This window comes from Manis pentadactyla, chromosome 3 (genome assembly GCF_030020395.1).
Source record: "Manis pentadactyla isolate mManPen7 chromosome 3, mManPen7.hap1, whole genome shotgun sequence".
NCBI lineage: Eukaryota > Metazoa > Chordata > Mammalia > Pholidota > Manidae > Manis > Manis pentadactyla.
The window spans coordinates 103,719,317-104,296,032 of record NC_080021.1 but is presented as its reverse complement, the minus strand read 5'-3'; the positions used below and the strand labels follow the sequence as shown (position 1 = coordinate 104,296,032).

The 576,716-nt window shown below is 39.9% G+C and overlaps 2 protein-coding genes and 2 long non-coding RNA genes across 12 annotated transcripts; 2 read left to right on the top strand and 2 right to left on the bottom strand.

The window, feature by feature from the left end:
- Positions 1 to 136,653: 136,653 nt before the first annotated feature.
- MYO3A (myosin IIIA) lies at positions 136,654 to 381,526 on the top strand. Of its 9 annotated transcripts, none has more exons than XR_008996366.1 (35): positions 136,654 to 137,026; positions 137,633 to 137,773; positions 146,744 to 146,928; positions 149,561 to 149,695; positions 161,816 to 161,920; positions 162,504 to 162,603; positions 174,856 to 174,932; positions 193,172 to 193,317; positions 196,001 to 196,066; positions 199,069 to 199,224; positions 237,579 to 237,678; positions 239,232 to 239,348; positions 240,428 to 240,532; positions 240,637 to 240,720; positions 244,472 to 244,674; positions 248,349 to 248,447; positions 248,533 to 248,647; positions 267,156 to 267,282; positions 270,052 to 270,262; positions 273,099 to 273,246; positions 306,635 to 306,788; positions 308,316 to 308,404; positions 310,190 to 310,319; positions 322,550 to 322,629; positions 323,047 to 323,124; positions 325,369 to 325,574; positions 330,629 to 330,740; positions 332,961 to 333,123; positions 334,715 to 334,838; positions 338,487 to 339,390; positions 341,157 to 341,301; positions 371,431 to 371,537; positions 372,528 to 372,722; positions 375,368 to 375,408; positions 375,916 to 375,934. XR_008996366.1 is itself a non-coding variant. In XM_057498237.1 (35 exons), exons 3-35 carry the CDS (start codon positions 146,761 to 146,763, stop codon positions 380,982 to 380,984), a joined length of 4,860 nt encoding a protein of 1,619 aa, XP_057354220.1. In that variant the 5' UTR covers positions 136,654 to 136,830; positions 137,633 to 137,773; positions 146,744 to 146,760; the 3' UTR covers positions 380,985 to 381,523. The 9 variants fall into 9 exon arrangements, 7 of the variants coding, with proteins under 7 accessions (XP_057354220.1, XP_036758477.2, XP_036758479.2 ...); XM_057498237.1 differs by lacking the exon at positions 372,528 to 372,722 and adding an exon at positions 380,864 to 381,523 and having other exon boundaries at positions 136,654 to 136,830; positions 375,916 to 376,059; XM_036902585.2 differs by lacking the exon at positions 372,528 to 372,722 and adding an exon at positions 380,864 to 381,523 and having other exon boundaries at positions 136,655 to 137,026; positions 339,300 to 339,390; positions 375,916 to 376,059.
- LOC130682914 (uncharacterized) lies at positions 167,504 to 195,619 on the bottom strand. The gene is made up of 3 exons (XR_008996368.1): positions 195,374 to 195,619; positions 191,165 to 191,241; positions 167,504 to 168,353 (listed from the first exon to the last, which is right to left on the bottom strand). It is a non-coding gene; the product is annotated as an uncharacterized LOC130682914 (long non-coding RNA).
- LOC118921003 (uncharacterized) lies at positions 323,903 to 329,514 on the bottom strand. Its single transcript, XR_005028159.2, has 2 exons — positions 324,400 to 329,514; positions 323,903 to 324,287 (listed from the first exon to the last, which is right to left on the bottom strand). It is a non-coding gene; the product is annotated as an uncharacterized LOC118921003 (long non-coding RNA).
- Positions 381,527 to 384,909: 3,383 nt separating the features above from the next.
- On the top strand, positions 384,910 to 453,904 carry GAD2 (glutamate decarboxylase 2). Its single transcript, XM_057498239.1, has 16 exons — positions 384,910 to 385,756; positions 386,455 to 386,514; positions 386,699 to 386,845; positions 387,710 to 387,943; positions 392,526 to 392,616; positions 393,169 to 393,281; positions 397,048 to 397,163; positions 416,430 to 416,509; positions 428,968 to 429,022; positions 431,005 to 431,121; positions 433,084 to 433,148; positions 438,957 to 439,035; positions 441,725 to 441,874; positions 447,697 to 447,804; positions 448,247 to 448,336; positions 452,876 to 453,904. The coding sequence occupies exons 1-16, from the start codon at positions 385,681 to 385,683 to the stop codon at positions 453,047 to 453,049; spliced, it is 1,755 nt and encodes a 584-aa protein (XP_057354222.1). The 5' UTR covers positions 384,910 to 385,680; the 3' UTR covers positions 453,050 to 453,904.
- The last annotated feature ends 122,812 nt before the right edge of the window (positions 453,905 to 576,716 follow it).

Below are 576,716 nucleotides of genomic sequence, written 5' to 3'. Positions count from 1 at the left end.
AACAAAACCAAAACAGCCAAACCAAAGCAAAACAGAAAACTAAATTAGCCTTTAGCTTCCTCATTTGTTCAAAGGAGATAATACCTTCCCCCATGGGTATGATAAATGGGATAAAGCTATATAATACCTAACACAGCACGTGACACATAGTAGGCACTGAAAAATATTAGTACCCTTTCCAAAATGCAGAGCAGCCTTTCCTGTCATCTGTGCTGAACCTCCTGTCTCACACGGTGACTTGATGTTGATTTTATCTAATCTGAGTGTGTCTTTAGTGCTTTGGTTCTCTTACCTGCATGTGCTTACCTTATCTGACTATGGTTGGGCAAGAGTGATGCTTAATGTCCCTTGTCCAACCACAAGCATAGGATCATTCCTGGTAATACATTTTCAATGATAAAATGAAGTTTTGCCTGTGGAAATTTTTTGCAGCCACCTTTGGATCTGGGAATTGATTAAGGAAAGGTTTGTTTTCTGAAAAATGTGGGGCTGGCTCTGATGGACCATTTGGCTTTCTTTGGAGGGATTGGAGTCAGGAGGGGTTGTCTCAGGGCAGCTCTGGGATCATTGCTGGTGACCTGACCTCCCTGAAGGAGATCACCCATGCTCCTCTAACAGGAAGTGCTCCTTGTGCTGTGAGGCAGTTGGGAGCTATTAAACTTGGCTGCACCTTTATAATCTTTATTACAACCTATCTACTGCAGGGGCTGCTTAACATAGTACACCTGACAAGGAGTCATTGTCAGGCAGATCTGAAATGGACACTGTGATCCCTGGTATGCAGAGCTCAGAGCAGGGAGCCAGTGAGAACCTGGGACCACCCTCATCTCATCTCCACCTGCAACTCCTTGAAGGAAACAGTGGTATAGTCATTAAGAGCCCAAAAGAGAATATCTGTGCAGAGCCCATGAGATGGTGCTTACCTTTCACATCCCTTTAATAGACTGTGGCTGCTGTGAATGAAGTTTTCTCATTATTAATAATTTCCTGGACATGATTCCAAACCAAGCTGTCTTGAGACCAGGCTGATAGAATTAGGATGCCACATCTCAGGTTTCCATCCAGATGAGTTAGAATTGTATGTCATGGTTGAATGTGTTTACTGACCTGCATCTCAAACATTGTATGACTGAGCATCTGATAGCATAGAGAGCTTCATTTTCTAGCCACTGACCTTGACTTAAATTTTAAATTACACAGAAAGTCAGAGTTTTTGTACCCAAGAGGCTCCAGAAAGGGTAACAACTGGAAATCTCCCATGGGAGGCTCTAGGGTCATGGAGCTCCATCCAGAGCCATGAGCTCCTGTCTTTCTTGCTTAAGCTTGACCTAGAGGGGCCAATGCTTTTTGGGGGAGAGTAGTCTTGAGCAATAGACTGGAAGCCCTAGTTCTCAATTCCCTCCTCAAACTTCCATTCCTTGTATGAATTTAGATAATTTCTCTTGAGCAGTCAGCCTTGTGAAAGCAGATACAACCCTCACCTCCTTCAGCACCGGAGCCTTCTGAGAGACCCTTATTTGGAGACTCGGGTCACATTACATCAATCACCCCCTACAAAGGTAGGGTGAGAGATCCAGAGATGTACTTAATTATAGCCCAGTCCCTCCCAGACACTGTCCCTCTGGACAATGACACTATTGTCCAGAATCTCCAGGGCGGTCAGCATCAGCCCAGTCAGGCTTTCTTCAGCTTTTGTGTTTCCTCTTTCAGGAAACCAGATGTCATGAGCTTAGTAGAACCTGCAATTCCATCTAACACCTCGATGCCTTCCCTTCCTTCCGAACACCCCTCTCTGGCAGCAGCCAGAAGCCTCCCCAAAGAGTGTGAGGCTGAGCAAGTGAAAGAGGGAAGGAAGGCACGAGAGGAGCAGATGCCAAAGGGAGAAGAGAAAGTCAAAACAGAGCCAAAATTAACCACCAAACCCAGCAAATGTGTATATATTTGGAGAATATAGAAAAACTTTCCTATAATGTGTTAAGTGAGTCTATGATTTAAATCTGAGCTTCATTCACTTTGGACTTTGCCCCATAATAAGAAATAAATTTCATGTTGTTACTCAGTACGCACACACAGTTTTCCAGGCCAGCATGCACCGCCACTTCATGGAAGCAGCTGACGTTTTTTCTATCCGATTCTACTTCCTTTTTCCCTACCATACCCTATCATACTCTACTCAAACATTTTCTATTTTATTAAAAAAAAGAGAGGGAATGGTGGCTACCCACTAAATTAATTTTATGATACAATAATAAATCATAACTGGCAATTTAAAAAATAGTGGTTTGTTAAAATTCATAGATATACAGATTTGTAAACTTTCAGAACTGTAGATCATTCTTTTTTGGTGTAAGTTCGTTTTCCAAGTGAAGAGACTGAGCCCTAAAGAAGTTGCAATTCATCCTTGACCATACAGCTGGTTGATAGCAGGAACTGTGTTCTTTCACAAATTCTTACGGTGATGCAAGAGGGAGTGAGGGTGGGGCAAAGAGTTCAGGGCGGGAATTTGTAGACATGTTCTGTCTAGAACTCTGTGACCTTGAGCAAACCACTTGAGCAATTTGACCTCAATTTCCTATAAAATGGGCTGTTGTGAGGACCAATTAGGGAAGACGTAGGAGAGGCTTTGCAAGTGGTGAAGTCCAAAGAGAGACCAACTGTCTCCCCTGCCTTTCTACAATAGTCTGTGAGGCGGGGCAGGCTTTATGTGTATGTCTAGACCCCTGGCTTGGAGACAGGAATTGCTATAATTGGCCTCTTTATTTTCATCCTATAGAGCCTCCCATCCCTGTACTTTACCTTCTCCTTTTTTTTATGATTTGTTTATTTCTTCTTGGTTGAATCTAATCATTTCCTGACATTTTGCAACAAAGATCTTTGTCAGTGTGCCGTGATTTTGGGGTCTTCCTAAATTTCCCAAAGTCGATGCATAGTTGGAAATACGCAGTCTGTAGAAGGATGATAAACATATTCAAAAGTGACTGTGCAGGCCCATAGACCTGCATCTTTCTCAGTGGGAGTGAAAAGGGGCAGACCAGCCATGTGGAAACTCAACTGCAGTGTTTCCCCTATGTCTTAGGAGAATGTAACAGGTCAGCAGGGATGAATAAGTTGTGTGCATCCTTGCATCCCTTGGTCCTGGGGAGAACCATGCTTCCCCTGGAGCTTTCAGACATCTCTAATTGGAAAGCAAGCAAGTAGGAATGGTCTCGCACCAGGAGAAGCCACTCTTGTGTGCGGTGGCTTCGGAAGGCATCTGGAGGGCAGAGTCTTGTTCACAGGTGGCTTTGTCCAGAGGGAGTTTCAAATGGCATCAACCACTTGGATGTTGTTTAGGATCCTCAGGGACAAATATCTCAGGAGGCCCAAGAGGAGGGGGCATGCTGTGGGCTCTCCTGGCAGCTCTTCACACTTGGGTGACCCTGGCTCAGTGCCTTCAGAAGGAGAGCTGAGCTTGATCTGGATTTGCGATCATTCTGGGGCCATTTCTCTGCACCACATCGGAGGGGTTCAAGGGACTGAAGTTCATTTTTTTAAGGACTTTGATGTCTTAGAGCCACAGGAAAAGTTTGCCTAGGAAACAGTTAAGTAAATCCATCTGCTTATTCCTCCTGTTTCAAAATTGAAAGATATGGGGAGGGTAAAACTCATTTTGTTTTTTCTCCTATCAACATAAATTCTGCTCAAATATCTGGTTCAGTTTCTTTCATAATTTATGACTTCTCAGCTCAGTGATTTTCTGCAGAACCAGCCTTTTAGGAGAAAGTACAATCTTCCTGGGGAGAAAATAGCCTTTTCTGTTAACTGTAGCCCATATTTAGTGCATAACCACCTGTGTGACATGACCTGAGTTACCACATCTAAAATGAAACTTTACCTCAAGAGGACATCTTTTTTGGTGGCAAAGAGTGGAGATTTGGGAGCCAGGCTGCCTGGGGTTGATCCCTACTTTTCCACTTACTAGTGGTGTCACCTTAGGGAGATTACTTAACCCATGTATGCTTCAATTTGTTCATCTATTAAATTGGTGATGATAGTAAGTATCTATATCGTGAAAATGATATGAGTCAATGCAGTGCCCCTGTTGTAGGACCTGTTCTATGAGGCTTAGTGTTTTTCTCACTTGATGACTTGTAAGGTCCTCTGTAGTTTTTAAAAGGGGTGATAAAATAATAATGCAATTTTATACTGGAATAGCTATTTATTGTTTATAAGGCTTGTCTCCATGTATTGTTCTCCAGATAGGGAAACTGAGGCTAAAATCAGGTACTTGTTAAAGGATATACTTTTTAAGAGGAGCAACGGAGTCTAGAGGTGAGCCTTCTGATTCTCAGTTTCTGCTGCTTTTCTCACAGGATAATGTCTTTCAGCTCGGTTTTCCTTCTTAAATGGTCCTCCTCCTAATATCTCTCATCATATTAAGATAGGGCTACCATTCTTCAAAGTAGTGGATGCCAGTGGGGAGCCCAATGCATCCATGACTTTTCCTGCTCCTTCCTATTTTCAGTAAGATAACACCAGGTCCTATAACAGATAAACTAAAAACCTCAGGGGCTTAACCCAATAGCAATATACATCTCTCTCATATAAATTGCAGTATCCATATTCTCAGTTCCCAGTTGGTGGGTAGCCTTCCATGTGGCCATTCAAGGATATGGGATTCTTCCAAAGTGTGTTCACCTTCCTCTAGGACCTTGGAATTCTCTCCTTCTGGTTAGTGGATGGAACAAATTTTTCATGCACTTTCAACTGAGAGTCACATACATCCCTTCTTTCTACATTTGAGTGGCAAAAGCTAGTTGTGTGGCCCAACCTAGGTGCAAGGAGAGAGGGAAATGGAGTCCTTGGCTAGGCAGTCACTTCCCGATGATACCCTAGGGAGGCATGAATTTTTGGTTATCAGCTTGTCATCTCAGCCGCACTTCCTCACTCCACATCCAATTACATGCCAGCCATGCCTGTTCTCTAAGTTGCCTCTCATATTGGTGCTCTACTTCCATTTCTATTGCCACCACCCTCGTTTAGACCCATCTGATCTCACCCGAAGATCCTGTCTTAGCTTCTTCAGTGATCTCCTTGTTTCCACTCCCTCATGCCACTATGATAAGCCCAACTAATCATCCTGAACTATTCTTTTAAAATGTCATTTCAGCAACAGCTCAACCAACAATGATGGGACTCCCACTCACATGGTGAGAGGCACTGAAGGGACACAGAGATGACTCATACCTGGGTCCTGCATTTAAGCTGATTACAGTGAGCTATGGAGCAAGGCAGGGAGTAAGTTCTAGAAGCACCAATAAATTGCTACATGGGTCTAGGGCAGGGAGATATTAATTTCTTAGAAAGGAAAAACAATTCTAGTTCATTATTCAGGAAAGTGAGGTACAAGATTTGGGAGGAGGTAATAAGAATGTACTTAGTTTCTGAAAGTGAGCTCACATCTCTGGGCCTAGGGGAATTTCATTTCAGGGAGCTGAAAGTAGTACAGTTGAAACAAATGGGCAGCTGGGGAGGCTTTAGGGCATGATGGTAATTTGGAAAGGTGCTGAGAGATTAAAGATAAGTAGATATCTGAATTTAAAAAAAAAAAAGAAGATAAGAGATTCTATCTTCTATAGTCTAGTGAGTTTGACATCTATATAGAGAAAAATTATAAGACTTAGTAAGTAGATGGCATGAACCTGGGCAAACTATGAACAAATCATCTCAGATTGGTCTTGTTTTCTCTCTTTTAATATAATCACTAGAGTTAAAATCAATAGGAGATAGATTCAGTTTATCTGAATTTCAGTTAGAATTTTGATCAGTTTGAAATTCTCATGCAGAAGTTGGAACAATGTAGTCTGAATAATTGTATGGTTTGAAGGATTTAAATTGTTAAATTAATTAATATAAACCGGGAGGAGGGAGGTTTATAAACCTGTTGTTGCTTCCACTTTCCTTTTCAAAAAGTTAATGATTTTGGTGGAAGACTTGGTGCTCAGATTTTATGGTTGATATGAATTTGGGAGCTAAGCTAGTATTTTTCAAGTAGTGAATACTTCTTAAAATTCTCTGGGTGCCTTTCTAATCTTGAAGCTGGAATAAAAAAAGACAAATGAGATATTGTGCTATGTATGATAAATTTCCTCTGTAAATGTCTCTCCCCCTTGAAAAAGATAGAAGTCAAGGAATTTCTAATTATATTTTGACTCAGAAGTGATCGTGTATTGAAAGTTAACTTTTACTTGTCAGCACGACTCAGCCAGAGGATGTTCTTGCTTATTAAATTAAAAAAAGAAGTGGTCAAATAGAAGTTAGAATCCTAGTCGTCTGCCTGAGTTTCAGGAGGAAATCAGTTGATGAGTTATACCCTCCTTCATGCCCTCCCAGTTCCTACCATGCTCCCTGCTTCTAAAGTAATACCCATGGAGAAAGGATCAGTGAGAAGCTGGCTATGGTCTGATGAAAAGAAGTTAGGAAATTCAGCATTAGCACCTGAACCTTGGGTACTAACTGGAGGTAGTTGGTAGCATCAGGAGATGTCTGAAGGTACAACTCTATTTGCCTGGTTACCTCAGAAGGAAAATCACGGGTCCTTCTAGGCCAAACCATGGTATAGATAGAATGATTAAAATCATGACACCATAAGTTAACTCCATCCTAAGGAGAAGTTAGAAGGAATATGGGGTGGGTCCCTGCTCCTAATATGTAGACTTCTTTTCATTTAAAAAGCCCAGTGTTAAAGAGTGCCTAATTTAGCTGAGCCCTGCAAGAGACTCTTCTGAATCACCAAGGTCCATATCTGGAAGTGTAGACACAGAGGCTATGTGGCCCCTTGCTAGTGATGCAGAGGGTACAGGATAGGGGGCAAGCACGTGGGGGGAAGAAAGGCTTGAGGAGGAGGAACATCCTTTTGGGTACCAAAAATATCCCAACTTCTAAGTTGCTATTTATAGCCTCCACTCTCTGGTTAAGAGCTTAGACTACAGCAACAGAGAGATCTGAGCTTTGGTTCCATCTCTGCCATTTCATTTTGAAACACTGAACAGGTCAGCTCACCTTTCTGTGCCTCAGTTTTCTCATCTGTAATAATAGGGCTATAATATTATTATGCCAACAGCTGGCTCTTCAAAAGACAGCTTAAGAAAAACATCTGATATCAAGCACGGAGGAGTTCATTAGACTTAGCTGCTGTAAAGGAGAGATCACCATTTGGCAAGGACTGTAGTGTCTCATAAGGGGATGCCAGAGGTTTTAGGGCCTGGGCTGCATGATTTTAAGGTGGGTTGGAAAGACAGGGGAATTTGGGACTGGGCAGTTTACAAGAACAGCTTTGGATTGGCTGGTGCCATGAGGTGAGGATCTTAAAGTGAGTTTCTGTTCTTCACAGTCTTATCTTCCAGGAATAAGTATCTGCCTGATTGCAGCATTGTTTCCAGGGATAGGAAAGTGTGCTGGTTTTAGTGAATACTTAGCTTATAAGGTTGTTCTGAAATTAAATGAAAGAATGGACAAAAGTACATAAAGCACACATCAGGTACTTAGCAAATGTTAGGCATTATTAACCCATATTATCCACTCCTTTCCACTTCCTATGTTACCTGTGACCAGAGGAAACCCCACCTACTTTTATATGTCAATATCTTTATAAATATCATCCCTTCATCTCAAAATTCCCTCTCTCAACTTACGCAGTTATAGAGAAATACAAAACCTTACAACAGCTCCGTGTTCCTGCTCCAGCCTGCCTCCCTAGGCCTCTCTGCACAGGGAGGGACTCTGTCTTCTGAACCACAGATGGGTGTTAGTTTGGAGCTCTCCTTGGTGATACTTGCTGCATCCTACTTTCTACTTAGGATTGTTATGTGCATCTAGATATTAATTCTCCCGTTAGACTCTAAGATCATGTTTTCACTCCCACATAGCCCCCCAGAGTGTTCAGCCCACTCCTGGTCCATGGAGTGTTTCTCTAAAAGCTTGCTGATTTAATATACTAATGAATTATTAACCATACATAAAATTGAAGACCTTAGACGTGAATTGCTGCTTACAGCAAAAGCTGGGTCTTTTGCATGCTTTGTACACAGTAGGTGAATCCAGTGCCTTAAGCTGTCTGTAAATGTGACTGGGTGATGCCAGGCATGATATATATGGAAGACAGCTGTGTGTGAAAATAGCAAATAGGCAGTGGGATGTCATGCAGAAAGTGGTGGTGAGAGAATACAAAGAGCTAGTAGTTAAGGTCAGGGATATGGGTAAAAAGGACCATTTCACACATGAATCATTGGCTATAACTTATGGCTAAAGATCTAACAGGAAAGACCAGCTAGCAAATTCATAAAATGAATCCAGTTTCCTTTAGGTTAAGGTCATTGCTTGTTAGGTTACCATGTTTATAAACATTTCCCCTCTTCAGATCCATCTAGCAGGTTGCACAATATTTTTGAAGTTAACCTTGGAAATAGGGACCAGTTTTTTAAGTTAGAAACTGATTATGTCAATATAATACTTATTAAAGCTCCCATACAAAATTTATTAAACATTTAAATGAAAAAACATGTCACATTGTTTTATAATAATAGCCACCATTTTCTGAATGTAGTGCTTTATTATACATTAACTCATGTAATCCTCACAATAACTGTCTGAGGTAAATACTTTTACCCCAATTTTCCCTGGGTCGGGGGAACCAAGGTTTACGAGGGTCAAGTTACTTGCCCAACATCTCTTGGCCACCAAAAGATGGAGCCAAAATTGGAACTTAGGTTGGCTTTGCTCCTAAGATATTTTTAACCACAGAAGTAATTGAATATTTATATATATATACATGTATACTAAATAAGGCTTTCATCTAAAAACAAGATTTTTTACTGTATAAAACTGGTTGTGAGGTAACAGGGGAGAAAATGTGGAAGAGACAGTACATAAATATTATATGTAAAGTTATATAAGTTTTATTAAGAAACTTATGTAGGTTTAATTACATGTATATGTATGATATATATATAAGCTCAAATAATTATAAATATTAATAAATATATATTTTTAATCAAATTTTTTCACTGATCTTTAGTTATACCAGTTTTACAAACTCTCACATGAACACTATGGTTACAAGAGATATATACTTATTCATAAATGTAGGGGAACAGACCAAATAGTCAAGGAATATCAAAGACTCAAACTTTATTACTGCATTTACTTACACAAACTAACAAGTATAAAGTGAACACAGGGCTCTCACACCCTTGAGTGGGCTCTGGAATTTATACATAATTTTTAAATAATTCTTTCCTACCGAAATCCCAAGCATAGCCAATATGTTCACAGAGAAGCATATCAAAGTGTCAAGGGTGACAAAAATGAACAATCAGCTTTGCATTTAAAATAGGATAACATATCATTTCAAATAGTTCTCCTATCGTTTCAAATAGTTTCACACCTCAGTCCCTTATGCCTGCGCCTTCCTCACAAACTGCCTGTGACTCTTACTAAATTGACATCATTTTGACTGATAAAACTCTGGTATTTCCTGTGCTTTTCTCATTTTTGTTTTTTAACAGGGGGGTCAGAACCGCTCATTTCTGGCCTGCGCTGTGACTGCCTAGAGTCCAGGCTCGCTGTGTATCTAGATGTCAGGCTTTGGGGGGGCCACTGAACCACTTGTGTGCTCCTCCCTGACAGCAGGTTCAGCTGTGGCTTCCTGAAACTGCTGCGCCCACTGTCGTGAGGTAATTCTCTTGCTACTGTAGGGACAGCTTGTTTTTTTCGCGGCTTGCTCATCTCAGAGATTTTTAGAACAGAAGGAGATCTGAGAGATTACCTGCTTTCCTTTTTCATTTCATTGATTTGGAAACAGGCCCAGTAGGCCTAGTGGCTTCCAAAGTTTGATCCTTGGACCAGCAGCATCAGCCTCCCCTGGGAAGTGTTTGGCAGTATGAATTCTCAGGCCCCACCCTGCACATAGGGAATCTGGAACTCGAGGGGTAGTGCCCAGCAATCTGCATTTTAAGCAGCCCTCCAGAGGATTCTGATTCATACTTTGGCTTAAAAAGCACTAGCTTGAACAATTTGTCTGAGGCCATGCAGCTGCCAGCCAGACACAAACTCAAGTTTCCTGACATCCAATTTAGAGCTTTTCCTGCTCCATTGCTCTGCTTCTGCCCCCTTCCTGATCTCACACTCATTGGATCCCCCACACTCCAACACCCTCTGCATTCTTTTGGAAACTTGGTGTTTATCTGTTTAGTTTTAATGAGGCCCAGCTTAGCCACCTTCCTAACCTGTCAGCTTGCTGAGAGATCTACGTTCAGAGCTATTACCTAATTATATTAACTTCATGTCTAAGGATTTTTTTTTTTTTTTGCTCTTGATATCTTTCTTTTTTTTTAGATAATTATTTTTTATTGAAGGGTAGTTGACACACAGTATTACATTAGTTTTAGGTGTACAACACAGTGATTCAACATTTATATACATGATAATTCTAGGTACCAGCTATCACCATACCAAGTTGTTACAATATTTTGACTATATTCCTTGTGCTATACATTACATCCCGGTTACTTATTTATTTTACAATTGGAAGTGTGTATATATATATATATATTTTTTGTGAGGGCATCTCTCATATTTATTGATCAAATGGTTGTTAACAACAATAAAATTCTGTATAGGGGGGTCAATGCTCAATGCACAATCATTTATCCACCCCAAGCCTAATTCTCATCAGTCTCCAATCTTCTGAAGCTTAACGAACAAGTTCTTACATGGAGAACAAATTCTTACATAGTGAATAAGTTACATGGTGAACATTACAAGGGCAGTCATCACAGAAGCTTTCGGTTTTGCTCATGCATTATGAACTATAAACAGTCAGTTCAAATATGAATACTCATTTGATTTTTATACTTGATTTATATGTGGATACCACATTTCTCTCTTTATTATTATTATTTTTAATAAAATGCTGAAGTGGTAGGTAGATACAAGATAAAGGTAGAAAACATAGGTTAGTGTTGTAAGAGAGCAAATGGAGATGATCAGGTGTGTGCCTGTAGACTATGTGTTAATCCAAGCTAGACAAGGGCAATAAAACATCCAGGTATGCAGAAGATTTCTCTCAGAACAGGGGGGGGGTTCTAAGCCTCACCTCTGTTGATCCCCATTTTCTCACCTGATGGCCCCCCAGCAACTGTGCCTGTCTTAGGTTGTTCCTCCCTTGAGGAATCTTACCTGTCTCTGGCTAACCAGTCATCTTCCGGGGCCATACAGGGAAATGTGAAGTTGGTAAGTGAGAGAGAAGCCTTATTGTTTGAAATGGTTAGCTTTTTATTTCTTTGCATATTTATGCCCTGTAGCTTCTATGCCCAGCATTTGTCTTGAGGTGTCTTTACCACTTGGAAGAATTATGATACTCGGTAAATTCGATATGAGGCACGAATTCTATTTTTTTTTTTTTTTTTTTAATAATTATTTTTTATTGAAGGGTAGTTGACACACAGTATTACATTACATGAGTTTCAAGTGTACAACACAGTGGTAGAACATTTATATACATAATTCTAGGTTCCAGCTATCACCCTACCAGGCTGTTACAATATCTTGACTATATTCCTTATGCTATACCTTACATCCCGGTTACTAATTTATTTTACCATTGGAAGTCTGTCCTTTTTTTTTTTTTTTTTGTGAGGGCATCTCTCATATTTATTGATCAAATGGTTGTTAACGACAATAAAATTCTGTATAGGGGAGTCAATGCTCAATGCACAATCATTATTCCACCCCAAGCCTAATTTTTGTCAGTCTCCAATCTTCTGAGGCATAACAAACAAGTTTTTACATGTAGAACAAATTCTTACATAATGAATAAGTTACATAGTGAACAGTACAAGGGCAGTCATCACAGAAACTTTCGGTTTTGCTCATGCATTATGAACTATAAACAGTCAGTTCAAATATGAATACTCATTTGGTTTTTATACTTGATTTATATGTGGATACCACATTTCTCTCTTTATTATTATTATTTTTAATAAAATGCTGAAGTGGTAGGTAGATACAAGATAAAGGTAGAAAACATAGTTTAGTGTTGTAAGAGAGCACATGTAGATGATCAGGTGTGTGCCTGTAGACTATGTGTTAATCCAAGCTAGACCAGGGCAATAAAACATCCACGTATGCAGAAGATTTCTCTCAGAACGGGGGGGTGAGGTTCTAAGCCTCACCTCTGTTGATCCCCAATTTCTCACCTGATGGCCCCCCTGCGACTGTGCCTGTCTTAGGTTGTTCCTCCCTTGAGGAATCTTACCCGTCTCTGGCTAACCAGTCATCTTCTGGGGCCATACAGGGAAATGTGAAGTTGGTAAGTGAGAGAGAAGCCTTATTGTTTGAAAAAGTTAGCTTTTTACTTCTTTGCATATTTATGCCCTGTGGCTTCTATGCCCAGCATTTGTCTTGAGGTATCTTTACCACTTGGAAGAATTATGATACTCGGTAAATTTGATATGAGGCACGAATTCTATTTAAGGGTTGTAATTAGGAAGGAAGAAGAAAAGCTATAGAAGTAGCAGGCGGAAGAAAACTTGGGAAGATTGATTATTTCTTTGATATATCTTCTTGTAGAGTAACTTCAGCATGTATAGGTTTTAAGCTACTACTTAAATTGCACACACACATTAACATAATAGGAGTATAGTTACATAACCAAAGCATATCTGTAATTACCAGCCATCTGCAGTGAAACCAAGAAAACCAGTTAGGCACCTTAGGCATTTGTGAAAACTTATCTATGATATGGTGGATATTGTCCAAATGAACTTGAACAGTCTGAGAGAAATCAGACAAATTAAAACAACCCATTCCTGGGGACTGTTCACATGCCATATGTTCTTTTAACAATAAATAGTTTGTAGTTGTAAGACTTTGGAGCGCTACAATTTGCACTTCTCCAAATTCTTGGTTGAGTTCCAACAGTATAGATCCAGTCCAATTTTGTTGTTTTACTATATGCACAGGCCAGCTTAGATATCTCCTTCCTCATTCCCATGGCAGGTCCAGGAACTGGTGGGATGAGTGCATCTACTGCTGTAGCAGTGCGTGGATCTTTGTTGGGGTTTTTTGATGATCATCTTCTGGCATGAGTCTTCCAGAGGGTGCAGATGTTGGAAGTTCTTTTTCATATCGTATCTTAGTTCATTTTCGGGGTAGCCCAATTAGGCTTTGATCCTCTGTATAAACACAAACAGACCCTTTGCCTACACTTTTATATGCCCTTTATACCCTTGTGTAGAACTCGTTGGAGGTTACCACACAGGAACTGCCCTTTTTTTTTTTTTTTTTTTGCTATCACTAATCTACACTTACATGACGAATATTATGTTTACTAGGCTCTCCCCTATACCAGGTCTCCCCTATAAACCCCTTTACAGTCACTGTCCATCAGCATAGCTAAATGTTGTAGAATCACTACTTGCCTTCTCTGTGTTGTACAGCCCTCCCTTTTCTCCTACCCCCCCATGCATGTTAATCTTAATACCCCCCTACTTCTCCCCCCCTTATCCCTCCCTACCCACCCATCCTCCCCAGTCCCTTTCCCTTTGGTACCTGTTAGTCCATTCTTGAGTTCTGTGATTCTGCTGCTGTTTTGTTCCTTCAGTTTTTCCTTTGTTCTTATATTCCACAGATAAGTGAAATCATTTGGTATTTCTCTTTCTCCGCTTGGCTTGTTTCACTGAGCATAATACCCTCCAGCTCCATCCATGTTGCTGCAAATGATTGGATTTGCCCTTTTCTTATAGCTGAGTAGTATTCCATTGTGTATATGTACCACATCTTCTTTATCCATTCATCTATTGATGGACATTTAGGTTGCTTCCAATTCTAGGCTATTGTAAATAGTGCTGCAATAAACATAGGGGTGCATCTGTCTTTCTCAAACTTGATTGCTGCATTCTTAGGGTAAATTCCTAGGAGTGGAATTCCTGGGTCAAATGGTAAGTCTGTTTTGAGCATTTTGATGTACCTCCATACTGCTTTCCACAATGGTTGAACTAACTTACATTCCCACCAGCAGTGTAGGAGGGTTCCCCTTTCTCCACAGCCTCGCCAACATTTGTTGTTGTTTGTCTTTTGGATGGCAGCCATCCTTACTGGTGTGAGGTGATACCTCATTGTAGTTTTAATTTGCATTTCTCTGATAATTAGCGATGTGGAGCATCTTTTCATGTGTCTGTTGGCCATCTGTATTTCTTTTTTGGAGAACTGTCTGTTCAGTTCCTCTGCCCATTTTTTAATTGGGTTATTTGTTTTTTGTTTGTTGAGGCGTGAGAGCTCCTTATATATTCTGGACGTCAAGCCTTTATCGGATGTGTCATTTTCAAATATATTCTCCCATACTGTAGGGATCCTTCTTGTTCTATTGATGGTGTCTTTTGCTGTACAGAAGCTTTTCAGCTTAATATAGTCCCACTTACTCATTTTTGCTGTTGTTTTCCTTGCCCGGGGAGATATGTTCAAGAAGAGGTCACTCATGTTTATGTCTAAGAGGTTTTCGCCTATGTTTTCTTCCAAGAGTTTAATGGTTTCATGGCTTACATTCAGGTCTTTGATCCATTTTGAGTTTACTTTTGTATATGGGGTTAGACAATGGTCCAGTTTCATTCTCCTACATGTAGCTGTCCAGTTTTGCCAGCACCACCTGTTGAAGAGACTGTCATTTCGCCATTGTATGTCCATGGCTCCTTTATCAAATATTAATTGACCATATATGTCTGGGTTAATGTCTGGATTCTCTAGTCTGTTCCATTGGTCTGTGGCTCTGTTCTTGTGCCAGTACCAAATTGTCTTGATTACTATGGCTTTATAGTAGAGCTTGAAATTGGGGAGTGAGATCCCCCCTACTTTATTCTTCTTTCTCAGGATTGCTTTGGCTATTCGGGGTCTTTGGTGTTTCCATATGAATTTTTGAATTATTTGTTCCAGTTCATTGAAGAATGTTGCTGGTAGTTTCATAGGGATTGCATCAAATCTGTATATTGCTTTGGGCAGGATGGCCATTTTAACGATATTAATTCTTCCTAGCCACGAGCATGGGATGAGTTTCCATCTGTTAGTGTCCCCTTTAATTTCTCTTAAGAGTGACTTGTAGTTTTCAGAGTATAAGTCTTTCACTTCTTTGGTTAGGTTTATTCCTAGGTATTTTATTTTTTTTGATGCAATTGTGAATGGAGTTGTTTTCCTGATTTCTCTTTCTGTTGGTTCATTGTTAGTATATAGGAAAGCCACAGATTTCTGTGTACTAATTTTGTATCCTGCAACTTTGCTGTATTCCGATATCAGTTCTAGTAGTTTTGGGGTGGAGTCTTTAGGGTTTTTTATGTACAGTATCATATCATCTGCAAATAGTGACAGTTTAACTTCTTCTTTACCAATCTGGATTCCTTGTATTTCTTTATTTTGTCTGATTGCCGTGGCTAGGACCTCCAGTACTATGTTAAATAACAGTGGAGAGAGTTGGCATCCCTGTCTAGTTCCCGATCTCAGAGGAAATGCTTTCAGCTTCTCGCTGTTCAATATAATGTTGGCTGTGGGTTTATCATAGATGGCCTTTATTATGTTGAGGTACTTGCCCTCTATTCCCATTTTGCTGAGAGTTTTTAACATGAATGGATGTTGAACTTTGTCAAATGCTTTTTCAGCATCTATGGAGATGATCATGTGGTTTTTGTCTTTCTTTTTGTTGATGTGGTGGATGATGTTGATGGACTTTTGAATGTTGTACCATCCTTGCATCCCTGGGATGAATCCCACTTGGTCATGGTGTATGATCCTTTTGATGTATTTTTGAATTCGGTTTGCTAATATTTTGTTGAGTATTTTTGCATCTACGTTCATCAGGGATATTGGTCTGTAGTTTTCTTTTTTGGTGGGGTCTTTGCCTGGTTTTGGTATTAGGGTGATGTTAGCTTCATAGAATGAGTTTGGGAGTATCCCCTCCTCCTCTATTTTTTGGAAAACTTTAAGGAGAATGGGTATTATGTCTTCCCTGTATGTCTGATAAAATTCCGAGGTAAATCCATCTGGCCCGGGGGTTTTGTTCTTTGGTAGTTTTTTGATTACCTCTTCAATTTCGTTGCTGGTAATTGGTCTGTTTAGATTTTCTGTTTCTTCCTGGGTCAATCTTGGAAGGTTATATTTTTCTAGGAAGTTGTCCATTTCTCCTAGGTTTCCCAGCTTGTTAGCATATAGGTTTTCATAGTATTCTCCAATAATTCTTTGCATTTCCGTGGGGTCCGTCGTGATTTTTCCTTTCTCGTTTCTGATACTGTTGATTTGTGTTGACTCTCTTTTCTTCTTAATAAGTCTGCCTAGAGGCTTATCTATTTTGTTTATTTTCTCGAAGAACCAGCTCTTGGTTTCATTGATTTTTGCTATTGTTTTATTCTTCTCAATTTTATTTATTTCTTCTCTGATCTTTATTATGTCCCTCCTTCTGCTGACCTTAGGCCTCATCTGTTCTTCTTTTTCCAATTTCGATAATTGTGACATTAGACCATTCATTTGGGATTGCTCTTCCTTTTTTAAATATGCTTGGATTGCTATATACTTTCCTCTTAAGACTGCTTTTGCTGTGTCCCACAGAAGTTGGGGCTTAGTGTTGTTGTTGTCATTTGTTTCCATATATTGCTGGATCTCCATTTTGATTTGGTCATTGATCCATTGATTATTTAGGAGCGTGTTGTTAAGCCTCCATGTGTTCGTGAGCCTCTTTGCTTTCTTTGTACAGTTTATTTCTAGTTTTATGCCTTTGTGGTCTGAAAAGTTGGTTGGTAGGATTTCAATCTTTTGGAATTTTCTGAGGCTCTTTTTGTGGCCTAGTATGTGGTCTATTCTGGAGAATGTTCCATGTGCACTTGAGAAGAATGTATATCCCGCTGCTTTTGGATGTAGAGTTCTATAGATGTCTATTAGGTCCATCTGCTCTACTGTTTTGTTCAGTGCTTCCGTGTCCTTACTTATTTTCTGCCCAGTGGATCTATCCTTTGGGGTGAGTGGTGTGTTGAAGTCTCCTAGAATGAATGCATTGCAGTCTATATCCCCCTTTAGTTCTGTTAGTATTTGTTTCACATATGCTGGTGCTCCTGTGTTGGGTGCATATATATTTAGAATGGTTATATCCTCTTGTTTGACTGAGCCCTTTATCATTATGTAGTGTCCTTCTTTATCTCTTGTTACTTTCTTTGTTTTGAAGTCTATTTTGTCTGATATTAGTACTGCAACCCCTGCTTTCTTCTCACTGTTGTTTGCTTGAAATATGTTTTTCCATCCCTTGACTTTTAGTCTGTACATGTCTTTGGGTTTGAGGTGAGTTTCTTGTAAGCAGCATATAGATGGGTCTTGCTTTTTTATCCATTCTGTTACTCTGTGTCTTTTGATTGGTGCATTCAACCCATTAACATTTAGGGTGACTATTGAAAGATATGTACTTATTGCCATTGCAGGCTTTAAATTCGTGGTTACCAAAGGTTCAAGGTTAGCCTCTTTAGTATCTTACTGCCTAACTTAGCTCGCTTATTGAGCTGTTATATACACTGTCTGGAGATTCTTTTCTTCTCTCCCTTCTTGTTCCTCCTCCTCGATTCTTCATATGTTGGGTGTTTTGTGCTGTGCTCTTTCTAGGAGTGCTCCCATCTAGAGCAGTCCCTGTAAGATGTTCTGTAGAGGTGGTTTGTGGAAAGCAAATTCCCTCAGCTTTTGTTTGTCTGGGAATTGTTTAATCCCACCGTCATATTTGAATGATAGTCGTGCTGGATACAGTATCCTTGGTTCAAGGCCCTTCTGTTTCATTGTATTAAATATATCATGCCATTCTCTTCTGGCCTGTAGGGTTTCTGTTGAGAAATCTGACGTTAGCCTGATGGGTTTCCCTTTATAGGTGACCTTTTTCTCTCTAGCTGCCTTTAACACTCTTTCCTTGTCCTTGATCTTTGCCATTTTAATTATTATGTGTCTTGGTGTTGCCCTTCTTGGATCCTTTCTGTTGGGGGTTCTGTGTATTTCCGTGGTCTGTTTGATTACTTCCTCCCCCAGTGTGGGGAAGTTTTCAGCAATTATTTCTTCTAAGATACTTTCCATCTCTTTGCCTCTCTCTTCTTCTTCTGGGACCCCTATAATACGGATATTGCTCCTTTTAGATTGGTCACACAGTTCTCTTAATATTGTTTCATTCCTGGAGATCCTTTTGTCTCTCTCTATGTCAGCTTCTATGCGTTCCTGTTCTCTGATTTCAATTCCATCAATGGCCTCTTGCATTCTATCCATTCTGCTTATAAACCCTTCCAGAGTTTGTTTCATTTCTGCGATCTCCTTTCTGGCATCTGTGATCTCTTTCCGGACTTCATCCCATTTTTCTTGCGTGTTTCTCTGCATCTCTGTCAGCATGTTTATGATTCTTATTTTGAATTCTTTGTCAGGAAGACTGGTTAGGTCTGTCTCCTTCTCTGGTGTTGTCTCTGTGATCTTTGTCTGCCTGTAGCTTTGCCTTTTCATGGTGATAGGAATAGTCTGCAGAACTGGGACGAGTGACGGCTGGAAGGACTTCCTTTCTTGTTGGTTTGTGGCCTTCCTCTCCTGGGAGAACAGCGGCCTCTAGTGGCTTGTGCTGCGCAGCTGCGCGCAGACAGGGTTTCTGCTTCCTGCCCGGCTGCTATGGAGTTAATCTCCGCTGTTGCTGTGGGCGTGGCCTGGCTCGGGCAGCTACTCCAAAATGGTGGAGTTGCGTTGGAGCAGGAGCTGCTGGGAGGCTATTTATCTCCGTAAGGGGCCTCCCTGCTCCCTGCAGCCCAGGGGTTAGGGTGCCCAGAGATCCCGGATTCCCTACCTCTGGATTAAGTGGCCCGCCCTGCCCCTTTAAGACTTCCAAAAAGCACCCGCCAAAACAAAACAACGACCACAAAAAAAAACAAGGAAAAAAAATTTTTTTAATAAAAAAAAAAAAAAATTTTTAATTAAAAAAAAAAAGGTGGTCGTTCGTTTTTCTTTATTCTCCGGTGCCAGCCTCAGGCCTCTGCTCACCGGTCTTTCTGCCCTGTTTCCCTAATATTGGGGTCCCTGTCCCTTTAAGACTTCCAAAAAGCGCTCGCCAAAACAAAGCAGCAAAAAAGCAAAAAAAAAAATGGTCGCGCGCTTTTCTTATGTCCTCTGTCGCCCAGCCTCCAGTGCCTGCTCACTGTTCTTGCTGCCCTGTTTTCCCAGTATCGAGGGCCCTGCACTCTGTCCAGGATGGCGGGGGCTGGGTGTTCGGCAGTCCTGGGCTCCGTCTCCCTCCCGCTCTGCCTGCTCTTCTCCCGCCGGGAGCTGGGGGGAGGGGCGCTCGGCTCCCGCGGGGCCGGGTTCTGTATCTTACCCCGTTCGCGAGGCGCTGGGTTCTCTCAGGTCCGGATGTGGTCTGGATATTGTCCTGTGTCCTCTGGTCTTTATTCTAGGAAGGGTTGTCTTTGTTATATTTTCATAGATATATGTTGTTTTGGGAGGAGATTTCCGCTGCTCTACTCACGCCGCCATCTTCCGCCCCACCCACGAATTCTATTTAAGGGTTGTAATTAGGAAGGAAGAAGAAAAGCTATAGAAGTAGCAGGCAGAAGAAAACATGGGAAGATTGATTATTTCTTTGACATATCTTCTTGTAAAGTAACTTCAGCATGTATAGGTTTTAAACTACTAATTAAATTGCACACACACATTAACATAATAGGAGTACAGTTACATAACCAAAGCATACCTGTAATTACCAGCCATCTCCAGTGAAACCAAGAAAACCAGTTAGGCACCTTAGGCATTTGCGAAAACTTATCTATGATATGGTGGATATTGTCCAACTGAACTTGAACAGTCTGAGAGAAATCAGACAAATTAAAACAACCCATTCCTGGGGAATGTTCACATGCCATATGTTCTTTTAACAGTAAATAGTCTGTGGTTGTAAGATTTTGGAGCGCTACAATTTGCACTTCTCCTAATTCTTGGTTGAGTTCCAACAGTATAGATCCAGTCCAATTTTTGTTTTACTGTATGCACAGGCCAGCTTAGATATCTCCTTCATCATTCCCATGGCAAGTCCAGGAAGGGGTGGGATGAGTGCATCTACAGCTGTAGCAGTGCGTGGATCTTTGTTGGGGTTTTTTGATGATCATCTTCTGGCATGAGTCTTCCAGAGAGTGCTGATGTTGGAAGTTCTTTTTCATATCATATCTTAGTTCATTTTCGGGGTAGCCAAATTAGGCTTTGATCCTCTATATAAACACAAACAGACCCTTTGCCTACACTTTTATATGCCCTTTATATCATTGTGTAGAACTCATTGGAAGTCACCACACAGGAACTGCTTTTTTTTTTTTTTATCATTAATCTACACTTATATGATGAATACTTTGTTTACTAGGCTCTCCCCTATACCAGGTCCCCCCTATATACCCCTTTACAGTCATTGTCCATCAGCGTAGCAAAATGTTGTAGAATCACTACTTGTCTTCTCTGTGTTGTACAGCCCTTCCCTTTCTCCCACCACCCCATGCATGCTAATCTTAATACCCCCCTACTTCTCCCCACCCCTTATCCCTCCCTACCCACCCATCCTCCCCAGTCCCTTTCTCTTTGGTACCTGTTAGTCCATTCTTGAGTTCTGTGATTCTGCTGCTGTTTTGTTCCTTCAGTTTTCCTTTGTTCTTATACTCCACAGATGAGTGAAATCATTTGGTATTTCTCTTTCTCCGCTTGGCTTGTTTCACTGAGCATAATACCCTCCAGCTCCATCCATGTTGCTGCAAATGGTAGGATTTACCCTTTTCTTATGGCTGAGTAGTATTCCATTGTGTATATGTACCACATCTTCTTTATCCATTCATCTATCGATGAACATTTAGGTTGCTTCCAGTTCTTGGCTATTGTAAATAGTGTTGCGATAAACATAGGGGTGCTTTGGTCTTTCTCATACTTGATTGCTGCATTCTTAGGGTAAATTCCTAGGAGTGCAATTCCTGGGTCAAATGGTATATTTGTTTTGCGCATTTTGATGTACCTCCATACTGCTTTCCAGAATGGTTGAACTAATTTACATTCCCACCAGCAGTGTAGGAGGGTTCCCCTTTCTCCACAGCCTTGCCAACATTTGTTGTTGTTTGTCTTTTGGATGGCAGCCGTCCTTACTGGTGTGAGGTGATACCTCATTGTAGTTTTAATTTGCATTTCTCTGATAATTAGCGATGTGGAGCATCTTTTCATGTGTCTGTTGGCCATCTGTATTTCTTTTTTGGAGAACCGTCTGTTCAGTTCCTCTGCCCATTTTTTAATTGGGTTATTTGTTTTTTGTTTGTTGATGCGTGTGAGCTCTTTATATATTCTGGATGTTAAGCCTTTATCGGATGTGTCATTTTCAAATATATTCTCCCATACTGTAGGGTTCCTTTTTGTTCTATTGATGGTGTCTTTTGCTGTACAGAAGCTTTTCAGCTTAATATAGTCCCACTTGTTCATTTTTGCTGTTGTTTTCCTTGCCCGGGGAGATATGTTCAAGAAGAGGTCACTCATGTTTATGTCTAAGAGGTTTTTGCCTATGTTTTCTTCCAAGAGTTTAATGGTTTCATGACTTACATTCAGGTCTTTGATCCATTTTGAGTTTACTTTTGTATATGGGGTTAGACAATGGTCCAGTTTCATTCTCCTACATGTAGCTGTCCAGTTTTGCCAGCACCACCTGTTGAAGAGACTGTCATTTCGCCATTGTATGTCCATGGCTCCTTTATCAAATATTAATTGACCATATATATCTGGGTTAATGTCTGGATTCTCTAGTCTGTTCCATTGGTCTGTGGCTCTGTTCTTGTGCCAGTACCAAATTGTCTTGATTACTATGGCTTTATAATAGAGCTTGAAGTTGGGGAGTGAGATCCCCCCTACTTTATTCTTCTTTCTCAGGATTGCTTTGGTTATTCAGGGTCTTTGGTGTTTCCATATGAATTTTTGAGTTATTTGTTCCAGTTCATTGAAGAATGTTGCTGGTAGTTTCATAGGGTTTGCATCAAATCTGTATATTGCTTTGGGTAGGATGGCCATTTTGATGATATTAATTCTTCCTAGCCACGAGCATGGGATGCGTTTCCATCTGTTAGTGTCCCCTTTAATTTCTCTTAAGAGTCATGTCTAAGGATTTTAACAATGATTTCTTCAAATGGAAGTTTTAATTTGACCAGGAACTCTCCCTATTTGCTCCCCAGTGCTGGCCCTCAGTAGACACCTGATATTTCTGTTGAATGAATGGGAATTCCTTCCAAGTTGAAGTCTGTAGAAGGCTGTATCTCTCTTGAGATTCTTGTCTTTGGTCAGGAGATGACAATCCATATCTTCCCAGTGCTAAGTAGGTGGATAGCCAGACATAGCAGGAAAGGGGGAAGGAGACTTCTGCTGGTGTTTACATTCAGCTAGATGCTTGCTTCTATTCTACAAATTCCCTGCAAGCTGTTCCCATGGGAGGTGAAATGGGAATATAGATAACAGACTGTCAAAACTGGCCAGTGCCAACATGAGAGTGTGACCCTAACTTCATCCCCAAATCCATTAACATAGTAACTGATAGAATGCCCCCCCCACCCGCCATGATACCAACCAACAGGAGGGTGGAGGAAGCCCAAACTCTAGGAAGACTCCCCATGTTCCATTTGAAACCTAACCTCATTTATTGAATATTCAACTCACTTCCTATAAAAAGGCTTCCCATTGTTTGACCCCTTCTGGGCATGTACCCTTGTCTTTCTTCAAATTCTAAATCTCCAAATAAACTCTTAATGCTCAAGAGCTTTTTGCATCTGTTCTTGAATTCTTTCTGGAAAGGAGACCAAGTATGTGTCTACAGTAACACTAACAGTCTGGGCTGGGGGAAGCTGATAAGGAACCCAGGAGTTACAACCACATCGACACAATTGTTGCCAAAATACTCACCAGAGTGATAGTCGCTCAGGAAATATGGATGGGGGTGTTGAGAAAAACACGGCTATTATTTATGACATTCAGGAAAAAACTGATGTGCTATGTTTAGTAAGGCTCAATCATAGCCATTGTGAATGATAGTATTTAGATTTACTACTTTCAAATTTCATAGGCTTTGTCAGCACAGTTCCAAAGAACTTAGCTAGTATCTGTTGGAGACTTTACCAACCTCTCTTCATCTTCAAAATGCATAAGATTAGAACCAATTACCTAAAGCACTCAAGACAGCATTCCGGGCATCACATTCTATCAGTTACTGTCAATGGTTAGCATGTCCTTGCTCATCAGAGGCATATATGCCCATCTCCTCCGTTGGATTCTGAGGCCCTGGAAGTAAAAGCTGGGAAGGTTCTTTTGTGTGTTCTCTGAGGCAGGAGGCCAAGGAAAAGGACAAAGGTTTTGTTGAGGCTTCAGGAATGTTGAGGAATAACAGGGTGCTTGAGGTTGAAACAATGCACCCCCCGCCGGGACCCAGAGATATAGACAGCATGTTAATCATAGTCATGTGGGCCCATTAGTTTACAGTGGGGTATCCGGGTAACCTTTACAGAGATAGGTTAAAACGTAACTACATTCTGACTACACCTATAGTGACCTAATAGCTCCCACTGTAACATTTCCTGGGGGCTGACTCACCTTTTACTTGTAGTGAACACATAAAAGGCATGGCCCTGCTGCGCTTGGGGCTCAGCGTTTGGATATGAATCCGCTGAACCAGTGCTGACACTAATAGACTCTGCTTCTCCCCAAACGTCTTGGAGTCCTGACTCCTTGTTGGTAGTTCCCGTGGTTCCTGCAATGATCCTGTGTCTTTTCCATGTGGTTCCTTCACTAAATCCATGGTGAACTGGCCCTACTAAAATCTCATTAACACATATGGCCTCACACTGTCCGTGAAACAGCCAACAAAATCAACATTTAGGAATCTATTTGTCATAAATGTGTTTAAATGTGACTTACGAATCCTCCAGGCTTGTAGATAAAAAGGGAGATCCTACAAAGAGTAGTATTTAGGACTTTACTCTTAAAATTCTCAGCTATTCTTTTTCTCTCTGATTTCATAAATCATATTTCTCCTCATTGTTGTTAAGAGCTTGACTATAGAACCAAGTTGTCTCTGTTAAAATCCTGAATCTGCCTTAGTCAACTTGCTTAAACTCTCTGCGCCTTAGTCCTTATCTGTAAATTGTGGAAATAATTGTACCTACCTCATCAGGCTATACAGAAGATTAAATGTAATGATGTGTACAACCTGCTAGCACAGTGAATATGCTCAATAAATGTTAGATATTCTTATACATATTTTGTTCTTGTATCTGCCCTCCCCCCTGAAAATATTTCTAGATTTTTGTGAGATATAGTTGATTTACTACCTGGATGTATCTTAGCTTTTGTGTGTATTGATGATCTCTCCTAGTAGGCCACAAAAATCCCATTTAACCTACATTTGATATCTATGAGAAGCCTGTGGCTTTTAGCTGGAAAAAAATCATTACCTTTCTATAAAATATATCATGATTTTGGTGGCACAGGTCTTGCTGGGTAATGATGATCTTTGAGTTCCTTAGAATTAACTTGAAAAGGTGTTTTATAATGCTTGAAGTGAAAATGACCTGTCAGAGTGGATAAAAATACATTGCACAGAAAGACGGCATCTTTAGAGAATGTGTTATTAACTATACCTGTGCTCCAGGCTCATTGGCTATGGTCAGTGGGGACGTTCTGTGACTAGACACATAATTGAAAGAGATCGAAGGAGGCATTTTTCACTGCAAAACAGTGTGTTGTAGTGAAATGAGAGTGGCCTAGAAGTCAGATCAGAATTCTCAAGTTGATTGCCATTAACTTACTGGGTGATCTTGGACAAGGCTTTTCACCCGTGTGGGGGTTCTGTTTCTTCATCTGTAAAAGATGGTGATTGCATGAGACAGTCTGTGAAGCCTTTCTAGTTCTTTGATTCTATAGTTTACACCTACTTGGCTAGAGGTACCTGGATTTAATGAAACTGGGAAAGCAGGACACCCTGATCCTTTATTAGTTGATGATGTGTGGGGGCAGAGGGGTATTTTTATCCCTCTCCTTTCTCAAACTGATTTATCTGATAAGTAAAAGGCTTCCGTAGGGCCTTCTATGGATGGTTTCATGAATTCAAGATCAGATGAATTAGAAAAACAAGTATAATATGAGCACACATCTTTTTTCATGACTTAAGTCAAATTGATTCTCTGAAAGCCTATCTCCTGGTTCTGCTCCTAGTAGATCATGCAAAAAGAGGACATGTTTCATTTCTTGGTACCACAGGCTTCATTTTTTCAGATATGACGGAGCATCGTCATTCTGGAATAAACACTCATTCATTCATAATTTATTGATTTACATCTGTATATGACACTGACATTTGATAAAGTTTCAAGGACCCAAAAGGCACATTTCTCAACCAATTCAATGCAAATTGCAAAGTATTGGCCCTTCTTGCTTGCATTGTGCTCCTGTTTAATGTAGATAACTACACTCTCTGAGCCTGGGGAAAGAGTTCCTGCAAACTTTCTGTTATTCCCTGAGGGATCACATACTTGACACTATGAAGGGATAGCTCCTTATTTCATTCAGTTCCTTTAAAAATTAATATTTACTGTCTTTCTGATTAGAAAAGTATTTTAAATAGTATTTGTTGTTTCTGCTTATATAAGTAATACCTAATCTTTGTAGAAATTTAGAGAAAGTATTCGTAAGTAAACAGAAGTACCAAAATCACCTACAATCCCATCAATCAGTGATATCTCACCTGAGGGTTTCAGCTCCGGGCCAGTTCATTCTGGATTTGCTGAGACCAAATAACAGCAATGGAATGTTGAGAATAAAGGGGCTCATACCATGTTTTATTCTCACAGTGGTCAGTGGGGCGCTACAATCCCATCTACCTCCATCTCTGCTTCTGGCCCAGCCTCTGCCCCAGGCTCTGCCTCCGCTCCAGGCTCTGCCCTCACCTCCAGCCTCTGCTCCCCTCTCTCTTGCTCTCTTCTCTAGGTTCGGCTCTTAGCACTGGGGGAGCTCTTTTTATAGCAATACTGACAGCAATGGCTGATTGCCAAAGAGTGTACAAACATGCACCTGTAGAGTAGCTATGTGTTACATCATCACATGGACACAATGGGCAAGATTAGGAACAGCTGAGGATCCTAGCCATGGAACTCCCATTTTCTCAACACTCCAGGTTTTTCACCTCACAATCTATAATCTACATGCCCTCAATCTTGTGCAATGGTCCCTGTGCGAGAAAATTGGAGCACTGTAACCAGATTCCACAACAGCAACAGAGGCTATAACAACATACAAATAAAATAGAAATTATGATACAAATAGCAACAAAATTATGATAAATAATAGTCATCTTCAAGTCTGAGGAGATCGATCACCACCAAGTGGTCATTCCATCTGTATTCAAACCAGTTCTACTCAGATGAGTCCATGACTCACTTTCCATGGAAGGCCAGAAGCAGAACCAGTAGGGAGCTCCGTGCACACCCAGCTCCATGCACACCCAGATCCGTGCACGCCCAGCTCCATGCACACCCAGCAAGCAGCAGTTTTTTCTAGGGTATATGACCAATCCACAAAGACATTGGAATAGATTAACCTTAAGGGTGATAAGATACATTTTAATGGTTTCTTGTGAAACCTTCAGAAGAGTGTATATCAATGATACCTTAATAAAAAATAAAGAATAAAATGAAGATACATTTTAATGGCACCAACATAGGCAAATCTCGTCCATTAGGTAGGATGCATGGAAAAAAGTGGTCCTATGGTAAGAGCATGGCAGGAAGGGGGTCCCATCTGGGTCCAGTATACCATACCTTTATTCCTCTCCCTGTGGTGGTTACTGAGGCATCTATGTATAGTGTTACTGGAGGTGCATGCCTGGCTAGAAAGATAAACTCCCCAGTAAGATGCTCTTACCTTCCAGCTGCTTAGGGCACACTTACCATGATCTTTGGGGGCCACTCTGCTGTTACTTCAGTAATACACAGGAGGCTAGCCTCCAGGTCTTGTTCTCAAGGTGTCAGGAGGACTAGCCATTGCTGGTCTATGTGTTGAAATGTCCAAGGCCACATCCACTGAATGGAGTCTCCAGGTTGCTGTCAGACTTGGTCACAAAATGCACTCCTGCCAGGCTCTGCTGACTTCTTCAAAGGTCAAAGACAGGCCTCACCTATGGGCTACAGCCCACATTGTCTTCTGCCCTGAGGCAGACTTTCTAGCCAAGGTACTTGGGCCAATTCATCTGCTTCATCATTTCCTGGGGATGCCAGTGGCAAATAGCCTGTGCTCCTTCCCAGAGTTGTAACCAGAATCCAAGAGGTTGGCAAGTTTGTTCAAGCCACTGCCATGCCACAGCCATAACCATCTTCAGTCACATGGACATCCAGCTCACAGGGCCTATCACACTCAAGGCCTGCACACACTTGACTGCCCATTTTGCAGGGGCAAAGGCAAATGCACATGTTTCATTGCAGCCCCACCTGATACCCTTTCATATTAAACAGTATAAGGGCTTCAGAATTTGTGCAAAGTGCAGATAAGCACTCTCCAGTAACCTAGAAGACCCAAAACCTTTTGCAATAGTGCCACATTTACTTGTAAGAGAATCAGAATTAAGCATAATATTATACACAGTTTTAGATGCTCTTTTCCCAGTGGAAATTGGGCTTGTTTCACTCTAATAGCCTTACCTCCTTATCCATCTATAATTCAGGGGGTCCTGAGAAACTGCTCAGGGTTGCCATAAATCAGTGAGCACTCAGCTCCTACATCCACCAGAGCCAGGACATGTTGCACATTCACTGGGGACCATTGTATTGATATTCCAACATGTGGCCTCTGGTCCCCACCCAGTCCCCTAACGTGGGTGCTTTGACCCTCCCCTCAGTCAAACTGTTTCACCCAGTTGTCTTCCTGTGAGGGTCCAGGTGGAGTCAGCTTACTCTCCATCAGGAAGTCCTGCAGACACATGGGCTGGACTTGTGGCTTTGTCTCTGGCTTCCATTTCTTGGTCCTCTCCTTAGCCAACTGTCAAAACCACTGCTCTGGCTTCAGTTGTTGCCACAGTTCCAGTAATATTTTATTTGACTTCCTGTCCAATTTCTCTTTATCTGCTCCTGCCTTTATCAAATCAACCCACATCTGGGTCCTCATGACCTTCATGGGGCCCCTAAGCCCTCCCTCTCAGTAGCGAACCACACACCCTTCCATGACCACATCGCTTCCACCTCTCCCAGATCTGCTAAAGTACAGGTAACCTCACTTATGGGTTGCCCTAAGTGAGGGGTAAGAATGGCCACTAAGGGCTCAAAGAGGGAGGAAGGAGCCATCTGAAGCACAGTACCCCTCTTCCTGGAGGTAAACAGCTCCTCATCTGGGACATGATTTCCTAGGTTATAAATGGCATTCTTCATGCTCAACTCCCATACTGCCTGTTAGAGTTTGGCATACATCTGTCACCTAGCAAGGAGAGATGGTCAGTCACCCTGATTAGGCCATACAGTGCAGTGTGGCCATTAGCCAATCCAGGAGGGAGGGGTTTCCTGGGGCCTGGTGTGCATTTTCTAATTGCTGCCGCAGGGCAGGTTGAGTTGTCAGGAAAGCCAACTTTTCCATTTCTAATGCAGACAGAATAAGCCCATCCACCCCTACATCCCAAAGATGCAGAAGGCAGGCTGACGTGGACTCCAAGGGTTTCTGCCAAAACCAGGGGTCCAAATCCACCAGCTCTGCCTGAGTACAGGAGTGGGGCATGGAGTGCTCCACCACCTGGGGAGGGGGCTGCACCTCTCCTGGAAGAGCCTGCAGTTGCTGTCTCCTTATTTTCTTAACTACAACCAGGTGGGATTTCAATAGAGGAGGGATTGTGCCTCTGGCACCATCTCTACCCCCTTGTTCTCATCTGATACAGCTTCCACAACTTCTGGAGCTGACAGCACCACTACATCTTTTACCTCCCCCACAGCACCTCATGGTGATGGCATCTCAGTCATCAACAAATTTTTTACCTCTACTACAGCACCTTAAAGCTTGCGTTCTGGTGCTGCTTCTCATGCTTCTCACAGGAATACATCCTTCTCCTTTATGGCCTTTCTTAACACTGTGAGAAATAGCCGACCCAGGGTTCCTACTATCTCACGGGCACTGTTTCTTCAAGGAGTTCCCCATTTTGCAAGAGCCTTCTCTGCTGCCTCAGGCATCACCTCCACTTGCCTGCCACCCTGGCCTGGGATGGGGCCCATTTCTCTAGGACGCAAGCCACCTCAGACCGCATGCCCACTGGGGGATACCTGAGTGTCTCCCTACCCACAGGGGCAGCCCACTGAAGTACCCCTCCCATGAGGGCAGCTTTTTCTGTTTTTCAGTCTGCAGTGAATCCTGCCTGCTGCACCAAATATCTCACCTGAGAGTTTCGGACCCCGGTAAGTTCACTCTGGATTCAGTGAGACCCAATAACAACAATGGAACGTTGTGGGTGAAAAGGTGCTCATACCAGTCTTTATTCTCACAGCACTAGGTCAAGCACTAGAATCCCATCTGCCTCCAGCTCAGCCTCTGCCCCAGCCTCTGCCCTCGCTTCCAGCCTCTACTCCCCTCTCTCCTGCTCTCTTGCTCTCTTCTCTAGGCTTGGCTCGTAGCACTGGGGGAGTTCTTTTTACAGCAATACTGGCAATAATGGCTTATTGCCAGCAGGTACACAAGCATGCACCGGTGTAGTAGGCTAAGTATCACATCAGCACATGTACACAGTGGTTAGATTAGGATCAGGTAAGGATCCTGGCATTGGAACTTCCATTTTCCCCATGAGAGATAACCACCATGGTTATGGTGGAATATTTCCTCCCACTCTGCTAGTTTTTTCTATGCATGTGGATATATGTGTATATGTGTGTGTGTGTGTTTAAAAAACACAATAAGGTTCATTTTGTATACAATTTTGTGACCTGATATTTTCATCTAAAAACATGTAGATAGTATTTTTTTCAGATCCAAAATCTTTTGATCTGAAGTAATATGAAAATCCTTCAAAACACATGTTTGGTTGCTTCCTACATGTTGATATATTGTCAATGTCAACATTTTGAGTTATTAATTTTCATTGTATTTATACCACAAAATCCCATAATTCTAGGAGCATAATGAGCTAATTTTTAAAAAGAGTATAACTACTCAATAAAGAAGGGAAGCAGGCCAGAATAATTTCTTTGGTTTATTTTTCATTTAAAGTTATTAAGCCACAGTCAATACCATTTTTGGTTTTGGTTTATTTCTTTAATTTGAACCATTTCCAGATGATTTCTTTCATTTTTACTTTGTTTTACCTATCACACATTTTCCTTGACACTTTTTTCTTTGTTTAAATAGTAATGTCCCTATGTTAATACCACCAAACATAACCTTCATTTATATGAAATAAATATTGCCATTTCCCCTGTCATCTTGTTTCCTTTATCTTTAATTTTTATTATGCTTATCAAGATACTTTATTTCTACTTTATGCTGTATTTTATTGCTACTTATCTTGACTATCTTCATTCAGAGAAACTAGAATTAGGAAAGACATTATTATCCACCAGTCTACTAGTCTCCTATAAGAGAATTCCCTGGATAAAGCCAGTCTCATCCAGTCATCCCTAATTTTCCTTTAAATAATAATTCATATTCTGCCTTTTTGGAAAATTAATTTCATAAAAAATATATTCTTTCTCTGTAGTCTATGCATTTTTGCCATGCTGGTGTCATCATTTCCAAGTTCCATGATCCATCTGATCATTACTATGATTAGCGTCCCTACCTTTCCTATTTGGGGCATCCCTGTTCTCTGTTCAGGTGACCTACTCACTCTTCTCTCTATGTGCTTCCTTCTTTATGATGATTCCAGGACCAGCTGATTTCACTGGAAACTTCCAGGCAAGAACTGGAGACAAGCTGACTGGTCTGATGAAAGAAGAGGCTGAGAACCCAGAGCTTATGTGTTTGCAATTGTATTTTAGTGAACTGCTCGTGTAAATGCTTTGACTTAATGATGGACTTATTTTTAAAATTTTAAATTTGAGCTTATGAGTTACTGTTCAGTATTTTGTATTGATATCACACTTTGAATGAAGTGGTTGCTGATTTTGTGGATCTGGACCCTTGATACCTGCACAATAAAGGATGATTACATCTTCCTATAAGAGAATATGGGTTCACAATAAACATCAATGCTGTAACAGGCCAGCAGCGGTGTGTGAATTGGGTCAACTCTGATTCAGTTATCACTGCCATTTATTATATAATGGATAAAAACAACTGCATTAATCAAGCAAGCAGGCATTGTGCTTACATGGCTACCTTAAGGAGTAATATACCAATTTATTGAATGTGTTTACTTGACAGCCATCTGTTTATCCTTTGATGCATTTCATCTTAAATGAAGATTTATACTAATTAAACAATTTAAGCTACCAATAAAAGTTACACTACTATATCCCCACATGCTCTGTGGAGCTTCTGTGTGTTTAAACTACTCAGATTGCTTTTTGGTCCAACATCTGACCTTTTTTATGAGCAAATTATGGTTTAATCTCAAGTTCGCTTCTCTCCAATGATAACAAGGGTGGCATCACTGTAACTCCAGATACACCTGGATATTTCCCACCTGTTGGATTCTTTTCCATTTGGTTTCAAACCTAGTCTTGGCACCAAATATTGTGAGGCTGTGTCTATCACAGAATAGATCCTGACAGTCTGTGAAAAATAGGCAGCAGCTGGTTGGCTGAGGGGGAGCTCTGTTCATGGCCAATCACTACACAAGTCACAGCAGCAAGTATTCAGGAAGTGCCTGCTCGAAGCTTGGAATATGAAACATTTGAAATATGGTAGTCATGCTTACAACTGGCCTAAGACTCTGCCATTTCCATGGCCAGTGGAGTGGCCTATTATTCCACAGCCTGTGGAGGAGGCCCCAGGTGATGAGTGCCAGAATGTCGGGAAGGAAAGGACTCGGCTCGGTGTCGCAGGGAAGTCAGATACAGTGAGATGAGAGACCAAAGTCAAGAAAGTAAAGTTTTAATACACTCTCTGTACAGAGTAACAGCGTGGGCCTGCCTAAGGTAAGACAGGCAGGTGTGGATGCTCCTTCTGAGGCTTCTTTTATGTGGTTTTGGCAGGGAGAGAGGTCCTTGATTGACAGCTGTCAGCTCTCTAGGCTTGTTCTGATGGGTGAAATGCGGACTTGGGGGTACCCTGGACATTTCCCGAGTCACTCTTGGGCCCTGTGGCTTCATCTGATTAACTCTCTGAGTCATTTCTGGCTTTCTGGCTCTATTTGATCAACTCCCTGAGTCACCTTTGGGGGCCCTTTCTCCTTTCCATCCTTCTCATTTCTGTCTTTTTGCCTAACAAGAACATTGTTCTTTTTCCCATCACACACATTATAAGGAAACCATTTTTAATGAACTTTATTCTCCAATCTATGGATTAAATTCTAAAATCTTATAAACCTGAACTGTGTGTATTCACACATGGTTTGTATGACAAGAAAATGCCTCTTTCCATTTTTTTAAAGACAAGACTGAATCCTTTCCCCCTTGGTTTCTGCTGGGAGTGGTTGGCCTTGGACACCCCTCTCCTTGCTTCTGTTGTTTCTCATTGCTTCTCAAAAGTAGGGACAGTTCCTGGAACAATCGGGGTTTTTCTTGCAGAGCAATTTCTGACATCTGCCTGGTGGGGGTAGGGCTAACTTTGTGGTCTTGAATCACTCCTCTAAGGCCGGTGGCTGTCTACACCTTCTCTACCAGGTTGGCCTTCTTCAAGTGATGGTACTGGAGCCTGCCTTTTGGCTCTATTGCTTTCTGAAGCCTTCGCAGAGACCACCTGCACGTCTCCTTCAGTCAAAAATAATTATTTGCTCTAATGTCTTGCAACACAGATTCTTGCTCCTCGGTGAACCGGTAATACTCTCTGAAACAAAAGATTGTTGACTATTTAAATGGCAAATTATGGGAGCAGGAGTACCCTAATCTCAGCTGTGGATTGCCAGGGGTCTGCTGTCCGGGCTGCTGCCACATTCCTTCAGGGGCAGGAGCCTGAGAACACAGCTTTGTCATTTACATATTTGCCCCCGGCTGTCCTTGGTACTTTAGGGAAGACAGACAGCCTTCTGCAGCTTCCTGCACTGCTAAAATAAAAGCAAGGGCCATTTATTAAGAGGGGATGTCTCTCAGAAAAACACCCTGAGGCCACATGAATAAGTGAAATCTAATTAAAATGCAGATTCTCAAAGCCACCCCAGCAATTCTTATTCATTCATTTACCCAGGAATCTGCATTTTATGAAGTACCTGGAGGCACTGAGGAGAGATCCTCAAACTTTGAGAGACAAAGGTTGAAGGTCTATGTGTGGCATTCCTGAAATGTACTTTACATGTTAAGACTACATTTAAAATCTCTACTTAAATTATACCAAGGCAGAGGCCTCATAGATTGCAGGTAACAGAAATAAGGGAAAAATATATTCCCTGGTTTATTTCCTTTGCTTGGCAAAACCATTTTTTTCTAGCCCACATTTTTACTCCTAATTAATTACCACCTTATTTCTGGGAAATCTGAGGCAATGGATCTGGCCTTCTCACCACTCACTTGACATGAAACCAATTCTCTCATTTTGGCAAAGTTGATTGAAATAATCCAGCAAGGAGAACGTTCCCCTGATCCCTCTTTGGGGAAAGGTGCCTAAGCATGTATGGTACTTATGCTGTTACCACTCTGGGCTCAGGACAGACACAGCCTGAACACTTTCCTCCCCACTTCTTCCTTGTGGTTCTTTGTATAGCCCCTGGCTATGCGGTAAAGTTACCTGGCAAGCTTCTAGAAAAGACTAATTCTCCAGGCCTACCTGGAGACTCTGATGTGAAGGTCTAAGTTACTGAAAGTGTTGCCAAGAAGCTACATCTGGGGAGGTCTCTCCCTGCGCATTAGGTGAAACCTCAGCCTGAATGTGGGAGGGTCCTTGACTCTGGAAGAGAAAGAATTCTCAAACAGGTCAGACAGATAAGGGAGGAATTCATTAAAGCAAGAAAGCAGGGAATAGCAGCTGCTTTGCAGGCAGCAGAGAGCAAGGAATAACAGAGAGAGAAAAGGAAAGTTCATTGAACTACTGCTCAGCATAGGGCAAATCCCTTGCCAACTCCTGAAGCCAGGGTCACCTGGCTTCCAGTGTCTGCTTGTATTGGCATGGCATAGGAGCTAAGCCCCAACCACCCCAGGATTTGGGGAAACACAGAGCACTGCATGGAGTGAAATTATGTTCTGAGAGCTTTCAAGGGCAAAAAAAGGAGATTTTTGGACAGGCTCCTAAAGAGCATGATTGTACAACCACAGCTCTGTCCAGGTCACCCAGGCAATGGGAACTTGCAAACCCAAATCAGAGCTCTCAGTAGCCCCTCCCTACTTATCTGGAATAGAACAGAGACAGAGGGAAGACTTGTGCTTAAGTCTGGAAAACAAAATGAAATAGCAAAGTGACAAAGACACCACTGGAAGAGCACAGAGACAAAACACAGTAAGTTGAGCAGTAAGGAGGCTTTATTTAAAAATTACACACTCAAAGAATGGGAGTGTGGGCAACCTCAGAGAGGAGGTGCACCAAAGGGCTTAGGATTCTGTCTTTTAAGGCTTTCAATGGAGCAAAGGGCAGCGGGGGTGGGGCACATAGGCATGACATGTGGTCTCATGATGTCTCTCTCTGGTGAAAGACATTATGTCACAATGATGCCAGGGTTCTTGTTCACGAAGCCGAAGAATGAGCTTCACAAACACTCAAGGTAGGAGAGCAAGGTACAGGCTTTTATTTAGAAATAAAGTGAGAGAATAGAGCTCCTGGCTCATGCCCGGAGGGGACAAGAGAGCCCGTGATGGTGTCTAGGGGTTTTATGGGCAGTTGAAGATTTTTCTAGAACATCAAAAAAAGCCTTAGGGGTGTGGACTTGTACCACCTGCCCTGTCCTCAAGGTGGGCTGGGTCAAAGTCTGATTGCTAGGGTGACAGCGGGGTCACGGGTTATGCTGATACCCTTGCAGAACACTCAAACATTCCAGGCCAAGTTGTTCCTGGCCTTTGACCTTTAACTGATTTCACTGAAGATGTCTGTATCTTTACCCTAGAGAACTAGTGTGACCTTGACTTTGTATAATGTTTAGCACAGAGTTTCAGTAGGGACTTCTTTGCCCATTGTTACATTGCTCTGACTGTAAATATTCCGCCCTGCTTTTTCTGGAGGCCCTCACCCTACTCTGACTACACTCACCATTCCTGTCTCAACAATCCACAGTCAGTCCTCCAGATAATTCTGTAAGATAAACTTAACAGAGGAATTCACTGATGTTGTTCTTCTCCAAGATAGTGGTTTCCTTCAAGCACTGGGAAAGTATTGGTTAAGATTGCTTGCCCTGCCCTAAGATACGGTGGATTATTGTCTGATAAACAAAGAATATGTTAGGAATTTACCTCCTAACTCCCTGGTTTTTAAAATGGAATCTTAGCCTTCAGATGGAGTCCTTCCTGTTCTTGATATACTGTATATCTTGGCCTTTTTCATCATAGTCAGGAAAAGTTAATCATGAGGCTTGTCCCATGTCCCTGCCCTACTTTAAAAGGAAACACTAATATGTAAGTTGCTTTAAAAGGCTTAACTGCCTCTAGGGCAGAAAGAACATTCTGGAAAGGAGAAATACATTTGTAATAGCATAGAGTATTCATTCATTTAATAAATATTTACTGGATACCTACTCTGCAGGGCTGGGAGCAAATAGCTGGAGAAAAAAAATGGAAAAATGAGATGCAGAGCCTGCTCTCAAGAAGCCTGGAGCTCAGAGGCCATGAAGGAACATCTCCATCTGGGCATCAGCAGTTGCCTCCCCCTGGTCCCTGTACTTCTGCTCTTGCTCCCTTCGGACTATTCTTGGTTCAGTAGCAGCACGAACTAGTTACAACTCAGATCGGATAATACTGCTTCTCACTCAAACCTGCTAGTGGTTTTGCATCTCACTGAGGGTGAATCCAGTTTTCATGATGGTCTAGTTGGCCGAACATTATGGGGCCCTTTCTTGCTTCTGACTTCATCTCTGGTCCTTCCCCTTGCTTCCCAAGGCCCCTCTCAGATTAAACGCAGCAGGTACCCTGCTGACTTCCTTCACCTGTGGGCCCTGAAGGCTCCACAGGTCCCTCATTCCATCCTTCCGGCTTCAGGTCTCTGCTCCAATTTAACCTGGTCAGGCAGCCTTCAGTCTTCACCCAGTGTAACAAACAAAGGCCTTCCCACCTTGCCAGCCTCTCCCATATCTGATTTATTTGTCCTCATAGCACTTTTGGCCATGTGACATATTGTATCTTTCTTCTTTGATTTTGTCTTTCCCTTATCACAGGCCAGGACCCTATGCTGTGATATAATGCAAACTGCCCATAGCTGCATGCCATCTGCTTGGCACTGCTAAACACCTGGCAGCAGCAGCCAATAGTTGGCATGCAATAACATACTTGCATACTTGAATGAATGAATGAATAAATGAATACTTGGCAATCAATGCACAGGGGACAGGAGGGTGTGTGCAAGAAATGGAAAGTTCAGGAAGGGCCATTTTTGCCTTGTGGAAGAACCTATGTTTTGTTTTAAAGGAAGAGACAGGATCAGATCTGTAATTTAGAAAGATCCTTTAGTCAGAATGGAAGATTTGTGAAGTTATTTCTCCATTTTATAGATGACACGATTTGCCCAAGTTTACAAAGCTGCTAAGTGAATTAGTAAGATTCAAACACAGGAAGTTCACCTCTAGAGTGACTTCCTGAGTCACCAGGCTCAACCGCCATTGGATTAAAACATTTTTTTGGCAGGATGTCTCTGATTCATCCTATACTTTAAACAAACACACAGCATCTAAGCTTAAGCACAGTATGTGTGCATTTAATTCCCTTGTTCCAAAGGGAAGACAATCACAAAGCATCTGTGGACAGTCCCCCACACCTAGGCTGGCACTTCCCTCTCCTCTGTCCTGTAAGGGGAAATCGGCTCTTCAGGGGCAGTTTTCCATACCAGTGCCTGGTATGTGGAGGCACCTGCCCAGGTATGCATGAGTATCGTATCAGGCTCTGAGGATGCAAACAAACCTTCACCCAGGGGCCAGCTCCCTAGGACAACTGTTAACAAGAATGGTTATGGTTTTAAAAATGAAGGTATGAGAGAGCGCGGGAGAGGACTGGCCCTGGTTGGAAGAGGTGTCTGTCCCAAGGTAGTGAAGACCAGGGGAGGGAGAGGCAGAGAGGCTGGGGGAGAACATTCTAGGCAGGCAGAACAGGAACATGGAGATAGAACATACTGATATGTCTTATTAAAAGCAGCAGTTAGTCTAATTCACAGAACTGCTTCTGTCCCTTAGTGTGAAGTTTCCAAGGCATTCTAGTATTAGATAAAAATAAGTACTTTCAAGAGAGTCTGCCTTAGGTCTCACTTAAATGTCTTTGGGCTTAATTGAAATTAATTTTCTTTTGTCTGGCCTTGAAAATAATGGAGTTTTCTCAGACAATGAACTGTGTGCTTCTGATTTTGAAAGGTCTCTGAGTGTAGTTAGCCAGAAGTGCTGGAGAGATTATTCAAGATTATTTTAAGGTTTTGTCCCAGGCAGTTCTGCTTATATTAATCTACACACTTTTGGGGAAAACTGTAAAACTGAGCTAATTTTACATCTAAGAAGTCCCTGAAATTTTTTCTTTTTCAGGGATTTTTGAAAAATCAACTAGCACATATGTTTATGATTTTACTATGTTGGACATCAGAGGCCTTAAAATGAGATGACTAAGAAGAAAAAAACAACAGACTATGACCTCCAACTATGTTTTAAAAGCAATATAATGAGAGTGAGACAGGGCAGGGCATAGTCTGAATTCCTGTCAAATTGAAAACTGCTTTGCTTGGCAACCTTTTGAGAAGTAACAGTCTCATATCATTGCACATACAGAACATATACTTTTTCACCCTGTTTGAGGAGCCCCTGTGAGGTGTACACAACATATATTATTCATCCCAATCTGAGATGAGAAAACTAAGAACACGGACTTGCCTAGATTTACATGTTTAGTTCCCGAAGGGTCACCCTGAGGTCAAGGCTGATGTCCTTATATTCCAAGTGCTTTTCTTCTAGAAGATATCCAATGACAAATAAGCATACTTAGGTTGAAGGAAGGGATTTTTAAAATGTAATTAATTCCTTTGGTTTCTTTCACTTGACATTAAAAGGTGACTTAATATGTTAGAATCAAAACACTATCTCCCACTAAGCAAGGAAGAAGAGAAAACTTTTTTCCCCCACAGCACAATGTCTGCTCATGGCAGATTTTCTGTATTTACTGAAAGTGGATAAATAAATGACAGAACAAAAGAGAATTGGAAGCCTAAACTCAGTACCCAGTTTGTACTTTCTGGGACACGTGGGCTGTTGTGGTAGAAGGGAGTTGACGTCTAAGAGTTCTGACCATTGTTGGAGGTGGTAGGCATAGCCTAAGTGCCCACCACCACCTCAGACCACGTTCTCGTCACCACCTTCCAGCCCCAGCCCAGGCAAAAGGCCCATGTTTTAAACTATGTAGTTTTTTCCAGTTGGGCCAGGGATGGGTGCCTGACCTCCAAAAAGCTGGTGACCCATATGATTATCTCTGATAATTAACAGCTTGAACAAGAGACCAGAAGTTCTAATCAGAAATTAAAGGTCACCATAGCAAGCTGCAACCACTCACAGTAAAAAGGAATCAAAGAGGAAGCAGGGGAAATCCATATGCAGAGATGGAAATGCATAGAGGTGCCGGGAGAAGGGCAGAGGAGAGGCCATGGGACCAGGAAACACACACAGAACACAGAGACGAGGGAGGGAAATATTAAGTGAAAGACAGACAGACAGACAGACAGAACTTGTTTCCTGACTCCCCAGCTTTTTTAGTACAGTTTTCATGAAGACCAACTTAATTTTCTTTCCTTGAGACTTCCTTACATTGTTTCAATAAGCCTTCCTCTCCTTGTTGCATTTTATTCCACTCTTTTCTTTTAACCAAGAATTTTCGTATTTCTAAGCTACAAAACAAACATTTTAAATAAAGCTGAATATGAAAAGTGGTATATTCATCAATTTTGTTTCAGGTGGATTCTTTTAATTAAGAATTTTGTGCCAAAGCTTTCATGCAGCTGTTGCTAGCTGACGTTGGTATCTAGGGCATTTGAGCAAGTAAATGTGTTCTGTCACCTTGCCGACAGACATGGCTATTTGTATTGATTTCCAGAGAATTCTGACACCTTAAACTAATGAGTGTCTTTACAGATCCAAAGCATTTATGAAAGGAAGTTTATTGTCCAATCTCTGGGAAAATAAGAAAATATTTGGTTTCCTTGAATGTGACAATAACTAGTTTTCTAATAAATGGGCAATGTCACCCTGGCACTTATATGGATGAATGATTACCTCCCTTAGCCTTTTAGATATACTATTTGCTTTTTTTGCTAATAGAACTATGATTTATCATAGCAATACCTTTTACATAGTAATTCTTTATTCAAATTAATATAGTTGATATGCACCATGATAAATTTGTGTTTGCATGACATTTTTTTTTCTTTTAACAAATATCCATTGAGGGTCTACTATGTACATGATGACAACAAATGTTGGTTGGGGAAAAGGGACACAGGACATCATCCCAACTCAATTTTATATTTAAAAAACAGATTGATTATTGATTTTGTAAGTATTCTGCTAAAACATAAGTATATTGTGTTTTTCCTCCAGGGCTGGTGTGGAGAATTGTTTTCAAGTCTAGAAGTCTATATTCTCTTAGGAAAAGTTGATTTGGATAGAAATTCTCTTCCCTGTTGATCAGTAGTAATCTACCGTTCTAAGCCCAAAAACTGTTTGATGAATAAATGAAGGAGTGGATAAAGAAATGAACTGATAAGATTATAAACAAAATTTTTACATGTGAAATCTGGCACACTCAGAGAAGCTGTTAGCCTTTGTGTGACTAAATTAAATAACAGGTTTTTTCCCCCTGGTTTTTACTCAGAGCATCAAAATTTCAACTCTGCTTGGTTTTTCTCAGTCTCAATTCATGTCTGAGTGCCCTGTACAGACTTTATAGTAAAATATCCTCTGTTGGGACCATGGTTCTTATCCCTTGACCCATCCGAGAGAATTAATTAATAAGGAAGCCTTGCTTCCCTCCAGGATGTCTTGAAAACTGTCTTCCTTTAAGGTTTAAGACCAGAGAGAGATGCCTTTTCTTTCATTCAGTCCATTTTATGATTCAGGTCATTTTAAACTTCTTACAGTAGGAAGAGTAATGGCCTGCAAATACTCCTAACTGAAAAAGATTCTCCAATTGCACACCTTAATGATATTTTCTATGGAGCAAATTTAAGACATTCAGACTATTATATATAGTACCACCAGATCTGCTTCTTGTCACTGAAGGAGATAACCGAGTCCTATTTGTTGCGTATATGATTTGGTATTACCTGCCAATCATTGTGATTTCAATAAATCCAAGGTTGTTGGTTTTTAGATTTGATGTGTACCATTAGTGAATTTAATCTTAAAAATAAATCTTGAATTTCACTTTTAAAATAGCAGACTAAAAATGGTGTTGCCTTTTTCTCCACTTCTAAATCATTCTAAAAAAACACAGAGAATTGAATATAAAGACATACATTTCCTCTAGGAGGCAGCTGTAACCCCAGACTGTAATGGGTAAGGATGATCTTTAGGAGGTGAAGTCAGCTTTGAGTATGGGAAGACATAAGGAGAAATGCCTGCAGCTGTTTAGACAAAAGTGTAGGAGCTCCAACATGTAGGTGCATCTGGAGAGAGAAGGCCACAGCCCACTGTTTGACACAATGAGAACAGGATGCAAATGCTGGGGACTTACCTGGATGGGGTTTGGCACCAAGGGGAAGCAAGGGAGCTGAAACTGAATGAAGGATCACATGTCAGGATGAAACAAGCTGGGCACTATGTAAAGTGCCAAGGACACTAGCTAAAGGGGTAAGTCAGATTTTAACTGTAATAACTTTGGGGATAAGGGCAAGAGCCCAGCATGAATGGAACCCAACTTTGATTTGTACAGAAGTGAACAGGAATTTTTCAGGAAGAAAGAGGGAGTTAGGAGTGGTAAGTAGAGTCACAGAAGTGAAAAATTACAAAAAAGTGGGGAAGTGGGTGTTTGTCATGGGAAACCCATCTGGGTTTGCTGACTGGTGCTTATCAAAGTTAGGCTCCTACTGTCCCACAGAATCTGGACAGAGGGGTCCCTGTCTTTGGATGTTGGTTGGAACACTCAGTTGATTTAGCAGGCTCCTTAAGGGCGAGCGTCATCCTAGGGATCCAGCCTTGAGCTGTTAGAAAGTGGGTTAGAGTTTAAGTTTTTAGAGGTCAAGGTTGAGGCCTGGTTGAGGAGAGGGCTCAGAGGATCCTGGCTGGGGTTTGGTCAAGAAGAGACTCTTTCCTGCCACCAAATAAGAGAGGGAGAATATGCTAAGCAGTGAAGGAAGTGGACTCTACAGCCTGCTTCTCTGCACTTACCACGTGTGTGATCTTGGGGGCAAATCACAAAAACTTGGCCTCTCCATTTCACTAGCTGTAAGATCATTGATTAATAAAACATCCAGATTCAGCTTTCAAAATCCAGAATATTCTTTATGATAAAGGGTTACCTCTAAAGATAAGGATTTGTTATGGAATATGCATCATGGCAAAAAGCAAATGTGAAACAAAAAAACAAAATGCTCATAATATTTATCAAATGAAAATGCATTGAATGTTTTATTGTCATATTATGCTATTTATTAGAGTCCTATGTGGCCTATAGATTGTGCCAAGGATAGAAATTGTTATGTCATGCTGTGCACTGGAACCACAATCTGTAACTCCATTCTTAAAAAAGTAAAAAATTTCTAATTACATTTGATTAATTTCTCCTGAAAGGAACTCACTATGTCAGGTACACCCATACTGCTACCTTTCTTTAGATTAGCAGTGAAAAATAAATTGCTGAAACACCACCAAATGAGAATAGGGTTCCAGCTCACTGAAATTCTGCTTGGAGCTGCAGATATTTGAGGAAGAGTGAGTTCTGCTCAGTCACCAGCAAGCTCCCGGTCCGCAGATCCCCTGACCCCAATCTGCCAGCAGGACAAACACCCACCCTTCTTTGTCAGCTGGAAAATTAAGGTTGCTGCTAATGCACCTGGGCCACCTCACAGCTGGCAGAGCCAACACAGGGGCCTAACAAGGCATTGCCAGGATGGAGTTATGGTAAGTGGCAATTGTGCTCAGCTAGAAAAGAGTCTGACCCATGAAAGGGCAGATCCAGAGGGACTCAGAGGCCAGCGTTTGGACTGCATTTCATCTTTCCATTTCTGCATATTCTCATAATTGAAAAGTTTATTTGCTATTTCAAAGCTCTTTTTAAAAATCAGTTGCCTGTTCACTGGTACTTCATTCCCCTGCAACACACACCGCCCCCCTGCTCCATAGCACTCCCACTGATTGTATTAAATGGGTGGCCAAATTAATTAGGGAAATAGAGTCTCCTCACAAGGAAATTTCTGCTTAATTTAGACCAAGTAGTGGGAGGTAAAGTTGGTTTTGTTGCTTCTCTCTGTTTGGTTTTTATTGATGGGTTTCTGCTTTATTTTTTTCCTTTTTTGTTCTTTTCTTTATAATTTATTCAGGTGTACTATATTCTTACCTTAGTTTATTAATTGACTGTTTAGCTAACTTATTTCCAAATTTTCTTCTGTTTTTTAAGGCAAGTGCATTTAAGACTATAAATTTGCTGTCACATACCATGTTAAGTACATCTCCCTTATTATTATTATTTTTTTATTATAGCCATCCTCGTTGATATGAACTGTATCTCATCGTGGGTTTGGTTTGTGTTCCCTAGTAACTGATATCACCTTCACATGATTAACATGCATTTCTCCCCAACTCCACATTTACTGAGCTTTTTTTGGTAGCTTGAAATTGGCCATGGTGGGGATATTTACACCCTAGAAGTCAGCAATCTCAAAGAACTCTATTATTTTTTTTAATGTAGTGCTGGTGCAATGGAATCTGGAAACACAGACAGACAACACAGAAGATAATGTGAATCAGACCTGTTTGCAAGTCCCAGGTTGTGTCATCTACGTTTGAATGAGTTTGTGCGAGTGTGTAGCAGTCAACCAGCGTATGTATTCCCCAGTGACTTTCAGAGGATAATATCAGCCTGTGTCTGGTGTAGCATAGAATTCAGCTGTAGTTCGACTGAAGGACACTCAAGGAGACATTGTGAGCTTCCACTGGATTTTTTAAGAAGCTAGAGCTTCTTTCTTATTTTTATGACAACCAAAGATGGCTATTAATATTCCATTTGGAAATGAGTCATTATTTTGGCAAGTGATTCCCTTTCTCTTGAGTAAAACAACCATCTAGGTACGGAATCCAAGGAATTTGGGTTGGGAAGGTGATCAAGTTGATCTCTCACCAATTGGAGGGTTCATTTTTATAACTTCCCTCAGAGAAAGTCTGAAAACAAGAGTCTCTCTCTCTCTCTCTCTCACTCACATACTCACCCACACGTGCATTTCTGTCTCTCTGTAATGTGCTTCACTTACTCTACTTTCACAAGTTTAAATAACAAAGAAATGTTTTCTCTTTCTTTTGCATGATAATTCTTCAAATATCAGGGCATCTGGATTCATTTTCTTCTGGTTAAATAAACATTCCTTCATAACTTGGTTTCATGCCTCCGCTGTCCTAGTCAGTCCTCTCTGGATACACACTTAGTGAGAGAAGGAAAACTTTCTTTAGTTGATATTATTTCAGGCTTTTTGGAGGTTTAGAATAATTACATTGGTACCAAAAGTGACCATCAATTGTGACTATTCTATGGGATACAAACCTTGGATCCTGCATGTATTTGCCCATGTTTTAACCACAATTCAGTTCCTTTTCCTGAATTTCAGAAAGCATGAAGGACTCACCCATTTGTGGCCCTGGGTGTTGCAGATAGAGACAGACCTTCTTGGTCTTAAACTTAGGCTCTGTCTATGACAGTCCAGCTAGGTTCCATGCTAACGGTCCCTTGTCACTATTGATGTTGACAACATTCATAGTGTTAGCCTTTTACACACTGCACAGGATAAAAGATGAGTTAGGCACAGTCTTGCTTCAAACAACTTACCATCTAGTGTAGAAGCAAGGCAAAAATGTTAACAGAGTACATATTTATAATAAGGCAAAATCAAAAGCCACACTATGTAATTATCTTAAATGTTTTGCATTTTTTTTGTTTGTTTTTGAGTGTATATGATGGTCCATGTCTACCATTTATCTCTCACAAGCTGAACAAAATAAATACTCTTCAAAACTATTTACACCTAAAAATGAATTCTAGTATGTTACCGCTTGGAGCGAGTCTAATGTTACATACCTTGGTTGATTCTGCATGGGTAGGAAAGGAAATGATCTACTTGACAAAAAATAAGTTGCCAAGCAATAGCAATTGACTCCTTTAAGTACAAGATTCTTAAAATTACACCACTTTACGGGAAATTACCCTTAAAATTTTCCATACTCATCTGGCTTCTTAAATTAGTGGACTGAGTATAATTTAATCTTTTATTGATAACTCATCATCAGTATTGCAAACATCAGTCCTTGCACTTGGTATTAATACAGATATGCTGGTAAGGCCCACTGAGGAAGTAAGGCTGGTTTTTGTATAACTGGAGTTTCTGCTCCTCAGGGGTTCAGCTTTTGGCTTTCTATTGTGACCTTGAGTTTATTGAATCAGTGCAGTTTAATGTACAATATTCTCAGCCCCCTTCTCTGAAATTAGGTGACTCAGTGCCTCTTCTCAGAGCAAGGTGCATGGATGCTGATATGGCCAAAAACTATTCTTACTCAAGAGGGGAAAAAATATGAATAGCTCTTAGCAAATCACCCCAAATTTTGCATCACATTCAACCTAACATCAGGGGACTGCAGATTCAAGGGAAAATACTGGGCAGGGAAAAAAATGCTTTGAAAGGGCAACATAAAATCTGAGTATTACCTGTGGACTGGATTATTGCCCCTATGCTTCTCCCTCACCCACACTAGTCACGGTCCACTGGGCAGCCCTGCAAACAAAAAAGAAAAGAAAAATGGGTATATCCCTTTCCTTATCTATGATTCAGTCATTCAGAAGACACTTACTCTTTACCCAGGATTCCTGCTGTTTGAATGATTGAGCTAGCTAACATCTGACCACTAGACAAAAGATGCATTATTATCAGGACAAAATATCTTTGGAGTTGAAAACTATCACGGGAGAAAAACTGTGTTCTTTAAAAAATTAATTACACCTTGTTTTAAGAGACAAATCAAGTTTGTCATAAGATCAAGTTAGCATATCAAATGGGACTATCTATAGCCATTCAATACAACACAATTTACTAATGGTCTATGATATGCAGGGTACAGAGACACAGATGATGCTGACAAACTCATTTATAGCTCAGGGTATAAGTATTAATGTGGGATTGATGGGATTAATACATAAATCAAGTAATATAGAAATCAAATGTACAAATGCATATGCCCTGATTGTTTCTCCTACAACTCCTGATGCATGATCAATAACAAAATGGGTAAAGACAAAACAGTTCCTACAGTTCGTGACCACCCTCACATGGTTTCGGTGTCCTTGAGGAGCGCCCTAGGGCTGGACTCAAGGTCAGATAATGATTGTGTGTTGATCATGTGTTGAACTCCCTACTCAAAATTCTTTGGATGTTTAGGTTCATTTTCTCAATAAATATGAGGAGTGCCTTTTCGCCATGACTCTTGCGCTGTTACGCCTTGAGTCCCCTGGCTGGCCCTTTCAGATCTTCGATGTCTCATCGCGTCTCCCCCCTTATCTGCGGGACAGAGGCAGGAAGGGACCGACATATTAAGGTTTGGAATTAAAACCCACTGGCCTGTTAAAGTATAACAACAAACACTGGCTTTTAAAAAGTCTTGATTGGCCCTTATCTTAAAAATAAATTAGAAAAATGGGAAGAAAGACATGGTAACACAAGGAAGACAGAGAAGCCTACTAAGACAGAGCTGCAGATTTCACGGCAGCTCAAGGCAGCAAAGGGAAGGTTTCATTTTGTGCTTCCAGGTGAGCGTTTTGATTCAAGCATTTTCTCTGCGTTGCTTTTGTATTGGAAATTACACATTTTGTCTATATAAAGGTTGTTTACATTGTATGTGTCTTGTATGTTTTGTAAACTTTTGTGTTTATGGTATACAGCTTATATGATTTTTTTGGCCTTGGATACATTCTAATACATGAATTTAAATGTATTTATAAGCACTTTAAAAAAGTATTTGTTGTTGAAATACTGTCATATGAGAAAAGCAATTTAAAAAACTGATGTGTTGTTTGAAAAGAAAAATACAAGAGTAAGTTAGAATATCAAATGTGACCTTGTGTAATTGTTCAACACATATTCACTAAGAATCTGTGATGTGCCAGGAACTGAGACACACAGATGAGTGAACAATCAGCCCCTTGAGCGGCTGCCACACTTGAAAGGGACACAAACACGTAAGTCAACAACCACAATTCAAGGTAGTAAGTGCTATAATAGGCATGGAAATTGAGTGAGGAAAGCATGGAGAAGAGAAAAATATCAAATGAAGAAAGTGTTAAGTAAGGTTAACGTACTTAGGGATGGAATGCAATTTAAACAAAGAAGATATGATTTAGGGTTCTTTCTTAATGATGCATAGAAGTGGAAGAGAGAGAAAAGGACGATTTTGACAAAAGTGCCAACAGAAGCAAAACACAATGGAATCTGGAATCTGTAAACTGCTGAGGGCCTAAGGTTTCTGGAGTGAGGTTTAGGGATTGAATGGCCGAAACTGAGTTGAAGTTAATAACCAAATGCTATGAGAAGGAATTTGGAGAATGTGGGGGAAGGAGGTATTATGTGTTTTAAATTAGGAGAATAGCAAGGTAATTCTTAGCCTTTTAATTTAAAAAAAAATGAGAGCAATGTGGAAAATGGCCTAGAATTGAGCAAACCAGAAATGGTGACATCAGTTAAGTGTTTGTTGGAATAGTTTACACAGAAGGGGGAGCGGGCCTCATCTGCAGTGGTATCAGTTACGCACAGGTGGGAATGAATGTCTTCTAACAGTGAAGCAGATTTGTTTGGGTTTGGCTTGAAATTGAAAGAGAAGACAGATTCTAGGATAACCGTTAGATAACAAACTAAGATTGCCTCAGACATAAGGGACTATAACACAAGTCTGAGAGGGAAAATTCATTGTTCTGGATAAAATACCTTTGAGATGCCCATGGGGCATGTAGGCTGCCAGCTGAAACCCACACACCTGCAGATACCTCCAGCAGCCCCCTCCGAACATGTAGTCACTACATTCTTTATCAGATGGGACAGATTTCACAACTGGGGGAAAGGCAGGCAGCATTTTTTGTTTGCAGTTGGAAATATGCATGCTCTCGGGAGTGAGGTTAGGTGACTGGATACATGCACCAGGTAGGATTGGGAAAGGTAACAATGGAATGACAGGGAGAGAGCCTGTGTCTGGCCGTGGCCTGGGTCTAGTGTGAGCTTAGCGACCATACTTTTCCATGTCCAGATTGTGATACTTGTTCTGAAAAGCATGTATGTATTTCCAAGTAGAAAGGACAGATCACTTCAGGTCAAGACTGTTCCAGAAAGTAGGGGTCATGGTTGCTTTCTAAGTGAGCAAACAAATGGTCGAAACAACCAGGGAAACTGTGTGGCTGAGACAGCGTTTCAACAGAGGCTATTGAATTGCTCACCACTCCGTTTGCACATAGATGCGCAGTGGTGCTATTCCTAGATATTTCTCTGTAGTGTCTTCATTCACTTCATTTCATCTTTCATTAAGGGGGCAGTTTTGCATAGGAGGGGAGCACGACAGACCCAGTTCATCCTGCCTGTAGGAGCCACGGCAGTTACCTACTGAGTCCTGGATCAGCGTTTTGGCCCTTGTGACTGGGTGGCCCAGTGAAGTGGCTGTGTGAGCCACAATGACCTCCTTTCCCTGGTACAGCCAGTTCTTTCATATTCTTAAATCTTCATTAAAAAAATCCTCCTCAGCTCTATTGCAAGGAAAAAAAGGTTCTGTTTTCTTACCATTGTCCCTTTGGCTTGGGCTTTTAACTTTTTGAAGTCTGATGCAGCTTTTATTGGATAGAAAAATGTGTACAACAAATGGTCACCCCTCTTCCTCAGAAAGGACCAGAGGTTCAGGTACTCACGTTGGTGCAGCAAAATAGTCACGGAATCTGCTCTCAAATGCAAGCAGTTTTGCTGTATCATCTGTATCTTCAATGGAGGATGTTCTGAAATATGAAAACATGAGGCACAGCCTATTAAAGCCACAGAAATGGAGCCCACACACCTGCAGATATTTCTACCAGCCCTCTCTGAACACTGTCACTCTCTGACAGTCTGTGACTGTCAGACAGTCCCTACATGTTTTATCAGATGAGACAGATTCACAACTGGGAGAAAGGCAAGCAGCATTTTTTGTTTGCATGCAAAGTTTCTCTGTGCTCCTCAGGCTGGCCAAGGCAGGTGTTCCTTTCCACAAAATGAAAATGTCAGAAATGTGATAGCCAGGTACTTATGTTTAAGAGAAGCGGCCACAAATGTAAGGAGGAAATTAACATTCCAGTCACAGATTGCAAGCAGTTTATTCTGGAGTTCACTCTGAGGAGGTAATGACTAGGAAAACGACAAAGAAAACTGTTATTGACCATTAGTGAGCAATCACTCTGTCATATTACTGAGATAATTTAGATAAATGTGGGGTTTCACTGTCTCCTGGGGAGATAGGCTGCTGACATCTTTGATGATGACAGCCCACTTAGAGGCTGCTTTTGACCAATGTACTCTTTCATCAGGAAAATGCAAAATAGTCATGTCTATGCCTTCTTGTTGGATGTGGTAATAGCTCATTTTAGAAGTTTGTCAAAAATGTCTGTCAATTCCTATGTTTGGTGGCTTGGGATACATGCTGAAATGCTCCATGAAGACTTTTCAGCCACTATGGAAAGCAATGTTTGGAAACATAAGGTATTTAATAAATGAAGGCAGAGCATAGCATATTGTTGTTCAATTGACTTCTATTATTTTAGCAGCTGCTAATTATGCACTGTTGATATTTAGAGGCCGGTAACAGATTTCTCTGCTCCATCTGGATAACCAGGCTATTTGAGAATGGACTTTTCCCCACCCCATGTTAGTGGGATTTTGGCTGCTGTATTTTGAAGGCACTGATCAAATAAATTCAAAATGAGTAGGCAGACAGCAGTTTGCAAGGGAGAGGATGCAATTTGAGTAGTGTTGTTTGGAAACTATTTCATTTTATCATGGATGTCCTAGTGTCCCCTCTGGTGACATGTTGCTTAGTGCCAACAGGAGAACAGGGGTGGCCATGCCCATGTTCAGAGCGAGTAATAGACGCGTAAGTGCTGAGAATATTTTCAGAAAGTACTCATCAAAAATGGCCACAGTGTATATTCTATTTATTAACAGTTCCCAGGAGCTACAGTGGGTGTGGGATTCAGCCTTCATTTGTAGTGGGATGGGGCAGGGCCGGGCAGGGAGCTGAATGTGGTGCCCCAAACCAGGTACTGCAATGCACTAGCTGTGTGAATGGGGAACTTTTAACAGTTTTCTCAAGTTTGGTTTCCTCATACGTAAAAGGGGTGAAAATAGCACCTCATTTATAGGATTGTTGTAGAAATGACATAAGATAATGAACATATAGCTAATATTATAATAATGATAATGACAATGTTTTAAGAAATGCCAGACCCACCCTGCAATAACTGCAGGTGGTTTTACTTCCTATGGTGCCCTGCCTTTGGTGATGACAGGCAGGCTTCCCCTTCCTTGCCTGCCCCACAGACAGGAAGGCAAAGAGCGACACAGAGATTCCAGTTAGTAGCTCCTATCCTATTCATCACCTATTTTGCTTCATACTTTGCCCTTGCACAGGCAGCAGGCACCTTTAGTCCTTGCACGTGGGTGGTTTATTTATTTTAATGAGGCTAATTAATGGAAGTACAAGCTAAGGAGAATGGCTGCCTCATCCTGAAGTCTGGGCAGTGGAGCCTCCTGTGAGGGAAGGGGACTAGGGACCAGCTGTGCATTTAGGCCTGTCCAGTCCACCACCGAGGTGGGCTCCTTCACTATGGTCTTCTGCTCGGGTAGCCATAACACAGTACCAGAGACTGGGTGGCTTACACAACAGAAATGATCTTCTCACAGTTCTGGAGATTAGAAGTTCAGGATCAAGGTTCTAGCTAATTTGATTTCCGGTCATACCTCTTTTCCTGGCATACAGATCACTGCCTTCTCACTGCGTCCTCACATGCCCTTTCCTTGGTACATGGGCACAGAGAGATCTCTCTCTTCCTCTTCTCATAGGGCTACCAGTCCTATGGTTTAGGGCCAACCCTATGACCTCATTCAACCTGAATTACCTCCTAAAGTCCCTGTTTATTTCCAAATACCATCACAATGGGACTTAGGGCTTCAATATATGAATTTGGAGGGGGACACCATTCAGTCCATAGCAATCACTGTCAAAAAGACGTGCATTTTCGGGATCCCAAATCCCTATTCTTAAAAACTAGTCTTAGAAACAATACATAAAACAAATTGCAGGAATTCCCACAGCCATATATATTGTAAGTGGAGGTTCATTTCCAAAGATAGAAAAGATTATAAAATCCCTAATTGTATCATTCCTTTTGGGCATAATAACAGATGATACCTTTTGAGGATTTCATATGTAGTGTTGAAATTTGATTCTTTTTAATCCTAAGTAAACACATGGTCTGTTGGTTTAAGTTCAATAAGCTAAAGATCTTTGCCTTCAAACATCTATTGTGGAATTGTTTAATCCTCATAGTGCCTGAGACTCACCCAGAAAGTTGGTTTCTTTCTTCTGGTTCTTTGGTATTTTTAAGAAATACTCCTTCTTAGGCTCTTTCCCAGGTTACTTAAATCGGAATCTCTGGGGGTGGGTACCCACTTTAGTAGGCTCTAAAAGCTGTCCAGGGCATTCTAATTCACTATCAGGATTGAGAATGACAGATATGATTCCCAGCTTTGTCTCAACTGTGTTAGGGCCAGAACTTAAGTTTTATGGAAAAAAATGAAGTCAAAATGTAAATAAATAATTACAGAAGCATTCTGTACAAATTAACAGCACTGCTGAAACACGGTTGACCTGCACAATGATCATTAAAATGTCCCTCTCTCAGCCAATGTGTGAAAGTCTTTTTTCAATACATAAAGGGCTGCACAACCCTCAGTGACTCCCATCTCACTCATAAGAGCCAAAGTTTAACACTAGTGAGAAATGTTATGGAAATAGATAAATCTAAGCATGAATCCTAATTTACTATCACTTTAAATTGATGGGTTTAGGCTTACCTTTTGCTTTCTGACTCACATCCATCTCAAGATATTACTCCATAGAAAGCCCTGGTTCTAAGCAGCAAAATCTGCCCCCTCAGGAAAACAAAGACAAAGTCTGAGTTGAATGTTTTTTGTTTATCTTTTCCTCTTTCCATCTTAGCATGAGGACTTTAGAGAATACAATGATGTTGAAAATTCTAATTGGAACTAACTGGGGTTTTCCAATTTTATTGTGTGATTGTAGGAGGAAAAAGCTGTCCTGTAAACTCATCTTCAGCAATATGAGTAATAGAGGGGAAAATTGCAGTCCAACGTAAATGGCTTTGAGTACACTTATTCTTTGGGTTTCCCCAGATTTGACACATTATAGAGTAACCTTTTAGTGGATTTGCAAAGCTTCCATGTTGCCCTCTTTTCTTTGTGGATGGCTGGTGAGAGAAGAAAACTGTGTAGCTACAAAGCATTGACTTTTTAGTCCATGGATTTTTTATTTCCTTTCATCTAGCTGTGTTTGCCCATATCTTTAATGTCTTTCATCCTTTGGCTAATTCGTTGGAAGTAACCATTCAGGGCATGGTGGGGAAGGGTGGACAGAAAGAAAACCCTTTTATTATTAAGGCAATGAAACTGAAACCAAAAAATAAAGATAAGCTAGCATGTGTGCAATAGGCCCTCGAATTTTCTGGTTCCTGAAGAGTTCAGAACAGCTGAGTGGGCAGGAATAATATAGAAACAGAGGTCGCACCGTGTGCATCTCAGACTCTGCCATACAAGTGAGCAACCAGTGCCTTCAGCTCTGCTCCCTGTGTGAGAGGAGGAGGGAACCAACTACCCAGATTGCCAAGTGAACCTGAAATGTGTAAATTAATCTGTTCAGATGGTAGGGGAGCTTTGTCTGTGGGAGGAAAGAATTGGGACCCACTCTTCCTGTTCAGCCAATGGTGACTGAAAGTCTTTCCAATTCTGGGAGAATTGCAAAATGTGGGGAGTCTGCATTTGGAGTTTCCCCTTTCAGGACCCCCCAGTTCCTTCAGTGGCTGCTCTACTCATGCTGGGGTGGGCCCTTAATTTTGCTGTAGCTGGTCCCTCCTAGCACCGGAGGTCCTGAAGGTTTCACGCACCTCCGTCACCCAGGCCTCCTCCTGGCATTCTTGATGACTAAGTCTGTTCTGGAGCCACAGTCTCTCCTGCCATCACTACAGGGTGGAGTGAGGGACATTACCAGTGAAGAGGATTTTATAGTGCCTCTCATGTTCCTGCAGGTAGGCAGTCACCCCTTCATCCTACACCCAAAGCCATAAACAGAACTTCAAGGGAATCTGTCACCACTCAAGATTTCCCACCTTCCTTCCAAGCTGCACCAGTGACTTCTGCTTCCATTTCCCACCCCAGCATCTGATTCAATCACATGAACCCACTGCAGGAGTTGCTAATTCACAGTGAAAGGAAAATTTAGTGCCTGGGGGTTTTTACCTCTGGCTGAATCAAATGTCTTTGGAGAATGAGAAACCCCAGAGAAAAAGGCACTTATGTCATATAATATTTGTCACAAGAAGGAAACAATGAATAGCTATTATGATTTCACTGAGTCAGAGTTGAGAACATGAGGTCTGGGGAGATGAAATAAGTTTCCCATCCACCCAGGTAGTGTATACTGGAGTCAGATTAAAAGCACAGATTCCCTGAACCCCTTGTTCTGTTTTCTTTCCTCTGGATCATGAAAACCCTCTTTGAACATGCACTATCCTTTTAGAGAATCAAATTTTCCCTCAGGCACCAGGGTTCTTTTAGTTTGAGCCTGATCCATGTTCACTGCTGAGATACAGACATGTGTAACCATGTCTGGAGGCCTAGTGCCATGAGCCAGCCAAAGATTTCTTTTTTTTTTTTTTTTTTTAAATAATTATTTTTTATTGAAGGGTAGTTGACACACAGTATTACATTACATGAGTTTCAAGTGTACAACACAGTGGTAGAACATTTATATACATAATTCTAGGTTCCAGCTATCACCCTACCAGGCTGTTACAATATCTTGACTATATTCCTTATGCTATACATTACATCCCGGTTACTAATTTATTTTACCATTGGAAGTCTGTCCTTTTTTTTTTTTTTTTTTTTTTGTGAGGGCATCTCTCATATTTATTGATCAAATGGTTGTTAACGACAATAAAATTCTGTATAGGGGAGTCAATGCTCAATGCACAATCATTATTCCACCCCAAGCCTAATTTTTGTCAGTCTCCAATCTTCTGAGGCATAACAAACAAGTTTTTACATGTAGAACAAATTCTTACATAATGAATAAGTTACATAGTGAACAGTACAAGGGCAGTCATCACAGAAACTTTCGGTTTTGCTCATGCATTGTGAACTATAAACAGTCAGTTCAAATATGAATACTCATTTGGTTTTTATACTTGATTTATATGTGGATACCACATTTCTCTCTTTATTATTATTATTTTTAATAAAATGCTGAAGTGGTAGGTAGATACAAGATAAAGGTAGAAAACATAGTTTAGTGTTGTAAGAGAGCACATGTAGATGATCAGGTGTGTGCCTGTAGACTATGTGTTAATCCGAGCTAGACAAGGGCAATAAAACATCCACGTATGCAGAAGATTTCTCTCAGAATGGGGGGGTGAGGTTCTAAGCCTCACTTCTGTTGATCCCCAATTTCTCACCTGATGGCCCCCCTGCGACTGTGCCTGTCTTAGGTTGTTCCTCCCTTGAGGAATCTTACCCGTCTCTGGCTAACCAGTCATCTTCCGGGGCCATACAGGGAAATGTAAAGTTGGTAAGTGAGAGAGAAGCCTTATTGTTTGAAAAGGTTAGCTTTTTACTTCTTTGCATATTTATGCCCTGTGGCTTCTATGCCCAGCATTTGTCTTGAGGTATCTTTACCACTTGGAAGAATTATGATACTCGGTAAATTTGATATGAGGCACGAATTCTATTTAAGAGTTGTAATTAGGAAGGAAGAAGAAAAGCTATAGAAGTAGCAGGCGGAAGAAAACATGGGAAGATTGATTATTTCTTTGACATATCTTCTTGTAGAGTAACTTCAGCATGTAAAGGTTTTAAGCTACTACTTAAATTATGCACACACATTAACATAATAGGAATATAGTTACATAACCAAAGCATATCTGTAATTACCAGCCATCTGCAGTGAAACCAAGAAAACCAGTTAGGCACCTTAGGCATTTGTGAAAACTTATCTATGATATGGTGGATATTGTCCAACTGAACTTGAACAGTCTGAGAGAAATCAGACAAATTAAAACAACCCATTCCTGGGGACTGTTCACATGCCATATGTTCTTTTAACAGTAAATAGTTTGTAGTTGTAAGACTTTGGAGCGCTACAATTTGCACTTCTCCAAATTCTTGGTTGAGTTCCAACAGTATAGATCCAGTCCAATTTTGTTGTTTTACTGTATGCACAGGCCAGCTTAGATATCTCCTTCCTCATTCCCATGGCAAGTCCAGGAACTGGTGGGATGAGTGCATCTACAGCTGTAGCAGTGCGTGGATCTTTGTTGGGGTTTTTTGATGATCATCTTCTGGCATGAGTATGCCAGAGAGTGCAGATGTTGGAAGTTCTTTTTCATATCGTATCTTAGTTCATTTTCGGGGTAGCCCAATTAGGCTTTGATCCTCCGTATAAACACAAACAGACCCTTTGCCTACACTTTTATATGCCCTTTATACCCTTGTGTAGAACTCATTGGAGGTTACCACACAGGAACTGCCCTTTTTTTTTTTTTTTTGCTATCACTAATCTACACTTACATGACGAATATTATGTTTACTAGGCTCTCCCCTATACCAGGTCTCCCCTATAAACCCCTTTACAGTCACTGTCCATCAGCATAGCAAAATGTTGTAGAATCACTACTTGCCTTCTCTGTGTTGTACAGCCCTCCCTTTTCTCCTACCCCCCCCATGCATGTTAATCTTAATACCCCCCTACTTCTCCCCCCCTTATCCCTCCCTACCCACCCATCCTCCCCAGTCCCTTTCCCTTTGGTACCTGTTAGTCCATTCTTGAGTTCTGTGATTCTGCTGCTGTTTTGTTCCTTCAGTTTTTCCTTTGTTCTTATATTCCACAGATAAGTGAAATCATTTGGTATTTCTCTTTCTCCACTTGGCTTGTTTCACTGAGCATAATACCCTCCAGCTCCATCCATGTTGCTGCAAATGATTGGATTTGCCCTTTTCTTATGGCTGAGTAGTATTCCATTGTGTATATGTACCACATCTTCTTTATCCATTCATCTATTGATGGACATTTAGGTTGCTTCCAATTCTTGGCTATTGTAAATAGTGCTGCAATAAACATAGGGGTGCATCTGTCTTTCTCAAACTTGATTGCTGCGTTCTTAGGGTAAATTCCTAGGAGTGGAATTCCTGGGTCAAATGGTAAGTCTGTTTTGAGCATTTTGATGTACCTCCATACTGCTTTCCACAATGGTTGAACTAACTTACATTCCCACCAGCAGTGTAGGAGGGTTCCCCTTTCTCCACAGCCTCGCCAACATTTGTTGTTGTTTGTCTTTTGGATGGCAGCCATCCTTACTGGTGTGAGGTGATACCTCATTGTAGTTTTAATTTGCATTTCTCTGATAATTAGCGATGTGGAGCATCTTTTCATGTGTCTGTTGGCCATCTGTATTTCTTTTTTGGAGAACTGTCTGTTCAGTTCCTCTGCCATTTTTTAATTGGGTTATTTGTTTTTTGTTTGTTGAGGCGTGAGAGCTCCTTATATATTCTGGACGTCAAGCCTTTATCGGATGTGTCATTTTCAAATATATTCTCCCATACTGTAGGGATCCTTCTTGTTCTATTGATGGTGTCTTTTGCTGTACAGAAGCTTTTCAGCTTAATATAGTCCCACTTGTTCATTTTTGCTGTTGTTTTCCTTGCCCGGGGAGATATGTTCAAGAAGAGGTCACTCATGTTTATGTCTAAGAGGTTTTTGCCTATGTTTTCTTCCAAGAGTTTAATGGTTTCATGGCTTACATTCAGGTCTTTGATCCATTTTGAGTTTACTTTTGTATATGGGGTTAGACAATGGTCCAGTTTCATTCTCTTACATGTAGCTTTCCAGTTTTGCCAGCACCACCTGTTGAAGAGACTGTCATTTCGCCATTGTATGTCCATGGCTCCTTTATCAAATATTAATTGACCATATATGTCTGGGTTAATGTCTGGATTCTCTAGTCTGTTCCATTGGTCTGTGGCTCTGCTCTTGTGCCAGTACCAAATTGTCTTGATTACTATGGCTTTATAGTAGAGCTTGAAGTTGGGGAGTGAGATCCCCCCTACTTTATTCTTCTTTCTCAGGATTGCTTTGGCTATTCGGGGTCTTTGGTGTTTCCATATGAATTTTTGAATTATTTGTTCCAGTTCATTGAAGAATGTTGCTGGTGGTTTCATAGGGATTGCATCAAATCTGTATATTGCTTTGGGCAGGATGGCCATTTTGACGATATTAATTCTTCCTAGCCACGAGCATGGGATGAGTTTCCATCTGTTAGTGTCCCCTTTAATTTCTCTTAAGAGTGACTTGTAGTTTTCAGAGTATAAGTCTTTCACTTCTTTGGTTAGGTTTATTCCTAGGTATTTTATTTTTTTTGATGCAATTGTGAATGGAGTTGTTTTCCTGATTTCTCTTTCTGTTGGTTCATTGTTAGTATATAGGAAAGCCACAGATTTCTGTGTACTAATTTTGTATCCTGCAACTTTGCTGTATTCCGATATCAGTTCTAGTAGTTTTGGGGTGGAGTCTTTAGGGTTTTTTATGTACAGTATCATATCATCTGCAAATAGTGACAGTTTAACTTCTTCTTTACCAATCTGGATTCCTTGTATTTCTTTATTTTGTCTGATTGCCGTGGCTAGGACCTCCAGTACTATGTTAAATAACAGTGGAGAGAGTTGGCATCCCTGTCTAGTTCCCGATCTCAGAGGAAATGCTTTCAGCTTCTCGCTGTTCAATATAATGTTGGCTGTGGGTTTATCATAGATGGCCTTTATTATGTTGAGGTACTTGCCCTCTATTCCCATTTTGCTGAGAGTTTTTAACATGAATGGATGTTGAACTTTGTCAAATGCTTTTTCAGCATCTATGGAGATGATCATGTGGTTTTTGTCTTTCTTTTTGTTGATGTGGTGGATGATGTTGATGGACTTTTGAATGTTGTACCATCCTTGCATCCCTGGGATGAATCCCACTTGGTCATGGTGTATGATCCTTTTGATGTATTTTTGAATTCGGTTTGCTAATATTTTGTTGAGTATTTTTGCATCTACGTTCATCAGGGATATTGGTCTGTAGTTTTCTTTTTTGGTGGGGTCTTTGCCTGGTTTTGGTATTAGGGTGATGTTAGCTTCATAGAATGAGTTTGGGAGTATCCCCTCCTCCTCTATTTTTTGGAAAACTTTAAAGAGAATGGGTATTATGTCTTCCCTGTATGTCTGATAAAATTCCGAGGTAAATCCATCTGGCCCGGGGGTTTTGTTCTTTGGTAGTTTTTTGATTACCTCTTCAATTTCGTTGCTGGTAATTGGTCTGTTTAGATTTTCTGTTTCTTCCTGGGTCAATCTTGGAAGGTTATATTTTTCTAGGAAGTTGTCCATTTCTCCTAGGTTTCCCAGCTTGTTAGCATATAGATTTTCATAGTATTCTCCAATAATTCTTTGCATTTCCGTGGGGTCCGTCGTGATTTTTCCTTTCTCGTTTCTGATACTGTTGATTTGTGTTGACTCTCTTTTCTTCTTAATAAGTCTGCCTAGAGGCTTATCTATTTTGTTTATTTTCTCGAAGAACCAGCTCTTGGTTTCATTGATTTTTGCTATTGTTTTATTCTTCTCAATTTTATTTATTTCTTCTCTGATCTTTATTATGTCCCTCCTTCTGCTGACCTTAGGCCTCATCTGTTCTTCTTTTTCCAATTTCGATAATTGTGACATTAGACCATTCATTTGGGATTGCTCTTCCTTTTTTAAATATGCTTGGATTGCTATATACTTTCCTCTTAAGACTGCTTTTGCTGTGTCCCACAGAAGTTGGGGCTTAGTGTTGTTGTTGTCATTTGTTTCCATATATTGCTGGATCTCCATTTTGATTTGGTCATTGATCCATTGATTATTTAGGAGCGTGTTGTTAAGCCTCCATGTGTTTGTGAGCCTCTTTGCTTTCTTTGTACAGTTTATTTCTAGTTTTATGCCTTTGTGGTCTGAAAAGTTGGTTGGTAGGATTTCAATCTTTTGGAATTTTCTGAGGCTCTTTTTGTGGCCTAGTATGTGGTCTATTCTGGAGAATGTTCCATGTGCACTTGAGAAGAATGTATATCCCGCTGCTTTTGGATGTAGAGTTCTATAGATGTCTATTAGGTCCATCTGCTCTACTGTGTTGTTCAGTGCTTCCGTGTCCTTACTTATTTTCTGCCCAGTGGATCTATCCTTTGGGGTGAGTGGTGTGTTGAAGTCTCCTAAAATGAATGCATTGCAGTCTATATCCCCCTTTAGTTCTGTTAGTATTTGTTTCACATATGCTGGTGCTCCTGTGTTGGGTGCATATATAATTAGAATGGTTATATCCTCTTGTTTGACTGAGCCCTTTATCATTATGTAGTGTCCTTCTTTATCTCTTGTTACTTTCTTTGTTTTGAAGTCTATTTTGTCTGATATTAGTACTGCAATCCCTGCTTTCTTCTCACTGTTGTTTGCTTGAAATATGTTTTTCCATCCCTTGACTTTTAGTCTGTACATGTCTTTGGGTTTGAGGTGAGTTTCTTGTAAGCAGCATATAGATGGGTCTTGCTTTTTTATCCATTCTGTTACTCTGTGTCTTTTGATTGGTGCATTCAACCCATTAACATTTAGGGTGACTATTGAAAGATATGTACTTATTGCCATTGCAGGCTTTAAATTCGTGGTTACCAAAGGTTCAAGGTTAGCCTCTTTAGTATCTTACTGCCTAACTTAGCTCGCTTATTGAGCTGTTATATACACTGTCTGGAGATTCTTTTCTTCTCTCCCTTCTTGTTCCTCCTCCTCGATTCTTCATATGTTGGGTGTTTTGTGCTGTGCTCCTTCTAGGAGTGCTCCCATCTAGAGCAGTCCATGTAAGATGTTCTGTAGAGGTGGTTTGTGGAAAGCAAATTCCCTCAGCTTTTGTTTGTCTGGGAATTGTTTAATCCCACCGTCATATTTGAATGATAGTCGTGCTGGATACAGTATCCTTGGTTCAAGACCCTTCTGTTTCATTGTATTAAATATATCATGCCATTCTCTTCTGGCCTGTAGGGTTTCTGTTGAGAAATCTGACGTTAGCCTGATGGGTTTCCCTTTATAGGTGACCTTTTTCTCTCTAGCTGCCTTTAACACTCTTTCCTTGTCCTTGATCTTTGCCATTTTAATTATTATGTGTCTTGGTGTTGCCCTTCTTGGATCCTTTCTGTTGGGGGTTCTGTGTATTTCCGTGGTCTGTTCGATTACTTCCTCCCCCAGTGTGGGGAAGTTTTCAGCAATTATTTCTTCTAAGATACTTTCCATCTCTTTTCCTCTCTCTTCTTCTTCTGGGACCCCTATAATACGGATATTGTTCCTTTTAGATTGGTCACACAGTTCTCTTAATATTGTTTCATTCCTGGAGATCCTTTTGTCTCTCTCTATGTCAGCTTCTATGCGTTCCTGTTCTCTGATTTCAATTCCATCAATGGCCTCTTGCATTCTATCCATTCTGCTTATAAACCCTTCCAGAGTTTGTTTCATTTCTGCGATCTCCTTTCTGGCATCTGTGATCTCTTTCCGGACTTCATCCCATTTTTCTTGCGTATTTCTCTGCATCTCTGTCAGCATGTTTATGATTCTTATTTTGAATTCTTTGTCAGGAAGACTGGTTAGGTCTGTCTCCTTCTCTGGTGTTGTCTCTGTGATCTTTGTCTGCCTGTAGCTTTGCCTTTTCATGGTGATAGGAATAGTCTGCAGAACTGGGACGAGTGACGGCTGGAAGGACTTCCTTTCTTGTTGGTTTGTGGCCCTCCTCTCCTGGGAGAACAGCGGCCTCTAGTGGCTTGTGCTGCGCAGCTGCGCGCAGACAGGGTTTCTGCTTCCTGCCCGGCTGCTATGGAGTTAATCTCCGCTGTTGCTGTGGGCGTGGCCTGGCTCGGGCAGCTACTCCAAAATGGTGGAGTCGCGTTGGAGCAGGAGCTGCTGGGAGGCTATTTATCTCCGTAAGGGGCCTCCCTGCTCCCTGCAGCCCAGGGGTTAGGGTGCCCAGAGATCCCCGGATTCCCTACCTCTGGATTAAGTGACCCGCCCTGCCCCTTTAAGACTTCCAAAAAGCACTAGCCAAAACAAAACAACGACCACAAAAAAAAACAAGAAAAAAAATTTTTTTAATTAAAAAAAAAAAAAATTTTTTAATTAAAAAAAAAAGGTGGTCGTTCGTTTTTCTTTATTCTCCGGTGCCAGCCTCAGGCCTCTGCTCACCGGTCTTTCTGCCCTGTTTCCCTAGTATTGAGGTCCCTGTCCCTTTAAGACTTCCAAAAAGCGCTCGCCAAAACAAAGCAGCAAAAAAGCCAAAAAAAAAAATGGTCGCGCGCTTTTCTTATGTCCTCTGTCGCCCAGCCTCCAGTGCCTGCTCACTGTTCTTGCTGCCCTGTTTTCCCAGTATCGAGCGCCCTGCACTCTGGCCCGGATGGCTGGGGCTGGGTGTTCGGCAGTCCTGGGCTCCGTCTCCCTCCCGCTCTGCCTGCTCTTCTCCCGCTGGGAGCTGGGGTGAGGGGCGCTCGGCTCCCGCGGGGCCGGGTTCTGTATCTTACCCCCTTCGCGAGGCGCTGGGTTCTCTCAGGTGTGGATGTGGTCTGGATATTGTCCTGTGTCCTCTGGTCTTTATTCTAGGAAGGGTTGTCTTTGTTATATTTTCATAGATATATGTTGTTTTGGGAGGAGATTTCCACTGCTCTACTCACGCCGCCATCTTCCGCCCCTCTCCAGGTTCATCTCTTATTAGTCTGCCATCTTGGGTGAGGTCCCAAAGATTTCTTTACATGAAATAACCAGAGTTTTGCAAAATAACTCATCCAAAGGAGGATTGAACTAGGCCACATGATAGGAGTAGTAAGAATGTCGTGTTCTAAGGAAAAGGGTGATCTTTCTGTCAGTGAATGAACAACTTTCAATTCAATCCTAGTTGATTAATATCTGAGTTCTAGGGAGGGAACTATAGTCTTAAAAGAATTTACTAAGGAGGAAAAAATCAGGGAAGCTGTTTCTCCCTACCTTAACCCAGGGTATCACTGTCATGGTCCTAGTCAAGGGTAGGAGGCAGCACTATCCATTCTCTGCATCTTAGACTGTGTGAATGCCACCACCCGGAGTTTTACAGTGCACAACCTGTGCAGCCAAATACAAGCGTCCTTGTCTAGAATATTAAATTCAACTCCCTGCTGGAGTAGGAGACAATGATGGAGAGGAAAGGCTTAAAAGCAGAAAATCTGGTTTTGACAGTTCATTTAGTCACTAATAACTGGGAAACCTTAAGAAAATCATTTCAATTTTCTGGACCTCAATTTCCTCATCAGTAAAATGGGCAGATTAGTAGTAAATTTTCTGGGGTTAAAATTATATGACTTATTGTACCCTTCCATGCCTTTGCCATCATATAGTATGAAATAGCTGTGCCCAGGAACCGGTTTTTGGGGCAGCACTTGCAACTTTGAGAACATTTTTGCACAATCTATGGATCATTTCCCAGGAAGAAACTTCCGAGGATGGGCATCATTTTACACATAAGCCAGAGTTGCTGAAGTGATGGCTCAGCCACAGAAGCTCATAATAGACCTCTGATTAGCACCCGGGAGTCATGAGCAAGAGTTGAGTCAGCTGCACCTCCTTCTAAATATGGGTCTGGTCGTGTCTGTGCCCTGACAGGACCCTCTCCCCTAGCCTTCAGAGAAATCACTTCCTCAGACAGCACCTCAGGGAGCTGCATGGCTGATCACAGGCTGCATCCCAAAGTCAGGAGACAACACAGTGAACACACTTCTTTGATTTTCAGTCCTCTGCCCTCTTGTCAAATGATGCGTTCACTTTCCTGTTTCAACAGCACGGCTACCGGAAATACCACGTGACCATTTCAAGGCACCTGCCCATGCCTTTGGGAAATGAATTGAGTTCATAGAAACATGTCTTAGGATATTAAGATGAGGAAAGGAGACTATGTGTGTCTTTTCGTACATTCAACAAAAAGATTCTTTTGCTGCCATTTAAAATGTTTGAGAACAGAAAGATGGAAAGCTTCTAAAATAATACCAAAATCAGATGAAGATACTGCAAAAGAAAAACTTTTAGAAACAATTCTCATCGATAATGAATACCAATGGGAGAAGTTTAAATAAAATAAACTTCTAATAGAACTTTTCAGGAAACTAAAAGAGTAGCACTATAAGAAACAGAGTTCAGCATAGAGACTGAGCCCTAATTCTAGAGCCAGAATGTGTGTGTGAATGCTGGCTCTGCCATTTAATAAATATAGGATCTTGGAAAAGTTACTAAACCTTTCTGTGTGTCCATTTCCTTATCTGTAAAATGGGGATAATTACAGTACCTACCTGATGGATTGTTGTATGGATATAATTAGTTACTGTACATGAAGTGTATACACTAGGGCTTGGCACATAGCAAGTTAGCTTTTATTTTTGTTACAATTTTTCCAGAAATACAAGGTATGAGTCAGGGGTCAAACTTTTTTCCCAAATAAAATGATCATTTGGTTCAGCAAAATATATTAAATAATAGCTAATTTTCTGACTTATTTGAAATAACAGGCTTTGCCATTTTCTAAATATTGGGGGCTGTTACTGGACTTTCTATTCTGTCACGTTTATTTGCAAGTCTATTCTTGAATCAGTAGCATATTGTTTATATTTTTAAAATAAGATTTAATATTTGTGTAATTATTCCTCACTACTAGCTTACTTGTTCTAAATTGGTTTGGTCATTTGCCCTTATTACTCTTTCTAATAGTACAAAAAGGACTACAAACCAATTTCACGTACTAATAGAAAAAAATCTAATAGCAAATCACTATTTGGTATTTTTGGGTACTTTCCAACTGCTCAAAGTATTCTTTTAATTATCTCAGTATGTTTTAAATTTTCTTTTGTAATGACTATTCTACCACTATTGTTAAATTGATTTATTGCTTCTTTCATTGTTACAGTGAAGGGCACTTCCTTCCTGTTGTGTGTTCTGGTTATTGTCTACTTACAGAGAAACTGTTAATCAATGTTATGTATTTTTATTTTAAAATATGATTCTCTCTTTTCTTAATTCTAGTGTGTTTCTTCCTTTATTTTATTTTCTTGAGTTTCCAGATAATCACATCTGCAAATAAATGAAAATTTGGTGTCTGATTAAAAACCAAATTGGGTTGAGTCCCATGTATGCTTTAAGCCAGTATATTGGGAAGCCTCCCTTAAACTTGGATTTAGAGTCCAATACTTGCTCTCTGGAGAGTAATGTCTAGTTTATGAAATATCTGGTTATGTAAGCATAAACGCTAGGTACAGTGAAAGAGTTTGGAATTGCTATTTAGACTTCTGTAACACCACAAGGTCCAGGGAAAAGCAACTCCCAAGTCAGCTATTTGCATTACAGGAGGGGAGGGAAAACTATTCTTTCATCATCATGAAATGGATGCATTCAGGATTTGAAGAAATTTCTGACTCATCATCATTTCTTTCAAAATCCTCTCTCTATATCTAGTTACCTTTCAGCATAAATTGACAGTAATTTTCACATTTTCCATGCCTTTTTGCCTCTAATAGCACAGATAATACAATTTTTACTTATATAAGCAAAATAATCTCTATTATGACTTCAACTGTAAAAATCTGGCAGCCAGTAAATATTAACTAAATGCTCTATCACTCTGCCCTCCAACAAATAATGCTCCCCTCAAAGGGAAGGATTAGCCACAGGACTTGCTATGTAAATTCTTGCCTCATGATGTATTTGTTTTGCAGAAAAACCTTTCACATAACAGCTTATAAATGCATCTCCTGATGAACATAATGCACATTTTACCAATCACATTGAAAACAATAATGAATGATGAGAAAGAGTTAGATATTAGCTACATGACACCGGAGGTCAAGCTCTTGGAAAGTGGTAGGGATTTTTTATTTTCCCTATCAGTGCACAGCTTATGTGTGCACCAAGCCTACTGCAGATTTTTGTTCTGAAAAGTCAATATCCAAGGGCATATTTTAAATTAATCAAACCTGTTTCTGAGAGATAAGCTAAATTTGTCCTTTGAAGGGAGAATGTGAAATGCAAACTTATGTATTCATCGTTATATTTAGCTTCAAGCAATAGCCTCACATAACCCCAAAGTGGGTTCAGATGATGACTAAAACCCAACTTCATGTTTGAAGCTGACATAAAATCTCTTAAGCTGTCATAATTTTCTGAAGTCATAGATCACACTTAATATATGTCTGATTGTTTCATGAATTGACATCATAATTTAAACTATGGGAGTGATATTGAGTCAAGCCAATAAATATTCATTAAGCACCCATATCTACCATAGACATAGGAATGGAGTATAAGATACAATTTGTCTACCCAGGGAGTGAAGTCTTGCTGAGGAGGAAAGAGTCAGACATGTGGAAACAGTTATAGATAAATAAACAGTATATGGAAATGACTCAAAGTTCATGTGCTCACGGCTGAAAGCCTAGCTCTTTTTCATCTAATCGTGGCCTACAGAAACCTTAGATTAAAGCAGGTTTTCTTTATCAAATGGAAGGTTACCCTTATTTCTCGAGAGTACTTTTAAAACAAAATTAGCACATAAGTCTTAAGCAGTCTATAAAACAGAAGAGCTTCAGAGAAAATGAGTAAGGCGTCTGGAGCCACTTCAACTGGTAGCAAACTTCCCTCTGTAAATACCCTAAAATCTTTAGATACTCACTCACTGATTTCTTACCAGTAGGAACTTGAGGATGTCTAGACTATAGACCCCTTAAGGGAAGATAATTTTTATCTTGGTTGTCCCAGTACCCACCAAAGTATTTAGCATACCTTAGACATTCAGAGTTCTCTGCTTGCTTGATAAAAAAAAAAGAATGAATAAATAAGAGCATTCTTTATGACTGTTAAAATACAAGTTGGCTGTACCATACATCAATAAATTCTTAATTCCAGAGCAATGATGTTGAAAAACTGCTGTATTCTTTTGGCTTTGTATGTATGAATATGGGAATTAAAATTTTTTGCAAATGTATAAGAAAGATAATTCCCCCAAAAAACCACTGATTTAATTAAAGAAATGTTATTACTTCTGGCCTTTCCCGTGATATCACTGCTATTAGAGTTTTCCTTTCCAGAGTTGCAGTCTCTAATCTTTTCAGTTTATGGTTGGCCCTGAAATAGATGTCCTCATTAAATATATTGTTGAAATACCACTGGTAAGTTTCAATATTCTCATGTTGAGTAACAAGAGTAGTCCCTGATGAAAGAACTATCTGTGGTCCACAAAATGGAAGTGATTCCTCAGAGTCTGAAATGAGACCAATATCTAGTTGATCAAGTGACATTAAAAGATCAATTAATGATTGTAGATATGCCATAAGCTTAATGTTTGTCCCAAAATGTATTTGGTGAAACCTAATCTCCAATGTGACAGTATTTGGAGGTGCAGCCTTTGGGATGAGGTTAGGTTTTTGGGTGGAGCCCTCATGAATGGGATTAGTGCCCTCATAAGAGGACCCCAGAGAGTTCTCTTACTTCTTCTGTCCTGTGAGGATGTAGTGAGAAGATGTTTTTCCCTAGATATGAAATCTGCTGGTGCCTTGACCTTGGACTGACCACTCTCCAGAACTGTGAGAAATAAATGTTTGTTGTTTAAGCCACTCAGGCTATGGAATTTTGTTACAGCAGCCTGAACAGACTAGGAAAAGATACAAATAGACTCCTAATGCAGTGAGGTGAGGAGAGATGATCCCTTCTTGCTCATTTAATACATCAAAAGCTAATTTCTCTGTTGCTGTGTCTCAGCAGCCAGTGTGAGCTTTCCCTCCTTAATCTGAATGGCCCTCACAAGTGAACCAGAGACAAACTCCACTGTGGATGATCCAGGACCTCAGGCAAAAATTATAAGCAATTGCTGCCTGGAAGCCTGGACATTTTGAAAGCGTGTCATTATAGCAGTCATTTTCGTGGACGTTGCCATGGTTTCTGTGCTACACTTTCTCCTCTCTCTATAGTTGGATGATTTTAGTTAATCAATGGCAAACCACAGTGTAATCATTTTCTCTTCAGAGAGCACAAGGAAAAAGAACAAGCCTGGAATTTCTTGTACAATGTCACTGCTGACAGTTATTTTTTTTGGCTACAAAAGAAAGACCTGTTCTTATTCTAAATGAAAAGCAGAAGAGGAAAGCTGAGAGAAAATTTAAACCACTTTTCAATCCAGGCTAGCCTTTGGAGAAGCATCAGAAAAGCTACTCTTCCAAATGATCTTCCTAACATGTATTTGCATTAGGGTGCTCACAGGGGGATGTGAAGAAGAAATAGTCCCTGACCTCAGAATCTTTGGATTATTTTATTATTTCTGCAACGTGTCTGGGCATTAAGAAGCTGTAATGAGGGCTTATTATTGTTTTAGCTACAGGTCATTACTGCTTCAGGGTTTACAGTTTGTTTATGGGATATTATTAAGAGAAAAAGGCACTATTCCACATAATGTCAAATGCAAATAAAATACGGAAATGAATCCTATTCAGAGAAGCAGAGGAATAGAGAATCATAACGAGTAAAACCAAAAAAGAGACTTAGGAGTCAAAAATTGGCACCATCTTTCTTATCTAGTCCCAAGAATTGATTGGGTAAAATTGAAGTATGTTGCACTTATTAGATTGCTGCTGTATTTAGTACATTTAACTTTTGGGGTAGATGCTTGCATGCGACCCAGCATGATGTAAGCTTTGGCTACCTTCCTGCAGAGCCCGTTTCAATCCCCGTCACCGCAGACAGCGGGCAACAGGCAGAAGTCATGGGAAACGGAGGTCGGTGTGAAAGTATTTCAAGACTGCTAGGTTTCATTGTCAAAGGAGATGAGTGGTGGGGATTACAAAAAAGGAAGGCAAGGCTCACATTTTGAGGAACTTTGCTGTAGAAACTATGAGACTTGTGTGATTTAGAAAATTTTTCTAATTGTGAAACACAGAACCATGAAGTTCAGTCAATTTCCTTATTAAATTTTGTAAGAAGCAGTCAAGGCCAGAGTTTTGTGGTCTCATATAAACAAGTCACATCACTCCTAACTGTTCTGATTTGAAAGGATGTGTTTAATTCAATTGCACTTAATTCGTATTTGAAAAATAAGCTCATTTTCAGATAGACACAGCTCTCTACAAAAGAGCTGTGTTCCTTGCCTACGTGAAAAGAAATTCAGAGCCTTACCACACACACTGTCAGATATATAAGAGAAATAACAGACTTGAAGTTTCAAAAGACAAGGTAGATTAAGTACAAATATAACTTTTTCCTTAATTTCTCTTATTTTAAAATGAAAATAAAATATAGATAATTGAAAATATAATATTTCAAGAAAGTATATTAATCTGTTAGAATACAGGCTGCCCTTTGATTCAGTAGTTAGCATTACATCCTTAAGCCTACAATACTGTTATTTTCACATTTGGCAGTATGGTGCATATCCCTGACTTGTTTAAAGAAATGGAATATTCTTCTTGGCTCATCAGACAGGCTGAGAACTCATCAGTCTTCGCAGAAATGACTTTCTGTTCACAATGGCCAACTTTTGAGCTCTAATGTGCGTGACTCTTCCAAGTGAGACTCCCTTTGAAAGTGTTCAGAGTTCTTTTAGAGAACATGCAATCCACTCATTTTGAGGTCTGCACTGATTCTCACACTTTTGATGAAAACACATAATATGCACATAAATAAGTTAAAAGTTCACTTCTATGATACACATTTAAGAATTTTTTCTGTGATAAAAGTCAGCTGGTATGTATTCCTTTCAAATGCATACACCTCAGGAACACTGCAAACAAGTAACTTTTCCCAAAGAAATATAAGATGGGAGATATTATTCACACTTCTGCTTGGGATATTTTCACAATATCTTTGAGACTGTTTTCACTGATTTTATTTGCTTATAAAAACAGTATCTAACTAATATAGAAAAGTAGTTAAATGAACATTAAAAGGTGTATATAACCACATTATCCAGTGATGACTACTGTTAATATATAGTGTATTTTCTTTAAAATGTTATACTCACATTCATACATATACCCAAGTACATAAATACAGTGAGCTATATATGTGATAGCATATACATACAATGAACTATATACAGTAACTGTAACTATCCCTTTTTCTCACTTATTTAATAGTGTGAACATTGGCCCATTATTAAATATCCTATGTGTTCTTAATGACTACATAATATTCCAACAAGTGGTTGTACCATAATTTAATCATTCCCCAGTTTTTAACATTAAAAAAATATGTTTTCTTTATTATTGCAAATGAATGCTTTTATGAACACAATTATACATAAATATTTAGTCACATCTCTAATCCATTCCTTAATAAAAATTATAAAAGTGGTATAGGATAAAAAAAAGAATATTTTTGAGACTTGACATTGAGTTGTATAATCTTGCTTTATTCATTTTGAGAGGTATAATAATCGTCACTCCCACCAACTCTCACTCCATTTGTCATTCTTATTTGACATTATAGCCTCCTAGTTTTTAAGAATATTGATGTAAATGATTCTACATTGTATGTTACTAGATTAAAAAATTTTGTCTTTTGTGACTCCTCTAACCACTTCCATGCTTAGAAAGTTGTTTCACACCAGTGTCTAACAGAGTTTGTGTCTTATACTATTTCAGTTAAATTTTTCTGTTGAATACATCTGAACATTTTTTATTATCTAGTCTAATTTATTGACTAAACAGCTTACAAATGGTCTCAACAGTATTTCTTGACTATTCCTTTCTTTACTCTTTGACTTTTGATATTATCTTCATCACACACAATTTATATCCTGAGATTTCTTTCTGGGCTAAGTATTACGTTACACTGATCTGTGTCTTTGTAAACTCATTTATTCGACAGCTGTTTATGAGAGTCTACTATGTGCTAGACATCATTTTAGGCAACAGGGATAAAGCAGTAAATAACACACACAAAAATCCCTCCCCTTATGGAGTTTACATTGTGGCATGGAGTGGAGAGGAGATTATAAATAAAAGTTGAATAAGTAAAATATATATTCTACTAGATAGTAAAGAGTGCTGTGAAGAGAAAAATAAAGCAAAGCAGAGGAACAGGAAGTGTGTATGTGGAGGAAGATAGCAACTACTAGCTTGTTCTCAAACTTTCGTTGAAACTGCCTCTCTGACTGAGGGACAAACTAATCTTGAAACATGAAATAATCTTGTCTTGAGTGATGTCAGAGAATAATTTACTGGTGAGGGCAGTTCCCAGAACAATTCTATAATAAAATAGAAGTGATCTGTGCAGTAACATACTTTTATTCTTATTAGACAGTACAAGCAGGTCGAATCTTTTCCCCTAGGACTGACTGTGGAACTACCTTAGGAACAGCTGGATTTTATTACCGCTTGGACAGTGCCGTATAAACACCGCTTGATTGACCAGCAAAGAGCTGCTTAGTTTATGGATGGCAGTTCAAAGGTGATCAGAGAGCATCCTGTTTAGAAGGCTACCACTGTGATCGATGAAGATAAAAACAAGTCAGCTCAAAGGGCTGAATTACAGGTTTTCCCCTATGTTTGGGTTATTACCAACTCATGCACAGTGGCCAGTGGCCTACCCATATGGCTACACCCTGGTGATTCTAAAGAGAAAGACAAGAAAAAGAAATAAAAGGTGTCAGAATTGAAAAGAAAGAAAAAATATTATTACTTGATTACTTAAAGACAATGTTGTTCTACAGAAAACCACAAAGAATCTACATATAAATTGGTAAAATCAATAAGAAGTTAGGTTGGTTGTCAAAAGTTATATCTTAGATGGGGGAGGGGGGACAAGGGTGGTGATCTAAGCTATCTGTCTAAGACTTTTGTGGGAAATGATGGAAAATTTTACCAAATGTAATTAAAGGACACCAGAAGAAATAGAAAGACAAACCATGGTCATCAATATCAGAAGGATATCTTTTCTTTCCAATTAATCTATAGTTTTGGTGCAAACCCCAACAGTCCTTTTATAAAACCTGAGAAGCTAACTCTAAGTTTAATGTCAAAAAGCAAAAACGAAGAATAGCCAAGTCATTCCTAAAGAAAGTTGGGGTGACTTGTCCTACCAAATACCACTGTGTGGCTTGTTCCATGAATAGATAAATCAGCCAATGGGCTGATTAGAGAACCCACAACTATAGGTAAGCATGTATGAACACTTAATATATGACAAGGGGAGAATTGCTTCATGGAGAAAGAAAACTGTTTAATCATACAAGGACAATTGGTTTACATGAGAAAAAATTAAACTGGACCCTTATGTCATACCACACACTAACCATAATTCCATGTGAGGATTTAATATGAAATAAAACATTAAAAACCTTAAACACAAAAATTTATGCACATACACACACTCATATATATAATATTTGGGGAAGGAAATGACTTCTTAAATGAGACAGACAGGCATACATCATTAAAAAATGATAAATATGATCATATTCAAATTAAAACTGTTCATCAAATGACTCCTTAAGGATATAAAAAGATAATCCACAAGCTGAGAGAAGATATAAAAACATGTATCTAATAAAGGACTTATATTCAGAATATTAAAGAATCCTATGGCTCAATAACAACAACAAAAGAAAAAATAAAGAGAGAGAGAAATGGAAAAATACAATTCCCGAAAGAAGAAATATGGCTGATCAATCAGCAAATAAGATTCCCAGCCTTATCAAGTCAGAACAATGCAAATTAAAACTGCCATGAAACACCCATTGATAGGAATAAAAAAACAGAAAATAAAAATATGAAAGAGGTTATAGAACAGCTAATGTTAATACATTCCTGGAGGGGAGAGTAAATTAGTGTGACTATTTTGCAAAACCATCTGGCTTATCTACTGTATACCACACAGAAACTCTTACACATATGTTATTTGTAAGATTATTATTTGTTGTAGCAAACATCTAGAAACAACCAAAATGCCCACTAACAAGAAAATGACAATTCATGATCAGTATACAGATGTGGAAATGGTGTACAGTTACTTCAACATGTATGGGCATCAGAAACATAAAATTTTGAGCCAAGAATATTCAGTGTTTTAAATCAAAATATTCAGGAAAAAACAACATATTCCTTTGGATTTGTACATAATATGGTAAAACTACAGTAAATCGAAAGAGAGTCATGAACATGAAATTCAGAGAAATTCTGGAGAAAGGAGGAAATGGAGACAGAGCAGATAAGTGTTTCAAAGCTATTAGGAATGTTGTGTTTCTTTAGCCTGGCAGTGGCTGGGTAGTTCTATTAAAAATGTGGTTAATAAATAAATGCTTATATAAGGGGCTAAAAACTATAAAGAAATGCTTTTACTTTTAACCTGTATATCTGAAATAAAAGATTCATATATTCTTTAGTGTTTAGTAATTCAGTTACTAAAATTACTAAACATATTTTCAATTTTTTAAATTAAGAGAAAAGTATTGCATGACATCAGTAGATTTACGTCCTTCAGCAGATACCTGTTACACAATTAACAGGTACCCTGAGAAATTCATAAAGATCTATGTCTTATACCTCACCAAATTTTCATCACAAAAAATAATTGGCTTAACAACAAAATATTAAATCTTACCAAGCAAGTTAGCTTGATTGTTTTGTATCACTCTGGCATTAAGCTTCAAACTAATATTCTCCAGTCTTGAAGAATTACAAATATCACATCTCTCTGTTTAAATAGCCCCTTTAGAACTGTTATCTCCCATTTTATCGGGACCATCTCAAAGAGTAATAGGTAATAAGGATATTAAAATCTCATTTATTGAATAGAATCCTAAAAAGTGCACTTAGTGTTCAGAAACAACTTAGCAATTGCTGTGTGTGAGCTCAAGAAAAGTGATCATATACAAAATAGAATGAATATTCTAGAAAAGGGCTATTGAATTGGTGGTTATCGAATCACAGCCACACCCACCCACAGAGGTAAGAATCACCAGCTTTAAAGATTAAGATACAGGAATGATAAATAACAGTTCAACAGCAGATTTATATAAAACATAAAATGAAAGCAATGAGTGAATTAAATATAAAAAATTTCATGAAAAATGTGAACAAAAGCATTTTAATTTCATTAGGAAGTATTTCATAAGAGATTTGGTAAATTCAGCTATACCCTTACTTGAAGAAAAACAAATAACAAAATAGCAGATGGATTTTCTCCTCCAGATTTACTTTACACTGAACACTTAAAATGTCAGTGCTTTAGAAAACATTTAGCTATTACTATGTTTGTGAACATCACCCCAAATTTCCTCTCTTGTCCCCTATATAATAGCATTCACCATGCAGCAGGAATCATTATACAGCGATTTAACATTGGGCGCCTTTCAATAGAATCCAATTATCTCATTAAAAGCTGGGCCTGAGGACTGTGGCACATGTGTTGTGTGTGTGTGTGTGATGTCTAATAAAAATGGAAATTTTATACATATATGAAAAGAATCTCATTAGTGTCTGTAAACCGATGTCACGGTTCATAGAAGAGAGATTAACAATTTCTTGGTTTTATTTCCTCTAATTTTCCATTTTAGCTAGAATTTCTAGTATGTGAAATCTGTTTCCCTGTTTCTGTCAAAGCTGTTCTGGCTAACACACATCAGTGTGTCTGTCTCAGTAAAGACTGTACTATTTGAGTCATGTGAGCAGTATAAATCAGTAAAATATTAAAACAAATCCTGTCAATAAGCAGTATGAAATGTTTCAGAGATCATATGAAACTGAAGAAAATACACTCAAAGAAAGAGTAGTCTTTTGTGGTAGCTGGTCAACTGTGACTTCTCCACAAATGCAGAAAAGGAGCTTGCTCACACACAAATCTGGGACGCTGACTTCCCCACAGATATGCTACGTCAACTAGCCGGAGGGCTTGCATAAGTCATTTATGCCCTCATTTCAGAATGCAGACCACATACATCTGGCACTGTTATGCTTGACTGGTGCTAGTCTGTGGCATATGAACAGCTGAGGAATAAATTTAGGGACATTATTAACCAAGACCAAAATGTGCCATTTTCTCTCACTGGCTTAAAATAATCACTCCTCTTTTTCTAAAATGTAGTCATCTTAGTATTCTAATATGTGCATTTCAATAGCAGTCACCTGTAAATTTATAATCAAATAACTCATATACCAGTTATTTGTAATCTGTATGTATCTATGTCTAGCAAACTGAAAAAATTAATTCAGGAATTTTAAATGGATAGTTTAAAAGATATATAAGGACATTTGAATTTGAAGGAAAGTCATTTTTGCATAGCTGTTTGAATATGCAAAATAAAAACCCACTAACAAACATCTTCAAGGACTTGCATGAGCAAATACCATCCTATGTGCTAGGGTATATACAGAGACACAAAATATGATCTCTGTTCCATAGACCATACAATCCAGAAAAGGATATTATGCAGCAAAGGCTTGTACTATGGTTAAATCACCAGGAATGGAGAGAAAACAATGGGTACAAGACAAAGCCTATCGTCAGAGTCAAAAAGTCTCCGACCTGGGGACTCAGTTTGGGTGTGGGTAAGGTGGTCAGTGCAGTAACTGGATGACATAATGGGTGACTGGGAATAAAACATCATTAACAGGACAAGAACCAAGTGGGATCCAGTTTGGGTGGAAAGCACGGTGTTTGTGGTTTAACCCTTAAATATTTGAATGCTTCCCACCTGAAGTAAACTATCTAAAGTTGTCAGAGAAAAGAGGACTTCCTAATAATGGTGAATTAGAGCAAGACTGGGAACAAGAGCATTGGTTTCAGAACACTCTGGTAGCCCAGCTGGTGAGAAAAAGAAAGAAGCTGTCTCCCGAGCCCTCAGCCTTCTCAGTCCAGAGCAGAGGGTGCGGAATTGAGGGAAGGCATGTTATTATAATCCAAGGAGAGTCATTTGCACAGGACTATTTTTTTTTACATGGAAAATGGCTTTTATTTCATAGAAAAAAAATTTTTTTGTTATCATTTATCTACAATTACATGAAGAACATTATGATTACTAGGCTCCCCACTTAACCAAGTCCCCCCCACAAACCCCATTACAGTCACTGTCCATCAGCACAGTAAGATGCTGTAGAATCACTACTTGTCTTCTCTGTGTTGCACAGCCCTCCCCATGCCCCCCCTCACATTATACATGCTAATTGTAATGCCCCCTTTCTTTTTCCCCCCACCCTTATACCTCCCTCCCCCCCCCCATCCTCCCCAGTCCCTTTCCCTTTGGTAACTGTTAGTCCAGTCTTGGGTTCTGTGTTTCTGCTGCTGTTTTGTTCCTTCAGTTTTTCTTTGTTCTTATACTACACATATGAGTGAAATCATTTGGTACTTGTCTTTCTCTGCCTGGCTTATTTCACTGAGCATAATACCCTCTAGCTCCATCCATGTTGTTGCAAATGGTAGGATTTGTTTTCTTCTTATGGCTGAATAATATTCCATTGTGTATATGTACCACATCTTCTTTATCCATTCATTTACTGATGGACACTTAGGTTGCTTCCATTTCTTGGCTATTGTAAATAGTGCTGTGATAAACATAGGGGTTAATATGTCTTTTTGAAACTGGGCTGCTGCATTCTTAGGGTAAATTTCTAGAAGTGGAATTCCTGGGTCAAATGGTATTTCTATTTTGAGCTTTTTGAGGAACCTCTGTACTGCTTTCCACAATGGTTGAACTAATTGACATTCCTACCAGCAGTGTAGGAGGGTTCCCTTTCTCCACAACCTTGCCAACATTTGTTGTTGTTTGTCTTGTGGATAGTGGTGGTCATTACTGGTGTGAGGTGATATGTCATTGTGGTTTTAATTTGCATTTCGATGACTAGCGATGTGGAGCATCTTTCCATGTGTCTGTTGGCCATCTGAATTTCTTCTTTGGAGAAGTGTCTGTTCAGTTCCTCTGTCCATTTTTTAATTGGATTACTTGCTTTTTGTTTGTTGAGGCACATGAGCTCTTTATATATTTTGGATGTCAACCCTTTATCGGATCTGTCATTTATGAATATATTCTCCCATCCTGTAGGATACCTTTTTGTTCTATTGATGGTGTCCTTTGCTGTACAGAAGCTTTTCAGCTTGATGTAGTCCCACTTGTTCATTTTTGCTTTTGCTGGGGAGATATGTTCATGAAGAAGTTGCTCATGTTTATGTCCAAGAGATTTTTGCGTATGTTTTTTTCTAAGAGTTTTTGCACTGGATTTTTTACTTACATGGTCTCTGATTATGTTGGTGCATATCACACTAAATATTTGCTCAACAAATTTGAGGTTGAAAGTTTCTATACATTTTCATCTCCAGAGATGAAAAAAAATTCTCTCAGTTTTGTCTTGAAATTAGTTTAACTGAGTACATAGCAAGTATAGGAATGGCTAAAGGTGAGATTTCAGATTATTGAAGAAGGAAGTGATTTAAATGATCACATGCTCCTAACTTGTTACGCACTATGCATAGAATTAATGATCATAAAGACAGATTTTATTCTTCCTTTGCAAGAAAAACCACACTTTGATTACCTTAGATGTCTTTGTCAATTATCAACTAAAGATAACACTTAAAGATCAGGAATTATATCTGACTAAATTTATCTCCACTGAGCTCAACCCCAAGTCTAGGGCATGAAGACTTGGGACATTTAGTGATAAATGAGAAATAGTTTGATAAGTCATTCAATACTATTAAAGTTTTCAATTTCAAATTGAGGTTTGGACAAATGTGGTATATCATTGGGACAATAATTTCTAGTTAGCTATTCTAATTAATGCAGAACTTTGTACACTTGTATATTATTACTGACTATAAAATACAGTGGGACACTTTGGGAAGAGAAGACTGGTGACTAAATCACTATTCACATTCACAATTTTAGCTCCTGGACTCACGTTTCATCCTTTTATACATGTCCTGAATTTCCGAGTGTTGAGAGGGGCATCAGGTGTTCCAAAACCTTCCACAGTGGGTTCATTCCCTATTCATAGAGTTAGTGCCAGGGACTGATGAACTGCAATTTAGATCAAAAGTCATGATGAGCTTTCCTTGCTGAAACCAGGTGACACAAGAATGACCAAAATGTGAGGACTCTCAAGCTTGGGACTAAGGCCAAATCACTCTGTTGACCATTCCCCTGTGCAGATGAGGTTAGGCCAGTGTTTCTCCACTGGCAGGTATAAGGACAGACATTTTTTTAAAATTAAGGTATGATTGATATACACTCTTATGAAGGTATCACATGAAAAAACAATGTGGTTACTACATTTACTCATATTATCAAGTCCCCACCCATACCCCAATGCAGTCACTGTCCATCAGTGCAGCAAGATGCCGCAGATCCATTATGTGCCTTCTCTGTGCTACACTGTTCTCCCCGTGATACCCCACACCATGCGTACTAAATATAATATCCCTCAATCCCCTTCTCCCTCCCTCCCCACCCACCCTCCCACAATCCCTCCCCTTTGGTAACCACTAGTTCATTCTTGGAGTCTCTGAGTCTGCTGTTATTTTGTTCCTTCAGTTTTGCTTCATTGTTATACTCCACAAATAAAGGAAATCATTTGACATTTGTCTTTCTCCACCTGGCTTATTTCACTGAGCATAATGTTCTCCAGCTCCATCTATGTTGTTGCAAATGGTAGGATTTGTTTCTTTCTTATGGCCGAATAATATTCCATTATGTATATGTACCACCTCTTCTTTATCCATTCATCTACTGATGGACGCTTAGGTTGCTTCCATATCTTGCCTATTGTAAGAAGTGCTGTGATAAACATAGGGGTGCATATGTCTTTTTGAATCTGAGAAGTTGTATTCTTTGGGTAAATTCCAAGGAGTGGGATTCCCAGGTCAAATGGTATTTCTATTTTTAGTTTTTTGAGGAACCTCCATATTGCTTTTCACAATGGTTGAACTAGCTTACATTCCTACCAGCAGTGTAGGAGGGTTCCCCTTTCTCTGTATCCTCACCAGCATTTGTTGTTCTTAGTCTTTTCAATGCTGACCATCCTTACTGGTGTGAGGTGATACCTCATAGTGGTTTTAATTTGCATTTCCCTGATGATTAGTGATGTGCAGCATCTTTTCATGTGTCTGTTGGCCATCTGAATTTCTTCTTTGGAGACTGTCTCTTCATATCCAAGACAGACATTTTGTAAATAGTGTGGTATATTTCTACCATCTCCAGAAATGCTACATTAAAATTTTATTTTGAGGATTTTTGTGTGTATACATGTTCTGAAGTCAAAGGGCCTAATTTGTGTAAATTATGATCTGGAATAACAAGTTTGTTCATTTGTAAGTTTATCCATGATTATACCATTTTCATTTTATTCTTTCTGAGAGCCAGGAAACATATCCTAGAATTTTTTAAATTGTCTGTGGTCTTCTTCATGGGCCTGCATCTCATCAGAAAATATAAAAGTAGTAAAAGAAATAAAATTTTACAGTACTGAGCATGAGTTACTTTTTATTCACTCTAAATCAAACTGATAAGCTATCCAAATTAAATGATCAGGCCTGCTGGGCACTTAGCTGGGGAAAGATACTCAATTGTTGGCCACACGTTATGTATAACTTTTAAACTAACCATAATACTAGTTGCTTTATGCTTCTAAAATTCTATAGATGGGGAAAGAAGAATAAGAAGGAAATTGGAGAACTGAATCTTCCAAATACCTTTCATTGAATTACTATACTGTGTTTAATGTTTGTGCCATATGCAGATCTCTTCCCAAAGTCCTATTTCTGAAATTTATCTGGTATTATGTACTTTCCAGTTAAACATTTAGTCTTGTCTTGAGTTCTGTATTTCATAGGGAGAGCAATTAAATGATGGAAATACTAACCTTAAAAGACATTACCTTTGCTTTTTCAAAGTTTGAAGGCATGGATCTCCAGACCACTGCAGTGAATAAAAAAACCCATTTGTACAATACATTTAGTTTCCATTTCTTTTGGACAATTTAAGGATCCTCATATCGCTCTAGCATGTCAAGCTCATAAGCTTTAAGATAGGGCTGTAAAAGGCTGCGGCCCTCCATGGCTGTGTGTGGTCAGAGTCTAGAGATTAAGCTGCGTTGATACCTTTGAGTCAGCTGACATTTTGCACTAACAGTGTCAAAATTAAGTAGCAAAGTTTAAAATTTAGCCTTTTCTTTTACTGTATACACATTAATGTAAAAAAATTTTTAAGTAAACTAACTGAAAAGAAAAAGATAAAAAAAACCCTGTATTTAGAAACTTGGAAAAAACAAACAAAACAGTCTTCTCACCAGAAACTGCTTGGAATTCAGACACTTAAATTTTATTTTCCCCACTCCTTTTAAATATTGAAAAGCAATATAGATCCATTTTAAATCAGATCAAATGTTTCTTTGGGAGATGAGAAATACTCCCTGGAGGCTATTCTCTTTTTCTAGACTGTGGACAATATTAGCATGGGAGATCTTTAGTGCTAAGATATACTGAACGCCATTCCAGGATTTCCCCTTGTAATAAATTGTGCTAATTTGTATGCCATTAATGAAGTGCTAGGAACACAGGAAATCATATTAATGGAAATAGGGCTCCAATGATTAAGGCACTTTGAAGTGAGCAGCTGCTCCTATGTGGCTGGCTGGGGATATTTACATATGGCAGGCCTCGGAGAATGAGACTGGTTGCTAGCCAGCACACTGGACCAGAGGCACGGACCCCAAGTGCTGGGCTTATTCGTACAGCTCCCTGGAGTATCAGTCTGAGCTGGGAGAATGTTGCAAGGAATAAAGCTGGAGCTCTGGTTGCCCCAGTTTGATGCAGACCTTCTCTTTTTCTCTCATCAAAAGCTCCAGGTATCCCTGAAGTAAAGGAGCCGCCCCGGCATCTGGTTGGCTCTCTGCTGAGCCACTAGTGACCGATTTGAGAACATCATATAATACATGATAGAGAAGGAACTAATGTCTAGATGAGTCATTTGTATCTAGGCCACTTCCATTAAGAAATATTTGATGATGAAGAGGAGGAAAGGGTAATAACACAGCATCAACAAAAGAAACAACTGTAAAAATGAAAATGTGCTGTATTTTAGTTTTTAGCTCTTTGGCCTTTACCCTATGACAGGGAAAATTCTATCCCATAAGTCATTAATATGAACTTAATTCATAGAGCCCACACAGTTACCTTAACAACCATTTGGAATAAGTTAAAGATATCAATAAATAAATGCTTTAAATTTATTTGCTCCATCATTTCTAATGAATCAAGACCAAGTTAAGCTCCAGTTATGCACATCATTGCATTTCTCAGATTTTATACATCCCAGTCATTTTACTTTCTCACTCCTCACATATGGTCTGATTTCATCTTACAGCAAACTTGGTGAGACAGATGATACTGCAAAGATTACTTTCATTCCCCCATTGCAAATACCAAGAATGAGACCAGAAGAGGTTTGCTGACTTGCTCGAGGTCAGGCAGCACGTGTGGAAGGACTTGCTTGGATATCCTAAGACCAAGAACCAGCACCCTTTGCCACTCACCAGGCTGTTAGAGTATTTTTAATGCATGTTATGAAGTTTTCAGGCTATCTGCCCATTGTGGGAAAGTCACTGGGAATACGGTTGCATCCATAATTATGGTTTGCTGAACCCTCACAACTCTGATCTTCTGAATTAATTCAATGCACTCTGAACTTGGCATAGGCATGAACTATGCTTCTGAATTTCTCTTCCTGGGGTTTCAAACCATGTTCCCTGGAAGTAGGACTGTGGGCACCAGCACTCAGATTTTCTCAAACAGGTCCTGGTGATACTCATGCTCTTATTCTGCCTCATATTTACAATCTACCCAGGGCTTTGTGATAAAAATCTTCAAAGTCATTACTCCAAGCCTTCAGGTAGGTCTTGTCTTTCTTCTTTATCAGTGATTAATGATCCACATGAGCTTGCCTCTTTGGCTTTTCTTATTTTTTGATTTCTCACATTTTATAATGCACACAGCCTTGAGTAATACAAGCTCATCTAAGGAAAAATTCTTGGCCACTCATCTCCTGGCCATCTATAAATCTTCATCTTTTCAGCTGCCTTTCTGTTACCCCTAAATGTGCTTTCGGCTCTCTAATAGATTCTCCTCATCCCATCACCCTCACTCCAGTCTTTGGCTTTACTGGCCAAATCTCTGTGAGGCAACAGTTGTTTATCTCAGTTTTCCTGGGGATGTATTCAGGACCTAACACAGCACATGATAAAAAAATATTCGGTTTTGTCAGTGATCTTTGCTATTTGTAGCATATAATTGAAGCATATGCTTGGATATATTCTTTCTTTGGGACACTTTGATGCTAGTGGCCTGAAAGTTTGAGTAATGTTTTTAAAGTGATACAATTTAGCAGTTCTAGCTCCTACCCAGAAACCTGGGGCAGTCTCGCCAATGGACTAAACCAGAGGTTTGATTTCAGGTCGATTGCATTATGCTAAAGGTATAAATAAATAGAAACAATAAAATAGGAATAGAAATATACAAAGCACCACTAAATGGTGAGACTATAGGCTCCTGACATGCCCCACGGTGTTTTTCTTTGCCATCACACCCTGTGCAGATCCCATGAAGGTTGTTCCTTTACTAGTACTTATTTTGGTGCTGACTTGCCACACCTCTCTTACTGATTTGTGGGGTCTGCCCTCCTTACCGCTAGCCAGACACTTCCTCATGCAGTCCCACTCTGCATATGGCCTCCTATACAGTAAGATCAGAAATTGAATGGAAGCACTTAGAAACTTTAAGTAATTGTATGTCTATTGAAGATAATAACAAAAATTATTATATTGTGTATGTTTTGATTTTTAAGTTCTTTTTCCAGTATTTCATGGCTTATTCTATTATATAAAAGCATTAGCCTGTGATGGGTTGGAACTTCCTTTTTAATGATCCTTCAGATGGTCTGAGAAACTCAATTCTGATAGGCTGTAGGCAATGCCCCAGTTTGCCCCGAAATTGTCAAATTTTCTACAGAACAGTAACACCCAGTGTTGGCCAGGGTGTGCAGAGTCCTGCTCTTTCCTGTAGTTGGGATCCATGGCCACATGTATTCACGAAGTGTTTGCAGAAACGTGGAGTCAACGGAGAGTGAAGTTTGTTCAGGGAGCTGAAGATAGTTCTGTCTGCCTGGCAAGCAGGGCTCAGGCAGAGCCTGAGGAGGTGGGCAGGGAGGGATGCAGCAGGAGGTGACGGCTGCCTGCACTATGGCCTTAATAACTCCAGGTAGGGGGGCACGTTTAGGAAGTAGATGGTCAGGACCTTGTTATGGACGGGATGGGGATGAGGGAAAGGGACGAGTCCAGGGTGGCTTCCAGGTTCTTCCTTGCATGGGACGCCTGGCCAGGCATGCTCAGCAGCAGTGCAGCGCACTTCCAGAAACTCTGTCATCCCTGGTGCCCGCCTGGCAAGACAATGCAGAGCTTTGTATTCTGCAATGTACAGATCAACAATGATATTATTCCATTCTCCAGATATAAAATCACTTCATCTGCCCCCTGGTGCTTTTTCACACCATGCAGGGTAATGTACCCTCTGTGGTTTTGGAGCCATCCCCCTGCCCCACCGGGAATGGCTGCAGGAAAGGAAAGACCAGGAAGCCCAGAGGCAGGCAGCCCTGGGCTCAGGCCCTGGATCCTTTTCATGTGACGGTGTAATTGGCCAAGTCGCTTTAACTGCCTAAGCCTTTGTTTCTTCCGCTTAAAGTGAGTATAAACATGCCTATTTATTTTAACTTGTGGGGTGGTTGTAAGAAACATGTATCCTTCTCTCACTCAATAATACTCACTAAGCATCTATGTGTGCCAAATACTGCATCCTGCAGAGTATTCATTTGTGAACAAAACAGACATGGTTGGCAGCTGGCAGTCTTGTGCAATATAATAAAAATAAACAAGTAACCTAATGATGATATGATTATATATATGGTAAATGCTCCAAGGAAATAGCAGGGTGCCATGAGAAAGAATTACTTATCTGGGTGGTGGGCGGAAGCAGGTTGAGAGGGCTGGGTATAGACCTCCACAGACAGGTGGGGCAGGGAAGGTCTCACCATGGAGGTGAGACAGAAGAATAAGAAGCCACCCATGCTCCATAGACTGAAGGGAAGGGTATTCCTGGAAGAAGGAACAGCAGGTGTGAAGACTGAGGGAAAGGAACCCTATGTTCCAGCCAAAGGAAGCTGTGTTGCTACAAGCAAGCCATAAAGTATCAACAGATGAAGGTACACAAACAATAGGAACGTTATACTAATTTCTCTAGTTTTCACAACCTCTACAAGGTATTATACCTTCTTTTTTATGGTTGAGGAAGTGAGTCTAAGAACTTAAATGATTTGACTGAGGACCTGAAGCCACTGGATGTTCGACCCGAGGCTGTGTGGCTCTGGCACCCTTCCTGGTTCCCTATGCCATGCTGCCTCACTGCAGTCCTTGCAACCCATCAAAGACTACAGTCTGTGCCACAGGGGGTGTTCTTGGTATTATAGATGAGACGAGATGACCGATGGCTGGCTCTCCGAAGGGATGTGCTATTTGATTTGTGCAGGGGTGCAACTCCCACACAAAGAAATGTGCATACAGACCCCTCCTCTTGGTTTCAGGAGCTTGTCTAGTGAGAAGAGAAAATGAGGCCAATGGTTCACAAGGAATTTCTGGAATAACAGAAAGGAGAATTAGAAAGATGTCTTTGAGAATGCAGAGTGATCCAGATTGCCAGGTATAGCTTTAAACTGGAGGGTTGTTATTTATCTCTTGTAAATACTCCAGAAAAAGAGATGTTACTGATGTCATTTACTTGGCTTTGGGAACAAAAACCCACCATGTCAATTATCTACCATAGTTTGAAGACAAATTATTTTCATGTTGATTCCAACTTTACAAATCATCTAATTTAGTCTCCAGTGGGGAGTGTGGCTCCATGTCTCTCCTAGTCTGGCCCCAAAGTGACTCTAAGAAAAGGAACACTTGGGACCTGGTTTCTCCCACTGGCCGATAGACAAAGTTGGCAGAAACTGAAGGGGTTTTGAGAGCACAAACACAGCAGCTTTGAATGGTATTTCATTTGGTTCACTGGAAGGAGTTTCTCCTGATCTGGTGACCTTGGAAAAGCTGTTGTGAGTCCTAAACCAGAAGAAACATACACAAACTGAAACTAACTAATTTCCCCAAACAGGAAGTAGGGACAGTGGCATGGGGAAACATTGAGAAAATATGATGAGTAATGTGACTGTTTAGTGCCTTGATTTATAGTATTGGTTCCTTACATATGCCTGAAAAAACGAGTTTAGATGGGTCACAGAAAATCAATCCTCCATCAAAGCCTTATCACAGCATCATTATAAAGCACATGCTGTCACCAAGAAGGAAAAATGTGTCCCATGGAAATACATTTTTGAATATCTCAAAAAACACCCTCTCATTTGGGAGAAATTGCTTCTCAAACAGAAAATCAAATATGCCTTCACAGGAAATCATTTTCTCTCCTCTTAATGACATGTAATCATTCTGTCTTTATTTTGCCAAGTTTCCCTTCCACAGGTTTCCACGATGCCAACTTCAAAATGTCTATTCTTTCTTCAGCTCACAAAAACAGAAATAATTTCACTCTTGGTACAAAGTCACAAAATAACACATTGTACATTTCTGTAATAGACTAGAAATAGACAGAAATGTAATAATTTAAATTTCTGTTAATAGACTAGAAATTTATGTAAGGAATTTTTTTAAAACCCTCCATGTCCCTCATGCTGCAGGGTTCTACAGGCCCTTATTTCTATATTGGACATAACCAACCTCCCTGGGCATCTCAGAGAGAATGTTTCTCGTAACAGCAGCAAAGGGATCTATCAGATAACGAATCATTCAGTACCTTGTGGGATCAAGTCTATTGTTCCCTTATGATCTGAAAGCTTCTGTGTTTTGAACATTTCACGAGATTAACAAGGACTTTCTCCCAGTAGGGATGGCAATTTAACAACTATTAATAGAAATAGGGCATAATTCTAAGAGTTATTGAGGTAATGCAAAGAGGAGGTACAAGAAATTGCTTTGTAAAACAAACTATTCTTGGGGCTCCCTCTTTCTGTGAGAGGCTGTTTCCTTGGCCCCAGTTCCCAGACACCATAAGGAACAAGACTGTGGCCTGAGCAGGTGTGAGGCCGGTGCTGTCAGGAACCCTGCTGACTGGACACTGCAAGCGAATGACGGCCGGCTCTGCTTCCTGCTGGTCAGGACCCCAGCAAACCCCACCCGGGTGAAGAAGGTGCACAGACCACTTGGATATCTTTAGGAGGAGGCTGAGATCTACAATCAGGTGTAAGATCAGTGAGGGTAAGGACTTTACCATAGTCACCGTGCTGAATCCTAGGGCCTAGAAGAGTACTTGGCACAGAGCAGATACTAAAATATTTAATGATAGGAGAAATGAGGGAAGGAAGGAAGGAAAAGAAGGAAAGAAAGAAAAGGAAATCTCTTTTCCTAAAGGGAGAAATCTATCAGCAGGCTTGGATTTCCTGGGTCGGCAGACACCATATCCTACTGCGTGTCCACGTTTGTAGAGAGGGTAACAAGGAGGTTAGGGCACATTAATCACTCATTAGGCCTCAGTGTTTCAGTTTAGAGCTAGGGTGTGGGAGGACTTGACCTTTAGGGATGGTCTGAAGTGAGAGCTGCGCTGAGAAGACATGAGGCCTACGGGTCTCCTCTGCTCTTTTGTTCAGGGAGAACAAAGGCTGTAGCTCTAGCTGGTGCCTGAAGCCACAGCCACTCAGCCTGCTTTCAAAGATCTCACCCACAGTAAGAGATACAGGCATGTCCATAAGTGACTGTGGCCCAGCTGTAAAGGGATCAGAGCCCTAAGAGAGATTCCAGAGAAGGGGCTGTGGGCTGCTTGACTGATTGTGCTAAGTGGTGGTGGTGGCATGTTGTCTGCAAAGGGGAAATTTAAGCCAGATTGGAAAGATGACAGCACATACAGTTAGATGCTCCACACTGGTCATTTCAGAGGCATGCAGGCTGTCAGAGGCTGACCTTACCCTTCTCCCACCCAAGTGATGGCTGGAGTCATGGGGGAAGGCACAGCCAAGGACACTGTCTCAAAACGCCTGCCAGCTCGAGTCTCCACACGTTCCCAGCAGAGCCAGAATTGGCCACCAAATTCCTGAATCCGAGCTGTTTTCGTTAACATTTCATCCCTTCAGAACACATAAAACCCAAACCTCGCCATCTTCTTGGTCTTGGTTTGAGAGCAGACCTCTAAGGCTGGAATGGGAAGAGGTACAGAAGAGACGTACCTCAGTTCATTCCAGGATCCCCTCCAGGACCTCCTGAGATCAAGACGGTTTCCCTTATAAGCTGAACAGTTCTGTGTTTTAGTCATTCACCAAATTGACAGGGCTGGCAATCTGACACAGAGTGCTAAGGGTTATTGAGATAATAAAAACAGGAAGGGCAAGAATGCTTTGTAAAACAACTAAGTCAATTTGCTACCATCAAAGATCTGATAAATTTCTGGTATCTTCCTGATACCTCGCATTTCACACTGTCCTATTGAAAGGTATGTTGTGTTTGTGTTTAATCAGGCTCCCAGGATTGTAAACCTCAAGCACACTAAGTAGGAAAGCAATAAATGGGGGAATGGAAAGTGGGTTTTGTTTCTGAGAGGATAATGTGATGAGTCACTATTTAAATGAATCCTCAGGGCTTTGCAAAGTCTTAAGAAAGGATCATTTAATTGTGTAATACTGAGTCCTTAACTTTATAGTGTCTGGAAGAAGATAGCCTTTGTGAAGTGGTAGGGGGGTAAGTGCTGCCATGTGATGCTAAGATGAGGACAATAGCTCAAGATGTGGGGAGGAAATTGGTGTATTGGATCCTGAAATGTATTGCAATAGCTGTCAGGAGCTCCTTGCTATGCCTGGGAATGATCTGTCACGCAGAAAGGCTCTGTAAATGCATTCATGAGATTGGTGGGGGAATTTTTCTCCCTTTTAGGAGAGTATCTTGACCAAAAGAATGTTCTGGATTTAAAATCGATAGGAATGGATCATTCTAAGCCACTTTCTTCTTTTTATCTTTTTTCCTTACTTGGAACAGTTTTCTCAGTTCTTTGATGACCTGCTTCAGGTAAATTAAACATGGTGTGAGTTTAAGGCTCTGGTTCTCACCCAGGGTGATTGTGCACTGCCACCACCACTCCCGCAGGGACATCTGGCAATGACAGGAGATGTCTGTGGGTATCACAAGTGAGAAGGTGCTAGAGCATCTAGAGGGTAGAAGCCAGTATACCGGCAACCACTCTGCAGTGCACAGGGCCGCCCCCCACCAAAGACTTCTTGGGCCCCACGTGATGACAGTAATGAGGGGGACAAAACCTGACTTAAGGTCTTTTTGTTGTTTAAATTGTCCAGGTGAGTCATATTTGTAATGACTTCCAAGACCAAAACGGAACCCTCCACATGTACTTCACCCACACCTGTGTGTCTGCTTCTTCCAAATTTATGAACCACATATTTACTCCCTTAAATCAAGAATCAAACAATACTGTTGTGCTATTTGTCTCATGTAATTTTATGAGAAACTATGCCATTATATTTAAACAATAATGATAAAGTATCATAGACCTGGATACCACTGCCCTGGAGAGCAACATAACAAAACAAACATAGCAAAATACAGCATAAGGATAATACCCATATATTCAGAATTACTTCTGATAACCTTGGCCATATATCAGGTCTTGGTGAGATAGATGTATTGCAGGGTCCCAGGAACACTAATCACTATATTGAAATATCATTTGCATTTCAGAGAAAATTGCTTCAATTCAGAGGAAAAATGAGAATAGCTACCACTTTCTAAGTGCTTGTTTTTTACTAGTTTCCTCTTCTCAGTATTTGGCATGATTTATTTTACCTAATACAAAAGTCCTGCAAGGTGGGTGTTAGTAGCCTTATGTTAGGGATGGATTGTCTCAGGCCCACAGCAATAAAGGAACTCACCCCATCACAGTGAATTCCAGCGCATTGTATGTTTTCTATCTTACCCACATCCCCTTTTTGGTGCCTGACAAGTACTAAGTCAGAGAAAACAGAGGGGTCCTTTTGGAAACAGAATCCCAGGCACAGAAATGGGTTCACTGAAGAAGGCGGATGGATGGCCCCGCACAACGAAGGGCTGTTTTCTCTGCTACTGGAGTCTGTGAGGTGGCAAGCCTGCCTGGCCCTGGCCCTGAGAGAAGGTGCATTGTGTGGAACTAAGCAGTCATAGACCATGCTGCAGGGGACAAGGAGAGGTGGGTCCTGGAGGTGGCCAGCAAATGCAAGCACAGGAAAAGCCTCAGAGAGTGGGACCAAGGGGGGTTACTGGGGAGCTCTCTGCCAAATGGGAGAGGAATGGCCATAGGCAACTGTCCTGAGAGACAAAACAGGGATTGCAAGCTCCAATGCCTTTTGGAATCTGGTTTGGGGGAGGCAGTAGATAGTGTGCAGGATGAGGGACTCTGGTTTCAGCCACCTGCATCTACATCCCAGTTTTACTGTTGATCAGCTGTGTGGCCTTGGGCCATATACTTGACTACTCTGTGCTTCAGATAGTGTTCATTTTCTTAGGTTGTTTTTACCCCTTTATTTAATTCCTTTTTATACTGAGGCTAGTTGAGATTAACTTTTAAAAGTCACCCAACATTTAATAGAAACAAGAATTAATCCCAGTTCTTTTGACTTAGTGTTTAGGTGTTTACTGCATACCATCAAAATGCTCCTAACCGGGGTAGGTTACTCATTGCTGCTATGGGTAATAGTACAGTGGGTGGAGGGAAGGCTGTGAGGGATAAGGAATAGAGAAAAGGAGGGTGGGGAGTAACATGCTGAAATAATGAAGAAGAGGTGATAGAATTAGAGGGGAACTGAGAAGGAATAAAATGAATGTCGAATATGGACAGAATGAAGGAATGGTTGGTGATTAAAAGACACTTATGCATCTTAGTGATGGGTGAAATGAACCTTATGTGTTAAACTATTTCTAATTTGAACAACAATTTGTAAGCTATAAATGTTTATAATGAGTATAATTTGTTCCACTTATGTGAATAGGATAAAGTAAGACATAGCGATAGCCATTAGGAGATACTTTGCAGATTTACAAAGGGATAATTACTTTTTTGGTTGGAACATAATCAATTCTGACATAAATCATTTTATTACTGTTACAAATCAGAGAAATTCAACTTTCAGATAAATCTGAAAGGTAACCCTATCAATAGCTGCACTGATCACTGGATTTGAAATAATAAAAGCAGGTTAACTGATCAAGATTAATGGACACCAAAGAAAAATAACCTGATCCTTGATTAGATCCGAGACTGAATAGCTACAAAGTGTATCATTGGGACAATTGGATAAAATTGACTAGCACTGCATATTGTATAATATTATTGGATAATATTGATGTAACTAATTTTTTTGGTATATAATGGTATTGTCATTATATTAGTGAATGAGCTTGTCCCAGAAAGTACATGCTGAAGTATTTAGAAGTGAAGTGTCATGAAGTCTACAAATCTACGTTCTTTCAAATGGCATAACAAAAATCAAATAATTGCCCACATACACAAAGAGGGGAGAAAAATATAGCAAAATAATTGGTTAATCTAGGCTAAGGCTATCTGAGTGTCTGTTGTAATATTCTTTCAACTTCTCTGCTGGTTTTTAAATTTTCAAAATAAAAAGCTGGGATATATGCAGTTTTAGTATTTACATGAAGTCAGAAATCCAAATGAAAAATGGCTGAGATTACTGAGGGAATCATGGTGCGAATAACTGAGCTGCTCTAAATTCAAAACACTTAACTCCCTAATCCCATGAGAGAGAGCTAATCTATCCATCATCCTGCTAGTCAGCCAATCAGATGCCTGTCCTAGAATCTTGCTGATTCAATTCCATGAAATGACAACTCTTCTAGGGGAGAAATTAGCAGAAGTCAGGAAAATTTCTTCTTCTCTGAATAGATCAATTATCTGATATAAAGAAAATCAGCTATCTCCAAGAGATACAGTCAGTGTTACAGAAATAATACAAAGTCCCTAAAATCATGGAGGAGCCAAAACAGGGAAATATTCAAATACAGAATTCCAGGTTATCAGTGCAGAATACCAGCAGAGACGTCTTCCAGTTTCTCATGAAAAGCATCACATAGGTAGAGAATTATTACCCAACCAACCAACCAAACAACAACAACAAAAAACAGTCATGTCTTTTGAAACAAAATGTAAGAACAGATTTGGAGACATTCTCACTAAATGTAATTGGGGGTGGGGATAAGAGAGAAATATATTCCTCCACATCATGCCCTCTGCCTTCAGAGGCAGAACAAGACAGAAAGCCTTAAAGAAAATAAATAGTCTTAAATTAACTCTGGGATGTAAAGATGAACAGTTGAGGCAACAACCCGAACCTTATAGGGAATGATTTCCTGCCAGATCTTCTCTTTTCTTTTTTTAATCAGGTGTTTTTCTGAGCTGCACCATCTTCCTTCATTGTAACCCATCGATTCATTTTGATAACTTCTCCATGGACAGCACAGTATGTTCTGAAATGCATGGCCACCCACAAAGAAACACTATTGATATTGCATTATGTGTGTATATTTATATTTATACATGTATATATTATTAAAACTCAACAGTAACCACAGCAACTAGATTGATAACAGATTGGGGGCGGGGAGTCATTTATCACTGTTACTTAAGAATTGCCAGTACATGGCAAAAATAAACATCAGCTGACTTTTCATCAGTTTGGTTGCTGGCTGAATTCTCTGCAGTGGATGTTCCCCCTTACCACCTGCACCTGATAAATTTCTTTCACCATCCTTCTCTTAACAGAAAGTTAGAAAAATCTCAAAAGGTCAGAGATGGGCTAGGAAGTTGTATTTTGGGAAATGGCAAGAAAAGTGTCGTACAAGCTGAAAAAATGGCCGTAGAAATTAAAATCAGGGTGGGCTGGCTTCTGGGAGAGGATTTGGGTGGAAAATTGAGAGCAGAGTTAAGGGATAACTTAGGGAAAATACTCCTATCTTCTTTGATAGTGACAGAGACTAATAAGTATTTTCAATAACAATAAAATCAGTAATAAAAGATAATAATTTACTATGTACCAGACATTGTTGTAGATGCTTTCTGTGCTTTACATGTTTTTAGTCATTGTAGTCTCACAATCATTGTACAACACGATATCATTATTATTCCCACTTTGCAGATAAAGTAACTGAGGCAGATGAAGTAACTTCTAGGAATTGACAGGGCCAGGTTGTAACCCAGGCAGTCTGGCTTCAGACCCTCACTCTGAACTACTACACTGTGCATTTCTTGAGGGACTAAGTAAAGACTGGAACTGACATCGATTTTATTTTTTAGTCAGACTGCTGTTCATCTAAATCGATGTAGCAATAGGGGCTCAAGCACACAAGGAGTATTTGAGCTACACAAGGGCAAGGTGATGAGGTTATGAAAATAGGAGAAAATGAATGGCATCCAGGAATATTTTGCAAAGCAATTATGTATGTAGGATTCTATGGTGACTAGAGTCAGAAGATAAGAAAGATGAGTCAATGATGACTCAAAAAATGAAGCTTTAATAATGCAGAAAATGATGGTGCTATTGACAGAGAGTGGGAAATGAGCAAGTGGGTGGATTGGCAGGTACAAGGTGATGGTGAATTTAGCTTTGATAATCCAAGGAGAAAGTTTCAAGAAGCATTTAGAAGTACTGCCAGCACTATAGAGAAGAGAAGAATGGAAAAGAGTATTTCAGAAGTAGTATAGATGTCACAGGACACAGTGGAAATTTTGCCTTGTGTTTTCTCTTTAGTATGTGATGTGCTGATGGAATGCTCTGTACCTCGCTTCCTTCACAGAGGGCTTGAGGCAGTTTACAAGAAACTGAACAAAAGGTTATGGTCAACATTTTAAGCTTCTACATAAACACACTTAATTTTATCTTCATCTTCATCTTTTCTAAATAAAATGATTTTGTTTTTTTCCTCAGCCCTTATTCTAGGTTCAAACTTGTGTTGATCAAATAATATTCATTTTTAAACAAGCTTTTTGTAGTCCTCTGACTTGGAGTGATGGCAATATTTGCCAGTTGTGGTATTTTACATGTATTGTTTTGTCTTGTCCCATTTGCTGTGTTCTATATCTTATAAAATTTTGGAAGTCTAAATGGTAAGGATCATGGTAACAGCATTTGAAAACCGTGGTTGAAATTGTAGGTGTGTATTTTTTTCCCCCGCGAGGCATTTGCTCCTCCTGTGCTCTCTTTTTCCATTTTCTCAACAATGGCTATTTTTGGGCAGATCTTTAGTAGAAAGTTCTGAAGTCAGTCTTCCTCCTCCAGGATCTAATCAACTAAGTATATAGATGTGGCTTTGACTTAAATAGTAGTAATCATGATAATAGATGTGTCAGGTAAGAAAATCAGTGGGTGGAATTAAGCAGAAACTTTGTGTTCTTCTCAGTTAAATTGTAGTTTTGGCAGTTTATGTTGAACTAGGAATCTTTATTTTTTTGTTCTGTAAAATTAGTTTTGAGTTGGTAACAATTTTTTTTGTCTATTGTCTATTTGCTGCTTCTGATGACCTCTTTATCCATAAGCAAGACTCTTTTCATCTGTAAATATGGAGAATGTAGAATCTCAACAGTGGCATTCATGATGTCCTCTAAGGAATCAATGAGGATCTACTATCTTGGTAAGGGTAGAGTGGAATCAGATAGCAGGAGATTGTGATAATGGGGAACGTAGAAAGAAGGACTAGGAGCTGGTGATTCAAGTATCAGAATAATGTAGAACGTTAATAATAGTGGAAATAGTGTGGAGTATATGGGAACTTTCTAGTACTTTTTCAACTTCTTTTTAAATCTGAAACTACTCTAAAATAAAAAAAGTTTACCTTTAAAAAGCTAAGCCTTTCAATGTGTTCTAATAAGTTTTAAAAATGTAAAAATAAAGGAATGGAGAATTTTACCAGAATATCAGAATCACTTTTTAAAAAGAATCAAATATAGAGCAGTTCATATCAACATGGTAATTTGGACACAGCAGAAAGTAGAATTTGCAAATAGGAAGATAAGTCAAATGGAAAACAACCAATATGGAGCACAGAGAAGAACATTTGAAATAAGAGATATAAAGGACATGTTTACATTTCTATATATACATGATCAGAATCCCAGATGGAGAGGAGAGAGAAAATGGAAAGAAAAAATGCCCAAAGAGGAAATGGCCAAACTTTTTTCAAAATTGATAAAAACAAAACACAAAGCCAACCCACAGAATTAAAGAAGCTCAGAGGAACTGAAGTGTTACTGCAAGCCAAGAACAAGAGAAAATCTTAAAGGACTCCAGAAAAAAAAATCAGATTGCCATAATATACAAAGAACTCTTACAATTCAAATAATAAGAAAATAAACAATCTGATTTTGCAAAGGAAGGAGCAAAACTGTTTTTCCCTTTTGCCACAGTGACCAGCACTACAAATGACAGTGGCTGCTATATTAGCATAGAAATTAGAGACAAGTGGGGAGCAGGCCTCCAGCTCACCTTCAGTAGGTCTGTAACCTGAATGAGAAATTAAAGCATGGTTTTTGGGAGCTCCTGAGATTTTGGAATTGTTTTTACCATAGCAAAATCTAGTTTATCCTGATTAATATAAATATGCCCAGCTAACTATACAGCCCATTGATGGAAGGATGTCTGGTTGTTATTTTATGTACTTAAATCTAATATCTTGATCATTTTGCCTCACTCTTGTTTTTCTTTTATCATTCCATACAGTTTAAGATATTCAATTGAGTCATATTGTATGCATCCTTCCTTGTAAGAAGTTTCTGAGAATAGATGGAGAATAAATAAATAAGGTAACATAATAGATTTGTATGAACCCTGGAGGAAGATACCATTGTGAATCGGCTATGCAGGATAAACAGATTTTAAGCACAGAGTGCTCTGGAAATTCTCTTCTTTTACTAGGAAACACTTGTATAAGCATAGAACCAGCAGCTGTCTTTCCAGAGGGGTGCACTAGAGGGAGTGTGGCATTTAGAGTACAGTAGTGACACTGTTGGCCAATATAGGTACAGGAAGAAAGAATTTCTTTGTCTATTTTTCCAGTATTTGAAATTTCAGAAACCTGTATTGATTGACTTCCTTTCATACAAAGTCAGTCTTAGGCAAAATAGCAAAACAAAAATTGAGAAATAAAGCCTGTATCATTATTTTATTATAAAATTCAGAATTGAAGGGCATTTTACTTGGAGTTTTACAGTCTTTTCACACAGAAATTTTATTTCAGTGCAGAATTCTACCCAAACTTGCCCAGTGTTCTTTAGTTTTTCCACCTCTTCCCTCAAAACCAAGTTGTGGCCCCTACACCCTGGGAGAGACTGCTAAGTGGCAAGCTTGTTAATTTGGCAATCTAACTTGAGCTAAAGTGTTAATGGCTGACAATGCCTTATTACTAACCACATCTATTTGTGCAGATAGAATTATGTTTTTAACTGGCTGTAGCTTCCAAATCAAAAGGGGATGATAGAGGTAAGAGAGGGTGTTGGTCAGAGGCTTCCAAGTGTGAGTACTATAACCAGCTCCCCAGAGGGTATCCATGTGCCTAAATTCACAGCATTTTAGCCATCACCCAAGACAACAGTTCTATTCTCAGTAGTATTACTACTCATGTAGCAAGTGCTACATGACGTAAGACCGTTTACATATTTCATAGAAGAGTTCTGTGAACCCGATGACCAGTGTGAGGATAATGCATCTGGAGTTTCGGTGTGTTATTAGCTGGTTTTGTCACTGTTTAAGTCTTTTGTACCAGTGACAGGAATCTGACACAGGGTTGGAGTGCATTTGATGGTCTCCAAACAGTCCCTCAGTCAAGGGCTTCCATCTTTCCTCTTTGGGAAAAATATAGGAAAAATGAAAGGACACAGATTTTGGAGTCAAATAAATCTTGATTTAGACCCAGACCACCACATTATCCTGAGTTTATATTCCTCGGCTGTAGAATGGGGACACCAATACAAAGCTCAAGGATTGGGGGAAGCTTTATGTCGTATGAACAGTACCTGGAATATCTTAAGAAAATGTTGATTTTCTCTTTTCTACCAAACCTTTTGTCAGATGTAAGACTCATTCACAAATTAATTTAAATTGCCTTTCTAATATATAGAATTGAAATGGCATTTCTAGTTAATATTGGTGAAGTGAACCACTGATAAAGACTACTAATGGTGAGATGCCCAACACTGGCAAACTGGATTTGGATTTGGTGTTAGCACCCCAGTGAACATCAACACGTGTGACATATGTCCATTACATAAGGTCTGGAATTCTGATTCCCCAATGGGAACAGATAAGCAGAGAATACTTTATTAGCTGGCAGCCTCCAGCCTTCATTCTCATGAAGGAATAGCCTTTATTCTTATCTCAATTTTATATTATTAACCAAAGGATTCCACATAAAAAGTAAATGAAAATTTAAACTAGAATAGACAATATAACTAAAATGTTCCTTTTGCTTGGACATGATCTAAGTTTCCTCTTTTAAAATTAGCCTTTTCAACAGAATAACAAACTAAAGAAATTTTCAGTTGTAGGAACATTATCCAGGTCACAAATTATTTTTGTTTCTGACAAAGAAACTATATACCTGATTTAATGCAATTTTTATAAACTGTCATTTTCAAAATAATTTGTTAAGTTCAACATGTGATTTTTTTAACCAGTTAGAAAAAGTAGCCAGAACCAATAAGAAAGCAATACACACACACACATACACACACAAACACACAGTATAGGAAGAACAGTTTCTGTTTTAAATTCCTGCTACAGGATGTGCCTTTTAGAAAAAGTTATTGTTGCAGAAAATGAAATGTCAGCAATTCTAGTTACACTCTAGACCCCTCTTATCTGCAGAGTGAATACAACAAAAAATATAAAATTCCATGAAATCCCTGATTATCTGCTCTGAATTTTTATTGAGTTGTGCCTTGATCCTTGACACCCTTTGCTACAAATCTTTCGTATTTCCATTCATTTCCTGGAGCCGGCAGTGACTGGACTGAGGTAAGGGTGACACATTCTCTCTGTAGTTTCTGTCCTAGGTCTCAAAATCATTCTGAGGGAAGAAGAATCATTTTCATCACTATTTCTTTAGAGAGACAAATAACTCTGGTCAAAGTATTAATTTCCATGACTATCCTATTACGACACCTTGTTTGAACCAGGGATGGTGGTCAAAGCTGATTAAAATACAATTACTGTGCAGTCTCTTGGGTTTCACTGTAAAATATAATTTCGTGCATTTCAAATTCAGTTAAGTTTTTATAGCTACATTTCCTGAGCTTTTTCTTTCTTTGCTAACTTGTATCATTTTGAATCTTATTTATATTATTCAATAAGGTTAAAGGAAGCCATTTCAGAGGGAGATCCATTCTATTTTTCTAGTTTGCCATCTTTAATTTCACCCAGGAGCTGGAGGACTGAGTCACCCCTAACCTAAGGATAAACTTCTGAGACCTTGTTCTGAGTTCTCACTTCTCTCCCTTTGCCCTCTCCATCTCCTCATCCTCCCAGTACAAAAAGGATGTTTTGATCCTTTGTCCTTTTAACCCTGGAAGATCAGCAGAAATTGCATGAAAACCTTAGTCATTTTGAGCAAAGGAAATAGATAAACTGTCCAATAGAAGGGACAAGAGGGAGGCGGCCATCCAGCGGTAAGTGTGGCAGAAGCGGGTTCAGTCTGGAAGAGGCCAGAAGAGCAAGCAGGTCAAATGGAATAACAGCATGCGAGAATAGAAGAGGAAAATCAAACGTCAATCAGGGCTGCAGGGAGGGAGAGCCCAGCGGGCTGGTTATGTCGCCAGGCATTGAGCTGAAAACAGGGACCCGTGTAGCAGTTAGGATTTGAGATGAACCAAAGGAAGGAGCTGTTGCCCGTGTTCCCAGCATGGGTCACTTGGTTTTGTGACCATGAAAGACAAGAATAAACCCAGTAATGCCAAAGAGAAGGATTCTGAAATACTTGGAATCCCTCGCTTGGGATGGAAAGGTTTGCAGGGACATAGCTTGCCCACCCCGTTATAATCTTGTCAATACTGAAGCTCATTTGGGTGTATTTTAGTGGTGGGGGGTGAGAGGGGAAGGGCTCTCTAAACAAGGCATTTACTGCTCTACTTCCTGGCATCTCTGGAAATGGGAGAGGTCAGAGGAAGGAGGGAGGGGACTGTCAAGAGGTAACTGATATGACCTAAGAATTGGCTGGAATGATGGGCATCTAGTTGATAGAGACAAGTCAAAATGCCAAGGTGAAGAAGAAGAGACAGTTGTAGAGAGGGCAATGGAGGGAGAAAATGCACTGATGGCATCTCTCTCTCTCAAATGTTTTCAATTCATAATGAATATATCATAATTATTATAGAATATAAAATCATATATAATAGATATATTATAATTACACTAAATGTAAATGTATAATTATAATAAATACATTAATGCAAAAAGCAATGTCACCTGCTGAGAATAAAGGAGAGGGGTTCAGGGGTTTGAGGAGACTAGTGATGTTCATAATATTAATATTGTATATCAACTAAAATCTAAAAGTATTTTGAGTAACAACTGACTATCAACCCTTCAGTTTATACTGGCCCTATGGACCACTAGCATAGAGACAGAAGAAAAAAGTCTTCTTTATATCCAGCAACTTCACTAGGCCGAGAGACTGTAGGGACTGTACTGACAGGATAGGTTTAGAAGAGAGAGAAATAATGAAAAACAAAAGTACTGACAGGGTTTTGAGAAAAACAAATGAGGTACAAATTAGGACCAAATTAAATGGTTGAGTTTTTTGTTTTTTGATTGTTTCACTCCTGTGTAATACATACTACACCATGTAATCTAGTTCATGGAGAAACAAGTAAAACACTGTATTAACATTTACCAAAATCACACCAGAAAGAAGTGAAACCTGCTATTGAGATAAAGATACCCATTTCTAGAATATGCACATTTGTTGCTCTTTATTTTCATTTTCAACAAGCACTGGCAGCATTGAGTGAGAGAGTTTAAATGTACAGTTTCAATCAATTCATATTCTATTCTCATTTCATATTCCTTAAATTTATCTGTGCAAATCAATTTAGAGAAAGAAAACACACTCACCACCATCACTCTACCCCAAACCCTCAAAACTTTTTCTTCCTTTTCTGTTACCCATTTTTGCCTTATTTCATTATGATGGAAAGTACCCTGAGCATACAGATTTAGGCCCCAAAACACCAAAATCTATGTAAATGATAATTGAGCAAGTAGCCCAACCTGCCTGGACCCGAGTCCTCCTATTAACAAGGAGTAACATTCTAATTCCTTTGTATGTTGACAGATGGTCACTACACTAATTGTGGTGAGCATTTCATAGTTACGGAATTGTTGAGTAACTCTGTTGTACACCTGCACCAATATAATATTGTATGTCAACTATGTTTCAGTAAAACCAAAACACAAGAATTAAAAATTGTTTCTTTCTAGGATATGGGAAAGATACCCTAAGTCCCTGCCTTGTCTGTAGACTTCCTCCTCTGACTCACAGGAGAGGAGAGAGCTGCAAGGCTAATCTCTATGGCTAAGAAGGCACCTGTAACTCTGGGACATTCCAGAATCCAAGTCCTGGGAAATGAGACTTGCTGTTTAGGGAAGACTTCTGAAGATGCAGAGTCACATCACGGAAATAGTAAAGCGAATGTGATGTTATTCTGTAGTCACAGGTCTGGGACAGCTGGCTCTCATCCTCAAATTACAGACAAGGAGGCGGGGATGTGGTGAGCCAGTGTCTTACTCAAAGTCAATTCAAGGTCACCCAATTGAAAGTGCAGAGCTGAGATTCTAATTAGCAATTTCTCAGAACATTCTTCTTGTCTGCAGGACCAGTCTGTTTAACCCCTCTGGCCAGGAGTATTAAGGTAGCTTATTAAAACAGAAATTTTGTCTTTTGTTGGATTGTTGGATGCTTCTTTGTTCCAGTTTTTTCCCCTTTTGTTGGGAGACTGTTCATCTTAAATCCTTTCATTTCTAACATACATTTTATTTTCTAGATGTAGAATAGTTTCACCATTTGCATTTACAAGGCAAGAACATTTTGCACACTTTTACTGCCCTCTAACATGTTTAGCTTGTTTGCAGAGTGAAGGTTCCCTGCCACTCCCATTTGTGGGGATCTTTCTGAGGTCCTGCCCATACCTCAAGTTCAGCGCCCACCTGATGCTTATGGTTGTGGGCAAATGGCTCTGCTGTCCATGGTTTTGTAGGAGGAGGGAAGATCCGTGTGTCTTACCTTTAAGATTTAATTCTCCAGTGATTACCCTGACTACTATCATAAGGCCCTCCTGCCCTTGCACTTTTTGCCTCTAGGGTTGGAGCCCCCCTGGACTCTCCTACCTGGACAGCATATTCGAAGAGCTGAGATTTTCCCCACTTACATTTCTCCATAGACCTGATCCTGACTGATTTATATAAAAGATTCTTCAAAATTTCTGCACTAATTAGACTTTTCTTGTTTCCCATGCAATTATGGAATTTTTTTTGGTTTGGCATAATGTTTTCATAGGATAATTATTAGGAATGAGGAAAGGTACATGTGCTCAGTCTGCCATTTTGACCCAGTATAATTTCTCTCTGACCGTATCCCCTTTCATACCCTGTATACCAACCACATGCACCTAATAACACTTATGAGAACAGAGCTTTTGCTTTTCTTCAAGCCTTGCCTGTTTTAGTAAGAGTCTTGCTACACATTTCTTTACCCATCCTGAGGATTTTCCGTTCCTCAATAGCTTCCCTGATCCCTAAGTCTGAATGTTAATATTCTTCTCCAGTGAATCCTTACTCTCCTTAATTTGAATCCCTGTTATAACTAAGTGATAAGGTAAAGCAGAATTTATTATCTGCGAACTTATTACTCCTTCACACTGTGTATGGTGTTTTCATTATCTTTGTAATCTCATTGCGCCTAACAGTGCCTTGCACACAGTAGGGACAAACATCCGTGACTGAAATTGAAATAATTTGAATTTGTGACCAGTTCCCATCAACAAAAGAAAATTCATTGCATAACGTGCTTGAGCTGAGTGTTCTATGGTAACTGTTTACTGTTTTTTTTTTACTTTAGTATGCCATGTTTCTTAGAACGTCAAATGATATTTGTTAAGAAGCATAATAAAATAAATTATACTTGTGATTCACTTTCATCCCTAAAATTGAATTGATGTCTCTTTCATGTTTCACATTTGTATATTCAGATCCCCCAAGAAAATATTAAAAATATTTTGATTTGCTCATCTCTGATGAATTTTCTTAAACAGTGTTATCTGTGTATGTGCCCAGCTTGTACACCCTTAATCTCTTGCAGGGGGTGCCACGCTGACACATATTATTATTTATCACAACACTGCCCCTAATCATTCATGCTGCTCAACTTCATCAGAGGTCCTTCCATCAAAGTTTGTCTCCATAGTAACACAAGCCAGATTTGGCCCTTTGTTCTCTGTTTAGAACACAAAGGTCTCCTGAGTGTTTATGACATTTGGGTTTGGTAGTGTATTTTCAAAACTAAGAGTTTTGTATGGCTTTGACATTTGGATACTCTTTATTAATAATATTGTCCCTTGGTATCCATGTTTCAATTTGGAAGTATATTTGTCTATTGGAAATGAAAGCAACCAATGTAACCAATTTTAATGAGATTCGCATTTCATTTTTCATTATGTTTCTTTCCAGAAAATAATACTTTGTGCTTTAAAAGAGTGCTTTGTAAGAAAATCATTGTAAAATATAAATCGCTAAGATTGCTAAAAATATCAACTAACAAACCTGAAAAATTGAGTATTCATTATTTTATAATGTTCTTTTTTTCCTCAAAATATAATTATATCTTGAATATTTGTTGAAATTGGGTAACAGACTTATTTAGTTTGTCAGCATACATTGTTACCTTTTTATATCCAGAAAGGATTTGATTTTCAGTTGGAAAGAACAAGTGTGTTTTCATTGAAATATAATCCTTTGCATCTAAATTGGAGTTTGTCTAAAAAAGAAAAGCTTAAGTCTTTAATAAAATGTGTCAAACTTTAGAGTCTTGCAAAAGGAAATTTGGATATAATAAAGAGTATAGTTGTTTCTAGATAATAAGATTCAATATCACAGAAATCAATACTTTCCAAATATAGTCTATTTAAAATAATACTAGCTAACACTAAGCACTTCCTATGTGCCTGATTCTGTTCTAAATTCTTTAAATATAGATATAGTAACTCATTCAATCCTTAAGAAGCACCCCTAAGAAGTTGATGTTATAATATCCTTCACTTTACCAATGAAGAACTGATACCTAGAGATTAATAACTTGCCCACAGTCATACAGCTACTAAGTGGCATAATCAGGCTTCAGTGCCAGGCAGTCTGGTTCCACAGCCTACATTAGACTGCCTACAGCTCTCTTAATTGAAGACATTCCAATAGAAATCCAAATAAATATTTCTCCAGAATTTTTTATGCAAAGGAATAAGCACCTGAGAGTAGCTATTAAAAGTCTCCAAAAAGAAGAATAACTTAGCAGATATTTATTTTTTGAAAACAGAAAACTAGTTAAAATTATAGGTTTTATTTTTCTCAATTTTCTTAACCAGAAACCTATGTAAGCAGTTGACTACCTGGACAGTGGTTCCATGATACCATCAAGAGAAAATGGGCTCCCTCTAAGGTTCCTTTTATCCATCCTCACTGAAGGCCTTAATTCTCAAGCTTGTTCCTCATGACTGCAAGATGGCTGCTCCACATCCTGTATCACTTTTGGATTCCAGTGGTAAGAGATAAAAAGGCATAAGCAAGATGAGTTGTCTCCTTTTAAAGAGCTTTTCAGAAACCATTCACAGTAATATTCACTCATATTACAATTACCTACCCCTATTATATGACCAAATCTAGCTGCAAGGAAGGCTGATAAAATTCTTTTTAAATATTGGTTTTTGAGTGGACTCATTGCCACCCGGATCAAAATCAGTATTCTAATGGTAAAGAAGCAATGTTGGGGCAGGTCTAGAATAGCCTTTACTACAGGCTGGTTTAGCCTTATGCCAAGTCTTAGGATTCCCTCAGTAGGCCCTGGGTGTTCAATGAGCTTTCTCACTCTGACTACTCAGCACTCAGTTGTGTGTAAATGTTGAGTTTACAGCTCCCTGGTAGTTCTTCGCTCTACTTCATGAAATTTCACACTAAGGAGACATTTTTTTTTCTGGGTGGCTCCTTCTCTCTTAACTCTTTCTGGAAAACTTTAGCTGCCTCAGCCTCCATGAACTCCACAATCTCTGATAACACAGCTCAGGGAGGTGGTCATACTCTGCTTGGGTGCCCCTATGTTATCACACAGTTCTTGACAGGAATATGAAGCAATTTGGGGCTCACATAGCTTGTTGCCTTTGTGTCAGGTATTAAAAGCCCTGTGCTGTGTGTCAACCAATGTCTAAAAACAGGTTTTCCAGTTCTCCAGTTGTTTTCAAGGGAGGGCAAGTCCAGTGCCTATTAGTTATTCTACCTCTAAGGAAGCAGGGGTCCTCCCTGACCATTGTTTTCGTTGTTAAAGTGGCACTATGACACTAACAAAGCAGCAGCTTCCCTCATGTGAGTTGTGCATAAATCTTCCCTTATCAATCAGTTGCTTGTAAAATGAAATACATTTCTCATTGAAAGCTTACCATGTTATGGAAAAACTGGAAAACCCAGACTGGATCGCTGACAGAAGAACCAAGTGGCATTAGGAGGCCTAGGAGGTTGAGATTTTATTTTACACCAGCAGGCTCAGAGGAGAGTAAATCTCCAAAGGTCTGAGCCCTGAACACAAGCAAGGGGAGCAATTGATATCATTCTGATATGTTGCATTTTGGCGTGCACAGGGTGAAAGAGGAGCCGGAGAAAGTGGGGAGTGGGGGGCTGGGAGTGTCCTGCTGATTTTGCCAATGGGAGTGAGGAAAAAGCAGTTTGCTGGCCTTGACAGCTGTGTTGAATATTTTCCTTATCAATCAGGTATTTGTAAATTGACCAAAGATGTGGGTTCCCATGGCCTACGATTTTAATCACAATTTATAACAGAGTTGGTAGGAAAATGCCGGAAGAATTCCAAATAATTTCCAAATGTGATAGATGACTTATATGTCACTAATCCTCAGTTATAACAGAGGCCATGCTTTTAACAGCTGACCCCAATCATTCCATATATTTTGGAAATTATTATTATTTATCAATTTGAAGTTATAATTACACAAATTTGTCACATCTCATGATAAATGTGCCATTGCATATTTGTTTTCAATATGAAGTGAAGTTTAGGTCACCATTTTTGAGTTTTATGCATAATTTTACAGTAGGCCTTACATTAGATGCCCTGTGACTAGGATTTAAAAATCCATTCATGCCAGGTAAATTGTAGTCATTTTTGTAATTCTATTAAATATATAATAAAATATAAATTATATGTTTACATATTATAAGTATATTACATAAAATATATAATAAAAATGAAACAAAATAGGAAATAAACTATAACAATAATATAAAATAGAATAAATAAAATAATAATACATAATATGGGAATTTAGGGTTAATGACAAGTCATCATGGAGTTTTTTGCGTTTTTTTTGTGTTTTGTTTGTTTACTATTTCACATGTTTTTAAACATCTCTCTAGTTTGTCTAACTCAAGGAACTGAAGATGTTAGCTCTCATGTAGAAGAAATGACTGCACAGACTTATTAGATAGGTGGCAAAGGCTGGCCTGTACCTCTCTCTTCCATCTCGTTCACTTTGGGAGCACAGCTAAGAAAGATTTGTTAGGCAGGAAAATAGATATGAGAGGGGTGGAAAGAGAGTAAGGCCAGGAATAAAAAACACTCAAAAAGTTAACTAATTAAAATTAAAGAGCCAGAAAAGACCCAAAGTTAATGAGCTAAAAATAGAAAGTTCTGAGGGCCAGGAGTAACTTGGCCTAAAAGTTTAAATACTCCCTGGATAAGGCTCAGCATAGCCTATGCTTTATTGTGTCAATTAGGTCATGCCACTGTAAGATTTACTTTAGCCTGCTAAAGGCTCAGTTAATTTTTTCCTTTATCCAGATGTTGCTTTAATCAAGTGGTTTGCCACCTGGGCAATTAATATAGCAAGCAAGCCCAGTCATAAACAACGTAATAAAAACAAAAAGGATCCCATCTTAAAGACAAGATGGCCTTTTAAAACCTAATTAGTTGAAAAGTAAGTTTCTTAACATTCTCGTTAGCAAACAAACAATAACTCAGCCCACCTCGCGGGCAGGGCAAGAAGTCTTGTTTGAAAGCTCCCAGACCAAGACACCGGTATCCAGCAGTAAATTTCTTGTGTTAAGTCTTAACAAGTCTGCACCCGCAGCCTTTTGTCCATTCCTGAAAAGTTCTTAGAAGAGGGAACCCTCAACCTTTGAGGGCGTTTCTCTCTCCGAGGTCGCCCACACTTTCTAATGCGTAGACTTTCTCCTCTTTCAATAAAACTTGAACCTTTCAGGGCATTCCTCTCTCCGAGATTGCCTGCACTTTCTAAGTGCGCAGCTTTAACTTCTTCCCAATCTTTGAGGGGTGCCTCTTCTCTGGGGCAACCCACCTATCACCAAGTGCGCTCATTTTTTACTTAAATAAACTTCTCTCTGTTCAACTTAGACGTTTTGTCTCTTGGCTTTTCCGGTGGTAAGTGTCCTTATTACTTCTCTTTGTCATTCTAATTCTCCATATTTCAGCTCAAACCTTCACTCTTTAGGTCCTACCTCAGACAAGTAGGGAGGGGCCGCTGAGAGCTCAGATGTGATCTTGCAAATTACCGTTGCCTGGGTGATTGGGAACTGCAGTTTGCAATCGTGCTCTTTATTAGCCTACCTGAAAGTCTTCTTTCTTTACCTATAGGAAATTCACAGAACATAATCTTACCCCATCCAGTGCTCTGTGGCTGCCCCAAATTCTGGAGTGGTAGGGACTCAGTTCCCAAGCCTTGCAGATCCAAGCAGACACTAGACACCAGGTGACACTTAAGAAGTTAGCGGGGGACGCTCCCCATGCTGAGTAGCTATTCATTGAACTTCCTTTATTATTCCATCTGTCATTCCCTAACACCCTCGCTTTAATGAATTCCTTCTTCACCTTATACTCTGACTTCCCTGCCTCTCCTAACCGAGTCTCCAACAGATTCAGTTAACTCCATTGCATAAAGGTGGACTGGAAGGTGCTATTTCTAGACATGATTTCTTGGGTTGTCCAAGGACTCTAAAAACAGGTTCTAGAGGGGAGGTCGGTCAGGTAGAAAGAACTGACATCCAGAACCTATTGAGACCAGACACAAGGTACTCTGGGCAGTTGACATGGTGCTGGGGCAGGGGGATACCACACAGGCAAGCAGAAAAGGTAATTTCAAAGTGGATGGCATTAGAATCAGGCAGCAAGAGAGAATTAGCACTGAGGAAAATCTACTGGACAGAGCATTGCGGGAACCCAGCAGAGGACCTGGGGTTTGGGGAAACAGTGTCAGTCTCTTGGAGCAAGATTAGAAAGAGAAATTCAGGCCTTAATTCCAGAAGCACAATAGCACTAGGACAGCATCAAGGCAGAAGCTTGGGTCCAAGTTGAACAGGCAGCTGAAAGACCCATTCAGACTCTCAGAGTGTCAGGCAAGAACTCTCTAATCCCTTTGGTCTCCTGTATCGGTTGATCTTGGCAGTTTTTTATGAAGCTAAACCCAATGGAGGAGATAACGTAAAGCTATGGGGAGAAAAAAAATAAGACCCCTGTTACGAAAAATACTGCTACGGAAAATACTGGAAAACCTGGTCTGGATTGCTGACGGAAGAACCAAGCGGCATTCGGAGGTCTTGGAGTGTTGAGGTTTATTTCACACCGGCGGGCTCAGAGGGGCGTAATCTCCCCAGGTCTGAGCCCTGAGCACAAGCAAGGGGAGCAATTCATATAATTTTGATATGTGGCGTTTGGGCATGCGCAGGGCAGAAGGGGAGCCTGGAGGAGGGGAGGAGGGAGCTGGGGGGGCTTTGCCAACTGGAGGAGAAAGCAGGTTGCTGACCTTGATGGCTCTGTTGAATATTTTCCTTATCACCCGGAGTGAAAACACTGGCAGGGCCAGAAACCACCAGGTTGCCTGTTACGGACTTAAGTGTTTCATGTTTAGAATCATTTTTGAGGTCTTTTAGAGGATTTGTTAAGATAAAAACTTACTAGAGAGATACCACTTTAAGCCCCTAAGGGGTGATCATTAGCATATATTAGTTTATCCGATTAGCTGTTAGTTTCAGAGTAAGGTCCTGGGGGGATGAAATCCAGACGTTAAATTTAAAGGATGCTTGAAGGAAGCAGAATTCCAGAGCAGGTAATCTTACCCATATTGAAAATTAGGGGTGAATTTGTCTTTTATTCCCCTCATTTAACATTTCCCTCTAGACAAAATGCATTGAGAATTTACTATATACCAGACACTTCCAAAGCCCTTTAAATATATTATTTTATTTAATTCTCTAACTTTATGGGTATGTTTTATCCTTTCCATATTAGAAATAGGAAAACCAAGGCTCAAATATTCCCCAAGATCACACAATTTGTAGTTGCAGACCTGGGATTCAAATTCACCTATGTCTGAGGATACAGCTATTTTTACAGGAGGGGCTTTCAGAGGTGAAAGTGAGAGGCTTTGATGGTTCCATGAGGGATGGTGTCACTGGGAATGGTGGGATGGGAATGAGGCAAAAAAATATCACAGAGCAGATCAATAGTCAACTGCTATTTGTTCCAAGCCATTCATTCTCAGGGGCTGTGCTAGGTACTGAGGAATGGGGCCAATAGCCTAGCAAGGAAAAGACATTCAACCGACAGCAGTAGATAACTGTAAGTATCAATTTAAAAAAGTTGAAAGTTGAGATACTGGCTAGTGGCTGCCATCCCCAGAACAGACCCTTCTGTTTTGATAACTCATATTTAAAGCAAAAGGAAGGAACTGAAGAGAATGGAGATAGGAAAATCAGGAATAAGAGCAGTCGTGTGGGAGAGAACGTGCTGAGGTGGGTTTACAACATGCAGAGTTCAGGGCCAGTTGGAGACACCCAAGAATTGTCCACTAAACAACTGGAGATAAGAGCAGGTGCCAGAAGCAAGGAAAGGAGATCCTGTCTTAAGCCCCGGAGAAACACTTTCTGTGCAACCAAGCTGGCCATGATGTAGGAGGCGGCCCAGGGCTCGCCAGGTAGGATCTTCAACCCCTACCCATGTCCACAGCTGCCCTGAGGTAGTGGAGGGGAGGTGGTGCTCCTGAGGGGCAAACAGACAAAGCTGGTAGCAACAGGGATCTGAGACTTTTTAAGGGTTCCTTTTAAAAGCCACAGTCTTTCTTGTTAAATAATAATAGCTAACACGCTTTGTGCTTATTCTGTGCCTGGATGCCACCTATACCACCGTGAGGACATCAGTCTTACTATTAACTCCTCTCTGAACACCAAGAAATGGAGGCCCAGGAAGGGTAAGTAACTCCCGAGTCCCATCATCTGGACGTTGTATTCAGGTTCAGACTCAGTCTGGGCTGAGGGAGCAGGACTTTCTCCCTTCTGTCCTAGAATGAAGCTCCCTATTTTATTTTGCAAAGACAAAATGTATAACTTTATGTCCCCATGCTAGAGGGGAACTGACATTGTCAGTATCTCTGAGTCCTAAGCAGTTGAAACACATTTTGGCAGAGTCTGATGTTCTGTATTTGGTTTCACATCATACCTGAGCCTTCCACCTGATCAGGATAATGGGTGCTCTAACCACAGATTCCGACTAAACCGTTTTTGTGGCTGCTCCATAAAAACTTTGAAGATGGGGAGAAGAGGGGTTAAGATGCCAGAGGAAACATCAGATATCTAATACTGGGAAAAGCAGCTATATAGAGAAATTTCCAAAATAGCTTCTGAAGTCTATTGGAAGCTGGGCCAGGATAACCAAATACAGAAAGAACGTCTCATTTCTTAGCACTTGGTAGAAATGGAGCATAACCATGGGGAAATTACCTGACCTCTTTAACCTCTGTTCCCTCATCTATTTAATAGATCAAAGCTGAATGCCACCCTAGATTGCCCTTGTGAGGATTTAATGAGATAATCCTTATATGCTTTGTGCACAGTGTCTGATGCTAAGCCAGGCCTTAATAAATGTTTGCCTTTTTAAAAATATGTGGTAATATATATAAAAGCATTTTATAAACCCAAAGAATGGTATAAATGCAATGATTTTTGTTGAAATATACTTGATATACAATATTATATTGTTTTCAGGTGTACAACATAGTGATTTGACAACTGTATACGTTACTAAATGCCCACCATGATAGGTGTACTTACCATCTGTCAACATATGAAGATATTACAATTACAATTTTATTGACTCTATTCCTTATACTGTACTCTCTCAATTATTTGTTTAGATGCAGAAAAAAATGACTCAGCAGTGCATTGTGAATACATAGGCACCTAGGAAGACCTATTTCAAACTGAAGTATTGATATTTAAGTTTCAATTTAAGGCTCTTTTTATTTTTCATGCCTAACATAATATTATCAAAAAGCCATTTATTTTCTGTGCAAAGGTATATTGCAGAACTGAATAATAAAAGTTGCACCTTTGAAGACAATATGAAAAATTTAAGCACCAATGACCTAGTATTCTCGTCTAGCTGTGTGAATTGTTATCTTCTGACATCAATGTTTCCATTGTCACTCTGCTGTTTCAGATAACAATGCTTTCTGGACGTTTGCCTGCTAGCCATTTAAGAGATTAGGGGCCTTTTTTTTGTCTTAGTCTACCACTGTGTGGATTCCCAGCTATACAGTTACCATGTGCAAATCAGTGGAGCAAGAAATTAAGGCCATACTGGCAGCCTTGCCTGTGAAATACCAAGAACAACAAAGAAATAAGATCGCCTTGCTGCCTTCCTGCTGCCTACTGTACATCTAACTAAAACACTACTCCTGCAAATTGGCATCATTATCTTAATCACCAGGAGGAATAAATGAGGCACAGTAATAATGAGATTAGCATATGATGAAATAAAAGTCCTGGATTTGATAATACAAAAATGAAGACCTTTTTTTAATCCTTTGTTTCTATGTTTTTATTTTAAATCTTAGACTTAGATTTTAATGTCTATGCTATCTGTGGTTTGTTCCCCTAGGTTGGCTTTGAAGTGCAAATTGTTCTGCCCAAATGATAGGTAATGATCAGGAAACAAAAGAGAGGGTTGGAAATGTGTTGAATAATATTAACTTAGTCCTGGAGCTTAGTTGTTCTTTTTGTGTGGAAGGACCCCAATCCACCTTCCCTGTTAGCTATTCATATCCCTGCAGACGCTCTGTTGAACTGTCTGGTTAGAAAGGGGCCCCCAACGTGCCTGTGTTCTTCCAGTATGTTCTAGGTGGCACCTATTCTCCCCTCTCAAGAGTCTAGGGCAAGCAAAGGAAATGGCTACACATGTAACAAAATGTGGGCAATGACACAAAGTCCTCACACTCAAATATTGTCCTCAGTCATTTGACAGTGCTTCCAAATGTTCTGGGAACAGCAAAACAGTCCATTGGCATGCAAGATTCCTGGTGTAGGAAGATAGCCACAACAGACATTAAAATATAATATAATATAATATAATGCTACAATAATGAAAACTGGGTGGCTAGGCAAAAGAACTAACAGATGAAATGAACATCCCTGAGACCTTAATGTGTAATATATGAGAACGTATTTGAAAACAGAATATTATAGATGAGGAAATGATATATTATTCCATAAAGTTTATTAGAGTTTGACTAATTGCTTGAAACAATAAACAAACAAGAATTTCATCTCATAACATACTCCAGGTAAATTCCAGATGAAGAAGTAAACAATAAAAAAAAACACCAGCAAATGAGAATATGTGAATGAATAATTAGCTTGATGGACAAGGACTTTATGACATAAAAATAATGGAAGAAACTATAAATTTTAAAACATGATAGATTCAATATATAACAATTCTGATACTTTCAAGATAGAAATAAATATTGACATGAACATACATGTGTATGCAATTCCCCCCTTTAGTTCTGTTTGCTCAGCAGGCCTGGGAGCACTGATATAACAAAAGCAATGAGCACACCTAGTACCAGACCTGGCTTCTAAATACCAGGTCCCCTAAGAGGATCTAGGACTCTTTGGAGAATGAGCTGATTCCAGGGCTAGGGTGGAAAAGTATAAAATGGGCCTAAACATCTTATTGTACCAAAAGTAGGAAAGTGCTCAAAGAATATTGGAGATAAATCCAAAGGACATAGGAGTTTCCACTGGCCAAATCTCGGGTGAGCTGAGCACCAAAATAAATGATAGTAACAGATCATTCCATTGGACATAATAGAAATGTATGAGTCTTATTATTTTAATTAATAATGAATTAATTGAAAATTTGAAGTGAAAACTCCTTTCTCTCAAAATACTGATGACCAAGGAGGAAGAGTCCTGACGGACACCACCTTCATCGAGTGTTTAAGGCAAACATCGCCAGTAATGGCACAAATCCAAGGTGTGCTCCACCCAATAGAATGTAATTAGAACACACCATCCCCTCTGTGATATTCCTGACAAACTGCATAACCCAAATCTACTCACGGGAGGTGGGGTGGGGGGCATCAAACTTGCCAGGCCATTCTACAGAACAACTGACCTGTAATCTTCAAAAAGACCAAGGTTGTGAAAACCAAGGAAATGCAGAGTCACTGTCCTACATTTCAGGAGATTAAAGTGGTGTGGCAGCTAAAAGCAATGTGATTCTGGATTGGAGCCTTTCAAGGAAGGGCATTAGGGGACAGTGGTTGAAACTGGAATGGGACCTGAAGATTAGAAAGTAGTCATGTAGCAATGTTAATTTCCTGAATTGAGGGTAGTATTGTGTTATGTAGCACAATACTTGTGCTTTCAGGCAGTGCACACTAAAGAATTCAGAGGTGATGAGATATCATGAAAGCCACTTAGTCTCAAATGGTTAATGAATAAAAAAAATTCTTGAAACATTTCTGTAAGTTTGAAATTATTTCAAAATAACTACATTAACAAAAATGCAGGTGTATTTCTCCCTAATTCTCTTTTGCCTTCTGCCAGTTGGATACATCCAAATATTATGCATCTTTATGTATTTTGGAGGAATTCTTAAGATGTAGCTATATTCTACAACACTATAAACATTTTTTATTGTATTTATTTCAACAAGTGGGTCCATGGGAAATGTACCTACACAACAAAGGAAATCCTCACTGCATTATATTCTTTTAAAATAAGATTAAAGTAGTACATACAAAATTAATCTGACTCCACATATAAATTTATGACCTGAAGGAATTACATTTCAACCATGGTTATATCTGGGTAGTGTGAATGTGGGTGACATTTTTATTTTTATTTTGGTGTACTGTCTCAATTTCCTACAAATACCATTTATTTTTTAATAATAAATATTGAAAGTATAACAGTAATTAGTATAAAGTGATATGGAGGTATAAGAAAAAGTGGTTGATAAAGGAGGAAGTCCCTGAGGACGTGATAAACACCTGGATGTATTACAGAGGTCATAGTGGTAAAGAAAGTATTAGTTTAACACTGGAGACCAATCATTTTGCCCAAAAAATAAACTCCCGGTTGTGATTCTGCAACTGACCCCTGTGGCTTTGCTAAAATACAGCTTTAATCCTTGAGTGCCCTAAAGGGGAGTGCCAAAAAATGATGGGGGCCACCAGGGTAGTCTGGCTGTTGGCCTGGGTTTCCCCTCTAATAGGGTATGAAGTTCAGAGACAATGTATGTGACGCCACCAGCACAGTGGCTGGCACCCAGTTACAGCCCTTTCTGACTCATGCTCTGTTGGTGCAGAGGCCTGGGTGGCCCCAGGTACACAGAGCAGCTCTCCTGGAAGCTGGCCACCACCACTTGCATTCATGCACACAAGAGACCCTCTTTCCCACCCAAACCAGGTGGCCAGAGGGGGATGGCATGGCTTAGCCTGCAATAAAAAGGGGCAATAGATGTTAACAATAATCCACAAAATCCAAATATTAAGTTTCCTGGCAGATACAGAATCATTCTTATTCTCAAAGCAAAAGGCTCTGTTGACTTCAGACAATTAATGCACCTAACTGCCTTTAACATTAATAGAAACTATAGGCAGAAATCCTCCTTACAAACAACAGACATTGTGGATTTGACAATTCTTCTTGCTCTCTATTCTAGGCTCAGTCTCAGCATACTTGAAATTTACTAGGAGGCGTTTGTTGATATAAAATATTTGCCGACTTTGATCTACTGATGCTAAACTGATCATATGACAGATGGTGAAGAACTATGAAATGAAACCACCATATGACAATATGAAGGAAATAAGTCTCTTTGCAGAAATATTTATTTGAATGTGTCATAAAAACTGTCAAAAAAAAAAATCTCAAAAGGCTTAAATTCAATAGGTAGAAAAGCTGTCAGCAGTGGAGTCCAGCTTCTTGGGTTCAGTGCCAGATAGATGGATCATGTTACTTTGAGCAAGTGACCTAAACTGTAGACTTTAGTTTCTTCATATGATGATGAATGGGATAGCCTTTGGGATTATAGTGACAATTACTGAAATAACATATATACTGCACCCAGGACAATCCCTGGTCTGTATGGGTAACACAATAAAATTTATTATCGTCATCATTGTTGTTTTTATATTATTAATGCATTTGTTGTGTTACGTATAATTTATGTCTACATGCTGTGAAGGTATGGGTAGGCATGCCGATGGAGACGGTGACAGGAAGGAGGAAGAAGAAGCAGAAAATAAATCCCACTTCACTCCCCAACTCTTAACACTCAGTTTTTCTTTTTTCTGTTCATAGTCCTTTCTAGCTCAGCAAATGGAGCCACCATCTACCCAGCTGCTCAAGTCAGTATCTCTGAGCCACTCTCAACATGCCCCTTTCTCTTCCTGGTTGGCCCCACTCACCCACTAGGCAATTCCAATTATGCTAATACCACCACCAACCCTCCCTAGTTTTTTGTAAATTTCCTAACTCTTCTCCTAGCTTTTGCTCCAAGCCCATTCTCTAGTCCATTCTCCATGCAAACCTAGAACTATCTTATTAAAACATAAATCAGATAGTTCTCTTCCCAGCAGAAAACCCTTCAATGACCTCCCATTGTACTTGGAATAAAATCTAACACCACCGAGGCCTTGCATGATCTGCATCCTAATATCCCCCAATGCCACCTGCTATCACTCATTCCTTCCCTGGATATGTCAGTCATTTGACAAGCCAAGCACCTTCCCACTTCATAGCCTTTGCACATGCTGTTCACTCTCCCTGGGACACTTCCTTTTTTGCACAAATGTCTGGTCCCTTCCTGACCGTCAAACCAGAGCTTTTAATCTAACCAGAGTTTCAAGGTCACCTCCCCAGAGAGGCTTTTCCAACATTCCAACTAAAGCAGCTGACTTCTTCACTTCATTTGTTTTCCAGATTTCTTAACAGCATGTAAGACAATTTGTAATTATTTTATTTCATTTTTTACTTTTTATTTCTCTGTGCCTCCGAAAGATTGTAGATAACTTGAAGGCTAGAGCCATATCTTTCCTTTAAAGCACTCCTCATGCTTAGTTTATTCATTGTGCTGGGCATAGAGAAGATGTAAATATTTGTAATGTAAAGATTTAAATAGTAAATATTTGTTGAAAAGCATGGGGAATTGAATAATTCAATCTTGTACATTTCCAAAGTTAAAATACATTAGATGTATAATAATTTCTTTTCACTTTTTATTATAAGGTCAGAGATGAAAAAATGTGAGATAACACATTTTTATATGTTTATATGTATCCTGAAACAGTTAAAAATAGCTCACTCTGTACAGAGTGATTATATAAGAATTCTGTTATCTAGAAAGAGGTCATGTTGAAAAGGAAAATGTAAATTCAGGCATTTTGCTCATTGAAGTTACTTAATTGACAATTTCAGGGCCAGTTCCATTTTAAAAATCTGTTCAGTGTTAGAGGATACTTTGGTTTGAAACCAACATTACAACCACCTGTTTCATAGGATTCACCCATTTTTGATCAAGGATGATCAAAAACTAGTTTCTTTTTCAAGTGGGTATTTGTCATTTGGGGATTTATCATCTCAGGGGTCCCTGGCTGTTTCTGAATAATTTTGTCAATACATGTAAAAATGACAGGGGTAGATGCTGTGGTGTGTCACCTGGACCCTCGTCTCCAGCTCTGGGAGTGCAGGGAAAGAGAACTGCCTAGTCTGAGGTCATGCCTCACCCCAGGGATGGTCCTCCTCTGAAAATTGGTCCTGGATGTGTGTGTAGGGGGGGACTCCAACCTCTGGTCTAGCAGGGGCATGACCCAGAGGCGCCACCCCAGCTCCTGAGCTCCGGGGTCAGCTGAGGCCTCTGCTACAACCATGCTGACCATATTGAGTCCAGCTCCTCCCATGGCCGAAACCTGCTTCATTTACTTCACAAGTGTTGATTCAGAGAGCATTTCCAATGAACGTCGGCACCCAAATCTCCATCTCATGATGGAGACATTGTCTCCTGCTTCAGACACTAAACTGATTTAGTATCAGTCTTTTCCACCGTCTTCCTTTTCCTTGGCTTGAAAGGCTTCATCTCTGGAAAAGTTGGACAGGTAGAATCTGCTGCCCAGCTCTCTCCCAACCAAGTAGAATCAGATGACAGGACTGAAAATGGTGAAATGCAGTCTCCTGCTGACCCATCCCCTAGCCTAAGCCACCATGTACCCACCTTGCCTACCCAATGCATCGTCCCAGGGCAGATAAAAATGTACTAGAGACTATGTTCTCCTAATTAATTAGAAAGCAACTAACCCTAAATATATACTCCAATATAATTATTTTTAAAATAAGTGCTATGAGCAGAATTGTGTCCCCCTGAAATGCATATGCTAAAATCCTAACCTTTGGTACCTCAGAATGTGGCTGTTTTTGGAGAGAGGGTCTTTAAAGAGACAACTAAGGTTAAATGAGGTCATTTGAGTAAACCCTTATCGAATGTGACTGGTGTCCTTACAAAGGAGAAAATTAGGACACAGATTCCTACAAAGGAAAGACCATGTGAGGCCATAGGGAGAAGACAGCCATCTACAAGGAGAGAGGCCTCAGGAGAAATAAACCCCGCTGACATCCTGATCTCAAACTTCTAGCCTCTGAAACTGTGAGAAAGTGAATTTCTGCTGCGTAAACCATTTAGTCTGTGGTACTTGGTTACGGCAGCCCCAGCACACTAATACAGCATGCCATTGTAAAACCTGTGGACTGCAAAGCCTGCTTCATGTCCTCTCAATGCACTGGGCACACCTAAGGGCCCAGAGGCATCTGTGGGAGGGCTCTGGAATGTATGGCTGTGTGAATTCTTCATCCCTTGCTTTGCCCCATATTTGTGTCCCTGTCTTTATTTCTGCTTGATGTGGGTCCCTCCAGACCATGGGATTTATAAGACCACATGGTTTTATAGTGTTTCCTCCAGCCCAACCTTGCATCTGTATACATCTTCTTTTGTTTTGATGCTGTTTGGCTGATTCCTTATCCTGTAGCACAAAACCCAGACCCCAGGAGGCTCTCTTGGCCATCTTCCAGTCATCTAGCCTTTCCTGCAGGAACACATAGGGCTGAATGCCACAGGAGCGTCACGCAGCTCAGAGGACCTGAGTTACTGACTGGGGGTTAATCACATTGGTTTTATCTTGACTTCCCATCTAGAGATTCAGGTATTAGATCTTATGGACAGCCTAGTGCCACTTAGATATAAGGTTTTTGACTATAGTGTTTCAAAGAATTTAATTAAGGGAAGGAAAAGTTAATGAGTATATATATTCCAGAAAAAATATCATTGTGACAATACCCATTTTCCCAGGCAGCCATTCGTGCAACACTTTAGAGTCTCCATCCAGTCTTCTCCCAGCACTGTGATGGTCAAATCATCTCAGATGATGGCCTTCTAGCACTATCAAGCCACTGTCATCCCACACCTGGGCCACCATAGATGGTTATGAGCCCCAGGGACCTGGACTGTGTGGTGGTCTTTGGCAGAAGGGACACCTCTGGCTTCTTGTGCCATTTGTGCTTCCCAGACACCAACTGTGTGCTGCCTGGATGGCAACTCAGCTTCCGGTGTCGCAGCTGTTTGGTTGCTTCACTGACAGCTTCCATCCTTGCCCTTGGGTTCAGTCAAGGCCCAGGGATGTAGCTGAGTGACAGCTTCTGGTCTGTGCTCCTGTCTGATGACTAAGGCTTTGTTTCTGGGTCAAGCTTGTCACGACTCCTTTCCCCCTCAGGGAAGCTCTCTCTTCATTCACTTCTCAGTGTCTGGTGTGAAGAGACGTCTACTAGGTGGTCCTGCTGGCTCTTCGAGCAGGCCTGAGGGCTGCCTGCTGGCTTCAGGACATGCCAGGGGCATCCTCTCTCCAGCACCTCTACCCACAGCCCTCTCACATAAGTCTATGGAGAGCGGACTACAGATGAAAATAAACAAAACACAGTTGTTCATTTAGGGACATGCAGAAATGCTGGCTGTATCCCCCTCTGAGTATTCTATGTTGCTCTTGTCCCACTTGTCTGGTCTGAGAGAGGATGTCCAACTGTTGTACTAGTATTATTGCAGATAATTCTATTGCCTCTACTAGTTTACTAGAGAATGGCCATGACACGTCCTAGTTCTGTCACCTCAGTGCCCCGTGCCTGTAGATTTCCTGTCAGCTGAGTCTTCTGTGAAAAACCAGTGCTCTGTCCTGGTTTCCTCCCGAATCCCCTCTGTGCGCCTCCATCAGGCAAAGACTTTGAGAGTGTTTTCAGTGACAGAAGTCTCCTCCTGCTGAGGCCAAAGGGAACACTCCTCAATGTTTTAGTTTTAAAAGCTCATGTCTGATTTGACATGGAAATTGATGGAGTAAAAATATGATGTGTAAATGGCATTAGATTTTGGTTCAGGGAGGGAATTATCTCGTATAGGGTCATTCAAGAGTTTTCTGTAACCGAGATCATCTGCTGGCCAGAAATGACTTTGTTAAATAAAATCTTCCTTGAAAAAAGTGATGTTTTCTATTTTTACTGTATATAAATCTAAAGTGCTACTATTAATAAAACAAGAGGTTAAAGCTAAAGTGCAGTAGGGTTTTTGTTCATTTCTTGGCTGTTTTTTTCCATCTGGAAAAGGACATACACATCCAGCTTTCATAAGGACTTAGGAAAAGTGAAGACAGATAAAAAAGAGTTAATTCTTCTACTAATGTGGAAGCAATGGCCCTTAACATTGTCATTGTGCCTTCATCCCACTGAGGGTGCATGTGACCTGGTGGAGAAACTGCTCAGGGGACTGGCTCAGGGGCAGCTACCCAAGGCCTGCTATGACCTGGGTTTCCTTGGGAGTCATTCTTTCTGCAATGCACTAATAACCTTGAGTAATGCTAAGCCTTGCATGGGGTCAAAGTTAAACACCAGAGTCAAAAGCAGAGCTAGAGGGCATAGAGGATGCAAACCTGATAAAGCACTGGGAGAAGAGGCTTCTTTTTCTGTGGATAAATTTCACAAACATAATGTTGTGAAGCAATCTGAAAGTGCATTCTATATGATTTCCTTATCAAGTTAAAAAAAAGTTGAAAAATTTGGAAAAGTGGGCTTCATTCAAATGCAGTAAACTAAGTGGTCTTGATCAACCCCAATTCAGGATAGTGGTTTTGAGCTGGGGAGTGGGGCAGCAGCCAGTAAGTGATAAAAAATCCAGAGTAGAACCTATATCTTGAGATTGCATCATCTTAAAAAATTATATGTGTGTATACACACACACACACACACACACACACACACACACACACACACACGTTTTTTTATGGTGTACTTAAATGACTAAAGTGATTTAGAACTCAAATAACTGCATTTCAATGCTGGTTCAGGATAAGCTCCCCATAGAATTGTTAGAAGGAAATAAATAGGAGACTGTAAGAAAGCACTTAACTATAAATGACCCTAAATGACAGCTTTTAAGTTTTCTATTATGCTGTTCAACCTGAAAGACAAATATTAATGATGAAGCAGGAGCCATTTCACCTACTTTTCCATTCATAGGGTAATGTAACACAGTGCTCAACACATATGGGTAATATTAACAGAGGAGAAATAAATACCTGCTCATTGAGAACAACCATGTTATCAGTAGGATAAGAAAACATTTAAAGGAAAAATATGAATAAAAATGAAAGAAGAGGAAAAAAGAAAGGAGGAATCAAGGGTTGTGTAGGTGGTTTGCTCATGAAAATGTCTGGCATCTGATCAGATTCATTTTGCCTTTCTCAGATCCTCATTCACTAGTAGATTTAATATCACACATCTTGAAGTCAGGCAGCCACTGGCACAAAAATGATTTGAAAAAGGTGGCCTGTGGAATCCTGGATCAAAATGTCAAGTATAATTATTTCTTGTATTTACTCTCAGAAAGACTCAAGAGGATCAGATACTAAATGTGCAACCTGTTTAAGAATCAGGAGGGTAGTTCATAATCAGAGAGGAAGAAATAATATGTCACTCAGATAAACATACACTGTCTATAAGTGTTAATATACATGCGGCTCTCATATTGGATTGTTATGATCTGCAGCACCTTCTTGACGTTCTCTAGTGGGAGCAATAATCAACTTAGTTAGGCAGTCTTATTTGAACTTTAACGTTTGTGTTATTTTTTTGTGCAAGTCACCCCACAGGGGGGCCAGAAATGTCCTGATTGTAGGCTTTTCCTAACTGACACAGAAGGAAACCTGGGGATCCCAGATCAGTCACGAGACTGAGGTGACAATTTGATGATGGAGGTAGCACTTGGGCACACACATTCTGAGTCAGCCTCCGTCTTGCTGCTAGATTTGTTCTGCCTCTGCGCAGCCTGTGGTTTGGGCTAAGAACAACCATTTGTATGATCAAAGCTGACTTCTTAGGTTAAGACACCCTCTGAAAACTAATCAGCCTAGTATTGGAGGAGGCCCTGGCTGCTTCTAGAAAAGAGCCTGAAACTGGGGGTTTCTAGCCTTGGCTTAGCAGGGGAAAAAATGACCCAATCAGAAATGGTGGGGTCACTTGCATTAATTTTCTTGCCTCCCTTCTCTCCCCAGACTGGATTCCCCAGCCAGGTGTCCTCAGGATGCCTGTCACCATCCCTCAGTGGCTTCTTCCTGCAGCTATCTGCCCCTTTCACCTTGTCAGTTCCCTTTCTTCAGTTGCCAGCTATTGCAGGAGAAGAGATTTTTGCTCCAGTGATTGAGTTTATTTCAGCGACTTCCCCACCACACTTCCTCATGGGTACCCAGCAATGCCACTACTCTTCCCCTGTAGCTTCGTGATATAAATTCCTTCTCTCTTCCAGGGCATCCGGCTCCGCCCTCAATTGCACACATACACACTCTCAGGATGTAGTCCTGCTCTGCTCAACAGCACAGGCTCACTTTCACTTTACATTCATCTCTCCAATTCAGAATCTTTCTATGTCCTTACTCCCTAAGTCTTCTTGTGTTTACATTCCCAAAGGTGAACATCACCTTTCCAGGGCTAGCAGTGCCTCTGTGTTCAGGTGCCTGCCCTGTTTGCCCGCTTCAGACTCAGTCCATTGCTTCCTCCTCTTCTCCATGTCTTTTCAACCATTCATTCATTCAATCACCAAACAGAGCTCCCACCCTGTGCTAAGGCATCCATGACACCAAAATGAATAAATGATGGTCTCTGCCTTCGAGGAGACATAGAAAGAAAAATTCTAATGCAATGGTGTCAGATCTTTTCTAAAGGTACTGTGAGAGAGAAAATTTATGGAAAACTGGTTGTGCAGTGCATGATGTAGAACTTAATATATTCTGTATTTTTTTCCAAGCTAGATTGGCACATGATTTTCACTTGCTCCTCTTCTATTGCTCCTTTCTTTTGCTCTGATTTCTACTAGCCTAAAAAAGCCTTTCGAGATTGCTATCTCTTTTACTTGCCTTTATCATCAGCCTTCTTAACAGAGTCTCCCATGGCTAATTTTTCTATTTTCCTACTCATTTATTCAAAAAATATCTGTGACCTTGAGTGAAATAGAAATCATCCCAGTATATATATATGTGTGTGTGTGTGTGTGTGTACACACACACACACACACACACACACACACACTGAAATGCATTTTATAAACAAAATCTTTTGGATTACCTAAATTTGTGTGTATAATTTCTAGACAGTGGCAAACATTTCTGTTCTGATAATTCTGGGGCTTTTCCTGATGTGCTTTGCAGAAGTACTTTAACAAAAACTTGTTCTTTTAGGATCTTCTTGGTCAAAGATAACTTTTAGAGATGTCACATTCTCCAGGGTTGGCTTTAACCAGACTCAATTGCTTGAGGATGACCAAGTTTTTTATCTTAATTTGCAGGACTGATCTACAATTGGATCTGCCTCTGGGAGCCAAAGAGTTGAGTAACATTTGCTGAGGCACTTGTCTAGGTGAGAACATTAAGCCATGAATATGAATATAATCTTTCATATCACACTCACCAAAAGATATAACACTCTCTCTTTTTTTAAAAATTTTGGTATCATTAATCTACAATTACATGAGGAACATTATGTTTACCAGACTTCCCACATCACCAAGTCTCCCCGACAAACCCCATTATAGTCACTGTCCATCAGCATAGTAAGATGCTGTAGAATCACTAGTTGTCTTCTCTGTGTTGCACAGCCCTTCCCATGCCCCCCTCACATTATACATGCTAATCGTAATGCCCCCTTTCTTCCCCCGCCCCCCTTATCCCTCCCTTCCCACCCATCCTCCCCAGTCCCTTTCCCTTTGGTAACTGTTAGTCCATTCTTGGGTTCTGTGTTTCTGCTGCTGTTTTGTTTCTTCAGTTTTTCTTTGTTCTTATACTCCACAGATGAGTGAAACCATTTGATACTTGTCTTTCTCTGCCTGGCTTATTTCATTGAGCATAATACCCTCTAGCTCCATCCATTTTGTTGCAAGTGGTAGGATTTGTTTTCTTCTTATGGCTAAATAATATTCCACTGTGTATATGTACCACATCTTCTTTATCCATTCATCTACTGATGGACACTTAGGTTGCTTCCATTTCTTGGCTATTGTAAATAGTGCTGTGATAAACATAGGGGTTAATATGTCTTTTTGAAACTGGGCTGCTGCATACTTAGGGTAAATTCCTAGAAGTGGAATTCCTGGGTCAAATGTTCAATTTCTATTTTGAACTTTTTGAGGAACCTCGATATTGCTTTCCACAATGGTTGAACTAATTTACATTCCCACTAGCAGTGTAGGAGGGTTCCCCTTTCTCTGCAACCTCACCAACATTTGTTGTTGTTTGTCTTTTGCATGGTGGCCATCCTTACTGGTGTGAGGTGATATCTCATTACATTTTTAATTTGCATTTCTCTGATAACTAGCGATGTGGAGCATCTTTTCATGTGTCTGTTGGCCATCTGAATTTTTTCTTTGGATAACTGTCTGTTCAGCTCCTCTGCCCATTTTTAAATTGGATTGTTTGCTTTTTGTTTGTTGAGGTGCATGAGCTCTTTATATATTTTGGATGTCAACCCTTTATCGTATCTGTCATTTATGAATATATTCTCCCATGCTGTAGGATGCCTTTTTGTTCTATTGATGGTATCCTTTGCTGTACAGAAGCTTTTCAGCTTGATAAAGTCCCATTTGTTCATTTTTGCTTTTGTTTCCCTTGCCCGGGGAGATATGTTCATGAACAAGTCGCAAACGTTTATGTCCAAGAGATTTTTACATATGTTTTTTTCTAAGAGTTTTATGGTTTCATGACTTACATTCAGGTCTTTGATCCATTTCAAACTTACTTTTGTGTATGGGGTTAGACAATGATCCAGTTTCATTCTCTTACGTGTAGCTGTCCAGTTTTACCAACACCAGTTGTTGAAGAGGCTGTCATTTCCCATTGTATGTCCATGGCTCCTTTATCATATATTAATTGACCATATATGTTTGGGTTAATATCTGGAGTCTCTATTCTGTTCCACTGGTCTGTGGCTCTGTTTTTGTGTCAGTACCAAATTATCTTGATTACAGTGGCCTTGTAGTAGAACTTGAAGTTGGGAATGAGATCCCCCCTACTTTATTCTTCCTTCTCAGGATTGCTTTGTCTATTCAGGGTCTTTGGTGGTTCCATATGAATTTTAGAACTATTTGTTCCAGTTCATTGGAGAGTGCTGTTGGTAATTTGATAGGGATTGCATTGAATCTGTAGATTGCTTTTGGCAGGATGGCCATTTTGACAATATTAATTCTTCCCACCCAAGAGCATGGAATGAATTTCCATTTGTTAGAATCCTCTTTGATTTCTCTTAAGAGTGTCTTGAAGTTTTCAGGATATAGGTCTTTCACTTCCTTGTTTAGGCTCATTCCTAGGTATTTTATTATTTTTGATGCAATTATGAATGGAATTGTTTTCCTGATTTCTCTTTCTGCTACTTCATCGTTAGTGTATAGGAATGCAACAGATTTCTGTGTATTAATTTTGTATCCTGCAACTTTGCTGAATTCAGATATTAGTTCTAGTAGTTTTGGGGTGGAGTCTTTAGGGTTATTTATGTATAATATCATGTCATCTGCAAATAGTGACAGTTGACTTCTTCTTTACCAATCTGGATTCCTCATATTTCTTTGTTTTGTCTGATTGCCGTGGCTAGGACCTCCAGTACTATGTTGAATAACAGTGGGGAGAGTGGGCATCCCTGTCTTGTTCCCAACCTTAGAGTTAAAGGTTTCAGCTTCTCGTTGTTCAGTATGATGTTGGCTGTGGGTTTATCATATATGGCCTTTATTATGTTGAGGCACTTGCCCTCTATACCCATTTTGTTGAGAGTTTTTATCATGAATTGATGTTGAATTTTGTCGAATGCTTTTTTCAGCATCTATGGAGATGATCATGTGGTTTTTGTCCTTCTTTTTGTTGATGTGGTGGATGATGTTGATGGATTTTCGAATGTTGTAACATCCTTGCATCCCTGGGATGAATCCCACTTAGTCATGGTGTTTGATCCTCTTGATGTGCTTTTGAATTTGGTTTGCTAATATTTTGTTGAGTATTTTTGCATCTATGCTCGTCAGGAGTATTGGTCTATAATTTTCTTTTTTGGTGGGGTCTTTGCCTGATTTTGGTATTAGGGTGATGCTGGCTTCATAGAATGAGTCTGGAAGTACTCCCTCCTCTTCTATTTTTTGGAAGACTTTAAGGAGAATGGGTATTATGTTTTCTCTGTATGTCTGATAGAATTCCACAGTAAATCCATCTGGAACAGGAGTTTTGCTCTTGGGTAGTTTTTTGATAACCACTTCAATTTCGTTGCTGATAATTGGTCTGTTTAGATTTTCTATTTCTTCCTTGGTCAGTCTTGGAAGGTTGTATTTTCCTAGGAAGTTGTCCATTTCTTCTAGGTTTTCCAGCTTTTTAGGATATCGATTCTCATAGTATTCGCTAATGATTTTTTGTGTTCCTGTGGAGTCTGTCGTGATTTTTCCTTTCTCGTTTCTGATTCTGTTCATGTGTGTAAATTCTCTTTTTCTCTTAATAAGTCTGGTTAGGGGTTTCTTGTATTTTGTTTATTTTCTCAAAGAACCATCTCTTGGTTTCATTGATTTTTTCTATTGCTTTATTCTTCTCAATTTTATTTATTTCTTCTCTGATCTTTATTATGTCCCTCCTTCTGCTGACTTTGGGCCTCATTTGTTCTTCTTTTTCCAATTTCAATAATTGTGACTTTAGACATTTCATTTGGAATTGCTCTTCCTTCTTTAAACAGGCCTGGATTGCTATATACTTTCCTCTTAGAACTGCTTTCGCTGCATCCCACAGAAGTTGGGGCTTTGTACTCTTGTTGTCATTTGTCTCCATATATTGCTTGATCTCTATTTTAATTTCTTCATTGATCCATTGATTATTTAGGAGCATGTTGTTAAGCCTCCATGTGTTTGTGAGCCTTTATGCTTTCTTTGTACAATTTATTTCTAGTTTCATACCTTTGTGGTCTGAGAAGTTGGTTGGTAGAATTTCAATCTTTTTGAATTTACTGAGGCTCTTTTTGTGGCCTAGTATGTGGTCTATTCTGGAAAATGTTTCATGTGCACTTGAGAAGAATGTGTATTCTGCTGCTTTTGGGTGTAGAGTTCTATAGATGTCTATTAGGTCCATCTGTTCTAGTGTGTTGTTCAGTGCCTCTGTGTCCTTACTTATTTTCTGTCTGGTAGATCTGTCCTTTGTAGTGAGTGGTGTGTTGAAGTCTCCTAAAATGAATGCATTGCATTGTATTTCCTCCTTTAATTCTGTGAGTATTTGTTTCACATATGTTGGTGCTCCTTTATTGGGTGCATACATATTTATAATGGTTATATCCTCTTGTTGGAGTGACTCCTTTATCATTACATAATGTCCTTCTTTATCTCTTGTTACTTTGTTCATTTTGAAGTCTATTTTGACTGATTCAAGTACTGTAACACCTGCTTTTTTCTCCCTATTGTTTGCACGAAATATCTTTTCGGTCCCTTGATTTTTAGTTTGTGTCTGTCTTTGGGTTTGAGGTGAGTCTCTTGTAAGCAGTATATAGATGGGTCTTGCTTTTTTATTCATTCTGTTACTCTGTGTCTTTTGATTGGTGCATTCAGCTCATTTACATTTAGGGTGATTATTGAAAGATATATACTTATTGCCATTGCAGGCTTTAGATTCATGGTTACCAAGGGTTCAAGGTTAGCTTCTTTACTATCTTACTGTCTAACTTAACTCACTTATTGAGCTATTATAAATACTGTCTGATGGTTTTTTAAATTTCTCTCCCTTCCTATTCCTACTCCTCCATTCTCTACATGTTGGGTGTTTTATTCTGTACTCTTTTGTGTTTCCTTTGACTGCTTTTGTGAATAGTTGATTTTATTTTTTGCCCTTAGTTAGTATTTGGTTGATCTGCTTTCTTTGCTATGATTTTATTTTCTCTGGTAACATCTATTTAGCCTTAGGAGTGCTCCCATTTAGAGCAGTCCCTCTAAAATACCCTGTAGAGGTGGTTTGTGGGAGGTAAGTTCTCTCAACTTTTGCTTGTCTGAGGATGGTTTAATCACTTCTTCATATTTAAATGATAATCGTGCTGGATACAGTATCCTTGGTTCAAGGCCCTTCTGTTTCATTGCAGTGAATAAATCATGTCATTGTCTTCTGGCCTGTAAGGTTTCTGCTGAGAAGTCTCATGATAGCCTGATGGGTTTTCCTTTGTAGGAGACCTTTTTTCTCACTCTGGCTGACTTTAATACTCTGTCCTTGTCTTTGATCTTTGCCATTTTCATTATTATGTGTCTTTGTGTTGTCCTCCTTGGGTCCCTTATGTTGGGAGTTCTGTGGGCTTCCATGGTCTGAGAGACTATTTCCTCCCCCAGTTTGGGGATGTTTTCAGCAATTATTTCTTCAAAGACACTTTCTATCCCTTTTTATCTCTCTTCTTCTTCTGGTACCCCTATAATGTGAATATTGTTCTATTTGGATTCGTCACACAGTTCTGTTAGCATTCTTTCTTTCCTGGAGATCCTTTTATCTCTCTCTGCCTCAGCTTCTCTGTGTTCCTGTTCTCTCATTTCTATTCTATTAATGGCCTCTTGCACCTCATCCAGTCTGCTCTTTAGTCCTTCTGGAGATTGTCTTATTTCTGTATTCTCCTTCCTAGCTTGATCCCTTAGGTCTTGTATATTTTTCTGCAGGTCCATCAGCAGGATTATGACCTTTATTTTGAATTCTTTTTTCAAGAAGATTGGTTAAATCTATCTCCTCTTGGGGTTTGTCTGGATGATTCTGGACTGGATCAAATTCTTCTGCCTTTTCATGGCTATAGAGGTAGTCGTGGGCAGTTGGCATGTGTTAGCTGGTAGAACAAAGTCCCTTCCTGTTTGCTGGTCACCTTGTCCTCCTCGGAGCAGCTTCTGGTTTTATTTCCTGAGCTGCCATGGGTGGGGCAGCTGTCAGGGCAACCCGAGCCCTTTGGGGAGGGGCAGGCATGCTGGATGTGCTCTCCTGTGAGAATGGCGACCCTTGGCGCCCTGTTCTGGCTTCCTCTGTCTGTGCATGCTGGTAGGGCCTCGTAGTCTGGCCCGAGGGCTGCGGAGGAGGCTCTGGGTGGTTGCTGTGGTCGTGACTGCTCTCAGGCTGCTCCCCTGCTATGGTGGGGCCATGCCGGAGGGGGAAAGGACAGGAGGCTGTTTATCACAGTGAGGGGCTTTCTCCAAGGGGTCTGGAGCACCTGAATTTGCCCAGGATTCCCAGCTCCTGGGCTGAGTGTGCCAGGATGTTTCCATCCAGCTGTGAGGCCCCTGTCCCTTTAAGAGTTTCAAAAAGCACTCGCTTTTCTTTTGTTCCAAGGGCGCCGGGTGCAGGGACCTGCTCACAGGTTTTACTGTTCCGTTTCCCTAACATCCAGCGCACCACATAATGTGTGTCTTCACTCCTGGTGTGAATGACTAGGGCTGGGTATTTGGCAGTCCTGGGCTCCCACTCCCTCTCCACTCCAGTTCCTCTCCTCCCGGTGGGCTGGGGTCAGGGGAGCGCTCGGGTCCTGCAGGGCTGTGGCTTGTATCTTACCCCCTTCATGAGGCACTGAGTACTCACAGATGTAGATATAGCCTGGCTGTGTACTGTATCTTCTGGTCTCTCTTTTAGGAATAGTTGTATTTGTTGTATTTTCAAAAATATATCTGGTTTTGGGAGGAGATTTCTGGTGCCCTACTCACACCACCATCTTGGCTCCTTCTTCAGCAGGGCTCAACACTCTCTCTTTTTTTATTTAAAAACATTTAAGTTAGGCTCCATTCTTGATATTTTATATTGTCTAATTCACAATCTCTTTTGGGACAAATGTGTATAATTTTATTGGTGATGTGCTATCCCTGCTGATAAAGAATGCCTTTGGTAGTTTGCATAGTTTTAAATTAATAGTCATGTTGAATGTGTGAATTACAATCATCACTGGGCACACTCTAAACTAAGAAATACTTTTTAATGGCTAAGGTACTGTTAGGAAATGACTTTTATTATGGGCACTTGATTGCATTAGGCCATTTTATAGTTATTTCCACATCCTCTCATATGTTTTTCCTGTTTATTCATGTTTCTAATTTTGTCTCATTTCTGAATTCAACACATTACTATTCCATTCTTCCAAAGTATTTAATTAAGAGTTCATGGGTTATTAATGGTTGGCCATATTTTAAAGTTCTTAGTGTCAATTGACAATGATGAATGGGGTCATAAGGCCCCATCTTTTAATTTCTTACTGTCTAGCTTATCTCAAATCACTGGTCTTGAAGTGACTTTTAAAATTGCCTTATTAGAACGTCAAACATTACTAAAAGTATATTTTTAAAGTGTAGTGTCCATAGTAATTTTAGAGCTGTAATATAAAATTTCTGGAAGGGAGTTTACCAGAATCCTACACAGTGCTTCATTTTAAATACTCAAGTTTTATGATGAACTCAGAAACATTGTTTAATTATCTTTGTCATTTGTAGAGTTAAAGCAAGTAAATAGAATATAGTAAGCGTTTTTCTTAGAAAATGTACATACACACACAAGTACTTTGCTTTTTCCTGTAAAATGATAGTGATTTTGGTTTTTCAGGTGGAAAATTGAGAGGAAGAGAAACAATCTTGCCCAATATATCTAGTTGTGTTGGTAGCAAATGTCCAAGAAAACAAAGCCTCCCTCCGTAAAACAGGGAAAAGGGTTACAATTGTATTCATTATTTCTCGATTTCCATGTCAATGTTCTTCGCTTTTGAAGTGAAGGGACTTGCTGCATACAGATGTGCATTTAGGCATTCACTTCTTTTTGGCGACAAGAAGCAATAGTTCTTGATCTCGCCCTTCCTATCTCTCCACCTTCCAGTTCGTGCTCTGTCTACCAACACTGGAGAGAGCCACTGAGAGCAAGGAGCGAAAACAATTAGCTCTGCCTGAAAGCTGCTGCTGCACATGTTTGTAAGCATCAAAGACTGAACCTTCAAAGGTGTGCCACGTACTTGGTGGAAGGTATATATTGCTGGGTACGAACACATTTTTAAATTAGTGTTAAAGATGGATTTTGTTGTTTGTTTATATTTACTCTGCTAGTTTTCCTGCTTTTCAAAGCTATCTTGTATAGAATCTACTGCTCCCATTACACTAATTGGCAATGTAAATATTTCAACAAACTCTGTGGGTCATTTTACCTGGGCAGTAGGGGATGTGTAATTAACACCAGCAAGGCAGCTGGTATCATCTCATTGTTTCATGCTTCTCAGCCTTGAATTAATTACGTGACAAAGAATTTTGCAAAAGTTTGAAATCAGAAATGAATTTGTAATTCAGAAGACAAGGCTATGCCTTTGTTTCAGTTTCAGGAACTCTCAAAAAGGAATGTACATTGGAATTTTATTGGTGTTGCTTAAATCAAAGGAAACAAAATTCTTCCACATGTACACACCTATAACCTAACTACTGTAACCATAAGGGAGGCTAATTATACTGCTGGCCAAGAAAAGTTCACCCCAAACCAGGTATGCCTAAAACTTTATTTCATGGTTATTAAATGGCATTTATGCAATCCTTCCTTGTCCTTTTCATTGCGCTAGAGGAGCCTTGCTTTGGAGTGGGATATGCAAAAATTATTTTTTTTCTGGTGGTCTTTCCATCACTCCTTCTTTCCATTTCTTTCTCCTCTTGTGCTTACTGCCTGCAAAGTGGCTGGTTGATGATCTCTCTTCCTTCTTGACCAATTCCAGGAAAGAAGGGACTTTAGCCACACGACTAATTCTCAAATGACTTCTTAAATTTTTCAGCTTAGTGGGAAATCATTCCCGTTGGACACCAGAAGAAGTTACTTGATTGTTTGCATGTCTCTTCCGCTACCATTGTGTTTATGTACATACAAATGAAACCTTATTAAAAATGAACACCAAGGGAAATCTGATCTGTGGAACTCAAGAAAGAAACACTAAGACTCACAGCTTAGGAGGAGAATTCATGCTCAGAGCAAATGTCACGCAGCCCGAGAGGGCCACAAGGATGTGGTGGGGAGGGGAACATCAAAGAGAAGGGATTGGACACTGGGGTTAACTGTTTTGCAGAATCTCAGGATCACTGTTGACCAGCCCTTAGCTCCTTTTTCCTGTGCCTCTTCCTTTATGATAAGTGCTCCTCACATTTTAAAGTACTAAATGCTTAGCGCAGCTCTGAACAGAAGGTGAGCTCTCTCACACGGGCTGCATCTCCACTGGTAGGAGTGAAGATGGAGTAAGGATGGCACCTGGAGGTCGGGTGCTTCAGAGGAGACACTTTCTCCCCATGAGAGGATACAATTCTGTGTCCCATGTGCTCTGGCCACCACCTTAAGTCTTGGCCTCTCACCCCTGCAGGGCCCACCTTCTTAGTCAGCCCTGCCCTCCTCACACTACCTTTTACAGCCTTTATCCCCCCACTCCACCCTTTACCCCTTTCCCTGCTTTATTTCTTTTCATATTTATCGCCACCTGAAATGAAATATATTTTACTTATTTAGTCTCCACAGCTAGAACAATCTCCATAGGAATAGGGATTCTGACCATTTCTTGATTGGTATATTTTCTACACTTTACCTTGCATACAGGAAGCTCTTGATCCACAGTTTTGAATGAATGAAATTAGAACTTATTTCCCTCACTCTTCTGCGTATTGAATCTGTACAACTAGCATTTGGTAACATTGGCATAAGGATATCTCTGTTCTCTGTAGGAACTGTGTTGGGTTCTATGAGCATAAGCTTAACAATAAGGGTCATAAATATTTGCAACTATCTGTACAGCTACCATGGGCGCCTTCCCAACTGAGTTCCAGTAGCCCAAAACCTACCATAAAATTAATTAGGCAGCGAGTGCAATGTTCTGGCAAGAACATAGGCAAAAAGAAAGAAGGCTGGGGCTCCACCCTTGGTATACTTTCAACTTGATATATGACTTCAGACAAGTGTGCTACTCTATACAACAGGATGTCGGAGTAAATGATGTTGAAATTTCCTTTCGCTCCTACCACATCCCTCTGTCTTCCAGTCCAATATACTCCACAGGAAAAATGCACAATTATACATGGCCTGCAACAATATAGAAAGGGTTGAAAAAAAAACAAAACAAACCAAGGAAATCTCCCAACACATTTCAAATTTTAAAAAAAGCCACCTTAGCTATAAATATCTTGAAGCAAAGCTGTAAATACCTTCCTCTGCTTTCTAAAGAGGTTTTACCCTGTACTTCATGTCCTCAATTCTTGTCCCTTCTACCTGTTCCCAAAAGGTTTATATTATAGCATGCTTACCTTTATTGGTTATCTTCATTGAATTTTCTTGGGAAGCATAACTTTTAGAATGAAATTATTTTTAAACTGTAGCTGTATTTCCGATTAAGCATCCAAACCAAACATTTTTATTCTGATACTGATTATCTTGCCAGTTCATTGGATTCAGTGGAAGTATCTGCTATTAAATGAATTTGGGTCAAGGTAAAAAATGAAAAGCCAAAGGAAAAAAAAATCACCCATCAAGAAATGTGACATAATCTTCTTTCTATTCACCATATTACTGCCTGGAACATAAGGGGTAGTAGGAAGATAAAGCCTTTGCAGTAGATGCTATTTGAAACAACTTGCATATGCTTTACAGAAGTGCAGCTTTCAATTAAACTACATAGTGAAGTTATACAGCTCCTTCCTCCACACAATATAATGCAAAGGTATGGCAGAAGTTCAAAATTCATAGACAAAATCAAGTAGATAACACCAGTGAGATCTTAAAATGTGGAATATTTTACTAATGTATGTAAGTTAAATCTTGGACTCCATCTGCCTGAATAGATGAAATTAAAATGATCATTTTGATGTACTTTAACTAGCAGTATGCATATGTAAATGTTTACAGGTCCTTAGTTAGAGCTGGGAAAATGACAGTAAAAGGGGCAACTAGCCAAATTGCCCAAAACAATGATTTAGGAAACACTTGGGCCACCTTTTCAAAAAAGTTAAAAATCCAGATAATAGTTTAGATGATTTCAGTAAAGTTAGTGGTGAAATAATGTGTTAGTTTCAATTACTGAGTATCATTTATATTAATAATCTTCCACTTAGTTCTAGAGTGCCAGCTCATACAGAAAGCAATTCTTAAAAAGTGCCTCTGTACCCATCATACTGATTCTTGCAGATTCCTTCTGTGGAAAAAGAACAAGCAAGTGTATCAGAATTGAGATTCTAATGGTTAGGTAATTACAGAGGAGAGTGGGTGTTCAGTTTCGATAGAAGAAAGAGAAATGTTCCAAGAAAGATTCCCCAGGCAAAGGTGGAAACCCATTCCCATTCCCTCAGTGGGAAGCTGGTAAATGGTGTTTAGATCATATGAGACAGCATGGTTTCATCCTGGGCACCTCTGTGAGGGTCCAGCTCTAATTTGAGCATTTATAGAGGTCATAGCCTTTGGAATTTATTATCTTAAAGAAGCAGTTACTTTAATAAGATTGTGGCCTTTGAGAAGTCATTACTGAGGCTGTGCTTCAGTTTCCTTCTGCATCAACAGAGGCACCTACCTTACAGGCATTTCCATCAGAGAGGAATGTTTGCATATAAAAGGAGATAATGCACTGGAAGAAAGTTGGTGCATTAAAAAGGGGGAGATGTTAGAGAGGTTATTTATTATATTTTCTTGCTTCAGAGGGTCATCACATTGGTGTGCTGTCAATGCATGGAGTCTTCTTACAAGGGGCTTGAGTAATACACTCAATGATTTAACTTACAAAGTTGAAAGGGCAAGGCAGGGGAAAACATCATGAACACTGTAGGATGGTGAAATCCACATTAAGGCAATACCAGTGGGTGGAGAGAAAGATATATTTGTGAATGAATTTACTTGGGCTGTAGTTTATGTACAAATATGGCAGAGCAGAGTTTTTGGGGTTCAGAGAGCAGGAATGAGCGCTGTTCTGGCCCTTGCTTGCTGTCCTGAATCTCTGCACTCCTCTGCTGGGCTAGTTACAAGATGCTGTTTGCTTCCCCCACGCCCATTCAGCACTCTGCTTGCCCTGAGCCTCTTTGCCCAGCACTGTATGGGTGGATTAAAACTGGAATGAGAGGTAAGAAGACTGGGCTTATTATACAATTTGGATTTAACAGTAATAAAGGTGACATTCTACTTTAAGTCTCAGCTACTTGCTGCTCATTTCCAATTTGGCAGAAATGAATTGAGGATGTGTGTGTGATTAATTCCTCTAAACCTCTGACAGAGAGGACGAGCATCTCTGGATAAAATAGGAAAAAATACAGGAAAAAATAACAGCAGAAAAAAATACTGTGAGAAGGCAGAGAATGAAACTGGTAAAAAGAGTTTGTGAGCCAAACAAAGTGAGGTAGAAGACAAAGAAGAAGCAAACTTGCCATTTTTGGAGTTGTAAACAGATATGAACCTATTCTAAAAGACAGAAACTTTGAACATTCTAGAAACACTGCATCTTAGGCCTGATCATCATTATAATTCAAACTCATTAGGTAAAATTTACAATTCATTGTTTCCATCCTAAGCCTATGCATGTCTCCTGCTGTATTTCTGTCTGGTTTCTGGGACCACAGTTTGTAACTAGCTCAGAATGGACAGAGTCTTTATGAGGTACCTAGAGTTCAAACATGATACTCATATTACCTCATCTCACACCTGCCTTATCCCTCCTGTATATTTTACCAAAGTTTTCATCAAGAGATGGCAGAGATGATTCCATTCCCTAAGCCTCCAGCAAAATGTAATCAAGTGGCTCCTGGGCTTCTCAGGTCTTACCCTGAGTCTTTCCCAGAACTTTTCAATTCTACTCAGCACAACAAAGCCCTCAACTGGCCAAATCCAACTTTGCTAGAAAACAATCCTGCAATTACCTGTTACCACTCAAGCATGCTCCTTGGGTGGTGGTAATTGTGTGTGTGTGTGTGCGTGCAAGTATGCTCATCACACTGTTCCTCCATCAAAAATGTATCTCTTGAGAAGGAAGGAAGATATGTCTACTGTTAACAAAAATAAGATTCCTTTCTGTGTCTTCACACCCAAAGCAAATATCTCAGTCATTTTCAACTCTTTTGTCTCTCTTCCATGTTCAGATACCAAATCCGGCCATCAAAAATCCTTAGACATCTGAGTCACACCGGAGTCCGAGTATCCACTATCAGACTGTGGTATTCACTACCAAATACTCTTTAATAATGCCCCTGATCAAATACACATATACTCATTGGCTGGGCATGTGGTGCTTTGTGACCAAGCTCTTCCATTTACAGCCTCAGCCCCCGTGCCTTCCCACCACGTTTAAGCATGCTGTTTTCCTGAGCCCATTATCTGCGCACGCTGCTCTGTCTGTCCCCTGTTTAATTAGTGAACTCCTATCCATTCATACATCTCAAACCAATTATCTTCTCTGAGAAGCCTTCCCTGACTACCAGCCTCTTCTCCTTGCCTTTATGCAACCTCTCAACACAGACCTTTACAGAATCACCAACTTCCTACTTTGCATTCCCACAGCCTCCTGCCTATCCCTCTATTGTAGCACTCATCATCTGTACCTAGTGTTCTTTATGCATTACAGTCCTGGTGTTTTTCTTAATTTCATTGCACTTTTTAAAACAGATTGAAGAACATGAATTCAATTTGACCTGTTGCATCTATTTCCTCCAATATATCTTTTCCCTTTTCATGTTAGTTGTTTTTTGTTTGTTCTGTTGATGTTTTTAAAAGGTATACCAGATTTTTAAGTTAATTTACCACTTATTTTCCTATATGATTGCTTTTAAATGTAAAAATTTTTTCCATCCAGACATTTGATAGATATTAATTTTAATATTATCTAGATTTTTGGTTTGATTTCCGAAATTTAGCTTTTTAATTTGTATGGTATTTATCTAGCACATGATGTGATGCAGGATCTAATAATATATTTGCCTAAAAGCTAACCAATAGTCCTAAAATTACTTCTGAATAAATGTTTTTTCTTTATATTGCTTTTTATGGCTTTGTCTCATATGTTAAGTTCTTGTATCTGGCAGCAAATCATATAGGAAAGTAATTGGTAAGTGAAACTCACATTTTTCTTGGACAACCTAATCAGTTTCTTTTGAAAGAGAAAAGGAATAGCTCAAACTGAGCAAGTAAAAATCCACCTGGCTGTTCATCAGGCTGGTATAGCTAGCTGCAAGATGAACAGGAAATCCTTATTTCTCCCAAGGGCACGCAATGGCTGTGAAGTGTCCCAACATCCATCTTTTCAGGGTGACTACTGCTTTCTTACTCCTTGGAAGATCTTGTTCTCTAAAGTCACAGAGTATCAGAAAATTTGATTTTTAAAATTATATCAGTAAGATGGAAACATCCTATTCTTAGTTGGGGGTTCTAACTCACTTTGACATGGAGAAACAGCCCTGATTTACATCTCAGGAGCAAAGTTTCAGACAAGCCTTTTTTGAATATGACATTCCACGTTTATTCATGGAAACAAACCCCGGGTTCATTTTGCAGTCCAAGTCTCATGTTGATTCCTTTACTCCCAACTCTGCTATCAAAACTTGGCCTTACTATTGCTCTATTGAGCAGTTTCCATTTTTACAATAAGTCAGTAAGCCTGATTGTGGAACTATAAGTTTTGTCCTTGATGGTCTTGGACTGATTGGATTGGACACAGTCTTCTATTCTTGTGTCAGTGAAAAACTCTTAATTATTATAGTTTAACAATATGGTTATTTTTCATTGTTATCTAAAGGTTTTCCAATTTTTTGGTCTTTCAGCCCTCCTGTACACTCTTAAAAATCATTTGAGGGCACCAAAGAGATTTGTGTCTTATCTTTTGGTATTTACCATAATAGAATAAAAACTGAGATGCTTAAAAAATATATTTCTTTTAAAGTTAATTTTAAAACACTGGTAAATTCAGTACATGTTAACATAAATAATATTTTTATGAGCTGTAACTATAGTTTCCAAAACAATAGCAATCTAGAAGGAGAAAGAGTATTATTTATATTGTTGCAAATTTCTGTAATGTCTGACATAACAAAACATATCTGCTTCTGCATTCAATCTGTTGTGATATCACATATCACATAGCCACTGGAAAACTTCACTGTATACTTGTGAGAAAATGGAAATCATAAAAGGAGTGAAAAGAAAAGTCTTACTATTATTACGAAAGCAATTTAGATGCTGTGAATGTCTTGACAGGGCTTCTGGGATCCCAGATGCTCCCCCCAATCACAGCCTGAGAACTGGTCTTAGCTATTCCAGCTTCTTTAGATTCTCAGATGAATTCTAGAATATTTTTTGTCTTATAATTGGGAAGTAATACTTATGTATTTAAAATATTTTCTTCTCATTTAAGGATATCCTATGTCTCTCCAGTTAAAACATTTTATAAATAATTTCTCAATAGTCTTGCATTTTTCTTTTCGTATCTCCCACATTTCTTACTTTTTATCACTTAGTTATTTCATGCTTTGTTGTTATTGTGAATGGAAGTAATTTTTCGCATTGTACCTTAATTGATTATTGTTGGCATATTTTAATTTATATGTGGTTCCTTGGCTACTCTTTATTCTTATGTTAATATATTTGATATGATGTTTTTTAAAGAAACAACTTAAAATTTTGTGCCTGTTTACATAATGTTGGTATTGATACAGACATTCTCAAGATTCTGAGAAAAATACACTGTTCATTGTCTAGATTTCGAAGATAGTTTACGTGAAAGGATCTAGAACATGCTAAATGCCTTTTTGGCCTCAATTCAAATGATTGTTGTTTTTCTTAAGACAGATGCATTGATTAGGACTAGATAACCTCTGGTCTTTTCTAGAATTCCTTAGATAACATCATGAACGCCAGACCCATTTACATTATTAACAGAATCAAAGAACATTTTGATTACGGTTCTCACCTTCTGAGGTGGAGAGCTAACTATAGCCATAATGTCCTTTGAGGCTGTTTAAGGGAATCTGGCCAGCGTGGTCCTCCCAGTGAGCCCTGTTAGGAGACTGGACAGGACTCCTAGGCAGGAAACCCACTACAAGGCTGGTGGTGAACAGGCATCCTCCTGAGGGCAGGGTTCCTGCCTTGACTTCAGCCTGAGCCCCAACTTCCTTAAGCCGCCAAAGGGAACTGGATTCTGGGGCGTTTCATAGCCACCTCCCTCCCTGGGCTGAAACCGCTGCTGATTTTCAGGCTCGGGGCCTGCGGGCCACGAAATGATGTCCTCGAGGTCTGGGGGAGTTCTTGGGGAGGGGACACCGCGCAGTACAAGGAGGTGAATTTCTTCCAGGACACTGGGCCCGCCCGCAATGGCTGCAGGGATCCGAGGGCGCGCCAGAGTGGGCGCCAGGCCAGGGAGGGCGCCCGAGTCCCGGGACCCCGCCCAGGGCCCCGCGGGGACCGGGCGCGGCTAGCGCGGCTAACGCGGCTCACGGGTTGAGGGAGGGACGCTCCTCTCTGCCTGGAGGGGGCGGACAGCAGGCGCGGTCCTCGGGACTCCCTGGTCCGGGTCGCCGCCGCCGGCTCCTCCCGCCCGTCGTCGGCCCGCCCCTGGGGGGCGGCTCCGTCCCACCCCGCTGGCCGCCCGGAGGGCAGTGAGCGGGCGCCCCGCTTCCGGCCCAGGTAGGCTGCCGGCGGGCCGTGCCCGGGCTCCGGGAGCACGAGGCCTCCGCGCCCAGCCGCCCCGAGACCGGCCGGGGACCGTGAACCGTGCGGGGACAGCGCCCCGGGTCCCGGCGGGCTCCCGGAGGACCTGTGGCCTGCGCCGCTGCAGGTCCACCCAGGGGAACCCGCTTCGGGGTGATTTCTGTAGGAGCAGGTCGGTGGAGCTGGGGTCCCCGCAGCTCCAGACGTATGCAAAGTTTTCTTTTTAAGGAGAAAGTTCAGACAAGAACGTTGTGGTCCCTGTGGAGACAGAGAAATCCTTCCAGAAACCATGTCATTTCAATTTGCTCACCGCCGGCGCTGTTCTGTTCGCCAGTAGTTTCTGCATGCACTTCGCTGTAATTTTCGTACAAGAAAATGTTTAATTTTTATGTTTTATAAGTTACTTACACAATTTTTTTATTTTGTAAGTAGTTTGTTATTATTAAGATGGTAATTGGACGTAAGGTTTGAAATAGCCGCTATAATGGACACTAACATTAAAAAATACATGTAGTTTTGAAAGCCCAAAGAGTTCTTGTGGGTTTTGTTGTTTCTACGGTTTTTTTGGTGATTGTAGGTGCTCTTAAAGCCTCTTAAGTTCATTTATAATTTACACTGACTCAGTAACTAACTTGAGAGGTGTTTTATGCCAGTACAGGAAATGAGGTGCTTTGTATTCCTTATTAACTGTGTAAAAATGCTAAAACTGAGGAATACATTATAGTCCTGTCATACTACCTCAGTGTTTCTAAGTTCAACTTCTAATTTCTTTCTCCAGGTTCTGAATGCCTCTCCCTGACGCACTGTGACTTTTTTTTGTTGTGTGTTACAGGCCCAGGGTCGCAGCTGCAGCCTGGACACTTACTCCAAGTCCTGATGTCTGAGCATTATTATGCATTATTTTCAAGCCTTGGTAAAGGTATGTGATAAAGTTATTGTTTTCTGAATTTACTGCAGCCTAAGGGCCAAGGCTTGACAAGTAGATGAGGGCGCATGTTATTTATGACATACTGATGTTTTTATTACATTATAAAAGATAATTGTTTTCCAATGGGAAAATTTAAAGATGTATAAGATTTCAAAGATAACTTGTTCTTTATGAGCATATTGATGTGATATCTAGCATGTGAAAAATTACTCTCATTTGTCTTAGTCCTCTTTTTATTATTGGGAACCAAAAAGTGCAAAGTAAAAGATTTAGTTTGCTGATTTTTACACCAGCTTAGTGTATCATTAGAGATTTTGGTCACATCACATAAGGGGATAACATTACCCTGTGCTTCCTTCACAACTATAACTTTACAGCCTGATTTTTTGTGTAAATATTCTTTGAAAAATAACTTTTCTCTGAAATCCAAAATATTTGAATACCCATTAGTTGCTACTAATAGTTTGAGAAATAAATATTTAAAAGTCAAAGTATATCTTAGATTCTATAAATGTTAATTATATAAAGTTTGATGGAAAATGTTTTATCATTTTAATAATTTCTCCATGTTAGTGCTCTAAACTATTTCCAACTCTTTGTTTGTTTGTTTGATCTTTACAAACAAGGATTCCTGCATTAGTTTTTTTGCCTGGATTACATATAATTTGTAATTACATGTAACTTGAAAGATTGTATCTAACAAGCTCCCTTTTCTTGCTAATAGAAAACAAACTCAGCTATCCGTTAGAGGGCAAATAGAAGAATGGGGCAAATAGGCTTTCAAACTTAATTCACAGAGACCCCTTACCACTCTGGGGAGTCAGCAACTTCAAATTGGGAAGCAGTGCTCTTTTGAACTGAAATCATCTATCATTAAACACCAAATTTCTACCATGGACTTTGACTTGGTTTGTTTCTTGACTGTACCATTTACCAGCATTATGACCTGAAAAACTCTCTTTGATCCTCAGTCTTTTTTTCTGAAAGTGAGGACTACACGTAATGCCTTTCTGAAGGCTTCTATGAGCATTTAAGGTTACTGTCATAATGCATGTGAAACTCTGGTACCTGTTCTATGATAAACAGTCAGAAAATGTTATTCATTTTTTTTTGATGCCTAAAACCTCTCCATGTGGATAGGTCTATGTTTATTGGCTATTTCTTAACAAAGAACAACAACAAAAAATCATGTACATGTCATAGGCTGATACTGATGAAGGCTGAATTTGGCCTTCAGATATTTATTTGTGTCAGTTCAGTGATTTATAATTGTTTACAAATGTTTTAAACTTAGTAACTTTTGAATAAATTCCCAGAATCCTAGCTCCCCCTGAAAAACAAGAGGACTGGCAAGGCAGGGCTCGAAGCTGCTGGCAGCTGAAGCCAGGATGTGGTTGCCCACTTCGGAGGCGGCATACATGCTCCTCTTTGCCACAGTACCTCTACTCGCTGCTTTTACATCATCCAGACCTGCTGTGCTCATGTATTTCACCTCCTGTGCCCCTGCAGACCTTTCAGTTTGTGATTTCTGACTCAGACAATATACCTTACTAATTTGAACAGGAGTTATGTGACCAAAACTATAACCTGACTTCCATCCTTCAAAAAGAAGGAGAGTAATCCTGTATGACAATTAATGAAGCATTTCTTCCTAAAACTCATTGGACACAATATCAACTCTGAGAATTAGTTCTGACATGCATTATTATTCCAGTTTACAGCTGTGGACATTGAAGCTTGTAGGTTTGTACTAAGGCTTAAAATTTCTGATAAAGATTTTTGAATTCTCATTAATACCACTTTTTAAGAATGGAGAAATTTTCTAGGAAATGATAGCCTTTTTTTTGGTTCTAGTATTTATTTTAAGCAAGTACTTTTATCTCCATAATTACAAAGTAAGAAAATGAGTGGTAGAAAATAGAATACATGTGTAGAAAGACAAAGTAGACCGTTTTTCTCCTCTCTACAAAACATTTTTGAGCAGATCAAAGGGAACAAAACATTGATTATGGCTCATTTAAAACACCGTACATGTAACTAGACAAAGTCTATTTTAAACCATATTTATTGCCTGTGTTAGGGGTAAGCTGAAAAGGATATGTGTCTAGCTCATCTGGTCTGTAGTTACGTTGCATCAGAGATTTCTTTGAGTCTGTGTTTTAGAGTTCTGTGGGAAAAGAGATAACCAGCACTTCTTTCGTAATTCATCCTGGTGTCTCCAGAAGGTGGTTTTATATAACAAACTCACTTTTTCACAAGCTTCTTTAAATCAGGAAGGCTTAATTTTATTACTTCATAATCAAACCAGGAAAGTAATTGATATAATACATTAAAATCAGGAATAGTTCATTTGTGGGTATAGTAACTCTATGTGATCCTGAAGGTTTGTGAGTATGTATGAAGGAAGTTCAAGCCAGCCATGCAGAGTGGGAGAAGCCTCCAGGCAAAGATAACAGGAGGTCCTGCAGCAGAAAAGGGTTTTCAGTGTCCTAAGATCTATCAGAAGGCAGTTGAGGCTGAAGTCACTGTGAGTGGTAAAAAAGAATGGAGGATGAGTTTAGGGAGGTCAGAAAGGGCCAGCTTGATTCAGGGTCTGCAGGACATAGTAAGAATGTGGATTTTGAAGAATATTTAACAGGAAAATAATTTGATCTGATTTCTGTGTTGAGATCATTCTGGCTGCTCTGTGCAGAGATAAGTTCAATAGTGGACCAGTTTGACATTTCAGGATGTCTCCCACATCACAGGCGGGCACTCCTTTTGAATCTAACATAAACCTTACATGATGCGGTTTGAACAGCTTGACAGAAGTGGATGCCTAAAGGGAAGGATCTTCCAATAATGTTCTACAGTAAACAAATGATGAATGTTTTTAAAAGTGAGAATCACAGTATTAAAATATTTCTTGGTTTTGAGTAAAGCCATCTGTTACTTTCTGTGTGTGTTCTATATCAAAGGCAAAATGCATTTTCATTGAGAAATGGTATTCTCTATGTATTTTCAAAAAGTTTACAATTTGATTGACATTTGTGTTATATTAGAAAGGAAAATGTGCTTGTGTTCATTTATGAGGCAGTAATCCATAAATTAAATTTCTAGCCCTTTTTCACTGAAAAATTTGGTTATTATATCTAAAATATTAAAAGGTACTTGAAGAGAATGTTTTTCTGCTCTTACTTTGTGTACTCTCCTTAGATATTATATGACTTAAGAATTGTTACCTTAGGGTAACAGTTGGTACCTTAGGAGGTACCTTAGGGACCTTAGGAGGTAAGAGTATGAAGGCCCATTAATGCAAACATTGTGAGAAAAATAATTTTCATTTTTCTGTTATTTTCTTTTGCTAATATTACTTCTAAGAAATTGTCCATTTAATATCAGTTTTAAAGTTTATTGATACAAAGTTATGTTATCTTTTTCATCTCTGCTGTAATTTGTCAGTCTCTTCATCCTTAATATTGCTCATCTCTACCTTCTCTCTTGTTTGTTTTTTATTTCTTGATTAGTCTTGACAGATGTTTGTCTATTATAAAAAATTCTCTTTGAAGAGCTGTTGTATTAGTTCCCTATCATCTTTTTTCTCTATAATGTCTTCCTTTAATTTCTACTCTTACCTTCCTTTTTTCTCTATTCTTTGGTTTTATTCTGTAATTGTCTCATTTTTAGTGTCTCTTCCTTTCTAATACAAAATTTGAGGCTAATGTTTTCCTAAATGTACTGCTTTAGCTGTATCCCATAAACTTTCATGAGTAGTATTCCCATTATTATTTAGGTCAAAGTCTATTTTAAAATTGTGAGTATATTTCCTCTTTGGCTCCTGAATTGCTTAGTAGTGCCTTTCAAATATCTATTGCATGGGTTTTTAAAAAAATCTTGTAATTGATTTCTTAATTATATCTCAGTCATATGTGCTTAGGAAAAATATTTATCTTTTCTTGCCAAATTAAATCTTTTGATTATTATATAGTGAACCTTTTTACCTCTAATAAATATTTTTGCCTTAAAGTATATTTTATCTGATGTTTATCTAGTGATACTCACTTTCTTTTGTTGAGTATTTATATATACCACTATTTTACTTTCATTCTATCACTGACTGTGAATCTCTTGCAAACAGCCTATAACTATTACTTTCTGTCTTTTCTCTAGTAAGTTTGGTCCATTTACAATAATTGTGATTACTGGTAAATTTTTAATTATTTCTACTGAGTTTTCTCATACTTTCTATTTCTCCTGCTTTTCCTGTGCTTCCTTTATTCTCCTTTTCTGAGTTTTTTGATTGACTGAGTTTGTTAACATCAATTTTTCTCCTCTAATATTTTGGAAGCTGTGCAGGTATTTTGAGGTTCTAGGGTGTAATATATATTTTCTTTGTCAATCTACCTAAAGACTTACAATTTTGTTTCTCTCTCTGAAGAATCAACTCTTGGTTTTGTTGATTATTCCTTATTGTTTTTCTGTTCTCTATTTATCTCTGCTCTAATCTTTATTATTTCTTTCCTTTTGTTATCTTTGGGTTTAATATGTTCATCTTATTCTAATTCTAGTTCTAGGATATAAAGTTAGGTCATGGGTTTGAGATTTTTCCTTCTAAAAATATCTTTATATTTATTTACTTATTTATTGGAATAAAGTTGATATACAATATTATATTGGTTTCAAATGTACAACATACTGAATCAATAATTATCTACATTACTAAATGCTCATCACAAGTGAGTTACTCCCATTACCATACCAAGATTTTACAACATTATTGGTTATATTCTCTATATTTCCATTCCTATGACTAATTTATTTTTTTTTATTTTTTGATCTATTTGTATCAGAGGGTTTTACTTATTTATTTTTCCCAGTATATTTTTATTGAAATGTAGTTGGTATACAATATAATATTGGTTTCAGGTATACAGCATAGGGAGTAAACAATTATATACATTACTAAGTGTACACAATAAATTAGTTACTCTCTGTTAACATAGAGCCTTTACAACTATAAATTTGCCTCTTGGCACTGCTTTTGTTATATCCCATAAATTTTACTATGCTGTAGTTTTGTTTGTTGCCAGATATGTTCTAATTTTCCTTGTGATTTCTTGTATGATGAATCAGTTGTTTAGTTGTATGCTGTTTAATATCCACATATTTGTGGATTTTCTACTGATGTAAGACCTAAAGGAAGTGAGGGAGTAAGTGTGTAGATACCTGGAGAAAAAGCAATCCAGGCAGAAGGAAGAGACAGTTTGGGAGATAATCCCTGCTATGTTTTAGAATGAGTATAAAGGTAGTTTGGTTATTTTAGTAAAAAAGAATTGAGTGCAGGTTTGCAAAAGCAATCAGAATAATTTGTTGAGATAAATGTTAATATCCTGAAGTAAGATTCATTGTATTACGGTCTTTTTTCTATCACGAAAACCCCAACAATTCAATATATAAAAAATCAATTCAAAGAGATGATTCTTCATTTTTAGAATGTAGCTTTATAAGTACCTTTTCAGAATTATGGTAAATGTATATATCAAAATGCAGTAATATGCATGAAAACAGTTTTTTAGCTTACCTAATCATATAATTAAAAACTTAATTGTGTGTTTAGTTTTATGAGTGACAGAATCACTTTTTATTCCATGAGTGCTAAAGGGCTAGAAAAAATGTGAACATTCATTGCTATGTAGAATGCAATTTACTGCAATCATGAAATAATCAGTTGTTTACTAACTGTGACATTTTACTTTATTCTTAAAGAATAAAAAACTATGTAGTGGAAAAAATAATTTAGGAGTCAGAAGACTTGCTTCTCTTCTAATTCTTGAGGTTCTTTAATGTTTAATTCTGAGGAAGTCATTTTACATTTCATTTTATTTACTCATTGGGAGTTTTGTTTTGTTTTAAATGAGATTTAACTAGGTGTGTTCTCTTCCAGAATGCCTGTGCTTTTGTCATTCTGTGATTATTGTTTTATAATGTGTTACAGTAATGCACTGCCTTAATTATATGTCATACTGCAAACTTTTAAAGAGGAAATTGTATTTTGGACAAACTCCTGTTCATGTTTAATGTCCAGCTCCAATACTGCCTATTTTATATATCTTTTCATGATCATTTAAGATTAGTTGTTTCTTCATCTGGGCTTCTATGGTACTTTATACCTATTTCCATTTCTCTTTCATAATATATTACAGCTACATATTTATTTATCTATCCTTGAGTTGCCTATTTTGGAATTCTCACAACTTTAAAATACTTGTCATGTATTTGGTGTTTAGTCATTTATTAACTGGATTCTCATGCCTGTATATTGAAAGGCCAGTAGTTAATACACCAGAAATTAGAATTGTGCTCAATAACATTGCCACTTGAAAGGTAACATTCTACATAATGAATGTTTCTCCTAGTTGAAAACTCCTCTATTTCAGGCATTTAACAAGATTTAATTTGGTCTTTTGGTCTAACTTTTACATTACATGGATGGCATAAGTGCTTATTTGCATGACTCAAGTAGACAGATGTAAGAAGTAGTTATCTTGTCATTCATTCTGAAATCACTAAAGTGGATGATTATTACTGATTACCTCCTACTTGTTCCTTTGCATTTTGGATCAAAGGCACATATTTCATAAAGATTAAGTCTTCCAAGGACTATTCATAAGTGTGTTTTTACATAGGGATGTAATTTTTAGCAGGCATTCATAGCCATTTACTGCACGGTGTGCCTGTAAGTATGATGAATCAGAGTATGATCCTTATTTTGTTTAGATTTTCAAATTCCTTTCATCTAATCACCTAACCTAATCTTTACTTCTCCCCCTCATTTAAAAACAGTTTTTAAAGAACCATACTGATGCATCTATTCAACAGCTACATATTTAATATCTATTACTTGCCAGACACAGAGTTAGGCATTATTAGATTTGAAATTGAACAGATAGATAGTAAGGTCTCTGTTGTCAGAATTAAAAGGTAAACAAACATTTGCCCATTTAGCCAGCATTTACTAATTGCATACCGTGTGCTAGACATTATTCTGGAAATTGTGGACAGAGTAGTAAAAATAACAAAGTCTATATACCCTCTTGTAGCTTACATTCTAATGGAGAAATAAACTATGTGGGGAAGGTTGGTCAGGAATGGCCTTCCCAATAAAGTGATGTTTGTGCTAAGATCTGAAGGCTGCCGTAGGACAAAAGGAGAAGACTAATTGAGGCCAAACAGTGGTTACCAAAGGTAGATAACGAGAGTGGATTCATGTTTGATGCACATTGGTTTGTAGTTTTCAAGATGAGAAGATTAAGGAATTTATCATTGATTTTATTTTTTAAATTATTAAGTGAGGGCATCAGTTGGGAAGTTTTGTAGGAGGGGGTGGGCAAGCAATGAGAGAACAATTTGGAGAGAGAGGTCACTGTGAAGCAGTCACTCCAGAGAGAAGCAGGTATACAAACCAGGGACATGCAGTGGGATTGCTGGGCAGTGTTGAGGGTCTACTTGTTAATTGTGAGTTTGAAGGGAAACTAGTCAACCTGGTTGTGTGGTTTTTTCCAGCTATGTCACAGGTGTAAAGATGTAAGGTTTAACCAGAGTTAGGGTTTTTTTACTCCAGGAGACTGGCCCTGGAGAGAGAGCAGAACAAGAATGTTGATGAATTACGAAACATAATTCAAGAAGTAGAATTTAGAGTGGGGAAGGAGAAAATGAAGAATGGAGGCTGAGGAAAGTTGATGGATATAAAGAAAGTGAGGAATCCATGGATTGGAGGCATGGATGAGGTTGAAAGTTGTGGATAGAGAAGTGAATTTCATGGGCTAATATTATTATGCAATATTAAAACATACTTATTAATAAATATTTTTCTCTGTATGCATTCACATAAAAACATACCAACTTTTTAACATTGAAAAGAGTGTGGCTTTGCTTAGATAATTGAAAAAATGTGATGGCCACCAGAAGTTCTGGGAGCTCTTCCTTTTTTTAGTAATTTCATACAAATGGCTGAATGCAATATAGCAAGGATGTAAAAGGTTAAAAGCACTACTCGGAAATCAAGAAATCTGGGAACTTGTTTCAGGTTCTGTGCAAAATTTCCTTTTTAAAGTCACCTGACCTCATTGGCCATATTCTCCTAATTATTTCAAGCACTGTGCCCCGTGCTGGGCATATAGTCATACCAGAAAATGAGAACAGAGTGCCACTGGAGTACGGAGATGGGCATTCAACCCAAATGGGATTGAGAGTGGTCCCATTTGGAGGAAGTCGTGTCTAAGCTAGAGTTTTGAAAGATAAGAAGGAGTTAGAAGATTGCTAAGAAATCACAGGCAGAAATGGGAGGGAATAGTGTATATAGAGATCCTCAGGCAAGAAAGAAATGACCTGAAGGATCCCAGGTGGCTGGTTCAGAGTGTCTGAGAGAAGAAATGTTGAGATACAAGACTAGGAAATTAATAAGGGCCATATTTTAAAGGACCTAGAAGGTTATGTTAAAAGAAATTCCATCCCAAAAGCAATGCATGGGCTCAGTGTTGGGTTTTGCCTAGAGCAGGACTGTAAGACGCAATCACTTTAATGTATGGGATTTGCTTTGATGAAGAAGTTGAATTTTACCATTTCTAAGATGCATTCTAAAATTCTTTGATTCATTATATTAACACCTAAATATAAAGCATTACATCAAAATGAGTTAAATATGGTCCTCATATTTTAATCTGAAAAGAATTTTAATAGCAATTAATATGGGACTATAATAAACATAAAAGTAAAGCCCTACTTAGGAAGTCTTATTAAACTTATATTCGTCTGTTTGCAAAAATAATGGAAATTAAAATTTCCTGTGACTCTGAGTACATTTGGTTACTGCTGTGTATCTTCTTCCATCATATTAGTGAAAATATTAGGTAATTTCCTATGAGTTTCTGTACCATTTAATACCCCTGATCAAATGTAGATGAAACTACTTTTTGTCTCCAGTGATTTAGACTTTTGAGATGCTTCCATTAATTGGAAAAACAATAATCTTTGATAAGTTCCCTGATCCCTCGGATACATGGGAAATCACCGAAACCATTGGCAAAGGAACTTATGGGAAAGTTTTTAAAGTGTTGAACAAGAAAAATGGCCAAAAAGCAGCAGTCAAAATTCTGGATCCAATTCATGTAAGTCACATTACTTTTTTTCCCACTAATTAACTTTGTTTTTATCGGCATTGAATAGTTAAAAAGTCTGTAGGCATATTATCTTGATTTATTTGTTATAGTGTCAGTAAGAACCTGAAGAAAATGTAAAAAGAAAGCCTACTTCGTTTTTCCTCATTTATCTGCTAAACATCTATTATGGGGCCAATAAATACTTAATAAGTCAATAAATATAAAGTACAAATAATTACATAAATATAGTTCTCAACAGCTCAAGTTGATTTAATATGATTTTAGATTTCAAAAATTGTAAAATACAGTCGCATGGGTCTAGAAGTATTCCTCAAATGTCGTTTTGACCAGACCTCTTCTTCTTGCCTTTATTTAGGTTTCAGGTAGAATTTCTCTCAAGCTAAGTCAGAAATGTTTTTCAACAATTAAATATCTTTCAGAGAAGGGATGTTAATGTTCAGGTTTGCTTAAATGTTTCTAAAGCAGAAATGGTGTATAATCAGGGTAAAGTTCCTTGTGACAAACTGGATTTCAGGTTTAGTCCTCCTGGCCTATTTGTTAGTGATGCCCCAGTGGAATCTTCCTTTGATTTTTTTGGAATAGCAGTTGTGATAAGGGATCCTACAGAGCCTTAAAGAGCATGAGGAGATTGACAAGATTCTTTTCTGGGGATGAAAGCTGGCCATTTGGAAGCATTTTCAGCTCCTGGGAAAAAAGTGGCTCCCCCATGGCACACGGTGAGCCAGAATGACTCAGCCGTCACATAATCCCCCAACGTCTCTGGAGAGAACCTTCTCCAATTACTTGATGGTTGCACGTGATGGGACTGTGGTTTGATGAAGTGATGTCATGTGTGTGGTGAGGACACGGAGTCCTAGACCTTGTCACAGCTCTTACATGAACAAACATACAACAGTGCAAAAGGTCCTAGACCTCTGTTCACCTTATGGTTGCTCTTTATTTTTCAATAGTTTATTTCTACTAAACCCATTATAACCACAGTGCTTCGTGTATTTTGAGCAGAGGGAGAGTGGGGGTTTATTCTTAAGTAATAACTTAGATACACTGGAGGAAAAAAAATGAGAAATACTATATAGCTCAGGTTAACTGATACTGAAGGTCTTCATATTCCCCTATGGAAAGTTCTGACCATTTAAACTCAGAGAAGAGAGACACAAATAAGCTGCATCAAAGTGACTGTACCTCCTGCCTCCAGTCTTTGTAGCTACAGGTTGGGATTCACGGTGGCAACAGGAAGGCCTTCCCCTAGATCTCAGTGTCTGGCCCCACAAATAGGGTTTCTCTCCCATTTCCCTGCTTCTTAATGGAGAAGAATGAATGGTTTACAGATTCATGAATCCATTATTCTTTCATAATGTACTCCTGTTGGTGTACTACTATCTTATAAACCATGTTTTGTTTTATTGTTTTATTGAAACATACTGAATTCATAACTGTAGTATGAAGTTTGTTCTATGGCTGCTTTCATTCTTTTCATAGTACATATATACCTTTCTAGGAATTATTTATTTACTCTTCATCATGTCCCGAATTGAATAAAAAATGCTTATAGCCATGAGATTATAATCTTAATCAAATAAATTTAAATGCACCCAAGCATTTTACAGAATGGCTTTTTTATTAAAAGGATCCTACTATTATGAATTTTGAATTAGTAAATTTCTTTCCAAGAAAGAGATGAAATGAACAGAATTAGAAGATAGTAAGTGGGCTGCTTGTCTCAAGCCTGCCTGAACTCCCTTCTTGAGTGTGTACTTCACTTTTTTAAACTATTCTTTGTTTGTAAAAAAAGAAGGTAATAAGTGGTAGACTTTGAATCTAGACCTGCATCTTTTGCTAACTAGCTCTGTGACTTTAACTTCTCTGAGCTTTAGTTTGTTCCTCTCAAATTAGAGCTCTGGTCCATAACTCTTTACAGCTCTGTGATTGCATGGTTCTGTCTTCAAATAGTGTGGACACTAAATGTTATTGTAAAAACAGTTTAAGCTTTCTCTCATCTATTATTCTGTGAGTTGTTTAATGTATTGTGTTTTTCTAGAAACATGACTAAAGTGTCTATCTTGCATTTTTCTTGAAAAGATAGCAACCTCTTCTGTTTCTGGTAAATGGACCTTTAGCTAACTAAAGACTATATGCCATCTTCTATAATTTAACTCTATTTTACTTTTTTGGAAAGGTGGGAATTTATTGCTTATATGACTAGTATTTGAAAGCTTCTAAATATCCTGTATTTCAAAAACAAAATGAACCAACTAAGAGTTTTTATTTCAGATCAGTGGCTTTGCCATTGAAACAAAGTTAATACTACAAAGAAAGGAAAATCATCTGGAGTAATTCTCCATGCATGTTTCTTTCTAATTGCATACAAAAATAATATTTTATTTATTCCTTTTTAAGTCAATGAGATTAACACAATCAGAGATGTATTTGATTAGCAAGAAAATTGCAATCTCTCCCCATAAACAATGTTATGAGAAATTTCAATACGTAATACTGAGATCAAGAAAAGCTATTAAGACATTGCTTTGACAAAATTCTGTATTTGGTAGTCTATAATAGGTTTCTTTGACATTATTCATGCTTTTCTCACAGTTCTCTTCCTATGACTTTTTGAAACTAGGACATAGATGAAGAGATTGAAGTGGAGTATAACATACTAAAAGCACTTTCTGACCACCCTAATGTTGTTAAATTTTATGGGATGTACTTTAAGAAGGACGAAATAAATGGAGATAAGCTGTGGTTGGTTCTTGAGGTAAGTGTTCAACATGATTTTATAGGTGGATGTTTACAATGTGGTATAGGAATGACTTAGTGTTTATCTAACATTGACACCATAAAGCAGTTCTTCTAGAATGTTCCTTACTGGTCACATCCTCAGTAAAATGTTGTGTCCAGTTCTGGCCTTGTCAACTTAAGACTAAGGAAATTAAAGATAAGCCACAAAGACTATTAAATATAAAAAGAAAATATCTTCACAATAAAAGACTAAAGTAACTAGGGTTATTTTCTTTGCAGAAGAACAAGCTTAAAAGGGACTTCATTATAATATTTACTTATTCATCCATATTTTGTTCAACTAACATGTGATAGAGGCTCAGTGCCAGGTGCTAGAAAATAAGAGGAAATTAGTGTCAGTGAGGCTTCATTAGACAAAAATGGTGAGCTGTGATTTTCTTTTTCTGTCTTCATTGAATACTAATGACATAAAGTACAGAACCAGGTATTTACATTTATGGGGTAAAAAAATACCTTATTAGAAATGCTGTTGAATACTGAATAAGTTGTCCCCAAAGAACTGCAGAGTGTGTCTTTTCAAGTCCCAAGAGTTGGTTTGGACAATTCTAATGTAGGAGTACTAAAAGGTATCCCTCTAAGGTAACTGCCAGCCCTAGAACAATGTGCTTTTTCTAATTTTCATTGAATATTATTATTCAAGAGGTAATCTTTCATTCTAATAAAATTCATAAGAAGTTTTAAAGGTTGCTTTTATCCAACCAAAGACTAGTAGAACCTTTATTTAACCACTGTAATGACATATTTTGTGTCCATTATGATGTTATTCAGCATTTAATTATTGTATTTCTTTCAGAATGTTCTATTGGTTTTCCTGCAGGGGCATGATAATCACTATTAATTATATTGTTTCCATACTTTATATATATATATATATTTTTTTTTATTATGGTTTTTAAGTGATTCTACAAGTAATGGACGATCATAGTAGAAAACACTTTAGACTATATAAAGAACCACTTGTAACATTTTATGAATTTACTTCATCCTTTTTTGTATGTTTAAAATGATTGGCAATATTATTTATGAAATTTTTTTTACCTAATATAATTCCAGATAGACAATCATTTTTATCTTTTTCAAAATAAATACATTGATGTTGTTAATTAAAAGCAAATATAACCAAAAGGCTTATACTGTAGAGCAATAATAATGTAGGTGCACCTTCTCCTGAGCAGGTGATGTACCTGGAAATGTATGGCTGAGCTCTGCTCTTTCATTTTGTAATCTGTACTCGGAAATTTGGCAAGGTCCTTAAATTGTACTTCTGGAGTCCTACATCCCCCTGCTCCATTCTGGAGGTCTGTCATCTGACCTCTCTGATAGCTCTCTGCTGTGCCCTTGGGTGGAATCAAGTTTCCTGGACCTCCTAGCCGCCTCTTTCCAGGTTTGCTCTCTGTCTGGCAAATCATGTAGTAGTATGCACCATACACTCATTATCCTCTGTCCTGGTGTCACCACATCTTGAGTCCCTTCCATTCAGTTTCTCTAGGGAACAAAACTTCGGTCTCTTGCCTGGGTGTGTGTGACAGAGGAGGGCCCAGGCAGGCTCCTGGATGTGGATATTTTGCATGTGGGGTAAGAAAGTGTCAGCACTTTGATTAGAGACTTCCAAAGGATCCCTTGCTTTCTGCTCCTCCTCTTCCAACTCTGCCTCCACTTTCACTATTAACTAGCTCTTCTTGGTCTGATCTGCTCAGGTGACCTCAGAGCCCTCAGCTAGTACTTCAGCATGCAGCTGCCCCTGCATCGCTAAAACAGTTGTCACTAGGTTATCTGCTTTCCATACTGAAAAATTTTGTTGAAATTGCTTGTCCACTGCTCTCCTTTTTTCTTGTGGTTTGTACTTGTAAAATATTCTTTTGCTATTGTTTTAATGAAGATTTATAGTGAGAGGAAATAAATTTATCTGTTAAATCTGCCACCTTTAGTTGAACCATAGAGCATTTCATAGTTGTAAAAAAGTATTTTCAAGAACTTTTTCAAAATCTGAAACTGTGTATTAAAGTATTTTATAGAAGTTTAAAGATTTTAAAAAATAACCAGTTGTACTCTTTAAAAGTAGGCAATTTATTATGACGGCAGAATTATTTTGATTTCTCAAGTTAAGATAGCTTTGTTTTTAGTTGAATTACGTATTAAGACAAAGCAAAGCTTTTACTGATCTAAACTTAACTGCCTAATAGTACACAAATTATGAACTTAGACTATTTTGCCTTATGTCAGTGGATAATTCTTAAAAATTTACTTTCTTGTTTGTGTTTGCATATTTGAGGTGTAATGGTGTGCAAATCTTAATGTAGTCTTGAATAATATTTTTTTTCATTATTTCCTTCAAAACTTTTTCAATAATTTATTATTTTTTTTCCATGCAGAATCATTTACAGTTTAGCATTTGAATGGAAATTCAGGTATTCTGTCTAATGGTCCTGGGAACAAGTTATAAATCTCTGTCCAGAGATTAAAATATTGAGTGAGATCGATCATTGTCTTTTATGCCTATCAAATCCCTGTTCTAATTATATTGTTATTTCTCAGTATTGTCACTTGGGATTAGGGGAGAGTTGAAAACTCTGGATTATAGTTAAATGTCCTTTTGAGAGAGTAGAAAAGGTTGATTAAAGTGGTTTTAGAACATCCAGTACAAGTGAAGCAGTTTCCTGATATAATGAATCAGTAGAGAATTAATATCTTCTTTGAACTTTGTCCTTATATTTTATTATCAGGTGGAAGTATTGGAAATATTCCAAAGTGACTTGAGGAAAAAGAATATATGGTAGTTTATTAAAATAATATTTCAGAAATCTTATGTAACTGAACTTACAAAGTAGTGAAAGAAGAGCATAAAGAAAGTACAAAGTTGGCAAACTGTATGTAAGATAATTTATTTGCATATGTAAATGAGGCTAATTACATGTACACATAAGTGACTCAAAGTGCAATTATCTGATTTGTAAACATGAATGGTGCAGGTGCTGCTTTAGAGGCTTGTTCAGAAAACTGGCTTGTGACATCAATACTTTGTTCTACAAAATGACTAATTATACTTCTTTGGTAATTAAGCCCAAATAAGTTATTTTACCCAAGGACACAAATGAGTGGCCAACGAGAGGCTGTAATATTACACAGAAAGTCATTTTATCAGTGCCAGGCTTCAACATGTATCTCCACAGAGAGGGTGTCCTGGAGGGGTGAGCAATCGGTGTTACACCCTGTTATTAGCTTGGCCTGTGGGGAGCTACACCTGCTCAAACTCCTGCTCAGTGACTTTTCCCCATGAAAAATCATTTTATTTATATTTCGATCCAGAATTGAAACCCTAAGAAAAATATTTCCCCAGCTCTTGCTGGGCGGTCTGTTTTCTTTATTATTTAGTCATGAGTTTTAATTATTCTTCCACTTTGATACAGTTTTTCTCTTTCCTGTATTTTTCCTTCTTTTGGTTATACTCTTTGATCATGAGTGACATACAAAGCCCTGTTTAGCAAAATTTCCTTATAAATTCTCTGTATGTTAATTTTCAGACTCTATTGCCCATATTTATTAAAAGAGCACTAGTTGCGCTCTGAAATTCCAGTCACATGCTTATAACGAAACTAATAAGAGAAGGGAAAGAAAGTTTTCTGTGGGAACTGATTTTTTTAAATATATTTTTTATAGAATGCCTGGGAGTTTTATTGTCACTTATATCTTAGGTTCTCCTAGTGATACAGGCATAAGGGGAGAACTAACTTTTTTTTTTTACTTATGAAATACTATACTTAAATGATTTTTAAAAAATACCATACTTACATTAATTTCTGCTTATTGCTACCATATTTCTTGATGACATGCTTAGTAAACTATAGATACCTCTTTTGGCTTTGCATTTTCTTTAAGTCCTAGTGTGTGGTATTGAGGGTCAGTTGCCAGGTTGGAGGGAAACCTGAGAGGTGGGAGTTGGTTAGGTTTCTGTATGTTTATCACTGAGCTGAGAGACTTAACAGAGTAAAAATTGAATTAAATCAGTCTGTTATTAAGCATTTGCCACTGAAAGAACAAGGGGAAAAAAAATTTACCTGTAATTTTCCTTCTTGGTTGGATGAACAGCCACATTGTAATCACGTAAGGAAAGCAGTCTTCTTCTGTTCCAGGGACTGTTTATGTGGGACTTCAGCCATAAGGGAGCCAAAATTCAGAGTTCAGATATCTTTCTGTTAAGGGACCCTTTCCCTCATAATCCAGTCTTAACTATAATTACTCCTTTCACAGTGGTCCTGCAGACTGTATTCTGTTATTTATCTGAGTTAGTCCTGATTTGTTCACTCTTTTAATAGTGACATTGCTTTCTCTCATTGCTTTCCAATTTTAACAATGTTTGTCCTTAAAATTATATCCCTTCCAAGAAATCAAATACTGGAAATTACAGGTGGCACTTGGAAGCACAAAAATTAGGCAGATAGTCATAAAGGCTCTCAGATGCACATTTCAGGTAATTGAAGTGCTTTTCATAGATATAAATACTGCTTTCATCTGTCATGTGTAGTTCTGTTTTTATACTAACATCTAGTAAGATAAGATAAGATCTATCATTAGTAAAAGAAACATAGGGTGACAGAAAGAAAATAAGTTAGAGTAAGTGAATAAATGGCTGCTATTTGTTTAGTTATTAACCCTGTGATGTTTCTGCCCTGGAGATAACATGTCCACAGAAGGGGACATGAAGCCGCTGCTGGCTTGTCTATGTGGGAGGTCCCGGAAGCAGGGCAGGATTGGGAAGCCCGGCTTCTGGATTGCTCTAATAGCATAGCATTGTTCCTTCCTTCCTGTAGCTGTGCACAATTGCAGTGGAGGAGCAGACTGAGGGGATGGTTCCTTTTATGTTCATAGACTGAAGCAACCATTCCCAGCTCTCATATAAAAGGCTGTTATTTGGTGTACTTGCAGCAGAACAGATAGCCAATTACCTAGAGTCATTTCATTTTATTTTCTGTTTAAAGGACAAGATGGAAAACCAGGCTAAATGTACTTCCTTACACTCATCTAACCCAGGAAATATATAAATACTATATGTCATATTTGTGAATCTTTCTTCACTAGCCATACTTAATTCTTCCAACAGCATCAGCTCCCTGAAGAGGAGTGCAAGTATAGTATTACTTCAGGGGGAAAAGTCAAGGGACCCGAATTGTTTTGCTCTTTGGTGAATCAATATATTTTTACCATATACATTAAAATATTTCATCCGAGCTCCTTTTTTATCATCAATTTCTTGTTGCTAATATTATCAATGTTTATGGTGCTTTCCTAAGGATTTTAAAACCTGTTAGGGTGAGGGAACTGTTTAATATCTTGATTTAGTGGTTACATCATTGCATACAATTGCCAAAACACATCCCACTGCATACTTAAATGAGTCAATTATGTCATATGTCAATAGTGCCTTAAAATACTGCTTCCAGTTTACACATTAGAAAAGTAATGTGAAAATTATATGTATTACAAAACTATACATTAGGAAATACCTATCAGGTGATGGTACCATTCTCATTAGTATTTTCTCAGGAATTTTTTGGAATGCAGAATTTGGTATGTTTTATTGAAATTAGGTCAAACATGTCAAACTTTGAAGAGGTACCTTCCATATCATGTGAAAAGATGGCCTTCTTTAACTGTGTGAGTGTGTGTGTGTGCACTCACGTGCATGCGCACATGCATGCATAGGGTACAGAACTTAAGTGTATTCACCCAGTTACTTACTAATTTCCTAAATGTTATCTGTCACTTCGAGCCAGGCCCAAGTAGAGTGACCTATACCTGTTAGTGCTCCCTGTCTGTGCTGGTAGGGTTTGCACGTTCAGCGGAGAGTCTGTCATCATAAGGCTTATAGTCTAATGGGGGAGAAAGACAACTTAAAAGAAATAAATATATAACTATATGTATGTATTAATGCTATAGGGAATATAAATGGGCTATTAATAAAGATGAAAGGAAAGACCTGTGAAAAGAGAAGTGAAAGGAGGGCTGAGTAGGTAACATTTCAGTCTGCCACCTGAAAAAATAGGATAGTTTTTATACCTTTATTCTTTAATATATCTTCCAAATACTCTGATGCTAGGAATCACTCCTGTCTCAAACCCACTGAAGCAAAAACTTCAAGAATGATATTTTTAAAAACTAGTTTTTAAACAAAAGCTAAGGTGATTCTTTTCAAAGGAAAATTTGGAAAACACTGTCAAAGGTTCTCAAATTTCAGTGTGCATAAAAATGATCTGAGACTTCTGCTTCTGGCTATTGAAGTAACTTGTGTCATCATGTTGTACCAAAATTAGCTAGAAAACTGGATAAAATGTATTTTAAAAAACACAACACTTCTCAGACATTGGAAAAGAGATGGCTTAGGCCTGTGACATTGAAAAAAGAAAATCAATGAGGAGTATTCTACAGTCACCTCATTTTCAATGTTAGAGGCAGTAAAGACCAAGGAAGGAATTCCCAAGGAGATCACAGCAGTCTTATTAAACTGAAAAGATTGGAAAGGTAGTTGTGGCTGAAATTTGCAGAAAAGAGGGAGTTAAGGAGGAAGAAAGTGCCAGAAATCTGCCTGGGGACTCCCATGAGTCTTTGGCCAAAAACCAAGCTCAGAAGGTAGAGGGCAAGACTTCAGGCAGTTGGGCAAAGAACAATTACCAACAATTACCAGGGAGAGAATTACAGAAAGCTATAATCGAAACAACTACCAGAGTTTGTGCAGAGTTGAGAGATGCTTGAGAAACTTTGTTAAACACGTGAAGCAGTTAGTAGAGACCCCTAGAAAGGTTATGTTTTAGGGGAAGGACTAAACTAGATGTAAAGAGCTACCCTAAACCCACCCCAAAAACTATAAAAACAAGTCTTCAAAGGTTCAAGTTGGTCCACAAGTAAATTAACTGCTTGCCAGAACAACATTCAACATTCATTAATGGAAAACAATAAAACCCAAACATTCAAATATAAAATTAATAATATCCAATATCTAATAAAATTATTAGATATGTGAAGAGGCAGGAATATGTCACCCATTACCAGAAGAACACTCAATCAATACAAACAGACCCACCAAATAAGCTAAAATAAAATGACCAAGATGATGGAGTTAGCAGGTAAGGACTTCAAAACAATTATAAATATGCTCAAGGATCTCAAGGAAAATCTGAATATAATGTTGAAAGAAATGGAAACTATAGAAAAGAACTGTATGTAACTTCTAGAATGGAAAAAAATACAGTATCTATTGCACAATATTGAGTTTTACGGCAGATTAGACATATGGAAGAAAAGATCAGTGAACTCAAAGACAGGAAAATAGAAGCTGCCCAGACTGAGCACCAAGAGAAAAAAAAGAATGGGGAAAAAAGCCCGTTTGACCATAGTATATTATGTAGTATTCTAATCTACTTGTAACTGCAGTCTGAAAACTGGGGTGGCTGGGGGGCGGGGTGGTGGGGGTAGGGGAAGATACAATATTTAAATAAATAGTGGCTGAAATTTTTCTGAATTTGGTTAACACTAAAAAGCCACAGCTCTAAGAAGCTCAAAATCCCACTTGTAGAATAAACTAAAACCACTCTAAGATGTGTCACAATTAAGATGCTGAACATTAATAATGAAAATTATAAAAATACCAAGAGGAAAAAGGTCACATTACATGTAGAGATCAAAAATCAGAGTAGCCACTAATTTTTGAAAACGAGTGCAATAGAATGACATCATTAATGCAATGCAATAGAATGGTATCTTCTCAGCTTGCCTCTTCTGGCATGGACCCGTGCCTTGCGAGCAAGCTGGGGTGTGGGTAATGGGTATCCCGTTATTCTTGGCATGCCACTCCTGAGTTAGGACTCCATCGTATGAATGGAGGCTAGGTAGAGGAATGGAGTCCCCCCCACACTCTAGGAATTTAGCTCTGCAGCACAGAGTTGGGAGAGGGGGTGAGAAGTGCTGGTGGTCTCCCCATCGCAGGAAGCTACTGTAGACCTTGGATGAATCTGGAGGGACAGGAAACCCAGTCTTCTTGGCAACACTCACCCAGAGTAGAGCTGTTGTCACTCTGTGCTAGTTGGAGGTGGACGAAGAGAGTGGCTCAAGTGCACAGAGTCTTGCTGTTCCTACCAAGATTTAGTTATATTCTTGAGTGCTTCTTGATTTGCTATATATCCTTTACAACAGCTTCCAAAGACTTTAAGTGGTTGTTAATTTTTATAATTTTCATTTGTTATGATTGTTCCACTGGCGATGGATCCACAGAATTCTTCATACCACCATTCTGGGAAAAAAGAATCCTATGAAGTCTTTACAAAAGAACTAATGATCTTGGGTCTTGTGTGAGGCCAGCATTATAATGACAAAGGAAGGCAAAGATATTGGAAGAAAAACTATAACATTCCAGATGAATGTGTATACAACAATTCTTCACCAAATACCAATGAATAAAATCCAGTAATATATAAAAAATGTTAATGTATCATGACTGAGTGGAGTTTATCCCAGGAATGCAAATTTATTAAAACATTAAAGCAAGTTTGTTAAATATTAAAATTCACTGCATCGTTATTCACTACATTAACAGAATCAAAGACAAAAATCATGAAAAACATACCAAATTCAACACGCTTTTGTGATAAACAATTTTAGCTCACTAGGAGGAGATGGAAATTTTACCTAACAAAGTGCATTACCCAGTTTTTTTTTAAAAGTAAGCAAAAGTTTGGACTTTTCACAAAAACATATAAAATATGTTCAATATCTTTAGTGAAGTTCAAATTAAAACCACGGTGAGACTACTAGTACACACCCAATGGCTAAAAGTAAAGACTGATAAAACAGTATTGGTGAGATTGTGGAGCAAGCTGAGCTTTTACACATTGCTTAGGCAGTGTGAAATTGCACAATCACTTTGGAAAGAGTACAACAGTATCTTTTAACATTACACATACATTTACCATATGATCCAGGTTTCACTTGTGGGCATTTACTAAAAACTAGTTTCTAGAAAAAGATCCCCAGACATCAGTGATGGTAGCACTTTTATAAAATAAGCAAAGTAAAAACAAGAATGAATATTGCAAAATAAGAGTTTCTGCTTTTGTGGCCTCACACAGAAAATGGGCAGATGAAGCAAAAGGCCTTAGAAGCATTCCTAAAATAAAAAAACAATGAAGTCAGGAAGCCTTTCCCTACCAAATATAATTCTTGTTAAGAAGCTATAGTTATAGTTATTGACATAATGGATGTTGATGCAGGAAAAGCCAGATAGATGTACAAAATGGATAAAGAGTCCAGAAACAGATCCATAAAGATCTATTTATAGATAAGATAAAGAAAAATGGAAAAACAACAAAAGTCAGAAATACCAACTGCAGAAATTAGCGGTCCTTTTTCAGAAATGGGAGTAAAAATCACATATGCTTTCCCAACATAGTAAAGACAGAGTGCATTCAGAAGATTTACAAAGGCTGTCTTGGGAAGGTAACTGTAATGGTCTGTTTATAGACTATCATCCCTTTTGATTTAGGGCTTTTTGAAAAAAATGTTTGACTACAGCTTCAGTAGAGAGTTCATTTTCACTGCTGCTCTGTTATTTAATTAGTGTAGCTCTGGTTTAAGAAAATTATACTTCAGTTTTGTTTGATTAAGGAATGTTAAGGGCTTAAAATAGCTTCGTGTTGCAAAGTTATACTTAACAGTTTTTCAGTCCTCTGTTACAAATCCTTCTTTTAGTTTTAGTGATTTAAGAATTGTATAGACTGTTTATGATGTATTCATTCACCTGGATGCAATTCTTTTAAAAGGGAAATATAACATCATTTGTATTTTTAAAAATCTGTTGCCTAGATCAAAAAGATTTACACTTCATTTTATATCTTTTAATCCTTCATATTCATGGAAAAAAATGTACTTGAGTTAAATTTTTTTTTCTTTTGCAGGGAAGGCATTTTATGCTAGTTGAGCAAATTTTAATTTCATCCAATAGCATATTTGAAATTTTACTAATTCTAAATGAGGATTTAGAAAATTCATGACATGAGTTCATTTTATTCTTCTTTAGAAAGAGTACAGATACAAATTAAACATTGCAAAGGGATAACAACAATAAAATCAGGGACAGAACATTAAGAATAAAGTTGATAAATTTGAGGTCTTCCCTCTCCTTCCCATAAAGTAAATTTCTTTATTGCAGAAGACACCATAACCAATGTAAATGTATCAAAATAACCTAGAGGAGACTTTTTGTCAACATATATCAAGGCAGATTCTCTCTGTCATTAAAACTTTTCTTTTTTCCCTTCAACTTGATGTTATCAGTCTGTCTGTGAAATGCTACAGTGCTGGCTCATAATTATCCACATAACTATAATTCAAGACCTAGCATATAATCCAGGCAATTATAGCTCTAATTTAGGGTTTTCAAATTTGGCACTGTTGACATCAATGGCGGATTGTTCAGTGCAACGTTGGCAGCACCCCTGAGCTCCCAGTGCCAGTAGCATCTAGTCCTGACATTCAGAGATACCTCCAAGCAAAATCATCCTCAGGGCAGAATCATCCCTGTTTGAAAATCACTGTTAGCTGTATTTTAAGCCCAGCAAGGGTGAAAGGTGCTCTGTCTGCCTTTGATCCATGTTAGCGCCTATCTTGGTGCTTTGTACATAGTGACAATTCAGGAAATAGTTGTTGAATATAAAGAAATAAAGAATAATTCTTCTAGAAATCTTTTCTTAACCAAAAATGCTATTACAACAGAAACTTATGTTATCAAGAATAATTTCTGCATTAGTGCCTCACTTATGGGAAAATGTGTTGAATATAAAATGCAACCATGAGTAGGATAATGTGCTTCTGAAACAGTATTATAGGGTGTCTATCATAACTTGTATTAATTCTTTATTGCTCTGTCATTGTTATTTTAGAACCTTACCAAAAATTCTTAATGCTGGCACAGCTAGATTTTTTTTTTAATTAATGGACTTTATTTTTTGGACAGTTTTAGGTTTGTGGAAACATTGAGCAGTCGGTACAGAGTTCCCATAAACTCCTTATCCCCAGTTTTAACTAGTAGTAACATTTTGCAATTGTATGGTACATTTGTTACAGTTTATGAGCCAATAATGATACATTATTAACCCAAGTCCATAGTTTACATTAAGGTTTGTTTTTGTGTTGTTTATTTTGTGAATTTTTAGACTGTATTTTTTTTTAAAAGCAATTTTAGATTGCAAGAAGACCACAGATAAGAGCCCCAAAGAGAGGTGGGGCGAAATGCAAAAAAGCTAAAGGTCAGAGATTAGGGGATCCAGTACCCAGGGGTCACAGCTTCATTGGGACCATTTACTGACTTATCTGCCCTCTCAAATTCTTCTGCTAATACCAGTGTTTCTTTGTTCTTCAAATCGGAAGCTCCTTGAAAGTTTCCTGTGGGATTTACTGTTACCTAACACTGGTTAATCTGGAGGTGAAAACCTCCCTGATCATGTTCTTCCCTCTTGTTTTTCCATTAGGTTCCCCAACTTTGGGGAGGAGGCTAAAGAACCTGAGAAACATATTTAAACACAGTTTTCTAGAATGTTAATTGTGATCCTTATTTCAATACACTCTGAAATTTTGCATGTTTTAAAATTCATGCACATATAAAATAGTTTTAAAGGAGGCATGTTTTAAAATTAATGCACATATAAAATAGTACATAGCCATGTTTGGAAGTCATAGAATCTACTGCACTATTAAGCTGTCAGAACTCAAAAATGGTTTTACGCTCTAGATCCTAATATTTGGGACGAATTTGTAGAATCATGATTCTTGTCCTTGAATTCAAAAACCAAGCCCGTATGTCTCCAGATTCTCTTCTAAAAATTAATTCATATGAAAATAGTGTTCGAGTCACTAATTGTTCTCTTGCAAGTTTATATATTCATATGATTAATGAAACCATACAGATGATGGAAATAATCATTTGAAACAAAAAATTGCAACAATTTTAAAAGCGTTTTCAGGAAACCTTTCATAGCATGTACTTAAGATGTCATACCTATTTTAATATATATCTTGAAATATGTTTTTATAGCTGTGCAATGGAGGATCGGTGACTGATCTCACAAAAGCCTTCCTGAAAAAGGGCGAAAGAATGAGTGAGCCCATAATTGCCTATATTTTGCGTGAAGCACTATTGGTAAGGCCATTTAAATTGTTGTGTGTTAGTTATTGGGCATTCTTGTTAAATAAAAAATGTGGATCCTATTTTTAGAAAAAATCATTGCATTAGTATTTATTGGTGCAAGAGTATATGCAAAATCTGAAATGTTTAGCATAAGAAATTCCTTTTTTCCATTCGAAATCTACCCTCTTTTGTTAACAGAATGCTGAGTTCTGATTTCCTAAGTGCATTTCAGTGATTGTAATTGTGATGAAGGTAGCTTAATTTTTGTTTTTTTTCTAATAGTTAGGTTTTTATTTGCCCATTATTTAAAAGAAGTTTATAGAACGTTCTTTTTCTATTGAGATCAACACTCTTTTAATAAACTATTTGATAGGAGCCAAGGGTATACTCTGGTTTTAGGAATTTTTATATAGTCCAAAGTACAAATGATGTACTTTGATTGAGCTAATTCAGTGTGAAACATTTAAGAATGTTTGAGTGTTAAATCTTAACATGTATTTCCTATTAATTTGCACAAATACATCCACCTAAAAATTTGTTGTTTTTGTTGTTTGATGTTTTCTTTAAAAGTTATTATATATTTCCCACCTTTTAGGGACTTCAGCATTTGCATAGCAACAAAACTATTCACCGTGATGTAAAAGGAAATAACATCCTATTGACCACTGAAGGCGGAGTTAAACTCGTAGATTTCGGTAACTTTTGTTTGACATGCATGAGTTTGGGCTGCAAAATGAGTAGTATGATATGACTTGATAATTTTCCATCAGCCTTGCTTTCTAGGCATTGAAAGTAGAGAAAAAAACAGTATGTCCTTGAAGTGAGAAAATGCAGATATAAAAAAATTTGGCCTACGAGAGATTCCTAAAAGAAAGGACTTCTTTCAAGCCAGCTGGCTTGTGTTCCTAATGCCACTGTAGCAGTAAGTGTGGTTGATTTTCTCAAATAGACCACATCCCAAGAGATTACAGTGAGCCTTGAGCAGTCATCCCATGGCCCTTACTAATTGCTTTATAAATGGGCATGTCTCCAAATCCAGGATATTGATACTTGAAGAGAAATCTTCAAAGGTCTTTGGGAAAATTTCTTCCTTCCTAAGGAGGACCAGGGAAAAGGGGTCCCTTTCTTCCCTGGGGCCCTTTGTGACTTATCGTGATTCCTGTAACTGCTGAAGCTGTGTTGTTCTACCTCGACTGGAAGGCCAACCCTGAGACAGGCAGAGCTGAGAGGCAGGAAGAATGAGGGTCCTTGATGCCGTCATTGAGCCTCTAAATCTGACTTTGGAGGCTGCCCTATCTCTGGGCCTTTTGTTATGTCAGATGATAAATTTATGTATTCACTAAGCTGATTTCGAGTTTCTGTGTGCAGCCCAGGGCACCATAGCTAATACTCTTCCCTTCAACTAGGAAGTTACTTAGACATTGGACAGCACCCCCTGCACCTCCTCTCATTTGTTCCTTAAGCACACATGACTCCCCAGAGGACAAGGGACGTTATGCTAGGAGAGCTTGGATTTCTTCAGTCATTCTTCACCTTCCCTCTGCCTGTGCTCTGGTGGGGATTGGGGGGCAGGGTCCCTCCCTGTGTATTTCGCCATCTTTGTGTTTATCACATGGGACTCTATCTATTTGGTCTCTACAAATAGATAAAGATACTTAGAAAGATAGGTAGGGTCTTTAAGAGGTGGGACTGTGTCTTATTCTATTTTGTAGACCTAATGCTTTGGATATTGTTGTTCAGTGAGTCATAGTTGAATGAATGAATCTTCATTCATTTTGCTTTTTGGAGCTGGAAAGTTAGAGAAAGTAATTGATTAACTTTAGAAAGTAATTCTTTTAATATCCAAGTATGCAGCTCTCTGTAGTGATCTGGCTTAACTCAGGAATGAATTTCAGATCATGTAGAGAGGAATGAATGAATAACATCCTTCAAACAACCAGGCAGGTAGCTTTTCTTTCTCAGGTGAGCTTTTGAAAACTACTGAGCACTAGTGAGTTTGACAGTGAATTCCTGACTAATAACTGGGAGACAGCTAATCTCTGTTAGTAGTTGAGTTCAGAGGTATGTGTTTGAATAACCTGGCTGGGTTAGAATACTAAGAACTTGTGCCTGAAATTTAAAGAAAAAGAAAATACTCTTCACTGCTTCATAGGCATGGCCATGTCTCTCCTCAGAATAATTTTGGCTCTGCTCTAACAGACCCAACTAGAGAACTTAATATATAACTTGAGATCCCATAATTCCTTGCTTTAAAAAATGGCTACAGTATTTATAGCCTAGATGAAAATTGTTAAAACAAGGGTAAGTGTCCATCATAAAGAAAAACTTGGTAAACCAGTAACTTTGAGAAATGCAACTTCCTGGGATACCCTCCAAAGCAATCTAGATTAAAAATATATGCATAGATAATAAATAAAGTGACCTTTCACATGCTGTTTTTATAAAGTAGTCATACCACCTGGAAAACTGACAGAATGGAAAGCCTTGGCTTTAGGTTAACAAACTTAAAGACTTGACTTTCAGCAGCAATTAGAATAGAAGGTCAGTTGTCTATTAAATGTGTTCTTAGTGTCTGATACTAAAATGTTATTATTTGCATATGAGAGAATGCTTATATTTCTGTTCTCCATGGTAAGGGGACATGGATTCAGTCTGACAAAAATGATTTGTAAGTTTTCATATGAATTAATACCTCAGGGGCCTGTGTAGTGAAATTTCTCAAGGGCAGAAGGAATAAGATGTGGTAAGTCACAGCCTGCAGAAACAAACTGAAAATCAATGTCCTTATTTTATGTTTAAATTAAGCTTTCAGAGAAGGTTATAGCTGGGAATAAAGGGTTTTGGGATACATTTTATTTGAATCTCTCATCTTATAAAATATACGGGGAGCTCATTGTTGGATAATGAAGATCTGTGTTTGGATGGCTGCCAGTCCTTAGAATGTCCAAAATGGAACTTCACCATCTTATCCATCCCTAGAAATCTGCTCATATCAGAGTTTCTTGTCTTAAAAATACATCATCAGGCTGCCCTCTCTCTCTCTTTGTCTCTGCCTCTCTGTCCCCCTGCTCTCCCTGCTTTCTCTTCCTCTCTCTCCCTCTCTCCCCACCCCCCTCTGGGGCAGCCACTCTCACTTTCAGGTAATAAAGTCTCTTTCGTGGGGAAAAAAAAAAAAAAAGACATCATCAGTATTTATTTTGTTGCTCAAGCCAGAAATCTTAGGCTCATCCTTGAGTCTTCTGACTTCTTCTCCCCCATTGGCAGCTAGTCCCAAAGCTCTGTCTCTCTGGTCTGTCTCCCCAAAGTCCATCCTTTCTGCCCCCCTGAGTCCCAGCCATCATTGCTGACCTGGGACCCTGCTGTCACATTTCAGTGAACTCCCTGAACCTCCTTCCCCACCTGCCACCAGAGGGACTCTCAGAAAGCACGTCCGACCCGGCTGCTCTTGCTCAGTGTTTTATGGACTGGCTTCCTCCAGCCCTTGGGGAAGCCTTGCTGATGGTCCTTGGTGCTGGCACAGAGTATGCACTTAACGACTGGTGCTTTCTGTATCACCATGCATCTCACCAGGTCCCTCCCTTCCTATTAACTTCAAGCGGGTCCCATCCCTGTCCCCAGTTGGCGCTTTCCACATGTGATTGAGGAAGTACTTTGAAACTTACTAACATGCTCTTTTCTTTTGCTGTCCAAGAACATGATCTGCAGCTCTTAATATGACTGCCTTCCCTACTAAGCTATAAACTTCATGATGACAGGGTGTCTCTCTGGTCTATCCCTTTGTCCCTGGAGCCAAGCATGGTACTGGCACACTGAGCGTGTTCCCTAAGTGTTCCTGAATGAATGAATGAATTTAATAAGAGGCAGGATTTTCCATACAGTTGTGTGACCTTGCGAAAGTCACTTACAGTCTCCAAGGACATCAATCTGCTCATCTCCAAGTGTAAACAAAAACATTCTCTACCTCATATGGTTGATTGCTGTGAAGAGTAAATGTGATGATATAGGTAAACGACTCAGTATAATTATTGATTACTTTAAAATTAAAAAAATCTGAACTATGACCATTATCATGAAATAATATTCTCACCTAGCCTCTAGCTCAGTGTTGTACACACTGCAGGTACTTGGTAAATAGTAAATAGATACTTTACTAAATAGTTCTAAATAATGAAAATCTGAGTCATCAAAATAGATGTTTGTGTCAGTAAAAAAAAAAAAATCCCTTTGCTAGAGTAAATTTAGTATTACTTTAAGTATCAAACTACTTAATTACACTAAAAGTAAGATTCAGTTTGCTAATACTTGTTATGAATAGTCTTTATGAAAATCTTCTGTTTTTTTTTTATTAAGTGGGATATGCTCTTAGAGAAAACCACCAGATACTTCAGAGAGTAAAGAGACAAGTATGCTTGTAAACATTATTAGTGAAATACATTAACAATTACTGGTATGTAATGAATCAATAAATAAAATGACCTCCCAGGAGAGTAACCCCTTTAGGCAAGCTGTTGACTGTCTGAAAAAGTGGTCCTTACCTGGAAGTGAAAATGAGAGTTTAGATGTAAAGGGCAGTTCTCTGCTCTCATTTCTATGGATCTCTCTCTGAGGAACATGGTTTCTAATAGGATAGTTAACATTTCAATGCAAAAGTACAGATTGTACTTTCTCTGATTTATTTAAACATCGTTCTTGACAGAATATTTTATGGCTTTAAATTTCTTATTATTCACATGCCCAATTTTAGACCAAATCCCAAATCCCAAATGAGTAATGTAGGTCAAAGAGAAATTGTGATTTATTTATTAATAACCCACTTTTTAGCATCAAGTGAGGCAATACACCTGAATTTCAGAACTGTGAAGTTCCCCTCATGCTTTCTGTTCCCTGAATAATTCAGAACAAAAGCTTTAGGTGGGGCCTACAAGCAGGGGAGTCAGGGTGCAGCTCAGCATGGCCTGAAAGGGGTGAGGAGGTGTCCATGCTGGGAGGGTGGTGGTAGTGGTGGCTTAGCATGGTGTGTTGAGTCCCCAAGGGGGACAAAGACAGCATCCGTCTAGGAGTTGGATGGTGACCCCACTCAGACTATTAGAGCCAGAGCTATTATCTGGGGCATCTGCAAAGAGGTCAAGATGGAGACAAGAGATTGGTTACATAAAGGGGCTTAATACCATCAGGATGTATTATGAGGACAGTGGGAGCCAGGACTCTTTTGTTGGAAGGCCATATTTGGGAAAACTAAAGAACTTCAATTGGAGTCTGTGGATCAGGTGGTAAAAATGCAGCAGTGTTAAATTTCCTGATTTTATTAATTGAATTGTGGGTATGTAGGGGAATATCCTTATTGTAACAGTCACACACTAAAGGATTTGCAGCTAAAGGGACATCGTGTAGCCCACTTAGCCTCAAGTGATTCAGGAAAAACTTATTTGTACTTCTCTTGTCAACTCTTCCTAAGGATGAAATTATGTCAAATTTGTTTTAACTATGGAATAAAGTTGGAGACTTAGCACAGAAGTCTGAATATATTTATAGATCTATATGTCTAAAGACAACATATATATACTATATATAGATATAGATATATATACACACACATACACATCAAACACCTGTATTTGGTAGTTGAACATTATGAATCTTGAAAATTTGAGAGCTAGTGCCTTATTGAATGAAATTATTGAAAAAAAAAGCTAGAGGGAAGAATCATTTTTAAAAGTTGACAATTTAGAATTGTCAGTTTAGAGTTTTCACACCTATACAAAAATTAATATTTAATTCAGTGAGAATTTATTTTTGTGTTTTGAGGAGGTGACCTTTAGTTGATAGGAAAGACATTTATAATCCTGTCATTATATAAAGCAAAACCATGTATAAATGGACTCTTCTTTCTAGAGCTTCATGGTTCCAGGTAAACCTGTGGTCCAGGTATTCCAAAGTGAAATTGTCCAAAGTTGAGTTAAGTATTCAACATTATAGATAATGTTGTGTATCTTAGTCAAGGGTCTTTTAGTTGTAAGGACAAGAAAACCAAACTAGCTCCAAATAAGGGTAAGATGCAAAAGGCAATCTCCTGGGTGAGAAGAACAGGAAAATGGGGGCAAGAACCATGCGTGCTTGCTGTCTCCTGCGCTTTCACTGGAGAAACCAAGTCTCTCCTCTCTGCTTCTCTTCCGGTGTCTACAGACCAGCCTCTGAAGTTTGCATGTTGCCCATCAAGACCACTCAGAAATAGCAGCCTCAGTCTTCCCAGTCTGTATGACCTATGGGTCTAGTGCCAACAGACCCAGACTTTTAGCCCCAACTCAGAAGGGATTTGGAGTAGAAGAAGGAGCTCAGTCGGACGGGCTGGATCAGATAGATCCCCTTTTGATCTCGTCAATGTGACTGGGAATGGGCTGATATGATACAAAGCAAGCCTGCCTGAGTCTTCCTATTCTGCAAATAACTGTGAATAAAAAGATGTTTCTTAAAAGAGGGTTATGGAAAGTGAGAGACAAAGATATTTTCTAAATAATCTGGAGAGTATTTTTTTTCTAATTGATGTGCGTTGCTCTGTATTCTGAGAGATGTTCAAAATTTTAGTTCTTGATTGTTGAAATTAAATTACATAAAGGTCACCTAAGAAAATTCTGTTTTGAAATTAAGAATGGATTTCAGACATTTTGAAAATGTTATCATTTAGATAAAAGAAAACTTTTCATCTAGGGATTTACCTAACACAAAAACTAATGACTTCAGTGAAGCTATAGAAATGTTCATAAAAGCTACCAACTGCCTTTCCATGGTGTAATAACTTTCAGTGAACCAAGGACTTTCCTTATATTTTTTAAGAGTTTCCTCTTTGCTCCTTCAGTTTTCCTCAAATAGGAGTTGGTCTGTGCACAAGGGCATGCACAGTTGGGGGGTGCAGGTGGCTGCAGGTGCATAGTTCGTATATTCAAAGCCAGTGAGAGTGCAGCGAGCAGTGTGGTGCTGGTGTCTTCAGAGAAAGCACTATCCTGTCTCCATTTAAGATATAAGCTGAGTATTAAAGAAAGGGAATGATCTAGTGCCTGGTGGACTGGAAAAGACAGATTTTCAGGGGATATCACATTAGTTTTGAGGGGCATGGTGGTTGCATAGAAGCAGTTTCCTTGTGTCATCTTACAGACTCATTGGATGTGAATGCTGGAGATAACCTTGAATACCCTTTGCTATATTACATAGTAGAACGTCAGAAGATTTTTGATATCCTTATATGCAAAATGTTTTGTGAATATGAATTTCCTGATGAGAAAATATAAAGCTTTCATGCAACTAAGTAGTTTGTGACTCAAAGTAATAAAGAATAATTGATTTATTCCAATCTCCTAAATTAATAATGATAAAACAGAATCCTGGGCCCTCTGTGAGATGGGTCTGAACTAAAACTCCATTGCTCACCTGGCCTCTGTTAAGTCCCTACTCTGACTAGTGGAGCACAGTGACATTTGGGGTCTCCTGGAATAGTGTCAATTCAGTTAGTATCCAGTTAGCCTGGGAAAGTCTGATTATTCCCTTTTCCCCAGTGCACCATCACCTTGGTAAAAGGCCATAGGTGCCTTTGGGGAAGGTTGGGGGAAAGATTAACAGTAAAAATTTTTGGCAGTGTTGCTGGGGTCCTTCCTCAAGGAGTCAACCTCCCCTTCATTCAAGGGGCTCTGGGTCTTTAAACTTGCTCCAGTCTTGAAGTTGATTGAAGGACCATGACTTTTTATGATTCAAGTTAGACTTTTGTTCACATGACTTAGAACTGTTTTGCTTATATAGATCAGGTAAGAACTTAATAGGCTTCCCACCTACTTCCCTTTTAGGAACACCAAGATCAATGAGGCAATGCCGTAGGTCTCTGTGAATCAGACTCTTCTCATTACTGCTTTGACTCGGCTGTCCATTGTAGTGACTGCCCACCTTGCCTGGAGTGATTAAGGGCTACCACTTGGCTCCTGCCACTCTGTGATCTACTTACTCCCATTGCATTTAGCTTTTCCAGTTCACTGGCAGCAGTTCCGATTGTGAGTTCTAGTCTACAGAGAAGACTGATCACAGAGCTCTTCAAGGATGCTGGGGTTCTCCTCAAAAATTTTTTCTTGTGGTTGTGTTGAAAGGTATGTCCTCTGCACCCTCCCATGTGGGTGAGTAGTTCTTAAATGGCAAATCCACTCTAACATTCCTATCTTCCTAAACTTTGAGCCCCTTCCTTTAGAGTAGACCAATGTAGTTCTGGGACTTCAAATTCATTTACTAGGGGCTACTTTTTGGTCCATGGCTGACCCAACCAACTAAACAAAGTGGTGGAGCCCTTTCTAACTCCACAATCTGCAATATCAAATGCAAAGTCTCTGCTTCATAGGCCCATGTCAGTAAATTCAGCCTGATACAAGTCAACACACAAAATTTATCATCACATATCTTAACCCATCAATAAAATAAGGATGTTAGATGGTATAATAAATTTTATGAACCCTTCATGTTGAAAAATTATATTTTTTTAATAATTTCTGTTCTCATTCCTGCAGTATTCTGTTTTTAACAAAAGCAACAAAAACCTATTGCTCCCCCCTTTGCTCTCTTGAGATGTCAAGAATTTGGCTGTGTGGGTAAAATTGTAATATTTCCAGAATCTCTTGCCTGGCCTTAGTGCATCTGCATATCAGTAGGTGTTTCCAAGGGGTTGAGCGTAACATCTACATATCAATAGGTAATTACAAGGGCATGTGAGGGTTTTTCTGGACCAGAGAGGTTGGTTGGAGCTCTGTTCTGCTGCAGCCTGGTCAAGAGAGAGTGAGTCAGGATCACTGCTGTAAGAAATAAAGGAGTTTTTTAACTTTACTTCTCCCTTTGACTGATTTTGGTTTTACAGGTATTGTGCCCCAGATTTCCCCCTAGAGTCACAGGCTGTATGGTTATAGCAAATCAAGTTCTCTTAAGTTGTCTGGTCTATCTGAACCATGTTGGAAATCACATATTTGATGTCTTTTCTGACTCCCTAAGACCTTAAGAAACCTGTTGGTGACAAGTGTAATCCTTTACATTTTTCTCCCTAGAAGCGGGACCTATGCAGTAGGGAACAGAGTTGCTGTACAACCATCAAACAGTCCAGTAAACCTTGTTGGAAGGGCCTAAAATAGCATAAAAATTCCCCAGAAGTGTAATCAAAGCGAAGGGCTGAAAAATCATTAACATAAATGTCCTCAATGTTCCTGTGGCTTTGACTTTTTAATGTATTATTGTCCTCCCTTCTAGCCTGTTTTCTGTTCAGTCCTGATCTCTTCTTGGCCCGCTGATCCTTTCAATATCTGCTCACTATCCCAATGTTATGCCTGGAATTTTCCATCCATTAGGTCTTCTCCCTTGAGATGCTTATGTAACTGTTTACTTTGGTGACTTACTCCATTAGTTCCTCTGGACAAGATGATTTTCCTAATCTCCTTTACTTCCTAAGGCTTCTGAACTCATAATTTGAATTGCTGTTGCCTTTTAAAATAATTTATGTCAATCATTTTTAATAGAATTCTGCATTTTGCTACCTTTTTAGCTTCTTGTCTTGTGAAAATTTATATGAAGTAAAAATGACAGTTGCCCTTGGGAAACTTGTTTTTATTTTCAGCTAAGTTTACTAACCTGAAAATGAACACGTTAGGCTTTATAACTATTAAGGTGCCTTCTAGCTCTGAAACTATGTGGTTGCATTGGTAAAATCATCTTGAGGTATAACAACCATTGCAGAAGTATTCAAGACATGAAATTCAGCAAATGCCTTCCTCTGCTGCTCTTTCCTAGTCAGATGTGTGTCCTGTTTTAATGTAACAATCATCCAGTATTCTCAGATGCAAGAGCTTCTTACTCTACTTACTTGCATTTTTCATTTTTCACTTATTTTGGGACTTTTTGTTTTTCCTTCTCCACATTTCCTGGAATGAATTTTTCTTATTTCCATACAGTTTTCAGGAACCGGGACTAAAATATTCTTTCAGCAGGGTCCCAAGACACTAAAAGATAGATGAGACTCCAAGAGCTTTGCAGTCCTTTGCCCAGCACCCCTTAGACCAGTGGTCTTTGAAGAGGGTGCTAGTACCAGGGTATTTACAAGACCTCATTGGAAAGCAAAAAGAAAGGTTCATACCTATTTGTGAAATTCATAATACAGTTCATAATACAGTTGTTACTTTGATCTCATTCTTTAAAATTATCTTCCTCTATATGTTTCATAATGTATATATTAATATACTAGTAAGTAGTGAATAATCTATATTATATGTAGTATGCTTGCTCAAAAGTCTCTTAATGTTTGGCATGTGTGGTTAAAGAATTTGGAGTCCAAATGTTTGTCTTAAAGAATTCTTCATCTTATATTAATATTAATATAAATATATAAATGTAGTATAACCTCATGTTAACATAAGGCCTAATGACTCGTAGACTTTTAAACTCACTATTGACTATTACCCTTGTTAATTTGCTCATTCATATGTAAAATGACTAAGATTGTGTAACTTAGGCCTCCTTGGTTGTAAGCAACAGAAACTGACTCTGACCAACTTAGGCAAGGATACTGGAAATTACACCGGCTGGCTTATAAAGCCAAGGGAGAACCTGGGCAGTCCCTCCTCCTAAGAGGAGAACTATGGCAGCGCTGGCCCTCGAGCAGCATCACTTAGACTGATTCCTAGAGACCTGCTGTTGGTTGACTCGACTCTAGTTCTCTCCCTCCTGAGTGTCTTCACTTAAAATTCACATTTCCAAGAAAAAGAGTCTGAATGGTCTACCTTGTGTCATGTGCCACACCCTAAAATACTTCTCTCATCATCCTTCCATATATATTTCCTATGAGGTGTAGTGGGAAGGTCCTTTCCTGCCATTCATGTCTATAATTCAAACACCATGACATGACTACTTGCTGAAAAATGGCAACGTTTACTGACATAATCTTTTTTTTGTATCCAGAAGGAGGAAAAAAGTATCACACGATTAGTCTAAAATGTCACTTTCCTGCCAGGCACAAAACTTTTGATTTTTTACTTAGTCGTAAGGTTTTATTCCCTTTACTTTTCAGTTAAATGACATTTGAATTCTCAAACTATCTTCATGAGATTGAAACAAAAATGCATGCCAGGGGTCAAATACAATTACAAATTTTTTCATATATAGTTAGAAACCTTTCAGTGAAGTTAGAATCAATTTGAAATTGCTTTTAAAATCCATTTACTTTTCCCACTTACATGAAATTACTATGCTCTAATACTATCATAAAATCTAAGCTTAATCACTTTTGCCTTTAATTCATTGAAAAAAGACAAGAAAGAAATTTTGAGATTTGAATTTAATATTTCTGAAAGGTAAAATGCCTGGAGTAGAGGTAGATATATTTTGGAAAAATGTGATATTAAGTGTTCATTCCCTTTTTTTCAGATAGTTTGTTAGAAAATAGTTAAGGGAAAACATTCAAGCATAGATTAGATAATCACCTTTGAACCTGAAAAGTGATTTAGTAAGGGTATTTTTCTGTCAATGTTTTTAAAGGAAAATTTGAAGGGCCAAAGATAAAATCTGTTTACATTGGTGGAATAGGTCATTAAGGATGCAATTATGTGGTACCAAAACATACTGCCTGCCCCTCTGCCCAAGTATATTTCCATCAGTGAAATGCCCATTTGGCTGAATATGGCCTTTGAAATTCGTGATAAATGTCAAATGGCATTACAGAGGAATCAAATATATCCAACTTTAAATCTCAATTAGTGCCTTTGTTCTACTTGGCTTATAAGATAAACAGACTCAGCCTAAAACAAATGTGAGACAAATTTCAAAACAGGGAAATCAGGAAGTAGAAACTTGAGCATAACCCATCAAGCCCAGAGTGGGTCACAGTGAGCCGCACTGTTCAGCCAGAGGTTACCCAGCCCACCTGCGTGAGGAGCAGAAGTGTGCAATTCGAGCAGAGAGATTTTACTCTTTTTCTGAAGGGCCAGCTCTGATTATATCTAACCAACTGGAATTAATGGGATGACATGACTAAATATTTAACCAGCTGGAATTAATGGGATAACATGACTAACTATTTGGCCATACTTTCTCAGTGTAGTCCTTCCATCTGTAATCTCACTAAAGGAAAATGACTGACTCTATTGATGGTGTTGGTTTCAATAGATAATGTTAGTTTGAAGCCTCGATTGAGGTATAATTTGCCCAAAGTTGATAGGTGGAAAATAATTTTATTCACACTCATAAATCACCGACTATCCTCATACCAACACATAAAAACTCTCAAATTGACCTGAATAGGGAAGAGGAAGGGGAGGAAGCATACCATCAAAACAACAATTACATGCCAAAATATGTAATATAGCAAATTGTTAAAAATTTGAAGGTCAAAAGAATTAGAATTTAGTATGATCAGGAGCAGATTAAAAGTCAACATGGGAGAATGAAAATTTGAAATGGATCTTTAAGGATGGATAGGAAAAATATTTCACATTTTGGCTGCAGAAATCGTTAAAAATTTGAAGGTCAAAAGAATTAGAATTTAGTATGATCAGGAGCAGATTAAAAGTCAACATGGGAGAATGAAAATTTGAAATGGATCTTTAAGGATGGATAGGAAAAATATTTCACATTTTGGCTGCAGAAATCGTTAAAAATTTGAAGGTCAAAAGAATTAGAATTTAGTATGATCAGGAGCAGATTAAAAGTCAACATGGGAGAATGAAAATTTGAAATGGATCTTTAAGGATGGATAGGAAAAATATTTCACATTTTGGCTGCAGAAATCCTGATTTAGAATTTAATACTTCATGGTGAAGTTCAAGTCCAGTGGCAGCTTCAAGGGAACAGAACTTTAATATTAGTTTGTAAGGCAGGGTACTGTAATTGGAATCTCTTTACATGAGTCATTAGTGCAGGAAGTAAGTCTTGTCTCTTTTTTCCAGGTGTGTCAGCCCAGCTCACGTACACCTGGCACGGCCGGAATACATCCGTAGGAACACCATTTTGGATGGCTCCTGAGGTCAGACGACTGAGCTTTGAGGGAGACAGATGTAATATTTGATCCTTTCTGACTTTCTTTTTCATGCTCACTGTCTCCACACGTTTTGAAATATACTAGAAGAAAATGTCAGTTGTGCTGTTTTTATGTGAGATTTTTGCATGAGTGAAGATGAACATATGAGATGCTCAATGAGTATATGAATAAATGAAGGATTGAATGAGTGCTTCAAATGAGAGAAACTACTTGCCTTAATTTTTCAGTTAATTTACTTTTAATTGCTTAGCATGCATCTGTTTTAATGCTATTTAGATTCTGTTTTTAAATTATAACAGAATTATTATGAAAACCCCTGGCCTTTAAGATCAGATTCAGGTCTCTTAACCTACATATAACAGGTTCCCATATTGAGCCACTTGGCTTGGGGCTGTATTCAGCTTCCATAGATGCTTTTCACTATTAGTTTTGGGGAACTGTGGATAAACTGCCAAAATAGTTGAGGAACAAACTTTTCTAGAGTCATATCTCTGCAGTCACCATTAATGCCTTTAATCTTTTTAATTATGCTTATCAGTAAAGAACACTTCCGTTTGAAAACTCTCTGCAGCCGTTAGGAAAGGCTCTGTTATTTATTTACATTTTCTAAGGAGTGAAGGGAGGAAAAGCAATTAAAATACTGTGTTAGTATTGAAAAGTCTTAGAATTAAATTAAGGATTAAATCCTGGTGTACTGTTTCCATTGTAATACTAATTCAATTATTACTGGCCAAAAAAGTTAAAATGTGAACATAATATAAAATAGAGGGAAAGGATATATTAAGTGGTTTTTAAAAATTCCAGTGAATTCAAAAATATTTTCCATGGGATGTACCTCTTAGGATAAAAACAAAGTATAACCATTTAAGCAAAAATAAAATTAAGTAAGAGAAGCTCAAGTCACAGTTTCTTTAGTTTGTTTTCATATATCATTAGTGCTTTTTTTCCTTTTTCTTTTTTTTTAATAAGGTATCATTGGTATACAATAACGTGAGCAACATTGTGGTTACTAGATTCCCCCCCATTATCAAGTCCCCACCACACACCCCATTACAGTCACTGTCCATCAGCATAGTAAGATGCTATAGAGTCACTATTTCTCTTCTCTGTGCTATACTTCCTTCCCTGTGCCCTGCCTACATTATGTGTGCTAATCATAATGCTCCTTAATCCCCATACCCATCCCTTCTGACCCACCCTCCCCAGTCCCTTTCCCTTTGGTAACTGTTAGTCCATTCTTGAGTTCTGTGAGTCTGCTGCTGTTTTGTTCCTTCAGTTTTTGCATTATTGTTATACTCCACAGATGAGTGAAATAATTTGGTACTTATCTTTCTCCACTTATTTCACTGAACATAATACCCTCGGGCTCCATACATGGTGTTGCAAATGGTAGGATTTGCTTTCTTCTTATGGCTGAATAATATTCCATTGTGTATATGTACCACCTCTTCTTTATCCATTCATTTACTGATGGGCACTTCAGTTGCTTCCATATCTTGGCTATTTAAAATGGTGCTGTGATAAACATAGAGGTGTGATAAACATAGGGGTCTTTTTGAATTTGTGATCCTGTTTTCTTCAGGTAAATTCCTAGGAGTGGAATTCCTGGGTCAAATGGTATTTTTATTTTTAGTTTTTTGAGGAACCTCCATACTGCTTTCCACAATGGTTGAACTAATTTACATTCCCACCAGCAGTGTAGGAGGGTTCCTCTTTCTCCACATCCTCACCAACATTTGTTGTTGTTTGTCTTTTGGATGTTGGCCATCCTAACTGGTGTGAGGTGATACCTCATTGTGGTTTTAATTTGCATTTCTCTGATGATCAGCGATGTGGAGCATCTTTTCATGTGCCGATTGGCCATCTGAATTTCTTTTTTGGAGAAGTGTCTGTTCAGGTCCTCCGCCCATTCTTTAATTGGGTTATTTGCTTTTTGTTTGTTGAGGCATGTGAGCTCTTTATATATTTTGGATGTCAACCTCTTATCGAATATGTCATTTATGAATATATTCTTCCATACTGTAGGATGCCTTTTTGTTCTGTTGATGGTGTCCTTTGCTGTACAGAAGTTTTTTAGTTTGATATAGTCCCGCTTGTTCATTTTTGCTTTTGTTTCCCTTGCCCGGGGAGATATGTTCATGAAGAAAGTTGCTCATGTTTATGTCCAAGAGAGTTTTGTCTATGTTTTTTTCTAAGAGTTTTATGGTTTCATGACTTACATTTAGGTCTTTGATCTGTTTCAAATTTACTTTTGTGTATGGGGCTAGACAGTGATCCAGTTTCATTCTCTTAAATGTAGCTGTCCAGTTTTGCCAACACCAGCTGTGGAACAGGCTGTCATTTCCCCATTGTATATCCATGGCTCCTTTATCATATATTAATTGGCCATGTATGCTTGGGTTAATGTCTGGACTCTCTAGTCTGTCCCACTGGTTTGTGGGTCTGGTTTTGTGCCAGTGCCTAATTGTCTTGATAACTGTGGCTTTGTAGTAGAGCTTGAAGTTGGGGAGCATAATTGCCCCTGCTTTATTCTTCCCTCTCAGGATTACCTTTGGCTGTTTGGCGTTTTTTGTGGTTCCATATGAATTTCAGAACTATTTGTTCCCGTTCGTTGAAGAATGTTGCCGGTATTTTGATAGGGATTGCATTGAATCTGTAGATTGCTTTAGGCAGGATGGCCATTTTGACGATATTAATTCTTCCTAGCCAAGAGCATGGGATGAATTTCCATTTGTTAGTGTCCTCTTTAATTTCTCTCAAGAGTAGTTTTCAGGGTATAGGTCTTTCACTTCCTTGGTTAGGTTTATTCCTAGGTATTTTATTATTTTTGATGCAATTTTGAATGGAATTGTCTTCCTGATTTCTTTCTGCTAGTTCCTCATTAGTGTATAGGGATGCAAGAGATTTCTGTGTATTAAGTTTGTATCCTGGAACTTTTCTGAATTCAGATATTAGTTCTAGAAGTTTTGGAGTGGATTCTTTAGTTTTTTTTTTTATGTACAATATCATGTCATCTGCAAACAGTGACAGTTTAACTTCTTCCTTATTAATCTGAATGCCTTTTATTTCTTTGTGTTGTCTGATTGCCTTGGCTAGGGCCTCCAGTACTGTGTTGAATAAAGGTGGGAGAAAGCAGTCTTAGAAGAAAAGCTTTCAGCTTTTCACTGTTAAATATGATGTTGACTGTGGGTTTGTCATGTATGGCATTTGTTATGTTGAGGTACTTGCCCTCTATACCCATTTTCTTGAGAGTTTTTATCATGAATGGCTGTTGAATTTTGTCAAATGCTTTTTCCAGATCTATGGAAGTGATCATGTAATTTTTGTTCTTTTTATTGATAGAGTGGATGATGATGGATTTTTGAATGTTGTACCATCCTTGCATCCATGGGATGAATCCCTCTTGATCATGACATACGATCCTCTTGATGTGTTTTTGAAATCAGTTTGTTGAGTATTTTTGCATGTATGTTCATACAGGATATTGGTCTGTAATTTTCTTTTTTTGTGGTGTGTTTGCCTGGTTTTGGTATTAGAGTGATGCTGGCTTTATAGAATGAGTTTGGAAGTATTGCATCCTCTTCTATTTTTAGGAAAACTTTAAGGAGAATGGGTATTATGTCTTCTCTAAATGTCTGATAAAATTCAACAGTGCAGCCATCTGGTCCGGTTGTTTTGTTCTTGGGTATTTTTTTGATTCACTTTCATTGCTGGCAATTGGTCTGTTTAGATTTTCTGTTTCTTCCTTGGTCAGTCATGGAAGGTTCTATTTTTCTAGAAAGTTGTCCACTTCTTCCATGTTATCCAGGTTGTTAGCATATAGATTTTCATAGTATTCTCTAATAATTTTTTGTATTTCTGTGGTGTCCATAGGGATTTTTCCTTTCTCATTTTTGATTCTGTTTCTGTGTGTAGATTCTCTTTGTTTCTTGATAAGTCTGGCTAGGTGTTTATCTATTTTGTTTATTTTGTCAAAGAACCAGCTCTTTGTTTCATTTATTTTTTCTATTGTTTTATTCTTCTCAATTTTATTTATTTCTTCTCTGACCTTTATTATGTCCCTCCTTCTACTGACTTGGCCTCATTTGTTGTTCTTTTCTAGTTTCAATAATTGTGAATTTAGACTGTTCTTTGGAGATTGTTCTTCCTTCTTTAAATAGGCCTGGATTGCTATATACTTTCCTCTTAGAACTGCCTTTGCTGCGTCCCACAAAAGTTAGGTCATTGCGCTGTTGTTTTCATTTGTCTCCATATATTGCTTGATTTCTGTTTTATTTTGGTCATTGATCCATTGATTATTTAGGAGCATGTTGTTAAGCCTCCATGTGTTTGTGAGCCTTTTTGTTTTCTTTGTACAATTTATTTCTAGTTTCATACCTTTGTGGTCTGAGAAGTTGGTTGGTAGAATTTCAATCTTTTTGAATTTGCTGAGGCTCTTTATGTGGCTAGTATGTGGTCTATTCTGAAAAATGTTCCATGTGAACTAGAGTAGAATATGTATCCTGCTGGTTTTCGGTGGTGTGTTCTTTATATGTCTGTTAGGTCCATCTGTTCTAATGTGTTGTTTAGTGCCTCTGTCTTCTTACTTATTTTCTGTCTGGTTGATCTGTCCTTTGGAGTATGTTGAAGTCTCCTAAAATGAATGCATTGCATTCTATTTCCTCCTTTAATTCTGTTAGTATTTGTTTCACATATGTAGGTGCTCCTGTGTTGGGTGCATAGATATTTAGAATGGTTATATCCTGTTGTTGGACTGACCCCTTTATGATTATGTAATGTCCTTCTTTGTCTCTTGTGACTTTCTTTGTTTTGAAGTCTTATTTTGTCTGATTCAAGTACTGAAAAACCTGCTTTTCTTTCCCTAATGTTTGTATGAAATATCTTTTTCCATCCCTTCACTTTTAGTGTGTATATGTCTTTGGGTTTGAAGTGAGTCTCTTTTAGGCAGCATATAGATGGGTCTTGCTTTTTTTTTTTTTTTTTTTAGGGCATCTCTCATATTTATTGATCAAATGGTTGTTAACGACAATAAAATTCTGTATAGGGGAGTCAATGCTCAATGCACAATCATTAATCCACCCCAAGCCTAATTTTCGTCAGTCTCAAATCTTCTGAGGCATAACAAACAAGTTCTTACATGTAGAACAAATTCTTACACAATGAATAAGTTACACAGTGAACAGTACAAGGGCAGTCATCACAGAAACTTTTGGTTTTGCTCATGCCTTATGAACTATAAACAGTCAGTTCAAATATGAATACTCATTTGGTTTTTATACTTGATTTATATGTGGATACCACATTTCTCTCTTTATTATTATTATTTTTAATAAAATGCTGAAGTGGTAGGTAGATACAAGATAAAGGTAGAAAACATAGTTTAGTGTTGTAAGAGAGCAAATGTAGATGATCAGGTGTGTGACTGTAGACTATGTGTTAATCCAAGCTAGACAAGGGCAATAAAACATCCACGTATGCAGAAGATTTCTCTCAGAACAGGGGGGGTGAGGTTCTAAGCCTCACCTCTGTTGATCCACAATTTCTCACCTGATGGCCCCCCTGCGACTGTGCCTGTCTTAGGTTGTTCCTCCCTTGAGGAATCTTACCCGTCTCTGGCTAACCAGTCATCTTCCGGGGCCATACAGGGAAATGTAAAGTTGGTAAGTGAGAGAGAAGCCTTATTGTTTGAAAAGGTTAGCTTTTTACTTCTTTGCATATTTATGCCCTGTAGCTTCTATGCCCAGCATTTGTCTTGAGGTATCTTTACCACTTGGAAGAATTATGATACTTGGTAAATTTGATATGAGGCACGAATTCTATTTAAGTGTTGTAATTAGGAAGGAAGAAGAAAAGCTATAGAAGTAGCAGGCGGAAGAAAACATGGGAAGATTGATTATTTCTTTGACATATCTTCTTGTAGAGTAACTTCAGCATGTATAGGTTTTAAGCTACTACTTAAATTGCGCACACACATTAACATAATAGGAGTATAGTTACATAACCAAAGCATATCTGTAATTACCAGCCATCTCCAGTGAAACCAAGAAAACCAGTTAGGCACCTTAGGCATTTGTGAAAACTTATCTATGATATGGTGGATATTGTCCAACTGAACTTGAACAGTCTGAGAGAAATCAGACAAATTAAAACAACCCATTCCTGGGGAATGTTCACATCCCTTATGTTCTTTTAACAGTAAATACTCTGTAGTTGTAAGATTTTGGAGCGCTACAATTTTCACTTTTCCTAATTCTTGGTTGACTTCCAACAGTATAGATCCAGTCAAATTTGTTGTTTTACTGTATGCACAGGCCAGCTTAGATATCTCCTTCCTCATTCCCATGGCAAGTCCAGGAACTGGTGGGATGAGTGCATCTACAGCTGTAGCAGTGCGTGGATCTTTGTTGGGGTTTTTTGATGATCATCTTCTGGCATGAGTCTTCCAGAGAGTGCTGATGTTGGAAGTTCTCTTTCATATCGTATCTTAGTTCATTTTCAGGGTAGCCCAATTAGGCTTTGATCCTCTGTATAAACACAAACAGACCCTTTGCCTACACTTTTATATGCCCTTTATACCCTTGTGTAGACCTCATTGGAGGTTACCACACAGGAACTGCCCTTTTTTTTTTTGTTTGGTTTTGTTTTGCTTTGTTTTTGGTATCACTAATCTACACTTACATGATGAATATTATGTTTACTAGGCTCTCCCCTATACCATGTCTCCCCTATAAACCTCTTTACAGTCACTGTCCATCAGCATAGCAAAATGTTGTAGAATCACTACTTGCCTTCTCTGTGTTGTACAGCCCTCCCTTTTCTCCTACCCCCCCATGCATGTTAATCTTAATACCTCCCTACTTCTCCCCCCGCCTTATCCCTCCCTACCCACCCATCCTCCCCAGTACCTTTCCCTTTGGTACCTGTTAGTCCATTCTTGAGTTCTGTGATTCTGGTGCTGTTTTGTTCCTTCAGCTTTTCCTTTGTTCTTATATTCCACAGGTAAGTGAAATCATTTGGTATTTCTCTTTCTCCGCTTGGCTTGTTTCACTGAGCATAATACCCTCCAGCTCCATCCATGTTGCTGCAAATGGTAGGATTTGCCCTCTTCTTATGGCTGAGTAGTATTCCATTGTGTATATGTATAACATTTTCTTTATCCATTCATCTATTGATGGACATTTAGGTTGCTTCCAATTCTTGTCTATTGTAAATAGTGCTGCGATAAACATAGGGGTGCACTGATCTTTCTCATACTTGATTGCTGCATTCTTAGGGTAAATTCCTAGGAGTGCAATTCCTGGGTCAAATGGTAGGTCTATTTTGAGCATTTTGATGTACCTCCATACTGCTTTCCACAATGGTTGAACTAACTTACATTCCCACCAGCAGTGTAGGAGGGTTCCCCTTTCTCCACAGCCTCGCCAACATTTGTTGTTGTTTGTCTTTTGGATGGCAGCCATCCTTACTGGTGTGAGGTGATACCTCATTGTAGTTTTAATTTGCATTTCTCTGGTAATTAACGATGTGGAGCATCTTTTCATGTGTCTGTTGGCCATCTGTATTTCTTTTTTGGAGAACTGTCTGTTCAGTTCCTCTGCCCATTTTTTAATTGGGTTATTTGTTTTTTGTTTGTTGAGGCGTGTGAGCTCTTTATATATTCTGGAGGTCAAGCCTTTATCGGATGTGTCATTTTCAAATATATTCTCCCATACTGTAGGGATCCTTTTTGTTCTATTGATGGTGTCTTTTGCTGTACAGAAGCTTTTCAGCTTAATATAGTCCCACTTACTCATTTTTGCTGTTGTTTTCCTTGCCTGGGGAGATATGTTCAAGAAGAGGTCACTCATGTTTATGTCTAAGAGGTTTTTGCCTCTGTTTTCTTCCAAGAGTTTAATGGTTTCATGACTTACATTCAGGTCTTTGATCCATTTTGAGTTTACTTTTGTATATGGGGTTAGACAATGGTCCAGTTTCATTCTCCTACATGTAGCTGTCCAGTTTTGCCAGCACCACCTGTTGAAGAGACTGTCATTTCGCCATTGTATGTCCATGGCTCCTTTATCTAATATTAATTGACCATATATGTCTGGGTTAATGTCTGGATTCTCTAGTCTGTTCCATTGGTCTGTGGCTCTGCTCTTGTGCCAGTACCAAATTGTCTTGATTACTATGGCTTTATAGTAGAGCTTGAAGTTGGGGAGTGAGATCCCACCTACTTTATTCTTCTTTCTCAGGATTGCTTTGGCTATTCGGGGTCTTTGGTGTTTCCATATGAATTTTTGAATTATTTGTTCCAGTTCATTGAAGAATGTTGCTGGTAGTTTCATAGGGATTGCATCAAATCTGTATATTGCTTTGGGCAGGATGGCCATTTTGACGATATTAATTCTTCCTAACCACGAGCATGGGATGAGTTTCCATCTGTTAGTGTCCCCTTTAATTTATCTTAAGAGTGACTTGTAGTTTTCAGAGTATAAGTCTTTCACTTCTTTGGTTAGGTTTATTCCTAGGTATTTTATTTTTTTTGATGCAATTGTGACTGGAGTTGTTTTCCTGATTTCTCTTTCTGTTGGTTCATTGTTAGTATATAGGAAAGCCACAGATTTCTGTGTGTTGATTTTGTATCCTGCAACTTTGCTGTATTCCGATATCAGTTCTAGTAGTTTTGGGGTGGAGTCTTTAGGGTTTTTTATGTACAGTATCATGTCATCTGCAAATAGTGACAGTTTAACTTCTTCTTTACCAATCTGGATTCCTTGTATTTCTTTGTTTTGTCTGATTGCCGTGGCTAGGACCTCCAGTACTATGTTAAATAACAGTGGAGAGAGTGGGCATCCCTGTCTAGTTCCCGATCTCAGAGGAAATGCTTTCAGCTTCTCGCTGTTCAATATAATGTTGGCTGTGGGTTTATCATAGATGGCCTTTATTATGTTGAGGTACTTGCCCTCTATTCCCATTTTGCTGAGAGTTTTTATCATGAATGGATGTTGAACTTTGTCAAATGCCTTTTTCAGCATCTATGGAGATGATCATGTGGTTTTTGTCTTTCTTTTTGTTGATGTGGTGGATGATGTTGATGGACATTCGAATGTTGTACCATCCTTGCATCCCTGGGATGAATCCCACTTGGTCATGGTGTATGATCCTTTTGATGTATTTTTGAATTCGGTTTGCTAATATTTTGTTGAGTATTTTTGCATCTACGTTCATCAGGGATATTGGTCTGTAGTTTTCTTTTTTGGTGGGGTCTTTGCCTGGTTTTGGTATTAGGGTGATGTTGGCTTCATAGAATGAGTTTGGGAGTATCCCCTCCTCCTCTATTTTTTGGAAAACTTTAAGGAGAATGGGTATTATGTCTTCCCTGTATGTCTGATAAAATTCCGAGGTAAATCCATCTGGCCCGGGGGTTTTGTTCTTTGGTAGTTTTTTGATTACCGCCTCAATTTCGTTGCTGGTAATTGGTCTGTTTAGATTTTCTGTTTCTTCGTGGGTCAATCTTGGAAGGTTGTATTTTTCTAGGAAGTTGTCCATTTCTCCTAGGTTTCCCAGCTTGTTAGCATATAGGTTTTCATAGTATTCTCCGATAATTCTTTGCATTTCCGTGGGGTCCGTCGTGATTTTTCCTTTCTCGTTTCTGATACTGTTGATTTGTGTTGACTCTTTTCTTCTTAATAAGTCTGGCTAGAGGCTTATCTATTTTGTTTATTTTCTCGAAGAACCAGCTCTTGGTTTCATTGATTTTTGCTATTGTTTTATTCTTCTCAATTTTATTTATTTCTTCTCTGATCTTTATTATGTCCCTCCTTCTGGTGACCTTAGGCCTCATCTGTTCTTCTTTTTCCAATTTCGATAATTGTGACATTAGACCATTCATTTGGGATTGCTCTTCCTTTTTTAAATATGCTTGGATTGCTATATACTTTCCTCTTAAGACTGCTTTTGCTGTGTCCCACAGAAGTTGGGGCTTAGTGTTGTTGTCATTTGTTTCCATATATTGCTGGATCTCCATTTTGATTTGGTCATTGATCCATTGATTATTTAGGAGCGTGTTGTTAAACCTCCATGTGTTTGTGAGCCTCTTTGCTTTCTTTGTACAGTTTATTTCTAGTTTAATGCCTTTGTGGTCTGAAAAGTTGGTTGGTAGGATTTCAATCTTTTGGAATTTTCTGAGGCTCTTTTTGTGGCCTAGTATGTGGTCTATTCTGGAGAATGTTCCATGTGCACTTGAGAAGAATGTATATCCTGTTGCTTTTGGATGTAGAGTTCTATAGATGTCTATTAGGTCCATCTGCTCTACTGTGTTGTTCAGTGCTTCCGTGTCCTTACTTATTTTCTGCACGGTGGGTCTATCCTTTGGGGTGAGTGGTGTGTTGAAGTCTCCTAGAATGAATGCATTGCAGTCTATTTCCCCCTTTAGTTCTGTTAGTATTTGTTTCACATATGCTGGTGCTCCTGTGTTGGGTGCATATATATTTAGAATGGTTATATCCTCTTGTTTGACTGAGCCCTTTATCATTATGTAGTGTCCTTCTTTATCTCTTGTTACTTTCTTTGTTTTGAAGTCTATTTTGTCTGATATTAGTACTGCAACCCCTGCTTTCTTCTCGCTGTTGTTTGCTTGAAATATGTTTTTCCATCCCTTGACTTTTAGTCTGTACATGTCTTTGGGTTTGAGGTGAGTTTCTTGTAAGCAGCATATAGATGGGTCTTGCTTTTTTATCCATTCTGTTACTCTGTGTCTTTTGATTGGTGCATTCAACCCATTAACATTTAGGGTGACTATTGAAAGATATGTACTGATTGCCATTGCAGGCTTTAAATTCGTGGTTACCAAAGGTTCAAGGTTAGCCTCTTTAGTATCTTACTGAGTAACTTAGCTCGCTTATTGAGCTGTTATATACACTGTCTGGAGATTCTTTTCTTCTCTCCCTTCTTGTTCCTCCTCCTTGATTCTTCATATGTTGGGTGTTTTGTGCTGTGCTCTTTCTTGGAGTGCTCCCATCTAGAGCAGTCCCTGTAAGATGTTCTGTAGAGGTGGTTTGTGGAAAGCAAATTCCCTCAGCTTTTGTTTGTCTGGGAATTGTTTAATCCCACCGTCATATTTGAATGATAGTCGTGCTGGATACAGTATCCTTGGTTCAAGGCCCTTCTGTTTCATTGTATTAAATATATCATGCCATTCTCTTCTGGCCTGTAGGGTTTCTGTTGAGAAGTCTGATGTTAGCCTGATGGGTTTCCCTTTATAGGTGACCTTTTTCTCTCTAGCTGCCTTTAACACTCTTTCCTTGTCCTTGATCTTTGCCATTTTAATTATTATGTGTCTTGGTGTTGTCCTTCTTGGATCCTTTCTGTTGGGGGTTCTGTGTATTTCCGTGGTCTGTTCGATTAATTCCTCCCCCAGTGTGGGGAAGTTTTCAGCAATTATTTCTTCTAAGATACTTTCCATCTCTTTTCCTCTCTCTTCTTCTTCTGGGACCCCTATAATACGGATATTGTTCCTTTTGGATTGGTCACACAGTTCTCTTAATATTGTTTCATTCCTGGAGATCCTTTTGTCTCTCTCTATGTCACCTTCTATGCGTTCCTGTTCTCTGATTTCAATTCCATCAATGGCCTCTTGCATCCTATCCATTCTGCTTATAAACCCTTCCAGAGTTTGTTTCATTTCTGCGATCTCCTTTCTGGCATCTGTGATCTCCTTCTGGACTTCATCCCATTTCTCTTGCGTATTTCTCTGCATCTCTGTCAGCATATTTATGATTCTTATTTTGAATTCTTTTTCAGGAAGACTGGTTAGGTCTGTCTCCTTCTCTGGTGTTGTCTCTGTGATCTTTGTCTGCCTGTAGCTTTGCCTTTTCATGGTGATAGGAATAGTCTGCAGAGCTGGGATGAGTGACGGCTGGAAGGACTTCCTTTCTTGTTGGTCTGTGGCCCTCCTCTCCTGGGAGAACAGCGGCCTCTAGTGGCTTGTGCTGGGCAGCTGCGTGCAGACAGGGTTTCTGCTTCCTGCCCGGCTGCTATGGAGTTTATCTCCACTGTTGCTGTGGGCTTGGCCTGGCGCGGGCAGCTACTCCAAGATGGTGGAGTCGCGTTGGAGCAGGAGTGGCTGGGAGGCTATTTATCTCCGTAAGGGGCCTCCCTGCTCCCTGCAGCCCAGGGGTTAGGGTGCCCAGAGATCCCCGGATTCCCTACCTCTGGATTAAGTGACCCGCCGTGTCCCTTTAAGACTTCCAAAAAGCACCCGCCAAAACAAAACAACGACCACCAAAAAAAAAAAAAGAAAAAGAAAAAAAATTTTAAATTAAAAAAAAAAAGGTGGTCGTTCGTTTTTCTTTATTCTCCAGTGCCAGCCTCAGGCCTCTGCTCACCGGTCTTTCTGCCCTGTTTCCCTAGTATTGGGGTCCCTATCCCTTTAAGACTTCCAAAAAGCGCTCGCCAAAACAAAACAGCAAAAAAGCAAAAAAAAAAAAAAATGGTCGCGCACTTTTCTTATGTCCTCCGGCACCCGGCCTCCAGTGCCTGCTCACTGTTCTTGCTGCCCTGTTTTCCTAGTATCGAGGGCCCTGCACTCTGGCCCGGATGGCTGGGGCTGGGTGTTCGGCAGTCCTGGGCTCCGTCTCCCTCCCGCTCTGCCTATTCTTCTCCCGCACCGGGAGCTGGGGGGAGGGGCGCTCGGCTCCCGCGGGGCTGGGGCTTGTATCTTACCCCCTTCGCGAGGCGCTGGGTTCTCTCAGGTGCGGATGTGGTCTGGATATTGTCCTGTGTCCTCTGGTCTTTATTCTAGGAAGGGTTGTCTTTGTTATATTTTCATAGATATATGTTGTTTTGGGAGGAGATTTCCGCTGCTCTACTCACGCCGCCATCTTCCGCCCCTCTGGGGTCTTGCTTTTTTATCCATGCTATAACTCTGTGTCTTTTGATTGGTGCATTCCTTCCATTTACATTTAGGGTGATTATCAATACATATGTACTTATTGCCTTTGCAGGCTTTGGATTTGTGGTTACCAAAGGTTCAAGGGCAGCTTCTTTACTATCTAGCAGTCTACTTTATCTCACTTACATGCTATTATAAACACCCATCCAGATGATGCTTTTTTCTCTCCCTGCTTTTTCTTTCTCCTCCATTCTTTATATGTTAGGTGTCATATTCTGTACTCTTTGTGTATTCCTTGACTGACTTTGTGGGTAGCTGATTTAATTTTGCATTTGGTTAATATTTAATTGGTCTACTTCCTTTACTGTGGTTTTATTTCTCTGGTGACAGCTATTTGGTCTTAGGCACACTTCCATCTAGTGCAGTCCCTTTAAAATACACTGTAGAGATGTTTTGTGGGAGGTAAATTCCCTCTATTTTTGCTTATCTGGGAATTGTTTAATCCCTCCTTCAAATTTAAATGATAATCTTGCTGGGTAGAGTATTCTTGGTTTGAGGCCCTTCTTTTTCATTGCTGTTAATGTATCATGCCACTCCCTTCTGGCCTGTAAGGTTTCTGCTGAGAAGTCTGATGATAGCCTGATGGGTTTTCCTTTGTAGGTTATCTCTTTTCTCTCTCTGGCTGCTTTTAATACTCTGTCCTTGTCCTTGATCATTGCCATTTTAATTATTATATGTCTTGGTGTTGTCCTCCTTGGGTCCCTTGTATTGGGACTTCCATAGCCTGAGAGACTGTTTCCTTCCCTAGACTGGGGAAATTTTCAGCAATTACTTGTTTGAAGATACTTTCTATCACTTTTTCTCTCTCTTCTTCTTCTGGTACCCCTGTAATGCAAATATTGCTGTGCATTTGGATTGATCACATAGTTCTCTTAATATTCTTTTACTTCTAGAGCTTCTTTTATCTCTCTCTGCCTCAGCTTCTCTGTATTCCTGTTCTTTGATTTCTGTTCCATTTACTATCTCCTCTAACCCACCTAAATGCTTTTAAATCCCTCCTTTGTTTGTTTCATTTCAGTTATCTCCATCCTGAATTCATCCTTTAGCTCTTGAGTGTTTTTGTGTAGCTGCATTAGCTGGCTTATGACTTTTATTTGGAATTATATTTTAGGAATATTGGTGATTTTGGTCTCACTGAGCCCTCTTTCTGGTGTTTGAGGGATTTTGGTTTGAACAAGGTTATTATGCCTTTTCATAGTCCTGGAGCAATGGGAGTGGTTGCAGGTGAGTGGCATGGTTGTCAGGTGGGAGGAGAAAGTCCCTTCCTGCTTGCTGGTCACTGTGCCTGTCTCCACTGTGCTGGTTAACTGTGCACAGGGACCTGCCTCTGGGTTAATCAACTAAACTGCTGTGGGTGGGGTGGCCCTCGGGATGGCCTAGGGTGATGACTGTGGTTCAGGCAAGTCATGCAGGTTCTGCCGCCATAACAGAGCCCATTTGTGGTATCATTGCCCGTCTCTGCTATCTGTGCTGCTCAACCATGCACAGGGGAAGTGGCTGTGGGCGGAGCTGCCCTCCGGCTAGTCTTTAGCAATGGCAGGGACCGCTGGTCTGCATGTAGTTGCCAGCCAGGAGGAAGGAGCAACAGACTGCTTATCGTGGTTAGGTGCCTCGGGGCTGTGTTGCCAACCAGAAGCATAGGGCACCTGAAGCTACTGAAAGTTCCCAGCCTGCTGGATGGAGTATGCCAGGATGATTTTGTCCACCTGTTCCTTCTCCTAAACCCTTGCCCCTTTAGCAGCCCTCTGACTGTTGAGAGTTCCTTAAAGCACCTGCTTTTCTTTTGTCCCAGGACAGCCAGTTGTGGGAACCTGTTTGCAGTCTTAGTCTCAGACTTTGGTTTTCAGCCCCTCTACTCTCCAGAGTACAATGTGGGTCTGTGCTCCCAGGGTAGATTTCTAGGGCTGGGTATTTAGCAGTCCTGTGCTTCCACTCCCTCCCCTCTCTGATTCTCTTCCTTACACCTGTGAGCTGGGCTGGGGGTAGTGCTTGGGTCCCTGCGGGTTACGGCTTTTCACTTTACCCTTTTCCATGAGATGTTGACTTCTCCCAGATGTAGACTTTCTGATATACTGTTACTTCTGGTTAGTCTTTCAGGAATAGTTGTATTTGCTGTATTTTCAAAATATATGTGGTTTGGGGAGGAGATTTCTGCCACACTAGTCATGCCACCATCTGTTCTCCTTCTTCATTACTAGTGTTTTTAAAAGCTCATAAAAATTTTAATGGGAAATTAATACAGTATATCTATAATATCAACATTGCATCATATTCACATGCCTTAAAGTTAATATAATAAATAGTATAATATATAATACTATAATATAATAAATAATTAATAGTCTGGCTTTATATTTTTCATATGCTAGTTTATTGTAGTAAAGCTATTATTGTATGTTTAAGTTTGCCATTTAGTAAAAGTAATTTTGATTGTGGATCCTGGCACCACTGTTTTAGTAAAAGGAAATATTTTTTATCTATCTAAAATTTGTTTTATATATTAACTGATTTAATTTTGTATTAAATGAGTTAATTATTCAAATTGACACTTCTTAACATGTAACCCGCAGACGTTTTACTGATAAGTCATTGTTTTTTATTAATAAGCCTACCGTAGGGCAACAAGGTTTGGAATTTCTTCTGTGGTGAGCAATCAATAGACACCATATAAAAGAGAAAGGTTCAGTGTTGTCTTTTCAAGCTGTCATGTAATGTATGTTTGAGATTCTGTACATATTCTATTCATCTCTCTGTAATAAGCATTTTCCGAAGTTGTGAATGATTAGAAGTATTTCAATAAATTTCTACTCTTCTAGAATTTTTGAAGAATAAATTTGGATAAACACCCATCTAGTTAATGAAGATATCATATGTATACTAGCTCTAGGTTATTAATGATAGATTTCTAGGAATTAGAAGTAAGGTAAAAAAATTTAGTATATTCTCCATAATTAATGGTATAGGATTTTGCAATGGTTTTTTGGTCCCTAAGGTGAACTTGTTGAAATCAGTTATCAGTTGAAAAGTGAAATTTTTGATTTCACATTTTTAAATTAAATTCAAGACCAAAGGTAGCATTTCTTGGTTACATAAAGCCATCCTTTCCAAACTGGAGTATGTATCAGGATGAAGCAGACAAGGGAAATAATTATTGTTGTAGGTGACCCTATAGCTTATTGTACAAGCCAAGACACTTCTCAGAGTGAAAGGGTATGATATTTGTAATGACTGGAAAAGAAAGCATAAACCAAGCTGTCGCAGGAAAATTTGGGCATAGATTTACCCAAGCCTTGGGAAGATATTCCTGGACCACATGTGTGAAGTTGTTAAATAATGAATTTTCCTGAAGCAACAATCTTGCTAGAAAAAAAAAAGATGGGTCAAAAAACATTTTTATTCTAAAGCAGACAAAGGTATACTACAGAAAGGAAAATTCATAGATTGTATTTTTTACTTCTAACGGCTTTATCAAGATAGAATGCACATGCTGTGTAATTCACTTGTGTTCAGCTTAATGATTTTTTAAGTGCATATTTGCAGGATTGTGCAGTTAACCATCACAATCTAATTTCAGAACATTTTTATTCCTCCTAAAAGAAACCCCATACTCCTTCAGAGTCACTCCCCATCCAAACTCTCCTACACTAGGCCACCACTAATCTGTTTTCTGTTTGTGTATTTGCCTGTTCTGGGCATTTCGTATCAGTGTAGTCATATGATATGTGGCCCTGTGTTGGCTTCGTTCTTTTAGCATTCATCCACAATGTAACAGGTGTCAGCATTCTGTGCCTTGTGATGGCGGGATAATATGCCATTGTATGTGTGCACCACATTTTATTCATGAGCAGGGGATAGGTTGCTTCTAGTTTTGGGCTATTAATGAATAATACTTCTATGAGTATTTAACATATTAAATATGAAATTTGAAGAGAAAACTTGGGACTCTTATGCTTGCACCTGATATTTCAGGCTGTGCTCTGATTCGGCATTTACCTTCCCATGATGTTACAAATACTTTGGTTGGAAAAGTTGAGAAGTGTTGTGTAAGATCTTGTCACCATCATCATACTCTCAGTTGGGAAACTATATTCTCTCTTCTCTTTCTATATATATGATTTATATATGTCTGTATTTATTATTGGCCTTCATGTGTTTAGAAATGGATTGGTTCACAGCTATCTTGTTTATTTGCCCATAAGCTCACCACCCAATCTAGAACCAGAATGTTACCAATAGCAAAATTTGCCTCTATGCTCTTCCTCTATCCCACCATCTGGCTTCCTCCTAGAGTAACTCTTGTCCTATGTATTGTGTTTATCATTACTTGCCTTTTATTTTTCCTCACACTCATAAATTTATACTTATATTCTTTTCTGCCATTGCCATTAGTATCAGGTATGAATAAAGATATACTTATGAAGGATTTACCCTTCCTGGGTGACATGTATGTAAATGATACCAACTAAACTGTGGTGTGTCAACACAAGGGCTTGTTAATGTGTTAAGTCTGACGTTAAGTAGAGTGAGAAAGGTGAAATACTGTTCCAGACAGAGGCCTTACTTTTCTTTCCCTTTATGGGTCATTTCATAGTACTGTAGTCCAGTGATAAAACTCTAACTTGCCATTATCCCCAAGTCATTTTTTATTTGTTCTATGGGTTGGCATTCACAAAATGTAAAGGTTTTAAAAAATAGTTTAAAATGTATAGTTGAATACTCTTTAGTGATCACTGACATAATTGTTTGTAGTCCATCTGTATATTTACATATTTTAAAATAAATTCTGAAGTAATTAATAATTCTTATATGTAATACTACTTTACAATACTGAAAAAAATTTCCCTTTTCTCTTGTCTCTCAATCACATCCTTTGATTAGTGAACTTTTTTTGAAATTCATTACAGTTATGTTTTTTATCTTTGCCAAGATAAATGTCTTCATTCACACTTAAAAGGTCTGTGGAGTGGCTATCCTCTGACAAGCCTTAGCTGTCCATTTAATCCCATCCTTTCCATGTGGGACACTGTTTCTTTTCCCTTTCTGTTTTGCATTTTCAGAAACATTCCTTTTCATAGGCTTCTTCTTTGATATTTGCAGCCTGCTAAGATATTCTCTGCTCTCAGCATACAAATACTTACTAATAATTTGAGCTTTTATTTTCCTAAGTCACTGCCTTTTCTCATAGTTGTCAAACCTCATCAGTTTGAACTCTGAAACATTGCTCCAAACATTTGCTGCATGTTTGTTAAAATCATAAGCTTCACCATTTTTTTTCCTAATTTTCTACTAGGTGATTGCATGTGAACAGCAATTAGATACCACGTATGATGCCAGATGTGACACATGGTCCATGGGGATCACGGCTATTGAGCTAGGTGATGGAGATCCCCCACTAGCTGACCTGCATCCCATGCGAGCACTCTTCAAAATACCAAGGTGAGAGGACTAGTGTGGGGCCCAGTACCAGCATTGTATCTTTCTTCCTCCAGTCATTGAGTGCTCTCATGGAAACAATGTAGTTCAGCAAGTTAGGAGCAGAATGTCCTGGAATGTCATTCTGCTTCTTCCAAAACACTGTATTTGTTCAATAGTTTCAGTTCCCTGTTGTAAGTGAAGGAGCTTGCTGTTGACACTCAGTGTGTCTTTTTTCTTTTGCAAGGATTTGACCTCTGAAAACAGCAATTCCTCCCACTCTGTCTGCTCCCAAATCAGTCTTGAGGCTCTCTTGTCCATGGCCAATGCAGCATGACTTGTTCTGTCTCACTCTATCAGTCAAATAATTTTTTGACTACTTGCTAAGACTTCCCTTTGTTTATAACTTTAAAATAATGTTAAGAAAGTTATAAATGTACTGATAAAATAATAATTTAAAATATTCTCATGTTTGAATAATTTAATGTAAAACAGTTAACTTAGAAGGACGATTTCTTTGGAGTCATGAAAGCACTTTCCTCTCTGAAGCCCCCTCTGCTTCCATGTATATATTGACAAACTTTCTCCTGCTTATCCTGTAACTATTCAAATGCTATTTTGTATGTGCTTTGGTTAGTTCCCAGATATATCAGAAAACTGATGTGAAAAGTCTGCCTGTTTATTATTTTGTTATCTTTTTGAAGAGTTTCTTAAGGATTTGCCCTAATTCTAATGGATTGCACACACAGGGCCTATAGACAGGGGTCCAGGGCAGAGTGCTAAGGTGGCAAGTTATAGTTTGTTACCATGCTCTACATTAAAACAAATATTGTGGTCCTGGTGCCTATAATCATTTGTACAAAGCCCTAGCAGTGAGTGTTTGTTTATGTTGGGGGTGGAAGGTAGTTTTCTAGTCCTAAAGAAATAATGCCAATATGTTGTATTCATTTCCAAATAGATTCATTTTTAATATGTGGCATGGAGTTCAGTCAGTATAAAACCAAAGCATGTGAACATGTTTTTAATTTTGCCTTTGAATTTCCTATCTTATGTATGTGTTCTGAATTATAATACCTTAGATATATGTCATCCTTTGCATAATTTCAATGTATGTCTCAGATATTACTGGTTGTAAAATATACTGCTTATTTGGTAAATAGGAAACAAGGTTACAAAAAAGAACAAAAACCTATTCTATACCAATCTAAAACATTTCATTAAAAAATGAGGAAAATAAAAAAAAAATCTACATTTCCTAGCTCCTACTGTCATTCAATATATAAGATGGATCTCTGTACATTCTGAGCCATTGTAATCATTGTTTTAAACAGCCAGTTAGCCTAATGCTGTCATTCTTGGTGATTGTGCCCACATGGAGCAGGAATGACATTGTCAACACATGCAAGGCACTTCTGGAAACTGCATCATATTAGTCATTTCTTATTGCTTCTACAACCAGTGTATCTCTAAAGCCAAATTCTTAGAATATTAACAGTAGACAAATTTAGAAAGAAGGGATCTGAAAAGCTACCCGGTTCTGAGTGTTCTAATATCATCAAAACTTCATTATACTCAAAGCAAGCCAATAAATCTCTTCCAAAGGAAATTTTCAGGACAAAAAACAAAACAAGATTGTTGGAGATAAGAATTGCCTCTTTTACTGTGCAAATCGACAATCTTGAACGAGGTCTGAAGATTGTAAAATGAGCTTTAGGCCTGATCCAGGGCAGATGAGTAGCTGCACTTTTCTTTAATGAGCCTGTACAAACTGTACATTAATTTCATTATAAGCTATTTAAGGAGGAATGCAGAACTGAAGACAAAGTATTTCCATTCCACTAATGAAAACAAGGGCTGTTAGAATTAACATAAAGCAGTACTTCAGCAAATTCAACTATCATCGTTGATCAATGTTGCTTGATTACAGTTAGGTCATCCTCATTTTCAAGTGATGTGCCTTTGTATTCATGAACATGCCAAAAAGAAAAGATTTGTTCAGCTTAAAATGAAAGGAATTAGTAACAAAATCTTTTAAGTGGCATTCAGAGCTTATAGCTAATCATATTTTCCAGTCCCTTACTTTTACAATCTTGTTTCCATCCATGTGTCAGTACCAGGGCAGCTCATGAAGGCATTCTCTGTGTCCCTTTTTGCTGCTGTGCCTTACACGTTCCCTCAGAGACTTCTGCAGGACTCAGAGTACAAAATATTATTCCTCATGTTCATTGTTTCTGTTTTGCTGAGTACTGATGTTTTCTCCCAGGGCTCTCAGGTGGAAGCAAGAAAGTTCCTTAAAAGAAAAAAAATTATCAGTTAGAAAAATTGGGTCATACATTTTTTTTATGATTGATATACACCCTTATGAAGGTTTCACATGAAAAAACAATGTGGTTACTACATTTACCCATATTATCAAGTCCCCACCCATACTCCAATGCAGTAACTGTCCATCAGTGTAGTAAGATGCCACAGATCCACTATGTGCCTTCTCTGTGCTACACTGTTCTCAATTGGGTCATACATTAAATGCTTTTGAGAAACAAGGAATCTGTCATTTTATATAAAGAATGATTAATAACGAATTATCTGTCTGAACTGAGAAATGATGGTGCTGCTTGATTACACCTGGCAGCACCTGGCTGCCTCTGCCTCTGACTTTTCAGACTGAACAATGTGCACAATCCAACTCTAATTCTTACTGTTCTAGGAATCCACCCCCAAAACTAAGGCAGCCTGAGATATGGTCAGCAGAATTCAATGACTTCATTAGCAAGTGAGTAACAACAGAGTCTTTTTTAAAAAATCAGAGATACCGTCCCATTGGAACTTTAAAGTGTGCCAAATACAATTCCTCCATGCTTCTGAATCTCTTCCTTATTTCTTATCTACTAAATTTCTTGTCTATTAAATCTCCTCCTTATTTCTTACCTATTAAATTGCCCCAGAGCTTTCCATTATTGTCTTCAAAAGAAGCATTTGTAGAGTATTCTGAATGTTCAGTGAATTCATTGTTGCTCAAATAATGATCCTGGGGTCATGTTTATTCGCTTAACGATGGCTGTGCTTCTGCAGATGCTTCATTGTCCATGAACACAATCTTCTGTCCCCTGCTCTTTGCAGTTATGCCCTTAGCATCTCCCACCTGCTCACTTACATCTATTTTTTTCAGTGATTTAATGCCTCATTTATCTGTTACTAATTCTCATTACAATCAGAGAATTTTTCATTGCAATCAGTGAATTAGATAATGATATTGATAAGATGCTTGTACATTTGAGATTCAGTGAACATTTTTAATATGACAAATATTTAGCACAAGTGCAGTGCTTACAAAAAATTGGCTAGAAGCTATGAGACAACCATTTCTAAATATCTGCCCACAAATTTTTTTTCATAATCTTTATTATGTCTTCACCTTAAAAATAAGGTAAGGGATTACCCCAGGCTGTTAATGAGGGAGAGGAGACATTAAGATTTGGTGTGTCAAACACTACTCAGACACTGTAGAAAGTGCAAAGATAAAAGGTACTGGCAATACCCATCCATGCTGTCATCATTGGTTTTTCTACCAAGAATATCTTTGTATTACTATAAAGACAAGAGGCTTAGATTTAGAGTCATGCAAACCCAAGGAAGGTTGATGATCTGCTAGGATTTTTTTCAGATTTCACTTACCTATATATTACTGAGTCTAGTAGTTCCTCCTTATCAGCCAGGGATCTGTTCCAGGACCCCTAGTGGAAGCCTGGAACTACAGAGAGTGCCAAACCCTCTATATTCTATGTTTTTTCCTAAACATACATACCAATGAAAAAGTTTAATATAGAAATTTCAGTGAGAGATTAACAATACTAACAATAAAATAAAACAATTATAACAATATAATTAGAACAATTATAACAAAAAAAATTATGTGAATGTGGTCTCTCCCTCAAAATATCTTACTGTACTATACTCACCCTTCTTTTGATGATGTGAGGTGATAAAATGCCTTCATGAAGAGATGAAATGAGGTGAATGACATGGCACTGTGACTAGCCTTAGGCTACTGTTGACTTTCTGACCACATGTGTCAGAAAGAGGATGGTCTCTTTCTGGACTGTGGTTAACATGGGTAACTGAAACTGTGGAGGGCAGAACCTCAGATAAGGGGGAACTACTGTATGTACCACACAATACAGAATATTTAGTAAACTGCAGTCGAATTTCACAGATCCCTTGGGAGAATCACTGGTAACGGAAGGGCTCCCCACGATTCACAATCAGGTGCCATGTCTGCAGATCCTTCCATGCAGAGCCTCGGTGACACGTGGTGACTTTGACATGTTTCACAGAGTTTCACCTGTGAGAAACAGTTCCTGATTTCCTCCAGGCAGTCAGTCTTCAGTCCTGTGTTCTATCATTGTATTTTGTTTCTCTTCCAGTGTTGGTATGGCCACTTTTACTTAACTCCTTGTTTAGGTGTCTTTCTCCCCAAATAGACCATAAGCAACCTCAGAGGCCTGAACACGCCTTACTTGTCGCAGTGACTACAGTGACTAGAAGAGTGCCCATACTCATCAGCCATTCGATAAAGTTTTACTTGAATAAAATGATTTAATATGTGACAGCTGATACATTGACACAAGTGCTACAGATATCTGAAACTGGCACATTCTGTTAAACTGAATGAAAACTAAGAGCACTTATTATCTTTAGACATTATCATCCAATTCCTTGGCATATTTTAGCATCCCTGGGAAGTATCTTTTTTGTTTAGCACCCAAAATTAATCACCAAATTGTCCTCCTAAGAGGAGTAATGAAACAGATAAGAAATGTCACTGCTCAAGTCAAGGCATGAGCTTCTTTTTTCTTTTTCTATATCCCCAAATGGCAGCCTAGCTGACCAGCTTTCTCATAATCCTCTGAATCTCGGGGTTAAAAAGGCATTGGAAATATATTTGGGCCCAACTCCTATCCACAGTGTAAATCCTTTTAGAACATGTGCACTGAGTGGCCATCCAGTCAGTACCTAATCATCCCTAATAAAAATGACTACACTTCCCAATGCAGCCTATTCTGTCTTTGATAAACCTCACAGTTGAAAAGTTCTTCCATATGCTGACCTGAAATGTTTCTCTTTTAATTCCACCAACTGATCCTAGGTTGAAACTGATGCTGTTTCAGATGCTCTCACTCACCATATTTTTTCTCATGACCATTGCTCTGGTTGAGGCTGTTAGGAAGTGTGATATGCTGTAGAACATCTACTGTCTGACCTCCAAAAACATCTACTGACATGGAATTTAAATATCCTCAGCACATCAGTCTTCTCAAATGGGTTATCAGTTTTATCATGTAGGAAAACTACATCAATTGAGAAGCTTTTAAAAGCATTTGGGAAGAGAAACTGAGAAGTTTGTTTTAATTTTAGATAAGCATTAAAACTATAATGACTTGATTGTTGCTAATATTTAGCTACTGGCTTGTGAAGGAGACTCTGGTAGAGACCAAGTTTAATTATCACTCTGCAAGAATGCTTGCTGGGAGACTGGGGATGGAGCGTTCAGTTGGAAGTTGGTGTCACTACAGCCAAATCACACCCACAGATGTGTGTGCTTTCACAAATATTTCTTTCATTGTATTTCAGTTTAACATCTTCTGAGATATGCTCCTCGGGTTGAGCTTTGTGAGGAGCACTGCTCTTTTGTGTTAGAGCAGTTTTTAGGAATGTGAAAAACAATTTCAAACTCTAACTTATCAAATAATTGCATGTTCTTTTTTGCCAGTGCAGGTGCTTGACTAAAGATTATGAAAAGCGCCCAACAGTGTCAGATCTTTTACAGCATAAATTCATTACTCAAATTGATGGCAAAGATAAAGTGCTGCAAAAACAACTCATGGAATTCATTGATGTTCATCAATGTATGGGAGGCACAGAAAAAGCCAGGTAATCAAATCATATCTTGACTCCAAAAATCTAAAGAACATCTAAAGACTCTGAATAGTTTTATAATGCAATAATTGTTAAGGTAAGAAAAGAACTCTGGGGTTTGGAGAAAATGGGGTACTTGTATGAAAAGTGAATGTCACATGTTGGGTTGTATCCCAAAGGAGTAAAAATCACTGACAGTATTTTTGAAGCAATTTCATCAGAACAAAGAATGTAAACTTCAGTAGATGATTAGTATTGGTATAGGTCCTCTTGTATTTTCTGCTCTTCTGTAAAGTTAGGTAACGTAGATTTGAGACTTTAAAAAGAACACAAAAGTTCAAAGACTTTTTGGTACTATTATGTGTTAGTATCCTTTTCCCTAGTTAAATTATACCCTCAAAGCATTTTTAATATCTTTATTCATACCTCCTGTTTGGATTTTTTAATAAACTACTATGTTTAGTTTTTTTTTTTTTTTTTTTTTTTTTTTTAGATAATTATTTTTTATTGAAGGGTAGTTGACACACAGTATTACATTACATTAGTTTCAGGTGTACAACACAGTGATTCAACATTTATATACATGATAATTCTAAGTACCAGCTATCACCATACCAAGTTGTTACAATATTTTGACTATATTCCTTATGCTATACATTACATCCCGGTTGCTTATTTATTTTACAATTGGAAGTGTGTACTTTTTCTTGGTTGTTGTTGTTAGGGCATCTCTCATTTTTATTGATCAAATGGTTGTTAACAACAATAAAATTCTGTATAGGGGAGTCAATGCTCAATGCACAATCATTAATCCACCCCAAGCCTAATTTTCGTCAGTCTCCAATCTTCTGAAGCATAACGAACAAGTTCTTACATGGAGAACAAATTCTTACATAGTGAATAAGTTACATGGTGAACAGTACAAGGGCAGTCATCACAGAAACTTTTGGTTTTGCTCATGCATTATGAACTATAAACAGTCAGTTCAAATATGAATACACATTTGATTTTTATACTTGATTTATATGTGGATACCACATTTCTCTCTTTATTATTTTTAATAAGATGCTGAAGTGGTAGGTAGATACAACATAAAGGTAGAAAACATAGTTTAGTGTTGTAAGAGAGCAAATGTAGATGATCAGGTGTGTGCCTGTAGACTATGTGTTAATCCAAGCTAGACAAGGGCAATAAAACATCCACATATGCAGAAGATTTCTCTCAGAACAGGGGGGGTGAGGTTCTAAGCCTCACCTCTGTTGATCCCCAATTTCTCACCTGATGACCCCCCAGCGACTGTGCCTGTCTTAGGTTGTTCCTCCCTTGAGGAATCTTACCCGTCTCTGGCTAACCAGTCATCTTCCGGGGCCACACAGGGAAATGTTAAGTTGGTAAGTGAGAGAGAAGCCTTATTGTTTGAAATGGTTAGCTTTTTATTTCTTTGCATATTTATGCCCTGTGGCTTCTATGCCCAGCATTTGTCTTGAGGTATCTTTACCACTTGGAGGAGTTATGATACTCGGTAAATTTGATATGAGGCACGAATTCTATTTAAGAATTCGTTGTAATTAGGAAGGAAGAAGAAAAGCTATAGAAGTAGCAGGCGGAAGAAAACATGGGAAGATTGATTATTTCTTTGACATATCTTCTTGTAGAGTAACTTCAGCATGTATATATTTTAAGCTACTACTTAAATTGCGCACACACATTAACATAATAGGAGTATAGTTACATAACCAAAGCATACCTGTAATTACCAGCCATCTCCAGTGAAACCAAGAAAACCAGTTAGGCACCCTAGGCATTTGTGAAAACTTATCAATGATATGATGGTTATTATCTAACTGAATTTGAATAGTTTGAGAAAAATCAGACAAATTAAAACAACCCATTCCTGGGCACTGTTCACATCCCATATGTTCTTTTAACAGTAAATAGTCTGTAGTTGTAAGATTTTGGAGCGCTACAATTTGCACTTCTCCTAATTCTTGGTTGAGTTCCAACAGTATAGATCCAGTCAAATTTGTTGTTTTACTGTATGCACAGGCCAGCTTAGATATCTCCTTCATTCCCATGGCAAGTCCAGGAGCTGGTGGGATGAGTGCATCTACAGCTGTAGCAGTGCGTGGATCTTTGTTGGGGTTTTTTGATGATCATCTTCTGGCATGAGTCTTCCCGAGAGTGCTGATGTTGGAAGTTCTCTTTCATATCGTTTCTTAGTTCATTTTCGGGGTAGCCAAATTAGGCTTTGATCCTCTGTATAAACACAAACAGACCCTTTGCCTACACTTTTATATGTCCTTTATATTATTGTGTAGAACTCATTAGAGGTCACCACATAGGAACTGCATTTTTTTTTTTTTTTAATCATTAATCTACACTTACATGACGAATACTTACGAATACTTTGTTTACTAGGCTCTCCCCTATACCAGGTCCCCCCTATATACTCCTTTACAGTCACTGTCCATCAGCGTAGCAACCTGTTGTAGAATCACTACTTGTCTTCTCTGTGTTGTACAGCCCTCCCCTTTCTCCCACCCCGCTATGGATGCTAATCTTAATACCCCCCTACTTCTCCCCCCCTTATCCCTCCCTACCCACCCATCCTCCCCAGTCCCTTTCCCTTTGGTACCTGTTAGTCCATTCTTGAGTTCTGTGATTCTGCTGCTGTTTTGTTCCTTCAGTTTTTCCTTTGTTCTTATATTCCACAGATGAGTGAAATCATTTGGTATTTCTCTTTCTCTGCTTGGCTTGTTTCACTGAGCAAAATACCCTCCAGCTCCATCCATGTTGCTGCAAATGGTAGGATTTGCCCTTTTCTTATGGCTGAGTAGTATTCCATTGTGTATATGTACCACATCTTCTTTATCCATTCATCTATCGATGGACATTTAGGTTGCTTCCAATTCTTGGCTATTGTAAATAGTGCTGCGATAAACATAGGGGTGCACTGATCTTTCTCATACTTGATTGCTGCATTCTTAGGGTAAATTCCTAGGAGTGCAATTCCTGGGTCAAATGGTAAGTCTGTTTTGAGCATTTTGATGTACCTCCATACTGCTTTCCACAATGGTTGAACAAGTTTACATTCCCACCAGCAGTGTAGGAGGGTTCCCCTTTCTCCACAGCCTCGCCAACATTTGTTGTTGTTTGTCTTTTGGATGGCAGCCATCCTTACTGGTGTGAGGTGATACCTCATTGTAGTTTTAATTTGCATTTCTCTGATAATTAGCGATGTGGAGCATCTTTTCATGTGTCTGTTGGCCATCTGTATTTCTTTTTTGGAGAACCGTCTGTTCAGTTCCTTTGCCCATTTTTTAATTGGGTTATTTGTTTTTTGTTTGTTGAGGCGTGTGAGCTCTTTATATATTCTGGACGTCAAGCCTTTATCGGATGTGTCATTTTCAAAGATATTCTCCCATACTGTAGGGTTTCTTTTTGTTCTATTGATGGTGTCTTTTGCTGTACAGAAGCTTTTCAGCTTAATATAGTCCCACTTGTTCATTTTTGCTGTTGTTTTCCTTGCCCGGGGAGATATGTTCAAGAAGAGGTCACTCATGTTTATGTCTAAGAGGTTTGTGCCTATGTTTTCTTCCAAGAGTTTAATGGTTTCATGACTTACATTCAGGTCTTTGATCCATTTTGAGTTTACTTTTGTATATGGGGTTAGACGATGGTCCAGTTTCATTCTCCTACATGTAGCTGTCCAGTTTTGCCAGCACCATCTGTTGAAGAGACTGTCATTTCGCCATTGTATGTCCATGGCTCCTTTATCAAATATTAATTGACCATATATGTCTGAGTTAATGTCTGGATTCTCTAGTCTGTTCCATTGGTCTGTGGCTCTGTTCTTGTGCCAGTACCAAATTGTCTTGATTACTATGGCTTTATAATAGAGCTTGAAGTTGGGGAGTGAGATCCCCCCTACTTTATTCTTCTTTCTCAGGATTGCTTTGGCTATTCGGGGTCTTTGGTGGTTCCATATGAATTTTTGAATTATTTGATCCAGTTCATTGAAGAATGTTGCTGGTAGTTTCATAGGGATTGCATCAAATCTGTATATTGCTTTGGGCAGGATGGCCATTTTGACGATATTAATTCTTCCTAGCCATGAGCATGGGATGCGTTTCCATCTGTTAGTGTCCCCTTTAATTTCTTTTAAGAGTGACTTGTAGTTTTCAGAATATAAGTCTTTCACTTCTTTGGTTAGGTTTATTCCTAGGTATTTTATTTTTTTTGATGCAATTGTGAATGGAGTTGTTTTCCTGATTTCTCTTTCTGTTGGTTCATTGTTGGTATATAGGAAAGCCACAGATTTCTGTGTGTTGATTTTGTATCCTGCAACTTTGCTGTATTCCGATATCAGTTCTAGTAGTTCTGGGGTGGAGTCTTTAGGGTTTTTTATGTACAGTATCATGTCATCTGCAAATAGTGACAGTTTGACTTCTTCTTTGCCAATCTGGATTCCTTGTATTTTTTTGTTTTGTCTGATTGCCGTGGCTAGGACCTCTAGTACAATGTTAAATAACAGTGGGGAGAGTGGGCATCCCTGTCTAGTTCCCGATCTCAGCGGAAATGCTTTCAGCTTCTCGCTATTCAATATAATGTTGGCTGTGGGTTTTTCATAGATGGCCTTTATTATGTTGAGGTACTTGCCCTCTATTCCCATTTTGCTGAGAGTTTTTATCATGAATGGATGTTGAACTTTGTCAAATGCTTTTTCAGCATCTATGGAGATGATCATGTGGTTTTTGTCTTTCTTTTTGTTGATGTGGTGGATGATATTGATGGACTTTCGAATGTTGTGCCATCCTTGCATCCCTGGGATGAATCCCACTTGGTCATGGTGTACGATGGTTTTGATGTATTTTTGAATTCGGTTTGCTAAAATTTTGTTGAGTATTTTTGCGTCTACGTTCATCAGGGATATTGGTCTATAGTTTTCTTTTTTGGTGGTGTCTTTGCCTGGTTTTGGTATTAGGGTGATGTTAGCTTCATAGAATGAGTTTGGGAGTATCCCCTCCTCTTCTATTTCTTGGAAAACTTTAAGGAGAATGGGTATTATGTCTTCCCTGTATGTCTGATAAAATTCCGAGGTAAATCCATCTGGCCCGGGGGTTTTGTTCTTTGGTAGTTTTTTGATTACCGCTTCAATTTCGTTGCTGGTAATTGGTCTGTTTAGATTTTCTGTTTCTTTTTGGGTCAGTCTTGGAAGGTTGTATTTTTCTAGGAAGTTGTCCATTTCTCCTAGGTTTCCCAGCTTGTTAGCATATAGGTTTTCATAGTAGTCTCTAATAATTCTTTGTATTTCTGCGGGATCTGTTGTGATTTTTCCTTTCTCATTTCTGATACTGTTGATTTGTGTTGACTCTCTTTTCCTCTTAATAAGTCTGGCTAGAGGCTTATCTATTTTGTTTATTTTCTCGAAGAACCAGCTCTTGGTTTCATTGATTTTTGCTATTGTTTTATTCTTCTCAATTTTATTTATTTCTTCTCTGATCTTTATTATGTCCCTCCTTCTGCTGACCTTAGGCCTCATTTGTTCTTCTTTTTCCAATTTTGATAGTTGTGACATTAGACCGTTCATTTGGAATTGCTCTTCCTTTTTTAAATATGCTTGGAGTGCTATATACTTTCCTCTTAAGACTGCTTTTGCTGTGTCCCACAGAAGTTGGGGCTTAGTGTTGTTGTTGTCATTTGTTTCCATATATTGCTGGATCTCCATTTTGATTTGGTCATTGATCCATTGATTATTTAGGAGCGTGTTGTTTAGCCTCCATGTGTTTGTGAGCCTTTTTGCTTTCTTTGAACAGTTTATTTCTAGTTTAATGCCTTTGTGGTCTGAAAAGTTGGTTGGTAGGATTTCAATCTTTTGGAATTTACTGAGGCTCTTTTTGTGTCCTAGTATGTGGTCTATTCTGGAGAATGTTCCATGTGCACTTGAGAAGAACGTGTATCCTGTTGCTTTTGGATGTAGAGTTCTGTAGATGTCTATTAGGTCCATCTGTTCTAGTGTGTTGTTCAGTGCCTCTGTGTCCTTACTTATTTTCTGTCTGGTGGATCTGTCCTTTGGAGTGAGTGGTGTGTTGAAGTCTCCTAGAATGAATGCATTGCATTCTATTTCCTCCTTTAGTTCTGTTAATATTTGTTTCAGGTATGTTGGTGCTCCTGTATTGGGTGCATATATATTTATAATGGTTATATCCTCTTGATGGACTGAGCCCTTTATCATTATGTAATGTCCTTCTTTGTCTTTTGTTACTTTCTTTATTTTGAAGTCTGTTTTGTCTGATACCAGAATTGCAACACCTGCTTTCTTCTCTCTGTTGTTTGCTTGAAATATCTTTTTCCATCCCTTGACTTTAAGTCTGTGCGCGTCTTTGGGTTTGAGGTGAGTCTCTTGTAAGCAGCATATGGATGGATCTTGCTTTTTTATCCATTCTATTACTCTGTGTCTTTTGATTGGTGCATTCAGTCCATTTACATTTAGGGTGATTATTGAAAGGTATGAATTTATTGCCATTGCAGGCTTTAAGTTTGTGGTTACCAAAGGTTTAGGGTTAGCTTCTTTACTGTCTTACTGTCTAACTTAACTCGCTTGTTGAGCTATTATAAACACAATCTGATGATTCTTTATTTCTCTCCCTTCTTATTCCTCCTCCTCCCTTCTTCATATGTTGGGTGTTTTGTTGTGTGCTCTTTTTAGGAGTGCTCCCATCTAGAGCAGTCCCTGTAGGATGCCCTGTAGAGGTGGTTTGTGGGAGGCAAATTCCCTCAACTTTTGCTTGTCTGGGAATTGTTTAATCCCTCCTTCATATTTAAATGATATTCGTGCTGGATACAGTAGTCTTGGTTCGAGGCCCTTCTGTTTCATTGCATTAAGTATATCATGCCATTCTCTTCTGGCCTGTAGGGTTTCTGTTGAGAAGTCTGATGATAGCCTGATGGGTTTTCCTTTGTAGGTAACCTTTTTTTTCTCTCTGGCTGCTTGTAATACTTTGTCCTTGTCTTTGATCTTTGCCATTTTAATTATTATGTGTCTTGGTGTTGCCCTCCTTGGATCCCTTGTCATGGGAGTTCTGTGTACCTCTGTGGTCTGAGAGGCCATTTCTTCCCCTAGTTTGGGGAAATTTTCAGCAATTATTTCTTCAAAGACATTTTCTATCCCCTTTTCTCTCTCTACTTCTTCTGGAATGCCTATGATTCTTAAATTATTTCTTTTATATTGATCACTCAGCTCTCTTAAAATTCTTTCATTCCTGGAGATCCTTTTATCTCTCTCTGCATCAGCTTCTCTGCGTTCCTGTTCTCTGTTTTCTAGTCCATTAATGGTCTCTTGCATCTCGTCCATTCTGTTTTGAAGTCCTTCCAGAGCTTGTTTTATTTCTGAATTCTCCTTCCTTAGTTCTTGCATATTTCTCTGCAAGTCCATCAGCATGGTTATGACTTTTGTTTTGAATTCTTTTTCAGGTAGACTGGCTAAATCTATCTCCCCAGATTCCTTCTCAGGGGAAGATGTAGCAGATGCCGAAGCTGTCTGGGTTAGTCTTGTCTGGATCATATTTTTTTGCCTTTTCATGTTGACAGGTGCTATTGACTGTCAGCTGGGAGGGCCAAAATTTTCACTTACTACTGGCCTTTCTTTACTGGGGCAACTGCGACCCCTAGTGGCTTGTGTTGGGTAATTGCGTGTAGAGTGGGTCTTTGTGTCTTGCCTGGCCGGAAGGGAGAAATTTCCCTTTCTGTGGGCGGAATTTGTCTCAGGCTGCTTCTCTGCTTTCGCAGCGCCCGGTGGGGTGATGGATGGGGGGGCTGCTTGACTGTTTGCCTCCGTGAGGGGTCTCAGAGCTGTTGCCCAGGGGGTTAGTGCACCCGGTTTTCCCTGTAATTTCCAGCTGCTGTACTGTGACCTGGGTTGTTTCCGTCAAGCTGTTAAGTCCCTGTCCCTTTAAGACTTTCAAAAAAGCCCCCGCTTTTCTTTGTCACAGGGGCATCAGCTTCAGCACCCGCTCTGAGGTCTACCCCCTGTTCTCCCAGTATCCAGGGCCCCCTGGGCATATACTGTGTCTGCGCTCTGGCCCGGATGGCTGGGGCTGGGTGTTCGGCAGTCCTGGGCTCCGTCTCCCTCCTGCTCTGCCTATTGTTCTCCCGCCGGGAGCTGGGGGGAGGGGCGCTCGGGTCCCGCAGGGCCGGGGCTTGTATCTTACCCCCTTCGCGAGGCGCTGGGTTCTCGCTGGTGTAGCTGCAGTCTGGCCACTGTCCTGCGTCTTCTGGTCTCTCTTTTAGGGCTAGTTGTGTTTGTTGTATTTTCAAAAGTATATATGTTTTTGGGAGGAGATTCCCACTGTCCTACTCACGCCGCCATGTTGGCTCTGCCTCTCTATGTTTAGTTTTTATAATATGGAGTATATTTTTTACTTACTATAGTTGGTATATATGTTTATTTTTATTATTATTATAATTTTTTATTTTGTATCATTAATCTACAACTACATGAGGAACATTATGTTTACTAGACTCCCCCTATCACCAAGAACTCCCCACAAACCCCATTACAGTCACTGCCCATCAGCGAAGTAAGATGCTGTAGAATCACTACTTGTCTTCTCTGTGTTGCACAGCCCTCCCCATGCCCCCCCCCCATTATACCTGCTAATCATAATTCTCCCTTTCTTTTTTTCTCCACCTTATCCCTCCCTTCCCACCCATCCTCCCCAGTCCCTTTCACTTTGGTAACTGTTAGTTCATTCTTGGGTTCTGTGATTCTGCTGCTATTTTGTTCCTTCCGTTTTTTCTTTGTTCTTATACTCCACATATGAGTGAAATCATTTGGTACTTGTCTTTCTCCACCTGGCTTATTTCACTGAGCATAATACCCTCTAGCTCTGTCCATGTTGTTGCAAATGGTAGGATTTGTTTTCTTCTTATGGCTAAATAGTATTCCACTGTGTATATGTACCACATCTTCTTTATCCATTCATCTACTGATAGACACTTAGATTGCATCCATTTCTTGGCTATTGTAAATAGTGCTGCAATAAACATAGAGGTGTATATGGCTTTTTCAAACTAGGATGCTGCATTTTTAGGGTACATTCCTAGGAGTGGAATTCCTGGGTCAAATGCTATTTTTATTTTGAGCTTTTTGAGGAACCTCCATACTGCTTTCCAAAATGGTTGAACGAATTGACATTCCCACCAGCAGTGTAGGAGGGTTCCCCTTTCTCCACAACCTTGCCAACATTTGTTGCTGTTGGTCTTTTGGATGGTGGCAATCCTTCCTGGTGTGAGGTGATATCTCATTGTGGTTTTAATTTGCATTTCTCTGATGACTAGTGATGTGGAGCATCTTTTCATGTGTCTGTTGGCCATCTGAATTTCTTCTTTAGAGAACTGTCTGTTCAGCTACTCTGCCCATTTTTTAATTGGATTATTTGCTTTTTGTCTGTTGAGGTGCATGAGCTCTTTATATATTTTGGATGTCAACCCTTTATTGTATCTGTTATTTATGAATATATTCCCCCGTACTGTTGGATGCCTTTTTGTTCTATTGATGGTGTCCTTTGCTGTACAGAAGATTTCAGCTTGATATAGTCCCACCTGTTCATTTTTGCTTTTGTTTCCCTTGCACAGGGAGATATGTTCATGAAGAGGTCACTTATGTTTATGTCCAAGAGATGTTGTTAAGCCTCCATGTGTTTGTGAGCCTTTTTGTTTTCTTTGTACAATTTATTTCTAGTTTTATACCTTTGTGGTCTGAGAAGTTAGTTGGTAGAATTTCAATCTTTTTTAATTTACTGAGGCTCTTTTTGTGACCTAGTATGTGGTCTATTCTGGAAAATGTTCCATGTGCACTTGAGAAGAATGTATGTCCTGCTGCTTTTGGGTGTAGAATTCTATAGATGTCTATTAGGTCCATCTGTTCTAGTGTGTTGTTCAGTGCCTCTGTGTCCTTACTTATTTTCTGTCTGGTGGATCTGTCCTTTGGACTGAGTGGTATGTTGAAGTCTCCTAAAATGAATGCATTGCATTCTATTTCCTCCTTTAATTCTGTTAGTATTTGTTTCACATATGTTGGTGCTCCTGTATTGGTTGCATATATATTTATAATGGTTATATCCTCTTGTTGGACTGAGCCCTTTATCATTATGTAATGTCCTTCTTTATCTCTTGTTACTTTGTTGTTTTGAAGTCTATTTTGTCTGATACTAGTACTGCAACATCTGCTTTTTTCTCCCTATTGTTTCCATGTAATATCTTTTCTCATCCCTTGACTTTTAGTCTGTGTCTGTCTTTGGGTTTGAGGTGAGTCTCTTGTAAGCAGCATATAGATGGGTCTTGCTTTTTAATCCATTCTGTTACTCTGTGTCTTTTGATTGGTGCATTCAGTCCATTTACATTTAGGGTGATTATTGAAAGATATGTACTTATTGCCATTGCAGGCTTTTGATTCATGGTTACCAAAGGTTCAGAGGTAGCTTCTTTACTATCTAACTGTCTAACTTAACTCACTTATTAAGCTATTATAAACACCGTCTGATGATTCTTTATTTCTCTCCCTTCTTATTCCTCATCCTCCATTCTTTATATGTTGGGTATTTTATTCTGTACTCTTTTGTGTTTCCTTTGACTGCTTTTGTAAGTAGTTGATTTTATTTTTTGCCTTTAGTTAGTGTTTGGTTGGTCTGCTTTCTTTGCTGTGATTTTATTTTCTCTGCTGACATCTATTTAGCCTTAGGAGTGCTCCCATTTATAGCAGTCCCTCTAAAATACCCTGTAGAGGTGGTTTGTGGGAGGTAAGTTCCCTCAACTTTTGCTTGTCTGAGAATGGTTTAATCACTTCTTCATATTTAAATGATAATCGTGCTGGATACAGTATTCTTGGTTCAAGGCCCTTCTGTTTCATTGCATTAAATATATCATGCCATTCTCTTCTGGCCTGTAAGTCTGATGATAGCCTGATGGGTTTTCCTTTGTAGGTGACCTTTTTTGTCTCTCTGTTTCCCTTTAATACTCTGTCCTTGTCCTTGATCATTGCCATTTTAATTATTATGTGTCTTGATTTTGTCTTCCTTGGTTCCCTTGTGTAGGATGTTCTGTGGGCCTCCATAGTCCGAGAGACCATTTCCTCCCCCAGTTTGGGGAAATTTTCAGAAATTATTTCTTCAAAGACACTTTCTATCCCTTTTTCTCTCTCTTCTTCTTCTGGTACCCCTATAATGCGAATATTGTTGCGTTTGGATTGGTCACACAGTTCTCTTAATATTCTTTCATTCCTGCAAATCCTTTTATCTCTCTCTGCCTCAGCTTCTCTGTGTTCCTGTTCTCTGATTTCTATTCTATTAATGGCATCCTGCACCTCATCTAGTCTGCTCTTAAGTCTTTCCAGAGATTGTTTTATTTCTGTATTCTCCCTCCTAACTTGATCTTTTAGCTCTTGCATATTTCTCTGCAGGTCCATCAGCATGGTTATGACCTTTATTTTGAATTCTTTTTCAGGAAGATTGGTTAAATCTATCTCCCCAGGCTCCCTCTCAGGGGTTGTCTGTGTAATCCTGGACTGGATCAAGTTCTTCTGCCTTTTCATGGTGATAGAGGTAGTTGTAGGCAGTTGGGATGTGTGTCAGCTGGGAGAAAAACGTCCCACACATGGTGAGCAGCTTCCGGTTTTATTTCCTGATCTGCTGTGGGCGGAATACTCATCTGGGCAGCCCAGTGCCCCGTGGGGATGGGTAGGCATGCCAGGTGTGCTCTCTGACGAGAATGGTGACCTTTCGTTCCCTATCCCAGCTTCCTGTGTCTGTGCTGGGCTGCTGTGTGCCAGCAGGACCTCTTAGTCTGGCCAGGGTGGCTGTGGAGGAGCCTCTGGGCGGTTGCAGTAAGCACGGTGTCTCCTGTGGCCGTTCCCCTGCTATGGCAGGGCCACACCAGAGGGGAAATGGGTGGGAAGCTGTTTATCGCCATGAGGGGCTTCAGAGGTGCACTGTTGCCCAGAGGGTTAGGACACCTGGAATTCCTTGGGATTCCCAGCTGCTGGGCTGAGTGTGCTGGGATGCTGCCGTCCACCTGTGAGGCCCCTGTTCCTTTAAGACTTTCAAAAAGCACTTGCTTTTCTTTTGTCCCAGGGGCATTGGCTGCGGGGATCTGCTCACAGATTTTACTATTCCTTTTCCCTAATATCCAGCACACCACATTGTGTGTGTCTGCACTCCTGGTGTGGATGACTCGGGCTGGGTATTTAGCAGTCCTGGGCTTTCATTCCCTCCCTGCTCTGACTCCTTTCTTCCCGCTGGGGAGCTGGGGTGGGGGGTGTGCTCGGGTCCCGCCGGGCTGTGGCTTGTATTTTACCCCCTTCGTGAGGTGCTGAGTTCTCGCAGATGTAGATGTAGCCTGGCTGTGTACTGTATCTTCTGATCTCTCTTTTAGGATTAGTTGTATTTGTTGTATTTTCAAAAATATATATAGTTTTGGGAGGAGATTTCCGCTGCCCTACTCATACCGCCATTTTGGCTCCTCCTTCAGCAGGGCTCAACACTCTCTCTTTTTTTATTTAAAAACTTTTCAGTTAGGCTCCATTCTTGATATTTTATATTGTCTAATTCACAATCTCTTTTGGGAAAATGTGTATAATTTAGTTGGTGATGTGCTATCCCTGCTGATAAAGAATGCCTTTGGTAATTTGCATAGTTTTAAATTAATAGTCATGTTGAATGTATGAATTACAATCACCACTGGGCACACTCTAATGTAAACTAAGAAATACTTTTAAATGGCTAAGGTACTGTTAGGGAATGACTTTTATTATGGGCACCTGATTGCATTAGGCCATTTTATAGTTATTTTCACATCCTCTCCTATGTTTTCCTGTTTGTTTATGTTTCTAATTTTGTCTCATTTCTGAATTCAACACATTACTGTTCCACTCTTCCAAATTATTTAATTTTGGCTCCTATGTATGTTTATTTTTAACAAATTTAGAAGATATAAAGAAGTGTATAACAAAATCAATCATGCGTAACATTTTAATCTATTGCCTTCCTGCAGCTGACCCTTGAATAGCACAGTTCTGAGTTGCACAGGTCCACTATAGTTGCGTTGTTTTCAATAAATATAATGGAAAGTATTTTGAAGATTGTGACAATTTGTAAAACATGTCTTTTCTCTAGCTGACTTTATTGTAAGAATACAGTATATAATCCATACAACATACAAAATGTGTGTGAATTGACTCATTACGTTATCAGTAAGGCTTCCAGTCAAAAGTAAGCTATTGGTACTTACATTTTGGGGGAGTCAGTTGTACAAGGGGTTTGTGGCTACACTGGGAGTTGGCCGGCTAACCCTTGCATTGTGCAAGGGTCAACTATACCAGGGAACTGTAATGGGGAGGATAGGCATTGGAAGAACAAGAACTTCTTGTTTTAAGGAATGGATACAAGAACTTCCTATTTTAAGGCAAGGCCTGAATAGAACAAATCACTCATAACTTACCCAAGTGTTTAGAAAAATCGAGATGCAAATGCATGCTGCAGTTGCTTCTAGAATATATTCAAACCATGGGAACATGTTTTTCCCCCCAGGTGTTGAAATTGACAATGTTAGAATGTAAGACTGAATCAGTGAGAAATTTGAATTATAAAATTTTTTAAAGTTTTACTCCTGAATCCACTCTTACAGTTTTCAATTATCTGATTTAATGGGAATACATAAGAGTCATTTGTGATTGAAATGTAGTATTCAGCATTCTTAACTAAAAAGAATACAAGCCAACTTCAGAAGAAAAGCAATTTAGTGAAAATTACTAGGTGGCTCGAGGAAGGCAGAGAGCCAGGCTTGGGCATGAAGTGGAGAAAGCAGGGTGCCTTAGATATGCTCCCTGAGCACCGGCCTGGTAAGAGGCTGCCTTGGTGCCCACCCTCCCTGCACTTGCTACAGCAGCACTGGTTTCTTGAATGCACAGCCACTACCAAATATTTGTAAACTGACCTTGAGCTTTGGGTCCCTTCTTCGAGATTCTAGGTTCCGTACAAGACCATGTAATCCCCAAGCTTAGATGACAGGCCCATGGTGCAGGTGAAAAAAATGCAGTGAGAAATACTGGTTTTCCCTCACTTCCAGTTCCTGTGTGAGGCAGAGTCCTTACAAGCATCTGGGAATTTCTTGCCACAGAAGGGCATTTTGAGCTGCTGACGCAGTGAATACCTGTTTGATGAAATATGAAACTGGTTCCTAAAATTCTTTCTTTCATATATCTTGAACATTTACCTAAAAGTATTTTCACAGCTATGACTTACACTCCTTGTAATAATGGAAAAACCTAGCCTAGAATCTGAGTGATAAACTCCAAGTTAAATTAGCTTTTTGTGGTAGTTACATTATTAACACATTATCATTTAAAGTTTGTTTTATATAGAAAGAGAAATCACTTGAATATTTTACTTGATACCCTTGATATGCTAGTGGTGATTAACTTTGATATGTATAAATTATATTTGCATATAATTGTATGGAAGCAAAAGGAATATTTATAAGAATTTAGTAATTCAGACATAGTTTTTAGGCCAAAAATACTGGCTGTATCTGTAGTTCTGTGGTAATCACTCCAGTTGTCTCAGCATATATGGTCTTCAGACCAGGATCTGAGGCAACTTTGAAACAATCTCCAAGGATTAACAAATGGAAGACAAACTAAAATATTGTCCAGCCATAAGGGGCTAAAAGTGCTCAGTTCAAGCTGTCAATTCTTTATTTAGGTGTGGGATATTATATAATATAAATTTACTTGAATGGGATTCTGATTTTACCAAAAAAAAAAAAAAAAGAATGGAGAAAGCAGAGAAATCATTTATCATAGGCAGTGATAATAGGGTTCTTTCAGTGCAATACAACTTGTGACTCATTTGCTTTCTCTTTTCCGGGCAAGGTAATTTTTCTCTAATGGCTGTGACTGTATCATGGTGAGAATTATTCTTTGGAACATTACTCCTTTTCTTTAACATATGCGGCTTCTCAAATGCTGTCCTGGCTTCTCTTATATAACCATCCCTTTGATTCCCATTTCCATGTGACTGTTTCAAAGACTTCAAACTCAACATGTCTAAAATTGAACTTAAGCTGGCAGAACCAGAATCAATTATTTGCTTCCTTTCTTATTTATGCACCACAATACATCCAGAAGTCTTGGGGTTATCTTGACATGTTCCTCTCTCCTACTTTCTGTTTCCAGACCATAGCAAGACTAAATGTCATACGTCCCCCACCCAATCCAGTATCAATTATGATATAATCCTTGCTACTATAGGAATCATGAGTTGAGAACACACCAGTGCTGTCTCAATATTTATTGAGGCCATTGTGTAAAGCTCTGAATCAGGCCCCACACAGTATCTGGCAGAATGGCAGCCCTAGAGTCTGCATGCCAGATGCTTCCTTTTCAGAAAAGAAATAAGACAAGCGTGTAGATAGCCACTACACAAAGTAGGAAGTTCCAGTCCCGTAAAAGGAATACAAATAGCATCCTGGGGGAGTTCAGAAGAAGCAGAGCATATTTCCACTAGCAGGGACGGGGAGCTTATCCAGGAGATGGCCTTTGAATCAGCACTGCAAGGGATAAACAGGATTTTGTCATGTGAAGATAGAGTTACCACCAGATGAATATAATTGCTGGAAAGAATAGCCGGAGCCAAACCATGAAAGTCAGGAGATACACCCACAGAAAGGCAAGCATTTAATCCAGCAGAGATCTCATAAATAGGATTGGAGAGAAATGCAGAGACCAGACCACAGACAGCACTGAAAGTCAGCCTGAGTGGTTTGACTGTGTTCTTGACAGCCTACACTAGGAGGTACCCTGAAGCTACCTGTGTCCCACTCTGCTGTCTTTTCATTGGCTCTAAAAGGTGAACTATGGCTATACCGAGGCAGACCACAGCAGTGATTCTGTATGCATTTTGTTTATTCCCAATATTTCTTCTTAAATTTAAAAGCAGGGGATGCAGGTGGGGGTGGGAGGTGGGGCTGGTTGGTTTCTATCATGTTTGATTGTCAAGGCAGTTAGTGGCTAGTGTTTGGATATCTGGGTATTTTAAGATGAGGAATCTATTGATATATATTTCTTTTTTTAAGTTTTATTAAGGTATCATAGATATACAATCTTACAAAAGTTTCACATGAGCAACACTGGTTACAATATTCATTACAACATATAATGCAACATATTATATTGATACATTATTTCTGTGTTTTTGTGGAGTATTGTAATGTGTGTGTGTGTGTGTGTGTGTGTGTGTGTGTGTGTGTGTGTGTGCATGCTTATATTCTAAGTAAATTGCATTTTGGAAAATTCCAATCTTATCTTGGCCAAAACAAGGTGCTAAAGTAACAATCTATGTGAAATCTGGAGAAAAGGTCCCATCAAGGCACGAGCTGATGGCAGTGCCTTTCCAAGATAGAGAACTCAGAGAACTCGGACCGTGGAAAGGGCCCCTCTAGGACCAGGAAATCTGGAAAGAAATGATAACTTTCCCTTCCCCTTGAGATGTTCCCTTACACCTGTCTTTACTCCTTCCTCTTCTGGAAAAGCTCCCAGAGAGGAGCTACATAGCTTCCAAACATGATCTCTTATAGGAATTTTGTATGGCTAGGTGGTTGAATAAGCACTCCTTGCAGAAAACCATTGTGAATATCTCTGCTCCTATGCAGCAAATAAATAAAGGAATTCAAATAAACAGAAAGAGAGTTGCTAAACTGAACTGAGAAGCTGTAAAAAATTCCTAGGAGTAAGTTACATTGAAGCTTCAAAACAAAACAAAACAGAGTATAGAACCATCACACTCATAACTATCTTCCACCTCTGTTGACTCATGTCACTAGAGGAAACTGAGATCAAGAAATAAAGAAAGAAAAAAAAAGACTTGTTCGACAGGGTCCTGTCATGTTATCAGAAGAGCTGGGGCCAGAACCCACTTGTCTTCAACACCTAGTTCAATTCCTGTCTGTTTCATGCTGCCTTCTCTTTTTCCTCCAGAGAATAACATATAATCATAGATTATTATTTGTGGAAAGGTTCCTTATTTTAGAGGTCAGAAAATTAAGCCCAGAGAAATCCAATCCAGCCAATTCCATAGCCAATTAATACCAGCCCTGGACCATAAATCAGATACTGTGATTTTCAAACCAGCACTTTTACTAATATCTGTGTTCCTCACTAGTAGTAAAAGTTAATACTCACAAAACTGGTGATCGGAGTCCTACAGTAGCAAGTGATGGCAGTGAGCCAGCAAAATTTGCTAGTGTAATGATTCTTCTGGTGCCCATAAGTGTTCTGAGATGGTCCATGCTATACGACTCCAGGAAGTACCATTCATTTCACATTCCACATGAGTGCTTTCACCCTGGAGCAGAGACCCCACATTAATGGTGCTCCTGGAGCTGGGCAGTGTGGACTGTGGATCAGGACTCTGGGAAAATCTGAATACATTTGTTTAACAATCCAGAATAGATTACTATCTGTGATGTTAGCTATGTACAAGTAGAGAATTGGGTACAGTAAAAAGCTGTTCCTGGCTCATTGTTTATGATCTGGGTCCTAATTTAGCCTGAAAAACGTTGTCCTTAGTACTTTCCCATAAAAGTGATTTCAGCAAATCTATACAAGGATGAAATCTCAAGACATTTCCCTGAAGTTCATGTGACCAATTTATGTAATTTTCTTGGTATCTTCAGCATCATTCAAAGGAAGATGTTTTTCATTAGCATTTAGTATTAAAACATGCTAATTACTCACAGGGAAATTTAAATTTTATCAGATATTAAGACCACTTTACAAATTCTGAAAGTTTATATCAGATTCCAAAATTCCTGTAATGTTTGTGTTTCTAGTGATGTTCTGGAAATCATTGTTTTAATGATGACATTTACCTATTTTTAACTATATTAAACTGACTCAAATCCTTGTTTAAAACTGAAAATTACCACATTTGATTTCATTGGCTAAAATGCTATTTACCCAACAGTATACTTACTTTATACAGAGCAAAATACAACATGTGTTTCTAAAAAGAACACAAATTCCTCAAAAATTCTGCATGTGCATCTTTTGACCTTTCTCTTCAAAGGCATTAGTCTTGAAAAAATTTTTGTCCTGGAAAGAAAAAATAACCTAAGAAATTATCAAGAGCCTTAACCTACTTTATAAAGGTTGCAAGAAATAGTACAATGTTGACTATTTGTTTCTTTTCTTTCAAATTAGCAATAGCCTAGGATTTGACTGCATCCATTTTTTGTATTGTCACCGTAAGGAAAGACCCATTTGCGTAGAAGTACATTCACTGTTGATTTCTGTAGTGCAAATGGGAGGTAGGACACTGAGTGTGAATGAAACTAAATTTTTTGCAGCAAAACAGATGCATGAAACACCCAAGTTGAGTGGAGGCAGAGCAGCTGGTTTCCCTGAATGCCTTTACATTTCTAATCCTCTATATACATTTTACCCTCATATCAAAGGCCTCAGTGATAAGTCTATTGAGAGTAATTTACTGGAAAATTTTGTGCTTTAAATAGCTAAAAGTTAACCATATTTTTGCTGGGGAAGAGGAAAGAAAATGTTAAGGTAATAGTCAAGGTTTAGAGAACAATATTTCAGTTTCTGAGTAGAATTCAAAATGACATGTCCCTCACTCCTTACGGCCAGGCACGGAAAGCTTTATCTCTGGCTGTTCAGCTGCCCTAATCTTGTTTGCTTCCCTATTTAGTTTTGTAATCTCTGCCAAAAAAAAAAAAAGGGTGAGGGGAGTATACATATTGTATTTAACAGATTGTTAGTTTGTGGAAGATTTTGATTCACTTTGCAGCTAGAATTTTATACATTTATATAAATACAACTGGGCTTTTTCTTTAATTGAAAAATCTGAAGTCAAAATGCCCAGTGTTTTTTTTCAAAAAGAAGGAAAGAAGGGGAAATAAATAAATACCTAACTATGGCAATTCCAGTCTTGGGAATAGAAATTAAAGTAAAATACTATTATTTCTTAGTTGATTTTTATATAGATTTGACTATCAAAAATTCCCCTCAAGGACAAAAGGTATATATTTGTATTTATGTTTATATATATAAAAAACATTACCTGGGAAGCCCAGCCTAAAATGTGGGTATTGTTCCCTGTCCATGGATGATAATGTAATTCTCCTGCATTTATTCACATAGGGTGGAGGGTAGTCATGAATTCTGTTTGGGGGATGTTAAATTTAATAGACCAATTAAACATGGAAGAGTTACCAAGGAGGCAGTTGGATATAGGAGTCTGGACTCCAAGAGAGAAATTCATGTTAAGGGTAGTTTTTATAGGTAATTACCATATGGAGGTATTTTAATGCCATGACGCTGGGTGGGGTCACTGAATATGTGTTCAGAAAGAGAAGGGAAGGGGGCCCAAAGCAGAGCTCTGGGTGACACCAACATTTAGGAACCTGGCAGTGGAGAGGAAACAAGGGAGCATGGCCCTCGAGGGAGAAGGAGCAGGGGGATGTGGTTGGGGGCAGGCCACATAAATCAAGCGTTTCCAGAATGAGAGAATCGTTGACTCTGCCAAATATTGCTGAAAACTCAAGGCCAGTAGAGTAATGCTGAGTTTGGACACAGGATATTCTTCAAATGACCTCGACAAGAGCCATCTCAGCAGAGGGGGGTGGAAAGAAGCCCCAGTGGGTGAGATTAAGGAGAGACATGAGATGAAGAAGATATGAAAAACATGAACTAGTCTTTCCAGAAGCTCAGCTGTAATAGGAATGGGGCAGTAGCTGGAAGGTGTGGAGCATGAAAGGGATTTTTAAAGATGGGATATACTAGAGTGCATTTGTATGCTGATAGAGGGAGAGGTTGATGATGCATATTCAAGGGTAGTATTATAGCAGCAAGTCCTGGAGAAAACACATGTCCACCTACAAGAGCCGGCCTTCGCTCTTAAGGAGAGTTTACCCATTGTGACCAGAGCAGAAGCTGAGAGAATAAGTTGACTCAAAGATGGAATTGTGTTGACTTGTTTAAAAAATAATGTGCATGGAAAAAATAAGAAGGAAACATCAGCATGTTAACAGTGGTTATCTCTTGGTGGTGGAGTTATAGGTGATTTTTTTATACCTTTTGGCAGTTTTCAATTTTTTTAAAGAACTAATGTATATTATTTTTATTGTAGGAAATAAATAAATGTGACAAGGAGAATTGCATTTTTCTGAGTGACCGTTCAAGTCACTGTTCTTTGAAAAGGCAAACTACATAAAATTCCCCAGCCATGTTTGTTCTTCAGCAAATTAATTTTCTGTAATGGTGTTTGCCCTACAGACACTTAGAGTGGTGCTGGCAGCTCTTCATACTGAAGAAACTGTGCACTATCCTTGCAACAAAATTATGCTTTCTGAAACTGTATATTCTCTACCCTCTTGTCTCTAAGCTAATAGTGAGAAGAAGAAAGATGTTGGAAACTCATGGCAAATGGAGAATAGCCATCAAATATTCTTGCAAACACAGATGTCAGTTTTATTTCAACATCTAAAAACAGGTCACTCTGTCTAAAACAGACAGCACAGAGAAGTCACAGCCACAGCAGAAACAGACAAGATTTCCCAGTGGAGATACTTTTCTTTGGCCTCCAGATATCTGATTCCTTTTTTTAAGAGCACACAGGCATACTTTCACCTTGCCCAGAACCACCTAAAAGGGATTACCAGATGGTATATGTTGCTTAAAATTTGCTAATAGCCTTAATTAAATGGCCCTTTTTAATAGGTGAGATTGTGCCTATTGCCCAACTCGTTAACAAAGGATCATATACTTCTTGATTGATGCAGGTTGCTTGTTGGTTATAAATCAAAATCTAAACTAGATCATAACACCTATTTTCTTTTATTCTGTTCTTAAATAGGTTACCCACACATATTGAAATAATACAAAAGACAGTCAGTGAAAAATAGTGTTCTTGTTACGTTTGTCTCTCCCCAAAGGCAACCAGTGTATCCAGCTTCTTGTGTGTATTGCCAGAGGTACTTTATTGATAGACAAGCAAATAACTGAGCATTGATGGAAAATTTAACAAGGCTTTGCAACATTATTTAATATTCTTCATCATTTTATGAAAAACATCAAGGATGGTGGTCAGAGGAGCCTATAACATTAGAAGCCACTGAAAGTTAAAAGTCAGAGGGAATTTAATATTTTTTGGAAATAAGAGTGTGACTGGGGAAAAGACTCAGTTTTTTCAAAGCTGATGCCCATGCCTCTTCCACTCACACTTCCCATTGTATTAAATGAGATATTTAGCCTGTTCTGCAACTAACTTGTAAGCTTTAATAGTAATAGTAAGCATTTCATGGTTTAACTTTTAAAAACAGTTTCACTCTCCCTATCATAGAGCATCCATTAATACATATATTTTTAAAAAAGGATTGTCTGCTTTGTGAACCACTGATCATAGACAGTATCTGCTATCCCTCTCCTCCAGACCCTGCTCTTTCCCCCAGATCTCTTGCCCAACAGCTTGTCAGCAACCTATGACTTACAGGTCAGATCTGGCCTGCTGCCTTTTTTTTGTAAATGAAGTTTTATTAGAACACAGTGGCCCCTATTCTATGTATAAATTATCTGTGGCTGCTCCCACACCACAATGAGAAAATTGAATACCTCTGTCACAGGTCGTATGGCCCTCAAAGCTGAAAATATTTATTTATTTGGCCCTTTACAGAGAAAATTTGCCAACCCTTGCCCTGGAGGGTGAAATCCTGGTCATGGTAATGAATGGGCAGAGAGCACTTGAGAAAATAGTAGGGAGATTTAGTACAAAGATTTAGAATAATTAAAGAAGTACCGAGATTTGGAAGAAGTTAAGGAAGATGCTAATGTAGGTCTAGATTTTCATCTGGTTCCATATATCACTTTTCCAACTTCATCCTTCCTTCCAGCCTTGCTACAAGTTTTATGAACAAGTGTTTATCTGTACAGTCCAGATGGAAGTACTTCTTTAACAGATTATATGTGAAAGAGGAAGGGCTCTGGGAATGAACAGGGCTATAACAATGTGGTGTGGCCGGAGTGACTCTGGTATCTGTTGCCCCAGTCGGTGCCAGGCTGGTGTGTGCTCCTGTCCCCACCACTACTTCAGAACTACACACTTGGCCAGAGAGGTCAAAATGCAGATAAATGAAAAACAGTCCTCCACAGCCCACCAGTGAGAGCCTGTACTCCCACTGGTAATACCAGTTGTGACTTAGTTATTGAAATTTAAGGATGGTTAAGGAAACTGAAACAAAGCCACTGCTTAGATGTATGTTTAAGAGAGGATTTCTGTATGACCCTCAGTGGCTCCTGAATCACCTTAGAAGATAGAGCTTGATATTTACAAGAGTATATTCAACCAAAGTAAAAGCAAATAAAGCTGTTGCATTAGAATAATATAACTGAATAGTAGGGATAAAAATTTAACAGGCAGCAGTAGTTGTTTCTTTTTTCCATGTGTAGAACTGAAATACAAGTGAAGCCCATAATAACTACCCCTAAGGGCGTTTGTGACCTTTGACAACACAGAAAGAAAATATTTATAGTCTGAAACTATGTCTCTCCAGTATTACAGAGTAAATGGAAAATATAATCTGTTTAACAAGCTGTATTTTTCACAAGAGAATGAAATCTTATACAAGTCACACAGAAATTAAATATTTAATAAAGTAACAAAAATGGAAGCCAGCTCTATAAAATGAAGGAGAAAGGAAAACATTAAAAGTGTAAAACTGTCTTGAAACATATGTATATGTACGTGTGTGTGTATGTATGTTTTCTCTGAGCATTTGAATTGCTTATCACCAGAGTGGAAAATAATACTAAAATTTCTTTGGTCTTACAGTAGAAGAACATTTATTAAAAGCAAAATATTCGCTTGAAATATATTTTGAGAATCTTCCATTTGTGAGAACCTGGTCTAAGAACATGGGGTTTATTAGTCAAAAACTGATATTAAAAAAAAAAACCCATTCTCATGGAGTTTGCATATCAATGGGAAGACCTAGAAAGAAAACTCTGATGCACTAGTGAATGATGTGCCGTATTAGATGGTGGTGTATGTAAAGAAAATACAGAGCAGGGTCAGGAGGACGGAGAGCCCGGTGGGGGTAGGGCATGGACTCGCAGTGTCAGAGAGAGGGTGGGCAGCTGAGGCCTCACGCGGACAGAGGTCCGTTCACCGGGTGGCGTTCCAGGAGGGAAGGGTCAGCGTGAGCCTCTGGGGCAGGTGTGTCACAGTGCTATAGGCACTGCAGGAGTGAGCAGGGGGCCAGTTAGAAGGTCAAAGTGGAAGCAGCTGGGTAGCTGAATAGTGTGGTGACTGAAACATAGCCGTCAGCTTCACAGGACCTTTCTCTGAGTGACATGAGGCCATTGGAGGGTACTGACCAGTGACACATCCGAATTACATTTCAAAAAGACTATTCTCACCATGTGCAGTGGTCCAAGTACGAAATAATGAGGGCTTAAAGATCAGGGTAGTAGCACAGGAGGTTTTACCTCAGAAATAGACATTTGAGGTTTTATTAATTATTTTCTGTTTGGGAGTTAGAAGAGGAGCAGAATACTGTGCAGTTGTAAGAAAGTCCTTTTTTTTTCACCCGTGTATCAAGTCAGCAGCCCCAGGTGAATGATCTGAAATGTTCTTACATATGTTCTGTAGCGTTTATGGCATCTGATTTTCTTTCCCTCCTTTCTCACTCTTCCTGACCTCAGTCACTTCATCTCAGGCAGTGAACCATCATCTCCTCCATGCAGATGGAAAAAAATGGAGACTTAAGAAATTTTGAGATGAAAACAGCATAATTTGGTGGTGGAGTATGTATAGGAGGTCAGAGAGATGGAGATTCCTGGTGTGTGCTCGTGACTGGGTGGTGGGGTCAGCTGATGAGATAAACACCAGAGGAGTTCCAGGCCTTGTTGAAAATCATGCTTTGCTTTCAGGGCTTTTGGAGTTTGGGTGCATTTAAGACATCCATATGCCTCAAAAATCATGCCCTCCTCTGACCTCATACCCTCTATATTCTGGCCATAGCACACCACCACTGTCCCAGCCATTGTCAGTTTACGCATGCTATTCTTTCACAGTTGACCACCCACCAGTCCCCACTCCACATGCAAATACTCTTTCTCAGCTTTTGGAATCCTTTCCTGCTTAGCGACAAAGACTGCAATTTATTGAATGCAGGGTCTAGATCCCGTTTCACCTACAGTAACCCCTCAAAATTTAGGACGTGTTACATATAGCAGGGTCTCAATCAATATTGGTTGAATTGAATTGCACACTTAGATTTTAAGATAGATTTTAAAGAGATTTTTTTTAAAGTCATTTAAATGATATGATATTGTAAAGAAAATGTCCTTCTAAAACCTATAGCTGTCACTCTCTATAAATGTGTATTTTTTGCCTTACAATTCTACTGTCTGGTACCTGGCATGTAGTCAACATTGAACAAATTGTATATGCATATTTAAAAAAATTATTTGATACTGAAAAGCTGAAAGTTGACCAGAACAACAAAGTCATGATTGATTAGATATTCACTAATGTATAAAATTATAGAAACATTTAAATGTTCTTGTGAAAATCTGGGTGTACTTCCTCATTTTAAGAAATACCTATTGTGATACTAAGAGAAATTCAAAGCTATTATTCACACAAACTCAAAAACGATCATTTTGTTTCAGACAAATGTGGATATCATATTGTGGTAATGATGAAGATTGTACTAGACATATTCCCTTGACAAATAATAATTTATTTGTCCATTTTATTCCATCTACATGTATTCATTGAGTACCTACTATATCCCAGTTACTGTTTTAGGTACTTAGGATATAGCAAGGACCAAAAGGGACACGAAAGATGTAAAATATTTTCACAATTACAGATTCTTTTGGAATTTTTGTTATTAGAATATACATGTTTTTCTTAATCATTCCTTACAACTTTAATAGCTTTTTAAGTGTTTAATTCACAGAGAAAGCTTTTATGCACTTAATTTTATGTGCCTGAATTAACTGCATAGGAGTAACATGTTTTCAAAACCCATATGAGCAAATACAGCTTCGTCAACTAATCAAGTAATATTTGAAGCGGTATCCAGTGCAACATTCTTGATTTTAACATATTCTCCTCCAAAAATGAATGAGTCCACACATAGTCTTAGCGAAATTATCTTTATTTTATGTTGTTGACGTTTACTGTTAAGTCTTCCATCAGGATGTGGGCAAGGACTTTGTCCGTTTTCTTCATTGCTTCATCCCAGCTCATCCTAACTGCCTGGAGTCTATTACATGTTCCCAAAATGTAAATATCTGTTGAATGGATGAATGCAGTAATGGGTGTTGAAACATGTACAGTTTGTATTTGTGTGTTTGTGTGTGTGTGTGTGTGTGTGTGTTTGGGGTGGGGAGAAAGTCTAAGAAACCAGAACAGGAAAGGAGATGTCATATCAATCACCTAGTTCATTGAATTTTGCCACAAGGTTGGATACATCACGAACTTGCTGACCTCACTTTCCCCATTCTTAAAATTCAAGGAAACTCACTGTAATATATTTAGCTGTTCTTCTCTCCTTATGCCCTATGATCTTCTATATTGTTAATTGTGTAGCATTTAGAATGTTAAGCTAACTTTAAAGCTGAGCAGCAACATTTCACATGTAATTAATCATGCTGGTTGAAAGAGTAGAAGCGTGAGTCATTCACTAGTTGTATTGTTATGATGGCTATAAGTTGTCTTTTTTTTTTTGCCTTGTTGCTTCCATAATGTTTAAGGCTCCAAGTGACTGCAATGCTGACCACACTTTCCAGAGCAGCCCACTGTGGATGACCCTGCTTAATAGTAACTGATGGTGCAGAAATACAGATATGGGAGAGATACAGGCAATTCCAGTGGCCAGCAGGCTTCTTCAGTTAAACTAACCTGGCAGACAGTAGCATTCTGCCCTGAACCAGAGAGAGAGAGAGGAGGAAAGTGTGCTGGAGCCAAGAGGTGCTAGACGGCTGTGTGCCTGTTCACTGCATTCCTCCAGCACCTAACTTAGCTTCAGCTCTGTTCTGTAAAATCAGCCTGAACAACAGGAAAGAGAAAGAAAGAAAAGGAGTTTGCCTTGTTTCCCAATGTCTGATGTGATGCATAATTCCTGCTGAGATTAAATCCCATAGGTTTTAATAATAAATGCAATGAAATCCTGCAAAACTAATGTATATGAAACCTCCATCAGCAAGGCCTGGCTCCAAATTCTTATTTCTTTGTTTGGTTTATGCTGAGCCCTGAGTCATGTATTTACAGTTACTATTTGTTTAGGGGGCAGGGATCACCTGTGGAATAAGAAGAAAGTGGAGACAACTGAATATAAAGTAAATTTAAATATAAACTAAAATGTAATTAAATAAAATTTAAAGGAAATATTAACTATAAAGTAAATGATTGAAGCCATGATCGTAAGAGTTGTAGTAATAATATGTGAAAATATATTAAACAGCAGGTATTGAATGAATCACTTTACATGTGTTGCATAATTTAATCTAACAACACCTTATGAAATAGGTTGTTGTTATTTCCATTGTATAACCGAGGAAGCAGAGTAAGTTACTTGTCAAGGCCACATGACTAGAAAGTGGTAGAGCCACAGCTGGAATTATCATAGCTGTTATGCATTGGGCATCCCCATATGCCCATTCTAAATAAGCATTTTACATGAAGTAACCCTTTTTATTTATCCTTACAAACTCCTCTGGTTTGATCTGAGCATTCTGATTCTAGAGCCCTTGCTCTTACTATGAATTTGGCATAATTAAGACCATGATCTTAATAAAGGAAAGGGCTTATGTAGCTTCAGAAGTAACTTTTGATTTTCTTTATAACCAGAATTTAGTTCAGTGTCTACTGATTTGTTATGCCCTAACCCCCTGATTTTATGGCCATATTGCTACCTGTTTGGCCATATCCCATGTGCCTCAGCCCTGCTACCATTTAAGTGGGGAGAAATCTTTTTTTTTTCTTTTATGGCTTGACATTGCTTTTATTTTTATTTTTTTAAATTTTGGTATCGTTAATATACAATTACTTGAACAACATTATGGTTACTAGACTTCCCCTATTATCAAGTCCCCCCCACATACCCCATTAGAGTAACTGTCCATCAGCATAGTAAGATGCTATAGAATCATTACTTGTCTTTTCTGTATATAATGCCTTTCCCGTGTCTCCCCTGCCTCCCGCTACATTATGTGCTAATCGTAAAGCCTCTTTTTCTCCCTTATCTCTCCCTTCCCACCCATCCACCCCAGTCCCTTTCGCTTTGGTAACTGTTAGTCCATTCTTGGGTCTGTGAGTCTGCTGCTGTTTTGTTCCTTTAGTTTTTTCTTTGTTTTTATACTCCACATATGAGTGAAATCATTTGATACTTGTCTTTCTCTCCCTGGCTTATTTCACTGAGCATAATACCCTCTAGCTCCATCCATGTTATTGCAAATGGTAGGATTTATTTTCTTCTTATGGCTGAATAATATTCCATTGTATATATGTACCACATCTTCTTTATCCATTCATCTACTGATGGACACTTAGGTTGCTTCCATTTCTTGGCTATTGTAAATAGTGCTGCGATAAACATAGGGGTGCATATATCTTTTTGAAACTGGGCTCCTGCATTCTTAGCATAAATTCCTAGGAGTGGAATTTCTGGGTCAAATGGTATTCCTATTTTGAGTTTTTTGAGGAACCTCCATACTGCTTTTCATAATGGTTGAACTAGTTTACATTCCCTCCAGCAGTGTAGGAGGGTTCTCCTTTCTCCACATCCTCGCCAACATTTGTTGTTGTTTGTCTTTTGGATGTTGGCCATCCTAACTGGCGTGAGGTGATATCTCATTGTTTTAATTTGCATTTCTCTGATGTTTACTGATGTGCAGCATCTTTTCATGTGCCTGTTGGCCATCTGAATTTCCTCTTTGGAGAACTGTCTGTTCAGCTACTCTGCCCATTTTTTAATTGGATTATTTGCTCTATGTTTGTTGAGGTGCGTGAGCTCTTTATATAATTTGGATGTGAACCCCATATCGGATATCATTTATGAATATATTCTCCCATACTGTAGGATGTCTTTTTGTTCTACTGATGGTGTCCTTTGCTCTACAGAAGCTTTTTAGTTTGATATAGTCCCACTTGTTCATTTTTGTTTTTGTTCCCCTTGCCCGGGGAGATATGTTCATGAAGAAGTTGCTCATGTTTTTGTCCAAGAGATTTTTGCCTGTATTTTTTCTAAGAGTTTTATGGTTTCATGACTTACATTCAGGTCTTTTATCCATTTTGAGTTTACTTTTGTGTATGGGGTTGGAAAATAATCCACTTTCATTATCTTACATGTAGCTGTCCAATTTTTCTAACACCAGCTGTTGAACAGGCTGTCATTTCCCCATTGTATATCATGGCTCCTTTATTGTATATTAATTGACCATATATGCTTGGGTTTATATCTGGGCTCTCTATTCTGTTCCACTGGTCTGTGGGTCTGTTCTTGTGCCAGTACCAAATTGTCTTGATTACTGCGGTTCTGTAGTAGAGCTTAAAGTCAGGGAGCATAATTCCCCCTGCTTTATTCTTCCTTCTCAGGATTGCTTTGGCTATTCGGGGTCTTTTGTCATTCCATATGAATTTTAGAAGTGTTTGCTCTAGTTCATTGAAGAATGCTGTTGGTATTTTGATAGGGACTGCATTGAATCTATAGATTGCTTTAGGCAGGATGGCCATTTTGACAATATTAATTCTTCCTAGCCAAGAGCATGGGATGAATTTCCATTTATTAGTGTCCTCTTTAATTTCTCTTAAGAGTGTCTTGTAGTTTTCATGGTATAGGTCTTTCACCTCCTTGGTTAGGTTTATTCTTAGGTGTTTTATTCTTTTTGATGCAATTGTGAATGAAATTATTTTCCTGATTTCTCTTTCTACTAGTTCATTGTTAGTGTTTAGGAATGCAACAGATTTCTGTGTATTAATTTTGTATCCTGCAACTTTGCTGAATTCAGATATTAGGTCTAGTAGTTCTGGAGTGAATTCTTTAGGGTTTTTTATGTACAATATCATGTCATCTGCAAACAGGGACAGTTTGACTTCTTCCTTGCCAATCTGGATGCCTTTTATTTCTTTGTGTTGTCTGATTGCCATGCCTAGGACCTCTAGAACTATGTTGAATAAAAGTGGGGAGAGTGGGCATCCTTGTCTTGCTCTCATTCTTAAAGGAAAAGCTTTCAGCTTCTTGCTGTTAAGTATAATGTTGGCTGTGGGTTTTTTATATGTGGCCTTTATTATGTTGAGGTACTTGCCCTCTGTACCCATTTTGTTGAGAGTTTTTATTATGAATGGGTGTTGAATTTTGTCAAATGCTTTTTCAGCATCTATGGAGATGATTTTGTGGTTTTTGCCTTCTTTTTGTTGATGTAGTGGATGATGTTGATGGATTTTTGAATGTTTTTCTGTCCTTGCATCCCTGGGATGAATTCCACTTGATCATGCTGGATGATCTTTTTAATGTATTTTTGAATTTGGTTTGCTAAGATTTTTGTTGAGTATTTTTGCATCTATGTTCATCAGGCATGTTGGTCTGTAATTTTCTTTTTTTGTGGTCTTTGCATTGTTTTGGTATTAGAGTGATGTTGGCCTCATAGAATGAGTTTAGGATTATTCCCTCCTACTTTTTGGAAAACTTTAAGGAGGATGGGTATTAGGTCTTCATTAAATGTTTAGTAAAATTCAGCAGTGAAACCATCTGGTACAGGGAGTTTGGTTCTTAGGTAGTTTTTTGATTACCAATTCCATTTCTTTGCTGGTAATTGGTCTGTTCAGATTTTGTGTTTTTTCCTGGGTTAGCCTTGGAAGGTTGTGTTTTTCTAGAAAGTTGTCCATTTCTTCTAGGTTATCCAGTTTGTTACCATATAATTTTTCATAGTATTCTCTAATAATTCTTTGTATTTCTGTGGTGTCTGTAGTGATTTTTCCTTTTTCCTTTTTGATTCTATTTATGTGTGTAGACTCTCTTTTTTTCTTGATAAGTCTGTCTAAGGGTTTATCTATTTTGTTTATTTTCTTGAAGAACCTGCTCCTGCCTTAATTAATTCTTTCTATTGTTTAATTCTTCTCAGTTTTATTTATTTATTATTTAATCTTTATTATGTCCCTCCTTCTACTGACTTGGGGCCTCATTTGTTCTTCCTTTTCTAGTTTCATTAATTGTGAGTTTAGATTGTTCATTTGGGATTGTTCTTCTTTCCTGAGGTAGGCCTGTATTGCAATATATTTCCCTCTTAGCACGGCCTTTGCTGCATCCCACAGATTTTGTGTTCTTGAATTATTTTTGTCATTTTTCTCCACATATTGCTTGATCTCTGTTTTTATTTGGTCATTAATCCGTTGATTCTTTAGGAGCATGTTGTGAAACCTCCATGTGTTTGTGGACTTTTTCATTTTCTTTGTGTAATTTATTTCTAGTTTGATACCTTTGTGATCTGAGAAGCTGGTTGGTACAATTTCAGTCTTTTTGAATTTACTGAGCCTTTTTTTGTGGCCTAGTTTATGATCTTTTCTTGAAAATGTTCCATGTGCACTTGAGAAGAATGTGTATCCTGATGCTTTTGGATGCAGGGTTCTGTAGATGTCCATGAGGTTCATCTATTCTAATATGTTGTTCAATGCCTCTGTCTCATTAGTTATTTTCTCTCTGGTTGATCTGTCCTTTGGAGTGAGTGCAGTGTTGAAGTCTCCTAGAATGAATGCATTGCATTCTATTTCCCCCTTTAATTCTATTAGTATTTGTTTCACATATGTAGGTGATCCTGTGTTGGGTGCATAGAGATTTATAATAATTCTATCCTGTTGTTGGACTGACCCCTTTATCATTATGTAATGTCCTTCTTTGTCTCTTGTGATTTTCTTTGTTTTGAAGTCTATTTTGTCTGATAGAAGTACTGCAACTCCTCCTTTTTTCTCTCTATTAGTTGCATGAAATATCTTTTTCCATCCCTTTACTTTCAGCCTGTGTATGTCTTTGGGTTTGAAATGAGTCTCTTGCAGGCAGCATATAAATGGGTCTTGCTTTTTTATCCATCAGTTACTTTATGTCTTTTGATTGGTGCATCAGACCATTTACATTTAGGGTGATTATCAATAGGTATGTACTTATTGCCATTGCAGGCTTTAGACTCGTGGTTACCAAAAGTTCAAGGGTAATTCTCTTACTATCTAACAGTCTAATTTAACTTGCTTCATATGCTATTACACACACAACCTAAAGGTTCTTTTTTTTTTCCTCCTTTTTCTTCCTCCTCCATTCTTTGTATGTTATGAATCATATTCTATACTCTTTGTCTATCCCTTGGGTGACATCTATTTAGCCTTAGGAATACTTCCATCTATAGGAGTTCCTCCAAAATGCACTGTAGAGGTGATTTGTGGGAGGTAAATTCTCTCAGCTTTTACTTATCTGAAAATTATTTAATTCCTCCTTCAAATTTAAATGATAATCTTGCCTGGTAGAGTATTCTTGATTCAAGGCCCTTCTGCTTCATTGCATTAAATATATCATGCCTCTGCCTTCTGGCCTATAAGGTTTCTCTTGAGAAGTCTGATGGGTTTTCCTTTTTATGTGGTCTTTTCTCTCTCTCTAGCTGCTTTTAAAAGTCTGTCTTTATCCTTGATATTTGCCACTTTAATTATTATATATCTTGATGTTGTCTTCCTTGGGTCCCTTGTGTTGGGAGATCTGTGCATCTCATTGGCTTGAGAGACTGTCTCCTTCCCCAGATTGGGAAAGTTTTCAGTAATTACCTGCTCAGTGACACTTTCTATCCCTTTTTCTCTCTCTTCTTCTTCTGGCACCCCTATAATGTGAATATTGTTCTGTTTGGATTGGTCACACAGTTCTCTCAATATTCTTTCATTCTTAGAGATTCTTTTTTCTCTTTTTGCCTCATCTTCTTTGTATTCCTCTTCTCCAAGTTCTGTTCCATTTACCTTCTCTTCTACTACATCTCATCTGCTTCTAAATCCCTCTGTTGTATGTTTCATTTCAGATATAGAATTTCTTAATGATTGAATCTCTGACTTAAATTCGTTCCTGAGTTCTTGAATATTTTTGTACCTCCATAAGCATGTTTATAATTTTTTTTTGAACTCTTTCAGGAAGATTGGTGAGTTCAGTTTCATTTGGTCATTTTTCTGGGGTTTGTGAGATTTTGGTCTGAACCATGTTCTTTTGACATTTCATATTTCTGTGTGGTGCCCACTTGTACCCAGAAGCTCCAGTCTCTGGAGCTGCTCAGCCCCTAGAGTGATGTTGGGGGTCCTAGGGGAGCAGAGTTGGTGCCTGGGTGTAGAAAAGATTTGTTTCCTGATTCCTGTATGCAGTGAAGTGGGGAGAAATCTTAATGGAGGGGTCAATTTCTAGAACAAGGCCAAGCCATCCTCACAATTACCCTAATAAAGTCTTGAGGAGTGGTAAAAAAAAAAAGCTGGTTTTTCAAAGTCATAGGAATAATTCTGCATTTTCTCTTCAGAATGAAACAATCAGCCATACCATAGGCAATACACCTGTCAGTACACCAACCAAGCCTATTAGGTTGACAAGTTATAGAATTCCAGGGTTGGAAGAGGCAACAGAGATGATATGATTCAGCTATTTCAATATCATCAGTCTAGTTAAGGTTATTAACTTCGAACAATTTTTGGAGGTAATGTCTTTTTAGGAAATGATAATGATAGATTTGTCTTCCCAAATCAAAATAGAGAAGCCTAAAATTTGTATGTTCAGTACAAGATTACTATCCTATTATCTCATGGTATCTCATTTTCAATGTTCTTCTTATTGAGTTTCAAGAGTTCTTCATATATTAAACATGTTAGTTCTTTGTCCATCATACATATTGCAAATGTTTTTCCCATTTTCTTGTAACTTGTCTTTTTGTTATATTTATCCAAATATTGTTATCTTATCAAATTTATTCAATTTTTTTCGTTCTCTTTTTTATCTTATGTGTATGGATTTCATCCTTTCCCCATTCACAACTATTCTTTTGCATCTTCTATAACTTTTATGATTATATTTTAAAATCTGTATTTATTAATCCATCTGGAATTCATTTTTACATTCAACACATGATTCCCAAATTATTAACTAGCTATTTCAGCAAAATTTCTTCAATTTTTCTTTCTTTACTAATTTGAAATGCCGCATCTATCACATAACATGTTCTTAGACTATGTTACCCTAAATTATCAAATATTCCCTACTAGAACTTTAACTTTTTGCCTGTCTTAGTGGTAATGTTTATTTTTTACAGGATAGTAAAATGATTTTATTTTCTTTATTAGAATAAGCTTCCACTCTGTTGCTTCTGCACTTTACCCTTTGATTAAAACTTTCATTGGCTTCCCATTGTGCCTGGAATCCAGCCTCATGGTGAACCACCAGCCCTCACTGTTCCAGCTGCAGGGCCCTTTCCTGAGCTCAGGGAACATGGCATGCTCTCTCCTATAACTCTAGGGGAGATATATTTTCCCAGCTCAGGACAAAATACCTTTGAAACCGAAGTCAATCAAAGGGAGAAATAAAGTGGGAGAAACCAATTTGTTGCTTACAAGCAGTCATCTGCTTCTGCTTGCCTGCGTCTCTCATGACCAGGCTGTAAAAAGGGGCCCCACCCAACCTCTCAGGTCCAGATATGTCCTCACTTCCCCATGTAATTACCTATTGATATGGAGATGGCTACTTCTCTCCATCCCTTGGAAAATCCTATTGATATGGAGACGCACTAAGGCCAGACAAGAGATTCTGGAAGTATTGCAGTTTTACCCTCACTTCTACCCCCAGGCCTCCACACATGTTCTTCCCCCTTCTCCCCATCACATACCAGCCCGAAAGCCTCACCACACTTGGGTCCATATAAAAGGCTTGATTTAATGTTTTCCATTAAAAGTGAAGGATGTACAGAATTACAATCGTACAGAATGTACAATTTCCATTGTCCTGAGGGATGTACAGAATTAAGCTGAGAATTGAATTCTGTGAATATTAAATGTGCTTTGTGGTAAGAGATGGGAGATGGTGGGTCACATAGGTGTGGGTGCCTGAGCTAGACTGTTATTAGAAGGCTTGCCAGAAATGCTGGCCAAGTGAACTAAAGGGAAGGACAGGATTGGTCACGCCTAGATACTGTACTTTGCATACCGGCTGGTTGGGAGAGCTCAGTATTGTGATTCAAGCTGCCAACTATATTTTCCATTTTCTTATCCTTGGTGAAAGGCACAGGAAGATGAATAACACCTGGTATTTGCTCACAAATTTCTCACGATCTGGCAGGAAGGATGAGTATACCTAAGTAAATGTGGAAACTTCCCTAATAGAGTGCATTATCCTTGTGAAGTCCTGCAATGGCTTCACAGAGAGAGTGATGTTTGAGCCTGGACTTTGCATGATAAACAGAATTTTGCCAGACATGGAAGGAAAATAACTCCAGACAGAACAGAATGAGCAAAGCACAGAATATTGAAAGTATTCAGTATCTTGGGAAATGTTCTGTACAGAGATGATGGGTGATAATGCTTTGAGACAAGGCTGTGAATGTCCATGACTTCCATGCCAAGGAATTTTAGCTCATGCTACAGAAAATGGGGAGCCATTTAAGGTTTTCAGTTGTCACAATAACAAAACCTTTTTCTAAGTTTTTGCAAGCTGATACCGAAAGTACCAAGGAGGATGAATTCACAGGAGTGGAAGACTGAGAGTACCAGCCAACCAAATATTGATCCCCCAATCCTTCACCATTTGCTGTTTGTGGTCATTCTCCCAGAACAATATTTAGCTGCCAACTGGGCCCATAAAAACAGTGAAAAATTCAGGGCTCTTCATTTAAATTAAATGGATAATTGGATTTCTTAATTTTCTTAAAAATAGTATCTGAGTTTCTTTGGAAATAGGGGAATGAATAAGATGATACCTATTGCATCCAGCAAATGTGGGGACAAACTCTGCAAATCCTGGGCCAGAAGTGATGGGGGATATACATTCACTCACTCATTGAGTTAACATTTACAGAAGACTTACCATGTTCTAAATAGCCCTCTTGTTCCTGGGATGCAGTGAGGAGCTAAAGACATGTAGTTGCATGCATCTTGGAGCTTACACTATAGTAAAAAATTCAAATATTAACTAAATTATCCATGCAATTGAATGCATAACTGTAAATTTTTGGAAGTGCTATAAAAATTATTGAGGAATCTAAGAGTTACTAATGGGAGTAAAACTATTCCTATCATCAGATACAAGTCCGTTCTCAGAGAGGTGATTCACAAATATTTTCTCCGAGTCTGTGGCTTCATTTTTGTTTTTTTAACAGTGCCTTTCTCAGAGCAGATGTTTTTAATTTTAATGAAATCTGACTTACTGATGTTTTCTTTCATGGATGGTATTTTTGGTATTGTAATCTAAAAACTCATTTCTGAACTCAAGTTTATCTAGATTGTCTCATATTTTCTAGGAGCTTCATAGTTTTGCATTTTACATTTAGGTTTATGATACATTTTGAATTAATTTTTCTGAAAGGTGTATGGTTAATTTCTAGACTCATTTTATTTTTTTTTGCGTGTGACTGTCCAGTTGTAGCAGCACCATATAATGAAGAGATATCCCTATCTACTGGAACTTTACAGTCTAGTAAAGGCAGTAAGACCTGTATACAAATGATTGAAATGACTTCCCTGAACTATTTGTCCTGAAGGATGTATAGAATTAAGCCGAGGGGTTTAAAAGTGACAATTGAGGTGGACTGAAGAATGAATGAAGTTTCGTCACACAGATAGGGCTGAGAAAGAAATAACAGTAAACACACAAACTGTACTTATTTTTAAAAGGCCACCCTGATTGCAGACTTGGGAAACATGTAACAAGGCAAAGATGTCAGCAGGGAAACCACTTATTGGTACTTTAGCGAGATGAAAGACAGTAGAAATGATGGTAATAAGAAATACTTGGCTCTAGGTAGAATTTGTTAGTAGAGCTGATGGGATTTACATATAGATTGCATGAAGGGCATGAGAAAAAGAGAAGAGCCAAGGATCAGTCTGAACACTCTTTGCTTAAACAGTTAGAAGAATGGAGTCAGCATTTCCTGATTTGAGAATCACAGACAGGAGCAGGTGTGGGGCTGGGGCATCCCTGAACATGGTTGGGATGTGTGAAGTCCACCTACTAGACTTCCAAGTGAAGTGTTGCAGAAGCAGTTGGATGCTTAAGCTTGGAGCTCAGCAGTTGTCTGTGCATGACTGGTATTTCAGCTGTGAAATCAGGAAGCGGATGTAGACAGAGAAGAGACGGATCCACAGACTGAAGCTTGGGGGACTCCAAAATGTGACAGTTAGAAAGATGAAGAGGAACCAGGAAAAGATACTCAGATGGAGATGCCAGTGAGGGAAGGAAGAGGATCAAGAGAAGGGTACAGGACACCAAGAGTAATGTATTCAAGAAGGAGTTTGTCAAATGCTGCAGGTAGGTTAAGTAAAATGATGACTTACAGTTGACATTGGATTTATTGGTGTGAAGGTCAGTTTTAATGTCCTTAAGAAAGGCTGCTTCCATGGAATACAGAGATGACAGTCTGCCTGAAATGAGTTTTCTCAGTGGAGAGAAACTGAAGAGATTAAGTATAGATAATTCTTGTGAGGATGTTTTTTGCAATAAAACAAGGAAATGGAATAGTAGGTAGAGGAAACTGGAAGACAAGGAAAGCTGTTGTTTTGTTTGTTTGGTTAGTTAAGATGGGTGTAAAGCTGAGGGAAAAAATGACTAATGTAGGAGTGAGAGAGGAACCAGTGAGACTGATGTCCTTGAGTGAGAGGAAACAGAATCAGTGCACAAAAGGAGGGGCTGGCCGTAGGAGGAGTGGGGACAGTTTATCAAAAGTGACTTAATTCTCTAAGCCATGAGACACCATTAAAGTTTACTGAGTGAGTGGTATGATTCTGATTGTTCCTCATAATCTATTCATTCCTTCCCCTTTTACAAATGGACGAATTCAAATGCATGAAAGTGTGTCCAAAAATAAACACGGGAAACAGTTTTGCTCAAAATAAAATAGATGACATTTTCATGTCCAGAAAAGTTGAAGCAAACCCTTGTGTTTATTTCAGCAACTTCTCTAGCTTTCATACCAAATCAAGATCTTTTTGCTATTATTAGATGTTGCTGAATTGTTTTACTTTGAAAATAAACTTCCTAGTATAATAACAAAGAAAAAACTGAAGGAACAAAACAGCAGCAGACTCACAGAATCCAAGAATGGACTAACAGTTACCAAAGGGAAAGGGACTGGGGAGGATGGGTGGGAAGGGAGGGATAAGGGGGAAAAAGGGGCATTAGAATTAGCACACATAATGTTGCGGGGGGGCCATGGGAAAGGCAGTATATACAGAGAAGATAAGTAATGATTCTATAGCATCTTACTACACTGATGGACAGTGACTGTAATGGGGTATATGGGGGGGACTTGATAATAGGGGGAGTCTAGTAACCATAATGTTGTTCAAGTACTTGTACATTAATGATATCAAAAAAACCCAAAACCTTCCTAGCACCTAAAATCAATTTTCTGCATGCATTTGAAAATGCACAGTGTGGTTTATTACTTTTAAATTTTGCTGAATAATAATTTTAAAATCACCATTCCTTGACTACCAATAGCCTACTACTATCTCAGACAAAACTGGAAACTTAAAGAATTCTAATCGGATTCCCCACTTTGAAACAGGTTCAGTCACACAAAGGAAATAGAGGAAGCTTTGAAGCAAATTATATATAGGATAGTTCTTTTTTTTTAAATTAAGGCATAATTGATATACAATCTTACGAAGGTTTCATGTGAGCAACATTGTGGTTACTAGATTCACCCATATTATCAAGTCCCCCCCACACCCCATGCAGTCACTGTCCATCACACAGTAAGATGCTGTAGAGTCACTATTTGTCTTCTCCATGCTATACTGCCTTCCCCCCGACCCCCCTTCATTGTGTGCTAATCATAATGCCCTATATAGAATAATTTTTGATTGAAATAATGAACTTTTCTGATCATTCATGAAGTTTGACATGTTATATTTTTTCCAGTGGAGGAAAAAGCAAACATCAAATACATTAGTCTAATTCCCGGTAAATTGTTATCATTGAATGTACTAAGCTTTTCCAGTCTCATACACATCTAAAATTACTTCCTCTGTGAATGTTACTCAGTTTTCAAATCTGAAAGGGTTTTTCTTTTTGTATCTCCACAGACACGAACGTATTCACACCAAGAAAAGTAACTTCAGCAGATCTCTGATTTCCGGTTTGAAGGATGTAGATGATTTAGCAATCCTAGAAGTTTTGGATGAAGTAAGAAACTCAGTTTAATTAATTTTAAACATTGTAGTTTTTTTGAAATTTATAAAAGTGATGTGAGCAGGAGGTGGTTTTAATAGCATCTGGTAGTTTCATGCTTGCTTTAGTCTCTTAGCCTCTGATTTCTCTCTCTTAATTTCAGTATAACTTGAAATTCCGTATCTCTCCAGCTTGATGTCAGTTTGTTTTGATATTCAAATTACAAAGGTTTGAGTTCCCACTAGCATGAGTTGCTCATAGTCCTAGGCCCTCCTTACCCTGAAATCGTGCAGTCTCAAAGGGATGATTTACTGAGTAAAAAAATAACCTGCCTCCTACAGCCTCCAAGTGGCATCCTCCCTCTTTTTCCTCTCCTGTTTCACAACCAGCGGCTGAGCCCAGAGGCCCCCTAAGATACCTGGAAAGCCTGCTGCACTATGGTCAGTGTTCCCCCTTGTGAGATCACAGAGCTAATCTGGTAGGGCACTGAATTCTGCCTGAAACTCCTTATCCCACTGATCTCAGAAATATTTCAGACATCTCTTGTGAAGCTATAAATCCAAGCCAGCAAATTACAGTCTGAGCCTTCCTTCCTCTCATCCCCCTTTATTCCAGACAATCAGATCATTAGAGAAATAAGTAACTCCTCTTCAGTAAATGGTTAGGATCTCTATCCTGACTGAACAACAGATTTTTAAAAATACTTCTGATACATGCCTGAGCATTTTGCTCAGAAACATAATAAATCAAGAGACATTTTCTGAGCAGAAGTAGTCATTTGGTAAATTTAGGGTTGCATAAACAACTCAAGTACTTCCTCAAAAGAATCTCTCTTGAGAACATCAAACATCTTGTAATCAAGTAGTGTTTGCAAGTCAGAGATTGCCAACACTTTTATGAATCTTTATGTATCCGATTTTCTGATGATGTGAATTTGGATTTTACAGCAGGCTTTGCTTATCATATTGCTGACCCAAATCCTGGGTTGGTTTGTTTCTACTACCTGTGTTTTCTTCGTCTGTATTTTGACCTCAGATCTTTTACTCCTCTCTTGTGTCATATACCATAAATGATTTCTGACATTATTAAAATTGATTCTGTGTACTCATGATTTATCAACTATAAAAGCTACTTTTCTGTACTTTTCACTATGCCTCATAAAGGACAGTGTCTAAACTGAGGGCTAGGATATTCCACAGAGCCACTGAATAACCATAATTTGGAATAAAACCATGTTCACTCTATCTTCTCTTCCCTTTTTGAGTGATCTTTCTCTTTACTTCATCTTCTGCATTTACTTAATTCCTTGAAAGTATTATATGTATAATACCCTGTCAGATCTAGTATGTCCTTGGAAATTAGAAAATGCAATGACCACCCTCTAAGGCTCTCCAAACAAAAGAAAGTGCCTGATCAGGTAGTTGCTGACCCAGTTCTTACTATCAATATGTCTATTTCTTATTCTGATCTAAAACAGACTCCACATGTTTTATTATTGTTTACTTTCTAGAATTGTAATCAACCATAAATGTTTTTTAAGAAAAATCCTTATTTTTATTCTCTTATAGAATACAGTCTCAGAACAACTTGAGAAGTGTTATTCCAGAGATCAGATTTACATCTATGTGGGAGATATACTCATTGCTCTTAACCCTTTTCAGAATCTGGGTCTTTATTCCACAGAGGTATGTGATGTGACTTGCATTCTCTTATTTTGTCCTGAAGATTATACTATTCAGATATTTAAAATAATTTAAATGATGCCAAAGGAAGTTTTCAGGAAAAAAATAGAAGATAAACCAATCTGGGTGTGGGTTGTGGTCTTCCTTTTTCCAAAAGCATATGGCAGAATGCTAATTACTTCCAGTTATTGGCAGCTGGGCTATACTATGTATCATATCAATAAATAGATCCTAAAAAAGCATATACTTAATGTCTACTTCTGAAGCAAATATGAGAGTATCAAAGTATGATTACATGGTTTATACCAAATTGTATAAACTTAATGACTGTAAAACTTGTCACTATGAGTTTAAAAATTCCTTTCACAATATTGATCAGTTTTTAATGTCAAATAGTGTTTTGTGAATATAATTATCCATTATTCAACCCCTAATGATTTAAATGTAGAATAGTATTATGGAATTAAACTAGGCTATTTTTCATTTTTTAATTGGACACCTTCTTTTCTAGGTATTTGTGTACTCTAGAAAATTATTTAATATTGTACCAATAGTTATTTTTTAAATGTGGAAACTGGATAATTCTGTCATTCACTATCACCTTAAAAACATAAAAAATATCCCATTTATTAACCTTGACCTAAGTTTCGAGGGATCTGGGTTTTTGTGCAAATTCTGCCTTCAATTAACTGTGTGATCTTAGACGAATCAAAGAAGAGAATATATGTTAAATGACATGAAGGGAAAAAATAGTTATTGTATGTCAGGCACTATTATATTTAGGAGCCAGGAAAATGATGCCTGGAAGGAGAGTTCTTTTAAATACACTTTTAAGTAAGTGATATTGTCATATTATATCATATTATGTTGCTAGGCTGTATATGTCTGGCCTTATTTTACATAATTGTACACGATTTGTGCATGTATGTGTGTGTGGTATGTGTATATAATGTTTTGGTGGTATGAAACTATATTTTCTTTCTGTTTTGCTTTAAACATTGGAGGTCTATCTGTAAATAATCTAGGGGTTTAAGCGCAAACAAAGCAAGAGCTCTGCAACATGTGCTCTCTTTAACCTTTAGCATTCCAAACTATATACTGGAGCAAAGAGAACTGCCAATCCTCCTCACATATTTGCAGTGGCTGACCTGGGATACCAGTCAATGGTAACTTGCAATTCAGATCAGGTAAGGAGAGTCTCACATTCTTAGAAATATTCCCCTCTTAGTTTTTGTGTGTAAGCTGAATTATGTCAATAAAGTCTTCTTACAGTTCCCTTCTCACCGTGCAGTGCATTGTTATTTCTGGAGAAAGTGGTGCCGGGAAGACTGAAAGTGCTCATCTTTTAGTTCAGCAGCTGACGGTGCTTGGAAAGGTACACTTTTTTTCTCCATTCCAACGGATCTATTTGTTATGTTTCATAGCCTGATTAAATCAATGTTCACTAATTCCCACATTTAATAATGCACAGAAGCTATAAAACACACTTGTTATCCTTGTGAGTTAAAAATATAACAAACAATATAAAAATTATGTGGCCTATTTTGAGGATATTCTAACATTTCTCACTCTTAGTGAGTGGTAAGTCTTTATAAATATGATTTTCTCTCTTTTTAGCCTCAATACATTCACTGAATACTTTATTTTCTCACCTCTTTTTGCTAGCAGGTTAAAAAGGAGTTAATATGTGGAAATCAATTGTATTTACATATATAAAAGAACTGTTTAAATCTAAATCTTACAAAATGTGTAAGATTTCTATGCTGAAAAGTAGAAAAAGTTGATAAAAGAAATAAAAAAGGATCTAAGAAATGGAAAGATACATCATGTTCATTGTTTAAAGACTCATTTATTAATTAATATGTCAGTTCTCCACAAACTGACCTGTACAATCAGTGCAGTTAACAATACAAATCTGAGCAGTATTTTTTAATAGAAACTGACAATCAGTAGAAAAATTTATATTGAAAAGCAAAAGAGCAATAATAGCCAAATAATTTTGAAAAAGAACAAAGTTGGATGTTTAATACTACTGGATTTTGAGACATAATTTAAAGCTACAAACATTGTTAGCTACAACAGAAACAGCATAATCCATAAAGGCAAAAATAGGATTTCACCAAAACTAAGAACTTCAGTTCTTTGAATTACACTGTTAAAAAATGGAACCACAATCTACAGATTCAGAGAAACTATCTGCAAGTCACAATAACAAAAAATCAAAACAATCAAAATTGAACAAAATATTTGAACAATCACTTCACCAAAGATGATATGTAGATGCCAAATAAATGAATGAAAAGATGTACAACATTGGCAGTCATTAGAGAAATGCAAATTAAAACCACGATGAGACACCATTACACACCTATTAAATGGCTAAATAAATTTTTTAAATCTGACAATACCAAGTGTTGCCAAGAATATGGAGCAACTGGAGGTCTCATGTATTGCTGGTGAGAATGCAAAATGGTACAGTCACTTTGGAAAGCAGTTTGGAAGTTTCTTATGAAGTTAACTGTATTTACCAAACAACCCAGCAATCCTATTCTGAGGTATTTTTCCAAATGATATGAAAACCCATGTTCGTACAAAAAACTCCAAACAAATATGTATAGTGGCTTTATTCATAGTCTCCTAGAAGTGGAAGCAGCCAAATTAGGTAACGGATAAGCAGATGGTGGTACATCTATACAAGGGAATATTCCTCAGCAGTAAAAAGGAATGAACACTGAAATAAATAATGAATTTCATTAGATATTTGGATAAACCTCAAATGCATTATGCTAAGTCAAAGAAGCCAGATTCAGAAGACTGCACTGTGTATGATTCAATTGCAAATTTAAAATTATAGGGGAGAAACAAATCTGTGTTTATCACAGGTTGGAGATGGAGGGAAGGGTTAACTACTAAGGGTATTAATACAGTTTTGGGAGATAATGGAATTGTTCAATGTATTGACTGTAGTGGGGGTTGTATGACTATATGTTTAAAAACTTTCACAACTGTACCTATGAAGCATGATTTACTGTATGTAAATTATACATTAATTTTCAAAAAAAGGGAAGTTGATGTTAGAGACTTGGTTTGATTTTCCAGGTAGAGTCCTTGAAATGAGATAAGTTAAGAATTATGTGTTCTTATTGGTCTAATGGCTAAAAAAGAAAATCATTGTGCATAGTGAAAATTTTTATTCTCATCTACATAGCTACAATTAGAGTCATGTCAAAAATTTTGCCATCACTATAATTATAGGAACCTGTGTTACAAAGTACTGTGGGTACAAGGCCAAACCTAATTTCCCTATGAAAGGATAAGACTTCATAGTGTCAAAACAACTGATCAGTTGAATCTAATTCATTTTTTAAATAATGAGTTGAAAGAAGTCCATGTTCCTATTAAAAATCAACTAACTGGTTTTGATCTTGTCAGTCATATGTGTTGGTGTGGAACAGAAATATGCTTTGCTCAGTGGATTAATATGACCTCTACTGAACAGACCTGTGACCCTTCAGGACTGGAAGAGCCAGTAGAGACCAGGAATCTAGTGCTATGTCAGGGCTCTCATCTCAGTCCCTTCCCCATCCCCACGCCTATCAACTTCCCCTCTCCTTACGTCTAGAATAAGCATCATTCTAATGGATTTAAATAAGTGAAATGAGATATAATTTTGGAGGGAGAGGGTAGTAAGGCACAGCATACTACCCTGGCATAGAAGAGTTGAACATCTTAATTAATTTACTCAAGGGCCTTCTGCAAGGGCCTTTGCTATTCTTTCTGGATTTGTGGGCCAATAGAGGTTCTCATTAATAATGGATTAACGTGTGCATGAATGTTATTTTGTAAATGTCAACAAACTTGTTTATTTAATCTATCTTGTTCTAGATCTGAAAATGTGATTTAATATTAATTGGGGATGGTGAAACACATATATGCAAATCCTATCCTTATCAGATGATCTCACTGTATCTTTTACTTACCTTCTTGATAAAGATTTGCCAGGTACAACAATGGGATGTTTGGTGGATTGAATTGTACATTTGTAACATGCAGTCCTCAAAACCTTACTTCAGCAGGGAAGTGCAGGGAAGTGCAGTTTAATATAGGTGGATGATGCTTTCTCAACTTTTTCACGGGTTTGAAATGCCAGCCCTGAACAACATTTAAGAGTCAAGTTTGTCCCAATTCTCATTACTCTCTTCTCTCAACTCTTATTGCCTGTTTTAGAAGATCTGCAAAGTCCTTATATGCCCTCAGAATGTCCCTGTGAATGCTCCCTCCAGCCCGCTACATTCTAATGTAGCCTATGTTCTAGCAACACCTACTACTCCTCTTCCTTACTTAGTGTTTAGCTGCACCTGTAACACAGCTGATCTCAGCAAGCGATTACACTGAACCAGATACACTTGGTCCAATTTCTACCAAGATGTGAATGACTGATACTAACTTAAACCTCTCAGAGAAGGGTTCTTTCTAAAAAGAAATTGGTCTTTGACCCAGATAAATTTATACTCAGGAGAATGTCAAGTAAAGTGGTAAAACATATGTAACACTTGTTTGAGAGTAGGAGAATATGAGATGAGGTGGAGAATTTAGAGGGACATTCAAGTAGGCCCGCTGGCCTTGACTGGGGTCCCATTCCTCTTGTCCACACTTCTAAGCTGTTCTCTTGTTTTCACAATACTCTCGTTTTCTCTGCTTCTGAATTCACAATCTTCACTCCCTTAGTTGCAGGCTTAGCAGCGTCCACGGGAGCAAGGGAAATAGTCCTGGCTTTGGGGTGCATTTGAAAGGGGGCCCAGGCAGATAGAGGAAGAACAACAAAATGAGAGGTACATCCCAGTATGCACAGACTGCTTATCCAGTTGTGTTTGTAAATCAGGCACTGAGCAGAACTCTATTTCAGTAGAAAATGTATGAAACATTCTCCACTCCTCTAAGAAAGCAAGTAGGTGAATACACACTTGGGAGGGGAGAAGAGGCCAGGTTGAAACATCTGGCAGTATGCCAAGAAGATGGTCTTGTTCGTTTATATCTACATAAAGTACTTATCATAGAAGAGACATTTTATTATATACCAAGTTAATTCTTTACATTAAAAAAAAATATCATGACATTTTCTCAAGGCTAATAACAGATCCCTGCAAGAGAAGATATTGCAAGTGAACAACTTGGTGGAAGCCTTTGGCAATGCCTGCACTATTATAAATGACAATTCCAGCCGATTTGGAAAATACTTAGAAATGAAATTTACCTCTTCTGGAGCTGTAGTGGGAGCACAGATTTCTGAATACCTTCTGGAGAAATCCCGAGTTATCCACCAAGCCCTGTAAGTTCATGTGAGATATTTCCTATTTTGGGAGGAACAGGCAAAGATAATGCTTTCATTTTAATAGTAAAATGTCTCACATATCCAACAAAATTCAAGAAAATTTTATTGATCCTCTACTATGTGCAAGGCAAGCACTTTCTGTTAGAAACAAAGAGATCCGTCACATATTTTACATCCAGAGGATTAATTAATAACCTTACGTGATATCAGAAAACCTATGCTCATCATAGATACTAGAAGGTAAATTAGAATAATTTCTGCAGTAGGAGAAAAATTATTTCTCTACCCAAAATAATGGTAAGCTTAATTAGAAATAAGTCTTTTTTTTCTTTTAAATGGTGATATATATACATAAAAATAGATCTTTGTATTAATATACACAAGAGACCAAATAAAAGATTCAGGAATGGGCTTTATTGTGTTGCCCTTTTTACTGCCAGCTGATTTAAGCCACCCGATGCTTTGGTATTAGGTTGAATGAGTTCCTTGTGGTGGTTTGCGTCTGAATGACAAAATCTCTCTCCTGTCCTAATGAGTCCAAAACATCTTTATTAACTTTTATGAGGAAGCTATACTCACAAAACTGGATTTGGTTTTATATATATATATATGTATATATATATATATTTGAAGTGTGGCACATTAGAGTCCTCCATTTTTTCTATGTTGGTTTTATGATAAACACATCTCCATTATTGTAATAATATGTCATGTGTTAAATTCATGGGGACACAAGCTCTTGTTTTGTATTGGTGCATTATTATTTATTATAAGTTCCTTGAATTTGCTCCTATTCAATTTAGGAGTGAATTGTGGATATAAGTTGCCTAGGGTCCTGCTCCTGAGCTCAGCCCTCAGTGTGGAAAATTATCCTCTGGTTTCCATTCAAAATGTGTAAGGAAGGATCTTGAGACAAATGTGGTTTTGCGTTGTGGCTCACTTTGGGTGAGATATTTAAACTTCAAAGCCCTTCTAGGTACTTGGCCCCACAACTTACTGTATTTGATTTGTAATACTCAACTTTTGCACCTCAGTTTTTCATCTTTAAAATGGGTGTAGCAATAGTCCCGACCTATTGATTAAGACAATGCCTGTGTTCAGCACAATGAAAGAACCCCGTAAGTCTAGGCCATTATTAGCAATAGAAGTTTGACAGTTGTGTGAAAATTAAAAATAACATCTAGCACAGTACATGGGACACTGGCTGTGCAGTAAACAGTAACTGCTATTATGTGTTCCCAGTGCCCAAAACTTAGTGGGCATGCATGGCAGTGCTTTTGCAACCAGATGCAATAGGAGACAGCAACAGGATGGCAGGTATGGGGCCCTCCACTGTGGAGGATGGGAAAATACTATTCATGGGGGAATTATTCTCTGTGCTAAGCACTTAATTTCCATTATCTTTTAGTTCAGTGCTATGACAGGATATCATTGTCTAGTTCATACATAAGGAATTGAAATTAGGAGAACTGTTATGAGTTGCCTATGTCAAAAAGTTAATGACTGGTTGAGTTGGGATTTGAATCCCAGTCTCTATCTGACTCCAAAGTCCACCATTCATTCATCCATTCATCTATTCGGTGAATATTTGTTGAGTGCCTACTCTGCATCCGGAACCATAGTAGACACGGGAGATGGAAAGCTGAATAAGAGGGTTCCTGTGATGAAGCAGCTCACAGTCTCCTGAGAGCCATTTGATACAAAGCCTGCTGATCCTTTGTTAGCTCCTAGCCTCTCAGGAAAGTAGGCAATGAGCTTATCTGCTGACTGTGAGCAGGTGGGTGGCAAAGGGGAGGGACTGAGGAGACTGCATGTCTTAGAGGACGGAGCTGTTATTAAAAGTGAAAAGTTGAAAACACTGTTTCATGAATATAATAAATGCAAACCTTTATTATTGGCTTTCCAAGCCTTATTGCTGCCACTTGGTCAAAGATTCAAAGGTTTCACAGCTGGAGGAAGCTGCACCCTTGTGAGGACTTAGCCATAGTTTTGACAGTGTTGGAAGATTTGGCTGCATAGGTGATTCCCCAGGGTCTAGGGCAGGTGAGGCAGCCCTGAGGACCTTCCTGTAAATGGCTGAGTGGAACTCTGAAGAAGTGTTAGAACAATTAAGGTGGGCTCAGAGTCAGAGAAATACTATTTGGTAATTTGCTGAGACTCTATTTCATCAGGCCATTCTGACCTGGGGACTTTTGGTCCTAGGTGCACGTATGGGATGCTGTGGTCCTCTGTCTTGGTGTAGTTAGGGCAGGACACAAGATGGGTCATTTGCAGCAGTATCCTCTTTCACTGTTTCTTTAACTCTCTGGTTGTTTATCCACCAAAGGTCAGTATATTTCTTATAGCACCTCCATGTCCTGTCAAATTACAATTCTCAGTAAATGTAAACTGATAATTTAACAGAAAACCACCAATTTTGTGTGTCTACATTTATGAGTCACTTCTCTAATTGTACACTGTGTCATTTAAGCAGTGACACATAGGTGTGACACATAGGACAATCAATGTGATTTCATTAGAACAAAGCAAACTGAATTATATGCTGTGCCAGTCTTAGAGAAGTTTTATTGTTTGGTGGTGAGAATAGACAAGGACTAAACTTTTAGTTTTGTTCCAGCCTCACTCATGTGCAGTGTGAGCATTCACTGCAGTGGTACTGGGACAGGCAGGTAATGGCTGGGGTGGAAAGTGTGGCTACGGCCGTTCTGAAGGATGTGCCCAGCCTCACTGCAGCACTGAGCCAGTGGACCACCCCTCTTAAAAAGCTCACCTGGCTTTGCTTCCATGACTGTGTTCCCCTGTTTCCTCTCCTCCCTCTCTGAATTTTTCTCCTCTCAGATTCATCCATCCATTCCCAAAATGTGTATTCACCAAAGATGTGCCCTTGGAGTGTTTCCCTTTTCTCTCTATTTTCTCTTACTTAGCAATTTCTTCTGACATCTTGGCCTCGATTGAGGACATGTTATGTCATACACCATCCTGAGCCAGAGAATCACCTTGTTGTGTCCCATATTCCTTAATTGTATTATTCCAGAATCTGGGAAATGCTATTTATACATAGAACTGCAGAGTCATGGAACTGGAGTCTTATAAGAAGCAGATTACTCATACAAGTGAAAATACAGCCCCTGGGAAAAGCAGTCACAAGGTGGTGAAAGGTGTGAGCTTTGGAGTCAGACAGCCCTGGTTTGAATCCAGTGTAGCTATCCACTCTGTGCCCTCAGGGGAGGTTGGTAGCTCCTCTAAACCTCAGTTTCCTTGTATGTAAAATAAAGGACTGCAAGAGTAACTAGGGGCTATGGCAGGTACACGATGAGTTTTTGGCGTGCTATGGGTTTTTTTTCTGTCTGTTCCCACTGGCGAGTAAACTCCAAGAAATCAGAGACTTCCTGCAGTGGTTGTCCTGCTGCCTCCCCGGGGCCTAGAACAAGTGCCTGGAGGTCACTTACAAGGATGTGCTGAATGGTTCATATAAAGTACTTAGCAATGTCCAGAATGTAATGACAGTGGTAGCTGAAAAAAATGACAAGAATAACCATAGAAAGCCAAAATCCAGTATTCTGGGATGCCCGTGCTGGCATTCAGTTGTTCTGATGATTATATTGCCAAGTAATTTTAACAATTAATAAATATTCTTACTAACCACATTGCTGAAATTGTCTCTTTTTCAGTGGAGAAAAGAATTTTCATATTTTTTACTACATCTACGCTGGTTTAGCAGAAAAAAAGAAACTAGCCCATTACAAATTGCCTGAAAGTAAGCCTCCCAGGTAATCCAGGAAATGGTGTTCATAAATAATACTTTCACTTTCAACTGAATTTAGATGTTTACCCATCCTTTCATATTTTTTTCAGATACCTACAAAGTGACCACCTCAGAACAGTACAGGACTTAATGAATAATAGTTTCTATAAAGCCCAATATGAACTAGTTGAGCAATGTTTCAAGGTTATAGGTTTTACAATGGAGGTAAGTATGAAAGACCCTTGAAACTCTTGAGGAAGTACCTTTTTGTCATCACTGATGGTAAGAGTTAGCACTTACTGAGTGATTAATACATGCCAGGCACTGTGCTAAGTGTTTTATGTGAGTCATTCTTACAAAGTAGCTAGAATTATAATATTTACTTTATAGATTAGGAAACAGTGGTCTTGACATATAATTGAAGTTGGTTTTGTTCTTAATCTCTTATTTTTTATTTGTACCTCCACATATATGTATGTACAATTTTATGTAAATGCACAACTATGATCATATTACTGGTCTTTTTTTTTCCCACAACTTTATTAAGATACCACATACCATTCAAGCCAGCCATTTAAAGTATACATTTTATTGATGTTTAGTATATTCACAGAGGTGTGCATCCATCACCATAATCGTTTTTAGAATATTTTCATGTTCTAAATTTTTCATGTTCTAGGACATTTGGGCTTACAAGGGGTTTTCAATCTCAAAAACAAAACAACAGCTGTTGGATATACTTACTACTTATGCTATAGTATTTTTTATTATCTGTATTATTGATTTCAATTTAATTTTTATATTTTTATTAATTTGGTCATTTGGTTTCTTTTATTTTTCATTTTCTTAAGGAGAATACTTGCTTCCTCTATTTATATTTCGTATTTAATAGTGAAGGGTTTTAGGGCTACAAATTTATCTCTGAGTAATAAAGATACTTTCTGTGCCATAGGTTTTATATATTAATTTTTATAACAAACTGTCTTGTTTAATAGGGACTCCTAAAGGCTTTTAAAGAAGCTTTCAGACTCTGCTTTTAGCAATTTATTGTTTGCTGTGTTAATTCAATCCTGCGATAAAAGTATGCTATACTCTGAATCTGAGTCAGGCTTTTAGATGAACTCTTCAGGAAAGTCATGTGCACTTTGTTGGTTTTTTATTTTATTTTATTTTCACAAATGACACCCCTGCAACTTTAAGCAGTTGAGGTGTTGTGGGTAAAATTGAAATATTTGCAGAGTATCTCTCTCCTGGCTTTAGTTCATTTGCATATCCTCACGGGTGGAGAGAAGTTCATCTCCGTGTCAGTGGGTAATTACCTGGGCAAGCAAAGGATTTTCTGAACCTGAGAGGTTAGGGGAAGGTCCTTGCTTGCTTCTGCAGGAGCAGGAGGGAGAGATGGCTCGGACTGCAGTTTGTAATCAATAAACGGGTTTTAAACTTTATTTCTCCCTTTGACTGATTTCGGTTTTAGAGATATTTTGCCCCAGGATTTCCTCTCTCAGGACTTGACGGTAGTTGGCACGATTCCTCTGAACCCTAAATCTGTCATAATGAATGCAACCTTTGGGAGGGCTGCTCCTACAGATAATGGGGAAATGCCCTGAAGCCCCCCTGTGGATAGTGGGGAGGCCCCAGTGGATGCAGCGGCACAGGGTGCTGCTTCACCTGTTTTTATCCCCCCAGCTGTGGGGCTTCCAATTTGGGAACCCCTAGTGGGGAATTGGTCTAGGATAAAGTACCTCTTAGAGGGTTGGGTCCTTCCCCAGAACTGGGAAAGGGTGGAAACACCAGAAGCTGCAGAATTAGCTCTCCGTGAGTTGGAAGACTGCTTGGAGACCTTAGGGGGTCGCGTAGCAGCTGGCATTGTAGGGACTCTTTTCATCGGGGTAGTGGAAAATGTTATCCAGGAGAAAGGATTGTCGAGAGGCTTAGTGAGGAGAGAGAGGGACTTAGGTGGGAGAGAGACACACTGCAGCATTGCTTGGAGGAGCTGGGCAATAACCTATGGGATGCTATTAAAGAAGAGAGACAGTTACTGAAAAGACAGGTCACACTCCTAGAAGAGTCCTTAGTGGCAAGAGGGGGAGGCAGCAGGAAAAGCCGCGTTGCCGGAGGCCATAGGGGAGGGGGAGGAAAGGGTGGTGATTTCAACCCTGGAGATGGTGGAGGAGCCAGAGGGAGAAGAGGAGGAGGCGGGGCCATGGGCGGGTCTGCTACCCAGGCCACCGCTGGAAGTACCATCCTCTCCTATTTTAAAGGCCGTCCAGCCGTAGTTAAGAAAATAAAAGCAAAACAACCGCAGGCTCCTCAGGGGTTGGGGGAGCTGCCCCCTCCCCAGGTTGTGGAGCACTCCATGCCCCGCCCCTATACCCAGAATGAGCTGGTGTACATGAGTGTCAGGTATAGGCAGAGGCCATGGTATCTCTGCCTACATGACTTTTATGTCTCTGGGATATGGGGGTGGAAAACATTGTTATGTCAGGTAATGAGATGAGTAGAATGGCTTCCCTGACAAGTCACCCTCCCCTCTGGCAGTGGTTGCAAAATGCCTGTCAGGCCTCAGGGAATCACACTCCTGGAATGGCTGACAGCTGCCATCAGGGTAGTCTGGCCTAATCAGGGTGATTTACCATATTTTTCCAGTAGCTGGAAAACGTATGCAGAACTTCAACAGGTATTGTGGGAATTTGGTATGAAAAATATCATCTGATGAGGGCCCTGATGAGGAGGTGTTCACTATAGGAATGAGAAATGTGGTGCTACATACAGCTTCCACATCTCTCTTTGGGTCCCTAGTGAATACTATTGTCCCCCACCCCCACCTAGGGCAACCCATAGTGAGGCTACTCGTACTTTAGCAGATCTGGGGGAGGTTGCAACAATAAGTATGTGAAGTACATTTTATGACTGAAAGGAGAAGTGCAAAAGGCCGCATGAAAGTGTTGAGGACCCAGATGTGGGTTGATTTGATAAAGGCCAGGTTAGTGGAAGAAAAACTCGAGCCCAATAGAATCATGTTAGAACTGTGGCACCAATTAAAGCCAGAATAGCACTTCCAGCCACTGAGGTCCAGGACACGGAAAACAGAGTCTAGGCCTGATGCCTGGCCTGTGTCCCTGCAAAACTTCATGGGAGGCAGTACTCAGGATCCGCCTGAGCCCTCACCCCCACAGGAGAATGACAGGGCATTCGACTGAGGGTGGGGTCAAAGTCTTCACCTTGGGGGACATGGTGGGGACCAGAGGCCACTTGTAGAATTAGCAATTCATTGGTCCCCTATGAATGTACAACATGTCCTGGCGCTGGTGGACACAGGAGCTGAGTGTTCTCTGATTCATGGCAATCCTGAGCGTTTTCCCAGGACCCCTGCTGTGATAGATGGCTATGGAAGTAAGGCAATTAGAGTGAAGAAAGCCCAAATCCCATTAGGGATAGGGTATTTACCCTCAAAGGAGTATACTGTGTACATTTCTCCCATCCCTGAATATATTCTGGGGACAGATATCCTGCAGGGCCTGTGGTTACACGACTACTGCAGGACTGCTCATGAGTTCAGACTGAGGGTACGTATGATAAAGGCAGTTCTGAGGGGACATCTAAGCACCCACCTGTCTGGGGGGGCACATGGAAATTGGAGAAACTCTACAGGAGTTGAAGAGTGTAGGCATCATAAAGCCCACTCATAGTCCTTTTAATTTCCCAGTGTGGCCAGTGAAAAAGCCAGACGACTCCTGGTGTACGACTTTGGACTACAGGGAATTGATAAAGTCACACCCCCTTTGCATGTTGCCATCCCCTCTATAGCACACATTCTGGACACTCTCAGCCATGAGCTGGGAACGTATCATTATGTAGTAGACCTTGCTAATGCTTTCTTCTCTGTTGACATAGCACAGGAAAGCCAGGAACAGTTTGCCTTCATGTGGGAAGGCTGGCAGTGGACATTCACTGTCCTTCCACAGGGACATCTCCACAGTCCCACCATCTGTCATGGACTTGTAGCCCGGGACTTGGCCACATGGAAGAAACTGCTAATGGTGGTTGTATCACTACACTGATGATATTATGTTCACATCTGATCCTTTCAAATTTAGAAGGGGCAGTTCCTAGACTGTTGTAACATCTATAGGAAAAAGGATGGGCTGTAGCACCAAGGTTCAGGGATCAGGTTTGTGAAATTCTTGGGGGTTGTCTGGTAGAGTAAAACTAAAGTTCCTGAAGCAGTCGTAGACAAGGTCCAGGCTTTCCCCCCTACCACTGTGGCAGTATTACAAGAGTTTTTGGGTCTTTGGGGTTACTGGAAAGTGTTTCTCCTGCACTTGGCACAAATTCTGAGGCCCTTATACCAGATGGTACAAAAGGGCATCAGGTGGGACTGGGATGAGACCTGTGCAGCTGCTTTTACTGCTGCCAAGCAGGCACTCAAGGCTGTACAGGACTTGAATGTAATGGATTCATCAAGGCCCTGTGAACTAGATGTTCATGTAACCAAAGATGGTTATGGATCTTTGGGGTCTTTGGCAATGGCTTGAATGGATACGCCAACCGATTGGATTCTGGTCACAACTATGGAAAGGAGCAGTGGTCCGGTACCTTGATACAGAAGCACCTGACTGCTGGGTACCACACCTTGCTGGCTATAGAGCCCATTGCTGGAACAGCTCCGACCAAGGTATTTACCACCTATCCCATCACAGGGTGGGCGCAAGACTGGACTCAAAGGCCATGGAGTGGCATAGCACAGACACCTACGGTGGCCAAATGGGGCGCATATTTACAGCAGCACAGAGCCCTCTCTATTAGCCTCTTAAGTGGAGAACACCAATGCTTACTGGGGCCAGTGACCTGTACTGGTGGAAAGCAGGAAGAACTTGTTTTGAGCCATTGGTAGCTGAGACTCCTTATCAGGAGGGAAAAGCCCCTATACCTGAAGATGCTTGGTACACAGATGGCTCTAGTCATGGGCAGCCCCCAAAATGGAGGGCTGTGGCTTTCCATCCTAAGACTGAGACAATATGGATGGAGGATGGATAGGGGAAGAGCAGTTAATGGGCTGAGCTGCGGGCAGTACAGCTCGTGATCACCCAGGAACCTTCCCCCATAGTTGTCGGCACTGACAGCTGGGCCATCTATTGGGGCTTAACCCTGTGGCTACTGACATGGTACCATGCCAACTGGATGGTTGGTCACCGGCCCCTTAGGGGGCAAGAGTTGTGGCAAGACCTATGGGCCTCTGGTCAGACTAAGACTGTTACCATATATCACATGACTGGCCATTTGCCTTTGGCATCCCCAGGGAATGATGAAGCAGACACATTGGCCCAGGTGCATTAGCTAGAAGGAAAGCCTGCCTCTGATGTGGCCCAGTGGCTACACCAGCATTTGTTGCACATGGGGCAAAAGACAATGTGGACTGTAGCCCATCATTGGGGCTTGCCATTGACCTTTGAAGAAGTACAAGCCCAGAAGGAGTGCCTTGTGTGCTCTAAGAGGGACTTACACCTAGTCCTGCAGCAACAAGGGACAATAGTAAGGGGACCAATATCCCTTCTCAGGTGGCAAATAGACTATATTGGTCCTCTGCCTATATCAGAAGGATATCTGTATGCCATGACTTGTGTGGACACGACTACTGAACTATTGGTTGCTTTTCCTGCATGATATGCAGATCAGCAAACCACCAAGAGGAACCTGGAGCATCTCTTTGCAGCCTATGGCCGGCTGCAGGTGATTGAGAGCTATCAAGGCACCTGCTTTTCTGGACATGCGTTACAAGAATGGGTGCAGCAATTAGGAATAAAATGGAAATTTTGTGTACCATGTAATCCTACTGGGGCAGGCATGATAGAGAGGTACAACAGTTTGTTGAAATCTGGCCTGAAGTTGGACACCAGTAGTCTATGGGGCTGGTCAGTTCACCTATGGACAGTGGTGCAGTTTTGAATGAGGAGCCACGTAAAGGAGCTTTGAGCCCTGTGGATATGCTCACACACATTTCTGCCTCTCCTATACAACTGTATGTGCAAACCAAAGAGGAGTTATTGAAGCCAGGATATGGCCAGCAGAGCAACATCCTGCTGCCAGCCCCAACTGCATTAAGCCCTGGAGACACTGTTGACTGGACGTGGCCCTGGACATTTCGACACACGCACCAGTGATGGCTGGCCCTTCTGGCACCTTGGGGGAAAGGCTTGGAAGCTGGCCTTGTATGTATTCCTAGAGTAACAGTGGAGTGGCCCCCAAAGATCACAGTAGTGTACCCAAAATGTCCAGGAGGTAAGAGCATCTTGCAGGGAAGTTTTGTTTTATCTTTATGGCCAGTGCATGTACCTCCTGTAGCCCTATATACTGACCCATTTGTAACTCCCACAGGGAGGGGGCTGAAAGTCTGGTATACTAGACCAGAATGAGATCCCATTCCTGCCTGTCCTGTCACAAGACCACTCTCTTGCATGTATCCTACCTGATGGACAAGATTTGCTTTTGCTGGTATCATTAAAACATGTATCTTATCACCCTTAAGATTATTTTCTCCTACAGTCTTTGCAGCCTGAATGCACCTCCTGGCTTCAGCTGCCACATGATGATTGCTCTGAACCCTCATCTACTGCCTGGCTATGGAAGTGACAATCTGCATAAGACTTTGAACCTAGCTGAATCCTCCCACTTGAGGATTATCATGATTTTATTGCTGTTGCTATTGTATGTCATTAGTCTGGTCAAAATGCTCCAGTTTTCTCACCCAGGGACCATTGCACAAGAGGGGGAACGAGTAGATTATAAGGTGAGATTTCTGGAGGGGTGGCCTGTGGGTAAAATTGTAATATATCCATAATATCTCACCTGGCTTTAGTGCATTTGCATATCCTCAGGGGTGGAGAGAAATTAATCTCAGGGCTTATCTGAACCTGAGAGGTTAGGGAGAGGTCCTTGCTTGCTTCTGCCAGAGCAGGAGGGAGAGATGGCCCAGACTGCAGTTTGTAAGCAATAAACAGGTTTTAAACTCTATTTCTCCCTCTGACTAATTTCGGTTTTAGAGGTATTTTGCCCCAGATTTTCCTCTCCCCAGACTTAGAGGTGTCTAAATTTACTGCCATTCCTTGGGCTATCAGATTTCTACTAAGAGTTTGAGCTAAAAATAATACCTAATTCTTCTCCAAAAGTTTGGAGAATTTTATCATCAGGATATAAAATGTAGAGGTGCTGACAGAAGTGAAACTACAAAAATCATTCAAATTTAGTGCAGTGAAGTTACTGAATCTAATCACTTGGTAGCACATTCTTAAGAGAAACATGACCCTTCGAAAATGAAAGGCTGTCAATGGTAACCTTTAGTCCATTGATCCATTTGCTTACCAGGAAGTATTATTTCTAAAGATGGTCATGTTCTTGACATAGAGAAAAATTAGCTATTAAGTGCATTTTCTCCAAATTTGGAACTAGAAGACTGTACTATTAGATAATAGTAAGTAAGCCTTCTTTCTGAAAGCTTTTGCCTCCACCTTGGATGTCCTTGCTGCAGGCTGTGAGGAGGATATTCTCAGGACCTTGAAACTAGGGAGTCAAGTGTGGTCTCTGGCACCCTAGGTAGGCTGGGGAAGGAGAGATGAATGGCTTTTCCTTTGACTTAAAATTAATTAGGGCCCTACTTTCAAGGGGGGTGTAGGTAAATCCAGGGTAATCTTTGTCCATCAGGAAACATTTCACATTTTAGAGTTAATTTTTCTAGTGTGGCCTTTCTCCATAGCCAAGAGGAATTCAGATTTTGATGGGGAGACTCCCTACCTGATTGCTTTGACAGCCCCAAAATTCAGAGGTCCTCTTTGAGTTCTGTATCAACATTGCTTCTCTGTGTCTAGGTGAATTTATTCATTGTGGGGAGATTGGGTGAAAGGTTGAAGAGCCATAGGGGAACTGGCAGGCTGTTTCCAGGACCAAGCAAGGAGAAGTAACTCCTCTTGGGGCCACAGAGGAATTATTACCATGATATCCCTGAAGAGTTCTCAGTTTTTGCCGGAATAGTATGAATTATGTGGGCAAGAGGGAAGCAATATTGTAGACTCAGTGGCAAACTAAGGTTGCCACTGCATCGTTAGGCAAATAGTTTACTAACAGAAAGTCTTAAGCTGCAGTTGAATAACTTTTTGGTTTAGAAATAGAGGCGCTAACTTGATCATCTTCATATCTGAATGCTACATTCTTCCATAGATTCGTGACTCGTTCTGGAACTTTAGGATTACAATTCAAGCGGTCCACTGTATAACTACTAAACTGCAGCTCAAATCAGAAAATTCAGTGATTCTGTGGTCTGTAGACAGAAAGATGATTGGGACCTTCACTATTGATGAATTAAATAGCTTTTAGGCTGTAAAATAGAACAAAGAAGCCATTGTTTGACAAGATCTTTGAAGGTTTTTGAGGGAGATTGCAGACTGTGCTCATAGCTGTAGAGACAGATGTCTGGTTCTTAAAGTGGCCAATATATGACTCTTGTTCCCTTACTCTATCCTCACACACACACACACACACACACACACACACACACACACACACACACACACAGCAAAGTTGGCAGGGTCACTGGATTGATATATGAGAGCAGGAGAATTTGCTTGACCAACAGCAGCCTTTGCTGTAGAGTTGGGAGAAAAATGATGAGGACTGAATAGGAGTTGAACAACTGAGAGATTGCTAAGCTTACTAATTATAATTAATTTAATAATTAGATATTCTACTAATTACAAATAATATATAATTATTAATTACTAAGTCTTATTAAAATCACTAAGTTTATAGAATTTATTGTGGCTATCTGTGTAAAGAGTAGAGTAGTGCACATGAGGGCTGGGGGATGGACATCAATCATGCTGAAAATGGTGCTATTAACTTTACTGGCCACCTTTTGGGAGCATCTGAACTGTAACATCTGGACTCAGAGATGATCTTAATACATTGCCCAGTAAAATAGGTATTTTTCTTACTAGTGAAATGTGTTTGTAATTGATTCATCAATGGGAGAGGAAGTTTGTAACTCAGAAGACATGAGTTTCAGTCATTTTCCAGATAACATAAGATCACCATCCAGAGATTGCCGACAAGCTATGACAGATACTCCAGGAGACTCCACATGCCACCTGTTCCATAGGTAGTCCCATTATTATGCTCCAATTCTGATGTCCCAAGCATCATAGGTGACCAGGTGGGTTTTTTGCTCTTGTTCTGGCTCAAAGAACCAAGACCTTGTCCTCCTCTGATTGTTTCAGCACAATGTAAATCCTAAATTAGCTGCATCAGGAGTACAAATGAGATTATTTGTGCTCCAGCTGGCTGGCAGGATATCAGTCGGTTTAACCCTGTATCTTTCTGGACCCTGATCCCTTTCTGGATGTGACCACTTCCGTGCATCTCCCTCACTGCCCCCTGCCAAATGCCGATTCAAATCTGGCTCTTCCCTGCCGTCTGCCTGACCCTGCCTTCACCCACAGCTTGTACCTGTGGAGACAAGTTGATTTAAGCCCTGGGGTGGGGGGTATCCTGACTCCTAAAGCAGAAGCCAGTTATTTGGGGGTGCAGTGAATAAAGTAAAAAGCAGCACCCACCCTTTTCACCAATCCTTACTCATAGAGTGAATGTTGCTAGTGGTTGATGTTCCCTTGGACTGTGGCCTGGTTAGGGGAAGACAGGAGAGGTTAACTGGATCTCAGGGCATCCTCCAAACTGGCAGCATGTGGTACACCAAGCAAGCCACTTCTGCTTCTCACCAGGTGCTGGGCCTCTCTAGGTCTTTTCCCTGTTTGTTATCAGAAGAGCTGATCTCTTACCAGTTCCCTCCCCCAGAAGTTACTATCTTAGAAACAGGGAATCATTTTTAATTGGTTTGTTTATTTCTAATTCCTGCTCATTAGAGGCAATGTTTCACTTATATTTGGCTCAACTCTTTTCTCTTGCTTGGTATAGGGATGTTTAGTGACATTAAAATGAAACCCATCCTGCAGTTAGCATCTACTGACAAATATAATTAATTTATTTAAAACTGTATATTCCAAATTTAAACATACTCAGTGTTTATTGAACATCTGATCATCCAAACATACAGCTTAAGGTAAAGGAAAACACGTTTTGTCTCTGGAGCTGAAGTACAACCCCTGCTAACTAGTCTTTGAAGATTTTTATAGGTTCAAGGTGATTCTCCCAGGATCTGCCATCTAAAAGCAGAGACTCCAAAACTCGCCCTGTCCTGGTTCTGGGACAGTAGAATTTAATCGAGTGGGGTTTATTTCCTCTTTCTCCCAGTCCTGATTTCTTTTTATGCTCTCTCACTGGCTTTCTTGGATTTGTCCTTTGACATAGCTACTTCAATATCAAGTATGCAACTTCAATATCAAGTTAGGCAGTACGATTGCCACAGCCTCTGAGCACAGCTTGCTGCCTTCAGTTTACCATAGCACTGTTTTGGTTTACTCTCCAGTAAAAAGAGTCTCCCTTTCTCTTCCTTTGTCTTTGTCTGATTGGTGTTGGCAGCACCCACTGTGTGTGTATCCCTTTAAATATTCCTGGGGTCTACAATTCACTTGTGCATTTGTGAGTCAGCACAATCCAAAGGAATGCCAGGAAAAGCAAAATCAGATACACTCTAAAATAATACAAATTAGAAAACTCTAAGGAGCTTTTCAAAAAATGATTTCCAAAGCCGTTTTCCTGCCATAGATTTAAAATAAATGATTACTAGTTTTATGACTCAACCCACTTAGAGTTTTAACATGTCATGACAGGAATTTTATTTGTTTTTCTTTGCACAAAGTCATATGTCTTATGTCTAAGAGGCCACTGCCATTTTTCCTGCTTTAATTTTGCCTGCGTTTCCTATGATACTTTAAAATCACAATCTTGCACATTTCCTTTGGGCTGTCAGTTGTGACTTGAGTAATTATCAAATAATATCTGTGAAATAAATTTTTAAGTGTTTTAAAGCATCACACAAAGTTGAATTTCTGTGGAATACCTCATTTAAAAAAATCATTTTGGTCTGGGTGGGAGGGGTATACAGATCACTTTTAGTTAGTCATTCAGTAATAATTTTAACATAATAATTTGATACCTAGTCTTCATTCAAAATGAATTAAGTTACAACTCTAGAATGTCAAAATTCAGCCAACATTGATGACTTGGATTGAATGACAGGACCAAGGAAGGCAGTTGGTTAAAGTAAAAGTTAATTCTGTCCTAGTGAGTCAGGATCTGTGGGTTAAAGTTCTTGGCACTAGTTATCTCCAACTGTGTTAGACCAATAACTAACCTTCTGTGGTCTAAGTTTCTTTATCAATAAAGGACAGTGGAGGGGTGGCTTATTTGTGAGTCATTTCCTACTTTCACTAAAATTGAGGGCTATTTAATCTCATTGCAATCTTTGAAGATTGTTAAAATCATTTTATTCCTTCAAGTATCTGCAAAATTCATCCTCAGCCTAGAGTACATATTAATATCCCTTAATATACACAACTGCAAATGCTGATTGTAGAGCTGCTCTTTTTCTCTCACCAGTTCCAATTTGCTTGGTTCATGGACTCAGATAGCATCCTGCCCTATGGCACTGGCCCCAGCCTGCTGCTGCTCCCTATCTTTTTTTTTTTGGGGGGGGGAGCGGAGAGCAAGTGGAGGCTTTTACTTAGAGATAAAGTGAGAGGATAGAGCTCCCAGCTTATGCCAGGAGGGGACAAGAGAGCCCCCTCCCCATCCTGTCTTCTCTGTCCTTTCTCGATGGCAGATCAGCGTCTTGGCTTTCCCAGGACTGGACTGGGTAGTGCCACATTCCCCAGCCTTTGATGGCATCACTTTGTCATGGTCCATGGTAATCCCCACCTATACTGAGGTCCAAGGGTTGCCCTCTCTCTCACCCCTCTCTTGAAAAGAGTAAAGGAAATTTTGCTATCACTTGACTAATACCAAAGAATAGTTTGACAAGCACTGAATGCCAGCTGTGTACCAGGCCTTATGCTAGTAATTTGACATATGAATTAGGCATAGTCTCTGTCCTTGATGAGTTTATCCTCAGTGAATTTAAAGACACATAGACTAAGAATAATTTCAATGAAATGTAGTCAATTCTATGATAATAAAGAGAAAGTTACAGAAACATGAAGTCAGGTGGTTGGTCACTGAAAGGTTCTGAGAAGAGATCATGTGTGAAGAATGAGGAAAAACACGGCACAAGGTGAGACCAAGGGATGACAATCGTGTGGAATTCTTGGGACTCTACAAGGAGTTTGGCTGGCTGAAAAACGTGAGAGAAAAGTAGCTGGAAATGAAAGTGCAGAGGCAAGCTGGCACCAGAAGGTATAGAATCTTATTTGAGTGCCTTGGTAAGGAGCAGAACTTCCTCTTAAGGAAAGAGGGGCCACTGAAAGATGTTCACTGGGAGCAAAAGGTAATGGGATTTGCCTGCTAGAAAGATGACTATGACAAGCAGTTTGGAAGGTGGATTGCAGAGTTGGCAGGACCAGAGGTAGAGACTAGTTAGCAAAATACCAGAGGCTGAGTATGTGCATTGACCACATCTGGGAGTCTAGATCTGACCTCAGTCTTGGTGGATAAATATGAAACTAAGAACAGGCAGTTCACCTGTTAGTTGTTTTAAATATTCAAAGAATACATGCTTTTGATCATTAATGCAACATATTAATGATTTTGAAACCAAGTACATACTGTTTACCTTAAGCTTTAAGTTTTGCTGATACACCTTTTTTAAAAAAGACTAATTTTTTAGAGCTATTTTAGGTTCACAACAAAACTAAATGAAAAAAGCAGAGTTCTCATATAACCCTTGTCCCCCACATGCACAGCCTCCCCATTGTCAACTTCCAGCACTAGAGCAGGACATTTGTTAAATGGGTAAACCTACACTGACATGTTGTAATCATCCAAGGTCTACAGTTTACATTAGGGGTCACTCTTGGTGGTGTACTTTGACTTTGGACAGATGTTTAATGACATTATGGTATCACAGAGAGTAGCTTCACTGCTTTAAAAATCCTCTCTGTTCCACCTGTTCTTTCCTCCCTTCCCTCTAACCCCTGTCAACCACTGCTCTTTTTGCTGTCTCTCCATAGTTTTGCCTTTTCCAGGATAACATATACTTGGGATCATATGGATTGGAGCCTTTTCAGATTCGTGGCTTTCGCATAGTGATTTGCATTTCAGGTTCCACCATGTCTTCATAGTTTGATGGCTCATTTCTTTTTAGTGCTAAATAATATTCCATTGTCTGGCTGTACCACAGTTTATTTATCCACTCACCTACTGAAGGACATCTTAGTTGCTTCAAGTTTTGGCAGTTATGAGCAAACTTGCTACAACACATCCATGCATATTTTTTGTAGACACAAGTTTCCAGTTCCTTTGGATAAATACCAAAGGTCTGAATTGCTTGAACCTATGGTAGGAGTGTGTTTACTTCTGTAAGAAATCCCCAAAGTGTACTCCAGAGTAGCTATACCAGTTTGCATTCCCTCCAGCGATGAATAAGAGTTTCCTGTTGCTCCACATCTTCAAGAGTACTTTGTGGTGCTGGTGTTTTGGCTTTTGCCATTCTAAGAGGTATATAGCAGTACTACACTGTGGGCTCATTTGAATTTCACTGATGACATGTAATGTCATCTTTTATATGCTTGTTTCCCATCTATACATCTATTTGATGAGGTGTCTGTTAAGGTCTTTGGCCCATTTTTTTAATTGGGTTGTTTGGGTTTTTTTATTCTTGAGTTTTAAAGGTGCTCTCTTTATTTTGGATGACAGTCCTTTATCAGATATGTCTTTTGCAAATATTTTCTCCCAGTCTGTGTCTTGTCTTCTCATTCTCTTGACACATCATTTTATTCAATTTCTGAACCTAACAATCTTTGAATAGGAATAGGAGAAACCTTCAGTCAACTTTGTTCACCTGATGACTCATAAATATAACCTTAAGTTGCCCAAGCAGACATAACTAATTTAATTCTTTTAAATGCCTGAACCTATATAAAAATTTAGTATGTTTCAGTCTTTCAAATACTCCAAATGACTGACGCAGAGATCTTACAAGGATTGATAACACTTTCTAGACTTCTTAATCATTTAACTAAATATTCTTAAGCATTTAAACTTGTTAGCCCTGAAAATCTAATAATTAAAAATTATTAATGTAGTAGGTCAAGTTATCCTACACTTAAATACAATTTGCAAATTATGTTATGCTTTTCAAATTAAAATCATAAGTGTATTACCAAATAAGCATTTGAATTCAAGTCATAAGACAGTTTTTAACATGTCTCTAATATTATCTTAAAGGTTTAAACATTTAAGAATGAGCACATTAATTATCCCAAGGTGACAACATCTTTTTTTAAATTATGGTGTCATTGATATACAATCTTAAGCTCAGGTTTCACATGACCAAAATTGTGATTACTACCTTCCTCCCATTATAAAGTCCCTACCACATACCCCATTACAGTCACTCACTGTCCATCAGCATAGTAAGATGCTATAGAGTCACTATCTTCTCTGTGCTATACTTCCTTCCCCATGTCCCCCCTATATTATGTGTGTTAATCATAATGCCCCTTAATCCCCTTATCCTTCTCTTCTCCCCCAACCTCCCCAGTCACTTTCCCTTTGATAATTATTAGTCCATTCTTGGGTTCTCTGAGTCTGCTGCTGTTTTTTTCTTCTTTGGAGAAGTGGCTGTTCAGATCCTCTGCCCATTTTTTAATCAGGTTATTTGCTTTTTGGTTGTTGAGGCTTGCAAGCTCTTTAAATATTTTGGATGTCAACCTCTTATCGGATATGTCATTTATGAATATATTATCCCATACTGTAGGATACCTTTTTGTTCTGCTGATGGTGTCCTTTGCTGTACAGAAGCTTTTTAGTTTGATATAGTCACACTTGTTCATTTTTGCTTTTGTTTCCCTTGCCCAAGGAGACATATTCATAAATATGTGCTCATGTTTATATTCAAGAGTTTTGCCCATGTTTTCTTCTAAGAGTTTTATGGTTTCATGACTTACATTCAGGTCTTTGATCCATTTTGAGTTTACTTTTGTATATGGAGTTTGACAATAATCCAGTTTCATTCTCTTACATGTAGCTGTCCTGTTTTGCCAACATGTAGCTGTCTAGTTTTGCCAATGCCACCTGTTGAGAGGCTGTCATTTCCCCATTTTATGTTCATGGCTCCTTTATCATATATTAATTGGCCATATATTCTTGGGTTTATATCAGGGCTCTCTATTCTGTTCTATTGATCTATGGGTCTGTTCTTGTGCCAGTACCAAATTATTTTGATTACTGTGGCTTTGTAATAGAGCTTGCAGTTGGGGAATGCAATCCCCCCTGCTTTATTCTTCCTTCTCAGGATTGCTTTGGCTCTTTGGGGTCTTTTGTGGTCCATATGAATTTTAGAACTGTTTGTTCCAGTTTGTTGAAGAATGCTGTTATGCTGTTGGTCTTTTGATAGGGATTGCATTGAATCTGTATATTGCTTTAAGCAGGATGGCCATTCTCACAATATTAATTCTTCCTAGCCAAGAGCATGGGATGAATTTCCATTTATTAGTGTCCCCTTTCATTTCTGTTGTGAGTGTCCTGTAGTTTTTAGGGTGTAGGTCTTTCACTTCCTTGGTTAGGTTTATTCCTAGGTATTTTATTCTTTTTGATGCAATTGTGAGTGGAATTGTTTTCCTGATTTCTCTTTCTGCTAGTTTATCATTAGTGTGTAGGAATGCAACAGATTTTTGTGTATTAATTTTGTTTCCCGCAACTTTGCTGAATTCAGATATTATATCTAGTAGTTTTGGAGTGGATTCTTTAGGGTTTTTTATGTACGATATCATGTCATTTGCAAACAGGGACAGTTTGACTTCTTCCTTGCCTGTCTGGATGCCTTTTATTTCTTTGTGTTGTCTGATTGCTATGGCTAGGACCTCCAGTACTATGTTGAATAAAAAGCGGGAGTGGGCATCCTTGTCTCGTTCCCAATCTTAGAAGAAAAGCTTTCAGCTTTTCACTGTTAAGTATGATGTTGGCTCTGGGTTTGTTGTATATGGCCTTTATTATGTTAAGGTACTTGCCCTCTACACCCACTTTGTTGAGAGTTTTTATCGCCAATGGGTGTTGAATTTTTCAAATGTTTTTTCAGCTTCTACGGAGATGATCCTGTGATTTTTGTCCTTTTTATTGATGTAGTGGATAATATTGATGGATTTTAGAATGTTGTACCATGTTTTCATCCTTGGGATGAATCCCTCTTATCATAATGTATGATCCTCTTGATGTATTTTGGAATTTGGTTTGCTAATATTTTGTTGAGTATTTTTGCATCTATGTTCATCAGGGATATTGGTCTGTAGTTTTCTTTCTTTGTGGTGTCTTTGCCTGGTTTTGATATTAGAGTGATGCTGACTTCATAGAATGAGTTTGGAAGTATTCCCTTCTCTTCTATTTTTAGGAAAACTTTAAGGAGAATGGGTATTATGTCTTCTCTAAATGTCTGTTAAAATTCAGCAGTGAAGCTTTCTGGTTCAGGGGTTTTGTTCTTGCGTAGTTTTTTGATTACCGATTCAATTTCATTGCTGGTAATTGGTCTGTTCAGACTTCCTGTTTCTTCCTGGGTCAGTCTTTGAAGGTTGTATTTTTCCAGAAAGTTGTCCACTTCTTCTAGGTTATCCAATTTGTTAGCCTATAATTTTTCATAGTATTCTCTAATAATTCTTTCTATTTTTGTGGTATCCATACTGATTTTTTCTTTCCCATTTCTGATTCTGTTTGTGTGTAGATTCTCTTTTTCTCTTAACAAGTCTGGCTAGGGGTTTATCTATTTTGTTTATTTTCTCAAAGAACCAGCTATTGCTTTCATTGATCCTTTCTATTGTTTTATTCTTCTCAATTTTATTTATTTCTGCCCTAATCTTTATTATGTCCCTCCTTCTGTTGACTTTAGGCATCATTTGTTCTTTTTCCAGTTTCAATAATTCTGAATTTAGACTGTTCATTTGGGATTGATCTTCCTTCTTTAAATTGGCCTGAATTGCCATATACTTTCCTCTTTGAACTGTCTTTGCTGTGTCCCACAGAAGTTGGGGTGTTGAGCTGTTGTTTTCATTTGTCTCCATATGTAGCTTGATCTCTGTTTAAATTTGGTCATTGACCCATTGATTATTTAGGAGAGTGTTGTTAAGCCTCCATGTGTTTGTTAGTCCTTTTGTTTTCTTTGTATAATTTATTTCTAGTTTTATACCTTTGTTATCTGAGAAGTTGGTTGGTAGAATTTCAGTGTTAATTTGCTGAGGCTCTTTTTGTGGTCTAGTGTGAGATCTATTCTGGAAAATGTTCCATATGCACTTGAGAGGAATGTGTGTCCTTATGATTTTCGGTGGAGTGTTCTATAGATGTCTGTTAGGTTCATCTGTTCCAATATGTTGTTCAGTGCCTCTGTCTTCTTACTTATTTTCTGTCTGTTTCATCTGTCCTTTGGAGTGTGTGGTGTGTGGAACTCTCCTAAAATGAATGCATTTCATTCTATTTCCCCCTTTAATTCTGTTAGTATTTGTTGTACATATTTGGGTCCTCCTATGTTGGGTGTGTGGATATTTATAATGGTTATATCTTCTTGTTGAACTGACCCCTTTATCATTATATAATGTCCTTCTTTGTCTTTTGTTATTTTCTTTGTTTTGAAGTGTATTTGTCTGATACAAGTATTGCATCTGCTGCTTTTTTCTCCCCATTGTTTTCATGAAATCGCCTGCTGTTGACTCACTCCCCTAGACTAGAACAGTGTCTGACAAAATGTTTATTGGATAAACGAAAATATAGGTATATGCACAGATATCTATATATTAATTCAACAAGTATATTTATTTATATATTTAATGTTCATTTGGCATATATTTATTAATGTTATCTATGAATGAATAAACATCCCTGGAAGATTTTTTTCATATCTAATTTTTATCTTCACTTAGAATGTTGGAGTGGATAGAATAATCATTTTTGTTAAGTGTAAGAGCTGTTTTAGAGTAAATGCAGTAACAGAAGAAATAAATAAAGGTTTTCATTTCTTTTCTGTAGCTCACTGTACCATGAACATGGTTGGAATGACACCTAGAATCACCTTGACAAAGTGCCTCCAGTGCCTCTGAGAAGAGCCTATGTGTTTCTGAATATATTTTTGATGTACCTTATTTAGGATTTTGCTACTATAAATTCTAAGCTGTAGTCTTAACTGCACAAATCTGTTAAGCCACACATACCCTTTGGTTTTAGTGCTGGGATCTTTCTCCTTTGATTTTTCTCCTGTATCCATGTGTAACCTCACTTTTAAGATGGCCTCAAGGAAAATGTACATATCGTAATGATCGCATGAAGTTCTGAAGGTAGATTTCACATGGCTTTCTCTGTGGCCTAATGATTAGATATTCCTCCCTCCACTGAGGGGAGCACCTCATTTCTGTTTTTTATTCGTATTTGCATTCATAAAGTATTTGTAAGCACTCACTGGATAACAGGCCTCAGGCTCACCTCTAAGATTAAAATACTGGGGCTAACTTAGCCTGCTTGGATCCTTGCCTACTCGGGGGTCTCATCTGACCTCATGCTGGAGCCCTAGTATTCTTCCCATCTGTCCCCCAGCATAGTCAGTGTCTTGCTGTACTGGAGGGGTGAGTGATGCTAACACTTCTCTGGTGTATTTCAGCAACTTGGAAGTATATACAGTATACTGGCTGCAATCTTGAATGTTGGAAACATTGAATTTTCTTCTGTGGCAACTGAATACCAGATTGACAAGAGCCACATTTCCAATCATGGAGCTCTGGAGAACTGTGAGTTTTATTATCTTTCATGCAAAACTGAACTTTTAAACAAAATTTGATGACATGCTGTAAGTGTCACATAAGGGTAATTTCAAACAACTGTACTTATATGGGGTTCTAAAAAGTGAATGCTCAGATTCAATTTGTGTAAAATGAAGTTTTTAAAGTCCACTATTTAAAACAGATTGTCATGCCTAGAAATTAACTAATTACTGTAAAAAATATTCCTAAAGATTAGGGTTTTATGATTGTTTTAGGAGATATTTACATTTCACTGTAAAAATACAGAAAAAATAAATATTTAGTGCACTTTCAGAAAAAGAGTTAATGTTGTTATCTTATAGATTTAGCATCTATATCATTTTATAAGTAATAAAGACCTATATATTAATTTTCATACTGGATGGAGTTTTTTAGACACATTCATGCTGGGTTGATTAATTCCAATCATTTCTATACAAGAAAAGTACATCATGATATCTTCTTCAAATCAACTTTTCTCCTACTAGCAGAGTTTGATGAATTACTCCAATAATATAAGGTTTCCCACTGATAGCTTCTAGGGGCACAGCTTTTTTATTCAGAATATACTCTATTTTTTTATTTTTAATATTGGCATATGTCCTCTTAATTCCAGATCTGTTATACATGTCATTTGTAAACTAGGGAATCTTGATATCAATTTTCATATATATATATTTTTTCTGATTTATACTTACTCAGAAACAGAATGTGATATTTTAGGGTAAATTCAGAGGGCCAAATAGCAAACCTTCCTAGTCTGGACCTGTCCTCAAATCCTTATCATCTCCCTCCACTGTGTCTCTGGAGCCAGCGTGGTAACACAGCAGAACAGGTGTCTGAGGTTGATGTGTAATAAGTGACATATACTTTTTATATATTAAAAAAAAACTTAACTGACACATAAGATATTAGGTTATCTGAAGTGGAAGAAATAATGAAAAAACTCCAGTGGTAAGATTAAAACTCACCATTGATCATAATTAGAAGAATGATCTGTAATAGAGATATGTTGTAGACATGAGTATACTTAGAAATTACCAAGCTAAAAGTGATATTGATGTTGAGAACCTTTTTCTGTATAGCAGAAGACAGTCACATATATGGGTCACAGAAAGTTAATGCGAATATAGTTAAAATTAATTATAGCACTTTCTGGAACAACCACTCATGGAAAGTAGAAATTTTACTCACATTAAAATTATTTATAATCAAAGTTAGAAGGAATTAATCTCCAAGCCAAGGCCATGTTTTTCTAGATGGTGTTACAGGTACCTTGTTCCAATCAGGCACCAGTTCTGGCAATTCTATACCATAAATATCAATGAGATCTGACCACTTCTCTCTGTCGTCATTATTCTCATCCAAGACAACGTCACTTCTCACCTGAACTGAGTGAACTCCCAACTGTTCATCCACATCCGTTCTTGAACTTTCCCAGGCCATTCTCCACAGTTCCTTAAGAAACCACTTAGTGCATGTGTCCATGGATTCTCTCAGACTCCCTGTCCTCCTCCTTGTCCCTGTCCTCCTCCCTCTATCTTCCCACCTAAACTTCTTGGTTGGCTCCCATTCCTTCTGGATAGAGACCATCAAGACTAGAGTTTTGTTTTACAATGTATTACATTTAGCAATATATCCCCAGGTAAAATGCCTGGCAGATACTAGGTCCTCAGTAAATATATGTCAAATGAATGGACAATATGGGACTAGAAATATGTGTGTATATATATATATATATATAAATCAGTGGGAGACACTATTCAGAAATAAGTCCAAGTGTAATTACCAGAAATGACTTTACAAATCACTAAAGAATCAGTATCCTAGGGACAACCAGCTGGCTAACCATTTGGAGTGGGGGAGAATTTGAATCCTTCTCATATACCATATACCAAAATGAATTCCAAATGTATATCAACTTAAGTGCAAAAACATCATAAAAGTACAAGACAAAATGCATTTATATAATCCTGAGATGGAAAAAACTTGAAGGGCTTTATGTGCAGAAAACCAAAAGCAGAAATGATTTTTAATGGATATTTGGCTACATAAAAATTTAAACCTTTTCAAACTAAAAAAAGAAAAATAAATGAAATTGTAATGCAAACAGAAATTTGAGGGGAAAATTTATATATATGTATGAAACATATCAAGGCATTATTCTCTTGAAACTATAAAGATTTATATACTGATTAGGAAAGGGTGACTACATCAATGAGAAAAGGCAGTTTACAAAACCGGATCACAAATCACCAATAAAAATAAAAGTTTTATGGTCTTTTGGGTATAAGTTGCAGAAGTTACTTAAAATACATTTGTTTGGGTATATCCTGAAGCCTGGGTTACCTTCTACAGTTAATTTCTGCATTTTGAAAATGTGTATAAAATAATGGTATCCATATCATACCAAATATATTCATTGTGCTTTTAAATTACTTACCACAATTCAGTGAAATTATGTTTGGCATCACAAACAGCCACTGGCTCATGCAGATGCTTCACTCGGTCCACCAGTTCGGTTTGGCTTGGGCCCTATTATACAGCGGCCAACATTTGGCCAGTCAAGATAAGCAGAGAAAAATGATCAAGAAGAGACCTAGGACTACTATTGAATAGTAACTTATTTTTACATTATAAAACCTTCACATATTTGTCTCATGCCATTTGAAGAAGGCAAATTAAGACATTTTCATTCCCTGGGAAGTTACTTTCTTACCATTATTTCTTCTAACAATACATCTGTTTTATTTCCAGCTGCCTCTTTGCTTTGCATTCAGGCTGAAGAGCTGCAGGAAGCTCTCACCTCGCACTGTGTGGTCACTAGAGGAGAAACCATCATACGACCCAATACCGCAGAGAAAGCTACAGACGTCAGAGACGCCATGGCTAAAACTCTCTATGGACGCCTTTTTAGTTGGATAGTGAATTGCATTAACAGCTTATTGAAGCATGACACATCACCAAGGTAAAGACTTTTACGGAAACATGTTTTCCCAAGTGTCAGGTGATACAAATCCATTTTCTAATTTTCCAGTTTGTATATGAGCCTTTGAAGATTTCCTAATTGGTATCATTTCATTATTAAAGTTTTATTTCAGTCGATCTGCTTTATTTCCCAATGGTACCATTTCATTGTGACATCTAGCTATAACATTTTTAAGCTGCTGAAACATAAAAACCGTAGCAACATGAATAAACATGATAGAATGTGAATTTTTAATGTGACATCTTACTATCAATGTGTATGTTCTTTTAATTAGAAGTTGTAAAGTATATACCATGTTATACTTGCATAAAAAGTCAATTCAGCAGTTCTTTGTTTTTGTTTTGAATGATTGAATTAAATCTTGAAGGCAAAGGAAAACTGTTTTTTCATATTTTAACACTCATTATATTGCCATGACAGTAGGAATTATGACCTCCAGTGAGATTTAGTTCAGAAATGTGCTAGTTAGCTAGCAAACAGTAGAGCCAGGATATGAGCAATAATGTTATCTGACCGTAAGTCTATGCCCTGCCTAGTACCTCATCTTAGAAATAAAGGTGGTCACAGTCACCATTGAATGAGTGCTCTTTATATGCCAGGGGTTGTGCATAGGTGGCACTCCTTAATTTGCATTTAATGTTTTGTTCTGCCATAAATTATATAAGTTTTAGAGATTTGTATTTGAGAAAACAAAATAGAGGCCTACCTTAAGATCACCTCATTCATACTTACTTACTAAGCATAAAAGGCCATTTTATACACATTCAGGCATGTAATTCACTGCTATTTTTCCACTAAAATACATGCCATGCACACCATGATATATCCAAACTGTCCAAGAGACTATCCATTATTCCTCCATATCTTTTACTCTCTGTCCCTGAGAATTGCTTCTTTACCTTCCTGCTGAACTGTAACCTATTTGACTGCATGTGCAAATGACAATCCAGTTTGCGCATTGTGATTTAATGGTCAGAATAGTCTGTATGTTGATGTGTTGCCATCTGTATGACGCCAAGCTATCAAATGAAAATGGAAAAATTTAAGAATTTTTCAATATCAATATAGTCCACAGAATGTAAGCAAAGATATTCAGAGATTTGACCTCATTTTGTTAGTTATCATCCTTATCTTTGGCACTAAGTGGTACCCAGAATGATTTGACTTTGAAACAGGTGATCTGCTGAAAATTCCACTGTAGTCTATTACTTGGTAACTTTCCTGTCTATACACTAACGAAAATTACCCACATTTTAGATTTTTAAATGTCATACAGAATAGTTTTACAGTTTAGTGTAAAAAACAAAAACAAGACCATTAAAATAATTTATCATTTGAATAGTTTAGTTCAGTCTGTCAGGGTTTACACTGAGATTTTGGAGAGCCTGTGTTCAGTGCGACCAGCTTGTTGTGTGACCCTGGGCAAGTGACTGCATTTTCTGCATCTCTTCCTCCCCAACCATTAAATAAAGGCACGGAATGGCAAGTCAGTGGTTTGAATAGTTGGTGGGTATCTTGGAACCTTTTAAGAATCTCCTGAAAACTATATCCTTCACTCCAAAATAGAAAATGGATAATGTTTCTATGTACCCACCAAAATTATTGCACACTGTTGTGACTCCAGACCCCCTGAAGGCCATTAACAGACCCCCGTTTGAGAATCCTTGATCCTAATAATCTCCAAGGTCTTCCCAGCTCAAACACATTATTTTATGAGTTAAGTGTCTATCTAAAGGACAAAGAGATTTTAAGAGAATAATAATTTTGATTAAACATACATAAACTTTAGCTACACATTTTGCCTCATATGAATAGGTAGAATTGCACTTACAATTCAGAATTTGGGGGATTTTCAGAAATATCCAATAGCTTTCTTTGCCCATCTCATATTCAAAGTGTTCTGCAACTCTGAGTTCTGAATTCAGACAATTCTTCCAAATATAGAAAGCATCCTTCAATTCAGAGCCCTCGGTTGCTAGTTGTCATTCCCAAATCACTTCCTTGCACCACACTGAGAGTTGGCATAGATTACATTAATAGAGAACGCAAAGAGAAATGTTGGTACTCTCCTTTTTAAATTCACATGAAAATAACTTTGCAGTGTATATGTTTATTGGAGGAGGGGCAAGCTTTTTGACAAAGTATCTATCCTTTAGTGAAAAGAGGTAACCATCGTGGAGGAGTAGGAAAAAATGCTTTTGGAATATTTAGTTGTAAAATAGTATTTAATTGTATTTAAAAATACTTAATTATAAAATAAATTCACATACATTTGCATCTTCAGTTTACTATTTATTCTATATTAAAAATTATGAGTGAATGAGTCAAAAATAAATAACAATTCTTTAAAATAAGTGTTTTTAGCAAGATGTTTTCATTGTTATCTTAAAATGAAGAACTAAATATACTCTTTCACAGAAGTTTTGCTTTTCCAGTATGGTCTTTATTGAACATGTTTTTGCTATGTTTGGACTGCTAGCCAGCCTTTCCCTATGATTCATAACTCACTCAGGGCTGTGATTCTTGTGCTCCCAAATTCAGAGGGAAAATGTTTCTTTTGTGGGAGTATATAAGATAGTATGGAAGTGGTTTCTGTAGTACAAGGAAAATATTTTACCATTTACATACTAAAAAGATGCTACCTACTTTATCTCCCTGTTCTATGGAGGAAAATATTTTTAATTAAGAAAATTTTTCACTCTTTGTCCTGGTAGTAATTTCTTAGCTAAATTACAAGTATCCTTTGAGATACCCTGCTTTATATTACCTCTTAAGAAAATAAATAACTCAAAATAATGCCTCTTTAATTTTTCAGTGGGAATGGTGATGAACTGAGCATTGGAATTCTGGATATATTTGGCTTTGAAAATTTCAAAAAGAATTCCTTTGAGCAGCTGTGCATTAACATTGCAAATGAACAGATTCAGTATTATTTCAATCAACACGTGTTCACATGGGAACAGGTAAGTTAAGATACTGTAAAGATGAGTGCATATTCCAGTTATACACAGACTTGTACTAATGAAGCAGGACCTAAATCATAGATGTAAAGCTGTAAACATTTAAGAAAGTCAAAGAAAAGATTTTCTTTCTCCTTGACCATAGTAAACACAAAAACTAGTTATTCATTTAGGGCATCTTGATATATAACGTTGAATGTACTCCATCAAAATCAATGCACCCTCCTCGAAAACTTAGCAAGTGTGAGCTCTTGCAAAGAAAGAAGTTTCCTTTGGTAATTTAAATATGCTGATGTGTCCAACTGTTTCCCTTTCTGTAGACTGCATAGCTGAAATTCTTTTTGAAATTTTAATGTCCACCTAAAATGCATTAAACTTCAGAATCCCAGTAGCTCGGCAATGGAACACAAGAAAATGGGTTTGATGCAAATGCCATGAAATGGTAATTTGTCAGGATATATGTGTAATTTATGATTCAGTTTTTCAAAAATCAGACTTAACTTGAGTTGCATTTGGCAAAACTGGAGTATTAATATTATTAAATTACTTTATCAAGCCTAAAAGAAATAGTCATTTTATATGTCAGTATATCATCTGTCTCCTTTAATAATATTAAATCTCTTTTTGTTTAGTAATTAGAACTGAAGATTTTATTTAAATTTGAAATAAATTGGAAGTACATGAACCTCTTTTGATTCAAAATATTTAGGTTTATTGAGAATTTACTTTGAAATTGCATTTTGAAAACAGTGGTCACAGAAGAAAACATTTAGATCTTGACATTTCTAAAGCCAAAAAAAAAAAGAAATAAGTTAAGAGTTTTTATCTGTCTTTGTGCAGCTCTCATCTACCCCAGGATCTTGTTCTATCAAATATTCATTCTTTGTCTTTCTGACCCTCTCCATTAGTGCCATCTCTTAGGCTAGATACATGATGAAATCTTTACAAATCTTTAAAGACAAAAAACTCCTAACCGGCTTGTCTATATAGTCATGGCCCTCTCTCTTCCCTTCACAACCAACCTCCTTGAAAGCATATTCAATATTCATTGCACTGTATTGATTATTTCCCCAACTGGGTACCTTGAGTCCATAGTATCTGGCTCTGACTCCCTAACTCTGCTGGAATGGCCCTTCCTAATTTCATCAGTCATTAGTATCAGGACCATTTTAACTTCTACATTATTAGCCTTTCTGTAATTTTCAACTTTGTTAACAAGATTCCTGTTTCTGGAAAACTTCTCTTTTGGCATCCCAAACAGTTTCTGTTTCTCTTCCTCTTTGATGGTTCCTTTTTTACTCCTCTTACACCATCACTTACCCAACCCTGGCTGTACACTATAATCATTTGTGATTGTGTATCTTTGTTGAATACCAATGTCAAGACCCTGTCCTAGACCAATTAAATCAGATCTTTTGGAATGACCCTGGGAACAATAAGTTTTTAAAGGTTCCCGATCTATTCCAATGTGCAGCCAAGGTTGAGAATTATTGCCCTAAATTCTAGTTCCTCAAAGAGTTCTGTCCTTGACCCTTTTCTTATGCTCCCTAGGAAAGATCACCCATTTCCATTATTTCAACCACCCTTACATGCTAATGAAGCCCACCTTCCCACCTCCAACGCTCTCTCTCAACTCTTGGTCTCCATTTAGGACAGCTTCCAGAACTTTATCTGGAATTGAACTCATCATCTTTCCCTCTACTTATGTTCTTTTTCAGCGAATGATATCTCTGTCCATCCACTTCCTCAAGCCAAAAATCTTGTTACATGTCATTTCTCATCATTGAAATCCAAAAAATCAGTGAGATTTGTTCATATTCTTCCCTCTTCTATGTTCAGGTAAAAATAATTGACAGTACAATATCTGGTTTACATCTTTGCCTTTCTCACTAGACTGCAAATTCCTTGAGGTCAGAGATTGTGCTTTTAATTCATTTATCATCTTCAGAGCCTAACACTTAGCAAGTACTCAATAAATATTATTAAATTACAGTTGACACTTTAATAATGCAGGGATTGGGGATACTGGCCCCTGTGCCATCAAAAATCTGAGTGTAACTTTTGACTTCCCAAAAACTTAATTACTAAAAACCTACTGTTGACTGGAATCTTTACCGATAACATAAACAGTTGATTAACACATATTATGTATGCTGTATGTATTCTTACAATAAAGCAAGCTAGAGAAAATAAAATATTTTTTCAAATTGTCGTGAGTCTCCTAAACCATTTTCTATTATATCTGTTGAAAAAAATCCACATGCAAATGGACCTGCATAGTTCAAACTTGGGTTGTTAAAGGGTCAACTGTAATGTCATTGTGCTTTAATGCCTCATGATGTTCACAGAATCCATTCTAACCAGAGACTGAAAACAAGTAAATTTTTTTGTTTTGCACTCTTGGATAGGGATCTATTAGGATTACATTCTGCACAGGACCAGCTACAGCTTCATGTATTTCCTATTTAAATTAATTAACAACTTGTGTTGGTAGACGTCCATTCTTCTCCTTTTTGGGTTGAGGTGAGCACCTGGTTTTAATGGAACTAGACTTTAAACCAGTTACATAGCTTGCAATAATTATTTATCTTTCACTTTTCATAGAATGATACAGTTTACAATTCACCTTAATTGAGAGCCTTAAATTTCATAATCCTAGTGCTCTTAATTCTTTTGTCTTTGGACTTGTTACAGATGCAACTATTCTATAGGGCCTTTTTTTAAAGGTATAATTGATATACAATCTTAAAGGTTTCACAAGAGTAACACTGTGGTTATTACATTAACCTATATTATCAAAATCCCCCCCCCCCCATTGCAGTCACTATTGATCAGCATAGTAAGATGCTATAGAGTCACTACTTGTCTTCTCTGTGCTATACTGCCTTCCCCATGGACTCCCCTCCCACATTATGTGTGCTAATCATAATACCCCTTAATCCCCTTCTCCCTTCCCTTCCCACACACCCACCCACTCCCTTCCCTTTGGTAACTGCTAGTCCCTTCTTGGAGTCTGTGAGTCTGCTGCTGTTTTGTTCCTTCAGTTTTGCTTTGTTGTTATCCAATAAGGGGTTAACAAATGAGGGAAATCATTTGGTATTTGTCTTTCTCTGCCTGGCTTATTTCACTGAGCATAATACTCTCTAGCTCTGATGCCAGGGTTCTTGTTCACGAAGCCAAAGAATGAGCTTCACAAACACGCAAGGTAGGAGAGCAAGGTACAGGTTTTTATTTAGAAATAAAGTGAGAGGACAGAGCTCCCAGCTCACACCAGGAGGGGACAAGAGAGTCTGTTGTTGGCTCATTGTCTAGGGGTTTTATGCATGGTTGAGGATTTTCAGGAATGAGGGTAAAGGGTTAGGGGTGCAGACTTGTTGAGTGGTCCCAGAATGCTCATTCTTGATGAGAAACAGAAGAGATTTTCAGCTCTAGATTCTTTCTCAAGATAGCAGTTTCCCTCTGGGAGCATGTCAGTTAAGACTGCCTACCCTGCCCCCAAGGTGGGCTGGGATGTTGCCTGTTTGCTGAAGTAAGTTAAAAATCTTACTTTTTAAAAATTTTTTTATTTTGGTATCATTAATCTACAATTACATGAAGGACATTATGTTTACTAGGCTCCCCCCTTCACCAAGTCCCCCCCACATCCCCATTCAGAGTCACTGTCCATCAACATAGTAAGATGCTGTAAAATCACTGCTTGTCACCAAGTTCACAGTCACTGTCCTTCAACATAGTAAGATGCTGTAAAATCACTACTTGACTTCTCTGTGTTGCACAGCCCTCCCCGTGCCCCTGCAACAATATGCATGCTAATCATAATGCCCCCTTTCTTTTCTTCCCGCCCTTATCCCTCCCTTCCCACCCGTCCTCCCCAGTCCCTTTCCCTTTGGTAACTATTAGTCCATTCTTGGGTTCTGTGCTTCTGCTGCTGTTTTGTTCCTTCAGTTTTCTTTTGTTCTTATACTCCACATATGAGTGAAATCATTTGGTACTTGTCTTTCTCTGCCTGGCTTATTTCACTGAGCATAATACCCTCTAGCTCCATCCATGTTGTTGCGAATGGGAGGATTTGTTTTTTTCTTATGGCTGCGTAATATTCCATTGTGTATATGTACCACATCTTCTTTATCTACCACATTCATCTACTGATGGACATTTAGGTTGCTTCCATATCTTGGCTATTGTAAATAGTGCAGTGATAAACATAGGGGTGCATATGTCTTTTCCAAACTGGAGTGCTGCATTCTTAGGGTAAATTCCTAGAAGTGGAATTCCTGGGTCAAATGGTATTTCTATTTTGAGCATTTTGAGGAACCTCCATACTGCTTTCCATAATGGTTGAACTAATTTACATTCCCACCAGCACTGTAGCAGGGTTCTCCTTTCTCCACAACCTCGCCGACATTTGTTGTTGTTTGTCTTTTGGATGGTAGCCATCCTTACTGGTTTGAGATGATATCTCATTGTGGTTTTAATTTACATTTCTCTGATGACAAGCAATGTGGAGTATCTTTTCATGTGTCTGTTGGCCATCTGAATTTCTTCTTTAGAGAACTGTCTATTCAGCTCCTCTGCCCATTTTTTAATTGGATTATTTGCTTTTTGTTTGTTCAGGTGCATGAGCTCTTTATATATTTTTGATGTCAACCCTTTATCGGATCTGTCATTTTCGAATATATTCTCCCATACTGTAGGATACCTTTTTGTTCTATTGATGGTGTCCTTTGCTGTACAGAAGCTTTTCAGCTTGATATAGTCCCATTTGTTCATTTTTGCATTTGTTTCCCTTGCCCAGGGAGATATGTTCAAGAAGAGGTCACTCATGTTTATGTCTAAGAGATTTTTGCCTATGTTTTTTTCTAAGAGTTTTATGGTTTGATGACTTACATTCAAGTCTTTGATCCATTTTGAATTTACTTTTGTGTATGGGGTTAGACAGTGATCCAGTTTCATTCTCTTACATGTAGCTGTCCTGTTTTGCCAGCACCATCTGTTGAAGAGACTGTCATTTCCCCACTGTATGTCCATGGCCCTTTTATCATATATTAGTTAACCATATATGTTTGGGTTAATGTTTGGAGTCTCTATTCTGTTCCATTGGTCTGTGGCTCTGTTCTTGTGCCAGTACCAAATTGTATTGATTACTGTGGCTTTGTAGTAGAGCTTGAAGTTGGGGAGTGAGATCCCCCCACTTTATTCTTCCTTCTCAGGATTGCTTTAGCTATTCAGGGTCTTTGGTGTTTCCATATGAATTTTTGAACTATTTGTTCCAGTTCATTGAAGAAAGCTGTTGGTAATTTGATAGGGATTGCATCGAATCTGTATATTGCTTTGGGCAGGATGGCCATTTTGACGATATTAATTCTTCCTAGCCAAGAGCATTGGATGAGTTTCCATTTGTTAGTGACCTCTTTAATTTCTCTGAAGAGTGTCTTATAGTTTTCAGGGTATAGGTCTTTCACTTCCTTGGTAAGGTTTATTCCTAGGTATTTTATTCTTTTTGATGCTATTGTGAATGGAGTTGTCTTCCGGATTTCTCTTTCTATTAGTTTATTGTTAGTGTATAGGAAAGCCACAGATTTCTGTGTGTTAATTTTGTATCCTGCAACTTTGCTGAATTCTGATATTAGCTCTAGTAGTTTTGGAGTGGAGTCTTTAGGGTTTTTTATGTACAATATCATGTCATCTGCAAATAGTGACAGTTTGACTTCTTCTTTACCAATCTGGATTCCTTTTATTTCTTTGTTTTGTCTAATTGCCGTGGCTAGGACCAGCAGTATTATGTTGAATAACAGTGGGGAGAGTGGGCATCCCTGTCTTGTCCCCGATTGCAGAGGAAAAGCTTTCAGCTTCTCGCTGTTCAGTATTATGTTGGCTGTGGGTTTATCATATATGGCCTTTATTATGTTGAGGTACTTGCCCTCTATACCCATTTTGTTGAGAGTTTTTATCATGAATGGATGTTGAATTTTATCGAATGCTTTTTCAGCATCTATGGAGATGATCATGTGGTTTTAGTCTTTCTTTTTGTTGATATGGTGGATGATGTTGATGGATTTTCTAATGTTGTACTATCCTTGCATCCCTGGGATGAATCCCACTTGGTCCTGGTGTACGATCCTTTTGATGTATTTTTGAATTCGGTTTGCTAATATTTTGTTGAGTATTTTTGCATCTACGTTCATCAGGCATATTGGTCTGTAGTTTTCCTTTTTGGTGGGGTCTTTGCCTGGTTTTGGTATTAGGGTGATGCTAGCTTCATAGAATGAGTTTGGGAGTATCCCCTCCTCTTCTTTTTTTTGGAAAACTTTAAGGAGAATGGGTATTATGTCTTCCCTGTATGTCTGATAAAATTCCGAGGTAAATCCATCTGGCCCGGGGGTTTTGTTCTTTGGTAGTTTTTTGATTACTGCTTCAATTTCGTTACTGGTAATTGGTCTGTTTAGATTTTCTGTTTCTTTCTGGGTCAGTCTTGGAAGGTTGTATTTTTCTAGGAAGTTGTCCATTTCTCCTAGGTTTCCCAGCTTGTTAGCATATAGGTTTTCATAGTACTCTCTAATAATTCTTTGTATTTCTGTGGGGTCCGTCGTGATTTTCCTGTCTCATTTCTGATTCTGTTGATTTGTGTTGACTCTCTTTTCCTCTTAAAAAGTCTGGCTAGAGGCTTATCTATTTTGTTTATTTTCTCAAAGAACCAGCTCTTGGTTTCATTGATTTTTCCTATTGTTTTATTCTTCTCAATTTTATTAATTTCTTCTCTGATATTTATTATGTCCCTCCATCTGCTGACCTTAGGCCTCTTTTGTTCTTCTTTTTCCAATTTTGATAATTGTGACATTAGACCATTCATTTGGGATTTTTCTTCCTTCTTTAAATATGCCTGGATTGCTATATACTTTTCTCTTAAGATTGCTTTTCCTGTATTCCACAGTAGTTGGGGCTTTGTGTTGTTGTTGTCATTTGTTTCCACTGATTATTTAGGAGCGTGTTGTTAAGCCTCCATGTGTTTGTGAGCCTTTTTGCTTTCTTTGTACAGTTTATTTCTGGTCTTATGCCTTTGTGGTCTGAAAAGTTGGTTGGTAGGATTTCAATCTTTTGGAATTTTCTGAGGCTGTTTTTGTGGCCTAGTATGTGGTCTATTCTGGAGAATGTTCTGTGTGCACTTGAGAAGAATGTGTATCCTGTTGCTTTTGGATGTAGAGTTCTGTAGATGTCTATTAGGTCCATCTGTTCTAGTGAGTTGTTCAGTGCCTCTGTGTCCTTACTTATTTTCTGTCTGGTGGATCAGTCCTTTGGAGTGAGTGGTGTGTTGAAGTCTCCTGAAGTGAATGCATTGCATTCTATTTCCTCCTTTTGTTCTGTTAGTATTTGTTTCAGATATGTTGGTGCTCCTGTATTGGGTGCATATATATTTATAATGGTTATATCCTCTTGTTGGACTGAGCCCTTTATCATTATGTAATGTCCTTCTTCATCTTTTGTTACTTTCTTTATTTTGAAGTCTATTTTGTCTGATACTAGTATTGCAACACCTGCTTTTTTCTCTCTGTTGTTTGCATGAAATATCTTTTTCCATCCCTTGACTTTAAGTCTGTGCATATCTTTGGGTTTGAGGTGAGTCTCTTGTAAGCAGCATATGGATGGGTGTTGCTTTTTTATCCATTCTGTTACTCTGTATCTTTTGATTGGTGCATTCAGTCCATTTACATTTAGGGTGATTATTGAAAGGTATGTACTTATTGCCATTGCAGGCTTTATGTTTGTGGTTACCAAAGGTTCAAGGTTAGCTTCTTTATTATCTTACTGTCTAACTTAACTCACTTATTGGGCTATTAGAAACACAGTCTGATGATTCTTTATTTCTCTCCCTTCTTATTCTTCCTCCTCCCTTCTTAATATGTTGGGTGTTTTGTTCTGTGCTCTTTTTAGGAGTGCTCCCATCTAGAGCAGTCCCTGTAAGATGCCCTGTAAAGGTGGTTTGTGGGAGGCAAATTCCCTCAACTTTTGCTTGTCTGGGAATTGTTTAATCCCTCCTTCATATTTAAATGATATTCGTGCTGGATACAGTAGTCTTGTTTCGAGGCCCTTCTGTTTCATTGCATTAAGTATATCATGCCATTCTCTTCTGGCCTGTAGGGTTTCTGTTGAGAAGTCTGATGATAGCCTGATGGGTTTTCCTTTGTATGTGACCTTTTTTTTCTCTCTGGCTGCCTTTAATACTTTGTCCTTGTCTTTGCTCTTTGCCATTTTAATTATTATGTGTCTTGGTGTTGCCCTTCTTGGATCCCTTGTCATGGGAGTTCTGTGTACCTCTGTGGTCTGAGAGGCCATTTCCTCCCCTAGTTTGGGGAAGTTTTCAGCAGTTATTTCTTCAAAGACACTTTCTATCCCTTTTTCTCTCTCTTCTTCTTCTGGTACCCCTATAATGCGGATGTTGTTCCGTTTAGATTGGTCACTCAGTTCTCTTAAAATTCTTTCATTCCTGGAGATCGTTTTATCTCTCTCTGCATCAGCTTCTCTGCATTTCTGTTCTCTGTTTTATAGCCCATTAATGGTCTCTTGCATCTCTTCCATTCTGTTTTGAAGTCATTCCAGATCTTGTTTTATTTCTGTATTCTCTCTCCTTAGTTCTTGCATATTTCTCTGCAAGTCCATCAGCATGGTTATGACTTTTGTTTTGAATTCTTTTTCAGGAAGACTGGTTAAATCTACCTCCCCGGGTTCCTTTTCAGGGGAAGATGTAGCAGATGTCAAAGCTGTCTGGGTTAGTCTTGTCTGGATCAAATTTTTTTGTCTTTTCATGTGATAGGTGCAGTGGTGAGCTATTGGCTTTCTGTCAGCTGGGAGAGCTAAGGCTTTCCACTTGCTCCTGGCCTCTTTACTGGGACAACTGCGACCCCTAGTGGCTTGTGTTGGGCAATTGCGTGTAGACTGGGTCTCTGTAACTTGCCTGGCCGGTATGGAGGAAGCTCCCTTGCTGTGGGCGTGGCCAGCCTCAGGCTGCTGCTCTGCTATGGCAGGGCCTCAGAGGAGTAATGGACCCGGGGCTGTTTGGCTGTTTACTTCCGTGAGGGGTCTGAGAGCTGTTGCCCAGGGTGTTAGTGTGCCCGGAGTTCCCTGGAATTTCCAGCTGCTGGACTGTGATCCAGAATGCTTCCATCCAGCTGTGGCATCCCTGTCCCTTTAAGACTTTCAAAAAGCACTCGCTTTTCTTTGTCACAGGGGCGCCGGCTTCAGGACCTGCTCAAAGATCTTGCTGCCCTGTTTCCGTAGTTTCCAGCACCCCACGCATGCACTGTGTCTGCGCTCTGGTTCGGATGGCTAGGGCTGGGTGTTTAGCAGTCCTGGGCTCCCTCTCCCTCCCCACTCCAACTCCTCTCCTCCCGCCAGGAGCTGGGGTGAGGGGCGCTCGGGTCCCGCCGGGCCGGGGCTTGTATCTTACCCCTTTCACCAGGCACTGGGTTCTCGCAGGTGTGGATGTAGTCTGGTTATTGTCCTGTGTCTTCTGCTCTCTCTTTTAGGATTAGTTGTATTTGTTGTATTTTCAAAAATATGTAATTTTGGGAGGAGATTCCCACTGTCCTGCTCATGCCGCCATCTTGGCTCCGCCCTCAAGAATCTTACTTCTTAACTTCTTGGGTTGTTTATAGTTGGGCTTGCTTACTAAATTAGTCTTTTTCCTAGGTTGCAGATTACTTGGTTAGGATCAGAGAAGGAAATATAGCACATAGGTATGGTTAAAATAAGCTGGGCCTTTTAGCAGGCTAAGGTAAATTGTACAGTGAAGTCACGGGTTATGCTGAGACACTTTTCTTTATCTGCAGAACGCTCAAACATTCCCGGCTAAGTTGCTGCTGGCCTTTTGAGTTTTAACTGATCTCACTGAAGATGTCTATATGCCTAGTCTGGTATCTTTACCCTAGAAAATTACTGTGACTCTGACTTTGCGTAATGCTTATCACAGAGTTTCAATAGGGACTTCTTTGCCCATTGCTACATTGTTTTGACTGTAATTATCTTGCTCTGCTTTTTCTCCAGAGGCCCTCACCCTACTCTGCCTAATCCCATGGTCCCTGTCTCAGCTCCATCCATGTTGTTGCAAATGGTAGAATTTGTTGTCTTCTTATGGCTGAGAAATATTCTACTGTGTGTATGTCCCACATCTTCTCTACCCATTCATCTACTGGTGGAGACTTCAGTTGCTTTGATGTCTTGGCTATTGTAAATAGTGCTACAAGAAACATAGGGATGAATATGTCTTTGAATCTATCATCTGTTTTCTTCGGGTAAATTCCTAGGAGTGGAATTCCTGGGTCAAATGGTATTTCTGTTTTTAGTTTTTTGAGAAACCTCCACATTGCTTTCCATAGTGTGTGAAGGTTCCCCTTTCTCTGCATCCTTCCAGCATTTGTTGTTGTTTGTCTTTTAGATGTTGGCCATCCTAACTGGTGTGAAGTGATATCCCATTGTGGTTTTAATTTGCATTTCCCTGATAATAAGCGACGTGGAGCATCTTTTCATGCCTGTTGGCCACCTGCATTTTTTCTTTGGAGAACTGTCTGTTCAGATCATCTGCCCATTTTTTATTTGTGTTATTTGCTTTTTGGGTGTTGAGGTGTATGAGTGTTTTATATATTTTGGATGTTAACCCCTTATTGGTTATGTCATTTATGAATATATTCTCCCATAGTGTAGGATACATTTTTGTTCTGCTGATGGTGTCCTTTGCTGTACAGAAGCTTTTTAGTTTGATGTAGTCCCACTGTTCATTTTTGCTTTTGTTTCCCTTGCCTGAGGAGATGCATTCAGGAAAAAATTGCTCATGTTTATATTCAAGAGATTTTTTGCCTGTGTTTTCTTCTAAGAGTTTTATGGTTTGATGACTTATATTCAGGTCCTTTATCCATTTCGAGTTTACTTTTGTGTATGGAGTTAGACAGTAATCCCATTTCATTCTCTCTCTCACATGTAGCTGTCCAGTTTTGCCAACACCAGTTGTTGAAGAGGCTGTCATTCCCCCTTGTATGCCCATAGCTCCTATATCATGTATTAATTGGCCATATATTTTTCGGTTTATATCAGGGCTCTCTATTTTGTTCCATTGATCTATGGATCTGTTCTTGTGCCAGTACCAAATTGTCTTGATTACTGTGGCTTTGTAGTAGAGTTTGAAGTCAGGGAGCACAATCCCCACTGCTTTATTCTTCCTTCTCAGGATTGCTTTGACTCTTCAGGGTCTTTTACGGTTCCATACGAACTTTAGAACTATTTGTTCCAGTTCATTGAAGAATGCTATAGGTATTTTGATAGGGATTGCATTGAATCTGTAGATTCCTTTAGGCAGAATGACCATTTTTACAACATTTATTCTTCCTATCCATGAGCACAGGATGTATTTCCATATATTGGTGTCTTCTTTAATTTCTCTCATGAGCGTCTTGTAGTTTTCAGGGTATAGGTCTTTCACTTCCTTGGTTAAGTTTATTCCTAAGTGTTTTATTCTTTTTGATGCAATTGTAAATGCAATTGTTTTCCTGATTTCTCTTTCCTCTAGTTCATTGTTAGTATATAGGAATGCAACAGATTTTTGTGTATTCATTTTGTATCCTGCAACTTTGCTGAATTCAATTATTCTAGTAATTTTTGGGTGGATTCTTTAGGGTTTTTAATGTATAATATCATGTCATCTGCAAAAAGTCACAGCTTAACTTCTTTCTTACCAATCTGGATGCCTTTTATTGATTGCCATGGCTAGGACCTCTAGTACTATGTTGAATAAATATGGGGAGAGTGGGCATCCTTGTCTTGTTCCCAATCTTAGAAAAAAAGCTTTCAGCTTTTTACTGTTAGGTGTGATGTTAGCTATGGGTTTGTCATCTATAGCCTTTATTATGTTGAGGTACTTGCCCTCTCTACCCATCTTGTTGGGAGTTTTTATCATGAATTGATATTGAATTTTTTTGAATGCTTTTTCAGCATCTATGGAGATGATCATGGGGTTTATTGTCCTTTTTTGTTGATGTGGTGGATAATGTCGATGGATTTTTGAATATTGTACCATCCTTGTGTCCCTGGAATAAATCCTTCTTGATCATTATGGATGATCTTTTTGATGTATTTTTGAATTTGGTTTGCTAATATTTTGTTGAGTATTTCTGTATGTATGTTCATCAGGGATATTGGTCTGTAATTTTCTTTTTTGTGGTGTTTTTGCCTGATTTTGGTATTAGAGTGATGTTGGCTGCATAGAATGAGTTTGGAAGTATTCCCTCCTCTTGTACTTTTTCAAAAACGTCAAAGAGGATGGGTATTTGGTCTTCACTAAATGTTTGATAAAATTTGGCAGTGAAGCCATCAGTCCAGAGGTTTTGCTCTTAGGTAGTTTTTTGATTAGCAATTCAATGTCGTTGATGGTAATTGGTCTATTCAGATTTTCTGTTTGTTCCTGGGCTATAAGGCTCTTTTAAAATATCTTTGAGAGGCTTTTAACAACTTAAAATTGCTCCCAACAACTTCAAAATTCAACTAGAATTAGAATTATACAAAGGGCTTTGAGGAATTGCAGCCATCCTTCCAAGTGCCTTCCTAAAGTAACTACCCAAGAATCCCTTCTTTTTAATCTTATGGACCAGTCACTGCAGCTGAGTGATCAGGTCAATGAATGGTGATCCAGTGGATTTTCATCATTCAGTGATTCTCTTCATTTGAACCCTGGGTCCACATTGAATTTTTTTTCTTTCATTCTGTTACTTCCCTGTGGAAGCAAAAATTGTAGCTGAGAAAGGCTAACTGTATTTGTATGTAGTAGCTATTACAGATAAAGAGAACACATTTCTATAAATGACAAACAGCTATTAATCATCAATGAAGGCCATAATCACACCTTCTTTGCTCAAATATAATCATAGGTTTGACCTGAGAGCTCTTTTGGGTAATAAAGCCATTATTGTTTATCAGTTAGACCAATAGTATTCTCAATTTCATGAATATACAAATGACCCAGGCAATCCAAGCAAGGAGCTGCCTTGGGCAGCACATTCACAGGTAAAACAACTTCTGGTCCTGTGTAAGCCAGCAAACGTTATCTTTATTGACTGATCCACAACAGTGGGATATAAGTAAAGCTTTCTGCTGTAGCCCAAGTTCAGCTTACATGTAATACACAGTGGAAACACTCCAACAGAGTTGTTAGGAAGCTATTTTAAATCTCATTTTCCCATTATTTTCCACTGAAAGAATAATCATTAGAGTATAATAGAACAATTTTAGTGAAAGAACTCATGACAGTGACATAATCCATAATTTGCTGAGTGGATAGTTTAAAATAATATATAGCTCCTTAAATTGATATTTCATAATATTTGAAGCTTCCATACTTCTCCAGATCTAGAAGAACCATTGTACATATACTGCCTTTGAGAAAAGATAAAGGGACAACTTGTATATGAAAATAATAGTCTGAAAATTGTATGGTAATCTAGGTCTCCATCCCTGCAAATAAATGATGAGTATAGTTGTAATCCTTTAATTAAAAGTTGAGATTCAATCAAACTTTCTCAATGAATTGCAACTGAAACGTGTATAATTTTCTCTCAATTTTATTAATTGCACAAATAGAGCACTCATATTTCAGCCTTCTATTATATTTATAGAACATTATGTTTATGCACACTATTTCCTCCCTTATTTTTTAAAAGACTTTAAGTTAGCAGTTCAAATGGAGACAAGTTAATAGCATTTCCAGTAGGTCAGTCCTCTGTACTGACTCTTCATGGTAATTATATAGCTTAGATTTTGGTTTTGTTTGTTTTCTGGTTTTCTTCCATGTCAAAAAGAGCTCAGCAGCAATCAGAGTGTGATAGAAAGCCTGAAGTTCTCTTCGAGTTAGAGCCATACTGCTGGTTTTTGTGTGTGCTGCACTTTGGTATAATCATTATGGTATAGAGCATACCAAAAAAATTGAGTCCTGTTCTCTAGTTTACTTTTCAAATCTAGGGGAGTGAACACCAACCATTGATTAATCACCCGTGGGCATGAGTTTAAGTTGGAACAAATGCTGTTGTTGCTCAGGCCCACGAGGCCCCCAGAACATGCATGTGATACTACAAAGCATTGGAATCCTGTGAGAGCCACTCTGTATCTTTATGTGCCTGTTTATATCTGGATAAGCTTTCTTATCCATTAGTGCAGCATGTCTTTCTGGCCATTAACTGAACTAAAGTTCATGTTTAAAGTGAGCAAATAATATTTGTTTTTGTACAAAAATAAATTGTTACTTATATGATTTATATATGCACCTGTGGGTTTAGAGTTAAAAATCAGAAGTCATTTTATAAGCAGGAAACCATTTACAGCACATAATGGAAACAATAACTGCAATTATGGCTCTGGATTCTCTTGAGAAAGTGATGCGTACGACTTTCATCACCAGCTGTTCATACCGTAAAGTTTAAAGCTTTTGAAATTTTGAATGTGGTCTCTCACAAATAATACGTGGCAATTACAAAGAACAAAAATTCATTCAATTATATAAAGTTTATACTTGCAATATTTTTTACATTTAAAGTAAAAAGAATCAGTCATCTGATAAAAAGAATGTGTGGATAATTTAAAATAAACCCCTTATATCTGCCTCCAAAATTGTTTTGCCTGCAAAGTGTGAATTTTTATTTTATGTCCAACTTTGTTCCCTATTAAACAAACCACATGTGTGGTGATAGCATGTGCCTTATTTTAGCTTTCCAAGTGATGAAGGCTATATTTAGGTATTTCCTTTAAGCCTTAAAACAGCCAAATGTTTAAGAAACAATTGATACCACAACCCTTCCTTTTTAAAATGCTTGGCCAAGTTTTGAGTTATTGTTTGTGATCACATACAAATATTCCTTGAACTTCTCACATACTAAATGAGTATGGAAGTTGATACCCAAATGACACATGTGGGCACATCCCTGCAGCAGCTCTGCCTCTGGACCTGTCCTCCTCTCCCTCTGGTCCTGCAGGTAGTGCCTGGCCTCCCGACTTCCCTCCCTCCCTCAGCAGCTTCACTGCGCACAGGTGTTTCCCTTTCATGGATGAGGTTGGGTCAGCACCCTCAATGTGATGGGAGGATTTGTGGTCCTTATTTTCATGATTTGAAATTACTTTAAAATATTTTTTTATCTTTTAATTATGATAAAAATAATTTTCAGTGAAATATGCAATTAGGAGCACAGATCTATATAGTTGCTGTAGTTTTCTGTATGTGAGGTTAGGGCATCCCATTTACAAAATGATGGCAAATTTCTTCGTAAAGATTTTAACACAACAGTTAAGGAGAAATTGTGCCAGGTGAAAGAGATCCCAGTATATAGGAAACTACACTTCTGATTTCATGACTGAAATTCCTTTTTCTTCTAAGTTGATACCTATACTTGTAAAGTCCTATATGACTTTTAAGGAGTTTTCAAGAATAGGTATCCTACACAAAAAGTGGCTAGATTAGAATTTTCATCTTAACATGCATTGTATACCTCTTTTTCTGAAAAAGGAAGCTGCTCTAGGAAGCATCATTTAAAACTCCTTCTTCCAAAGTTCATTAAATAAAAGTAAAATAAAACATGGATATTTTATTAAGAATTATCCAAAATATTTTCTCACTAGGTTATTTTTCTAACTCTGGATTAATGACCTATGTCATCTCAAGTTAATGATGATAACATTCCCTGAGGCTTGCCATTAGCATTACACAAAAATCAAAAGGATCATTGATAACCAGCTTTGAATAGAAAATACAGGAATAGATTTCAAGTCACGAATTTTATTTTGCATCAAAAGTATAAATTTTTTTTTATTAAAGTATCATTGGTGTACACTCTTATGAAGGTTTCACAAGAAAAACAATGTGGTTATTGCATTCACCCTTATTATCAAATCCCTCCCCATACCCCATTGCAGTCACTGTCCATCAGTGTAGTACGATGCCACAGAGTCTCTGTTTGTCTTCTCTGAGCTACACTGTCTTCCCCGTGACCCCATACCATGTGCACCAATCATGATACCTCACAATCCCCTTCTCCCTTCCTTCACACCCACCTTCCCCAACCCCTTTCCCTTTGGTAACCACTAGTCCTTTCTTGGAGTCTGTGAGTCTGCTGCTATTTTGTTCCTTCAGTTTTGCTTCATTGTTATACTCCACAAATGAGGGAAATCATTTGGTATTTGTCTTTCTCTGCCTGACTTATTTCACTGAGCATAATACCGTCTAGCTCCACCCATGTTGTTGCAAATGGTAGGATTTCTTTCTTTCTTACGGCTGAATAGGATCCATTGTGTATATGTACCACTTCTTTATCCATTCATCTACTGATGGACACTTAGGTTGCTTCCATTTCTTGGCTATTGTAAATAGTGCTGCAATAAACATAGGGGTGCATATATCTTTTTGAATCTAATAAGTTGTTTTCTTTGGGTAAATTCCTAGGAGTGGAATTCCTGGGTCAAGTGGTATTTCTATTTTTAGTTTTTTTAGGAACCTCCATATTGCATTCCACATGGTAGAACTAATTTACATTCCCACCAGCAGTGTAGGAGGGTTCCCCTTTCTACACATCCTCACCAACATTTGTTGTTGTTTGTCTTTTCTATGTTGACCATCCTAACTGGTGTGAGGTGATATCTCATTGTGGTTTTAATCTGCATTTCCCTGATAATTAGCGATGTGGAGCATGTTTTCATGTGCCTGTTGGCCATCTGAATTTCTTCTTTGGAGAAGTCACCTTTCTGATATGTCATTACAAATGTACTCTCCCATACTGTAGGATGCCTTTTTGTTCTGCTGATGGTGTCCTTTGCTGTACAGAAGCTTTTTAGCATGATGTAGTCCCATTTGTTCATTTTTTATTTTGTTTCCCTTGCCGGAGGAGATGCGTTCAGGAAAAAGTTGCTCATATTTATATTCGAGAGATTTTTGCCTATGTTTTCTTCTAAGAGTTTTATAGTTTCATGACTTACATTCAGATCTTTGATCCATTTTGAGTTTACTTTTGTGTATGGAGTTAATACAATAATCCAGTTTCATTCTCTTGCATGTAGTTTTCCTGTTTTGCCAACACCAGTTGTTGAAGAGGCTGTCACTTCCCCCTTGTATATCCATGGCTCTTTTATCATATATTAATTGACCATATATGCTTGGGTTTATATCTGGGCTCTCTAGTCTGTTCTATTGGTTTAGTCTATGGGTCTGTTCTTGTGCCAGTACCAAATTGTCTTGAATACTGTGGCTTTGCAGTAGAGCTTGAAATTGGGGAGCATAACCCCCCACCCCATTCTCCCACCACCGCTTTATTCTTCCTTCTCAGGATTGCTTTGGCTATTCAGGTCTTTTGTGGTCCATATGAATTTTAGAACTATTTGATCCAGTTTGTTGAAGATTGCTATTGGTAGGGATTGCATTGAATCTGTAGATTGCTTTAGGCAGGATGGCCATTTTGACAATATTAATTCTTCCTATCCATGAGCACGGGATGTGTTTCCATTTCTTGGTATCTTCTTTAATTTCTCTCATGAGTGTCTTGTAATTTTTGGAGTATATAAGTCTTTCATTTCCTTGGTTAGGTTTATTCCTAGGTATTTTATTCTTTTTGATGCAATTGTGAATGAAATTGTTCTCCTGATTTATCTTTCTGCTAGCTCATCATTAGTGTATAGGAATGCAACCGATTTCTGTGTGTTAATATTGTGTCCTTCAAGTTTGCTTAATTCAGGTATTAGATCTAATAGTTTTGTGGTGGATTCTTTAGGGTTTTTTTACATACAGTATCATGGCATCTGTAAACAGGGACAGTTTAACTTATTCCTTACCAATTTGGATGCCTTTTATTTCTTTGTGTTGTCCGATTGTTGTGGCTACGACCTCCAGAACTATGTTGAATAAAAGTGGGGACAGTGCCCATCCTTGTCTTGTTCCCAATCTTAAAGGAAAAGCTTTCAGCTTTTCACTGTTATGTATGATGTTGGATGTGGGTTTTTCACATATGGCCTTTATTATGTTGAGGTACTTGCCCTCTATACCCATTTTGTTGAGAGTTTTTATCATGAATGGATGTTGAATTTTGTTGAATGCTTTTTCAGCATCTATGGAGATTATCGTGTGGTTTTTGTCCTTCTTTTTGTTGATGCGGTGGATGATGTTGATGGATTTTCAAATGTTGTACCATCCTTGCATCCCTGGAATAAATCCTACTTGATTATGATGGATAATCTTTTTTATGTATTTTTGAATTCACTGAGGCTCTTTTTGTGGCCTAGTATATGATCTATTTTTGAAAATATTCCATGTGCACTTGAGAAGAATGTGTGTCCTGTTGCTTTTGGACAGAGTGTTCTCTAGATGTCTGTTAGGTCCATCCGTTCTAATGTGTTGTTCAGTGCCTCTGTCTTCTTACTTATTTTATTTCTGATTGATCTGTCCTTTGGAGTGAGTGGTGTGTTGAAGTGTCCTAAAATGAATGCATTGCATTATATTCCCCCTTTAATTTCTGTTAGTATTTGTTTCACATATGTGGTTGATCGTATGTTGGGCTCACAGATATTTATACTAGCTATATCCTCTTGTTGGACTGATTCCTTTATCATTATGTAATGTCCTTCTTTGTCTCTTGTTACTTTCTTTGTTTTGAAGTCTATTTTATTTGATACAAGTACTGTAACTCCTGCTTTTTTTCTCCCTATTAGTTGCATGAAATATCTTTTTCCTTCCCTTTATTTTCAGCCTGTGTATGTCTTTGGGTTTGAGATGAGACTCTTGTGGGCAGCATATAGATGGGTCTTGTTTTTTAATCCATTCAGTGACTCTATGTCTTTTGATTGGTGCATTCAGACAATATACATTTAGGGAGATTATTGATAGGTATGTACTTATTGCCGTTGCAGGTTTTAGATTCATGGTTACCATAGGTTCAAGGGTAATTCCCTTACTATCTAACAGTCTAATTTAACTCACTTTTAGTATTCTATTAGAAACACAACCTAAAGGTTCTTTTTTTTCCTCCTTTTTCATCCTCCTCCATTCTTTATATATTAGGTGTCATATTCTGTACTCTTTCTCTATCCCTTGACTGACTTTGGGGGTAGTTGATTTGATTTTACATCTGCTCAGTAATTAATTGTTCTACTTTCTTTGCTGTAGTTTTATTTCCCCTGGTGATAGCTATTTCACCTTAGAAACACTTCCATCTATAGAAATCCCTCCAAAATGCACTGTAGAGGTGGTTTGTGGGAGGTAAATTCTCTCAGCTTTTGCTTATCTGGAAATTGTTTAATCCCTCCTTCAAATTTGAATGATAATCTTGCCGGGTAGAGTATTCTTGGTTCAAAGCCCTTCTGTGTCATTGCATTAAATATATCATGCCACTCCCTTCTGACCTTTTAGGTTTCTCTTTAGAAGTCTGATAATATCCTGGTGAGTTTTCCTTTGTATGTGATCTTTTTTCTCTCCTAGCTGCCTTTAAAAGTCTGTCCTTATCCTTGATCTTGATCTTTGCCTTTTTAATTATTATATGTCTTTGTATTGTCTTTCTTGGGTCCCTTGTGTTGGGAGATCTATGCACCTCCATGGCCTGAGAAACTATCTCCTTCCCTAGACTGAGGAAGTTCTCAGCAATTACCTCCTCAGAAACACTTCCTATCCCTTTTTCTCTCCTTGTTCTGACACCCATATAATGCAAGTATTGTTCCATTTGGATTGTTCACACAATTCTCTCAATATTCTTTCATTCTTAGAGATCCTTTTTTCTGTTCTGTGCCTCAGCTTCTTTATATTCCTCTTCTCTAATTTCTATTCTATTAACAATCTCTCCTACTACATCTAATCTGCTTTTATATCCCTCCATTATATGTTTCATTTCAGATATGGAATGTCTTAATGATTGAATCTCTGTCCTAAATTCGTCCCTGAGTTCTTGAATATTTTTCTGTACCTCCATGAGCATGTTTATCATTTTTATTTTGAACTCTCTTTCAGGAAGATTGGTGAGTTATCTTCATTTGGCCCTTTTTCTGGTGTTTATGGGATTTTCCTTTGAACCAGTTTCCTTTGATAATTCATATTTGTATGTGGCACCCTCTAGTGCCCAGAAGCTCTAGGCTTTTGAGCTGCTCAGCCCCTGGAGTGATGTTGGCGGTCGCAGAGTACCGGCGCTGGTGCCTGTGTGGAGGAAAGATCTGTTTCCTGCCTCCTGGCTCCAGTGCCTGTCTCCACTGTCAGAACCAGTGGGCTGAGCCCACAGGTGTAAGCCTCTGTGCTTTGCGTTTGTAGCTGCTGTAGGCAGGGCCTCCCTCTGGCTGGCCTGATGCCAGGGCAGGGACTTCCAGTTTGTGAGCTGGTTCCGGCGGGCCAAGAGGAAGGCCCAGCAAGCTGTTTGTCACAGTGGGAAGCCTCAGAGGTGAGTAGCCAGCCAGGGGGATGGAACGCCTGAAGCTCCTGAAAGTTCCCAAACTGCTTAGCAGAGTGCACCCAGGTAACCTTGTCCACCTATCCCTTCTCCTAAGCTGCAAGCTCCGTGCAATCCCCGCCCCTTCAGCAGCCCTCTCACTGCTAGGAAGCCTCTCACTCCATCCACGTTTCCTTTGTCCCAGAGCAGCTGGATGTGGATCCCTGTCCTCCACAAATGGCTGGACTCTCAGTCTCTCCAAGTATTCCACCTGTCTTAGCTTTCCAACCCCAACTAATATCCATAGCACTATGCAATGTATGCTTGTGCTCCCAAAGCAGATCTCCAGGGCTGGGTGTTCAGCAGTCCTAGGCTTCCACCCCCTCCCCACTCCATTTCTCTTCCTCCCTCTAGTGAGCTGGGGTGGGGGAACAGCTTGGGTCCTGCCAAATCAAGGCTTTGGTACGTTACCCTGTTTCTTGAGGTCTACTCTGTTCTCCAGGTGTATGCAGTCTGGTGCGGCCTTCTTTCCTGTTGCTCTTTTAGGATTAGTTGTAGTAACTATATTTTCATATTATATATGGTTTTGGGAGGAGTTCTGTGTCTCACCTCTCATGCCACCATCTTTAATTTCTGTGTCCAAGAGGTTAGATTTTTACAACACATATTGTCATATTGTTTTCATCATTTTTAGTTTTTAAATATATGTTACTTTGGTAAAATGTCATTACAAAAAATAATGTGTATATGTAGAAAAAGAAAATGATAAAGCAAATGTGGTAAAATGTTAGCAATTGGGTAACTTTGGTAAACTGTGCCTGGGAATTCTTTGTAGTATTCTTGCAACTTTTCTGTAACTTTGAAATTATTTCAAAGAAAAGTGGCAACATTTCTTTTTTCACTATAATGAACGTACTCAATTCACCCTGAGTGAATATCACCCTGAATTCTAGATTTTCAGCCTTTAAAATCTTTCTCTGAGAATGAGGATGATTAGCATGAGTAGCTTCTCATGGTTTCCTTTCTCAGTGGGCAATGTTTTTCATAATATGTATACTCATATGAGCAGTTGGGGAGCAGGAGTTCTTTCATTAAAAGACAATTCCAGGAATAAATGTGTTTATGTGGCTTCTTTCCCCTTGTAAGTGTTCTTCCAAAAGAACATATATTAATTTATTCACCAAGTTTCATACCACATTCAGCCAGTTTTGGCATTTTGAAATGTTAGAAGCAGAAGAAACATAAATAGATCACCTATATTTCACAGATAGTAAATGACTCCTGTAACTTGCCCAAGGTTATAAATGGTTAAACAAAGCCAGAACTGGAACCTGGGCTTTCTTATTCCTGTCATGGGTTCTTCTCATGTACAAAGAAGCAAAGTTGAAAAGAACCAGGGACCTAACAAAATAACCTCCTATGCCGATGAAAAGTGTTCTCCACCTATGAGGTAGGAAGGGATAGAGGGAGGGAGAGAGGTAGGGAGAGAGGGAAAAAGGAGGGAGAAAGGGCAGAAGTGAGAAAAAGAAAGACAGAGACTGTCTTTTCACATGAAAGGCCAAGGAGAATCAACATGAGACAGGAAAACAGGAAATTGGAGAGAACATGAGCATGGAGGATGGTGGCAGTGGTGACAGAGAAGTGACAGGAAGTAGCAAAGACCACCTAAGTGGAAGGATATAGAATCAGCAGATGGAAGAAATGGAAAACAGAATATAGCAAAAGCAAAGAAATCCTAGGATATGACTTCAGGGCTGGAGTGGAAGAGCAGAGAGCATCTTTGCTGTGCCCTGAAGGATAGGGATCCTGCCTCTTTCATCCTCATCTCTGCCTCTCCAGCCCCACCCATCACTTAACAGACACATCCTTGTTGCTCCGAGAAGGTTTGAGAAATTTCAGATGCACCACTTTCTACCATGATATACAGAGACAGTGTCAGAAACCTAGGTGGATTCCTAATGCCATCTCTTGATATGAATCCCATTTCTTCCTCTCATGCTTGAAATGAGTAGAAGCATAAAACTGTGGAGTTACTTACAAAATAAAAGAGATGCTGATGATGACTGAAAAACAGTGAACACAGGAGAGTAAATATTGAAGATCATCTATACCAGCCATTAAAAGATTTCCAGATTATAAAATATCTAAAGCTGCAGAGCAGTGTCATATGATGCACTCACCTACATGAGAGGGATATGACTTCATTTCACAGGTACAAAAAAAAAAAAGAAAACCAACAAAGTTAATCCAAAAACCAGATGGTTTCACTGCTGAATTCTACCAAATAGTTAAGAAGAATTAGTACCAATTTTTCTCCAACTCTTCCAAAAAGATACAAAGAAGGGAACTCTTCCAAACATATTACAAAGCCAACATACATTGTTACCAGACAAGGACACCAAAACAAAATAAAATTACAGATAAATATCCCTGATGAACAATAGATGTGAAAATCTTCAACTAAATATTAGCAAACCAAATTTGATAGTAAATTAAAAGGATCACACACCATGATCAAGGGAGATTTATATCAGGATAATTCAATGTACACAACTCTATCAGTGCAATACACCAAGGATGTTTTCAATAAAGCCCCTGAGCTTTTCATTCTGTTTGATTCTGTCTGGTCTCTAGCTTCACAGATCTTCAGCAACATCGCAGTTACTGCTGATGGCGTAATGTGTCTCTGAGCCCAAGAAAAAGTTAAATTATGCTTATTATATTCTGTTTCAAAAATAACACTCTCATTATACCTGGCAGGTGTTAGATGTGTAATATGTGCTATATTCACTTTATTTCCTTCAAAACTATCCTCTTAGGTAGGTGTTTTTTATATCATTAATGTACAATTACTTGAACATTATGGTTACTAGACTCCCCCTATTATCAAGTCCCCCCCCACATACCCCATTACAGTCACTGCCCATCAGCATAGTAAGAAGCTATAGAATCATTACTTGTCTTCTCTGTATATACTGCCTGCCCCATGTCCCCACACCCCTACATTGTGTGTGCTAATCGTAATGGCCTGTTTTCCCCCTTATCCCTCCCTTCCCACCCATCCTCCCCAGTCCCTTTCCCTTTGGTAACTGTTAGTTCATTCTTGGGTTCTTTGAGTCTGCTACTGTTTTGTTACTTCAGTTTTTTCTTTGTTGTTATACTCCACAGATGAGTGAAATCATTTGATACTTGTCTTTCTCCACCTGGCTTATTTCACTGAGCATAATACCCTCTAGCTCCATCCATGTTGTTGCAAATGGTAGGATTTATTTTCTTCTTATGGCTGAATAATATTCCATTGTGTATTTGTAGCACATGTTCTCTATCTATTCATCTACTGATGGAAACTTAGGTTGCTTCCATTTCTTGGCTATTGTAAATAGTGCTATGATAAACATAGGAGTGCATATGTCTTTTTCAAACTGGGCTGCCTCATTCTTATGGTAAATCCCTAAGAGTGGAATTCCTGGGTCAAATGGTATTTCTGTTTTGAGTTTTTTGAGGAACCTCCATACTGCTTTCCACAATGGTTGAACTAGTTTACATTCCCACCAGCAATTTAGGAGGGTTCCCCTTTCTCCACATCCTCTCCAACATTTGTTGTTGTTTGTCTTTTGGATGTTGGCCATCCTAACTGGTGTGAAGTGATATCTCATTGTGGTTTTAATTTGCATTTCCCTGATGATAAGTGATGTGGAGCATCTTTTCATGTGTCTGTTGGCCATCTGAATTTCTTCTTTGGAGAAGTGTCTGTTCAGATCTTGTGCCCATTTTTTTATTGGATTATTTGATTTTTGTTTGTTGAGGTGCATGAGCTCTTTATATATTTTGGATGTCAACCCTTTATCGGATCTTTCATTTATGAATATATTCTCCCATCTGGTAGGATGTGTTTTTGTTCTACTGATGGTATCCTTTGCTGAACAGAACTTTTCAGCTTGATATAGTCCTGCTTGTTCATTTTTGCTTTTGTTTCCCTTGTCCAGGAGATATGTTCATGAAGAACTTGCTCATGTTTATGTCCAAGGGATTTTTGCCTATGTTTTTTTCTAAGAGTTTTATGGTTTCATGACTTACATTCAGGTATTTGACCCATTTTGAGTTTACTTTTATGTATGGAGTTAGACAATAATCCATTTTCATTCTCTTACATGTAGCTGTCCAGTTTTGCCATCACCAGCTCTTGAAGTGGCTGTCATTTCTCCATTGTATATCCATGGCTTCTTTATCATACATTAATTGATGATATATGCTTGGGTTTATATCTGGACTCTCTAGTCTGTTACACTGGTCTATGGGTTTGTTCTTGTGCCAGTACTAAATTGTCTTGATTATTTGGCTTTGTAGTAGAGCTTGAAGTCAGGGAGCGTAATTCCCCCTGTTTTATTCTTCCCTCTCAGGATTGCTTTGCCTATTCGGGGTCTTTTGTGGTTCCATATGAATTTTAGAACTATTTTCTCTAGTTCATTGAAGAATGCTGTAGGTATTTTGATAGGGATTGTATTGAATCTGTATATTGCTTTAGGCAGGCTGGCCATTTTGACAATATTAATTCTTCCTAGCCAAGAGCATGGGATGAATTTCCATTTATTAGTGTTCTCTTTAATTTCTTTTAAGAGTGTCCCATAGTTTTCAGGCTATAGGTCTTTCACTTTCTTGGTTAGGTTTATTCCTAGGTATTTTATTCTTTTTGATGCAATTGTGAGTGGAATTGCTTTCCTGATTTCTCTTTCTGCTAGTTCATCATTAGTGTGAAGGAATGCAACAGATTTCTGTGTATTAATTTTGCTTCCTGCAACTTTGCTGAATTCAGATATTATATCTAGTAGTTTTGGAGTGGATTCTTTAGGGTTTTTTATGTACGATATCATGTCATCTGCAAACAGGGACAGTTTGACTTTTTCCTTTCCAATCTGGATGCCTTTTATTTCTTTGTGTTGTCTGATTGCTGTGGCTAGGACCTCTAGAACTATGTTGAATAAAAGTGGGGAGAGTGGGCATCTTTGTCTTGTTCCCGATCTTAAAGGAAAAGCTTTCAGCTTCATGCTGTTAAGTATAATGTTGGCTGTGGGTTTGCCATATATGGCCTTTATTATGTTGAGGTACTTGCCCTTGTACCCATTTTGTTGTGAGTTTTTATCATGAATGGATGTTGAATTTTGTCAAATGCTTTTTCAGCATCTATGGAGATGATCATGTGGTTTTCTTCCTTCTTTTTGTTGATGTAGTAGATGATGTTGATGGATTTTCAAATGTTGTACCATCCTTGCATCCCTGGAATGAATCCCACTTGATCATGATGCATGATCTTTTAATCTGTTGTTGAATTCGGTTTGCTAAGATTTTGTTGAGTATTTTTGCATCTATGTTCATCAGGGATATTGGTCTGTAATTTTCTTTTTTGGTGGGGTCTTTGCCTGGTTTTGGTATTAGAGTGATGTTGGCCTCATAGAATGAGTTTGGGAGTATTTCCTCCTCTTCTACTTTTTTAAAAACTTTAAGGAGGATGGATATTAGGTCTTCACTAAATGTTTGATAAAATTCAGTAGTGAAACCCATCTGTGCCAGGAGTTTTGTTCTTAGGTAGTTTTTTTATTACCAATTCATTTTCTTTGCTGATAATTGGTCTATTCAGATTTTCTGTTTCTTCCTGGGTCAGCTTTGGAAGGTTGTATTTTTCTAGAAAGTTGTCCATTTCTTCTAGGTTATCCAGTTGTTACCATATATTTTTTCATAGTATTCTCTCATAATTCTTTGTATTTCTGTGGTGTCCATGGTGATTTTTCCTTTCTCATTTCTCATTCTGTTTCTGTGTATAGACTCCCTTTTTTTCTTGATTAGTCTGGCTAGGGGTTTGTCTATTTTGTTTATTTCCTATAAGAACTAGTTCCTGCTTTCATTGATTCTTTCTGTAGTTTTATTCTTCTCAATTTTATTTATTTCTGCTTTAGTCTTTATTATGTCCCACCTTCTACTGACTTTGGGACTCATTTGTTCTTCCTTTTCTAGTTTCATTAATTGTGAGTTTAGGCTGTTCATTTGGGATTGTTATTCTTTCCTGAGGTATGCCTGTATTGCAATACATTTCCATCTTAACATGGCCTTCGCTGCATCCCACAGGTTTTGTGTTGTTGAATTATTGTTGTCATTTGTCTCCATATATTGCTTGTTCTCTGTTTTTATTTGGTCATTGATCCATTGATTATTAAGGAGCATGTTATTAAGCCTCCATGTGTTTGTGGACTTTTTCATTTTCTTTGTGTAATTTATTCCTAGTTTCATACCTTTGAGATCTGAGAAGCTAGTTGGTACAATTTCAATCTTTTTGAATTTACTGAAGCTCTTTTTGTGGTCTAGTATATGATCTATTGTTGAAAATGTTCCATGTGCACTTGAGAACGATGTGTATCCTGTTGCTTTTGGATGGAGTGTTCTGTAGATGTCCATTAGGTCCATCTGTTCTAATACGTTGTTCAGTGCTTCTGTCTTCTTACTTATTTTCTTTCTGGTTGATCTGTCCTTTGGAGTGAGTGGTGTGTTGAAGTGTCCTAAAATGAATGCATTGCATTCTATTTCCCCCTTTAATTCTGTTAGTATTTGTTTCACATATGTAGATGATCCTGTGTTGCATTCATAGATATTTATAATAGTTATGTCCTCTTGTTGGACTGACCCCTTTATCATTATGTAATTTCCTTCTTTGTGTCTTGTTACTTTCTTTGTTTTGAAGTCTATTTTGTCTGCTAGAAGTACTGCAACACCTGCTTTTTCTCCGTGTTAGTTGCATAAAATATCTTTTTCCATCCTTTTACTTTTAGCCTGTGTATGTCTTTGGGTTTGAAGTGAGTCTCTTGTAGGCAGCGTATAGACGGGTCTTGTTTTTTAATCCATTCAGTGACTCTATGTCTTTTGAGTGGTGCATCAGACCATTTACATTTAGGGTGGTTTTTGACAAGTATGTACTTATTCCCATTGTAGGCTTTAGATTTGTGGTTACCAAAAGTTCAAGGGTAATTCCCTTACTATCTAACAGTCCAATTTAACTCACTTCATGTGCTATTACACACACAACCTAAAGGTTCTTTTTTTCCCCTCCTTTGTCTTCCTCCTCCATTCTTTGTACATTATGAATCATAGTCTGTGCTCTTTGTCTATCCCTTGGGTGACATCTACTTAGCCTTAGGAATACTTCCATCTATAGGAGTCCCTCCGAAATGCACTGTAGAGGTAGTTTGTGATAGGTAAATTCTCTCAACTTTTGCTTATCTGAAAATTGCTTACTCCCTCCTTCAAATTTAAATGATAATCTTGCTGGCTATAGTATTCTTTGTTTGAGACCCTTCTGCTTCGTTGCATTAAATATATCATGCCACTCCCTTCTGGCCTGTAAGGTTTCTGTTGAGAAGTCTGATGATAGCCTGATGGGTTTTCCTTTGTATGTGATTTTTTTTCTCTCTCTAGCTGCTTTTAAAAGTCTGTCTTTATCCTTGATATTTGCCATTTTAATTATTATATGTTTTGATGTTGTTTTCCTTGGGTCCCTTGTGTTGGGAGATCTGTGTGCCTCCATGGCTTGAGAGACTATCTCCTTCTCCAGACTGGGGACGTTTTCAATAATTACCTCCTCAATGACACTTTCTATCCCTTTTTCTCTCTCTTCTTCTTCTGGTACCCCTATAATACGAATATTGTTCCTTTTGGATTGGTCACACAGTTCTCTCAATATTCTTTCATTCTTAGAGATTCTTTTTTCTCTTTTTGCCTCAGCTTCTTTGTATTCCTCTTCTCTAATTTATATTCCATTTACCGTCTCTTCTACTACATCTAATCTGCTTTTAAATCCCTCCATTGTAAGTTTCATTTCAGATATCGAATTTCTTAATGATTGAATCTCCAACTTAAATTCATTCCTGAGTTCTTGAATATTTTTCTGTACCTCCATAAGCATGTTTATGATATTTATTTTGACCTCTCTTTCAGGCAGATTGGTGAGTTCAGTTTCATTAGGCCCTTTTTCTGGGGTTTGTGAAATTTTGGTCTGAACCAAATTTTGACGTTTCATATTTCTGTGTGGTGCCCACTAGTGCCCAGAAGCTCCAGTCTCTGGAGGTGCTCAGCCCCTAGAGTGAGGCTGGGAGTCATAGGGGAGCAGAGCTCATGCCTGAGGGGAGGAAAGATCTGTTTCCTGATTCCCATCTCTGGTGCCTGTCTCAAGTGTCAGAGCCAGTGGGCTGAACACACAGATGTAAGGCTCTGTGCTTGGCATCTATAGCTGTTGTAGGCTGATCCTTCTTCTGGCTGGCCTGACGCCAGCGCAGTGATTGCTGGTTTGCATACTGGTGCTGGTAGGCCAGGAGGAAGGCACAGCAGGTCACGTGTCACAGTGGGGGGTCTCGGAGCTGAGTAGGCAGCCAGGGGGATGGGGCGCCTGAAGCTCCTCAATGTTCCCAACCAGCTGGACAGAGCATGCCCAGACAACCTTGTCCAGCTCTCCCCTCCCCTGTGCAGCAAGCTCCATGCAAACCCTGCTCCTTCAGCAACCCTCTTGCTGCTAGGAAGCCTCTCAAACCGCCTCTCTTTCCTTTGTCCCAGAGCGACCGGGTGTGGATCCCCTCCTTCACAAATGGCCACAGTCTGTCTCTGAAGCACTCCACCTGTCTGAGCTCCCCAACACCACACAGTGTAGGTTTTTGCTCCCAAAGCAGACTTCCAGGGCTTGGTGTTCAGCAGTTCTAGGCTTCCACCCCCTCCTCCATTCCGTTTCTCTTCCTCCTGCTGGTGAGCTGGGGTGGGGGAAGGGCTTGGGTCCTGCCTGATAAAGGCTTTCATACATTACCCTGTGTTCATGAGGTCTGCTGTGTTCATGAGGTCTGCATGCAGTCTGGTTCAGCCTTCTTTTTTGTTGCTGTTTTAGGGTTAGTTGTAGCAAATAACTATATTTTCATACTATTTGTGATTCTGGGAGGAATTCTCCATCTCACCTCTCATGCCACCATCTTGAATCTCTCTCGTCTTAGGTAGTTTAAGAAGAAGTCAAAGAAATGCATATATAGTAGGCTATCATTTCACCTATCAAGAATACCAGGGAAAAAAATGCTTGATGAGAAAATTCATTGCTAGTGAGGATGCAGCAAGTTAGGAGTGCTGATTAGGGAGCACATTGCTGCAAGATTTTTTTTTTTAATCTAAAGATGCACAGCAGGAGTCTGTAAAATATTTACGTGAGTTGATCAGCTAATCTGTCCTAAAGATAAAATCACCAAACCACAGAAAAGCTTGGTGCCCAAACATATGCATCAGAGCACTATTTAAAATAGATAAAGAAGTAATCTAAAATATCCCAAGATAAGAGAAAGGAATAGAAAACTACAGGATGTAATCTCATGTAACCATTAAAATAATGTTTATGAAAATATATTAATTACATGGGTATATGCTTACATTATAATGTTATTTTTCTTTTGTCAAAGGAAATAAAATTAAATAAGTAGGATGATTTTTGTCATTAAAAATATTAGGGATAGAAAAAGACTGTAAAGAGTCCACTAAATGTTAAGGCATTATCTATGGGAGATAAATTTGTAAGTGAATTATAAGGTCTTAACCATTTTTCTGTATTTTAAATTTATGTGAGCATGTATTACATTTATAATCAGATATTAAGGATTATAAACACTCATCCACATGACTTACTATTTTCACCCTAGTCACCATCTGTCTGGAAAACTACTTTTCAAAATGACTTTTACAAAAGGAACCCAGAAAGGTTGTTAGGGGTACCATAAAATATCACAGACTGGGTGGCTTAAAAAACAATTTTATTTTCTCCCAGTTCTGGAAGCTGGAAGTCTAAGATCAAAGAATGGACAGGCTTGGTTCCTCCTGAGGCCTGTTTCCTGGACTTGCATATGGCAGCCTTCTTGCTGTGTCCTTGTGTGGCCTTTACTCCAGGCAGGTTCCAGGACTCTAAACCCCTATGGGATTAGGGCTTTGCCCTTCTGACCTGATTTACCTTTAAAGGCCCTCTCTCCAGATGCAGTCACATTGGAGATTAGGGCTTCAACAATGAATTTTGAGAGGACACAATTCATTCCATACCATGCAGTCATTTATTTAACATTCTGATATTCAGAGGGGAGTAATACAGAGGTGAATAGAAGCTCCTGTCCTCATGGAGTTTCCATTCTCCTGAGAAACAGAGAATAATAAACAAGTAAAACTGCTGGAAATCCTGTCTGGGAGATGGGGGAAGGTGTCTCTGAGGGGGTGAGAACTGACTGATGAGTCGAGCCGTTATGGTGTTAAATCTGTGCTGAGAGATCAGCACTTATGTTTTCACCTGCCTTTCAAGCCAGGTGAAAGCTTGCAACCTCTCTCAGCCTGTGGGAGCCCCTTTTCACTCTGCTGTGTGAGTCTTAGGACTCAATTTAGTAATCTCAAATCTTTCCTGGGGTGAACTTTGGCCCTAAATATTTAAGCTTGTCTAAGCCCTTGCTGTGGAGAGGTGCCACCCATCAGCGTTCTTGCCACTGTGCCCTTTAGAACCCACACTCGAGTCAATGAAGAAAAAGGAGAACTTGACTCAGGCATGAGGTTTCCTAACATCTTAAAATGATATATATGTACCATGATTATTCATCTACCCCTTTTCAAAATGGAATTCAGACCATTGGAACTGCCAAACAGTTCAGCTTTACTACATGTACAGAAAATGAAAGTTCCTATGGCCAGGATTCTCACCTGGCCCTGGTTGGCTTGTTCACTACATATGTGTGGGCAATACGTTATTACTTACTCTATATAAAAGAGCTCCGCCCAGTGCTCTGGGGCTGTGTGGCTGCAGGGCTGCAGGAGTCAGAGGCTGGAGTGGTAGCAGCACCAAGGACAGAAACTGAGAAGACTGGCCGGGCAGGGAAGCTCTGAAGCAGAGGAGACCTGCTTGCTGCATGCAGACTTGATCTGAGGCAGATGAGATTCTAGCACTTGACCTGCCGCCATGGTAGTAAAGTTGGATATAAACCCTTTCACCCCAAGAATGTTCCATTGTCATTTTTTGGTCCCACCGAATCAAGAGTGAACTTGCCCGGGACTGAAACCCACTAGCAAGACACTACAGTTAACGACTCTACTCATCTGCATTTAAATATATTTTTTAATGTATAGGGCAGAGCAGAGGAATCAGAAGAGTTATGTGAGCTTCGTTTCTCCACATCTGCTTAAAAAACAGCGAAGCATTTTGAGAGCATAACTGCTATAAAAATACATAATATTTTGTTTTAGGCATGATCATTTTACTGAAAGTGGTTTATAAATCCTGAATAATAGCATTTTTCCCTCCATTGGTTTGCCTGGAATCCCTAGTGCTAACAACTATCTTAAAGGGGAACCCATTCTTTCCCAAGTTACTCATTTCTGTTACGTTTGACTTGCCACGAAAGCATTCAGTGGATTTTGACAGAGACAAATAAAAATGACAATGCATTGATTTAAACCGTAACCTCGTGCTTTCTATATAAAACATACAAAAGCCCTTTTGCGCTTTGCAGCTGTCATTTAAGCTTTAATATGCTGCCATCATAACGTGTCCAAAAGCCAAGTAATTCTAGGGCTGCGAACTTCTTCCAAGGTTACCGTCAAGTGAAAAAGATCTGAAGCTTCAAACGTTGTTTCCCACTGGATAAACTAAATGTCTTTCAGGTGATCTACCTTTGAGATCAATGCTTCTGTCTCATTTTTACATATTAGATCCTGTTTTATTAAAAAATATACATTTATTTTTCCTGGTGATATCCTTGAGATGAAATTTCAATTTCACAAGGCTCCAGAAGCAATGATTAAGTTTTGTCTTATCCAGTGCCCTGCCTGCCATTGGCTAAATTCCTCTGTGAAGTTGCCAGGAGTAAGACCTCTGTCTGTGAACACCTTGAAGTACATTGTACATAGTGTTTATTTGTCTATGTTACCTGGCATTTTGAATATTTATTTATTAAACTCATCACTCAAGTTCTACTTTAAATCCACTGAGGACAAGGAGTTTGTTTCAAACATTTTTATCACCCATCACAGTGCCTTATTATAAGATGTTTAATGAAAATTAATGAATTAAAGAATATATTAAAGTAATAATAGACATAGACTGTAATTTTTATTTGTGAATGGTGCAAGACATTCTGACTTAGTCAGTGGGTATTTGACATACTTCCTCCAGTAATTGGGCCTTATCACTGATATTGGGCCAGTACCCTACATAAGCATCACCATAAGTCATAGTTCAGAGGTCATGTAATGCCCCCTTTTTTACAGACTGCAGTGCTGGGGCAGGGATGCAGTAGGAAGGCAAAGTCATAGAAACAAAGCTGCAGCACAATTTAGTGTCCCCTTTGTAAAATGGATCATCAGCACCTATGTTGTGCTGGCACCACAGTCTAACATTGATTATTCATTTTTAAAATTGTATGCATCTTAATACTCAAAAGCAAATGATTATTATTATACCAAGTATTTTGACTTTGTTAAAAGGAGATTGTTACCTCCATTTAGTAGATGAGAAAGTGCAGGGTTACTGAGAAGTTATGTAAATGTTCTTGAGAGATCCATTTCTGAAACTAGGTAAAGGACTTAAACTGGGGGAGGGGTAACCTTACATTATACCAAATGAGTATTATATAAATTCTGGAAATTTCATTACTGCTAATTCACAACATATTCTCTTGCATTTTGAAATCTCAAGATGTCTGTAATTCTAGTATAGAGACTAGAAACTTTTTTGTACTACCCTTAGTATAATCTGGGCTAATTTTAATGAGCTAACAGTTTTGGGAAAAGAGGAATAAAATGATATCCTTAGTTTAAGGGCAAGATCATAGGGAACAATTTCTTATAATATGTGTAAAGTAGAATTTTAGATAATTACTGTCAAGCCACAAATTATTCACAAAATTTTAAGTAAAATTTTCTGCATGTGTCATGTGCTGTTATAGAATGAATACATAAATGAAGATGTTGATGCTAGAGTCATTGAATTTGAAGATAACCGGCCCCTCCTAGATATGTTTCTGCAGAAGCCAATGGGTTTACTATCCCTGCTTGATGAAGAAAGTAGATTTCCTAAGGCTACCGATCAGACTCTTGTAGGTGAGTTTTAAGTCCAGTGTTGTCTGCATAGGTTTCTGATACAGTCATGTATATAATTCTTAATGATCAAAAATGTTTTTTTTAAAGTATCTGGGAAAAAAATACCTGTCACAAAACCTCCATATCTAACTTTAAAGAAGAGGCTTTGGATGTAATATTTGGACCAATGAATGTTTATAATAAGATGAAACATTTAGGATGAATTAAACAAGTTTGGATATTAGGCTTGGATATTTGGATATTGGATATTATGTTAGAACCCAACCCTAAGAGCTTATGTTAGAATGATGTTGGAAATTATCCAGCCCAAAGTTAAAAACTGGAGGGCAAGGCAAAAGGACAGCTCTAGAATTTGAAAAGATAGCTAATGGAAAGGAAATAAGTTCATCTGTGATGTTCTAGTCATTTCTCTAAATAGCCTCAAATACCTTAATAATCCCCAGTTACAGTACATTAATAAATATTCACAGTAATACTTCTGAGTTATCAAATAAAGATTAAACATCTATTTTTTCTGTTTGAGAAGGCACAGATGTATATACTGTATTTAAAATAGTATCATCTAAAATGGTTAAAATAAAAAAGATCCTACTCCTTTAAAAAACCCAGATTTTTCAGGTAGCTGAAAAATCTTTTTTTAATGTAGAAACATCATATTCCCTGATGGTAGGAGATACTGATTATGTATAATAAATACTTGCAGAAAATTTAGATTCACATTTTCTCTCATTTACTTTTGGTAATACACAGAGTCTGTTTCTTACCATGAAGTCTGTAATGTTGTTTCTTTCAAACTCATTGACTGGCTTAGTCATTCCTCTAATTGGACAACACTAATTGAAAGAAGATGACCCCACGGTCGTGTGGGAAATCATCTTATAGCAGTCACTTTATTTTTGCTGTTAAAATGTTCCTTCTTGGACATGGAGTAAAAACTCTCTGAAGGCAGTAAAGTTGTTACAGAAATGTAACTGCCTTTATGATCCCTTTGTGCTTCCTAGGTAATCAATAATAGCGTATAGCTCCTGTAATAGAAAGGAGAGCCAAAACACCAAGTTTATAGGCTAATGGCTTCACCTCAGACTGTGTCTCACAAACCACTTTGATTGGTCAATGTCACAGTTTCCTTCCTGTGTACCAGTGGCTCTCAAAATGTGGTCCCCAGACAAGGAGCGTCAGCATCACTTGAGAAACTGCTAGAAATGTGACTTCTTGGATTCCAGTCTAGACCTACTAAGTCAGAAACTTTGGGTGGGGGAGACCCTGAAATCTGCTTAAATTGCCTTCCAGAAGATTCTTATGCTTGCTAAGTTTGAGAACTGCTGCTCTAAATCATAATGGAATGGCAAAATTATGATCTTGAGTTTCACCTTACCTCTTATAATTGTATTCCAAATATGCATAGGTTCATTATGTAAGGTTTCTTTTTTCACCATACATCATCCATTTTATGGTGAAAGAGATGATTCTGTCAATCCACATTTTTTGAGAATCTCCTACATACTGGGGTTCAATATTTTTCTATAGAAAAATTTGAAGGTAACCTGAAATCACAGTACTTCTGGAGGCCCAAAAGACTGGAACTTAGTTTTGGAATTCACCATTATGCAGGAAAGGTAAGAATTTTGAAGAATTATGACTGAGTTTCTCTTTGGTCTTTTCAACAATAGGGGCAGACATGAAATTAGGCTCCAAAATATTTATGGGTAGCTATAATAAGAGAATCACGTGTTTCCGACCCTATCTGGCCCTAACTCTGTTCTCCAACTAAATCCTTTTCTTAGGTCAACAAACAGGTTATAGTTTTTTTAGAGTAATATGTATGGAGAAACTAAGGGAAAACAAGAAAGAAAAGAAAGACACAGCCTCAGAGACACCATCTTTCTGAACCTAAGATCTGGCTTCACGTGAGACTGGGTGGCAATGGGTACCAATTTTTTCTTTCTTTTAATGGTAGCTGGGACTGTTTACATAAACAGCCTTTTCCAAACTTCAGGTGCTTCTCTCTCCACTACAGCCTTTGTCTCTCCTCCCTCCCAACAAGAGAAGGTGCCAGGCTGGAGGTATCATCAGAGCACTGAGCTAACCCAGAGAGGTGGACAGTTAAACAGTTAGAGGAAGAAATGTTTGTGCCTCAGTAGACACACGCCCCCACCCCAGAGCAACCTCAGATATGTTGTCCTACACTTAAGGACACTTTCTTGCCCTTCTGCAGAAAAGAACAGGTCATTCCTTCTCAATGCTGTTTGAAGTATTGGAGGTCTAAGAAATCAAGAAAAATGCATAGAATGAGAATTACATAAACAAAGGAAAAGAACACAGAGCCCTAAGCATTCTACTTTACGAGAATTTCTGTACTCCACAGACTTCAATATTCCACAGACTTTCATACCTAATAAAGTACCTTAAATGTTATAGTTACAGCCTCTGTCATGATTTTCAGCATATGATTTTCCAGATAAGTCTCCTTTAAAACATCTGCTAAGAATTGCCTCAGATCGTTGAGTCCATCTGTTTTTAACAACTGTGTCAGTTGGCTTGGACTGCCATAACAAAATACCACAGGCTGGGTGGCTTAAACAACAAAGAAACTAAAGGTCCAAGATCAAGGTGCCAGCAGGGTTGGTGTGTAGTGAGAGCTCTTTTCCTGGTTTGCAGAGGGCTGCCTTCTCAAAGCATCCCCTATGGCCTCTTTGCGTACATGAGGGGTGGGGATAAAGAGGTCTCTAGTGTATCCTCCTCTTCTTTTAAGGACACCATCCTCTGGGTTTAAGACCCCACACTTATGACTGCATTGAACCTTAATTATTTCCTTAAAGATCCTATCTCCAAACATAGTCACATTTTGGGTTAGAGATTCAACCTATTAATTTTGGAGGGATACAGTTCAGTTCATACAACTGTATTGGATCATCCTACAGAAATCTTTTCATTACAGTGATCTTTAGAAAATATTAAATTTAGAAGTGCCTGAAGAGTAAGTACCCACAGTGTACTTAGACCACGCTACTACTGAGATAAATCTGTAGTGGCCAATTCCCTGCCAGTGAACCATGTGTCACACAAATGAGAATGGCGTGGTGGCCCGGTGTGCGCCTTTGTGTCCCCCACAGTCCTCCAGATAGAAAAGGGAAGCACACCAACCTCCAACATCATTTGTAGCAGGAATCAAGCCTCTACCATCATTTCAACCCAGAGAAAATCTGTAAGACAAATTTTTCTGTCAAGATACACTGGAAACCTGGAGAGGTTTGCTTTTCCAACCAAGTTGTAAGGGACTACCATTATAGATCTGTATATCTGTTGCTCACCACAGAGTAAGCTCTCAGATACCTCTCGATGATGATGACGATGATAATAACATTGATTATAATAATGATGATAGCATACTTTTCCAATAGGTCCTCTATAATGCAAGTGGGTTCCTAGCTAAAAATAGAGACACTCTTCCAACTGATATTGTGCTACTTTTGAGGTCATCAGAAAACAGTGTAATTCGGCAACTAGTCAGCCACCCTCTGACAAAAACAGGTAAGGTAAGGCAATTTCCTTAAACTAAGGTTCCTCAGGCCACATCAAGTGGTTTCTGCCTGTGTTTTTGTAGTATAAGCTTCAGTTTTTCACGTTGTTTTTTTTTTGCAGCTTATGAAATATGCATTTATTAGTATCCTCTGCCAAAATCCTCTGGAGAAAATATATAAATGAATATAAAGAAGCTAGGTTTTCATTAAAGAAAAGTGTGTGGAGCAGTCACCAGACAATATCATGGTGTCCTAGCTGCTCAGAAGAATACACTCACCTCCAGAGAGTTCAGAGCTGCCTGCTGTTTCAGAGTGGGCAACTTTTGAATGGTTCCTTGAGGTTCTTTGATGGTTAGTGAGCTTCACCTCATTGATTAAAAACTCGTGTGACTTTGTCCCGCCCACCCATACATCCTTGTACTTGCCTTTAAATAGAAAAAAATGTAGTTTGGGATGTTTTTCTTTATTGGAGTTTAAAATTGTTCTCTGGATTTCTTTTTGTATAATTTTTTTTGAGGTATAACTAATATACAGTAAGCAAATATTAAGACACTAAAATTTGATGAGTTTTTCACATGTATAAGCTAGAAAACTGTCACCACAATCAACAGTGAACATATTCATCACGTCACGTGATGTTTCCCTGTGCTCTTTGTAATCCTTCCCTCCCCACCTCCCTATCCCTGTCCAGTTGTTCTAGCACCATTTGTTGAAAAGACTGTTCTTTCCTCCATTGAAGTGCTTGGGTACCCATGTGAAAAATGAATTGACTACATGTGTATAGATCTATTTCTAGGCTCTCTGTTGTATGTGACTGATATTTATCTATCTTTATGCCAATTCTACACTTCTTGGTTACTATAGCTGTATAAAAAATGTTGAAATCAGGTAGTATAAGTTACCCAACATTGTCCTCCTCTTTGAGAATTGTCCAGGCAATTATGATACCTTTGCTTTATAAATGTAAAGATGGGCTGGTCAATTTCTACCAAAAATACGGTGAAACTTAGATTAATTTTGAAAGAATTGATATCTTCACAATGTTGAGTCTTTTAACCCTTAATTTCTCTCAGCCATGTTTTATAGTTTTCAGTGAATATTCTCGCACATCTCTTGTCAAGTTATTTGCAAGTATGTCACATTTTTAGCTATTATAAATGGAAATTTTTAATCCAAATTCTGTTTGTTCCTAGTATATAGAAATCCAATTGATTTTTGTGTATTGGTCATTTGCACTGCAATTTGCTAAAGCTTATCTATTAGAGTGGCTTTTTTTGTTAGTTCCGTAGGATTTTCTACATAGATAATCATGTCATCTGTGAATAGTTTGCCCATTCTTTTCCATTCTGTTTATTTTTATTCCTTCGCCTTGCCTAGTTGTGCCAGCTAAACTCACCAATGCAATATTGAATATAAACGTTCAGAGTGAACATTCTTACCTTATTCCTGATCTTGAGGGGAGAGCATTCAGTTTTTCTCCATTAAGTATATTAGCTGTAGGTTTTTCACAGATGTCCTTTATCAGGAGGAGAAAGTTACTTTCTATTCTTAGTTTGCTGAGTATTTATCAGGTATGCATGTGTCTTGCCAATGGGTTTCAGCCCCGGGCAAGTTCACTGTATATTCAATGAGACCAAAGAGTGATAAGGGAACTTTCTTGGGGTGAAAGGGTTTATACCCAGCTTTATTCCCATGGTGGCAGGTCAATCACTAGAATCCTATCCACTCAGAGTGAGTCTGCATGCAGCAAGCTGGTCTCTGTCTCTGGGACTCTCTGCCCCTGCAGCCATCTCAATCTCTGTCCTTGGTGCTGCCACCAGTCCAGTCTTGTCTCTGGTCTCCTGAAGCCTTGCAGCCATGCCACCATGTTGCCCAGAGCACTGGGCAGAGCTCTTTATATAAAGTCAATAACAACGTATTGCCCACATGTGTTTAGTGAGCTAGCCAAGTAGGGCCAGGTGAGAATCCTGGCCATAGGAGCCTTCACTTAATCCACACCGTATAAAACATATGCAACCAGCTGAGGACAGGGAAGATGGCGGCGTGAGTAGAGCAGCGGAAATCTCCTCCCAAAACCGCATATATCTATGAAAATATAACAAAGACAACCTTTCCTAGAATAAAGACCAGAGGACACAGGACAATATCCAGACCACATCGGCACCTGAGAGAACCCAGCGCCTCGCGAAGGGGGTAAGATACAAGCCCCGGCCTGGCGGGAGCCGAGCGCCCATCCCCCCAACTCCCGGCGAGAGAAGAATAGGCAGAGCAGGAGGGAGACGGAGCCCAGGACTGCCGAACACCCAGCCCCAGCCATCCGGGCCAGAGTGCAGGGCCCTGGATAATAGGAAAACAGGGCAGCAAGAACAGTGAGCGGGCACCGGAGGCCGGGCGCTGGAGGACATAAGAAAAGCGCGCGACCAATTTTTTTTCTTTTTTTTTTTTTTACTTATTTATTTATTTATTTATTTATTTTTTCTGTTTTGTTTTGGCGAGTGCTTTTTGAAAGTCTTAAAGGGATAGGGACCCCAATACTAGGGAAACAGGGCAGCAAGACTGGTGAGCAGAGGCCTGAGGCTGGCGCTGGAGAAAAAAGAAAAATGAGTGGCCACCTTTTTTTTTTAATTAAAAAAAATTTTTTTTTTTTTTTAATTAAAAAATTTTTTTCTTTTTTCTTTTTTTTCTTTTTTGGTGGTTGTTGTTTTGTTTTGGCGGGTGCTTTTTGGAAGTCTTAAAGGGACAGGGCGGGTCACTTAATCCAGAGGTAGGGAATCCGGGATATCTGGGCACCCTAAACCCTGGGCTGCAGGGAGCAGGGAGGCCCCTTACGGAGATAAATAGCCTCCCAGCAGCTCCTGCTCCAACGCGACTCCACCATTTTGGAGTAGCTGCCCGAGCCAGGCCACGCCCACAGCAACAGCGGAGATTAACTCCATAGCAGCCGGGCAAGAAGCAGAAACCCTGTCTGCGCGCAGCTGCACAGCACAAGCCACTAGAGGTCGCTGTTCTCCCAGGAGAGGAGGGCCACAAACCAACAAGAAAGGAAGTCCTTCCAGCCGTCACTCGTCCCAGCTCTGCAAACTATTCCTATCACCATGAAAAGGCAAAGCTACAGGCAGACAAAGATCACAGAGACAACAGCAGAGAAGGAGACAGACCTAACCAGTCTTCCTGAAAAAGAATTCAAAATAAGAATCATAAATATGCTGACAGAGATGCAGAGAAATACGCAAGAGAAATAGGATGAAGTCCAGAGGGAGATCACAGCTGCCAGAAAGGAGATCACAGAAATGAAACAAACTCTGGAAGGGTTTATAAGCAGAATGGATAGGATGCAAGAGGCCATTGATGGAATTGAAACCAGAGAACAGGAACGCATAGAAGCTGACATAGAGAGAGACAAAAGGATCTCCAGTAATGAAAAATTATTAAGAGAACTGTGTGACCAATCTAAAAGGAACAATATCCATATTATAGGGGTCCCAGAAGAAGAAGAGAGAGGAAAAGAGATGGAAAGTATCTTAGAAGAAATAATTGCTGAAAACTTCCCCAAACTGGGGGAGGAAATAATCGAACAGACCACGGAAATACACAGAACCCCCAACAGAAAGGATCCAAGGAGGACAACACCAAGACACATAATAATTAAAATGGCAAAGATCAAGGACAAAGAAAGAGTTTTAAAGGCAGCTAGAGAGAAAAAGGTCACCTATAAAGGAAAACCCATCAGGCTAACATCAGACTTCTCGACAGAAACCCTACAGGCGAGAAGAGAATGGCATGATATATTTAATACAATGAAACAGAAGGGCCTTGAACCAAGGATACTGTATCCAGCACGACTATCATTCAAATATGACGGTGGGATTAAACAATTCCCAGACAAACAAAAGCTGAGGGAATTTGCTTTCCACAAACCACCTCTACAGAACATCTTACAGGGACTGCTCTAGATGGGAGCACTCCTAGAAAGAGCACAGCACAAAATACCCAACATATGAAGAATCGAGGAGGAGGAACAAGAAGGGAGAGAAGAAAAGAATCTCCAGACAGTGTATATAACAGCTCAATAAGCGAGCTAAGCTAGGCAGTAAGATACTAAGGAGGCTAACCTTGAATCTTTGGTAACCACGAATTTAAAGCCTGCAATGGCAATAAGTACATATCTTTCAATAGTCACCCTAAATGTTAATGGGCTGAATGCACCAATCAAAAGACACAGAGTAACAGAATGGATAAAAAATCAAGACCCATCTATATGCTGCTTACAAGAAACTCACCTCAAACCCAAAGACATGTACAGACTAAAAGTCAAGGGATGGAAAAACATATTTCAAGCAAACAACAGCGAGAAGAAAGCAGGGGTTGCAGTACTAATATCAGACAAAATAGACTTCAAAACAAAGAAAGTAACAAGAGATAAAGAAGGACACTACATAAGGATAAAGGGCTCAGTCCAACAAGAGGATATAACCATTCTAAATATATATGCACCCAACACAGGAGCACCAGCATATGTGAAACAAATACTAACAGAACTAAAGGGGGAAATAGACTGCAATGCATTCATTCTAGGAGACTTCAGCACACCACTCACCCCAAAGGATAGATCCACCGTGCAGAAAATAAGTAAGGACACAGAAGCACTGAACAACACAGTAGAGCAGATGGACCTAATAGACATCTATAGAACTCTACATCCAAAAGCAACAGGATATACATTCTTCTCAAGTGCACATGGAACATTCTCCAGAATAGACCACATACTAGGCCACAAAAAGAGCCTCAGAAAATTCCAAAAGATTGAAATCCTACCAACCAACTTTTCAGACCACAAAGGCATAAAACTAGAAATAAACTGTACAAAGAAAGCAGAGAGGCTCACAAACACATGGAGGTTTAAAAACACGCTCCTAAATAATCAATGGATCAATGACCAAATCAAAATGGAGATCCAGCAATATATGGAAACAAATGACAACAACACTAAGCCCCAACTTCTGTGGGACACAGCAAAAGCAGTCTTAAGAGGAAAGTATATAGCAATCCAAGCATATTTAAAAAAGGAAGAGCAATCCCAAATGAATGGTCTAATGTCACAATTATCGAAATTGGAAAAAGAAGAACAGATGAGGCCTAAGGTCAGCAGAAGGAGGGACATAATAAAGATCAGAGAAGAAATAAATAAAATTGAGAAGAATAAAACAATAGCAAAAATCAATGAAACCAAGAGCTGGTTCTATGAGAAAATAAACAAAATAGATAAGCCTCTAGTCAGACTTATTAAGAAGAAAACAGAGTCAACACAAATCAACAGTATCAGAAACGAGAAAGGAAAAATCACGACGGACCCCACAGAAATACAAAGAATTATTAGAGAATACTATGAAAACCTATACGCTAACAAGCTGGGAAACCTAGGAGAAATGGACAACTTCCTAGAAAAATACAACCTTCCAAGATTGACCCAGAAAGAAACAGAAAATCTAAACAGACCAATTACCAGCAATGAAATTGAAGAGGTAATCAAAAAACTACCAAAGAACAAAACCCCCGGGCCAGATGGATTTACCTCGGAATTTTATCAGACATACAGGGAAGACATAATACCCATTCTCCTTAGAGTTTTCCAAAAAATAGAGAAGGAGGGGATACTCCCAAACTCATTCTATGAAGCTAACATCACCCTAATACCAAAACCAGGCAAAGACCCCACCAAAAAAGAAAACTACAGACCAATATCCCTGATGAACGTAGATGCAAAAATAATCAACAAAATATTAGCAAACCGAATTCAAAAATACATCAAAAGAATCATACACCATGACCAAGTGGGATTCATCCCAGGGATGAAAGGATGGTACAACATTCGAAAGTCCATCAACATCATCCACCACAGCAACAAAAAGAAAGACAAAAACCACATGATCATCTCCATAGATGCTGAAAAAGCATTTGACAAAGTTCAACATCCATTCATCATAAAAACTCTCAGCAAAATGGGAATAGAGGGCAAGTACCTCAACATAATAAAGGCCATTTATGATAACCCCACAGCCAACATTATTTTGAACAGCGAGAAGCTGAAAGCATTTCCTCTGAGATCGGGAACCAGACAGGGATGCCCACTCTCTCCACTGTTAATTAACATAGTACTGGAGGTCCTAGCCACGGCAATCAGACAAAACAAAAACATACAAGGAATCCATATTGGTAAAGAAGAAGTTAAACTGTCACTATTTGCAGATGACGTGATACTGTACATAAAAAACCCTAAAGACTCCACCCCAAAACTACTAGAACTGATATCGGAATACAGCAAACTTGCAGGATACAAAATCAACACACAGAAATCTGTGGCTTTCCTATACACTAACAATGAACCAACAGAAAGAGAAATCAGGAAAACAACTCCATTCACAATTGTATCAAAAAAATAAAATACCTAGGAATAAACCTAACCAAGGAAGTGAAAGACTTATACTCTGAAAACTACAAGTCACTCTTAAGAGAAATGAAAGGGGACACTAACAGATGGAAACTCATCCCATGCTCGTGGCTAGGAAGAATTAATATTTTCAAAATGGCCATCCTGCCCAAAGCAATATACAGATTTGATGCAATCCCTATGAAACTACCAGCAACATTCTTCAATGAACTGGAACAAATAATTCAAAAATTCATATGGAAACATCAAAGACCCTGAATAGCCAAAGCAATCCTGAGAAAGAAGAATAAAGTAGGGGGAATCTCACTCCCCAGCTTCAAGCTCTACTATAAAGCCATAGTAATCAAGACAATTTGGTACTGGCACAAGAGCAGAGCCACAGACCAATGGAACAGTCTAGAGAATCCAGACATTAACCCAGACATATAAGGTCAATTAATATTTGATAAAGGAGCCATGGACATACAATGGGGAAATGACAGTCTCTTCAACAGATGGTGCTGGCAAAACTGGACAGCTACATGTAGGAGAATGAAACTGGACCATTGTCTAACCCCATATACAAAAGTAAACTCAAAATGGATCAAAGACCTGAATGTAAGTCACGAAACCATTAAACTCTTGGAAGAAAACATAGGCAAAAACCTCTTAGACATAAACATGAGTGACCTCTTCTTGAACATATCTCCCCGGGCAAGGAAAACAACGGCAAAAATGAGTAAGTGGGACTATATTAAACTGAAACGCTTCTGCACAGCCAAAGACACCATCAATAGAACAAAAAGGATCCCTACAGTATGGGTGAATATATTTGAAAATGACACATCCGATAAAGGCTTGACGTCCAGAATATATAAAGAGCTCACACGCCTCAACAAACAAAAAACAAATAACCCAATTAAAAAATGGGCAGAGGAACTGAACAGACAGTTCTCCAAAAAAGAAATACAGATGGCCAACAGACACATGAAAAGATGCTCCACTTTGCTAATTATCAGAGAAATGCAAATTAAAACTACAATGAGGTATCACCTCACACCAGTAAGGATGGCTGCCATCCAAAAGACAAACAACAACAAATGTTGGCGAGGCTGTGGAGAAAGGGGAACCCTCCTACACTGCTGGTGGGAATGTAAGTTAGTTCAACCATTGTGGAAAGCAGTATGGAGGTACATCAAAATGCTCAAAATAGACCTACCATTTGACCCAGGAATTGCACTCCTAGGAATTTACCCTAAGAATGCAGCAATCAAGTATGAGAAAGATCAGTGCACCCCTATGTTTATCGCAGCACTATTTACAATAGCCAAGAATTGGAAGCAACCTAAATGTCCATCGATAGAGGAATGGATAAAGAAGATGTGGTACATATACACAATGGAATACTACTCAGCCATAAGAAAAGGGCAAATCCATTCATTTGCAGCAACATGGATGGAGCTGGAGGGTATTATGCTCAGTGAAACAAGCCAAGCGGAGAAAGAGAAATACCAAATGTTTTCACTTATCTGTGGAATATAAGAACAAAGGAAAAACTGAAGGAACAAAACAGCAGCAGAATCACAGAACTCAAGAATGGACTAACAGGTACCAAAGAGAAAGGGACTGGGGAGGTTTGGTGGGTAGGGAAGGATAAGGGGAGGGGAGAAGTAGAGGGGTATTAAGATTAGCATGCTTGGGGGGGTAGGAGAAAAGGGAGGGCTGTACAACACAGAGAAGGCAAGTAGTGATTCTACAACATTTTGCTATGCTGATGGACTATAACTGTAAAGCGGTTTATAGGGGAGACCTGGTATAGGGGAGAGCCTAGTAAACATAATATTCAATTAGTGGTACCAAAAACAAAACAAAACAAAACAAAACAAAACAAAAAGGGCAGTTCCTTTTGTGGTAACCTCCAATGAGTTCTACACAAGGGTATAAAGGGCATATAAAAGTGTAGGCAAAGAGTCTGTTTGTGTTTATACAGAGGATCAAAGCCTAATTGGCCTACCCCGAAAATGAACTAAGATACGATATGAAAAAGAACTTCCAACATCAGCACTCTCTAGAAGACTCATGCCAGAAGATGATCATCAAAAAACCCCAACAAAGATCCATGCACTGCTACAGCTGTAGATGCACTCATCCCACCGGTTCCTGGACTTGCCATGGGAATGAAGAAGGAGATATCTAAGCTGGCCTGTGCATTCAGTAAAACAACAAATTTGAGTGGATCTATACTGTTGGAACTCAACCAAGAATTAGGAGAAGTGCAAATTGTAGCGCTCCAAAATCTTACAACTACGGAGTATTTACTGTTAAAAGAACATATGGGATGTGAACAGTCCCCAGGAATGGGTTGTTTTAATTTGTCTGATTTCTCTCAGACTGTTCAAGTTCAGCTGGACAATATCCACCATATCATAGATAAGTTTTCACAAATGCCTAAAGTGCCTAACTGGTTTTCTTGGTTTCACTGGAGATGGCTGGTAATTACAGGTATGCTTTGGTTATGTAACTATAGTCCTATAATGTTAATGTGTGTGCACAATTTAAGTAGTAGCTTAAAACCTATACATGCTGAAGTTACTCTACAAGAAGATATGTCAAAGAAATAATCTATCTTCCCATGTTTTCTTCCGCCTGCTACTTCTATAGCTTTTCTTCTTCCTCCCTAATTACAACCCTTAAATAGAATTGGTGCCTCATATCAAATTTACTGAGTATCATAATTCTTCCAAGTGGTAAAGATACCTCAAGACAAATGCTGGGCATAGAAGCCACAGGGCATAAATATGCAAAGAAGTAAAAAGCTAACCTTTTCAAACAATAAGGCTTCTCTCTCACTTACCAACTTTACATTTCCCTGTATGGCCCCGGAAGATGACTGGTTAGCCAGAGATGGGTAAGATTCCTCAAGGGAGGAACAACCTAAGACAGGCACAGTCGCAGGGGGGTCATCAGGTGAGAATTTGGGGATCAACAGAGGTGAGGCTTAGAACCTCACCCCTCCCCGTTCTGAGAGAAATCTTCTGCATACATGGATGTTTTATTGCCCTTGTCTAGCTTGGATTAACACATAGTCTACAGGCACACACCTGATCATCTACATTTGCTCTCTTACAACACTAAACTATGTTTTCTACCTTTATCTTGTTTCTACCTACCACTTCAGCACTTTATTAAAAATAATAATAATAAAGAGAGAAATGTGGTATCCACATATAAATCAAGTATAAAAACCAAATGAGTATTCATATTTGAACTGACTGTTTATAGTTCATAATGCATGAGCAAAACCAAAAGTTTCTTTGATGACTGCCCTTGTACTGTTCACTATGTAACTTATTCATTATGTAAGAATTTGTACTCCATGTAAGAACTTGTTTGTTATGCCTCAGACGATTGGAGACTGACGAAAATTAGGCTTGGGGTGGATTAACGATTGTGCATTGAGCATTGACTCCCCTATACAGAATTTTATTGTTGTTAACAACCATTTGATCAATAAATATGAGAGATGCCCTCACACACAAAAAAAAAAAAAGTAAAAAAAAAAGTGCAGACTTCCAATGGTAAAATAAATAAGTAACCGGGATGTAATGTATAGCATAAGGAATATAGTCCAGATATTGTAACAGCTTGGTAGGGTGATAGCTGCAACCTAGAATTGTCATGTATATAAATGTTTTATCATTGTGTTGTACACCTGAAACTAATGTAATGTAATACTGTGCGTCAACTACCCTTCAATAAAAAATAATTGTCTACAAAAAAAAAAAAAAACATATGAAACCAGGATCTCAATACTGTGTTGCATCTTCTGGCTATCAGCACAACAGTGCTAGTTGACTGGGAAGAAAGTAAGAACTTAACGGTCCAAAATGTTTCAGGAATTCAGATCCTCAAAGCTATCAGAGGCATTTTTGTTTTATATTGACCTAGACATGAAAACATAATAATGATAGCAATAGATAAATTTGTTATAAATTGCAACATGCTAGGCATTGTGTTGAGTACTTTCCTTTACCCCTGATAACAACCCTCTGAGGAGGGACTACTTTTGCAGATGAGACATAGAGTCTTGGAAATGCAGAGAAATTTTCTCAAAGTTACCTTACTGGGAAGTCTTAGAAGTTAGCTTGAAAGTTCAGGTTCTTTAATTTTGTATTATGCTGCCTCCAGGATTCTAAAATAACCATGGTCCTTCGCATGTGTGAGTTCAAATATGAAATGTATTTCAGCCATTATTAGGGGAAAATGCACTGCAATTCCTTGCAATGGACAAACATCTCTGGTATGGTTTATTGCAAGTTTCTTCATTATGTCAACTATAAATGGATATATTTTCTGAAATTAAGATCTATGCTGCTTTCAGTCCCTGCTGATATCCAAATGAACTTGCAAGACTTTCACTTATTTTGCTGTTAAATAATTTGTTGTCTTGTGTATAATATTTGTTAAAATGAAATTATTACTCCTTTACTAAATTTATTCTAGTTCCATTTTCAGACAAACTTAAAATTTTAGTGCTTGGCTAATATTAAGTAGTGGTACTGTTAAGTAATGGGTCTAGCCTAATTAATTCATTAATAGCACTTTGTATAGTCATCATGCTTCCAAGAATGCTCCAAGTCTGCAGTAATTTTTTTCTAAAACTTTCCCTGGTAATCCTAAAAAAAAGGAGAATAAGTACAGTTCCTGAAGCTGCCCCTCTGAAGATCATCTGGTATATTCAATAAGTGTCATCTTTGAAGAGTGAACACTACAGTGTACAGCCAGCATGAAAGCATCGCACACATCCATCTCCTGAGCAATGAGGGAAGGCAGAAGAGAGCAGGGCAGAGGCACTGCCAGCCACATCCCAGGCAGGGTTCGTTCCTGCACCATTGCCTCAGAGCCAGCCTTTTGCAACCACAAAGAATGTGAAGGATTTGACAAAAACACATAGCCTCTACCTATCCCCTAAAAGAATGAGTAGTGACAAGAAACCTTTCTGAAGTGATAATGAATTCTGGAGCTAGTTTGAACATTACCTTTAGGATGATAAACCCCTGGATTGTGGGTCAGTTGGTTTATTGTGCTCGGTGGGGGATGGGAGAGGAGTGAAGTTGAACTCACATTTTCAGGGCCTACCATGTGCTAGACATACTGTTGCATATCATCAAAATTCTGTGAGGCAGGCATCATTGTCCCCATTGTATAGATTCAAACTTCAACCCAGAGACTAAGTAAATAAACGATCCATGGGCAATGCAATTTAAATACTAGCACTGGTTTTGAAGCCCAGGTCTTCCTGGCTTCCATGGCCATAATTTTTTCCCTACACTGTCATTTTGTTATGGCCTTGGGTTGTGTACACTAATGTAGCCCTAGCACCAAGCACAACATATTTCTGAATGTTAGCTTTGAAAATGTCCATTGCTCTCAACCATACTTGATTTGCTTATAACCACTTCACTTGAATTAATTTTAATGATTTTTAAGGCCCATTATAAAACTTACCTTTGCATTAAAGAAAATCTCAGGAAAAAAAGCAAATTGCTCCCTTTTCACAATCACAGCATATCCTGAAACATCTAAAAGGAAATTCAACACTTACCGCTACTTTTTCTATTCTGCAAGCTGGAGTTTTTTCTGAATTTAAAATTTGTAATATTATTTTATCCCTAATTTTCTTAACAGTTAATCAAGTGAGTATGAATATTGTGGGATTAACAGTGTGTATTTTAATATTTAAGTAAACGAGGAAAATCTTTTAGCCATTAAGAATTCTAAAAGGTATATTAATTTTACCTACATTCCCATAGGTAATCTGCCACATTCTAAAACTCAAAATAAAGTAAATTATCAGATGAGGACTTCAGAAAAATCAGTCAACCTGACAAAGGTAAGAAAATGTATTTTTCATGGCAGAGTGTTTAAGATTTGAACCTTTACAATTTTCTATAGTTTTTTTCCCTTTGATCTTTTATGCTTAAACACATATTTGTTATGTTCACATACTGCTAGTCACTAAAATAATCATGTATATCTAATATATCTGACTCTTCTTTTATAGCTAGTTTCCATATTACACTAAGTCCAACTAAAAATATATTAGCTAAGACCAGAGATACTCTCATTCTACCCAAGACCAATTAAAATTCCAGTTAGATTGACAAAACAGTTACCTTAAAGTAAAAATACCAATGACATTTTGCTACTTTATATATTTGAATGCATAGACTATGATTACCTGGAGAAAAATTCCCCTCGCTCCCTATAGTACCAGGTACCAAATCATCACTGCTTTTTCTGGTCTTAGGGTGAAATTGGAGAAGCCACACGTCATGCCAGAGAGACAACCAATATGAAAACACAAACGGTTGCATCATATTTTAGAGTAAGATACCAAATTATGATGTGTTGTGCTTAGGGGTGTTTTTTATTCTAAATGGGAGTTACAGATCACAGCTAGTAACAAATATCAGAGTGCTGTTAGCAAAAGAATGTTTATGGTATTCCATGTGCTATTTATTAGGTACAGGGTATAGTTGAGTGCACTGTCCAAAACCTATGATTGCTTTACTTTTGTATCTGTAAAGGTATTATATTCCTGGTCAGTCTGAGTGGAGGTCTACACCTTGATTAAAGTTTGTTCATAGAACCAAATGCATTTCCATGAGAATAAAATCTAAAAGGATTTTTAACCCAATGCTTTAATAGCCCTCAATTCTCCTTCTTGCTCCTCAGTGACCTCAGGATGGGCAAACAGGAATATCTCCCTGCACATAGATGAGCTGAAAACCTCAAACAAAAAGCAGGCCACAGAGAAAGGACACCAGGGAAGCACAGTAACATGCCCAGGAAGCAAGTCACTGGCTCCTTAGCTTAGGTGCAAGGTGACCTTTCTTCCTTGGACAATATAGGAAAAGGAAAGGAAAGAAGCTCGTTGCTCTCTCTTGCCTGGATTCCTCCAGATAAACCCACCCTTGGTTCCGGGACATTTATCTCTTCTGATAAAATCATATTAACCAGCCAATGAAAATGAAGAAAATACCACCTAAAAGTTGGAAATTATTAATATTATCAGTTAAAATGGGGGAAGGGGAGGAAATTGGGTTAAATTTACAGTAAGTGTCAGTGAATAAATCCAGTCCCCTTAAAGAATCATGAAATAATTTTTTTAAAAGCTGGGTAGTTTTATTAATATTTTTCAAGTCCTAAGCTCATAGCAGACAGTGTGTGCTTATTCACCTTTACATAGCACCAAGTACATTTATATGCTTAATTTCATATGCTTAATATCTTGAGTTTGCTGCGGGCACATTTTCTTCACATCAGGACCACAGCACAGCTGAATTACTGTGAACATTTACAGCCAGATTATTTTCTTTTTATAAGTGAGTTAGCCAAGATGATTATCATACTGTTGTTGACATCAAACACTGTGAGTATGTTTAAACCATTAGTTCATAAAATCATTTTATTCCTCAGGCTGAAGTGAAAAGTGATCAAAGATAATTCCATATAGTATGTAATGTATTTTGAAAGTTATTTTTCATTCTGCAGAGAAGAATAAACGTAGTGTTACACTCTGCCTTGGTCCCTAAGAAAAAGCAATGCCTAAATTGCAGTAAGCTCTCGCTCAGAAGGCCAACAGACATCTATTTATCACCTTTGCATCTCCAGTGCCTGGCAAATGTTTGCATGTCCAAAGGAATGATGACTCAGATCACTGTAATGAGAGGGGCTCCAAAGTGGCAGACCCAGCTGTCTGAAGAAGATCACATCTGAGTCTCATGCCCAGGAGGAAGCGATGCAAATCCAATGCTTTATCAGTTGTCCAGTTCCAGTGTTTGGTCTGCACTGGCTTTGTAACCATAGGCTTTTGTATTTCCAACACTGAAAGAGATCCAGCCATCAATAGCTGTCTGTGTTCCTGCAGTCATTACCTTGCCAGTAGTCATCCTGGTCTTTGACATACTCGTTTGCTGGATTCCACTTGCAGTTGAGCCATAATTACCCTAAGATGATATATACTTAGTTGTCCAGCAATTGGCTGCTGTCTTTGTAAGGTATTACTGCAGAACTGGTTTTTTAAATTCCAAAATAAATAAGTAAATTATCAAACTAGAGCAGATTTACAGTACTTAAATGGATTTGCTTATTTTTATAACTAATATGTCCTATATATTAAACTGAATTAATTTCTTGGTCCTTATTTTAAACTAGGTTAATCATCACATTAAAGAAAGAGATGGACAAGGAAATTAGTAGTATAAGCAGGAAATCAGATTGTGTGTTTAAATATTGTAAAACAGCAAGTTTCCCTGAGAGAATATTATTATTTACAAACTATAGCAAAAATAATTTTATCTGTTAAAGTTCCCTTAAGAATTTACAAACTACCCATCAGTAGCTAAGTTCCTAGTTATTGTCTCTATAGTTTAATGAGCAAATCTGTATTTTTAAAATTTACTATAAATAAAACATTCATTAATATAGATTTCTCTCCATTTACAGTGAATTAGTGTGAGCCTGTATAACATTCAGTTTTCAGGGTTTTTTCTCAAAATAGAAAGACCTGCAAGCTCGTAGGCTTTTGTATGCTACACTGGGAAATTTATTTTTGTTGCATTTATAGTATTCACTAATGGATTTGTTATCTAAAATGGTGGTGGGCCAACCTCATTTTATCCGTTGCATCAAACCAAATAATGAACGTCAGGCGAGAAAATATGACAAAGACAAAGTTGTGCAGCAGCTTCGCTACACGGGGATTCTGGGGACGGCAAGAATTCGAAGGTTGGGATACTCACACCGGATACTTTTTGCTAACTTTATCAAGCGGTATGTGAATTTCTTTTTAAGTTTCCATGTACAATTTATGTAAAAATTCTTCAGAAGAATTGTAGAAAACAAAATAGGAAATAGAATTACTTCAGTGTTCTAATAGGGAGGCATTTTGTTCATGCACATGCTCATGTATTGAAGGAGACAGTGAGGGCTGGAAGTTTCATGTTCCAGACGATCCTAAGTGGTACATGTCACAGGCAGCGTGACTAACAGGTCTGAGCTGCTGTGCTAGGAGTTGGAGGGTAGGTCCTGGTTCTCACTCTGCCACTAGCTCTGTGTCCATGGGCCCCACACAGTGAGGGGAGACTGTGCTCCAAAGGACATTTGCTAAGGTCTGGAGACACTCGGGTTGTATCAGCTGGTAGGGTGGCTGCTGACATCTAGTCAAGGCCAGGCGTTCTGCTACATGAAGCACAGGACAAATCCCCCAACAAACAATTATCCAGCCACAGATGTCAGCAGTGGCCAGGTTGAGACACCCTGGCCTATATGCAACCTCAGTTTCTCATCTGATAAATCTACCATGACCATCTGATAGAACTGTTATAAGCACCAAATGAGATGTTATCACTAAAGGTGATCTGGAAGACATAAGGAATCAATTAGGTATAAGGAGTCCTTTGTAGTAGTTGGGATTAATGTAAAATGGAGTGTGCTATATATTAAATATATTTTATTAAGTAATACATTTGTGGTGATAAAGAGGTTCAATATCTTACATATTTACTATTTTCAATGTCCATGTTTCTGATATTTATCAATTCTGTGATTTCTATCAGCCATTAAACTTAAATTTCCATTTTCAGAGGTGAAGTCCATTACAGTTTTCAGGTGAAACCTAACATTTGAAGCACTCTCTGTATATAACACTCTCTGGCCTGTTTTAGAGTGTATAAACTAGAATTAAGAACAATATTAGGTCTTGTGATTGCACAACAAACTGTGATTTCTAACACCCTCCCCCAGGAAAAAATAAAACATTATCTTAAGTCAGGCATTCTTTTACTTGGGGTAAACAAGACCCTTATGAAATGAAATGAGAATTCGAATTCTTTTTTGAAAATTGTTATATTTTCAGCAGTTCATGGTAGGTTTTGAATTTTTTTCTTTAGAGACCTAGGAAAGAAAAGAAAGGTATTCATTTGGAGTACCTTGAAATGACGAAAACCCAACCCACATTTTCATGACAGAGAGCAAAATTACATAAATATGGTGACTTTCACATTGGCAAATCCTTTATAGTAGTTTAAGACAAACTTTAAAACATCAAGTTTTAGAGTACAGTGGATTATTTTGTTTTTTTTAGGATTGACAAGTTTTATTCTGCAAAGTAAAATATTGCAGATAACATTAATTCTTGAGGATCAAGACAATTAAAAAAAAAAACAAAAAAAGAAAGAAAAAGAATTAACAATCCAGTTAAGATTATTAGAGCCATAGATGTGGAAAGTTAATAAGCAGTAATGAGGTAATAAATCACAAGGGTAAAGGGAAGGGTAGACACTGTGTAAGAGTTCAGAGAAGAGAAAGATTATCTCCAGGAGGGCTGATCAGAGAGAATATCAAGCAAGAAGTTTCAGATTGGGATCCGATGGTGGACATAGTTTGTGAAAAAAACAGGAAGGGGATTTCTCAGTGTATGGCTTGGTGTGCCAAAAACTAGAGGGACTCAGATTTGTCTGGATTGACAAAGTGGGCATTAGTGAATAAACAGAAGATAAAATGGAATAAGGTGAGAAAAACTGATAAGGTTAAAATTATGAAGAGAGAGCCTTGAATGCCAGGTAAAACTTATCATTTCCAAATTATCTATGGTTTCACAAAATGAGAACTAAACCTATATTCTAGGGCTATTGTAGTTGAAAGTTGCTTATTTAGGAGGTCAGAAGTGAAAATAAATTCTTAAGTGTATTTCCAAATCCTGTGCCATTGCAGAATAATGAATTACTCCATGATAAATGAGGAGGGGGAAAAACTAAGTATATAGAGAACACATGAATAACTGTTCTGAATACAGGAAGTTCTGCAAGTAAAAGCCTAAACCTTTTCTCTGTCAATAATTTGAAGCTGTCATCTAAGTTGGTATAGACTGTAGGAAGGCAGAACAATTTGCAAAGGCCCTGTGGAGGTGTAAATAAGACCAAACCACCCTCCTCTGGTCTGCCTTAGCCTTTGCCTGACCCTTCTTGTTTGATACAGAATTCATCAGACTCTGACTATTCTGTTGTAGACAAACTCTTCTGTTTTGTGACAAAGAAATCATCTTCACGGAAGATACACACCATGAACTTACTTTGCATAAGATACTTGCTTTGCTGGTTATTTCAGATGAACCCCTATACTCAGAAGCCCCTGAAGTTAGCTCTGTTTTCCCAGTAGGCATCTGTACACAATGACCTGGCTGCCAGAGCTCTGATTCAACCAGAACGTACTGAAGGCAGTAGTATCGTGGAGTAGGTGATGACACATGCTTCAAAGTCAGAAAACCCAGGCTTGAATCCCAATTCTGCCACCTACTAAAGGCATGGAAGCAAGAACAAGCAGGGCCCTTGGGCATAATTTTAAGTAATCTTTATGACTAGAGCTCAAGTTGTCAGCAGAAAATAGCAAAAGGTTAGGCAGGAGAGACAAGCAGGGCAGCTTTCATGCTAGTCAAGGAGGGAGCTTTGGTGCTATTCCTCGTATGTGGCAGCTAATTCTAAATGATGTTAAATGACTTGTAAGTGCTTTCCGGCAGGTGTGAGCTTTCCTTTTCCCACATTGCCACTGCTTCCCAGCTCACATACTTATGGTATCTGCCCAGCCTTTGAAAGTACCTGGTTTTGCCTTCACAGCTTAGAACTTGGGAAGTTCTTGGAGACCTTCAAATCAGGAAAAGACACAGTCAGATTTTCATTTTATTAAGATAATTCAGACAGAGCTGTGCAAGTTGGCTAGGCAGCAGGGAGGGGAGAGTGAGGATGACATAACCAGGTGGGAAGCAAGTACAGAAGTCACAAGGAGCAGGTTTAAGGTGATGGCAGTGAGAACAGAGAAAAAAATGGATTCCAGAGAGATTTTTAGGCTTGCTGGATTCACTGAATGAACAATAAGGAAGAATCTAGAATGACACACAGATTTCTAGCTTCAGGACCTTTTAAAAAGTGATGATAGCATTCACAGAGGTAACTAGCAGAGGAAGAAATGTTGATGAATTTTACTGAGTTTGGAGTGTCTGTGGGATAAACAAGTGAGGATGTAGAGGAGGCAGTCAGGGGTAACATGTTTCGAGTTTATGCAAACAGGGCTGAGGGTGTAGATTTAGGCATCATCCACTAGGGTAGTCAGAACACTGATGGAGAGAGCTTAGAAAGAAATGGAACATTGTAGAACCCTGGCCTGTAAGCAGCAGGCCTGAGGATGGAGCTTGTTGGGGAGACAAGAGGGAGGAGGAGAGAAAGGACAGAGGCCTGGAGGACACCCCAGACAGAAAGAGTAGTCACCGCATCCAAACTTCAGAAAAAACACAGATGCTGGACTTGAGGGCAGGAGATGGAATACTGTTGAGAAGGTCGCATGAGGAGAGTGGCCATGGACACCACTCAGCATTCTCATGGGTCCAGCTGAATCAGTGAGCTGCATGTTCATAGGGGAGCATGCTGTGAACAAATGGTTAGTTTCTCTGGCTGCGCACCAAAGCCAGACATGAGAGCAGAGAAACAGATGATTCGATGCTCCAGATCTGCACATTTGCAGAGCATGTGCCTCAAAAGGACCAGAGTGAGAGAGCTGAGGGAGCTCGCGACACGGGTGCTCACATGATGGACCATGAGATACTGGCTGGATCTAGAAGGAAGTGAGGCAACCAGGAAGTGGCTGGTAGGCTGAGAACGCAGGGTAGCTATTCAGGTGACAGTGTGTGCACAAGCAGGTCTAGGGTCTAGTCCTGGAGTGGGTAGGCTGATGGGCACTCCCTGAGGTTATGTGCACAGACAGCAAAAGCTACCATCTTCACTTCATTCTAGACCAGGATTCTCCAAAGAGCCCAACATAAACTGGTTCATCTGCAGATTTAATGGGATGAAACTTGGTAGAGCTGGAATATATTATTTTTACAGGTTTAACTATAAGCTCATTTTTAGAAGAGAAAATTCCTTGTTAAAGAGGTGCAGCAATGTGTCCACATTCACAAAGATGACTAGTCAAGATTCGTACTCGGCTCTCCCGACTGGGTACAGTACTCTTCATTTCTTCATGCTGACTCAGTCTTGGACACATCGTGGCCTCTGTTATGAAATTCAGAACCTATCAGAACTTGCCGCTTTGTTTCCTCTGAACTGTCAGGTTAATCTTGAATCAAGAAATTAAGTAGAAATAAAGGAGTGTTGGAAATTCTAAAATCTGCCCTTTTGCACAAGATTGTTGACCAGTGTGAACTGATTTTTCTTCCTTTAATCCACCTGTTCCTCCTCAAAGCTGTTTCCATTCTCTCTTGCATTGACCTCTTACTCACTTCCTCCCCTTAATTACTGATATATTAAACCAATAGAGAAAAACTCCAGTGAGAGACATAGTGTAACTAAAAAAAAAAAAAAATGACGGTGTGTGAACAGTGGTGGGAAGTTCGCGTAGAATTAACCTGCATCCAGTTTTAAGATCTTCCAACGTTTTTGGGCAAAGGTGAAAAAAAACAATTAAATCTTTCTGTCTGCTTCCTACCACCATAGTCCTTCTGCTTTTATGCACAGGGAAAGGTTGCTTTTTAAAAAATACCCAGCTAATTTTTTTGAGTGACAGAGATTTTGTGGGGGATTTCACTGTGAAGTGCTGAAAAGCAATCACTAAACTGAGAAAACATCCCTCACATTTACACAAACAGGTCATCTGGACTTGGGTCAGTCTGAAACCTTCAGTCTGCTTCAGAGTTGTTCTGAGAATGTGTAAAGGATCCCCTGGATTAAGTCTGGGGAGTCTCTTTCCACCCCCGCAGAGACCTGTTGTGTGTCCACCAGGCAACTGATACTTTGAACCATCGTGAAATGCTAACCAGCCCTTTCTCCCACTCGAAGGTACCATATCCTCTGCTACAAGTGGAATGAAGAACCCCCAGTGAGCCCTGACACCTGCACTGCCATTTTGGAAAAAGCTGGTCTTGATAACTGGGCTCTTGGAAAAACTAAAGTAATGTTTTCATATCATTTTCAAGAATAGAATTAATAATTATGTTGGATTTACTGAGCATTGTAACATTTTACAGTGATTGAAAATATGGCTTTACAGAATCTCTGGCTTAAAATAGGACAAGTAAACTGATATATTCATAAATGTTTCCCTCAGCAAAATTAAACACTTTGCTCTCATAAAGGTCTTTTTTTAAGAAACTAAGATGAAATTTAGTGTATTTTGCTTCGAATGGTATTGAAAACAGACTGATATAGTTTCTCTATTTAATCACCTCCAGATATAGTCAGAAATCCATACAGAATTGTAATAATTCTAAATAAGCTGCTCTTTTTCTTTGTGTGCCTATTTCTCAAATCTGCTTTTGTAAACTTGAAATTTATCCCGAGTGAAATATTCACCATTATTTCACTCATCATTATTACTAGATTTGCTTTTTGTGTTTGACTATTGTTGTGTTTATATATTAGATTTGAGACCTATGGGAGCTTATCTTACTTAGTCTCATAGAAAATGAGTAAAAAATCATAACCAATTTTGAATATGGAAGTGAGACAGGTGGCTGCTTGGAAAAAAGGATTCATTGGGCTTCTCAGATATCTCCAGAGCATTACAAGATGGGCATAAGGAGAAAAACAGGGTACTGGGTTGTAGGGGCACACTCAATATGTCATTGAGCTAGGATGGAGAAAAGAGCCAATCTAAAGAAAAGAAGCTCTCATGGATGCACCACTCAAGATAACCACTGTCAGCCACACCGTGGGCTTAGACCGAAACAAACTTACAGATTTGCAAGGAAATTTATATTGTGTCTTGAGTGGGAAGTGTGAGGGAGAATTTTCATAGTGTTCAGATGTAAAACTACCTGTAACAATTTAAGGGATTTCTAAAAATATTTATCTTAGACTGAATGTCCTACATATTCAGTAATCCCTATTTACTTTATTATTTAGTACTTAGAGAATTCTGAGCACTAAAAAGATGTGTATTTTATTCATACCATTTTCATTTAGATAATCACAGAGGTGAATTTCCCCAGGCTGAAATCTCATGGCTTACGGTCTGAAACACATGCCTAACTCCAAATGGAGTTTTAACTTGTAAAAAGCCCGTTGCAGTTCCAGTTCTGCATGGTATTTAAGTAGCATTTTAAAGCTATTTGTGTTTTTCCACTTCACCTTTTCCAACTCATTAAGATGGATAAAAGTATTCAATATTAGAACATTTTTGCTGTGCAAAAAAAAAATGACCTTTTTAAACAGATAGCATTTTAAATGAATTGTCAACAGTAGAATGGACTCAAATATATTAACATCTCAAGTCCTGCAGATAGTAAAACTAAATTCACTCAGAACCTATCATGCTAAACAGTTTGCCTTTGGTGCCAAGTGAAATCTACAGTCAGAAGTACCAGTTCTCAGGACTCTGCTGTTAAATTTGAATTTAAGTAACTTCTGTAGTGGAGTCGATAAACTCTTTAAGGTGACTTTTATTAGTAAATGGAGCCATTATAAGAAAAAAAGTCTTCACATTTTCCAGGTGATGTTGAAAACTCAGATGAGAACAAATCCCAGATCGCAGGCTGCTCTGTTGCTCTGATTCATTTTGATTTTATAAAGATCAAAAGTCAGCTTCCTTTCCTCATGGGTCTGGGAGAATGTTGTCCATTCTACCCGGGGCCCTCCGTCTGCCTTATTCCCTCCACGGACAACATTATGAGCCCCTGAAGGAGTGTCCCTGCCTTATTCACCTTTGTATGCCCAGCAGATACGTATGTATAACAGGTCTCAATAAACATTTGATGAATGAACTAGTACTATAACTGTCCTCTATCTTACAAATAGATTTGTAAGATTTAAAAATTTTGGAACTATAATTGTCTTTTTTATTTAAAAAAAAGCATAAAAATTAGTTTGACACAGAAAATGCTAACACTTGCTAGAAGAGCTCACCATCCTCCACTCCTATTGGCCCGTCCAACAAAACCCAGTTAGCTGTTGCAACTAAACCATATGATAGTTAAGCTGTATTCTACCTCACAGACAGGTTTTCTTCAAGCATAAAAATCTGGAATGTTATAGCAACATCCAGGCCAAACAAGCAAAATATAGTATTTTCAAAACCTAAAAAGATTTAGAAAATAATCTTTTATGCAAGACATAGTACATGACTGTTTCACATCTCTGTGCTGTACTTTTATTTGTATTTTATTCTTTTAAGGTGTTCCTTAAATATTATCATGTGGAACAGTTAAATTTAATGCGAAAGGAAGCCATTGACAAGCTTATTTTGATTCAAGCCTGTGTCAGAGGATTCTTGGGTTCAAGAAGGTACCAAAAAATACAGGAGAAAAGGAAAGAGAGCGCTATAATACTACAGTCCGGTAATTACCCAGACCATTTCTCAGTGTAACTAAGCATAAAATTCTTTTTAGATACGGACCTAAGATCCAATCTTCTCTACAAACTTCCAATTCTTATGAAGCTTTTATGTCTAATTTCAGACTCTGTTACTTTGATACTTTCTCTATACTAAATCTAAATCAGATTGTTTTAGTGATTGACACTTTTAATATCTGAATAAATGTTTCATCTTTAAAATTTGTCACGTATTAGTGAAACACATTTGATGTGCTGTGCAAGATATGGCAAGTAATTAAATTAATTATAGATCTCAAGAATATATTATTATAATCCATTGGACAATAACATTTTTCCTGCTTTATTCCAAAGGTTTTACTTGCCATAATTTTTGACAATTTAATTAAATTGGGAAAAGGTATTTTTGAGAAAGGACATCCATTCCTTTCTATGATCTGTAGGAAATAATATTTATCATCATACTTCATAAATTCGTAGTAAAATATATTAATAGACTTTGGATATTTCACTTTCCATGTTTCTATAAGAAACTAAATTTAGAACCTTGCATGGCTTTGTACAGCATCATACAAAATTTTTTGACTGGACATTTCACAGTAAAAATATATTTTACTTTGTAACCTAATACACTCATATACTAAAAGCAATGCATTCTGATCACTTCTGTTCTGGTTTATTCCACTTTATTGTTAAATGCTCAGTTTGGCCCACTAAATTGATTTAATGATCGGGTACTGATTTGTAGCCTATGTTCTGAAGAACACTAATGTACTGGGCAGGACAGCTGATAAGCATTCAGGACACTCATGGTCCAGTCCTAGTTCTGCTGATCCATAATGCTCATCAGCATCCCTTTTGCAAATTTCAACCCTTAACATTTCACTGGGACAGCAAAATGCAAACCCTGTAGTTTGGGATTCATTCCTTATCTTCAATTCTAGAATTCACAAGTGCTGAAAAAAACCAGTTTTTCATAATTCATTTGGCAATGAAATATAACCTAATATTTACAGTCCTTTATTCATCCCAATTAGTAAAAAATATTGTGCTTTTCTGAAGAAAGACTCATGTGTTTAATTATGGAATGCTGCCCTGACATGGGGAATGTTATAGAAATATGTTGTTTACTCTGAAATACCTTCCTAAAATGAAAAAGTTTAAATCTGAATTCTGAAATATATCTGGATCCAAAGATAATTGGCCAAAAGTTCCAAACATACACTTAGCTATAGAGGTTTTCTACCATGAATGGCTGACCATGATAGAACTAAAAGGAAAATAATTATTATCATGTTTCAAGCAAATGAGTACAATTTATCTTTTTCATCAACTTAGCTCATCTCTATAATTTTAGTTTCATTTTAGTACTCTCTCTAATATGAAAGTTACTTTAATTATTTTCTACCACTTATCATCTAGAAGAGTGTTGTTAATGGATCCCATATTTTTTTGTGAACCAGTTCTATTTGGAGTCTTTAATTTCATTTTCCTCTTTCACTTTGATGGTCAAAAAAAAACATTTGTTCCCACTCATCTAAGCAATGTTCTTTTGTTTATTTTGATTAACATTACTCTGGGCTTTATATGTTTCAGCTGCAAGAGGACATCTAGCCAGGAAACAAAGAAAAGAAACTGTTAACACAAAAAACACAGCAATGACAACCGTTCGGACTCATGATCAGGAATGTGACTACAAGAAAAACTTTGAAAATAAAAGGTATAATGATGTCTATTCTTACAGCATTTTGATACTATAGATTTTTCAAGTCTGTAAAGTCACAAAATAAAGTTCAGTCTTTCTAATACCTAACCAGGTTGCTAATGCTGATGCATTAAATGTTAGTGCATTAAATGTTAGTGAACACCCAGTGGCCAGTTTCATGTTCTTTATCCTCTTTGGCAATTTACACTGATGACCACACTTTACCTCTCCAAGTATTTTCTTCCTCGGCCTCTGCCAGACTGCTCTCTACATTTCTGCTCCTAATTGTGAGTGTCTTTTGCTAATTCCGCCTCCTCTCCCTATATCTAAATCCTCCTCCACATCTAAATATTGTCCCTGGGCTCTATCATTTATTCCCATGGCTTCTATAACCAATATGCCATTGGCTGCCCAGTCATAATCTAATCTTCAAAGCATAGCTCCATTGCCCTTCTTGTGAACCTCCATATCTGTATCTCTTAGTGCATATTAGCAGATCCACCTGAATTCATTTATACAATAGGCTTTGTGCCAAACAGTGGATACACACTAATAAATGAGACAAAATTCTTATCCTCAAATTACTCCCAGATTCATGGAAGAGAAATATAACCAATAAATACATAATTCTAAAAACTTGAGTTCATTCTGCTATAAAAATATGCAAAGGGTGCAGTAGGGGCATGAAGGAGGGAACCCTGCCTTGGTTGAAAGGGGAAAATATCTAGATTTTGCTTAAGTAATAAAACTTGAAATGATTGAAAGATGAGTAAGTGGTTTTGCAGGCAGATAGTGATCATTCCAGCCCCACTACAGTCCCTTTGTCTTTTTCATCCCCAAATTGATTGAGATTTAATTGACATATAGTATGTACAAACTTAAGGTGTACAACATAATGATTTGATTTGTGGAAAAACCACCACATAAGGTTAGTTAACACCTCTGTCACCTCAATGATTAAAGTTGTGTGTGTGGGAGATGAGAACATATAAGATCTACACTCTTAGCAACTTCCAAGTGTACAATACAGTCTTGTTAGCAGTCATTATGCCCTATATTAGATCTCCAGAACTTATCTATCATTTTTACATTTCAACTTTATTGAGGTACATATAATTGACATATATAATTATAAATATTGAAAGTGTACATCATGGCAATTTGATAAATGTCTACATTGTGAAAGGATTCCCTCCATCTAGGTAATTAATACATCCACACATCCATCACTGAACATAGTTATCTTTTGTGTGTGTGTGTGTGTGTGTGAGAACATTTCTGTTCTATTCTCTGGGCAAAATTCAGTTATACAATTCAGTGTTGTCAATTACAGGCCCCATGTTTTATGTTAGATTCTGAGACCTATTCATCTTATAGCTGACAGTTTGTTGTACTTTTACCAACCTCTCCCAATTTTCCCCACAGTCCACCTCTGGTAACCACTTTTCTGCTTTTCTGTTTCTATGAATTTGACTTTTTCTTTTTTTTAGGTTCCATAGATAAGTGATACCATGTGGTATTTGTCTTTCTCTGTCTGATTTATTTCACTTCATCTAATTCCCTAAGGCCCATCCATGTTGTCACAAATGGTAGGATTTCCTTCTTTCTTGTGGTTGAATAATACTCCACTTTATGCAAATACCATATATTCTTTATCCATTCATCCATTGGTGGACATTTAGGTTGATAGTTCATTGAACATGGGAGTGCAGATATCTCTTTGAGAAAATGGTTTCATTTCCTTTGGATATAATCAGGAAGTGGGGTTGGATTGCTGTATCATGTGGCAATTATATTTTCAGTTTTTTGAGGAACCTCCATACTGTTTTCCATAGTGGCTGCACCAGTTTACATTCCCACCAACACTGAACCAGAATTCCCTTTCTCCACATCTTCACCAATACTTGTTTATCTCTTGTCTTTTTGATGATAGCCATTCTAACAGGTAGAAGGTGACATCTCATTGTGATTCAGATTTGCGTTTCCCTGGTGATTAGTGATGTTGAGCATCTTTTCACGTGTCTGTTATATGTCTTCTTTGACAAATTTCTCTTCAGATCATCTGCACATGTTTAAATCATATTGTTTTTTTCTGTTGAATTGTATAAATTCTTTATATATTTTGGATATTAGCCCCTTATCAGATACATTATTTGCAAATATTTTCCCCCATTTGGAAAATTCCTTTTTTACTTTGTTGATGACTTCCTTTGTTCTGTAGAAGCTTTTTTATTTAATGTGGTCCCATTTATTTATTTTTGCTTTCACTTCCTTTGCTTTTAGTGTCAGATCCAAAAAATTTATTGCCAACATTGACATCAGAAACTTACTGCCTAGGTTTTCTTCTAGGAGTTTTATGGTTTCAAGTATTATGTTCAAGTCTTTAATCCATTTTGAGTTGAGTTTCATGTATGGTGTAAGATAGAAATCCAGTTTCGTTCTTTTGCATGTGGCCATCCAGTTTTCCAGCACCATTTATTGAAGAGACTATTCTTTCCCATGGTATATTCTTGGCTCCTTTGTCATAAATTAATTGACCATAAATGAATGTGTTTATTTCTGGGCTCTGTATTCTGTTCCATTGATCTTTCATATGTCTGTTTTTCTGTCAATACCATACTGTTTTGATGATTATAGCTTTGTAATATAATTTGTTCATGTCCTCTCATTAATGATATTTTGACTAATGTAAGCATTCTATGCAGATATTCAAAATACCTGCATAGCCATTCATTTAAATTATGAGATTCTTGGTCCCCTGCCTCATTCCATGATCCCTGGCAGAACAACTGGGATTTTGTTATGCTTCCCATATAAAAACCATGTCATAGTAGACCTAGGAAGTGGCCAGTGGAATTAGGAAAATTGAGTTCCAGAAGCTTTTTCCAAGTTTGATTAAAATAGAAGTCCTTCTTTACAAACAGACTGTAAAACACCAAAACTCTCCCATGGCTTTCCTGGATCAAAAAAGAAAAGTTTTTGGCAAAAGCCTCCTGAGTTAGCATATCAGGGTGTCAGGTTATGACTTTTTAAGTTGACCCTAACACCCATACTGCTCTTGTGAGGGTTTTGCCCTCTTCAAAAAGAAAAATGGGAAAACAAGCTGTGTGACTACAAAAAGAGATGCAGAGATCTTATCTTCAAGTTGAGGGGAAATCATTCTGGAAGGATGCTGGTAAAGTACCACTGTAAAATTTTGGCCAACATATACGATCATGGGCTGTAGTTAGAATGCAACTTTTCCTTTAATTTTGTAATATTTTTCCTATGATCAGTAGCTTAGAGTTTATTAAAGTACAGCATGTCAGCTGAGAGAACATACCCTGTGTCCTGGTCTCAAATTGAGATATATTTTCCACAACATCTCCTGTCTATAGGTACTTAGTTTTGAAAAGGACTTAATTTGAAGTGATTAAACACCTAGGTTTTCTCACTCTAAGTTGAAACTGGCTTTATCATTATCTGAGTAGCCATCACAGTTGTCGTGAGAGAACGTTTTGGGAAACACTTGATTATTTGATTAAAGTGACTTGATAATTTTTCATCTTGAGCTTTTTGTCTCTTTTGCTGTTTCTCCCAACATTATGTAGATGTAGCTATTACCAAAGAAATAATAAGCTCTAGTTTAGTGTTATATATTCAGATGCCATATGTTTTACACAGGGAATCTTTTGTGAAGAAAGAGACAGAAAATGCAGTCTCTACTAATGAAACAGTCATTCCAGCTCCAAATAATAAAGGGAGTACATCTGCAATGATGGCTTCTACTTTGAAAGCAGAAGGAGAGGCTGTGAATGCTGTTGAAAATAACAACAGAACCTATCAGACTCAGATAAAAGTCAATAATGTGTATAGGGAAGAAGCCAACCAACAACCAGGTTTAGTGGAGGACCTCTGGACGGAAGTAAGCTCCAAAAAGAAACATATGAAACACCTCGAAGAAAACAGTGAGACAAATAAAGTGGAGGAGAAGGACACTGTGATCCAGAAGTACTACCAGAGGTACACAGAAGAGAGGAATTTTGAAGACTCAAAAGCAGCACATCTGGAAAGAAGGGCCATATCGGAGAGGCCACACTGCCCAGGACTTTGGTTAGCTGAGAATGATGCTAAGCAGCCCTCTTTTAAAAAAACTTTGGAACCTAGTCTTAGCCAAAGGCCAATTTATCAAAATGTAAACAGCAAAGAAACAGAGAAGAAGACATCAGTGGTCACCCAGAATGCACCAGTATACAGCCCACAGAGGAGCCATCAGAGGCATGGGACAGTCACAGAGAGGCAAGTTGGACCAACAAAACAAGGCCAGGAAGCAGATAGAGCAGCCGTGTTCATCCAGAGCAAATTCCGGGGCTACAGGAGGAGGCAGCGGTTAAGGATGGACAGGGTGACTTCTTTTAGAAATCAAAAGATTGTTGTAGCACCAACAGATGTTGCAAGAAATACCCACAATTTGTGTTCCTATCCCATAAAACACAGGGAACCCTGTCACATCAACATGAAGAATGGTAAAGACTCAAAAGCAATTTCAGAAAAAGAAGCGTCTGATTTGGCAATTTTTTCAAAACAGGTATGTGAATAAATAGATTTTTTTTTTAACTAGTAAAATCTCGGGGAACTAAACAATAACTGGATTAAACAAATAATTACTAAGTCATATATTGTTTCTTCTGTTTTTAGGAGACTGCAAATCTTTTAAATAAAATGTCTCAAGGGTTCTGTTATTTAAATAGCTGTTAAACTTTTAAACAAATGCTGTGATAAAAATAATAGAAAAGAATGTAGAAATCTTGTGTAATAAGGAGACCAGTCATTGGTTTATATAGCTTACTAAAATGCTTGCATTTGACAATGCAAATTTCCACATATCTAATATCTTTCATTATAGCTAAAAAAAATAGGAAAAGTTTCCAAATCCTCTTAAGTCCCAAATTTTGAGGAGACCCAATCAGGTATCAAAATTAGGTGTGTAGCTATACTGAAACATATACGCAATGAAGATGGAGGTCTACATGTTGTATCATGACAATGTGGAACCATAAAGAAAATCCACCAAGAAAAATTATATCTTGTGCTATTAGTAGGCTATATTTTGGCTGTTTCTAGAAGGGAGCAATTGGCTGTAGGGAGTTCGCATGGTTGCACAGGGAACAATGATGAACTAGTGCAATGCCGATACCAAGAGGCAGCTCCTACAAATGGTGATTCCAGTTCTTGCTCTTCCTAGTGGTTGGACCTTAAGAAAATCACTTTATGTGTTAGCACCTTCATTTTCTCCTGTGTAAAGTGAAGTATTTTAACCAGATGACCTCTAAAATTTGTATTGTATATTGTAAATTAATATACATCACCAGTGTAATCAATAGTGTATAAAATCCTAGAAGAAATACCATAATGAATTAGTTCAAAGAACACCTAATACTCCTGAGTCCCTAAACTCTGCTTTTTGTCTCTGATGGTGGCTGGATCCCTAAGAAAGCACATTCACTGTCCTTGGACACCTCGTGGTGTTAGAGGTGTGCCCCAAACATGTCCAGCTTCTAGCTGTGAGTAGAGATCTGCGCTGATTAGTTTACTAGTCCCTGCCTATTCTGTGTTTTTTCTAAGCATATGGAAATAATTTAATATACATGCAGGCCTTCCTTTCTTGGTGCATAAGTTTTCTCACTCAAAAGACCAAACCAGGGGTTAGTACCCTGACCTGCTGTGCAGCTGAAACATTGAGGAAATGGAGAATTTCCACGTCATCTACAGAGACCTGGCTGATAAAACCATGGGAGTGGATTTAACACTCCACCAGGACAAAGCCAGAGGCAGAAAAGCAGGAGCCCCCCACATTCAGCCTGGCAGAATAGCCATGTTAACAGAGCTGGGACCCAGACCAGAGGCAGAGGGACCCAGGCAGAAAGAGGGAGCAGAAGGGAGTAGCCCCCTAGGATCAGCTAAGACTAAAGGAATGGAGGGAGGGTAACACGATCCAAGGCAGCTGAGGGGTTCCTCAGGATAAAAGCAGGACAGCAGTCACAGCAGAACGGTAAGGACAGAAGCCAGACGCAAGAACCCCAGGAACCCCATCAGGAGACAAGGCTTCATGTAGCCTGACGTGTTTGGCAGTTTTAAATTGAAAGTGTAAGATGGAAGACAGCACAAAGGGGGAGGTTTTGTCAAGTGAGGACTTTACAGGACCTTGGTGCACCCGTCAGGGCAGGTTCTGGAGAAGAAGCTAGTGAAGAGTCCCAGGGATAGCTGACCAAGGATTTATCAGACCTCAGAGTACCTGTGGCGTGCTCTGAATTCTTTTCCTTGATTTAATCTGACACATGACCTTCTTCTTAGATCTCCAGGTTATCAGAAGACTATTTCATTCTGCAGAAGAAACTGAATGAAATGATTTTGTCTCAGCAACTGAAGCCTTTTTATCTGGGTGTCTATCTTCATAAGCCAGTTAATAGACAAGTTTCTTCTCAGCACTGCCTCTCAGGTAAAAATCAGTAGACTTAGAACTTCCTGAAGGAAAAGGCAGTGCCAGATACCTTACTGTTTATGAGTTTCCCACTTTTCCTCTATAGCAGATTTGGGGTGACTGTGTTCTAACTGCCTTGGTGAGAACCTTCATTTCATTCCATTTCTTGTGAGTGTATACACATTTTTGCAGAATATTCCACATACCTCCTACCTTCTCTGACTTCATTCTCCTCTCTTTTCTGTTTTTTGCTCTGTATGTATATACTTCAACTAGAACTTGACATATGACACCAGAAAGGAATAGAAAGGGAGTCTGAGGGAGTGGGGGAGTGTGCAGGCTTGATAAAAGGGAACAAGTGACTAAAATATATCTATTCCTTTTGGGAGTGTCTGCTACCTTAAGTAGAGTGTAGAAGGTGCAAATCTCCATTCAGATGTACAAACCCAGATGCATCATTAAATTTTCTCTTAATCTAAGTCACACTCTGCCCCTATCCCACTAAACTGGTGGGGAAGTCAGACTCAGTAATAATCAGGCCTCCACTTCTCGAGGACTGTGCAAATGCCCTAGGGCCTTATACACCCACCCAGGATCTGGGAGAGCCTGTGGTCACCAGCTGTTTGCCCACACAGGTACTGTTGGGACATCCATCTCCTAGCTGGCCTCATGACCCTAAAGTCAGGAGGCTCTGCCACTCCCACCCCTGCAGGAGGTACCCAGAAACTGAGAGGTTCACTTGGTCTACATGTGCTCCAGGTAGCCACTTCTTCTGCATCCTTATCACCTCCCCCAGGGGCTGCCACTGACAGGCCCTGCTGATCTCTGCTCTGAAGAATCTGCGTTTGTTTTCATGTGATCATTTTCGCTGGCTCTATCGGAGGCCCTCTGCTCCCTCCCCACCCGCTCTAGGACACCTGGCTCCACCTCTGCAATGAGCTTGGCTCTTAACAAGACAGGAAGCACTGCTAGCCTCGTGCAGCTTCCGCAGAAGCCCCTTGGGCTGGAAGATATGAAGATGAGTCTGGCTGTTTGTCTGATATGGGAGGAAGGGAAGTAACTTAATGTTTCAATCAATGATCCTAAAAAACCAAAAAGCAGCCCACAGAGTGGCTCTCCAGCCTTTCTACTGCCACTGTCTCTGGCCCTGGCCCAGAACCTGTAAACAAGTCAGAGCCCAGAGCCCCACTCATGTGCCAACCACCAGTGACGCCTGTGTAGATGGCACGATGGCACGCGGGAGCAGAAGGGGAGGGCAGGGCTTCAGCGTCCCTCTAGTTGTGTACGCAGCAGCCCTAGTGCATGTGGGTAGTGAGGTGCCCTTGGTGCAGCAGAAGTAAGAGCAGCCAGGATGTGTCTCCCTGTAAGCAGCTCAGCCTGTCCTCAGCCGGAAGGAGGCGGGATGAGGGTAGCTTCCTAGGAAGGGAAGGGAGGATACTGAGGTTTGCGGTGACTTTTCACTTCTGAACTCTCAGGGACTTGTGTGTGTGTTTGATAAAAACTGTATGTATTTAGGGTGTGCAACATGATGATTTGATATAAATACACATAGTGAAATAATTACTACAGTCAAGCTAATTAACATATCTCCTCATCACATAGTTATCATTTTGGGTGTGTATATGATGAGAGCACCCAAATATACTCAGATATCAAATTTCCAGCATTCAACACAATATTACTAACTGTTGTCACCATGCTGCTCATTAGCTCTCTAGACTTCCTCATCCTACGTAACTGTAACTCCAGAGCCTTTGGCCACTATCTCCTCATTTCCTTCGCCTCCCAGCTCTGGTAACCACAGTTCTCCTCTCTGCTTCTGTGTGTTTAATTTTTCTAGGTTCCACGTGTAAGTGAGAGCATGCAGTTTTTCTCTTTCTGGCTTATTTCACTTAACATAATGTCTTTCAGGTTCATCCATGTTACCACAAATGGCAGGATTACTTTTTTCTCGTGGCTGAGTAATATTCATATATATATGCACACACACACACACATATATGTAATAGAATATATATACACACACACACACACACACACACCACACTTTTGTTACCTATTCATCTGCTGATGGACACTTAGGTTGTTTCCATACCTTGGCTATTATGAATAATACTATAATGAACATAGGAGTGTATATATCTCTTCAAAATACTGATTTCATTTCCTTTGACGTCTACCAGAAGAGGAATTGCTGGATCATACAGCAGCTCTATTTTTAAATTTTGGGGAAACCTCCATATTATTTTCCATAGTGGCTGCACCAATTCATATTCCCACCAACAATGGAAAGGGTTCTCTTTTCTCCACATCCTCACCAGCATTTGTTTCTCCTTTTTGATAACAGCCTTCCTAACTGGTATGAGGTGATATCTCATTGTGGTTTGCATTTGCATTTGCATTTTCCTGATGATTAGTGCCATTTATTGAAGAGACTGTCTTCTCTTCATTATGCATTACTGGTACCCTTATCAAAAATCAGTTGACCATATATGCTTGGGCTCTGTATTCTGGCCCATTGGCCTAGATGTCTGTTTTTTGCCAGTACCATATTGTTTTGATTATAATAGCTTTATGATATGGCTTGAAATCAGGAAGTGTGATACCTCCAACTCTGTTCTTTCTCTAGACTGCCTTGTCAGGGACTACGAATTGTCCTAAAAGCAGAATTTATTTTATTAGAAAGTCAAATTATTTCACTTTATTCTTCACTCTGCCATTTAAAAAAAATGGACCCAAGAAGAATATCAGAAATCAGTTCTTAGCTTACATTGAAAGGATTGTAATTGAGTGACATATCTAATTCTTCAGGTTTAGAGGGAGAAACTTTTTCTTCAATGCGCATGTAGACAGGTTACATATTCTACTATACTTGTCTAAAGCTAAATTGGACAGCATCTGAATTGTCCCACTTGCCTGGGACTAGCCTTAGAGGAAGTACCTGAGAGGGGCCTGAAGTAACCTAAAGACACAGAGGCACCTGGGTGGACCTGACAGGCCAGAACCAAGAAGCAAAGGAGAACATGGGAGGTGTAGTAGACGCTAGTGACCAGTGACTAGACAGAGCAGTTACCCTCAGCAGATGCTGATGAAGACCGAAGAACAGTACAGAGCAGGTGGCCTGTCTCCATTAAAGCTGTGAAGCTGCTAAAGTCCTCTGTCCCTCTACCCTAGATGTGGTCCAGGGAGAAGAAGAGAGTCAGAAACCTAAAATGACTAAGTTTACTCATAAGACCCTAAGGAAATTGAAAGCAACTGAGTTTAACGGCCATTTGTTAAAAATAATGTAATGCTAGAAATTAGAAAGGAGTACTAAGAGGTAAAAATTAAGTCAATTTTAGGAAAATCAAGTGACATTTTTGTGCATCTGAATTATACACTGTGAAAACTTAACCCTTCTATAGATAACTGCAGTTTTGAAAAACCATTCTGATTACATTGTGTGAATATACTTTGATGGCAGGGCAAGGTGAAAGGCCAGCAGGAGATGATGATGGTTTGGATAAAGTGGTGGCTGAGAAGGTAAACAGGCTCAAGCAATGGTTAGTCAGTAGATGATCTTCCAGGCAGATAGGTGGACATGTGCATGGTTACTGAAGCCATGGGGTGAATGAGATCATTCTGGAACCCACCTACAGTGAGGAGAGGAGAGAACCTAGAGCAGGAGTTCGCACGTGCACTGGTCAGGCAGAAAGGAACCAGCCAAGAGGAGCAGCTGGAGAGGTGGGAAGAACACCAGGCAGCCTTGTATCTTGAAGAGGGTTCCCTAGAAGTCATGCAGAAATGACGCTGCAGAGCAAGTGAGAGGACTGAAATATCATTGAATTTCCTATGCATTAGCAGTTACTTACTAAGTCCCCAAGTTTTTAAAATGTTAGACTAGATACAATGGAAAAGTGGATGCAAATAACCATTGTGCTGCTTTTTAGGACAGTCTCCCCCAATACTTGCTAGAGTTTATCATTGGAGAGAATCTATATTAATGTATTTTAATGATCTATGCTTTTTTTTTAAGTTCCTTGAATAGTTTATAAAATTTGATGGTAAAATATACTTCAAAGAATTCAGACTGAGGTCGCAAATTGGACCAGATATTGCTTGGTCAGTAATAAGTCCCTGCAGGGGTTCTGGATCCATTCTTTTTTTTTTTTTAGATTCATGTTCAGGTGTTTTAATGCATTATAGGAGCTACTGTGTAGTTTTGTTTTTTTTTTAATTTTTTAAAATTTTGGTATCATTAATCTACAATTACATAAGCAACATTATGTTTACTAGATTCCCCCCATCATCAAGCTCCCACCACATACCCCATTACAGTCACTGTCTAGATCCATTCTTGTACCTTGGGATGCACTTGGTTTACTACAGGATAGGCAAACTTCATCCTAAATTTTAGACTGGTTTTCTTTATGAAACAGCCTTGGTTTGTCATCTCCTGCCCACATTTAAACCAAGAATTCCCACCACCCATTCTTCATTCCTCCAGTTCTGCTGATTTTCTCAGTTGTCTTTGTATACCTGCAGACATCACAGATTTCACACAGGTATTCAGGTACACACTTACAGAGGGAGTAGATTATCAGTGCCATAGTCTGCATTTACTCATCCTCAAAGTTATTTCATGTAATTAGTTTTGTCTTCTTCAAACAGATTTTCAACCCTTTGCAAGCAAGACCATGTCATACTATAAACTCATTTTCCTGTTACACTAGCACACCTACTCATCACACAGTAGACTTTCAGGACCTGATTATTAATTGGCTGGAAAGCTGATTAATTACCTCCAAGAATTATAGTGGAACAAAGTATAGTAGGCAGTGGAGTAAATATTTGAGAATTTGGCTTTAATTAAAACAAAAAATGGAACATACATTCTTTAAATAGTCATGTATTTTTATGTCATCTGCCTTTAAATTCCTTCTTGCCAGAAAAGAAAGTCTTACAACATATAGAAGTTCTTTCTCCTTAGATCATCAGAATTACTAACCACAGAATTTGGAACCTTCCAGTATGAGCGGCTGCTCTCACCTGCAGAGGCAGTTTTAGCGAATATGCTGTGGAAGTTGTTAGCTCAGGTTCAGGAGGCCACCTTGCAGTACTGGCCTTCACAACAAACCATGCCTCCCCATGAAAAATTTCACTTGGGAAATCAAAACCAAGCTCATTTACAAATAATCCCATCATTAAAATAAGCGTAATGTAAGTTATCTGAAATTTTAATTATCTCATGCATCTTAAAAATTTACAGGCATCTTCAAATGATTGTTACCTCCAGCTCTGCTGTAAGCTTTGGCTGGATTATGCAAATTAGCCTGGGAAAGCTTCTTATCTATTCTAAAGAAAGTTCTAGAAAACATGGATAGTAAATGAGGAAAATTAAAATTTTCAAGTTAGGTTTAACAAGCTGTAATCTTATTTTATAAGGTTTCTCTTTCTGTGAGCTATATTTTTCAATGTACAAAGTGTCAAAGTAAAATGTCTAAGTGAAAACTGCACTGCTAATTACAAAGTTCAAAATACATAAGGTAACTACATGGATTTGTTTCATATCTTTGTTTTGATAACAGTTGTGATAGTTGAAACCGATATGAGCTAACTGCACTTGCATTTTCACTGCAAGAAATACAGAGATAGATAGATGATAGATAACTAGATCCATATAAATAGAGATTTATATGTATAACTAGACATGGCCAGTTGATCATAGATCCTAATAGAAACTGTTTTATTTATGTGGCATTATTTCTCCCTGAATGGTATGCAGAGTGCTTGTTTTTTGGAGATGTTTTTCTTCTTAATTATGGTACACCTGATAGTTTGTGCTGACTATCAAGAAGAGAAGAAAAAAATTAATTGCAGGACAAATAAACCCTGTTAACGCAAAAGCATATTCTCTTCCTCTCCTTTTACAAAGAAACTGTGACTATCCAACAGGCTGTCATTTTTTTAATGGGTTGCAATGTTAACAAATAAGGATGCAATAATAATTCCCACATTTCATTTACATAATAGCATCAGTAAATACAGCACTAAACCAAAGCAGTCCCTTGCCAAGCACACATACAGTACATATAATGAAAATGCCTTTATGTTTCTTTCAGAGGAAATGTCAGGGAAAAATTAGCAATTTTCCATTTATTTCTAAATTTTTATGGCATTTAGTTTCATGTGATAACCTAATATTTTCAGTTATTACAGTACAGATTTGATCGGCTTTCTTTTTCAGTTGTGCCTATGAGTTTACCAGTGTAATACTGGCACCCAGAAATGTACTTTGCCAACTATCCAATATGTCTTTACATGTATCTGTAAGCATGCTTACATTGATGTGAAAGCCAGTGGCTCAAATAATGTTGAGTTGTGTATTTATAGAAATATTTTTTCATTAAGAATACAAAGTAGAGAGATTTCAGAAATTCTATTTCTTTTCACATATCATACCTCTGATGAGCACTTATCTTCCTAAGTCTTCCTCTTCCTCTTTCTTTAGAAGAAGTAATACTAATTCCCCAAAACTCTTAGGAAAAACATATGAAATTAAATGATTTTATTTACAACTTAATGATTCAGTGAGAATCTTTTATTTTTAGTGTTTAATTATATAAAATACTAATCAAATGAAGCAGTTTGCCTTACACAAGTCTACACTCTGAAATATAGATTTCTTTTTTGTTTTTTTAGATAATTATTTTTTATTGAAGGGTAGTTGACACACAGTATTACATTAGTTTCAGGTGTACAACACAGTGATTCAAAATTTATATACATGATAATTCTAGGTACCAGCTATCACCATACCAAGTTGTTACAATATTTTGACTATATTCCTTATGCTATACATTACATCCCGGTTACTTATTTATTTTACAATTGGAAGTGTGTATTTTTTTTTTGTTGTTATTGAGGGCATCTCTCATATTTATTGATCAAATGGTTGTTAACAACAATAAAATTCTGTATAGGGGCATCAATGCTCAATGCACAATCATTTATCCACCCCAAGCCTAATTTTCATCAGTCTCCAATCTTCTGAAGCATAACGAACAAGTTCTTACATGGAGAACAAATTCTTACATAGTGAATAAGTTACATGGTGAACATTACAAGGGCAGTCATCACAGAAACTTTCGGTTTTGCTCATGCATTATGAACTATAAATAGTCAGTTCAAATATGAATACTCATTTGGTTTTTATACTTGATTTATATGTGGATACAACATTTCTCTCTTTATTATGATTATTTTTAATAAAATGCTGAAGTGGCAGGTAGATACAAGATAAAGGTAGAAAACATAGTTTAGTGTTGTAAGAGAGCAAATGTAGATGATCAGGTGTGTGCCTGTAGACTACGTGTTAATCCAAGCTAGACAAGGGCAATAAAACATCCACGTATGCAGAAGATTTCTCTCAGAACGGGGGGGTGAGGTTCTAAGCCTCACCTCTGTTGATCCCCAATTTCTCACCTGATGGCCCCCCTGCGACTGTGCCTGTCTTAGGTTGTTCCTCCCTTGAGGAATCTTACCCGTCTCTGGCTAACCAGTCATCTTCCGGGACCATACAGGGAAATGTAAAGTTGGTAAGTGAGAGAGAAGCCTTATTGTTTGAAAAGGTTAGCTTTTTACTTCTTTGCATATTTATGCCCTGTGGCTTCTATGCCCAGCACTTGTCTTGAGGTATCTTTACCACTTGGAAGAATTATGATACTTGGTAAATTCGATATGTGGCACGAATTCTATTTAAGGGTTGTAATTAGGAAGGAAGAAGAAAAGCTATAGAAGTAGCAGATGGAAGAAAACATGGGAAGATTGATTATTTCTTTGACATATCTTCTTGTAGAGTACATTCAGCATGTATAGGTTTTAAACTACTAATTAAATTGTGCACACACATTAACATAATAGGAGTACAGTTACATAACCAAAGCATACCTGTAATTACCAGCCATCTCCAGTGAAACCAAGAAAACCAGTTAGCCACCTTAGGCATTTGTGAAAACTTATCTATGATGTGGTGGATATTGTCCAACTGAACTTGAACAGTCTGAGAGAAATCAGACAAATTAAAACAACCCATTCCTGGGGACTGTTCACATCACATATGTTCTTTTAACAGTAAATAGTCTGTAGCTGTAAGATTTTGGAGCGCTACAATTTGCACTTCTCCTAATTCTTGGTTGAGTTCCAACAGTATAGATCCACTCAAATTTGTTGTTTTACTGAATGCACAGGCCAGCTTAGATATCTCCTTCCTCATTCCCATGGCAAGTCCAGCAACTGGTGGGATGAGTGCATCTACACCTGTAGCAGTGCGTGGATCTTTGTTGGGATTTTTTGATGTTCATCTTCTGCCATGAGTCTTCCCGAGAGTGCCGATGTTGGAAGTTCTTTTTCATATCGTATCTTAGTTCATTTTCGGGGTAGGCCAATTAGGCTTTGATCCTCTGTATAAACACAAACAGACCCTTTGCCTACACTTTTATATGCCCTTTATATCATTGTGTAGAACTCATTGGAGGTCACCACACAGGAACTGCTTTTTTTTTTATCATTAATCTACACTTACATGACGAATATTTTGTTTACTAGGTTCTCCCCTATACCAGGTCCCCCCTATATACCCCTTTACAGTCACTGTCCATCAGCGTAGCAAAATGTTGTAGAATCACTACTTGTCTTCTCTGTGTTGTACAGCCCTCCCCTTTATCCCACTCCCCCATGCATGCTAATCTTAATACCCCCCTTTTTCTTCGCCCCCCCTTATCCCTCCCTACCCACCCATCCTCCCCAGTCCCTTTCCCTTTGGTACCTGTTAGTCCATTCTTGAGTTCTATGATTCTGCTGCTATTTTGTTCCTTCAGTTTTTCCTTTGTTCTTATACTCCACAGATGAGTGAAATCATTCGGTATTTCTCTTTCTCCGCTTGGCTTGTTTCACTGAGCATAATACCCTCCAGCTCCATCCATGTTGCTGCAAATGGTAGGATTTGCCCTTTTCTTATGGCTGAGTAGTATTCCATTGTGTATATGTACCACCTCTTCTTTATCCATTCATCTATCGATGGACATTTAGGTTGCTTCCAATTCTTGGCTATTGTAAATAGTGGTGCGATAAACATAGGGGTGCATTGGTCTTTCTCATACTTGATTGCTGCATTCTTAGGGTAAATTCCTAGGAGTGCAATTCCTGGGTCAAATGGTATGTCTGTTTTGAGCATTTTGATGTACCTCCATACTGCTTTCCACAGTGGTTGAACTAATTTACATTCCCACCAGCCGTGTAGGAGGGTTCCCCTTTCTCCACAGCCTCGCCAACATTTGTGGTTGTTTGTCTTTTGGATGGCAGCCATCCTTACTGGTGTGAGGTGATACCTCATTGTAATTTTAATTTGCATTTCTCTGATAATTAGCGATGTGGGGCATCTTTTCATGTGTCTGTTGGCCGTCTGTATTTCTTTTTTGGAGAACCGTCTGTTCAGTTCCTTTGCCCATTTTTTAATTGGGTTATTTGTTTTTTGTTTGTTGAGGCGTGTGAGCTCTTTATATATTCTGGACGTCAAGCCTTTATCAGATGTGTCATTTTCAAAGATATTCTCCCATACTGTAGGGTTCCTTTTTGTTCTATTGATGGTGTCTTTTGCTGTACAGAAGCTTTTCAGCTTAATATAGTCCCACTTGTTCATTTTTGCTGTTGTTTTCCTTGCCCGGGGAGATATGTTCAAGAAGAGGTCACTCATGTTTATGTCTAAGAGGTTTTTGCCTATGTTTTCTTCCAAGAGTTTAATGGTTTCGTGACTTACATTCAGGTCTTTGATCCATTTTGAGTTTACTTTTGTATATGGGGTTAGACAATGGTCCAGTTTCATTCTCCTACATGTAGCTGTCCAGTTTTGCCAGCACCATCTGTTGAAGAGACTGTCATTTCCCCATTGTATGTCCATGGCTCCTTTATCAAATATTAATTGACCATATATGTCTGGGTTAATGTCTGGATCCTCTAGTCTGTTCCATTGGTCTGTGGCTCTGTTCTTGTGCCAGTACCAAATTGTCTTGATTACTATGGCTTTATAGTAGAGCTTGAAGTTGGGGAGTGAGATCCCCCCTACTTTATTCTTCTTTCTCAGGATTGCTTTGGCTATTCGGGGTCTTTGGTGTTTCCATATGAATTTTTGAATTATTTGTTCCAGTTCATTGAAGAATGTTGCTGGTAGTTTCATAAGGATTGCATCAAATCTGTATATTGCTTTGGGCAGGATGGCCATTTTGATGTTATTAATTCTTCCTAGCCACGAGCATGGGATGCGTTTCCATCTGTTAGTGTCCCCTTTAATTTCTCTTAAGAGTGACTTGTAGTTTTCAGAGTATAAGTCTTTCACTTCTTTGGTTAGGTTTATTCCTAGGTATTTTATTTTTTTTGATGCAATTGTGAATGGAGTTGTTTTCCTGATTTCTCTTTCTGTTGGTTCATTGTTAGTGTATAGGAAAGCCACAGATTTCTGTGTGTTGATTTTGTATCCTGCAAGTTTGCTGTATTCCGATATCAGTTCTAGTAGTTTTTGGGTGGAGTCTTTAGGGTTTTTTATGTACAGTATCATGTCATCTGCAAATAGTGACAGTTTAACTTCTTCTTTACCAATCTGGATTCCTTGTATTTTTTTGTTTTGTCTGATTGCCATGGCTAGGACCTTCAGTACTATGTTAAATAACAGTGGAGAGAGTGGGCATCCCTGTCTAGTTCCTGATCTCAGAGGAAAAGCTTTCAGCTTCTCGCTGTTCAATATAATGTTGGCTGTGGATTTTTCATAGATGGCCTTTATTATGTTGGGGTACTTGCCCTCTATTCCCATTTTGCTGAGAGTTTTTATGATGAATGGATGTTGAACTTTGTCAAATGCTTTTTCAGCATCTATGGAGATGATCATGTGGTTTTTGTCTTTCTTTTTGTTGATGTGGTGGATGATGTTGATGGACTTTCGAATGTTGTGCCATCCTTGCATTCCTGAGATGAATCCCACGTGGTCATGGTGTACGATCCTTTTGATGTATTTTTGAATTTGGTTTGCTAATATTTTGTTGAGTATTTTTGCATCTACGTTCATCAGGGATATTGGTCTGTAGTTTTCTTTTTTGGTGGGGTCTTTGCCTGGTTTTGGTATTAGGGTGAAGTTAGCTTCATAGAATGAGTTTGGGAGTATCCCCTCCTCTTCTATTTTTTGGAAAACTTTAACGAGAATGGGTATTATGTCTTCCCTGTATGTCTGATAAAATTCCAATGTAAATCCATCTGGCCCGGGGGTTTTGTTCTTTGGTAGTTTTTTGATTACCGCTTCAATTTTGTTACTGGTAATTGGTCTGTTTAGATTTTCTGTTTCTTTCTGGGTCAGTCTTGGAAGGTTGTATTTTTGTAGGAAGTTGTCCATTTCTCCTAGGTTTCCCAGCTTGATTGCATACAGGTTTTCATAGTATTCTCTAATAATTCTTTGTATTTCTGTGGGGTCCTTGTGATTTTTCCTTTCTCATTTCTGATACTGTTGATTTGTGTTGATTGTCTTTTCCTCTTAATAAGTCTGGCTAGAGGCTTATCTATTTTGTTTATTTTCTCGAAGAACCAGCTCTTGGTTTCATTGATTTTTGCTATTGTCTTATTCCTCTCAATTTTTTAAATTTCTTCTCTGATCTTTATTATGTCCTTCCTTCTGCTGACCTTAGGCCTCATCTGTTCTTCTTTTTCCAATTTCAGTAATTGTGACATTAGACCATTCATTTGGGATTGTTATTCCTTTTTTAAATATGCTTGGATTGCTATATACTTTCCTCTTAAGACTGCTTTTGCGGTGTCCCACAGAAGTTGGAGCTTAGTGTTGTTATCGTTTGTTTCCATATATTGCTGGATCTCCATTTTGATTTGGTCATTGATCCATTGATTATTTAGGAGCGTGTTGTTAAGCCTCCATGTGTTTGTGAGCCTTTTTGCTTTCTTTGTACAGTTTATTTCTAGTTTTATGCCTTTGTTGTCTGAAAAGTTGGTTGGTAGGATTTCAATCTTTTAGAATTTACTGAGGCTCTTTTTGTGGCCTAGTATGTGGTCTATTCTGGAGAATGTTCCATGTGCACTTGAGAAGAATCCTGTTGCTTTTGGATGTAGAGTTCTATAGATTTCCATTAGGTCCATCTGTTCTAGTGTGTTGTTCAGTGCCTCTGTGTCCTTATTTATTTTCTGTCTGGTGAATCTGTCCTTTGGAGTGAGTGGTGTGTTGAAGTCTCCTAGAATGAATGCGTTGCATTCTATTTCCTCCTTTAGTTCTGTTAGTATTGTTTCAGGTATGTTGGTGCTCCTGTATTTGGTGCATATATATTTATAATGGTTATATCCTCTTGTTGGACTGAGCTCTTTATCATTATGTAATGTCCTTCTTTGTCTTTTGTTACTTTCTTTATTTTGAAGTCTGTTTTGTCTGATTCCAGAATTGCAACACCTGCTTTCTTCTCTTTGTTGTTTGCATGAAATGTCTTTTTCCATCCCTTGACTTTAAGTCTGTGCATGTCTTTGGGTTTGAGGTGAGTCTCTTGTAAGCAGCATATGGATGGATCTTGATTTTTTATCCATTCTATTACTCTGTGTCTTTTGATTGGCACATTCAGACCATTTACATTTAGGGTGATTATTGAAAGGTATGATCTTATTGCCATTGCAGGCTTTAAATTTATGCTTACCAAAGGTTCAGGGTTAGGTTCTTCACTATCTTACTGTCTAACTTATTAAGTCGCTTGTTGAGCTATTATCAACGCGATCTGATGATTCTTTATTTCTCTCCCTTCTTATTCCTCCTCCTCCCTTCTTAATATGTTGGGTGTTTTGCTCTGTGCTCTTTTTAGGAGTGCTCCCATCTGGAGCAGTCCCTGTGGGATGCCCTGAAGAGGTGGTTTGTGGGAGGCAAATTCCCTTAACTTTTGCTTGCCTGGGAATTGTTTAATCCCTCCTTCATATTTAAATGATATTCGTGCTGGATACAGTAGTCTTGGTTCAAGGCCCTTCTGTTTCTTTGCATTAAGTATATCGTGCCATTCTCTTCTGGCCTGTAGGGTTTCTGTTGAGAAGTCTGATGATAGCCTGATGGGTTTTCCTTTGTAGGTAAGCTTTTTTTTCTCTCTGGCTGCCTTTAATACTTTGTCCTTGTCTTTGATCTTTGCCATTTTAATTATTATGTGTCTTGGTGTTGCCCTCCTTGGATCCCTTGTCATGGGAGTTCTGTGTGCCTCTTTGGTCTGAGAGGCCATTTCTTCCCCTAGTTTGGGGAAGTTTTCGGCAATTATTTCTTCAAAGACACTTTCTATCCCTTTTTCTCTCTCTTCTTCTTCTCATACCCCTATAATGCGTATATTGTTCCATTTAGATTGGTCACTCAGCTCTCTTAAAATTCTTTCATTCCTGGAGATCCTTTTTTCTCTCTCTGCATCAGCTTCTCTGCGTTCCTGTTCTCTGTTTTCTAGTCCATTAATGGTCTCTTGCATCTCATCCATTCTGTTTTGAAGTCCTTCCAGAGCTTGTTTTATTTCTGTATTCTCCTTCCTTAGTTCTTGCAGATTTCTCTGCAAGTCCATCAGCATGGTTACAAGTTTTGTTTTGAATTCTTTTTCAGGAAGACTGGCTAAATCTATCTCCCCAGGTTCCTTCTCAGGGGAAGATATAGCAGATGCCAACGCTGTCTGGGTTAGTCTTGTCTGGATCATATTTTTTTGCCTTTTCATGTTGACAGGTGCTATTGACTGTCAGCTGGGAGGGCCAAACTTTTCACTTGCTACTGGCCTTTCTTTACTGGGACAACTGCGGCCCCTAGTGGCTTGTGTTAGGTAATTGCGTGTAGGCTGGTCCTTTGTGTCTTGCCCAGCCGAAGTGTAGGAATTTTCCTTTCTGTGGGTGTGTTTTGCCTTAGGCTGTTTCTCTGCTTTCTCAGCGCCCAGAGTGGTAATGGACAGGGGGGCTGTTTGGCTGTTTACCTCTGTGAGGGGTCTCAGAGATGTTGCCCAGGGGGTTAGTGTGCCCGATTTTCCCTGTAATTTCCAGCCACTGGGCTGTGACCTGTGTTGTTTCCGTCTAGCTGTTAAATCCCTGTCCCTTTAAGACTTTCAGAAAGCACTCGCTTTTCTTTGTCACAGGGGCATCAGCTTCGGCACCCGCTCAGAGGTCTTGCTGCCCTATTTCCCTCGTTTCCAGCCCTCCACGCATGCACTGTGTCTGAGCTCTGGTGCGGGTGGCTGACACTGGGTGTTTAGCAGTCCTGGGCTCCCTCTCCCTCCCGCTGGGAGCTGGGGGGAGGTGAGTTCGGGTTCCCCCGGGCCGGGGGTTGTATCTTACCCCTTTCACCAGGCGCTGGGCTCTTGCACGTGTGGATGTAGTCAGGCTGTTGTCCTGTGTCTTCTGGTCTCTCTTTTAGGATTAGTTGTATTTGTTGTATTTTCAAAAATATATATGTTTTGGGGAGGAGATTCCCACTGTCCTACTCACGCCGCCATGTTGGCTCCACCCTTGAAATATAGATTTCTAATGAATTAACTGAATTAGTTCAAAGTACTTGACCTTGTAGCCTTAGACGGAAGCAGCCACGTTGTTTGCACCCAAATTATTTCTCCTCACATCCTACTGTTTATCTACTTTAAACTACAGAGGACATGGGAGCTAACATGAAGGCAGGAGAATAATGAACAATATGCTTCCCCAACTTCCCATTAAATGTTTGATAAAAATGCACAAAAAAGACCAGTAATATCAGCAGTACTAGAAGCTGAGTTTGTCTCTACATGTTTTGACACCATATTACTTAGCTACAGGAGATAAATTCAAAGTGGAATTACATAGCATATTTAATAAAATAAAATAACCGACAAGGTAAATTCACATATAGTGTATTTATAATTTCATAGCACATAGAAAAGATACCTTCTTTTTAAATCCCTGGTATGTCTTTTTAAATTGTTCTTACAATGAGACATACCAGGCCAGTCCACAAACTCCCCAAAATAGTAATTAAACTAGATTATATTTTTGACCATGATGGAATTGAGATAGAAGTGAAAATAAGCCTGCAAGTTAAAAATTAATAAGATAATCTGAAGTGAAGAAAGTATAATTAGAGTTACAAATGATTACAAAATAGTAAAAATGAGAATAACTACCTGTAAAAACTGTGAATGGGATGTAACCAGATCTGTATCCATAGGAAAATTCAAATAATTAAATGTTCTCATTATTAATTAAGAGGAAATAATGAAATAGGGATGTAAATAAGGAACTGTTTTAACAGGGACAACAAATATTCAACCCCAGGAAAAACAGAAAGGAGAAATAATTGCCATAAGACAGAAGTACACCAAATACGTATATGAAGCGAAGACAATGTTTTTTTTAAATAAAGCAACAAAATTAATAAATTCGTCTCTGATTACTTAAACAAGAAGCCACAAAAAAAATTAGAAGTAAGAACAAGATTATTAAAACTGTAGTTAATAATATTAAAATCTTGGCATGCTATAAATGCAATCAATTTCACAAGGACAATTTGAGGCTGAAATATAAAATTCCAAGAAGAAATTAGACAGTTTGACAATATGCTACCAAAGAATTGCCTAAGGCTCTAAGAACTCAGAGTGTCTTAGGCTACTGCAGTCAAAGTTCATGGAATAGGTAATTCCCATAACTATGTAATTTGCTTGAGGAAAAAAAAAAAGAAAACATAGAGTTACCTATTTTGTGAAGCTCATGTACCCTAAAATCAAACTCTGACATAGTGTTTTAGAGAGGAAGAAAAAGAAGGAAAGAAGGAAGCAAGCAAGCTATGGATCAATCTCACAGATTTAGAGGTAAAACTCTCAAGGATACTACTAGCTAATAGAGTGTAATAATATATTAAAAGACTCTCCAAATACCACATATTAATGTAACACAGTATCAAAAGGTCAAAAGAAAAAAGTCATGTTGATAAATGCTGAAACAGTTTTTCAATAAAATCCAATACTCAGTCCTGCTGAAAAGCGAAACTCTTGCCAAAGTAGGACATTCTTTAACAATATGAAGAATATATTTCTTAAACAAATTGTCACTGAAACCAGTTCCATTAGAAAGCTGGATTAGGGTAAGGATGCTAGTAACCACATTTTCTTGTATTATTTGAGGATTTCTAGCTGATACAATAAAACAGCAAACAGAAGTTTCTAGAAAGCACAACTTTTGAAAAGGAGAAGATAGGATTACAAGGGTATTAGTAGACAAGATGAGTTTTGATCTTAAAAATTCAAGGAATGAACCAAAATATGATTGGTGCTAGCAAGATAATTCATCAAGGATATATAGGCATATAGATACTCTTTCCTATAAAATTTATAATGGAAAAAGAGCTCAATGGAAATAACAGCAAAAATGTAATACCTTGAAATAAAGCTGGCAAGAAAACCACAAAGACAAAAAAGAAGAGGTGGGTAATGGAATAACATACTGTGTTTCTGGTTTGGGAGATGAGATATTGTAAATATGACTATTCCAAAATTAATTTCTAGATTAAAAAAAGTTGGATGAAATCTCTATGAGATTTTCCTCTTAGAACTTAAGAAAATGTCCCTAAAGATGATTTGTACATTTCAGGAAAAAATAATAATAAATGAAGACTTTCCTTATTAGATAGTAAAATTAATACTATAAATCTATAATAAAACCATAAACCTCTGTTATAAAAATCAACCACAAATTAATGCAACAGGATAGCCCTCAAGTTGATCCTCGTATTTATAAAAACCTGTCACAAAAAGATGCACAGCAAACCAATAAGAAATAGACCTATAATGCTTAAAATTTTTGATTTGAAGAAATAAGATAGTCTTACCAAATATTTCCCAGCTATATTAATGATTTAAGTGCATAAAATTTTTAAAAATCACACGATATGAAAAATTGGCTTAGGAAAAGAAAAAGCATAAGAATAAAAGGAATCACAAAGAGAAATTGTCATAGACGTGGACTGCATGAACACTAAAACCTCCTAGAGATTACAAAGCATCATTAAAAGTTAAAGAGCTGAATGCAAAATGGATACAATATCTACAACAGATAAAGGGTTAACGTGTCATATAGAAAGAGCTCCTACAAATTAAGAACAGCATTAACACCCCAGTGGAGAAATGGGCACAAGACATTCATTTGTTTTGTGAAGAAGAACAAATGCAAATGGCAAGTAAGCATATATATAACCACCTTAGAAATAAAAAATACAAATGAAAAGTTTTGTGGATGAAAAATTATTTAACGGTGATGAGAATGTGCTAATTTTATTCTCAAACAGTAGTGGTGAGATGGTAAGGAGTCAACATTTTGAAAAGTGATTTGGCAATACATGAAAAGAAAAACAAACATTGAAATAGTTTATACTGTTGACACAGTAAACCCACTTACGAGAACATAGCCAAGGAAATAATCAGAACAAAAAAAATGTATGTATGTGGCAAAAACTAAAATTAGAAAATAAGGATATGGCAGCCCTTAGAAGTCATTTTTCAAAGAATAACCTTGGCAAACTGCTAGCTAATCTAAACTACTGGGTAAGATATTACCAAATTGGAAGTGAAATAGTAGAAGTTATCTTACTCTCCCAGCTGTAAGGTGGTTCATTAACAAGAACACCTGTATGTAGCATCCTAGAAAAACCCTTGCGGACTTGGACCTTCAGAGCCCACGTCTGTATAAAACTAAGAATCTCAGTAATGTTACTACAGCCTGGTACAGAGTCCTGTGTTTTAAGACTCCATTGTCATCTCCAGATACGGCTTCTTTGCTACCAGGCTGTCTTGAGCCACTGAAAGCTTGCTTGGCATCTCCCCTTGGTCATGCTTATAGCCAGACTTCCTCCAATAAGGAGTAATGGCTTATTAAAAATACTGGTATGTTTCATCTCACCTTGATAGGAATCACCTGTGAGTTATAAATTGTGAGCAGAAGGCAAGAAGAAACAAAATATTGTTTGTTTAAAATCAGGTCATGTACTTTTCTGTTTTTAAAAGGCCAATCTGAGGAAATGATTATGAACAGTCAATGAACAATTTTCTAAAATTTGGCTGTTTGTGAAAAATTAACATAGGTTTCACCTCAGGCTATACACTCAAATATTTTTCAGATAGATTAGGATTAATATGAGCTTGAAAAATAATCAAGATGTAATTAAGGGGCCTTAAATGCCACTTCTGAGTTTTCCTTATTCCAGGCAAGTAAGCATGTCTTTTGTTGTTTTACTGCCTTCATAGCCCCATGTATTGTCCTACAACAGGATACAGTCCAGCCCAGCCACTCACTATCCCCAAAGAAGGTGGCACACTTAAGACACCGTTAGCATCACGTGTGCATTCCCATATACCTCTGGCGGGAGGAGGGGGAGGGCGCCCTCCTTTGACGACTGTGCACGCATGTGCAGTATGACTGGGAGCAAGGGTGTAGCCTAACCCCACAGATTGGAAGGAAACAAACCAGCCTCTGAGGACACGAAGGCATGACCTCAGCCCAACAGAGAGGACGGTAGCCAGCAGGTACTTAGCGATCATGTCCGGGAGACAAATGATCATCCAGAGGGCATGTCTTTTGGTGACCCCACAAACAGAGCTGCTTTATTCTCCTGTGCTTCTCCTGTGGCTTAAGTGGAAGAGACAGGAGGGTCAGGCAGGGGGTGGCACTTTAGCTAAACCTTAAGAGGGTGATTAAAAAACTAAATGCTCAGTTTTCTAGATGCCATTACACAGTACCCATCTCAGAGAGTGGTGAAAGCTTACAGCCGGGGACCTAGAGGGTATGTACAGGTGTAAGCTGGCTCTAGGGCATCCGTGTTCAGCTGGTACAAAAGGAAGAGCCAAAGGCATTCCTTGAGCAGTTCCGAGCGAGCTGGGGCCTCAGAGCTGCCTGCAGAGGAGGTCAGAGGAAGCCTGGGAGCCAGACCCATGAGCAGCACATCATCCCCAAAGTGTTCAGGGCACGCACAGAGTGGGAGAACCACCAGCCCTTCCAGCCTGTCACCTCGGGTGGACTGAGGAGACCACAGATAGAGCACTGAGTAGAATAAAGCAAGTGGTCAGACCCCGGGCACCCAGGGGAAATGAAAGTCAGGAGCCCAGAGCAGGAGGCCGTGCACGGCAGGCAGCAGCACTGAGGACCCACCTGTATCCGGTTCAAGCACTGCTAGCCTGGCTGGAAGGACAGATGAGGTAAAAGGCACAAGAGCGGCTTCAGAAAAGCAGGTTGCAGCCCTGACTAGGGTGAATCTTGCCTTTGACATGCAGCAATGAATATTCCTCCCTTCCAAGATGTCACTATATTGCTTTAAGTTCACAGACTGTCAGAAGTAAATGGAGATTTACAAAAACCAAAATATTGATTTCTTAAAGAAGAAATTACAGTAACATAAGTGCATTTCTGTTCTGCTAATATCTGATGTAGACATGTGATACTTATGCAAATTATACTCTGCATGTATACTTAAGTAAAATGGTGTCATTATCATTAAAATGAGAACCATACTGAAATTTAATTTCCTAAGCAAATATTGGCAATGAGTTTTATGCTGAGTACAAAAAGTTGAGATTTTTATCCATGCATTATTTCTAAAATGTGCATTCCTGGGAAACTAAAACACTTAATGAAATTATTATTAGAACTATAATATAAATAATATTTTATCTTCTGGCTATTTAATATAGCAGTAACCTTTGCAAGCTATTATTTATCATGCACATTACATAAAATAGTCATAAACCTAATTTTGCTACTGCCAACATTGATATGCTGGTGATAATTTGTGGTTATAAATGTTTATGTCACTTTTGTAATAAAAGGGTTGGAATGATGTTACCAGGCAGTGTTTGTACTACCCCAAAGGCACAAAAATTTCCAGGGAAAATAAGTTTATGCCGTTCTGAAATATTTGTATGCTGTTAGAGTCACGGGTAGTTTGTCCTTCAAAAATAGCCTGGGGAAATTTAATCTGAGCAATCAGACCCTGTTGAATACATCCATCTATAATTTTCACTTACCGGCTGCCCATTTTGCATGGCAATATCTTAAGTGTGACACCCTTGAAGAACAGTCAGCCCTCTGCTTTAGATTATCCTGGTGAAGACGGTCAATGAACAAACACTAAAGCAGATTCTGTGAGAGATAACAATTAAACAGAAATTCTAAAAATTCAGTGCACTTTGACATTTTTTATTAAGGTTATTGATATACAATAACATGAGCAACATTGTGGTTACTATATTCCCCCATTATCAAATCTCCACCACATACCCCATTACAGTCATTGTCCTTCAGCGTAGTAAGATGCTATAGAGCCACTACTTGTCTTCTCTGTGCTATACTTCCTTCCCCATGCCCCCCCTATATTATGTGTGCTAATCATAATATCCCTTAATTCCTTTATCCCTCCCTTGCCCCTAACCCTCCCAGTCCCTTTACCTTTGGAAACTGTTAGTCCATTCTTGGGATCTGTGAGTCTGATGCTGTTTTGTTCCTTCAGTTACTGCTTTGTTGTTATACTCTACAGATGAGTGAAATCATTTGGTATTTGTCTTTCTCTGCCTGGCTTATTTCACTAAGCATAATACCCTCTAGCTCCATCCATGTTGTTGCAAATGGTCAAATTTGCTTTCTTCTTATGGCTGAATAATATTCCATTGTGTATATGTACCACCTCTTCTTTATCCATTCATCTACTGATGGACACTTAGGTTGTTCCAAGTCTTGGCTATTGTAAATAGTGCTGTGATAAACATAGGGTGCATATGTCTTTTTGAATCTGTGAACCTGCATTCTTAGGGTAAATTCCTAGAAGTGGAATTCCTGGGTCAAGCGGCATTTCTATTTTTAGATTTTTGAAGAACCTCCATACTGCTTTCCACCAGGGATGAACTAATTTACATTCCCACCAGCAGGGTAGGAACAATCCCCTTTCTCCACAACCTCGCCAGCATTTGTTGTTTGTCTTTTGGATGTTGGCCATCCTAACTGGTGTGAGGTGATATCTCACTGTGGTTTTAATTTGTGTTTCTCTGGTGATTAGTGATGTGGAGCATCTTTTTATGTGCCTGTTGGCCATCTGAATTTCTTCTTTGGAGAATTGTCTGTTCAGATCCCTGCCCATTTTTTAATTGGGTTATTTGCTTTTTGGATGTTGAGGCACATGAGCTCTTTATGTATTTTGGATGTCAACCCCTTATCAGATATGTCATTTATGAATATATTATCCCATGCTGTAGGATGCCTTTTTATTCTGCTGATGGTGTCCTTTGCTGTACAGAAGCTTTTTAGTTTGATACAGTCCCGCTTGTTCATTTTTGGTTTTGTTTCCCTTGCCTGGAGAGATATGCTTATTAAAAAGTTGCTTATGTTTATATTCAAGAGAGTTTTGCCTATGTTTTCTAAGCACTTTATGGTTTCATGGCTTACATTCAGGTCTTTGATCCATTTCAAGTTTACTTTTGTGTATGGAGTTAGACAGTAATCCAGTTTCATTCTCTTACATGTAGCTGTCCAGTTTTGCCAACACCAGTTGTTGAAGAGGCTGTCATTTCCCCATTGTATGTCCATGGCTCCTTTATTGTATATTAATTAACCATATATGCTTGGGTTAATATCTGGACTCCTTATTCTGTTCCATTGGTCTATGGGTCTGTTCTTGAGCCAGTGCCAAATTGTCTTGATAACTGTGACTTTGTAGTAGAGCTTGAAGTTGGGGAGTGAGATCCCCCCTGCTTTATTCGTCCTTTTCAGTATTGCTTTGGCTATTTGGGGTCTTTTGTGGTTCCATATGAATTTTAGAACTGTTTGATCCAGTTCGTTGAAGAATGCTGTAGGTATTTTGATAAGGATTGCATTTATTCTGTAGATTGCTTTAGACAGGATGGCCATTTTGACAATATTAATTCTTCTTAGCCAAGAGCATGGGATGAATTTCCATTTATTAGTGTCCCCTTTAATTTCTTCTAGGAGTGTCTTGTAGTTTTCAGTGTATAGGTCTTTCACTTCCTTTGTTAGTTTTATTCCCAAGTATTTTATTCTTTTTGATGCAATGATGAATGAAATTGTTTTCCTGATTTCTCCTTCTCCTAGTTCATTGTTAGTGTATAGGGATGCAACAAATTTCTGTGTATTAATTTTGTATCCTGCAACTTTGCTGAATTCAGATATTAGTTCTAGGAGTTTTGGAGTAGATTATTTAGGGTTTTTTAAGTACAATATCATGTCATCTGCAAACAGTGACAGTTTGACTTCTTCCTTACCAATCTGAATGCCTTGTATTTCTTTGTGTTGTCTGATTGCTCTGGGTAGGACCTCCAGTACTGTGTTGAATAAAAGCAAGGAGACTGGGCATTCTTGTCTCATCCCAATCTTAGAGGGGAAGCTTTCAGTTTTTCACTGTTAAGTATGATGTTGGCTGTGGGTTTGTCATATATGGCCTTATTATGTTGAGGTACTTGCCCTCTATACCCATTTTGTTTAGAGTTTTTATCATGAATGGATGTTGAATTTTGTTGAATTCTTTTTCAGCATCTGTGGAGGTGATCATGTGGTTTTTGTCCTTCTTTTTGTTGGTGTGGTTGATGTTGATGGATTTTTTAATGTTGTACCATCCTTGCATCCCTGGGATGAATCACACTTGGTCGTGGTGTATGACCCTCTTGATGTATTTTTGAATTCAGTTTGCTAATATTTTTTGAGTATTTCTGCATCTATGTTCATCAGGGATATGGATCTGTAATTTTCTTTTTTTGTGGTGCCTTTGCCTGGTTTTGTTATTAGAGTGATGCAGGCTTCATAGAATGAGTTTGAAAGTAGTCCCTCTTCTTCTGTTTTTGGAAAACTTTAAGGAAAATGGGTATTATGTCTTCTCTAAATGTCTGATAATATTCAGTGGTGAAGCCATCTGGTCTGGGAGTTTTGTTCTTGGGTTGTTTTTTGATTACCGATTCAATGTCATTGCTGGTATTTGGTCTGTTCAGATTTTCTGTTTCTTCATGTGTCAGTCTTGGGAAGTTGTATTTTTCTAGAAAATTGTCCCCTTCTTCTAGGTTATCCAATTTGTTAGCATATAATTTTTAATAGTATTCTCTAATAATTCTTTGTATTTTGGTGGTGTCCATAGTGATTTTTCCTTTCTCATTTCTGATTCTGTTTATGTGTGTAGATTCTCTCTTTCTTGGTAAGTCTGGCAAGGGGTTTATCTGTTTTGTTTATTTTTCTCAAAGAACCTCCTCTTGGTTTCATTAATTTTTTCTATTGTTTTATTCTTCTCAATTTTATTTATTTCTTCTCTCATCTTTATTATGTCCCTCCTTCTGTTGACTGTGGACCTCATTTATTCTTCTTTTTCCAGTTTCAATAATTGTTAATTTAGACTGTTCATTTGGGATTGTTCTTCCTTCTTTAAATAGGCCTGGACTGCTAAATACTTTCCTCTTGGAACTGCCTTCACTGCCTCCTACAGAAGTTGGGGCTTTGTGCTCTTGTTTTAATTTGTCTCCATATATTTTTTGACCTCTGGTTTAATTTTGTCATTGATCCATTGATTATTTAGGAGCATGTTGTTAAGCCTCCATGTGTTTGTGTGCCTTTTTGGTTTTCTTTGTACAATTTATTTCTAGCTTATACCTTTGTGATCTGAGAAGTTGTTTGGTAGAATTTCAATGTTTTTAAATTTACTGAGGCTCTTTTTGTGGCTAGTATGTGGTCTGTTCTGGAAAATGTTCCATGTGCACTTGAGAAGAATGTGTATCTTGCTGCTTTTGGGTGTAGAGTTCTATAGCTGTCTTTTAGGTCCATCTGTTGTAATGTGTTGTCCAGTGCCTCTGTCTCCTTTCTTGTTTTCTGTCTTGTTGATCTCCACTTTGGAGTGAATGGTGTGTTGAAGTCTCCCAAAATGAATGCATTGCAGTCTTTTTCCCCCTTTAATTCTGTTATTATTTGTTTCACATATGTCGGTCCTCCTGTGTTGGGTGCATATATATTTATAATGGTTATATCTTCTTGTTCGATTGACCCCTTTATCATTATGTAATGTCATTCTTTGTCTCTTGTTACTTTGTTTTGAAGTCTATTTTGTCTGATTCAAGTACTGAAAAACCTGCTTTTGTCTCCCTATTGTTTGCATGAAATATCTTTTTCCATCCCTTCACTTTTAGTTTGTGCATGTCTTTGGGTTTGAGGTGAGTCTCTTGTAGGCAGAATATAGATGGGTCTTGCTTTTTTATCCATTCTGTAACTCTTTGTCTTTTGATTGGTGCATTCAGTCCATTTACTTTTAGGGTGATTATTGATAGATATGTACTTATTGCCATTCCAGGCTTTAGATTCATAGTTACCAAAGTTTCAAGGGCAGCTTCTTTACTATCTAGCATCTACCTTAACTCACTTACTACGCTATTATAAACACAGTCTGATGTTTCTTTTTTCTCTCCCTTCTTTTTCTTCATCCTCCATTCTTTATATGTTAGGTGTCATATTCTGAACTCTGTGTATCCCTTGACTGAGTTTGTGGGTAGCTGATTTAATTTTGCATTTGTTTAGTATTTAGTTGGTCTACTTCCTTTGCTGTGGTTTTATTTTCTCTGGTGACAGCTTTTTAGTCTTAGGCACACTTCCATCTAGAGCAGTCCCTTTAAAATACACTGTAGAGATGGTTTGCGGGAGGTAAATTCCCTTAATTTTTACTTATCTGGGAATTGTTTAATCCCTCCTTCAAATTTAAATGATAATCTTGCTGGGTAGAGTATTCTTGGCTTGAGGCCCTTCTGTTTCATTGCATTGAATATATCATGCCACTTCCTCCTGGCCTGTAAGGTTTCTGATGATAAGTCTGATGATAACCTGCTGGGTTTTCCTTTGTAGGTGATCTTTTTTCTCTCTCTGGCTGCTTTTAATACTCTGACCTTGTCTTTGATTTTTGCCATTTTAATTATTATATGTCTTGTTGTTGTCCTCCTTGGGTCCCTTGTATTGGCAGATCTGTGGACTTCTGTGGCACTTTGACATTTTTTATCTCTATAATGTACATGTCCCTGCATGCTTACTTACATGTAGAAGTTAAGTAATGATCCCCCCACCCAAAATATATGGTCCCACTATTTAAAAAAAAATACTTACAATTTCACATAATTGTGATCATACCATACATTCCAGGATTCCTTTGAGAGCAGTATTTTTTCATTTTCTTTTTTCTGTTTCTTTCTCCCTGTTCTCCTTCCCCAACTCACACATTATGCTCCTATAATAAAGGAACCCTTTATTATAAAACATGTTGTCTTTTATGTTTTTTGCAGAGATGCATATGTGGACTTACACGCACATGCACACACAGAGATTTTTGTCATTTTTCTATAAATAGGCTCATAATATGAACATTTATATACCTTACTTTTGTCCTCCAGAACCTTAGCTGGAATCCCTGCACAGCAACTGGAATAGCCATAGTTCAGTCTTTTCAAAGGATGTGTAATATTTCATGCATGTAGCCCAGTAATTTGTATAACCATTTCCCTGTTAGATTTTCACTTTGCTTCAACTTATTGGTACTATGACAAATGTTGCAGTAAACATCTTTGAAAATGTCCTTGTATACTAGGCTTATGGCATAAGTCCTCAGGGAGGGTTGAGTTGAAAGATATTTTGAGTTTTGATAAACTAATTTCTTGAAAGCCCTAACAGCTGATATTTCCTTCAATGATTTGTGAGAATAGACTTTTTCTGACATTCTGTCCAGCAGTGTTATTCTTCTCTTTAACCTTTGCTAATGTGTCTGAAGTAAAATGGTATTTTACTGTTTTCTTAGTTTATATTTCTGCATCTGCTAGCAAGCTCAGGTGCCTTCCCATGCTGTCGGCTTTTTGGATTTGCTCACCTTGGACATCCTGTTTATATATTTTGCCCATTTTTCTTTCAGTTTGTATTTTTGTAGTCATTTGTTGGCACTCTTGTGTGTTAGAAATACCAACCTGTTACTTGTCATCTGTGCTGTAAATACAGTTTGCCAGATCTATCATGTGTCCTTTGACCGTGCTGTCATGTTAAGGTTTTCATCTATTTTTTATGAGGCAGGATTGTCTGCCTTTCTTAAGACTTCTGAATTTTGGTTAAGACATTTGTACCCATAGATGGTTCATTAAATCCTTGGGATTCTCCTTCAAGAGTTTTGTTAATTCTTTTATTTACATTTATCTTTAAAGAATCAGAAATTCATTTTTATATGTGGTGACTACAATGATCAGTTAACAAAAATATAGAGCGTATCTGCTATTCACTTAGCATTGTGTCTCTAAGCTAAAATGGAACCAATCAAGCTTCTTAACATCTCCAAACACCTACCACATGCAGACAACCAGTAACAAGGCAGAAGAGCATTAAAACTTAAGTAATGATCCCCCCATCCCAAAACATGTGGTCTCAGTATTTTAAAAAAATTCACAAGTACAGTTTTTATTGTGTATAGTATAGTAAGGTTTTATATTTCTGTGTTAGGGCTGCTGCAAAAAATTTCTGCAGACTGGGTGGCTTACAAAGAAGAAATTTATTTCCTCACAGTTCTGAGATTAGAAGTTCAGGATGGTGTTGGCAAGGTTGTTTCCTTCTGAGGCCTCTCCTTGGCCTGTAGGCAGCTGTCTAGCCATCTTCACCTCATGTCTTTACATGGTCTGCCTTCCGTGTGAGTCTGTATCCTAATCTGTTCTTATAAGGACACCAGTCATACTGGATTAGGGCCACCCTAATGACCTCACTTTAAAGTCCCTTTCTCAAAATACAGTCACATTCCCAGGTCTTGGGAATGAGGATTTCAACATATGAATTTTGAGGGGAAACAATTCAAACTTACAAAGACATCTTCAAGAGTAAGTCTGTAAGTACAGTTGGTGTTCTTGTAAGAGGGAACTCACTGACAAGTCAACCAAAGCTCATGGAAGGGGTGGCACGGGAGACAAGCATTGAAGGATGCTTAAGATTTCAGTGAAGCTATGCAAAGCTTTTCTATGAGAAGATGAGAATAAGAAAAGTTATAGCTATAAACAAGGTGTGTTAGGGTTCCAAAAAAGTAACAAGAAGATAAGTCATTTTGTGGGGGAATGGGAACTAAAATTGGAATTGCTAAGACCTTAACTAATCTGGATCTAGGAGAAGTTTGGGCTTATTGAAGAACAAAAGAAGAAGTATCTTAAGTTTTGTTTTTGTTGGTGTTATCATTAATCTACAATTACATGAATAACATTATGTTTACTAGGCTCCCCCCTTCACGAAGTCCCCCCCACAAACCCCATTACAGTCACTGTCCACCAGCATAGTAAGATGCTGTAGAATCACTACTTGTCTTCTCTGTGTTGCATAGCCCTCCCCATGCCCCCCCCACATTATACATGCTAATCGTAAGGCCCCCTTTCTTTTTCCCTGCCCTTATCCCTCCCTTCCCACCCATGCTCCCCAGTCCCTTTCCCTTTGGTAACTGTTAGTCCATTCTTGGGTTCTGTGATTCTGCTGCTGTTTTGTTTCTTCAGTTTTCCTTTGTTCTTATACTCCACAGATGAGTGAAATCATTTGGTACTTGTCTTTCTCTGCCCGGCTTATTTCACTAGCATAATACCCTCTAGCTCCATCCATGTTGTTGCAAATGGTAGGATTTGTTTTCTTCTTATGGCTGAATAATATTCCATTGTGTATATGTACCACATCTTCTTTATCCATTCATCTACCAAAATGGATCGAAGACCTGAATGTAAGTCATGAAACCATAAACCTCTTAGAAAAAAACATAGGCAAAAATCTCTTGGATATAAACATGAGTGATTTCTTCATGAACATATCTCCCTGGGCAAGGAAAACAAAAGCAAAAATGAACAAGTGGGACTATATCAAGCTGAAAAGCTTCTATACAGCAAAGAACACCATTAATAGAACAAAAAGGTACCCTACAGTATGGGAGAATATATTCATAAATGACAGATCTGATAAAGGATTGACATCCAAAATATATAAAGAGCTCACATGCCTCAACAAACAAAAAGCAAATAATCCAATTAAATAATGGGCAGAAGAGCTGAACAAACAGTTCTCCAAAGAAGAAATTCAGATGGCCAACAGACACATGAAAAGATGCTCCACATCGCTAGTCATCAGAGAAATGCAAATTAAAACCACAATGAGATATCACCTCACACCAGTAAGGATTGCTACCATCCAAAAGACAAACAACAACAAATGTTGGCGAGGTTGTTGAGAAAGGGGAACCCTCCTACACTGCTGGTGGAAATGTAAATTAGTTCAACCATTGTGGAAAGCAGTGTGGAGGTTCTTCAAAAAGCTCAAAATAGAAATACTATTTGACCCAGGAATTCCACTTCTAGGTATTTACCCTAAGAATCCAGCAGCCCAGTTTGAAAAAGACAGATGCACCCCTATGTTTATCGCAGCACTATTTACAATAGCCAAGAAATGGAAGCAACCTAAGTGTCCAATAGGAGATGAATGTATCTTAAGTTTTTGAAAAATGAAATTGCATAATAAAGTGGTATTCCCAGAAGGAAAACCTGATTTTCATCAGTGGGATCAAGTGTAGAGACCAGATGAAGACTCTGCCCCCACTAGTAATAAGCAGTTTAGTCTCAGGATCTAAATGGGCCCAGATATTTGGATTCTTCTGTCTACTACTGTGGAGAAGAAAGGAGACAGAGCCCAACCTCAGAGATTGGTTGGAAAAGTGCCTTCACTCTTCCTGTCTATCACAAATCTCAGTTAACATAGTCTCATCAACAAAGATCTCATTTTCCCTTGTTTCATGCATAAAAGGGTGGTAATGTGTGACTGAGTGGTTTTCTCTGATTAGCACTGTTCCATGCATGCCGCCTCAATGAAGTACTCCCCAACTAGCTGACCTGTCTTTGTCATCCAGCAATTTCTCATAGAATTTGAAAGGAATGAGATGGATAATGTTAGAATATGAATGCTATAAGTGATAAGTATGTTCACCTAGTAGGCTGGACATGGGCCTAGAAAGTTAGATATTGTAAGTCTCTGCTGCTTGAAACTGCCAATTATGGTTGTTTACATATAGTAAGTATTAAATATTCATTGACTTGTTTCTACTTGAATTGATTTGATTAGTATTGTTTGGAGAAATTCGGTTTCTCTGTGTATTTCTACATCTAAGGATTAGGAATCATTACTCCTTTTATTATATGTAATAGTGATCTGTTCCTGCCCTTAACATCCTGCTAAGAGATGCATGCCCAGATACCTGTTGAGTGGAAGTCATCCTTCAATAAGTATCCATACTCCACACCCACCTGATCTCGATATATCTATCGAGCAGACATTCCTGCACAAATGCTGTTGAAAGATGGGGTGGTGAAGAATCATGAAAAACAGGAATGGTTCATGGCAGGCCTTTTAGCTCTGTAAATACAAAGCTACTTGGAATGAGCACTAACCACCAGGCATGCAGATCATCACAAGGTCTCACGATATTGCTACTGCTTTGGTAACTTGGCTATATTGACAAAGCAGGAAAAGATGACCAACATTATTCTTTCTTGGTCAAAGTTTTTGAAGACACAGCTGAGAATTCTAATAGTTGAAGTTCTAAATCTTGGTGAAAGAGTAGATTGGACTTTTAAAAGAATCAAGCTACACATGAGCATTCTCCTTGTTTGGGAACAGCATAGGGGGTGGTATTAATGTGAACACCATGCAGTGCTTGGATGGGTGGGTGACTGTGTAAGGCCAGTGCTGAGGGAGGGAAGGGGACAGCAAGATTCTATGAGCTTTAGACTCCTTTTTAAATGTTGTATAGTGGCTCTGACCCCTCTCCCAATCCATCCTCTGAACTGCTGTACCTCTGCTGCATTACCAGACTGTGCATTTCTTTTCTTACTCTTCTTTCCTTTCCCTTAGCGTTCGAAGTCCTAGACCACCCGACAAAGGGAAGGAAGCATGTGGTCAGGAATATAAGGGTTGGTGGGAGGGACAAAGGTATTTCCTCTTGCACTTTAGCTCCAATTGTATGTGTGTAATTTCCTATTCCCCCAAAAGGAGAACACTGCTTGATAATAGTCTTTGTAATTGAACATTTGTTTATGATCACCTTTCTTGCAGGTATTTCTAATGGAGAAGAGCCAAAAATATTAAGACCCCCAAGAAGGCCCCAGAAACCCAAAACATTAAACAGCCCTGAAGACTCCACATACTATTATCTGCTACATGTAAGTGGCTCACTCTTATCAGATGGGCCCCATCGCGTGCAGTAATGCCCCTCTTCCTCCAGGTCTGAGTCTCCCCCATAGTCCTGTAAACCCACATCAGCCCCGCCATTCTCTCTGCTGGTCCATTAATCTGAGACGATATGCAAGTATCAACCCTGAAAAAGAAATGCATGAAAGCAGGGCTCTCCAGAGAGGGGCTATAATGTAAAGGGGCGAGCTATGATGAAATTAGAAGACATGGAAGGAGGGACAGATGGAGCCTTTTACTGAGTGCTCTCAAATCCCAGGCCTAGAGTGAGGCACGTTCACATACGTTGTGATGTCTAGTCCTGGAAACAGCCCTTAAGGTGGATTCCCATCTCATGGATCAGGACTCTGGGCACAGATAAGGTTGTCCTCCACTGCCAGGGTTGACTGTCCTGAGGCCTTCCGACTGCTCAGCTCCTGCCCACTAGGCAGTGTGAGAGCTCCTGGGCATCGCCCCTGCCAGCCCACCCTTCCTCTACTGCTCCTGTCCTCCATGCATGCCACCATCATCCCTCAATTACCTAAACCAAGGACTTGGGAGCCATCCTGATCTTGCCCTCTCCCTCTTACCTGACATCTGACTAGTCATTCCATACTGTGGCTCCCACTGGCAAAGGCCCCTCCAGTTCATGTCCCTTCTCTCACCTCACAGCACTGACTCTCCTTAAGACCATCACATTCCTCCTTGAGAACAGTGCAGGCCCCACATCACTGCTTCCAGTCAGCCTCTCCAGCTCATGCCAGAAACCCTGTAAGACAGAAATGTGATTGTGTTTCTCCCCTGATGGATCCTTTAGCTAAATCCCAGCCCTCCCGAGGCCGTCCTCACTGGGGCCAGGAAGCCCGTCAGTCTCACCTCCCAGTTCCCATGCTACCTGCCATGGTTAGCTGCTCCCGAGTCCTCCCTGCCTGCCAGCCTTTCCCTTTGCAGGACTGACTCACTCTTCCACGTCCCTCTGCCAGAGTGAGAAAGCAGCGATTCTTCATGCCCAGATGGCACCCAGAGAACGTTTTCAATCTGCTGGGATGAAGCTTCCCACTTGACTTCCAAGCCAACCAGTCTCCTAGTCCTCTCCCTTCTCCCTAGAGAGAAGGCTCCTCTCCACCACGGTGCTGCCTAGCGCCCCATCTCAGACTGCCTCTTCTCATTACCTCTGGGTAATCTCATGACCCCAATTGCTGCTGATTCTGAATCTTTATCTGTGGCTCACATCTCTTTCTAATAATGACTCAGGGCCAACAGTTTCCTCAGAAACTGAGTAATGGAGCACATTCATATCAAAGGCCCCTTCGAGTTTTATTATTTTCTTTAGTAACTTCCCTGATGCACCGCATTGGTAGTTTGGGCCACCCCGAGGCCTTTTTTCCCCTGGGTTTGGTTACCTTCTTCGTTCTTGGGAAGACCTCTCCATGAATAAAATGGTAGGTATATTTCCAAAAGGAATGACTGAGGAACAGAGTCTTCAAAGTTCTCTGAGCTGAGACCTCTGTTCTCTCAAAGGAAGGCGTCCTCAAGAAATATGTTGAAGTCATCTTTTTTTAAATTGCTCATGCATGTTTCTGAATAAGTACAAGGGTCCCTACCCTGTGAGGCATACAAGGTTCAGTGACTCAGGATTTACTTCAGGGAGAATGAGCTTGCTGCTCAAGTTTTCTCAGTGTAAAATTATCCCACCAATGTTTGCCTTAAGAATGTAAGGTTAAATCCATCTAGGAAAAATGACTGAAATAATTTTTAGTGAGTTATTTTTCCCTCCTCTTTCTCTCTTCTGTACTCTAGTTCTGTAAGAAACTGCCTTGGGACATTTGCTTCTTTATTTTCACTCCAAAATTCAAATTGATAATCTGTAATTTCAAAACTATAATTGAAAACATTCTTTGTCTCTGTGATAAATGTCCTTAGTATAAAGCCCCAGGTGTTAGAATTTGTATTAAACTCTCTCCCATGAGTACAGTGTGCTTCCCTCTTCACGGTGAACATGCAATTTCATGCTTTTCTTGTTGACCTTGCTGCTAGGAAACTAAGAGAGAAACGTAGGGCTCCATCTTCACACACTTCTGCCCTCTTAGTTCCTTACTTACAACTCCTATTTTACTATCTTGATTGTATAATTGCTTCTATTATAAACCATCTTAAATAATTTTTGCAAAGATATATTACTGAATTACACTTCATTAGAATATTCTAACACAGGCAGGAGTGAAACAAGCCTGGGCAGCATTTCCTCTTCTAAGAATTCCTGTAACTGAGAACCAGCTTCTGTACACCATCTCCCAGAGGAGATGCTGGTCCAGAATAAAAGGGGGTCCTCATCAGCTTGAGAACTCAGGGGCAGAATGTTATTTGATTCTTGGTTGTACACAGGGGATCTCTTGTCACTCAACACAGTGCTATCATGTAAGTGTAACTTTGGATTATAGAAATTGTTACCAGCAAAGAGACATTTTTCAGATAATGGGTCTAGGAGGCAGGACCTCTGTCATATTAAATCGACCACAACAGCCACAGCAGACCCACCCTGGTCCCAGGGATCACTGACTAGATGGCCAGGGTCATTGTACCTATAGTGGTATTGTACTTATTTTGTAAGCATGTCCTAGCTTATGGCACTGGGTCAAGAATGTGAAGTAATAGGAAATGGGAAGGAGGATGGAATGTAACTGGTGTCATGCCCCCAACATTGTTGTTTCCTGTATGGTCCCCTTCCAGACTTGATGCACTTATGCTCATTTCTACCTCATCCACTCACTAAAATACCAACCAGTAAGAGTAAGAGAGGCCAAGAACTATTAGACTCATCCAACATTTTAGTATATTACAAGCAAAAAATCATGAGAAACAAATGATTTAGTGTATCTAAAAATACTGGAGAAAACCCTCAATATTTACAAACCACAGTTCATTGCCATTTTTATTACCTTGCACTTCTATGGTGCCACCAACTTGAAATCTGCATTAGGGTTTTAACAGTTATATTATCTTTGGCTTGTTCAAGGTGGGTGTGTTATTTGTTTTCTCAGCCTATGAAGACATATATGTTCTTGCAAAATGTAAACATATGAGCTCAAATATATTGAGTCAGCACATAGCGGAACACATTACTAATGTTACAATATGAAAGATAATATTGCTGTATATGAAAAGTAGAATGAAGTACCATTTGTTGGTGTTCAAATTAAAGTATTGCTTAAAATATATCTAATTACATCTATACTTAAATATCCCAGTTTGTGCCTTGATGAAGTTCTCAACTACAAAAATATCTTATAAATGAACATATATATAATCTACGCTTCTACTTTTGTGCCATAAACGATTAGTGAAGTCATATTTCCTTTCTTTTGTGGACTGCAGCACCTACCCTCACTAGTCACTCATCTGCTTTCCCAGCAGACAAGGAAGATACATAGCAAGACATCAAAGCAGCCCCATTAACCTGCCTGAATCACAAGTGCTTTGGTGGTAGAGAGATGAGTTTTCATTCTGGTATTTGTTCCCCCATTTGTAGGTAGATGGACCTTATGTAATCTTGTGTATACTGAGCACTGTTTAAAAAACTCTTTTTTCATATGTAATTGCAAAGATTAATTGCCTTCCATGCCTGGTGAAAATGATCCCAAGTTCAAAATTAGTTAAATTTGAGTAAATGATATTTCTTTAGATTTAAAAAATATGGTATCCACTTATTTCTAAATTAGTTTTATAAGAACAAATTTACTTATGTATTCTAAAACTATAGTAATATATCAATTATATTAAGATCATAATGTTTTACAGATTTTTAAAATTCTATTCCCTTTAGAAGTCAATCCAAGAAGAAAAAAGACGACCAAGGAAAGATAGGTAATTACTATTTTTAGATTTCAGTAAATCATCTTATTTAACCAAAATATATGTCCATATGGTTAAATTATGATTGAAAATCACCTATTTTATGTGAATAGTTTTGGGAAGTAGTGTGCTTTCAATATATTTATAAATGTGTGATTTATATGTAATTTATAAGATCTTGCCTTTTGGGAATTTGTTGAGCTAACACAGTGCAAGACATACAGTATGAACACAAATATGGTAGTTTTTGGATGAATTGTACTGTCCCAGGACAGAATCTGCTTTTCCTGGTCTATCGATAAATGGTTTTGACTGGGGCAATAAGGGTTTTGATTTTCTTTTTAATTTATGGTATATATTGTTTTTGCACATTTCAAGGCTTCTCCTATTTCTATTAACATGTATGTGTGACTCTTGCATTACACTAAATAGTTTAAAAGAACAAAATAAGTATCCTGTAAGTTTACATGAGTAGAAAATTAGATTGACACTGTGGTGTGTTTATGTGTTCATTTACAGTCAGGGAAAATTACTAGATTTGGAAGATTTTTATTACAAGGATTTTTTGCCCAGTCATTCCAGACCAAAGGAACATAACGCATGTTTAAAAGAACGAAGACAACAGAGAGAACTTCAAAATCAATGTTTTAAGGCTGGTGAAAGGTAATAAATTATACGCTAATGTACAGCATTTTCAATTTTATACTCACAATTCTGTTTCTAAAGCACTTTCATATTGTGAATGGATTGATGGCAAAGCATTCTTAAGATTGCCTCTTAAAACTGATATGCTGTTTAAAAGTAAAATCATAAGTATTATAGTAGGGAAGTCAGACATCTAAGCACAATCCCAGTTTATACCTGTTTCCTTGGTGTGTGTAATTATTAATAAGCACCCCCTTTTATTTATTTTATTAAAATATCATTGATATACAATCTTATAAAGGTTTCACATTAACAACATTGTAGTTTCAACATTCAGCCGTATTATCAAGTCCTCACCACCCCCCACATTGCAGTCACTGTCTATCAGTGTAGTAAGATGCTATAGAGTCATTACTTGTCTTCTCTGTGTTGTACTAATAAGCACCCCCATACCTCAGTTTCCTTGAAACCAATATAAGATTGTATACCAACTATACTTCAATTAAAGATAATACCTCAGTTTGGATAAAAAATCATGTCATATTAATTATAAATAAATCATATCTAGAAAATCTGTGTTTTAAGTATAAGCAATGTAATTTTAATCCCTTGTGGGTTTCTCAATTATGCTGTGTAATTTCTCAGAATCAGTGGGTGATCTCAGACCAAAAACTATTTTGGAAAAAGTTTCATATAGAAATATTTATTTTGGATTTGATTTCTCACTTTGCCACTGACTGTGTGACATTTAGTAAAATAAACCATTTGTAGCTTGCTTATTACTACTTTAGGAATTTTTTTCCTTTCTCCAAAAATTCTTTGTGAAGTTTTGAAATTGAGGGCACATAATATGATGGAAACATGGCTTATGAAAAATGGAAGCAATGAAAAGCTGTGTTTCCAAAACCCTAAGCAAACATCCTGTCAGCCTTGGACACTCACCGTCTCTTTTACAGGGTGACACGGTACTTAAGAGGAGAGGTTTTAGAGTCAGTTTTAGATTGGGATCCCTATTCTGCCACTTAATAGTTCAGTGACCTTGCTCATGTTGCTAGACCACTGTTAGCTTCTGTTTTCACATGTGCAAAAGTATTTCCTAATAACTGCCTCACCATGTTGTCATAGAGATTAAATGAAATGATGTAACTGAAGCACTTAACTCCAGATGTGGTCTAGGGGAGGCATTCCTAAATAGTGGCTGTTATCATCTTGATTTACTTTTTCAGAATCTACCTATGATTTCTAGCCCTTGTCTCCAAAAGAAGATGTGTCCTCCCATCTTGGGATCAAGAACTATAACTTGTTGGAGCTTAGAGATGTTCTAGTCTAAGCACTGAGCTCTATACAGAAGAATAAAAAGGCACATGTTGAGTTAGTGAACTGAAAGGCAAGGTGTTTCACTCCTTTCTCAACTTGCTTTTCACTGACTTAACCTGCTTCTCATTTTAACAACCTGTTCTGCCTCCTGCCCAGTATATTCTCCCGCTTCCCCCACCAGCAGACACTTATCTGCTGTAAAGCATTCTATTGCTGAAATACTGCCTGGTGTCTATGGATATGTAGTTAGCATTCACTAGAAAAGAATGCTAGAAGCTAGTATTAACTGAATGCTGACTTTGTGCTAGGCACTATGCTGTTACCTGATTTCATCCTCACAGCAGTGAGGCAATTTCTATTATTGCCCTGTTTTATAGATGAGAAGGCAAAGTCTACAAAGGTTAATGACTGCAAAGAGTCAGGTAGATAAGTGTTGGAGCCAGAACTTAAACATAGGCCTTTTTGAGTTTAGAGTCCATGGCCTTCACTATGCCTCTGCATGCCCTCCTTGCGCAAAGCCCATGCTAGGTGCTTGAGGGAGGGGTGGATACAGCAACACGGGAGGTGGGACCTTAGGTCAAAGGTGCTGGGCTCTGGAGAGAATGCATACTGAGCTAACAAAGCTAAACAAGGGAATCTAACAGGGTTTTTCTAAACTAAGGAAGATTAAAGAGACAACAACTGAAATGCAGTAGGTAAACCTTGAGAGGATACTGGGTTTAAAATAGAAAGCAAAAACAAAACAGGAAAACAGCTCCAAAGGACATTTTGGGACAATTACAGAAAGTTGAGGCCAAACTGTATGTTGGAAGGTGTTATTTCAGAAAGAGAATATGTATCTTATTATCTATATTAAAGTATTATATAATAAATAAATGTATTCTATATTTTATACACTTATAAACAAATATAATGTATTATGTTAATAATATATCACATATATTTTACATACACACACACACCCCAAGTACTGATGTCATCCCAGAAGGTGTGAGTAGACCTGGGAATCAGGGACAATAGCAATGATGAGTTGAGTATGTTACAGATTTTAAATGAATGGAGGAGGAAGGCAGGTAGTCGGTGACTAGAGAATGCCATTAGAGGCAGCAGGAGAACTGATGTCTTGTCTCCTCCTAAGGTGGGCCTTGGTGGGGGGGGTCTCTGGGGAGCAATAATGAGAGAAATGTGGGGTATTTAAGGCATAGCCAGGTTTTAATTATGGCAAGGAGATATAGGGAGGAAGGAAGGGGGGAAATGGAACAAGGGTGCCTGAGTTAAGGATAGGAGAATCATGAAAGGAGCATCAGCACAAGAGGCCAAGGGATGCAGTGGGAAAGTGTGAGGAGTGAGTGCTTGTAGACTGAGGTTTGATCCTCATTCCACTCCTCACTGTCTGTATCAAGTAGAATCTTTCTGTTTCCTCATCTGTAGATTGAGGAAAGAAGAATCTAAGGCCTGGACATGCTGTCCTTCAAATTAGAGTTAATGTGTCTGATGTACCCAGCAGATGGTTGATAATCAGCAGAAATAAGCTGAACAGGTATGAGAATCAAGTCAGTTACTAACAGAGAACACTGATCTGCCCCATAGATACCCATGGTGATGCTACACCAACACTTCCCCTGCCAAGTAACCACTGAGCTCAAGATGCCCTGAAAGACCTTCCCAAAGGGTTCTTTTATTTTTTTAATTCCCTATTCAGTAAAGGCATATTCATCTGCAGGCAAAATTCTAGTTCTCTCCTTCCATCATTGTTCCTACTCATTTGGATATACCTTCAACAACGTAGCCCTTTCTTCTCCCTTATATTCAAGTAGCAAGCCCCACTTTCCAACCCAATCCATAATCCATACCTGAACTCATAGAGCTGAACTTCTCAGCATTGGGGGGGGGGGGTCCTAGTCCTTTGCTTTATCAACACACACTTATCATGAACTTAAATGTCTTTAACCTGTTTACTTAAAATTCCTAACTGAAATTCCTAGTCCTAGGTTAGGATTTATATATCAACTGCCTATTAAATATCTCCTCTATATCTAATACATATCTTGAACTTAGCTTAACTGAAACCAAAAATCTGCATTTCCCTCTCCCCCAAAATATACTCCTCCTGTAGCTTCCCCCTTCCTTTAATGGCAACTTCATCCTTTAAGTTGTTTCAGCCCAAATCTTTGGAGACGTTCTTGATTCCTTTCTTTTACAACCCACATCCAGTCTATCAGCAAACTTTCAGTTCTGTCTGCCAGATATGATCAAAATCTGACCAACTTTTTCTGCCTCTACAAGCCCAGCCCAAACCACGATCATCACTCTTGCTTGGACTTGTGCAGTATCCTTCATTCCACTTTGGCAGCCAGATCCTTTCGTGAGTCATTCCTCCTCTCAGATCTCTTCCAAATCCACCTTGATCTAAGTAAAATTCAGGTCTTTGTATGGTCTCAAACCACTAAATCATCTGCTACGTATCCCTCTTCCCTTGCTCTTCTCCCCCTTGCTTACTCCATTCAGGCCACGATGGCCTTGCTGTGCCTCAAACTAAGTATACACACTGTAGTCTTGGGACCTTTACACTGGTTGACTCATCATTCTAGAATGAAGGCTCCTCTCAGAGATCTGGCTGGCTCACTCTTCCCCATCCTTCAGGTCTCTCCTCACATGTCACCTTATCAGAGAGGCCTTTCCTGAGACTGCATGGACACACACCAACCCCTACTCTCCATTCGTCTGTCCTGTAAGCCTGCCTTACTTCCCTGTATAGCATCTCCCACCACCTGGTGTATGAAAGTTGTTGGGGGTCTTCACTCAGGCTAGACTATAAACTCCATCAGAACGGAGCCTCTTGGTCACTGCACTGGGGGTTGATCCAGTAAGTAGGTGGTCCATGAACAGAGGAATAAATCTATGTAGCTGCACTTGCCCCACTTCCCAGGCTAACTGCAGAATCTAAAGGTAAATGTAAAGGTAGGGCTTATGAAAAGTGGCCCAACATTGAAACGTTGAAAAAGTGGACAGGGCCTACAGCTCCTGTGCTGTTCAGGGAGTGCTTGTTTAGATGGGGGTAGGAAGGTGTTTAAAGAAACATTTGAGCAGTTTTAAAATGTAAAATGATGGCTGTCTATTTATGCACCTTGACTTTTCCTGTTTGACCAGAATGTTAAAAATTAAGGTATTAAAATAAATATTTGTTTATTGCTTGTGAGTTATCTCAAGCCAAACGAAGCTGACCTTTTCTGAACTGCACGTTCTGACGCTTTCCTTAGCTGTTGTCCACACACACAGCCACTGGGTTCCACCAGTCCTGCTCCTCACCAAGAGGTGTTTTGAAAACCTGCTGAGAAAATGATGGCAGATACGTTTGGCACTATCCTGACGTCTGAATATGCAGTTCTTAAATGCCCGCAGTAGGTGGGAGGTGTGGAGAGGAGGACCCACCTAAATCGGGGTGGGCGGGGACGCGGTGCGCGGGGTGGCGCCGCTGACGCTCGGGCCCGGATCTCGCTCGCAGATGCTGGGCAGCGGCAAACCCAGAGGAAGAGGAGGACGAAGCGCCCGCAGCCAACCCCTACGACTACCGGAGGCTCCTGCGCAAAACCTCCCAGCGCCGGCGCCTGGTCCAGCAGCTGTAGCCCCTCTGCCTAGCGGCCACCGCCGTCCTAATGTGCCAGAAACCGCGGGGCTTGCAGGGGCCTAAGCGGGGGACCGCAGGAGCCCGCACCTCCAGGCGCTGAAGCCGCGGCTCTGACCTCGGCCGGGGCTGCGGCTGCGCCCGCCCCGCCAGTGCCCAGGCCAGCCTTCGGTGCTCCTGATGGGGCCGCCAAGTTGGGCCATCCCTGTCTCTGCCTCCCCACCCCCCGTGTATCTCTTTGTTCACTTGTTTTTTTCGGCTCTTGTGAGCCTGACTACGCCTGAGTTCTCGCAGACTCCTCCTGTCTCATTTTGGATGACTTTAAAGAAATGTCTTCTTTCTTGGAGACAGCTCTCCCAGGCCGCGGGACACCTGCGACTGTATTGCGTCTGCAAGAACCTCCTCTCCCGGGTGGAGGAGAAGAATGGAGGCAGGGGAGCTTTGAAGATGAAATTCACCTCAACCTCGCTCTTTCCCTTTCCTTGCTTTATTAAGATGATTAAATAAAGTGCCTTGGAAAGTCCATGGCCTTCGGGGCTCGTCTGCCACAGTCCCTTTTGGAGTCAGGTCCCTGGCTGACCGGTGCCCGGGAGTGTAAGGTGCCTTCTGTTTCCATCAGCGATCAACCCCCGACCCCCAGCCATCCCAAACAAACATACCATCTGAGTTAAAACCCCGAACTTGAGACACAAACGTGGCCTCCCCACAAATCTCTAAATCACCCCCATCCTCACCCCCACCCCCACCCCGACAGGCTTCTCAACCAATGTGGCTCCCCTTGGCTCCGCCTATAAAAATTCTGTCGGGTTTTTAAGGTTCTCCTCGTCTGCAGATTTGGGGCAATCTCTGCTGCTCGGATTTTGGTGTATTTTAGATAGAGGGGAGGGCAGTGGTGGGTAGAGGTTTGCATTCCACGGTTGATTGCATCTTATTTAACACCCGGGTTGAGCTCCTCAATGAAACTAACACCCTCCCTGTCTACGCGGTCTGGAAAGGGTGAGGAAGGGTGACGCGACAGTTTTGTGGACGACTGACTTGAAAGACGGTCAGACTGGGGCCGGCTTGTCCCTTCTGCTGCCGTCCCCTAGCTCCTGTACTCGCTGCCGCGAACCTGGAGACTCTGGGGAAATATTCGAGGAGAGAGTGAGGGCACGTTGAGCTACACGCCCTCCAAATGTGAGGTTGGTTCTTTCTTACCCACATCAGCGCCACAAGGTCCCCAGAGGTGACTGTACAGCCCCTTCATTTCACAAGTAAGACCCGCATGAAGGGAAACCTTCCACTGTGGCAGGGGTCAGCTCGGAGTCCGAGCACGCTCTAGGCCCTGCTCTTTCCCTGGGATGCGGGCTGGGCCCAGCACCCGCACCGACGAAACCTGCACCTCGGGGAACACTGTACTAGGGGGGTAAGGGAGGAATAGCTGTAACCCCAGGTTCGCCGGTCCCTTCCCCCCCAACCACCCATCCACCCAGCACCCGGAGGCCCTTGCGCGGGGAGTGAGGTTGGGGGGCGGAGGGGGGGTAACCCAGCCTGCTTCCCCACCAGGCCTCACCTTAAAACCAGTTCCTGAGTGGCCCCTGCAGACCGGAGCCTCTTCCATGGCAGGACAGGGAGGCAGGAGGCTCGCTCCCGTAACTCCCCCTCGCCCCCACCTTTTTAAAGTGGGACTGGAAAAGAAAATGACAAACTGCTTCGTGAAAAGATGCAATATTTTTATTTTCCTTTTTTCTTTTGCGTTTCTTTGTCTTTTTCCTCCTTTTTCTTTCTTTGCACCTTCTTGCTCTGTCCTTCAATATTTAAGCCCTTACTAGGCAGACATAACGAAAAACTTACACTCTCTTTGACGGGACTGCAAGGCGACTTCATTTCTGGGTAAACTAGTAACTAGAATTAGGTCAACCCAGGAAACCTACCGGGCTGTCGACGCCTGGAGCTGACGCCTGGAGCAGGGGTCTCTCTCCGTTTGTAGAGAAAAGCCTTCGAAAGCCTTCCCCAGCTCTGGCCCTCCTCCCTTCCCATTGGGTGGCTGCCTCCTTTGTGAACTAATGACTGTAATTATTACCTCCCTAAGCTCTTTTGTTATCTCCAACCCCAAGCCAGAGAGAGGGAATAATGGGCTGTTTGGCGAAATAAATCTTTATAAAGCAATCTGCCGTCTAGGGAGGGACAGCGTTAAGGAAAGACAAATCAGATTCCCGCGACCATCTGAGAGGTAGGCTGTGTTAAATAAAAAATGTAAATACCACCATTAGATTCAAAGTGCTCCGAAACTGTGGGATTTAGTGGAGTTTAAGTAGTAGGGTATTTAAGTCTTTGTATTAAAAATATTCCGTTAAATCCAGGTGTTTTGATTTCTACCTTCCTCGCGCTTTAATCCATTTAATCTTTTGTGGCTTTATGTTTGCTTGTTTTAAAGAACCTTTATGTTTTCGACCATTCATCCATAGTAGAAATGTTTTGCAACCCTAGCCTGCTGGCTTGAACCGAAACATTTGCAGGATTTGGTGTGGATTTAAACAAAGAAACAGTCTCTCCGACTTAAACCTGCACTGCTTGAGAAAGAGCTGCGGAGCTGCCCTGGCCGCAGCGCAGACGGCCAAACCACGAAGCCTTTACAGCCCTGGAGTTGTTACCTGAGCCCATAGGAGCACTGGAGCTCGGAGCACCGGGGGGAGGGGCCGAGCTGAGAGGCCTGGGTTAGAGACCACCGCCCGCCGGCAGCCTGGTGCAGCTTTCTCGATAATGGCCCGCACCATTCCCCGCTGCCACTCCGGGCCCCGCGCGGCGGCCATGGTGCGGATTCTCCCTGCCCGGGCACGTGCGAAGAGGACTAAGCTTTGTGGGGAGAATTTACCAGGACCCCGCATTCCCGGGGACACAGAACTTGGACTTGCACGCGGCCACCTTGGGCCCGACGACGCCCTTCCCAAGCCAGGGTCGATGGGTGGTAGCCAAGATTGAAGATCCTTGGGTTTCTGCTTTGGGAACATCTTTGGTGGCTTTAATCAGGAGGTCAGAGAAAGAATGGCTTGTTAACTCAATGGAAATGAAAAGGAGAGCGGCGAGGAGCCGAGAAATGCACACCGCGCGGGAGGCCCGGGGCAGCCTCTCCCTCCCCGGTCATCCTCGCCCTCTCTTCCCGACTCTCCAAGCCGCAAGGTGGACTGATCCTGACCTCGACTGCCAAAGGAAAGCAGCGCCTAATCGACGGACTCCGGATCCTCGGGGAGCCCTCGCTTTGTTTCACAACTTCTAAAGAAAGGAAATTGTGAGAGGACAGATTCTGACTTTCTCAGGAAGGGAGAAACCCCTTCCCACCAGACCTCAGAAAAAGGGAATCGCCCTCCTCCCCAACGCTGTCGCGAAAATAATCTTGGGGGAACTCTTAGAGGATCTCCTTCGCCAACTTCCAGGGAGTTTCCATTGGTTTTATTTTTTTGAATAAAGGGGGTTGGAGGAGGGAGGGATATAGCTTTAGATGAGGCCCACTAAAAAACAGGCCCAGCAGGCGATGCTTTTCCTTCCGCCTTTTGGAAAGCTCAGATAGCTTAGTTGGAAACTGTGCTCGTCTCCCTCGCACACACCGATTCCAGTCCCAAGTAAGCAGAAGGGCCCTTTACCCGCCTCCGCGGACCAAGGTCACCAAACAATGGCATCCCATCCCACAACAGCCGTCAATCCTGCCCGCTCTAGAGGATCTTCCTCGCCAACTTCCAGGGAGTTTCCTTTGGTTTTATTTTTTTCGCCTGTCCTCGGTCCTGGGTGATAGACTCCAGCATGGATTTTAATTGCCTCAACCGATAGTCTTTCTCCCCAGCCTTCACTCAGAACCTGGACGGTGGCTCTGGCGACCAAGATCTTGAAAGAACAGGAATGGTGCGCCCACGGGGACCGCGCGGCTCAGTGGGCCGGCATAAGGCTCTACTAAGGAGCTGAAAGAAGCCCATCAGTGCGTTGGCACCTTTCCCCCACTGTCCCCTCCTCAAGCTCACGAGCTGCTCTATTCCAGCCCTACCGCCGGGGCTATTGAGGTCACAACGACCTCAGCATCCTCTTGGAGAAGGCGGCGCGGTAACCGCGCCTTCTTTCCCGCAGCCGGAGCCACACCTCAAATGATATGGCAATGGACGCGAATATACGACTCGCCACGGCAACCCTTCCTACCCAGCCAAGGTCTCTGTGATCTGCCCCCGCCAGGCCAGCGCTGTCAGCCGCGTTAGCACTCTGGACAGCGCACCCAGCCCGGGGGCCGCTGTCCTCTCCCCGCGCTCAGCAGGGGCTTGCCTGAGCGCCTCCCACGCACTTGCTCTGACTCCAGCTCGTGGGCATTGCCTGTCTCACCCTCCCTCTCTCGTTTTTTCCCTCCGCCGCCCCCTCATTCGTCCCTATTGGTCTCCTTCTTCAGAATCACTCAGGCGCTCCGCGCTTTCCCATCTTCTGTCTGCGGGGGCCCATCCGTCCCCTTCCCAATTTAACCTCCTGTTTTCAGAGCGTTGCCACGTCTCCAAGCCCTAACCCCACACATACACGCGCGCACGCAGACACGCACGCTTCCTGTCCCTATGTGACACCCATCTTCAACGGCGCGGTGCCCCCCTCTCGCCACACTCACACACGCACGCGCGCTCGGGCCGAGCGGAGGGCAGCTCGCCGACAGTTCGCACTCGGAGGAGACGCGCTCCAGTCTCGCAGCGCCGATGGCATCTCCGGGCTCCGGCTTTTGGTCCTTCGGGTCTGAAGATGGCTCCGGGGACCCCGAGAACCCCGGCACAGGTAGGAGAACCGGGCCCCGCAGTAGGCGAGCTTTGCTGGAGGACTGGGGTTTGCGGGGCTTGGGAAGAAGGAGATTTTCCCACCTGCAACCTGGAAACTTCCGACGCTTCGCTCTGCTCTCGGGGTAGTCTCTGCGGGCCCCTGGGACCAACTCCCCATAGGCCCTTGTCTCCTGGGAAGATGCCTGAAGAATCCTTGGCCCTTTCTGCAAAGTGTAGGAGAGCCCTCCAAACAAGCGGCATCTCCGCGATACCGAGTTCGAATTCCGTGGGTCTGGGGCACTGCCGCCATCTTGGTGTCTGGATCCTGGAGAGGCACGGAGTGGCAGTAGGGAGAGGGGAAACTGGCAAAGGGAGAGAATTCTTGGTTTGGAAGGAGAGGCCGGGAGGAAAAGGACAGTCCCAGTGTATGGGAAAACTCGCCCCAGCGAGGCAGGGAGGTGAGTTTGCCTGGAACGATTGGCACTGGGAGGCAAGAGCGAAGGGCTGCAGAGTGCGATTCTCCTTGGAAACCAAACAGCTTACCAAGGGCAGGTCCGCGCCGTCCGGCTCCCGCACCTGCCCATGGTGCCCAGCCCTGGGCGGCCGCTGCCGGACCCCGGCATTTTTTTTTTTGACGTTGTTAACCTAGAACGAAATTTCACTCGTCCGTCTGTTGTCTTTCTGCTTCGCTGTCCCCCGGTTTGACTTTCCTTGCAGCGAGAGCTTGGTGTCAGGTGGCCCAGAAGTTCACGGGCGGCATCGGAAACAAGCTTTGCGGTGAGTGCCAGTGCCCGGGGCACGAGTTGGACAAGGCCGGGCGCCTGGGGCCCGCGGGGATAAAGCCTCCTTCTCACCTGCGTATCCCCATCAACGGAATCGGGGGCTTTCGCCGGGAATGGGCTGGGGCGTGGGGGCCGGGCCTGGCGGGTGACTGACCGGCGCACCACTTGTACTTGCCCAGCCCTGCTCTATGGAGATGCCGAGAAGCCAGCAGAGAGCGGCAGGAGCGAGCCCCCGCGGGCCACCTCCCAGAAGGCCTGCGCCTGCAACCAGAAGCCCTGCAGCTGCCCCAAAGCCGACGTCAACTATGCGTTCCTACACGCAACAGGTAAGGGCGCTTCGCCGGCCCTGGGAGCCGCGGTCCTCTGGAGCCAGGGGTCGAGGTAGAGGGCGGAGGCGGCCTTACGAGCCTCTGTGACGGAAAGCGAGAAACGCTGGGCCTGCTCCCGAGGTCCCAGCCTGACCCCGGCCTCTGCGTGGAGCTGGGCGCCGGCGTTCCAAGGGGGCCTCAGGGCCGCGGTGCTCTTCCCCGCGTGCTCGGGTCTGCGCCGGACGGGGTGCGCGGGCGCCAGAGCTCTAGGCCGGCTTCTTGGTGTCGCATTTCCAGCTGTCTACAGGTCTTCAGATCGCAAGAGTTATTTTGTAGCTGCGATTTTATTCACGTGAGACCATTGCGCGGTTTTACTGTCTTGCGCTCATACACCCAATTACCCACATATGCGCGCGCGCGCGCACACACACACACGCACACACACACACACACACACACCACACACACACCACTTTGGAAACAGCGGGCCTTCCTAACAGGCGAGGGAGCCTAACATTGCATGGTCCACTTTGTTTGATTAACATTTCTGACGTGAGGTGTTTCCATAATCATTTGAGATGATTTACTGAGAAATAACGTGTAGGATAAACCCCTGTGAAATAGCACACTATTTTAAAATAGAAAGCAAACAATTGAATGAATTGAACATGAAATGCAAAAATTAATTTGGGGTGGGAGGATAAATCATAATTTCATTGCTTCATCTTTGAAAAATATTTTGTCTTTAAAGAAAATGCTGAGCGTTTCCAGACTTTTTTAAACAAAAACATCTCTCAGTTGAAAGAGAAGTTGCTGGATCAAGATCTTGCCTGATGTTTTCACGGTAATATTTAAATGTGGCATTTTGATTCCATTCTTTAGACCTACTGCCAGCGTGTGACGGAGAAAGGCCCACCTTGGCGTTTCTGCAAGATGTTATGAACATTTTGCTTCAGTATGTGGTGAAAAGTTTCGATAGATCGACCAAAGTGATTGACTTCCATTACCCTAATGAGCTTCTTCAAGAGTATAATTGGGAATTGGCTGACCAACCACAAAATTTGGAGGAAATTTTGACGCATTGCCAAACAACTCTAAAATATGCAATTAAAACAGGTATTGTCCAATCAGAAATAATAAAGCTCTTTTTTTCTTTTACACTTTTACTTTTTCTATAAAAATGTTTTGCTTTATGGAGTTACTAATATTTTCAGACTTAAAAAGTTATTTTCATTTAAGTAATAGTCATTAGAACGATTAAAATCAAAAGCACCCTTTATTATTAGTGTTAATGCTTCTGAAGTTGAAATTGTTAGAGACATTATCTACGTAAAAATTGTCAGATTTTACACTGCTTACATTTGCCACAGCGCTCAACCACTAATGCAGAAACAACCATTTGTCAGCAGAGGCCAGTAGAGGTGACCCAAAATGGAGAAAGGAAAGGAATATGGAAATGACATCTCAAAAGGCATAATAGAAACAAAGCCCAAATATCAGTATGGTGCTGGTAATTTCCTTGGCATAGAAATGATCTGAAATTGGGCAAGTCATCCTATGTAATCACTGAACCAGAGGGAAAATATTTTGGCATTGTCTCAAATGGCCAAGACCTCAGATTTGAACTCCAGGTTTTCTCATTTTTAAAGAAATGTACACAAAAGAAAACACAATACAAACTAGTTAAACAGTTCAGCCATGTTATTCAAGGATGTGTGTGTGTGCTCCAAAGCGAGTATGTACATAAGATAAAGAAAAAAGGGTAGAGGGGATTCAGATATCCCTAGGGGCAAATTTTCTTGAATGCATTTTGTATTTATTGCTTTTTCACAGTGTTTTTTCAAAGTGTAACTTTGATAGCTCCAGGTGTAACAATTATTTGGGTGCATTCTAAGTTTTCATTTTATCTACACAAAGTCAGCTATTCATGTCCCCAGGACATATTTCCTTTCTACATTATTTAGAATCATCCTGATACATGGTGGCACTATACTTCATTAAAGCAATAAACTTAAGTATGAATGAATCTGGGGGGTGGTTGTGGGGAGACTTTGTGGATTCTGAATTGATATGCAGCCTTAGATTTGCTAGCAAATAAAAATGTTATTATATGAATATTAATTACCATAGAAAGTTGATGTTTTTATATTGCAAAATTTTTGTTGATGAATTATCAGTATCATTCTGGCAACAGACATTTTAAGAATGTTTGCTCTGTGCCTTTTAGCTCTTTTTTTTTGGTTTTGTTTTTGCACATGTTTTCAACAGAGAGGAAAAGTATGCCTGGGCAGAACCAATTTCTTGTATTATTAGTATTCACATTTGTGGAACTATGGATTTAGAACTAGAATACGTAGGGAAGTGAATTTAACCCAGCAATCTTTATCAGACTCAGTCTGCGGAATATGATTTTTGAAGGCTTCTTATATATTATTCTCAATTATGTTCCTGGAGAATCCACATGATGTGGATTAAAGATGTTCTTCCTCCTAGCTTTTCAAGTTTCTGTAGTTGCAAACGTAAACAATGCTTTTAATTCTTTTTTGTTTGACCCATTCCCTTAACCTAATATTTAAATATATTAATAGTAAGTAGCTACTTTAAAAAAAAAACAATTTTTTTTGCTACAAACCAAAAGAACCTATAAAAATGTCTTCGATTTTCATCTTTAAAAGCAATTTAAAGAGTCAAGATAATGGGAATTCCTTGTCAATGAAAGTAATCTGTTTATCAATGTTCCATTTGGTGGCAGAAAAAAGATGGGTCAATTCAATACTTAGATTTTGCCATAATGCTTATGATCTGTTGGTCAAGTGTGGCTCCAATATATTTGGTTTTAAAGTTTAGAAAAAAAATGTGATATGTTGGATTTTTAAGCAAGGTATGTCAGTATTACTCATAATACATGCAGTCTTCTTGCCTCCCCTTGCCCATCCCACAGATAGCATTTCAAAGAACTAATAGCATCATGTTCCCTTTTGACTGGCAAGTTTATAGGTGTTTATGCTGTAATTTGTATTTGCCAACTAATACCATTTTAGGGTCTATAAAGTAGTTACTATCCCTGCATCCATTAGGCATTTTAAAGCTTTTTGGGAGGTAATTTTATGAAATGCATGTTACTATCTGCTTTCCTCTGAGTCCTTAACCTAATTTCCACTCGGGCTCCTAGCTTTGAGAGGAGTGAGGGACAGAGGGGAAATAACTTTAAAATGAAGTCTTCATGGACTGTTAGAATGACCTTTGTAAGAAATGTTGAAGCACAGACTGAAAGCTGCAGAGAATGATCGATTCTGGAATAAATAGCATTGGTGGGTATCATTAGATTTGGTGGTCGCAGGGGTTGAGGGTGGCAGGGTTCATGTTGTCTTGGGTCTTTTAACTGAACCATCAGACAAAAGAATTGAAGCGTAAATAAATGATGCCTTCTTGGGTGTGTGTGGCTAGTACACAGAGAGCAGTGTGGGCCAACTTTGGGCCCCTCCCCAGCTAACTGTGGACTTCAGGGTCAGAGCTGCCTGGGGCTGGTGGTTCACAGCTCTGGCACATCCCTCCTGGCTCATTTGCTAATCTATGGGGAGTGTTCCAGGGACAGGAGCCACTCTGCTCTCGCATTTCAACTGCCTGCCCCCCTGTCTGTTCCTGGTCACTGATTTCCCAGCGTGGGGCCAGGTGGGGGTCTTCAGAAGCAGTATCTGAATGCCCAGGCCGGCGGGACCCTGGCAGGTTCCAAGGAAGGTCTCTCACACCATTCTCTCAGAGAGCCCCGCCTGGATTTGCTGTCAGCCAGTAGGGGTCATGGGAAGAGAACAAAGATAATATTTCTGCAGAATACTTCAGAAATCAGGAGACTATATTCTCACCAATCAAGCTGTCTCCCTACATTTTTTCACAGCTTTATCAATGAATGAAAATTTTGAGGCTGGAGAGAGTCAGGTGAATTGGGAGACCGAGGTCAAAAAAATATAGTAGGGTGCCAAGCAACGGAAGCATCAAACCGGTTTCCCGAAGGCAGTCTTGGGGGTGGGAGGCACTGGCCTTTCTGGGGCACAACACACCCTTGGAATCCCTCTCAACTGCATGCAGGTTTTCATGCCCAAGTTTTCATAGAGGTAAATAGTATGTGATAACAGGCGCCAGATTCATCCAGAAAATGCATGTAAATTGGGAAAGTAGATTAATGGATAGATTTGTGAATCCTTATTAATTTCCTCTCTTTAAAGAAATGGCTTAAGGAAAGAGAAATAAAGGGGCATCGGGAGAAAGAAAGAGGCTGTGATTTCAGCTGTGAGCTCTATTGCCATGGGGAGTCAATGAGGCAGAGAGGAGGGAGGGGCTGTTCCAGAGGCGGCAGTGAGGGCAGCAGCAAAGAAGCTTTCTCCCGCGGAGGCATAAACTGACAGGGTCAGCATCGGAGGGCTGGGGGAAAAACAAAAGATGGAAGGGCATGTGCAAGGCCACAGGATATAAAACAATGCTGGAGAAAAAACGAGAGCTGCAGAAATCCCAGTCTCTTTAAATTGTGTCCTTTCCCAGCTCCTGTCTTTGCTCAGTGTCTAATTGTCTAGCCACATGCCAGAGGCTGATAAGAAAGCACTCCAGTCCTGGAGATAAGCTATGTGTTGACTCTTTGTCCCTGCTTTCCCAATTGCCTTCTTTTATCTTGTTTTGCCCATGCTGGCGTGAGAGACTATCACATCTCCAGGCTTCAGACAGGTATCCAGTAAGTGGCAAATACCTTTTTATCAGATGCTATTTCCATAAATGTTAATCTTCCAAAATTTTTGATGCTAAGCAAACCACAGATTTAGAGATAGGCTTTTACGGGGCAAGACAAGGAAACAGAATTCTAATGATATATTTATAATCACATTTTAAATAATAGCCTCAGGAGTGTTTGGATGTCAACCCCTTTAAAGAATTTTAGAGAAGTCCAGAAGTTAATTAGATAAGCCTTGCTAATGGACTGATCAGTCTATTGAATATGTCTTCATGTATCTTGCTGACAAGATGGTGATGTTGCCTGTATTCAGCTTTATTTTAAATCGCAACTACAAAGGAGTTCTGTTGTTTATATCAAGTATTTGGACAGAAAGGAATTGATGAGAGTTGTGTTTGTCCATGCCATTTTTAGACAATCATCACCTTTTGAATCCAGGGCAAATCACTCAACAGTGTCCTATTTTCTCACTTTTGGCTTGTCTTTTGTAATCATCAGCCATTTGTCACTGGTATTGTTATAAATGCTGGCATACCTGGTGGATGTCATGGTATGACTGATTCCCAGAACAACTTCAACAGAAAAAGGATTTTAGCAGCATGAGTGTAAACAAGAATAGCCTGTGTGAATAGCTTTGGATTGCACTAGCATGTTAGTTTGCAAATTTGTTGAAAGAATGCTAGGAAATAAATTAACGTCCACATTGCAAACCACATTTTGTTATTTTTGGTAGGGTACATTTAAAGGAAGATTTTTGGAGTGTGTTTTAAGAAATAAAAAACCAAATAGTCTCTTTTGTTAGAGGAAATGCTCCCAGGGTGGGAGGTTGGGGGTGTCTGTATGTATACTGGGTTTTTGAATATGGATTTCCTATTACTGAAGGATCTTTCAAGGTTCTTTAACTAAAGAAATCATGTGTTTGAGAGACATTCATTTTCCCTGGATGTGGTCCTGATTCTGGTATTCTCTTTCATTCAGGACATCCCAGGTATTTCAATCAACTTTCCACTGGACTGGATATGGTTGGATTAGCAGCAGACTGGCTGACATCGACAGCAAACACCAACATGTATGGAGCTAAATGTGTTTTTGTGTAATCCAGGATAATTATTAGAGACATTCCATAGTCTTTATTCTATCTGTCATGTGAAAATATCTTTTTATAGTAGCCCCTAAATCGTGATACGAAGTTCATAAGTATGTGAGTATTCATGCTAGCTTACAAGAAAATAATCCTGTTACATCTTTCTTGAAATCAAAGCTATACGACATTTTTTAAACAGAAAGGCACTTTTTTTTGGCATTTTGGATTCATAATTTTATAATGTAGAAGAGAAATGGGACCAGATGTTGGCTTTTAAATATGTTATTCTGCACTGTTGTTTATTTATTCAATATGATAAATGACGGTTGGGCATTAAGCCAATAATTGAGGCTCTTGACTTGATGAATGAGAAAATGAGCAAACCTTTTAGAAGACATAATTTTCTCTCTGCTCAATGCTATAATTGTGACATTTGTGAATGCAGGGTTTAGAAAAGGAAACAGTTCTGTAGATATTGCAATGGTGAATTCTGTCTTTGTGTTACATACATAAAGTATGGTCATTATTACATTTTAGGTTCACCTATGAAATCGCTCCAGTATTTGTGCTTTTGGAATATGTCACGCTAAAGAAAATGAGAGAAATCATTGGCTGGCCAGGTGGCTCTGGCGATGGGATATTTTCTCCTGGTATTTGATATTTCTACTTTTCTTTGTGTTTTTTTTCTTCTGGTATGCAATGCCTCATTATGAAAACAGGAATGATTAAATATCTAGTCTGTATTTCTGCTTAGATTAAATAGGCTGTATGTTGATTTAAAAAATGAGTGTGACAAAGTCCATGTGACCATTGGCCATGCCTCCAAGCCAACTATCTCAGGCTTGAACATTAGTTATTTGTGTCCAAAAGAGCATAAAGAGAGATGGTATTTACCTAGTACCTCTGCTATGATCCTACACTGAAGCTGTGTGGATCATGTGGAACAAAGGCATGAAGACTCCTAGTAAGGGAATTCACTCTCTGATACTCTTCCCAGAACTACTGCAAGGACCAGGATAGCCTCATTTAATAAAGCATTTCTGTTTTGGGGTGCATAGTGAGGCAAAGCTACTTAATAGAGCCAATATGCCCTATCCCTTTCAAGTAACAAGTAGAAGCTGATTTACACTAATATCAAGGAGGGCACAGTGCCTCAGGTGACAATTTCTTAAAACTAAAAGGGATGATGAAGATATCTTGAGAGATTATTCATTCCTTCTCTTCTTCATCATGCCATTCAACCTCTTCCATCTGCCTTTTACCATCAGCCACCAATTCTAAGCTCCATTGTTTTACCTTTTCCAGCCAAGAGACTCATCCTGAAACAAAAAGTCCTGCCGTTGGTTCTGGATCTGTGTGAACCTTGGTTTGATGCAGAGCAGAAGGAGAAGTTAGGAAGCAGTGGGCAGAGTCACTGAGCCATGGAAAAGACGCCTGCTGTGCAGACCTGCACCCAGTCAGTGGCTGGAGGGGCAGGGGGCTGCAGAAGTGGTGGGCGCTCCCCTGGGGCTCAGTACGCTGAGACTGATTCGTCGGGGAGGCCAGAGCCATCCCTGCCATGTGTCAGGCTGGCAAAGGCCATGTTGAGATCTCTCTTCATCAAATTTACAAAGAAAAGCAGATGATGAGGAAGAAAAAAAGTAAAGAACAGGAGGAAAAAAGAAATTATAATGAGCAATAATGGCCTCAAGGCCAGGTCTTTAAATTAAGCAGCTTGAACTACAAGCTCAGATCTGCTCTTTTATGTTGTGTTTTTAAAGATAGAGTGGAATTTTTCAATTGTTGAAGGAAGATGTGTTAGTTAAATGGAAGGGAAAATTAGCCTTTTTTAGAAGTCATTGAAGACCAGCTGTGGTGAAGTTTAATCTAGCCTTTATTTTGTAGGAAACTTAGAACTTAGTTTCCTTTGGAAACCATACTCTGTTGAGGGAACTTTGTCATCATTGTCTAGAACTGATGCTCTTCAGGTGTTTTTCATGAGGAATTAGGTAGGGCTCAGAGATCAACAGCATTTCCACCTTTATTCTCTTATGAAATCAGTCATGTGACTGAGCTGCCCCTAGGGAACCAGAAGCATCCTGGGCTCTCTTTTAAAAAGTGGGCAGAGAAGAGCTCTTCTTAAGTTTGAACAGTTTGTACTTAAGTTTGATCATGGGGCTCCTTCCTTAGATCCTAAAGACCTGCATTCTGTGCCCACCCTACCCCCAGGATGGAAGCCATCGATGTCATGCTGCAATGTAATGTAGGCATTGCAAAGTGGGGAGGTGACAGAAGGAAAGACCGCTGGCAACCATTTCTGCTCTGCTTTCTACAAGACATTACAAAGGAGAGACAGATTACAGCATTCTTACTTGTCAATGGATGCCTTGCTAGGTAGTGTCCAGCCTCATTTCTGAAGGAAACAGTCTTATTTTGTAAGGGTTTGGGATAAGGGAGACCACACATCTTATGTACCTGAGATCTGAAAGTCCCATTGCCAGGGATTAAATATGAAGAGTCAGGTCTGTGATTTGAATATATAGCTCAGCTCAGTTTGCCTTAACTTTGCCATCTACAGCCTCCAAAGGCTTCATGCTTTGTGGAGACCCTTTGGGACTTCCAGAAGAAATCTGTCATTGTAATGACGCCGTCTACACACAGAGAGCTAGAGCACTCCTCACTGTTCAGCAAGTCATGGGGGGCTTGTGTTTACATCCTTTTTCTGGAAGATTCATAGTCAGTAAGAGCATGTCATGCATCTGTCCTCCTACCTGGGTTGTTCAGGGAAGTCTGCTCTGTCCGGAGGCCCAGAAGCCTCTCAGGGCTACTGAACCTTTAGATGGAAAATGACTGAACTGCAGAATGAAGAGTGGGAAAGCAGAGCTGGAAGCCTCTTGGATCATTACGCTGTGCAATGGACTTTCTTTTTGTACATCTTCCCTTTTCCGTCTGCCCTCCTTTCTCCTCAGCTTCTCTGAGAGGATACCTAGGGCAGTGCTTCTCAACTGGGAACAGTTTTGCCCCCTGGGGCATGTTTGGCAACATCTGGAGACATTGATAATTTCTGGTTGTCACAACTTGGGTGAAGGGACACTGTGCTATTAGCACCAGGTGGGTGGAGGCCAGAGGTGCTGCTAAACACCATACAGTACACAGCACAGCCCCCACTGCAAGGAATTACACAGCCCAATATATCATCATGTGTCAGTGTTGAGAAACCATGAGCTGGAGAAGTTCCCTTAAAAGCTGGTCCCTTGCCTAACAGCACCCTATACACTGGGCCCAGGCATGACCTGGATTCTGCTTGCCCTCCGTCTCTGGGGTCCAGAAGAGGTAGGAATTGCCCTCATTCTGACTGGTGATGGAGCCAAGATTTGGGTGATGCCTGCTCTGTGCCAGGCTTCCTGCTTGTATCAGAGCCCAGCTCTCACAAGGCAAAGGTTGTGGCCTTGTGTGGGCCATTCAGCTTGGTACGGAGGCCCTTTCTGAGTTCCCACCTGAAGGGAAGGGAACTCAAAGCACCCACATGATGGCATGGCCTGGCTGTGCCCCCCTTTGGGTGAAAGGAGGAGATAATACCTTCATTCTGCCTCATGGTCTCACAACTTCCATGCCAGCATGTTCATTTGCATGCACAAAAATCTTTTTCCTGTATAATAAAACCCGTAAACTTTCCAACAATCTTGGGGAAAAGCTCACTTTTTATTTGCTTATCAAATGAGACCATTTTATATGGATACAAATCTTATGGTGTGACATCCTTGACAATTTTAGGATAACACAAGAAAAGCAATTCAATATGGTCTTAAAATTCCCTTAGTTGTCTGTTTTCCTATAATTATAAAATAAGATTTGGTTAAATATCACAATTATTTCAATGTCTTTGAGAGGGAAGACCTGTTTTGGGATTAACAAACATGATTATCATGAGATGAGCTTAGATGTTTATCCTCATTCTTTAAGAATTGTCGATTAACAGTCCACATCATTAAGAGCAACCTATTTGCCTCAGTCCAAGTGCACATCATTGTGTGAGCTGAAATGAACAGAAGTAAGTGTTCTCCATCAGGATGTAAGCAGGATTTTCACGGGCCTGAGGTAGAATGGCCACACTTGCAATCTGGAAGGGAAGGCAGCTATTTTGCAGTTCTTACAAGCATGTTCAAAGGGTTCACAGGAAGAGCAGAGTCAAATGCAGCTCCCCTTAGTGACAGAGAAGGGGTGTGGAGGGAGAGCGTCTGTCCTGTGGCTGGCCCGGTGCTCCTTCTTTGGACTGTCTGAGCCAGCACCTGAGTCTGAGGATTCAGTTCAAAGGATAACCAATAAGACGGTCTCCTGAATCCAAGGAGGACTGTAGATCAGTGGAAATGAGGGTTGTTGCATGTGAATCGGTGTTCACGGTGACCAGGAAAGGTAACTGCATTGCTGTGCTTTTAGGTGGTGCCATATCTAACATGTATGCCATGCTGATTGCACGCTTTAAGATGTTCCCAGAAGTCAAGGAGAAAGGAATGGCTGCGGTTCCCAGGCTCATTGCCTTCACATCTGAGCATGTATGTATTTCTGTTCTTTCCAAGTTTAAGATTATATTCCATAAAACCTGAGTTGAAGGAATCATCTTTGGAGATGCTTTGTCCACAGAAGGTCTTTTTCCAGAAGGTACTACTTGGGGGAGAATCTGTGGCAAGAATGGCTGAGTAATACAAGGGTGTTAACTCCTTACTCTTTGAAATTCAGGAAAACCCTCAGAGAGAAAGCAGAATCGTTTTACTGTAGTTCCTGCATTTCATTTTTCTATAATAATGTTGCATGTTGGGGGAAGAGATGGAGGACAGGGCAGCATACCTGTGAGCTTCTTTGGACAATTGGTGCTGTTTGAATATGCTGATCAGATATCCTCTCCTCATCTTATCTTGAACCACTGAATGTTAACCTTTGGTGGACTTAACCAGAGACTTCATCCTGTAGAGAAATGCTCTAGTGGTCTATCATATCTGACCTCTGGGCCGGATCTGTCCCAGCAAAGCACGGGCTCCTGCTTTCTGCCAGGCTGCTCTGAAGGCAGGTTGCCAAGAACTTGGGTCTTCTTCGTGGAACATCATGGCACAGTACTTCATATCCCTGCCGTGACCTTCAAAAAGCTAATGCCATTCTCTTCACTACCACCAAGGCACTGAAAAAACTGGTTCACCCTGTTCACATAAATTGAGCTGAACAGCTTTAGCCTGCTAGGCCACCAGCTTGTGTCATGTGCTTGCGTGAAGCAGCACACAAACTCAAAGCCATACTACAGCCATTTGAGAGACATCTTGGTTCCAAACTCTCTTGTCACACAAGCCCTGCCACAAACCAGAGACTTATTGACAGGCGTTAGTAAGCATTGCCCACCATGTGATTCCTAAGAGTGTTCCACCATGGACTCTGCCTCAAAGTAGCCTGGAGTTTGGGAAACAATTGCTCAAAAAGATCAAGAAGCCCTGGGGTGGTGGGGGAAGTAGGATATGGGGAGGCAAGAGAAGGGTCTGTAAGGAAAGTAGGGGCTCCTGTAAAGCAGGGAGTCATAGTGGACCTCTGATCTACCATGGAACTTTTTTTGTTATAGGCCGTGTGTCTGTGCGTGTATGTGTGTATGTATATGTATGTGAGTGAGTTCATAATGAGAAAACACAGGGCTAGAACAGATCAGAAACCTTTGAATACAATTCACAACCATAGCAGTAGCCATGGAATCAAAAGGAACTAACTATTTATGTTTACAGATTATATTTAGCATCTTGTTTTTATTGTCCTGGTTTAGCACTTTATTTATTTATTTTGTTAATGACCTTCTTCAACTTCTAGGGGTCAAATTTAGTAGAGAAGCCCACAGCCTGAATTTACCTAGTGTTTCACTTTCCTATGGCTGCTGGAACGAATTACCACAAAGTTAATGGCTTAAAACAACATGAATTCATTATCTTATAGTTCTGGAGGCCGGTAATCCAGGTGGGTCCGGCAAGGCTGCACTCCTTCCGGAGCTGCTCTAGGGGAGAATCTGTTTCCTTGTCTTTTCAAGCTTCTGGAGGCCACCTGCCTTCTTTGGTTCATGGCCACTTCTTCCATCTTCAAATCTCTCTCTCTCTGACCTCTGCTTCTGCCACATCTCCTTCTCTGGCTCTCTCTCTCCCATCTCCTGCTTTCCCTTATAAGGACCCTTGTGATTGCACTGGGTTCACCCAGATAACCCAGGATAATCTACCATTTCAAGACCCTGAATTTCACCAAATCTGGTCAACCAGCAAGCTGCCCTGTGCTCCCTGGCTCCTGCATGAATATCTTGGGCTCAAGCTTCACGTAAATTAACTTAACCTTGTCCAGAAAGCCCAGGCCAGGTGGTCTAAGAATAATTTTACCATGCCTTCTTTTCTTGATATTGCAGTCTTTTTTGCCATGTAAGGTAACATATTCTCAGATTTCAGGATTTAGGATCATCTCTGAGAGGAGAAGGCATTATTCAGCCTATTAAGCCTAGTACCCCACCATGAGATAACTTTCATTTCTCAACTTATCCAAGGGTAGAGAAACATGATATAATTTTTGTCCAATTATTATTTCCCTGAAGTGGATTTTTGCATAGTTAAATGTTACTATATTCTCAGTCTCAAATAGCCCAAATGATCTCATATTGGGCATCTTTTTCTTTTGGCTTCCATGTTGTTTGCACAACCTGAAATAAGGTTGGTCAAACAGCAAGCTGCCCTGTGCTCTCTGGTTTCTGCCTGAATTTCTTAGGTTCACACTTCAGATAAATTGATTTAACCTTGCCCAGAAAGCCCAGGTTATGTGGTCTGAGAATGATTTTGCTGTACTTTTATTGATATTGCAAACTTGGAGTCTACTTCTTCATTTCAAAGGGAAAGAAAGGTGATTTGGCTACACAACAACCATTTGATTCTCCCTGCTCCTTCTTGTATCTCTATCCATGTACATAATCATGAAAGAACATTTGAATTATGAACCTTTCTTAAAATACCAATTAATTCTAACTACAGGCTTCTTTTTGATAGATAAACTATTTTTCTAATGTTTAATCCCTATATTTGATAACTATTTGACCATTGCCAAAACACTTCCAATATCCAAAACTCATTTGATTTTCAGATTCTCACAACAATCGTGTAAGACATGCAGAACAGAGATGGCAATCAGCATTGTAAAAGCAAAGAGGCTGCAGTTAGCTACGTATGAAAAATAGTTCATCATCAAAAATAAGCCTGTAGTTAGAACTAACTGGTATTTTAAGAAAGGTTCATAATTCAAATGTTCTTTCACAATTATGTACATGGATAGAGATACAAGATGGAGCAGGGAGAATCAAATGGTTGTTGTGTAGCCAAATCACCTGTTAGGGTTCGAGACTCCAGGGCTTCTCCAGAGAACAAACCACCCAGGCACGGAGATGTAAATCCAAGCAAAGTCTTTATTCAGCCAGCTAGCTGGGGCCGACAGCACCTCCCCTGACACGCAGGTCGAGTCCGAGCTGTCAACCCCCAAGCAACTTTAGGTATAGATTATATAGGATTTTCACAGCATTTGCACCAAAGCCCACACATTACCACAACCAATGAATTTAAAACACATCCCATACTTTAACCAATATAGTTGAAACGGGGACCCGCCGCTTGCCTGACCTTTGCACAAGCATTCCTTAACGTCTTATCATGAGTTTCGTCCCCCTTAGGGTTGCCCACTCCTAGTTATCTGGCTTAGGGCAGGGGCCAGGGATGTTAGCCTCGAGTATTTTCTATGGAAACTGGGTGGCTCTCACTCTAGGGTGTTTCCTGCATTCCTTTACATTCCCCCCTTTTCTTGACTAAACTGAGGTATCTTCCACAGCGGCATCTAGGGCTTGATACCTTTGACGAAGGACTAAAAGTTGGACAGTGTCAATCCTTTCCCGCACAAACCTAACAAGCCTGTTAATTATGCATGGGCCAATCGTAAGCAGCAACAGCAGGATGACCAGTGGCCCTGTAATGGCTGAGAGGAGGGTAGCGAACCAAGGTTTGTATTTGAACCAAGACTCAAACCATCCTTCACTACATTCATTTTCTCTATGTCTCTTCTCTAGATATTTCTTCAGTTTGGCCAGGGAGTCTCTTATTGCACCTGTTTTGTCTACATAGAAACAACATTCTTCTTTTAAGGCTGTGCACAGCCCACCTTCTCTGAAGAACAGGAGGTCCAGGCCTCTTCGGTTCTGTAGAACCACTTCCGACAAGGAAGTGAGGGATTGCTCCAGGTCCGACATTGTCTGTTGGAGTTGTTCTAGGTCCCTATCAATTGCCAGCCTCAGGGCTGTGAGCCCCTGTTCCCGAGTAACAAGGGCTGCGACCCCAGTGCCTGCCCCTGCTATCCCTAGGGAGAAGAGGGCCCCAATTGTCAGGGCAGTAACAGGCTCCCTCTTTCTCTGGTGGGGGCTCGGCACTTCTTCCCAAAAAGAAAGGAGGGATTCATGAGAACGATATATTAGGCGAGGTAGAATGGCCACTAGCACACAAAACTCACTGCTAGCATTGAACACAAGGGTGGATAGGGCCGGGGTGAGGCCTATCTTTGAACAGAGCCACCAACCCGAGGAGGGTGTAATCCACTTTCCCGGCTCCCACGTGGTGTTATTATAGGAGGAGCATAACTGACTCTGGGCCGTAGGGACTGTGCCCACACATGTACCAGCGATTGAGACCTGAGCGATCGTAAGTCCCCTCGGTCCCCTGTCCCAAGGAGTGGGATAGGAGTCGTTGATAGTGTAGGAGCCATTTATCCCGACTGCCTCATAGAAGGGGGGTGAACCTGGGTAGCATAACCAACAGGGATCAGTGAAGGAGGGAGTGGTGTGGTTCAGAGTTTCTGCTACTGCCTGCACCATCTCCCACAAGGGGTTATCTAACCCGGACGGACCCAAACCCAGTCTTCCTGCGGGTTCTGGAATCAGTTTCACAGATGTGGTTCCTCGAAAGTCCATATTAAGGCGCTTATCAGCAGGATCCCCTTCATCTTCGGCTTAGGTGTAGTTTTAGAGGATTCGCAGGATGCTGATGCACCTTCCACTCTTCCTCGCGGGCTCCTGGATCCTTATGAGGCAGGACCTTCCGAACATGGGTGTGATGCACCCAGGGAGCGATACCATCTACCTTGAGGGCAGTGGGGGTGGTAAACAATGCAACGTAAGGTCCCTTCCACCTGGGCTCGAGTGTCCTCACTCGGTGTCTCTTGACTCACACCATGTCCGCTGGGACTATGCCATGTTCCGGGCTCGGAATCTTCCCGCCCTCATAATATGCTCTAATCAGGGGCCAGATTTCCTGTTGCACTTTAGCGAGAGCTTGCAACACATTCAGGTAGTCAGGGGCCGGGTCCCCTGCCCCGGAAAGCTGTACTCGCCGAGTTATGGGTGGAGGAGCCCCATACATTATCTCAAATGGAGTTAAACCATGTACATAGGGGGAGTTTCGAGCACGGAAGATGGCTAAGGGAAGGAGGGTCACCCAGTCCCCGCCAGTCTCTAATACTAATTTAGAAAGGGTCTCCTTCAAGGTCCGATTCATTCTCTCTACCTGCCCAGAGCTTTGTGGGTTATAAGCACAATGTAACTTCCAATCTACCCCCAAAGCCTGGGCCAGTCCCTGCAGGATCTTGCTAACGAAAGCCGGGCCGTTATCTGAACCTATGGCTTCAGGGACCCCATATTGGAGGATAATTTCTTCAATTAATCTTTTTGCTACTACCTGGCTTGTCTCATGCTTGGTTGGAAAAGCCTCCACCCACCCTGAGAAGGTATCTACCATAACTAGCAAATACTTGTACCCATACTTCCCTGGTTTTACTTTGGTGAAGTCTATTTCCCAGCTCCTCCCGGGAGCCCTCCCCCTTTCCCGAGTACCTGTCAGGTGGGGCCCTCTTGGGGCTGGTCTCAGCCTTGCACAGCTGCTGCATTCTCTCGTGATCTGACGAGCTGCCTCATTCTGGTGGGGAAACACCAACTGCGCAGACTGGAAAAGGCTGAGCAGTTTTTTCCAGCCTAGATGGGTGGACTTATGCAGATTAGCAAGCATGTACTGTCCTAATGCTTCTGGCAGGATCAATCTACCTTCTTGGTCCCTACTCCAATTTCTCTCCTCAAACACTCTACCCGAGACTTGTTTCCTAATCCACTCAAGATCCTGAGGGGAATACTCAGGTTTGGGTGGCAAGGCGGGCAGTTCAGGTATGGGTACCTCGAGGGCTGCAAGTACAAGGGAGTCCGAGAGGGCCGCCCTCCTAGCTTCCACATCAGCATGTTTGTTGCCGATGGCCTCAGGCGTCTTCTTTGATTGGTGGCCCGGTACATGTATAACTGCTACTGTCTTCGGTTTTTCGATAGCAGCCAGTAATCTTTGGACTTCTTGTAGATTCCTCAGCTCCTTTCCTTCTGCGGAGTATAATCCTCTTTCCCGGTAAATGGCACCATGGACATGGACAGTGCCAAAGACATATCTGCTATCTGTGTAGATGTTGGCCTGCTTGCCTTCTGCTCTCTCCAGGGCCTCAGCAAGAGCAATAAATTCCGCCTTCTGTGCTGAGGTGCCAGGGGGCAGGGCTGTGCTCCAGACTACTTCCCCCTTGTGGGTCACCACCGCTGCCCCTGCTCTCCTGACTCCCTCCTGCACAAAGCTGCTCCCATCTGTGTACCAATTTAGCTCACAGTTTGGTAATGGTGTGTCCTTCAAGTCTGCTCGCATCTGGATAATTCCGGAGAGGATGTCTCTACAGTCATGGATGGGGGTCGACAGATCTGGGTCCGGCAGAAGGGTGGCAGGATTTAAGGTCACAGGGTGGGAGAAAGCAATTCGTGGAGATTCTAGTAGGAGCCCTTGGTAGTGGGTGAGTCTTGTATTCGTCATCCATTTTCCTGGAGGATGTCTGAGGATCCCCTCCACAGTATGTGGGGCTGTTACTCTCAAGTTCTGGCCAAAAGTGAGCTTGTCTGCCTCTTTTACCAGTAGAGCAATGGCTGCTAGGATACGCAGACAAGGTGGCCATCCGGAGGCCACGGGGTCTAGTCGCTTGGACAAATAGGCCACAGGTCTTTTCCATGGGCCTAGCTGCTGAGCCAAGACTCCTTTAGCCACTCCTTTCTTTTCATCTACAAACAGGATGAAGGGTTTTTCTGGGTCTGGCAAAGATAAGGCGGTGGCCCGGAGGAGAGCTTCTTTTAGTCTGTCAAAAGCCTCTTGTTGTTCTTGAGTCCATTGCCAGCCCTGCCCTTCTTTGGTCGCCTCATATAGCGGTCGGGCTATTTCTGCGTACCCTGGAATCCAGAGCCTGCAGAACCCGGCTGAGCCAAGAAATTCCCTCACTCCCCGGGGTGAGAAAGGGACGGGGATAGTCAGAATAGTTCGTTTCATGGCCGGCGTTAGCCACCTGGCTCAGTTAGATATTTTGTACCCCAGGTAGATCAATGACCTTTGACAGATGCGGGCTTTCTTGGCGCTGGCTCGATATCCCAGTTCGCCCAGTTCAGCCAACAAGTTCCCTGTGGCTTCTTCGCACTCCTCACAGGTTTCTGTGGCCAGCAACAAGTCATCCACATACTGCAGCAATGTCACGCGGGGGTGGCTCCTGCGAAAGGGCTCCAGGTCCTGGCTTAGGGCTTCGTTGAATAAAGTGGGAGAGTTTTTGAAACCCTGGGGCAGTCTAGTCCAGGTAAGCTGCCCGTTTCTTCCTCCCCCTGGTTCCTGCCACTCAAAGGCAAACAAAGGCTGACTAACTTCAGAAAGGGGGATACTGAAGAAGGCATCTTTCAGGTCCAGAGTAGTATACCACACATGTGAGGGTGGCAGGTGGCTGAGCAAGGTGTAAGGGTTGGGCACTGTGGGGTGGATGTCCTCGATCCTTTCATTAACCTTTCGCAAGTCTTGCACCGGTCGGTATTCTCTGCCACCAGGCTTCCTTACTGGAAGCAGGGGCATATTCCATGCAGATTGGCAGGATTTAAGGACTCCAGCCTCTAACAGTCTGTGGATATGGGGTGCTATCCCTTTCCTAGCCTCTTCCGGTATTGGATACTGCCGGACTCGGATGGGCAGGGCCGCGGCTTTGAGCTGAACAACTGGGGGCAGATGTTTGGCGAGACCAATTCCTCCGGTTTCGGCCCATGCAGAAGGGAACTTCTGCAACCAAGAGTCTATTTCTCCCTGGCCCCCCTTTTCTTGATCTGCCTGAAACAGGTGATGCTCGTCGGCTAGGGATAGGGTTAGCACATGCACCGGTTGTAGGGACTGCCCTTCTTTGTCCATGATCTTTATCCCTTCGGGTTCAAAATGAATGTGCGCCCCGACCTTGGTCAATAAGTCTCTGCCCAGTAATGGTGCGGGGCTTTCGGGTACAACCAGGAATGAGTGAGAGACCTGATGTCTTCCTAGGTCCACTTTTCTATTAGTAGTCCAGGCACATTTCTTGGACCCTGTTACTCCCTGGACTACACTGGTGCGTCCTGGGTTTAGGGGACCATGGGCTTGGTTGAGAACTGAATACTGTGTCCCCGTATCTACCATGAGCCCAATAGGAGTCCCCTCCACACACACGGTTACCCAGGACTCGGGGAGGGGTGCCAAGTCCCGTCCCCGTCAATTCTCCTCTCCTAGGTGTAGGGTCTTAACGGGGTTCCCTCCTCCTTGTTCCTTCCTTTTGGGGCACTCTCTTTTCCAGTGCCCATATCCCTTACACAGGGTGCACTGATCTCGTCCTAGCCGGGATGGGCGGGGTCCCTTTCTTCGAGGAGATCTAGGGCTCCCCTTTACTCCAGCTAAGAATATCCTAGCCATCTCCTCTCTCTGCTTCTTGTTCTCCCTCTTCTGAAATTCTCTGTCTTCCTTCCTATTTCTCTCCTGCACTTCCCATTTCTCTTTCTTCAGCCTTTCTTCCCTATCTTCTGGAGTCTCTCTAGCATTGAAGACTTTCTCCGCTTGCTGCAGCATTTCTCTAATAGAGATCTCTCCTAAGTCATCCCGCTTGTGGAGTTTCCTCCGGATATCGGGGGCTACCTGGTTGATGAATGAGAGGACTACAGCTGATCTATGTTCCTCTGCCTCTGGGTTTATGGGGGTATATTGCCTGTAAGCATCAAACAGCCTCTCCAGATACGCGGCCGGGCTTTCCTTTTTTCCCTGAACAATAGTTTTTATCTTAGCTAGGTTAGTGGGCCATCTGGCGGCCTCCTGGAGACCAGTCATCAGAGTCTGGTGGTAGACCCGGAGACGCTCCCCACCTTCTGCAGTCCCGAAGTCCCAGTTTGGGCGTGTAAGTGGAAACGCCTCGTCAATGATGGGCTGGAGGGTAGTAGGTCTTCCATTTTCTCCGAGGACATTTTTCCTGGCTTCATTGAGGATGCACTCTCGCTCTTCCATTGTGAAGAGGGTGCGGAGCAACTTCTGGCAGTCGTCCCATGTGGGACAATGGGTGAACATAATGGACTCTACCAGACCTATAAGACACTTGGGGTCTTCCGAGAAGGGAGGGTTCTGAGTCCTCCAATTATAAAGGTCACTAGATGAAAAGGGCCAATACTGATATTGCTGAGCTCCACCCGGACTGCCTGCATCGATGGCATGCACGGGCAGAACTGGCACTGCTTCTTCTGAGGTGGAGGAGGGGGCCTCCCCTTCTTGCTCCCTCGCCCCTCGAGGCCTCAACTGCATTCCTCCTGCTCTACCTGGCGCCCAGCGTGGAGCCAGGGTGGGAGAGCGTGAGGAAGCTCTTTCCGGCCTCCTGCCTTCTCCTGCTGAAGAGTCTGGGGAAGCTGTGGCCGCCAGATCCCTGCTGGGCTCCCCAACCTCATTCTCTACCCCTCCGGCAGCTTCAGCCCCTTCTCCTGCATACGGGGGTGGCCGGTCAATCGGCAGAGGGGGGTAGAGGGGGGAACTGTCAGGGAGAACAGGTGGTGCACTCGGGCGCACAGGGTTTCTGGCCCTATGATCAGGGGGTTTTAGATCTTCCTGGGCAACTAAGACGGAGGTTTTTAGTGGATCAGTGTGAAATTTCCCCACCAAAAAAGGCCTCAGCCAAGAAGGGGGATTCTTGGCCAAATTTTCCCAGACAAGAATATAGGGAAGCTGGTCAGGGTGGCCCTCAGGGTCTGGCCAGGAGATGACGGCTTTGACCTTGCCAATAAGGTCCAGGGAAAGAGACCCCTGGGTCAGCCAGCCTACTCCAAAGGAGGGCCACTCGGCTGAACAAAAGGTATCAAGCTTACTTTTCTTGATACTAAGATTCATGTTTAGGGCCCGTTCCTTGACCTTCGGAAAGTGGGAAAGGATCAGACCTTTAGGAGTAGCCTGAGTCTGGCCCATGGTAAATAATGCAAGGAAGACAAAAGGCGAAAAGTAGAAGTGCCACTTTAAACAAGATGATGACTGGTGTATGTGCTTGTGGACGGGTGCCTGTCGTTGCACAGTTTTTTCTCCTGCGGGGGACGCGAATTTATCTGGGATTCGCGGCTGTGACCCCCTTATCCTGTCACGGGAATCTTCCAGCGGCAGGCGCCCTAATGGCTCTTAACTGCCCGACCTGTGCCCGCAGGGGAATGATTTAGTGGCAGAAAGGAGGAACGGAAAGAACAGGAACAGGAGAGCCTCAGAGTAAGAAAAACTTAAAGGGAAAAGCGCAAAAAGAAATATAAACCAATACACAATAAAACAATCAACAATAACACCAAACACACACACCACATTTGATCGCACTCGCTCGGACCGGTCCTTCTCTCACTCTGGTGCGCACCACACTCACCACTCTCAGGATCCTCAAAAACTCTCGTGATTCTCCTGAAAGGCATCCACTTGGACTGCCGCAGGGTGACGAGCTCGATCCTTTCCTCCTCAGGCGCCAGGTTCCTGCCGCTCGGACTTCCCTTCCTAAGGCCGAATCACTCGGACCTTAGGGCCAGGATTGGTTACCTGGGCTTCACCCAGGGTCACTAACCTGGGGGCCGGGACTACCAACCCGGACCTCCTTACTCGGGATCACTAACCCGAGACCAGACACGGGATGGTGACTCCCGCTTTATCCTGGATTTATGCAGACACGAGGGGGCGAACCTCGAATTACACTGCCCCGTCAGGACAATCAGACCTTGCCTCCAGCCGTCCCTTGTTCTCCGGGAAGTCTCTTGGATCCCGGACAAGCCCCCAAAATGTTAGGGTTCGAGACTCCAGGGCTTCTCCAGAGAACAAACCACACAGGCACGGAGATGTAAATCCAAGCAAAGGCTTTATTCAGCCAGCTAGCTGGGGCCGACAGCACCTCCCCTGACATGCAGGTCGAGTCCAAGCTGTCGACCCCCAAGCAACTTTAGGTATAGATTATATAGGATTTTCACTGCCGTTGCACCAAAGCCCACACATTACCACAACCAATGAATTTAAAACACATCCCATACTTTAACCAATATAGTTGAAACGGGGACCCGCCGCTTGCCTGACCTTTGCACAAGCATTCCTTAACGTCTTATCATGAGTTTCGTCCCCCTTAGGGTTGCCCACTCCTAGTTATCTGGCTTAGGGCAGGGGCCAGGGATGTTAGCCTCGAGTATTTTCTATGGAAACTGGGTGGCTCTCGCTCTAGGGTGTTTCCTGCATTCCTTTACATCGCCTTTCTTTCCCTTTGAAATGAAGAAGTAGACTCCAAGTTTGCAATATCAATAAAAGTACAGCAAAATCATTCTCAGACCACATAACCTGGGCTTTCTGGGCAAGGTTAAATCAATTTATCTGAAGTGGTCCCCTCCACCAAAAATATCCTTCTCATTATCTCAAAGGGCTGGGCTACAGGGGGCTTTCAGAGCTCAGTTAAAGGCATTTCCGTGTCTCCTTGAGTACTTGATCCAGACCATTCTAGAGATAGGAGCCCTTAAAAGTGAGCCCTGCCCTTGCAACGCTAGGTTAAGAAGTAACTTGACCCCCGTGTTTAGTTACTTCTGGGCTCTAGACCTCAGGGCCATTTCATTCCATTCATCACTAAGTGTAGCCTCTTGCAGCTTCAGGCCGGGCCATATATTCCCTCAGTCCTTTCAGATTTTACCGTCACTTTGCCCATCAGTCCCAGAAATATATCTCCACAGGCTGAAGAAAAAGCATTACCAAGTCATGTCTCTTACGCCTTTTCTCCTGGCCAAACAATGGTCTTCTTTGCGTGTAGGTTTCTTCCCTGACTGACCTGCAGGGAGGAAGGGCAGTGGAGGGGCTGCTGGCAGGACCCAATGGGGAGAGGGGAGCCCAACGGCTGTGGCAGAAGCTGCTTCAGGTATTTCTCTCTTGATGAGCTTTGAGAGTTTCCAAGACCCAAGACTTCTGAAAATCTGATGAAAGCCTTACGAAACACCTTAGTGCCTGGCACATGAGAAACTCGGCATAAATACTGATAACATAAAAATAAACTTGTTGTATAGAAGAAGAAGCCCTCGCCCAAGATGGGGGAGGCTTTGCCCAAGGTTTCGTGGCCACCCAGTGGCACGTCAGACCAGGAGCATTATTTGCCAACACGCTTGTTTCTTGAGAATCCCTGGGCTGCTTTCCCACCACGGGGCAGGTGCCCTGAGCACCAGTCTCTAGCAGGCTGCTCCAAAGTCACCCACAGCATGTTTCCTCTCATCCGTTTTCCCTGTGTTGGTTATCTCCTGCAATATAATTTCTTCATCTTTTGAACCAGGTAAAGTTACGGTCTTTTCTTCTATTGTGAGCACTAAGTTTATAACTTGACATGCTTAGAGCCACAGAGATGGAAATGGCATTGAGAAACTTTGTGGTCTTCCATCACCCTTCAGAAACTTCACACATTCAGGAAGGGAAGGGTCATCTTTTGTTCTCTAAATGGCCTTTCACACACTCTCTGTTGCACCCCACAGAGCTATTCATCTCTTTTCTGGCCACCAATACAAACTAAAACTTTCCCTAGCTGATAAGGACATTCATTTTTCCTACTTGTTCAAAGCAAACTGTTGACTTGAAGTATTGGATAGGACTAAATTAAACAAATAGTATTGCTGTGAAGAACATTAGATGAGTGAAGAGTTCCAAGATTGTTTTCCTCCAAAATACAGAATCACAAAATTTCAGAATTGGGAGGAATCGTCAAGATAGCCTGGTTCAGTAGTCATCCTTTGCTGGAATCTTGTCACCTTTACCAAATCTTCAGTGATAGAAAAACTTGGCAAAAATTAATCTGATGAGTTTTTAGGTCCTTTTTTGAAAGTAGGTTTGGAGGGAAGCTACAGTCACAGCTTAGTAATTCACATCTCTAGCTCTGAGTCCTTTGAAAGCCCAAACCATTAGCTTAATTCCAAATTCCTTTGTTTCCCTCTTGTGGCACAAGCTCTTCCAGAAACAGCATCAATGAGGCAGCATAACTGTATCTAGGAAAAGTGTTCTTTGTAATCACAAAAGACCCTGGGATCTGTTAGGCAAATCTCCATAACTCACTGCACTCTTCACACCGCAGGCCCGCTTCAAGCCAGGTCCCCTGGAACTGGTCACGGGTGTTCTGCTGAGGCCCCGCATGGCCTCAGCCCACTTTTGTGCAGAGGCGATTCTCATAGTTTCTTGAGAAAGATGGTTTTCACATCACACTATTTGAAATGTTTCCAAACCAAAAATAGATGTTCTTTCTGTTTAAAAAAAAAAAAAAATACTAACAGTACCCAGGCATCTCGGAAAAAGAGAGCTCCCATGTAATTCTTCCCGTTACACAGAAACTTAGCAGGACAGAGCCTCCAGGACGTGCGGTGCGAGCTCAGTTCAGTTTGCTGTTCGCCCCCCGTTTCACCTCTGCATTCCTGCCTCCATTGCATTTCAGGGCCTTCATCAGCCCCTGTGTTATTTTCTCTGTCCAATCCCATCATCACCTACTCTCAGGAAACCTCCTGAGAGCCATGTCAGTGATGAGTAAAAGCTAAGTGTTGCCTCTCCTGGGGATATTTTCATTCAATCGGAGACAAGGAATGAGGCGCTGAGAGACAAGTGCGGTCAGAGGGCAGTGAGAAGCTTTCTCTGTCTTCCCGTTGAGGACGGCTGTGTGCCCGGCACTGCCTCAGGCACTAGGGGGCAGCAGTGAGCAGAACAAACCCTGTGCCTGCTCTCAAGGAACCCCCCACAAGGTACCCAAGGGAAGGGAAGGGCAGGAGATCTGGAGGGGACAGTCACCCTCCCAAGTGCGCCTGAGATCACATGGAATAATCTGAGTCTGAGCACATGCTCAGTGCTGAAGTTCACGTTTGTCACCAAATTATCAGCTTTGGGTCTCTTTTTATGTCAACAATCCTGGTACGCACTTTCCTTTCTTTTAACACTCACCTAGGGCACAAGCTCACAGTGGGTGACTTTAAACCATAGAATTGTGTGTGAATAATCAGGTAGCAGCTTCCCAGAAATGTCTCGTGTGCAGGACGATATCGCCTTCGAATCACATGGTGTCTCTAAGAAGACTGTTGGCTGATCACCTCCTCCAAATCATAGAAGTCAATGAGGTGTTGTCACAGAGTACAGGCTTCTCAGTAGAGCAGGTGCTTTAGAAAGTGGGAAGCTCTTTTGGCCATTTGATGGGTAGAAGCAAGACCAAGGACCACCAGTCTCCCTAAGGCAGATGCATCTGCCATTTCCCTCAAATCTCAGGATACAGAGGGGGCAAGCCAAAGGGTGTGTGTGGGGTGGAGGAAGGACAGAGAGTCCAGCCATCGCTGAGGGAGGCGGGGGCCCAAGGCACTGGGAAGGGCCAAAGCAGGCAGATTGCAGCTCATTCATAGGTTGGGCTTGAAGACCTTCTTGCTAGGAATCCTTGATGTGTAATGACCCCCATTCATCTCTGTCCAGTGTTCTTACATATAAACATACACACTTCATCCACTCTGCCCACAAAGGAGAGTATTGGTATAAAAGGATCACGTTAAGGACAACTGATAGACCTTAAAGCCAGAAGACAGGGCTTTGATAGAATGTTAGAAGAGTTAAGAGCTGCTATTTCCAAGTCGTGCCCTTTCTCTTTCTTTAGTTGAAGTCTTTTTGTTGTTTCTTTTTTCCCCCCTGCAAGCAGCTGGTCAGGTTAGAAGGGCCTACAACTGCTTCCCACTTAGTAAGGACCCCATCTTAGGCCTTGTGGGGTGGATGCCAAGATTTCTGGACTTGCTTTTACAATTGTCCTTAGACTGGAGGTGTTGGGATCCATTAAGCCCCAGCTGTCTGGCCCCAATCACCAAAGTTACATCTCAACCTTGGGATTTGTGGCCAGAGATTTATGGCAACAAATAGTGGGCATTTCCCTGGACTTGGTCTCTGAGCTTATGGTTCAGATTCAACAAATACTTGTTAACTGTATACTACAACAAAATCTTTGCCCTCATGCAGCCTATGTTCTAGAAGGGGACAGGCAGTAAACAGATAAATATTTACTCTCATGTCGCATGGTGACAAGAGAGCAGAATGGTAGTGGGCTGTTGTATAAGATGGCCATAAAGGGTCTCTGTGGAGGTGATATAGAGCAGAGACCTACACTGAATGAGGAAGGGAGCCATCTAAGTACTGGAGGGAAGGATTTTCCAAGAAATGCGCCAGTAAGTACAAAGGCCCAGAGGCAAAGACAGACTAAACAAGCTCTCGAAGACCAGAAAGGCCAGTCCCACCAAGCAGAGAGAGAGCAAGAGGAGGGGACGTAGGAGGCGAGGTGGCAGGCAGCTGGGGACTGAGCACTGTCGTCATAATCTTCACGTCCCCTGCACCTAGCAGAGGCTCTTCCTGAAGCCCTGTGGTCCACTGGGCAGTGGAATCTGAGTCTTAGTTAAATATCTGAAGGTTACTAGTAATGGCTTGAAAGAATCACTGCAGCTTTTCAAGCTGCTTATCTGCATTGTAACAGAGGAAGAGAAACCAGCATGTCGGGAGAGTGACGTGGTTTATCCCAGAGCTTTCCACCATTCCCCTTTCTCTCCTGCCTTCCTTAAAGATGGGTAAGGTGTATTATTCCCAGTAAAGAAGGAAGGAGCTGGCAGCACCCTCCTGTCACAGGGCCGGATGGAGTGGCGGAGCTCAAGCCTCCACCCCAGCCTATGGGCTCTCACTCTCCCCATTCTCATCCCACTCACACCCAGAAAGCCTGCTTATTTTTTACCTATATAACTTAAAATCCCATCCTTATTTGCACATATTTTAAATGTCAGCTGAAATCATGTAGCCTGTATCTAGAGTACTTATGATTTTTTAAGGTAAATGGATCTTTCTTGAATTTTTCATTTAGTATAAATAAAAATCACATTGGTTTTAATATCTATTACCCCTAAATGTAAATATGATTTAGTCCTAAATAAGCACTCGATTCTCTCAGACATCTATTGTTATTCTTCCAAAATCAGGGCCGGGAGGTCAGGGGTGTTAGTTAACTCATTCCGCAGCCATTCTATTGATGAACACTGATCTCTGCTAGTCTTGATTATTTGGAGATGCACATGAATCCTTGCAGCTTCCAATTTTTGATCATTGTTTTACCGTCTGAAACTTCCAGAGCAGTGTACCCCTCTGCTCCTGCCTTGGCACAGCCCTTCAGATATAAGGCCACCCATGCCACATGTCCCCAGTGCCCTCTGCTCACAGCCAGGTGTCCTCTGAGCTCTCCCTGGACACCGGGATTCCAGGATCCTTAGCTTCCTGGATGTGCTCTGCTCTGGCTCACCAATAAGTGGCTCCATTAAGTGTGGTGCCAGGAATTAAAAATGACTGTCCATGTATTGTCTCACCAGCCCAGAGAGGCAGGCCATCTCAGCTGTCTTCCCCGTTCCTCCTCATTAGGGAGTGGCTTTTTTGTCTCTCAAGTTCCCTCCTCTCCGTGGTCCCTTCCTGCTGTGGGTAACATTTAGTTCTTTCCCTCCTTCCTTTCCTGAAAGTATAAATTGCCTCTGTCTTTAGCACCTAATTTTCTTTTTCATGCCTCATATCACTTTTGTTACCCATCTTGAAGATTCTCATTTGGGCATGTGTTTTTCTGTAAGTGTGGCAATTGCTACAGTGATCAATTATCCTAGGTAATTGCTCCTCATTTGAGAATCCCTATTCTTTCTCATTAAAGACCAGACAAGACTACTTCCTCTCCTTGACAAGGTGCACCAAATCTCTTATTTATCCCCAATTTACCATTTGGTAGTTTTGTGCTGTCAAAAGTTCAGGGGGAAAAAAAAGCAGAAGTCAAAGTAAAACCACTGAACCGCTGTAGTAGTGATTAATGAGTTTATTGTGCTCATACCAAAAAGGCAGGTTGCAACCAGGAGCCCTTGCCAAAACAGGAAATAAGGCTCAGGTATATTGTTATAAAGCCATGTATATAGTGTGGAAGCAGTGAGGGTTTATTCTTTAATCAATCTAGTGATTGATTACAATATTAGAATTTTCTTAAGCCAAAGGGGATTGATTCATGGTTACCTCATATCCATGTGGGGGAACAATTAAGTTTCACTCATGATTTTCAGAGGCACAAGCAAAAAATGACCCAGATCATTAGCCTCGTTTGTCTTGCAGATTAAGCTAAATTAAGCTTTGCTTGTATGACGAAACTGATTTTGTCTGCTCAGGGAATTTTCAAGTCTGGTCTACGACTGTGGTTCTAACAGTGCTTATGAGCTCATTTGCTGTGGGACCTAATTGGAGTAGCTTGTGCTTGCTTGGTGGGGCCACTGGGGCCTCTGTTCTGAGCCCTCCTGGCAGTAACAGACTTAGCCCTGTTTTCCCCTGAGCGCCTTCTTTTTGGGGTCACCCAGGTATCTGCTAAATGGAGGACAAGAGGACATCTTTTTTGGTGAGAGAGTCATGCATCTTTAAGCTTTCTCTCCTACTTCCCTTGTCTGTTGGTAAGAGTGTTCAGTTTCTCTTTCCAAGGTTGTAAAATGAAGCCCTTTCTCATTACTTCTTAGCTACACTGGGCTTTTAAACTCCTCTATTCAGCGTCTCGTCTATTGGTGTACACTATTTGCTGCTGTTATAAACGTGCTTTCTTCTTATTAGACACACCCCTTAAAACTATGTGTGTTATTATTTCCTATGCTACATATTTTAAGAACTCAGATGAGTCTAAAGTGGGCATTAGAAAAGAGGACACTCTGGCACTATGACTTAAAATTCCAGTCAGCAACCCTTTGGAGATGTAAAGTGAGGAAGCAGCTCTCCTTTCCGACAGCTTAATGATCTGTAGTTAATAGTAAAAGGCTGCTGGGCAGATGCAGTACAGCTGGGCTTGGGTCAGCCTCCCCCAGCTCTCTCTCCAAATTGCACAGTGATTACAGCCATTGAGATTCAGAGTCCTACCCAAAATCAATAACCAAAAGCGCAAACAAAGATTTGGCATTGGCTTGTCAGTGTGGCCTTTCTGCACACACTGTTCTGCCCACGCCAGTTACCCAAGCCTCCTTCCTGGTCCCGTCTCAGGCTGGGCAGGTACCTGCACAAAATACAGCCCCTCCAGCAAGTGTGCCTTGAAGAGTGCTGGATTTGAGGCAAACCTCTCTGCTTACTTGACTGCACACAATTTCACTGAATGTGAGAGAACCAGTAGAGCTGTTGGTAGCAAAATATAAATCTGGAAGCCATGTAATACATACCTGCTGGAGGAGTTGATGTGTTCTTACATTTTATATGTAAGATTGGCTTGAATTATATGAAGATTGGTTTGTTGGGGGAGCAGCTCTATTTACAGTTTCCATGGTCTTGTTATCTTCATTCACTCAAAAGCCCAAGTAAACCCAACAGCAATAAGAACAAAAACCCAAATGATCCCATTAAAAAATGAGCAAAGGGCTTGGATAGTCATTTCTCCAAAGAACATGTACAAATGGCCAGTAAGCACATGAAAATATGTTCAATGTCACCAGTCAGGGAAATGCAAATCAAAGCCATAAGGCGGTACCACGCCACGCCCATCTGAATGACTGTTATCAAAGAAGGAGGAAATAACTGTTGACAAGGATGTAGACAAGTTGGAACGGTAGTGCACTGCTTGTGGAAATGTAAAACGGTGCAGCTGCTGTGGAAAACAGTGTGGCAGCTCCTCAAAAATAGAATTACTATATGATCCAGTAATTCCATTTCTGGGTGTAATCTAAGTTGATTAAAAGCAGGGCTTAAAGAGATGTTGGTACATCCATGTTCATAGCATCATTATCCACAATGGCCAAAAAGTGGAAGCAAGCCCAAGTATCCATTGATGGATGAATGGAGAAACAAAGCATGGTGTGTACATACAATGAATGTGATTCAGCCTTAAAAAGGAAAGGAATTCTGACACATGCTGCATGGCGGATGAACCTTGAGGACATTATACTGAGTGAAATAAGTCAGTCACAAAAGGTCAAATATTGTAGTTTCCATTTATATGAAGTGGGTGCCCAGAGTAGCTAAACTCATGAAGACAGAAGTAGGTGGTGGTCACCAGGGGCTGTGGGGAGGAAGGAATAGGGAGTCAGCATTTCATGGGGACAGAGTTTCAGTTTTACAAGGTGAAAAGTTCTGGAGATGGATGGTATCAATGGCTGTACCACAGTGTAATGTACTTGAGGCTGCTGAACTGTGCCCTCAGAAACGAGAAGGTGGTAAATTCTGTTATGTGCATTTCAGCACATGTTTTTTAAGAGAAGTCTCAACTAAAGAATGCCATCTTCTCTTAGCAATCCAGGCTTTGGAGGGAAAGATTAGAAATAAATGGAGAAAAGAGAGAAGATAGCCAAAGGGATGGATTTTGTCTTTACATGCAACTAATTACAAATATGCTTTTTTTTTTAGAGTCATTTTTCACTCAAGAAGGGAGCTGCAGCCTTGGGGATTGGAACAGACAGTGTGATCCTGATTAAATGTGATGAGAGGTGAGCATGAGTCCACAACCCTTGCTGGGTAACAGTTTGCAAATACCACATACATGCCTTCTGGTCTCAGAATGGGTGAAGCCTGTGGGCAGCAAATCTGCCTCCATTGCAGCTGCCACTGGCTGTTTCTTTGTCACATGGGCTCTTGCTTGGAGCCCTGGGACATTTCATCAGTGCCACGAAGACTTGCATGGCCCTTGACTAAATTGGAACTTTTGTTAAATCCATCAAAATATTCTGTGCCAAAGAGATGCCAAAGGACATTCATCACCTGGGCACTTAAGCAGCAGCCAGCGTCTGAGCACTAATTGCTGGAGGCATCAGCATTCTAGACTCCATGGATTGTGTGAACTAGATGGAGTGATTATAGGAGGGGAGGTCTTCCTTATCAGCTCAGATGGCAGGTGTCCCTGAGTGTGCTCCTGGGGACGGATAGATGGTCTGGAAGGAAGGAGCTCTTGACTCCACTCCTTAAGGCTTTAGTACTGCTGCTTTTACTCCTGTGTACATCAGTAGACAGTGTGACAGTGCAGGTAGCCTGGGGATGAGGTCGCCATGCCTGTCAGCCAGGTATTCACAGGAGCAGAAGGCTGGGCTGAGGACAGCTGACTGTCTGCAGGCAGCACTTTGCTCCAAAGAGAAGTTCAGGCCTGGAAGAAGGAAGAACAAGAAGGAAAAACAAAATTGTTGCAGGGAAGGGGAGCCCAGACAGGGCTGCCAGGGAGAGATACGTGTTGTTCCCCAACAGCAGAGAAAGGAACAGAAAGCAGAGGGTGCTGGAAGAACCAATGGGCTCTAGATCAGTAACTGGCCGGGTAGCCTCAGATTTTAAGGTCAAAGAATTTTATGTCAATAATTTTAGAAGTCATTAGAAAAACTAAAACACAAGGTTAAAAATTATTGTTTTTCTCAGAAAATAACTCTCTATGCGCTGCCCCTCCCCCATACACCCATTGTACATACAGAGAGAAGGGGACCATCAGGCAGCAATGGCTGGGGGGGCTTCTTCTCCTTCTGCTCATGAGCCTTGTGGGACGTGGAAGGGAGGAGAGAGTGCCACAGGAGGAAGAAGAAAGGAAAAAGCATGAGAAATAAAAGCGGGGAGAAATGAGGCCTTGGAGAAAAAAAATTTGCTGCACAAGTGTGACATGTAGCAAGATGGGAAGTAGAGGGAAATGTGAGTGGACACAGGAAACACATGGGAGCTTTACAAAGGAGTAACTGATCATTTTTATCACCTAAAAAGCAATACATGCTTCCTTTCAAAAAATGGAAAATGACAGGGAGAAATTGTAATTCCACCATCCATTGAGCATCACTAATACCGTATTGGTGTCTCAACTTTTGAATCTCTTTTTCAAAGCATAGAGATTTGATCTTGTTGCTGTTGTTCCTTTTTCTATGTATGTACTTGTGATCCTGTTTCTCTTTCTAACTAGACATAACGTAACTATTTTTCCACATCATTACAAACACTTAAGTACATAGTATTTGCAGTGTGACTATGTCAGAAAGCATGATATATAGTCCTTTGAAGAGCTGGCTCTGGAGCTGGACTGTTTACATCCGGACATCAGCTCCAGCACTAGCTTGGGCGAGTGCCTCTGTGCCCCAGTTTCCTTATCTGAAAAAAGAGAAAAATCTGGCACCTACATCATAGGGCTGTTATGAAGATTAAACGTGTTTACAAATGTAAAACCAAAAATGACACCTAGAACAGAGCAAGCACAAAGTATTAGTCCCCTACTATTCATTTCCTGTTTTTTTTGGTGTTGCTATTACAAACTTTCCATCCTCTGGTGAATGTTCTTCTGCTACCAGGGCTTCTCCATTTATGAGAATTTCTTAATATAATCGCTAACTTAAATGATACACACAGTCTTTTTTATGTAAATTGACGTATAGTTGATATACAGTATTACATTGGTTTCGGGTGTACTGCATAGTGATTCGACAGTTATCTACATTATTAAACGCTCACCCCAACTAGTGTAGTTACTATCTGTCAGTACAGAAAAATATTACAGTATTATTGATTATATTCTCTATGCTATACTTTCATCCCATTGACTAATTTATATTATGATTGAAATTCTGTGCTCCTTTAACCCCTTCACCTATTTCACCCACCTACCCCAACACCTCCCCCGTGGTAACCACCTGTCTCTTCTCTATGTCTATGAGTCTTTTCTGTTTTGTTTGTTCTGTTTTGTTTTTTTAGATTCTGCATATAAGTGAAATCATATGGTATTTGTCTTTCTCTGACTGGTTTTATTTCACTTAACATAATACCCTCAAGGTCCTTCCATGTTGTTGCAATAGTGAGGTTTTTTTCTTTTTTAATGGCTGAGTAATATTCCATTGTGTATACATTCCGCATCTCCTTTATCCATTCATCTATCGATGGACATTTCAGATATGCTTCTATATCTTGGTTATTGTAAATAATGTGGTGATAAACATAGGGGTGAATATGTCTTTTTGAGTCAGTGATTTTCTTTTCTCATATAAATTCCCAGAAGTAGAATTATTTGGTCATATGGTATTTCTATTTTTAGTTTTTGAGGAACCTCCGTATTGCCTTCCACAGTGGCTGGACCATTCCCACTACCAGTGTAGGGAGGGTTCCCTTTTCTCCAGCTCCTTACCAGCACCTATTTGTTGTCTTCTGGATAGTGGCTGCTCTGACTGGTGTGAGGTGGTAGCTCCTTTGCATTTCCCTGATGAATAGCAATGTGGAGCACCTTTTCATGTGCCTGTTGGCCATCTGTATGTCTTGTTGCATCACATTCTTAAGGCAAGGGGCCCTAGGCCCAACTGCCTTGCAAAGGTTTTTGCCAATGTATTCTCCTAGCAGTGTTGTCTGAGAGTGTGTTGGGGAGAAAACGAAAGCTGTGTTGGTAACTACTTGTCATTTTTGTTTCACATCATCTGTATAGCATGAGTTTAAGACTGAGAGCCTGGCCTAATGGATTAAGTGAATTTGAAATGTTTGGGGTCAGGGGCCAAGGAGCAGACCTTGGGCAGTCACCTGAAGCCACTGTTCAGTGAGCCAGTCAAACAGTCTTGGCAGCCATTTTGTTTTTATTATCTCATCCTTGTGAAAAAGTCAGGGGAGCAGCTCCAGAAATCACTTGCAGCTGACAAAGTGCGCACCTACATTCTTTCTCCTAACGTGCTTTGCAAAGTTCATCCAGGCTCGGCAAAACACCAATCTGGCCCTGCTCTCGGAGCCATTCATTTCTGACACTTACTGTTTCCAGCTCTGCAGATTATTCTGTCAGTGGCTGGGTGACAGGTTTTACCTTGTTCTGCAGACAGTTGACTCAGTAGGAAGTTCACAATGGAAGGAAACGTCCTAGTGAAGAGGAAGAGCATCTGCCTTTCTAACAAACAAGCCCAAAGTCACATGGAGGAGAAGATCCTGTGAGATGTTATCACTTAATTAGCCATCACAGGGGCTCAGTTTGGTGACCCATTCAGGGTGAAATATGGTTCTCAGTTCACCTGAAGAAAGAGAAATATATAGCATATCTTTATTTGTTTGGAATAGGTTCTTTAAGAGTTAAAAAATCAAAAAGCACTTTAATTTTATTATATATGCTCTAATAAGTAAAATAAGGTAAGGTAATGGAAAACCTCTTTACACTATAGCTTATATTTTAATAGGAAGTACCATAACTAAAAAGAGTATTCTGTTTTTTAAAGATGAATTATTAAATTCAAAAGAGGAGAGTATGTTAAATGGATCTTTAATGTCATAAGTTCTAGTTAAGAATTCCCTTTCCTTGTAGCAAAAAGTTGAATATTTGTAGCAATGAGATTGATGAATTTTCATTCAAGGATCATTGGATCTAATATTTGCAAATTTTGAATTAGTGGAATCCAAATTAATGATGTCTTGATGTATCTAAGGATAGGGAGGAAAAGTCAGAGGAAAATAAGTGTTTCTGAAAGAAAACTGAGTGATATTTCAGAACCAGATTGGGCCACTAGGCAAAAGATGTTTACCAATGTTTCAGAGAGGGGAGGGGAGAAAAATTCTATTCTCTGGATGAAAAATTAGAAGAATACAAAGTTCCTACATGATGGAAATGGGAGCCCTATTTTGGCTGCAGACAGTGACCTTGGTTGGGAACACAGTGGTGCCCAAGGTGGACATGGTCACAGATGCTACAAAACTTAGTCTAGTGCACGGAAGGCAGGCATTGAAACAATGCTAACTCTTGAGGAAGGTAAGCCCTCAGAGAGGGAAGGTACAGGCTGACCTCACTAGGGCAGCGGAGCTGACATGCTGGAATTGTGGGAGTTACTGACGGCTGTGCAGGTTGAGAGAGGAGTCAGAGATGAATGCCAGGCTTCGGGCTTGCCAGCTGCATCCATATGCTGCTGTTCTCTGAGAGCAGGAATCCTGGCTGGAGTGAAAAGCTCAGATGTGGAGATGTTGCATTTGAAGAGCTTATGAGACATCCAAGTGCAGGTGTCAGGCAGGCAATTGGAAATTTGAGCCTGGAGCTCAGAAGATACACAATGGAAGCCATACAGGGGGAGCCTAGAAAAGAACCGTGAGGAGCACCCACATTCCAGGGACAGGCAGAGTCAGGGGAGCCTGCAACAGAGACGGCAAGGAGCACCCAGCATTGTCAGAGGAGAGTCAGCAACTGGGGCTGCGAGGGCCGGGAGAGTGTTTTCTAGAAGGCGTGATTAACAGCATCAAAAGCTACCAGTAGATGAAGTGAGGGTGGCAACTGCCTTTCAGCTTTACTTATCACGAGGTGGCAGGTGAGTTAGGCAAGAGCAGTTTGCATCATGGGAGAGAAGGGGAACAAACAGATGCAAGTCTCCAGAGGTTGAGCCACGAAAGGGAGGAAGGTGGGCAGAAGCTGGAGGCGGTGTTGAGTCCAGGATGACTTTAGTTTTTTTTTAAGGAGGTGGCTTAAGGCATATTTAACTAGGACAAAGGACCTGCTAGAGAGGGAATGTGAGTTATATGGAAAAAAGTGAAGATCAAATAGATAGCAGAGGTTTAATTTCCCTTGTGTGTTCCTTACTCTTTTGGCTAGAATTGTGTAGGATCTTCCTCTGAAAAGCTCATAAGAACTCGGAAGTTATCTTACCTTCTAAACTTGGAAGGAAATGAGGGGGAGAAAACTGCAGCCGTGACCATGGCAGGGCAGGAGGAAGGGTCGGGCAAGTTGGACAAGACGCAAATGGGCAAAGCCCCAGACTTACACTAGGCCGACAAGCTATGGATGGATTTCAGCTCAGAAACCCTCCGAGCTGGAAAGGTGCTGACACATTAACTCATCCAACCTTTATTTTACTTTGCATTTTTGTGAATAACTTCAAACGTAAAAGAAGCTTGGAAGAATAGTAACAAGAACTCCCATACACTCTACACGCAAATTCACCAATTGTCAGCATTTTAACATATTTGCTATAGCGTTCTCTCTCCACATACATCATTCAGTATTACATATTGACAGCTTTGACCAGTAGGCTAAGATGGCATCTGCCAGGTTTCTCCACTATAAAATGACCAGTCTCTGCTTTGCCGTTAATAAGTATCTCACAGGGGATGCTTCAAGGCTATGTAAGTTCCTGAAATGTTCCTCCTGAAATGTTCACTCACTCACTAGTTTAGCATCCATTGAAGATTCTTGCCTGAATTATTATGATGGCTGCAAAAGAGTTATTTTGTATCTCCATCATTCCTTCTACATGTATTAGTTCCTTTCATTCTACTGTAAGGAAGGTTTCTCTCTCTCTCTCTCTTTTCTCATCCCTCCCCCTCTCCCCAACCCCTATCTGTTATTTGTTATCAGTTTGGACTAACAGGAGTGTTTATAAATCAGTTCTCTCCCCATCCCCTTCCATTTCTCCATTTCTTACTCTTCCCTTTAGGGTTTCCTTTAAATTATCTAAATTACTAGAAAATTGCTATAAAACCCTCCAGAAAATAAACCTGACCAGGATTTGTGATACCTGGTTGGCATAGGACTAGACAAGGCACTGGCCTTCCTAACTCCCAGGTAACATGACAGTTCTGTCAGGATGTGATTAATACTTTCATACCACAAAAACTAACTACTTATGCTTTGGTATGCAGTTTAGATATTTTCTTTTACCGCATCACTTAGCTTTGTATTACAGTTAGACTACATTGCCCTGTACTTAAGTGCCACATTTTACCATACAATTGATTTGAACAATTGAAAGCATAAGTAATCTGGGGTTATTATTCTCTTGTATTAAATTAGCTGAATTGCGGCCAGGGCCTGAAGGTGGTTAGGGAAGCTGATGAACTCTTTCAGGTCCCTGGGGAGCTGTCGAGTGCACTGGAATAAGACAGACTTCACAGAGACCCTGAACCTACTATGACTGAGCAGGGCTGTGGTAAGGCTCCGAGGGTCACAGTTCCTACGGGTTTACGTGCAGAGAGCCAGAGGTGCTCACAGTAGTGGTGTCCTACCACAGCAAGGATATAAATAATAACAGCTGACACGTGCTGTTTATTATGTGCCAGGCACAGTCCTAAGCCCCTTGCACAACTGACCTAATGAATTCATTCATTAGAGACGCAAAAGAGTGTATTCCCTCACAGTATGCTGACAGCGCTGATGAAGAGTTTCTACAGACAACAGTCTTCAACAGGCCGCTAAGTTCTCCTTCCTTCATTGACTCATCACCACGGCAGCGGTGCAGCATGCCCAAGGTCACATAGCTGGGAAGTGAGGAATCAGAGCTCAGGCTCAGCAGAGAACCCCTAGAGTACACCAGTTAAACATGGTCCCGTTTTTCCCCCCAGTTTTTAAACTGTGGTAAAGATCCCCATAAAATTTACTATTGTGACCATTATTAAGTGCACAGCTCAGGGAGGGGAAGCACGTTCATATTGCTGTGCAGCCATCATCATCACCCATCTCCAGAAGTCTTTTCATCTTGCAAAACTGCAGCTCCACACCCGTGAGACTCCAGCTCCCCCAACTCTCCCCCCAGCCCCTGGCAACCACCATCCTACTTTCTGTCTCTTTGAATTTGACGACTTGAGGTATTGGAGTCTTTCTTGACTTTTTTGTGATTGACTTATTTCACTTAGCAGAATATCCTCCAGGTTCATGCCTGTTGTCATGAATGGCAGGATTTTATGGCTGAATTATATATATATATATATATATATATATATATATATAAAACCACATTTCTTTATCCATTCATCTGTTGACACTTAGGTTGTTTCCTAATCTTGCCTACTGTGAATAAGCTATGGTGAACATGTAAATACACGTATCTCTTCAAAATATTCATTTCATCTCCTTTGCCTACTTGCCAAGGACTGAGATTCATGGATCATATGGTGGTTCTCTATTTAATTTTTGAGGAACCTCTATCCTCTTCCATAACAACTCTACCAATTTACATTCCCAACCAACAGTACGAGGGCTCCCTTTACTTCACACCCTCACCAACATGTTTTTTTATCTCTTTTCTTTTTGATAATAACCATCCTAGCAGGTGTGAGGTGACAGCTCACTGTTGTTTTGCTTTGCGTTTCCCTGATGACTGGTGATGTGGAGCATCTTTTCATGTACCTGTTAGTGATTTGTATGTCTTATTTGGGAAGATACCTATTCAGGTTCTTTGTCCGCTTGGGTCCATGGGCATCCTTTGCTGTCTTATATTGCAGTCTATGTTACAAAATAGTTTTGCTTAGCACTGACTAGCTAAAAAAAAAACGAAACAATGAAACAAACTAAAAACTAATAGCCCCCACATTGAGTAGTTCATTGATCCTAGTTTTCTGTTACTCCTGTAGCATTTGGGTGCTATACTAGAAAGAACATTACCATCAAAGAGTGACAGAGTGATATATTTTAGTAAGCGGACATAAATTTTTCTTATTTTATTAATCAGTGCTAATCACAGGAAGAATTAGGATCAATTCAGGGGGCTTCCAAAAAAACATAGTGGAAATATTACATACATCATTACAATTCAAGAATGCAACCTGAAAGATTTCTTCTTAAGTCAAAGTGCTAGGTATTTTGTTTAAATCCCATTAATGCTTTGGAAGACATTTATTACATGGTGCTAAGAACCTGGGTTCTGAGATCAGAGAGTTCTGTGTTTGAAATCTGCCCCCAACTAACTGTGTGCCATCCGTCAAGTCCCATCATGCAAATTCTGCTATTGCTAATAACAATGAGACCATCTAATGTGTACTGAGTGGTTACTATATGCTGGGCAGAGTTTTTTAGTTAGTGTTTATCATGCTTTATATTTACTCTCACTTAATCTTCATGCAAACCTTGTGAGGGAGGTAATCCGATCATGATTTTATAAATAAATGGAAGGAAGACCTTAACTCTTCAAGATCACACAATTAGCCTAGGATCTGGGCAGGAACCAGATTATACTGTCTACACATTCCAAACTCTTAGCCACATTCAGCTGCCTCTCTGAGCCTCAGTTTTCTCATCTGCAAAGTAAAAACAATAATAGCTCTTGTAGGGTTGGCTTGAGGAGCAGCGATCATGGAGGAAGGCATAGAGCAGTGACTGCTTCTACAATTGGCAGTTCACTGGGGCTGCGGGTAGCTTTGCTATTAATGTGATTTTAACATCAGTCCCTTTCTAACAGGAAGGATTCATGCATCCTTTCTTCCTTGCACACATATCTCTGTGAACAGAGCCAGGTTCTGCTCACCTAGGAAAGGTTGTAGTGGCAGGAGGGCCAATGAGCAGTGTTACTAGTGATTCAAGGGCTGGATTTGTGGCCATTTGGATACCTGCCTTGAGGCTTATACTCCCTTCGGTGAGATAACTGTCTCCTTCAGAGCAATGGGAAGATAGCTGTGAATCTGGGTCACAAGACCATGCATGGTAGTATGTGTCTTTTGCTGCTTTCCTTAAAGAGAAGATATTTCCTGCTGGCAGCTCTAGCTGGCATGGGGATTTTGTCCAGGCAACTTCATGAAGTTATCTGACCCTATAGTATCATATAGATTTTTAAAGGCTACTGAAAAAGTATCAGGATCTCCATGCAAAACATCCACCTCCCAAGCAGCAGTCTGGTTTACTGGCAGCCTTTCCTCAGCACTGACACCTAGCATGCAGCATGACAGACCATCAGCTACTGCTTAACTGTGTGCTAAAGGCTGTATGTGTAAATGTTAAAGAGACTCATTTTGCTGTGGAAATACTTTTAGACCTGAGATATGGGATGCAACAGCTGCCACCAAAGATTGCCGCTGTTAAAAGATGCTTGTCTGGAGAAGCCAGGACTGGCCAGACAGCAGCCAGTCCTCAGAGGAGCCTACTGATTGTCACCCAGTACTCTCATCCCACAGCACATAGATAGGTAGGGGGATGCACAACAGCACATCTGGATGACCTTCTGCTTGCTGCCCTACAGCCATGAGGGCTCAAATCTATAGGTCCCATGGAAATTACTTGGCTAGTGTGTTTTACACCATTATTTAAAAGCCTACTAGGCTAAAATTTCCATTTCTAAAGCAATGTTTCTCTGCCTGCATCAGAATCATCTGGGGAGCTTGTTAGCAGTGCAGATTCATAGGAATGTTTGTCTGTTTACTATGTTATTGTTTGCCTCACATGCCAACATATAAGCCCTGAAGAATAGAAACTGGTTTGTTGACCCTCATACCCCTGACAGTGTTTGGCACAGAGGAAGTACTCAATAAATATTTGTGGAATGAGTTAATTCCTGGGCCCTCTAACTGACCTTCTGAATCAAAATGCCTAAGAGCAAGGCCAAGGCACCTGCATTTCAAAGACCTACCCAGGTGATGTTTATGCACACTAAGTTTTAAGAACCATTGTTCTATAGTAGTTCAGCCAGTCCTGAGATAAATGGAAAAATGCAAACTTTTGTCTCCAGAGGTCCTCAGACCAACTGCCTGGTCAGTCCTTAAGGAAAAGTGAACATAGTTAATACCACCCCTGAGTTAACCTTTTTGCCCTTCGGGTCACAGACCTCCAACAAATGCTGATCTGCCCCCTGCAGTGTGCCAAGGTCCAGATTCCTAAGTAGGCAATGTAACTAAGGGCTTGGAAAGCCGGGGAAGACAGGAGCCTGTCCTGTCTAGAGCCACACCCCTCACATTCCACCCTGTGAGAAGTACACTTGAACTTGATTATCTGACAAGCTTGCCTCTTCCTTATGCCCCAAAGCTCATTGATGGAAATGAGACCTACTGTGTGCTTATTACTGCTTTCCTGGCAGGCTTGAAAGATACCTCTGATCCGTGAAAGCCAGATATTCACTTAAAAGATTTTTCTTAATAAGACTTCAACCTTCCCAAATACATTTCCCATATGCTTGGTCCTTTGAGTTTATTCTAGAAGCATGGCATTTTATTTCTAGTTACAATTGGCCTTTTACCAGCATTTGATCTTGGACAGTTGATTTGGCATTTGACCACTTCCATTAGCCTCTTTCTTCATTTGAAAAATGACACAATTAGACTAGAAATAGGTCTTGAGCTCCTTCCAATTCTAATGTCCCCTAATCTGTGACTTCTTGTGACACCTTAGTGCCTTATGCCTAACAAAACATCCAGATGTGATTAGCTGAGCATATAGCAACTGTCAAGCTAATCTGCCCAACACTGTCCAGGCAGAGATGGCTAGCTTGTGGTAGGTAGAATTTAGGATTTGCAAACAATCTCTCTCAATGTCCCTGTTTACCTACAAAAATATTATGGCAATTTTAATATGCTTAAAACTTTATGTAGAAGATAAATATAAAATACCTGAATTTCCTCTGAATTTTGAACCTTGTGTTTCTAGCAGGGCTGGAACGAGGTGTTTTAGTACAGCCTGATCTAGGACAGACTGAAAATCACTGCTTGGGAAGTGCCCCCAGGCCAAGCTATGGAGTGTGACAAGTACAGCGAGAGAACTGCCCTCCTCTGCTCCTTTCCCCACCCCACCATCCAGCCTTCCCATCCCATTTTCTGCCCTCAGAGGTCGCATCTCACAGGAGTTTCCCCAAAGGTGGGCTGCTCTGAAGAGAAGTCCAACCCCGCACACCAAAGTACAGTTATTGCCCTTTGTTCCATCCCAGCCTGACTGACTTTTCCCTGGTAACTGGTCCATTCTGGTTGCCAGGTAATTGCATTTTAACTGCCTTTCTTGGAAGAACAGCTGTGCATAAATCATTGGTTCTCAGTATGCTCAGGGCCACTGTCTGCTTTATTTCCAGCTATTTTGTAAGATCTCCAATACTAGCCTGAAATGAAAAATGCAGAAAATATAACTTACTCACTATATCATCCTCAAAGTATTTGTATAAAATGGAGAAATGTTTCAAAAATAATTTATACTAAGATAACATCTTTCAATAGGTAAAGCTTAGGCAAGACAACACTAAAAGGTGTAATGACGTAGCCCAGGGCTTGCACTGTATCTAAAACCACAGGGACACAGTCACAAAGGGACTATTGAACTAGACCAGTACCAACCACCCCACCTCCAATCACTGCTCCCTAGGTGCCAGGAGCATGTGCCAACCATTTCCTGTGAATGTCCTCCTCTGTAGTTTTTCTCCAAATTGCCTTTTAAAAACCTAGATCAATGACCCTGATATGAAGAGTTTAGCCAGTTTAGCTCTTTCTGTTTAAAGAATATTTCACTGCCTCTAACTTTACTTTTAAAATAATTTTACATTTGCTAACTCATTTACTCCTCTTAACTCCACAGGTAAAATTGTTATCACTATGTTCCAGGGATAATAATAGGCAAAGGGAAATTACTGACTTGACTAAGATCACACATCTAGCTTCTACTAGAAATCACCTCCTTCGGTCACTGTAATGATGGGGTTTTATAGTAGGCAAAAGCACTTTCTGTGCTTTTATTTTAGGAAAGAGACATTTCAGGGATGAAATGGTGTTTCTTTCTCTAAAGTCAATCACACATTTGAAGTTTGAGGCCATGAGTTCTTGGCTTGCTTTATGCCTTTAGCACATGGAATGTAACTAGATGACTTTTTTTCTTTTTACTTAATATTTTCATTCAAATGTTTCAGAATGGATTTTCTCTTCTTGGCATTGCATCTCTCTGACATTGCAGGTCCAGTCATTGGGAGATTTGGAATTCAAATTTTTTCTGCACTCTCCATTCCTCTCCAAATGTCTTGCTCCAAAGCAGGTGTGTTTTAACCGAATTAAGAGGATAACCTGAAGAGCAGGCTCTGTGGAGGCGGAGGGACATGCAGCTGCAGTAATAGCGCAACGTGGCGGCTGTCTCCTAAATGTGTCAGAGATTACAGTCATGCATCTTTCAGAGAGGAAATACAGTTCTTTCTGGAAACAGCCAAGTTGTTGTTTTAACTGATCATTATTATCAGTGGTTTCGTGTTGGACATTTAAATCTTCCTGTGGTAAAGACAAAGTAAATTATTCAAAGCAAACCTATATTTCTTTTTCCTTTCAGGGGGAAAATGATCCCATCTGATCTTGAAAGAAGGATCCTTGAAGCCAAACAAAGAGTAAGTTTTTGTGGAGATCTTTATCCAGCCCAAAACAAGCTGAGGGTCCATATTTCTGTTTCCATTCAGTGGAGAACACACTTTGGTTTTATTTTAAAAAGAGGACCCAAGTCTCAACTTCCCCTCTTTAATGAGAAAATGGAATTTTGTACCCAGTCCTTATTCATTTCTTGGAGTTGTAGAAAGGGCCAAGCTACTGGATAAATAATATGCACAGTGATATGGTAAGAGTTTTCAAAGCACCTGTCTTCCTAGGTGTCAAGGTTGGCATTAAACAAACATTTAAAAGATCGTGTTCACAAGTGGAAAATAACAGAATGCTAAGGCAGCATGTGTCACTATTGTGTGGCTGTTTCAAAGGGGCCAATTTCTCCTGCCTAGACACATATGGATATGACTGGCTCTCAAAACATCTTATTTTTTAGGAAGCAAATTAGAACTCTTAGAAGTAATGAGTTCTGAAGACCTACTAAAGATTCCTACTAAGCTCTAGAAAATCACTTACATCTCTGGATAGCTTGCAAACCAGAGAGCTTGCTTTTTAGAGCTCTCTTAGTGTAACTTTTAGTAGATATAACCTGCCATTCCTAGTTCAAAGACGGAACAAATGCATTTTGTTGAAGTATAGTTGACATTATATTAGTTTCACATGTACAACATAGCAGTTTGATATTTATATACATTTTAAAAGTGCTCCCCATGATGTGTAGTTGCTATCTGTCACCATATCAAGTTATCATGGTATTACTGACTGTTCCCTATGGTGTATCTTTCACCTTCATGATTTACTTATTTTATAATTAGAAGTTTGCTCCTTTTTCCCATCCCCTTCACCTTTCTCCCATCCTCTCTCCCCCTCCCCTCTGGCAACCTCCAGTTTTTCTTCTGTACTTATGAGTCTGTTTCAGAGTTTTTGTTTGTTTGCTTGTTGCTCATTTGTTTTGTTTTTTAGATTCCACATGTAAAGGAAATCATATGGTATTTGTCTCTGTCTGGCTTATTTCACTTAGCCTAATAATTCTAGGTCCATCCATGTTGTTGCAAATGGCAAGATTCCATTATTTTTTTGGCCGAGTAATATTCAAATTAGTGTTTTTTGTTTTCTTTGGGTAAATGCCAGGATGTGGAATTGCTGGATTGTATGGTATTTCTATTTTAGTTTTTTTGAGGAGACTCCATTATGTTTTCCGTGTTGGCTCAAGAATATTTATTTTAGATGCCTTTTTTGTTTGTTTCCTTCAAAGTGGAAGCGGGAGGTTCCCCTTGTTCCTGTAATAGAACTACTTCTAGTGACAAGGCCATAAGATTAAACCTTTGCTGCCACCTAAAGACCGACTCTGTAACATCACGTTACCTCATGTCCGACTATGTTCACCCTGTGTGAGCCTTTCTTCTGCCCTCTTTCAGCAGCCACCTGTTATTTCAATCAGTGTTCTTTTAGCCAGCGCCAGACAGACTGAGGATACTAAGATGGATAAAAGCCAAGCTTATTGTTTAGTCCCATATGAGCTCTTCCCTCAAAGATGCCAAATACATCATCTGAGGATTTTCCAAATAGGAATAATGAGCTGGCTGGAGTTCCTGCTTTTCATTCTCTTGGCTGCTTACTCTGGGCATTTATTAAGTTCAGAGACCCTGTTATGAAAAAAGAGCCCCTAGAACGTGAGCAAAGGGGCATGAGAGACCAGGAAATCTACCTGGAATTTATAAATGGCCTGTGGGCACCATAAGCTTACTCACCTCTGGGTCCAGGGTAGCCGCTTCTGAAAACCAGAGTAACTCTTCTCATAAGGCACCTGGCAGGTCCGATAGGATGTCCTGGAGAGTGGACACCCTCCCTACCAGGCTCCACGGTGTCAGTAACCCTTCTGATAGTTCCAAAAATGCAGCTATTTATGATAAGGGGAGAATTTCCACTGTTTTTATCAGCTCTTTGAAAGAATCCTTGATTTACATTATTTGGGGCTTTCTCATTTGCCTAGGGATTTGTTCCTTTCCTTGTGAGTGCCACGGCTGGGACCACCGTGTACGGTGCATTTGATCCCCTCTTAGCTGTTGCTGACCTGTGCAAAAAGTACAAGATCTGGATGCATGTGGATGTAAGTATCCCATGGGGACTGCCACTAAAATGCCCTATTTTTTGCTTGGAGCTGGTGAAATGAAATTTGTTCTCTCTGTTTTATTTTTTTACTTTAGGAACTTACTTTTAGACTGATGATACTTAAGCTTTTAAAGATCACAGAGCCAAAACTACACACAACTCACACAGTATAACACTGGCTGGAAGCAGTCAGAGGTTGATTATGCCTTAATATTCCCAACACAATAATATTCTTATTTCTATGACCAGTACCTGAACTGAGCACTTGGTTCTCAGTTCATTGGGCCATAACATCCACGGAGGAATACAGCCTATGGACATACGTATGCAGCCGCACATATGTAGATCATATTACTTCCATATAGAAATGATCAAAAAGGTCAAAAGGAGATGCATTTATATAGGAAGCCCAGAGGATAAAGAACTCAAGCTCAGATCAGGTATTTGTATATTGGGAGAGGAATGCAAGTGTGACAACCTGTTAGAACACATAGACCACCAGATTTCCAGTTTCTTAGCTTCAGAAGCTAAGAAGATAAATTATATTTGAGATGTTTTCACTCCAGGCCTAGTCACACTAAAATTTAATGGATATGTGCTCATCAAAACACTTCCAAATGAAGAAATGTCCATTTTTAGAAGGACAAATTGAGGAGATTTAAGTTTAGACCAGTATAAAGTCATTTTGGCTTTATAGTAAGTATTTAGACCAAATTAATTCCCTTCTTTTGGAGCAGAAAACTTCCACTGACTAGGCTAGGTCCATTTCCATTATCCCAGAGGTATCTTACACAGCAGTTGGCCATCTTCCATTCCCTCCTTGATTCACAATGTGATAGTTCATTAGGCTGCCAGAGACCCCTTCAGTTTTACACAGGAAGACACTAAAACAAGTTGATCAACTTGAGCTCCATCAGTGACTTGGGGCTGAGAACTGGACAGCCCACTGAACCTTGCTGGCTGATTCAGGAAGAGGGTTACTCGGACAGATTTAAAGCTAACAGTGCCTATGTATCCTGAGCCCACAGATGCTGAAGCTCAGATTCTCCAACATTTCTACTTGAAATAGAACCAGGAGATCTTTTAACCAGTTCTATGAGCTTTTTTGGAAACACATCAAGTTTACCACTTATTATCTTTATGTTTATTCATTCTATCATCAAAGTACAAAAGAATGTTAAAGTAGTACACATTGGGAAAATTGGATAGTTTTTCAAAGTGTAAAAGAAATGAAATTATAACAAAGAAAAAATAAGCAATTATACTCTGGTTTTTTCTTCTTTAAAATTATCCCAGGATAATTTTTACCCACAAAGAATGTTAACATTTTCCAATAAATCTCCATCTTGACATTTTATTTTTAAGGGAGTATTACACCAATTCAAATCTTCAAACTTGAGTACAGGTTTTTAAGGGACATGTTGTAACTGCTCAACTAATTGACTGGTATGAATCTTCCCTGTTTTTTTTTTTCTTTTCCACAGAGAAATAGTCTTACCCAAAATTACACATCAGTAAAATGGGGTTCTGAAACTGCTTCCTCCGTCTTGGATGGTTTCCTTGTACTAAGAAGCTATTTAATGGGCTCCTGGCCCATCTTGTCTTCTCTAAACTGTGAAGATAATAGCGTTTCTCATTCTGATATCGTGTGCTTCCCTAGGACTAAGGGTGGTGGTGATGGGTGAGAATCTTTTTCCTCCTCCATCAGACTGAGGAAACATGCCCTTAATTTGGCTCCTTACACCCATGGAATATGACATGGAGCCAGAGACCTTAGAATAGTCCCCAATTTAAACTTTCAAAGTCTACTGTTAGAAGGTGGCCACCACCCTAAGTTGCCAGGGGTTGAGGAGCTAATTTACACCCCATGAGACCCTCACTGTTCTGGAAGACACCAAACTATAGAAATCTAGGCAGTGAAAAACTACTACCTTTCTCCTTGTATGATCTTCCTTTTCAGGCCGCTTGGGGTGGGGGATTACTGATGTCCCGGAAACACAAGTGGAAACTGAGCGGCGTGGAGAGGTACACTCATTTTTCTTACTAACAACATAAAACGTGAAAGTTAAATATGAAAAATAAATTACCTACAGCCTCCAGGAACACCTGGAATACAGGTGAGCCCGTTCTGCGCAGCGAGTGTGCACCTTACCTTGTGCAGCCATATACTCAGGAATTTTCCACATGAACAACAAAAATAAATCAAATCCCATATCCATTGGTCCCAGTGAAATGCCTCATGAACATAGGGGTTCCTAACTGGGGTCCATGGTTGGCCAGAGGACTCAGGAATGGCCTTCCTCGGCCCTCCAAACCAACTGCCAAACTTGTTTAAAACCTGCAGGCTGTCTGGTTTCCTATGGAGAACATGCATAGCTTTCATGTGGATAGAAGGATAATATTCACAGCTTTAAAGAAGCCAATTTTGCACCTTGTGATTTATCAGTGTTGAGAGTTTACTTAAAGCAAGACATACTTGTGATAACATCATCTCATGGTTTAATTCCCATAGTAATTTTTTCCTACATGGCCAGTAGCCCATTGAGAAAAGCTGCAAATCACAAAGGAGGTGATATTTGGTTAGCAGAAAGCATATTCAAATCAAAAGAAAAAAGTACAGAATGCAAAGTGAGCCTCAGGGTTGACTCTGGACCGTGTGTAAAGGGGGCTCTGCCACTCTGCCCGTTCTGCCGTCCCTACATGGCAGGTCCACCATAGCTGTGAGCTCTGACACTCCAGGCAACTGAGAAAGCCTGAGTTCACCAGAGGCTGCCCAGTGCCCGCCATGCCCTGCCAAGTAGCCAAATGCTGCCCAGGAAAAGCTTCTCATTGGCTCTTCCCCTAGACATCTTGGCATTACTTCTGTTCCAGGATGAGAGAGGCTGATGGAGTGTGGGAGCATCTGTCAGCCTTGGGTACACAGGGCAGCCAGGCCAGAATGAATGTTCAGAGTGCTGGGTGGTGCCCAGGCCGACTCATGTGCAGAGGACCCATGAGGGCAGAAAGAGGGGGATGGGAAGCTGAGGCAGAGTCAGGGGCACCCTGCAGAGTTAGTGGGAGACTCAAGGTAGACCAGGTACGGCCCATGTCAGCAAGGCTGCTGTCCCTGAGTCTGCCAGCAGGGGTCAGGGTCTGGCCTGGGCAGAGCTGCTGGAGGAATTTTAGAGCTGCCACCTCTAATCACAGGTGCCCACCCAGGTGTGAGTGGGTGAGGGCAGCCAGGGCCCTCCCCAGAGTGAGCCAGGTGAGGCCTCTGCCTCCGGCCCCTGGGGCCTCTCCCAGGCCGAATTTCTTCCCAGCATGAAGATCTGTATGAAACTAGAAATGAACTAAACAGGGAGAGATGATGTAACAAAGAGAACTGGGGACATGCCTGATCAGATGACCAGAACAAGAACCAGACTCGTGCGCTTTCCAGAGAGGAGGCTGTACACAGTGCCTCCTCTTTGAGCTTCTTCCTGTCTGGCACAGAAAGTAAGTGCCTGTTACTGCCCGTGGCTCCAAGTGCTGAAGCCATGGGGCAGCCTCCACCAACGGTTACTTAAAAGCTTGTGAAATTACCCACCCTGTGCCTAAACACCCACAAGCCTTTGTACTAAAGACTATTATTTGAGAGCAAAGCTTAGAACATTCATCATGGAACATCGAGTCCTAATGGCCACTATTCTTGAAACCATATTGTCACTAAATCTACTCTGTGGAAAGCCAAATCTGAAGTCTTAAGGTGAGGGGTTTCTGCTTTTCTGCTTTGGGCAGAACCCTGTAGCCACCCATGTCCCCAAGCATATGTCCATCTTGCTGACTTTTAGCAAAAGTCACTCTTTGGGGACTGAGGTCGTAGGGCTAGTGCAGACCCCTGGGCATAATGCGCATATGGGCACAGCTTAGGAAAGGAATTTGCCTCACTCAGGGGCGTCACATTTCCCCAAGCATTAGGACTCACTCTAAAGTGGAGGAAATCCATGGTCGATTCTGGTCGCCACATCTGGAGATTCCCAGTGGTCAGGGGGTCCCAGCGTGCCATCCTCAGAGCAAAATGGTACAAGAACCTGCAACCCTGCCTGGCATCTCTTTTGAGAACCAACCAAATTCTCAGAAAGCAACTTTCTCCCTTGCTAACACTGTCAAAATTTCTAGAGATGGTGTAGCTGAGATGGTGTGCCCAGAACCTTGACATGCTGAAGTATGTTTCTGTGCATAAACGGGCTCTTTTTGAATTCCTCCCTGTGGAAGACTGCTGCTTGCCTACAGTAGGCCATTGCTTAAGTTCCCTCTCAGCGCTTTCTGGCCCTGCTGAAGGTCTGGTGCAGCTCTGCTAGATCACTGTCGTCCTTACTACCTTCCCAAGAACCAGGGGTTCAGAAATGCATGTTAGCGAGCTGCTGCCATATGCAAGCCACAGCACTAAGCTTGGGGAGGCACAAAGACGCATATGATATGAAGCCAATCTGCAAGAGAATCTAGTAGGGAAGACTGAGAGTCAACAATGGACCGACCTTCAAGGCAGAGGAAGTAAAGGCTCAAAAGGCAGATAAGGGAGCTGATTGGTGGGCACCGAGGAAGTAAATGATTCCTGCTAGAAAGGACTATTAAAGGCACCGTCATCCAGGGGTGGAGTCTGGAGCTTAGCCCCGAGGATGAGGGATGCTTTGTCAGGTCAAAGTGGGAGAAGGGCATCAAGGTGAAGAGCAGGGACCCACTCAGGGTCCTTGGAGCAAGTTCAGATACATGTAAAACTGAGATGGACTCATGGCAGTGGCCAGGAAGCTAGCAGAGTGTCCAGAAGCCCTGGCCACAGAGCCAGGTCCAACCCAAGAGCAGTCCCCGCACCTAGGACCACCCCTGTGTGAGCCACTGCTAAGTGTGGGGAACGTTATCTTGCTCAGGGTGGGAAAAGAGATGGAAAGCCTCCGTCCTAACAGCCTGAGTGGAGGAGAGGAGGGAGATGATCTCAGCTGCCCTTTGGAATGATAATCCTGGATTTGAGAGGAGGGAGAAGACAGGGACTGATGCGAAGCTATTTGGCTGTTGTCATCGTCCAGGTGCGGGAGGCAGTGGAGGTCAGGGAGCTCAGGGTGTGAGCTGGAGCAGCAGCAGCCCTGAGGGAATTAAGTGGATGAATCCAGGAGTGTCCCTTCAATGGGACAAGATCAACAATCACAGATACTTGCTCATCTATGGGATCAAGTGTAACTTAAGAAACTGCTGCTTTTGTTTGCTTCACTGGCTTCTTAACTATTTTCTATCTATGTATAGGTCACTGTCCAGCCACACTAACACCATATATTACAGAATGCTTGATCACTATTTATATATAATGCTTTATTTTGCCTCTGTGTACTTTCCAATCCTTCAAGAAATTCCAGAGAGTTTCAACTTCAACAGATTTTACAGTTTTGAATATTATGTTGAAAAGTGTGGAGTCATTTTTTGTGTGTGGATATCTTTGACCAAGCTAACATTAGCTTCTTGTACATGAAACATCTTCCTTAAAATTACATAAACAATCTAGCACCAAATTACTACAGAATAAAGCATTTTAGAAGAATTTTTAGAAAGAAAAAAAGAAGGAACTTCAAGGGGTGATGAGGAGATGGGGGAGAAATGGAACCCAAACGCTAGAGTTCAGGAGTTGGACGTGGGCGGGGGAAACAGTGAAAGGAGCCGACTGAGGCGCAGAACAGGCTGGGAGGAAGAGGGGCAGGTTAACGGGTTCATGCGGGGGCTGCGAGTCTGAGGTGCAGACACAGGCACAGGATGTGTTTTAAAACAGCCCTATGGGATTTCTGTAATTCTCTCCCAACTCACAGAAAATCACAGAAGCCACGTGACTGAATCCCCCCAGCAAAACAGTTTGAAATGAACCCAAGGTTGTTTTTCACAGTTTCCAACATTTCTCCAATACACTGAGCCCAGGTTTCGTGACTTCAGGGTCATCCCACAGAGCAAGTTGAACCACTCTGGGCAGCTTTTTGCCATCTTTATGAGGCAGCCCCTCAGAGAGGGAGGCAGGACAGAGGATTCAGTGTGGGTACGGGTGGGCCTTGGCCGATTCTAAATCAACAAGTTGGCCGCTATATAAAAATAAACACCTCTGTTTAGAGAAATGGAGAAGATCTGTTTTCTTCTCCATCTGGTGACATTATTGACAAAGCTAAGTTTCATCAGCATTGGGTATATAGCTATAGAATATTAGAGAATAGAGATGTATTTGTGCTCAGTGTCACAAAACTTGTAAATAACGGAGTTGACATCAATAGCAAGAGCCAAACTTATTTAATGCCTACTGTGTGTCAGCCAGTTATAAGCACTTTACCCAAACCAGTTACTTTTATTTTCCTTTTAGAGACAAGGAAATCTAGGCACAGAGAGGTTGAGTCACTTGCTCAGCATCACACAGTGAGAGGACCTGGATGCAAATGCAGACTCTCTGGCTCCCAGGCTCCCTCCCTTAACCATTATTACCTACTGCTTACAGCCCAGGTTTCTTGACTTCAGGGTCATTCCACAGAGCAAGGAGACTTTTTCTTCGAAGTGTTTTTCAGCACCACAGTTCCGTTGTTACTCGTGAAGTTGTGAGGAGGCCATTTAGTCCTCTTGCCCCTGCTGGTAGCGTCTGGCCATGAGCTGCTGATGCTGCTTTCCTCGGGTCCAGGCCTAATGGGTCTGACAGCCAGTGTCCAAGCCAAAGAAAGGCTAGAAGATGAACTGGACTCTGCACTGATTCAGATAAGGTCCCAGGCCAGGAAGTGCGCTCTGACTGACTGGCTGACACCCACGGTCCATCAAATAGATGAATGGGATCTTTCCCAGCTTTGAATTTCTTCCCAGGGTTTTCATACCTCGAGGGCTAGATGCAGGGTGAGCCCACGTCTGTTGTTCAGGGACCGGGAAGAGGAGGGCTTAGAGCAGGACAGCGGGATGAGGGAGAGAAGCTGAATGAAGGCTGCAGTGATACGCCTGGATCCGGCCTTACAGGACAAGTAGAATGTAACCAAGTGAAGCAAGGAGAGATGACCTTCCGGAAGAGAAAAGAGCATTAAGGGACCCAGAAACATGAAAACAGAATTTCCTGAGAGCAAAAACTACTCCAGTGTGATGGACATGGGTGTACCCGCCCGCTTCAGGAAAGTGAAAGGATGCACGATGGAAAACACAGGGCTGGGGCACACCCTGAGGGCATCAGGAGCCGCCCCCCCAGTATGGAATTTGTCAGCAATCTAGAAAGAGGAGAGAGAATCATAAGCATAGAAGACAACCATGGTACCAGATAGAGGATGAAATGGAAACCAAGAGTCAGTTCAGACACTATTGCTGTATCCAGACTAAAATAATAATAGTAATTATGATTAAAGGAATCTGAAAGAGGACTATGGTTTAGACTCTTCAAATAGCAACAACTCCCTGTGCTGGGACTCTTCATTACTGATGGGAGAGCACTGTGTTTTGCAAGTGTGTTGCAATTAAAGAAAAAGATGGAAAACTGCTGTAGCACCCACGGTGTATTCCACCCGCAGTCTAGAAGGATAACTCTGGATTAAAGAAGAGATGGCAGCAGGTGCTGAGCTAGAAGCTATTATGAAAGGACATACTTGAGAAATCTGGGAATCAGTTGAATAAGAAGAAAAAGGAATTGGCTAGCCCTTACCTCCTGTCTCTGTGAACAAAGAAAAGGTTGTTGATTTAAGAGACCACTTCCTCTGTGAATTTAATGTTGTCCTGAAGTCTAGCAAACAGTGCCAAGAACTCTGAAGCCCTGTGCTCACACACTGGACCTTGGTAGTCTCAGCTGATCATGAGCACCACCGTCTTGACCTGATTTCTTTCCTCTAGGGCCAACTCTGTGACATGGAATCCGCACAAGATGATGGGCGTTCCTTTGCAGTGCTCCGCTCTCCTGGTTAGAGAAGAGGTATGTCTTTCCTGATTCGTGGCCCAGTCCAATCAGGGTGTTTCATAGAGTGAGTGTGTGTAGTGACTAAATCGAAACACAAGGTGATTTTTATGCCTGGAACAGCGAGCCACAAACAGAAAGGGGAAATTGTTAATGAGGATAATTGTAAGGCCCTGCTCTTGTCCAAGTACAGGATGGTTATGCTTTGACTAGGCAAAACAGGCATGCTTCACACATGGCCCAGTGGCCCTTGTGAAAAAGATGTAGGATGTTAGGCTACACTCTGCAAGGGCATCAGGAGGTCAGGAGAGAAACACCATTCAGAAACCATTAATGGGATAAAAGAAGTGGTGTTTCAGGATGAGGGAGGTGGTGGTCCCCCACTGCCCTCTGGTTAAACTATACCTGGAGTGGTTTGCTTAGGTACATGTCGAATCGTACATGGGACTCCATCAGGCTAGATTTCCAACAGTGGGGAACAACTGGTAAAGATGTAAGAGGGAGTGATTGAAAGAGCTAAGGATGTTTAATCTAATTTGTTTAAAAAAGAAACTTTAAAGGCTGAAAGGATGGTGGCCTTCAGTTTGAAAGACTCTCAAGTGAAAGAGACTCGTTTTCTTGAGGCTTCCTGGAGCTGGGTTAGTAACACTGGGTTAGTTAGTTACCACTGATTTGTTAGTACCATTGATTTGATGACAAAATCAGACCACACCATGATTTTAGGTTTGACCTATAGTCAATTAATGTTCTAAAAATCACACTGCCCAACAGGTAATGAATGTTTTACGGGGGAATAAATTCATCATCAGGGAAATGATGAATGGAGACTGGACAACCACTTACTTGTAAGAGGATGATAGTAAGGATTCCCTCATTGGGAAGGTATAGATTAATAGCCCTAGGCTCCCTTCCAAATCCAAGAGTTTCTGAGGCTGTGACAGCATTTCCCTAATTGGGGTCCAAGGAATAATGCCATGCTGTAAGATTGTAACAATTATTCTGTGATAAAGGAGTTCTTGGTTTTAAGAAAGTGTGGGATATATTAATTAAAGAGTTAAAATCAGGGTTCATTACTTCAAGGCATATCAGAGCTTTACTTGCTGATAATACAAATATAAAAATAAAGTATTTGTGATAGTTTCTTTGACCATGGGAATTGCTTTCATAGCAGCTATGAGTAAATTTAAAATAGTTGGGCATATAATAATTTATAACTTTATAATGGCTCAGAATCAGGATATTATCTCACCAAGGCCTTTATGCAAAAAACAGTGACACTTTCACTTATCCTTTTGTACAATGAGCCTGCTGCTGTCTGACCTTTTAGAGGTCATGTGCTTTGAGTTGCTCTTCCTGTCTCAGGAGAAGCTGGTCTCACCTACCCAGCATTCCACACTGCCAAGGATCCATGGCACCTATTTGTGAACTTGCTTGGCCCAGGAGAGGATGATGCCAAGTTTCTGTGACCATGAAACAAAATACAAGATGCAATTGTCAGTCTTACTGGTCTTCAAGTGAACTTTCTTTTTCAAGCTTGATGGCTTTCTATCATTCTATTACAATTACATTGTGTTTAATTTCTCTTGGTTTCAAAAAGTAGCTTAATGATTCCGACTGAATGTGAAGCCCAGACTACAAGGTGGAGCCCAGCTCTGCTGTCTACTGTCCGGGTACTTGGTCCTTCAGCACCTGGCTAGAACCTTAGTTGTACTGCCTTATGTCTTAGTTTGGTTAATTTTTAAAAAGTGTTCTTGCTTCTAATTTCAACCAAGCGATTGAATTTTAGTCTTTTCTTCTCTTGTCATGAGTCACAAATGAAAAAAAAACATATGCCAAAGCTTCTGGTAAATCACAATGGTACCATAGTTAATGGAAGAGCCCTTGTGTGGTTCGTGACAAATTGAAACGTGATGGGGTTTCTAGTGAGGAGACTGGTAATGCTGTGTTAGTCAGAGAGCATGACTTATTCACTGTTCTTGGAATAGCTCAATCACGTTGCTACCCATTTTCCATAGGAAGCTTATGGCATTAGGGCAGGTTCAGGGGTATAAACAGTGAAACTTCTGCCGACCATTAGCAACTGAGGCTGGAAATGCTGTACTGAAGCTCTAGCCTGTCTGAGAGACGAACATGACAATCAAAAGATGAGTTTAGATAATAACAACTGACATCTCAGGAGAGTGCTGTCTTTATTTTTTTATATTCAGTATAAAAGTGATAGCACTATCTTAAAAGCTATGATTTCCAGAAAGAACTCACATTCTATTAGCCAGGTGATAAGTACTTGAACCAAATATGAATGAAACACTAGAACAATCTCACTAATCATATTTTACAGAACCAGAGTTCCCAAAATATTTTAATTACAACAAAATCAGAACATCAAAATGGTCTCCCAAGGAATGAACATTATATACTCTGATCATGATTTCTTTAAAATAAATGCCTTCTCTTAAGAAGGTCATGCTTGTGGTTGACCTCTGGTAACATTTGACCCTGGGCCATTTATGCCACAGAGCTGACCTATTGTAATGGCCCATCCTGTCTAGATATTGGCCCTATTTATTTTTCATTTGATTCTCACTATTTTCTTTCTCTAGGATATTCAATGTCTCTTTAATTTTTTCTAAATAATTTTTACCACAGCATAAATCTAATAGAATAACTGATAAAATCAGTAAATTTCCTGTTTTCTCTTCTTTTCTAGGGACTGATGCAGAGTTGCAATCAGATGCATGCCTCCTACCTCTTTCAGCAAGATAAACACTACGACCTGTCCTACGACACTGGAGACAAGGCCTTACAGTGCGGACGCCATGTGGATGTTTTTAAGTTATGGCTAATGTGGAGGGCAAAGGTGAGCATGTGTGGATTGGCTGAATGTTCACTAAAAACAGAAACTGTATCTGGTGACCCTTATTATTATGATAAGTTGAAAATTGATTTCCAAATAGACAATTACTTGCTCAAGATTTTCTTTAATACTATACTTACCTGCATTCCAGATACCGTATGGGTAGGAATACAGTGAAACCCATTGTTTTAGTTTTTTCCCACTCAAGCCAAATTGCTTGTAATGCTCACTCATGTAGAAAACAAATCTATGCTGCTTTATTCGGCAGAACTATCTGGATTCTTCAGGCGCATTTTCTTGTAGTGGTTGTCCCACCTCCTGGTCCTTAAGCAGTAACTGAGCCCTGGATAGGTTAATGCAGTCTTTTCATTTGGAGAACAAAAAGGAACAAAACCCACCATGACAGCTTATTTTTGATATTTGGAAGGGCAACCTCTAGTTTTAAAGTCTTTTAAAAGCTCCAGAACTACCCAGTAGCCTCCTTTTCTATATTGTCTCAGAAATTAACTATAGTTGATCACTCCTCTCAGAAACGGAAACCCTGTAACTCCTGGTGAGCGGTACTGGCAGGACCGAACTATAGCCTTCAAAGAGTAAAAATGTATGCTTGAATGTAAGCAGTCTGGAAAGGTCAAAGATTTTGTTTTTGATTTTGACCAGATTCGTAACCTAAATGTCACACAGTGGTGACTTCCCACCTGATTTCATTTCTGTCCCACAGGAGGCAAAGGCCAAGGCCAGCTGGACATGCTAGCAAAACCCCACCACCAAAAGAGTACGTAAGACCAAGGGAGATGAGAAAGAGGGAGATTAGAGGGAAGCTGGCCTGCCCCGAGGCCCTGTGTGTGGGGGAGAGGGGCCATAAATTTGGCTCTCAGCTTTCTAAGTAGCCCACACCAGGAAGTGGCAAGTTCAGTCCCACAGGAACAAGCAGAGAGCTTGGGTCAGCGACAGTGACACGTGCCAGGATGAGAACACAGATGGATTCTTCCTCAGGTCTGTGTGATGAGCTCTGAGCTGTGTTCATGGCAACAAGATCAAAACAGTGCTGTTTATAAAATTTTTCCAGGTAAACTAAATTCTTTAAGCAGTTTAGAGAAGAGCAGTGGCTAGCAAGGAAAAGAGGGGCCTTGGGAGTAAAATGATGCATTCAACAACTATTTTATGGAATCTTCTTTAAATCCATCCTGGAAAAGAGTTGTTTAAATAGAAAGATGGTCATGTTTAATTCCAGGCAAGCCTCTGTAATAGTATTTGCCTCAGCTGAATTTTCTCTGAGCATTGCAAGGTATTTTGGGCAGCTTCCCGGAGTGAGGCCCGGGGTAAGTTGTTCCCTATAAAAGGAGTGTGGTAGGTGGGCTCCAGTCCCTTTAGCTGGGCAGGGCCCCCACCTCTTTGGAAAATTGAGAGCCTCACAAAGACATACACCAGGTCCTCACCACCCACTCCAAGACTCACTTTCATTTGGCAAAAATAAATAAATCAAGAAGGTGAATTATTGGTGTACTCTCAAGCAGTTTTTTAAAAGTAGGTTTTTCATTTCATTGATTGGTGGGAATTATAAAATGACAAATGTAAATATCAGCTGGTAAGCTAAGGAAAGCTTGATCTCTAAATATTGTTCAGTATCATTCCTTTGTCTCTTTTTCCTGTGGTGCTTTTACTCAGATGACAATTGTTAACTAGATCTGCACAAAAATGTTTTCCTCCTGGTTCATCAGCTCCTGCTGCTCCTTTGCCATCCAAAGCCTCCTCACCAGCATGGGGCAGCCAGTTGGTTCTTAGAGAAATAAATTGGAGGACACCAGGTGTGAATTACACAGCAGGACCTAATGGAGCCTGAAGTAAAGGCAGAAAATCCAATTTCTAAAGTGCTGCAGTAAATGCACCAGAATGGAGGACAAAAAGAAAAAGGAACATCATAGCAGCCGTGTAACCTATGGACATGTATTCTTTTGATTCCTTATGTAAAACCTCAAGTATATAGGCATGTAAATGGCAAAAACTTCCATTTGGTCTTTGACTTAAAGCTATGTATTTTTTTGCAAAGTGAAATAATAATAATCACTTAAGTAATAAGTTCAGTCCTGCCATCGGGGTCAGAGGTGAGGCTAGTTACCTTCTCACATCCCAAGTGCTCTAGGAATTCCAAGCAGGGAAGAAGTCATCCTCTCCTAGGAAGAAAAAGTTGGCTGTGAAATTCTACTTGTATCCCCTCAGGAATGAAGAGATAATCTGAAAAAAGAGTAATGAAGAGGGGGGAGCACTACGTTCATCAGTAAGCTCCCTGTTATCAGATACACCTGGAGAATGCAATGTTCAAACAGACCCAATTTTCTCCTTCATAAGATAAACCACCTGAGAAATAGTAACCTAAGTATAAATTACTATTCTTTAATCCGTTAATGACTAATAGGGCTAAATGCACTGGTGATAGCCATCTTATAAAGTCCAAGATAACTCTGTTAGAGCAAATATATGTTTAAAATATGAGCCTCCCAATGTGGGATGCTAGGAGGTGCTCTAGATGGTGCACTGTGCAGGCCTATCACTAGCAAAAGCACAGTGCCTGCCCTCAACTCCATTCTCACTGGGTAGAGCTCTCATTTTGTCTGTGTTTTGTTGAGAATCCTTGGACTTGATCTTGACAGATTTCCTCAGTGGTTGAAAGTGAGTGGTGGACAGAAAAAAGAAACCCCTAAAAATTAGTCCCCCTTTTTTAGGCCTGCAGGAGTGGCTTCCTGTATAACTATCAAGTTTTCCAGGATATCTCTCTGTTTATATATGGTTATGCATATAGTTTTCTGTGATCCCCTCCCAAAATAAAAACATAGATAACAAAGAAACTGGCAAATGGCTGGGGAAAAGAAGTAGAAGAGGAAAAAACTACTAAACAGAAGGTGATACCTGGCACCCTTTGCTGAGTGACTGAATGAATGTTCACTTTCTCTCTAAAATGTTTATTTATTTCAGTAAGTAGATGTTGTGCATCTCTTATTGTGCCTGATGCTGAATGGGGTAAGGTGGCTACAGTTTTCCAGATAGGATAAGATCTGTGCTCAGATACAAAAGAAACCCAGACACACCGTGAGAAGCTAAAGGATGGAGAGCTCATTCCTAGTGTGAGAGTCAGTAATGGTTCACCAAAAGATGTCTTCTCAGATGGGTCTTGAGCAGAATGGCAGAAATAGGATTTCAATGGGCAGAGTTGGGAGGAGGACATTCCAGGAGGAAGGAGAGTCTAAATTGCCAGGAGGGTAATTAGGGTGCTGTCATCCCCAGGAAAAGCAGCCTGAGCAGGTAGATATTCAGGAAAAATGGAGACAGTAGCAAGGGCTTCAGTGATTGTTTCAGAAGCTGCATTAATCTGAGCCTGCGCATGTTAGCTGAGGGGTTTGCTATGCAGATAAAGGTCATGAGCAGCGCTGGAGACATCAGGCTCTCTAGACAACACAGAGCCAGTAGCTGAATGCTGCAGATGGTGAGATCCCTTAATGAGAGAATACTGTTCATCTTCCTGAAATTCTGACTTAGGAGACTGTGGTGGGGCCCGAGAATCTACATTTTTAACACAATTAATCTTGTTCTGATACAGATAGGTCCTTAGAACATATTTAGTAAAAACACTGCCTCAGGGACTAAAAGTTATATTTTCATTCATTCATCCATTCATTCAGCAAATATGCATGGAGGATGTAGTGTATGCCAGCAATGCTGGTATAAGGGTGATAACAGTGAACAAAAGAAGCACAACTCTGTGCCCTTGTGGAGTACACATTTTAGCCAGGTCTGTCCAAGCCAGTCCTAAGTGTGTGGGCAGTGAGGAGAAAGTAAGACCATCTTTCTCCCGTAGCTCCTCAGTGGAACTCTGCCGCTGGGCGTGTCACAGGCATATGCCTCTGAGCCTTCAGCCTCCTTCAGGTCTTGGTGATGCCACGTCTGGCCAAGTCTCCCACATGCCTGTCATTCCCTCAATAAGAACTGTGTGGTGTATGATAATGACTCAACAGGTAATTTGATGAATGAATGGAGTTTGGAGAATCTCCTAAAATCTTTCCAAATACTGAAAATAAAATAGGGATCTTATTCCCATAAATATCCAACATGAAAGGAGGGATGCCAGGCTCCTGGGGGCACACTGGATTTTCCTGTGTCACTCCCCTTGCGCCTCTTTAGCCTTCAACTAAAGGGGCAGTCAGATTGCTCCTGTCTGTCTCCAGAGTGCAGTCCTAGATTTCCCACGGCCAGAGGACCCCCACTCCCTTTGTAATACAGTTAAACCCATTTTCAGAGCATTCATGTTATCTTCCTGTCTCTGTATGGAAATCAGTTAGGCACCATCATTCCCAGACCAGAGAGATTAGCCAAGGCCATACAGCCTTGGACAGGGTCAGAGTCATACTGGTCTTGGGCATATCCTGAATCAGGTATGTGCAAGCTTAAATCCAACTATCACTGATCCAAAGGATCCAGTTTGAAGAACAGTTAACTTGTGAAAGTTAATTCTAGGGTCCATCCCAAGTGGCCCCAAACTGCTAGGTCAGTCCACACTCACTCTAAATCATTGGCACCCATAGACTTGTAGGGTGCATGGTATAGATACTGGCCTGGCATTCAGACATCATCCCAGGCCCTTCCTTGGGGTCACCAGAAAGTCAGCCTCCTTGAACCCATCAGCTAGGGGGGCGATCTCCAAAGAAAGCAATTTCTGAACCCATTATTGAGAGGCAGCTCATTCTCTCTTCATTGTCTTCCAGGACACGCAAACTCGGAGGGACACAGCCAATGCTCATACGGGAGCACTGAGAACAGGCCAACCAGCATCTCAGCTATCGGAGGGTCCTCTCATAGTCGTTGGCTATGCTGTGTCCCCCGTTTAGCTGAGATGGTGAGACTGTGTGTAAACAGGAACGGGGGCCCACCTCGGCTCTGCTGCAGCTGCTCCCTCGCGTCCCCTCTGTCGTCACTGGTCGGCCTGTTCTCGGTGCTCCCGTAGTAGCATTGGCTGTTTCCTAACCTTCCATTACTACTCCGTAAATGCTGATGGAGGTAGGAGGAAAGCCATTTCAAAAAATAATTCCCTTGAGTGTCACAAGGTGGCTTTAACAGCTCCCATCCGAGGCTGTTATGCTGGTTTTCACAAGTCCAGAACCTAGGCTTCCAGAGTTGGAAACTAAAAGACCTTGTTCGTAATGTTCGCCCATTACAGACACATGAGTCATTTATCCCTATCTAATGAGCTCTGCAGAACGACAGGCTAGCAAAGCCTCTGTGTGCCCCTGAAGATTCACTCATTCATTTGTTCTACCAATATTCATTAGGCACCCACCTTATTTGTTCTATAATGAGGGTATACATCGGTGAACCAAAGTGGGGTCTGGCCATGGTAAATGTACATGATGGGCAGGGGCTGAGCAGGCATCTGGGGGGCTCTCTGAGGCTGCTGCTTATCCACAGGAATAGGCCAGCCCTCCTGTCGTTACTGACTTCCATAATTACTCCTCTGAATGGCAGAGGCAAATTTTCCTCTAGAGTAATCAAAATAATTGCCTAGGGATGGAGGCTGGGGAAGAAAAGGAATCCGCTGTAGAGAGCTGTGATGACATGAAACAAACAAAGCACCTGAGGGGGAGAGCATTAGAGGAGAAATAACTGCCCAAACCTTTTAGAAACACAGACGTGTGGAAGGAATGTGCTCAGAGCAGAGCTGAGCTGGAAGAGGCAGAAAGACCATCAGCCTCCAGAAGGGTTTGTCCTCATGTCAGCCTCAGAGTTCACCCACCTTTCTCAGCCTGCCCAATAAGCTTTCTTCCTCTCTTACTTAGGGCACAACTGGCTTTGAAGCACATATTGATAAGTGTTTGGAGCTGGCAGAGTATTTATACAATATTATAAAAAACCGGGAAGGATATGAAATGGTGTTTGACGGAAAGGTATGTATTCTGACTTCTATGATCCCAATAAGTTTAGTCGATTCCAATTCTTATCACTGATATTTCTTGATGTCAGTAATGTACTGTCCAGTATGTGGGGCCATTACAAAAGAGATGCTGGGATGATGGGGTAGCATTTCTGAGCTGAAATCATAATCAAAATCAAACAAAAAGACAGAAGAAAAAGGAGAGTCTTAATTTCTTGGAGGGTAGTTAGGGCACTATCATCCCAAGGAAAGCAGCCTGAGCAGGTGGATATGCAGTAAAAATGGAGACAACAGCAAGGGATTCAGTCATTGCTGAAAGTCAGGCACTCCAAAAATGATTACAGACTGAAAAGTAGGAATTGTATTCAGAAGCTGCATAATAGATTTGGAACATCCTTGGAATTTTTGAAATTGTCAGTTTGGGTTGAATGTGAATCTTACTTTCCTCTTTGTAGCCTCAGCACACGAACGTGTGCTTCTGGTATGTCCCTCCGAGTTTGCGTGTCCTGGAAGACAATGAAGAGAGAATGAGCCGCCTCTCAAAAGTAAGTGATACCAGCTCCTCTGATGGACGTTGGTATGGACCCTGGGCCTCTCACATGCACACTGTCTTTATGACACATGCATGTGTCTCTGGCAGAAATCCAACCCAGCCTGGGTGCACGGGCCCATTTCCCTCTGTGGGCTCCTGCATAATCAGGACATTCAGAGCTGGTATATCCAGACTTTTAGCAACTCCATTTGCTTCTCTTTTCTGAGAGCGACATGATGATATTTTAAAATAAGCAATTAGGTGATACCTTCACTGGCATTCACAATATAGCAAGAACCCTTCTCAAGTTCACTGGCCTGCCAGGTGAAACTGCTGCTCAGTTATAAGCACTGAAGCAACTACAGGCACCAGAGATGGCTAGAAAACAAAGGTGCTGCTGATGCTCTTGAGATGCCAAGGTCAAGGCTACCCTGTGGAGTCTTTAGGGTGAACCAGAGGTAATGGGGCAGGGACCATTAATAATAATGGCTCCTTTTTAGAGTGTGTATTATGTCCTGAGCTCAACTTTGGTCTAGCACTAGATCACTTACCTCTCATAAGTCTTAAAAATTATTAAAGCAGATGGTTGAGTTGATGCAAACACACTTTATTAAACACCTCATGACGTGGGCAGTCTCTGTTTCCAAGGGTCCAGAAAACTGCAAAATGGGGCAGCAGACAAGTAACTTTTATGGGATAAAGAGTAAGGAACAGGGAAGTAAGTATAGAGCCCAGAGCTGGCTTGGTGTTTGGGGATCTGTTGGCTATGCAGGCTGTGTTTCTGGTCAAGCAGAGCTTTTCTGGTTGCTGACATGGCATCCAGGCAGAAGACATTTATTTTAACATAAGCAACCTAAAGTGGGAAGTGCTATTATCTCCCCACTTTGCTGAAGGGAAACTGAAACACAGGGAGGAAAAAGTCACTTTCCTAAAATAATTGAGCCTAGAGCCAGAGGATCATGAGCTTCACATTCTTCTGTAGCCAGTAAGGCACCCTTAGCAAATCATATAAACTGTGGTGGGGATGGAGATTATTAGCAAACTAATATTCTATTTGTTATTCAATTTTTAGACTCTTGGTAATTCAAATTTTAAAGTCTATGGGGTTTGCCAGATGAATTCTAGTTTTTTCCTCTCCTGTGACTTGGTTTTCCTGGCTGTAGTAGACAAAATTCAGCAATTCAGAAATGGAAATCGAAAGAAAGTCACGTAAAATGATAAAATATCAAGGTTAAGTCTTTGTTTACTTAAGTCAATTTTTTAGAGTTTCAGAAAATCAATTAAAATTAAATTCAACCAGAAATTCATTTCTTCAGTCTCACTAGCCACACTGCCTGTGCTCAACTAGTGGCTGGTGGCTATTGTACCAGATACTATTGATAAAACATATTTTTATCATCATATAAAGTTCTCCTGGTCAGTGCTGATATACACCCAAAATGGGAAGAAATGTGGAGTCTTTTGTGTCGCATGTGGCAAACAAGATAATTAAGTTAAGTTCTGGACCTGACAAGGTAGTATTACTCTGTGCTCTTTTGCCTGGTGCACAGCTCAGCATATGACAGGTGCTAAAAAAGGTTTGTTGAGCTAAAGTGCTGTTTGCATGTCCCAGAATAGGGAAGGGGAACAAGACTTAGGACACCCACTAGTGGATCCCAGGCCTTTCCCCAGTGTGCGCCCTGGTGTGGGGACAGACATCTAGGTAACAAGTGGTTAACACTCAAGGAAGCAGAGGCGTCTTCACCAGGGAGGCAAAGATGAGATGGTCGGGCCATTTCCTACTGTTCCGGCAGGACAGTGAGTGTGCAGGTGGCCCATTGTCACCGAAGCTGGGGGGAGGGGGGCACAGAAGGCCTGGGCACCAGGGGGCCATGGCTACGTACAAATGCCTTAGTCACACACAAAGGCAGCAGGTAGACTCTATGCAGACTTTCATAGGACAAGAATCCACAGGAGGGCACATTGATTGCCTCTTTTGTCTGGTTCTTCATCATCGTCTTATTTTTTAATTTTTATTACATTTGAACATTATCTGCATATCTTCTACCAGCTTTTATAGTTCTATACTGATTGATGGACTTTCAAAAGGTCACCAGTATATTCAAAAGTACATTGGGAAGGAAATAGATTGGACTCATAAAATGACTCTTAAAGTCTGTGTTATTAAGTGTAATGGGGAATTTAGCTGGTGAGCTTTTAATGTTTCAGGATGTGTCATTTACAGTTTTCCTGCTTTTTCATCTTTCAAAATCTCACTGAGACTTCCAAGATTTAAAAACAGAAAGGTTTTATGATACATCGTGAAAAATATGTTTCTGTGATATCTTGTAAGATTATTTCATGATGCTTTAACCTGAAGCTCTCTTTGGATGAAATGAATGTGGACTCAAATTCTGGAATAGTTCCCTGGTTATGGTTTGCAAGCAAATAGCACAAGGGAGAAAATGATATTCCAGAATTCTTAAGGCAACCCCAAAGAGCTCTTGATGATTAGGTCTTTAGTGATTTCAACATGCAGCCCCCGTCTCCTTCCTGACTTTATCAAAACCAAGAATGTGACCAAGAAGAAAAGTCTACAAATAAATGAAAATGTTATATATTCATCAGAGTAGTCAGAATCTTATTTTCCTTCTGAACTTATAATTAGTGATTATGTAATGAAGTAGATGTTCATGTTCCTGCTAATTTTAGTTCATCATCATTCTCTGAAAAGAGCCAAAAGTCTTTAGACAGCTGTGATTTCTGTCAACCCAGCTAGCTTCAGGAAATTGGGGAACTTCATCTTGCTTTATGCCAAAAACTGTTTGGGATGATGGCTGTTACCTTTAACCTTTGGCCTTTGATTTACATTTATCTGAAAAGTTAGAGGTGATTGTCCTTAATAATTAATACCATTCCTCTGTGTTTTTACTTGGCTTGTCACTGAGTAGAGTATTATCATTGTTTTATCAGTTCTAAAGAGCAAGCATGATTTATGGCATAAATAAAACTAAGGAATAGTTATGTGATTTTTTCCTTAAATTCCTGCAGACATACAGATTTGGAATTCCTTTTCTAATTTGGGATTTCTCTTTCCAGGATCACACTGATTTGCCATACCTCGCAGCACAGTGATACATTTCATGTCTTTAGGTTAGAATATTCTAGTAGATCCATATTTAGAATTCGATCCCAGGCTCAAGATATTTAAATTCTTTTTAATATTTATTCTCTGGGTTGAGCCTGATGCTCCGTGTACATCCTTAATCCAATAGGGGAAAGAAGGATCAACCCAACAGAAACATTCCTCTTTACATGACTTTCCTATGGAATAAGGAAGGGTCAGGAAGGGATTTAAGAATGTGTTAATCTGGAATCAGAAAATGTCAGTGCTGGAACCATCATCCACACTCATTTTTACGTGAGGAAATTAGGTCCGGGATGTGAAGTGAAGGTGAAGTAGTCTTTGGCTTTGGTTTTGGTAACTAACAAATAACTGGGCCTGATGGGAAATGTATTGATTTTGCTCACTGAGTGCTCTGAAGATGAAAACTTCATTGTAAGCCAATGATTATTTAAATGTTGGTATTGAAAAGTCACATGTTCATAACAGCATTCCACTGGAATCTAACTATTTCTCATTTAAAACAAATCCAGCTATGATGTGAGGTATGGTCCCCATTTTGAAGTGAGTTGCTTAATATATATTATCTAAATAAGTCTAAAGCTTCCCTGACATCCACCATTCCTGGCTACATATTTGCTGGCAATGAATTTAAAAGATCAGATATTATAATTAAAAATTCCAATTGTAAAATATGTGAACAGATCATACATACTGTTAAGATGTCATTAAAATGCACACCTCTTCCTAGATTGCTGTTTCTGTTAGGCTCCTCTTTATAGTCAGTAAGGACTGAAAGAGCCCTTAATGCACACCCAGTGCTATGCTGGTGAACAAAAGAAGTAAATAACTCTATACCTGCCCTCCAGGAGCTTACAGTTGAAGTACAGAGATTAAATGTATTTTCTCATAAATAAAAAGACAATAGGAAATTAGCATATAGTCAAAATCTATGGGTGAGGATCATGTATTTACAGCTTACAAGAGACACGAATGGACTAGAGAAATCAGAACAGGCTTCACAGTGGTTATAAGACTGTGGGGCACCCTTGGACAGTGTGTAGGGTGTGAACTGGAAGAGAACTGGGATCCTAAGCAAAGAGAACAGCATGACCTGTTAGGACAAATGTGAAGGGATGAAAATATGTGTGGTACATTCAACGGATATTAACTAACAGGTCTCATCAGAGCTAAAGATTCATTTTGGTGCGCACTGAACAATGAGTCCTCAGAGCTATGAGACGTCCTTTGTGCTGATCTAAAGAGTTTGAGCTTAATTTCATACACAGTAGAGAATAGCTGTAATCATCAGTCTGGCATTAAGTGTGATAGAATCTTGTCTGTGGTCCACTTCTGTACTATTACGTCTTGAGCTTTTTGCCTCAGCTAATTCTTCATCACTATTAAGGAATAGATTTCAAAATATCTTAACAGAGGTCTCTCCCCCAGGTGGCCCCAGTGATTAAAGCCAGAATGATGGAGTATGGGACCACAATGGTCAGCTACCAGCCCTTGGCAGACAAGGTCAATTTTTTCCGCATGGTCATCTCAAATCCCGCAGCCACTCACCAAGACATTGACTTCCTGATTGAAGAAATAGAACGTCTTGGACAAGATTTATAATAATCTAGCTCACTAAATTGTGTCAAGTCTCTAGGTAGACAATTAAGTTGTCACAAACTGTGTGAATGTATTTGTAGTTTGTTCCAAAGTAAATCTATTTCTATATTGTGGTGTCAAAGTAGAGTACAGTTTAAAAATCAAAAAAAAACAAAACATTACTCCTAAAAATCCTTTCTTAAGTTTAGAATACCTCTCTAATAATTAGTGACAAAAGGCTATGTTCTAATCAATGAGGAAGAGCTTTAAAATTGTTAATAAATACTTCCCTTTTAATATAGTCTGCAAATCAAACTTTATTTTCACTCAGAGTAGTAGGGTTGAATAGTGCCAAATTGCCCCTGAATCATAAAAGGTTCTTTGGGGTGCAGCAAAAAGGATAAAGTACATATAAAAATGTATGTTGACAATAAAAATTCTTGCCTTTTTCATAGTATTAGAAAAAAATTTCTAATTTACCTAGAGCAGCATTTCAAGTGTATTTAAATACATATAATTTTACAAAAGGAAAATATATATATTAAAAAGAAATCCTATTTTGTAACATATAGATTTTTATTTTATATGGGTTATACAAACTGCAGGGGCAGATATAAAACTAAGCCAGATTTTTTTTCTCTTTCTTTTAATGGAGGCACAATAAAACACTTAGCAAAGTTATTTTGAAACATAGGCCCACAAAATTCTTCAAAGTTATGATGCATTCTTTCTATTTGTGTTATGGCTTATTTTATCTCTAAAGTGAGTATTACAAAACAAACACAAAAAATACTGCAAGTTCTTTGAAGTGATTACCAGATGGACAATAAGATTCTCTTCCTGTTTAAGTTTCCCACCCAGTTGACCCTTTGCAGACCCGCTCAGTGAGCATGCAAGCCAAGCTTCATGTTAGACTAACTTGGGGTAATTGTTTCTATACCCCTTTCCAGTTTAGCCTGTTTTGAACAGAAGGTTGATGCTGGTTCCTGAGGTATCTTCTCAAACAATATGCTTTTATTAGGTCATTTGGATTAATTAAGGAAAGATAAAAATAAAATCTAATCAGCCTGAGCAAAGAGGAATGTGGTGAGCCCAGATAATTAAACTTGGCCTTGAGAGAAGAGATCTCTGTGTGAGAATAATGATGTCACCTTGATGCCATATTGCTACTGTCCAGGAAGGAGCCATTTGCCTCCTGGGTAATAGCTTATTCCCACTGCCTCCCCACTCCTACCCACTAAGGTCCTCTCCTGTTTGGCTCCCCATCACTGGAATCCCAAATAATTAATTCCTATGCCAGGGGTGCTTACTTCCCTCTCCTGCAATGAGCCCCTCTCCCAAGATTTGAGACAACATCTAAGACCTTTTATCTGTCTCCCATCAAGATCCAAAATGACCTTTGTATGCAGAGATAATAAGATCCTCAGAATTCAAACAATATTTTAAAAGCATCCTGCTTCCCCTGCAAGCTAATGGAGAGACATGAGCTAATAAGAGCTCCCATAGATATATAGGGGGCCACGGATTCCAAGTCGGATTCTAAGTTCTAGTAAGAGGACTATAGCCTCATTATGCAGACTGCACATGTAAATTTAGAGACTTTCATCCTTTCCATATGGACCAATCAGATCAGTAGTCAGAAAGATTACAGGTATACAGGAAGAAAGAGGCCACTGTCCTCCAACAGATAAAAAAGTCCTATAATATAACCAGAGGACCCAACCATTTGAACTCTTCATGAGCTTGTCCCTACATTCTTTCTCTCAGATAATATACAAAAACACTGAAGTTTGGGATGAACATAAATCCTTTTATCTAAGAAGCAAATGGGCTCCCTATGACTATCAGGAAAAAACTCTTCATCTCTGACCCAGAAATTCATGAAGAAATAAGCCACCTGTTCTAGGCTGGGTCTGATGGCCAAGCCTCCCTTTCTTTCTGGAAACTGGCTGTTGAGAATAAGCATGTAATTGCCCATCTGTCCTGAGCCTCAAGCTAAAATGTCCCATTTCAGACACAGGGATGCTAATTATCAAACCCACTGTCCTGCTTGGAGAAGAAGGTGGGGCCCAGTGCCAAAATCTGGACAGGTCCTTATCACCTCCAGGATACTGACACCCTAGGGTGCACATCCTCTTTGAGAAACTGCTGCTTTGTAACTTGATGGTGTGAGTGAATTTAAAAAGAAAAGCCTTTGTGCCTGTGTGTGAAATTTCAGCAAAGTAACTTTTATCAATAAATTCCTTCCCCACTGCCTGCCCCTTCCAGATCCTTTGCTGAATTTTCTGGGAGCCTTGCTCAGTCCTATGCAGTGAAATCCTGACCAATAAAATAAAAGCTTAATACGTCCCAGTAGTTTAATAAATATTCTTTAAAGCAGGTCTGTAATCTACTCAGGAGGGAGGGAGAAAAGAAGGGAGGGAAGAAGGAAGAAAGGTTGCTTTGAACATCAGCTCAAATTCCCAGTACCGAAGGCTTTTATAAGGGACCATTCTTTACAAATTTTAGAAAAGTTTGGTTTGAGCTTTAAGCAGAACTGACATGGCCATTTTTATTTATACAGCAATATGGTGTTTATTATTTTAGAATACTTGAAAAAAGTGTGACATGTCTTTATCTGAGATGCACAAGTGGTACTGACTTTATGTACTGTCACAAGGATGCGAGGGAAGCAAAGGAAGTCAAATGTGTGTATAATTGTGTTGACTTCGTTATATTGATAGTACTGTCTCCTCACCTCAGATTGGGGTTTTGAACTTTAGATATGAACTGTAGAGTGTTGCAAACCAACATGTATTGCTGTAAAAGCTTGTACAATATATTATTGATATGTCTTTTTCCGTGTGGTAGCTGTGTTGATACTATGAGAACTACATTTGCACCTGTTCCTGTACTCTCTCACTCCCTCTTTCTGCTAAACTGTGTGCCCTCCACATCAGCTGTAATAGAGACCATGCTCTTGGCTAAGCTCCCTACTGAGAAATCTCCTCTAAGAAGTGTGTGATTTCACCAAATGCAAGGTGAATGCTATGTTGTCTCTGAGACTAGGAGAAACCTATATGGAGTGTCACAAACTGCCAGCATTGCAGGTATTGTCCCTGCTGGGGTTTGGAGTAGGTACTACTCCTTAGAATATTGGCAAAAAAAGAACACTGGTGTAAATATAGTAGCAGGACAAGGAGCCAAGGAACCTAACTGGGTGTCATCTTGCACGTTTTCAAATGCTAACTACAAACACTGTGTATTTATTTATTAGGTATGTGTGCCAAAATACTGTCCCAATTGGTGTTTCTGAAAGATATCGACATATTCCCAACATTACTCTGTTGCTAAAGGCAGAAAAAATAAAAGAAAAAATATAAACACGTGGCAACCTGTTCTTCTTACCAAATATAAACTTGTGTATGGTCAAAGTATTTTATCTGTGTTGTCTCTCTAAACCGAAATAAATGTGTAAATGTCGACACATCTTAGGCTCTGAATGCTTATTTCTCACTCTGCCATGTCGTGGAGTTAATTTTTCACAAACTGCCTGAGTAGGAGGCCTCCTCACTTGGCACAGGGCTCAGTGTGCCGTTGGGTCTTTGTTGGGGAAAGAAAGCTCTTAATTCGGGAGTCGCCCCCTGCTGGAACTTCTGAAGGATATTGTTTCACCACTTTGGTCTCCTTCAACCAGATCCAATCTTTAAAAACATACTTTATTATGGAAAATTTCATGTACATACAAAAATGGAAAAAGAAACAGTATAATGAACTTCCATGCAGGCTTCAACCGACTTCAACATGTGCTGGTTAAGAGCCTGAATCTTATTTCATCCATCCCCAAACCAAATTATTTTTATACAAATCTGCAAAAGAAAAGGACCCCTAAAAAAACTCTAATTATCACAACTAAAACTATAATAATATCAAATATTCAGCTAGTGTTCCCATTTCCTTGATCAATTTTATAGCAAAGCCCATGGCCTATGACCTGTGGCCCAGGAAACTCAGTGACACCCCACTCAGCTTTCAGGGTATACAATTCAGGCGCCTAATACTACCCATATGTGCAGGGGCTATATGTAGGCTGTTGTATATTTCAATTGTGTTGAGTTTATTTCCTTACCTCTGTGGGTTATGAGGTTTAGAGGTATCACGTGTTCAGGGGCTTTTTCTCCCATGCACTTAGGGGTTAAGAAGTGCAGGTGGGCTAAAAGCTAGAAAGCTGTGAAAATATAATTGGTGTAACATATCCTGAGGTGTCTGGTCAGGCCCAGGCTGCCCCAGTGGGCTTGAGATGCCCTCAAAGGCGTCCAACTGAAGTAAAGAGATACAACTTCATGCAGGTGTACAGGTGGGCGAGGACATAAAAGAGAGAAGGGGATCAAGTTTCCACATAATTCCAATTTTGCTTCTAGGGGAACCAATGGACAAACAAGGAATATCTTGTCTATTTCTGCCTTTGTTCACTTTTATTCCCTGTGCCTGTAAAGAATCTCCCATTCCTCCTTGCTCTGGGGCACAACATCTCATGGATGTTCTTACAACAGTAACCTTGTCCGTGAGGTTTTTGTGTGAATTAAATAAAATGTGTGTATAGCACTTAGCACAGTGCTTTGCATCCAGTAAGTGCTCACACACCTTCTTCTTGTAGTGATGATGGTAATTAATACATGAATTCTTTTTTTTTTTTTGGTATCACTAATCTACACTTACATGACGAATATTATGTTTACTAGGCTCTCCCCTATACCAGGTCCCCCCTATAAACCCCTTTACAGTCACTGTCCATCAGCATAGCAAAATGTTGTAGAATCACCACTTGCCTTCTCTGTGTTGTACAGCCCTCCCTTTTCTCCTACCCCCCCATGCATGCTAATCTTAATACCCCCCTACTTCTCCCCCCCCATCCCTCCCTACCCACCCATCCTCCCCAGTCCCTTTCACTTTGGTACCTGTTAGTCCATTCTTCAGTTCTGTGATTCTGCTGCTGTTTTGTTCCTTCAGTTTTTCCTTTGTTCTTATACTCCACAGATGAGTGAAATAATTTGGTATTTCTCTTTCTCCGCTTGGCTTGTTTCACTGAGCATAATACCCTCCAGCTCCATCCATGTTGCTGCAAATGGTAGGATTTGCCCTTTTCTTATGGCTGAGTAGTATTCCATTGTGTATATGTACCACCTCTTCTTTATCCATTCATCTATCGATGGACATTTAGGTTGCTTCCAATTCTTGGCTATTGTAAATAGTGCTGCGATAAACATAGGGGTGCACTGATCTTTCTCATACTTGATTGCTGCATTCTTAGGGTAAATTCCTAGGAGTGCAATTCCTGGGTCAAGTGGTAGGTCTGTTTTGAGCATTTTGATGTACCTCCATACTGCTTTCCACAATGGTTGAACTAACTTACATTCCCACCAGCAGTGTAGGAGGGTTCCCCTTTCTCCACAGCCTCGCCAACATTTGTTGTTGTTTGTCTTTTGGATGGCAGCCATCCTTACTGGTGTGAGGTGATACCTCATTGTAGTTTTAATTTGCATTTCTCTGATAATTAGCGATGTGGAGCATCTTTTCATGTGTCTGTTGGCCATCTGTATTTCTGTTTTGGAGAACTGTCCATTCAGTTCCTCTGCCCATTTTTTAATTGGGTTATTTGTTTTTTGTTTGTTGAGGCGTATGAGCTCTTTATATATTCTGGACGTCAAGCCTTTATCGGATGTGTCATTTTCAAATATATTCTCCCATACTGTAGGGTTCCTTTTTGTTCTATTGATGGTGTCTTTTGCTGTACAGAAGCTTTTCAGCTTAATATAGTCCCACTTGTTCATTTTTGCTGTTGTTTTCCTTGCCCGGGGAGATATGTTCAAGAAGAGGTCACTCATGTTTACGTCTAAGAGGTTTTTGCCTATGTTTTTTTTTTGGAGTTTAATGGTTTCATGACTTACATTCAGGTCTTTGATCCATTTTGAGTTTACTTTTGTATATGGGGTTAGACAATGGTCCAGTTTCATTCTCCTACATGTAGCTGTCCAGTTTTGCCAGCACCATCTGTTGAAGAGACTGTCATTTCGCCATTGTATGTCCATGACTCCTTTATCAAATATTAATTGACCATATATGTCTGGGTTAATGTCTGGATTGTCTAGTCTGTTCCATTGGTCTGTGGCTCTGTTCTTGTGCCAGTACCAAACTGTCTTGATTACTATGGCTTTATAGTAGAGCGTGAAGTTGGGGAGTGAGATCCCCCCTACTTTATTCTTCTTTCTCAGGATTGCTTTGGCTATTCGGGGTCTTTGGTGGTTCCATATGAATTTTTGAATTATTTGTTCCAATACTTTGAAGAATGTTGCTGGTAGTTTCATAGGGATTGCATCAAATCTGTATATTGCTTTGGGCAGGATGGCCATTTTGACGATATTAATTCTTCCTAGCCACGAGCATGGGATGAGTTTCCATCTGTTAGTGTCCACTTTAATTTCTCTTAAGAGTGACTTGTAGTTTACAGAGTAAAAGTCTTTCATTTCCTTGGTTAGATTTATTCCTAGGTATTTTATTTTTTTTGATACAATTGTGAATGGAGTTGTTTTCCTGATTTCTCTTTCTGTTGGTTCATTGCTAGTGTATAGGAAAGCCACAGATTTCTGTGTGTTGATTTTGTATCCTGCAACTTTGCTGTATTCCGATAACAGTTCTAGTAGTTTTGGGGTGGAGTCTTTAGGGTTTTTTATGTACAGTATCATGTCATCTGCAAATAGTGACAGTTTAACTTCTTCTTTACCAATCTGGATTCCTTGCATGTTTTTGTTTTGTCTGATTGCTGTGGCTAGGACCTCCAGTACTATGTTAAATAACAGTGGAGAGAGTGGGCATCCCTGTCTAGTTTCCGATCTCAGAGGAAATGCTTTCAGCTTCTCACTGTTCAATATAATGTTGGCTGTGGGTTTATCATAGATGGCCTTTATTATGTTGAGGTACTTGCCCTCTATTCCCATTTTGCTGAGAGTTTTTGTCATGAACGGATGTTGAACTTTGTCAAATGCTTTTTCAGCATCTATGGAGATGATCATGTGGTTTTTGTCTTTCTTTTTGTTGCTGTGGTGGATGATGTTGATGGACTTTCGAATGTTGTACCATCCTTGCATCCCTGGGATGAATCCCACTTGGTCATGGTGTATGATCCTTTTGATGTATTTTTGAATTCGGTTTGCTAATATTTTGTTGAGTATTTTTGCATCTACGTTCATCAGGGATATTGGTCTGTAGTTTTCTTTTTTGGTGGGGTCTTTGCCTGGTTTTGGTATTAGGGTGATGTTAGCTTCATAGAATGAGTTTGGGAGTATTCCCTCCTCCTCTATTTTTTGGAAAACTCTAAGGAGAATGGGTATTATGTCTTCCCTGTATGTCTGATAAAATTCCGAGGTAAATCCATCTGGCCCGGAGGTTTTGTTCTTTGGTAGTTTTTTGATTACCTCTTCAATTTCGTTGCTGGTAATTGGTCTGTTTAGATTTTCTGTTTCTTTCTGGGTCAATCTTGGAAGGTTGTATTTTTCTAGGAAGTTGTCCATTTCTCCTAGGTTTCCCAGCTTGTTTGCATATAGGTTTTCATAGTATTCTCTAATAATTCTTTGTATTTCTGCGGGGTCCGTCGTGATTTTTCCTTTCTCGTTTCTGATACTGTTGATTTGTGTTGACTCTCTTTTCTTCTTAATAAGTCTGGCTAGAGGCTTATCTATTTTGCTTATTTTCTCGAAGAACCAGCTCTTGGTTTCATTGATTTTTGCTATTGTTTTATTCTTCTCAATTTCATTTATTTCTTCTCTGATCTTTATTATGTCCCTCCTTCTGCTGACCTTAGGCCTCATTTGTTCTTCTTTTTCCAATTTCGATAATTGTGACATTAGACCATTCATTTGGGATTGTTCTTCCTTTTTTAAATATGCTTGGATTGCCATATACTTTCCTCTTAAGACTGCTTTTGCTGTGTCCCACAGAAGTTGGGGCTTAGTGTTGTTGTTGTCATTTGTTTCCATATATTGCTGGATCTCCATTTTGATTTGGTCATTGATCCATTGATTATTTAGGAGCGTGTTATTAAGCCTCCATGTGTTTGTGAGCCTCTTTGGTTTCTTTGTACAGTTTATTTCTAGTTTTATGCCTTTGTGGTCTGAAAAGTTGGTTGGTAGGATTTCAATCTTTTGGAATTTTCTGAGGCTCTTTTTGTGGTCTAGTATGTGGTCTATTCTGGAGAATGTTCCATGTGCACTGGAGAAGAATGTATATCCTGTTGCTTTTGGATGTAGAGTTCTATAGATATCTATTAGGTCCATCTGCTCTACTGTGTTGTTCAGTGCTTCCGTGTCCTTACTTATTTTCTGCACAGTGGATCTATCCTTTGGGGTGAGTGGTGTGTTGAAGTCTCCTAGAATGAATGCATTGCAGTCTATTTCCCCCTTTAGTTCTGTTAGTATTTGTTTCACATATGCTGGTGCTCCTGTGTTGGGTGCATATATATTTAGAATGGTTATATCCTCTTGTTGGACTGAGCCCTTTATCATTATGTAGTGTCCTTCTTTATCTCTTGTTACTTTCTTTGTTTTGAAGTCTATTTTGTCTGATATTAGTACTGCAACCCCTGCTTTCTTCTCGCTGTTGTTTGCTTGAAATATGTTTTTCCATCCCTTGACTTTTAGTCTGTACATGTCTTTGGGTTTGAGGTGAGTTTCTTGTAAGCAGCATATAGATGGGTCTTGCTTTTTTATCCATTCTATTACTCTAATTACTCTATGTCTTTTGATTGGTGCATTCAGTCCATTAACATTTAGGGTGACTATTGAAAGATATGTACTTATTGCCATTGCAGGCTTTAAATTCGTGGTTACCAAAGGTTCAAGGTTAGCCTCTTTAGTATCTTACTGCCTAACTTAGCTCACTTATTGAGCTGTTATATACACGATCTGGAGATTCTTTTCTTCTCTCCCTTCTTATTCCTCCTCCTCGATTCTTCATATGTTGGGTGTTTTGTGCTGTGCTCTAAATCTAGAGCAGTCCCTAAATCTAGGAGTGCTCCCATCTAGAGCAGTCCCTGTAAGATGTTCTGTAGAGGTGGTTTGTGGGAAGCAAATTCCCTCAGGTTTTGTTTGTCTGGGAATTGTTTAATCCCACTGTCATATTTGAATGATAGTCGTGCTTGATACAGTATCCTTGGTTCAAGGCACTTCCGTTTCATTGTATTAAATATATCATGCCATTCTCTTCTGGCTTGTAGGGTTTCTGTCGAGAAGTCTGATGTTAGCCTGATGGGTTTTCCTCTATAGGTGACCTTTTTCCTCTCTAGCTGCCTTTAAAACTCTTTCTTTGTCCTTGATCTTTGCCATTTTAATTATTATGTGTCTTGGTGTTGTCCTCCTTGGATCCTTTCTGTTGTGGGTTCTGTGTATTTCCGTGGTCTGTTAGATTATTTCCTCCCCCAGTTTGGGGAAGTTTTCAGCAATTATTTCTTCTAAGATACTTTCCATCTCTTTTCCTCTCTCTTCTTCTTCTGGAACCCCTATGATACGGATATTGTTCCTTTTGGATTGGTCACACAGTTCTCTTAACATTGTTTCATTCCTGGAGATCCTTTTATCTCTCTCTATGTCAGCTTCTATGTGTTCCTGTTCTCTGGTTTCAATTCCATCAATGGCCTCTTGCATCCTATCCATTCTGCTTATAAACCCTTCCAGAGTTTGTTTCATTTCTGCGATCCCCTTTCTGGCATCTGTGATCTCCCTCCGGACTTCATCCCATTTCTCTTGCGTATTTCTCTGCATCTCTGTCAGCATGTTTATGATTCTTATTTTGAATTCTTTGTCAGGAAGACTGGTTAGGTCTGTCTCCTTCTCTGATGTTGTCTCTGTGATCTTTGTCTGCCTCAAGCTTTGCCTTTTCATGGTGATAGGAATAGTTTGCAGAGCTGGGACGAGTGACGGCTGGAAGAACTTCCCTTCTTGTTGGTTTGTGGCCCTCCTCTCCTGGGAGAACAGCGACCTCTAGTGGCTTGTGCTGGGCAGCTGTGCGCAGACAGGGTTTCTGCTTCCTGCCCGGCTGCTATGGAGTTAATCTCCGCTGTTGCTGTGGGCGTGGCCTGGCTCGGGCCTCTGCTCCAAAGTGGTGGAGTCACATTGGAGGGGGAGCGGCCTGGAGGCTTTTTATCTCCATAAGGGGCCTCCCTGCTCCCTGCAGCCCAGGGGTTAGGGTGCCCAGAGATCCCCGGATTCTCTACCTCTGGATTAAGTGACCCGCCCTGCCCCTTTAAGACTTCCAAAAAGCACCCGCCAAAACAAAACAACGACCACACACACACAAAAAAAATTTAAATTAAAAAAAAAATTTTTTTTTGATTAAAAAAAAAAAAAAAGGTGGCCACTCATTTTTCTTTATTCTCCGGTGCCAGCCTCAGGCATCTGCTCACCAGTCTTGCTGCCCTGTTTCCCTAGTATTGGGGTCCCTATCCCTTTAAGACTTCCAAGAAGCGCTCGCCAAAACAAAACAGCAAAAAAAAAAAAAAAAATGGTCACTCGCTTTTCTGGTGTCCTCTGACAACAGACCACCGGTGCCCGCTCACTGTTCTTGCTGCCCTGTTTTCCTAGTATCGAGCGCCCTGCACTCTGGCCCGGATGGCGGGGGCTGGGTGTTCGGCAGTCCTGGGCTCCGTCTCCCTCCCGCTCTGCCTATTCTTCTCCCGCCGGGAGCTGGGGGGATGGGCGCTTGGCTCCCGCGGGGCCGGGGCTTGTATCTTACCCCCTTCGCGAGGCACTGGGTTCTCGCAGGTGCGGATGTGGTCTGGATATTGTCCTGTGTCCTCTGGTCTTTATTCTAGGAAGGGTTGTCTTTGTTATATTTTCATAGATATATGTGGTTTTGGGAGGAGATTTCTGCTGCTGCTGCTCTACTTACGCCGCCATCTTCCGCCCCTCCTCAGGTGTTCCATTCTTATCAATACATGAATTCTATACATTGGCTTCTGTCCCCTCCTTAAACACTCAGCCTCCCTCCTCTTTCAGTCAGTAGTGCCCACTCAGCACCTACCTCTCTAACAAGCTCAGGCTGGAAATAGCATCTTCACCATTGTCTTCGGCTCAACCAATGGAAATTAGAAGCAGAGTCTGTTTCTTTTTCATCTGGGTTGTCACCCCTCCAACAACACGGGCTCTGGTGGTGCCCCACAGAAAGGATGCACTCCATCTATGCTGTCACGGCTCTCCCCTGAGGGTGTGACCTAAACCAAGCCAAGTTCCTCAGCTGAGAAATGACAAGGGCACTACTTGATCTCCAAGGAAGAATGTAGGTGGAAGATGGTCTAAGATTACAGGTATCTAAATCTGAAAGGGCCCTAGATACCTTAATTCAGCTAACCTTTACTGAAGGATGACCATATGCCAGATGCTTTCATATATGAATCCAGTGCCTTCTTTTTACAGATGGGAAAGTTGTGACCAAGAAGTTTAGCCATATTCCAAGTCAGTGAATTCCCAGCATGGCACTTTTTAATGAGTTACCATTAAAGGTTACCATTCTCCCCCAGGCTTGATGCCTTTCTGACTCCTGCCCCAGCACCATTGCCCTTGCTATGTCCTCTTCTTAGAACTTGCTGACTCCAGAAATTTCCATAGCCAAGTTTCTTCATCTCAAGTCTGCCTCGGCTGCAATACCACCTCTTTGGCAAGGCCTTCCCAGACCAACTCATCTGACTTTCTTCAATCTTTACGATGTCATTGAATCATGGAGGTAGGGTGGGTTCATGATGATTTTTTCTCATTATTTATTTTGCACAAACTTCTAAAATGTCACAATGAGAGATAACAATCCAAACGATTGCTTATCCACAGAAATCTGTGATTCAAAACAGAATTTTCACAGACTCTGTAATTGCCAAATGAGGAAATTCAATGCATGCATGTGTGAAAAGAAGAGCAATATGCCCCTTTATAACATGCTGAAAATATACAATACCTAAAGGCCCTGTAATAGCACGCTGCCCTATATTAACTTTCTCTGATCATTCCCACCTCAGAGCTTAAAATCTGCTATTACATGACCGTTCACATTTTAATTTGGGCTTCTTACATTCTGCTTTTATGAAGTACCTTTTTTTAAAAATTTACCTTTTGAGCTGGCTGAAAGAATTGCTGCCTACTCCAATTAGGTGAACACATCTGGCAATGATCAGTTTAACGCAGTTTTGTTAGGAAGGAACAGACTTGCCTTGGTGTCGCAGGGAAGTCAAGATACAGTAAGACGAGAAACCAAAGTCAAGAAAGCAAAGTCAGTTTTAATGCACTTTGCCCAGAGTAACAAAGCAGACCTGCCTAAGGGGAGACAGGCAGGCATGGAGGCTCATTCTGAGGCTTCTTTTATGTGGTTTTGGCAGGGCAGAGAGGTCCTTGATTGACAGCTGTCAGCTCTTTCTAGGCTTGTTCTGATTGGTGAAATGGGGACAGGGACTGTGCTGTGCCTGTACCTCTGATGTTTCTTATCTGGGGTACCCTGGACATTTCCCGAGTCACTCTTGGACCCTGTGGCTTCATCTGATTAACTCTCTGAGTCATTTCTGGCTTTCTGGTTCTATTTGATCAACAACCTGAGCCATCTTGGGGGCCCTTTCTCCTTTCCATCCCATTCATTTCTATCCTTCTGCCTAACAGTTTCACCATCTCAGGTGACTCCGTCTGAGGTTCCATTTATGTTTTCCAATAGCAGGACCAGCCAGAGCAGTTTTGCTTTTTTAATTTACTTCCCTATTAAAACACACAAACATACATATATATATATTTATGTTTACATATTATATATTTATATATACTATATATACACCCACACATACACTTATATATAATTTTATAGATAAGAGTGCACATGCACATGCAAATCTATTAAAATTGAATGGACTTACTGGTCCAATGATAAAATTCAAGTTTATTTCAGTTATTGACATGAGACAGGAGCAAGCACTCACTGAATGATCAATTAAGGAGAGCTGGAGAGATTGATTTCCCACAGAGTAAGTGGTGGTGGTATAAATAAAAACACACAATGACCATTTGGTTGGTTAATAAGTGTTAAGTGTTTATTTATCTCTATGAAATGGAGAGGCCTGGAGAGGAGGAAAGGCCTGGGGCAGGGAAGCTGAGGAGGGCAGCAGACTTTGGGTGGTAACTGCCACTGTCTCCATCTCATAAGCCCTTTCCCAGCTGTTGTTATACCAGTGATCTCTGTGGAAAATGTAAAATAAACTGCTTTCAAAGGCTAAAATAAATACAAATGATGATTTTCTGCCATGGAGATAGCCAATAAGTTCATGTGAAAGTAAAGATGAGCTAAAACTGTGGTGAGGGGCCGAGAGTGTGGATAGAATAGACCAAAGCCCAAGCAAGTGAGTGTATTCTCCTCTGATCTGGCTGCTCCCCGCTGAGGGGCCTGCAGCCCCTTCTCCACACCTGGGCTCGCTGAGTCCTCTTCCGTACCCCAACCTGAGGGAGGGAGTCCCATTCACCAGATCTCTCACTAGAAGTAAACACCATTAATTAAAATACCTGAGTCACTGGGTTTCATTCCCCACAAAGCCATCCTCATGCACCTTAACAAATGTGCTGTGATTTTAAAGGCTTAGTCTGCAGTGCCACCCCTCGCTAGCATCCAGGCTGCTCTGTTACTACCTGGGAGCCTAATCTTTCTTGGTTAGTGCTTTGAGGCCTTCTAGCCACAGGTTTAGAGACCTGGAAAGACTGAAAGACCATCGAGTCCGGGCGTTTTGCAAACCCTGAACTAGGGACCCCAGCAGACTGAAGATGTCTTCAACCTGGGGCAAAAGAAGACACTGAGGAAACTAGTGGTTACCAAAGGGGAGGGGAGGGGAAGGACGGGTGGGGAGGAAGGGAGAAGGGGATTGTGGGGTATCATGATTGGTGCACATGCTGTGTGTGTAGGTCACAGGGAAGACAGTGTAGCTCAGAGAAGACAAATAGGGACTCTGGGGCATCTTATTACACTGATGGACAGTGACTGCAATGGGGTATGGAGGGGGCTTGATAATAAGGGTGAATGTTATAACCACATTGTTTTTCTTGTGAAGCCTTCATAAGACTGTATATCAATGACACCTTAAAAAAAAAAAGAAAGAAAAGACACTGAGGGCAACAGGCAAGGGCTTTTGTATGTGGAAGCTGTCCCGTCAGGAGGGTGGCCTCTCAGCGTGTGCCCCTGGTACACTCTGCTGCTGCTGTTCTTCATCAGCACAACTCTGTGCACTACATTTTTTAAATGTAAACCATAAATGTGAGAACCACTAATTCCATCACATCTTTCAGATTCTCCCCACCTGCAACCTGCATTTCCAGGCACTTAATAAGCCTTTAATAAATGCTCTTAAAACTGAATATTTACAAGTTAAATTGAATGCTTTGAAAGACTGTGCATGTGGTACAGTCTACATGTTGATAGATGCTGATCCACCCATAATATTTCCATTTTTCAGGTTCACATGCATCCCGACACCTCTTGGCATTGGACTCTTCATACTTGATTGCTGGAATTTTCCTGCGTTTTTCCCAGGCTAGTGCTATCTTTGGCTTCACTTTGGCCATTGCAAAACAATGAGATTTTCATCTTTCCCCTCCCAAATCCCCAGGCAACCACTTAAAGATATTAGAACCTAATATATTTCATGTTGGTATAAATAAACAAAAACTTTCCAAATTAGTCTTCAGTAGATTGATGAGAAGCTCTGACTATGAAATATCAAAACCACCTCTTTGCTTTACCCTGTTGACTTCCCTATGAGAGTGAGTTTTAAGGCTGTTTCAAAATCTAGATGCTTCCTATACTCACTCCAGTGAGGAGAATGGCAATTTGTTTTCTATTTCACATTGCCTAGTTTCCTTGTCTGTCCTTCAAACAAATTTACACATTTGACACCATTTGGCACTGCATGGTGTGGGGAAGTTGGGGTTCCTATGGCCAGGATCCTCACTGAACTTAAACCACCTGATGATGTAACTGGCCTGTTGATGGGCTGCCTCTTCCACACCTTTAGGCAATAAGCTATTATTGTGCGATATAGAGAGCTGGGCCCAGTGCTCTGGGTGGAGGCAGAGACTCTAGTGCTCAACCTACCATGGGAGAACAAGCTGTGTAATAAACCCTTTCACCCAAAGAACGTTTTGCTGTCAGTGTCTTTGGTCATATTGAATCCATAGTGAACTTGACCGGGGCTGAAACCCATTGGCAAGACAATTGGTGAAAGTTGGCCGGGTTCATTGTTGACCAAAGAAAGAGACAGGCTGTCCTTATGGGAGGGGTGCTTCAGCGGGCTGCCCCTGTAAATGGAGAGACAGTGGATCGTACCCCAATGGGTATGTGGTCTGAGGTGGCTTGCCTCCTAGAGGACTGGGCCCCATCCCAGGACTGGAGGCAAGTGGAGGTGACACCTGAGGCTGTAGGGGTGGCTTTTGGTATAGCAAGTAGGTCTTTTGATAAACAGAGTGCTCATGAGGCAGCGGGGACTGTGGGTTGGCTGCTTCTCACAGTATTAAAAAGGTCTACAGAAGAGACCCAAGAAATGGCGGCATGAGAACGTGAGCTGCAAACTTCTGTGGATTCCCTGAAAAAGGAAATGGCATTGATGCAAGAGGAGACAACATGAGAACGCTGGCAGCAAGGTACCATTGGAGAGGTAAACAATTCCTTACAGAATGAGACGGCAGTGCTGCCAGGTGTTCTGAAGGAGGAAGAGACCATCAAGGAAAAGACGAACTCCTGAGGGAAGCACAGGCAGAAGTGGCATGAGAACATCAGCTGCAAAGCACTGAGGTGAAGATAAGAGAGCTTCTGAAACCTTAGCTAGTATTGCTGTGAGGCACAGTAGAAAAGGTAAAGTTTGTAACAGAGGAGGCACTTGGGGGAGGGGATAGAAAGGTGCCATCAGCCCCAGAAATGGAAGAGCTGGAGAAGGATGAAGGCGTGGTGCCGGAGGCACTGGCACCTCCTGTATTGAAAGCACACCCAGTGGTTGTAAAGAAAATAAAGACCCAGCAGCTGAAAGTTCCCCAAGGAGAGGAGCAGCCCCCTCCCCAGGTCATGGAGCACTCTATGCTCCACCCCTATACTCAGGCTGAGCTGCTGGATTTGGGCTCCAGGTTAGGCAGAAGCCCTCAGAGTCAATATCAGCTTGGCTCCTGCATCTGTGGGACTTAGGGGTGGATGGAATTGTTCTGTCATGATCAGAGATGGGAAAGCTGTCTTCCCTGACAGTGCAACCCACTTTGAGGCAGCGATTACAAAATGCACATCAGACCCCAGGGAGTCACTCCCTCCTCAATTGGATTATGGCTGCACTTTGTGCTGTGTGGCCCAATCTGGGTGATCTACCATCCTCTCCTGTTAGATGGCAGATGTATGCTTAGCTCCAACAGGTGTTACAAGAGTTAGGGATAATAAATGCCATCTATAGTCCAGAGAATCATGGCCCAGATGAAGAGATTTTTCACTACTGGGATGAGAAATATTGTACTTTAAATGGCTCCTACATCCCTCTTTGGGTTTCTAGTGGCCATTCTTTCCCCTCACTTAGGGCAGCCCATAAGTGAGGTGATATATACAGGAGCAGACTTAGGAGAGGCTGAAGCAATGAGAACCTGGAAAGAAAGAAGATCTGTTACAAGAAGAATTTACAGGGCCCCATGAAGGTTATGAGAACTCACATGTGGGTTGATTTAATATGGGCAGGAGCAGATGGAAGGAAATTAGATGGGAAGTCAAATAGGATCTTTCTAGAACTATGGCAACAACTGAAACCACAGCAGCAGTTCCAGCCATTAAGAACAAAGATGCAGAGGTCAGAGACAGAGCCACCAATCCAGGCTGTGTGTTTGCAAGATTTCCTGCTGGAGAGCAAGTGAACCTCACTTGAGCCCATACAGGAAGGTGATGGGGGGCATGGTTTGACTGAGGGGAAGGTCAAGGTATCTGCCCTGAGGGACCAGGGGGTACTGGAGGCCACATTTTGAAATAGCTATCCATTGGTCCCCAGTGAACATACAACATGTCCTGGCTCTGGTGGACACAGGGGCTGAATGTTCACTGAATCATGGTAACCCTGAGTGGTTCCCCAGAACCCCCACTATCATAGATGGATACGGGGGTAAGGCTGAGTGTAAAAAAGCCCAAATCCCTTTGGGAATAGGGTGTCCCCTAAGAATACTCCCAAAAGAGTATACTGGGTATGTATCTCCTATCCCTGAGTATATTTTGGGGATTGATATCCTGCAGGGTGTATGGTTGCAGACCACTGCAGGTGAGTTCAGGCTGCTAGTATGTGTGGGGAAGGCAGTTCTGAGGGGACATGCTAGGCACCTGCCTATAGCTTTGCATGTGCCTTGGTGGGTGACCAATACCAAACAATACAAACTGCCTGGAGGACATAAAGAGATTAGAGAAACTATCCAGGAGCTGGAAAAGGTGGGTATCATAAAGCCCACCCATAGTCCTTTCAATTCCTCAGTGTGGCCAGTAAAAAAGCCAGATGGCTCCTGGCATATGACTGTGGATTACGAAGAGCTGAATAAAGTCATATCCCCTATGCATGCTGCTGTCCCCTCTATTGCAGGCTTGATGCGTACCCTCAGCCATGAACTAGGAATATACCATTATGTGGTAGATCTTGCTAATGCCTTCTTTTCCATTGACATTGAGTAGGAAAGTCAGGAACAGTTTGCCTTCACATGGGAAGGATGGCAATGGACTTTCACTGTCCTTCCACAGGTATATCTCCACAGCCCCACCATCTGTCATGGGCATGTAGCCCAGGACTTGTATCATGGGAGAATCTGCCAGTGGTGCAGCTGTACCATTATATTGATTATGTCATGCTCACATTGATTTTCTATCAAATCTAGAAGGTGCAGCACCTGGACTGCTGCAACATTTACAGGAGAAAGGATAGGCTGTGAACAGCACCAAGGTTCAGGGACCTGGATTGTCTGTCAAATTCTTGGGGGCTGTCTGGTCGGGTAAGACCAAAGTTATACCAGAAGCAGTTACTAACCCCATACTGTTCATTTATCCAGGCCTTTACTGACCCCATACTGTTGCATTGCTACAGGAGTTTCTGGGTCTTCTAGGTTACTGGAGAGTGTTTATCCCACACTTGGCAAAAATTCTGAAGCCCTTATACCGGTTGGTATGAAAGAGTGTCAGGTGGGACTGGGATGAAACATGTGCATCTGCCTTTACTACAGCAAAATGGGCAATCAACACTGTGCAGGCCTTGAGTGTGATAGACCCATCAAGGCCCTGTGAGCTGGATGTTCATGTGACTGAAGATGGTTATGGCTGGGGTCTCTGGCAGCGGCTTGAACAAACTCGCCAACCTATTCGATTTTGGTCACAATTCTGGAAAGGGGCAGAGGTATGATACACTTTGATAGAAAAACAACTGGATGCCATATATCACACCTTGCTGTCTACAGAACCCATCACTGGAATGGCCCTGATAAAGGTAATAACCACCTATCCCATCTTGGGGTGGGTACAAGACTGAACCCAAAAGCCAAGGAGTGGTGTGGCACAAACACCCACACTGGCCAAGTGGGGTTCTTACCTACAGCAGCGTAGTGCCCTCTCTAGTAGCCCCTTGAGTGAAGAACTCCGCTTAATAGGGCTGGTGACATGTACTAGTGAAAAGCAGGAAGAACTTGCTTTTGAACCATTAGTAGCAGAGAGTCCCTATTGGTAGGAAAGAACCCCTATACCTGAAGATGCACGGTACACAGATGGCTCCAGCTGTGGGCAGCCCCCAAAATGGAGGGCCATAGCTTTCCATCCTAAGACTGAGACAATATGGATGGAAGATGGTGAGGGGAAGAGCAGCCAGTGTGCAGAGTTGTGGGCTGGGTGGTTTGTGATCAGCCAGGAGCCCTTCCCTATAGTTGTCTGCACTGAAAGCTGGGCTGTCTATTGGGGCTTGATCCTGTGGCTACCAACATGGTACCACGCCAACTGGCTGGTTGGTCACTGACCCCTTTGGGGACAAGAATTATGGCAAGACTTATGGGCCTGTGGTCAGACTAAAAATAATTACAGTATACCATGTGACAAGTACAAACCAAGGAAGAATCACTGAAGCCGAGGTTCAGCCATCAGAATAATATCTTGCTGCCAGCACCAACTGCATTGCACCCCGGAAACTCCACTGAGTGGACACAGCCTTGGACCTTTCAACACATGGACCAACAATGGCTGGCTCTCCTGGCACCTTGGGAACAAGGTCTGGAAGCTGGTCTCCTGTGTATTCCTGGAATAACTGCAGAGTGGCCCCCAAAGGTCACAGTAGTATATCCTGAACGGCCAGAAGGTAGGTGCATCTTTCCAGGGAGTTTTGTTTTATCATTATGGCCAGTGCATGCACCTCCAGTAGTACTATATATAGACCCTTCAGTATCCCCTATGGGGAAAGGAGTAAAAGTATGGTATACTAGACCTGGAAGGGACCCCCTTCCTGCTACAATCCTATTACAGGACAACTCTCTTGAATGCATCCTACCTGATGGACAAGATTTGCCTATGTTTGTGTCATTAAAACATGTGTCTTATCGCCCCTAAAGTCTTTGTGGACTGGAACTTCCTCTGAATGGAGGATTATTATAATTTTTGTTATTAGGAACCTCCTCTGACTTGAGGATTATTATACTTTTTGTTACCTGTATCAAAATCTTGCTGTACCTTAATTTTTATTATCTCTAAGTTGTTGTTATCCTCTGTTGCTACTGTGGAATCTGGTTGTTAAAGTGATCCAGCTTTCTTGCACAGGGACCATTGTGAAATATTGAAAGCATGTAGATCGTAAGGCAAGCATCCTGGAGGGGTGGAGTGTGGGGAAATTGGGGTTCCTATGGCCAGGATCCTCACTGAACTTAAACCACCTGATGATGTAACTGGCCTGTTGCTAGGCTACCGCTTCCACACCTTTAGGCAATAAGCTATTACTGTGCTATACTGAGAGAGCTCGGCCCAGTGCTCTGAGCAGAGGCAGAGATGCTAGTGCTTGACCAACCACTGGGATAACAAGCTGGTAATAAACCCTTTCACCCCAAAGAACATTTTGCTGTCAATTTCTTTGGTCACATTGAATCCATAATGAACTTGCCAGGGGCTGAAACCTATTGGCAAGACACATGGAAACTGACAATTCTCAGCAACATATACCAAAGTGTCCACTGAAGGAAAGCGTGGTTTAATATCTGTCTTTGCTCATGTGAAAGAAGCTCTGATTGGCAATGACTTTATAAATGCCCTGCTTTTCTTTATTCTTGCTGTCCCAATAAATTCCTAGGAGAAGTTTGCAGTAGGGGAGGGTATGAGGAGAAGAAACAAAGCTGCTATTGTTTTAACCTCTTCATCCCAAAAGAATGTCAGACAAGGTTTGTTTTCTTCTGGCCTTTGATGAACTGCCATCACCAAATAGTACATTATGTGTATATGTGAGTTTTATAAGACTAAATGACTAAAGAAATCTGAGTAGTAAAAACAGTACTATCCTAATGTACATGAGGTTTTTCAAGATGACCCTATTCCCACACCCTCACCTAATCATTTGTTTTATGTGCAATAGTAAAGGCATTCCCGTTTTCACGCTAAGCCAACCAACACTGAAATTACCTGCCTAGCATTTACTATAAAACAACAAATTAGATATGTTAATTATGGAAACTGAGAGTTCTCAGGGTCCCTCCTCTTGTCTTTGACGTCCACTGAGGCACCGAGTCATATTAACTTTCTTCCCAGGGACTTCCACAGCTAAGTAAATTCAAGTATGCTTTAGTATGTGTGTGGTCTCACTGCACGGGAGGAGGAGGCACCCTGAAGCACTGAGTTTGCAGAGCCTGGAAGCTGAGACTCTGGGGCTGCAGAGGGCAGACCTCTGTGCTCAGACTGCTCTTCCTCCAGCAAGGCAGCAGCAGGGGCTGGAGTCAGGCTGTCTGGCCTCAGGCACTGTCTCTGCCATTTATGAGCTCTGTGACCCTGAGCAAGTCACTTAATCTCTCTGAACCTCAGCTCTTTCATCTGTTAAGCAAGACCAAACACAACCCTTACTTACCTCAGAGAGAGGCAGTGTACATTCACGAGAGAAGAAAACCTGTCTGGAGCATAGTGAATGTTCAATAACAGGTTAATCTTTTTTTTCTGTGTTCTGCTCGTAAGGACCAGCCGATCCTCTTTCACTCACCTCGAGGGGACTGCCATGAGCACAGAGGGTGGGAGAGCAGTACCTCCAGTGGAAGGCCATTCTGGCTTGGGGCTGAAGCCCCCTGGTCCCCTGAGCCTTAGCATTAGTAGAGCCCGGGACGTGCCCCTGAGGAGTGGGCTGGATGGCTGGGGGGAAAGAAAGAGGAGGAGGAAGTGAGTCATTTTAGATGATGAATTACCCAGTGCTTATTTTGAACCCCTTCCCACAGGGTGTGGCCTTGCTTTAAACAGGCCCCCATCAGAGTTAGAGCAAAATGACATGGGAAGCCAGATTAGCTTTATTGAAATTGCTAATATGGTCACTTAGTGAAGGCTTTACCAGCCTCCATCTATACAATGTGAATTGATCACTGGGCATGCAGCATGAGAAGGATGAGGGACTTGGTCTCCCCTAAGCCATGCAGGAGTTTTAATGCCTCTTTTAAAAAGCAAGGGGTACAGGTGCACCAGAAACCCTGCTTTTCCAAGTCCTGGCCTTGCAGTGTGCTCACAGACACACACAAACTACATACGCATCCAAGTAACACAAACTCCTCTGCTTGGAATCCTGTTTCCCACTCTTGGAAAAAATGTTCATGATCTGAATTAATGTGTCAGAGCTGAGGCTTCTGGTGGTGGAAAAGTAACTAAAAGCTACGACAGTTGGCAAGAAGATGACTTGCAAGAAGAATTGCAGTTTATTGAAATCAGTAACTCTGTAAATTCCAAGAAAAGTCAATTATACAAATTTGAGAAAAGGAGAAATTATTTCAATTCTGATTTTAGTCAAAAGGAGACCCTGCTGCCAAGTCTTCGACCTTCTCTCTATTTTGTGTGTGTCTGTTCAAGGATTGTGGAGATCAAGATAGTAAAGCATAGGGCTTTCCATTAGCGTCCGTTTTTATTTAAACTGCTGTGGGAGGTTTCCATTCCCTCTGTGCTGCTGAGGCCTGAGAGGGAGAAAGCATTCCTGGTTGCTTGTCTCCTCAGCTGGCTGGGCTGGTGCCGGTTTATGCTCAGGAAAGAGCAGATGGTTCCAATCATTACTTAGCAGCCAAGATGTAAAGAAACTGTTTTCTTTCCTTCTATGTGTGTGCCATTAAAACTGGCAAAACAAAGCATCTCCTCATTTCTTTCTTAGTGGGTGGATGAAATTTTAGGGAAAGTATCTAAGAATGAAATTAGATTCTGACATTGAGACATTATCTCTGCTCCTGTCACAATGAGCTATGATAATGTATTATGAGATTAGGTGCTAATTCAATGCATGAAGGACCCTGACTCACTGTCACTGTAAGGCTGGAGATACCACAGGGAGAAGGGCGAGGACAATGCAGGCGGAGCAGAGAGAGCACCAAGTAGCTTTGTGCCCTATGGGGAAGGAACGGACAGCTCTTCCGGGATTCCAGTCCCATGACGTGCCAACAAACCCCAGATGCAGACCCCCTCCTTCTGGAAGGAGGAGACCTCTGGCTGTCCATACCCCCAACCCTGAGCCAATAAAAATTCCCCACATACCCTAGCACGGCCCACTTCCCCTTCCCTTCCCTGTTCTCCTAAAAACTCCCTGCCTCCCCTCCTGGGTGCGACTTCCCCAGCCTGCGTCCCTACAGACTAGTGAACCTCACCCAGGAATTGCACTCAAATAAACTGCCTGGCCCTTTGTTGCCTCTCATCGCCTGCTTACTTCAGTGAGAATTTATCTTACAGTCACCATTAATCAAGAAACCAGAGCAAAAATCACTGAGGGAATTGGGAGATGGAGGACTGGGAGGAGGCATGGCCTCATTCTTTCACCTTACACTCACCTGAATCCAAATTCCAGAAGCCCCTTCAGTGACAAAATTTCCTACTCCTTGATAATATATTATCCTTTCTCTTTATAAATTCTGAACGTCTGTAAAATTGGGTTACTGATACTCATCACAAAGGTTGTAAGAATTGAATAAGAGAGTATCTCCAAGGCCCTTGGCCAGAGTGAGCTACCAGAGACTACCTCCTTTTCCCCTCCCCCGCCCGCTCGTCCTTGCTTGGGTATTAGAATCACCTCCTGATGGTGTTGCTGCTGGGGAGCTTGCCGGACCAACATATTCACTACAAATGGTCTCTTTTGCTGCTCTGAGTAGCTCTTCACATAAACTAAGGGGGTTTTGTTTGATTTCTTAGACAAAACATCAACTGAGACCAGGCACTTCTGCAAAAAGAGCCATTGGTTTGAGCACCCCAGGAGCAGGTTTTATTCCAGTAAACTCATTTATGAGGACTTTACTGGATTCTTTTTAGACAGGGTCCCACAAGGGACAATCAGATAATCATCCATTAGCTTGCAAGCAGCAGCCACCTGAGACAGAGGACCCCAGGTTGACAGAAGCCACTGCAGCTGCCTTTGCTGCAAAGAGATGACTCATGTGGGCCACGGAAGGCCTCAGCGCTCACGGAACATAATCAGAGACTGCGTCTCCCACACCCCACACCATGACACTGGTACTTAGAAAGAATCATATTCTGCCTTCATTAGCCTCATGCACAGGCTATGAAGGGACCACATCCTTTGAACTCCGTCTGACACAGGAACCAGAGTTAGCTTGGCCTTGTGTCCAATGAAGGGATTCCTCCAAGAAGGTCTTAGTCATTATTCCCTTCTGAGATTGAATGGCACACAATTTGTTTCAGGAAGAGGCACCACAGTGGTGCCTAAGAATATAAGTATAAACTTACCATGTTAAAGAATCTATCTTTGCACTACAAAATAATCTAAACTTCCTACTCCCATGGCCCTGCTTCCCTTCTCCAGCTGCCTGCCTTCCAGGTGTTATAGCCTAGCTCCAAAAGAGTAAATCAAGAGTAAGCCAGCATAAACAGTGTGTATTTGTGTTGCATTTGTGAGTATTTAGCTTCTGAGAGATGAGGATGAAATATTGTTGTCTCAGGTTTCCACTTGCTTACAGAGTGACAAGAGAGATAAAGAGGCCAATCAATACAGGTCATCATCGTAATTGCCAGAGTTCTGTGAGAGCGCCTCGGTGGGAGGACAGTGGAGCCTGGATCTCAGAAAGTGCTTCTCTAAAGAACAGGAGGGAGAGCCACATTCCAGGTCTCCTGTAGAGCAAACAGCCAGAAGGAGGTGACTTCAAGAATGCCTTCATCTCCTCATCCAGGGAGGCTCTGTGGATGCCTCCACTCAGGAATTGTTCCCAGCCACTAGGTCTCAGCTAGCCATGCTGGTACAGCCCTAATTCAGCCATGCAGATGGCACACCTGCCCATCTGACACTCACCTCCCTCTCTTCTGCAACAGCCACCCATCAACCCCCACCAGCTTTCCTTTCTAGGGGCCACCAGGGCCACATCACATCTGAAAGAAGTGAGTCCCATTCACTTCAGGATGAGGTCTTATAAGTGGGTGTGGAACTATCTCAGGGGGTTCTGCTCCTCCTCACTCCTCATAGTTTTACTCTCTTCCTGGCTGATGCCTGAAACTCTTTCAAATGCAAATGAAGCCTCTCTTTCCCGCTGTGGGGAGGGGGGAAATGGAAATTGCAGATGTTTAATTCAATTATCATCCTGGCTGGAATTTGCTGCATTGAAATGTTACCAAGCAGTGACTAATTCTTTCTCTTTTCCTGGCCAGCTCACCCACCACATCTGCAAAATCTAACAACCAAACACTCCCCAGCACCTCTGCTGGCACCACCCAGCTCCACCTCACCGCCCATCTGCCAGAATTACCCAAGTGCCCTCCCAACTTGCCATCTTAGTCTTCCTCCTTTTCTAGAAAATGCATTTAAGTCTATAGGTTTCCCTCTGAATCATGATTTCCCCCTTTTTCATAGATATTAATTTAAGGCACTTCATTGGCATTTATTTCTTAACTGTAATTTTAGTTTTGATTTTCTCTTTAACACATGAAGTATACAGAACAGTATTCTTACTTTTCATGTAATGAAGTTTGTTTTACTATCCTCTTATTTTCTTATTAACTATAGAGAGCCATAGTTAGAGCCTGTAAAATAGAATTTAGTGACATTTATTGTCTAGCCATGTAATAGTCACTTGCATATGGCTACACCTTTCTATGTGTGTGCAATGTACGTATCACACATATATATGGGCACATACACATATATGTAGATAGAAAAAGCCTCTTCATATATATGTATGTTATGTATGATATTTATATACATGCATATATAATCTAATTGTAAAATTTGCTGTTGAAATCTTCCACACTCACTGGAATGTAACTCCATGATGTCAGAGATTTTTGCTTATGTTTTTCCTTGCTATAATCCTCAGCATAAAAGTTCCTGGAACATGGTAGGCATCTAATAATATTTACTGAATGAATGCTAAATATCCCTATTTTTCCCTTCTTATGTCAATTTTGGGAACAGAGAGGTTAAAATGTCCCATTATGACTGTGGCTTTGTCAAAAACTGCTTGAATGAGCCAAATATTTGTGAGGGAAACAAGCTGACAACAATGTTTAAAAACCAAAACAAAACTCTGACTCAACACAGATTTACTGTATACCTCTGCTTTGCCAGGGACAGACTATTTAAAGATGAAAAGACCTCATGTCAGAGCTGCTGTTTTGCCTAATTCCAGGGGCACCATCTGCCTTCTGGTCTACATGATGCCCCCCCCAGAGTCATGCTGTGTGCTTACACAGCCGTTTGCTGAGGCCTGACTGCCTGTTCCCAAAGATGCTTGAAAAATCTATTAGGTGGCTCAGAGGCTTGTACTTGGAGGTCCAATAATACCATGTATCATTACATTCAAGCCATGTATTCTTTTGCCTTCTGCCCCTGCCCAGCACCTACACACACACACCCCTCCCTCCCTTCCTCTCTCATTGGAACCATGGCTGACCTTTAATGTGCTGGCAGGTTCACTTTGGCAGCAAAATTTCTTCTTTTCAGGGATTATTTAGCTCTCGATTTTGGATGATAGTCCCAAACACACACACACCTACAATAAAAATACCAGCAGTGTATAAATCTTATTTAGAGCTGTCTGATCACAAGTCAGGGGAGGTCAATCTCTCATAGTCTCTTACAATGATACCAGACCTTTATAAGTCTGGGTAAACCAGACCTCAGAAGAGCCTCCAATCAGTAATTCTCTAGCTGGAAAACTGAACCCAATCGTTGCTCCTTGACCCTGCCCAAAACAGGTGCCACAAAATGAAACCATTTCTCTAAGGATATTTTCAAAGTGACTGATTCCTAGGAATTACAAAAGAACCATGACTCTGCTTGACAACTATCTGAGTGAAGTGATAATGATAAGTTACATGGAACTTTCTAGAATGTAGAAGACAAAAAAACATTTACCAAAGATTTGCCAGACAATCTGTTAAGCATTTTTGATGTTTCAACCAATTTATTTTGTCTGGAACATTTCTCTATCCCTAGTTGAGCTTAGAACCTGGATATAAAGCATTATTTTCCTTCTTTCTTGTCCAGCCAGGGTCCCTGATACCGTTCTTCAGTCAGCGCTACAAAGTCCATCTCAAAGTAACACTGTTTAGTTCCTTACCCACCTCCACCCCTCCTGGACGCCTGATAGTCTTAAAAGTTTAAGGAAAATAAGATTCCACTGCACACCTATTAGATGGCCAAAATCCAGAACACCAAAAGTACTGGCGAGGATGTGGATCATCAGGACCCTCATTCATTGGTGGTGGGAAATGAGATGGTACAACCACTTTGGAAGACAGTTTGGTGGTTTCTTACAAAGCTAAACATAGTCTGACCATAAGATCCAGCACTTGCACCCCTAGGTATTTATCGAAATTAGTTAAAACTAAACATCCACATAAAAATCTGCATATGGATGTTTATAGCCACCTTATTCATAAATGCAAAAACTTGGAAGCAACCAAGATATCATTCAGTAGGTAAAAGGATACACGGTGGTACATCCAAAAATTGAATATTATTCAGCACTTGAAAGAAATAAGCCATCAAGCCATGGAAAGACATGAAGGAAGCTTAAATACATATCACTGAGTGAAAGAAGTCAAGCTGAAAAGGCTACTGACTGTATGATTACAACTATATGATATTCTGGAAATGGCAAAACTATGGAGACAATAAAAGATCAGTTGTTGCCAGGGGCTGGGGAAGGGAGGGATGAATAAGCAGAGCACAGAGGATTCTAGGGAAATAAAACTATTCTGTATAACACTATAATTGTGGATACATGTCATGGTACATTTGTCCAAACCTACAGAATCTATAATACCACAAGTGAATCCTAATATAAACTATGGACTTTGAGTGATTATGATGTGTCAGTGCAGGCTAATCACCTGGCACAAACATACCACTCTGGTATGGGATGCTGATAATGGGGGAGGTTATGCATGAATGGTGGCAGGGGGTGGGGTATATGGGAAATCTTTGTGACTTATGCTCAATTTTGCTGTGAATCTAAAATTGCTCTAAGCACTAAAATCTATTTAAAAAAATTCTAAGAGGCTGATTGGAATAAAGATGGCGGCATGAGAGATGAGACAGAGGCTGCCACCTAAAACTGTATATAATATGAAAATATAATTAATACAACTAATACTGAAAGGACAACAGGAAACAGGGCTGCACCAGACTGCATACACTTGGAGAAAAGACTAAACCTCACAGAACATGGTAACATACCAAAGCCATGGCCCGACGGGACCCAAGCTCTTCCCCCACCACAGCACACTGGCAGGAGAAAGAGAAATGAACTGGGGAGGGAGTGGAGGCCTGGGACTGCTGAACACCTAGCTCTGGAAATCTGCTCTGGGAGCACAAACCTACACTTCATGGTGCTTTCATGATTAGGGGTGCTGGAAAGCTAAGACAGGCAGAATACTTGGAGAGACTGAGATTCCAGCACCTTGTGGAATGCCAAGATCCATATCTGTCTGCTCTAGGACAAAAGAAATGCAGGCAGTCTGAGAGACTTCCTAACAGGGAGAGGGCTGCTAAAGGAGCAAGGATTTCACAGAGCTTACTGCTCAGAAAAATGGACAGGTAGACAAAATTGTCCAGGTGCACTCTCCCCAACAGATTAGGAACTTTCATGATCTTCACGTGCTCCAGCCCCGTGGCTTGCTACACAGCTCCAAGGCCCCCTCCATGATATGCAGACTACTGTGCTTTTCTCCCAGCCAGCCCCACGTGGCTTGCAAACCCTACCCTGGCATTAGGCCAGCCAGAAGGAAGTCCCATCTACAGCAGTGACAAATGCAAAGCATAGAGGCTTATGCCTGTGTGCTTGGCCCACTGGTTCTAGCAGTGGAGACAGGCGTAGCAGCAGGAAAGCAGGAAACAGCTCTTACCTCCCCACAGGCAACAAAACCATTCACCCCCGACATTGCATCAGGGGCTAACCAGCTCCAGAGAGTAGAGCTTCTGGGAACTAGAGGGCACCACACACAAATATAAAATATCAAAGGAAACTGGTTCAAATAAAAATTATGAATACAACACCAGAGAGTCAAATGAAATTGACCTCATGAATCTTCCTGAAAGAGATTTCAAAATAAAAATCATTAACATGCTCATGGAGGTACAGAAAAATATTCAAGAATTCAGGAATGAATTCCAGTCAGATATCCAATCATTATGGGATACAGTATCAGAAATGAAACATACAATGGAAAGTTTTGAACCAGATTAGATACGGTGGAGGAGACTATAAAAGAAATAGAGATTAGAGAAGATGAACACAGAGAAGCTGAGGCACAGAGAGAAAAAAGGATCTATAAGAATGAAAGAATATTGAGAGAAATGTGTGACCAATTGAAATGGAAAAATATTTGCATTATAGGGGTACAAGAAGAAGAAGAGAGAAAAAAAGGGATAGAAATGTATTTGAGGAGATAAGTTCTGAAAACTTTCCCAATCTAGGGAAGGAGATAGTCATACAGGCCATGGAGGTGCATAGATCTCCCAACACAAGGGACCCAAGGAAGACAACACCAAGACATAGAGTAATTAAAATGACAAAGACCGAGGATAAGGAAAGACTATTAAAAGCAGCCAGAGAGAAAAATAAGATCACATACAAAGGAAAGCCCATCAGGGTATCATCAGATTTCTCAGCAGAAACCTTACAGGCCAGAAGGGAGTGGCATGATGTATTTAAAGCAATGAAGCAGAAGGGCCTTGAACCAAGAATACTTTATCCTGCAAGATTATCATTTAAATTTGAAGGAGGGATTAAACAATTTCCAGATAAGCAAAAGTTGAGAGAATTTACCTCACACAAACCATCTCTACAGCTTATTTTGGAGGGACTGCTATAGATGGAAGTGTTCCTAAGGTTTAATAGCTGTCACCAGAGGTAATAAAACCACAGTAAAGAAAATAGAACAGTTAATTACTATGCAAATGCAAAATTAAATCAACTACCCCCAAAGTCAATCAAGGGATAGACAAAGAGTACAGAATATGATTCCTAATCTATAAAGAATGGAGGAGGAAGAAAAATGAGGAGAAAAAAAGACCTTTTAGATTGTGTTTGTAATAGCATACTAAATGAGTTAAGTTAGACTCTTAGATAGTAAGGAAGTTAATCTTGAGCCTTTGGTAACTACAAATCTAAACCCTGCAATGGCAGTAAGTATAAACCTATTGATAATCCCCTAAATGTAAATGGTCTCAATGTACCAATCAAAAGACATAGAGTCAGGAGGTGGAGTGAAGATGGCGGTGTGAGTAGAGCAGCAGAAATCTCCTCCCAAAACCATATATATTTTTGAAAATACAACAAATACAACTATTCCTAAAAGAGAGATCAGAAGACACAGGACAATAGCCAGACTACATCTACACCTGTGAGAACACAGCACCTCACGAAGGGGGTAAGATACCAGCTGTGGCCCGGTGGGATCTGAGCGCCCCTCACCCCAGCTCTCAGCAGTAGGAGAGGAGTCAGAGCAGGGAGGGAGAGGGAGCCCAGGACTGCTAAATATCCAGCCCTAGCCATCCACACCGAGAGCGCAGACACACAGTGTGTGGTATGCTGGATACTAGGGAAACAGAACAGTAAGACCTGTGAGCGGGTCCCTGCAGCCAGCACCCCTGGGACAAAAGAAAAGCGAGTGCCCTTTGAAAATCTTAAAGGGACAGGGGCCTCACAGCTGAACAGGAGCACCTGGTGCATTCAGCCCAGTAACTGGAAATCCTGGGGGAACTCTGGGTGCCCCAATCCCCTGGGAGGCAGTTCAGGTCAGAGACCCCTCACAGTGATAAACAGTTTCCCACCCATTCCCTCTCCAGAGCTACTCCGTCATAGCAGCAGCGGCCACGCCCACAGCAACTGGGCAGAGCTTCTTCCACAGCAGCCGGGCAAGAATCGGAAACCCTGTCTGTGCACAGTTGCCCAGGACAAGCCGCTAGGGGTCGCTCTTCTCCCAGGAGAGGAAGGCCACAACTGGCAAGAAGGGACGTTCTCCCAGTCAACACACGCACCAGCTCCCCACAACTACCTCTACTGCCATGAAAAGGCAGAAGAATTCGATCCAGACCAAAATCACAGAGTCAATCCCTGAGAAGGAGATAGACCTAACCAATCTTCCTGAAAAAGAATTCAAAGTAAAGGTCATAACCATGCTGATGGATCTTCATAGAAATATGCAAGAGCTAAGGGATGAACTCCGAAAGGAGACAAAAGAAATGAAACAATCTCTGGAAGGATTTGAGAGCAGACTGGATGAGGTGCAAGAGGCCGTTAATGGAATAGAAATCAGAGAACAGGAACACAGAGAAGCTGATGCAGACAGAGATAAAAGGATATAAAGGAATAAACCAATATTAAGAGAACTGTGTGACCAATCCAAAAGGAACAATATCTGTATTATAGGGGTACCAGAAGAAGAAGAGAGAGAAAAATGGATATAAAGCATATTTGAAGAAATAATTGCTGTAAACTTCCCCAAACTAGGGGAGGAAATAATCGATCAGACCACAGAAGTCCACAGAACTCTCAACAGAAGGGACCCAAGGAGGGCAACACCAAGACACATAATAATTAAAATGTCAAAGATCAAGGACAAAGACAGAGTTTTCAAGGCAGCTAGAGAGAGGAAGAAGGTCACATACAAAGGAAAACCCATTAGGCTAACATCAGACTTCTCAACAGAAACCTTACAGGCCAGAAGAGAATGGCATGATATATTTAATACAATGAAAAAGAAGGGCCTTGAACCAAGAATACTGTATCCAGCACAATTATCATTTAAACATGAAGGAGGTATTAAACAATTCCCAGACAAGAAAAAGTTGAGAGAATTTGCCTCCCACCATCCATCTCTACAGGGTATTTTTGAGGGACTGCTCTAGTTGGGAGCACTCCTAAGACTAAATAGATGTCACCAGAGAAAATAAAATCACAGCAAAGAAAGCAGACCAACCAAATACTAACTAAAGGCAAAAAATAAAATCAACTACCCACAAAAGCAGTGAAAGGAAACATAAAAGAGCACAGAATAAAACAACCAACATATAAAGAATGGAGGAGGAGAAATAAGAAGTAAGAGAAATAAAGAATCACCGGACAGTGTTTATAATAGCTCAATAAGTGAGCTAAGTTAGACAGTAAGATAATAAAGACGGTAACCTTGAACCTTTGGTAACCACAAATCTAAAGCCTGCAATGGCAATAAGTACATTTCTTTCAAAAATCACCCTAAATGTAAATGGACTGAATGCACCAATCAAAAGACACAGAGTAATAGAATGGATAAAAAAGCAAGACCCATCTATATGCTGCCTACAAGAGACTCACCTCAAAACCAAAGACATGCACAGACTAAAAGTCAAGGGATGAGAAAAGATATTACATGGAAACAACAGGGAGAAAAAAGCAGGTGTTGCAGTACTAGTATCAGACAAAATAGACTTCAAAACAAACAAAGTAACAGAATAAAGAAGGATATTACATAATGATAAAAGGGTCAGTCCAACAAGAGGATATAACCATTATAAATATATATGCACCCAACACAGGAACACCAGCATATGTGAAACAAATACTAACAGAACTAAAGGAGGAATTAGCATGCAATGCATTCATTTTAGGAGACTTCAACAGGCCACTCACTCCAAAGGATAGATTCACCAGATATAAAATAAGTAAGGACACAGAGGCACTGAACAACACACTAGAACAGATGGACCTAATAGACATCTATAGAACTCCACACCCAAAAGCAGCAGGATACACATTCTGCTTAGGTGCACATGGAACATTCCCCAGAATAGACCACATACTAGGCCACAAAAAGAGCCTCAGTAAATTCAAAAAGATTGAAATTCTACCAACCAACTTCTCAGACCACAGAGGTATAAAACTAGTACTAAACTGTACAAAGAAAGCAAAAAGGCCCACAAACACATGGAGGCTTAACAACACATTCTTAATAATCAATGGATCAATGACCAAATTAAAATATAGAACAAGCAAAATATGGAAACAAGTGACAGCAACAACACAAAGCTGCAACTTCTGTGGGACACAGCAAAGGCAGTCTTAAGAGGAAAGTACATAGCAATCCAGGGATACTTAAAGAAAGAAGAAAAATCCCAAATGAATAGTCTAACATCACAGTTATCAAAATTGGAAAAAGAAGAACAAATGAGGCCTAAGGTCAGCAGAAGGAGGGACATAATAAAGATCAGAGAAGAAATAAACAAAATTGAGAAGAATAAAACAACAGAAAAAAATCAATGAAACCAAGAGCTGGTTCTTTGAGAAAATAAACAAAATAGATAAGCCTCTAGCCAGACTTATTAAGAGGAAAAGAGAACACACATCAACAGAATCAGAAATAAGAAAGGAAAAATCACAACGGAACCAAAGAAATACAAAGAATTATTAGAGAATACTATGAAAACCTATATGCAAACAAGCTGGGAAACCTAGGAGAAATGGACAACTTCCTAGAAAAATACAACCTTCCAAGATTGACCCAGAAAGAAACAGAAAATCTAAACAGACCAATTACCAGCAACGAAATTGAAGAGGTAATCAAAAAACTACCAAAGAACAAAACCTCCGGGCCAGATGGATTTACCTCGGAATTTTATCAGACATACAGGGAAGACATAATACCCATTCTCCTTCAAGTTTTCCAAAAAATAGAGGAGGAGGGGATACTCTCAAACTCATTCTATGAAGCTAACATCACCCTAATACCAAAACCAGGCAAAGACCCCACCAAAAAAGAAAACTACAGACCAATATCCCTGATGAACGTAGATGCAAAAATACTCAACAAAATATTAGCAAACCGAATTCAAAAATACATCAAAAGGATCATACACCATGACCAAGTGGGATTCATCCCAGGGATGCAAGGATGGTACAACATTCGAAAGTCCATCAACATCATCCACCACAGCAACAAAAAGAAAGACAAAAACCACATGATCATCTCCATAGATGCTGAAAAAGCATTTGACAAAGTTCAACATCCGTTCATGACAAAAACTCTCAGCAAAATGGGAATAGAGGGCAAGTACCTCAACATAATAAAGGCCATATATAATAAACCCACAGCCATCATCATACTGAACAGCGAGAAGCTGAAAGCTTTTCCTCTGAGGTCGGGAACAAGACAGGGATGCCCACTCTCCCCACTGTTATTTAACATAGTACTAGAGGTCCTAGCCACGGCAATTAGACAAAACAAAGAAATACAAGGAATCCAGATTGGTAAAGAAGAAGTTAAACTGTCACTATTTGCAGATGACATGATATTGTACATAAAAAACCCTAAAGACTCCACCCCAAAACTACTAGAACTGATATCGGAGTACAGCAAAGTTGCAGGATACAAAATTAGTACACAGAAATCTGTGACTTTCCTATACACTAACAATGAACCATTAGAAAGAGAAACCAGGAAAACAATTCCATTCCCAATTGCATCAAAAAGAATAAATACCTAGGAATAAACCTAACCAAGGAAGTTAAAGCTATAAGACACTGTTAAGAGATATTAAAGAGGATACAAACAAGTGGAAACATCCCATGCTCTTGGCTAGGAAGAATTAATATCATCAAAATGGCCATCCTGCCCAAAGCAATATACAGATTTGATGCAATCCCTATCAAATTACCAACAGTATTCTTCAAATAACTGGAACAAATAGTTCAAAAATTCATATGAAAACACTAAAGACCCTGAATAGCCAAAGCAACACTGAGAAGGAAGAATAAACTGGGGGGGGGATCTCACTCCCCAACTTCAGGCTCTACTACAAAGCCACAGTAATCAAGACAATTTGGTACTGGCACAAGAATAGAGCCACAGACCAGTGGAACAGAATAGAGACTACAGACATTAAACCAAACATATATGGTCAATTAATATACAATAAAGGAGCCATGGACTTACAATGGGGAAATGACAGTCTCTTCAACAGATGGTGCTGGCAAAACTGGACAGCTACATGTAAGAGAATGAAAGTGGATCACTGTCTAACCCCATACACAAAAGTAAATTAGAAACGGATCAAAGACCTGAATGTAAGTCATGAAACCATAAAACTCTTAGAAAAAACAGGCAAAGATCTCTTGGACATAAATACGAGCGACTTCTTCATGAACATATCTCCCTGGGCACGGGAAACAAAAGCAAAAATGAACAAGTGGGACTATATAAAGCTGAAAAGCTTCTGTACAGCAAAGGACACCATCAATAGAACAAAAAGGTACCCTACAGTATGGGAGAATATATTCATAAATGACAGATCCAATAAAGGGTTGACATCCAAAATATATAAAGAGCACCTCAACAAACAAAAAGCAAATAATCCAATTAAAAAATGGGTGGAGGACCTGAAGAGACACTTCTCCAAAGAAGAAATTCAGATGGCCAACAGACACATGAAAAGATGCCCCATATCACTATTTATCAGAGAAATGCAAATTAAAACCACAAGGAGGTATCACCTCATACCAGTAAGGATGACTACCATCCAAAAGACAGACAAAAACAAATGTTGGCAAGGTTGTGAAGAAAGGGGAACCCTCCTACACTGCTAGTGGAAATGTAAATTACTTCAACCACTGTAGAAAGCAGTATATAGGTTCCTCAAAATGCTCAAAATAGAAATACCATTTGACCCAGGAATTCCACTTTTAGGAATTTACCTAAGAATGCAGCAGCCCAGTTTGAAAAAGACAGATGCACCCCTATGTTTACTGCAGCACTATTTACAATAGCCAAGAAATAGAAGCAACTGAAGTGTCCATCAGTAGATGAATGGATAAAGAAGATGTGGTATATATACACAATGGAATATTATTCAGCCATAAGAAGAAAACAAATCCTACCATTTGTAACAACATGGATGGAGCTAGAGGGTATTATGCTCAGTGAAATAAGCCAGGCAGAGAAAGACAAATACCAAATGATTTCACTCATATGCGAAGGAACTGAAGGGACAAAACAGCAGTAGAATCACAGAACTCAAGAATGGACTAACATTTACCATAGGGAAAGGGACTAGGGATGATGCAAGGGAAGGGAGGGATAAGGGTAGGGAAAAAGGAAGGGGGTATTTTGATTAGCATGTATAATGTGGGGATGGGATGAAGAGGGCTGTGCAACACAGAGAAGACAAGTAGTAATTCTACAACATCTTACTACGCTGATGGACAGTGACTCTAATGGGGTTTGTGTGGGGAACTTGGGGAAATGGGGGACCCTAGTAAACAAAATGTTCTTCATGTAATTGTAGATTAATGATAACAAAATAAATAAATAAACAAATCTTGCAAAAGTTTCCAAAAAAAAAAGACACAGAGTCAATGAATGGATGAAATAAACAAGACCCATCTATAAGTGACTACAAGAGACTCATTTAAACCTGAAGACATACACAGACTGAAAGTAAAGGGATGGGAAAAGAGATTTCATGTAACTAATAGAGAGAAAAAAACAGGAGTTGCAATACTTGTATCAGACGAAATAGATTTCAAAACAAAGAAACTCACAAGACACAAAGAAGGACATTACATAATGATAAAGGGGTCAATCCAACAAGAAGATATAACCATTATAAATTTCTATGCACCCAACACAGGAGCACCTACATATGTGAAACAAATACTAACAGAATTAAAAGGGGAAACAGAACACAATGCATTCATTCTAGAAGACTTCAGCACTCCATTCACTCCAAAGGACAAATCAACCAGACAGAAAATAAGTAAGGATACAGAGGCACTGAACAACACATTAGAACAGATGAACCTAACAGACATCTACAGAACTCTACACCGAAAAGCAGCAGAATACACATTCTTCTCAAGTGCACATGGAACATTTTCAAGAATAGATCATATACTAGGCCACAGAAAGAGCCTAGGTAAATACAGAATGATTGAAATTGTACCAACCAGTTTCTCAGACCACAAAGGTATGAAACTAGAAATAAAATATTCAAAGAAAATGAAAATCCAACAAACATGGATGCTTCACAACATGCTCCTAAATAACAGTGGATCAATGAATAAATTAAAACAGAGATCAAGCAATATATGGACACAAATTACAACAATAATTCAACATTGCAAAACCTGGACACAGCAAAGGCTCTGCTAAGAGGGAAGTATATTGCAATACAGTCCTTGCTCAGGAAAGAAGAATCTCAGATAAACACTCTAAACTTACAATTAATGAAACTAGAAAAAGAAGAACAAATGAGACCCAAAGTTAGTAGAAGGAGGGACATAATAAGGCTAGAGCATAAATTTTAAAAAGTGAGAAGAATAAAACAACAGAAAGAATCAATGAAAACAAGAGCTGGTTCTTGTTAAAAATAAACAAAATAGATAAACCCCTAGCCAGACTTATCAAGAAAAGAAGAGTCTATACACTTAAACAGAATCAGAAATGAGAAAGGAAAAATCACTATGGACACAACAGAAATACAAAGAATTATTAGAGAATACTATGAAAAATTATATGCTAACAAACTGGACAACCTAGAAGAAATGGACAACTTTCTAGAAAAATACAACCTTCCAAGACTGACCCAGAAACAAACAGAAAATCTGAACAGAGCAATTACCAGCAATGAAATTGAATTGGTAATGAAAAAACTACCTAAGAACAAAACTCCTGGCACAGATGGTTTCACTGCTGAATTTTATCAAATATTTACTGAAGACCTAATACCCATACTCCTTAAAGTTTTCCAAAAAGTAGAAGAGGGAGTACTCCCAAACTCATTCTATGTTGCCAGCATCACTCTGACACAAAAACCAGGCAAACACACCACAAAAAAAGAAAATTACAGACCAAAATCCCTGAAGAACATAGATGCAAAAATACTCAACAAAATATCAGCAAACCGAATTAAAAAATACATAAAAAAGATCATCCATCATGATCAAGTAGGATTTATTCCAGGGATGCAAGGATGGTACAACATTCAAAAATCCATCAACATTATCCACCACATAAACAAAAAGAAGGACAAAAACCACATAATCATCTCCAGAGATGCTGAAAAAACATTTGACAAAATTCAACATCCATTCATGATAAAAATTCTTAACAAAATGGGTATAGAGGGCAAGTACCGCAACATAATAAAGGCCATATATGAAAAACCCACAGCCAACATTATACTTAACAGCGAGAAGCTGAAAACTTTTCCTTTAAAATGGAGATCAAAACAAGGATGCCCACTCTCCCCACTTCTACTGAACATAGTACTGGAGGTCCTAGCCATGGCAATCAGACAAAACAAAGTAATAAAAGGCATACAGTTTGGCAAGGAAGAAGTTAAACTGTCCCTGTTTACAGATGCCATGATATTGTACATAAAAAACCTTAAAGAATCCACTCCAAAACTTCTAGATCTAATATCTGAAGTCAGCAAAGTTGCAGGATACAAAATTAATACACAGAAATCTGTTGCATTCCTATACACTAACGATGAACTAGCAGAGAGAGAAATCATGTAAACAATTCCATTCACAGTTGCATCAAAAAGAATAAAATATCTAGGAATAAACCTAACTAAGGAAGTGAAAGACCTATACTCTGAAAAGTACAAGACACTCATGAGAGAAATTAATACTAAATGGAAACACATCCCATGCTCATGGATAGGAGCAATTAATACTGTCAAAATGGCCATCCTGCCTAAAGCAATCTACAGATTCAATGCCATCCCTATCAAAATACAACAGCATTCTTCAATGAACTAGAGAAAATCATTCTAAACTGCAAATGAAACCACAAAAGACCCTGAATAGCCAAAGCAATCCTTAGAAGGAAGAGTAAAGCTGTGGGGATTGCACACCCCAACATCTATCTCTACTACAAAGCCATAGTAATCAAGATAATTTGGTACTGGCAGAAGAACAGAACCATAGACCAATGGAACAGACTAGAGAGCCCAGATATAAACCCAACCACATATGGTCAATTAATAAATAATAAAGGAGCCATGGACATACAATGGGGATATGACAGCCTCTTCAACAGCTGGTGTTGGCAAACTGGACAGCTACATGCAAAAGAATGAAACTGGACTATTGTTTAATGCCATACACAAAAGTAAACTCAAAATGGATCAAAGACCTGAATGTAAGTCATGAAACCATAAAACTCATAGAAGACAACATAGGCAAAAATCTCCTGAATATAAACATGAACAACTTTTTTCTGAATGCATCTCCTCAAGCAAGGGAAACAAAAGCAAAAATGAACACATGGGACTACATCAAACTGAAATGCTTCTGTATGGTAAAGGACATCATCAACAGAAGATAAAGACATCCTACAGTATGGGAGAATATACTTGTAAAGGACATATCTGAGAAGGGGTTAACATCCAAAATATATAAAGAACTCACATGTCTCAACACCCAAAAAGCAAACAACCCGATTAAAAAATGGGCAGAGGATATGAAGAGACAGTTCTCCAAAGAAGAAATTCAGATGGCCAACAGACACATGAAAAGATGCTCCACATCACTAATCATCAAGGAAATGCAAGTTAAAACCACAATGAGATATCACTTCACACTAGTTAGGATGTTCAGCATTGAAAAGACTAAGAACAAATGCTGGTGAGTATGTGGAGAAAGGTGAACCCTCCTACACTGCTGGTGGGAATGTAATCTAGTTCAACCTTTATGGAAAGCAATATGGAGGTTCCTTGAAAGACTAAAAATAGAAATACCACTTGACCTAGGAATCCCGCTCTTTGGAATTTACCCAAAAAATACAACTTCTCAGATTCAAAAAGACATATGTACACCTATGTTTATTACAGCAGTATTTACAATAGCTAAGATATGGATGCAACCTAAGTGTCCATTAGTAGATGAATGGATAAAGAAAAAGTGGTACATATACACAATGGAATACTATTCAGCCATAAGAAAGAAACAAATCCTACCATTTGCAACAACATGGATGGAGCTGGAGGATATTATGCTCAGTGAAATAAGCCAGCTGTAGAAAGACAAGTGCCCAATGATTTCTCTCAAGAAGGGTCTAGAGGTTTCCAAAGGGTAGGGTTGTGGGAGAGCAGATGGGGGGGGGAGGGAGAAGAGAATTGAGGGGTATTATGTTTAGTACACATAGTGTGCGGGGTCACAGGCAGGACAGTGTAGCACAGAGAAGGCAAATACCGAATCTGTGGCATCTTACTACACTGATAGACAGTGACTGCACTGGGGTATGGGTGGGGACTCAATAATATGGGTAAATGTGGTAACCGCATTGTTTTTTCATGTGAAACCTTCATAAGAGTGTATATCAACAATACCTTAATCTAAAAAAGGAAAAAATATACTGTCTTTATTAATTACTCCTCAAAATACCCATTTTTGACTGTGCTGTAATTTTTGCTTAACTTATTTCACACCTCCTACTATGCCATGCCCTCATACCAGAGACTTTCAGTAGAGTTCTAAGGTGTGCTGAAGACTGTGGAGACAGGGCTTTAAAGTGAGAGGGGGCTCACCCATGTACATTCACCTTTTTCTTGGTATTCATGGAGAGGACTAAAACACTGGAGAGCTTCCAGTTTCTGTAGTGATCAGCATCAGATTGGGCTCTGGTCCATAGAAATGGCACAAAGTATTGAGAATCAGCTGCTTCATAGAAAACACAAGAGAACCATGAGATTAAATTGCCACTTTCACACCAGAGAATGTGTGGTATAATTTTTTAAATTAAAAAAAAAAAGAAATACTCAAAAGGATATTTGAAGTTTGCATTTAATCCTGATAGATTAAAATATTCCTTTATTACTGTTCACCCCTGAAACATATTAACATAAAGGGATTGAAAAGGTAAAAAATAAAGCTACAAGGAAATAGAGCAGGAAAGAATAAAATAGCAGAGAAAAGTTTGTAACAATTTTGGAAAAATTAAATAATGAGACTTGGTAACAGACTTAGTATGTACCAAGAAAGACAACACTGCAAAGTGCTTGCAAAGGGTGATTACAGAATAAAGGAAGACAATATCCATATAGCATCAAAACAGCTCAGGAGGTAGGGACACCAAAGATATTATAATGCAGAGATCTGCCTTCAGGCTCAAAACAGGAGGGTCATAATCCTCTTGGAGCCTTCAGATTCCTCCTTCAACCTGAGTAGCTGGATGAAGGGCCCCCACCAGTAAGATGGCGAACTACCGGCTTCTCTTCCGGGTCCTCAGTTCCCGACGGCGCCACCTAAAGACCAATCACCTCTCTCCCCACTCCCACTCCCAGCACCTAGCCAATAGCCACCAGCCCCGTAGAAGTAACACCACAATCACCCCATGCCCCTTCCTATATAACCCAGCACCTTTCCCCAATAAAGCAGAATTCTCCGGTGAATTGCTGCTGTGTGTCGCTCCCTTCCTTTCATTGGTGCCGAAACCCGGGAGACGAGACACCCCAACTGGGCCCCGTCTTCCCCCCAACACCAGCAGTAGCTTGCCCTCATCCTCTTTTTCCAGCACTGGCTACTCACACTCACCACTCCTCTTTGGCCTTTAGGTAAGTTTTCCCCTGGAGTGGGCTACTCTTCCCCAAGCTATCGCAGCGCCATTGACCGTGATCATCCGGCAAGGCCCTGACACTCAAGGACGAGGAGAGAACTCTCCGAGCCTCAGGCCTTCATGGCTGCGGCAGACCCTCAGGCTCCCCCCCCTCCAACAGCCATAAACGAGGTGACTCCTTTGTGGATGAGAACGCTCCCTTCTCCCCCCATCCTCCTTCCATTCTGCCTGCCGAAATCCATTCCGTCCGCCGAAAATTCGTAGTACTAGATACCTCGGACTCCAGCACTCTGCCTTCTTAGAGAAGTCTGGGTGACGACCCACACTTCCTAAGAAACCGACTCGTATATGAGTTTCTGCAGACCACCAAGGATCATCGGGGACGCCCTTTGTCTCCTTGCGGTCTGCTCCCAGTCCAAGGATCTCCGTTCGTCTTCCCTGTTTGTCTCCTTCTCTGTCCTTTAGCCATGGGAGCCTCCTCATCCCTCCCTGAAAGTTCACCTCTTGAATGCCTGCTCAAGTATCTAGCCACCCTCTCCCTGACTCCTGATATAAAACCAAAACTTCTCTGCAAATACTACTCCCAAGATTGGCCGACATACCCCCTAGACAATAACAACCAATGGCCCGCAGGGGGAACTCTTGATCCTAACATCACTCGCAATCTCTTTAACTACTGCCAGCGCCGGAAAAAATTGAAAGAGATTCCCTATACCGAAGCTTTCCACCTCCTCCTCCCGCCTCCCCCCAAGTTCCCCTAGCCTGCAAGCCGTCTCTCCCCCACAGAAGCCTCCCGCCTACTCCCTTCCCCCTCCTCTCCTACAACAGCCCCTCCCCCTTCCTCCACCACCATCTCCTCCCCCACCTCACCCCCTGCAGATCAAGCCTGAGCCTTTCAGCCCCCCTCTAAGTCCCAGGAGCCTCCTCCGTCTTTGCCCCCATCACCTGTTTCTCCCCCACAGACTGAGCCAGAACCCTTTAGTCCTCCTCAGACTCGGTCCCGAGGGCCTCCCAAAATTATCGTCCCCCCTCCGGGAAGTAGCACGATCCGAAGGCATCATGTGCGTTCATGTCCCTTTCTCCTTAAGAGATTTAGCCCAACTTCAGAAACGCCTAAGTTCCTTTTCCACTGATCCCACAACATATATCAGAGAGTTTCAATACACCCTCCAGTCATACAGCCTCACACATCATGACATTTTCATGCTCCTAGGCAATACCCTCCCTCCTGAAGAGCATAGACGAGTTTGGGACTTTGCCCAAACACACACCACCAAAACCCACAGGACTGACCCCACCTATTCCCCCTGGCCCCACTGCTGTCCCCGAACAAGACCCACACTGAGATTATAACACCACCGTGAGTCTCCGCTCTCGAGATATCTTCGCCTGCTGCTTAATAGCAGGTCTGAAAAAAGCAGCTCATAAATAGTCAATTTTCAAAAGCTCCCTCCGAGTTCTTAGACAGACTCACTCAAGCCCTATTACAGTACACCAGCCTGGACCCAGAAACGCCTGATGGGAGACATGTCCTTATGACATAGTTCCTAGCTCAAAGCTAAGCCGACATTAAAGCTAAAGTCAAAAAGTTAGAACAGGGCCCCGCTACCCCACAGACTGAGATCCTAACAGTGGCCTTTAAAGTCTTCCATAACCAGGAGGAGGAGAAAGAACGCCGTAAACAAAAAGCTGATCAGGCCAATTTCCAAATGTTGGCCCAGCAGATAAAACCACAACCTGGGTACTCTTCTACAAACAAGCCCCCCAGAAGAGCTTGTTTCAAGTGCAGATAAGAAGGATATTGGTCAAGGGCTACCACTCCGTTCCCCAGGTGCCACAAAAGGGTCACTGGGGGTCTGATTGCCCAGCCACCCGAAGGGGAGGCTGGACGAACAACCCCCATCCTAAGCCCTCTGTAGTGGGGCTGGCAGAAGAAGACTGACGGGGCCCGGGGGCGCCTTGCCCGACCATTTCTATCACAAAACAAGAGCCCAGGGTTACTTTAATAGTAGACGGTCAACCCATCTCCTTCCTCCTAGATACAGGAGCCACCTTCTCAGTCTTGCGGGAATACCGGGGCCCTACCATGCCTGCCATTACTCCTATAGTCGGGGTAAGAAGTAAACAGATTTTCCCATTAAAACCCCCCCCCTTTTATGCACAATCCAAGACAATCCCATATCTTTCTCCCACTCCTTCCTGGTTATGCCCCAGTGTCCCATCCCCTTACTAAGACAGGACATCCTTTCTCTCCTCCATGTTTCCATAACTATATCCACTCCCACAGCCCCCAGTACTCCCTTTCTAATGGCCCTCATAGCCAACGACCCCCCTCTAACCAATGAAAGCTCCAGTTCTGCCCTCATACACCCTGTAAATCCCAGAGTTTAAGACATTACAAGACCCTCCGTAGCTCTATGTCCTCCTGCCTCTATCAAATTACGTGATCCCTCTCAGTATATCTGTCAGGCCCAATACCCCCTAACCACTTCAGCCCTCATAGGCCTCCAACCCATCATTCAAGATCTTTTAAACAAAAATTACCTCAGACCCACTCACTCCCCATTTAATACCCCCATATTAGCTGTTAAAAAAAACCAACAGATCTTTCCGCCTCGTCCAAGACCTTCGCCTCAACAACATGGTCATCGTCCCTATCCATCCCTTAGTCCCAAATCCATACACCCTTTTATCGCTGCCCTGCCTTGGCCTCCCGAGACCCCTCCTCCCAAGATTTTTTTGCTTTCACCTGGACAGACCCATACACAAGACATTCTGAACAACTCACTTGGACAGTTTTGCCACAAAACTTCCAAGTCCACCTTATTACAATAAGTGGATGATCTTCTACTCTGCAGTCCCTCTAGAGAACAGTCTCAACTTGACACTGCCTCCCTACTTAACTTTCTAGCTTCCAGAGGTTACCGAGTATCTCCTGTCAAAGCTCAAATCTCTTCCCCTTCTGTCACTTACCTCCGATTTCTTCTATGTCAACAAAGAAAGTCCATTACCTTAGACAGAAAACGGCTCCTCTCTGACCTGCCCATTCCCAAAACCAAGACAGAAATCCTTTCCTTTCTAGGCCTGGCTAAGTATTTTAGAGTGTAGATCCCTAACTTCTCCCTGTTGGCAAGACCCCTATACGACCTCAGCAAGGGACCCCTGAAGAACCATTATCCTCCTCACCCCGACACTCCTTCATTAAGCTCCGTCGAGCCCTTGTAGAAGCCCCAGCTCTCCATCTTCCTGATTTGTCGAAGCCCTTCTCATTATACATTCATGAGAGGTCCAGTCAAGCTCTAGGAGTCCTAGGCCAATATTATAGCCCATCCTTTGCCCCTGTAGCTTATCTTTCCAAGCAATTAGACTCCACAGATCGGGGATAGGCCCCCTGCCTACGGGCATTAGTCGCTGGACAACTCTTGCAGAAAGAAGCTCATAAACTGACATTCGGGGTGCCCCTTACCATTCTCTCCCCACATCACCTAAAAGATCTCTTAACCTACAAAAGTTTACAGACTCTCCCTCCCTCCAGACTCCTGACCTTACTGTCTACTTTCCTCCAAAATCCCGTTCACCCCCTTTGCCATCCATACCCGAATCATGACTATTTCCTCCTTTACCGCTCTCTTGCTTTTTCCCCTCATTCCTATTGTCCTCCCCGCCACCCCAGCCTCCTTTGTATGGTGATTCAAAGTAAGACAGACTTACACACAGCATCAAACAAAAGTTACTGCCCTCATTGCCAGATCAGACTGCCCTCTGAAAAGCTGCTCTGAGCCTTTATACCTCCACTTTCCTCCCTCCACCGAAGTGTTCACTAGCAGCTACCTTTATTCTCCCTACCTCTGCTTCCTCTATGACCAAAGACAAGCCTATTGCAGGCGATGGCAAGACACCTACAGGGGATGTCCCTACTGGTCTTGCGCCATTCACTACATGAGTAACTCCCAGTACCCACAGTATTACTCCTCCAACCGTTTCATGAAATACCCCAACGGCTCATTCTCCTTATCAATCTCAGATCCCTGGGACTCTCGATGGGCCGCCATGGTCACAGCCTCAGTTTACTATGGGGGGTCCTCGACCCCCCACGGTACCCTTCCTATCTCTTGAGAGTATGTTCCCTCTCACTCCCAGATCTCTCAAGTTGCATCAGATATCGGACATTCCGAAAAAGTCATTATCCAAACTCTTGATGGCACTTCTTCATCTTCTTATTCCTCCTACTCTTGGTTACAGCTTATTCATGACACCACCATCTTTCTCAACCACACCCTCAACACCGCCAATTGTTTCTTGTGCGCATCACTACAGTGCCCATTGCTGGCCGCTGTGCCCCTTAATATTTCCAACTACTCCTTCCATGCAGAAGGACAACCCCTCTGCCCCCTGGCAGACATACCCCTATGAGAACCAGAATACACAGATAATCTCACCATCCACCACTGTGTAGGCCCAACCCATGCCCCCTCCAGCACACTTCACTGCCTCTCTATTTACACCCCTACCTCTGGCTCTAAGTCTTTCAGTCAACCGGAACACTTCTTTTGGTGTAATGGCAGTCTTTTCAACTCACTGCCTCCCAGCTCCGATATACCCTGCATTCTCGTCATCCTAATCCCACAGCTTACACTTTACAGCATGGCAGAATTTCTTGAACTCCAACCTCCCTTGCCCTTGTGCACAAAAAGGGCTGCTTTCCTTCCCATCATGGTTGGTATCTCTTTGACCACTTCAGCCATTGGGGCAGGGTTTTTGAGAGGAGCCTTGAGTCACTCTCTATGGGCAATTAGAAATCTCAACGAGAAACTTGAAAGAGCCCTGACATCCACTGCCGATTCCCTGGCCTCTCTACAAAGACAGGTCACTTCGCTAGCTAAAGTCACCCTTCAAAACCGGCGGGCCTTAGATCTGCTTACAGCTGAGAAGGGCGGCAGCTGCGTCTTCCTTCGAGAAGAGTGGTGCTATTACATCAGTGAATCCTGCATTGTGGAAACTGACATTACCAAACTCACTGACCTTGCCTCCAGCCTCCACTCTGCTTCCAATTCCAACCCATTCTCTTCAATACTAACAAACCCCCTCCTTACTGGCTCTGGCCCATTGCAGGCCCCATAATAATCATTCTTCTCACCTGTCTCTTCTTACCCTGTATAATAAAGTTCATCAAATCCCAAATCGGAAAAATCTCTAATCAAACTTTCAACCAGCTTTTACTCAGGAGCTATCAGCTTCTGGCCACAGAAGATCCCTCACCCTCACGTAACCTCCTCACCACACGCTGAGATAGACCCCTCTCTCCACTGAAAACTGTTCCTGGAAACAATGGCCACCGACGCCTAGCTTCTAGCACCCATATCGTCTTGGCATCATTAGAATCAACAAGTCCTCGACCTATAGTTACAAGGAACCTTCATTGATTTACCACCTGAAGAAATCCACATCTACTCGTCCTTACTGTGGGGAGTCCTATCAACCCTTTCCCCCCAATCCTCAAGCCCTCACTCCCTTTTCTGCCCCCGTTCAGCAGGAAGCAGTCTGAAAGAAAGCAACATCCACAACCCCATAGAGGAGAAAGGGGGGAATGAAGGGCCCCCACCAGTAAGATGGCAAACTTCCGGCTTCTCTTCCGGGTCCTCAGTTCCCGACGGTGCCACCTAAAGACCAATCACCTCTCTCCCCACTCCCACTCCCAGCACCTAGCCAATAGCCACCAGCCCCGTAGAAGTAACACCACAATCACCCCATGCCCTTTCCTATATAACGCAGCACCTTTCCCCAATAAAGCAGAATTCTCTGGTGAATTGCTGCTGTGTGTCGCTCCCTTCCTTTCACTGGAGCTCTCCTTACCTATCCCTACAGCAAACCAGGAAAGGAGGCAGGACTGCCAGATTGAAAATGGGGGTATTAACTGAAAGTCAGCATGTTGAATGAAGACACCCCAGGTTCCTTTCTCCCACCTATGTGCAAAATGGAAATTGGGGGATTCCCTTCTGGGGAGACTGAAAGGCCGCAGAGAAATGAAATTTTAGAAACAAAGAGTTCACAACTTGCTCACCTTTTAGTAAAGCCCAGCAGATGATGAGCATCACCTACATACAGAGAGATTTTAATCACTTTTCAAAGCTACATTCTTTAATATGAATGGCATGTCAATGGTGAGCAAGCATTGAAGGTGAAGCAACATGAAAGACATAGGCAAATATAAACAAAATAAAGAAACTCGGAGGAAACAGAGTTTCTTAAAGCTATCTGTTCCTATCTGAGTTTATGCACATGTCTCTCAGGTATGACATTCCAGTCAAAGCCTTGGTAATATAACCAGTGTTTTTAATTGGTCCTGTTATGAGGAAAGCAGATTCTTATTGAGCTTATGCAAATAAAGATACTGGCATAAAATATTAAAATACTCTCTGAAAATTTTTAAATTCTGAAGGGGTCAGGTAGAAAGATAAATGTTTCAGTTCTGCTTATAAAGGTATTGTCATTTACTAAACTGTTGTCAGTCAGAGCTTAAGAGAAAAAGCTTAAAACACTTTATCAGCAACATCTGAAACAAAAAGCCACAAAATCATTTTCTTTACTTAATCTTATGTAACTAATACTTGCTCTGCTGAAATCTAGCTCTTTACTAGTTTAGGGGTAATAAAACAGTGACTATAAATGACAAAAGACCTACAAATGACAATAGTTAAAGATCTGATGAGAGCTTACTGTAAGACAGTTGACATAAGAAAATTTGGATATTTCTGTGACATAAAAATTTAGTAACAAAGTTTAGCATCATTCCCTTTGACAGTGAATTCCAGGTAAATATATATAAGATAAATAAGCCAAATTAGCCAAATATTTTCCCCAATGAGGAGAAAAAATTCCTCTGACATGTTCCAGGGGCTCTCTGGAAAATATCAGAGTGAACTAGAGGTAAAAAGCACCTTTTTGAATTTGATTCTGGGAAGCTGTCAGAAGTTTTTAAGTCACTTGCCTAAATGGAATCATAAGTCACTATGAAACAACACTTATCTATTTAACTAGAATGACAATAAAATATTTTAAAGGCAAATACAGAAGGTTACACAGTTGTTAAGCAAAACTTAGCTTTTAGTCTTTTTAATATTAAGATCTCATTTTCTTAATTACTCAGGCAACTCATTGAGACTTTAAGCATGAGAAACTGTTTTGATAAAACAATTAGAAAACATTTGCAATCTTTCATGGTAGAATAATAAACCTTTGTTCTTTTAACAAACAAAAAATTCTAGCTTTGCTGTGCACTTGATATCAAGACTTATTTGCTTTAATTTCACATAGTATGACTATATCAACTCTTCCACAAACTTTATACAACTTTCTTTTTACATTCAGTGTTCTCCCTCTTTAAATAAACAGCTGTACTTTAGAGTAGTTACCTTTTTAGCCTCAACAAAATGAATTTCCATTCCTTATATCTTCTCTTATTAAAATACACATCTTTTCTAGCAAGCAGAGATGTTTTATTACTTTCAGTAATTTTATTTAGAACTTAAAATGATTAGGAACCTTAATTTTCAGTGAACACTGAGAAGTGGGCTATTGTAAACCATTACACTAGCATTCTTTAGATTAACAAATTTATGAACCACTTTTTAATTTCTGGAACCATGTGCATTACAGCACAATCTCTAAGCACAAAATGTGTCTACTTAACAAAACATTAAGGTTTTAGGTTACCACAAAGATTCTCAGGTCATTTGTAGGTATACACACTGTAACACAGTTATTAAGATGTTCACTTGTTACACTTAGTTTACTTATTCCTAACAACTATGCTATTTTACTCACATTAGACAAAGCCAAGCCTCACTTTAAGCATTTTTCCTTGAAAGATTTAACAGATAACATAAACTTAAATGACTTGAGGTAAACTTAGGCAGCTGATAACCATAAGGACATGTCTGTTTCAGTTCAACTTAAATTAGCATTAATGCTTATTATTTTCTATTAGAATTTTCTGAAAGTTTTAGAATGCCCAATTTTTACAAGCGCTTGTCTTTAAATCAATTTTCATTAATACCATTTGGAGGTAGAAAAGTATTTTTCATTTACAGACTTAGACACACAAACATACAGATTGAGACATAATGAGCACAGTTAGCAACACTTTTCATAAGAGAACATATACACAGACAGATAAACTGATACAAAGATTTGAGTTACTAATATTCAATTGCCTTCTTTCTTTTTAGCTTACTTGATTAAAAGTATCTCAATTTTCAAGAATACACTCTAAGGGTGAGTAGTTCACATAACTCGGTTAAGGTTTAGATGGCCCCAAACTAAAAGGGTCAATGAAAGCTCTGTACTGATAGGGACTGTGTGTGTCTAGGGGGCTGGAAATGAAATGCAAGTACAATTCTAGCACCAGTTATCTAAAGCCAGGCTGTATTGCAGAACATAAGTTTCTTCCATTTCAGGGAGTCTAGTTTAAAAACCTCCCAATTTTTGAAGATAATGATGAACCCAATAAGTAGAACAGATTTTCACTAAAAAAATTTAGAAAACTAGTTTCATATTATAGTCTATGGGATTTTTGAACATTTCCCTTCTTTGTATCAAAATATATTTAGCTGCATAATCTTATTATATTGTATACTTCTCTCAGAGGCCAAGCCTTTCTAATCAGAGACTTAAGACTGGTAGCTGACACCAATCATCTTTTAAGTGGCTAACACACACACAGACACATTTTATGAAATAAAGAGTAAAGCATTTAGTCAGGAATAAGAGCATCTCTTACCTTGCAGTGGTGGGCATCAGGTTCCGTGAAATTGATGAAGTTAGAAGAGAGTTAGGAAGGTCTCTTGCTTCACTCAGAGGCCAGGGCAGCCTGAAGAAGAAGGCTGGAAGTCAGAGATAGAGAGTCACACCTCACGGATATCCAGTTGGGCTGTTGGGGTCTGATTCCAGACACTCGGACCTTTGAGAAGCCGCTGAAGTGTAGCCTCAGCCTGGACTCTCCCAGTTGTCCATGGCTTTCCTCAGTCCCTCGCATCCAAAGAGATGCCTCTGAAAGGGAATCCTGGCCTCCACTCAGGTGACTCCCAGCTCCCAAGGTTGATGGGGGAATTCACTGAGGGACATGCAGGGGAACCTGTAGCTCTAGACTTTGAGAATGGCAGCTGGGCTAGTCCCATTTAAGTGGCTGATGAGCACCTGATGTTGTGTGCCATAGACAGCTTCCTTCTATAAGGACAGCAAAAGAAAAGGCAGGCTTGGACGCCGATACTCACCTCCTTAGCTATCCCAGACAAGCCACCAAAAATGATGCCGGGGTTCTTGTTTGCGGAGTCGAATAATGAACTTAGCAAATAGTTAATGTAGGAGAGCTAAGGGGAGGCTTTTATTTAGAGATAAAGTGAAAGGACAGACAGAGCTCCTGGCTTATGCCAGGAGGGGACAAGAGAGCCCTGTGCACACAATTTTGACAAATTGTAGGGCTGGTTAACATTCCTTGAGGTAGTATTTTCCATTGGAATCTTTCAGAAGGAGCTTGTAAATTTAAGGAGGGTACAGTAAAAGCAAAATTTTCCCTATCTGCCACAGCTAAAGGAATTGTAAAAAAGAATCTCTAAGATCAATGGTAGCCATTTCCCAGTCTTTTGGAATCATAGCTGGAGAAGGGAGGCCTTGTTGTAAAGGACCCATAGGTTTAAGGACTGCATTAATTTGTCATAAGTCATGTAAGAGTCTTTATTTTCCCAACTCCTTTTTATAACAAATACAGGGGAATTCCATGGGCATGTGGAAAATTCTAATCTATTTAGCTGAAGCTGTTCTTGAACATTATAATGTGTGTAAGGCTGCCAGTTTTTCTTTATTGAGGGGTCATTGATCCACCCAAACAGGTACAGGGATAATGTTTCCCTGTCTGTGAGCCTTTTTCAAAATCTCTTAATACATTACTCCAATCAGTTTGAGGATTCCTTGTGGCAGCAACCAATAACAATGTTTTTAAATATATTTGTGAAGTTGAGCAAAGTCTTTTTTAGAAGTTTTCACTCCTGAGGTTTTTAGGAGGGCACGGAGTAATTTTAAATTATCCTCTAGTTTAGCTGCTTTAGTTTCGTTTTGGTCCATTATAGTGTCCCTGACGTATCGACCCTGTCCCTATGTACACTTTCCCGGAAGTCTTACCAGATTGATGATCTTTGGAGCTTCCCCGCTCTGAGTTTCAGGGTCCCTGTTTGGGGGCCACTTGTCGGTCCCTCCCTGCCTCAGACCCACAGATAAGGGAGGAGACACAATGAGATACCGAAGATCTGAAAGGACCAGCCAGGGGACTCAAGGCTTAACAGGGCAAGAATCATACTGAGAGGGCACCCTTCGAATTTATTGAGCAAATAAATGTTAACAATAATAGAATTCTGTGTGGGGGGCTTAATACACAATTGTTAACTAACTCTAAACTTAATCGTCGGCAGTCTCCAGTCTCCTGGGGCACGACGTCTTCCATGGCATTGAAACAATAACAAGGGCAATTATGTCACAGAAACTGTTTTGGTCTTGTTTGTTCTGTTCGTGATCATGTATCAGGAATTACAGGAAAAATAATCAAGTCATATATGATTATACATTTGATTTCTATACTTGATTTATATATTAATCCCACACACTCACTAGGTACTTAGAAAGAAATTAAGGTACAATATAGCTCTTTTGAGAAGATGAGGGTAAGAAAGTCAGTGAAGTGATTGTATAGCACTATTTCCTCTACTATCATCATGGATACCAGCTGATAAAGTCTGAAACTGATAAATCAAGAAATTCTAAAAGCATATAATTTGGAAATATGCTTTAAAAAGAACTAAAAACGAATCCATTGAGATTATTTACTTCTAAGGAACTACCGTTTTTTAGTTAAAAATAAAACAATTTTAGTGACAAAATCCCTGTTTATAAAGTACAATCTTCAATATACTGCTCATAAGACAAGTGATTGAGAAGTCAGGTCCTTTACTTGGTGGTTTTGAAATCACTGACAATGACAAATTTAAATGACTGGAAAAACAAAACGATGTCAACATTCATCTTTAATTGAAAGCAAAGAAAAACTTGGAAAAGGTACAAAGAATTTCAGTCATGAGTTATGGTTATGTTGAATTCCAGTTGTTCTAGGCTCTTTCAGACATATAGTGAAGCCAAGGAAAAGAAAATTGCACTTGAAAATTAAATATAAATCTGTTTATCACATGTTCCATGCTCATGAATGAAACTGACTTAGAATAGGCACATATGTTTCAGATTTAAGTTAGACACATAAAAGGAAATGTATATTGTGGAAAAGAGAAAGAGATACAAGGAAATAATATAAAACATGAGTAGACTGAATTATGATGTCTGAGTTTTGTACATATTTTTTGCAAAACCAGAAAAAGAAGAAAAGTATACTGAGTAGTGCTACAAAAGTCAAATTAGAATGTGGTTTAGAAAGAATGAAAGTGCGTAGTCAAGAAGTTGGGTGGGGTAAAGAACACTATGAGACTGGGGTGCTCCTGAAGCAGTAAGGGCTATAAACCAGCAAAGTCTTACTATATTGGCTGAATAAAGCCATCTCAGTACTAGTTCCACCAAAAATAACAAAGAAATGTTTAAAAGTGGAATTGGGACATTTATTCTTCATTTATGCAGTAACATGTACCAACAGACTTCAAAAATACACTAGAAGAGAAGGAAAATCATATTAAAATAGATTTTTAAGGAAATGTGCATGCAAAAAATAAAACTATGGAAAAAAAACATGGAATTATTCCAATTACAATAAATTACACAACATAAGAAAGCCTAATAAGCAGAAATATTCCCATGGCAGACACTATCACATCCTATCAGGAAGCAAAGAAATAGAGAAGTCCTTATTACTCCTTTTCTTTTTTTATTGACATATAGTGGATATACAATCTTGTTTCTCTTAACACTCAGAGATAGGAAAACTGTGGTCAATGAAAGGAGAATGTCTTGAAAGTGCAGTCCCTTTGTAAGGGCAGAATTTGTAGCATAATAAGCAACCAAAATTAGCACAAATTGATTGAGAAGATGTACTTATTACAAAGATTCTTGTATGTATTAGAAACATTATTTTAGCCTAATTTGAATGATTTTTTCTGTCTCTCATTCTCTGTGTGTCTATCTCTTTCCACATGTCAATGAATACTCTGGTTTTCAAGACACCACTAAATTTGGATGACAAAAAAATAAATGCATTTTGAACCAGTCATAACTTCTTATTGATGCCCTCATTATTAATGATTTGAACAAAATTGCATACATTCAAGTTGTATTTGTATGAATCATGATTTACCTTTTTGAAAAGTGTATTTTAACTAAAGTCCTATAAATATATATATCTGCAGCCCCTTCATAAATATTAGTACTTTCTTCACTACCCAGTCCTACTCTATGTTCTGTTCACTGGAGACATCTACTTCTAAATATTTTGGTTATTTTTTTTCTGGGGTTTTTCTGCATGTTTTAAAATAGTACACAGTTGACCCCTAAACAACACAGGTTTGAACTGTGTAAGTCCACTTTTATGTGTATTTTTTCAATAAATACTGTATAGTACTATAAATGTGTTATTCTTCTTTATTATTGTCTTAATAACATTTTTCCTCTATCTTACTTTATTATGAGAATAGCATATTAATAAAGCAATCAAAATATATGTTAATCAACTATTTATGCTATCAGTAATGCTTCAAGTTCACTATTAGTAGCCACTATCAGAAGGCTATCAGTAGTTAAGTTTTGGGGGACTTAAAAATTAAATATGGATTTCTGACTACATGGTGGATCAACACTCCTAACTCTTGCCTTTTTCAAGGGTCAACTGTACTTATTTTTCTGTTTCTTGATTTATTGATATTGGCTACTACATATTGGCTTTCTGTTATGGTAGATAAGGATTGGTGTTTGACATGTCTGACTGACCATTTTACCTTACCCTAAGTTCCCAATACAGTTCTATACTACTCTTTATCAGTAATCACTGCTTAATAGGATATGTTCCAAAGGAAAGAATAAGATAAAATACCAAGGAAAAAATCCTTAATGAAATGGAGATAAGTAATTTATTTGTAAATAATTTATAAAGATGCTCACCAGTATTGGGAGAAGAATGAATGAACACAGAGAGAATTTCAACAAAGAAATTAAAAATATAAGAAAGTGCCAAACAGAAGTCACAGAACTGAGAAATGTAATAACTGAACTGAAAAATGCACTGGAGGGGCTCAACAATAAACTAATGATAAAATAAAGGATCAGTGACTTCAAACACAGGGCAGCTGAACCTACACAAATAGAGCAGCAAAAAGGAAAAGGAATTATAAAAGTGAAGATAGCTTAAGGCTCCTATAGGACAATAATCCAGCAGAACAACATTTGCATAATAGGGGTCCTAAAAGGAGAAGAGAGAGAGAGAAATGGGAAGAAAATTTATTTAAAGAAATAATGGCTGAAAACTTCCCTAACCTGGGAAGGGAAACAGAAATCCAGATCCAGGAATCCCAGTGAGTTCCAAATAAGATGAACCCAAAGAGATCCATGCGAACACATTATAATTAAAATGTCAAAAGTTAAATATAGAGAATCTTAACTCAGCAATAAAAAAAAACTCATGATGTGCAAAGGAACCCCCTTAAGACTATAAGCAGATTTTTTTCAGCAGAAACTTTGCAGGCCAGAAAGGAGTGGTACAATATATTCAAAGTGATGAAAGCAAAATGCTTCCAACCAAGAACATTCTACCCAGCAAGGTTATCACTCAGGATTGCAGGAGGGATGAGAGCCCTCCAGACAAGCAAACACTAAAGCTCACCACCATTAACCTGGCTTTATAAGAAATGCCAAAGGGATTTCTTTAAGCTGAAAAGAAAGAGGACTAATTAGTAACAAGAAAATATATGAAAGTGAAAATCTCAGGGGTAAAGATAAATATATAGTGAAGTTAATGGTCTAATCACTTAGAAGGCTACCATGAAGTGGCATCATCATCACTATTCAGCAGTGAAATCGAAATACAAAACCACAATGAACTACCATCTTACAACTGTCAGAATGGCTATTATCAAAAAGGTAAAAAATAACAGGTGTTGTTAAGGATGTGGAGAAAAGCAAACCCTTGTGCACTGTTGATGAGATTGTAAATTGGTGCAGCCACTATGGAAAACAGTAAGGAGCTTCCTCAAAACACTCAAGACAGAACTACCATATGTTCCAGTAATTCCACTTCTGGGTATTTAAGGAAAACAAGAGCTAATTCAAAAAATACATTCACCCATATGTTCATGCAGCATTAATCGCAGTTACCAAGATATAGAAACAACCTAAGTGTCCAAGAACTGATGAATGAATAAAGAAGATGTGATTGAGGTATATGTGTACACACACACACAGGAATACTACTCAGCTATAAAAAGGAATGGAATCTTGCTATTTGTGACAACATGGATGGACTTTGAGGGTATTATGCTAAGTGAAATGGTCAGACAAAGATAGTGTATGATTTCATTTATATGTGGTACCTAAAATATAAAACAAATGAAAAAACAAAACTCAAAGATTGGTGGTCACCACAGTGGGGTGGAAGTGGAGGGAGGGTAAAATTGAAGGAGGGGTCAAGAGGTACAACCTTCCACTCATAAAATAAATAAGTCACGAGGATGTAATGTACAGCATGGTGAATATAGTCAATATTTTATTGCATATTATATAACTTCACATGGTGATGGGGGAAACTAGACTTATTGTGGTGATCATCTTGTAAATGTACAAATGTGAATCATTATATTGTACATCTGAAACTAATATAAAATTAAATATTGATTATTTGTCCATTCATTATTCATTTTATCATTTATCAATGGCAAAATTTAATCTCAGCCTGGTGCCTCCTCAGCCTGCTCTTGGCCTCCCTTACTTGGTCATAAATTATGTGTAATCAAGGAATACAACTTAAATTGAATGCCGGCCTAGGGGATGCAGCCAGCAGTTTAAGGTTTGGTGTAAATGCACTGGAGATTAGTAATGCCACTGTTTCCTTCCACTGATCTGGAAAATCAAAAGTTGACAGTAAATAGGGACTAATTACATCATATTAATGACAGTAGTTTAGATCAGAAAGCAATCTATTTGTGGAGCTAGATATGTATTTCTGTAGACTAACAATTTATGAGGTTCATATTTTTTTCTGATAATACCTTCAAACTCCTATGTGAAATGCCAGCAATAGAATGAAGAACAATAATAATGTGGGTAACTGGTGAACCACTGTGTTGTATACCTGAAGCCAATATAATATTGTATATCAATTATACTACAATTAAAGAGAAACAAAAACAAAAAGGACCTCAAGGCAATCAAAATGTATGTCACATAGTTCCTTCTCCATGCTTATGCCATTTAAGCCCTTTGCAGAGCTTCTCAAATCCATTCCTCAAAGACTTCTTTTTTTATGTTGGTTTTTCATGTCCTTGATCATCTGCCTTTCAAACCCATAGGAGATGACAAGTAGCAAATGAGAGGGTTTACAGTTGGTGGAGTGACCGTCCACAGACACAAGAACTGGAAAGCCCATTCCTCGTTGGGGCCGATAATCTCCAGGAGTTCCCCAGGACAGCAGCAGAAAGAAGAGCGCATTTACATAATGACAATCTTGTCTCATCTAAAGGATCACATTATCCTCAATCAATTCTGTTCAAAAAAGCAGGGAAATATATAACTTATTGTGAAGAATTCCTTCAAAATGAGACAATAAAGAAAATTAGTGCATTAAAGGGTAAGTTTTCAACTCTACTGCAAGACTAGCTAATAAGACTGACTCACTCCCTAGCACCCCAGGTTCTGAGATTTTACTTTCTCACTCTAACACTACCATAAACATCAAAATTCGAGATTTGTATACCATCTAATTTGCTGTCATTAAATCTAGCATCTGATTTTGCCGAGATTCATCAGCATGTGTGGGGTTAATTTTTAACATCCAAGTATTCTGCTCTATTTTCGCAGCCTGATTTTATAGTGCTTTTGTTGTTGGGTTGGGAGAAGTGAGGGAGGTGGGTGGGGACCTGGGGAGAGATGAGTTATTCCCTTCTGGGAATTTGTTTTTTCAGAGTAAATTATTTTTGTTCACTGATCAAGAAGTAAACTTTAATTATTTTTCCTCAAGACATCCCAGAAAATGATGTTTAAGGTCTGAAAACTGGAAGAAAAAAAAGGCCTATAATAGATAACTGTGATAGTATCCAAGGGAAGAATCATGAATTTTCTAGAATCTTTCTGCCCCATCATAAGAGGCAAGGGGAGGTTCTACAGTGATCACATTAAATTCCTAGATAGCAATCCAAAACACTTGCCTCTCTGATAGTTGGCTTAAATAAATTTGCAGAAGTAATGGAAAGAGAACACTGCCAAGATCATAGAATTACTCAAAGATAACTTCAAGATTCTATGCATGTCAGCTCCTGGTGTATGTTTGTTTCCCTATGATACAAACATGCTAATATGCCATGCAAAAAACTATATATCAAAAGGCAAAGTCCAAGGGACATTCTACTTTGCTAATTTTTAAATCCTTAAATCTTAAGATGAAATCAATACCAAACAGCACATTTTGACTAGGCAATCTATAGTCCCTTTCTCTCTCAGCATGTCAGAAATTCCAGTTAGCATCTTAAATCACCAATTAAAATAAGTAAATTAAATTTCAAAGCCTATTTCCTAAAAACACCATTAGATCTAACCCCCTAAACAAATAAGAATAAAAATAAGATTATGTATAAATTATAATGGCTGTTATTCTAACAGGCTAAATATCATGGTATCAAAATTCCCCATAGCTGATTTTTTAAAGCCATTTCTTCATTTTTTGGCACTACATCTGGCACAATGAATACAGATGATCATTTGTTTATATATCTGTCTAACTGCCTTTCTCAAACACAGCCAGATGTAGTCTTTCAGAAACAAATTAATTTCAGATTAATTCACCCTGGGCCCACTCCAGTTCCATGACTCTTCCCTTTGAGGTGCCAACCAAACTGATGGGAAGTCATGAACTTAAAAGAGCATGGGTTTCTGAATATCAAGGCTGGGGGAAAACAGTACAGTTCTGTGGTTGTTCCCCTTGCCCAGAAAGGAATCCATGAGTGACCAGTTTAAGTGTCCTGACTAACATTTCAGTGTCCAAATCATCCAGGAAGAATTTCCTTTTGGATCCAAGTAGGATCATGGTTAATTTTACATCCAATATTCATAATGCCTTGAGATGATTCCAGTAAAAATGAGCGACCTAGGGAAAATGTCTTCAAGGAGGATTCTCAAGGTGGTGGCATGAGTAGGGCAATGGAAATCTCCTCCCCAAACCATATATATTTTTGAAAATACAAAAAATACAACTCTTCCTAAAAACAAGCCCAGAAGATACAGTACAAGAGCCAGGCTACATCTACATCTGTGAGAACTCAGCATCTCACAAAAAGGGCAAGATACAAAGCCATTTTGTATGGGACTGGAGCACTTCCCCAACCCCAGCTCACTGGTGGGAGGAAAATAATCAGAATGGGGAATGAGTGGAAGCACAGGAATGCTAAATAACCAGCCCTAGTAATCTGCACCAGGAGCACAGACACACATTGGATGGTGTACCGGGTGTTAGAGAAACGGAAAAGTAAAGATCTGAGACTAAAACTGCAAACAGGTCCCCACAGATGGCTACCCTGGGACAAAAGAAAAGCAGGCTCTTTAAAAGTCTTAAAGAGGCAAGTGTTTAACAGGTGGACAAAATTATCCGGCACACTCAGCCCAGTAGGCTGGGAACTTTAAGGAACTACAGGTGCCCTAAACCCCTGGGTGGCAACGCAGCTCAGAAGCCCCTCATGGTGATAAGCAACATGCTGCTCATTCCCCGCCACCAGTACTGCAAGCAAACCAGCTGTCCCACCAGCCAGGGAGCAGCCCCACCCACAGCAACCACACAGTTTTCTCCCAGCATGCAGCTACCTGGGCCAGACCCAGAGGCTGCCCCCTGCATGCAGCTGCCTGGCATGGACAGCAGAGACCTGCGCAGAGCCTGGAAGATACAAAGGGGCTTTATTCTCATGGTGACCATGTGCTGCTTGCCTGCAAACCCTGCCAGTGCCCTAGGCATCCTGAGGGACACCCCACCCACTGCAGCTCAGGGGATCAACCCAGAGGCTGTCCCCTGCATGTGGTTGATGGGCACAGGCAGAGGAAGCTGGTGCAGAGTCTAGAAGGTAGGTAGAGGCTTGGCTCTTGTGGAAAACATGCACTGATTACCTGCAACCATCGCCAGATCCCAAGGCCATCCTCATGGCTGCCCCGCCCATGACAGCTCAAGGGATCAGCCCAGAGGCTATGCCCTGTGTGCAGTTTCCCAGCACAGGCAGCAGAGACAGGCACAGAGTCTGGAAAGCATGAAGGGATGCTGTTCTTGCCTTAGAACACATGCCACTCACCTGCTACCCCTGCCAGTACCCTATGCCATCCCAAGGGCTGCCCCACCCACAGTAGCTCAGAGGATTAACCCAGAGGCTGCTCCCTGTGTGTGGTTGACCAACAGAGGCAGCAAAGATGGGCAAGGTGACCAGCAAGCAGGAAGGAACTATGTTCTCCCAGCTGACCCACACACCATGCGCTGGCAATCATTTCTATTGCCATAAAATGCAGAAGAACCTGGTTCAGTCCAAAATCACTCAGACACCAGAGAGAGGGCCTGGTGAGACTGAAATAACCAATCTTCCTGAAAAAATAATTCAAAATAAAAGTCATAACCATACTGATGGACCTGCAGAGAAATATGCAAGAGCTAAGGGATGAATTCCAGAGGGAGATAACAGAAATGAAACAAACAATGGAAGGATTTAAGCATAGGTTGGATGAGGCAGAAGAGACTGTTAATGGAATAGAAATCAGAGAACAGGAATACAGAGAAGCTGAGGCAGAGAGAGATAAAAGGATCTCTAGAAATGAAAGAATATTAAGAGAACTGTGTGACCAATCCAAATGGAATAATAGTCACATTATAGGGGTACCAGAAGAAGACAAGAGAGAAAAAGGGATAGAAAGTGTCTTTGAAGAAATAATGGTGAAAACTTCCTTAATCTGGGGAAGGAAATAGTCTCTCAGACCATTGAAGTCCACAGATCTCCCAAGACAAGGGACCTAAGGAGGACAACACTAAGACATAATAATTAAAATGGTAAAGATCAAAGACAAGGAGAGAGTATTAAAATCATCCAGAGAGAGAAAAAAGATCACCTACAAACAAAAACCCATCAGGCTATCATCAAACTTCTCAACAGAAACCTTACAGGCAAGAAGAGAATAGCATGACATATTTAATGCAATGAAACAGAAGGGCTTTGAATCAAGAATACTATATCTAGCACAATTACCATTTAAATATGAAGGAGGGATTAAACAATTCCCAGATGAGCAAAAGTTGAGGGAATTTACCTCCCACAAACTACCTCTACAGTGCATTTCAAAGGGACTGCTCTAGATGGAAGTACTCCTAAGGCTAAATAGATGGCACCAGAGAAAAATGAAATCACAGCAAAGAAAGCAGACCAACCAAATACTAACTAAAGGCAAAATAAAATCAGCTATCCACAAAATAAGTCAAGGGAAAAACAAGAGTACAGAATAAAACACCTAACATATAAAGGGTGGAAGAGGAAGAAAAAGAAGGGAGAGAAATAAAGAATCATCAGACTTTATTTAAAATAGCATAATAAGTGAGTTAAAGTTTGATAGTTAGATAGTAAAGAAGCTACTCTTGAACCTTTGGTAACCACAAATCCAAAGCCTGCAATGGCAATAAGTACGTATCTATTGATAATCACCCTAAATGCAAATGGACTGAATGCACCAAAGACACAGAGTAATAGAATGCATAAAAAAGCAAGGCCCATCTATATGCTGCTTACCAGAGACTCACCCCAAATCCAAAGACATACACAGACTAAAAGTGAAGGAATGGAAAAAGATATTTTGTGTAAACAATAGGAAGAAAAAAGCAGGTGTTGCAGTACTTGTATCAGACAAAATAGACTTCAAAACAAAGAAAGTCACAAGAGACAAAGAAGGACATCACATAATGATAAAGTGGTCAGTCCAACAAGAGTATATAACCATTATAAATATCTATGCACCCAAAACAGGAGCACCTATATATGTGAAACAAACACTAACAGAATTAAAGGAGGAAATAGAATGCAATGCATTCATTTTAGGAGACTTCAACACACCACTCACTCCAAAGGACAGATCAACCAGACAGAAAATAAGTAAGGACACAGAGGCACTGAACAACACATTAGAACAGATGGACCTAAAAGACATCTACAGAACTCTACACCCAAAAGCAGCAGGAGAGACATTCTTCTCCGTGGGATTTACAGGATTAATGCATAAATCAAGAAATATAGAAATCAATTGTACATATGCATATGACATGATTGTTTCTCCTACAACTCCTGATGTATGATCAATAACAAAATGAGTAAAGACAAAACAGTTCCTACAACTCGTGACTGCCCTCACATGGTTTCAGTGTCCTTGAGGAGCGTGATGCCCTAGAGCTGGACTCAAAGTCAGATAATGATTGTGTGTTGATCATGTGTTGAACCCCCTACTCAGAATTCTTTAGCTGTTTAAATTCATTTGCTCAATAAATATGAGGAGTGCCTTTTCGGCATTACTCTTGCACTGTTACACCTTGAGTCCCCTGGCTGGCCCTTACAGGTCTTCCATATCTCATTGCGTCTCCTCCCTTGTCTGTGGGTCAGAAGCAGGGAGGGGACCAACAAGTGGTACCTGAACAGGGACCCTTGAAATTCAGAGTGGGAAAGCTCCAAAGATCATTGATCCGGTAAGACTCCAGGGAAAGCATACGTAGGGACAGGATCGAGAGGTCAGGGGCACTATAATGGGCCAACATGAAACTACAGCAGATAAACTGGAGGATTACTTAAAATTACTCCATGCCCTCCTAAAAACCTCAGGAGTGAAAACTTCTAAAAAAGACTTTGCTCAACTTCACAAATATATTAAAAACCATTGTTACTGGTTGCTGCCACAAAGAACCCTCAGACAAGCTGATTGGAGTAATGTATTAAGAGATTTCAAAAAGGCTCACAGACAGGGAAACACTATCCCTGTACCTGTTTGGGTGGATCAATGATCCCTCAATAAAGAAAAACTGGCAGCCTTACACACATTAGTTCAATAACAGCTTCAGTTAGATGGATTAGAATTTTCCGCAAGCCCGTGGAATTCCCCTGTATTTGTTATAAAACAGAGTACAGAAAATGGAAACTCTTACATGACTTACGACAAATTAATGCAGTCCTTAAGCCTATGAGTCCTTTACAACAAGGCCTCCTTTCTCCAGCTATGATTCCGAAAGACTGAGAAATGGCTATCATTGATTTTAAAGATAGTTTTTTTTTTTACATTTCCTTTAGCTGTGGCAGAGAGGGAAAAGTTTGCTTTTACTGTACCCTCCTTAAATTTATAAACTCCTTCAATATGATTCCAATAGATAGCACTTTCTCAAGGAATGTTAAACAGCCCTACAATTTGTCAAAACTATGTGCACAAGGCTCTCTTGTCCCCTCCTGGCATGAGCCAGGAGCTGTCTGTCCTCTCACTGTATCTCTAAATAAAAGCCTCCCCTTAGCTCTCCTACCTTGACTGTTTGCTAAGTTCATTTATCAGCTCTGCAAACAAGAATCCTGGCATCATCTTTGAGGGCTCATCTGGGATAACTTCGGAGGTGAGTATTGGCATCCAAGCCTGCCGTTTCTTTCACTGTCCTCATAGAAGGAAGCCATCTATGGCACACAACATTGGGCACTCGTCAGCCCCTTACATGGGACTAGCCCGGCTGCCATTCTCAAAGTTTTGAGTGACAGGTTCCCCTGCGTGTCCCTCAGTGGATCCCCCATCTCTCTTGGGAAGGTCATCTGCATGGAGGACAGGATTCCCTTCAGAGGCATCTCCTTGGATGCGAGGGACTGAGGAAAGCCTGGGGCAGCTGCCAGAGTCCAGGCTGAGGATACACTTCAGTGGCTTCTCAAAGGCCTGCGTGTCTGGAATCAGACCCCGACAGCCTGACTGGGTATCCATGAGGAGTGACTCTCTGTCTCTGACTTCCAGCCTGCTTCTTCAGGCTGCCCTGGCCTCTGAGTGAGGTAGGGGATGTTCCTAACTCTCTCCTAACTTCATCAGTTTCACAGAACCTGATGCTCACCACTGCAAGGTAAGAGATTGCTCTTCTTCCTGACTAAATGCTGTACTCTTTATCTCATAAAATGTGTCTGGGTACCCGTTAACCACTTAAAAGATGATTAGCGTTGGCTACCAGTCTTAAGTCTCGGGTGAAAGGTTTCCCACTCCTTGATGCCCCGCCTTCGGATGGGAATATCAGGGAGTGGCTGAGCCAATTTCCTAAGCTTTATCTTCTGCACACAAGCCTGGCCTCAATACAAGCTCTCTAATGAAGAGGTTTGGCCCCTGAGAGAAGTATACAATATTATAAGGTTATGCAGCTAAATTAATTTTAATGCAAGGAAAGAAAATAGTCGAAAGTCCCATGAAATACTATAATATGGAACTAGTTTTCTAAATTATTTTGGTGGAAATCTATTCTACTTATTGGATTCAGCATTATCCTCAAAAATTGGGAAGTTTTTAAACCAGACTCCATGAAATGGAAGAAATTTATCTTCTGCAATACAGCCTGGCCTTAAGTAACTAGTGCTAGAATTGTACTTGCATTTCATTTCCAGCCCCCTAGACACACACAGTCCCTATCAGTACAGAGCCTTCATCAGCCCTGTTCATCTGGGGCCATCTAAACCTTAACCCAGTTATGTAAACTGCTTGCCCTTAGAGTGTATTCTTGAAAACTGAGACATTTTTAATCAAATAAGCTAAAAAAAGAAGACAATTGAATATTAGTAACTCAAATCTTTGCATCAGTTTATCTGTCTGTGTATATGTTCTTTTATGAAAAGTGTTGCTAACTGTAGTCATTATGTCTCAATCTGTTTGTGTCTAAGAGTGTAATGAACAATATTTTTCTACCTCTGGATGGTATTAAAAAAATTGATTTAAAAACAAGTGCTTGTAAAAAAATTGGGCATTCTAAAACTTCCAGAAAATTTTGATAGAACATATTAAGCATTAATGCAAATTTAAGTTGAACTGAAATGGACACATCCTTATGGTTATCAGCTGCCTAAGTTTACCTAAAGTCATTTAAGTTGATGTTATATGTTAAATCTTTCAAGAAAAAAATGCTTAAAAAGAGGCTTGACTTTGTCTAATGTTTGGTAAAAGTTTTGTGAGCATGGTTGTTAGGAATTGAGTAAACTAAATAAGTGAAGCAAGTAAACATCTTAATAATTGTGTGTTACAGTGTGTATACCTACAAAGAGCCTGAGAATCTTGTGGTAACCTAAAATCTTCAAGTTTTGCTAAGTTAAGTAGACATATTTTGTGCTTAGTGAGAGATTATACTGTAAAGCACACGGTTCCAGAAATTATGAAATGTGTTAATAAATTTGTCAATCCAAAGAATGCTAGTGTAAGTTTACAATATCCTACCTCTCAGTATTCACTGAAAATTAAAGTTCCTCCTAATGGTTTTAAGTTCTAATTAAAGCTATTTAAAATAATAAGGAAAACATTTCTTTCTACATGCTAAAGAATGTGTCTTTTGAGAAAAGAAAGTAACTTAGTTCTAAAGTACAGCTGTTTATATAAAGAGGAAGAAATCTAAAAGAAAAAAAAATGTAGAAACTGTGGAATAATTGATACAGTCATGCTATGTGAAATTAAAGCAGATGAGTTTTGATATCAAGTACACAGCAAATTAGAATTTTGTTTTCAGTTGAAAGGACAAAGTTTTCTTAAACTGTTAGTCTGTTCTTAGTGTTGAAAAATTGCAAAATGTTTTCTAATTGTTTATCAAAGCATTTTTTCATGCTTAAAGTCTCAGTGAGTTGTCTGAGTATTTAAGAAAATGAGATCTTAATATTAAAAGGACTAAAAGCTAAACTTTGCTAACAACTGTGTAACTTTCTGTATTTGGCTTTGAGGTATTTTGTTGTCATTCTGGTTAAATGAATAAGTATTGCTTCATGGCAACCTATAATCCTATTTAAGCAAGTACCAAAGAAACTTTCTTCTGACAACTTCCCAAAATCAAATCCAAAAAGGTGCTTTTATCTCTAGTTAACTCTGATATTTTTCAGAGGGCCCCTGGAACATGTCACAGGAATTTTTTCTCATTGGGGAAAGTATTTGGCTAATTTGGCTCATTTATCTGATATATAATTACCTGTTTAATTACCTGGAAAGTTCTGTCAAAGGGAATGATGCTAAACTTTGTTACTAAATGTTTTGTGTTACAGAAATACCCAAATTTCCTATGTCAACTGTCATACAATAAGCTCTCATCAGATCTTTAGCCATTGTCATTTGTAAGTCTTTTGTCATTTATAGTCACTGTTTTATTATTCCTAAACTAGTAAAGAAGTAGATTTCAGCAGAACAAGTATTGGTTACATTGGATTAAGTAAACTAAGGAAGGTCACTTCCTGGCAGGTGCAGGTGTTACGGAAAATACTGGAAAGCCTGGAGACTGGATCACTGATGGAAGAACCAAGTGGCACTCGGAGGTCTTGGAGTGTTGAGGCTTTATTTCACACCAGTGGGCTCAGAGGGCAGTAATCTCCCAAAATTCTTTGCCCCAAACAAAAGCAAAGGGAGCAATATATATCTTTCTGCTTCTGTATCTATAGCATTCCTACTTATTTAGCAGGCAAAGGGGAGGGAGTTTAGGAAGTAAGTGCCCATCAGAGTGGGGTGTGAAGGAGAGGGGGAAGCTAAGGGAGTTTCTGTTGCCTTTGCAACGAGCAGAAGGGAGCCACCTGAACTAGACTGCTGTTCTTATAAGTTTTTCCCTATCACTCTCTCCTCTGATGCCCCTTCAAACACTTCATTTTAAGGGGCATCATCTCCTTGGTTTATGATAGGGTCATAATGGCTATGCACATACATGAGCTGTATGGAGGAAATGCATTCCCTGATAAAGTTAATGAGCTAGTTAAAGATGCAGGGTTTCACTAATAGTTCAAGGAATAACAGAACCACTGGCCCAGCAAGTCCAGTTAAAAGAGTTGTTAGGGGAAACCTAGGAGAAATGGACAACTTCCTAGAAAAATACAACCTTCCAAGACTGACCCAGAAAGAAACAGAAAATCTAAACAGACCAATTACCAGCAACGAAATTGAAGCGGTAATAAAAAAACTACCAAAGAACAAAATCCCCGGGCCAGATGGATTTACCTCAGAATTTTATGAGACATACAGAGAAGACATAATACCCATTCTCCTTAAAGTTTTCCAAAAAATAGAAGAGGAGGGAATACTCCCAAATTCATTCTATGAAGCTAACATCACCCTAGTACCAAAACCAGGCAAAGACACCACCAATAAAGAAAACTACAGACCAATATCCCTGATGAACGTAGATGCAAAAATACTCAACAAAATATTAGCAAACCGAATTTAAAAATACATCAAAAGAATCATACACCATGACCAAGTGGGATTCATCCCAGGGATGCAAGGATGGTACAACATTCGAAAATCCATCAACATCATCCACCATATCAACAAAAAGAAAGACAAAAACCATATGATCATCTCCACAGATGCTGAAAAAGCATTTGATAAAATTCAGCATCCATTCATGATAAAAACTCTCAAAAAAATGGGTATAGAGGGCAAGTACCTCAACATAATAAAGGCCATATATGATAAACCCACAGCCAACATCATACCTAACAGCGAGAAGCTGAAAGCTTTTCTTCTGTGATCGGGAACTAGACAGGGATGCCCACTATCCCCACTGTTATTCAACATAGTACTGGAGGTCCTAGCCACGGCCATTAGACAAAACAAAGAAATACAAGGAATCCAGATTGGTAAAGAAGAAGTTAAACTGTCACTATTTGTAGATGATATGATATTGTACATGAAAAACCCTAAAGACTCCACCCCAAACTACTAGAGCTAATATAGGAATTCAGCAAATTTGCAGGATACAAAATTAACACACAGAAATCTGTGGCTTTCCTATACACTAACAATAAACTAATAGAAAGAGAAATCAGGAAGACAATTCCATTCCTATTAGCATCAAGAAGAATAAAAAACCTAGGAATAAACCTAACCAAGGAAGTGAAAGACCTATACCCTGGAAACTATAAGACACTCTTAAGAGAAATTAAAAGGTCACTAACAAATGGAAACTCATCCCATGCTCCTGGCTAGAAAGAATTAATGTCATCAAAATGGCTATCGTGCCCAAAGCAATATAGAGATTCGATGCAATTGCTATCAAACTACCAACAGCATTCTTCAATGAACTGGAACAAATATTTCAAAAATTCATATGGCAACACCAAAGACCCCAAATAGCTAAAGCAATCCTGAGAAGAAAGAACAAAGTGTGGGGGGGATCTCACTCCCCAACTTCAAGCTCTACTACAAAGCCACAGTAGTCAATACAATTTGGTACTGGCACAAGAACAGAGCCACAGACCAATGGAACAGAATAGAGACTCCAAACATTAACCCAAACCTATATGGTCAACTAATATTCGATAAAGGGGCCATGGACATACAATGGGGAAATGACAGTCTCTTCAACAGATGGTGCTGGGAAAACTGGACAGCTACATGTAAGAGAATGAAACTGGATCACTGTCTAACCCCATACACAAAAGTAAATTCAAAATGGATCAAAGACTTGAATGTAAGTCAAGAAACAATAAAACTCTTAGAAAAAAACATAGGCAAAAATCTCTTAGACATAAACATGAGTGACCTCTTCTTGAACATATCTCCCCGGGCAAGGGAAACAAATGCAAAAATGAACAAATGGGACTATATCAAGCTGAAAAGCTTCTGTACAGCAAAGGACGCCATCAATAGAACAAAAAGGCATCCTACAGTATGGGAGAATATATTCATAAATGACAGATCTGATAAAGGGTTGACATCCAAAATATATAAAGAGCTCATGCACCTCAACAAACAAAAAGCAAATAACCCAATTAAAAAATGGGCAGAGGAGCTGAATAGACAGTTCTCTAAAGAAGAAATTCAGATGGCCAAGAGACACATGAAAAGATGCTCCACATCGCTTGTCATCAGAGAAATGCAAATTAAAACCACAATGAGATATCATCTCACACCAGTAAGGATGGCTACCATCCAAAAGACAAACAACAACAAATGTTGGCGAGGTTGTGGAGAAAGGGGAACCCTCCTACAGTGCTGGTGGGAATGTAAATTAGTTCAACCATTGTGGAAAGCAGTATGGAGGTTCCTCAAAATGCTCAAAATATAAATACCATTTGACCCAGGAATTCCACTTCTAGGAATTTACCCCAAGAATGCAGCACTCTTATTTGAAAAAGACAGATGCACCCCTATGTTTATCGCTGCACTATTTACAATAGCCAAGATATGGAAGCAACCTAAATGTCCATCAGTAGATGAATGGATAAAGAAGATGTGGTACATATACACAATGGAATATTACTCAGCCATAAGAAAAAAACAAATCCTACCATTTGCAACAACATGGATGGAGCTAGAGGGTATTATGCTCTGTGAAAGAAGCCAGGTGGAGAAAGACAAGTACCTAATGATTTCACTCATATGTGGAGTATAAGAGCAAAAGAAAACTGAAGGAACAAAACAGCAGCAGAATCACAGAACCCAAGAATGAACTAATAGTTAAGGGACTGGTGAGAATGGGTGGGAAGGGAGGGATAAGTGTGGGAAAAAAAGAAAGGGGGCATTATGATTAGCATGTATAGTGTGTGTGGGGGCACAGGGAGGGCTGTGCAACACAGAGAAGACAAGTAGTGATTTTACAGCATCTTACTATGTTGATGGACAGTGACTGTGAATGGGGATGTTGGGGGGACTTGGTGAAGGGGGGAGCCTAGTAAACATAATGTCCTTCATGTAACTGTAGATTAATGATACCAAAATAAAATAAAATAAAATAAAGAGTTGTTAGCCATGGATTATATTTTAACATTTGCAGCTTGGAAGGCACAGATGTCAGAGTGGGTGTTGCACAACTGGAGGGTATGGGCACCTATTTCAAGGGCCAATTAAACTTAGAAAGGAGCAGGAGTGGCATGTTCTTCCAGCTCCTCATGCCCTGCAGCAGTCCTCCTTGGTGCATTTCTTCAGCACAGCTCTCTACCAACTTTGTACAGTGGAAGTTGAGGACTCTCAAGGGACTGAAGGTAGACCCCGTAGTAATACTAAACTGATTAATCTGTTATGGAAACACTTGAGAGGTCAATATTTTGCAATAAACTGGCTCTTTAGTTAGTGCCTTTAGGGCCTGCTTGACCTTTTCAGCCCTGTCCCTTTGTGCTTGGTTCTGGACTCCCCCCTATCAGACTTTCTAATGTGGGTGAGGTAGGTCCAGTAGACAGTGGATCTCTTTCTTCCCCTAATTGCATAGTCTGAGTCTCATTTATTTATTGTTCCAGTCCAGTACCTATTCCCATCTTTAAAACAAAGGGTGGCCCTATTCTTATCATAACATTTACCATGCATATAGGTATAGGCACTGAATCCTGTCCCCCATTTGTCTGACTTTATGCAACCACCCTGAGGTTCCCTGGGAGTGAGGGTGAGGAAGGGCAGGGAAAGAAGGTATAAAAATAACATTACAGAGTTGTAGTGGGGAGATGCAGGCTGAGGCTTGAGTATAGTTAGGAGAAACAGATAAGAACAGCAAAAAAATCCTACAATTAACCAATAGATAATACAAAGGAAAACTTTTTGAAGAATAGTCCAGTCTGGGGAGGTGGGAACAACAGAGAGTTCAATGCCCAGGATGAAAGATACAACTCCAGCGAGGGCCAGGATCCATAGCACACAGGTGTTTATTAGTCAGAGGGTAATTGTCGGTTGTGGAGGTGGAGAGGATTCTGGAGGTCTGGCTGTGCCTTCTACTGGTGTAATTTTTTCATCTGGATTATGGGCCTTTTTCACTCTGGAATGATGGACCCATGGAGTGATGCCTGCAACCTTGAGGGCAGTAGGAGTGGTTAGAGCAACAATGTGGGGGCCAGTCCACTGAGGTTTGAGGGGGTCCCTTTTTTAGTCTTTGACCCAGATTGAGTCCCTAGCCTGAGAGGAATGTACTGGGGTCCCTAAAGAGATCAGGGCTCTTTCTATGGTATATTGTTGCAGCTTATTTAGGGTGGCTCCCAAGGCTTGGAGCTGTTCTCTTACTCCCTTATTTAATATCTGGTGTAGGTTCCCTGACTGGGAAACCCAACCATGCTGGCCTTTTGTTGCCACCGGTTTGGGGCAAATGGCAGGGCAGTGAAGGAACAGGTGATCGCAATGGAGAAGGCGTGCCCTGCCTGATTTCTCGGCAGGCTCCCGCCTGGTCGCCCTGGCCCAGCCCCGCTCCACTGTTCCTGGCAGACTCAAGGAGGCTTGGCAGGTGAGGACCTGGTTCTGACATCGAATCTGGTAAGGCCCCGGGGCACCTGACCCAGCCAGTCCCACCCGTTGGGGTGGAAGGGGAGCCTGATCACCTCCTGGAGACTTCTTAGAAGTCTCACAGGTAGATATTCACAGGGGGGGAATGTTTAAACTCTGGTCTGAGTGTGTGAGTGAGTGTGCAAAGCGGCTGAAGTCATCCAGTCTGCACGGAATCTGTGATTCCACGGCCTGTGCAATGGAATCTGAGTGGGCTCTTCACCGCATTCACAGTCAGCTGTCATGACATATCAGTTATTCAGCTTTGGCTGACCTGGCCTGGGACTTATACGGGTGCACTACCCCTGAGGGACAGCACCAGATCCACTGATATCAGGATGCCCTCCTCCAGGGGATCAAAGTGGGGTCCAAAAAACCTATGAACATGACCAAAGTTTCTTCAGTCACTCAACAACCAGGAGAGTCTCCTAGGGACTATTATGAAAGACTATGTGAAGCTTATCTATACCCCCTTCAATTCTGAGTCACCAAGGAGCCAATAAATGGACAATACCTCATTCATAGCTCAAGCCACCCCAGACATCAGAAAAGAGCTCCAAAACTTGAAGGCTTTGCCAGGATGAGTATCACTCAGCTGATTAAAATTGCCAAGAAAGTATATCTAAACAGAGAAGTTCAGGCTGACAGGCTGAAAGAAGAATGAAGAAAAAAGCCAGCCTCCTGGCAGCTGCCCTAAAAGAAAGAGAGATGACCAAAAAGCAGAGAAAAGCCAACCGCCAAGAGGGGGGAGGCCTAGGAGTCCCCCAGCCAGGGACCAGTGTGCTTACAGTAAAGAGAAGGGGCATTAGAAGAATGAAGGCCCCAACCGAGGCAAATCCCTGAAGCCCAGTCAGTACTGGGAGGAGCCCCATGGGGAAAGGCTCACTGGCCTGGCAGGAACTGACTCAGATTGACAGGCACTGGACTCTTTCACTCTTGGCCCCCATGAACCTATGGTCAAAATGAAACTGGGGGACCAAAACATGAATTTTATGGTTGACACAGGGGCAGAACACTCTGTAGTTACCCTCACTGTAGCCCTTCAGTGAAAAACACTGCAACTATTCTCAGAGCCACAAAGACAGTGGCAGTACCCCCTCTCACAAGAAGGGAGAGCAGGCATCCAAGAACACCTGATTAGATTCAGAAAGGCAGGAACGCTAATTGAGTGTCAGTCACCCTGGAACACCCTGCTTCTACCAGTCAAAAAGTCAGGAAGAGAGTATTGACCTGTCCAAGACCTGTGAGCCATTAACAAGGTGACTGTTTCTTTATACCTGGTGGTCCCAAACCCATACACCCTCCTCAGCCATATCCCAGAGTCTGCCAAATGGTTCACTTGCCTAGACTTAAAGATTCCTTTTCCTGCCTCTGGTTGGTCCCCCAAAGCCAGCTCTTGTTTGCCTTTGAATAGACTGAACTGGACATGGAGTGGCAGATGCAGTTAACATGGACGTGGCTTCCACAAGAGTTCAAGAACTCACCCACTCTCTTTGGAGAGGCATTGGCTGCAGACCTTATCAGCTTTCTGAGGGATGCCACGTGCTGTGCCCTCCTGCAGTACATAGATGACCTCCTCCTTGCCAGTGACACCCAGAAAAGTTGTGCAAAAGGCACAAAGGCCCTCCTGCAACTCCTGTCAGACTCACGATACCGAGCCTTGTAGAAAAAAAAAGCACAAATCTACCAGCAGTGAGTCCAGTACTTGGGCTTCCTTCTCACCCAGGGAGAAAGGGCACTAGGGCCAGAGAGGAAAAGGTCATTGACTCCTTGCTCCAGCCCTGGATGAGGGGGGGCATACAAGAATTCCTAGGGGCTGCCGGGTTCTGCAAAAATCTGGATTCCTGGATTCTCAACAATGGCAAGGCCTCTCTGCAACCTCCTGCGGGAGGCAGACTGAAAGTCTCCTGTCTGGACAAAAGAGGTAAGAGTCACCTTCCTGGAAATATAAGCTGCTTCAAAACAGGCACCAGCTCTGGGCCTGTCAGATATAAAAAGTCTCTTCAATTTCTTTGTACATAAAAAAGAAGCAATTCTGCATTGCAAAGAATATCAAAAGGAAAACAACCCTATAACACAGGGGAACCAGCTAGCAGGTAAAGAGCTAAAACAGTGGCTAATAAAAAACAGATAAACTCTTTCCCTCACTATGGCCCTAACATCCCAAGTAGAGGACCCTCCAACCAAGCACATTAAAAAAAAGAAAAAGACTGAGCCATAGCAGAAGGAGCCACCCTATCTAAAAACAAAACAAAACAAAACAAAATCCAATACTACATCAACCAGTTGCCAGCATTATGCTGAGCAATAAGTGAGCAGTGCATAATTTGTGCCAAAAATAATGCTCTATCTGCACCACGACCCCCAGTCAGTGTCCAAAAAGCAGGAGTTGCCCCCCCTTGAAGACCTTGAGTTAGACTTCACAGATGTCCAGCCAAGAAGAAGGCTCAGATATCTCCTAGTAATAGTGTGTACATACTCTGGGTGGGTCAAAGCCTTTCCAACCAGGACAGAATGAAGCCAGGAGGTAGCCAAAATCCTCCTGAGAAAAACTGTGCCCCAGTTTAGCCTACCATTGACAATTCAGTGACAATAGACCTGCCTTTGTAGCAGATGCAGTAAATCTCTCAACATTACCTGAAAACTCCACACTGCATACAGGCCATGAAGTTCTGGGAAAGTGAAGCGAATGAATCACACCCTCAAGGGAACCCTAGTTAAGTTTTGCCAAGAAACAAGCCTCCCATGGCTGGACCCACTGCCCCTGGCTCTCGTGCATGCTCACTGCACACCTGGGACTCAAGGCTTTTCCCCTTTTGAGTTAGTGTAAGGACACCCTCCCTATGTCTAGGAAGCCTCTCAGGGAACCAAATGTTACAGAAAATACTAGAAAGCCTGGATTGGATCACTGATGGAAGAACCAAGTGGCACTCAGAGGTCTTGGAGTGTTGAGGCTTTATTTCACACTGGTGGGCTCAGAGGGGAGTAATCTCCCCAAATTCTTTGCCCTAACAAAGGCAAAGGGAGCAATATATATCTGTCTGCTTCTGTATCTATAGCATTCCTACATGCACAGCATGTACAGCAGGCAAGGGGGGAGGAGTTTTGGGAGTAAGTGCCTGTCAAAGCCGGGAGTGAAGGGGAGGGGAAAGCTAAGGGAGTTTCTGTTGTCTTTGCTAAGAGCAGCAGAAGGGAGCCACCTGGACTAGATTGCCATCCTTGTAAGTTTTTCCCTATCACAGGAAACTCAGGATGTCTTGGGGACGTCAAGAAGAAAGGAATTCACCTAAACCTACAGGTACTGCAGGCAAAACCTGATGGCAAGTCTGGCTTGGCTTTCGGGCCTTGAGAGGCCTTTAAAAGTCCAATCTGAAATTCCTTATAAAAAGTACCAGCAAAGCACATTTAAAAGATCCTATATAATCAATTGTTCTTCTTGCTGCACTTATGCAAATAATCAAGCCAAGTGTTAATTACTTTCTTAATCTGGTTACTTCTAATAAAAATGAAGGTGATTTCAGAGAAAAGTATTATTTCAATAATGCAGCCTTGTCTATACTGAATCCTAATACTAGTCATTGGGACATAGATTATATCCAGAATTCTAGTTCCCCCCAAATATCTGGCTGTGAATTCTCCAGATGTTTTAGTTTTCTCTTATCATTTCAACTAAAGTTTAACTATTTCTAGTTCTCATATTCAGCTATGCATTCCTAATCTCATCAGGTTGATCCAAAATGGAAAATCCAATTCCAGATGTTGCTACTTAACCTAATAACCCGACTTGTTCTATCTCACCTAGAAGCCTTAAAACTGCAAATAGAAATAGAAATGGAACCCAAGATGGAAGTGCCCATCTCCTGAGGCCTCTTGACCCACCAGTCATGGAGACCTAACTGCACTCTTTACTGCGCCGCCTCTCAGCATGAAGCAGCTGGAGCAGTCATCACCCTCTTTCCCTAGCAGGAGCTAGGGTCTTCATCTGTAGAGGGGGGAATGAGAAAGAGACTGTGGGTGTAGTCAGAATAGGGTGAGGGCCTCTGGAAAAAGCAAGGCAGGATATTTACAGTCAGAGCAATGTAACAATGGCCCAAGAAGTCCCTATCTGCAAAGTCAAGGTCACACTAATTCTCTAGAGTAAAGATACCCAACTAGGAATACAGACATCTTCAGAGAGATCAGTTAAAGCTCAAAAGGCCAGGAGCAACTTGGCCTGGAATGTTTGAGTGTTCTGCAAATAAAGAAGGGTATCTCAGCATAATCCGTGACTTCACTGTAAGCACCCTAGTAAACAGACAACAACCCAGCCCACCTTAGGGGCAGGGCAGGTGGTACAAGTCCACACCCTTTGCTCTCTCTTCACATTGTCAAGGTATATGTGGCATGGGATGCATCCTTCCTGCTCTAATAGATTATTTCTGGATAGAAATAGTCATAAAAGATTTCTCTGAGCTCTGCCATCTGATTGTGACAACAACTTGAAGCTTTTAGATCCCATCTCTGTTGCAGTTGCAGCTGCATTCATCCTGCCAGTTCCTGGCCTTGTTGGTGGAATGCAAAAGGAAATATCTAAGCTGGCCTGTGTGTATAGCAAGACAATGAATTTGACTGTTTCCATATTATCTGAACTCAGTCAAGAGCTAGGAGAAGTGTGAATTGCAGTACTTCAAAATTGTGCTACTATAGACTGTCTGCTGTTAAAAGAACATATGGGATATGAATAATTTCCAGGAATATGTTGTTTTAATTTGTCTGACTTCCCTAAAACCATTCAAAATCAACTAGACAATATTCATAATATTATTAATAAGTTTTCACAAATGCCTGGGTTACTTAACTGGTTTCACTGGATATGGCCCTTAATTGTAAGTCTGCTTTTGTTAGGTATCTGTATTCCTGTTCTGTTAATATGTGTACGTAAGTTAATTAATAGTCTGTTAAAACCTATACAGGCTTATGATATTCTACAAGAAGTTATGTCATAGAAATAATCAGTCTTCGCACATTTTTCTTCCATTTGCTACTTCTATAACTTTTCTTCTCCCTTCCTGAATACAACCCTTTTTCTAGAATTTGTCTCATACATAGAATTGTAGTGTATCAGAGCCTTTCCAGCTAATGAGGAAACCTCAAGAAAAGTGCTGGGCATAGTAGCCATGAAGCATAAATTTTCAAAAAGGCAGTAAGTTAACCTCTTCAAAGAATACTACTTCTCTCTCACTCACCAACTATACATCTCCCTGTATGGCCCTGGAAGATGGATGGTTAACCAGAAATGGGTAAAATTCCTCAAGGGAGGAACAACCTAAGACAGGAACAGTCAGAGGGTGGCCATCAGGTGAGAGATTGGGGGTCAACAGAGGTGAGGTTTAGAACCTCACCACCCCCCGCAGTTTTGAGAGAAAGCTACTGCACCCATGGCTGTATTGTTGCCCCTGCCCAGCTCAGATCAAAACCCAGTCTATAGGCATAGACATGATCACCTGCAATTACATTCTCCTTGCACTAAGTCTACTTTCTATTTTACATCACGTAAATTCAAGAAGTAGACTTATTATTATTTTTTTTGGTATCATTAATCTACAATTACATGAAGAACATTATGTTTACTAGACTCCCCCCTTCACCAAGTTCCCCCCACAAACCCCATTACAGTCACTGTCCATCAGCATAGTAAGATGTTGTAGAATCACTACTTGTCTTCTCTGTGTTGTATAGCCCTCCTGTGCCCCCCTCTGCATTATATATGCTAATCATAATGCCCCCTTTCTTCCCCCCCTTATCCCTCCCTTCCCACCCCTCCTCCCCAGTCCCTTTCCCTTTGGTAACTGTTAGTCCATTCTTGGGTTCTGTGATTCTGCTGCTGTTTTGTTCCTTCAGTTTTCTTTTGCTCTTATACTCCACATATGAGTGAAATCATTTGGTACTTGTCTTTCTCTGCCTGGCTTATTTCACTGAGCATAATACCCTCTAGCTCCATCCATGTTGTTACAAATGGTAGGGTTTGTTTTCTTATGACTGAATAATATTCCACTGGGTATATATACCACATCTTCTTTATCCATACATCTACAGGAGATGGACACTTAGGTTACTTTCATTTTTTGGCGATTGTAAATAGTGCTGCAATAAACATAAGGATGCATATGTCTTTTTCAAACTGGGCTGCTGCGTTCTTAGGGTAAATTCCTAGGAGTGGAATTACTGGGTCAAATGGTATTTCTATTTTAAGTTTTTTGAGGAAACTCCATACTGCTTTCCACAATGGTTGAAGTAATTTACATTCCCCCCAGCAGTGTAGGAGGGTTCCCCTTTCTCCACAACCTTGCCAACATTTGTCATTGTTTGTCTTTTGGATGGTGGTGATCCTTACTGATGTGAGGTGATATCTCATTGTGGTTTTAATTTGCATTTCTCTGATGACTAGTGATGTGGAGCATCCTTTCATGTGTCTGTTGGCCATCTGAATTTCTTCTTTGGAGAACTGTCTGTTCAGCTCTTCTGACCATTTTTTAATTGGATTATTTGCTTTTTGTTTGTTGAGGTGTGTGAGCTCTTTATATATCTTGGATGTCAACCCTTTATCGGATCTATCATTTATGAATATATTCTCCCATACTGTAGGATGCCTTTTTGTTCTATTGGTGGTGTCCTTTGCTGTACAGAAGCTTTTCAGTTTGATGTAGTCCCACTTGTTTATTTTTGCTTTTGTTTCCCTTGCCCAGGGAGATATGTTCATGAAGAAGTCACTCATGTTTATGTCCAAGAGATATTTGAGTGTTTGTTTGTAAGAGTTTTATGGTTTCATGACTTACATTCAGGTCTTTGATCCATTTTGAATTTGCTTTTGTGTATGGGTTTAGACAGTGATCCAGTTTCATTCTCTTACATGTAGCTGTCCAGTTTTGCCAGGACCATCTATTGAAGAGACTATCATTTCCCCATTGTATGTCCATGGCTCCTTTATCAAATATTAATTGACTGTATGTGTTTAGGTTAATATCTGAACTCTGTGTTCTGTTCCACTGGTCTGTGGCTCTGTTCTTGTGCCAGTACCAAATTGTCTTCGTTACTGTGGCTTTGCAGTAGAGCTTGAAGTTGGACAGCAAGATCCCCCCTGCTTTATTCTTCCATCTCAGGATTGCTTTGTCTATTCGGGATCTTTTGTGGTTCCATGTGAATTTTTGAACTATTTGTTCCAGTTTGTTGAAGAATGCTGTTGGTAATTTGATAGGGATTGCATCGATCCTGTATATTGCTTTGGGCAGGATGGCCATTTTGACAATATTAATTCTTCCTAGCCAAGAGCATGGGATGAGTTTCCATTTGTTAGTGACCTCTTTAATTTCTCTCATAAGTGTCTTGTAGTTTTCAGGGTATAGGTCTTTCACTTCCTTGGTTAGGTTTATTTCTAGGTATTTTATTCTTTTTGATGTAATTGCGAATGGAATTGTTTTTCTGATTTTTCTTTCAATTGGTTCATTGTTAGTGTATAGGTAAGCCACAGATTTCTGTGTGTTAATTTTGTATCCTGCAACTTTGCTGTATTCTGATATCAGTTCTAGTAGTTTTGGAGTGGAGTCTTTAGGGTTTTTTATGTACTATTTCATGTCATCTGCAAATAGTGACATTTTGACTTGTTCTTTACCAATCTGGATTCCCTATATTTCTTTGTTTTGTCTGATTGCCATGGCCAGGACCTCCACTACTATGTTGAGTAACAGTGGGGAGAGTGGGCATCCCTGTCCTTTCCCGATCTTAGAGGAAAAGTTTCAAGAAGTAGACTTATTTTATATTGCAGAATGTGGAGAAGTAAGCTATGTTAAAAAGTCTTCTGTTAGAAACTGTCTACTTGCTATATTCTTTATTATATCTACCTACTACTTAAAAGAAAAGGAGGAAATGTGGAATTAATGGGATTAATACACAAATCAAATAGAATAGAAGTCAAATGTACAAATACATATGACTTGCTTATTTTTCCTACAACAGAGTGATTAGAGCCAAAACAGTTCCTACAACTCGTGATGGCACCTCAGATGGTTTCAGTATCCTTGAGGAGTGTCACGCCCTAGGGCTGGACTCAAGGTAAGTTAATGATTGTGTGTTGATCATGTGTTGAACCTCCTACTCAGAATTCTTTAGATGTTTAGATTCATTTGCTCAATAAATATGAGGAGTGTCTTTTCAGCATTACTCCTGTGCTGTGATGCCTTGAGTTCCCTGGCTGGCCTTTCAGATCTTCAGCATTCCATCACGTTCCCTCCAAATCTGTGGGTCAGAGGCAGAGGGGAGCTGACAGATGCAAGCACAGCATAGCCCCTGTCACCATTTCCCCAATCAGAACAACTCTAGAGAGCTGACTGCTGTCAATCAAGGACCTCTCTGTCCAGCCAAAACCACATAAAAGAAGCCTCAGAATGAGCATACAGGCCTGTCTTGTCTTAGGCAGGCCTTCTCTGCTGCTCTATGCAGAGTGTATTAAAACTTACTTTGCTTTCTTGACTTTGGTCTCTCATCTCACTATATCTGACTTCCCTGCAACACTGAGCCAAGTCCTTTCCTTCCCAACAGTACTTGTCTTCTCTGTGCTGTACTGTCTTCCCCATGAACAGCCCCCACACACACACCATGTGTACCAATCACAATATCCCTCAATCCCCTTCTCCCTCCCACCCTATCCATCCTCCCCCACCCCTCCCCTTTGGTAATTGCTACTCCCTTCTTGGAGTCTGTCAGTCTGCTGCTGTTTTGTTCCTTCAGTTTCACTTCGTTGCTCTACTCCACAAATGAGTGAAATCAGTTGGTACTTGTCTTTGTCTGCCTAGCTTATTTCATGGACCATAATACCCTCTGGCTCCATCTGTGTTGTTGGAATACAGAGAATTCATACAATAGAATTTAATGTATGATAAAGTGACTTAAACTAGGTGAGAAAACATAATTTAGGACAAGTGAATAACCATTTTTTTAAGTTCTTAAGTAATAAATCTTGGGTTGAATAAAGATTCAGTTGGGAGAAAATAAAAGCAAAGAAAATGTAAATCTATGGCTGGCCCAAAGGGGAGGGCTTATTTGAGATTTTACTAGAGAACATGCATTCTTTTCTCAACAGTCTGCAGTTGATGACACACACTGCCACAGTCTCTGAAACCAAGAAAACCACCTTCTATTACTGTATCCTTGGAGACCACCCAGGGTCCAGCAGAATATAGAAAAGGAATAAGCAGATGGATAAGGAGATTTAGAGTTTTTTAAGGGAGTTTTGTGGGGAGGAGGCCTTGAGCATCCTGAAATTTCACACTGCTCTAACCCCTGTACACAGATGACTTTTACATATGGACTAGTCTACCTTCTGCCAATCTCCCATCTCAGCCACCCCTCACTGAAGTTGAAGGGAACCCAACGCTGATCTCAAGCACCGACCAAAATTTGCCTTGTCTGGGCCCTGCATATAGGCTTTCAACACCCTTGGCTTCTGAGTGCTCTGCACTCTGATGCCATCTGGGTGGGGCACCCAGCATGCTGTGTATGTATGGAGACCAGGAGGTAGCTGTGCTGGTATAGCCTTGTTTCTGTTAATTGCACAACTGTGGTTCAGGTGGGTTGATTGATTGACCCATGATTCCACGGTTGCCCATAGCTGACCCGTGATTTAACTGTCAGTCTGCCTAGCTCCTGAGTCCATCCCTTGTCAGTATAGATTGACAGGAATCTGCTCAGCAGTAGACCATTTTATTAAGTAAAATTCAGCTATGTGTAAATTCTGATGTAGAGTTTTCTTAAGAAGCCTGGTTAGTCCAAGCATTTGTCCTAACATATTTTGACACTCACAGTGGTTACTAGTACCTTGTTTTTACTAGCTAGCATCAAGGGTTTAGGGCACATCTCAGATGCCTCACAGCCACAGAACCATAGGTTATATAGGAAGCAAGACCTAGTCAGGCATGTATCTTTGGATATAATGATATCTACTCTCCTGTAGATGAATTATTTTTCTGTAAGCAGAGAATATTTATGAATAGACCATGTTATATTGGTAAAATTCAGTGTCTAATTGGAAACTATTTCTGAAAGATTTCTGTACATGCTGACTTCCCAGTCTGGTTTTCCCTTCCTGTTAATACCCTTGCCTGGTTCTGTGAAAGTTTATCCTTTCTTCCCTCCTTCCTTCCTTTTCCCTTTTCTGTTTCCCTTTCCCTTTCCTTCTTTTGAGTTTTTTCTTCTACGACATTGCTATAATCTTTTCTTTATTTTTTTACTTCCTTCTCTGCTTTTCACAGTGTTCCTTTCATTCTATTAGTTTTCCCACTTCTGCCGCTAAGTATTCTCCCTATCTCTGTACACATCAAAACCTCAAAGAATTTCAGGATTTGAAGGATTCTCAGAGATTAATTAATGAAAACACCCTTTAGAACTTCAGTCTGTTTAACATCCTGGCCAAGTGGTGTTCAGATGGAGAATTTGAAACCCAAAGAGAGTAAAGTAGTTAACTAATTAGTTAATTGGATATGGTAAGTGCCAGAGATGAGATTTAAATTCAGGTTTCTTCCTTTTTTTTTGTCATCCTGTAGGTGAGTGTTCTCATAATAGAAAGGTGGGGAGCGGGTCTAGTGAACACAAAGAGAAGAAGAATGACTTTCTAGGAGAGATCAAGTTTCAGGAGGAACCACACTGAGTTGGACAGAAATAGGGTTTTATAAAAAAGATCAGCGTTTTGGGGTTTATGACACATCAGATAAAGCAAACTTACAGGAATGAGGGATGCAGGGTGTTGGGAATTCTGTAGAAAGGCATTGGAAATCATGGGCTCAAGGGAGTCCTGAACAGGTTGCTGCTCTTTTGTTTCATTGAGGGAATTAGCATACTTTGGGGTTTCTACTGAAGGATAATGGAGTCATTGAAGGCTATTTTGAAAACAGACCAAATTTTCATTATATCAAAAAAACTTCATTTAATAGGTAGCTAACTCTTCACTTTTTTTTTTTGAAGAAATGAACTCCCTTTTTTTTTTTTTTTTGCATATTTTTGCTTTAATGTCTTTCCAGACGACTTGGCAGTCCTAGTTCATGGCCTACATCATCTGATCAAGACTTAAATTTTGATACCAAGGTAAAACACCCTCCTGTCAAATTAATTTTCCTGCTCTGGATTTAATGTTTTATAATGTTTACTCTTAATATTTAGCAGTGGTCTGCCAATCATCATTTTGTATTTGTAATGGAAATTTGTTCAGAGTAAATCATATTATAGAAGTACTACTAGTTGAGTTTTTTTTTTTACTTTGGTAAATAGTGAAGGTGGGAGCTGAGGAGAAAAATGGGCTGGGACATACATAGTGATAGGAGAATTATAATGGGAAGATCTTTCCTACAATGGGAAAAACAAGAAATTTGGTCAAGGGTAAGAATTCATACTGTTTCTTTTAAATCATACCAATATGAATTTTATAATACTCATGCCTAAAGGAATTCTTTAATGGATCCAGTTACTTATTATAATCATCATGGAGTCTTCCTGGTGAATTTCAGTTCAAAAACTATGTAGCATATATATGTTTTTTTTCTTGGACACTTTTTATTTTGGTATCATATAACTGTTAGGAGAGACTTTTTTCTCTATTTCTGTCCTTGGTTCTGCATTTGGATTAAAACATTATTAAAAATGTGGAAATTTAGATATTTAAATTCCCTTTTTCAAAATTAGTATTACAAAGGGATTCAACTGTGTTTTCGAAATCATTTCATTTCAAGAAAATTTAAAACTCTTGCTCTAATTGAGGGGTACATGTTTTGTCTAAAATAATAACCAGCTCTAAGAACAGAGACACCTATTAGCCATATGGTAAAACTTACAATTTCAGACATTTTTTGTTCTATAGTTTTAAAAAATACCTACTCAACAGACTGTATCACATTATAAAATTTCATACTCCAGAGATGTTTAAAATTATAGTTATTTAAATATTCATTTTAAAGCCCATACCTCACTACTGGAGGTTAGGAAATGTAATCATGCATCTCCTGGATCACCTAGAGTAAGGTCTGGCACAGAAGAAGCAGTTTCATATTTTTTTTAGTGTGAATAAATGGAAAATGGAATTCTGCATAGTGAAATGTTACACGTGACAGAATATGCATAATAATCATAATTAAACCTCTTTGAATTTCTAAATACATGGCCTAGGTTTATATTCCCTTTTAATGTTTAGGATGTATAAGTTCAGTTGTGTTTTGTTGAAGAAATGCATCATAAACAAGAAGGAAGTTTATAATAAATACGTGGTGATAAGAAAGAAGGTGACAATGTGTTTTTTAGTATCCTCCAATTGTGAGCTTACAATTTTAGATTAAATTTTTTCAAGTTTTTTTAGCCTCATCTCATTAGATATATCTTTTCAAGCCATATATTCTCCTTAGAATTCTGATTATCAATTCTTTTTCCAAGTGGAAAGTTGATGCATTGGGAACATTTCTTTTTCTATTTTTCTCTCTTTCATAATAATTTACAGCTTTTAGGTAGTGATAGATGACCATGTTCAACTAACTGAATGACTTATTTTAGAGTGACTAAATTAACTCTATTAGTGTAGTATTTATAAGCAAATAATTGTAGTGTAATGCAAATCAGTATGATTATGAATATAGTATTAACAAAAGCCTCTATTTTACATATATTACATACAGTAAGGTATGTAGAGAAATATATGTATTTCAGTATTTCTAAATATATACACATAGTATATTTAGGGATATACTATGAACAAAAGCCTTAGAAGAGAAGCAAGTTACACTGCAATTCCAGTTGGTCTAAATAAAATAATTCTAAAAACCAAACTTGTATTTTCCCCATGAGAGATGATTTGTGCAAGTATAAATCATGGCAAACACATTTGCAAAATATAACAAAAAATTGGAATTTCTTAATGTTAGTTTTTTCAATACTTTAGAATTCAGAGTTGTTAAACCTAGCATAAAAGTTTGCATATCTCAAACTCAGAAATCATGGTGACTTGATTTTTGTTAGTTCCTCCTTTCAGTGTTTTACAATTAAATCTCTTCGTTAAACTTAAAAATGCTTCTATTACTGTAATATTCCAGACATGAGTATTTGCATACATTTATAAAGGAGTTTATTTTTAATCTCTGAAGCAAATGCAGAAATATGCAATTGGAAAAGTGAGTCCCATGGTGGTTCTGTTCTTATTTTCAAAATTTCAGAGGTCTGTGTAGGTTTGCATTACTTGATTATATTCGTTTACTATATTTTTCAAATTTTTATCTTCTAACATCATATGCTTCTCTTGAGTAAGTTCATTGATTATTACTCCAAATGTTTTTATCCAAACCTTTCCTCCCAGTCCTCTGAGTGCCTCAAATTTGGTAGGTCCCAAACTAAGGACATTGTCCATGACCCTTTCCTGACTCTTGTAATCTGCTGTGTGCCCCACTCACCTTATCCTAGTAACAGCACCACTAAAACACTGAAGCAGGAAAAATCCTGGCCTCCAAGCCACATACAGTCATACACCAAGTTCAGTCTTTTCTCTCTGCTGACCATAATTCACTTTCTCACCTATAATTTTATTTTTGAGTGCTCATATGCATGAATATGGTATCTCTATTTTTTAAAATTAAGGTATCATTGATATCCAATCTTATGAAGATTTCACATGAGCAACATTGTGGTTACTACATTCACCCACATTATCAAGTCCCCCCGTACACCCCCATTACAGTCACTGTCCATTAGTGTAGTGAGATGCTATAGAGTCACTACTTGTCTTCTCTGTGCTATCCTGCCTTCCTGTGTGCCCCCTACATTATGTGTGCTAATACTCCTTAATCCCCTTCTCCCTCTCTTCTCATCCACCATCCCCAACCCCTTTCCTTTTCATAACCACTAGTCCCTTCTAGAAGTTGTGTGTCTGCTGCTGTTTTATTCCTTCAGTTTTTGCATTATTATACTGCACAAGAGAGTGAAATCACTTGGTACTTGTCTTTCTCTGCCTGGCTTATTTCACTAAGCATAATAACTCTAGCTCCATCCACATTGTTGCAAATGGTAGGATTTGTTTTCTTCTTATGGCTGAATAATATTCCATTGTGTATACGTACCACCTCATCTATTGATGGCCACCTAGATTGCTTCCATGACCTGGCTATTGTAAATAGTGCTGTGATAAGCATAGGGGTGCATATGTCTTTTTGAATCTGTGATCTTGTTTTCTTTGGGTAAATTCCTAGAAGTGGAATTCCTGGGTCAAATGGTATTTCTTTTTAGTTTTCTGAGGAACCTCCATATTGCTTTTCGCAGTGGTTGAACTAATTTACATTCCTACCAACAGTGTGTGAGGGTTCCCCTTTCTCTGCATCCTTGCCAACATTTGTTGTTCCTTATCTTTTGGATGTTGGCCATCCTACCTGGTGTGAGATGATATCTCGTTGTGTTTTTAATTTGCATTTCCCTGATAATTAGCGATGTGTAACATCTTTTCATGTGCCTGTCGGTCTTCTGAATTTCTTCTTTGGAGAAGTGTCTGTTCAGGTTCTCTGCCCCCCCCTTTTTTTTGTGGGTACACCCAGTCGATATTTATCACAGGTAACAAAAGTAATAATGTCATGTGTGGTTAAGAACAGAAAATTAAGATACATGACAACAACAGTAAATAAGTGGGGAGGATGATAAATGATATTTAAGTATTCTAAAGTCTGAATTGTCCAAGAAGAGATAAAAGTACTAATTTTTTAAGAATATAAGTTATAAGGATAACTTATATACAAGTTATAAGGATAACAATTTCTAGGATAACATAACAAGAAAAATAAAAACACTATATAAGTGAATAGAAAACTTTAATTAAGAGGAATTAAAAATTTTTTCTTAGTATTATATAAAGTACATCATGCTGTATACTAAGGTTTACTTTTCCACTTATGATAATATCTTATGACAAAGATTCATCCATATATTTATTTGTTTTGACTGCTGTTATCAGTTGATTCATCCATCCTTCCATTGATGGGCAGCTTTTGGGTTGTTTCTAGGTTTTTGCTGAATGGTGCTATGATGAACCTTCTCATGCATTTCTCTTTTACATATAATTTTTTTCTGTTTCCACCTAAAATAATCATTTCTGGATCATAGAGTAAGTTTTTCTTTAACTTTGGAAGGTAATGTCAAAACACTTTAATTTTTTAAATCTCACCAGCAACACTTAAAAGATTTTGTGAATCCACACTTTATCCAAAATTTGGTATTATCAGTCTTTTAAATTTTTGCCAGTGATTTACTTACATCACTGTGGTCTTGATTTGCATTTACCTGATCACCAATAATGTCAAACATCTCTTTGTATTTATTGGCCACACGTAATTTCCTCTACTGTGAAATGCTTCTTCATATATTCTGCCTAATTTTCACTGAGTTGTTTGTGGTTTTTTTATTTTTAGAATTCACCTCTCAGGTATGTGTAAGAACAAATGTGGAATCAAATGTGAAAAACATTTGTCAAGTGTAAAGGGTGTTCTAGAAACACATGATGAAATGATCACAGTGTTGTTTAGTGACTTGATTAATATTGAGGACACTTTTTAAATGTGAAGGACAATAAAATGATAGTAGTGTCAAGAAAAGAATGGGGGAAGTTGGGAGAGTATGTGGATTTCTAATTTGGGGTATGTGAAATTTAATTAAGCTTTATTGGAGATATACCATAGATACACTTATGGCCTTCTCAGTGAAATTTTAAATGTTTTGATCTTAGATAAATTTCTGTAATTGAATTCCAACTATGTGTTGGGCAGTTAGATTATGTAAAAGTTGAAGGGTTAGGTGATAGTAGGAGCAGAAAAATGTATTATAAGTCACTGTCAGTGCTTCATATAAAGAAAGTGGAGAATGTTAGGTTAGAGAATATTGGGGGAGTCTGTAGCTAGGATAGGGATGGGACCGGGAGTGGAATTTAGATAGTCAGAAAAGATCTCTCTGAGTATGTCAAACACTGCTAAGTGAAAGATGAGAAGGAGTCAGTCATGTGAAGGTCTAGAAGGATTCTGGATAGAAAGAATGATGGATCACATCTGTCCAGCATTTTACTCTAGCCTCTTGGAGTGACCAGGAAGCAGGAAGTGGAGTAACCATCATCATGATCACTTTTATTATTGTTGTTGTGTGTAGTAAAAGTAAATGTGCATAATAGAGGGCCTGGCATATTTTAGATGGTTAATAATGTTAGTATTCTTTCCTTATTAAAACTTTCTGTACTTTTCTGAAGAGTTGCATTAACTATGTCTAAAATTTTTTACTATTAAACATAATCTCTAAGATCTTTCTTTACTACTTTGCCACTTTATTCAAGCATTTTTCCTGTCAATAAAATTTTCATCAATAGTTGTATCCTTCTAAACTCCTGTTTACTGAAATGAAGCAGCTACTACAATTACCTGTTTGTATTTAATACAATGTGCTGTAGGGTTTCTTATCATGCCCAGTATCTTATTTTAACACTAAAAAAATTTCTTTCTTTAGAAATAATTTTAAATTTATAGTAAGTATACCTGTTAAGGAGTTTGTTTAAATCAGTATCTTAGTAATTGTCCTCTTATTTTGGTGGAAAGACAAGTAGAGTTAGATGTTTTTGTTTTGTTAGTTCCTTATTGAAATGTGCATATGAGTCAAGGCTTTTGTCTGTGAAAATACTCACTCTGGCCTTCCATGCATAGTTTTACAGAGACAGTAACCAACTGAAGGTAAAAGGTAGACTTGATCTAGAGAGAATAAATGAGGTTCCCTATTTAAATATTTTGGTTTTTACCACATGCTTCTCCTGTTTTTAAATCTAATTCTTTTTAAAGTAGGAAATTCAGATGCGCTCTTAGAAAATGATTAAGAAATCTTTTTGCAACTCAATGTTGATGTCAATTTTAAGAGAGTTTCTCTGAGAGTCTTCCACAGCAGCATACTGATAATTTTTCTGGAGCTGCAGCTCAAAGAGGTAAAAATATATTAAGTAAACAAGTAGAAGGTAAGAACTGTATTTTATAAAATGCTCATTTGGCAGAATGTTGATTTAAAACATGTATACCAAAATACTGTAATACCCAAAGGAAATCACGTATTAAATGCATATAGGGAAAAAAGATATGAAAAGGAGATGTTACATATTTTATCCAGTGTCAGTAACAGAGTTGTTAACACTAAAGGCGTTCAATTATTGGTTCCATTTCGAGATACTCTTAACACCTAAGAAAAGTCAGGAAATAAAAAAGAGAAAAAGAGGTAATGAAGAATGAGAAAGGCAGAGAGTAAAGGGAATACAGGCAGTAAAATACAGGAGAAAAAGTAGGTGTATATAGGGGATGGTGGTAAAATAAGGGAAGAGCAGAGCATTTGAAATATGGGAATCCTAGAAAGTGAGCTTCCAGTAGCAAAGGTTGTCAGAAAAGGATAGCCAGAATTTCCCACTCTTCCTGTTTTCCTGACTGTTGAGAAGGCATCAGGGACTGAGGCTCCTGATCATTCAGAGAGAGCTGTGTTTACCTGCCATGGAGGAACATAGACATTTGTGGTCAGCTCTAAGTGTATGTACTTGAATGTCACATAAAATGTTGCAGCTTCATAGGAGAGCATCATGTGCGTCAAAGTGAGAGAACTGGAAGGAAGATGAGAGCAAGGATGCTAAAAATATGCTTTCTGATGAAAAGTCCATCAGAAAGCTCATGACTTTTAATGCATTTTCAGTTTTGGAGATGTAATAGTGAGGAACTTGACCCTCACTAGATTCCAGAGGTCAATAAGTTAAGGTAAAGGAATGGGGAAGCAGACTCAAAAGAGACCAGTTTCTCAAATGTTAATGAATCACCTGGGACCTTGTTAAAAATGCACTTTCTGAGCAGCAGGTCTGAGATTCTTCTTTTCTAACAAGGTGTCAGGTGATGCCAATGTTGCTGGTGCTCAGATCCATGTGCCTAGTACCAACTAGTGTGTAGACTTCCCCATAGAGAGATCTGGGAGCCATTGATTAGTTCAAGACATAACAGGATCAAGGAAAAGCATTATTTTGCTTTGAGCATGTTATAGCCAGGGACAGCAAAGAGAGAAAGACATAGGAATTGTAGATGTTACACACTATGGCTAAATGAAGAGGAAAGAAGAAACAAAATGTCAAAGAGGAAGAATCAAGACCCTAGATCTAGAGGTGACTTTTGAAGAGGAAGGGGAATGGTGAAAGGAAAGAGGGAGGAAAGAAAGGTGTCGCTAGGAAATTTTGGAGTTGAAGAAACTTGAGAGAAATCACTTTAGACGGCCTCAATATGTTTGCACTGGAACCAGAGATTAGATGATTGCTGCTTCTGAGATTACTGGGAGCAGGAGGGAGCGCTCAAATCAGGGTAAACTACAGCCACTCGTTTCTCCTTTTCATAACTACCAGGCATCAAAGATGGATGTTGCATTGGTTTCATTATTTAAATACAATTAATTTGAATAGGGAGGCACTGGCTGTTATTATTTTGGTAAAATATGTGCTTCACAAACATTCATTAAGGGCTAGCATGGTACAGCAAGCCTAACTAATTTTGGAAATAAGAAATGAGAGAGTTCATTCCCTAAATGCTAAAATTGTGATTTTTAGCAAATGTTACACTGACTGTGAAGTATAAAAGATTTTTGATGTCTAATAATTCAGGGGCAATTAAATTTCTTTCTTCCTTTTCAGTAGCCATATTTCAGTATTGAAAGCTCATTATACATTATCTCTTAGAAGTGTTTTTTATATACCTTCTTGTATGAGTGAATCAAGAAATTGAAAGAAGGCCAAACTAGAGGATACAAGAAATGTAGGCATATCAGTAGGCCACACAGGTATGAAAAAAAAAGAGTATTTTTAAAACTATTATTCTACAACCTGTATATCCAACCTAATCAATTCATAACGCTTTCTCTGGTGACAAAGGCATTCCCCTGAACTGCCATCACAACTGTGTACTTCCTGAATTACAGGACAAATGGAAGAATTTGACAAATGCTTGTAGTATAAGGGTATGAATGAATTTTTTCAAACTAAAGACACATTGTTGCATTCTAGATCAGCTTTCACATTTATCCCCTCAGGGTCATGATCTGTTCCTCTGACTAAAGATCACTTTTCTTCCCATCAGTCAGCATGTTCACATTCACATACGTGCATTTTTCTGTGTTATGGTCATCTGAAACAAAATCTTACTTTTGAAATCTTAACTGCATGTTTTGGTTAACCTATATAGTCCTATGTTTTTCTTCAGCATTTACAGTGGCTTCATATTTATGGCTTGTTGCTGTCCTAACCACTCAAAATAACAAAGCACCAAAACCTAATGTAATAATTTTCAAAGCCAAGCATGAAGATTCAGCTTAGCACTATATCTGCATGAATATATAGTTGTCTTTCTTGTTAATGTATCATTGATTACATATCCCTTTTGCTTTTCAGATTCTCTTGGAAACTATTCCCACCTGGAGGTAAAACTTACATATTTTTATCTTGATTTATTAACCACGGATTGTATGAAGTCTACATTATTTATTATTCACCTTGTTTTAAAACCCATTCAGTCTATCATGGAAGAACACTTTCTGGGTCATAAAGCAGTAGAAGAGAAAGCAACACAAATGTCCAGAGCAGGTAAATTTTGCAATACACGTTTAACTCTGAAAAGAAGTACACTAAAATATTTTAAATACTCACAGTGTTCTTATTCCTAATTCTATTTCTTTTTTTTTAAGTTTAATTGAAGGCATAAGTAAGGCAGATGTTATTGTTGGTATTCATGTTTGAAAAAAAGGCTTATACACATTTGAAAACGAGATTTTCAAAATAAAAGGTTTAACTCAGAATTTTCTACTTTTAGGTTTTGATACCCTGACATTGCCAGTTTGAAATCCCTGTATTTCTTAGGGAATTCCCAGAGGTTAATTATTAGACTCTGAGATTTTTCTAGTGTTTTAAAATGCTTATTTGAATTCGAACCTTCATGTACCTAGGGTAAAACTTCCCGCTTATGTGTCAATTGTGTTTTAACTTTACCTCAACACTGACGATCTTAAGCCAACCAGATGTTCTGATTAGCAGAGTGTTTGTGTGTGTGAAGTCTTTGATTACTAAAAATGGGCAAAGTAACTGATTGTACCCTAATTTTGGTAGACTTTTAAAACAGTGATTCTGAAATATTTTGGTCTTAGGATTCCTCTGCATTATTAAAAATTACTGAGAATTCCAAAGAACTTTTAGTTAAATGGGTTGTATCTATTGATAGTTAACATTAGAAGTTAGAACTGAAAAGTTTTAAATACAGATGTACATGATCATACATTGTATTAGCCATTAGAGCTATGATATTATCACATACCATATCTCTGGAACATTACACTGTACACCTGTAAGTGAATGTGAGTGAAAATAGCAAATAGCATTGAGTTTTATAGTAAAAATAGTTTGACCTCTTGGACCCCATGATCATCAGAAAATTCAACCCTTGATCACCTCTGCATGGCTTCACATAGTTCTGATTTTTCAAAAATCATTTTGTTACACAATCTTTGTGATTACTCTTTTTATACAACCTACAAGCAAACAGAATACCTTTTAGTAAGACATTGACATTCTTTCTCTCATCAAAGCAATATATAAATAACAGAATTAGGAGAACGTGGTTTCTTTTAGGCTAGTATTGAGAATATACTTCAGACTGTGTAGCAGGATTGTGTTTAGTGTTTAGGAACCGTTTGAGAAACTGGGTAGATAGCTAAAGATTGCCTACTAAGACCAAACGCAGTTTCTTAGCTTCATATTTATAGCTCTGAATTCACAAGTATTACTTATAACTACATTAAGTGTAACTAAAAGAGCACCTTCCAAAACCAAAAATTGAAATATTCTTTGTATTTTTTATGACTTTATATAATTTAGAGTTGGCTTTCCCAGGAGTAATGGGAATTATTGGGAATTTACTACACAGAACCTCCTCAGATATGTACACATAGTCTGTCTACCTGTTTATAATTTTTTAATGAATAGTTCACAAGGAATATTGGTTTTAAGGAGTACTGTATCATTTAAAACTAATATATAGAAAACCAATTTTAATTCTGCTAGGATACCCAGTCTTTTGATTAACCATATCTAATGTGTGTTCTACTTTATGTACCAGTTAATTCAGTGCCCTGCATCTGTCATAGTCTCAGGTCTGTACTAATAAATCATACAATATTTTTTCCACCTCTATAGTTTTATCTTCTTTTTCTTTTTACCTTTAGAATTAACAGTGTAGTTACAAAAGATTTTCAGTTATATCCTGGAGTAGTGACAATGAGCCATCAGCCCAGTTATTTACCTGTACAACTGACTTGTTTGCTTTATTTCCTCACAAGTTGGGCAGACCCAAAAAGCAGGACATTTAAAACAAAACATGTACACAAGCTCCTGTTGCACTGGAAGATGTGAGATGGAAAAACCACAAAATAAATACAAGCAACTTAAAACAGACTGTGTGGACCATTGCTCTCCTTAGCTGGTACCTTTTACAAAGTAATGAGCAGAGTTAGTTCTCCAGGGACCTTAATTTTATAATGAGCCCTTGTAATTTTATATCCTAAATATTTCCAGAAACATCTCAGGTCAGGCTTGTATCATCTTTATTTTGCATTATTGCCTTATGTCTCCTTCCATTTATTCACCTGACCCCATAATCATCCCTCCCCATAGCACTTAGAATGATCTATCTCAGCTGTAAATACAACATGAAGCACTCTAAAACACATTCATGTCCAGGCATCCAAAATTACATATAAGGTTTTTGTAGTCTGACTTCTACCTGACTTCAGCCTTTTCTACTGTCCACTCTCTCCTCTAGCATTCTGAACTGCTGGGCTTGCCAGCCTCACCAATCCCTGTATTCCAATCAAATAGTTACCCCATTGTGTGCTTCTCTGCCTGTCCTGCAGTGGTCTTGCATGCTTTCCACGGTCCTGCCCTCTGCCCATTTGGGTCTGGCTAACTTCAGTGTTTAAGTCAGCACAGGCATTATCTCTAAAAACCCCTTTCTGATTGCCTTTACCCATGGTCTTCTTTAAACCTTCTTTAAAGTACTTAGTTGGAACTCAATAAATAACTATTGAGTAAAGTAAGTAAAGACTATTTATACAAATATGATTACAAGATTGTCCCCTATAGTTTTGGACCAAAGGGGATAGACATGTAAATAAGAAATTTACAACTCGTATGGTGAAGACATACAACAAAAATCTATAAAGTACTAAGGTAGTCCCAAAGAAATACCTATGTATCTGGGGAACAATACCCACAGTAAGGGAGGACTTTACATAGCCATCTGAATCCTTCCCCCTCCCCTTTTTTTATTAAGGTATCATTGATACACACTCTTCTGAAGGTTTCACATGAAAAACATTGTGGTTACTACATTCAACCATATTATCAAGTGCCCCCCATACCTCATTGAAGTCACTGTCCATCAGTGTAGTAAAATGCCACAGAGTCACTAGTCTCTGTGCTGCACTGTCTTCCCCATGATCTTCAACACAGCTTGTTTACTAATAATAATACCCTTCAATCCCCTTCTCCCTCCCTCCCACCCCTCTCTCCCACCCCTCCCATTTGGAAACTGCAAGTACCTTCTTGGAGTCTGTGAGTCTGCTGCTGTTTTGTTCCTTCAGTTTTTTCTTTTTTCTTATACTCCACAAATGAGAGAAATCATTTGGTACTTGTCTTTCTCCACCTGGCTTATTTCACTAAGCATAATTCCCTCTAGCTCTCTCCATATTGTTGCAAATGGTAAGAATTGTTTTCTTCTTATGGCTGAATAGTATATTCCATTGTGTATATGTACCACATCTTCTTTATCTATTCTCTATTGATGGAGACTTAGGTTGCTTCCAGATCTTGGCTATTGTAAATAGTTCTGCAGTAAATATAGGGGTGCATAAGTCTTTTTGAATCTGAGAACTTATTTTCTTTGGGTAAATTCCTAGAAGTGGAAATCCTGGGTTAAATGGTCTTTCTACTTTTAATTTTTGAGGAATGTCCATGTTGCTTTCCACAATAGTTGAACTAATTTATATTCCCACCAGCAGTGTAAGAGGGTTCCCCTTTCTCTGCATCCTCTCCAGCATTTGTTGTTCCTAGTCTTTGATGTTGGCCATCCTAACTGGTGTGAGGTGATATCTCATTGTGGTTTAAATTTGCATCTTTCCATGTGCCTGTTGGCCATCTGAATTTCATCTTTGGAGAATTGTCTGTTCATATCTTCTGCCCATTTTTTATTGGGTTATTTGCTTTTTGGATGTTGAGGCATGGGAGCTCTTTATATATTTTGGATGTTGACTCCTTGTCAGATATGTCATTTACAAATACATTCTCCCATACTGTAGGATGCCCTTTTGTTCTACTAATGGTGTCCTTTGCTGTACAGAAGCTTTTTAGCTTGATGTAGTCTCATTTGCTCATTTTTGCTTTTGTTTCCATTGCATGAGGCAATGTATTCAGGAAAAAGTTGCTCATGTTTATATTCAAGAGATTTTTGCCTGTTTTCTTCCAAGAGTTTTATGGTTTCATGACTTACATTCAGGTCTTTGATCCATTTCAAGTTTACTTTCGGGTATGGAGTTAGACACTAATCCAGTTTGATTCTCTTACATGTAGCTGTCCAGTTTTGCCAACACCAGTTGTGGAAGAGGCCATCATTTCCCCATTGTATGTCTATGGCTCTTTTATCATATATTAATTGACCATATATGCTTGGGTTTATGTCTGGGCTCTCTATTCTGTTCCATTATCTGTGGGTCTGTTCTTGTGCCAATACCAAATTGTCTTGATTACTGTGACTTTTTAGTAGAGCTTGAAGACAGGGAGCATAATCCCCCCAGCTTTATTCTTCCTTCTCAAGATTGCTTTTTCTATTGGGGGTCTTTAGTGGCTCCATATGAATTTTAGAACTATTTGCTCTCATTCATTGAAGGATGCCATTGGCATTTTGATAGGAATTGAATTGATTGTAGATTATAGATTTATTCAGATTAATTGTAGATTGCTTTAGGCAGGATGGCCATTTTGACAATATTAATTATTTCTCTCTATGAGCAAGGGATGTATTTCCATTTATTGGTATTTTCTTTAATTTCTCTCATGAATGTCTTGTAGTTTTCAGGGTCTAGGTCTTTCACTTCGTTGGTTAGCTTTATTCCTAGGAATTTTATTCTTTTTGATGCAATTGTGAATGGAATTGTTTACTTGATTTCTCTTTCTGCTAGTTCATCGATAGTATATAGGAACGCAACAGATTTCTGTGTATTAATGTTGTATCCTGCAACTTTGCTGAATTCAGTTATTCTAGTATTTCTGGAGTGGATTCTTTAGGATTTTTTATGTACAATATCATGTCATCTACATAGTCTGAATCTTAAAAGAGGAAAAGGAGTTTGTTATATAGCAGAGTCAAACATTTTGCATAAAAGTAAGGGTATACTCTAATAAAGGCATAACATGTAATAATTTGGGATCCTGACTAATGGAGCTGAAGCTTAGCATTTTGTTAAAATGGTACAATTCTGAGGTAGAAAATAAGAATATGTTGTGGCTTTATGTATTTCTACTGTATTTTTAAATTTTGTTTTGTTTTTGATCATTTTGTTTATTGATGTTGGATGAATGGGTTTTTTAATGAGTTTTTGAGCTGTTTGTATGCTTCTAACCTGGAGATTTCTAGTACTTCCCAATATTTGTTGAAGTTGTAGACAGTTTAGAAGTATTGCCTTAACAAGTAAACATTCAGCTAAAGAATAAGCTTAATTTAAACTCTCAGTCAATAAAATGTTATTTTCTATTTTTATTTAAGGTCATGGCTTTTATTCAACCATTCTATGTATTTCATTTTAACTAAATATATCCATTTGTCAGCAGAACAAGATTTAGAAATTATATCAGTGGAAGAAGAAGAAAGTCTTGATGGAAGTGAATATAACCACCCACAGGTATGTAGAGTTTTTAATTTAATTTCTTGTTTAATATTGTTTACTATGCTTTAATATTGTAACATAATTCAAATAAATTATCTTTTGAACTAGCCTTTCAGAGTCAATAGATCATCACTCAGTAAGAAGTCTGTAAAATTTTACTACTTGCAGAAATGAATGAGGAATGTGATAGAATGTATCTCTATATTCAGATCTTCCTCATATGCAGAACTGTGAGGAAATGTGGATCAAAGAAGGCAAATCCGAGTCAAAAATAATTTAAAACTCATCACAAGTGAGTTAAAGCAGAAGTTTGTTGATTTTCAGAAAAAGAATTTTAGGTATTTCACTATGCCCAAATATATGTAATCTGATAAGGCTTACTTCAGGGTAACTGAATAGGTTAGATTTCAGACCATAAAGTCAATTTTTAAGTGTATTTTTATTGATTTATTATTCTTTAAATTTATGCCTTCTGAGTTGTAATTCAAGGAATGGTCTTTTTAATTCTAAGATTCTTGAAAATTCTCATTTCTTTTTTTTACTTTCATGGACTCATTGCAGTTAAATTTTTGTACTGTTGGGAATTTATGCTTGAATAAAGTTTGATGTTTGTATTTAAATTATTACAGTGCCAAAAGAAGAAAATTGAACACAAGTATCAAAACAAACATGACAAACTGAATAAATACATTGGGAAGCAGGAGTCCTTAGAAGAGAGATTATTTCAACTACAATGTGAAAATGAGTTGCTCCGACAGCAACTGGATGATGAAGCTGAAAATAATAGAAAGGTGTTTTTTAAGAGCCTAAATCTGCTTCAGGAATCTGTAAAAGAACTTCAAGCTGAATCCAAAAAATATTTTATGCTAAAAGGAAAAAATGAAGAATTTATCAATGATTGTACTTCTATCAAATAAGAATGAATCAAGGTGAAAATGAGAAAAGAGAAGAAGAAGTAAGTATCCAAGAAAATAAATATTTTTCAAACTTCCTGAAAGAAAATTCAAAGTAATATTTGATTATGGAAAAATGTTGAGTCTAGTGGATATAAATATGTAGAATATAGAATATAAATCAGCTTAAAAGCATGCATTGTATCCAGCAAAAAATTGGACCTGGCAGGGTGCTTATTTTGAAGAAAGACATTTGTGTTGACTATGAAATTTTAAGAGGTTAAGTTATAAATTTTTACTGATAGTAATAATTTAGTCTTATGCTGCTAAAATAATAATTGTACTCTTTGTGTCATCACATTTTAATACCATGATGAAGCAGATAAATGGAAATGCTCATACCTAAAATGAACTTCTAGATTCCATCAAGTGGATCACCTTGACAGTTATTCCAGATTTCCCAGATGAAATGAAGGGCAAATGCTGTATATGTCACAGTCCTTTTCCTTCTGTAGCTTTTATACATTTTTAGTTGGTATAATTTTATTTTGATTCATGTCAATTTGAATTAAATTTGGAACATTTTAGTGTCAAATCATGTTTTCTTTTGATGTCTAACTGTTTAAAGGCATCTACTTTCTAATACATCATAATTTGGGACAAATGTGCTGAGGTATAGCTAAACCACACTTGATTTAATCTTCCCACTACTATTTATAGTTTTCTTCAAACATTTTTACAAACAGTTTGCTCACAATTCACATTTCAAGGAGAAATTAGTTAAGGACAGAGTATAAGGCCTAGGTCTGTACATAACAAACTTACTAGATGTAAGTTTGTCCAGTACAGAGAGAACTGTATCTGTCTGTAATTGGAGCTCTTTTTCGGACTAATCGACAGCAGCAGGATTCATGTATAGCAGGAATGGAGTGCCTTATAGGAGCCAAGGTCAGGGAGGCAGGCAGAGGCCCGGTTACCTGGGGCCTGAGTCCCATTGGCATGACTTCACATTTATGCTCAAATGGGGATCTTTTGGAAGGACTCGAGCAGAGGATTCAATATGTGAGGAACTCTGAAGTCAATTTAGGTTACTAGGAAGAAAAGAAACCTTTTTACAATGTAGAATTTACCACCCCAAGTCCCATTCACATGCCTTTTTTTCTTTTTTCTTTTTGAAACTTTACTAGGTGGTAAAGCTCTCCAAATTCTTAGGGGGAGTGGATAGTGGGGCTGAATTCATTGTCTTAAGTACAGAATATTGATTAGGCAGGAGGATCACACCAAATTCAATAAACAGGAATGTGTATGCATGAGGAAAAGGTGAATTGATGAATGCGGTGATGTTTTTCAAAACATCTATGTTAGAGTGATATATTATTAACATAATTTGATAATGTGATTTATAAAAGCAGTAACAGAAATATCTTAAATATCTTATTAGGTAGTTGTGAGACAACTCCAGAGACAATGGGATGACACCGTAATACAACCTAAGGCAGAGGCTTCACTAGAGGTTACATTACATTGCTGTATTAATGTATGACATAAGACATGGTACTTAACGAAGAAATTAAATAAATTCAGAAGTTGCATATGTATGAAATTTAACATATCAACATTTAATCTAGAGCTGATTAAATAATACACAGTGTTTTAGAATACTAATTTCTGTGGACAGCTTTCTTTTATATTTTCATTATAATAAATTGTAATTTTACTGTCCTTACAATGTACTTCTTAAACTCTGACTTTAGTCCTGCCATTTATATTATACATTTTTTCTTAAAACATTTACTCTCAGAAAAGCTGAGGATTATGCATTATTTCTCACATCAGTTGAGACTTTGTCTTTTTAGTACCAAACATTGTTTTTTTTATAGATCTGTTTTGCCAAGATGAGGGAAGCCAGATGAAATCAGAGGATAATGTTTAATGGAATGTTCCAGAAAATTGTCATTTTTCTCATCTTCACTGTTGTGAATGGATGTAGAATCTGTGTACATTTATTTCATAGATTTCAGGATAATCTGTACAAAAGGTCATTATATAAACCAGTTGAAATTAGATACTTCCATCATTTCCTTTCCCCTTTAGATATCCTGTAAAAATGTAGATTTAGATTATGTACAGTATGTACCCCAAAATAGAGAATTAAAAAAATCTAGCCATTGGACTTTTTAAAGTCTTACTGAGATATAATTCATACACTATAAAATTCACCCATTTAAAATGTCCAATTCCAATTCAGTATCTCTGAGTAAATTCACAGACTTCTGTAACTGTCCCTGCAATCAAGTAGAACATTTTCATCACCCCAAAGAGAAACTCACATCCCTTAGCCATCACCCCTAGTTCCAGGCAGCCACCAGTCTATATTCTATTTCCAAGGTTTGCCTACTCTGGATATGTCATGTAAGTGGAACCATAATTTGTGGTGCTTTGTGACTAGCTCTTTCACTTAACATAAAGTGTTCGGGGTTCATCATGTTATAGCACATATCAATACTTCATTTCTTTTTATTGTAAACAATACTCCACTATTGTGATGTGGCATAACCACTTACTCCTAAGTTGATGGACCTTTGGGTTGTGTCCACTTGTTGACTTTTAATAATGATGCTATGAGCATTCATTTACAAGTTACTGGGTGGACATAGGTTTTTATTTCCCTGTCACTTAATTTTATCCTGAGTTAATTGGGCTGATCTCACCATCTCTTGACCTTTTCTCATGTGCCTTTTCTGTTTCTCAGTTTCTGATCCTCTTGCTTATTCCTGCATTACTCAAACCTGCTCACACCTCCATTCTCCTGAAGTTCTAACTGTTCTGATTGGCCCTTACCCTCATCAGCATTTATCATCTAGTCTGTGCAGAACAATTTTAATCTAGCCCCTTGTTTTACATTTTTTTCATGAGACAATCTTTTCTTTCTAAGTATAAGTTTGTCTAAGGGGACATAACAGTTGATATGCATGGTACCTACCCTTGTATCGATTAAAGTATTTTAGCTCTTTATATCATACCAATTAATTTCTCCTTAGAAACACTGATATAATAAAGCTTTGTATCATTAATGTACAATTACATGAACAACATTATGGTTACTAGACTCCCCCTATTATCAAGTCCCCACCACATACCCCATTACAGTCACTGTCCATCAGCATAGTAAGACACTGTAGAATCATTACTTGTGTTCACTGTGTTATACTGCCTTCCCCTTGTCCCCCACCCCACTACATTATGTGTGCTAATCATAATGCCCCTTTTCCCCCCTTATCCCTCCCTTCCCACCCATCCTCCCCAGTCCTTTCCCTTTGGTAACTGTTAGCCCATTCTTGGGTTCCATGAGTCTGCTGCTGTTTTGTTCCTTCAGTTTTTGCTTTGTTCTTATACTCCACAGATGAATGAAATCATTTGATACTTGTCTTTCTCCTGGCTTATTTCACTGAGCATAATACCCTCTAACTCCATTCATATTGTTGCAAATGGTAGGATTCGTTTTCTTCTTATGGCTAAACAATATTTTATTGTGTATATGTACCACATCTTTATCCATTCATCTACTGATGGACACTTAGGTTGCTTCCATTTCTTGGCTATTGTAAATAGCGCTGCGATAAACATAGAAGTGCATATGTGTTTTCCAAACTGGGCTCCTGCATTCTTAGGGTAAATTCCTAGGAGTGGAATTCCTGGGTCAAATGGTATTTCCATTTTGAGTTTTTTGAGGAACCTCCACACTGCTTTCTACAATGGTTGAACTAATTTACATTCCCACCAGTGTAGGAGGGTTCCCCTTTCTCCATATCCCCTCTAACATTTGTTGTTGTATAAAGCTTTTATTCTAAGTGTATTTTAAGTTATTAAATATAAAATTGAAAAGCCTTAACCTAATAGAGGAGAATTGTTTAACCAAATGCTCTTTTTTCCCCCCCTCACTATGAGAAAAAGTCTAATTTGCCTTCCTTCATTATGCAGCCAGAACTGGAATTTATGTATGTAAATCTCTGGGTCAGCTTTTCTGAGATGCCATATTATCTAACCCTGTGACAGTATTTGGTAAAACAGCTGAACAGGAACAGTTGCTGGTTAATGTAGTGGTTTGGGAACTTTGATTTAGCAGTAGAGCCTTTTATTTATGTTTTCATTTCTCTTGGGTATATACTTCTGAATGGTATATACTGACATATGGTAACTCTGTTTAACCTTTTGAAGAACTGACAGTCTGTTTTCCAAAGTGGCTGCCCCATTTTACATTTTCCTAAGTGTTGCTTGAGGGTTCCGATGTTTTTCTACATTCTTGCCAACATCTGTCATCATCTGTCTTTTTTATTATAACCTTCCTAGTTGATGTGAAATGGTGTCTCATTGTGGTTTTGATTTGCATTTTTATGATGAATAATGATGTTAAGCATCTTTTCCTATGCTTATTATTCATTCATATATCTTCTTTGAAGAACTACCTGTTCAATTCCTTTGCCCATTTTGATATTGGATTGTCTTTTTATAAGTTAGCTGTAAGAGTTATTTCTATATCCTAGATACAAATCCCTTATCAGATAAAGGGTTTTCAAGTATTTCTCCTATTCCATAGCTTCCCTTTTCACTGGGAGAAGTCCAGTTAATTTGCTTTTCTCCTTTGGTGTCATATCTGAGAAACCATTGCCAAATCTAGTCACTAAGACATACATCCTTGTTTTTACTGAGTTTTATAATTTGAACTATTACATGTTGAGTTAACTTTGTATATATGCTATGAAGTAGAGGTCTGATTTTATTCTTTTGTATGTGGATATTCAGTGGTAGCAATACCATGTGTTAAAAAGACTATTCATGTTCCATTTGACTGTTTTGCACCCTTATTGACAATCAGTTTACCACAAACGTGAGTTTATTTTGTATTCCCAATTCTAACACAGTTGTCTGTACGTCTATCCTTATGCCAATACCAAATCAAATTTTGTGACAACACTTTTCCAGTCATCTTGCATATTGCCACTTGCTTCTGTCCACTCCTGGGGAGAGATTCTGCTTCTCAGAGAGCCTTTGTTCAGCTTGCACCCTGCTGACTGTGCTATGATGGGAAGTCAGGCAGACAAAGGTAGAGAGCCCATTCCCTTTCTTTTCTCCATTCACACCTTTAGTCTCTCACCCAGTTCCTCCACTTCACTCCATTTGCATCAGTCTTGGTCACAGAATCTGCTGGCTCAGTCTGTGTACTTCATTATCTTTCATTGACTTATTATACTGCATAGACCGATGGAAATACCAGAAAAATTAAAACAAGTCAATTGGTTTTTACACATTAATTTATTAATCTGTAATATGCCTTAATTCATTTCACAGCAGATTACATTTTGGATATATACATTGTCTCTTTTTCCTCTACTTAAAGCAGTTGGTTTTATAGATTTCTGGAAAGATGGTAGCATGTTTTTCTCCCTCTAAATATTTCATTTTCCATCATTATTGTTACAAAATTGATGTTTCAGAATGACTCTCACTAGATAATCATTTTATTTTTAAGACTGGTTGGTATAAAACTACTAAGAGGACAAGAAAACTTATGATTTAAAAATTGTACCATACTCTTGGATAATATTGTTTAGTTTAGAATAAATAGATTTTGTTATTCTTTGAATTGTCATATGAGTACTAAAATAAAAATGATTCAAATTTATTTTTATAAGGCAGATTTAATTCAATTGAGGTCCTAAAAAATGTATTAAACTTCAGGTCATTTTTTCATATTTAAAATTGTTCTCTGAATCATTGACTCAAAACTAAAAAAAATATGCTATAATTATTCACATTATAGTTATTTTAAAATGTATTCTTTTAATTTGCTTTAGGTATGTCTTGCCAATGAATTTCAGCCCCAGGCAAGTTCGCTATGGATTCAGTGTGACCAAAGAAAATGACAGCAAAACGTTCTTGGAGTGAAAGGGTTATACCCAACTTTATTTCCAGGTGGCAGGTCAGTCACTAAAATTCTGTTCACTCAGAGCGAGTCTGCATGCAGCAAGCTGGTCTCTGCCTCTGGGCCCCTCTGTCCGCACAGCCATCCTCCAGGCCTCTCTGCATAGTCATCCCACATAGCCATCCTCTGGGCCTCTGTCCTCTGCTCTGCTCTCCTGCAGCCTTGCAGCCCTGCCACCATGTCATGCCCAGAGCACTAGGCAGAGCTCTTTATATAGAGTCAACACCCATGCATTGCCCACAGGTGAGCCAGTCAACCAGGGCCAGGTGAGAATCCTGGCCATAGGAACTCTCATTTTATCCACAAGGTAGAACCAGCACCACCACAGGAGAAGTTAGAGCAGTTGAGACAGAATGATAATGCTTCATGTAGAGGGCAAATGGAACTCAGAATTAAATATCTGGAATCTCAACTCTCCAAAAGTTTCTCAAGAGGACCATATTAAAACTGAATTGGAGAAATATAGACAATTCTACCTAGAAGAAGTAAAGATTATCAAGTCATTGGCAAATCAACTAAAGTAAGTCAAAACAGAATCAGAGAAAATAAATTAAGCTCATTAGATTGCCTCTAAACCATTATTTCTATTGAGCCAGGATTATAAGATTAGTAGGAAGTGAAAGCTAACTGGATAGTATATTCTGGAAAATGATGTTTGTAAATGAACTTACCTTTAAAATGTTTGTCCAACACAGCTTATCTCTTTCTCCCTTGGTTTTAAATTACTTTATTTTTTCCTTTTAATTTCACAGTTAACCTGATCTACTGGTCTTGAAGCGCTCAGTGTTTTTGAAGCTTTGTAACTTAGACAGTGATATTATTATAAAACTGCTTCCTAAAGAATTCCGCTAAATAGAAATATTAATGAGTTTAACTATTTCTTGGAAGATTACATCTTAAACTCCAAGGGCCAAGTACTACTTGCCTGAGGGTTTCAGCCCCAGGCAAGTTCACTATGGATTCAGTGAGACCAAGAAATGACAATGGAATGTTCCTAGGGTTAAAGGGTTTCTACCTGGTTTTATTCTACCAGCAATAGTTGGACACTAGAATCATATGCATTCAACAGTGTGCAGGTCTGTAATCCTCATCTCTGCCTCTGGGCAGGGTTCTTTATATAATGACTCAGTCAGTAATAGCTTATTGTCTCTGGGTGCAGAAGCAGTGGCCTAGCAGCAGGCCAATTAAATCAGAGCAGTTTAGGTTCTAGTGAGGATCCTGGCAATAGGAACTTCCATTTTCCTCACATTAGCACATCTGGTGCTTGGAAGTTTTGTTTTCCTGATTGTAATCTTTGGTATTATCACTAGAGGGCTTCTTGGAACAAATTATCCTTTATACTTTTTCTGCTCCACATAAAGTCATGCATATGAAATAAAGGCTGACATAGAGATGAAGAGCAATATAATTCACAATGTGGTTAAAAATAACACTGTGGTCTGCCTGAGAAGGTACATGGAAAACAGAAAGGATGGATCCCTTGGTGACAATGTTACACGCTAACTGCCTCCTGAGCTATTAGTCCTCTTTGGTCACCCACCCCCTTTTTCCTCCCCTAGAGATTGTTGCTGTAAATTATGCTTCAGTGCTTAATGCCTAATTTCTCTGAGATAATGAGTGAGACATAAAGGGTGGTGAAAGCAAATGCTTGAAAATGTCTTTGATTGATGCTTTATCTTTTATCTCTAAACTGGTTTACTAAATAGGTTTAAGTGGCCTCCTCATAAATCTTGTAAATACAACCATTCCAGAATGCAGGAAGTTTTACTTGTAAGCAGTCTACATCATGGATAGCCATTTCTCTCCCTTCCCTACTTCGAATTACTTGTTAGGAATCACCCTAGAAAAATATGTACTTCTATAGAACAAGTTTAAACCTGTAATTAATTGTATACAGTAGTTCTTCATCACATTTTCAGTGCTGAAGCACTGTTTTGTAAGAAATTCAATTTACTCTTGTAGTAACTGTTTTTAATGCAAGTCATTTACATATTACTTAGGGAAAAGTTAAATAATAAGCATTTGTTTACAGCTGTCTCCACAAAACTAATGAGAGGGTAGCAGACATCAATACCAAACGTGGAGAGAAACAGAAGAGATCTTCACCCAGTACTCTTACTACGAGGCCAGTGCTGGAGCCAACTTGTGTTGGAAATCTTACCGGTCCAGGTCTCAGTAGAGATCATAATCCAAGAGAAAATGTAGTGACTTGCACCTCAAGCTGCTGGACTTTGTAGAACCTGAAGAATCAAAAGTTAGCATAAGCACAGCCATCTTAAAGGCTCAAACACCATTTTCTAACCTAGAAGGAGAAAAATTACTAGAACTTTGAAAAACAAGTTAGTCAGCCAGTGTTAATTGTAGTGACCTTTAGTTAGCCAACCTCAATCAGTTAAGCTTATCTTGCTAGAACCACCCTAAACATTACGAAAGTGATTTTATCTAACCAGACCCCCAGGATGAGGCGTCAGCCGAAAATTTATGTGTCTATGAAAAAAAAAACACTGTATTGTGACTGTAGAAAATACTGCCCCTTTGAAAATGCTATAAAAACTTCTGGCTTTGTGTGTTCGGGGTCCTCGTTGAGACCCGCTGCGTCGGGCTAACGCATGGACCCCAGCTAGCTGGCCTCTGAATAAATTCCTCTTGCTTGTTGCATCAAGAGACGCCTTCCGTGAGTGATTTGGGGCGGCGTCCTCCTCTGGGAGAATTCAACAGACTTAAGGTAACGAAATAGTATAACTAACCTTGGTAAAGAATGTCTCTATCTTTTTTCCTCCTGGGTTTCAAATTTCTGATGTAATTCTCGTTTTTAGTTTGTTGAAATTCTGAGTTTAATTGATTAATGCTATTTAAAAGTCGTAATTATTTGTGCTTCTAAGAAAGGAGACAGAAATTTTATTTTTTAAAGTCCTTGGATTTCTCATTTTCAAGAGATACCTAATGTTAACTCTAGTCAATAAATTTAACTAAACTGACACGTTTTAAATTTTGTGAAAAGCTGCATCCTGGGGCCGTCCGAAAGGTCGAGTCACGTCCTGCGCCTCTCCGCCCCACACCTGGTTTACGACACTCGCGGCTTTACGACATCACGTTCCTCAGACCTTAGAGCCGCTTGCTCTACAGCGGGAACCTTGTTGCTAAGGAGAGGACGCTGCATCCAGCGGCGATCGAAACGTTTCCTGCAGGTGTAGGGGATGGGGAGGGGACCGCTGGGAAACTTCAGTTTAAACAATAAAAAATTACTGAGAAAGGGTGGGTGAGGTGTGAGGGGGAAGGGGATTAAAGGGCATTGTGATTAGCAAACATAATGTAGGGGGTCACGGGAGGGCAGTACAGCACAGAGAAGACAAATAGTGACTACAGCATCTTACTGCACTGATGGACAGTGAGTGCAATGGGGAGTGGGGGGGACTTGGTAATATGGGTGAATCTAGTAACCACCATGGTGCTCATGTGAATCCTTCATAACATTGAATATCAATGATACCTTAATAAAAAATACAAAAACTACTGAGAAAAACTAAAGAACATTTGAATAAATGAAGAGAGGAGATGTGTTCACTGATTCAAAGATTTGGTTGGATGACAGTTCTTCCTAGGTCGGCTGTAGATTCAACATAATCCCCATCATAATCCCAAAGACTTTTATTTCTTTGCATTGACAAGCTGATCTTAAAGTTATGGATTTATCTAACTTATATGTTACAGAAATAACCAAATTTCCTTGTCGGTTGTGTTTTGATGAACTCTCACCAGATCTTTAACCATTGCCATTTCCAAGTCTTGTTATTTATAGTTACTGTTTTACTCTGGAACTAATAAAGAACTAGACTGAAGCATAGCAAGAGTTAATTATGTAAAATTGAGTAAACTGAAGAAGATGATTTTAAGTTTTATGACTTTTTGTTTCAAATGTTGCTGATCGTCAAACCGTTTATTTTAACCTTTTTCTCTTAAACTGACAATAGTAAGTAATTACACTTTATAAGCAGAACTGAAACATTCATCTTTCCCTCTACCTGATTCCTCCAGAATTTAGAAACTCCCAGTATTTTTATATTTTATGGTAATATTTTTATTTGCATAAAATCAGTAAGAATCTGTTCTCCTTGTGACAGAACCAATTAAAAACACTGGTTATATTACCTAGACTTTGGCTGGAATATCGTATTTGAGAGACACGTGCATAAACTCAGATACGACAAGTAGCTTTAAAGAACTAAGGTTGACTTTACAAAGCCAATAAAGCCCCTTGGAAGAATTGATGTGGTATCTTGCTTACAAGGTTCTCAGCAGCCCTACCAAGTGAGTAAGGAAGGTCGCTTCCTGGCAGGGGCAGAAACCTCAGAATATCTTGGGGGACCTCAAGAAGAGAGGAATTCACCCAAACCTACAGGTAATGTAGGTGAAACCAGATGTCAAGTCTGGCTTGGCTTTCCTGGCTTCGAGAAACCTTTAAAAGTTCAATCTGAGAATTCTTACAAGAAGTTCAAGCAAAGCACATTTAAAAGAGCCTGTATGATCATTTGCGGTTCCTGCTGCACTTAGGTAAATAATCCAAGTGTTTTGAAGCCAAACTTATTTTACAAATTAGTCTTAATATGGTTGCCTCTAGTAAAAACGAGGGTGAATTGAGAGAGAAAAGAGTTATATTTCAATAATACAGATAATTATTTTACAAGCATACAAACCTCTCCTTTTGACCCTGGGGGCCATGGGATCCCTCTATTCTAGCCAACTATAGTAGCCTCCCGACCTCACACAAATATGCTTGGCTACAAGGATGGTCCGCTGGAGCCATGCTGGCTGGGACTGGACTATTCTTCCTTTGTGGAACAAATGTGTACTTGACCCTGCTGAGGGGAAGAAGACGGGGGTGCACAATAATTGCAGCTATATCTGATGTACTGACTATTAACAGTACCTCCTCCCCGGCCTCTGGGCAGCTGCCTAACCTAGACTCCTTCCTAGGTACGTCACTGTGGCACAGGCCTAAAAGAAGCCTAGTGCCCCAGATCCCTGATTTTAGCGGGCTAGCCACAGATAACATGATATTAGAATCAAATGGCCTAGGATACTCAATATTCCCTGGCTTCTTTTGGTTTATAGGGATTCCTGACCTGACCTCAAAAGGAGCATTAGAAACATCTCCCTAGTACTGCAGGGCACCTGGAAAGGGACAAGTTGCAGCTATAGAAGCCCAGTAAAAAACCTTGGCCTCCTTAGGTCAAGTGGTCCTTTAGAACAGGACAGCCTTGGGGGTGCTCTGTGCCAAGGTGGGTGGCCCCTGTGCTATGCTCAATGAGACCTGCTGCTTTTATGTTAACCCCTCAGGACTAGTAGAAGAGCATTTAGGGAGGATCAAACAGCACATCCATCTCATTAACGAGTTTAGGAAAAAGGAAGCACAGGACCCCTGGCTAGGCCAGATTTTCAAATTCCTCATAGGGTGGGTGTGGCCCTAGTTGGCACCCTTCATTCTCCTCCTTGGAGTAATAATATTTGCTCTCATATTCATTGAAAGGAAGGGAGCGACACACAGCAGCAATTCACCGGAGAATTCCGCTTTATTGGGGAAAGGTGCTGGGTTACATAGGAAGGGGCATGGGGTGATTGTGGTGTTACTTCTACGGGGCTGGTGGCTATTGGCTAGGTGCTTGGAGTGGGAGTGGGGAGAGAGGTGATTGGTCTTTAGGTGGCACCGTCGGGAACTGAGGACCCAGAAGAGAAGCCAGAAGTTCACCATCTTACTGGTGGGGGCCCTTCATTCCCCCCTTTCTCCTCTATGGGTTGTGGACGTTGCTTTCTTTCTGACTGCTTCCTGCTGAACGGGGGCAGAAAAGGGAGTGAGGGCTTGAGGATTGGGGGGAAAGGGTTGATAGGACTCCCCACAGTAAGGACGAGTAGATGTGGACTTCTTCAGGTTGGAAATCAATGAAGGTTCCTTGTAACTATAGGTCGAGGACTTGTTGATTCTAATGGTGCCAAGAGGATATGGGTGCCAGAAGCTAGGCGTCTGTGGCCACTGTTTCCAGGAACAGTTTCCAGTGGAGAGAGGGGTCTATCTCAGCGTGTGGTGAGGAGGTTACGTGAGGGTGAGGGATCTTCTGTGGCCAGAAGCTGATAGTTTCTGAGTAAAAGCTGGTTGAAAGTTTGATTAGAGATTTTTCTGACTTGGGATTTGATGAACTTCATTATACAGGGTAAGAAGAGACAGGCGAGAAGAATGATTATTATGGGGCCTGCAATGGGCCAGAGCCAGTAAGGAGGGGGTTTGTTAGTATTGAAGAGAATGGGTTGGAATTGGAAGCAGAGTGGAGGCTGGAGGCAAGGTCAGTGAGTTTGGTAATGTCAGTTTCTATAATGCCGGATTCGTTGATGTAATAGCAGCACTCCTCTCGAAGGAAGACGCAGGTGCCGCTCTTCTCGGCTGTAAGCAGATATAAAGCCCACCGGTTTTGAAGGGTGACCTTAGCTAGTGAAGTGACCTATCTTTGGAGAGAGGCTAGGGAATCGGCAGTGGATATCAGGGCTCTTTCAAGTTTGTCGTTGAGATCTCTAATTGCCCATAGAGAGTGACTCAAGGCTCCTCTCGAAAACTCTGCCCCAATGGCTGAGGTGGTCAAAGAGATACCGACCATGATGGGAAGGAAAGCAGGCCTTTTTGTGCGCAAGGGCAAGGGAGGTTGGAGCTCAAGAAATTCTGCCATGCTGTAAAGTGTAAGCTGTGGGATTAGGGTGACGAGAATGCAGGGTATATTGGAGTTGGGAGGCAGTGAGTTGAAAAGACTGCCGTTGCACCAAAAGAAGTGTCTCAGTTGAGTGAAAGTCTTAGAGCCGGAGGTAGGGGTGTACATAGAGAGGCAGTGAAGTGTGCTGGAGGGGGGTGGAGCTGGGCCTACACAGTGGTGGATGGAGAGATTATCTGCGTATTCTGGTTCCCATAGGGGTATGTCTGCCAGGGGGCAGAGGGGTTGTCCTTCTGCATGGAGGGAGTAGTTGGAAATATTAAGGGGCACGGCGGCCAGCAATGGGCACTGTAGTGATGCACACAAGAAACAATTGGCAGTGTTGAGGGTGTGGTTGAGAAAGATGGTGGTGTCTTGAATAAGCTGTAACCAAGAGTAGGAGGAATAAGAAGATGAAGAAGTGCCATCAAGAGTTTGGATAATGACTTTTTTGGAATGTCCGATATCTGATGCAACTTGAGAGATCTGGGAGTGAGAGGGAACATACTCTTGAGAGATATGAAGGGTACTGTGGGGGGTCGAGGACCCCCCATAGTAAACTGAGGCTGTGACCCCGGCGGCCCATCGAGAGTCCCAGGGATCTGAGATTGATAAGGAGAATGAGCCGTTGGGGTATTTCATGAAACGGTTGGAGGAGTAATACTGTGGGTACTGGGAGTTACTCATGTAGTGAATGGCGCAAGACCAGTAGGGACATCCCCTGTAGGTGTCTTGCCATCGCCTGCAATAGGCTTGTCTTTGGTCATAGAGGAAGCAGAGGTAGGGAGAATAAAGGTAGCTGCTAGTGAACACTTCGGTGGAGGGAGGAAAGTGGAGGTATAAAGGCTCAGAGCAGCTTTTCAGAGGGCAGTCTGATCTGGCAATGAGGGCAGTAACTTTTGTTTGATGCTGTGTGTAAGTCTGTCTTACTTTGAATCACCATACAAAGGAGGCTGGGGTGGCGGGGAAGACAATAGGAATGAGGGGAAAAAGCAAGAGAGCGGTAAAGGAGGAAATAGTCATGATTCGGGTATGGATGGCAAAGGGGGTGAACGGGATTTTGGAGGAAAGTAGACAGTAAGGTCAGGAGTCTGGAGGGAGGGAGAGTCTGTAAACTTTTGTAGGTTAAGAGATCTTTTAGGTGATGTGGGGACAGAATGGTAAGGGGCGCCCCGAATGTCAGTTTATGAGCTTCTTTCTGCAAGAGTTGTCCAGCGACTAATGCCCGTAGGCAGGGGGCCTATCCCCGAACTGTGGAGTCTAATTGCTTGGAAAGATAAGCTACAGGGGCAAAGGATGGGCTATAATATTGGCCTAGGACTCCTAGAGCTTGACTGGACCTCTCATGAATGTATAATGAGAAGGGCTTCGACAAATCAGGAAGATGGAGAGCTGGGGCTTCTACAAGGGCTCGACGGAGCTTAATGAAGGAGTGTCGGGGTGAGGAGGATAATGGTTCTTCAGGGGTCCCTTGCTGAGGTCGTATAGGGGTCTTGCCAACAGGGAGAAGTTAGGGATCTACACTCTAAAATACTTAGCCAGGCCTAGAAAGGAAAGGATTTCTGTCTTGGTTTTGGGAATGGGCAGGTCAGAGAGGAGCCGTTTTCTGTCTAAGGTAATGGACTTTCTTTGTTGACATAGAAGAAATCGGAGGTAAGTGACAGAAGGGGAAGAGATTTGAGCTTTGACAGGAGATACTCGGTAACCTCTGGAAGCTAGAAAGTTAAGTAGGGAGGCAGTGTCAAGTTGAGACTGTTCTCTAGAGGGACTGCAGAGTAGAAGATCATCCACTTATTGTAATAAGGTGGACTTGGAAGTTTTGTGGCAAAACTGTCCAAGTGAGTTGTTCAGAATGTCTTGTGTATGGGTCTGTCCAGGTGAAAGCAAAAAAATCTTGGGAGGAGGGGTCTCGGGAGGCCAAGGCAGGGCAGCGATAAAAGGGTGTATGGATTTGGGACTAAGGGATGGATAGGGACGATGGCCATGTTGTTGAGGCAAAAGTCTTGGACGAGGCGGAAAGATCTGTTGGTTTTTTTTAACAGCTAATTTGGGGATATTAAAGGGGAGTGAGTGGGTCTGAGCTAATTTTTGTTTAAAAGATCTTGAATGATGGGTTGGAGGCCTATAAGGGCTGAAGTGGTTAGGGGGTATTGGGCCTGACAGATATACTGAGAGGGGTCACGTACTTTGATAGAGGCAGGAGGACATAGAGCTACGGAGGGTCTTGTAATGTCTTAAACTCTGGGATTTACAGGGTGTATGAGGGCAGAACTGGAGTTTTCATTGGGTAGAGGGGGGTCGTCGGCTTTCAGGGTCATTAGAAAGGGAGTACTGGGGGCTGTGGGAGTGGATATAGTTATGGAAACATGGAGGAGAGAAAGGATGTCCCGTCCTAGTAAAGGGAGGGGACACTGGGGCATAACCGGGAAGGAGTGGGAGAAAGGTATGGGATTGTCTTGGATTGTGCATAAAAGGGGGGGGTTTTAATGGGAAAATCTGTTTACTTCTTACCCCGACTATAGGAGTAATGGCAGGCATGGTAGGGCCCCGGTATTCCCGCAAGACTGAGAAGGTGGCTCCTGTATCTAGGAGGAAGGAGATGGGTTGACCGTCTACTATTAAAGTAACCCTGGGCTCTTGTTTGGTGATGGAAATGGTCGGGCGAGACCTCCCCGGCCCCCGTCAGTCTTCTTCTGCCAGCCCCACTACAGAGGGCTTAGGATGGGGGTTGTTCATCCAGCCTCCCCTTCAGGTGGCTGGGCAATCAGACCCCCAGTGACCCTTTTGTGGCACCGGAGACATGGAGTGGTAGCCCTTGACCAATATCCTTCTTGTCTGCACTTGAAACAAGCTCTTGTGGGGGGCTTGTTTGTAGAAGAGGCTCCTGGGCCCCATCAATCTTCTTCTGCCAGCCCCACTACGGAGGGCTTAGGATGGGGGCTGTTCGTCCAGCCTCCCCTTCGGGTGTCTGGACAATCAGACCCCCAGTGGCCCTTTTTGTGGCATCTGGGGCATGGGGTGGTAGTCCTTGACCAATGTCCTTCTTGTCTGCACTTGAAACAAGCTCCTGTGGGGAGCTTGTTTGTAGAAGAGCGCCCAGAGTGTGGTTTTATCAGCTGGGCCAACATTTGGAAATTGGCCTGATCAGCCTTTTGTTTACGGCGTTCTTTCTCCTCCTCCCGGTTATGGAAGACTTTAAAGGCCACTGTTAGGATCTCAGTCTGTGGGGTAGCGGGGCCCTTTTCTAACTTTTTGAGTTTAGCTTTAATGTCGGGGTAGCTTTGAGCTAGGAAGTATGTCATAAGGACATGTCTCCCGTCAGGCGTTTCTGGGTCCAGGCTGGTATACTGTAATAGGGCTTGAGTGAGTCTGTCTAAGAACTCGGAGGGAGCTTTTGAAAATTGAGTATTTATGAGCTGCTTTTTTCAGACCTGCTATTAAGCAGCAGGCGAAGATATCTCGAGAGCGGAGACTCACGGTGGTGTTATAATCTCAGTGTGGGTCTTGTTCAGGGACAGCAGTGGGGCCAGGGGGATAGGTGGGGTCAGTCCTGTGGGTTTCGGTGGCGTGCGTTTGGGTGAAGTCCCAAACTTGTCTATGCTCTTCAGGAAGGAGGGTATTGGCTAGGAGCATGAAGATGTCATGATGTGTGAGGCTGTATGACTGGAGGGTCTATTGAAACTCTCTGATATATGTTGAGGGATCAGTGGAAAAGGAATTTAGGCATTTCTCAAGTTGGGCTAAATCTGTTAAGGAGAAAGGGACGTAAACGCGCACGATGCCTTTGGATCCTGCTACCTCTTGGACGGGGGGCAATAATTTTGGGAGGCCCTCGGGACTGAGTCTGAGGAGGACTGAAGGGTTCTGGCTCAGTCTGTGGGGGAGAAACAGGTGATGGGGTCAAAGACAGAGGAGGCTCTTGGAACTTAGTTAGAGGGGGGCTGAAAGGCTCAGGCTTGATCTGCAGGGAGGTGAGGTGGGGGAGGAGATGGTGGTGGAGGAAGGGGGAGGGGTTGTAGGAGAGGAGTGGGAAAGGGAGTGAAAGGGAGGCTTTTGCGGGGGAGACGGCTTGCAGGCTAGGGGAACTTGTGGGAAGGTGGGGGAGGAGGTGGCGGCAGCGGCGAGGGAGGCGGGAGGAGGAGGGGAAAGGGAGTGAACGGGAGGTTTTTGCGGGCGAGACAGCTTGCAGGCTAGGAGAACTTGGGGGGGTGGGGGGATGAGGCAGAAAGCTTCGGTATAGGGAATCTCCTTCCACTTTTTCAGGGGCTGGCAGTAATTAAAGAGATTGCAAGTGATGTTAGGATCAAGAGTGCCCCCTGCGGGCCATTGATTGTTATTGTCTAGGGGGTATGTCGGCCAATTTTGGGAGCAGTATTTGCAGAGAAGTTTTGGTTTTATATCAGGCATCAGGGAGACGGTGGCTAGATACTTGAGCAGGCATTCAAGAGGTGAACTTTCAGGGAGGGATGAGGAGGCTCCCATGGCTAAAGGACAGAGGAGACAAACAGGGGAAGACGAACGGAGATCCTCGGACTGGGAGCAGACCGCAAGGAGACAAAGGGCGTCCCCGATGATCCTTGGTGGTCTGCGGAAACTCGTATACGAGTCGGTTTCTTAGGAAGTGTGGGTCCTCACCCAGACCTCTCTAAGAAGGCAGAGTGCCGGAGTCCGAGGTACCCAGTACTAGGAGTTTTCGGCGAAAGGAATTTTCGGCGGAAGGAACGGAAGGAGGAGGGGGGGGAAAAGGGAGCGTTCTCATCCGCAAAGGAGTCACCTCGTTTATGGCTGTCGGAGGAGGGTCCTGAGGGTCCACCGCAGCCGTGAAGGCCTGAGGCGGGGAGAGTTCTCTCCTCTTCCCCGAGCGTCAGGGCCTTGCCGGACAATCACGGTCAATGGCGCTGCGATAGCTCGGGGAAGAGTGGCCCACCTCGGGGGAAAACTTACCTAAAGGCCAGAGAGGAGTGGTGAGTGTGAGGAGCCAGCACTGGAAAAAGAGGACGAGGGCAAGCTGCTGCTGGTGTCGGGGGGAAGACGGGGCCCAGTTGGGGTGTCTCGTCTCCCGGATTTTGGCACCAATGAAAGGAAGGGAGCGACACACAGCAGCAATTCACCGGAGAATTCCGCTTTATTGGGGAAAGGTGCTGGGTTATATAGGAAGGGGCATGGGGTGATTGTGGTGTTACTTCTACGGGGCTGGTGGCTATTGGCTAGGTGCTTGGAGTGGGAGTGGGGAGAGAGGTGATTGGTCTTTAGGTGGCGCCGTCGGGAACTGAGGACCCGGAAGAGAAGCCGGAAGTTCGCCATCTTAGTGTTGGTGGTCCTTCATTCATACCATGCTTGCTTAATCTAATCTAATTTGTTTCTTCTTGCCTAGAATAATCAAGCTCCCTACAGTGATGCAGATGGAACCCCCATGACAGTCCCTCACTTTTACCGTGGGCCACCAGATAGGCTGCTCAGAGAGTGAACCCAGACTGCTGTTCCCCAGCCGTCGCCCTTTGCCAGCAGGAAGTACTTTGAACAATCTTCACCCATCTTCCTAAGGAGTTAGGGTTACCTCTGCTGAGGGGGGATGGAGGCAGGATTAGTGAGACAGGCAGCCTTAGAATTCTTGGCTCTCATAAAGGGAAGCCAGGAGGGGACTACAGTCAAGGCTTCGCAGGAAAGAAGGAGCTACATCCTGGGCATCTACATAATTCAGTGTGAGAAACCAGGACTACATCTTGAACATCTGGAGAATTCAGCCTGAAAGACAAAATGATCTTCCTAGCAACAAGCCCCTGCCAATCCCATAAACTTCTTTCTTTTTGGCTTAAAAACTCTAGACACTGCAGCCCTAAAGGCCTCCACTCTTGGAGTCCCTCCCATTTAGAGGGAGTCTCTTTTTTTTCCCCTTTTCATCGTTATTAAAAACTTTGCTGGTTACTCCGTACCCTTATCTGCTGGCTTCATTCTTTGTCCCTCCAAGACACAATCCTGGGAAAAACAGCATCTCAGCCGGTAACACAGGATCTTAACATGTCAGGTCATATAAATTTATCTTTATCTTTTTCTTTTGAACTGAATGATACTTTTCCAATATATGGGTGAAACATAAATTAGCCATAACCCTATTGGCAAATCTGTGGGTTGTTTAGAGTATTTTGCAGTTATAAACAGTGCCAAGTGAATGAATATCTTTTATTCAGGGCACAAGAACTATATCTGTGAGATAATATTTTAGAAGTGGATTTACTGGGCCAAAAGATACCCCCTTTCAAATTTCTAGAGCTCTCATAGAATTAATATTCATAGTATGAAGTCAGTAATTTACACCTTTGTAAGCAGTGTGTGAGGTTCTGTTTTGCCACACCTATCCCAGGATGTCAGTAAAGTGTTTGATTTGTGCCATTGGCATCTTATTTTGGTTTTATTTTTTATTCATTAGTTAGTCATCCTATTCTGTCCTCTCCTGCTTTTCCTTTTGGACTGTTGGGATTTTCTTAATTTATAGGAAACATTCATACAGAAATGATCCCTTTGTCCTGTTGTGAGTCACATATCCTCCCCACTCCCTGTTTGCTGGTTGGCATGGCTTTTGTTTGTAGTGAATTAAGTAATGCTTTGCCTTCATATTTTTTATCTTGACATAACAGACTGACTTTTCCATTTCTGTTATTAAAATTATCTGCTTTCGTAAAGCATTTAAGTATTGCTCCATGTAGATTTTATTTTAGCATGATGTAATCAATGACACTGAGAGCTTGCTGTCAGCCAACAATTGTGCCTCCTTTCTGTCATGTGGACTTGGAATTGAAAAGTGGCTTCCCCACCAAGGACTACATTTTCTAGTCCTTTGACTGACACTTGTGCACCTGTGACTAGTAGTTGACTACAGAATACAAGTGAAAGTGATGTGTGTCACCTATAGGCCAAGACCTTTAAGGAATTCTTTGTCCTGCCATCTGGACACAGGCAACAGAGGAGGCCATTTGAATTACGGCACCAGAAGTTGGCAGGAACCTGGGTCCCTGAATCACCATAGGCAAGATAACTACTCACTGACCAGGAACATCTACAGTGACTGTTACATGAGTGAGAAATATAGTTCCTTGTGATGAGCCACTGAAATGTTGGGGCTTTTTTATTTGTTAAAGTGTAAAAAAATCATTTCAGTCTCAGAATATATGTTTTTAAAATACCTGTAATTGTCAGAAATTTTATAGATTTATTGAATTATGTCCTTTTCCAGTACAGAAATTCCTTTTGTTTTGAACTTTATTATACTTTGTATATTGATTTTTTTCATTGCTCCTTTATAGGCAAGCCATTTTCAAGGAAGAAACCATGCACACAGTACAATGAATGAAGTGTAACAGAATCACTGGCAGCAGAGCAGGCAGTATCTGCTCCCTGCCCTATCTGCCCACCTGCATCTTTTTAAAATTTCACAGACGGTTTTTGCTCTCCAAATTGAATGTGTCTCTCTTTTGCAAGTGAAGGTGACTTCTGGGGGTATTTTCAGAAAACTGTTTATTCTTAAGTACATAAAACAACAAAGCTTTTCCAAAAAAAGCTGTCAATCAGATTGTCTCATGTGTCCATGTATAGCCATAATAAATCAGGAAGAAAGTATAATATGCTTACATGTAATAATTAATGACTCATTTTTAAATGTGAGAAACAGAAGTGAAAGCATTTCACCCTTGCTTGGCACATATTGTGAAACTCTGCTGCCAAATCCTATCTTCTCTCAAAATAATGAATTGTTCCTACACTTTAAGAATGATAGTACCACATCCAGCGATGAATATGAAATAATCTGGACCTTGTCACCCTCTGGTAAGACATTTGTGTTTCATAAGACCAAGTAATGTGATTGAGAAAAATGTACGGGGTCTAATGGAAGAAAGAAAACTGGAAGTGAACATGTTCTTTTTATTCATCTGTACACCTGATTATTTTCTGATAAAAATAGGAATTTTTAACAATGAAAGTATAGGGATTCTCTTCAAGCCTACTTTTTCTGATTATTTCTTTATATTACTACATATTAAAGAATACATGTTCACATAAAAGTATAGATCAGGTATGAAGATTAAAAAATTCCTTTATACATTCTGAGCTACAACTGAATAACCGAATATATGTATTATACCTATCAATGTGTAAAAGATTATATGCATTATATATATATATATATATATACACACACACACACACACAAATGTATAAAAGAGGCTGTGCTCCTCGCAGTCCCTGTCAGTTGCTGGCAGTCCTGGAGGCTAATTGCTTTTCCAGGGAACTAAGTACCTTCCTGATTCTTGGTTGGTTGGTTAGGAAATTAGAGTCATGTAGGTATATTTTACTCAGAAGAGGAGGAATAGCTTTATAAAACATAATTATACCAAAATCTTTAAAAAATAGAGTAATAAAAATGACTCATTTTAAATATATCCTGTAGGACAAGAAAAGGGTTCTATCAAGGCAATCATAAATAGTGAAATCTTGGCAGCTAAAGATGCTTAAAGATGATCTCCAATACCCTAATTTTATAAATGAGAAAATAAAACATAAGATTAATGAGTTTTTCCAAATGCACAGCTAGACTGTGGCAGAGGCAGAATTAGACTTCCAGTGGGCAGCCACCAGCCCAGCACTTTTAAATTATGCCATGCAGTCTTCCTGCATGGTTCATATGATACTGGGGTCCCCAGGGCTATCTGGTCTAAATAATGATAGCTTTCTTGTGCGAGTTAGCACACTGAGCAAATTCACACCAATATTTCAAGAGCTTTGGCTTTCAGCACGTCAGTCTTGGGACTGTCGTTTATAAGCCTGGTAAAGTCGTTTATATAACAAAATAGTTACTGCTGAAACCTAAGATAACACCCTCTTTCAACTCAGCCCTGGAACTTCACTGTTAATGTTACATCACCCCTGTCATTATCATCTACTCGCTGTGTAGGAGAGCTTGACACCATCCCACCCAAGAATGCACAGCTGTGTCCTCAACCTGTGCTTTCCAAAGGACAGTCCTGGAGAGGCTCGTCCCTGAATCAGGATGTGCAGGGTAAGAGTAGGAGGTGGAGGGAGGAGGAGGCAGGCAGGCAGGGGGTGGGAGGGATGCGTGGGATGCGGCCCAAAGAAGGCGCAGAAGAAAGGTTTTGGCTTCAGTGACTTGCAGAGGGTCTCTGCACCTCAGGAAAATAACTTTTCTTGCCTGGCGAGTGGGCGGTTTCTGCTTTGCTGAACCAAATTTCCTGCACTTGTTTCCTTGCAGGCTGTAGGGAACTCTTGAGGGAGACAGCGGCTCCTTCACCAGCTCCGGCTATCCCAGCACATACCCAAACAACACCCACTGTGAATGGGCCAGCATTGCTCCTGTTAAAAGACTTGTCACCATCAGTTTTTACTTGATTAGCATCGACGACCCCGGCGACTGTGTCCACACTATCTCATACTCTACGATGGACCGGATGCTAATTCTCCATCGTCTGGACCATATTGTGGAGCAGTAAGTAAACAAACATTAAAAATTTCCATTTATCATTTTAGAATAATAACTCAGTATATACTTTTAAAGGCAGACACATGCAAAGTACAAAGCACAAGCCTTTTACAAATTCGGTACTTTCCTGATTTGCGTTTCTATCTGGGGAGCGCGAGTGCCACCTAGTGGGCATTGCGTTAAACGAATAGCGATTGTTACTTATCTGGCCTGCGCGGAATCACAGCTATTTAGCGGTCGGGACTTCCATCCCCCCAACACCTACTGATTTCTGGGGTAGGAACCCTTGCTTTTAAAAGCTCCTATGTGATTTCAGTCAGCGCCCAGGGCAGGCTACCCATGTTTTTTTCTTCATGACTAAAGCTATAGAAAATTAGGAACCTCGCTCCATTTCATCTACTTCTTGCTGAAAATGGCAGGAATTCTTGGAAGAAAAGAACATTAAAGGCGGGTCTGGTGACTAATAGTGTGATTGTTTTTGTGAAGTTGTGGTGTAACAGATCTTCCCTAAACATCAGGTTAGAACTGTGATGCCGACTGGACTTTGCCGGCCTCCACTCTCACTGCTCTCCGTCCCTGTGACAGCAAGATACACAGCGTTCCGGTGAGCGGCATGTGCTTGCTGCTGGGACGATCTGTCTCTTGCTGTGCTCCTCTTGACTCAGTTAGACGTTCTAATTAAACTGGACAGGGATTTTTCTTAATTGAGGCATAATTGACATGTACCATTATATGCATTTCAGGTGCTCAGCATGCATTTTACTTTCTTGTGATGAGAACTTTTATGATCTACTCTCCCAGCAGTAATCTTCTAATTATGCAGTCCAGTATTAGAACTGCAGTCAGCACGCTGCACATCACCCCAGGACTTGCTTACTGTGTTGCTGCAGGCTTGCACCTTGAGCACCTTCCCCCATTTCCCACGCCCCACCTGACGCCTGTGGCCACCACCACTGTGCTCTGTATCATGAGCTTGGTTTTGTTTTGTTTAGATTCCACATAAGTGAATAATACAATGGGGAAACTCACACAGTATTAGTCTTTCTCTGACATTTCACTTAGCATAATGCCTTCACGGTCTTTTCCCTGTTGTCACAAATGGCAGGATTTCCCATTAACATTCCATGTATATTTATGTCTATCTAGCTACCTATAGCACATTTTCTTTATGTGTTCTTCCCTTGATAGGCATGTAGGTTGTTACCATGCTGTGGCTATTGTTAGTAATGCTGAGGTGAACATGGGGATGCACATATCTTTTCCAGTTACTGTTTTTATCTCCTTCGGATACATTCCCAGAGGTGGAATTGCTGGATATATAGTAATTCCGTTTTTAATTTTTTGAGGAACCTCTGTACTATTTTTCATAAGGGCTGCAACAGTGTGCATTCCCACCCACAGTGCATGAGCCTTCCTTTTCCTCCACATTCTTGGCAATCCTTGTTATTTCTTGTCTTTTTGACAAGGTTGAAAGAACAGGATAACCTGGGCTTTGCAGATAAAAGAAAACTGAGGCACCAAGAGGAGAGCTTCCTTCCATTTAAACCAGTGTTGAAATGACATTAATGTACACAACTAGATACGTTAGGTTTTTTCACATTGTGGTGTTTACAATATTTTCCCAGTTTTGCATTATATTTTCTTAATGTGGACACGGTTTCAAGTGTAGTTGTTCACTTTTTAAAATTAAAGATACAGCCAATTTCTTAGCATGTCAAGTCCAGTAAAGTTTACTTCCAGAGTGATGGTGTAAGTCGCTCCTTAGCTAGCTAATCATGTGATGGTTTGAAAATGTTTTCTTTTATGATAAAATGAATGTAATTGTTCACTGGGAGATCCCACACTCCTCTCAGTTCCAGTGTCTGACATCTGGAAACATGAAAGAATAACAGAAGTTAGGAGAGTTTAAAACTTCAGCTAACTTTCCACACTAGTTTGTCATGTGGAAATTTGGGAACAGGTTAAAATGGAAAGAAAAAGTACACAAAAGTTTCATTGAGATATAACTCACATGCCGTAGAGTTCATTCACTGACAGTGTACAGTCACCAGTGTGTAGTAGAACACAGAGTTGTGTAGCTCAGGGCTTCACCACATTCCATTTTAGAACATTTCCACCACGCCAGAGAGAAGACACCCCTGTGACCATTAGCAGCCACTTCCCTTTTCCCCTCAGCCCCCCACCTCTAGCACTATTCTGTTGTAATGTGTCTATATTAATTCTTAGAAGATTACTTCTAGACATATATGCAGGTTTACTGTAAATTCTCTAACACTTCTTTATGCAATACTTTTTTACTATGTTTTTTTACATTTCCAGAAGAAAAATGTTCAAATTTGTGAAAATTATAATTTACTTCTTTGTCTTCAATTTTAGGACACTAACATAGCTCCCTTTGTGGCCTCATCAAATCAAGTCTTCATAAATTTCACGTGGAGTGTGCAGGGCACCATCAGCAATCCGACTGGCCTGGACCAGCTCACTGTGACACCCTGTGCTCCTCAGCACTTCAGCTCCACCACCTGGGCCATCAGACTTGGCACTGGCGGGGATTCTGCCATCCTCATACGTGACCTCCTGTCTGTGCCACTGAGAATAACTTGACTTTAATGTTTCTCACCAAAGTACATGTGGAATCAATATTTACACATTTTGTTTTGAATGTGGAATTTGGCTTCTTTAGTCTTGGCTGCCCATGTCATCCTGAGTTCTAATATTTGGAGCTGAAATTTTCTAAGATCCCTTAAAAAGCTGGAAATCATTCTGGCATATGTGCTGTACATTTTCAAAAGCTGATTATAAAAAAGAAGTACAGTTTTCACTGTGAATATCAAATTAGGAGTAATAAACATTATTGAAGTGTACACAGTGATGCAACATTTATTTTTAACTCATTAAAATGTAGTCTTTCACTATGGGTGTAAATAACTGTCCAAGCTGAATTTTACATTTCAACTAAGCACACGACGCTTTCAGAATAGGACCTTGGGAGCCAAGCTGCCTGCATTTGAAGTTTAGCCCTACTAGCAAAGTGCTTGCTTCACGTCTCTGTGCCTGTTTCCATGAGTACCGCCATGTCTATTCCAGCGTAACAGCACAAGACGTGAAGTTATACAGAGTTTAAGGAATGCTTTCATAAAGTGTTATGCTGCCTTTAACAAAGAGACTTTATTTTAAATGTTTAAAGTTAAGTCTCATTAAGAACATGGGAGCAAGTGAATGGAAGAAGCTGTAGAATGTGTTACTCATCTTCCTCTAATGCCCATGTGCCAGAGAATTAACCTCTGCACAGAGTACTGAGCCACATAAATAAAATACTTTCACCATAATTCCTGCTTCCTTTAACTCTGGATTTCAATAGGTGCAACTTTATAGGTGACTCGCTATTGGAAAGAACAGTGAATGTGATAAACAACACCTTCAAACCCAAAGGGCCTCGACAAGCTGGAGCAATGGACTGGGGCCCTCATGGTGCAGTTTGAATGGGACAGACATCTTGCTCTTTGATCTAAAAATGAATCACAAAGGTACAGGATATGAAGAAAGTGTAGAAATAACTCTTGAAATAGCATAGGAATTTTATCTGAAAGCAAGATTAAGATATGCAGCTGTCAAACAGTAAAGAGGATTTGATCTTAGACTGTGTCAGGAGAGTATGGTATCTACATGAGTCATTTTCAGTCAGAGAGACACGCTTTCCTAGCAAGCATGTTAGAACCTCCTGACACTTCAGGACTTTTTATTTCTAGTGTGCAGGGGGTTGGATGGGGCTGATGGCAGTGTGGAGTAGGAGATACCCAGGATAGGGGTTCTATTTGTCATGACTTCCTAGTAAATTTCAACTCCATTTAATGGGGAAACTGTTAAAACTATGTCACACACTCAGCAATGTAGTACTAACATCATTAATTTTATTAAGAAAAATGAGAACTTATCTCTGTACAATATTTGTTCTATGCCAGGCATCATTCTCATATGTCACTCATTGAAATGGAATCCTAAGAACCATCACCCCTATTTTACAGTTGGAAAAAACAAGGTATGGAAAATTTTATCAAATGTGAGTGACAGCCCTGTGATTCTACCCTCAGCCACCACCCAAGCTTGAGCCTCCCTCCAGTTGGAAGGATTAGGTGTGAACTTTTAAATATGATAGTCAAACTATTTTCATGGATCTTTTGGAATTGTTAAAAAAAAGATTGACACAGTTATATGACACAGAAATAATGTTAATGCAATTGCTATTAGTTCAGTAAAAACAGATTACACAGCATCAAAAGTCATGTTCATGAGACAAAATTTTTTACTTATTGAGACCACAAGTCATCTGTGCTATCAATTTAATGGGGAAGTTATTGAGAGAAAAATGATGTGATAATTGCTGGATATTTGATGATTCAAATTTGCTTTTCCCAGTTTTAATCTGGTAACTTTATATGTCATGTAGTAAGGAGTTTAGTATAAATACAGTTTAGAGAATAAATAAAGCTTTCTTAAAATTAACGATTTCTACAAAAATTTATGTGAATTTACCAGTTGTCATAATCTAGTGTGCCTCATGTGGACCACATATCTTCCATTCTCTATCTTTGATTGGCCTACTCTGTGGGGCCATGGGGGTAGGGGTAGTACATCTCTCCTCATGGGAACTTTGAAGCAT

Coding starts and splice junctions, on each gene's coding strand:
- MYO3A (XM_057498237.1), top strand. CDS start 146,761: ATGCTTCCATTAATTGGAAAAACAATAATCTTTGATAAGTTCCCTGAT. Junction 161,921..162,503: donor TTTTGCGTGAAGCACTATTG/GTAAGGCCATTT, acceptor CCCACCTTTTAG/GGACTTCAGCATTTGCATAG. Junction 308,405..310,189: donor TTCACCATTATGCAGGAAAG/GTAAGAATTTTG, acceptor CTTTTCCAATAG/GTCCTCTATAATGCAAGTGG.
- GAD2 (XM_057498239.1), top strand. CDS start 385,681: ATGGCATCTCCGGGCTCCGGCTTTTGGTCCTTCGGGTCTGAAGATGGC. Junction 385,757..386,454: donor CCCCGAGAACCCCGGCACAG/GTAGGAGAACCG, acceptor CTTTCCTTGCAG/CGAGAGCTTGGTGTCAGGTG. Junction 441,875..447,696: donor GGCTAATGTGGAGGGCAAAG/GTGAGCATGTGT, acceptor TCTCTTACTTAG/GGCACAACTGGCTTTGAAGC.